This window comes from Protopterus annectens, chromosome 2.part1 (genome assembly GCF_019279795.1).
Source record: "Protopterus annectens isolate FY-2018-M chromosome 2.part1, PAN1.0, whole genome shotgun sequence".
Lineage (NCBI taxonomy): Eukaryota > Metazoa > Chordata > Ceratodontiformes > Protopteridae > Protopterus > Protopterus annectens.
Window position 1 is genome coordinate 616,351,443 of NC_056729.1, and position 472,500 is coordinate 616,823,942.

A 472,500-nucleotide genomic window follows, 5' to 3' on the forward strand; every position below is an offset into this window, starting at 1 on the left:
CAAAACACTACATGATGCAGGTGGCACATGTAGTTTCCTTCCCATTCCTGTCTAATGCATTGCTGTCATGTGGTTCGCTGTTGTGATATAAATGCCATATCTACATATGTGTGTACATGTATATGTGTGTGTGTATATATACATATATATATATATATATATATATATATATATATATATATATATATATATATATATAGATGTCCATGTATAGATGTCTACAAATAATATATGTGATATATGTAGATGTAGACATCAGCACTATTGACTATTTGTGCCGGATGATCTGTACGTGATAACCTGGGATCTATGTATATCTGCCATGGCGTGGTGTTAATGCACATTGTCTGTGGTGTGCAGGGCCACGGGTTGTAGTCATGTAGACACCGGTTATTTTGTTGCTGGGAAGACCATGGGACATTGAATATGGTGATGTTAAGGCACCTGCTGCCAGTTGTGTGTGGATCTGAGCAACACTGAGCAGTGGTTAATATGTTGGAGGTTCGGTATGGGTCATATAACTATTCATTAGAAGACTATACTATGCAGATGAGGTTGACTATGGTGTATCACATTTATCACCAGGGTGTGCTGCTGGTCCCTGGAGTGTATGTGTGCAGTCAGCCAGGTGCAGGTCTCGCATATAGTTGACAGCATGGGAGGGGGTCAGGCATACTGTACGTACATTGCAGAACTGTGCCTCGGGACTGCTCCTGCCTTAGCAAACCTAAGCTAGGGGTGTGTCTATACCTGCCTGGTGACGTTGGGAGGGATGGCAGCAGTGGTGGGGTAGTCAGGGTGTACAGGCTGCACAAACAGGTGTTGATCAGCACAATCAGCTGATGACATGGCCAGCCCGCACTTGAGCAGTACATTAATGCGAGCAAGCAGCATACACACATGTTTCGTCCACACTCTACACCACCGGTGTATACCTGCAGGGACATTTCACGACACAGTCCAACCAAATGACACGGGCTGCAGCAGGCAACATATACCAACATGTGCAGGAGGCTGGGGCAGTGCGGATGTGTATGCTGCCGAACAGCCCTTACTGGGGTGACATAAGACTTTATAGACCGAGGGTGACTTACCAGGGTCTACATGGGCTGGGGATGTTGGAGCACTATGGGGTGGACAGAGACCTCCTACAGCAGCTTGTTGACCTGTGCCTAACACATCAAACAGGCTGAGGGGAACGCATCACAGTGGATACCATGGGATGAGTTGGCCTAGGTGTACTGGCCACAGGTACCTCACACAGCACAACTGGGGATATCATGGGTATCTCACAGGCATCTGCATCCAGAGTATTGCACCAGTTCACAGATGCCATGTCAACACATGCTAGTGAGCACGTACAGGTCCTCCACACACGTGATTAGTGGACCAGCTATGTGAATCTGTTCAACCACATGGATGAGTACCCTGGAGTACTGGGTGCTATAGCCTGCACATGTAGCACCACCCGGGGAGCAGGGTAGGGCCTACAGTCAGTTCAGGGGCATACCCTCCACAGCTAGGCCCTATGCGATGGCCAGGGCATGAAAATGAATGTGTGTGCTGTCTGCCCTGGAAGCTGCGATGTGTCCGATATATGGCGTCTGACACAGCTGTAGCACACCAATGCCTATGTGGACATCCCCTACAGTCTCCTAGTGGGGGATGCTAGGTAAACACTGGTGTAGTGGCCTATAACACCCATCAGCAATGCACACACACCTGAACACTCACACCATACTGAGGCGGATGCACAGGCAAGACATATACATGTGCATGTGTTTGGGATGCTCGGTTCACAGTTCTGGTATCTGGACACATCTGTTGGGGCTCTGCAGTATTCACAAGCTACATGCATACATGTTGCTATGTTATTTGCTATGCTACACAATGTTATCCTGCAGTAACAGTTGCAGCAGGAACAGCATGGGGCAGGGCCACACAGCCCAACACCACTGTGTGACTTGGTGAAGGAACTACCTGAGTAGGGCAAAGTCGGCAACAGCCCGTGCACAGTATGACCTCCCCTTGGCAAAGAGGCAACACAAGGCATATGCACTGACATAGTAGGTACCCATGCATTTCCCCTCTCTGACCAGCACACAGTACAATGGATGCCAAACATGACAGTACCTGTGCTTGGCCATGTATGGGAGGTGCGCTGTGTGCATCCGACATAGGCAGCACTCCAGCACCGTCCTTCAGTCCGTAACACAACCAGGGTATGTCTATTGACCTAACAAGTGGCAGTTGTATTAGAATGTGTACTTACCCATTGCTTTGGTTATGTATGTGAGCATACAAGTGACTGTGGTGGCCAAATGTTAGGGCAGCAGACAGTACACATCAATAGTGGCACCATGACCTCTGTAGCACATACGGGGGTCATAATGGTAGGTTGTAGTATGCAGGGTGTCCTAACCCACTGCAGATTATGGGCTGACCATCATGTGTGTCCATACAGCCCACACACGTTCCATGCAGCTGGACAGATGTGGACCAATACAGACAAATTTTATACGATGGCCTATGGATATGCCCAATGACTGACCCCAATCCCCTATGACACACACAGACGACAGCAAGCCAGGCTGTTTGATGTAGGATGTGTAATAGGATGTCCAACACCACTGTGCTGGTAATTAATGCTGGGAACTGACATACCCTGGTATCCTACCAACCAGCAATTTAGGTAGGTCCACACACTGACATGGAGTAACCGGCAGACCAGTACAGTAGTGGCAGATGTGTACAACTGTTGGCTGTGCCCCCCGTCACACCTACACATGTGAGAGTCATGTGCACTACCCACGGTGCTGTGTAGGACTGTGGTTGTGGTTGCATGTCCCCCCACGCTATACAGACATGTAGCAACTGTCAATGCCACATGACCATTAGCTACCCTGCAGACACACTATGTCACCTGTCTGTGTAGAACGGAGGAGTCAGCAACACAGTACTAACTATCTGGACATGTGACACATGCAATACAGTTGACCATACTTTGCATGCTCACACACATGATGGTATTGTTAGTCTACAACATGCGTAACAGTCATACTGGGCATGCTCACACACTGAAACACAGGGCAGCCAGGCATGCACACACCAGTGGTCCGGACATATCTGCCAGTACATTGCTATACTGTTGGATGTCTGCGCTGTAGGGTGTTTGCGGTCTATTGTCTGTACATATGCCATGGTCTATGGTTAATTCACATGAGCTATGTGCGCCGGGTACTTCTACCATCACGTGTATAGGGCGGTTCTTTGTTTGTGGACAGGCCGACGCCTTTGGATACAAACCAGGTAAGGCACAGTCCAGCAGGTGGGAGCTGTTATGTGTGGGTTTGCACAGTGTTAAGCACTGCTGACCTCTGGTCACAGCACCTTATACACGTCTAGACTCCACATTTCTTTGACAGGGCACTACTGGCATACTGGTAGACAAACACGCTTACAGCCGCTCGCTCTCCGACATTTCTACTTACATTTGTCACTCACGCTGAGTGTGTGCGATCCCTTGTGATGTGTATTACATCGGACTACATGACTACAGTATCGGGTATATGTAACCATTTTGCGACGGCAGCCGTTTGACTGTACGGACTCGGCGGCCTGTCCAGTGACGTAATCATATTATATGCATGTTCCTCATACGATCTGCTCCCATCTGCCTGATATATGGGAACCGATACTCTGCAATGCTGACATGTGACTTGAGTTTGTTAACGCAGCTGTCTGCTGAGTCATGCTACCGCATACCAACTGCACGTTGACCACCTTTCAGATTGCACAACGGGAGACTGTAGGAGTGACACCTTTCCCACTTTGCATGGGACAGTCCCTCATCACACATCCCATGTGGCAATACCAGAACTCTCCACCAATCGGGGACACATTTCTGCAGAATCAGGGACAGGTCATGAAAAACAGGGATACTTTTACAAAAGTAGTGCTATTAACTTGACACATTGACAGAATCAGAGCATATGACATAATACACATATTCTGAAGTAACAGTTGTTTATAACTCTTACTTATTGTCATTAGTCAGTAAGTGTAATTCACCACCTTTCCTTTAACAGCCACTACATTTAGGAGGGATTAAGAAGGACACAGTTAGACTTTCAGTCAAACTCAGGGACGTACCTGACATTCAGGGACAGTTGAGTGGTATGGACAATACTCTAGCCATTGCAACTGTCCTGATTAGGGGACCTTCTCATGTTGTAGGTGTCTGTACTGGTTGCTTGTTACAGGTCTTGTATACCTGACACGTCGATATGTCACATGTAGTAGCATAAGCAACTATACTGCTGCTAGACTACGCTTTGATTTGCTCTGATATGTATATTTCTGTACTATGCATGGCTGTAAGTATGTTCTGCCCTGGTACATCTGACAGTTCTACAGAGCAGGTTCCACTTTGGCCGTTCAGACTGGTGGCGGCCCTATAGACCCTATATGTAGAGCTATCACATGTGTTTAGGCAACACATACCCACAGCATACCTCTCAACTGTCCCTGATTTTCAGGGCCGTCCCTGATTTTGACTCAAATTTTAACTCTGTCCCTCTTAATCCCTCCTAAAACTAGTGACGTTTGGAGGAAAGGTGGTGAATTACACTTCATGAATAATGACAATAATTAAGAGTTACAAACTTCTTTTACTTCAAAAAATGTGTATCAATTCATATGCTCTGATTCTGTCAATGTTTCCAGTTAATAGCTCTAATATTTTAAATGTGTCCATGATTGTCCTTGTGTTTTCTTGACTTGTCCGTGATTCTGTTGAAATTTGTCCCCAACTGGTTGAGAGGTCTGACCCACAGCCAGTAGTACACGGACGACCTCCACGGTTTGCATACGTTAAGATAATTCATGTAGCATTATAATTGATAATACTGTTTCCTATTACATGTAGCTGTTACTGATACAACAAATTGATGTCTGACACCACTACACACACTATATAGCCTCCATTCCCGAACTCACAGGCCATGTGCCATAACTGTCGTTTTGCAAGACACAACTGCCCAGACGGGTGTGTCCCTCACAGGCGTATGGGTGCTTAACCTCTTCTATTATGCTATCATCTACCTGAGGTGGTCAGCAACTTATGCACTTTCCATCAGTAGCAGAACTCACATACCAATGGGTGTGACTGAACACCGTATCAGGAACAATGCATAACACCCTGCGGGACACATATAGATGATTGGTTCTATTAACCAGACACATTCACAGTCACAGAACATATGTATTCATTCACGTTTGTCGAGGTACATGCTGCTTTTGACTCATACATGTTGTCATCTGTCATTACCTGTATTCTGCCACTTGTTCACATAATATCAGTAGTTCTGGCAGTGTTTAGTTGGACTTTGTTACATTCTGATACATAACTATGGACGTCCATGCTAATTGGGTACATGGCACTGTGTAGGTCTCTATGTATTCCCCGATGGTTTACAAACTATCCGGTATATGTGCTCTTCAGGTTTGGGAGGTGTAGGCATATGCTATGCCCACATAGGAATATTAATGACTTCCACTGGGCGGGCCTACTACATCTCTGCCAACCAACACCTGCACACTTAAGCCCATTAATGCATACCCATGGTCCACCTACCTGGCACCCCTCTACAGCAGTCGTAACAAATACTTACTGTGAGCGCAGCTGGGGTATTAGCACACCCCTACACATTTCCCACTCTCCCCATCTCGGGACACATATCGTACGTTTTGTCAACCCATGTATTATCACACTTGCACAACCTACTGTTCCATGTACACCTACATCCTGCTCGTATTAGTGTCAGCAGATTCTTTCAAAACCTGAATTTTTGGGGTCCCGCAAGGGACACCGTTATCCATGTTTAAAGTGTAGACCTTGCAGAACTCTCCCACTGGTCTTTTCCTACCGGTGTTTTGGACAGCGGCAGTGTATTGATCTGTATTGCCTGTCTGTATGTCTGTCCGGCCTAGCTGGGCGATGTGGGGGGTACAGCATTTCTTTATTGGACCTCCCAGTCACAAATGCCCGGGCTGTAATATGCTAATTGCTGTGAAGTAACCTATTTATGTGAATGTGTATATCTACACTGACATATAGTTTGTTTTGTGTGTATGTATATATATCACTACCTGTTGTTTGTGTATATATATCTATCTATATATATATCCGTAGTATATCCTTGTGTGTGTGTGTGTGTATATATATATATATATATATATATATATATATATATATATATATCCGTATGGATGTGTATGTGTATGTAAATTAATATAGCTATGTGTATATATACGTTTTTATCTATATATACATATGTGTGTCTGCTAACCTATACATTTCCCGGACATGCGTATTGGTTTTATCCCTGCTTCAACAGCATACTATTGCCTTAGTCATTCTGACACCGACACTTCACTCCGGTGAACTTGTGCTCAGTATATTGCACGTTATGCAGCGGACAGATGTTGCAAGTTTTTCATGTCTGGGGTGCCGCTGCTAACTGGGTTGTGATAGTGTCATTCGACCTATTCCTCGTATGTGCAGCCTATTCCTGCTACTGTGTTTGTTTCTGTACACATTTATATTATTACTGTTGATAGGATGTGTGTTTGTGTTACTGTGACTACGTCGACAAATTGTTGTCTTTATGTAGTTGTGTCTTTCTGCTTTTCCCGGTTTGGGGGTGTCACAGCAGAATTCCATTCTGCTCATGGGTGGTGTATAGGTTTTACGTGCCGGGCTGCCAGACCTGACGCACAACGCCCGACAATGATACGCCCATTCACGCATGTCTCCACGCAAACAACGCTCTAAGTGGGAATCGCAACTACATACTAGCTGACCTCCACAGGCTGCTACATTGCACCCGGCGCAACATACCCTATCACTCCTGTGTCCATACTCGCATATCCATGGTTTCTCCTGCACACCCGTGTTGAGTTTCCCCGCATAACAGCCATTATACACCTGATATCGCAGCCATGACACACCTTTACACATTGCCCTCTCATGAGCGTTGGGGCCCTACACACATTTTGTACCGCCTCGTGTATTCACAGGCTCACCATCCATTCATATTTGCACATACGTGCCTTTCCTGGTGTTATGGATTACGAACGATTTGCGGGTTACAAGTGTAGGTGGTCGCAACATGTCCTACATTCCGTCTGTTTACAATGTTGACGTAGCACTTTGACGATGTTATGGCCACTGGTATAGCCCTGCCTCCGGTGTGGAGAGCGGTGCTCTACCCACACTTGTGCAGCTTTATGTGACATACGCTGCGAGCACTTCATAATTCCTAACTTGCTCTGGATTCCCTTCACAACCCTTACGTTTGCTTTCATCTTTCAGCGTTCGTAATATATATATATATATAAATATATATATATATATATATATATATATATATATATATATATATATATATATATATATATATATATGTGTATATATAGATAGATATGTAGCTTTATAATTGCATATTTCTGTTATGTCTGTGGATATTTATCTATACACACATCTATCTAACTATATATATATATATGAAAGTTACAGCTGTAGAAGACGACATACATTTGCTATGCTAATAGCTGCGTACACCCGCGCAGGCCCACTTGCATCTACATATTCTGAGTTACATATGTTTACAGGCACGTCTTTAGGATTACATGTGCCTTATTCCTTATGACAGTACCACTTTGATGGAATCCGGTTAACGAACCCATGCAAACGCGGTCACCTTTACATGTATAAATGTTGGCTTTACAGCACAGAGGCATTCATTACACAATTAATATGTGCTATAGTCTTACTTGCACTGGGAATGCCTTTACGTTGGGTGGATGCTGTAACCACTACACTATTGGTGTTCTGGCCCATTTATATGTATACCCATGGTTCATAGCTACTCTGACATACACCTCACCGCTTCCCTTACACAGCAGGCATCCATTCTCCTGCTGGGAAAACAGCAGTACTACAATTAGGACATTCCCTGTTTCCTACTGCGCTGGACCCGTGCTGGAAGTCTACTCACTCCAAGGATATTCATAACTCCTACGCTTATAGTCCTCGCACATACGCGTGTTTGATTGTCAGGGTGTTCATGTGCTGGTCCGGGTTTAGGCTCGGCCGACTGGTGACTAGCACTTCCCTGGTGCTGTTCAAAGATCAGACGTAGCACATGGACAGAGTTAGTCCAGAGTTTAACATTCTACCTGTGTTTACGGACGCAGGTGTTTAGGCACCTCTGACCACATTACTGGGTCGGCACTACATAATGCAGGTTTGGGGTGGTGGTTTCCCTTCCCATTTGACTATTTCATTCATTTATACATACAAATGAATATTATTCTGGACATCTGTTATGAAATCACCACAGGTATGCAATAGTCTTGTCAACAGCTGGGACAGTTGGTTGGTGTACTTCTGTGTACGGACCTCTCTGATACTCAGGGACTCGTGTCTACAGTGACAGGGACAAGGCTACGACAACTCAGGGACAATCATGGACACTTCTACCATATTAGTACTATTAACTTGGAACATGTTGACAGATTCGTAATACTACTAATTGTCTGCAGTTAAATGCGTCTATTACTCTTCATTGTTGTAAGTAGTCATTCTCATTCAACACCTTTCCCCCAAAGGGCACTGGCTTTGTGAGTTTTTAAGGGTCTGGCCAGTTATTGTGCAAATGCTCTGACCATTGGTATCGTTGACATTGTCATATGTATGGGTTGTGCTGTATTCCGGTGACTAGGGTTGGCACCTTTTCGAATGGCCAAGATGGGACATTTTTGGAACACACCAGGTTTTACAAGCCGACACATACCCACGGTCAGTACAACGGATAGAACTTTACTTATTTGCCTACATAAAAGCCTAGTGTTGTAGCGGTTTATTTGCTTATTCTGTTTCTTGTAACATTTAGGTATTGTAGATACTGCAATAATTATTTTCTGCTACTATTACATAACATATGGGACATAATTATGTCCTACAATCCCAGGACATTTGCCATTTGAAATGTCTTTTGTCAGGACACAACTGTCCAATGATGGACTGTCCCTCACAAAGCGGGACAGATGAGAAACCTACTGCGGGCACCAGATTGTTTGGGCCAACACATAGCCACGGTCACTGCAGGTTTAGAACAGTCATTTGTTTCCTAGCTGTAAGCCTTATACCTTTGGCACTTTTGTTGTTTGCCTGTTTCTTGTATGAATTATGTTTATTCTATCCTGACGTGACCGCTTTAGGCAACTGTTACATGCAGTATGGTGCATAGTTATTTCCTACGGTCACAAGACATTTGGCATTGTACCATTGTTGGTCAGGTCACACCTACACACACATTAACTGTCCCTCACACAGTGGATCAGGGGTATCCTGTTTATGTCAATGCCTTCATCACCCTTATACCATGTGCCACTATGCGAATGTGTGCACTATATTCTCTCGCTTATTCGTGTCGGGACACGTGCGTCATGGGCAGGTGTTTGATCCTGGGTAGTAGGTTATGCATGACCATTTAGGGCTGGACAGTGTCGTGCACCTCTAATGCATATTCCAGCTTGTGTCCAGATATCTACAGGACTGGACTTTGTGTCTTCCATTCTAATGTTTACACAGGTTACGTATCCTATGAGGGATATCCCAAAAATTGGACTGGTCCAAAACAAGACAAATACCGACCATTTTTCTGGCGTTATGAAAATGTGCTGGGGGTTTTACATGCAAGGGATACATAGTGTGCAATCCTGCAACTGCCTAGGGTGACACTACCCACTACATATGCGTAGTGGTCACTATGTGTAGCTGTGGCTGCACCAAACCAGTAGGCCAAGTATGGCTAGATTTGGCGGACGTTCAGGTAAGGGACCGGGTTGTGTGATGTGGAGGGGATGCTGGGTAGTCCATTATGCATCCAGGTGTGTTGCATTTGTTATGGCCAGTTCCATCAGGACCAATCTGTGGGTATGTGCCGGTGAGATGTCTATACATTTGTTATCGCACATTTCAATATTCATATGTTTGTGGGATTGTGTTCTACAGTATGGCCTGTCTGGTTGTATTGCATCTGTTTAGACATGTGTTTGTGTTTCTTTCAGCTTCACCCGCTGCTCCCTCATACACCTCCGGTTCACCTATTCTGCATACGACACAGTATCACCTTGGAGGATTGTACCATTACCCATCCCCCACACACACATATTCCTCACACCCCATACATCACTGCTTTGGTTGTTGGCCCATGACACGGCCAGAGTAACACATTGAATACCCTGCATATGTCAGGTACCTGTATGGTTGTGTAGACTACCCTGCCATGTTTGCTTTCCACATGCTATACCTCACGCACATAGGTAAACGCCCATACTTAACTTTCATTACATGGTTGGTATACCCGGGTACTACCCGTTCAACTGTGACACATCCTGACAGGTTCGGCTTGTACTGCTGATTTGCGGATTTTGGCAGACTGTTCTACTCATTGGTAGGATGCCACCTTTTCCTATGTCCAGGATGGGATATATTCCGTACACATATCCGACTGTACTGGACAGCACGTCCCCACAGTCGATGGTACGGATAATACTTTTCCTTTCAGCCTACATGTTTCCTTATTGTTGTAGCTGTTTATATGCTCCTTCTGTTTCGTTTACATGCTTATTCTATTTCCTATCACATTTGGTATGTGAAATACGGACATACCTTTTGTATGTGACTATTACATGCCTTGTGGGATATGATTCGGACATACGGTCGCTAGATATGTACATTTATTGTGTATTTTGTTATGGACACATCTGCTCAGCTGTGTATCCTCCCTCACATTATGGGTCAGCTGGTGACCCTAACCATTGGGCTGGACGTACCTATTGGCGGCTCGCTAGCATATGATGCATTTCACTTCCACTTGGTATAGCTATCTACACTGCATCGGACTACGGCCACACAGTCTTCCATGTCATTTGTTCGCGGGATAGAGACCCGTTATTCCCTACCGTGCATTTGTGTTTGCTTCTTCATTTTGTGTTCGCAGGAACTTTCTTGCATGCTTTGCATACGTTTCAGTATCCACGGACACTGACAGATGAGATTACTATCTTGCAACTTGTTATATGCAAGCATTTTAGGTTGCACGTCGACAGCTGGCATTTCCACGCCTCCGTGCGGCACTTCGACACGCCCTATGCACTCGCGCTCCTTTCCTGTGCACGTGGCTGTGGCGGCCGCGCGCCTTCATTAATATGCATTTGGCGCTACTGTGCCATCTTCACGCTGCACTGTCGGCACAAGCCTACCGCCGTCCTTGCGCCAAGCTTCATGAATCCCGGGGTCTGTATTTACTTTTCTAAGTAATATGATTGCACATCCACCCATCACTAAAGTCCACCAACAGATTTTAACATGCAGTACTATGGTTTTAATGTATTCAATAATTCCTTTTATGATCATTCATTTTTCATGGTTTTCATACATTTATCACACAGGTATTTGCTTGTACTTATGCTTGTACTATCCATTGTATTTCCTTTGACTGATTGCATGACAATTTATGTCCAAATGGCAGCACTAAATAAATGTGTAGAACAATAAAGTCAGTGGTGATGAAATATTTTATTTATTTATTGACATTTGTTAACCGGGAAATTCCACTGGGTAAGTAACCCATTTTCAGTGGAGTCCCGGGGAGAAAAGCTCCACAATTAAGCAATAAGATATAGACAGATGACAACTTTCAAGTATCAAATTAAACAATGTTACAAGATTAAAAATTAAACAATATATAGACAATATTAAAATTAGAGTAATAAGAACTTCTATAAACTTTGATAAACAGTTGGTAGTGTAGTACAATAATTTTGAGTTGTTACTTTTGCCATAGCAAGAAAAAATAACCATACATGGCAGCTCTTGCTGAACATCAGTTACAGCAGTAATAGTAGTATAAGACTGATGCTGTCTGGGTGAGAGTTATTTAGGGCCTGTGGAACTGAGTAAGTATTAAGCAGTGCTGGTTTTATGATGGTTTGCTTGATTTGCACTGGCATGTGAGGTTGTCAAGGAGGTAAATTTTTAATGCTACTTTGTATGTCTTTGTGCAGTCTATCTGGGTAATGTGGGAGGGTAAGGAGTTCCATTTCTTAGCAATGCTATATGCGAACAGGCATTGTCAGCTCTTTTATTGGGCTTGGTTACACTTAATAGTAATTTATTGGAGAATCTAAGGGTGCATAAAGGAATATAAGTTTGTATTATTGATGAGAGTGCTGGGCAGTTATTTGGTCTATAAATTAGTTTATGGGCTAGCATTAGTTGGGTATAATAGAGATAGTCAGGGAAATCCAAGCAGTTGAGTTCAGTGATTACTTGGCAGTGGTGTAAGCGGTTAGGCTTTCCCAAGGTGAATTTAGCTATTTTATAATAACAGGACTGAAGTCTGTTGCTGAGGGAAGAGTGGAGGTTAGTAAAGACAGCACTACCGTAAAGTAGGGCAGGAATAAGTAAGGTACTTGCCAGTTTTATTTTGGTGTTTTTGTCCATATACAGTTTATGATGATAAAGCCTGCCAAGTTTAAAATGTGTTTTCTTTATTGCATTGAGAATGTATGTTTCGAAAGAGAGTTTGTCGTCAATTGTAATGCCCAGTAGTTTGGCAGATTTTACTATTTCTATTTCGGTTTTATCTTTAGAGTAGATTTTGAAGTCTATGTCTGGAGGTTTTGGCGAGAATAGTAGAAGTTTTGTTTTTTTGGCAGTTAGTAGCAGTTGAGAGTTATTTAACCAAGATTCAATCTCTGTAAAGGTATTTTGAGTGACTGTGAAGTGGACAGTGAAATTGTTTGAAGTAGAAATTATAGTTGAATCGTCAGCGTATTGGATACTTTTACCTAGTTGTGAGACTTTGTGGAGGTCATTAATAAAGATGTTAAAAAGTAAGGAGCTCAGAATGGACCCTTGTAGGACTCCTGTGTTGTTAGGTAGGTAACCAGATTGGACCTTATGCCATTTTACAGATTGTTGTCTGTTGTCTAGGTATGAAGTAAACCAGTTGATGGATGTGGGGGCACAGCCAAGTTTTGTTAATTGAAACAGAGGTTTAGTACGTGAGACTGTGTCAAAAGCCTTAGGTAGATCCAGTAGGATTACTGATGTAGGATGACCTGTATCTAAAGCTTTATTGACAGTATTGGTAAAGGATCGCAGTGCTGTAACAGTGCTGTGCCCTGGCCAAAAGCCATGTTGAGTGGGAGACAGGAGATTGTTATCAATGAGGTACTTGAGTAATTGTGTGTGTACACACTTCTCAAGGATTTTGGATAATGGAGAAATTATAGACATGGGGGGATAGTTTGAGAGGTCATGAGAGTTTCCGCCTTTATGTAGTGGAGTAAAAACAGACTTTTTCCATAGGTGTGGAACATAGCCTTCTATGAGAGAACGGTTTATAAGAATGCTAACGTGGTATGCAATTGCATTTGCTGCTAGTTGTAAGCATTCTAGGGGAAGGTTGTCTGCGGAAAGAGAGCAAGGTTTGAGTTCTTTTAGTAGTTTACATATGAGGGATGTGGGTACAGGTTGAATATAAAATGAGTGAATAGCTGGAAGATTGGAGTTTTTATTTGGAATGAGTGGGGCATTTTCAATTTGTTTGATATAATTTGTGTTTTGGAATTATGGGTCTGGGCTTGTTGATGAGTCTTTGATTAATTTTTGAATGGTGGTGATGAAGTGGGTATTAAAGTCATGGGAAATTTGTTGAGGGGTCTTATCGGGTGTGGGAGAAGGATTTTGTAATGTGCCAGGATTGAGAAGGGTGGAGACTGACTTCCAGACTTTTTAGAATTTTTTGTAGGGTTGTTAGCCTTGAGGAGAAATAATCCTTTTTGTCTTGTATTACTAGCTTCTTGGTTCTATTTCTTAATTGTTTGAAGGTAGTTTCATTTTGTTGTGTTCTATCTTTGTGCCAAGTTTTCTAAGCTTTGTCTCTCTGAATGATACATTGTTTGGTCATTTTTGTTAGCCATGGGGTTTAATTTACTTTTGTTTGCTTGATACGTATGGGAGCAAGGCTATTAAGCCTATCTAAAAAGAGCTTATTAAAGTAATCAGCTGCCTTGTCTAGAGGGACAGTGTTTAGTGGGAGCCAGTTTTGGGTTTTTAGAATGCTTGAGAACACATTCTGGTTGAAGTGAGTGAGATTTCTGTATGATTTAAAGGAGTGACTTTTAAGTATATGGGGTGGGCCCAGTGGGTGTATCCTGGGAGATGGTCACTTAATATATCAGGTAGGGTTCCAGAGTTAGAGTAGTTGTGGGGGTGGGTAACTAATATCCAATCTATGATAGATTCTGATCCTGTAGATAGGCCATGGGTGGGAGTATTTATAAGCTGATCAAAGCTATGTAAATTTATGCTGTTTGCTGGGGAGTTGGAGGTGAGGTTGTGCCAGTTAATATTTTTGTCTCCTAGAATTATAGTTTAATTTGATATAGTTAGATTTATTCATGGCAGAAATTCTTCTAAAATGGGAATGTTCTGGCCTGGAGAGATATAGTCTACTGCAACAGTTAGGTGTTTATTGTCGTTTATTTGAAGAGTAGTTAGGAGAAATTCTAAGTTTTGAAAGGCAGGGACTGGTTTTGGATAAGAAGTGAGAGTTGGGGAATTTTGGTATATTAATGCAACACCACCACCCTTTTTGTTGAGTCTATCAGATCGAATTATGTTATAGTCTGGAGGGAGAATTTCAGTATCTGAAATATGTGGCTTTAGCCATGTTTCAGTTACTGCAATAATATTTGGGGTGTGAGTAGTTAGCCAGGTATGAAATTCGGTAACTTTATTACAGATGCTACAAATGTTTATTGTAATAAAGTGTGATTGGTTTTGCTTTGGGTTTTTGTTGGAGTTTTGGGAATGGCTTGGGCAGGGGTTGGGGTGGATGTCCCCACATGCAGTAAGTGTGAGAAGAAGGTGAGTTACAGTTTGAGCTTGATCATGTTTAGTGATTGGCCTAGGATATTGAGAGAGACAGAGTTTAAGTTTGAATTTGATATAGAGAAGTTTTGTTTGGGTGAGAGTAGTGGTATGAGTTGCAAGTAAAGAAGGGGAGATGTTAGAGTAGCTATTAGTGTTGTCTGTCTGTGGTGAGGTGTAGGTGCTGGATGACTGTGGTGGTGGGCTTAGGGTAGTGTATATAGCGGTGGTATTGTATAGTAGGCCTAAAAGAGCAGTGCACATGACAATGAGTAGTAGGGATTGTGTATGTTGCAATTTATTAGTAAGGTTCATAGGTTCATAGGTAAGTACTAGGCTATCTGCCCGAGGGCATCTATAAGACTAGCCAGAATGTGTTGGCTTTCACTGCCCCCTTAGATTGTGCCTCAGTCCAGCAGACCCACTAGTTCCCTCTGCCTCTGTCCAGCAGAGCCACTGCAGTGATCCCCGGGGTAAATTTTCTGTTTCCCATCCACTCGTCAAGGTTTCTCTTGAAGAGTGTTAGTGAGGGGATCTGCCTAATGTAGACTGGAATCCTGTTTCAAAGCATGGGGAGTCTATGGGACAGGAATCTATCCCTCCAGCACATCCTATTTATCGTTGTGGTGAGGTTTAGATCCCTAGAGCGTGTGGCTCTTGGGGATTTGTTTTTTTTTTTTTTTAGGTGGAGCATGTCCATCAATTCTGGGTTGGACATGGCCTTGTTCGTCAGGCAGAGATCACCTCTGAGTAAGCGGTATGCAACTGAGTACAGCTGGAGTTTCTTCAGTTGGGCTGCATAGGGCATATATTTCAGGCCAGTAATCCTCTTGGTGAGGTACTTCTGTGGTCTTTCCAGCTGTTGCAGGTGTCTTGTAAGATACATCCCAAATGGGGCATTGTACTCTATGATGGGTGTGATGAGTGATGAGTAGAGGAGCACAATGACCTCTTTTGTTCTAGATGCGAACCCCTTTGTGATTAGGAGGGCCACATAGAAGGATTTTCTAACCACCTTGGCAATATGATTATCAAAGGAGAGATTACTATCTACTTGGGTCCCCAGATCCCTTCTTACACTTTCTGTATTTAAGGGACTACCATGTATGTGGTAGTTCATGGGTACTTTGTTTTTCCCAAAGGGGATGACTATGCACTTTTTGGCATTTAGCTTGAGGCCATGATTTTGACACCAGGTATCGATCTCAGTGAGACCCTGCTGAAGGATGTCTGTATCAGCTGGAAAGCCAGTTATGGCCCCCACTTTGCAGTCGTCTTGTGAACTTGGTCAGCTATAGTCCTCCTGTGCTTGTCTGTACCTCGGAGAAGTATATACCAAACAGAAGGGGTCCCTGGACTGAGCCCTGGGGGGCGCCACTTGTAACTGGTTTAGAGTTGGACCTAGAGCCTGCAACTCTCACCGTGTGGGTTCTATCTGTGAGCCAATTGGCAACCCATCTCATGACGTAGGGGTTTATGTTCAGGCTGGTGAGCTTGTCTATAATACCAGAATGGGGAATGGTGTCAAAAGCCTTTGCGAGTTCTAGGTAGACTGTGTGAACCTCCTTTCCCTCGTCTAAAGCCTTGGTAACTGTCTCAAAGAAGTCCACCAGGTTTAGGAGGCATGATCTGCCCTTAACAAAGCCAAACTGGGTAGGGTCCAATGTTTGAAGGTTCCCAATGTCTCTGTTAATGAATTCCATGATGATGCACTCCGTAGCCTTGCAAACCAGGCTAGTCAGGCTTATAGGGTGATAGTTCCCAGGGTCTGTTGTGGCTCCACCTTTGTCTAGTGGGATAACTGTTGCTGTGTGCCACTCTATGGGTACGTAGCTTGTAGAGGGGCTGAGTTTGGACAGTGTGTTTAGGTGAGGGGTTAGTTCATTTTGGAGCTTGTGTAAGACACAGCCTGCGACACCATCTGATCCCATTGAAACTGTATTTTAGGCTTTGGATAGGGCTGTTTTAACCTGTGTGTCAGTGATTGCCGGGGCACTACATTCTTCTGGTATGGTTATGGGCCCTTTAGGGGGTGAGAGAGAGGTGAAGTTTGCACTAAACATGTCTGCCAGAATGTTGGCAATATCAGTCGGTTCAGTGTATTTTGTGCCATTCTGCACTAACTCAGAGCAGATCTGAGAGTTTCCACTTAGGTTCTTGACATAGCTAAAGAACGCTTTGTGGTTATCTTTGGAGTCCTTAGCAATTTTTCTTTCGAAGCTAGCCTTGGATGATTTTATGACGGATTGTAGTTTCTTGCTGATACTGATCAGGGATGTCTTTACTTCTTGGGATTTTACTCTTTTCTGCACTAGTTTCCTCCTTCTATTGTATAGCTTGTTTATGGCAGGGGTCCACCAGACTGGTTTTCTTTTCTTGGAGGAGTGAGTCTTGGTTTTGCTTAGGATAGCACGATCCATACATTCTTGCAGCTGCTCATAGAGTGCCTTTGTAAGGGATTCAGCAGCTTGGACAGCATTGTCCTTTAGCATGGGGGCTGTTAACCTTTCCACCTCGTTCTTAAGTAACGTAAAGTTTGCTTCTGAAAAGTTTTTCATGGTGGTTTCCTTGATTGGGGGCAGAATGTGGATATCCAGAGTGATTAGTCTATTGTCTGATCTAACCGGCGAGGGTTTGACCTCCGGTGTAGAACACCAGTCACCCATGTTGGTGATGACCAGGTCCAATATGTTGTCACCTCTGGTGGGGGTGTTGACCAGTTGATCCAGGATATTCAAGTTTATAAATTCTAGGAAGCGTTGAGCAAGGGAGTTAGTACTCGAGTAGTTCTCCCAGTTAATGTTTGGGTAATTGAAATCACCCAGTATTAGGGCATTTGGTAGGACCCTCATATTTTCTAGTGTCTCCAGAAACGTGGAATGGGGGTCCTGGGTCATGGTGGGTGATCTGTATCAAGCTACAATTTGAATTGCAGTTTTGCCCATTGTTAGTTGCACATGGATGATCTCTGAGGCATTGTGCTGTGCCACTAACCTGGAGGTGTGGGTATCCTTGATGAATATGGATACACCCCCACCTTTTGTGTTTCAATCCAGGTTCTGTGGAGCTGGTAGTGCTGGGATGCTCTCTGGAGCCTTAAACCAGGTTTCTTTTACTGCACAGATATCAATGTTTTCCATACTGAGGAGTGCCTCGAGTGCATGCATTTTGAGGTTTAGACTTCTGGCGTTGAGTAGTATTACCCTCAGTTTTTGGTTACTTGTGCTATTTACGCTGGTGGGTTTGTCTTTTGAGTCTTGCCTAAAAAAGGCACTATGGGGGTGGCAAAAGCCTTGACCAGTATTCGAAAACCTAAGGGTGACAGGTGCAAGCCACCTCTTGCGAAGCAACGTGGCTTATTGAGCATGTCATCCCAGGTGGACAGATACTGGATCCCCTTTGAATGACACCAGAAACTTAGCCAATTGTTGAAATTGATAATTTTTTTCTTTATACTGTGGCATCATTCTTGGTAAGGGCAGGATGCTACTCAGAGTCAGGGTCATACCAGCCTGGGCTACGTGATCAGAGAGCTCTTCCATGTTTCTTTTCATGTAGTCCATGGGAAGTACAACTCAGGTCATTCACACCAACATGGACAATGACAGAGTCGTATTTGTACTTGTTCTGGAGTGACCTGAGTGCTTGTGTTATGTGGCGAATCCTGGTGCCCGACAGGCAGCTAACTGTAACCTTCTCCTTGTCCAGCCTAGTTAGTGAGACATCAGTGTGCCTGACTATAGAGTCTCCTATTACTAGTGTGTTGGGTATGTTATTTTGCCTTAAGGGCTGTCATTGTGTGGCACACTAATTATGTGAAGTATGTGTTTCATGGTTTATGATAGAGTGTGGAGGTTGCTTGGGTGTCTGCTTTGGAGGTCTCTGTTGCTTTTGCAGATTTTTATTTAGAGCCTCCAGGTATGTTTTCGTGTATTTATTTGTGTTATTTGCCAGTGTTGGTTTAGTAGGTCTATGTGAGACTGGTGTTGTGTTGCAAGTATTTTCCTTCTCCTCTTGACTGTCAGTTCCAGTCTTGGGTTGAGAGAGCTTTGCCTCCAGTTTGGCTGTATAATTGCATCTCTCGCATATATTAGTGTTTGGTGGTAGGAGGAGAGGGTTGTCTGTGTACATGAGGCAGTTGTAACATTGCCTCAAAATGCCCAGATTCACCAGTTGGACTGGAGAGTACACCTGAAACTGCCCTTTGGACATGCCTGAATAGGTAAAGTAAGCTGTTTTACTGATTAGCTGGTAGGGACGAATAGAGAGCCTTGTCCTTCGGGACAGTATAGGGGGTCTAATGCTAGGGTTAATTAGTGCTTGCTATGAGTTTTGAGCAAGTGCTGGGCTGTGAAATGAATGGTTTGAGTGCTTAAGTTGAACATTTGTCTAGTTCCAAGGGAAAAATTGAAGAGCTTTTTTATAGCAAGAAAATGAAAGAGATAGAAATTAGCCTAAAATGGCCAATAATCTACTAACTTCTGGGCTACAGCAAACAAGGCGGACAAATTTCAGAAAGAAACAGATCAAATAAGCAGGCACAATAAGCCTTTAACCAGAAATTCCCAGCTCAGAAGGGCAGAATCTAGCCTCTCCTCCCACAAGAGTGCAGACTACAAACCTTCTTAATGTAAAATAACTGGCCTGAAGCCCAAGCTTAAACCAGAACTAATGCACTTTTAGAATAACAGACACTGAGCCTTCAATTAGCAATTCCCAACTTAGATGGATGTAAGATACCTGTCCTGCCACAACAATGCAGTCCACAAACCTTCTTAATGTAAAACAACTGGTTTGAAGCCCAAGTGCTTAAACCAAAAGACTTAGAATAACAGTTACAATTTAATCAGGCTACTACCAAGCAGTAATAACTGCAGCAGAATAATACAATTTAGTACTTTTAAGAAGAAGCCCAAGCAAAATAACGTAATAAAGTGTGAAGAAACACAATTACAGTAAACGCAGATGAATAAAGTGCATTGTTTATGTATAACAATAGAAAATGAGCAAACTGATTTAAACAAATTCCCCAATTAACCAGTAAAAAAACTCAAACCTGAGCCCTGTTTCAGCAGTCTTCAATCTGACAAGTTCTAACCACACACTCCTGCCACTAGGGTGCAGGGGAACCTTCTCGAAAAAAGATGGCCTGGATTAGTGCTCAAGTTATACAAACAAAGCTAGATTCAGCAGGCCTGAATCTAGTCTATGCTACAGCAGACAAGGCGCACCAATATCAGAAAAACAGTTCAAATGAGCAGGCACAGTAAGCCTTTAACTAGAAATTCCCAGCTCAGAAAGGTAGACTCTAGCCTCTCCTCCCACAAGAGTGCATTCCACAAACCTTCTTAATGTAAAATAACTGGCCTGGAGCCCAAGTGCTTAAACCAGAATAACAGACACTGAGCCTTCAATCAGCAATTTCCAACTTAGAAAGATGTAAGCTACCTGTCCTACCACAACAGTGCAGACCACAAACCTTCTTAATGTAAAACAACTGGTCTGAAGCCCAAGTGCAATAACCAAAAGACTGAGAATAACAGTTACAATTTAATCAGGCTACTACCAAGCAGTAATAAATGCAGCAGAATAAACACAATTGAGTACTTTTAAGAAGATGCAAAAGCAAAATAAGGTAATAAAGTAGGAAGAAACACAAATACAGCAAAAGCAGATAAAGTGCAATTTTTTATAACAATAGAAAACAAGCAAACGGATTTGAACAAATTACCCAATTAACCGGTAAAAAACCTCAGAACTGAGCCCTGTTCCAGCAATCTTCAATCAGACAAGTTCAGGGCCTAAGTGGGTATGCCTACTCAAATGTTATCTCTGTTTTAGGCAGGATGAGCTAATGAGACTAGACTAGAATAGAGCTGGGATAGGGCTGAACAGATGGGAATCGTAGGAGTGTCTGAAATCAAAATATGATCTCACTGTACTTGGTTGAGTGAGCAAATGAGCTGGGCCCAGGAGGAGTGTTCAAACACAAATTTACAGGAGGGGTGGTCAATTCCAAAGCCACCAAGAACCAAGATTAATACCACAACAAGAACAGGGAGGGGTGGGTGGGGAAAACTAACTGCAGACAAGGAGAGAACAGAGAGAGAGAGCTCACGATTTTCAGTAAACAAATAAATAAGCAGATAAATGCAGTACTATTTTTAACACAATATTCAATGAAACAATAAACAGAAGAAATAGAATTCAGTACTATCTTATAACACTGCAAGTTTGCATTTATCTCAGCTTGTAATAAAGTTGATGTAGGGAATACAAAAGCTAACCAAACAGCTCCAGTATGCGACTATTCAGCATAAATAATTTCAGAGATAAGAGTAAGTCATGTTGAGGAAGATAGCAGTGTGAGTATGTGGCAGGAGTTCTGTAGGGGAGTGTCTTATGAGTTGGTGGGAGGGAGGCTAATGAGATAGTGATTGGGTGGAGCTAGGAAAGTATGAATGTAATGAAAAGGGGGTGGGTGAGAATGGGGGTAGGGGAGGGGAGCGAAGTGAGCCTGGAGCTTAGCGGAGGGCAAACAGAGTGGGATGCACTGGACCTTGGAAGCCCTGTCAGCCCAAGAATCCAGCTAAAACCTATCTCCACACCAACAGAAAAAGAACAAAAGGCAATAGGCTGAGGTATGTAATTTAGTGGGTGAAGAAGGCTAGCATGTATCTTAGTATGATAGAGACTGTGAAGAAAAGAAAAAAAAACAAAAGTCAAAGAAGGGGAAAAAAGGACAAGAAGGCAAGTAAAATATTTCTAAAAATAACAGAAAGGTAGAAAAAACAATTGGAGGCTGAGTTAGTGAGATGAAATATATAATAGTGGAGCCCTAGGCATCGGGAGAGCAGAGAACAGACAGGGGAGCACTATGAAGGTTAGTTGTAGGACCTTTCCCTATTTAAAGTGGCCTTGTACAGTCTGTTGGGTAAAGGGTGGTAGATGGGGGTCAGTACAGCAGTGCTATAGGGATAGGAGCAGTTAAAGAAGATAGAAAAACAGGGTCACACAATAACTAAACAGCAGAGTTCAAGAGGTACGAGCAAGACAGGGGAAAGGAGGAGGACTGAGGTTTCTTTGTGGCGTGCTTCTGTGGTTACAAACTAGAACAGAGCAGTTACTGGTTTACAAAACTAAACACAGAGTTGGACATACAAGATGCTTTATCTGAATATTTGGTAGGGGTCTCCCACAGTGCTGTAAGGGTCCTGTTACTGTTTAGTGTCCTGCAGCAGGCTGTCTGCACTTGGGCAGAGGTGATCTCCTGGGAGGCAGGGTATGCTAAGGAAATGGAGGAAAGTAAAAGCTTTCAGTTAGCAAAAAAAGCCTAGAGGTTGGCTGGCTGTATATCTTATAAATATACTCTAAATAAGAGGCAGAGCATTAAGAACATTACATAATACAATAAATTCCTGAGGATATGAGTGTCTTTAAATGTATAAGGGATATCAAAGACTGTATTGTTAGTTAACAGTAGTTTATAGCAGACTTATACATCAAGGAAAGCATTGTTTCAATGCCAATATGGTACAGTACAACAAATATCAATAGCACCAAACAGTTTTGAAGGCACCAAGCAGTTTAAAAAGCATACAGTCATAGCACTTGGAAAATGTTAAGCTTTAGTGAACAAAGCTAGTGAAGAGTCTGCTAAGATATAGCGTACCTAGTAGCTGTAGCATAAACCAAACATCTATTTTATCTTAAAATATATAGGAGGTAAGAAGTAGAGCTCTCTGGTATGATGTAAGCACCCCCTTTCTACTGAGTTCTAAAATGTAGCATATCTAGTGGCCGTACGTACGTTGTGAGTACTAAAACCTGGCGGCTAAAAAAGGTGTGAAAAAGCACTGTGAAATGGCAAACAGGAAAACCTAATATAATGTGCTACTTCACTTTTAATGGCAATGTAGTAACTTAAAATATAAAAAGGGCAAAAAAAAAAATAATAATAATAATTTCCAGCCAAATTCCTCCAGGCCTCATTTTCCAGCTGGCTGTCCGTACAGGTGCCAAGCAAATGTTTGTATGCAAACAAGATAATTGTGAGTAAATGGGTTATATGATAGTAGCAACCTGTTAGTCAGTAAAATGACAGCTCTGTGGCACAGGAATTAATCCAAGTTTTAAACATGTGTCGGGCAACCTAAATGAACAGAAGACAGTATAGTTAAATTATTGGGAGCAAATTACACCTAAAATGCTGTGCTCAGATTGTTAAATCAGAATATACAGGTAACCAGGCACATAGCTTAAGTGAAATGTATATGAGTAAATGTCAGCACAGTACAATTGAAGCAAGACATATGTTAAATAAATAGAATTTAAAAAGCAGCCCAAAACATTGCTGCCACCATCTCATAGTACAAGGAAGAATAGCTTTCTTAAGGATATACAGTCATGTGAAGACAGATACCAGACACATTGGGAGCTTAATAAAGATGGTACTTTGTGATTACTGGCATGATTTTTTGACAAATGCATGTGAGAAATGAACAATTGTAAGCCAGTTTGAGGGGGTGGATTAGGTCAACCTTACTTAATATTGTGATATGTGAGCCTTTGCTTACACTGAGAGAGGTTGCGAGAATCCAGAACCCAGCTGACTAACACTTGATACAACAGGAAGCTGCTTTGATTGCTCATGCAAATGCACTAGGGTACTACACTGTTCAAATAATGGAAGGTCTGAGTCACATTAGTAACTGGACCATCCTCATTTCTAAACAACAACATGTGTGAAAGATTGTCTGTGATCATCAGTTGTAGGCAATAAGTGATGCAATTTCCAAACGGAGACACTGTTCCTGAGATGCACTCTTATTCTGGCATGACAGTGCATCAATAAATGCCTTGTCTACAGAACTGGACTATGTAGCTGTACCTGATGATGCAACTCTTGTACCTGCCATGACAACATCATTTACTAGTGACTGTAAAATAAAATGGTTTGTTAGATTAGTTAAAAAGCTAGCCAAATAAAATGACTTAGCAATGTCACAGTGGCAAAAACTGACCCCCAGATTTACTAATTTTCCATGCAGGACTAGTCTAGCCTTGCATGGAAGTGGCTGCTTAGGAGGAGGATGACAGCACGCCATGCATATTAATGAAGGCACGCTGCCCGACCTCCTAGGCATACACGGAGAGTGTATGAGTGCAGGGGGTGTGTCTGAGAGCAGAGCTCTCAGAATAAACATGCCCCTGCAAAGTAGAACAGCAGAAAGTGGAAATAAATGAGTGAGGCCGCTCATAGGTGTCCGCATATCCCCACCAACAGTCTCCCATGTGTACAACAGCAACAGTAAATATAAATAAACCAAAGAAAACCCGTTATATTTCTCTTAAATCCGAGTATAGCTAACCGTAGGTACTCGGGTGTGTCCATCGCTTAGCTATGGTTAAAGCTGCTTAAAAGGCTGAAGAGTATAACAAGGAAGATATATGCAAATGAAGCACCACAACAGTAGTGTAGTGGGCAGGGCATCCGCCTAACGAGCAAGCATTCCCGGTTCAAGTCCCACTGCAGCACATACCATTCTCCATGTGAAATCTGTATATGAACAATTTATTTTTATTTATTTGCTGTATAACCTACTAAATAACATTTAAATGTGAACTGAAGTACTGCATTAAATACACATGTGAAGTGTCAGTGTCATAATGAATAAGGCACTAGTAAGCAGATTTAAGCACACATAAGCAGTAGTAAGCATATATAAGCACTAGTAAGCGTGTTTAAGTGCGTTTGAGCAGGGGGTAAGCATTACTTACACAGATTAAGCAAAGTAGAAGCTAACTGAGTGTTAAAAACTGTAACTGGAGGTTAGCAGTGCTTAGCTCCATGGAAAACCATGCACATCCGCGTACAACTGCTTTAAAGTGCCTTAATCACTCTGTACCCAATGGCCCATGTTCTGCCCAGCAACAAAAATAAACAGCTTCTGCAAGGCTCGAACTCAGGACCCTGTACACTATAGTCACAGTAGTTAACAACTAAGCTATCATAGCAATACATATGAATGAGGTATCAGCAAACTAATCCTCACCACAGGAAAATCAAACCAAATATGTGAACTGAATCTATGTACAGTGTGATGTTGTATAACCTGCTACATAACATAAATATGTGAAATGGAATACTGCAGTAAACACAGATGTGAGGTGTTATTGTAATAAAGTGTAGAAGTCCCCAGGACCCCATACAGTGTATGTACACATGAATCATGGATACCAGACACATATATAACCTGTAATGAATAATAAATCACTGCCAAAAGGCAAATATAATGCTAATTAACTATTAAGCAATGCTAACCGCTGCACAGCTCAACTTAATAAGTGTAAGCAATGTGTAGGGCAGCCAATTCAATCTGCCTAGTGGTATACCTCTTTAAGCAGTGCCAACCGTAGGTAAGCAGGTGTGCCCATAGCTTAGCCTGTTCAAAACCGGCCAACCACGGAAAAGTGCGGGAAACTGGCCGTATTTAAACCCCACAGGCGGGAATACTACCCATAACTGGTTGTAGCTTCCTACTGCAGGCAGAATGGCTGTAGTGGGTGAGGGCACTTGATTTAGAGCGCAGTGCTGGGGCATCCAGGAGTCAGAAATCATGGCATGGCTCCTGGTAAAACACCATGAGGAGAGACTACTGCAGGGCCAGTACCAGGGCTCGCAGTATAAAATGTAGGCCTGGGACAGTCTCGCCCATAACCTCCCCAGTGCCACAGGTATCCCCCGGACTCGTGAGCAGGTCAGGCACCACCATGATGACCTGAAGTGGCAGAGGGGGGATGTACTGGAACAGTGGATCCAGGAATCTTGGCAGATGCCTAAAGCCCCAGTACTGAGTAAGTACTCATTCTACTATGTAGTTAATAATTGCCTAGCTTGTGTATACTATGGATAGGTATGACTAAATATCACTGTATTTCGCTGACAGCTGCAGATGAGCGGGCTGTGAACCAGCAAGCCCATGATGCTTGGTTGCAAAGGCTGTGTCGCGAGGCAGGTTAGTAATTATTCTGCATGTACTGTCATAACAAATAAATATTAAGAGCCTTAGAAAATGTTGTACCAGTAGAAATAAAGGTGTAATATTCTGTGAATAAAGGTATAACCCCTGGAGTGCTTCTGTTTACTCTTCTTTCATATGTTGTTGAACTGTTGCATACTATAAATAGTACTGTTGTATTAAGCAGTGTTACCCACACTGGGGTATGCAGATAAAATGAGTATGAAGGTCTGTATAACAATGTTGGAAGTGCCAAGAGGTCAGTCATATTGTACAAGTGAGGGAGACTTAGAGAGAAAACATTAGAAAGCTTCACATCAATTTCCTGATAGCACAGTGTGCTGTGATGTTAACTGTAAGTTTTTTGTCACAGATAGCGGGGGTTTGAATCCTGGGAGTGCTAGTAAGTTGTATGCATAATCATACCCCACAACTGTACAGATTTTGTTACAGTGTTCAGATAGAAAGCTGTATGCATAATTACACCCAACAACAGTACGGAATTTGCTAGAATGTTCAAATAGAAAGTTGTATGCATATTCATACCCCTCAACTGTTCCAGTCTGTCCAAGATGTCCATATAAATGGCCCACATCACCAGCCTGGTACCCTGTTCCCATGAAAAATCAGTGTGATGATCCAAGAAATGTAGGCAGCCATTAATGACATATAACTGATAGTCAGACGTGTACATAGCCAGAGAATGTATATGAAAACAAACGTGTCATTCCAGCATCTCACCCAAAGTGTATGAGAGCAATTCTCAACATATGTTGCATTAACACCTGCATCTTGTCACGCCTGTATGTAAGACACAGGTCAAGTATATAATAATCTATAAACATACCATTGTACAATATAAGGCCATTGGTTAGTGTAATAATACATGTAAGGGTCTGATCACTGCAGTGACTACGAATGTAGTGAAAATGACAAGGATATATTAGTTGTTAACTGAACAATCTCCCTCACCCCTACCATATGTGCAAAAATAACCCAATGACACACCTCAATCGGTATGTATACACACCAAACTTTTGTTAGGACATATGTCCTATTGGTTTATAAATATTCACATTTGTCTCTATGCATGTGCCATGTTAAAATACCCCCATATTGGTGGCCTGTTGCCATCAATGAAACCTGCATGCTGTTGTAATGGCCACTGTTGTTCCATATATGCATGTGTTCTGCTTGCTCTGCAACTGTTTTACATCTGGTGTGTTGGGTTAATGGGTATACCTATGCATGCTGTTATAACTAATCCTGAATGCTGTTGACTATTACTAACCCATATCTGTCTGTAAACTGCAACACTATAGCTCGTATGGGAAGGCCGGTCCCAGCGTACCCACCTGTCCCACCTCAGCTGGCCATGGCACCGGGCACCAGCACGTCTGGGGCCCAGCCTGGGACCTCCTCCTCCGTAGGCCCTGCACCACCTTTCAGTGGAACCACTGCAGGGGATAGGGCTCTGCCCCTCCCCCCTGGGAGCAGGGGAGGAGAGGAACCAGTCACCTGTCGTCATGTCCGGGCCGTGGTGCGTATGGAGATCGATAGGGCTTTTCAAGACCAGCTACACCAGCTTGAAGGCCAAGTGGCACAATTAGAGGGTGAGCCTGCCCCTCCTACATAGCCCCCAGCATGGCCACCTTTGGAGACATGAAGATGTAGTGGTGACTGCCCATGGGTGGGGACCTCAGTCCCACTGTTTCCATTTGGGGGCTCATGGGCTTGTGACTTCCAAACACCCCTCCCCGTCCAAGGTGTTTACCCCCACATGTGTCATATACTGCCCCTGTATGTGTCTTGTTTGTCTTGTCTGTTAACCTACCAAATCTACCTCCCCAAATATACGTACTACCCCTCCCCAACATCCCACTCTCATCTGAAATAAAAAAGGGCAATCTGTTCCCACAAAAAAAAAAATCTTGCCCCATACATAGCTGTCCATTTCGCACATGTGTCCACTGGACACATGTAATGTGGTCTAATTGGCATCACAAGGAATTTATGTTGTCCCCACCCCTCTCCCAGGGGTTTGAGTGTCCAAATCTACCTCCAAATTCAGTGTATATGCACAGCTGTTGCTGTAGAAAAATGGGCAGCTATGGATCTTCCCTACACCCTTCCTACACATGCTAGCTATTTTCCCTACTGTCTTTACCTCTTTGTCATGTTTTTCACCACTTTCCTATCAACCCTTTTTTCTTTTCTTTTAAAGAAATGAGTGCAGGGCTAATCAGCAGTATACACTTTTAAGCAGCAGTAAGCGGGTTTAAGCCTGTTTGAGCAAGGGTAAGCACTGCCTACACAGGTTAAGCAATATCGCAGCTAACTGAGTGTAAGACACTGTAACCGGAAGTTGGCAGTGCTTACCTCCATGCAAACCTGCGCAAACCCGCTTACAACTGCTTTAAAGTGCCTTAATCACTCAGAATCTAACCGCCGGTGTTCTGCCCAGCAACAAAATAAACAGCTCCTGCAAGGCTCAAACCAAGGACCCTGCACACCATAGACAAAGTGATTTACCACTAAGCCATGACAGATACAAATAAATTCAATATTTTCAGAAATATATCATCCAGTCCAGTCATGCAATAGCACAGAGAATGTATACCTACAGCTAGATGGACGTGTGTGTGCAAATATATTACCATCTAAATGGATACAACATATCTGTAGATGTAGTCACAAATATATATATATATATATATATATATATAAATATATATATATATATATATATATATATATATATATATATATATATATATATATATATATATATATATATATATATATATATATATATATATATATATATATATATATATATATATATATATATATATATATATATATATATATATACAAATATATGAACAGATATACATGCAAATGCCGACAACTACACATATTTATGTCAACATCCATACGTCCACATATACACAGCAAGTTACACATATGTACGCAGACAAATGTCCCCATAGGTATATACAGACATAGTTAGAAATATGTAAGCAAATATATACACCCACATGGCCAGACATCTGTGGATAGCAATGGTAGATAGACATATATATGTCCACATGCACTGTGAAAGGCCTTGACAGGCCCCAAACAATATACGTCACATACAAATTTGCATACCCCCTGCCCAGAGAAACACGTCCGCCCTGCAATACACTGCCAAGCTCAATGTAATGTACATGTGTCATTGAAATAGAATTAGCCCTCGGTCATGTTCCACATATTGACATCACATCCCCCTCTCCCCCACCCACTAGGCAGTCTGAGCAGTACAGGCCCATCCAACCAAGGCCATCCTCGACCCATACATTCATTACCCACAGTTCCGCTTCCCCCCAACCTGCTGCATGCACGCAGCCACCATCTCAACCCCCGTTACTGGCCCGTAGCTACCCCACCACCACATATTGCCCCCCTCCACACACCCCCTCGGGACCCATCCCTTATGTTGCTTCAACCCAAGTATCCTAGGTCTGGCACATGCCATAGTCCATACACATAGCCATGGGTACCTATGTAACTCTGGGTGTAGACGAAAGTTGTATACCCAATATTCGGGCTGTTCCGCATGGGATGAATGATTACTTGGTACAAACAATAGATGTCATATGTGACTCTGTGTACACTAACGGATTTAGTTGTTGGTAACGCAAAGCATACGTGGCACACAAGGTTGGCCAGTATGCACACGAAACACAGTACCCAGCAATAACAGGCAACATTACAGGATATGTAGCTAAATATGTAGAGGTATGTGTGTGTATATATACCCATAACTACATGGAGATATACCCCTCCCTCTCTGTAGTACAAATGTATACATGCATAGACAGACATATATATAAATACCCACATATAGATATATACATGTGCAGACACCCATACATCCACGTCTTTAGATGGGTCTACTTCTTTTGGTCGACAACTCATATGACTGACACTGATTTGGTCGACAGCTCATTTCGCTGACAAAAAGTATTCAAGGCAAAAACCTGAGATTTGCCCCCCTCCCCACTGTTGTGCGACTGTGGAGTTGTTATATATAGTTGGGGGGGTGTGGGCCAAATGAGCTGTCTACCAAATGAGTGTCAGTCATATGAGTTGTCGACCAAAAAGAAGACTTTTAGATATATATATATATATATATATATATATATATATATATATATATATATATAAATATAAATATATATATGCATACATATACAGATATATATACATACATACACATATATATATACATATATACATATGTATGCATACATATATATATATATATATATATATATATATATATATATATATATATATACATATATATTTATTTATATATATATATAGATATATATTTATACATATATATATATATATATATATATATATATATATATATATATATATATATATATATATATATATATATATATATATATATATATATATATATATATATATATATATATATATATATATATATATATATATATATATATATATATATATATATATATATATATTTATATATGTGTGTGTGTGTGTGTGTGTGTGTGTGTGTGTACATATACACATATATATAGCTAAGATATGATGCAGCAGTTAAGAATTACATATGTTCACAGGCCGTGCCAATGGGGGTGAGGGGCCCAATGAACAGACATGTAACACGTAGCATCAAACAACCCCCCCAGCTAGACAGGTGAAACATACAAACACACAATAAAAGTAAACAAACCACTGCTTCCCAGACTACAGACAGGATACTATGATTGGTAGAGACCCACCAAGTCTAATTTTGAAACAAAGACAAGAATGTCCCTTGCAGGACAACCCAAAAATTTCATGGCTATTTGGGTTTCCAGTCATTACACAGATAACCTACTGCAGGGCACACATGTTCTTGGACTACAGGGTTGGGGAAGCCTGATGATCCATGGGGCGTGAAAATGTACATGATGGGTCCCGAGAAGTGGAGAGTGGGCGGTGTGTAGTGGTTTGTTTAGACCTGACCTGCACCCGGAGTAAGGAAGAGTGCTGTAGAGGAGGTGTGGGGGGGGGACTATGGGTATGAAATTATGGGCCTAGGCATGCAGGTGTTGGCTGGAGTGGTTCTGTGTGGACTGCCCCAGGGATGTAAGCAATAGTGTGCATGGGCAGAGCCGCCGACTAACGAGCTGCCACGTTCAGTATGAGTCCCACTGCAGCAAAGTTTAGTTTACACATGTAAATAATACATGGAGGGAAACCTCAAGCACACTTGGATCACCTCCTGCTCACCACCTGGCAAAGCCAACCCCCCCAACTAACACTCTATACCCCTACACCAACTAGTGACAATGACACCTCCTGTCCTGCCTCGCATACAAACCCCAACAACCTGCAAACCTGCACTACTGCTCCTCCACCAATCAGTCCAACGGCCTACTGTACAGATAAAATGTCCCTCCCTCTACCTACCTACCTACCTACCTACCTACTTCTTCACTATCCACTTCTACTCTACCACACAGGTATAGCATAACTAAAGCTAACCAGGATACCTGAGTATAACCTATCCAGAGCTGCTAAAGTAGAATCTAACTTCACCTTAAACTGACCTTTGTCAACCGTCATACCTGACATGTACACGTGACTTAAGCATGTATAATAATGACATGTTAATGTGAACTAAGCATGAAGGATGTGGTATGTGGCTATGGTAAGTCTGTTACTCTCTATGAATGTGTACACCTCAGTAGTACATGTAATGTGTAGCTGGGATGTATTGCGAAGCTCCACTCTCCGGGCCACCGCTGACAATGGGGAAGCATCTAGTCGGATTGTCCCGGACATCAAATGTGAAATAAATACATGAAGTAGTGCAGGGTTATGCGGCAGCAAGCGGGGCTACACCTCTTTGGGCGGCAGCAAGCAATGCCCATACTGGTTAAGCAATGTGGAGGCCAACCCAGTGTAAGACGCCATAACCGGAGGTCAGCAAGTCTGAGCCTCGTACACACCAGTGCATACCTGCCTACACTTCCCCCACAGTGCCTTAGGCACTCTGTAGCCAACAGCTCTCATCGTGCCCAGTAACACAATAATCAACACTCCCAGGTTCCACCCCCCACCCTGCACACTATAGTCCAAGTGAGTTACCACGAAGGCATGGCAGATATACAATCAGCTGCTGTTATCACAAACATATCCAGCACAGTCAACAGTATAGGAAATGTATGTAAGTATGTAGATTAATACCAGCAAACATGTGCACATTGCTCGATCACAGTATTCCGAGCAGTCTATGAGTATCGATGAACAGGGCCTGTCCACACATACTGTGAGAACAGTAGTCTTGCATAATACCGAAGAGAGGAATGAAAAACGGGGCATGCCATGGGGGCGTGCTTCATCCATGGAACTGGGAGATGAGGCTGGTCCAGTGTGTGAGCAAACCGCTGCTTCTCAAACCCCTGGCAGGATGCTACCAGTGGGAGAAACAGTGTAGACCAGCAAAGTCTACTCGTGACACAACAACAGGTCCGTCTCTGGCGAGACGAACCAGACTTTGTGGGTCACATAGATGTTTCCACCAGTATCGGAGGAGGATCAAGGAAAGGCTAAAATGTACGTGGACTAAACAAATGAAGAGCCTGCAGAAGGTTGCATCAAGACAGTATAATGGAGGAGTATCTAGACGTGCAGAGAGGGAAATGTGCAGAGGTGTGGTATGGCAAGGCTAGCAACTGCAGAATGGATGGATGCTGTGTACGTGGAGCTCGGGGGCCAGGGAAAGGGAGCATGGGTATGACATTAAGGTAAAAATATGCAAATGAAGCAGAATAGCAATAGTGTAGTGGGCAGAGCATCCTCCTAACGTGCACGCATTCCCGGTTCAAGTCCCACTGCAGCACATTCTATTTTACATGTGAAATCTATATATCAACATTGTTTTGCTATATAACCTACTAAATAACATTTGTACTTGAACAGGAGTACTGCATTAAAGGTGCAAGTGAAGTGTCAGTGTCATAATGAATAAGGCACTAGTAAGCAGGTGTAAGCACAAATAAGCAGTAGTAAGCATAGATAAGCAGTATTTTGACAGAGATGAAAAGTCTGAAACATGAACGTGTTGGCACGACTGACTGACTTCAATCCTAAGACCATCCATGTCAATTGCCAAGAGAATGAGGTACAGGCCAACCATATAAGCTGAACATGCATGGACATATGGACAGATATATATCTGTAAATGTAGACAGATAGACAGCTATAAATATGTGTATGTATGACTCACAAATAATTATATAACAGCACTCGTACCTAGATAAATATGTTCAGTGTATATATATATATATATATATATATATATATATATATATATATATATATATATATATATATATATATACACGCATACACATAGGTATCTACATATACGTATATACATATACATATCTAGATATATATATCAATGTCCATATCTATCTCTCTATATATGGGGGTTTCACATATATAATTATGCAGATATATATATATATATATTTATACAGATAGACATGTGTATAGCATTTCCACATGTGAACTCAGTACTCAGAACTCAGAATTTCCACACAGTACAACATACCAGACCATAAGCACAGTTAATGGTGGTGGGGGCACGAATGAGAGACACCTGGTAATTACTGCTATGTAACCCCCCCAGCCCTAACGGATATCCTGTGCAATCCACTATCCAGCACATGCAGTAGATAACATCAGGACCCTTAACATCACAGCTACAATGCTCCAACAGTAATCCAAGTCACCTGTACATGTCAGGGCAATATCTGTAACATATCATGCAGAAAAGTCAGTCTACCGTAGGGAATGTACAATGTGGAGGGGTACACTACAATGGTACAGATATGCACACACATCTATACATTACAAATTATGTTCAGGTATACATATATATCGAGATAATTGCAGTTTATGCACTATTATATACATGTGTATCCATTAAAACATATAACATCAGAAAAGCTGTTTGCAAAATATGGGGGGCTATGCCCCCACACCCCCTCTAACTTTATATTCTCACTCCAGGGTTGCACTGCAGTGAGGCAGAGACTAAATATCATTTTCGACTAAATGTAATTCGACCAAATATGTTTTCAGTCAAATGAGGTTTCAGTGAAGTGGGCTGCCTGAAATCATTTTCGACCAAATATAATTCGACTAAAAGCAGTAGACCCATATATATATATATATATATATATATATATATATATATATATATATATATATATATATATATATGAGATATATAGGTACATACACATATACACAGACAAAAGGTATTAGTAGTCATACATATGTAGAAGTAGTGTGGACGTACTGGGTGCAAAGTGTATCCCTCAGCCACAAGCCCTGTAACTGGTACCTGTGACATGTGTAGTGTGGCAACCATTCCCACAAAGGGGATACTTACATTACACATATATCCACTCAGAATTCAAAGGACATGAGATGACACACAGGTATGTATACACAGACAACCTTTATTTGTGTATTATACAATAATGTATGCCATTACTTACAGCACATAGAATTTGACTTATTTAATCAGTGAGGAATGCAAGGCCCACACAAAACAGTAGATGCAGACAGCGCGGATATATAACATACTATGCTGTCCAGGCCACGGTGGTGCAGCGGTTAGCATTGCTGCCTCACAGCAAGAGGTTCTCCGGTTCGATTCTTGGCTGGGGTGCCTTCTGTGCGGAGTCTGTATGCCCTCCCTGTGGTCGCGTGGGTTTCCTCCGGGTGCTCTGGTTTCCTCCCACATCCCAAAGACATGCTGTAGGTGTATTGGACACTCCAAATTGGCCCTAGGTGTGAGAGTGTGCATGTGTGTGCCTTCTGTGGAAGGTTGGGTACCGGGCTGGCACCTCGGCACCGTAAAACTCCACTGCTAATCATGAGCAGATAGGTGATCCGCTGTGGTGACCCCTAACTGGGAAAAGCCGAAAGAAGAAGAAGATGCTGTCCAGGCCAAGCCCTACAATTCGTACAACTGTAGACAAAGGATTTGCCATCAAAATAAGTAACAATAAACAATAACAGAAGTAGTTCAGCAGCCTCCACTTACACCCTCTAGGGGGAAATTTATTATCTGTGGTAATGTCTGTGTATCTGTCATATGTACGGACCCTGACCAACAAATGTTGTGGGAGACCACGATATGACTGGGGTGATAGCAGGAATGCTAGCAGTAAATAATGATGGGCCTTTACCGAACAACCCCTAACCGTATCACAGCAGGACAAAACCAGCCATATATGTGGAGGACAGAGGCAGGAACACAGGGCCATACTCACAATATCGCTATTACATACCCTAGAAATTGCTGGTGTTACAGGATTTGTTGCAACATACCCTTATGCAGGAATAAGACATCAGGAACACAAATGGATGTAGCCATGTACTGATAGCATGCAACAGACAGATTACTAGGGATATATCTAGGACAAGACCTGTTTGGTTCACAGGCAAAAGCAAGCAGACAATCCATTGGCCATCATGTGGATAGGCCCACAGTTGAGAGCTATGTAGACTGACTGCATTCCGTCCTAAACTACTATGTACACGCAAACACTGCAAGACCAGCAATATACAATGCACATAACAATACTACTCACTCTGTCTGTAGGTCTGGAACCTCTTATGATTGTGTAGTTGGCCTGTGTCTGCAAGTCCTGCTGTAAGCGGTATTGCAACCGGCCATCTGTAACACTGATGCCCACATACAGAAAGGATGTTCTCCATACTGGAAAGGTGAAGGGACAACACCCACATGAGTCAGCAATTTATAGCACTGGGTTGCCATGACAGTGGTTAACTGAATCACTACACAGCAGGCTGCACGCAGTTAGCAGCTGTTGCACACTTACTGGTGCAGAGCCCATCACTTGATCATGTGCATCACCTACAAAAGCCATGCTGCAATCCATTCAAAACAACTCAATCACTCTAGTGGAGAGGGAGAGACAGCGAGAGAGAGAGGGGAAAAAAAATAAAAAAAAGAGAAAGAGAAACACACAGTGAAAAAAAAAAAAACCTACAAGCCAAAACCGGGAAGGTGTCACACCCGTCCTGAAAAAAAAAAGATATGTAAAACATTACTGTATGTAATTTAATGTAGTATGTGGTATAGATTAATAGGATATATGATGTTGAATGTTTGATATGTGCTGTCTGTAGTTGTCCCTGTAATGATGTTCCACTGAACAACTGCTCTGGACAATACTGTAGGCAGTGAGCATACCCGCCAACTGTGCAGATCAGCAATGAATGACAAAGATATCAGCCATAATATCTGTGTGTGATATGTTAGTGTGGACAATAGCTGGTGGTGGAAGTACCGCTGTCATGATAGACACATGGGTGTCAGTGCACATCACTTGCAGGACAGTCATGTTAATGTGTAATGTAGCATGCACAAATGCCATAAGTGTATAATAGGCATACCAGCAATCTCACACCATATATACCACCCTAATGTTAGTCTGTGTTCACATGTCACACCTGTCTGTGTTGCAGCAAGGCAGAATAGTGCAGCTGTGAATGAAAGACAGTTACAGAATGTGGACCAGATGTCTGTATGCACTCCACATATAGATAAATATCTGTGTGATACAGAATGTGATGTGTATGTCTACAGATACACAGACACTCATATAGACATAGGTATATTAACAACGTACAACATATATCTACACTTATATGTTCACAGATATATATTTATACACACACACACATATATATATATATATATATATATATATATATATATATACATATATAGTGGCACTGACAATGGCATGCAGGTGAAGTAGTCTGTAACAGGCCAGCAAAGATAAGTGTCCCCACAGGGAGCATGGCTACAAACACAAAGCACAAAGCATGGCACATACACATAGCACAAAGCTTGGTACAATACAACATATGTCCCAATGGTAGGTAAGCAGCTGACATAACAATTGCAGTCTGTCAATGGTTTGTTGTAGCTGATATGGTGGGGGGAGACAAATATGTGCATTAAGAACTATGGTAATCCTGCTGTATGGGTGGCTCAGACCTGTTTCCATCTTTATGTCTTACAGGGAACATGGCACATAGTTGTCTGCCCGCATAGAGTGCCACTGAGACAGAGGTTATTATCGACCACCTGGTACAGCACTACGAACAGCTGTTTGGGCGTACGGCCCACGTCCAGCAGGAGAGGACCGCCCTGTGGAACGAGCTAGTCCACAGGGTCAATGATGTAGGACTGCATAACTGCAGCTATGAGCAGGTCCGGCATCATTGTGCCGACCTGCTTCACCATGTACGTCAGCGTGCAGCTGCCGTAAGGGGGGACCACCTCGCAACAGGGGGAGGGTAACCCACCCATCCACCCCTCACCCATGTGGAGGAGCTTCTCAGCAGCCTTGTGGCACCTGCCTGCCTGCAGCGACAACACCTGGCAGGGCACATTTTGGAGGTGGGTGCCACTGACACACTAGCTGAGGAGTGTGCAGGTAAGGCCCCAGGGCACATCAGTACACCTATCTTGTGTATGCATCTGCATCTGTACAGGTACATCATGCAAATCTGAGATGTCATATACATAGTCTACTTCTGTGTAGTAGTAATAAACAGTTGTGTATAAGCTGTAATATTGTGGAATTCTACTGCTGATGTAACGTAATGCTGCACTCACCTTTTATGAATGTCACAGTTGTGGCCACTGACATCAACTTTCTCACACTCCTATGTAGGTCCCTCCAGGATACCACCATGGCAGCAGCCTGTAGCCAGTGAGCATGGTTCGTGTTCATGCATGATGATACACTGGGCATGTAATAGCTATGGGATATCCTATGCACACATCTAACACACCTACCCATACTGCATGCTGTACACGTTCATGTTTTGTTGCTGTGAAATGCACTGCATCACAGTAGAGACCATGCTGGGGTATCGGAAGGGTACAACAGACACATGCAAGATAACTAACATCCTGTCAATGTGCAATGTGTCCACAGGGATGTGAAGTATGGCAGGACACACCCTACAGTAGGGACATGTGTGAATCAACATCACCATGGCTGCAGCTGCACACAATCAGGTTAAGTAAACGTGGCAGACGTAACCCTGACCCCACAGCACTCTTAACAGCAGTGTGTGCACTCCAAGGGATGTGCACATGAGTAGACCTTGCAACCATACAGAGGTCTGGGACATGTGTAGGGCACCCCCCACAGCCATGGTAAGGTCCGCTGGTTGTCAGTGTAATAGTCTCGTACTGATCATACATGCACTGCTGATGTTGTGATCTGTAACGCAGACATCAGGCATTCACGAATGATAGCTGTTCACATATCATCCCAAGAATGAGTTGCTATAACACATAGGGGCTGTGAGCAGTGGAGCTGACATAACCGATACAGTACTACATATGCAGCAATGGTTTCTACACCTGTGAGGTATGGTGCAGAGTACAAGACAGGGTGCAGAACAGGTCCACAGTAACACTTTGTACATGGGTGCAGTGTTAACAAGAGGAAGGGACATCACCTACCAAGACAGCCCATGCCTCACACACATGTATACTGCCACTAGCATGAAGTCACTATAGTTGCACTGCATACTGTTGAGCACCATATGTAATGTATGTTGATAGAAGGGTAATGGGAGGACTGTGCGTACAAATGTTGTGCAAATCCACATGTTGGTGTGTGTGTGTGTGTGTGTGTGTGTGTGTGTGTGTGTGTGTGTGTGTGTGTGTGTGTGTGTGTTGATTGTGTTTGTGAGTGCAATCTAGTGGAGTGTGGACGATGCATGTCAGATGTGTGTGTACATGTGTGTCTGTGTGTGTGGGTGTCCATGAATGCACAGGTAATAGTGGGATAGACCACATGGCAGTACTTCCCCTTGGGATTGTGCTGTACATATACATGGAGTAAGACATGGGACACCAGGACAACCTGTCTGGTATTTGAACACAGGACAGCGGATAGCATAACAAGGTCTGTAGCATGGAACATGCATTGGGAGGTGAAGTACATACCAGGTATACACATCATATTGCCAGCAGCAGATACGTAACTGGCTACCCACATATGCAGCACTACAAATCCAATGGGGAATTACCACAACACATCAGTGAGTGTATCCAGGTAGTACTGTTGTCCGCATGATGGGTCGCATGTGCAGCAGACGTGGCATGGACTGAGCAAGACTGTAGTGTGAGGCTCTGGTCTGTGACATATGTAGTGAATGTAGCAGCCCCAACCATATAGGGGCCTTGTACACCATTACTGCCCATACACAGGGTAATATGGGATGACAGCACTGAGGCCATGTACAACCTACTCCACCCAAGTCAGGGAGGTGATGGAGTAACAGGTCAGGTGTTGTAACTACACGTGTAGGCATGGAGAGGAATGATATGTTAATGGGCAGTAGTAATGCGTGTATATTAGCAAGTGCCATGCATGATGGGGAACATATGTAACTGAATGTGGGACTGTCTGTAAACCCAGGGGAAGTGAGGTAGTAAGGTGGCTGTCAGTGTGAGTGTGTGTACTGTTATGCAATGCTGTACAGGTCTTAAAGTGTGTATTTGTTTCCCCCACAGGTGGCAGGGTGGGTCAGGGTCCCTCCTGCATGCAAACTGAGGTAGATGTCCCTACAGACACCGATAGTGATGATGGTACAGGTGAGGCACAGGTGGGGTTGTCAGAGGCTGACACTGCGTCAACATGTGTCATCACCCTCCTAGCCACCCCAAGCCTGCACACAGTTACAGTGCCCCTACAAACCCCATCACATGTGGCCATAGCAGAGGGACAGTTGGCAGTTGGTGGCAATGACCAGAAAAGTGTGGTGTCCATGCCAACTGTGTCGGGTCACAGTTGGCATAGCCAGAAGTCCGGAAGGCCACCACATTGGCAGATGTACCATGGTGCTCATGGGAGGACTGCAGGTCATCATGCCCCTGGTAGAGGCACCACAACTGGTACCACCAGGAGCATGTTTTAGGCTGTAATGGAGCCACAGGCACATATGGAAATGCACACCAGACAGGGCCTGAGGCTGCAGAGGTCTGCTTTCACAGCTGTAAGTGGCAACCTCCATGAACTTGATGGTGCCCTCTCTGAATATACCAAGGTCATGGATAGATGGTGGGGTGAGATGGTGGGCCTCCTCGACCGTGGTATGTCTGTCCTAGAACTTGTGGTGGGAGGGGTGCGACAGCCGCGTGGATGTAGGCTAGAAACACCAGCAGCTGGCGGTAAACGTGGACGTGCCAGGACACCCAGCCACTCCCGTAGTGGCATTACCAGCCCCAGCACACCACTGGGGCTGCTGTCCACACTACACCACAGCAGGCCTCGTGCACATGGCCCTGGCCAGTCGCAGGTGGGACATGGTTCCAGCAGACATATGTCATCATCAGGGGAGAGTAGCACCTCAAGGTCTGTACCTGCACGTGCCCATGGAACCCCTGGCAGGCACAGTCAGTGTGTCTGTGGCTGGAGGAAGTGAACTGCACACCCTGCAAGGTTTGGTCTGCAGCTGTCCAACATCACCTGTATAGAGCAGCCACATGGCAGAACAGTGTGCATGCATACCCACACACTATGCAACCACACCTAGGGTGACCCCATACCGACACACACCACATCACCGCGCCCCAATCAAAGAACCACACCCCTCACCCACACACATGGTGACACATGTTTGGACCACCCTCGGCCTCTGGCACACCAGCAACACACCCTGTCCATATGATGATGCCTGTGCCACATCCCTGTCATCCATAACATCGATGCAGGGACAGGCTAATATGGTTCTGATGCACATGGTGACTGTAATAGAGTGCTGCAATGTACTGCAGTGTAAGATGTTGTCAGGGGTAATGTGTAATGCATACTTGTCAGGTAGTGTAGCCATGCAGCTATGATGACTTTCACACACCCTGTGCATATGATGATACCTGTGCCACATCCCTGTCATCCATAACATCGAAGCAGGGACAGGCTAATATGGTTCTGATGCACACAGTGACTGTAATAGAGTGTGCAATGTACTGCAGTGTAGGATGTTGTCAGGGGTAATGTGTCATGCATATGTCAGGTAGTGTAGCCATGCAGCTATGATGCATCTCAGCTGTTGGTTACACCGATTGTTATCCCCATACTCTTATCCATTTGTGCTGCAGACGTACATATGTCAGCAGGAGGATGGTCTGCAGTCATATTCCACAAGGGTATGTCAATGTGGTGACACCATGGCCGTGATATATCTGGTGTACAGTTGCACACATGCCACAGGTATGTATAACAGTTATTGCCCATACAAAACTGACCAGTGGCCTGCTGATACAGGTATAATCTGCACCGTTATGTCAACCTATCCACATACACACACATCCTTGTGTCTAGTCCCCTACCCAGGTATATAGTGCTACTGAACTGTGTGGCTGTCATTGCACACATGGCACCATATGTAGGGTGAGGTGTGTAGCAGGTAACATGTTACAAGCAGACCATCCACAGACATGTACAATACGATAATGGGGGATGTAATGTTTGTATATGGAGAATACATAATGTGTCATACCATTATATACACGGTGACTGACACATAACAGGTAGACACACATCTTAGAGACCTGGTTGTATTGTTGCTAACTAACTAGTCCGTGTGTCCAATGTATTACAGGTAGGCTACACACAGCACATGTGTAACTGGGCTGTATCCTGTTATCTGTTACCTGTATGGGTGATGGTGACAGTGGCCAGTAGAGAGTGGTACGTGGGCCATATCCCGGGTGTATCATGGTGTAAAGACAGTGTACACAGCACCCACATCCCCTACTGGATATTGTATGCACTTGAACCCATCTTCATACTCTGACATACCCACTATCACACATTGGCCATGATGCCAAAACAACCCATTGCATATCACAACAGTGGTACCACAGGGATATGCATGTAATGCACATGCCACAGGCATAGTAGGGTGTTGCATTGCGTTGCTACACCTATGGGTGACAACAACAATATTTGTACTACTGTGTGGCAATGTGTATTGTGTATTGACATGTATGTGGCCTCGGAATGGTGTACCCTACAGATATGCAGACATGCACACATGCACACATACACACACGTGGCAGACCTCAATGGCATTCCCATGCCTACTGACCCATTTGTACAATGCTGTTGTGCTGGTACTGCAAGGCACATGTAGCTGTTAGGCAGAGGAGTGTAACAGGCTACATGTCATGTCCAATACAGCACCGGCCACATCTGACTATGGCAATGGGAGTGGTGGTGGTTGTGAAGGCAATCATGGACTTCCCAACTACAGGTGTACTAACACACAAACAATGCTATCCTCAGTAATGCACACATACACGTGTCAATACTGTGGTGCATTGCTGCAGGTGGTCATAGCTGTGTACCTGGCTGTTGTCCATGGAGGGACTGGATGTGTAGGGGGTGTGTGTACATTGGTATCATGCCACCTGCCCTGTGCCAGCAGGCAATGAATCGACAGACACCACGTTAGTGACTGGCAGGGTGAGAGTGACATGCATCAGCCAATCCTCCGGATGTCTTCTACACATGGCCACTGAGGTGGTCCAGTTGACATGTATGCAACATGTCATAGAACATGTGGTTAGTGTCTGTGATGGAGACCTGTACCCAAGCATGTTCATTTGGCTGTGGTAGTGTAGTGTAGGTACCAGTGGCATATGGCCCATACAGGGTGATGTCCCCTATATGTGACAGGTAGTACACAGCTGGCCACACATGTCAGTGTCTATCAAGCTTAGGTTGCCTGTACGTATCCCAGCTGGAGACCTGCCATCTGCACATCTGTAGAGGGACTGACAGACACCAGTTTGGCGAGTAGCTATGCAGTAGGATGAATGTGTCAACAGATGGATGTTTGACAATGAGTATGCCATTACTACATGTTGTAAGCCCTCACTGACATGTGCTGTGCCGACTGTACTCCACAGTTACATTCCACATGTCTGAGTATCATCCAGTAGGGCATATATATGGTGACACAACCCACACACCAGGTACATGACAATGAGCCCTCAGAGTGCAGCTATGCCTGCAGGAGTGCTTGTTGTCAGTAGTAATGTTAGCACTGCACCCTTCCCCAGGACAGCACTCTCAACAGTAGTACTGCCATGTTACACTGCATGCTTGTGTGACAGCACGTACCCTGGGTTGCTACCCTTGCATGTCACACATTCACATGGATAACAGTGCTGTGCAGGCCTCATATACTTGTGTGTCCCATACATGACACTCAATACCCTTTGCTACAATAATGAAAGCACATAGACATGTACTGTGCATGGCAGTTCATATATATTACAGATGCCATTTTCCAGGGTTTGACATAGCCTCTGTATAGACAGTATGCCACAGAGTATAGCTGGAGGATTTCCAGATGGTCAGCATAGGCCATCTGTTTGATGGCTGTAATTCATATAGTGAAGTATTTCCACTGCCTTCCCAGCTGCCGCAGCTGTCCTGCGATGTACATACCAAATGGGGCATTGTACTCTATACAAGGTGTAATGAGGGATGAGTACAGTGGGACATGTACCCCCTTTTCTGTGGATGTAAAGCCCTCGGTGATGAGGAGTGCCACATAGGAGGATTTCCTTACTGTTGTGGCTATGTGGTTAATGAAGGTGAGACCACTGTCCACCTGTTTCCCTATGTCTGTCAGCACACTGTCGGTGTTTAGTGTACTGACACCTATGTGGTACTTCATGGGTAGATGGTATGTCCAATGTGGATAACTATACATTATATGCCATTATGCTTGAGCCCATGGCTCTGGCACCAAGCATCTGTGTCTGTAAAGCCATGTTGTAGAACATCCACATCATTTGGGGATCCAATAATGGCTCGCAGTTTGCGGCCATCTGTGAACTTTGTCAGCCAGAGTTCAGTAGTGTAGGCCTGTACTTCAGGGGAGTAGATGGCAAACAACAGGTGCGCCGGGACCGACCATGACATACTCAAATTAGTCAATTGTCTGGAGCAGGGATCGGACATGGCTACATTTACAGTCTGGGTTCCGTCGGTAAGTCATTTGGCAACCCATCGAGTGACCCAGGTGTTTATGGCCAGCTCTGCATGTTTAACTATGTCTCTAGAGTGGGCAATGTTGTTGAAGGCCTTAGCAGAGTCCAGATAGGCTGTGTGCACCGCCTTACACTCCTCCACAGCTCTGGGGACTGAATCACAGTAGACAAACAGGGTCAGGAGACAAGATCGGCCCTGCACAAGCCCAACCAGGGTGGGGTCCTGTGTTTACTGGTTGCCAATGTCTTTGTTAATGAGTTGCATGATAATGCATTCCATGCCCTTGAAGAGAAGGCTTGTCAGACTGATGGGACAGTAGTTCCCAGGATCCAAGGTGGATTTCCCCTTGTGGAGTGTGATAACTGTAGCTGTGCGCCACTCAGTGGGATAGACACCTGAGGTAAGGCTATGATGACACATGGCACTTAGGTGAAATGCAGGGTTATGTAGTAGTTCATGTAATACACAGCCCGGGATGTCATCTGGTCCCATGGCTACTGTATTCCTAGCAGTGGAGTCGGCAGAATCCACCTGTGTGGCCATGATTACTGGCATTTGGCAACCTTTTGTTACTGAGATGTGCCCTGTAGGGGGTGAGGGAGGCTGAATGTGGCACTAACCCGGTCTGCCTGGATATTGGGACACTCCTTTGAATCAGTATATTTAATGCCAATTTGTTGTAGCACAGAGCAATTCTGAGCATTGTGGTATAGATCCTGGACATAACTATAGAATGTTGTCTGGTTGTCTTTGGAATCTATGGCAATAATTTTTATGTAACAAGCTGTGCCGATTTCCGAGGGATAGCAGCTTCTTACTGAGGCTGGTAAGGGAGCAGTTTCCATTTTGGGATTATCCCGTTAACTGCAACAGTGTCTTCCTTCTGTTGTATAGACTGTTCATGGCAGTGGAGCACAAGACTAGCTTCCTTGTTTGGAGGACAGTGTTTTGGGTCTATATGGGATGGCGCAATGCATGCATGAATGGGTGTGCCCACACACTGCCTTAGTGTAGGAATCACCAGTTGCACGTTCAGCTCCCATCTCCATGGGTGTCATGAGGTTTGTCACGTATGGCTTGAGTAGCATGGTGTAGGCTTTGCACAGGGTATTCATGGAGGATCCTTACTGGCAGGTGGGTGTGGGATGTAGATATCACCGGTGATTACCTAATGGTCAGACCTGACCTATGAGGGGTGGCCACTGGTGTGGGGCATCTGACACCCATGTTGGGAATGACCAGGTCTATGATATTGGAGACCCTGCTTGGACAATGGACTAGTTGATCCAGGGGTTTGGACTGTATGTGTTCCCGGAACTGTTGGTAAAGGGTGGTGGTATGCGAGGGGATTTCCCAGTTAATGGCAGAGTATTTGGAATCAACCAGTATTATGGTGTTTGATTGTATCTTAATATTGTCCAGTATGTGTATAACGGTGTAGTGAGAACCTTGGACCATGGAAGGGGATCAGTAGGCAGCTGCAGTTTGGATTGCAGTCTTACATAGTGTCAGTTGCATTTGGTGATTCCCAGATGCATTGTGTTTGACACTAGGCTTGAGGTGTGAATGACCTTGGTGAATATGGACAGTCCTTCACCTGTAGTGTTGTGGCCTTAGTTTGTTGCCTGACATGTGTTATAAGCTTGTAGCCAGCTATTACAGGTGTGCTCTCTGGAGCATTGCACCAGGTCCCAGGTACTGCACAGATATCGATGCTCCCCATTTGTATGTGTGGCTCTGGAGAGCGCCTGTTTAGGTTTAGACGTCCAACATTGAGTCGCATTACCAGCAGTTTTGCATGCTTGCATCTGTTACAGTGGTGGATTTGCCCTTTGAACCCTGCCTAGATTAGGCACTATGAGGTTGCCAGGAGGTATAGCCAGTAACCCGAATCCCAGGGGAAACACGTGCAGTCCATCCCTGCCAGAGCATCGTGGTCTGTACATCATGTCACCCCAGGCAGACAGATAACGGCTCCCCTTTGAATTACAGCAGATGCATAGCCACTTGTTGAAGTCAGTGCTGTGTATATGTATATGTGTGGTATTAATATGTATATATATATATATATATATATATATATATATATATCCCCATATATGTACGTAGATATGTATATGGCCATATATGTATGTGGATATGTATATGTGTATATATCTACATAGATATGTGGATATATGTGCACACATATCAGTTTACCGTATGTCCGGTACATGGAGTAGAGTCCGACCTCAATACCAATAGTCCCAACACCATAGTGCAAGGGAATATCACAGATTTATTGCGGGTATATATGTAGACTGTTGCCACTGTCATACTGGTATCTTAACAGACGTGTTGTGTGTGGGAGGTCGCATCAGCTGTAGACATGTACACCTTTGCCTACGGACAGACATCCTAGGGGCAGCATAGTACAGACCCACTGCTAGCACAGTAATGATGCTGTGGACTACAGCAGGGATATAACCACTATATGTGGACAGTGTGGCACTCTGTGGTCAGTCCAGACTTGTACACGTCCCCTTCTTGCGTGACATGTGGACCACGCTTCCCAATGTGATAGTTACTAGTCATGTACATGGGTATATCACAATACTGGGGTACACATGCCCACACAGTGTATGCACGCACACATGCCAGTCTGTCCAGACACATACTACCTGGTGCTGCTGAGTTCACATGTCCACATACTACCCAGTAGAGAATGACATACATCTGTACAGCATACCACATCTTTGTCAGTAATACACAACAGGTATGCTGGCCTGGCAGTAGTATGTCCTGCAAATAAATGGACATAACAGCACACTAGGTATTTACAGTAGGCTGCTATGCATGTCACAAAGCACTGGGTGAACTACAGGCAGACTGCCACAACTCCAGAATACATATTGTGTGGGGGAATACACATGTACCTGCAAGTATAGCAGGCTTGACATGCAGGTCACAGCACAGCATAGCAGACACCTGTGAGTAAATGCATACCCACATCCAGTGGCAATGCAGCCACAGCCACATATGATACTCAAGGTTACCACTGAAGCGGCATGTAACATTAGAAAGAAATGGACAGAGAACAATGGCGTCTACCACAGTCTGTACAGAGCCCATGTGTCGTAAGTACAACACAATACAGTAGTCAATCGTCCTAACCCAGGGGTCTGCTACCTGTTGATCTGGAGCCACAGGTGTCTCTTCAGCCCTGCAGTAGTGGGTCTTTGTACATGTGAGGACTAATGGAAACACTACTGCACAACACACACACACACACACACACACACACACACACACACACACACACACACACACACACACACACACACACACACACACACACACACACTCAGAGAGACCCTGCCATCCCAACACAGGTATGGACATATGTTAGGTATTGTTGTTATACACGTGGTTATATTATATGTAGTATTACTATATATGGGACCGTATGTGCTCTGCTATCTTCATTGTAGGTGTCAGATAGCTGCTGTGCCCCCCTGGTGGTATTACTTTGGTGGGTGAGGGTCAGGCATGGCTATTTGGATAGTGAAGGCCGCAGACCCCTGCCATACGTACACACATACACATAATGTCCTGGTAATGTCCACAGATGCAGCCCCTACTACACACAACATGTCCAGCAGTCTGTCATCTGACTGGCTGGTTATCAGGTATGCTGTCAATAACTAATGGTGCACAGCCCATATGCACCATATGTATGTGGGCGTCATTTGCACAACACATGTGTGCACCTCTCCAGTCTCAAGGTCAGTGTATGTAACAGTGTGCTATACCCCTGTCAGGCAGTGTATTGGGGGTATGCACCACAAGTATCCCAGGGTGTTACAACATGTGAGGACCACCAGTAATAAGTTGACCTACGGTATGCGGATGTACATTACAATACATTCCACCTTGTGAACACTGCTGGCCTACTGCTGACTGCCATCAGTGTGATTGTGATGATTACAGCTATGCATTATGTGACAAATACCACCCATAGTGTCAGCCCAGGTGTTATCACCCTAGGGATTGCATGCAGAGTGTATTTAGAGGCCACTGGGCTATACATCTGCATGACATACTGTATATAGTTTGTTATGCTGCGGCCACGTCAGTCTTTTCTGCTGGATTATCTGAATGGCTAGGCATGGACACCAACAGATATGATGCTTTTGGACTACTGTCCTAAAGGATATGTTTATGTATTGCATTACTCTGTTTGTATGTATGTCAGAGCATAATCAGCTATATGACGTGGCATATACAACTGTAATAGTACACAACTGAACCTTCCCTATGTATACCAACCTGTCTGTTGTGTTACATCCATTGACGTCTCTGTGGGTATATGGGTCAGGCAACACTTGTCTGTGGTATGGGTGAGTCATACAAGGTCCATCAGATGAGCATGCAACTGTAGGAATACTGACAGTTCAGTATGGTGTGCACCCTCTCATGTATCTTCCTAGACATACCTCTGTGTGTATCTGTGTAGTCACATATATATCTATACATATGTATACATATATGTGTGAGTATAGGTATCATAGGACCATTCATTGCTTACACATTGTACATTTACTATGGTAGACAGACCGTACAGCATGATATGTTATCAATACCCACTTGTCATAATACAGGTGGGATGGCCTACTGTTAACCTCTTGTGCCCATGTATTGTCAGGTCCTGGTTATGGCATTTGTAACAGTTGGTAATGTATTGCAGGGGGGATGTCACCACGTGTGAGACATGTGTTGCTTGAGCCCCCCACCCCCATTAAAGGTGTCTGTGTTTATATATGTCTTTGTCATGTCCTCTATGATATCAATTGATATACATCTGTATATACATATACATATTTATATCTGCACATATACATATATATATATATATATATATATATATATATATATATTCTGCTGTAGATATATCTATATCTTGACATATATATGTAGACAGATTTGTGTAGATGTATGCATGGAGAGAGTGGGTTATATACAACTATACCGAGAGATGTATATATATGTACACACACACATACATCTAGATGTTAAAGTACACTTACTGTGCTGTTGACTGATTGTGCTGGATGACATGTTTCTGGAGCCATCAGATGTATGTATATCTGTCATGGCTTAGTGGTAATTCACATTGTCTATGTTTTGTTGGGTCCTGGGTTCGAGCCTTGCAGACACTGTTTACTGTGTTGATGGGCAGAACACAGACCTTCCGGTGGCAGTAACATACACTCATTTGACTTCTATATTGCTTACCCCTGCGCAAACCTGCGTACAACTGCTCAAAAGTGCCTTCATCACACTATATCCAACGGCCGTGTTCTGCCCAGCTACAAAATACACAGCTCCTGCAGGGATCGAACCAAGGACACTGCACACCATAGACAAGGTGATGTACCACTAAGCCGTGCCGAATACACATATATCCGATGATTTCAGAAACATATCATCCAGTCCAGTCATGCACCAGTACAGAGAATGTATACCAACATCTAGATGTATGCCTGTGTACATAAATACATAGCTACACAGATACAGCTTATATACAACTGTACATATATATATTTCTGGCACTATCTACATATATATCAGTATATATATGAGCATATATACATGCAAATGCCTACATCAACACATATATGTGCCTACACCTATATGTCTATATATACACAACAAGTTACATATGTGTATGCAGATATATATCTATGTAGGCATATACAGACATAGTTATATATATGTTAGTATATATATATATATATATATATATATATATATATATATATATATATATATATATATATATACAGGTATATATGGCCATACATCTGTAGATAGCAATGGCAAATTAACAAATGACACATATGTCCTCATGCACCATTAATGGGGTCGAGAGGCCCCACGCACTATACGTGTTGTACAAATAGGCACCCCTCCCCCAGCCAAACATGTCCACCCTGCAATACACTGCCAAGTGTTGGAGATCCCATAAATGGGGCCTGTGACAACATGGGCACACGATGTTACCTGTACTACATACCACCTGTATGATGTCAGGCTGGTATTGGTAACATATCATGCTGTACAGTCTGGCTCCCATGGGGAATGTATTATGTGGAAGCCATCAACATTCCCAGGATACAGATACAGACACAGCTATGCAGATACAGGTATACTTATTGATACACACACACACACACACACATATATATATATATATATATATATATATATATATATATATATATATACATATACATGTGACTACACATACACATGCAGTTATATGTAGAGTAAGATAAATAAGTGGAAGGTGCACACAATATGGAACAGCCACTAAGCCTACAGTTGACCCCTGAATGACTGGACACTGTATGTGCCACCCATACAAATGACAATAGTTGCTTGTAACATACACCCACAGAGAGGTCATAGGTAAAACACCACCCGCAGGTTTGCAGACATGGAAACCTTTAATCGTGTACTATTACAGTTCTACATGCCATGCCATATAGCCGTTCAGACACTGACAGCTATATCAATGGAGTGATGCTACTGTGGACCAGTTACAGTAATACAGTAGTCTGGAAAGGTTCACAGCTGTGGCTGTCCAGGCCAAGCCATTCACATTGTACAATAGGAAAGACGCACTAGGCCACAGGATACGTAACAATCAACAGTATGTAATGCAGGTGTGTTGTTCAGAAACCTCTATCTACACACTGTAGAAACTCAGTAGGTGGTATAGACATCATATAACCACATGGGTTGTAACTGCTACATAACATGGCATAACTGACACCATCACGAGCACACCAACAAACAGAACAGTTTGTATGGTGGGGGCAGTAGTCCTGCATTACCCAGATCCATGTCAGTAATGTATATATAGGTGAAGTATATGGTACTGTACATCCAGATACCTTAAGGCAGCTCAGCCCTGATACCCCTACATTTTGTAGCAGCCTAGGTCATTTATGGTGCTCCGCCCCAGACTCAATAATACAGGGCCATATACCATTGTTACATACACTGGCCTCTGCAGTGCATAAGGGCACACATGTATTGTGTAGGTGCCGCCCACACATATATGGCCCCAACCCCACCATATGTGTGGGGGATTCAATGGCAGTGGACTGATGGCAACACTGGCAGTGTGTTATACTCCCAGCCCACTATGGATCAACCACCGACATCATGACATATGTGCAAAGCTTGGTATGTAGGTGATGGACAGAGGCTGGAATACAGGCACATATGTTTAAAACTGTTGCCATACACTATGCAAGGTGCTGGTGTTACAGGATATTCTGTAACATACCCTTAGTCAGGGAATTGAGGGTAGAGACGGTCATGGATGTAGCCATGTACCGATAACACACAACACACACTGCCAGTGTAATATCTGACACAAGACCTGTGTGGTGGACAAACAAGACATGATAGGCATAGCTCTGGCTAGCATGAGGATAGGCCCACAGTTGTGTGCTATGCAGATGGACTGCATTCCACGGCAAACTAGTATGTACACCCACACCCTGTAACACCAGTACTATTCAAAGGATAACACAACTCTACTTGCAGTCTGTCTGTAGTTCCCGATCCTCCTACAAATATGTGGCTGCCCTGAGTGTGCCAGTTCTCCTGTAAGGGGTATTGCTACCTGCTGTCGGTAGCACTGCTGCCCACACACAGGACGGATGTCCATCACACAGAAGATGTAATGGGGCCACGCACACATGATGTGGGGATCTATAGTAGGTGGTTGCCATGACAGTGTTAATTGGGTGTAGTACACATGTATAATCATGTATATCTGGCTATCTGGATAAGTATATGTACATATATTCCCACCATATGTCCTGGACATGAAGTGTAGGCCAACCCTGGCCCGTATGTTTCCAGTGTCGTCGTAGTTGCAGGGGATGTCAGGTATGTATAGCAGGCATACTAGTAGACTATTGCTACTGTCGTTAGGATTGTCTTTGCAGACATGGTGTGTGTGGGAGGTCAGATCTGCTTATAATGTGTGCCACTGGCTACTGACAGACATCCAATGGACTAGCATGTAATGCCACTGTGGACTGCAGCAGAGATATTGGCCAATATATGTGGAAGGTCTGACACAGTCTGTACAGTCCAGAGGTATACACATAAGTCCTTAGTGCTACACATGTGTACCATGCCTGACAATATGGATGTAGACGGCCATGTGACCGGTATATGATGTCCACCATAGGTCATGCATTCACACACCCCTGTCTGGCCTGACATGGTATGACCGCTGGTACAGGGGTGCCATGGCCACATACTACCCAATAGGTATAGTCATACATCTGCACTGCATCCCACTGCCCTGTCTAACATACTTGACTGTTAAGGGAGGCCCGGAAGTGGGACATCTGGCTAGTATCTGCACATGACAGCCCACTGGGTAAGTACACTCAGCTGCTAGGCATTTCACAATGCACTGTGCAGTCTGCAGGCAGACTGGCTCAACATTGGCCTACATCTCCTAAGGGGGAATGCACATGAACCTGCATATAAAGCAGGCTCAACAGGCATGTCACAGCACAGGGTAAGATACACCTGTGTGAAAGTGCATATCCACAACCAATGTGAACACAGTCACAGCCACATATGGTTAGCTAGCATGGTATTACAGTATTTGGACTATGTGTTCTACATCATCCTCATATGTGCCACTCACAGACTGACCCTACATATACTGGCCTGCTACACAGTTTGGTCTGGTGGCTGTCTGTGGTATGGAACACGTGTGTTTATGGCCCTACAAACATGTACGCCAATACAGTACCATACAGTGGGGCAGCATGTAACATCTGATAGTAGGGGAACTAGAACATTGTCATCTATCACAGTCTGTACACAGGCTAAGGTACATATCAACACTACACACACTGCTGACATTCACCATAGGTACATAGACCTCAGTACTGTATGAACATCTACAGAATGTGCAGGTAATGTCATGTAATGTAACCCCTACTGTACTTAACATGTGTAGCAGTTGGATAAATCAGTGGCTTGTTCTCAGATATAATGCCACAAATTATGGTGTACAGCACATATGCACCACTTCATGCACGACATATGTTCAAGGGTTGACAGAGGTGTGTCTGGAAGCACATTCACAGGGCCAATATTGACATGTTGCTGTGATAATTGCATACATTTACTGTTGTTACAGGCTGTTGCAACATATGTCCTTTGAGGGATATGACGTCTGTGACTATCACGGCTTTCTCCATCTACTGACTGCAATCCTCACACTACCTTCTGCAGTCCATAGCTAGATGCTCTGTGGGTGACACATGCAACCATGGACACAACACTGCCCAGGCTGCAGATGACCCTGCAGATGGGGAATTCCCCATAAACATGGACCTGACATGGCAGGTATTAAGACATGTACAACAGCCATATCCACACAAACACTGTTAAAGCAACATTACTCCAAATGCAGCATAGTGGCACTTACAGTCTGTAGTCAGGTCAGGCTCATCCCCCTCCTGTTTGTTGCACTGTTTTCACAGTGTATGTTGTTAGACGTACACCACAATCCATCTGAGATGCTGTTTGCCACGCGACAGATCTAGTTCCTGCTCACAGTGGATGAAAAGGGCCAACACCACCATGATGTTCCTAGGTATTGGAGTGTGTTTCCATACAATTGGCTATGGGAATGTTACCACAGCTGTTTCACATGCAATCAGCTAGGGGAGGGCTGCAATTCTTGCAGAGGCCATCAGCTGATCATGAGCATCACTTACAATACACATGCTGCTGCCTAAGCAAAGCGGGTGTATGTCTCCACGTCCACCAGAGAGGGGGTGGGGGTTTCAGACAGAGGCGAATACATGTCAATGAGGGGTGGGAGGGTAAAACTGAAGCATGTTTGTGTCACACACCTACCAGCATAGGGTATCAAACCCCTGACAACTATGTAGTGCTAGCACAGTTCGATGCAATTATTGGATGTGCCACATGGGTTACCTGCTGTGCAGCACTCAGAACATATATGTGATGGTGAGTGACACCTGCAACAGGGATACAGTAGCTGTATGGTAGGTGACATACACATGCTTGTCTGCATGAACAAGTGCCAGCGCCAACACAGCCACACTCTCACAGGGGCACACACACATTGACACACGTGGCAGGGCCAGGTATACAACTCATCAGTTGTGGGATTGCCACATCACATCACTGTGCAGTTATCCCATGCACCACACAGGTCATATGGGGCTGTATAGGCAAAAGGTATGGGAAGGTATCTGACATCAGACAATATGCTGCAGTATGCCCATGGGGGTTGTAGGGAGTGTGGATGTGAACATCTGCAGCATGCAACACACACACAAACACACAGGGTGCCATTACTGACATGCATGGGTGCATGTCTGCACAGGTGTGTGGTGTTCGACTGCACCAGATGGTTGTCCAAGGGTAGGCGATGGATGTACCTTGGCATCAGGCCACATGATGATGGTCTGCATTGTGGCTCAGGGATGTAGTGTCTGCATTTGCCAAAACAGGTGGGTATTGTATCCCCCATCCGGTCACCTGGATGACTATTGTGTGTGGCCAGTGCTGTGCATCGCTTGCCATGTCTATGTTCCTTCATCCATGACATAGATGGCATCTGGGATGTGCACATCTCCCACATGCATGTACAGTGACATGTGGAACTGTACCTGGGGTGTCTGGCCCATGTTGTGAACACAGATTATCATCAGATGTGCCAGTCCTGCCCACCTGTGGCAGGAACTGGTACTGGCCAGCAGCTTTACCCTGCACTGAGAGCATGCTATCAGCATTCCCTGGTGTCAGTGGCATCTGTCCATATAGGGCATGTTGTCATGTATGGTATGTCCATTGTGGGTCACATGTGATGGCACCACAGGTGGTGCAGGTGTCCATTGGAGAACATAGGGGAAGTGCACTGTCTGCACGTACGTGCATATTGTACAGATGGACAGGGTGACATGCCCTCTATGGCCCACTGCTGTCACTCCATAGTTACTATCAGTGGCTAATATGCAGTGTACTACCCACATATTGGCTGTTACCTAGGCATGTGTGTGTGTGTGTGTGTGTGTGTGTGTGTGTGTGTGTGTGTGTGTGTGTGTATGGCATGGGTTGAGAGCGTGCTCTGGGTAATACTGGGGTTGTAACTGTGACTGTCTGGCCTTGATGTCACATGTCTGGGTATGGCTTTGCACCCCAGTCTCTCGGCCATATCACATCTGTTATCCCTGTATCGTGGACATTGTGATATATAGTATGGCCACCATATAAGAAATATGCAAAACCCGCTTCACATTGGCCACAGGTGTCACACAGTCACAACCATCTCTACACAGGATACGGGTCACACACACACACACACACACACACACACACACACACACACACACACACACACACACACACACACACACACACACACACCTGTCATGTTTGGGAGTAGAACCACTCCCTAACTAGTTTATTACACTACAGCACTATGCAGTTATAGTACACGCCATGGATATTACTGGAGTAGTCCTTCCCCAAAAGTGTATTTCACAATGATTGACATCAGCAGGATTGCCAAAGTAGGGCATTTGAAATTGCATTGCTCCCTACACAGACAGTGACACACACAATACATCCAGAACTGCCATGTGTAGGGATGGAACCCTACCATGGTTCTAATTCACAATACAGCAGTACGCAGTTACAGGACGTGCTACGGAGATTACTGGTCTACAACCTTCCCTGAGGTGTATTTCTAGGTGCGTGACATCAGCAGCCTTGCCAAAGTTGGATATGTGAAATGTAACGGGTGTAAGTACCCTAAAAACATTGCTCTCTACACAGTCAGACATGCACGCATACACACACACAGTTTGCAGGTCTGGGGTCAGAACTCCCAACTAACTCCTTAATCACACTATGGCCATTCACTGTTACAGGATGTGCTACAGAGATTACTGGGCTACAATCATCCCAGAGGTGTATTTCTAGGTGCGTGACATCAGCAGCCTTGCTAAAGGTGGGTATTTGATTTGTAAGGGGTGTGAGTAGCCTAAAAATCATTGCTCTCTACACAGTCAGACATGCACACAAACACAGACACACACTCACACAGTTGCCAGGTTTGGGGTTGGAACTCCTACCTAACTAGTTTATCACACTACAGCAGTACACAGTTACGGGATGTGCTACAGAGATTACTGGGCTACAGCCTTCCCAGAGGTGTATTTCTAGGTGGGTGACATCAGCAGCCTTGCCAAAGTTGGGTATGTGAATTGTAAGGGGTGTGGGTGGCCTAAAGGGCATAGCTCTCTACACAGTCAGTGATAGACAGACACGCACACATATGCACACACAAACTCACACATGCACAGTTGCCACATCTGGGGTTTGACCTCCTACCTAACTACATTATCACACTACAGCAGTACACAGTTACAGCATGTGCTACGGAGATTACTGGGCTACAGCCTTCCCAGGGGAGTATTTCTAGGTGGGTGACATCAGCAGCCTTGCCAAAGGTGGGTATGTGAATTGTAAGGGGTGTGAATAGCCTAAAAGGCATTGTTCTCTACACAGTCAGTGAGAGACAAGCACACAAACACTGACACACAGTTGCCATGTCTGGGGTTAGAACTCCTACCTACCATGTCTGGGGTTAGAACTCCTACCTAACTAGTTTATCACACTACAGCAGTATGCAGTTATGGGACGCCCCATAGAGATTACTGGGCTACAACTCTCCCAAAGATGTATTTCACATTGGATAACCTCAGCAGGCTTGTCAGGGTAGCGCTATGGGGTGGGCAGTGTGCATGGCCCATAACCCTTTCATGTAGGGGTGACACGCCACACGCGGCCACACATGGGGTCATATGTCACAGGTATGTGCATACGGCTACTAGATGACTATGTCCTTGTACAGCGATATTGCACAACTGGCACGTGGACCACATAGTCTGTGGTGCTGACAGGTACTGGTCGCTAGTAACTGCAATGTGTGACATCTGCACCTGATGTGTTTGGGGCCCTTTGGCTGTGTGCTGGGTGGGACAGGCGTGGATGGCTCCTTGTCACGGTCACCCTCTTCCACACATCTATATCCATCTACCTTTGGCTTATTATGGTGCGTTGAATTTACATATTTGTCTGTATTCCTATCCACTGTGCGTGCAAGGCATGAGTGGTGCATAGTACATGCGTCTGCACTAACAATTGCAACCACTGGATGTGTCTGGTCCACTGGTGTTTGCATACATGGCCTTCATGTGTTTAAGTGTGTGAACATGCCCAGTAGGACCTTTCAGTATGTTGATGCCTTCATTTTTCTAAGTGTGTGAGCATGCCCAGTAAGGCCGTCTGTTTTGCATGTGTGGATCACGTCCAGTCATTTGTACTGCACTGCTGACCTTTGTGTTGTACACCAACAGGTAGCATGCTGTGTCTGCAGAGTATCCATTGATCATTTGGCATTGACTGTTGCAACATGTCTGCATAGCGGGGGGAACACTTGACTATTTCTCTGTTTCTATACAGGATTAGGGGGGCGCACCTGACTGTTACTATATTTCTGTGTAAGGTGGGGGGGCACACCTGACACTTGTACACATTTGCTGGGACTGTACTGGTATGTCCTGCAGTCCATTTCAGTCAGTAGTCTTACCTGTCGTGCTGGCTAAGCCATACCGGTGTACTACCGTTCTTATCTTTTGATTACATACACATTAGTTTCTGACTTCCTAGCCATCACAACTGACATCCCACTACCTGGCCTGCTGTAGTCTATCCGTGTAGGCCTGGGGGGTGGTTACCCATACCCCTCATTCAGAGGCCATAGTATGGCATTTGTTTATGTTTGTCTACACCTGTCCTGCTGGCTGTGACTGTTGTTGGGTATGTGACCCTCCTCCTGACTGGAATGTGTGAGTCCCTTATCTTGTGGGTGCCCCAGTATTGAGGGTGGTTCTGCAGGGCTGCCTATGTCAGATGCACATAGTACACTGCCTACACATGGTTATGCACAGGTAGTGTAATGTTTGGCATCCCTTTTATTGTATGTGAGAGTCAGAGAGAGGTGCTATTCCCTGGGTCCCTCCCGTGTCAGAGTATGTGCTATGTGTTGCCTCTTTGCCAAGGCCAGGGGATACTGGGCATGCCTCCTTCTGCCTACTTGGGCAGGCTCAGGTTGTTCCTCCTCCAAGTCACTCTGTGCCTGTGCAGGCCTTGGCATTGGTGGGAGGCTATGTGGCCCTGCCCCTTGCTGCTCCTGCTACAGCTGTTTTCGCAGAATCATATTGTGCAGCATGGCACATACAAGGATGATTTGGGTACATGTAGTTGGTGAGTACTGCAAGGCTCCACCGGATGTGCCCAGGCACCAGAACCATGACTTGAGCATCCCACACACATGCTCTGTTATGATTCTTGTTTGTGCGTGTGCCTCATTATGGAGTTCTTGTTCGGGTGTGTGTGCATTTCTGATGAGTGTCATCAGCCACTGCTCCAGTGCGTATCCAGCATCCCCCACTAGGTGACCATGTGGGATGTTTCCACTGGCAAATTTCTGGTACAGCTGCATCAGATGCCAGATGTGGGAATCGTGATAACTTCCAGGGCAGCCAGCACACACGTTCAGTATTATGCCCTGGGCATCGCACACGACATGGCAGTTGATGGAGGGGAAGCCCTTGTGGTTGATGTAGACCCTAGGGGGAAATATACATGCTCACTGACATGTGCTGCCATGGCATCCAGGAACTGGTGGAGTACCCTGGATGCTGATGCCTATGAGATCCCCATCATATCTCCAGTTGGCCTTTGGAAGGTACCTGTAGCTAGTATTCGTAGGCCTACACATACCTTCATTTCCACTGGGATGGGTTCCCCTCTGTTAGTCCTGTGTGTCAGGCGTGGCCGGCACAGCTCAACAATTTGTTGTAGGAGGTCCCTGTCCACCCTATAGCGTTCCACTATCTCCAGCTCATGTAGCCCTTGGTAGGTTACCCTGGGTCTGTACACTCTTCTCCATCTCCTCACTGTGGGTTGGTCGGCAGCATTCACATCCTCACCACCCTCAGCCTCTTCCACAAGTTGTAAGATTGCTGTTGTGAGTGTTAAAAGTTCCCCGCTTGTTTACACCGGTGGTGTAGGGTGTGGGAAAAACCAGAGGGGTAGATGTTTGCATAGTTTATAGTGGTGTTCTGGGCTGGGCTTGTCTGCTGCCATGTAATTGGCTGGTTTCGATACGTTTCACCTGGCAGCGAACCTAGTATCCCTTGATTACCTTCCTACTGCTGCTTTCCCTTCCCATTGCCCTTCTCTTTCAGCCCGGGGGCATGCCGCACAATTGGTGTACTCCAATGTGCACACTGCTGCTATTTCCTGGTTTCAATTCCTTTATCTTCCCGTAGATCCCATTGCGCGGCGCTCACACCCGCTTACACTTTGTCATACATGCTGGGCAGATTTAGACACACTCCCTGGCTTCGCTGTACTAAGCTGGGTGAAACCCCGAGCCACAGTGCTCCAATCCACTGACAGTATGCCTGATACACCCAACCATGATTTCACCTACCTCATAGTCTTGCACTCAGCTATTCATAGTCTTACACTGTTGGGACCTGCCTCACATGCTGGGGAAAGCCGGGATTCACTATCCTTCCCCTCATTTGCATAGGATTGCCTGCTAATGCATAGTTACATGTGTTACACTGTGCCTCCTCCTTAGCAACCACTATTCACTGACCAGGTTGTCTTTTGCCTGCCGTTGACTTGCATGACAGAATACTGATTTTAGTTAGACTGCTTTTTATTTATTTTTTTATTTATTTTACATTTGTTAACTGGGCTAGTCTAACTGGATATATTTCCATTTTCAGTAGAGGCCCGGGGAGAAAATAAAAATTGAAATTAAACATTTAAAAATTAAAAAACATTTAAAAATTAAAAAATAATTAAAAAACAGTTAAAAATTAAAAATCAATATTAATACATAATAAATTAATGGATTTCAATAGAGGATTATTCAAAAAGCAGGAAGTAATTAGAATACAATAAATTACAGCAGTATTACTAGAGTAATGTAGGTATTTACAATAGTGGAGGTGACAATATGTATAGGATAATTCAATATGCAGTGAGATACATGTAGACTATCAGTATATTAACAGGATAGAGATTTTCAGAGCATTAAGCAGGATAGATTACATCAGTATGTTGAATTCTGTAGAGCAGTTACAGTCCTACTGCAAAGAATGTGAAATAGGTAGAGGTTCAAGAGGAGAAATATTTGTAGTGAAGGAGAAGATTAATCAGGGTTGCTACAGGGGCATAACCAGTTTGTTTTGAGGTGTCTTTTGAGGTTTTGTTTAAAGAGAGGCAGTGAAGAGATTAAAGTTAGGTCATTAGCAGTAGGTTCCAGTTTTTTCCCACAGAGTTAGAAAACAGAGAAACTCCAGCCATGTTGTAAGACTTGCTTATGCTAGCAAGAAGCTTGCTGGAAGAGCGAAGAGAATTTAGATTTTTGTATGGGATTATGAGATTGGAAAGTATAGGGGTGCTGTTAAGTTTATAAAATATCTTGTGGGCAATGGTGAGTTGGGAGAGTTTCAATTGGTTTTGAAATTCAAGCCAGCCTAGCTGCATTAGATTCAGGCAATGGTGAGTTCTAAAAGTTCTTTTTTTAGGTTTATTTTCTTATTTCCCCACCGAACCCGTTTGCAAACTGCTGCCCTATGCTTCAACGGCCGTGATCAGCAGACATATAATAAAAGTTATATTTTGTATGTTTTGCATTGTTTGCAATGCCAATGGCCTTCTACTTGGCCATTGGCAGGCTTCTTCAATGATATGCAGCCTTTATTTGGGGCTGTCATGTCCCCGTTTTTGATTTTGCAGTACCGTACTTGGTTACTAACCGAGTACATTTCTGCATATTGCGCTAGTCCTGCACGCCCTGATTCCTGCCTCCTGGATGGCAGATTTACCTCATTTGCATGGTTTTCACCTGCAAATGGGGTAGTTTGCATACGGGGGCTGGGAAAGTGCTGCACTAGTGCTAGAGTGCTCGCGCACATCAAACGAGCATGCACGTGGATCGCTCGGCTGCCATATTGGCATAATTACCTCCTACACTAATCATGCATGCCATGCAAGCTTTTAAGAATCTGGTGGTGAGTCTCATAGCTGCTGTTTAGTCATTGCAAATCCTTACTGCACTCCATTTATTGCATTTTTGTTTCTATATGCATGCATGTATTTTGTATGGTTATATGTATGCTACTTGACATCCTTAATCTATCAGTATTGCTTAGTCTAAATTGCTGTAAATGTTTTTTCTATAAATGACAAGCATTTAGCTTAAGAGCCTGAAATGTAATGTATAGTGTACTGTGTCTTTTAAGTTATTCCATAAAACTAATGTGGGCTATCTCATGATTCTGACTTGTTTCTTCAGTTGCTTCCATGACAGAAAAGCATGTAGTTCACTTACTGATTCTTGAATGTCCACATCTGTCCATCAAGCAGGTAATGGTATGAAATGAATCTGAACCTAGTAGCCGAAAAACTACATCTATGGCATCCCATGTGTAATGTTCCAAGAAACCTGATTTTTGAAGTTGTGTGCAGGAGCCTCTTTTCATTGATTTACACATGGTGGATTACTGTCAGTGCTTATTCTGCTAGCAAGGTTTGAAAGTGAGTGATATGGGACCTATAGCTGCAAAATATCAGTACCAAAGTGGAAGACGAATGCTTGTCTGTGGTTTTACCTTGCCGGTTGGATAGAACGATATGGAACTGTTGCCTTTGCAGATTTTTCTTGCAGAAGAAATAAAGCTCTTCACACTGGCATGTTTGAAGAGAAGGCCAGTCACCTAAAGCTGGGGCTTGCAGAGGTAGTCAGCCTTCTTGGGAGCAGAAGGATTTGAGTATGGCTATTTCTAAGTTTGAAACACAGTATCCTTCAGAACTTGCCTCAGGGTTGGGGTTACTCAGGTCGTAGCACCAGTTTGTTCTAAATATACATTAGAACATTTGGTGATGGCCAACAAAAAGAACTACTGAAAAGTGCTCTCCTCATTTCAACAAGTTCCTTATAGGAGAAGCATTAGAAGACAAGACAGAGAAAGAAGGGGAGACATTCATAGGTTCATAGGTTGGTACTAGGCTATCGGCCCTAGGGCCTATACAAGCCTAACCAAACAATTCCCCGTATATTTCTTCCCACAATATTTACTTCCCTGGACCCCTGTCTAGCAAGGCGACTGATGTGATCCCCGGGATGAATTTCCTATCTCCCATCCAATCATCAAGGTTCCTTTTGAAGAGGGCCAAGGAGGCACTCTGCTTGACATGTATGGGCAATCTATTCCAGAGAATGGGGAGTCTCTGGGTCAGGAAGCTATCCCTCCAACAGGTTTTGTTCATTGTGATGACAAGGTTTAGATCCCTGGAGCGTGTGGCTCTGAGGGAGTGTGATTTCTTTAAGTGGAGCATGTCCAACAGCTCAGGGTTTGACATGGCCTTGTATGTTAAGCAGCGATCACCTCTGAGTAGATGATATGCCACAGAGTATAGCTGGAGTGTTTTTAGATGGTCAGCATAGGGCATCTGCTTTAGGCCTGTGATTCTTTTAGTGAGGTATTTCTGCGGCCTTTCCAGCTGTTGCAGATGTCTTGTGAGGTACATACCAAACAGGGCATTGTACTCTATAATAGGTCTAATGAGGGATGAGTACAGTGGGACAATGACCTCCTTTTTTCAGGATGAAAAGCCTTTAGTGATGAGGTGTGCCACATAGACGTATTTCCTGACTGTTGTGGCGATGTGGTTATCAAAGGTGAGACCACTGTCCACCTGTGTCCCTAAGTCTCTTATCACACTTTCAGTGTTTAGTGTACTGCCACCTATGTGGTAATTCATGGGCACATGCTTTCTTCCCAAAGGGGATAACTATACATTTCTTGGCATTAAGCTTGAGCCCATGGCTCTAGCACCAAGCATCTGTTTCTGTAAGGCTCTTTTGTAGAATATCCACATCATTTGGGAATTCAATAATGGCTCCCAGTTTGCAGTCATCTGCGAACCTTGTTAGCCAGAGTCACTTAGTGTTGGCCTGTACTTCAGAGAAGTAGATGCCAAACAAGAGCGGTCCCAGGACTGAACCCTGAGGTACTCCACTTGTCACTTGTCTGGAGCTGAATTTGGAGTTGGCTACTTTTATAGTCTGAGTTCTGTCAGTAAGCCAGTTGGCAACCCATCGAGTGATGTAGGGATTTATGCCCACCTTAGTAAGTTTATCTATGATTCCAGAGTGGGGGCTGGTGTCGAAGGCCTTGGCGAGGTCCAGATAGGCTGTGTGGACCGCCTTACCCTCGTCCACAGCTCTGGAGACTGATTCAAAGAAGTCAATCAGGTTCAGGAGACAAGATCTGCCCTTTATGAACCCAAACTGGCTTTTAATACTTTTTATTTACTTTAATTCTTAATTTCTTAATAGAAATGGGAGTGGCATGAAAAAAAAAACAAACACCATTCAGTCAGCAGGATCCTGAACTGTTACTTGTTTGGTTTGTAGTAGAGGGAACATACCACAGTCAGGTACAGTCTAGACCAGCTAGCATCAGACCTTACATTGCACCCAAGTAATGCTGAGTTACTTGCTGCAATATAATCTCCCACAACTTCTTTCTTATCTGCCATCGTACAGTGAGGAGGCTGTCAGAATCCACTGATTCCTGGGGACCAATTGAGGTTGGAATGAAGGTAATGGAGAGAGCTGATGGGTAAATTTTACCAATGGAAGTAAGTGACTGAATCAGGATGGAAGCAAGGGAGAACAAATAGTAAGTCCTGATTCATGCCTGCTAGCAAGGCTCTTAAATGTAGAGCTCTACTGCCCATTCAGTGTCAGTTCCATTGACCAGGAGAAACCTGAAGTACAGACAACTTCCCCATTGAGTTTTACAAATGGGGGGGGGGGGGGTCTTTATGCTACATTTGCAGAACTGTTTAATAGGGTTAGTGCACAAGGGGTCTTACTGCCTTCAATGAGTCATGTTATAATAGTGGTACTTTCCAAAGTGAAGTCTGATAGAACAGATCCAGCAAAGTACCAACCTGTCTCACTGCTTAGTTCAGGTGTTAAAATGTTGGCTAAGATGTTGGTTAGGAGGTTAGATAAAATTCTTCCCAAAATTATTCAGCATGGTCAAAACTATTTTTTTCATTCATATCAGTCTGCTCACAATTGGTATTCATTGGCATGCTTTCTTCATAGGTATCAGGGTGTAGCTTCTATCCAAGAGTGGTGTTATTTGACCTCCAGAAAGACTTTGACTCTATTAATTGGAATTTTTTTGTTAGAGGTCCTGACAAGAAGAAATTTGGAGAAATCATTTATAAACTGGATCGGCCACAGGGCAAGCAGCCTGCTGGTGTAAACATGGGCTCTAGATGATTGTTGAAGTAACAACCCGACCCCATGTGCAAAAATGGAAAAAATAAGTTATGGATGGATGTATGGATTTATAAACTGGATAGATATTTTGTATGGTCAACCTACCTTTGATCTATTGATGAGTGTAGGAGTTTCTGAGCCAGGTCATGGCAAAAAAGGAACTAGACAGGGCTGCCTTCTCTCCCCAGAGTTATTTATTTTGGTTATTGTGGAGTTGGCAGTTATAGTTAAGAGGTAGTTGCTGGACCTCTGTGATGAAATAAGGGTAATCATTTTTAATTTATTTTCCTTTAACTGTATTTTATTAACTGAAAATATTGATAGGGCTCTTCCTTTGGTGCTAAATATTTTGATCAGTTCAAGAATATCAGTTAGTTTATAATTGGAATGATTGGAAATGGTAAAGGTGGGATAGGTGGCATAAATCAAGTAGAGTTTTGAATACATTTAAACCTAGAAGTTGGTTATACAGTCGAATGATAGTTGACAGGAACCTAAAAGCATTGTAAAAGAAAATTAATCATCAGTAATGATAACATGAGATTTACTTCTTTAATGGGTAGAGTTAATGCTAGTATGAGATTTACTTCTCAAGTAGGTAGAATTAATGCTAATTTGAGATTTGCTTCTTTAATCAGTAGAATTAATGCAATTAAAGGGATGGTCATGTCTTGTATTTTTTTTTACATTGTGAGGTATATTTCCATTCTGTATAATTACCTATGTCCTTCATCTTTACTGGCTCTTGTTGAAGACTATAAGGTACACAGAAAGGGAGAATTTCTAAGAAATGGTTGTTAGGAGATGTCTGAAGGTGGTAGCATTCCTTATATTCTAATGTAGACTTTAGCCTTCAGTGTAGCACAGTGGATTAGATCAGATGAACTGCAGTTGAAGGTTAGCTGCAAACCCATTCTGTCTATAGTTATGGGTATTATTGTTGGGGTTGAACCAGATGTATGGTTATAAAACTGGAAAGAGGCTTTAGGATTTGTTATATAGGGAGGCCATTTGGAAGAATGAATCTGCAGCTATTTGGTCACTTGAAATTATTTTTGGATTGCTGCTCTCAGGCCATTAATGTTGTGTGATAGTCCCTATTTAATAAGAATTGTCTGCAGTTTTGCCAGTGTTTTGAGCATGTTAGGAGGCAGGATTAAATTTCAAGCTATTAAATCCATTGGTGATCATGACTGTCTACCCCTTAGCACAAAAACATTTCTGGAGCCAGAGTAAGCCAAGGAGGACTTTAAAAGATTTAAATAAAGACTGGAAGAAAATCAGATCTTTGAATGCACTGTTGTCCAAAATGAGTTGAGGAGCACAGGATTTATGGGAGAATGCACAAAGGACTGAATGTTTAAGCTCTTTCCCTTATTGAAAATTTGAGGACTGATTAAGATAAGTCAAAATCAGAATGATGTAAGGTCTAGAAGCCATCTAGCAGCTAGTGGAACAGAAGAAAGAAAACCCAGAGCATGATGGATTCTTCACCTTTTGTGAATATCAGAAGAAGATGACCGGGTGTAAGGAGATCAGCAATGCTCTTTGTAGGAACTGGACAATATGTCTCTTTGATGATAATCATTCCCAAGAGAACCCCAGATTATTAATTTTAGGGAAGGTATAGTCAGAAATGAATAAAGTAAGCAAAACTAAAAACAAAGTAAAATATCATTGTTTGTGGACTGTAGATTGCATATTTAAAACATAGAAAATATAGTGTTTTAATGCCAACATTTGGAGGAGATGAGGAATGAGATGATGACATTGCATTTGAAACTTTTTGCAGGATAAATCAGAAATACTTTTATTTATTTTTTCAAACCTATAAACTTAGTTGTTTACATAAAAAGAAATATTAGGTAGAATATGTATATCTTGTAGCTAAGCATGGATTCCCCCTGAAATGTAATATAGAAGTATAGGGACTGGGCTCTTAACAAGTGGGAAGGATTTGGAGATAATTTGGTGATCTGATTTGTTCACATCACTCAAGTATGACAGATTTAGTTAGGAATATGAATGAACTGCATTGGAAGATTGAAAAAAGTCTAGACTTACTTTTAATGAATTACATAGGGAAATATCAGTTCTAATTTTAAAAGATTATTGCAAGTAGAAAATGAATGTGAAGAGGTGAAATGATGGATTTTCTAGCACCTACATCAGCTACATAAAACATGGTATCCTGCATAGTGCTACATTTATTTACATATTTAGTACTGACAAGTAGTGAAACAGTAGAATGGTTCAGTAAAACACAACAAAGCAGGATGGCATCAGGGAGCATTTTAATTGCTGATAATGTTGGAGTGAGAGAACAAATATCTGAGCAAAACTGAATGAACAGACACAATTCAAAGGTACAAGAATGTGCAATACCATTAGTGACTAAATGTTTGTTATGGATCATATCTATTAAGAGTGCTACTACTATAGAGCTTATGCTCAAACAATCATATTAGAGTATTTCTCTTGTGTTTTTTTATAATGATGTTTATTAGTTCAGTGTTTTGATTACACATAGTTGAAATTATTAAAATAATTATTTGACTCTTAGATTGTTACTCGGCTAATGAGCCAGGGTGGGGGCTTTCTAATGATGTCCTGTATCCAAATAGGACATTGAGGGCCAGGTGTTTATAAGCTACCTCTGTCCATAAGGGACATGAGTGCCAGGCCTGGTGTAAATATGCTATTCCTCATCCACTGGATGAACCCAGCTTCACATGGATGGGAAGCCTGTTCCACAGGAGGGGCAGTCTCTGGGATACATATCTGTCTCTCCAGCATGTTCTGTTTAAGTCACAGACAAAATTCAGGTCCCTTGACCTTGTATTTCTGGTAGTCTATAAGTTATAAATATGCAAGAGATTTGTAAGTGTGGGGTTTGCAGCTGCCTTGTAAGCCAGGTTTAGACTACCTCTCAGCAATCTATAGGACACTGAGTAGAGGGAAAGGACTTTAAGGAACTCTGCATAAGGCAGGTCTGTTATTCTTTGTATTCTTTTTCTAAGGAACCTCAGAGATCACTGTAGCTGCCTCATGTGCCTGATCAGGTACATACCGAAAGAATCATTGTTCTCTATGATTGGTTGATAAAGGTGGAGTACAGTAGGATAATGACCTCTTTGGACCCAGATGCCATGCCCTTACTTATAAGTTGCACAACATAAAAGGGTTTCCTCACCACTTTGGCCATGTGGTGGGTGAAGGTAAGGCTACTGTCTATGTGCGTACCCAGATCCATGACCACTGCTTAGACTCTTAGGGGAGTATTATCAACATGGTAATTAGCCTGGATGTTTATCTTCCGAAAGTGTACAATTATACATTTGTTAGCACTGAGGTTAAGACCATGTCTTTGGCACCATTTGTTAGAGACAGATCTTGAAGCATGCTAGTGTCAGCAGGGGAGTTGATGATAACCCCCAGCTTGCAATTATCTACAAACGTAGTCATAAACCTTCAGCATTTGCTTCCATTTCAGAAAAATAGAAGCCAAAAAGGAGTGGGCCCAGTACTGAGCCCTGGAGACTCCACTAGTGACTGGCCACTTGGTGGAAGTGACCTCACCTATTTTGACCTCCTGGGTCCTATCAGTGAGCCAGTTGGCTACCCAGTGTGTGATAAAAGGGTTTATGCCTAAATTAATGAGGTTGTCTATAATGTCTAAGTCAGGTATTTTATTAAAAGCCTTAGCCAGGTCCAGGAAAACTGTGTGCACAGTCTTAACTTCATCCAGTGCTTTGGTGATCCTCTCAGAAAAGTTCACCAAATATAATAGGCATGACCTTCCTTTAACAAAGCTGAACTGTGATGGGTCCAGCATTTGCAGGTTAGCTATGTCCTCCTTTATCATATCCATGATGATTCTTTCCATAGCCTTACATATGAGGCTGGCAAGACTTATGGGCCTTTAGTTACCCAGATCAATAGTTGGACCTCCTTTGTGCAGGGGAATGACTGTGGCCATCTTCCATTCCTTGGGTAGAAAACTTGACGGTAGGCGCCAGTTAAAAAGTGATTTAAGCAGACCAGACAGGCCATGTTTCATGCTGTTTATTAAACATCCCTGGATGTTATTGAGGCCTATTGATGCAGTGCTTTTGGCCTTGGAAAGTGCACTGATGACCTGTTCCCTATTAATGGTTGGGGGGATTGTGGTATGCTGTATTTCCTTTCGACTACTAGGGAGGGGGAGTGGGGGAGAAGTTTGAGCTGAACCTGTCAACCAAAAGGTTGACAATGGCCTCTAGTTTATTGTGGGTCATGGCATTTGCAATTAGGTTCTGCACATTGTTGCGTATTTCCCCTGAGGTTACAGCCATAGTTGAAGAAAGTTTTGTGGTTGTCTTTTGCATGAAAAGGTATTTTTTCTTTAAATTTAGCTTTTGAAGTATTAATTAGCCCTCTTAGCTGCCCATTTAGATTGGTCAAGGGGCTTTTAGTATGTATGGTTTTGTTCCTCCTACTCTTGGCCAAGATGTTTTTCTTTTGTTGTATAACCAATTGATATTGTAATTCCACCAGGGAGGCTTGTCTTTTGAGTATGTAATATTCTTAATATATGTGAGCTCACCTTGCTCCATACAGCTATCAATGCAGCTATACAGAGATTTTGTAAATAGCTCAGCATATACTATGGTGTTTACTGGGTTTGGGGGTGCTTGGACATTAGCCAAGGTGTTGCTTAGTGGAGAGAGAGAGAGGTTAGCCTTGGAATAGTTCCTAAAGATTTTTGGTTTCATTGAATCCCTGGATTTAATTTTTATTTCAAGCAATACTGCCTTATGGTCAGATCTGACAGGTGAAGACATTTCATTTGGTGAGGAACATCGGCCCTCCACCTGTTCATGAGTGCAAGGTCAAACATGTTTGTATCCCTACAAGGAGAATGGACCAAATATTCCAGGATGTTGGTATTAACAAAGTTTGGGAATCACTAGGTGTGTGCATTAGAAGTGGTGTAGGATTCCCAATCTATAGAGTGGTAGTTGAGATCCCCCATGAATATCCTACTGGGTTGAACTGTGAGGGGTTCTAGTACATTGAGATAGGTTGTATGTGATTCCTGGGACATGGAGGGGACATATAGGTTGAAGGATATGGCATGAGACCCTGTTTATGGTAAGTTGCACATGTATGAGTTCCACTGGGTCATACACTTTAACTAGTCTGGATGGAAGGTTTGTTTTAATATCGACTGAGATTCCTCCAGCTTTACTTCCCTCCTATGCAGTAAGTGGTCTAATGGTGTTAAAGGTATTATAACCTTGCATTGCTGGGGTATTCTTCATGACTTTAAACCATGTCTCCATTACTACACAAATACCTACACTCTTCATGGAGAGGAAGTCTTGCAGGGAGCAGAGTTTCTTGGTAAGACTTCTAGCATTGAGCAGTACCACCTTCAGATATTCCTTGAGAGGTTCAGTTAAGTCAGACGATTTATCAGCTTGGCATTGCCAAAAAAAGGCACTATGGGGCTGAAAAAGATATCAGCCAATATCTGAAACTTAAAGGGCATACTGTAAGTGCACACCATCCCTGGCAAAGCAGCGTGATCTGTCAACCATGTCCTCCCAGGCTGTCAAGTATTGTATATCTCAGGTCATTAACACCCACATGGACTGTGACAGACTCATACTGGTACCTGTGGTTCAGTGATGTGAGTGTTTGTGTGACTTGACAGATTCTAGCCCTGGAAAGGCAGTTAACTTGGACTCTCTCCTTATTCAGTATGGTGAGGGGGGCATCTGTGTGTCTCAATACAGAATCAACAATGCCCACTAAATCTGGCTGAGCACTGGTTTGCCTTAAGGGCTTAGTGGTAGAGGCATTGGATACTATGTGCAGCTGTGGGTGGTCTTTTAACTGAGTGTTTACATAATGGGTGAGGACCCTTTATTTATTTTACTGTGCAGGTATTAGTGTTTTAGAAAGGTTACGTGTAAGTGCCTCAACATAAGTAGTTTTACATGTAGGGTCTTTACCATGTGCAGTAGGCATGTTACAAGTGTTATTGACAACCTGTATAGGATTAGTTTTGGTTGTATGAGACAGTTTTGCCTCCAATGTCAAAGTGCATTTACACCTCTCATATAATTCATCTGTTTTATTAAGAATAAGTGGGTTGTCAGTGTATATGGGGCAATTGCTACAATGCCTCAGAATCTCAGAATGCCCATCTCATCCAGACTGGCCACAGAGAGAGTAAAGAAGTGTATATCCATAGTTACCGATATACTAAGGAGGAGTGAAGGAAATTTAAATATTGAATAGGTAAATAAGACAAGGAACTTGATGAGCAACACTCAGCTATGTGCAAACTAGATGCTGTTATAGTTAAAAAATCTGTCTATACTACAAGAGTGCAGATCACAAACCTTCCTAATGTAAAATAACTGTTTTGGAGACCAAGTGCTTAAACCAGAACAAAGTCACTTAGAATAACAGGCACAATAAGCCTTCACCAGGAATTCCCAGCTCAGAAGGGTGGAGACTACCCTCTCCCCTCCCCCCACAAGTGTAGACCACAAACCTTTTTAATGTAAAACAACTGGTTTGTAGCCCAAGTGCTTAAACCAGAACTAAGATACTTTTAGAATAACATACACAATAAGCCTCCAACCAGCTCAGAAGGGTGGAGGCTATCCTGTCCTGCCATAACAGTGTAGACCACAAACCTTTCTTATGTAAGATAACTAGTTTGAAGCCCAAGTATTTAAATTAGAACTGTGATGCTTATAATAACAGTTACAATGTAATCAGGCTACTAACAAGCAGTAATAAATGCAGCAGATTGAATGCAACTGAATACTTCAAGAACGTGCAGCAAAAAGCTAAATATAGTAGGAAGAAGCACAAATATAGTAAAAGCAGCTGAATAAAGTGCATTTTGTAGTAAGTGGGAAGGTAGGGAACAGAAAATAATTAAAGTTTAAGAGACTAAAAGGGAGGGCCTTCCCAGCTGATCTCTCAGTGCTGAGTAGAATGAGCTAATGAAATGGGACTGTGAGGATTGTCCAAAGTCAGATTTATAGTAGGGGTGGTCAACTCAAAAGCCACCAAGTTCAAAAGCAAAACAGCAGCAGGGTATATGGGTGGGAAAAATCAATTGCAGACAGAGATCAGCAATAGGCAGGCAGAGAAATTGTGTTTAAGAGCATTACCATACAGAATATTCTTAGAAGTATGATATTAAAATGAAAGGGTCAACTGTGTTGATCTTTAGCTATTTAATGCTTGACTAGAAGTGCGATACAAGGGCTAACTTATGTGTTCCACCTGAGAGGAAGATGCAGCGTTCACACTGATATGAATCCTGGCATTATTTGCTCCAGGTAAACAAGGGAATAGACACAAATTTAACATAAATGCAATAGCAATAGTGATCTGCAATGCAATTGGTCTAAGAGATACAACCAAAATTAACTGAGTGATAGCATATATTAAACATAGTGAAGTGACTACACTTTTGTTACAAGCGATGCTCTTAGGAGGAAAAGAATATTTGACATTAACAAAAAAAGGACTTATGGAAGGCTATTTTTCAGAACTAGTTATTAAAAGAAGAGTAGTGGCAATGTTATTTAGTAGGGGAATGCTCCTCTTTGTGCAAGAAGAATTGATAGATAAAAAGAAATATATGCAGTGGCTAGGGATGACTGGATGGGAAAAAGAATAATTGTTAATAAATATTCTTCCTAAGTTCATAGGTTCATTGCTAGGTTAATGTCTGAAGAGCCCTTACAAATCTAGCCATTTTTTCCCGATTTTTGATCCCCAAGGCCTACAGAATGGCTTAGGTTTGTGACTGTGCCTTTGATAAGGGGCATGGGTGCCATCCCATGAGTGAATGTATGATTCCCCATCCATTGATCCAATCTGCATTTGAAGAGGGTCAGGGAGAGGCTCTGATTTCAAAGGTGCCAATATGAGCAAGTAGCTACACCATAAGCCCAACACATGAAACAAAATGCTCACAAAGAGTATGTTACTCCAGTCTCTTTATTGTTAAGTGCTTTCTTCCCCAGCATACACATCGGGGACTTCCTCAGAACAAGAAACAGAAGAAATTTTTCTTTTGTTTCTTGTTCTGAAGAAGTCCCCGAGGTGTATACTGGGGAATAAAGTGCTTAACAATAAAGACACTGGAGTAACATACTCTTTGTGAGGATTTTGTTTCATGTGTTGGGCTTATGGTGCAGCTACTTGCTCATATTGGCATCTTTGAAGTTTTATTAGTAGTTTTTTGGTGCTTTATCAGATGGATTTGTTGTTGTTAAAAGCTCTGATTTACATGAATAGAAAGCCTGTTCTAGAGAATGGGGTAATCTCTGAGACACATATCTATCTCTCCAGCATGTTTTGTTCATTTCACAGCCCAGGTTTAGATCCTTAGATCAGGTGGTCCTCATGCAGTTTATCTTGTGAATGTGTAACAATTCCATCAGGGCTGGATTTAAGAGTACCTTGTAGGCTAAGCATATGATCACCCCTTAATATTGGTAGGAGGCAGAGTAAAGGGGTAGGGCTGTTAGTTACTCTGCATAGGACATATTTACATCCTGTATTTTTTGTAAGGGACATCTAGCTGTTGCAGGTGCCTGTTCAAGTACATGTGAAAAGGTGCACTATACTCTATTATTGGTCTGATAAGGGCCGGGTAGAGTGGGACTATAACTTCCTTGGATCTGAATGCCATGCCTTTACTTATAAACTGTGCCATGTAGAAGGACTTCCTCATTACTGTGAGCACATGATGGTCGAAGTTCAGGCTGCTATCTATCTGTGTACATAGATCTCTCACCTCTGAGCCCACTCTTAAGGGTGTGATATTAATGGTTATTTTGGAGAGGTATTTGACTTAACAAAGAGCATGATTGTGCATTTTTTGGCATTTAGATTTAGGCCATGGCTTTGACACCAATTATTTGTCTGAGTTGGACCCTTCTGAAGGATATTGCCATCACTGAGGGTTTTCATTGATTGAACGTAGCTTGCAATCATCAGCAAACCTGGTTAGCCAAAGGCCTTCTACATTAGCCATGACTTCACAGAAGTATTTCTGAACAGAAGAGGTCCCAGCACTGAGTCCTATGGTACAGCACTAGTAAATAGCCTTTTGCTGGATCTGGATTTTCCCACTCTAACATTTGTCCTGTCCATGAGCCATTTGGCTATCCATCTGGTGAGGTAGAGATTTATGGCCAGTTTTGTGTGTATATCTATAATACCTGAGTGGGGAATTGTGTCAAATGCCTCAACCAGGTCAAGGTAGGCAGTATGCACTGTTTTACCCAAGTACCCGGTCCTAGTGGCTTTCTCAAAGGAGTCTACTAGATTGACCTGGCATAACCTGCCCTTGACAAAGTCAAACTGGGTTGGGAACAGACTTTGGAGGTTTCCTATGTCATTATTTATCAGGTCCGTGATTATTCTTTCCATGACCTTGCATATAAGACTAGTCAAACATATGGATCTGCAATTTCCTAGGTCTGTTGATGGTCCCACTTTATGCAGAGAGATGACTGCTGCTGCTGTCCTCCACTCCCACTCAGCAGGGATAAAGCCAGTGTGACTGTGGTTAAACAGAGAACCTAGACAGCCTGATAGGTCCTGTTTTGAGCTATTTAACAGGCATCCTGAGATATTGTTGGCACCCATTAAAGTTGTGTTTTCAGCTTTAGAGAGCACTGTGGTGACCTGTTTTTTGATGATAACTGGTAGAGGAATGGTGGAGGGTATTCTTAAGGGGGTAACTGGAGGTGAAATTTGAGCTGAATTTACTGGCCAGCAAATTTGCTTTATCTTCTGGCTGGGTATAGGTGATGCCATCTACAACTAACACTGCACATTGTTAGGTGCTGCCCTTAAGATTGTGGACATAACTGAAAAATGCCTTGTGGTTATTGTGATGTTATGAGGTAGTGCCATCTGTGCCAGGGAGAGTAGGGCAGTACACGTGTACATAAGCCAGCATAGCTACCTGGAGTTTTGTAAATAATTTTATGCTATTTGACTATCACACTGATTTGTACAGATCTTTGCGTTAAAAATATATTTGTAATGTTACTTGTGTTAAAAATACATCAACAGTAGGTCCTGCTGGACAGAAAGGATGTATGTATGTATTTGGTTGTATTGTTGTAACTGATCAAATGTGGATGTTTATCAGAGAACCCTGGAAGGGTGGAGAGTTTGAAATTGTGTTATAGCTTTCAGATGCTGCCACAGATCTTAGCAAAGCTCTGTGTATGTATTGTACCAGAGTCAGGTGACCAATGGTGATGTCATCCTCTAGCCAGCATCTGGTTTCTTTGGAACCCTCGCAGCAGCGCTTTAGAATCTGACAGGAAATATTTCTGACAGGATATATATCTCACACATCCACACAGATAGAGAAAAACATCATCTGGCTTTTGTTGTGGTTAGACACTCAGCACACATCAGCTTGTCTTGCTTTAGTAAGTAGTTAGGGAACAATAATTCTTTAGTCTGTCAGGGACATTTAGTGAAAATTGTTTAGTATTGTTTTCTGCATCTGTGAGAAACTATCCATCTGTATTATTTTTTATATCTCTCTGGTTGAAACTCTGTTGTTTACTGTATTCAGTAGTCTCATGTTTTCTATTTTATTATTTATCATTAAATATTTTAATAATTTCACTGTGGGCGGTCCTTTAGAGAATACTTTTAATAACTCGAGAGTACTTATGCTTGTTTTACTGACACTGTGGCCACTCCTGAAAGCCTTGCCACTTTGGTCACGCTTTACCGTTTGTGTTAATATTAATTTTACACAGTACAATTAGGTACTCTTTGTAAGAACCTTAGGGTAGCTGACTGGTGGCAGCGTGACTACCTCAGAGTCTGGGCAGAAAGGGGCACAGCTAGTAAATCTGTGCCAGCTTTTCCCAGGTGTGTAGGAGTGTGTATGAAACTCAGATATCCAAGTCTGTGTGTCAGCTAAGGGAACAAGGAAACAGAGCTACAAAGTGGACAGTGTGGAGAAGAAAAGTCCAGCACCAGGTCTGGAGCATTCTCCCTGTGTGCTCTTAAGGGAAATTGTGCTTGGTGGAGGGAGCTACATCTGAAAATACTGTGTGAATCCATCTTTGCTCTTAGTGACTGTACCTCACCAGAGTCAGTGGTTAGGATTGAATCTCCTTGATTGCTGTTCCAGAGTAGGGACCCATCACAGTTATCCTTAGTTTGGAGGGCTATTTGTAATTTGCTTTTTCAAACTAATGAAGAAGTTTTTGCTCTGTTATGCATGTTCGCTCTTACTTCTAGGCAGGATTTTCTTTCTTTTTTGCATAACCTATTTATACTGGGGTCAACCAGGATGGCTTGTTTTTGTGGTTTGTCCTAGGCTTATTTCAGTCTCGTACTGCTGTTTCTATTCAGTTGTTTATATAGTCATACCGGGCTTTTGTGTATGCCTACACATAGGCTTCTGTGTTTTCCTGGGTTTGGGGGAGCTTGAAAATTAGCTATACCATCATTTAATAGGAAGTAGTTAGCCTTAGAAACGCTCTTAAAGGTTTTGGGGTTAGATGGGGGTTCTAGTTGCTCTACTACATTTGCATTGACAAAGTCTAGAAATCTTTCAGCCTACATGTTAGTGGTCATCTGTGCTTTCCAATTAATTAAGGGATAGTTGACATCACCCATGCATATGGTACTAAGCTGAATGGTAAGTGATTCTAGTAAATTCAGGTATGCTGTATGGTTTTCCTGGTTCGTGGTGGGGGGCTTGTGGCTAGCATAGATATGGTGAGAGATTTTTCCTGTGGTTAGTTGGACATAGAGTACCTCAAGCATGTCATATTGTTTGACCCATCTTGAGGTGTGCTTATCCTTAATGTAGATAGATACACCTCCACCATTTGTCCTTTCGTGTGCAGTGGGTTGTCAGAATGTGTTCATAGGTTCATAGGTTCATACTAGGCTATCTGCCCTAGGGCATTTATAAGCCTAGCCAGAATGTGTTTGGCTTTCGCCACCCATTTTAAATTTATTTTGCTATGACCTTTGACTTTGCCCTATGCCTTGCACTGTCAGGGTGCTTTCCATGGCTTTGAACTATGTTTAAGTAACTGCACAGACATCAGCATTCTCCAGGCTGAGGAGTGCTTCCAGGGAGTGTAGTTTCTTGTTGAGACTCCTAGCCTTGAGCAGTAATACCTTTAGTTTATCCTGAGTAGATTTTGCTATGTTGGAAAGTTTCTCTATTTAGCAATGCCTAAAAAGGCATTATAGGGGTGGATAATGATTTGACCAATATCCAAAAGCCTGGTGGTGACAGCTGAAGACCATCCTTGGTAAAGCAGCTTCATTTGTCAATCATGTTCTTCCAGGCTGACAAATATTGGACCCCTTTGGAGTGACACCAGTAGCTAAGCCAATTGTTAAAGTCGATCATTTTCTGCTGATATTATGGCATCATCCTTGGAGACGGTAGCATGCTGCTCAAAGGTAGGCTCATACCCACCTGTGACACATATTCTGAGAGCTCAATCACGTCTCTCTTCATATAGTCCAGGGAGGTACATTTCAGGTCATTTATGCCCACATGGACTATGACTGAATCATACCGGTACTTGGGGTTTAGTGAGCTAAGCGCTTGTATGGTCTGGTGAATCCTGGCCCTTGACAGACAACTAAATGTAGCCTTCTCCTTATCCAGCCTGGTGAGAGGGACATCAGTGTGTGTGTCTCACAATGGAGTTTTCTATGACCAAAATATTGGGCTGTGTGGTGTTATGACTTATGGGTTTGGCAGTTGAGACACTATGAGATGCAGTTTAATGTGTTGTGGTAGGGGTTTGTGTGCATGTAGAATTTCTGAAGACTGGGTCTGGGATGCCTTTGAGGTTCGGGTAAGTTACATGTGAGTACCTCTGCATATGTGGGTTTATGTGTCTGGTCCATAGTAAGTGCAGTGAGTGTTGTTTGTGTGTTGCTGACAGGTCTATATTATCTTATCAAATGATGAAAAGAGCGAATGCTCTTTCATTGAACTGAAAAGGTCGAAACCCCTTAATAGCGAAGACACTGACCATCAATTTCTTTCCCAGGGAAAAAAATCGGTGGGCTATCATCAGGACTTTGCCATTTCCTCCACTATGGTGCGATCCCAGAGTTGGTATATTTAAGTGGGGAGGTGAGGGGCAGAGCGCCCGACATTGGGGGTGTGTAGGGGTGAAGCCCCCCACTTCATTTTGTGTTTGAATTATTTATTTATTTATTTTGCAGAGCAGTATTTTTTTTTGCCCTGGGAAAAAAAAAAATCACTGTTTCGTGTCTTTGCTCTTCAGTGGTTTTGACCTTTTCAGTTCGATGAAAGAGCGTTTGCTCTTTTCATCGTTCTATAAGGTAATATAGACCCATTGCTGACAACCTGTTTAGCATTTTTTTTGTCTGTATGTGAGAATCTTGCCTCCAGTGACATTATGTAACTACATCTCTCACATACTGTATTCGTGTTTCAGAATTAAATGGTGGTCAGTATACATGAGGCAATTGCTAAATTGCTTCAAAAAGCCCATGTCCACTAAGCTAGATGCAGAGATAGCAGGAACGTGCCTGTACATGTTTGCAGGTCCATAATATGTGCTTTATAAAGGAATAGATTGGGGGGACTCTTTGCAACCAGATGAGGGATTGGTGTTTACTTAGTGTAATCTACATGTAACCTATGCAGTGATGCTGCCCAGTGCACATACTATTCGATCCTTGAGCAGCAATAGTTCTGAATACTGTTATAATGTAATCTTGAGCTAACTAAATGAGGATATGTTGCTCAGTGTGCAAACTAGTTGCTCCTTGACTAGTACAGGACTGTGGAAAATTTCAGAGGTAGTTTTTATAGGGAAAAGTACAACTTCTAGTGATTTTGTATATACAGGACACCACTAACTGCTGCTACATGAAACACAGCATCTGCACAAACACAAGGCTTATATACAAGCAGAAAAAAAGCAAGTTTTAAAGTACGTATTCCCACAGGCCAATCAGATAAGCAGCCAGCAATTTCCAGCTCAGATAACTGAAATCAAATCAACTCTCTCCTGCCACAAGAGTGCAGACTTAGAACCTCTTAATGTAAAATGACTGGTTTAGTGCCCAAGTGTTAGGGAACCACAAAAATAGATGCCTAAAAGCACCAACAACATCAGATACAATGTATTTAGAGTATTAAAATTGCAGCACATCAAACCTTACAGGAGTGGAAAATGCAACTTAAAACTCTAAGCAAGTGCAGGAAAAAATAAATAGTACAGAAATCTTCAGGAATGCATTGAAAACAAGTAATACAAGTGTAAAATAATACTTATTTTCATTATCTTGCCAAGGATGACTTCAGATGTAAGCAAAATCTCTCAAAACTTCTGTCATCATTGCCAAGCGGTGAGCAGATCTGAATAACCTTGACAAGACTTGTGTAAATGTGAGGCTTATAGACAAGCAGAAAAAAGTATGTTTTAAAGTAGGTATTCCCACAAGCCAATCAGGTAAGCAGCCAGCAATTCCCAGCTCAGGTAAGTGAAATTAACTCTCTCCTGCCACAAGGGTGCAGACTTTACCCTCTTAATGTAAAATAACTAACTGGGTTACAGCCCAAGTGTTAGGGAACCACAAACAAAGAGATGCCTAAAAGCACTGAAAACAGCAGATACAATGTATTTAGAGTAGTACAATTGCAAAACAACAGCCCTTAAAGCAGTGGAAAAATGCAACTTTAAACTATATACAAGTGCAGGAAAAACAATAAATAGCACAGAAATCTTGGAGAATACAATGAAAACAAGTAATACAAGTGCAAAATTATTATCTTATTAATTTTTTCTTGTCAAGGGTGGCTTCAGATGCAAGCAGAATCTCTCCAACTCTCTGTTGTTGTCACCAACTGATGAGCAGCTCTGAAAAACTGAGCTAAGTGAGATAAAAAGTTTCCAGCAAGAATAAAGAACAATGGCACCAGGTGGAGACTATAACATAGTATATGAACCAGGGAATGTTTTTTTTTTTTGTTGGAGTGGGGGCTGAGGAAGGAAGAGATCCTAAATGAAGGTAAATGTTTTAAGATAATGCCCCAGAATATTTAGCCATGAAGGTATCTCTAACCCAAATGATAAGCAAGTGGACTATACATATTTCTCCCAATGATTTTAAAACTGAGCACAACTTGCTAGATTTTACATATCACTATAACATTTACATATGATAGAAGTAGCTGAAACATGCTCAATAACTTTGTCAGATCATGCAGCAGCAATAATGAAGATGTCAGTAAAGGGGAGGCTATATAGGGAGAAAGACTAGTTTTCTGGCTTATTTGCTAGAGAAGAAAGAATTTAAGGACTGTATTATGGGAACATTGAAAGACTTACTAAGAAAACAGATATTAAGGATACAAGAGTGAGATGACCTTAAACCGTACTTAAAAAATAGGCCAGAATTAAAAGAATGAGAATTATGTTGGAGGGTAGTAAATACTATATATAAAACCAACAAAAACAAAGCACCAGTCCTTAGAGGTAAAATTAAATAAAATAAATGGTTGGGGTGAACAGCCATTTATTCACATATACATAAATGCCAAATATATAAAAAATAAGAGTTTTCGTCTCCCATGGACTTCATCAGATAGATTAAGGATAAAGAATAAAACAGCCCTCCTTTCTTTTATATAAACCCTTCCCCTTTCCTTTAATTGAGCAATTAACCCAATGCAAACTCATTAACAACCACAAAACACTTACTAAAATTCTACTTGGTTTGAGTGTAAAATCCTACTTGCTTTATACATATAATCTTTTAATTAAAAATATATTATAAAATATATACAAACATTTGAATGCCATTAAAAACAAGGACAGTAACAATGCCCTATATAAATATGTATTGACATGTGCAGACGCAGGATAGCATTTTCTTGTTCTGGAAAAGGTGGAAAAGGACCCCCGGGGTGGCCCCTGGGTGACTAGAATCAAAGTTAGGGAACTTTATTGGCAGCTGGTACTGGAGGCTGGTCAGTTCCCTGGTCTTAATGAACACATATCTATTGTTCCAATTTTGAATATGAGGGCTGCTAAGTTGTAGGTGTAATATAAGGATTTGGCCACTAAATGGCAGTTTTGACCAGTAACAAGGTGGACTAGCTTGGTTGATTCTTAGGTAACAGGTTGTCTTAAAAAACCTTGTACATTGTGATGTTTATTTTCATTTTTACTTTGTGGTTTTAAATTTAGTTTTCACTAACAACATATATATTTTATAATATATTTTTAATTAAAAGATTATATGTATAAAACAAGTAGGATTTTACACACAAACCAAGTAGAATTTTTACTAAGTGTTTTATGGTTGTTAATGAGTTTGCATTGGGTTAATTGCTCAATTAAAGGAAAGGGGAAGGGTTTATATAAAAGAAAGGAGGGCTGTTTTATTATTTATCCTTAAGCTATCTGAAGTCCATGGGAGACAAAAATGCTTATTTTTTATATATTTGGCATTTATGTGTATGTGAATAAATGGCTGTTCACTCCAACCATTGGTTTATTTTATTTAATTTTACCTCTAAGGACTGTGGCTTTGTTTTTGTTAGTTCTGAGTTTTGGTTAGCACCTTGTCTCCTTCATCATTTTCTTTGTTGGTTACTATATATAAAATTTATAAAGGGTAAAGTTCATATAGGATAAGTAAAATGACTTAGGGGATGATGAAGTGCAAAAACTCCAAGATGCTAAACAGAAAATTAAATAGCATATAGATAATCTACATAAAGTGAAGCAAAATGTCTTTAGGCAACCCTTGTTTGAGAATAACTCCTGAACCCAAAAGTCTTTAGCAAGAATGACAAGATAGCAGAAGGTACAAGGATTAGTACTCAAGCTCAGAAACCTAGTCATGAACAAAGTCGCTCAGGACCATAAAGAAACGCTAACTATGTTAAAAGGTTACCTCACAAAAGTGCATTGTGCTGATGAATTGGGGATGTAGTGAGAAAAATCAGATAGATGAGTTTATGAGAGGGCTTAACCTTAAACAGGTGAGAGAGGATGAGGAAACCGACAGTTTGGACAAATGGATAGAAAGTGAGGAGATAGTCTGGGGTTGCAGGACAGGTTACAGGTAAATTCTCAATATTGGTTATAAATCCTAGCAAAGTGTGGATGCTTGGAGGTAGAGATTTACTGAAAATCTTGACAATAATGTTTAATAAAATATTTGGGGTGGGGGCTGGTCCTTGGGTCAAAGAAGAAGGAGATAGTGGTGGTATTGTTCAAGGAGGGGAGAGATCCCAGTGACCTGTCATCATATAGATCAATTTTTGCTCTCAGTCATAATTACAAAATGGGCATAGCAAGAGTGTTACCAAGTTTATTAGAGAATGATAGGTGGGGAATTTTAGAAGGTAGACAAATCTTTGACAACATTAATAAGATGCTACTGATACAGAGAAAGGTGGAGTTGAATAAAAGACCCCTATTGTTGTTTAGTTTGTATGTGAAAAGTGGATTTGATAGGGTCATTTGAATCTATGTGTTGTTGGTTATGAGGAAATTTGTTTTTCTGATAGCTGTATTCAGTTAACATAAATAATATATAAGGTATCACAGGCAACAGTAAAAGTGGTGTGCAAGATATCTGAAAATGTTGAGTTATCAAGATGAAAAAGACAGTGATATTGATGTTCCCATTGCTGTTTACTCTGTAAAACCACTGAAGGTGAAAATGAGAAAATGGGATTGATGGGTATTAATCGCAAGGCACTCAACAAAAAACTAGCCCTATTTGTAGATGATTCAATGGTTTGTCTGTCTAATCTGGAGGTGGGTATCCCAAGGCTGCTTAAGTTCAGTAATACCAGCAAGCAGCAGATTATGAGCTTCTCATAATAGTGACAAGGTTAAGCTAAACAATATTATGCACTTAAAAATAGAAAGTAGCAAGGAATCTATTCACTTACAGCTAAAAGGCTACATGTTCTCATTTAAAAACAACCACATAAGCTATTGTTTTCAAATTACAGAATATGCTGAATTAAACTGAGTTCCTTAAGGTATATGCATACTATCAATACTAAGGTGACAGATCAAACCAGTCTTATCTTAAAAGTTAGTTGGCTGATCATTTTGTGCTTGAGGTCTTAGAAAAAAGTTGACTGTGCTGTCCAATGGTTTTCTCACAGTCACACTGGCACTCAGTAAAAACTAGCCATATTTGTAACTGACTCAATAGTTTATCTATTTAATCTGGAAGTGACTCTCACAAAGCTGTTTGAGCTCAGTAACACTAGCAAGTAACAGATCATGAGCTCCTCATAATAATGAAATAATAATGAATTGTGATGGAGTACACTAAACAACAGTACACACTTAAAAAGCAGTAAATAAATTATGCACCTACACCTAAAAGGCTACATGCTCTCATTTAAAAGCAACCATATACTCACTTCCAAAATGGTTGCATGCTCATCAACAGATTAATTTCAACTATTCCAGTATGAAAAAAGAAACTGAGAAATAAGAGCTAGTAGTTCTTCCAACCTCTTATCATAATAGCTATGCTATCCACATTATTATGGAATGTAAATGGCCTTGGAGGTATAGACAAAAAGGTAAGACTACTGAATTATATTACGAAAAGCACAATGCAAATAGCAATACTGCAGGATACACATTTGGAAAGAAATGAGCATGTGAATTTGGTAAAGAAAGATTTCAGGATGGATATTCAGCAGAAAAGAGGAATAATTATACTAATTGCTAGAGGAGCTCCAATAGTGACAGAAAAAGAAAAAAGATAGTAATGGTAGATTTATGTTGGTAAGGAGCTACTGGCAAGGGAGGAGGATTACACTGCCATGTATTTATATTCCACAAAAAACACTATGCTATGCAATAGCTTAAGAAAATGTTGGGAATATTACATAGTTGGGGACTGGAACTTGATTTTGCATCAATGAGGATGTATCTGGGGGGCACCGAATGGAAAAGATAACAAAAAAAGGTAGATTTCTGAAGAAATTTATGAAAAGATTTGGTATGGAAGACATGAATTCAGTAATAGGAGCTCTGAGAGAATCTACATATTATTCTCAAAGTACAATAACTAGGTGAGACTAGACATAAATTTTATTTCACAGGAACATGTGCATTTAATTGAAAGCTTCAGCATACACCCAATAACTATTTCAGATCATGCACCATTAAGAATTAAGATAAGATCCCTTACCTAGATATCTGTCTCCTCTCCACCATTCTCCTACCGCTAAACCTCCTCCCCATCAATCTAGGTCAACAGAGCAAACAGCACCAACCTGCCACAAAGTCTAAGGCAATACAATTATTATCTTCTTAATGCAAATCTACAAAATTAATCTATCTGTCTTCCAAAAATGTATATGTATAAATCCATTTGTATGTAAATCCACACCTGCTTTGTAAAAACAAAATGGGGGGGGGGGGTTCTAAACTTCTCATATTGCTACTGTAAATTCTGTAGCTGTGCTTGTGATATGATCCAATAATTGTCAATGGATATAGGTGACCATGTTTTGTAATGCAGTTGTCAGTGTATATGTTTTACTTCAGAGCTTTTTTCCCCGGGTCTCCTCTGAAAATGGACTTCCACCCAGATGGACTACCCTGGTAAACAAATGTAAAATAAATAAAATAAAAAAAATAATAAATAGAAATGTGGAATAATGATGTAAGAATTAGATACTGTCACTTTCCCATCTACCTTTTAAAAAGAGGAATTTATGGAATGGGTAGTAGAAGTTACTGGTGAGTTATTAGGGAGGATAGAAATTTCTTCAGATGTCATAGCTAGTGAGTGGGATAAAATGAAAATGAAACTTAAAAATATTGTGGAAATAAAAGAAAAAAAGATATGGCTAAAGGGTAATAAGAATTATTTAGACGGGATTGTGACGGTATGAGGTATTGCCAGCTATGCCAGGAGAAGTAGAGCAGTGGATGCATAACATATGCCAGCATAGCTAGCTGGAGTTTTGTAAAGAATTATATGTCTTTTGTATATCAAACTGATTTGTACATGTGCTTGTGTTGAAAATGTATTTGTAAAGCTGCTTGTGTTAAAAATGTACCAACAGTGAGTCCTGCTGGACAGAAAAAATAAAATACACCTGTATGTCAGATTGTATTATAATTGTTGAAATTAATATCGTAACAGAGGATATTGGAAGAGAAGAGGTTAAACTCAGCCCCAGCTAGCTTTTGGAAAAATATCCTGAAATTAAATTATTTAATTTAGGCAACAAAGATTATATCTCACAAGTCTCAATGCAGCCAGAGACTAAAAGTCTGTACTAGGAAGCCTTCTGTATTGTCCATGGAGGTGAACTAATTGCTACTCTGAAAGGGTGGAAGTTTGAAATTGTTTTATGACTTTCAGAACCTGCAACACATCTTAGCAAAGCTCTATCTGCATGTATTGTAACACATATGTGCAAGATTCTGGTTCAGTTAGTAGTAAAGGGGGGTAGTATAAGAACCAGAAGTCAGATAACCAGATGTATGTGATGTCATTCTGTAATCCAGCACAAAATAATGTTTTAGTACTAGATGAGACTAAAGTCTCAGAGCAGTCTATTTTTGTAATCTGACAAAGAAGGATTCCTCACCTACTTCATCTTGCCTTGCTTTAGTAAGTAACCAGGGAACAGTAATTCTTTAGATCAGTCAGGAAAATATTGTGAGATTAGTTAAACACTGCTTTTCTGTATCTGTGTGAATCTATTCAGGTGTGTTATTTTAATATTTCCTGTGATGAAACTCTGGGGTTTATTATAAATAGATATTCAGTATTTTATGTTATTTTATTATTTATTATTAAATATATTTAAACTTCTCATTGTGGCAGGTCCTGCAGAGAATATTTTAACCTTTGAGAGTACTTATATTTATTTGTCGACACTCTGGCCACTCCTGAGAGCCCTGCCGCATTGGTCAAATACTATCATTTACATTAATAATAATTTCACTCAGTATAATTGGGTACCCTTGTGTGTGTGTGTGTGTGTGTGTGTGTGTGTGTGTGTGTGTGTGTGTGTGTGTGAGAGAGAGAGAGAGAGAGAGCTACTTGGAGCAAGGACACAGAGGACTGGTTTCACAGGGAGAGTGGTGGAGGACTTGTCTTGGACACTCGGCTGAGGACTTAATTCTACAGCTGTGGCAGTGGGGAGTCTTCTTGAGGGCCTGGAGAGAAAGTGAGAGGGACACCCAGACCCCAGACTGAGTGTGTTCCCTGTGTGCCCTTAAGGGAAACTGTATTTAATGCAGAAAACTACATCTGGAAATACTGTCTGTATCTATTTTTGTTCCAACTGAACGTCTCTCACCAGTATCAGTGGTGACAACTCAGGCTCCTTGATTACTGACCTGGGGAGGGTCACATATTGATGAGCAGTGGTGTGGATATTAACTGAGCCTCTGTAAACTGTAAGCAGTTTTTCACTAAAGGTGTGTGTACCATCAGCAGGTACAAGGTAAACATACAGAGTTTCATTTTCACAATAATTTTTTTTGTTTACTTAGTTTACTCAGGGAAAGCAGGCAAAGATGTCATCAGAGGATTATGGCAAGCTGACAAAAAAAAATTGGTCAATGTATACAAAGCCAAAGGACTGGTACCTGCCAACCTGACTAAAGAGAAAATGATTTCAGCCTTAGTCGCAGCTCAGACCAGCAACCAGGAGGATACCTTGCTGGTGATGGGAATTTGCAGCCCTGAGAAACAGGACAATTCACCTTTTCCTGAGAGGACTTACAAATCTGTCTGGAGTTAAAGAGACTTGAACTGGAGGCCAAATATTTGGAATTAGAATCAGTGGAGAGACTGTGGTGTTTGGAGGCTGAAGAAAAGGAGAAGCAGATGGAATTAGAATCAGTAGAGAGACCGCAGTGTTTGAAGGCCAAAGAAAATGAGAAGCAATGTCACCATGAGAGGGAGATGCTGACTCTTCGACAGGAAAATGGAGGTAATGTGGAAGGGAATAACCAAACCTCAAAAGCAATAAAGGTCAGTAAATTTCTATCACAGTTTACACAAGGTGATAATTTTGATAGTTTCATTCATATATTTGAAAGAGTATGTAAACATTATAATGTTGACTAAGGCTCTGGGTACAGTTCCTGACCCCCTTAATCCATGGTAAAGCTAAAACTGCTGTTTCTAAACTGTCTGATACTGATTGTTTAAACTATGATAAATTAAAACCATGCTTACTACAATGTTTTAAGTTAACACCTGACGCTTACAGAAAATAGTTTTGTGAGCATAGATACAAGGCAGATGAAAGTGTGTGTGATTATATTGCTGAGCTAAGCACTTATTTTCATAGTTGGGTGAGTGGGTGTCAGGTCACTACTTTTGAAAGGCTATCAGACCTTTTAGCGAGGGAACAAGCCCTTGGCACTTTGCCTGAGGACATGAAAATCTGGTTGGGAGATTCTGCCTATAAGCTGGGGAAAAAGGGGATCTCTACTTAGCAAGCAGGGCACCATTGCACAAGAACAGGATACCCAATGCTGCACATGTATATAAGGGAACCCATGGTGGGTAGCCTAGACCACCCTAACAGAGTCCACCAGTAAGAGTGGAAGCCATTAGTTCAGGTACAGCCAGGATCAAGGGTTAGATGTTTTAAATATAACCAGTGGGGTCATGTATCATATAGATGTCCACAGAAGCAAGGTGGGGAACAAAAGGTGGGGGAAACCAGCAAGTGGGAATAACAGTATGCTAGTGATAAGTTTTCTGGAGACAACAGAGGTACCAGACTATCAGCAGAGTTTATATCTTATCTTAGTGGATGGAAAATAAGCCATTGCTAAGAGAGACAAAGCCTATGATATAACCATTGTGAAGCCAGCAGTTGTTAAAGAGGACCAGTACTTGTTTGAACAGTCTACTCCAGTCAGAGCTTTAGGAGGGACCCCATTCCAAATGCCTTTGGCCAGGGTTCACGTTGACTGGGAGGGTGGAAAAGGAAGTAAGCAAGTATGTATGTTTGAGGATATCCCTGCAGATGTATTGATAGGGAATGATTTTGATAATGGAGTACCTTGTGTGCATGCAGTTACATGCAGTCAGGCTTGGAGACAGACATATGGATTTAGAAGCGTGGGGGAGACCCAAACAGACCACACACCTGAAGCCAGGGCTGGTGAGGTGGCTATTTCAGGGAGGGAGCTACCCTATAGCAGTAAGCCTGAAGGTGGGAAACAGCTGCTGGTAGGTACTGATGTTCTCTTGTAAAGAGCAACTGCAAGGGCAGAGGTGAGTGGTAGCATGCAGACTGACAGTGAGGCACTGCTTTCAGAGGATACCAGACTTCCTGTGGAAAGGCAGCTGGGAAGAGTCACAAAGATAGAGTTGAGACAGGCTCAGCTGTCAGACCCAACACTACCAGGCTTGAGGGAGGTAGCTAGGGAGGTACTTGATCCTCATGGAAAAGGGGAGTCTGTATACTGGAACAAAGGGTCACTGTATAGAGAGTGGACCCCTGAGGGGGGCTATAAGGTGAGGTAATACAGCAGATGTAGTGCCTAGAGCTTACCATCTGGCACTTCTAGCCATAGCCCATGACATTCCATTTGCAGGTCATATAGGCATAAAGCATAGCAAGAGATGTGTTATGCAGAACTTTTATTGGCCTAGGATTGCAAGGAATGTAACATAGTACTGCAGGGCCTGTGAACAGTGTCAAAAAGTAGGCAAGGCAGGAGACAAGGTCATGGTTCCCGTAATGCCTTTGCCTGTGATTGAGGAGCCATTTCAGAGGGAAGCTATGGATGTTGTGGGGCCTCTGAGTACCACCCCAAGTTCCACAGGGAAGAAGTATATCCTGGCGGTAGTAGATTATGGTACTAGATACCCTGAGGCAGTGAGTGTCTCCTCCATCGAGGCAGAGAAGGTGGAAAATGCTTTGTTAGAGATGCAGGGTAAGATTCCGAAAATACTAACTGACAGACCTGCCAATTTCATGTCAGACATGCTGGTTTGTCTATGGAAACTCTGTGGGGTGAAGCACCTAAAGACCACCCCCACCACTCCCAGACTAATGGTATTGTGGAGAGATTAAACTCTACAGTAAAGACCATGCTATGAGCATTTGCAGACCAGTTTAAGAGAGAGTGGGACAAATATTTGCCCCATCTGCTGTTTGCATACAGAGAGGTACTCCATGAATCCACAAGCTTTTCACCCTTTGAATTGTTGTATGAGCATAGGGTCGGGGGGACTTTAGAATTGATTCATGCTGAGTGGAATGGTGAGTGTGAATCCCACAAGTAGTCTGTTGTGGCATATGTCCTAACCCTCAGGACAAGGCTTAGGGAGCTCATAGGCTTGGCCCAAGAGAACCTGGCAGGAGCCCAACAGCAGAAAAAGGTCTGGTATGACAGGAATGCTTGAGCCGGGAGTATGCTGTAGGACAGCAGGTTATGGTTCTCATTCCTGTCAGACACAATAAACTGCAGGCAGCTTGGGAAGGACCCTTCAAAGTGGTAAGGAAGGTCAGTAATGTTAGCTACATGGTAGAACTAGTAGACAGGAGGTAGAGGCACAAATTGCACCATGTTAACATGATGAAGCCTTACCATGACAGGAAGGCCCTTATGCCGAGTATTTGTAGTGGATGGCAGGAGGAGTCTGAGGGGAATCCATGGCTGCATTGAGCAAACCAGCAAAATGCCAAGTTACTAAGGTGAAGCCTAGGATTGCAGGCATATGACAAGACAGTGCAGTACTGTAGTGGAGACAGCAATGCCAATGCAGATGAATTATCAAGACAGAGTATGGGTTAATGTATTCTCAGACAGACTTATTATTCTCAAGCAATATGTCTGCAGGGTTACATGAGAAAGTAGCTTGAACTTTCAAAGGGGGGAGAGGTGTGATGATATGAGGTATTGCCAGCTACAACAGGAGAAGTAGGGCACTGGTTGTATAACATATGCCAGTATAGCTAGCTGGAGTTTTGCAAAGAATTATATGTCATTAACTTATTTGTACAGGTGCCTGTGTCGAAAGTATATTTGTAAAGCTGCTTGTGTTAAAAAATGTACCAACAGTGGGTCCTGTTGGACAGAAGAAAATAACTACACTTATATGTCAGAGTGTATTATAACTGTTGAAATTAATATTGTAACAGAGAATAGTGGAAGAGAAGAGGTTAAGCTTAGCCCCAGCTAACTTTTAGAAAATATATCCTTAAATTAAATAACTTAATTTCGGTCATAAAGATAGTATCTCACATATCCCAGTGCAGCCAGAGACAAAATGTTTGCACTAGGAAGCCTTATGTATTGTCCTTGGGGGTGAACTAATTGCTACTCTGGAAGGGTGGAAGGTTGAAATTGTTTTATGACTTCCATAAGCTGCAACACATCTTAGCAAAGCTCTATCTGCATGTATTGTAACACATATGTGTGAGATTCTGGTTCCGTTTCTAGTAAAGGTGGGTAGTATGGGAACCAGAAGTCAGTTGGCCAGATGTATGCAATGTCATTCTGTAATCCAGCACAAACATGATGTTTTAATACTAGATGAGACTGAAGTCTCAGAGCACTCTGTTTTTGTAACCTGATTAAAAAGGATTCCTCACCTACTTCATATTGTTTTGCTTTAGTAAGTAACCAGGAAATAGTAATTCTTTAGATAAGTCAGGAAAATACAGTCAGAATTTACTATGACTGAAACTCTGGTGTTTATTGCCAACATATATTTAGTATTTTCTTGTTCTGTTATTATTTATTATTAAATATATTTAAACTTCCCATTGTGGCTGGTCCTTTGGAGAATATTTTAACCTTTGAGAGTACTTATATTTATTTAGTGACACTATGGAAACTCCTGAGATCCTTGCCACATTGGTCAAACACTACCATTTGTATTAATATTAATTTCACTCAGTATAACTGAGTACCCTTATAAGAGCCATAGAGTAGCTGGCTTTGGAATGCCTGGTGGCAGTAACTATCTTATAGTCTGGGCAGAGGGGCATAGCCAGTAAATCTGTGCCAGCCCTTCCGAGGTGTGTGTGTGTGTGTGTGTGTGTGTGTGTGTGTGTGTGTGTGTGTGTGTGTGTGTGTGTGTGTGTGTGTGTGTGTGTGTGTGTGTGTAAGTGGAGCAGGGACACAGATCACTGGTTTCACAGAGAGAGTGGTGGAGGACTTGGCTTGGACACTCGGCTGGAGACTGAACTCTACAGCTGTGCCATTGGGGAGTCTTACTGGGGGCCTGGACAGAGAGAGAGAAATGGAAACCCAGACCCAAGACTGAGTTTGTTCATTGTGTGCTCTTAAGGGAAATTGTGTTTGATGCAGAGAGCTATGTTTGGAAATAGTGTGTTTATCGATTTTTGTCCAAGTGAAAATCCCACACCGATGTCAGTGCTGAAGATTCGGGCTGCTTGATCACTGGCCCAGAAGATGGGACATCACAGGGATGACAAAAGTTAAAGTATTGCAGGATAAGGGGGATCTCACAGAACAAGTTTCCAGGAGCTCAGCAAAGCTTGGTGTCCTAGCCTGCATTCAGGCAGTGTTTTACTTATATCCAGTGCCATCCAGGCAATGTTAAGTTCCTTTGATTGCTAAATCTCACTTAAGTTATTTTGAGTGATCACTACTGTTTCCTGCTTTTGTGTGTGCATTTCACTGATTCATTTTTTTTATTTTTGTAAAAAAATGCTCTTCCTCACACTATTACTGCTGTAAAACTGTCTTGAAATTGCCTTCAGCAAGGGATTTCCAGCTAGTTGTTTATGAGGTTTGTGGTAGCATTGCACTTGTGAATATCTTCTACTGTGTTTTTCACATTAGGAGAATTGGTTTGTTTCTCTTGTGGTAGGAGGTGTTTGCCTGGTCTATCTGAGCTGGAAATATATACAAAAAGACTCCTAGTGTAATCATTTTATTGGCCAGAGTGGGTATTAGTTAGTTTTCTGTTTTTTTTTCTGTGCTGCTAGAAATTTTGCATGTTTGCATGGGTTAGCAGTACACTGTACAGTAAACACCTAGAAAAAACAGTTCGTAAAACTGTACCCTGTAATGCAGCAATACAGTGCAAATACCTTGTTCGCCAACAAGCTTAGACCAGCTGGTTGGGAATTAAGAGGTAATTACCTACAGAGTGAGTTGAATTCAGTATTGTGTAAACAAAGTTAACAGAACTTCCTACTGTTTAGCATAATCTGCTCCAATAAACCACTGTTAATCCTCTTTGTGAGTTATTTCTGTGGCCTTTCCTGTTGTTGTAGATGTCTTGTGAGGTACATACCAAAAGGGGTGTTGTACTCTATAATGGGTCTAATGAGTGATGCGTAGAGGGGAACAATGACCTCTTTTTTCCTGGATGAGAAACCTTTTGTGATGAGGTGTGCCACGTAGAAGGATTTCCTGACTACTGGGGCGATGTGATTATCAAAGGAGAGACTACTGTCCACCTGTGTCCCAAGGTCTCTTATCACACTTTCGGTGCTAAGTAGACTGCCGTCTATGTGGTAGTTCATGAGTACAGAGTTTTTACCAAAAGGGATGACAATGCACTTTTTGGGATTGAGCTTGAAGCCATGGTTTTGACACCAGGCATCTGTCTCAGTGAGGCCCTTTTGTAGGATGTCCACATCATTAGGAGTTTTGATTATGGCTCCTAGTTTGCAGTCATCTGCAAACTTTGTTAGCCAAAGACCTTCTGTGTTAGCCTGTACTTCAGAGAAGTAGATACCAAACAGGATTGGACCAAGGACTGAACCCTGTGGTACTCCACTTGTCACTAGTCTGAAGTTGGATTTAGAGTCTGCTACTTTGACAGTGTAGGTTCTGTCAGTGAGCCATTTGGCAACCCATCTTGTGACATAGGGATTTATACCTAGTTTAGTGAGTTTATCTATAATTTCAGAGTGAGGGATGGTGTCAAAAGCCTTGGCGAGATCTAGATAGGCTGTGTGAACCATCTTACCCTCATCTATGGCTTTGGTGACCGCTTCAAAGAAGTCTATCAGGTTTAGGAGACATGATCTGCCTTTTACAAACTCGAACTGGTCCAGAGTTTGGAGATTACCAATGTCATTGTTTATAAGTTCTATGATACGTTCCATGGTCTTGCAGACCAGGCTCGTCAGGCTAATGGGGTGGTAGTTCCTGGGGTCCGCGGTGGCTCCCCCTTTGTGGAGCGGGATAGCCATTGCTGTGCGCCATTCAGTGGGCACAAAGGCTTGGGGGCTCAGAAGCTTGCAAACAGTCCAGGATGCAGCAAATCTGTATCTGGACTAGACGACTTACAGGAAAGACAGGATACAAGCTTAGAAAACATTTTTTTTTTTTTTTTGTAAAGTGGAAAGGGGAAAGGAGGAGCATAAACTAATTGGGTTGGCCTTCTCAAATGTTCTCCCTGGATTAGGTAGAATGAGGTAATGACACTAGACTGGAAGGAGTGTCCCATATCAAATTTACAGTAGGGGCAGGCAACTGCAAAGTCACGAAGTATAAAATCAGAACAAACAAACCCAACCAGATGCTTAACAATTGTAGAAAATTTCTAGTTAATACCTCACCCATAGAGAAACTAGCTAGAAAAGTATATGCAGACAATAAAAGTGCTATAAATAACCCGTACAAATAAGCAAAAAAACAGGATACTTAATGTTATATATCACAGATTAGTTGGCTCAGTGCCCTTCCTCCGATTAGCTCAGTGTGAAATGGCAGAAACACTCACAAGTTAACTTATTAAGTAACAAGTTTGAAACCTGAAACAACTTTAAAAAAAAGCTTGAAAGAACCAATGAGGTGCTTACTCCAAGCCGTAGTCCAGGTAACCCCAATCAGCCAATGACCATAAACAATTCACTCTCACTGAAATGCTATACTGGTTTTGGCTAAACTACGATGGCCTTGAACATGTGCTCAGACACACAGCCTCTACTAACAAACAACCTAGGCCCAAAACACAAGCCTGAATATGGACAATGCTACACTACCCACACTACTTAGGTAGAAAAAAACTGCAGCAATGTTTAAACAGATAAAGGAGCAAGGAGACTCTAGATAATGCTTTTAACTGCAAACAAGATATATGATACACTCCTTAGCAGGAAATCAGAACAAACAAACCCAACCATATACCTAACAATTGTAGAAAATTTCTAGTTAATACCTCACACTGTGAAACTAGCTAGAAAGGTATATGCAGACAATAAAAGTGCTATAAATAACTCATAAAAATAAGCAAAAAAACAGGATACTTAATGTTATATATCACAGATTAGTTGGCTCAGTGGCCTTCCTCCGATTAGCTCAGTGTGAAATGGTAGAAACACTCACAAGTTAACTTCTTAAGTAACAAAGGTGAAACCTGAAACAACTTAAAAAAAAAGCTTGAAAGAACCAATGAGGTGCTTACTCCAAGCCGTAGTCCAGGTTACCCCAATCAGTTTTATCTTCTTCATTAATTTTATACCCTGAAAAGGCTTAGAACTGGCTCAAAATGTTCCACAACAACGAGATGTCCTTTTGTGGAATTATGAAGTACAAAAATAATACAATTTGAAAACAGAATCAACTTTTCTTTATTAATATGCCAATTATATCTTTGCATTTCTGAGGTCACTTATTTTCTTTGTCAACAGCTCTAATTATAAAGCAAATAACAAAGAGGAAAGAGGACACCCCTGCTTGGTTCCTCTCTTCAAACACAACTTGTCAGAGAGGAACCCTCCAACTTTAATTCTTGCCTCTTATCCTTTATAAATCATCATAATTAACCTTATTACTGTATCAGCGAATGCAAATGCTTCCATTGCCCTAGTCATAAAATCCCATCTTTCTCTATTGAATGCTTTTTTTCTGCAGCAAGACCACTAGCAACAGCAGTATGTTCTTACATTCTGCTTCCCTATGGATCATCGTTATATTATTTTTTAAACAAGAAACATCTTTATTAAATTATTACATATAACATAGACAATCATACTTTTATAAAAATACAAGCAAACCATATTGACATAATTTTAGTTGCAAACATTTTACATCACAAACCATATTGACATTATTTTAGTTGCAAACTATACATCACTCATAATCTATCCAGTCATTGTCAAACATTACATAGCTCATTCATATCCTGACTTCTTTTAAACCTTGTTCTTCCTCCACATGCATTTTCCTCACAATTCCCTTTTTCTATGTAATTTGCTCCTACCCTTTTCCAAAGATCCCAATTTTAGTTGTTTTATCTCTGTTACTATATTCACTACTTCTAGCAAAGTTGCTTTAGAATTTGATTTCCATTTTCTAGTAATTGTTTTTTTGGCAGCCATCATAATTAGGCTCAGTAAGGCCTTACTATGTCTAGACAATTTTGATTCTGTAGCATAGCTCAAAAATCATTTCCTTAGTTACATCAATTAGGTCACCCAGTATCTCTGACAGAGCAGTCTGCATGGAATTTTTAAAGTCTGCCAACTCATTACACTGCCAGAAAGTATGTTCCCAATTAACTCTTTATTCCCAATTACAGCTCCAACATTTGCTGTCTACCTAAGGAAGAATTCTTTGGAGTCTACTTGGGCTATAAAAATACCCATGTAAACACTTCCAAGCAAAGATCCTAAATCTTCTAGACTTTGTTGCATATATGGGAGACATACATATATCTCCCATTGTTTCTTCGTGAATTACTTATCTAATTTATCTTCCCAGTCCTTTCTAATCTCCTCTGATTGATTCTTATAGTTATCATGCGATATTCTGTATGCTTTACTAATTATTCATTTTTAACAGCAGCTACTGTTCTAGATTCTACCAAAAACTCTACCAGTGCTGGTCTTTCACTTAGGATCTCCCTAATTCTTTCTTTTTATCTATACTCTGACATCAATCCTTGATAAAGGAGGCAATCTCTAGCCTGCAGTCCATATACATTCTTGGCCTCTTCCCATTCTATTACTTTCCCCTCTCTAATTATTTGCTCCTGATACCTTGGTTCTTTTCTCGGTTTTCTCCAATAAATTCCAGCCCCCTCTTTCCTATTGCTTGTAGCCCCCTCTTTCCTATTGCTTGTATCCCTAATTGCAGTCATCTCTGTCATCAGAATCTCCTTTCTCGATTTCCGTGTTGGCTTAGTTCTTAGAATACTTTCTGCTACTTTATGAATATAATATTCTGTATGGTTATTGTTATTCTCCTTAAGGATCTGCATCCAAAATCCCAGTCTCTCCTTTTTTGAGCTTCCCTGCTGTTTCATCATCCCTTTCCACTCTGAATTATAGGTTTCTGCTTGTACTATGTATAGCAGCCTTAACTGTATAGCTCTGAAATACCCCTTCACATTGGGTAATCCCAAACTAACCTGTTCAGTTAGAAGAATCAGCTTATCCCACTTTACTCTTGCTGTCTTCCCCTCCCAGATAAAATCCTTCAGCTCTTTATTAACTGTTATCCACAACTTCTCCTCTGGTTGATAAAAATATGCCTGACCTGTGTATAAAATTAAGGAACTAAAAACATTTTAACTGCTTGTATCTAGCTATCCATATCCATTTAACTGAGCTTCCAATTTCTCAGTTTTTGTATTAGTTTTTATGTAGTCTCTTCCTACATATCCTTAGCTGTCACACCAGAATAATTTTAATCTATACTCCTAAGTACTTCAATTTATCATGTCCCCATAAATATGGATATTACTGAACCATTCCACTGGGGGTACATAATTTACAGCTATTGTCTTTGTTTTAGCTTCATTAGTTTTGTATCTTGAAAATATTTGAAACTGACTTAAAATGTTCCACATCACTGAAATGTCCTTTTCTGGTTTTATCAGTTCTAAAATAATCTCATCTGTAAATAGAACCTGCTTTTCTTGACCACCATACCAATTACAGCCTTGAATTTCTGATTCTCTTATTTTCTTTGATGGTGGTTCTAAATATAGTGCCTGGTTCCTCTGTATAAACAGACATTATCAGAGAGGAACACATCCACTTTAATTTTTGCCTCTAATCCTCATATATCCTTCTAATCAACCATACAATTTTATCAGGGAATGCAGATGCTTCTATTGCCCTGCTAATAATCTCCCAACTTACTCTGTTAAATGCTTTCTCTGGATCAAGACCCACCAAAACAACAGTGGTATTTTATTACATTCAGCTTCCCTCTGAATCATCAATGTTCTGTTAATGTTCTCAGATGTTTGCCTCCTCTCCACAAAACCACACTGATTCATATCTATCAAGTTTGGCATCAGCTTTGCCATTATTTTAGCTGTTATTGTCATAAACACTTTATAATCATGGTTTAGAATTGAACTGGGCCTGTATGAAGCTGGATCTGATGGGTCTTTACCCTCTTTAGGTATTACAGCTACCACCACTTTCCTCCAAGATGTTGGTGCTTCTCCTCCTCTTAAAATACTGTTAAACAAAACCTTCCTGATCTTTATCAGTTTTTCCCTCCTAGCTTCCAAATTTCTACAGGAACACCATTTATTCCTGGGGATTTTCCTGTGAATTGGTTATATATCATCATTTTTATCTCATCTCCTCCTGTCCTGTCTGTTAGTAATTGAGCCTCATCTACCTCTAAGATTGGCATATTTAATTGTTCCATAAACATTTCCATTTGTACCTTTTCTTGATCTTCATATAGCTATGCTTTATATAGACTTTCATAAAATTTCAAAAATATTTCTAGTACCTCGACAGGATCTATTGTTATCTTACTTGTTATAGGTTCCCTAAGATTTGCAACAACTCTTTCTACTTTCTGTTGCCTGAGTTGTCATACTAACCATTTTTGTGCTCTGGCATTATAATCAAAAACAGTTGCTTAATAGCAATCTTTTTAAACTCATGCATACTATCAAGGTAATCCTTTATTTCCTGCGTAGCATTCTGCAATTGCTCCTGTTCTTGTTCTGTAAGATTTCCCCTATCCTGCAATACTTTAACATTGGTCAGTCCCTCTAAATAATTCTTGTTACATTTTAACCATATCTCTCTTTTATTTCCACCCTATCTGAAACTCCAACTTAATTTTATCCCACTCCCTAGCTATATTTTCAGAAGAAATTTCTATCTTCTCTAATAACTCCCATATACTTTCCACTACCCATTCTGTAAATCCCTCTGTTTTCAAAAGATAGATGGGAAAGCACCAGTGACTCATTTTATTTCATTACCCAGACACATCTTCATTGCTGCAAATCAAAGTCAAGTGCCCACCTATAACTAGTATTCCCTGCTGAAAACTGATTATTTCTCCCAGAATTTTCTTAAGCTCCATTATAGCAGTTTTAGATGGAATATAAATACAGGCCAGTGTAATCTTCCTCCCTTGCCAGTAGCCTCCTAGTACTACAAATCTACCATTACTATCTTGTTTATCCTCTTCTATCACTATTGGAGCTTCTCTTGAAATTAGTATAAGTATTCCTGTTTTCGTCTGTTGCAAGTATTCTGCTGAGTAACTGTCCTGAAAGCCTTTCTTTATCAAATTCACATGTTCATTTCTTTTCAAAGGTGTCTACTGTAGCATAACTATTTGCACTCTACATTTTTAATATAGTTCACTACTATTTCTTTTTTGTGTATGTATATATATATATATATATATATATATATATATATATATATATATAGATAGATATATCTGTGAGACTATTAATGTTTAAAGATAATATAGAAAGCATCATTACGATAAAAGTTATTATTCCCAAGTTTTATTTGTAACAGCTTTCTTGTTAAGTATCTAGTTCCAAATATTGTGTTATATGCACACACTAATGTTTGGCAGGTTGATCTTTTATACAGTTGTTTCTTGTCATATCCGTTTATATCCATTTGAGCATATGTCACATATTACAAAACTTTTTGTTTTATTGAAAGCCCTCAAAAGAAAAAAACAACAACAAATAACCCCCTGGGTCTATATTAGAATCCCAAAGATCCATTCCATTTGAGCGAATTGGAAAAGAGCGACACATATTGCGCGAACTATGGAAATGGCGTACATCCAAAACCGCAAAATTGAAAATGTCGATTTGTCATGGTTGGCCCGTCTGCAGTATAGCTCCATAAGGTAAGTGTGCGATAGTTACGGACCTTAGGGTTAGGGTGCGGGTCAAGGAAAGTGCATAGATAGGTAATGTATGTTAGGTTCAGTGTAGGGTTAGAAGTAGGGTTTTGTTAAGTGTGTGTGTGTGTGGATTATTTGTTTTGTTTGGGTATATCTCCGTAAGGTAAGTGTTTGATAGTTACGGACCTTAGGGTTAGGGTGCGGGTTAAGGTAAGTGTATAGATAGTAATGTATGTAAGGTTTAGTGTAGGGTTAGAAGTAGGATTTGGTTAGTGTATGTATGTGGTTTATTTATTATGTTTGGGTAGGTAGTATGTAGTGGGTCGGTGGGGTTGGCCGACTATGACGATTCGAGATTTTAAATTTTGCAGTTTAGGGGGTTCGGCGTATTTGCAGTTCGGGCTATATGTGTCGCTGTTGTATTCACTCAAAAGGGTTTTCAGGTTTTTAATATAGGCCCTAAACCCCAATACACCACTAAATCCTATTAACTTAATACTAACATAGAAAATTATGTACATCTTCAAATAATGAAGTTTTATCCTCCTAATAAGAACATTTGTCCCAAACTGACAGCCACACCTACATACTTGGGTTAACCTAAAAGAAAGGTTATCCACGCTAAGATGCATGGTGCAGCCTGTGTTTCTAATAAGTGCTGCCTGGTTTTGTCTTACCTTTATGGCTCTCCCAGAATGGGAAAACACTTCAATGCTTTCAGAAAACAGTATCTCCTAGCCATGAAAAGGAATAAGTATTCTGTTTTTTGCTGTTTATCAGATTATCTCCATGGAGACATGAGAACCAGATACATAGTTGCTTCTACAAACATTTATTTACTTATTTGCTAGAGGAAAGATTTGCTATAATCAATGTTCTTTTTTATTGAGTTGCTTTCTCTTAAAACTTGTTACTAGATCAAGCCAAGAGCCTTAATCCAGTCATTCCCATATGCAAGAATGAGAAAAAGTGCATTGGTTTTTCTTGTATCATACTCTTTTGACCAGACTTATTCTTTTTTACATTTTTTTTACATTGCAGTGCCTACATTTCTTAAAACTGAACAAGGAGAAAGAGAAAAGGAAAACAAAAGAAAACAGGGGCATCTATTTACTTTGATATCTCCATTACACTTAAAAATAACTGAGAAAACCTTACTTTATAGCATGCAGATTACATCATGCACTATAACTATGTTACTGTTAAAAACACAATTTTGTTTTACTTACAGTTAACTCTCTCCCTTCTCTTCCCCTCCAGTATTTCCAGGTTTTTGGTCTGTCATTTTTCACAAATATTATAATGTTTTGTAATCCCACATTTATTTGTCAAGTTCAGAGTTGCTGATTTTATTCCTGTTTATCTCCATCTCTGCTTCATTTCAATGTACTCTTGGTTCTTCTAGTCAACTCTTGTGCTTTTTCTGTCTTTTAAGCATTTTCCATCTAAACATTTGAAAAGGTTTCTCTGGCACAGTCTCTCTGTCGTCTTTATTACCATAGGAAAAGGGAGCAGAATCTCCATTTGTTTCACATCTTACTTTTTGTTGGACAAACTTTTGTATTTCCTCTTTAGCATGTTCTGCATCAAAAAATGATTTTGTCATTCCAGGAAGGAATATTCTGAAGATAGCTGGTATAGCAGTTTGAATCTCTTGCCCACTTCTCAACGTTTCTTGATTAGTGGAATAAATTTACTCATCTTCTGCCTGGTGTATAGTGAGTAATCATTTTCCACAAACATTCTACTGTCTCCCACATTTATAAATTTGTTCTTCTCCCACAGTTTTGTCAGAATGAACTCCTGATTCTGTATCCTTAAACAGTAATTCTGTATAATTCTACAAATACTGCAATATGACTCACTTTATAGTATGTACCATCTACAAACTGTAATTTGTACAATTCTGTAAATACTGCATTTTGAACTCTGTATATAACGCAATCTGAATCACTTCTATAGAAAGTACCATCTGCAACAGTCAACACCAGTATGATGCTCTAATTGTGTAATTGTATTGATAACTTGATTGCTAATATTTTATTACATTTGTATAACTATGTAACCTTGTTAATGGAGCTTTTCTCCCCAGGACTCCATTGAAAACGGGTTCATCTTGGCCCAATGGACTATCCTGGTAAACCAACTGCAAATAAATAAATAAATAAATAAATAAATAAATAAATAAATAAATAATAAATTCTGCTGGTAGGATTGTATCTTTAAAATTAAAGGTCTATGTTGCTTTCTCAAGGTGAGGTTTGGAGCATACATGTACCCTTTCAATTAACAACTCCTGCTGTAGATTACCAGTCCAGTTTTTTATTTGTGTTTTCATAAAATTAGTATAGTATTTCCTTCTAGCTTCTCTGGTATAGCAGAAAATGTCATGTTTTCCATACATGTTCTGTCCTCTAATTATATTATTTTTGAAACATCTCTTCTTGAGCAGTTTCATTTTCAGCCAGCCTTTTCTTCATTTTAACCTCTTATTTTTGCAGTTTTATCACCTCATCTGAATATCTGTTTAAAGCTTCTTCCATTTTTCCAGCCTTCTATTTAAGTTGATAAATTGTTTATTTTAATCAGCTCTGAGTACATTTGACTTATTTTTTTCCTCTAGATTACTGGAAATCATGTCTTGCACCAAAGCTGGAGCTTGCACTTCTTTTTGATGAACAGCTGGAGAATTCTTTCCAGTCTAATGGGACAAGACTTACTCACTCTAGAGAACTTAACCTATCCTGCAACATAAACAAGAGTTGCTGGTTAGACAGATATATCTCCTAGATGCTGCCACTCTCTGGATCAAACTCCCGATTCAAGTTAAACAGAGCTCCTCAATGACCCTATTTAAGTATAACTTGGACAATTGGATGGGAAACCGTAAATTCACCCCAGGGGTTTCACCTATGTCCCTTTTGGATAGGAGCAATTGGTGCTGATCATACATTTGTGTGCTAATATAGGCTATTTCTTTCAGTCTATAAGGGAACAAGGGTAAAACAGAGCTAGACTTGTAAAGGCTCTAGGGCCAATAGCCTACTAACCTAATATGATCCTATGATCCAGCGTTTTTTCATCATGTTTTGTGATTGATTTTCTTTCAGGTTCTCTGAATTTCTTTTTTGCTGATATACAGACAGTGCAATTACTAGCCAGTTACTGAAATTTATCCAAAAATATGAGTTTACTGGCTCTCTCTTCTAAGTTTCTGTTTTCATACTAGGAGAGCTGAAATGAAGCTGTTATTCAATGTGCGACCATGTTAGAAGTCTTTTTTGGTCAGTTTTCTTGATAGAATGAAGTATGTGATAAGCAAGTTTGAGGTTGTCATCTATTATGACTCTATTTTTAGTCTGGTTTATGGTTTCTATTTTTGTGTTATTACTTGAGGTAATATGAAATGCATGTTTCTGTTTAAGGTGCTGTTTTGGAGTAAATAGTATAAGTTTTTTGGCATTAAGCAGCAAGTTAGAAATTGTTAGCCATATTTTAATGTCAGTGAAAGATTTTTGAGTTATTTCTTGTAATTTTGTTATTGATGGAGCAGAGTGGATAAGGGTTGAATTGTCGGGATATTATATGAATTTAGCAAGGGTTGTGGTGGAATGAAGTTTATTTATGAAAATATTAAATAGTAGGGGGAATGAGTACTGTCCCTTGGTGAGCACCAATAGAGATTGGTTGGAAAGCTAAAAGGTTTTGTTGCCATTTAGTTCCCTGCTGACGACTGCATAAATAACTGAAACCAGGAAAGGGAAAAGTAAGTGAAACCTAGTGTTGCAAGTTTACAGAGGAGCTTTCCGTGGGACACTGTGTCAAATGTTTTGGAAAGGTCAAGGAAAAACTAAAACAAAAAAAAAACAAGGTTACCCTGAAACTGTGCTGGGTGTTGGACAGTAGGTTGTGTTTGGTTATATGTTTCATAAGCTGAGAGTGCATACTTTTTTTTCTAGGATTTTAGAGAGGGGTGATAGGACAATAGGTTTGTAGTTTGTTAACTCTGTTGATGTACCTTCTTTGTGAAGGGGTATAATAATGATTTTTTTCCAGATGAATGGGACATAGTTTTCAGTTATTGACCGACTGATTATAATGGACACAGGGTAGGCTAGTTCTTCTGCACTTATTTTGAAGAAATATTTTGACTCCCCTTACCATCTTGAACCTCTCTGGGTCCCTGGCTGCTGTGGCTGCTGTACTGCGGGCTTGCTCTGCTCTAAGCTCTAGCTCTACTCCTGCCCTAAGCTACTCCTAACTTGTGTCTGACGAACTTGGCCATTCCTACAGTGAATGCAACTCTGACTGCCTCAACTTACACTGTCCATTCTGGGAACAGAAACTCTAAGCTCTAGCTCTACTCCTGCCCTAAGCTACTCCTAACTTGTGTCTGACGAACTTGGCCATTCCTACAGTGAATGCAACTCTGACTGCCTCAACTTACACTGTCCATTCTGGGAACAGAAACTCTAAGCTCTAGCTCTACTCCTGCCCTAAGCTACTCCTAACTTGTGTCTGACGAACTTGGCCATTCCTACAGTGAATGCAACTCTGACTGCCTCAACTTACACTGTCCATTCTGGGAATAGAAACTCTAAGCTCTAGCTCTTCTCCTGCCCTAAGCTACTCCTAACTTGTGTCTGACGAACTTGGCCATTCCTACAGTGAATGCAACTCTGACTGCCTCAACTTACACTGTCCATTCTGGGAATAGAAACTCTAAGCTCTAGCTCTACTCCTGCCCTAAGCTACTCCTAACTTCTGTCTGACGAACTTGGCCATTCCTACAGTGAATGCAACTCTGACTGCCTCAACTTACACTGTCCATTCTGGGAATAGAAAGTATGTTTGGGCTCCAATATTGTTGATTTGTTTGGCTCCCATTGGGTCCCCTAAAAGAGTTTAAAGTTGCCGGTGCTCTAGCCTCCAACAGCCAGCTACCTCTTGTTCCTTACCCCCCCTTTTTTGTACACACTTCTTATTCCTGCCACTATTCACCTTAATTTATTCCCTCTGCCTCCTCACTGTCCTATCCCAGTTTTTACCCCTTCTCACTATCTTTTCTACCTGAACTATATAGTAAGATACCCTCCTCTCCTGGCTACTACTTTGCTGCTACTTTGGCTCCTACTGGCCCTTTTCAGGCTGTAAAGCTTATCACTTGTCCTTATTTTCTTCCATAACCTCTACTCTCTACCCTATTGCCTATCTATCCACCTTCTAATCTATACTGAATTCTTATCTGTAACCTGCATTTTCTCTTCCTTACCTCTCTCATTCCTCCTGCCCTCCTTCTGTATGCTTTACACTGACTCTATATTATTTAACACTGTTTAACTTACTGGTGCTCTCTGGTCTTTTCCTTACCCTTTCCTGCTAGACTTTCACCTATCCTATCTTACTTACCTGCTTTTCTGATTGTCTCCTTTCTCATCTCTTCTTCTGTGGTTTCTACCCGCTCCGTTCGCCCTGCGGGCTCACTCCGCTCCCCTCCCTACCCCCAATTCCCACCCACCCCCAGGGGTCCTATTGTTATAGCTCCCCAGCCACACCCCCTATCCCTACTATCCTATCCTTCACCTTCCCTTTCATTTCTTAACCCACCACTCAACACACCCCTTCTACTCTTACCTCTTCCTCTTTGTCTTCCCTACTACCTTTCTTAATATTTTAGCCTTTCTCCTCTTTTCCTGTATATCTCTTCTATTATCCCTCCACTCTCTTCACCAGTCATATCCCTCTTTATACCCTATAGTATGCTATAGTTCTCCCCCAACCTTCCTAACAGGCATACTTCCCCCTCTATAGCTTACCACCTATATCTTTCTCTCTTTCACTTTTTCTTTAGTTCTTTAAATAATGACTCCCTGCTTTCCAACTCTTCTTATTCTATCAGTCCTACTGTTAACCACCCTATTCTCTACTTACCATCTTACCTTCTTTGAAAACTCACTTAACATCCAGCCTAACTTCACACAAAAACAGACCTCGACAATATACACCTTCACATCATACTCTAATGCTAAATCCACCCCTAACTATCATCTTCCTAAATTTCACAGACTGTCTCACCTCACCTATATCCTACCCTCAGATAAAAAAACTAAACTTCTAACCTTTCTAAAGAGAAACATCATAACCAAGCTAGATAATCCTACCTTACTAGATGGTGACATCCACCCATCCCAGGCCCAGCTTACCCCTCCCCTCAATTATGCTCTTCTAATCTCAATAATAAATTCCTCATAGGGCACCTTAACATTCAAAGTACAAACAATAAAATACCCTACCTTCATGCCCTCCTAGACACCTATTATTTTGACATTCTATGCCTCTCAGAAACCTGGCTAAAATCAGGCACTAAAAATTCTGAGATTATACCCCAAGGCTATAATATAGTAAGACATGACCGATCAAAACGTAAAGGTGGTGGAGTAACAATCCTTTTTAAAAATCAACTTAACATCACTACTCTACCAACATGTCCAAACCAGGATAGCAAAATAGAAGCCATCATGACTAAATTCCAACTAAATGCTAAAAATGCCCTTTATATCATATGCATGTATCTACCTCCAGGTAACAGTTTGAGTTATGCAATCAGAAGTTCAGCATTATTAAATTTTGGGATATTTAGATGGAATGGCATTATTTCTAAGTTATTTTTATAAATAATAACACTACCACCTGCTCCTTTAAGATTTATGTCCATTCTGAGTATGTTAAAATGTGGGGAATAATTTACTTGGCAGTTATTTCTTGTTTTAGTCAGTTTTCAGTGGCAATAAGAATGTCTGAGGAGTAAAAATCTAGATATGCATGGATATCATGAATTTTATTGCAGCTGCTTCTGAGGCGGATGATAAAAATAATGTGGTTAGTTTTACACTGGAAAGTAATAGGATGGCTGTGGTGGGTAGTTGTGTGGGTCGAGGGTTAGGGTGAATATCGGCACTAAGTTTTAGGATGCAGGTAGAGGGAGTAAAGGTATGGAGCAATTTGTATTTGTATCTGACTTTCAGTACTGCTGATGAAGTACTATTCTTAACTTTAATATATCTATACCAGAACAGATCTTAGTATGTACACTGGTACAGAGAAGGAGAGACTGACAGGGAGAGAAAGAGGGTTTTGTGATGTAATGTATGTGTGATTGTGATGTGGGAATATTATAGTAGTTAATGAAGCGAGCAAGTGTTGTGGATGCACAAAGCAGTAGCAATTGTCTTACTGTCATTGTGAGTGTTGAGATGGTGAAAGTTTAGATGGTGGGTAGAAGAAGGTGGAGGTTTGGTAAGATGATGGCTGTTGTGGTATATTAATGAAAAGAGTATTATGAAAAATGAAGAGAAAGAGGTGTGGTAAATGGTGGGGAAATGTTTACAGGGTAGTATATAGACAGCTAAGATAGTGCAGAGTGGTTAGGTTGTGTGCAGAACGTTGTGTGATATGAGTTTGTGGGCAGGGAATGTGAAGAAGTGAGTAGTGTATTGATAAGGGAGGAGACCAAAAATGTGTATTGATGAGAAGGATAGTAGTTCAAACTAGTAGCTATAAGTACTTCTATGAGTATCTAAAAAAGTGCTTTTGTGGTATTGGCGTGTATTTATGTGTGTGCACGCTCACGTGTGTGTGTGTGTGTGTGTGTGTGTGTGTGTGTGTGTGTGTGTGTGTGTGTGTGTGTGTGTGTGTGTGTGTGTGTGTGTGTGTGTGTGTGTGTGTGTGTGTGTGTAATCTACAAGTGTGTGTGTGTGTGTGTGAATGGCTGGATGCAGGTGTTGGCAAGCAGGAATGTGTAAGAAAAAAAGTGGGTTGAGAAAATAGAATATAGAAAGTTTTAACTCTGTGGAATGGGCTGCAGCAGGAATTGACAGAGGATAGAAACTGGAAGATGGTTTTCAATGTATATGTCTTTATGGGGTGGGTAATATGTACTAAATTGTCAGAGTTAAGAGGGAATAAATGTAAGGGTCCAGGGGATGGATGGGGATTTGGGGGAGGGAGGGGAGACAAGTGGGCAGAGATTGGGGGAGGGAGGGGAGACAAGCGGGCAGAGATAAACAGTCATAGCAGCAGGAGACATTCAGTCTTTGCAGGCAATTTTAGCATAAGAAAAGGTAAAGAGATCCATTTAAGATCATGTACATTGATAATTATGGACGAAAAATACTTAGATATTAGTTGGGGGCATGAAAACTCATTCTGAACCCAAATTAAATTAGGTAACAACAGATAAACTACTGGGGTGGGGCATTCACAGACATTTTCTTAGCCTGAACACATGCAGTTGCTTTTACAAACAATTAACTGAGAAGAAGAGGCAAGCTTTGCTAATAAATAATTTAACAGGTACTGCTTGCGCAGTTACCAAATAACAATAAAGACATACAGCAGAGTTAACTTATATTTGCTACTTTGCATGACTTTTGCAAGATGAAAAAGGAAAGTAGAATGTCATACTCAGGGGCTTCCCTGGTAGATATGCAATGCCTCGTTGGGTTTTTTTGTGAAAGAAGAACCCAAACAGTGGCATGAAATAACCTTTTGCAAGTTGAAAAACAAAAGTAGAATGTTGTACTCGGGGGGGGGGGGGGGGTTCAGTGGTAGATGTGCAATGCCTCATTGTGTTTTGTAAACGAGCAAAATTGCAGCTTGAAATAACTTTTCGCAAGTTGAAATTTGAAAGGAGCATTCTGTACTCAAGGGATTCAGTGGAGGATGTGCAATGCTTTGCTGTGTTTTGTAAAAGAAAAACTCATTGTAGCTTAAAAGTAACCTTCTGCAAGTTCAAAATGGAAAAGTAGAATACTGTACCCATAAGGTTCAGTGGTATATTTGCAATGCCTTGTTGGATTTTTTAAGAGATGAACCAGAACTGTAGCATGATTCAGCCTTTTGCAAGTTGAAAAACAAAAGTAAAATGTGCTCAGAGGGTTCAGTGGGAGATGTGCAATGCCTTGTTGGGTTTTGTAAAAGAAGAACCCAAACTGTAGCTTGAAGTAACATTTTGCAAGTTGAAAAAGGAAAGCAGAATGCTGTACTCAGGGGGGTCAGTGGTGGGATTGTGATGCCTTGTTGTGGTTTTCAAAAGAAAAACCCACACTGTAGCTTCAAATAACCTTTTGCAAGTTGAAAAATAAAAGTAGAATGTTGTACTTGGGGGGGGGGGGTCAGTGGAGTGAGTGCAATGTCTTTTGCATTCTGTAATAGAAAAGCCCAGAATGTAACTTGAAGTAATATTTTGCAAGTTGAAAAAATGAAAAGTACAATGTTGCACTCAGGGGGTTCAGTGGTAGATTTACAATGTCTTGTTGCGGTTTGTAAAAGAAAAACCCAAACTGTAGCTTTAAGTAACTTTTTGCAAGCTAAAAAATGAAAATAAAATGCTGTAAGCAGGGGGTCAGTGGTAGATGTGCAGTGCTTTGTTGGGTTTTGTAAAAGAAGCACCCAAACTGTCACTATAAGTTACCTTTTGCAAGTTGAAAAATGAAATAGAATGCTGTACTCTGGGTTCATTAGTAGATGTGCAATGCCTTGTTGGGTTTTGTAAAAGAAAAACCCAAACTGTAGCCTGAAGTGACATTTTCCAAGTTGTAAAAGGAAAGTAGAATATTGTACTCAAGGGATACTGTGGTAGATGTGCAATGCCTAGTTTGGTTTTGTAAAAGAAGAACCTAAACCTTAGTTGGAAGTAACCTCTTGCAAGTTGAAAAATAAAAGCAGAATTCTGTACTCAGGGGGGTTCAGTGTTAGATATGCAATGCCTTGTTGGGTTTTGTAAAAGAAGCCAAACTGCAGCTTGAAGTAACCTTTTGTAAGTTGAAAAAGGAAAATAGAATGTTGTACTTAGGAGCTTCAGTGGTAGATGTGGAATGCCTTATTGTGTTTTGCAAAAGAACCCCAACTCTTGCTTGAAGTAACGTTTTGCAAGTTGAAAAAGGAAAGTAGAATATTTGCACTCAGGGGGTCAGAGCTGAGAATGTGATCCCTTGTTGTGGTTTGTGACAGAAAAGCCCAGAGTAACTTCAAGTTAACTTTTACAAGTTAAAAAAGGAAAGTAGGATGTTGTAGTCTGGGATTCCCAGCAGATGTGCAAGGTCTTGTTGGATTTTGTAAAAGAAGAACCCGAACTGCAGCTTGAAGCAACCTTTTGCAAGTTGAAAAGAGATAGTAGAATACTATAGTTAGGGGGTTCAGTGGTAGATGAGCGATACCGTGTTGGGTTGTGTAAAAGAATAGCCCAAACAGTAGCTTGAAATAACCATTTGCATGTTAAAAAAGAAAAGTAGAAGATTGTACTCGGGGTTCACTGGTACATGTGCAATGTCTTGTAGGATTTTGTAAAATAACGCAAACTGTAGCTTGAAGTAACGATTTGCAAGCTGAAAAAGGAAAGTAGACTTTTATACTCAGGGCTTCAGTTGCAATGCCTACTGGGATTTGTAAAAGAATAGCACAAACAGTAGCTATAAGTAAGCTTTGCAAGTTGAAAAGCAGGGGGCTCAGTGGTAGATGTGGAATCCCTTCTTGGGTTTTGTAAAAGAAGCAACCAAACTGGAGCTTGAAGTAACCTTTTGCAAGTTGAAAAAAGAAAGTGGAATGCTGTACTCAGGGGTTTCAGTGTAAGATGTGTAGTGCATTGTTGTGGTTTACAAAGAAGAACCCAAACTGTAGTGTCAAGTAACCTTTTGCATTTTGAAAAAAGAAAGTAGAATGTTGTACTCGGAGGTTCAAGGTAGATGTACAAAGCCTTGTTGGGTTTGTTAAAGAAGAACAGAAACTGTATGTAGCTTGTAGTAACTTTTTCAAGTTGAAAAAGCAAAGTACAGTGATGAAGATAAGGAGTTCAGTTGTAGATATGCAATGCCTTGTTGGGTTTTGCAAAAGAAGGACCCCAACTGGAGCTTGAAGTAACCTTTTGCAAGATGAAAAATGAAAGAAGAATGTTGCATGCAGGGGATTCACCTGTAGATGTGCAATACCTTATTTGGTTTTTATTAAAGAACTGAAACTGTAGCTTGAGGTAACTTTTTCCAAGTTGAAAAAGGAAAGTAGAATGTTGTACTGAGGGGGGTTCATTGGGAGATGTGCAATACCTCATGGGCTTTTGTAAAAGAAGAACCCATACAGTAGCACAAAGTAATCTTTTGCAGGTTGAAAAAGGAAAGTAGAATGTTGTACTCGGGTTCAGTGATAGATGTTCAATGCCTTGTTGAGTTTGTAAAAGAACCCATACTGAAGGTTGAACTGACCTTTTGTAAGTTGAAAAAGGAAAATAGAATATTGTACTCAGGGAATTCATTGTTAGATGTGCAATACCTTGCTGGGTTTTGTAAAGAAGAACACAAACTGTAGCTTGACGTAACCATTTGCAAGTTAAAAAAAGAAAGTAGAATGTTGTACTCTGTGGATTCAGTGATAGATATACAATGCCTTGTTGTTTGTAAAAGAAGAACCAAAACTGTAGCTTTCAAGTTGAAAAAGGAAAGTGGAATGTTGCACTTGAGGGTTCAGTATAGATGTGCATAGTCTTGTGCTTTTTGAAAGAACACAAACTATAGCGTGGGGTAACTTTTTCAATTTGAAAAAGGAAAGTAGAATGTTGAACTCAGGGAGTTCAGTCACAGATGTGCAATGCCTTGTTGGGTTTTGCAAAAGAACAGCTCCAATTGTAGCCCGAAGGAACCTCTTGAAAGTTGGAAAAGGAACGCAGAATGCTCTGCTCAAGGGGTTCAGTGGTAGATGTGCAAAGCCTTGCTAGGTTTTGTAAAAGAAGAACCTTAGACAGAAGCATCCTTTCCAAGTTGAAAAAGGAAAGTAGACTACTGTAGTTAGGGGCTTCAGTGCCAGAAATGCAAAATCATGCTGAGTTTTGTAAATTAAGAACCCAAACTGTAGGTTGAAGTAACCTTTTGCAAGTTAAAAAAAGAAAGTCTATAATGCTTTTTGGCTTATATTTCCAACGATTTTAGGCTACTTCAATATTATAATGTTTCCACAATTCCCAATGCAACAGTATTGCCAAATTATTATGCCTTTCAGTCACAACCTGCAACAAGATGTGCGACTGTTTCCATTTCTGTTTTACAAAATCTACATTTGTTTGTTTCTCCCACATGTTCAATGGACTTTGTAAACCAATGTGTACATAGTCTACTTTCTTGGACCACCAATATTAACCTCCTGTCTTTTGGTTTAAAATTACCTCTCCTTAACTATTAATGCATTTGATCCTGATCAACATGAGTTTTTTTTCCAAGAGTTTTCTATACTTGCAATTATATTTATACATTTTCCACATTTCCTGCCTTCTCATCTGATCCTTCACCTTATATTCTTTCTTTTGTTTTTTGGCACATTCAGTTGCTGCCTGATTTTTATCTACTTCAGGATTTCCATTCCTGTTTGACTACGATATGCTTCTGCCAAACTAAGCAGGGAAGTCATCTTAAGAGTTATTCTCCTCATGTTTCAAAACATTCACTACATTTGGGTCTTGTCTGTGAGGTCAGCACATACTGTATGTATGCAGTCCTACAACTGCAGATCTATACATATAATCAGTTTCAAGGAGGCCCATCCTCCTTCAGAACAGGGAATATATAGTCTTGGTATGCACTAATTTTTATAAATCATTTGATGAGCATGAAGCATCCTATTTGTTTTCCTGTCCAATCTATCCAACTCCTTATGGGGTCAGCGAATGACTCCAAAAATGTAAGTTAGGACAGGAAGAGCAAATTAGTTTATAGCTTGGACTTTGTTCCTCGATGTCAGTGCTGTTTCACTATTAAAAGTCTTCTGAAATATTCCCTAATAAGTTTTACTTGCATTAGTTCATGTTTTGCTATTGATCCTTCATCACTTCCCAAATATTTATACACTTCCTCTTGGCAATTTCTTTTATATCACATTCCTGTCCCAAACTGATGTTTTCTTGGTGCTGCAGCTTTCCTGCCTTAAAGGTTGTTTTTGCACATTTAACAAGACCAAATGACATTCTTATATCATCTGAAAAAGTTTTGTCCACTTGCAGTTGTGCTTTCAGTTCCTCATCTGATGAACTATACAGTTTTAAATCCTCTACAAAAAGAAGATGAGAGGTCTTTACACACTGTTGTTTTTCTGAGAGCTAAATTGTAGCCATTACCTGACAAAAGAGCAACAGTGACAGAGTCACCCTGGAATATCCCCCTTTAAATTTTTATCCCTGGAATAATAATTTGTCCTTTATCATGGCTTAACTGCAAAGTGGTTTGCCACTGTTTCACAGTGGCTGTAATTTAATCGATAAGTGTAGGGTGTATCTTCTACATTTTTAAGCATTCTTTTATCCCTGAATGTGTGATACTGTCAGATGTTTTTTTGTAGTGTATCCATGCCATACTTAGATTCTTTGCTGTTTTACAGTTCTCCATTTTGACTTTATTTAACAACAAATGAGCCTTTGTTCCATATGACTTTCTTTTCTATTGCCACAATTGAGTTTTCTTCTAAATGACTATAAACTCTGTTGGCATTAATTCCGGTGTATAGTTTATATATCATTGGAAGACAAGTTATTGGTCTGTAGTTTCTAGGATAGTTTGCAGGTTCACTCTTAAGTAGGAGCATTGTTTTTCCTGTTGTTAACCAGGCTGTTGTCTGTTTGGGTGTGCATATAAATAGTTCTTACTCACGACTAAATCTTCATATAAAGATGTTAATACTTTTAGTCAGATGTTAAGTACTGCATCTGGGCCTGGGGTTTTCCATTTAGGAGCTTTTCTTAACTTTGTTTCAATCTCTCTGGCTGTTTCTTCGTCCCATTTCATATCCTGTACATTTGAACTTCTTATTCTTTTTTTACTTCTATCTATTTAGCACCTTTGTTATGTTCCACAGTTCCAGATGTTAAGTACTGCATCTGGGGCCTGGGGTTTTCCAGTTAGGAGCTTTTCTTAGCTTTGTTTCAATCTTTCTGGCTGTTTCTTCATCCCATTTCATATCCTGTACATTTGGACTTCTTATTCTTTCTTTTACTAGAAGCTAGAGGTGATGGAAATGAAGTGCCTGAGAAAGGTGGTAGGATGCACACTGCAGGACAGGCGAAGAAATGAGGACATAAGAGCAGAAGCCAAAGTAGCTCCAATGGCAGAAAAGATCAAAGAGAACAGATTACGATGGTATGGGCACATGTGTAGAAAAGCAGAAGACAATCTGGTGAGGGAGATTTGGGACAGACAGGAAGAAGGTAAGAGGAAGCGAGGGCATCCAGCAAAGAGGTGGATGGATTGTGTGAAAGAAGATCTGCGACAGTCAGGCATGAGTGTTGAAGAAGGCAGGAGAGTGGCACTGAATCGAGAGAGTTGGCAACAGTTAATACGATACCCCAACCCCATGTAAATGGGAAAAAGGGGGATGATGATGATGATGATTCTTTCTTTTACGTCTTCTATCCATTTAGCACCTTTGTTATGTTCCACAGTATCTTCATAGGTATTTCTCCAAAATGTATCTATTTCTTCTTTTTCTGGTGGCATTTCATTTCCTTTTACCTTGTTTCCCAATTCTCTATAAAACTTTTGAGGTCCTCAATGAATTGTTTATTTTGTACTTTTCCTTTCTATTTATCTGCATATCTTCCAAGTTTTTCTGTCTCTGGTGAGATTTTCAGTTTATTAGTTGCAATAATGCACTATAGATCTTGATCTGTTCTGATACTGCCCATTGTTTTTGTCATGTTTGTCTTTCTGATTATTTTTGTTGATCTGTTTTCTCTTCTATACTCTTCTAGCAGTGACATTTCCTGTCTTAATTGCTTTATAGTTTTCTCTATTCGATACTTTCATTATGGCATTTAATTCATCTCCTTCCTGTGCCTTACTACCCTGTGTTTTTATGGTAAGTCTTTATCTGTTATTAATTTAGCTGCACAGTAATATATCCTATTTACTTCTGTTATATTGGACAAATCTTTATGGACAGTTCTAATTACTGTGTTCATTTGTTTTATCAAACTTCTAACTTTTGGGTTTTGTTGACTTTCTGTAATCTATTTTTTTCATTGATCTTAATATGTCTGCCCATCTCTATTAAATAATTACCTCTTCTCTTAGATCATTTTCTTCTAAACTGAGGGCACATTCTTTCTTCTCCATTTTCTGTGGGCATTCTATAGAAAGTTCTGGAGCATCTTCTTGTGCCACATTCTCCTCAGTTTCTTCCTGTGTCATCTGTTGCTCTTTCATATGGGAACTCTCTGGCATATCACTCCACAACATTGACTGTGTCAGAGTTGTCACAGTTTCCTGCTCCTTCCCTTGCTGTGCAACTCCAACTTAATGCTTGTATTGTTTTTTTATGGAAGGCTCCAAAGTATCATGATGTAGCAACTGATCAGATGTTTTCTGCTCCACTGGTTTATCCTTAATTTGGGGATCCATTGCTCTATCCTGCTGTGATGTTATCTGAGTTATATTTTCTACACTAAATCGTTAATTTCCTAGGTAATCCTTGACATCAGTTTCTGTTTCTTTAACTTTTCCATTACTAATCCTCTTTTCTGCTTTTCCTCTTTATTTTCTTATTTTTTGTATTGTAAAATTTTCCATGGCTGGATGTCTTTGCCTGTATTTCTCTTCAAATATCTTTGGTGCTACTCTTTTTGTATTGATTAGTTTTGCTTTCTCCTTTGCATAAATATTGCACCATATCAGATATCTTTTTTTCTTTCCCATTCCCATTTCTTTTTCAGATGTCTACAACGCCTCTTGTCTGTCCTTACTTTGGGGACTCGTTCCATCATGCTGTGATATAAACTGTGTTAGACTTTCTACACTAACTCCTTCACTTTGCAGATATTCCATAACTTCAACTTTTATGTTTGTAACTTCTACTTTACTATTCTTCTGTTCTGCATTCCCTCTTTGTGATCTTATTTTTTTTGTATTGTGTAATTTTTCATACCTGGATGGCTTTGCCTGTATTTCTCTTTGAATATCTTTGGGACTGTCTTTTTGTGTTGATTAATTTGGCTTTCTCCATTGCATAAATATTGCACCATATCAGATCTCTCTTTCTTTCCCATGTACATATTTCTTTTCTGTAGCTTTTAAAGGTCTCGAGTTTCTTTTTTATATATTTTGCACTTCCTCAATTGCTTCTTTTTTCCAAACGACCCAAAGTTTCTTGGTCTATATAATGTGTTTCATTAATCCATTGTATTAATGAACACAACTTTTTATTTGAAACTTCTGACAGTTTTTCTTATGGAAGTATTTTTCTTTCCTCTAATTTCTCTTTTAATCATTTTCTATATCTTTTCTCTGGAAGGTCTGGACATCTTTCATAATAGTAACAATATTTAATTTCTTTCTTATCCTCAGTAGTCCACTCTATCATCTTTATGGCTCTTTTCTGGCCTATCAATTTTTGTGATTTTAGTGGACTACTACTTCCTTCTACAACAGGGGGCCATCCTCCCCCGGGTCTGTTGTAGCCCCATTGTAGGAATGTTTCTGTGTCTTGAGGACTGTACACTGTCATTTTTTCCAATCCTGGCACCAGTGCACCTACCAGGATTGGGCACTTTTTTATCCTGGGTCTCATGCATCCAGCTATCTTTTTTTATTTTTAACTTGCTTCTGTCTATGATATATGCCATATAAAATACAGTCCATATATCAGTGTCATCTTGATGAGATTTTGTGAAAAACAAGATCCACCTTGTGAAGGTACTCATAAAGAATTGAGGATGAATTCAATTCCAGCATTATTACTTTCTTTTGCTTGCTGATTTATCATTTCTCCATTTGGACTCCCAATCGTGTAATCTTTTTTAATTTTCCATATCTTTTGGGTTTCTAATACCATGATGGGAATGGACTGCCTTCCTAAGTCAAAGTATGATTAAAGTTCATGAAATTAGTATTGTTTCAATCTTTGATGTCAGCCAGAAGTGCTCTTTGCAGCACCCGCAATGTGTCCAGTAATGACTCCTTCTGCAATTCGTATGGAGTTACGTGTATCTGTAACATATCTAAATACGATTGTAGACTTTTTTTTATAAGACCCTTTGCTCCTAATACTATTGGAACTGTCTGGGTTTCTTTCTTCCACATTGCTCTCATTTCTGCCTTGAAATCCTGATATTTTATGACTTTGTGTCTCTCTGTATGCAAGACACTGTAGTCACTGGGTGTAGCAATTTCAACTATCAATGCTACTTTGTCTTCTTTTCATGGACCACTATATCTGGTTTTCTTGCATCTATCTCTTGAACTGATGGTAATGGGTGAACCCATGTGATGTAGACCATCATTTTCTATAATGCTTTGTGGCTCATGTTTCCATTTTTTTTCAGCTATTTCAATATGTTTGCGCAATCCCCAGTGCAACAGTCTTGCCACATTATTATGCCTTTCAGTATACAGTCCTTCTGCCAGTAGTATCACAGCCAACAACAAGATGTGGAAATGTTTCCAATTCTGTTTTGCAAAACCTACATTTGTCTGTTTCTCCCACATGTTCAATGAACTTTGTAAACCAATGTGAATGTAGTCCACTACCTTGAGCCGCCAATATTAACCTTTCATCTTTTGGTTTGAATTCACCTCTCCTTAACCATTCCTCTATTTGATCCCGATCAACATAAGGTTGTTCCAGGATTTTTCTATACTTGCAACTATATTTATGCATTTTCTACATTTCTTGCCTTCTCATCTGATCCTTCACCTTATATTCTTTCTTTTGTTTTTTGGCACATTCAGTTGCTACCTGATTTGTATCTACATCTGGTTTAATTTGTATTCCCACTTGACACCAATATGGTTCTGCTAGACTAAGCAGGGAACTCATCTTAGATTTATTCTCCTGATGTTTCAAAACTTTCACTATGTTGGGGTCTTGTCAGGTCATCAGATATGTATGCAGCCCCATGATTTTAGATCTATACATGTAATCGGTTTCAAGGAGGCCCATACTTCCTTCAGAACAGAGAATATATAATCTTGGTATGCACTGATTTTTTTTTTAAACACCTTTATTGAATTATCACTTGTGACACAGGCAAATTTACTTTGATATAAAAATAATCAAACTATATTAACATAGCAAACATTATACTTCACATATATTGCTATATATCATATAATCCAAGCAATATTGCATATATTATAAAATTCCTGCCTTTTTTAACAAGAAACACCTTTATTAAACCATCACTTACTACATTTTTATAAATCATTTGATGAGCATGAAGCATTCTTTTTGTTTTCCTATCCAATTTAACACCTTTTGTGTAGGCTTTTCCCGTACACCAAAACTCTTTGGAATACAGCATGATTACAATTAGTGAAAAAAAGCATGTTAGTGGTTGTTGGTGCTATTATTATGCAGTATTTGCAACAGACTAAAAATCAGGGTGCTGCTGTCAGATCTTGAGCAAGAAGAAGAAGGGTGTTTACACCCCATTTGACATCATGGACTGCCGCGGTGGTGCAGCAGTTAGCGTTATCGCCTCACAACAAGAGGTTCTCCCATTCGATTCTCAGCTGGACCGCCTTCTGTGTGGAGTCTGTATGTCCTCCCCATGGTTGAGTGATGTTTAAAGACATGCATGTAGGTGTGTGCATGAATGGGTGTGCCTTCTTTGAAGGCTGGGCATGGGGCTGGCAACTCAGCACCATAAAAATCCACTGCCAGTCATTAGCGAACCGGAGTTCCGCTATGGCAACCCCTAACCAGGAAAAGCCGAAAGACTTTTATCGACTGCAGGACACAAAAATTAAAAAGATACAGGGCAGAGAGGAAACACTGGAGTAAATATGCAACCTTTGTTGCCCCCACCTCAGACCCCAGTTGAATCAAAGTTATGTTAGGTATTATGTGTATTAGCTGCTGGTACTTTCCACGGACTCACAGGGGATATATTAGGGGTGTCACATGCACCAGTCTAAGAATATTACAACAGTTTTTAAACGCAGTGCTACTACATGCAAGGGATCACATCTGCTTCCCATGCACCCCACAGAAGAGAGCAAGAACCATGCAAGAATTCTGTGCAGTAGCACACTTCTGAAGTGTTGGGGACCATAGACTGCAAACACAGAAAAATAAAATCCTCACCTGAGGAACAGGTGAGGAGGTACATCAACCGAAAAGGTTTTCACTCTTTACTAGCCGTATCATAGAATGCACGTGTTTGGATTGCTTAAATCAAGGTTCCAGTGGCTAGAAACATCATGAAGTGCACTTCAGTATGACCCAGGCACCTCTGCCAAAATATGCACAGTCTGCGCCATGTTACACAATATAATTCTCAGGGAATAGCTTCAGCAAGGACAGGACCACAGTTTTAAGGACCAAAGGCAGGATCAGCAGCAGCAGCAGATACAGATTTGGAGTCTGAGGGAGAACCACCCACTCTGGATGGTGCTGACAGACGGATGTTTATATTCAAAAGAGTACATTAAGCATACAGATAACATATGCAATAAAATAGAGAGAAAATTATATGAAGAAAGCATAAATAAGGGAAAGAGGCACCACAAAGAAAGAGAAGAATATACCTGCAGTGTTTGTCTTTTAGTATTGTGTGAGTACATGGGTATCCTAGCTGTTGGCAATATCACAATCCTCTAGACATTTATTGTCAAATGAGAAAGGGCAACTTTCATAACTTTTTTCCTTTGCACTTTCAATGTAAATTTATACAATGTCACATTATCAGTACATTTGAACACTTTTTTTCTCTTTACATATATTGTCTATGGCAAATATGGAAAATACTTTTCAGTTATTATTCTTACTACCTTTATTTGAGGGTTCACTGCCATACAGGGTCCTTTTGAAAGGTAGCAAAGTTGATTAAACATTGGAAATGTACATTTAAAGTACTTGATTCCAAATTTATTTTTTTCCGCTTTATCTTTTGCATGCCATTTGGCATTGTGCTGTGTTGACTGACAGTGGTCAGAGGAAGTCAGCTGTAGTTCACTGCCAAGGTAAAAAAATGACTTTTGACTGACATCAGTAGCACAATTCAAACTGGAATTGTTGTACTTTCTTCAGCAGTCTGGACAGTACTGATGAAGAAATTCAAGTTGTCACACTCCTATCTGTGTGACATAATGTGTAAATGTATTGGGCTTAAAGAAACAGTACAGGTAATGCAGGATTCAAAACCTGTTCACAGATCATTTTATTGAGGGAGGTCATATTAAATATTGACACTCATTTTAGTGTATGAATGTGGTGATGTGGGAAACTCAAGTCTGGTCAGTATTGACTAAAACTGACTGATAGGTAAGTCATTTGAAATTATGTAAATATTGTGTATGCTGTGTGAACAATAAAAGTGTTCTACTATTTTCTGTGCCCTTGGCATGAGATAATGTCCTGATATTGTAAGACATACTTGATAGTACTGATGTAGCAAGGAGATGTGAGAAGGCTAAATGTATCAGTGTAATGCAGTAGTAGCTCTACTCATTGCTAAATATACACCGTGATTTATTTCATGCTCCTTCAAATTTACTATCCCCAACAACATGTGTGAAAACTTCTGATAAATATTGCTTTTTGCATCTGCATGCCACTTGGCAGTGTGAAATGTACTGTCATGGCTTAAGGAAAAATTAAAAAATTTAGTTTAGGCTGCCTTATATACCTACACAACCCTGGCGGCATTGCACAGCTATCAGCACTCTGGATGTATGTAGTGAATTAAAAACACCTATCAGGCAACTTTCTCTGTGGCACAAGGTGCAAGTGTAATGACCTTTGAGGAAAAAGGAAAGGTGATGCATGATTCAAATCTACATGGCTGAAATTTTTAAGAAGATGGTCTGAATACATATTTAATCACATTTTGTGATACCATTGTGATGTTGTTTTAAAAATCAAATATTGTCAGTATTGTTAACATGTGAATTGTTGCTTATCCACTTTTACATTATTTGTCTTTTACATTATTTGTCATTAACTAGCTTGCTTCCCCCCTTTCCTGTGGCAGGTGTTGTCCAGATATGGATTTGCTGTGTCCAGAACTGTTTGTGAGCTCCTAAGCCCCCACCCCCACTTAACTGGGGTTGAACTATTCCTGGCACCATAAAGTCTGTTCTTCAAAATTTCCCTTGCAACTAGCCAGCTTTTTAGTTTTAGCACTCATCTGTTTCTTTGAGCTCAGCACTTGTTCAGAACTCATTGTAAGCACTAAATAAGTTACAAATTACTAGAGCACTCAACTTTCCTAACTTGTCTAGAGGAAAACAGTTTTTAGTACTTAATAAATAAGCACTTATTCAGGCATGTCTAAAGGTCAGCTCTCAGTGTTTTCTCCTGTCTACCTGATGAATCCGGGCATCTTGGGACAATGCAGCAATTGCCTCATGTATACAGACAACCCTCTCCTCCTACCACCCAACACTACGACCTGTGAGAGATGCACTTATATAGCCAAACTGGAAGCAAAGCTCTCTTCACCAAAGACTGGCCTTGTCTGGTCAAAGACTGGTCAAGAGGAGAAGGTAAACACTTGCACCGCACCACACTCATCACATAGTCCCTCAAAACCTTCACCACCAAAACACACACACAGAAGCACAAAACACACACCTACATTCACGGAGGCTCTCAGTACAAATCTGCCCAAACAACAGAGACCTCCAAAGCAGAAATGCAAGCAACCTCCACCCCCCAGCACAACCCAAATGACACATAGCCCACATATTCAGTGTGCCACTCAACTACAGCGCATAAGGCATAATGTACCCAACACTCTAGTCATAGGTGACTCTATAGTCAGGCACACTGATATTTCACTCACCAGGCTAAACAAGGAAAAAGTTACTGTCAGCTACCTGTCAGCTGCCAGGATCTGCTACATAATGCATGCACTCAGGTCACTCCACAGCAAGCACAAATATGACTCTGTCATTGTCCATGTTGGTGTGAATGACCTGAGATGTACCTCCCTGGACTACATGAAAAAAGACATGGAGGAGCTCTCCGATCTTGTTGCCCAGGCAGGTATGATCCAAGCCCTGAGTAGCATCCTGCCATCACCTAGAATGACACCACAGTACAAGGACAAAATGATTGACTTTAACAATTGGCTAAGCTTCTGGTGTCATTCTACGGGAATCCAGTATCTGTCTGCCTGGGATGACATGATCGAAAGACCACGCTGCTTTGCCAGAGATGGCCTGCACCTGTCGCCCTTGGGATTCTGGATACTGGCAAAGGCTCTTGCCACCCCTATAGTGCCTTTTTTAGGCAAGGTTCAAATGACAAATTCACCACCATAACAGGTACAAGCAAGCAAAATCTGAGGGTAATGCTAGAAGTCTAAACCTCAAAATGCACTCACTCGAGGCACTCCTTAAAATGGAGAACATTGACATCTGTGCAGTGACACAGACCTGGTTCAAAGCTCCAGAGAGCACCCCTGCATTACCAGGCTATAATTCATACCAATCCTTCGGCCACCAAACCCGGACGGAAACACTAAAGGTGGAGGCATGTCCATATTCACTAAGGATATCCACACCTCCAAGCTAGTTGCTCAGCATAATGCATCCGAGATTATCCAAGTTCAACTAACTCTGGGCAAAACCGCAATGCAGGTTGTAGCTTGCTACAGACCCCCCACCATGCCCCAGGATTCCCACTCCTCTTTTCTTGATACACTGGAAAATATTAAGGTACAACCCAACACTCTAATAATGGATGATTTCAACTACCCTACCATTAACTGGGAAAGCTACTCATGTACCAACTCTTTTGCTCAACGTTTTCTGGAAATCAATTCCACCGCCTTGGATCAACTTATCCACACCCCCACCAGGGGCAGCAATATCCTAGACCTGGTCATGACCAACATGGGTGACCGGTGTTCCACACCAGAGGTCAGCTCCTCGTTGGTCAGATCCGACCACAAGCTAATCACCCTGGACATCCACATCTCGCTCCCACCCCCCATTAGGAAAACAACCGTAAAAAAATTCTCCAAAGCCAACTTCACGCTTCTTAAGACAGAAGTGGCAAACTTCACGACACCCATGCAGATGGACAATAGAGGTATGACTGCTGAATCCTACACAAATGCACTTTATAAGCACTTACACAAGTGCATGGATCGTGCTATCCCTAACAGAACCAAGATGCTATCCTCCAAAAAAAGGAAGCCAATCTGGTGGTCTTCTGCCATAAACAAATTCTACAACAGAAGAAAGAAACTGTTGCAAAAAAGAGTAAAATCCCACAATTGGAGGAACTCTATGGTCCGCCTCAGTAAGAAACTGAGATTCCTCATAAAATCCTCCAAAGCTAGTTATGAAAACAAAATTGCCACTGATTCTAAAGACAGTCACAAAGCATTCTATAGCTATGTCAAGAATCTCAATGGCAACACTCACATCTGCTCTGAGTTACAGCACAATGACACTAAATATACAGAACCAACTGATATTGCCAACATCCTGGCAGATAGGTTCAGTGCTAACTTTACCCCCTTCTCACCCCCTAAAGGGCCCATCTTTATACCGGAAGAATGCAAAGTTCCTGTAATCACAGCTGCACAGGTAAAAACCTCACTCTCCAAAGCCAAGAGCATCACATCCATGGGACCTGACAACATCCCAGGCTGCCTTCTACATGAACTACAGAATGAACTGGCACCCCACCTAAGTACCATGTTCAATCATAGCCTCACCTCAGGCTTTGTGCCCATTGAATGGCACACCGCAACAGTTATCCCACTCCACAAAGGGGGTGGGCCACAACAGACCCCGGGAACCACTGCCCCATTAGCCTGACGAGCCTCATCTGCAAAGCCATGGAATGTATCATCATGGAACTCATAAACAAAGACATTGGAGATCTCCAAACTCTGGACCCCACACAGTTTGGGTTTGTAAAAGGCAGATCATGTCTCCTAAAACCTGATAGACTTCTTTGAAGTAGTCACCAAAGCCATAGATGAGGGTAAGGTGGTTCACACAGCCTATCTAGATCTCGCCAAGACGTTCAACACCATCCCCCACTCTGGAATTATAGATAAACTCACTAAACTAGGTATAAATCCCTGTGTCACAAGATTACTGACAAAACCCACACTGTGAAAGTAGCAGACCCCAAATCAGACTTTAGACCAGTGACAAGTGGAGTACCACAGGGTTCAGTCCTGGGTCCTCTCCTGTTTGGTATCTACTTCTCTGAAGTACAGGCTAACACAGAAGGTCTTTGGCTAACTAAATTCACAGATGACTGCAAACTAGGAGCCATAATCAAAACTCCTAATGATGTGGACATCCTACAAAAGGGCCTCACTGAAACAGATGCCTGGTGTCAAAAACATGGTCTCAAGCTCAATGCCAAAAAGTGCATTGTCATCCCCTTTGGTAAAAACTCTGTACCCATGAACTACCACATAGGCGGTAGTCTACTTAACACCGAAAGTGTGATAAGAGACCTTGGGACACAGGTGGATAGTAGTCTCTCCTTTGATAATCACATCACCACAGTGGTCAGGAAATCCTTCTACGTGGCACACCTCATCACAAAAGGTTTCTCATCCAGAAAAAAAGAGGTCATTGTTCCCCTCTACTCATCACTCAGTCCCATTATAGAGTACAACGCCCCTTTTGGTATGTACCTCACAAGACATCTACAACAACTGGAAATGCCGCAAAAATACCTCACAAAGAGGATTACTGGCCTCAAACAGATGCCTTACGCAGACCGTCTCAAAAAACTCCAGCTTTACTCCGTCGCATATCGCCTACTCAGAGGTGATCTCTGCCTAACATACAAAGCTATGTCAAACCCAGAGCTGTTGGACATGCTCCATTTAAAAAAATCCCAATCCCTCCGAGCTACACGCTCTAGGGAACTAAACCTTGTCACCACAATAAACAGAACATGCTGGAGGGATAGATTCCTGTCCCAGAGACTTCCCATACTCTGGAACAGACTACCTATCTATGTAAAACAGAGCTCCTCATTATCACTCTTCAAGAAAAATCTTGACGATTGGATGGGTAATAGGGAATTCACCCCGGGGATCACTTCTGTGGTTCTGCTTAACAGGGGCACAAGAAAATAATTTTCTTGGGTGGCAAAAGCCAGGGTACCTTTCTGGCTAGGCTTGTATAGGCCCTAGGGCCAATAGCCTAGTACGTACCTATGAACCTATGAACTACAAATCCAGTAATGTGTTCCACAAAGTAAATTTCTGACGTTGCAATGAGATGTGAGAAGGATGAATGTGTCACTTGAATGCACTTCTTGCTCTGGTCATTGTTACACATACACACTGATTGCATTTAAATTACTGTCAACATTTTTCTCTATCATATATTTTCCCATTTGCTGTCTGTTCAGCAGTGTGCAAAAAAAAAAAAATTATGTTCTTACCATCACGTTCCAGCTGAGTTGTCTTCAACCTGCGGGATTCGGATTGTCCTCAGATCTGAGTCGGCTGTAAATTCCAGCCTTGGAGCCGAAAGCTGAGCTCCTCCTCTCCTACCCATAATGCCCCACCCTCCCTCCATCCCACAGATCGTTTGCTGCTAGGAAAAACACAATCACCACCAAAACACCAGCAAATGTTATCCACACCACCTACAGAACTACTCAGGGCTTGAGTGACACTAGAGAGGGAAGGACCTGAGACACTTCTGCCAAATCATTCCAGAATCTGGGGAAGGGGGGGAAGGAGGGAGGGAAAGGTTGAATACAAATGAAGTAACAACTCAGATGGAACATTACGATAAGAACATAACTTTTTTATATGAAGTTGTTGTCTTTATTTGGTCTTCAACCTGCGGGACAGAGTCCCCAGATATATCACCCCTGGGTGGCCCTCATGGAAAGATATTCTGAAACATGGCAGAGCCAAAAGGATGTCCTACTCCTGGAACAGACATCCAACTTGTAATGGGATATGAAGTTATTAGAAGACGCCCATGTAGCTGCTGAGCAAATACCATCAATAGGCACTCTGGATCAAAAGGCCGCAGAGGTAGATACAAACCTAGGATAATGGGCTTTGACATAATTAGGAAGAGGAATGCCTTTTTTGGAGTATGCCAGTGCAATGCACTCTGAGATCCAGTTAAGGTCACTTTTGTAATAGGTCTACCTAGTCTGGAAGTAGCAAAGGAGACAAAAAGCTGGTCTGTTTTTCTGAAAGATTTTTTCCTATCCAAGTAAAAATGCAGCTGTCTGTGAATGTCAGGTAAATGAAGTTTGTATTCTCCCATTTTGGAAATTGGTAAAAAAGACAGGGAGATTAATCACTTGGTTAATGTTGGCCTCTTAAGCAACTTTGGGCATAAAGGAAGGATTAGGGTGAAGAGTGACTATCTTTGTGGAAAGCAAGATAAGGAGGTTTTATGGATAAGGCATGAAGTTCCAAAATGCTCTTAGCAGAGGTGATAGCCACTAAGAAAGCCATTTTCCAAGACAAGAATTGCAAATCAACTGTGGCTGCTGGTTCAAAGGGAGCAGAAACAAGGGCTTGTAACACCAAAGTAAGGTCCCATGGGCGTGCAGGATCCTTAACCAGAGGCTGAAGTAGAAAGGTGCTCCTCAAAAAGGCCTTACATATTTTAGTGGATGCCAAGGAGGAAGAATCTTCACCAATATGGAAATTAGAGATGGCTGCCAACTGCACCTTGGTCGTGGAGAAGCTAGCTCCACTATTAAAGATGTGAGCCAAGAAATCTAAAATAGATGGAACAGGAACTGTGAAAGGGTCTAATTGACACTCTTGAACCCAAAAAGAAAACCTCTTCAATTTACTCGAGTAAATTTTCCTGGGTGAAGCTTTATGGGATTCACTCAAAATCTTCTGAACAGGGGAGAACAGCCTGGGAATTCTGGATTCCCAGGCTGTTGGGTGAAGGGAGAGACATCCACCAACTGCCTCCAGAGTAGAGCAGTTGGGCAACCCTTCAGGGATGCTGAAAGGGCTGGTCTAAGAATGTATCACAGAACAAGAAGTTATGTACTCACCATAACGTTCGATGTATGTAGTCCATCTCGCCTCACATTCTTACCCGTGGGTTCGGAGCCGAACCTCAACTCCGACTTGGCCATACTCTAACTCAAAGTCTTTCAATTGGCTGGGCTAAGAGGTATCCCATGCTGCACTGCTCCCTTTCCCCAGATCTTGTTTGCTGCAAGCTCAGTCACTCTATCACTCTCCCCCATACACATAACACATAGAGAAAGAAACAGCATTCCAATAATAAAAGGAGTTCTGAAACCAGAACTGACCTCTAGGTCCTCCAGGATGGGGGAAGGTGGGAGGGACTACATACATTGAATGTTACGGTGAGTACATAACTTCTTGATGTTATGTAGTCCAATCTCGCCTACATTTTTACCAGTGGGATAGCGTCCCTAGCACCTGAACCCTGGGAGGCTCAGTGGAAAATACTCCTGAGCACTGTGGAACCAAAGGAAGATCTGTCTCTGGATACCAAATCCAATTTTAGTGAGTAATAAAGGTGTGAGGAGACGCCCATGTAGCCGCAGCACAAATATCATCCATAGACATCCTGGCCTGAAATGCTGTAGAGGTAGACATAGAGCGGGTATAATGAGCCTTCACTCTAAATGGTAAATCCTTACCACCTGAGGCATAAATGAAGGAAATACAACTAGAGATCCATCTAGACAAGGTCACTTTGGAAACAGGAGACCCAATCTTATTTTCTGAAAATGAGACAAATAGTTGATCCGATTTTCTAAGATCCCTCATTCTATGCAGATAAAAACGCAACTGCCCGTGAACATCCAGTTGGTGAAATTTAAATTCTGCCCTATTAGAGAACTTTGGAAAAAATACAGGCAGTTCAATGGATTGGTTGAGATTACTAACCAAAGCCACTTTTGGAATAAAGGAAGGGTTTGGTCTCAGGGAAGCCCTGTCCCTGTGAAAAATCAAGTAAGGCGGTCTGATAGACAAAGCTTGGAGCTCCGAGACACATCTAGCTGAAGTGATGGCTACCAAAAAGATAGTTTTCCAAGTCAAAATATTTAGTTCACAAGTAGTTGCAGGCTCAAAGGTGGAAGAGGTGAGACATTGTAGCACAAAATTTAGGTCCCAATGCATGACGGGGTTGAAGACTGGAGGGCAAAGCAGCATAGTGCCTTTCAAGAATGCCTTACATAGTCTATGCGCCATTAGGCTGGGTTTATTAGCGACGTGAAAAGTGGAAATAGCGGCCAACTGTACTTTAATGGTCACGGCTGCTGACCCTTGATTGAAAAGCATGGAGAGAAATTCCAGAACTGAAGAAATTGAAGCTGTATAAGGATCAATTTGTCTTGCCTGAGCCCAGATGGAGAATATTTTCCATTTACTGGAATAAATCTTTCTAGTCGAAGGCTTATGGGAAGAAGATAGAATATGAATCACTTCCGGAGGAAAAAAATGAAGCCTGACTAGTGATGGAAGTGGAGTAGCCAGGCTGTCAACTGGAGGGTCTGAAGAGAAGTATGGAACTGCCCTGACATAAGAGTCAGAAGATCTGGCTGTGGGTCCAGAATCCAGGGGGCATCCATGAGATAGGGATGGAGAAAGAGGAACCAAATTTGATGAGGCCAGTGTGGAGTTATCAGAATTATTCTGCTTCCCAAGGACTGTGATTTCTGAATAACCTTTGTCAACAGAGAAATAGGAGGGAAGGCATACAGTAGACCGGAGGGCCAATCATGAACTAGAGCGTCCCTGGGTGACTCCCCAGGAGGGGGGATAAGGGTGAAGTAGCTGCTGCACTTGGTATTAAGGGGACTGGCAAATAGATCACAGCAAGGCTAACCCCATCTGCAGAAAATCTGCTCCGCAACTTGACTGTTCAGGGACCACTCGTGAGGCATCAGAATAGCTCTGCTCAACCTGTCGACGATCACGCTGGACTTCCCCGGAATGTGCGTTGCTACAAGAAAATGTTGGGAAGACACTGCCCACTGCCACACTCAAATGACCTCTCTGCAAAGGGGATATGACTTGGTTCCTCCCTGTTTGTTCAGATACCATACCACCGACATATTGTCTGAGTGGATCGCAATTGTCCCAAGAGGAAGAAAGCTCTGAAGTGCTTGCAACGCTAGTAGCACTGCTCTCATCTCCAAGATATTGATATGCAGATGTATCTTATGTTCCTGCCACGTGCCTTGGACCGTCCTGCCAAGATAATGCCCCCCCACCCCATCTGGGAGCTATCCGTGGTCACTGTGGCAACAGGAGGGGATGGGACTAAGGGTTTTCCCACATTGAGGTTGCTGGAGTGAAGCCACCAGTGTAGATCTTGCTTGCACCTGTCTGTGATCATTATGAGGTGAGAAAGCGGAAGATGCTGTAGAGACCACTGGGCGAAGAGCATCCACTGAAGGAGCCTCATGTGAAGCCTCACAAGAGGAACCAGCATAATTGTTGCAGCCATAGTCCCTAACAATTTGAGAATCGTTTTTGCCTTCACTCTTTTTTGAGGGAGCAATGCGTATACTTGTTGCAAAACTTGAATCCTTTCTTGTGGTAAAAATGCCTTCATGAGCACGGTGTCTAACTTGGTGCCTATACTGGTGACACACTGCGAGGGCAACAAGGCAGACTTTTCCCAGTTTAGAGTGATACCCAATTGTTGACACAGCTTGATAGTGGCATCTCTGGTCTGTAGTAGTAGATGCCTGGTGGTGGCAGAAAGGAGCCAGTTTTCCAGGTACAGAAACACTTGGAATCCCTGATGTCTCAAGTGAGCCGTCACCACTGCCATACATTTGGTGAACACCCTGGGGGCTGTGGTGAGACCAAAGGGCAGGGCATGAAATTGAAAATGACTGGCTCCCAGCCAGAAGCGTAGATGACTTCTGGATGCCCTGTCCATCTTTATGTGGTAGTAAGCATCCTTGAGGTCGATAGAGCACATCCACACTTCTTTTCCCAACAATGGGAGAATAGATTGCAATGTGACCATTCGGAACTTGGACTTCTTCACGTGGAGGTTCAAGTGGCTGAGATCCAAGTTGGGTCTCAGGTCCCCTGTTCTTTTCGGCACCAAAAAGAATCTGGAGTAAGTCCCTAATCTGATTTGGTCTGAGGGGACATGCTGGATGACTCCTTTTTCTAGCAACTTTATAACCTCTGAAGCTGCGGAATCCCTTTGATTGAGTGGAACATCTGGGATTCTTTTGATTGGTTGGGGGGGAGAAAAGGGAATGTGATATCCTCTGGAAATTATTTTTAATACCCACTGGTCCTGGGTGATGTCTTGCCAGGCTTCTGGGTATAGTAAATGTGACCCTGGACTGGCTCTGGAAACGCGCAGTCAAGCCTCCCATCAGGAGCACTGGTAGGGAGAACCATGAAAGGAATTATGATCTCCCTGGTTACACGGGCCTCCTCTGCCTCTAGGACGGTGTCTACCTGAGTTACTACCCCCTCCCCTGCCTCTGGACGGGGAATCACTTTGTGCGTCATGAGAAAACCTCTGCGATTTCTTGAACCACATTTGTCCACTCTTCTGGACCGTGGGATAAGGTCTAGAAGGCATGAAAAAACAGACTCCCACGGAGTTTTTCCTTCTTGCTCACACCTAGTGAGAGTGTCTTTCATCTTGGTTCCGAACAAAGAGGAACCATCAAACGGGGCGTTGGTGAATGTAGACTTGAAGGCCTCCAAGAAATTACAGAGGTGCATCCAGGAGTACCTTCTGAGAGAAACTCCAGAACTCACTGCCTTACTTGCTCCTTCTGCTGCATAAGAGATCAGCCTCATGGAGGAGTTAGCAATAGAATTTAGGGTAGACATCTGAGCATTGACTTTCTGAACCACTGCGTCAGAAACATTACCCTGAAGAGCATCTCCAAGCTCTTTCAGGAGATCTCTTTGGAGCCATGTAAAATGTGACAAGTAATTCAGTGACCGCAGTGTAAAGGCCACCCAGTGTAAAGGCTGCTGAAGAAAACATACGCTTCCCATACCGGTCCATGGTCCTGGACTCCTTGTTAGGGGGATGGACGGTAGATGAAGTCTCAGCCAGTTCCTTCTTGGTGGTCGCTGCCACCACCATGACATCTACTGGGATGCCCTTTGTGAGAAACTCTTTGTCAGAGGGGGCTGACATAGATTTGTTGGGTCTCCTGGGAACTGGTTCCACAGTGTTAGGGGTTTCTCACACCCTCCGATAAACTAGATCCAGGAGGTCGTCGAAGGGTGGAGAGACCCAGGAGGCGGAGGGCTGAGCCGTAAAGGCCATCAGGAACACTGATTCCTCCTCAGAGGGGGGTTTAGAGGGCCAGTCGCCTCTCTATTTCAAGATCTCTAGGATATCAGTGAAAGAGATATCCTCAGAGGACAACTTGGGGGACCCCTCTGATTCCTCGAGGTCGGTGCCCGATGTGAGAGACTCTTCCTGGGAGTCGATGTGCTTCCTCTTGCACGTTCTTTTTCTGGGTGGCTCCTCAGGCAAAAATTCTGGTGGGCCCTCAGAAATTTGCGGACCACTCATGGAGGTATCCTGAGGCCTTGGGTCTCCGCTGTCCAAGGATAGAGGGTGATCAGAGACTGATACTGGAGCTGGAGGGAGTAGAGTGTCAGTGCTGTATGATGCAGCTGAGGACCTGGCCAGCATGCTCTGCATGACCTCGAAAGTTGGTCCCTCAGGCTCTGAGGATCGTCCAACCGTGGAAGACCTCGGAGCAGAAGGGGCAAGGTCTGAAGCCGAAGCAAGGGTCAGGCTCACCCGAGCCAAAGCACTAAGAGGAAGGCTAGGAGCCGAAGAGCATCCCGAGACCTCCCCCTTGGGTCCGACCGAGGAACCATGAGTCCTGGACCCCGTGGACGGAGTAGACGGGGTCGGAGCCGAGATCGGAGCCAATAAGCCAGGATGGGCTATTGGAGCTGAACTAGAAGCATCAAATGGTGCCGACCACTGTGGCTCAGAAGGCAGAGATTTGCTCGGAGGAGGAGGAGGTATCGACGATGGATGGGTGACTGGCTCTGGAGCCGAGTGGGCTGGAACCGAAAGCAATTTAACCAGCACCAGTGATTGAAGCAGTCTCTGTACCACTCTATCCACATCCACATCAGAGTGTGTCCTGGAGGACCTAGAGGACAAGATAGGATATCTAGACCTCCTCTCTGAAGGAGACCTGCGAGGAGGAGAAACCAGTCTAAAAACTGGGGACTGGCTCCGAACTAGTATCTCTGACACCGGCTCCGAGAGGCTGGGAGCCGATGTAAGTTCTGTTGGTTGACAAGCTTCCTTCAGCACTGAAGACAGTGGAGCCGAGGATGCCACAGTAGACTTAGTAACTTTCTCTGGAGACTCCGATAAGGCAGACGGAGCCGGAGATAGTTTTATTGCTTTAGATGTTTTGTCTCTTTTAGAGGGAGAGGACTTAGCACTAGAAGACCTCTCCAAATCTTCCTCAAAAGAGGGTTTCAGTAGTCCCTTCAGAATTAGTTTGTTCTTCCTTTCTTGAAGAACACGAGGGCTGAATGCGTGACAGAACGCACAAGACTCCTGAAGGTGTATAGCCCCCAAACAATAAACACACACAGAGTGCCCATCAGTAATGGACATCTTGTACCCACATTTACTACATTTCTTAAAGCCCGAAGGCTTATGTTCTTTTGTATCCTTAGACATGGTCGGCAGGATACTAACACAACACAACAGTAAAAGACACCAGCAACAAGTGCGGGAACTAAACTAATAACTACAGACACTACACAAGGACCTCTAACTCAAAAGGTCCTGACAGAAAAACAAGGGAAAGGACTAGGTCCTCTAACTTAAATGGCCCTAGCCCAGAGGGGGTAGGTACCTAAAAGAAAAACGAGCACAGAAGAGGAAAACAAATAACCAAGGGAGGACTAGGTCCTCTAACTAAAATGGGCCTAGCCCGTTGGGAGATAGCTGACAGGATACCAGACAAAAAGTAGACAAATGCCACAAAGACCATACAAACAACGCTTCCACAAAGCAACAACACACACACCAAGCTATAAAAATAGCTTTTGGATTAAATTTTTAGTCAAAAATTTAGTCAAGAAGACAAAAAGTTATACATAGCCATAGCCAAGAGCAAGACCATGTCTGAGCTTTACAAGCGGCAAATGAGATCTGGGGAAAGGGAGCAGTGCAGCATGGGATACCTCTTAACACAGCCAGTTGAAAGACTTCGAGCTAGAGTATGGCCGAGTCGGAGCTGAGGTTTGGCTCCGAACCCACGAGTAAGAATGTAGGCGAGATTGGACTACATAACATCCCTTGATTTCCCAGAACCCCTGCCGCGAGGGCAGTTCCTGCCACTGGAATCATTGTCCCTCTGCCTCTGGAGGAAAAGTCTCCCTATGAGTCCTGGAAAACCCCCTGAGATTTTTGGGACCATAGCTTTTTACTGCCATGCTGGTTTCTAGAAAAGGAACATTGTGGGGTTAAAAAGCATATTCTGATGGCAGACAGGGTCTTTCTGTCCTCGCACTGGGAGAGAGTGTCTCTGGCCATAGGACAAAAAGGGGATGATCTGTCAGAGGGCACATTGATAAAGGATGCCTTGAAGGGTTCCAAGAATTCACAGAGCCTCATCCAGGCATGATGCCTAATGGCAATGCCCAAACCAGCCACCCTTGAGGTACCGTCTGCTGCATGCAAGAGTAATCTCATGGGCGTGTTGGAAATAGCATGAAGAGTGGCGATTCTGCAGAAGAAGATCTTCTTGTCCTCTTCAGACATGGACCCCGGTATGGACTCAGAGATTTTCTTCATAAGGACCCTCTGAAGCCTGACCACATGTGCCAAGTAATTCAGTGTGTGCAGAGAAAAGGTCGCTAAAGAACAGACCCGCTTACTAAATCGGTCCATCGCCCTAAACTTCCTGTCTGGGGGGGGTGAACTGATGAGCTCTCCTGGACCAGCTCTTGCTTAGTGGCAGCTGCCACCACCATAGCATTGACTGGGATGCCCTTAGTACAGTGCAGCCTATCCACAGGCATGCTAAGAATCCTATCCAGGTGCTTAGGTATGCGGTCTACCATGTCCGATTCCTTCCATACCCTGCTAGAAATCAAATCTATCAGGGGGTCAGTAGGGGGGGACCCAGGGTGTAGGTGGCCCTGCTCCAAAAGCTTCCAGGAACACGGACTCATTGGAGTTAGGTTTGTGGACGGACAACCCACTTTTCTGTCACAGGATCTCCATGATGCCCCCAAAGAAGACATCCTCAGGTGGGGATCTGTGGAAACCTACCCCTTCATCCAAATCCGTGTCTTTGGTCAGAGATTCCAGTGGAGAATCCAGGTGCCTCCTCTTGCACATATGCTTCCAGTGCACCTCCTCTGGGGGATGCTCTTGGGAGGTATCGGAAGACTCGGTGTGCTCCTGTAGGGGAGCCACCTGCAAGCTTCCTGGAACAGGCTGTCCCAAGGTAGATAGAGTTGAAGGATCCGGCTCAGGCAATACAAAAGGGAGAGGGGTCGGGTCCAAAGATGGGAGAGTTGAGGATCTCCTGGGTGCCAAGAGAACCCACTCCACTATTTTGAATGCCAAGGGCAAATGAAACACTGAGGGCAACTCCGTTGAGGCCGAAACCATTGATGTTGCAGCCCTATGAACTCCAGCCATACCTGGCACCAAAGGTGGAGTCTGAGCCAAACTATTGAGAGCCAAGGTGCTGAGGGGGAGGGACAGCTCAGAAAACCAGGCCACTGAAGCCAACCCCAAAGACCTGACTCTGAAGCTATGGCTCTGAGAGTCAGTCAGGCCCAAAGACACTGGAGCCAAACTGCTCAAGGCAGCCATCGACGTCAAGGTACAGGTACTTATCAAGTAAAATAAAACGTTCACTGTTGAAACGCAAATGGATGCAGCACCCTGGTACTATCAGCAATTAGGACACCAAACTGAGCATAATATTTAGCTTCTGAAGAAGTTCCAAATGATTAAACAAAGGAAAGAAAGTGCTAAATATTATTCTCAGTTTGGTGTGCCTAATTGCTGACCGTACCAGGGTGCTGCTTCCATTTGAGGTACAGTACCTGATGGCAAAAATGTCTCTAAACTCAGGATCCTCTGACTCAAGGGCTCTGACACAGATGGGTGGATTGGAGAAGAAAAAATAGGTAAAAATGCTGGTTGAGAGCCTCCGGCTCCAGGGGGAGCCAGGGCAGGTAAAACTCCCAACTAAATTTGCACCTTCAGAAATTTCCTCATGAGCTTGTCCACTTCAAACTGAAAGGCTACAGGAGGACCTAGCATTTGCTGACCCCAGCCTAGAGTTGTGCTTGGGCGACATCAGAATCAGAGATTTGGGCAGGGGACCTGCCAGCTCCAGAGAGAAGCAAGGGGATCAGAGCTGAGGTGAAGCTGAAGCATAAGGGTGGGCTTTTGCTGGCAGTTCTCCTGTGGGCAGTGGCTCTATCCGGAGACTGCTTCTGTTTGTCATGGTCCTTGCCCTTCTCAGCCACTTTCTTGGTGGGGGTTTGAGCCCCTAAAATGGATTCCATACAGGTGGGGCAGAGGAAGGGGGAAGACCCCAAAGGATTAATTTATCCCACCTGTCTATAAGCTTGTGCTGATTAAAACCTGTGCAAATAGAACAGGAGGTATCTAGATGGGCCGCCAATAAACAAATTATATACAATGTGAACATCGGAGGGAGGAAGCTTATGCCCACACTCTGTGCATTTCCTACAGCCTGCTGGCTTAGAATCAACCATAGCAAGAGCTACAAGAAAAGGAAAGAAGGAAAAAAAGGAAGAAGGAAGGTAGAGGAAAAAGAAGCCCAGACTACAAACCCTCTAATCTACCAGCTAACTAAACTTTTTTTTGTGTACACTAAAGGTAGGAAACAGCAAAGAAGGGAAATAGAGAAATAGAAAAAAATACTAACACACAGCAAAGAAAAGATGCTTAGACTCCCCAGGAGGGCGCTCAGTGATGAACTCCGAAGCTGTTCAAGTGAGCAGCAAATGAGATCTGAGGGATGGATGGAGAATGGGGCATTATGGGTAATAGAGAAGGAGCTCAGCTTTTAGCTCCAAGTCTGGAGTATATGGCTGTGTCAGATCTGAGGGCGGATCCAAAACCCGCAGGATGAAGACCAAATGAAGACCAACAACTTCAGATTAATGGTTCACTCCCTAAGTAAAAAAGTAAAAAATTTAGTTCAGGCTGCCTTACGTAGAGAAAATATGCTTGAGGTCAATGCATGGCCTTTCGCACCTTGCTGCAGAGAATGCACAGATGCCCAATTCTACGGCACAAGATATAAATTAAGTGACTTGAGTGAAATTAGTCACAGGATGCATTATTTGAATCCTATGCTGAGACCACATTGCACTTATTGTTTTTTAATATACATTTGCTCTCTGCTCTCTGTCTGGTAGCAGGCAAACATGGTTCACTTCTTAAGGAAGAACGTGAAATTTAGTTTAGGATGCCTGATGGTGTTCAAACATGGCTGCCAGCATTGCATGTCCAGCAGCACTCTGAATAGTATTCAGTGAAGAAAGTACACCCTTCATGCAATTATTTTCTCTGGCACAAGGTGTAACTGAAGTGAATTGAGAGAAATAAGGCACATGATGCATTGTTTGAATCCTTTTTAGAGATCATGTTGCAGTTATTCATGATATGTATTTTTTTATTATTTTAATTTGCATTTCCCCTCCATTTGGCACAAACATTGTTTCTTACTAAGGAAAAAAGTGAAAAATGCATGCCTGGCACTGGTGCACTTTCCTTAGCACTCTGTATAGTGCTGAATAGATAAATTCCATCCATCACATACCTGCCTCTGTGGTGCAAGATGTAAGTGAAGTGAGTTTAGACAAAGAATACAGCTGAGTAGGGGTTTGAATCCAACTAAAATAAACTTTTGCAAAGGGTGTAAGAATCCCATTTGTCTCAATATTTTGATTATGGCTATAACACTAAAGAAAAATTATAATGCTAAATATGTTTCCTGCAAGCAATGTATCAGTAGTGCTTGTATAAGTAAACTATTTAGCATGTATCATTAATGTTTCACTTACAACCTCAAGCTAGTATGTGTCCAAAGTCCTAAACATGAGAATGATGATATTTATCATAACATTCAATTGTAAAAGTATGATGGGTACAATACTTTTTTATAATCATCATGACATCATCACATATCCCAACTATGTGTTAAGGACGATTATGTCTTGTGAAGTTTGTAGGTAACATACTCCAACCTGTATTACTCAGCTCATTCGACTACATTCATCTGAAATATGTTTATAAACAGAAATACTTTTACATAGGAATGCATTCCCAGGACTAATTAAAATCACACCCATACAGGCCTCTCTGAAGTGTATTGCCATTCGTTCTGAAATTAGAATATGTCTCTTTTCTGTACTTGAAAACTAGTTCTCCTGTGGCAATGCCAATTAATAAACTATGTTTCAATGTTTTGCATGCTTTACCCATGAATTTGATTCCTAGCTGGTGCACCAATATTTTAACGTTGTGTGAACCTTAACATCACAATGTATCACAGTTCATCCCCTTTCTGCTTCCAAACTGCAAGGATTAAATGCTATGCCATGTTTCACATCTTTACTTCTATGTGATATAAGTAGTGTCAATGTATCTGTCAAAGAATCCAGCTGCTTTCAGTTGTGCAAATGCAGCTAGCAAGGCTGTGTATCTTTGCGCACAACCAGTTTCCCACGAGATGTGAATTTGGTGCCAGTTTGGACATATTATATTATCTTGACTTTCGCAGACATGGCTGATGAGGGAGAGAATGGTGCTAAATTTAGAGCACAAAGATGGGGTGTTGAGGAACACAAGCATTTTAGTGTAATGATATAAAACAAGGTTGTTGGTACTAGAAAAGTCAGCCTAATTATAAGATATTTCAAATCAGACTAATAATATATTTCAATTTGCTACATATTCTAATTGTTAATGCTGATAATTATTTAACTTTTTTGCACTGATAATAGTTTATGTTCTGTATCTCTGGCCATCACTTTGCTATTAATCTCAGCAGTCTCTCTCTCTGTTTAATTATCCAGGTATATTTAACTGGTAGAAAGCATTTACTTTGGAAGTTAGGACATAAAACTTTAAAACAATGGCAAATGGAAGTAGTTAAGATGGCTAAACTAGTCCAAAATATATACAAAGACACTCTGAACATGCAGTTGATAGATAAATATACTGAATTTATTAAAATCAAGACAAGCTTTCATGTTAACTGTAACCTTTACCACATCAAGGAGAAAAAGAAAAAGAAAATGGAATACAATGGCAGTCAGGTCTGTTTTATATATATATATATATATATATATATATATATTTACATAGATCTATAGATACAGATACAAATATAGATATGTATTAAAGAAATGTTGAAACCTAAGAATGAAACAAGCCTATGAATTTTTTAAAACTGAAACACTTGTTAACGTATGGTATTTAGTGATTACCTGACATACATACTTGGCTTTGCATTATAGCTGTGTTGCCATTAATTTCTAGAAAGACACTTCTGTGAACTTTATTACTTTTGGTGTTTTCCCTTGTGAAGGCATCCTGGTCAGGTGCTATGGATTTCTCTGCTATTACTCAGCTTCACAGACCTGTGAATTTTCTAGCTTTGCAAGCTGCTGTACTTTCTATGTAGTCTTGAGTTATTTTCTATCCGTTGAAGTATTGCTTCTGTCATGGAGGCCTTCTGCTGTTGCAGACCTTTTGGATACTGGTTCCTGATGTTTCTGTTTGTGAATTTAATTGTACTGCAGCTTTTATTAATGCTGTTGATAACACTGATTGCATATTTTCAAGCAGAAAAGTCAAACATCTAAACCATTTTGGTTTACTAACATTTTAGAGAAAAACAAGGGTAAGATTTTACAAAAATACAGTCATCTGCAATGCAAGGCATGATAGGAATCATGTATTATTTACCATAAAAATCACAGTAACTAAGTGTGAAAGATTTACGTTGCTTTAATAAACCTTATTTAATGCTACAGTTAATCAGCATTAAACCATAACTGTAGAAATACAGCTACCCAACATTAAATTATGCCCACTTAAATGACATGAATCTGTTAACCTACTGCTCACCCACTATTGTGTTTGTCATTAAAGATTCATCCATGGTATCCTGAACACTTTTTTTTCTTTGTTCATTAACCATCCATCAGTCACATTCACTGCAATTGTTTAAAACGCATTTGGATTTATGTGTAGGAATTGGAGCATGCTTTAGATCTGGAGTCTTTGACCTTAATGCAGAACTGTTTTGCCAAGGTGGAATATATTCATTGTTGACATAATAGACTGAGCAGGCAGATACGAAAGGTAGTTTCATTCATCAGAGTCCTACATTTGACATAGACTGTGCAGGTCCCCATGATGTAATACGAGTTCTGATATAATAACACTGGAACACTTCATGACAATTTCCTTAATTTTTTCTTTTGGTGAACATTTCCACTATTTCAGGCGAACACTTATCCAAACTCCATCTTACAAAGGTATTTTTTCCAACACTAGAAATTGTAGAAATGAGAGAAAACACAACTATGACAATCTTGATTAAATCAACATTTATATATATTTATATAGATGGGCTGAGGACAACTCACCGAATAAACATTTCATGAAAAAACAATTCAGTTATTCAAAATGACCGAAAGCCCATTTCACTGAAAGACCATTTAATCAATTTCAGAATAAATGAAACATGATACAATCAAAACATGCAGGGAAAAAGTATTCAAAAAGACTTTTGCAAGAGCAGCCACACGTACTTAAATACGTATACTAACTCCACAGCCGCACAACTATGTAAAAATTGAAAATACAGTACAGAGGGACTCATTGCCAATGCACACATACAAACCAGATCAGCACTGATTATATACAATTCACCACAAGCACTAGCACTAGCTAAAGCTTCTTGTATTACAGAACTATATGTAGCTATACTATACTCAATAAAATGGAATCTCAGCCAAATTATTGTGCAAATTTGGATTTACTGAGTTCTCATTCAGTGAAATTGTAATTAAATAATATAGTTGGTGTAATGGTTAAGGTGTTTACCTCAAAGACACAAGGCAGAAGGTTTGAGCCTTGCCTTTAAAAGGGAAATCATCGAGGGTCAAAATGTTCCACAATGGCAGTGAGCCTAGTACTTACCTATGAACCTATATATATATATTTTCACACACACACACACACACACACACACACACACACACACACACACACACACGCACACATATCTTCACACACATATAGACATACATACTGCATGTATGCATAACGGGATTGGACTTAGGTTAAATAGCACACTAGGTGAATAGCTGCATGATGCTCCCATTGCCACTGCCCTCCCACACAGATTCTCCAATGCTCTTATCCCCCCTGGATACTCCTTATCATGGCATTCCCCACTATTCAGATTACATTTTCTACCTTTTCTCACATTTTTGAACTCTTTAGCTTTTTTATATATCCTATTTACACACCCTAAATGGACCACACTGCACTGTAATACATGTGGAGGACACAAATGAAATAAGCTAGGGGTCTGGGGATCCCCAGAAGCTATGGGAATTCTAGATATTGTGAGGTGCATTTTTGAGCATTTTTTTTTCAAATTTTTGATCCTTTGATGGCCTAAATAAAAATCATGGCAAAATAAAGAAATGATGTCTTACTCTTTAACTTTATTCTTTTCCCCTTTCATTTCAAAACACCCTAACTGCCCAAGAGTACACTATAATAACTGTGAAATAACTAATCAAATTAAGCTTGGGGTCTGGGAGATTATAGACGCTGTGAGGGAAATTATAGAGCTATTTTCCAACCCTTTGATCCAATAATGGCCAGAACAAAAACATGATAAAGGAAAGTAATTCAGTCTTATTTTTTCTTTCAAAAAAGAAATAAGTTGTATCTGACAAACTAGTAGTTCGCAATAAACTAACAAGACAGATGCGGATACATAAATCATATCTGGGAATTGTGCCTGCCTACCTATCCCCCCATTCCCTCCAAAAATAGTCACCTTCTGTGTATCTCCTTGGTTTTAGACTGAGATGAAGGCACACATGGCCACAGTCGTATATTTCAAGTCGGTGTTGTCAAACATACAAACAAACATGCCTCCTCACCCCTACCTTCAAAAGCATACAACTTCTGCATTCTTCTCCGATGTCAGACTGGGATGAAAGTGAAAGAACAAACAGAACACAGTATTTTAACTTGTTGCTGTCAGACGTATACAACATCATGCTTACTTGCCCCTACCCCCCAGAATTGCCACCTGTATATGTGATTGATGTTTGATTGTGAGGAAAGTTAAAAAAAAATATTTGCAGGAATGCATCCTAACCTATTGCTACTAAATTGAACATACTGCCTCTAGTAAAGCTGCCTCTACACAAGCGATGGGACCTTCTGTGCACACGTTGAGGTTTATGAAAAGTGTTAAGGAAATAATGACCACACATTCCACTGGCCCCATACAAGTTATAATGACATTCTGTGCACACTTCAGAGGGTTAATTGTAAGGAAAATTAGAGAAGTAATCACACCATCACCAGCCACCCTATACAAGCTAAAGTGACCCTCTGTGTCCATCTCTAATAGGGACATTTTTAGACTAGATGAGGCTCAGTGCAAAGGCCACTACTATGTATGTCTCAAAATCCACTTATAAAGTCTGGGGTGTGGGGACTACTAGGCCTCTAGAAGCTCTGAGGGTCTGACTTTGTGTGATGCATTGCAAGCCTTATTTGAAAGATAATAACTTACTGTTATTTTTTAATTGATACCCAGGTGAGTTATGCATACACCTGGCAATAATGTGCACATCCAAAGATAACATTTGTGATATTAATTTTTACACACATGCACACACACACACACACACACACACACACACACACACACACGCACGCACACACACACACACACACACACACACACACACACACACACACACACACACACACACACACACACACACACTCTCTGCATGCTTATCTACAGGCAAACTGGAAGAACTCCATTTCACCTGAGTAAAATATTTGGGGTTTTGCTGATAAACAGAGTGTATGAATAAATCCAAACATATACAGGGAGGGCATAACAGACTCCAACAGAAGAAGCTACAGCCAACAATTCAACCAGGTCTATGCATGATCCCAACACTACTGTCCCTGTCACTTTGCCAATGATAAGTTACTTTGACACACACCCTACTCCTGCTAGATTACCAAAGATAGACACTTTTCACATGCAATGCTGATGCTTGTGATGGAAAATGAAAGAAATAATGGCTAACATGTCGTTCTTAAGTAGATTATAACACCCCATACAAACAAGCATAAGCCATAGCAGTACTGGATTTACATAGATTTTTAACAACTACATTACATTCCCAGGAATTAATGAAAGAGCCTAGCGTGAGCAATGTGGCCTGCACTAAAAAGGCCCTACTCCCATAATGAGATAATTTACAGTTCAGAGACATGTTAGCTGTGATGATGTAAAGCCAGTTAATTTGCATGTCTCTGAATCGCACTGATTTTTTGTGATGTGCAGATCATTGCTGACGTGAATGTCACTGTAGTAAACTGTTGCTCATATAGGCATTGACATTTACCCACTGTCACATCTCCCACACAAGTACACATACAAACACAGACACACCACAGTCTCCATATCTGTCCCCCTAACCTGTATGCCCCCTGTGGTTTGAATCCCTGATCACCAGAATAGTTTAACTGCTGTTATGGCACATTTGCAGAATCCATGGTGCCTAGACTTTCCCCTGACCCCCTGATCCCTGTAGTGATGGCCAAGCCATGAAGGCACTTCAGCTATAATTATCTCTGATACCTATGGAGTTCATTTCTTTACTTAAAAAATAAAATAAAATAAATACACAAATAAAAAATAAATACATAAATAAAAAATAAATAAATAAAAGGCAGCAAGGCACCCCTGGACAACTGACAACTTAGGTTACACTTATACAAAATGCATAATAAGTCACCATGGCTGCATAATTGGTGACAGACCAGAATATGAGTATAAAGGTAATTTTTAAATCATGAAATATGTGGTTAATGTGTGTTGATTAATGTGAGTCAGAAGTTGTCTCATATAAATATTTATTGAGAAAATATAATAAAGGAAATATTGTCAATTCTATAATTATAATGTTTTTATAAACTATTTAATCTTTCTTTCTCTCTATGTATAATCATTTGCAAACCAAATAAGAGGTGCATTTTATAAGAGGGTAACTAATCTGTATGCCACATTAGCATGCACACACAAGTGTGAGCGCGTGCATGCCCACACACACACACACACACACACACACACACACACACACACACACACACACACACACACACACACTTCTCACTTGCATTATTTATGCATGAATATATAATCTTTATGCTTCAAGAGTTTTTTCATTTGTAAGTTGCTTCCTGTTTCATAGCATAATCTCCTCCTACGACACAACAGCTTATTATGCTAGTAACTGTGGCAACACAAAAAAATAAAGCTGCATGATAGCTTAACATAACAGCAGAAATGTGAACAGTATCACTGTTGCAACTTTGGCTCACCAGGAAGTGATGTTATTACACAATTACATACTCCTTTTTATGCCATATAGTTTAAATGAACATGTGAATATGAATTTTCAGTTTTATAAAAGGTGAAGATCCCAATGAAGGTTCATCAGTAAATAATACCAGTACTGTTTGAGATATAGACACGTATACTTTTAAAATTAATTCAGAGCTTTTGTTAAATCTATAAAATATGCATATATCTTTTAGCATGATGAATACATACATTAATTGATTTTCCTTTTGTATAATAGTTTAGTATAAGATTACATGTCACCTGTTAGTTTACAGATATTTTTATCCCTTCAGGTCCCACTTTGTTCTACTTATTTATTTAGAGATTTAGTTATAATAATGTTGAATGACCAAACAATTTAGGAATATTTAATGGATAATTTATACTACTGTTACATAAATAGGTATATGGTACACTGTTTGCTGGATTATTTAGCATTTGTGATTAATAGAAGAGAATTATTAAACGTTTATGTAGTAATAGGGGAATACTTTTAAATGGCAAAATATATAAATAAATTAATAGTCCGTTAAAATTTTTAGGCTATATATAATATTATATTAATTATTTGTAAGTCACAGTAGCTTTTGGGCAGTTTTTTGATGAATTTTTATGTTTTGGTAGGTAGAGAGATTGTATAGTAGTTTATCTATTTGCAAGGCAATCTAGGAACTTTGGTATCCATGGTAGGTTGTATTTTATTAGCAATATATACAGATGTAGTTGTAGACTTGTTTTATTTATAAATTTTAATAGTTTAGTTTGTAGAAAGGAAGAATTAAAAAAATGTGGAATGTTAAGATAGTTTTGGAGGAATGTATTAAAGTCTTATACACAATTAAATTAATACTGTGGATAAATGTGTCATATTATCTTTTAAAAGAAATATTTTTAAATACACAGTGTGGATAGTTTTAATCTAGTATCTACTATTGTAAATGGATTAAATAATAGTAACAAAAGGAAATCATAAATGAGGTCGCTAAAATTAAAAAGAGGAGACATTATATTCTTGCAAGAACACACTTGATAGATAAAGATATGCAATATTTAAATAATGTAGGTTATGAAATGTTATCATTTGCTTCTTTTAACAAAAAAAGGAGAAGAACTGCTACACTTTGGAGAAAATCTACTTAATGCCTAAGGTCATGGAATCCTTTAATGGTCCCAAAGGAGTGTATACATTTGTAATAATGAAATATAATGGCACACTCTATACACTAGCTAATTTTTACTGGATCTCTGGAATAGGTGCAAGAGTGGTTAAAGATCACTTAAACTTACTGCAAAGTCATTGGAAGAGAAGTTTAATTTTAGCAGGGGATTTTTAACTGCATGTCTAGTATAGAAGATGCAAGTGAACAGAAGAAAGCTAAAATTCTGCCATCCACTAAAGCACTAAACAGATGGATTAGCATTGATAATTAATTGATTTAATGGTAAAAGCAGAAGATAAGTCATTGTGTTCTTTACTCTTTTTTCTTATGTGCATGGGATGCAAACTAAAATTGAAAGGATTTATGCCTGTACAGATTTACTTAATAAAGTGAATTATTTTCAAATTATTCCTTGTTCTTTATCTGATCATAATGCCATGAGTATTACTACATTAATGGATATAAGGAATTTGTAAATTTATTGAATCCCTGTATATATGATGAAATTAAAAGAATTTAAGAGTTATCTTAAGGAACAAATCGAGATTTTTTTAATCATTGAATGATAGTAGTCAGGTTTGTAAAGTCATATGATGGAACTCCTTAAAACTGCATAATAAAGGTAAAATAGGAAGATGGGCTAGTATTAAAATGAAAGAGTGGGATAAAGCACTGCTAGAAATACAAAATGAAATGCACAAATCAAGGGTTAAACAACGAAAAAAGAAATCAGATAATACTGAAATCATTAAAAATAATGACAAAATATCAAACAGTTTTAACACATAAAGTGTAGATAGCTTTAGAAAAAAATAAAAATGCATAGTTATGTGATGACTTCAAAAATCTACGTAGATTAGCTAACAGAATTAAGATGTTAAGAAAAAAAGGCACACAATAATATCTGAAATCCTCACTCTATTAAGCTTACTTCAGACATAGAGGAAATGCTTAACATTTTTTTAAAAAAATTCCATGATGATCTTAATAAAGATAAAAATAATAATCCTGGTTACAAAATTGGCAAGTATTTATAGAAAAAATGTTACTAATAAATTTAATGATCATCAAATATCTCTGTTGAATAGGCCTGTTACCCTAGTAGAGGTTAAATAAGTTTTAAAAAAGGAAGAAATGGTAAACCTCCTGGGTTAGATGGTTTAAGTATGGAATTGTATAGTCTGCTCACATTAAATCATTTAAAATTACTGAGTGGTGCTTTCAGGATAATTCAGAGTGACAAAATAATTCCTCCCTCGTGGAAACTTTTTGTAATCTCACCTATACCTAGTTTCCTCCTATAGCCCCATTTCATTATTAAATGTAGACTATAAAATATTTACTTCCATCTTTGCTACAAGATTAAGAGACATAGCAGTTAAATTAATAAAGATTAGACAGGATTTATAGTCAATAGATATTATAATATAAAAAGGGTATTAACTATCTTAGAGTTAACAAAAGGAATGAACAAGAAATTAGCCCTAATTAGCTTGAATATTGGGAGAGCTTTTGATTGTGTAGACTGGAACTACTTGTTTAAAAGTTCAGCAGCATTTGCATTTCTAGAACCATTTATTGGAATATTAAGAAACCCGTACAAAAACTCCAAAGCATATGCTAAAATTGGATCTTATATTTCTCAGTGATACAAGTTAAACAAAGGGACAAAGCAAGGGTGTCCCTTACCCCCTCTACTATTTGTATTAGTTATCAATCTCTTAGCCCACAGTATAAGAAGCAATGAAAACAATTGATGGATTCTCAGTTAATAAGGATTGTCAATCCAAAATACAACTTTTAGCAGATGATATTTTACTAACTATAGAAGATTTAAATTATTAAATTGAAGAAGTAGACGAAGAAACTGAAAAGTTTCAAGATGTATCACTGCTGAAGTTTAATTATAATAAACCTGAAACTTTAGTGTTAAATCAATTACTGGATAGTAAGTTTAAAAATAAATGCACACAGAATTGGGAGATAATAGAAGTAACATATTTAAGAATAAAAATCTATCAATATGTAAGATTATTCATAATAATTTTGAAAAAATAATTGAAGAAGTGTCACTTCTTATTAAAAATTGCAATGATTTTTTTTTTACTTTTAAGAATACGTTATTACTTATTAAAATGATTATGTCATTCAGTAATACATATACATATTGCATTTAATAGCTTTAATACCTGACAAAAAAAAAACTTTTAAAGAAAATGGAAAAAAAAAATGTTAATTTCATTTTTATGGTATCCTAAAAAGCTGAGGATTACTTATAGAAATCATACAAGGTTATGGTAGCATGATAGTAATAGCTTTTTAACTTTATTGCACTCTGGAAAGACTCAACTTTCATTAGTCAATGGAAAACCATTCAGGAGCAGATTTTACTAAATTCTTATAAGTTTATCAAATATGATAAATTAGAAACATGTAACAATCCTTTCATCTGGTTAATAAAATTTATTCCCTTTTCAGTACAGTAAAGAACTAGAGGCATCAATTTCCAAGGGCATAGCTCATAACCTCTTATCTCTGTAAGTAGGAAAGTAGACATAATCAGGAACTAAAGCCATGAATCAATCAACAGAGTTTTTAAATATTGACAATATTCACTTAAAAGGTTGATAATAAAAGAGGATTTTTATTAAGATGCATATTCATAAAAAGTCATCTTAAATGTAATGTCTGGCTTTGCTTAATGGCTATAAGACAGCTTTGTCTCAAAATCATACAATTTAGGAGGGAGACAGCAAAGGATTGAAAAAAATAAGGGGTAGATGAAAAGTTTGTCCACTAATCTCGATATTTTACATTGGTTAATTTACTTGATCACTGCAGTATAACCCAAAAATAAAAATTATGGGAATCACAGAGCCCATCACTATAATCGTTTCATATACAACCACACAAAATTAGACAGTTTACAATTGTTGCTTCTAGTTCTCTTGATCTTTTGTAAAACATTATTAAGTAAATGGTTGGGATCCTCATTAAATATCTGAAGACTTGTACCAACAAACAAAATATGACTCCCTATTATAATTCTGACACTTATAAATTTGAGTCCCTGAATTATGAAAAAATTCCATAAATACAGAACAGTGAATGTTGAACATTGACACTCTCCTTTAAACTTGTTTTTTTGCAAGTGGCAAGGCCACCACCACCCCCACATCCCCTAATGACGTCACCCTCCAAAACTTATATACACCAAGTTCAAGATTGCTATACCTCACAGAAAAGGGAATATCATAATTAATGGCAATCTTGGATTTAATATATATAAGCCCACACTTTCAGTCATTCAGTGTTGCTGTTCTAAGGCTTGCACTAATGAGTCTTGGAATGTCATGCGGTTACCTAAATATTCACAAATTACCGGTAGGAATCTCTGCATGTTTGGTTTGCTAGTTAGAGATAGTAATGATGTCACAGTTTATTGTTTACAGCACCAGTGTCTTTGTAAAGTGCAAGTATTTTCCTAACTCTAAACTGTTCTTCTTATAACTTTCATTGTTTAACCTAGAAGTAATGGAGAGAGACCCCCATATTAGGAACACTTGTTAAATGAATACAAATTCCACACATTCTGTACACATATTAAACACTGTAGGACTCACTAAAGAATACTAATATACTGCGGTGCTCCTAACAGTGGTGGCAAATGGCTGCTGCACTATGGAGTGGGCTGCAGCCGTTTGGCTTATGCTTTTAATATTTGAGTCTGTAACCTCTCTAAGCTGATTGTCAGCTGTTGGATGGTCCTGACTAGTCATTGCATCATGGACTGGTAAAATTTTGAGCTTTGTTATCCCTGTACACTGCCAGTTGCTAGTAGTAGTGATGTGATCTTTCAATTTTTCAGTAGCTGTGGCTGTACTTCTTCGGGATGATCTGATAACCAGAACAATATGACTGGTTGGGAAACGAGTACAGTTGTGCTACCATGTCCAAGGGCTCTTTTTGTTAATATTGGGGCACTTCTAGTAAAGGAAATACTTTGGCTTTCACTGATGGCCTGCCAAATACTGAAATGTTCTACAGATCGTTTGGGCTTGGGAGATGCCATGAAGCTGTAATGACTTTATGGTTTTGTTATTACATTGTCTTTCACATTTGTTTCTTTACAGCTGGATGTTGCTGTTAATTTGGCTTGATTTAAGAGACTGTTTATTTTAGCTCCAACTTGTTCTGTTGTTTCAGTACTGGATTTAGTCATGTCATCTTTTAAAATGGGTTCAGCAGCATTGAGTTTTACTTGTTGTAACAGCATTGTTTGTAATGTAATACAGTGTTTAGCTACTGTTGTAGTAATGGTGCTTCTTGCTTGGTGAGAATTACCAGTCTCAAATATACTCCATCATTCTCAGTATTGTTAATTTGGATGCAGTGATTCTGTGCATTTGTTTGAGTTCTGTGTTTTGTACAGTGCTTAGGCAATAGGCACTGCAATAAACTTGAACATGAACTAGAAAACTGGAAGACCGAGAGGTGGGTATATTTAACTTGCATTTTCTGAAGAAAAATACATATCTAACTTTAGTGTCTTTCATTATTTCTGACTGTAATCCTCCCATTTAGTAACAAAATCAAATCATTTAATGAGGAAAAGTAAAATTATAAGGAGAAATGTTATGTGAATCAGTACTGTGAAAGGGGTTTTGTGCAGTCCATCACTAGCTGTCATAAAGTACTTAGACTAGAAATGGAGTATATAAATGGGTTGAGGACTAAAGTCATTTTCACACATAGATACATACATACAAATATTTCAAGCATGGGCATTATTGCCCTTCTAGGCTGCCAATATACCAAAACACTTGTTCCCATAATGTGTCCAGGCTGTTCTTAAAAATATCAAAACTAGCACTTGCTTTAATGTAATTTGGTAGTCTGTTCCATGCATAAGCTACTGCGTCAGAGAACCAATTAGTACATGTCTCAATCATATAGAATTTTTTACACAAGTCTGATGATTCTCTAGTACTTTATTATAACCCCAGACATTCCCACAGGTAGTTGTTTCTAAAGGGTCTATATTACGTTATCGAAGTTTTACAACTTCGAATGCCATATGGACAAACCCATATGTTCGAAGTTGTAAAACTTTGAATACGTAAAAAAAAAAAAAAAAGAAAAAAAAAGAAAAAAGTTACCTGACGGTTGTAAGCAGGGGGAGTCAATGTCAATGTGGTGGAGAGAATTTTCCATCAATGGGGATATCCATGCTGTGATCTATTTGCCTCTCCCCTCAACAAAAAGTGCAGCAGGTTCTTTGTTGTGATCCCTCCATCAGGGGAAACACTAAGAGATTCTTAAGTTCATAATTGGCCCTCCGATCTCTTCATGCATTTCCACCCTTGCCACTAATTCCCAAGTTTCTACAGAAAGCAGTTCAGTTGAAGAGCACAGTTATCCGCATTGTGCCCTTTTGGCCTTGTCAGATTTGATTCCCATTCCTCTGGCCTTATCTTCTAAATCCACCCTGGATTCTAGATCCAACTCCAGACCCCCTGTCTCACTCAGCAGGCATTACTCATCCATATATTACAGGCCTCAAGTTGATTGCATGACTTCTCCAGTTTCACTGATTGCTAGACAGCCCAGGGTATCCTCCCTGGTCCATCACATTTTGTTGCCTTCCCATAAGGCTTCTACTACAGAGGCTTACAGGATTAAATGGAAAAGATTTGTCTTCTGGGCCCTTAGCAAAGATCTGGACCCTTTTTAAGCACCTGTGCCAGTGATCCTTGTGTTTTTAGCTTCAATCCTTAATGAAGGAGCTAGTTTCTCAACTATTAAGAGTCCAATTAGCTGCCATCTCTAATTTCCACTTGGCAAAAAATAACTCTATGTTAGCTTCTTCTAAATTATGCAAAGCCTTTCTCAAGGGAGCCTTTTTGCTTAGACCTCCATTAAAAGATCCTACTCCTTCTTGGGATTTATATATAATGCTTCAGTCCTTAATGCAATCTCCATTTGAACCCTCAGCCAAAGTAGACCTAAACGTTTTATCTTGTAAAACCATTTTCTAGTTGCTATTATGTCAGCTAGAAGAGAATCTGATCTCCAGGCTTTGTCTTCAAAGCCTCCTGATCTAAATTTTTCATAGAGACAGGTTGCCTTTGGGAACTAATCCTTCCTTTTTGCTAAGGTAGCTTCTGAGTCAAATATTAACCAGGTCATTAATATCCCAGTTTCCTTTCTAACTTTTTCAAACAAAGGGGAGTATATTTTGCACCTGTTGGATGTGCATAGACAACTTCTTTTCTACTTTCATAGAACCAAAGACTTTAGGAAGTCTGGCCAGTTATTCATTTCTTTTTCTCCTACCAGATTAGACAATCCATTATCTAAAGTTACACTGGCCAAATGGTTGACTGATTGTATAACCTTTGTCTATGGTAAATTGGGATTATCTTTACCAAAACCTCTTAAGGCCCATTCCACAAGATCTAGGGTATTATTTCAGCCTTTTGGTACAGAGCATCTGTAGATAATATTTGTGCATCTGCAACTTGGGCTAATCCCCACACATTTATTGCTCATTTCATTGCTATTTACAAGTTGGATTTGATTTCCAGGAACAGAGCGAGCTTTGGCTCAGCAGTTCTTTGGAATATCTTTCCCAAGGTTACAGTAGCTGTGGACTCTGTCCCATCAATTGAGGAACAAATTAAAATGGCAACATCAGATAAAAAAATATGTACTCAGTATAATATTCAATCTTTCATTGTTCCTCATCTCTCTACCCACCTACCCCCTCCTTTTTTGCGTCTGGAGTGATCTAAGACTTGTTCAGGAACCCTGTTTCTTGTCTGAGCTACAGATTTCTTTTTTCTTTTCCACCTCTGGTATTTTCTGTTAATAGGTTGCCCTTTTATATCTAGGGTCAGCAAACTCAATCTGAGGTACCTTAGGTTGGTGGTCATTATGGGTAAAGGATGGAGCTTGAGAGTTCTAGGATCTAATGAGCTTGAAGAAGCAGTCAAGTCAGATCTGAGTCTTGGATCTGAAACCAACTGAAGAATAAAAATGGACAACACAGATGGAATGTTATGGTGAGTATATTTACTAACAATGGCTATTTTCTCAAACTTCCCTTGTTCTTCTATGACCCACAGTCTTTTCCAACAAACTGCGGTCTTCTGCATCCCCCTCTAGAAGAGTAGAAAATTTTCTTCAGTGTTATGACCAAACTACTCCTAATCAGTATAAATGCCTCCTTGGGTGTTTATATTTATAAGTTGTTAGATTTTTATCTTATTTTCTCATAAATATATAAAAACACTGTTGCTGATTATTGTATTTTGATGACTTAATTTGGAATGTCTTACGTGGTAGCTTCCCAGTCTTTACTGTGGTTGTCAACATTACTTCTTATCAGCCACATGGTCTCCAGAATCTCTCCATTCTCACTGTCAGGAAAGTACTGCCCAGTGAATACAGTGACAGAATCTGTAAAATAAATAAAAACAGATATGATTTGTTAAATGGTGTGTTATTTATAAAGCATCAGTAATAGAATCTATTTGGGGCATATTCATCTACTAGTTTCAAGTTGTGCTCTGAAAATAAACATCTGAATGGAGGGATAAAGTCCTGGCTATGGCCCAGGTGATCCATGTTTGATTAGTGTCTCAGGCACTTGATGGAGCTTGCACTAAAGACGGGTGTACCATGTAGAGTGGTAGGAGTATGCTGGTCAAAGCCCTCTTGACTCCTGGTGTAGGTCAAGACTTGGAAAAGATTGCTAGGTGGGGTCATGCAGGTGGGTCAAGGAAGCATGGCTGCCATATTGTCCATGGAGGGCATACCCTGAGAAGCCATGCTCATGGCTTGCTCAGCCTACCCTAGAGATTTCAGTCTGCTGGAGAAGGGGGTGTTCAAAAGAAAGTCCTGTCACCACAGTATGTCATCTCCTCTCCCCAATCATTGTTGTCCACCAACAATGACTTCCACTGGGAAGGGTAATCTTGGTGCTACATGGTATTCTCCAGGCCCCTTCCCCCCTATCAGGTGGTAATGGAGAACAACCAAAGTAGCTGGTTATCAGCTAGGCAGGGAACCAAAAAAAATTGTCTCAAAAACTAAACTTCCTTCTGAAAGAAGAGTCTATGTGATTTTATGTTTTTCATCATCCTTGGATGAACTAGCTGATAGACCAGGTACAGTGCACTTATTAAGAAATTTATAGATGATCACCTTCATATTTCTGGCTCAGTTCATGCAAGTCTTTCTGTAGTCTGTTTTGTTGTTGATATGTTAACAGTCATTATAAATTTCTGCCACTAAACATTATGATTTACTACCATTTCTCTTAGTCTTTATCTCCTCTACATTCACAGTTTGTCTTATACAATATACCAAAGGAAACAATTTCCTCACGCATCTCCATTTTTTATATAGTTCATCACTGCTTCGTAGTTTACTTCATCTCCTTATTTACATATCGTTCAGTCTAATGTTATTTTTTCCCATTATATATCTCCCCTGTATTTTTAATTTCTTTTTCGTTTACTTCTTTGCTACAGAACAATGTAACATCTGTCATAAATAAAAACCATACACAAAACATTGGCAAACAGCTGTGGGAAGGGGTATTAAAAGAGACAATAGTAGACACACACACACATACACACACCTCCTGGTGTGCAGAACAGAACAGCAGTAGAGCAGTTAAAAGATTTGTAAGGGAAGATTCAAATGCATTCTTCCTAGCGCTTACAGTGGTCTGAAGATAGAGCAAGATGAAATCTCTTACATATGGAAGAATATGTGGATGAAGAGATGAGGAATAAAAAGGGAAACTGAACTAGAATACAATGACTAGATGATTGGTTGTAAAAGCAACTGTAAAACAACCTCAATGAATCTTGAATCAAGGGTCTGGTATGTAATGACAATCAACATTAATAGCATAAAATGGTAAAAGACTAAACATAAAACAACAAATTAGTGCAATTAATACTAATAGAAATATAAGCCTGCTAATTTGGGATGCAGAAATATGCCTTTTCTGAAAGAAACAGTTATCTGGCCATTTAGAAAGGAAGAGTGTACACAGTGACCATTTCCTTAAGGGAAAATCTGACATAGTTAAAAAGATGGTAGAACTGTTTGGATGTGGAAAGAGGAGAAAAAATATATTGTACAGGTTATGAAACATATATGCTCTTGTTAGGAATAAAGAAAGAATAAAAGTTTTTAACAAGTGTAAGCCACATTTAATGACAGAGTGGAGTGGTATGCATACAAAAGTTAAGAAATAAAGAAAAGGACAGCAGCATTAAGGTGAGGAAAATAATGTATTAGTGAATTTGGAAAGTCTAGATTATGAATTCATGAATTCACAACATAGAAAAGATTTAAGTATGCAGATAAACTTTACTTATGGCAAATTAGGATGAGGTAGAATATAAAGAAGCTCTTTTTCTAATGACAACACGGTGGAAAATATGTTAAAGATAAAAAATTTGGTATTTAAAAAGATCTATTTTGAGCAAGTGAAAGGATACAATAGAGAGAGAAAGAGGGAGTGAGAAAATACTCACAGTGGCAGAAGGACCATGCAATAATAAAAGACATTTATGTATCAGGATTAGAATGGTCGAAAAAAAAAAAAAAAAAAGAAAAAGAAAACATGGAAGGAATATATATGTATATGTAAATAAAACACACATACAGTTGTGAAAAAACTCTAGTAGGAGTAAAATGTTTTGAGTTAACTGAAAAGAAAAGAAATGGTGTTGAAAAGAGATGTTTGTAATAAAAGTAGAAGAGAAAATGCTCCTTTTTTATTAAAACAAGAAGTGCGAGAAAGGTATGTGAGTCATTTAGGACAGGCAAGGTAGAATGGATACAGGAGCAAATGGGAAATATGATGTTTGAAGGAATTTATTACAGGAAAATTCAGTGGTGAAAAAGAAAAAAATAAATAGTTGACAAGTATTCATGATGGTTAAGAGCAGAAACCACTTCAGTGGTAGATGGACTATAGCATGTTTTTATACAACTTTAGAAAAAGCAGCATTTAATGAAGTTGGTCAAAGTCTACAATGAATGACATGGAGAATGGAGTGTTTGGAAAGCCCTACTCTTTGTCACTGGCCAAATGATCAATACTTGGGACATCAGACAGAAGATTACTCGTATTCTGTCATGTTTGCTTGAAGTGGGGAATAGGGAGAAGGTGAATGCTGCAGTGCCCTCACTTTCCTGTTTTCTCCAATTGTCTGCAATTTCACAGTTGGTATATTAGGCTTATATATAAATGGCCTGTGGGTTTTCTGATGATAAATGTTGCAATGAGTTTCACCACAATATGTTGTATTATGCGAGCCAGTGCAGCACTACTTGGAGTTTTCCCCCTTTCCTCTATTGTGATGCATTGTGGAGTAGGTGTTTATAATTTACAGGGAGTTGGGGGAAGAGATCCTCACATGGGGGATACAGGGGGGCTTGCTCCCATGCAAAATTTCGTTTACTCTTCATGTTGGACTTGTAGGTAATAGGGAAGAGATTATGTTTGCTGCAGGATATGAAGATGATAGGGGCTACTCATTTTATGGGAATTGAAGGTCAGAGGGAATAATGTTCCCATGGGACATGAAGGTCAGGATGATTAATCTTCCTGTGGGACTTGAAGGTGAGGTGGAGTATTCACCTGCTGCACTTGGAGGTTAGAGGGACTGGGATTTGCAGGATACAGGGATTTCTATTTCTGCAGAATTAGATGTGAGATGGAGTACTCTTCCTGTGAATTTGAATGTAAAAGGATCATTTTTCCTGCTTTTATAACTTCTGCATATGATTTGTTTCTGGTAATTATGGAATTAGGGAGTTTGATGGAAGCTTTGAAGTTTATACAGCTATATTTGGATAAAATAAATGTAAGACCAAATCATAAAAAAGTGTAAAGTTTAAAAAAAAAAAAACAGGGCAGCAATAGGTATAACAATACCAGATGCAAGCATGGAAGTTGTAAGAGTACGGTTTGAACATGAATGAGTAGAAAAGCAGATTTAGTCAGGTGTGATGAAAAGGATTAAAATATAGCAGGATTATGCAGCAAATATATTTTGTCTTTTTCAAAAAGGTATGCTTATTTGCAAGATTACTGTATGTTGTCAGACTCCCTAGAGAAGGACATTATGGGGAATGTCCATTTCATTAGTTTGGGGATGGCATTAAATTCCACATAGATAATTTTATACAGGACAGACTTAGTATGAGCTACTGTGGTGCATCCATTTTTTCTTAGCTTCACTTAGAATTTATGTTTTGTTGTGGTAGTGATGAAAAAGAGTGAGAATTTTGGGTTCTGGGCGTAGGTTTTTAGTTAGGAAATATGAAAATATGGTGGAAGAAAGAATGGTTGGGAATAAGTTTTTGTTTTTGACACAGAAACTGTAAGGAGGAGTAATTCCACACATTAAAAAGATGTTCAGAATTTTCTAAGGAATAGGTTTGAATGTTGCAGTTTAACTGTGCAGAAGAATTATTTGCCACCAAGGTAAGAATATTTGCCTTCTGATATACTGTGAGAATAGGAGGTACTGCCAGCACACCTAGCTGGAATTTTGTAAATAACAGCATGTCATTTGTATATCAAGCTGACTTGTACAGATGCTTGTGCAGAAAATATATTTGTGAGCTCTGCTTGTGTTCATTGTGTTAAAATGTATCAACAGTGCATCCTGCTGAAATGACGAAAAATGTACATGTATTATGGTATCTGAATTACATGTACATGTTTTAATAGAGGACACTGGCACAGCAAAGGTTAACCAGCTGGCTTATTTTAAGAAAATACGGGAAATGTAAATGAACTGTTAAATCATTGAACGTCACCCCACAGTGATGAGTAGGACCGGAGAAGCTAAGTCTGGGAGCAGCCATTATCTGTGGTTCACCTTTACATAACCGAATCACAGTGGTGCGATTGCTCATATGAGCAAATTGTAACAATGAAATTCAAAACAGCGACAATTTAATATGTTTGAAAATCAGCAAATCGAAAAGCAGATTCGCTGATTTTCGAACATAAATATCGAAAGAAAATTCTAATGAAGTGTAAAGCAGGGGGGAAAGACCCCCTGCACCCCCCATGTGGGGGGTTGCACCCCCCACACCCCCTCTACTTTAATATTCTAACTCCAACATCGCACTACAGTGGGGAAAGGGATGATTTTCCAATCCCCACTAAAGTGCAATCCTCCCCAGAATGTCGAATGTGCAGTGAGCGAATGTCACTGTGCATTCGCTCATTGCACATTTGAACCTTTTTCTGTTCGGTGTTTGCAAACTGCCTTTCGGACAATTGCTGTTCACCCTTGTGCAATATGTACACATGAAGGTAAGCCATTATCTGTTAGCTTTTGAAAAGAAGGGGGGAAATGTTTCTGCCCCCTGGGCACTGCCATAAAAGCACTAAATGTGTATTGTAGCAGTCAAATAAAGTCCTGTCTCAAACTTCAAAAGGAGATATTGTTGGGACCTAGAGTCAGATGACCAGATGAAGTCATTCTGCAAGTCATCTTGGATATTATATTTTACAGGGAGCAATCTCAGAATATAGAAAATTCTGTTTGGGAAGCCTGACTAGAAAGACTGCTCACATATTTCATCTTGCCTTGCCCAAGTAAGTTATTTGGGAACAGTAATTGCTTCTACATTCAGTCAGGAATATAGTGAAGTTTAGTTTAGATATTGTTTTTCTTTATTTGTCTGAGTCCGTCCTGCAATGTTGTTTTCAATATTTTATGTGATTTGAACTCTGTAGTTTACTGTGAATATATATTCAACATATGCATGTGCTTTTATTATTTATTATTAAATATATGTAAAACTTTTATTATGGCTGGTCCTTAATATCTAACCTTTGAGAGTACTTATATTTATTTGGTGACACTTTGTGGGCCAGTCCAGAAGGCCAAGCCATCTTGGTGAACTACTACCATTTGTACTAGTATTAATATTACACAGTATAATTGGACACCCTTTGTTAAGGGCCTTAGAGTAGCTGATTGTGGAGTATCTTGTGGCAGTGAATCTACCTCATAGTCTGGACAGAAGGGGGCATAGCTAGTAAATCTGTGCCAGCCTTTTCCAGGTGTGTGTGTGTGTGTGTGTGTGTGTGTGTGTGTGTGTGTGTGTGTGTCTATGAAAAATCAAAAATCTCAGTGTGTGTGTGTGTGTGTGTGTGTGTGTGTGTGTGTGTGTGTCAGGTACTTGGGGCAGGGACACAAAGCACTGGGTTTACAGAGAGGATGCTGGAGGACTTGGCTTGCACACTTGGCTGAGGACCTAATCCTACAGCTGTACCAGTGGGGAGTCTTACTGGGGATCTGGAGGGAGAGAGATAAAAAGACATCCAGATTCGAGGCCGAGTGTGTTCGCTGTGTGGTCTAAAGGGAAACTGTACTTGATAGAGAGAGGTCTGCATCTGGAAATACTGACTGCATCCATTCATGTTCTGAGTGCACATTCCTCTCCAGTGTCAGTGGTGAGGATTCAGGCTCCTTGATTACTGGTCCAGCATGGAGACGACACATATTGGTGCCCATCACTTACTGGCATCAGTGGTGGGTGTTGCATATACATGCTGTTATTTTGATTGGAATAAAGCAAATAAATATAGATATTTACTGAATTCTGTTTGGTGGATAGTGTTAGAAGGGTTGTAATACCAAAGAAACAAGTTGTGTTTCAAATGAAAGTATATAAAAAGGTTTTAGACTCTGTTACAGAAATTTTCCAAGTTTGGTTAAGGTGATATTAGAAAGTTTTGGATGTGGGACGTATGATCAGGTTCAGTGATTGCTGAGAAATAAAAGATCTGTAATTACTTAGTAGAGCATGGCCTATGTGGAAATGGAGAAACAGGGCAGTCCTGTGTAACCAAAAATGAGCTGTGCAAATGGTTAATGTAATAAAGACTACTTAAACACAATAAAAAGTGTATTGTTAAATGATGGGGTGAAAAGCTGAATTTTGTTGTCTTGTTTGGAGTTGTTTTGCCTATTTTTCTTTTTTGAGGGGAAAAATGGAGAACTGTTTTTTGTTTTAATTAGGATATTTTCTCTTATCTTTTTGTTTGCACTTTTCTGAGTCTGCAAATTAACAATGATATTATAATAAACATTAGTTGTTCTGCATGATATATTTTTTTTAAAAGCCCTACTTATTTTGTTACAGAGTGCTATGCTGAACTTTTTGGTGGAAGACGGGATTTGGGCTATGGAGGTGAGGGAGTAGAGTTTGAAGTATTTGTAGCAAATGCAAGATCTGTTGTTTTGTCTTCTCCATCTGGAGTCAACCTGTGGGTTATCAGATATGACTCGGATTTGAGACTGGCCAAATCCCCTAGACTTCAACTGGAAGAGCTTCACCTCCTCTACTCATAATGCCTCACTCCCCCTGAGAACCTCAGAGCTAGCTTGCTGCCATTCCTAGACTGCAGCTACAGTCATTATTCCACTGGAGTGTATATTTTTTTTCCTCTTTTAGAATGCATTTATACTTCCTTGTTCTCTATCCTTTTAGTGTATGTGCTTAGTTTTAGGTGTTTGTTAGTTTTAGATAGTCTTAGGAAGGATATGTAGCATAGGTTGGAGTAAAGTTAGTTTACAGGCTTTTCCACCTAGTGGTTTCTAGTGTTTTGTGCATTTTTCTATAGTGTCCATTATTCGTAGGTTGTGCTTAGCAGTACAGTAGTTTGTTGTTTTTGGTAGACTTGTTTTCAGGGTATATATGTTTGGTATAGATTGAAAAGGCTTCAAGAAATGTGATGAGTGTGACCATAATTTGCCTTCATAAGAAGCGCACAATAAATGTATGTACTGCCTTAGAGCAGTCCATCTGGAGTCACTTTGCTCCATTTACTAAGGCTTGGCTCTTGAGCCATAAATGAGAGGACAGACAATTTGGTTTAGAAGGGTTTTCTCTCTTCCAGTAGTTCTGCATTAACCAGCAGGGTGAACAAGTCGGATCACAGTTATTGACAGGGATCTAAGGACACCAAGTCTGCTAAAGGGAACTGTAAGTGGTCCACTCTGGCTGCCTCCTCTCATATGCCTTTTTGACTGCCAGATTCAAAGGTCCCAAGGCCTTTGGATCTCCTGCAAGTTCTCGCTGTGCAATCGGTTCCTACTTCTTGGAGCTGGTTGCATTTGGTGCCGGCCCCTTCTCCGATGTTGAGCATTACCAGCCCCTCTCTGTCAAAGGGGACTGCTTCAGGGTGGGCAAGGTTGCCTTTCTTCACTATTGATATCACTGGAGTTTTTGCCAGAGTTTTCCCCATCCATATTTCAGATCCAAACTTCCCCAGTTTGGACCATTCCCCAAGACAGACCTCCAAAGCCCCTTCGGTGGCTTCATTGATTTGGTCTTCCAGGTCAGTTATCAGCCTAAAAGCTTTAGACAGGGAGCAGCTGATGAGGTCACTTCCTAGCTGCAGATGCAGTTAGGCCTCTTCCCTTCAGCACTAGGGTCACAATGCCAGCTTGATTTCCTCCCTTGAACCTTGTGGATCTGGGGTCTTGGGAGCTGGTTATATTCCCTTCCTGTGGGTCGGAGCTGATGGCTTGGTCGATTGCAGCTTGGAATCCTGCCTTGGTCTCCTTGACTCGGACCATGTTGTTGCCCAGTAGACCTCAGGGTAGATGCATCCAGCCAGGTGGCTCCTGGTCAGGTTTGACGATTCCGGTTTCAGAATTGTCCCCTCCCCACAGGGCAACTGCCTTCAATAGCTTGGCTCAGGTCTTGGTGTTGAGGCAGGCCATGGCTCTGCTGCTATCTAATGATCGCTTGGCTTCAGTTGGCCTGCCCTGGCTTTGGCTTTTGATGTTGTAGAAAGGATGTTCTCTTATCAGGAGATGGAATGGTCAAATATGACCGGTGCCCCCTTCTCTCACACTGGCACCTGTAATCACTCCTCAATCTGCTCCTGGACAGCCCACCCCAGCTGAATCCCAGTATGCCACCTTGCTGCAGCCTCTGTTTCTTCCTTCTTGTCTCCAGAGTCTCTGGAGCTAGGAAGGCTCAGATAAGAGCCAGTGCAACAGACAGCACCTGGACACAGCTGAGGAATCCCTCACAGAGGATACTCAGTAAAGGAAAGGGGTCCCCCAAATCACAGGTTAGAAAACCAAAGCTCCTTCTAAGGAGGAGGTGGTATTTCTGGAGCTCTTAAGGGTGGGCCCATCCACATCCTTGCTGTTCACCCTCTGGACACACTGATTGACCTAGTGTCTCGGAGGGCGTAGAAGGAGCCAGATACAGTGGAGCCAATTCCCAAAAAGCCTGATTAGGTATTTGACCCTCCTAAAGTCCAGGCACACTGGAATAAGCATCCTGCTGTGGATGCTATCTTGGTGGCAGCAGCCACCAAGGACATTTTGGAAGACAGTTCCTTGGTCCATCCCCCAAATAGGGAATCTTGGGTGTTGGACCATTTAGGGAAGTGCTTTTACACCTCAGCTTTGTTCGCACTGAGGGCACTTAAATATTTAGCCCACTTGACTACGCTTCAGTGGGACATAGTGTCAGAAGTGTCATGGTTATTAAGACTCAGTAGACTTTAGAGAAGCAGAAGTCTTTAGGGCTCATTTGGTTACTTTGCATTTGATAGCTAACATCTCTGTGAGGTTGCTATCCGATGCGGCCAGTGGAACGTCTCGAGCCATTGGCATTGTCACACTTGGATGATATTGTGCAACTTTGTAGAATGCTTTAAGGTGTCTTGTATTAATGCTTCTTTGATGGCTCCCCACTGTCTGGGCTGAAAATTAGACACTTTGACCAGGAGTAAGCAAGATGGAAAAACATCTGCCATGGGCATACATTTTGCTACCTCTCACCGGTCCTTATCCCAGAACCAGAAGAGGTGAAAACCTCTTTTCTTCAGGAAGTCACAGCAATCTTCTCAAGATGCTCCTCCTGAGGGTCCTCCCCATAGCAGAAGGGATAACTACAAGGGACACTGCCTATGAAGCAGGGGTGGACTGTACAATTAAAGCTTCTATGGAGCTTTCTCTGGGAGACCCTTTCAGAAATCCTGAAGGGCTGCCCAACACAATGCAACACTGACAACACCAGTGTGCCACCCAACAACAGCCCCTAAGGAAAGACAATGTACCCAACACTTTAGTCATAGGTGACTCTATAGTCAGACACACTGATGTCCCACTCACCAGGCTGAACAAGGAGAAAATTACAGTCAGCTGCCTGTCGGGTGCCAGGATCTGCCACATAATGCATGCACTCAAGTCACTCCACAACAAGTACAAATATGACTCTGTCATTGTCCATGTTGGAGTGAATGACTTCAGACGTACCTCCCTGGACTACATGAAAAGAGACATGGAAGAGCTCTAGGTTCATGTGGCCCAGGCAGGTATGATGCTAGCCCTGAGTAGCATCCTGCCTTCACCCAGAATGATACCACAGTATAAGGACAAAATGATTGACTTCAACAATTGGCTAAGCTTCTGGTGTCATTCAAAGGGGATCCAGTATCTGTCTGCCTGGGAAGACATGATCGACAAACCACAATGCTTTGTTAGAGATGGTCTGCACCTGTCACCCCTGGGATTCAGGTTACTGGCTAAAGCTCTTGCCACCACATATAGTGCCTTTTTTAGGCAAGGTTCAAAGGACAAAACCACCACCGTAACAGATACAAGCATGCAAAAATCTGAAGGTAATGCTACTCAATGCTAGAAATCTAAACTTCAAAATGCACTCTCTCGAGGCACTCTTAAAAATGGAGAACATCGATATCTGTGCAGTAACTGAGACCTGGTTCAAGGCTCCAGAGAGCACCCCTGCAATACTAGGCTACAACTCTTACTACACTTTTCGGCCACAAAACCAAAACTGAAACACTAAAGGTGGAGGAGTGTCCATATTCACCAAGGATATTCACACCTCCAGGCTAGTTGCCTAACACAATGCATCTGAAATTCTCCAGGTGCAACTAACACTAGGTAAGACTGCAATCCAAATTGTAGTTTGCTACAGATCCCCCACTATGCCCCAAGATTCTCACTACAACTTTCTAAACATACTGGAAAATATTAAGATACAACCAAACACCCTAATACTGGGTGATTTAAACTACCCTGCCGTTAACTGGGAGAACTACTCGGGTACCAACTCCTTTTCCCAACGGCTCTTGGAATTCATAAATTCCAACACCCTGGATCAACTAATCCATTGTCCCACCAGGGGCTCCATATCCTAGACCTGGTCATTGCCAACATGGGAGATTGATGCTCCACACCAGTGGTCATCCCCTCATTGGTCAGGTCTGACCATAAGCAAATCACCCTTGACATCAACATCCCACCCCCACCCCCCAGTAAGGAAACCTCCTTAAAAAACTTCTCCAAAGCCAACTTCATGCTACTGAAGCCAGAAGTGACAAACTTCATGACACTAATGCAGACAGGATCTGAAAGTTTGACTGCTGAATCCTACACTAAGGCACTGTACGAGCACATCCACTCATGCATGAATTGTGCCATCCCAAATAGAACCAAGATGCTCTCCTCCAAAAAAAGGAAGCCAATCTGGTGGTCCCCTGCTATAAACAAACTATTCAACAAAAGGAAGAAACTGTTGCAGAAAAGAGGAAAATCCCAGGATGCAAAAAAACTCCCTCACCAGCCTCAGTAAGAAGCTGAGATACCTCATAAAATCCTCAAAAGCTAGTTACGAAAATAAAATTGCCAAAGATTCCAAAGACAACCACAAGGCATTCTATAGTTATGTCAAAAATCTAAATGGCAATGCTCAGATCTGCTCTGAGCTACAACAGAATGGCATTAAATATACTGATCCCAAGGATATTGCCAATATCCTGGCAGATCGATTTTGTGCCAACTTCACCCCCCCTCACCCCCTAAAGGGTCCACGTCAATACCAAAAGATTGCCAAATTCCGGTAATCATGGCCACACAGGTAAAAACTACACTCTCCAAAGCTACAAATACAGCATCCACGGAACCAGATGACATCCCGGGCTATATACATGAACTACAAAATGAATTGGCACCTCACCTAAGTGTCATGTTTAATCATAGCCTTACCTCAGGCTTCGTGCCCACTGAGTGGCTCACAGCTACAGTTATCCCACTCCACAAGGGGGGGATCCACCTTGGATCCCGGGAATTACTGTCCCATCAGTCTGATGAGCCTAATCTGCAAGGACATGGAACGCATTATCATGGAACTTATAAACAAAGATATTAGCAACATTCAAACATTGGACCCCATCCAGTTTGGGTTTGTGAAAGGCCGATCTTGTCTCCTGAACCTGACTGACTTCTTCGAATCAGTCTCCAGAGCTGTGGACGAGGTAAAGTGGTCCACACAGCCTATCTGGACCTCACCAAGGCCTTCGACACCAACCCCCACTCTCGAATCATAGAAAAATTTACTAAGCTGGGCATAAATCCCTATGTCACTCAATGGGTTGCCAACTGGCTTACTGACAGAAGCCAGACTGTAAAAGTTGCCGACTCCAAATCCAGCTCCAGACAAGTGACAAGTGGAGTACCTCAGGGTTCAGTCCTGGGACCACTCTTGTTTGGCATCTACTTCTCTGAAGTACAGGCCAACACTAAGTGACTCTGGCTAACAAAGTTCGCAGATGACTGCAAACTGGGAGCCATTATTGAATCTCCAAATGATGTGGATATTCTACAAAAGGATCTTACAGAAACAGATACCTGGTGCCAGAGCCATGGGCTCAAGCTTAATGCCAAGAAATGTATAATTATCCCCTTTGGAAAAAAACATGTACCCATGAATTACCACATAGGTGGCAGTACACTAAACATCGAAAGTGTGATGAGAGACTTAGGGACACAGGTGGACAGTGGTCTCAAGTTCGATAACCATATCGCCACAACAGTCAGGAAATCCTTCTATGTGGCACAACTCATCACTAAGGGCTTTTCATCAAGAAAAAAGGAGGTCATTGTCCTACTGTACTCATCCCTCATTAGACCCATTATAGAGTATAACACCCTGTTTGGTTTGTACCTCACAAGACATCTGCAACAGCTGGAGAGGCCGCAGAAATACCTCACTAAAAGAATCACAGGACTAAAGCAGATGCCATATGCTGACCGTCTAAAAAAACTCCAGCATAGCTGTGGCACATCATCTACTCAGAGGCGATCTCTGCTTAACATACAAGGCCATGTCAAACCTTGAGCTGTTGGACATGCTCCACTTAAAGAAATCCTAATCCCTTAGAGCCACACGCTCCAGGGATCTAAACCTTGTCATCACAATGAACAAAACATGCTGGAGGGATAGGTTCCTGACCCAGAGACTCCCCATATTCTGGAATAGACTGCCCATACATGTCAAGCAGAGCGCCTCCTTGGCCCTCTTCAAAAGGAACCTTGATGATTGGATGGGAGATAGGAAATTCACCCCGGGGATCATGTCAGTTGCCCTGCTAGACATGGGTCCAGGGAAGTAAATATTGTGGGAAGAAATATCCAGGAAATTGTTATGGCTAGGCTTGTATAGGCCCTAGGGCCGATAGCCTAGTACCAACCTATGAACCTATGAACTGTTCTTTTACGGAGGCAGTCGTGGATCATTTGGATCTACCCCCGAAAGCTTGGTAAGCCATCACTTAAGATGCATGGGTGTTAACAGTCATACCCAGAGGTTATATTTTTAGAACTTCCAAGTTTGAATCCCTCTGTCTCCCAGATGTTTTACCCCATCAAAGACAGAAAGCAGCTGTCAAGATTCAGATGATGCTTACAGATCGAGTTATTCAAGAGGTCCCAGCAGACCAATGTGGATCTGATGTCTACTCAAGATACTTTTTGGTTTCAAGGACGAAGGACCTCAGGGTAATCTTGGATTTTAGCAAGCCCAAGCCCTTTATAAAACAGACCAAATTCCAGATGGTCACGGTGCAATCCATTTTACCTCTTCTCAGGAAGAAATGACTGGAAGTGCTCAATCAGCCTCAAGGATGCCTACCTCCACAAAAAGATAGAGAAGTATTCCAGGAGGTTTCTGCACTTCTGGCTGGGAGCTGATCATTACCAATATAGAGAGCTGCCATCTGGTCTCCCCACTGTGTCCTGGGTGTTCACCAAATGCATGAAGTCATAGCAGCCTGGCTCTGGTTGCAGGGGTTTCTGGTCTTTCCTTACCTGGATGATTGGCTTCTAACCACTCCCATGACAGCATCCTTAGTCAGGGCCAGGGACATCTTAGTCCAGCACTGCAGTTCCTTGGGATCAGTCAACTACCAGATGTCAAGTCTTCAGCCACTTTGGTCAGTAGAATTCATAGGTTGCCACTTGGACACAGTTTCTCAGAATGTAAAGCTTCTGGCATCAAGAATTTTAAGTCTTCAGTCTCAGGCAATATCCTGCTTCCATCAGGCTGTTTCCTATTGCTAGGTATCACATGAGGGCTCTGCAACAGACTCTGCCAGCACAATGGTCTTATGTAATACATCCCATTGACTTTCCCATAATTCTGACAAATGTATGCTTAGATCAGGTGAAGTGGTGGCTGGAGTCTTACTTGGTATCCAACAGAAAGCTGTTTGTCCCCAATTCTGACTATGGTCATGATGGATGCCTCCTTTTTAGGGTGGTGGTGTATGAGCATTTCAAAGGGAGGATAGTTCAAGGGACTTGGTCCTCTTCCAAGGCCAATCTTCACATCAGTGTTTTAGAGATGAGCATGTTTCTCCTGACTTTGTAGGCTTTTTAGGATGTTTGCCCCAAGGGTGGAATTTTGGTCCAGAAAACATGCCTGTCATTTGGTATCTGACCAAATGAAGGAACATGATCTTACTCTCTCTTTGTTGGTAGGTCATGAGGGTCTGGTAGTGCACAATTTTATCTCAACAGTTTCAGATTGCAATGCATATTCTGGGGAAGTCCAGCATTTTGGCAGACAGTCTAAAAAGGAACATCCTTCTTCCTCATGAGTGGTCTATGAATCTGAGAGTTGACACTCAGATCTTTTGGCACTGTGGCTCTTCTTGTTGCAGCCTGTTTGCATCCCACTCAACACCAAATGTGACAGCTATTGCACCTTAGTCCCTCCTCAAGGGCAGTCACCAAGGGAAGCTCTTCTGTATGGTTGGCCTCTGAGTTTCTTACCCACCAACCCTTTCTATCATAAAGTTTCTTCAGAAGCCTACCCACTGCTGACTGACTGTAATCCTCATAGCCCCCTTTTGGTCTCATGAGGTTTGGTTCCCCTTTCTTTGGCCTCTTCTGAAGCGGTGCTGGATCCCCTTCTGGATCTCATCTCCCCTACTGATGGATGGGATCCAAACAATATCCAGACTGTACAGCTAACCATATGGTTCCTTCAGTTACTCTGACGGCCAGGAATCCCAGGCTTTCCAACAGTGTGGTGTATCATAGGATCATAGGAGGTTACTAGGCTATTGGCCCTGAGGCCCTTATAAGTCTAGCCAAGAGTTTTACGCATGTTTAGACAAGTCAGCACCCAGAGCCCCTGTCCAGCAGGGGCACAGGTGGAATCCCAGGAGTGTATTTTCTGTTTCCCATCCAGTTATCCAGGTTGCACTTAAAAAGGGATAATAGATACTCTGCTTGACATGGAGCTGGAGTCTATTCCACAGATGGGGAGTCTCTGGGACACAAGTCTGAACTGCCAGCAAGTCCTATTGATATCACAGACCAGGTTGAGGTTGCACATACGGGTTGCTTGAGCGGAGCTTGACTTGCGGATATGCAGCAGTCCTATCAAGGCAGGGTCTGAGATTGCTTTGTATGCCAGACAGAGCTCACCTCTGAGGAGTCTGTATGAAACTGAGTAGACGCACAGGGCTTTTAGCTTATCTGAGTAGGGTAGGTGTTTGAGGCCCTGGATTCTCCTGGTGAGGAGCCTCTATGGTTTCTCCAGCTGCTGCATTTGATTTGCGAGGTACATGCCGAAGGGGTCGCTGTACTCAATAATTGGCCTTATAAGGGAAGAATACAGGGATCTTATGACCTTATTGTCCCTGGATGAGATACCCTTACTTGTAAGGTGGGCCATGTAGAAAGCTTTCCATACAACGGAAGCAACATGGTGGTCAAAGGTCAGGCTGCTATCAACTTGGGTGCCCAAATCCCTCACTACGTATTGTGCACTTAGGACGCTGTTATTAATGTGATAATATGTGGGGACGTCACTCTCCCCAAAGGGGATGATGATGCATTTTTTGGCATTCAGCTTAAGGCCATGTTTCTGGCACCAGTCATTTGTTTAGGTGAGACCCTCTTGGAGGATGTCCACATCACTTGGGGTATTGATGATGGCGCCCAGCTTACAGTCATCTGCAAACTTGGTCAGCTATAACCCACTGGTTTTGGCCTGCACCTCAGAGAAGTATATCCCGAATAACAGAGGCCTCAAGACCGATCCCTAGGGTACGTCACTTGTTACAGGTCTACTGCTTGAGGTAGCTTCCCCTATTTTGATTAGGTGGGTTCTACCAGTGAGCCAGTTTGCTACCCATCTGGTAACATATGGATTGATGCCTAGTTGAGAGAGATTATTTACTATGCCCAAGTGGGGAATAGTGTTGAAGGCTTTGGCCGGGTCAAGGTAGGTGGTATGCACTGTCTTTCCCTCATCCATGGCTTTGGTGACTGTCTCAAAGAAGTCAACCAGATTTAACAGACATGACCTCCCTTTGACAAAGCCAAACTGTGTGGGGTCAAGTGTTTGGAGATTGCCAATGTCCGTGTTAATGAGGTCCATCATAATCCATTCCAGATCAGGCTAGTTAGATTGATGGGTCTATGGGGGAACAAAGATGGCTGCCGTTCTATAAGCACTGCAGTACTTCAGCTCTTCAAATACCTGAGAAAAAAATCAACCCTGTGGAGTTATACTTAGAGTAAACAAACTAATTGGCAGTTATTACTAATTGACCAGAAGTCACTTTTGGTTCTGAGAAAGAAAAATCGAAAAAAAAATACTTGGTAATAGCAGGATTGGATCGGATTGTCAGGTTGACTCTGAACAGAGCACCAAACAAAGGACTGATTGATCTCACTTTTGTAACTTTTCTTTGGGAAATAAATCTTCGTGCAGAATTTCGAAATGTCAAAGGAGGACAAAAATATGGAAACTACAACTTCCAAAACCAAGCTATCAGCTTTGCAATCACCGGAGAAAGAATCTTTAATCAAGAGACAGAAAACTATCAAGCAGCAAGAGACTGCAAAAACAGGGCCATCAACAAAATCTGATCAACAGGTCACAATGGAAGAAATCAAATCAGCATTGCTACCTATACAGGATGCCTTAAAAGAGCTAACATCTCAAACACTTTCATTTAGTGACACATGTAATCGGATTCTCGAAAGAATGGAGAAAGCAGAAACTAGAATTGCTACCAATGAAGACAATATATTAATGCTCACTAAAAGAACAGAGACACATGGAACTGACATTCAAATGATGCAAAATAAAATTCTGGACTTGGAAGCAAGATCCAGAAGTAACAATATAATCATTAGAGGGATCTCAGAATCTATTCAATATAATGACCTGATCACTTCTATTACACAAATATTCAAAATACTGCTCAAGGACTCTGAGGTTGTTAAGCAGATAGTCATAGAAAGGGCGCATAGAGCATACAGAGAATCTCAAGCTTCAAATATACCCAGACCTGTTTATGTTAAAATATTGAACTACCAAGATGTGAGCAAAGTACTGCTAACTATTAAAAAATCTGGTGGATCTATAATGTGGCAAAATAATAAAATTTCTATAGCACAGGATTTACCAACACAAATAAGGCAATCTAGACAAATGCTGGCTCAATATTGTAAGTTTCTGATTGACAAAAATATCAGATTTCAAATGAAATATCCTAATAACCTAATTTTTTACTGTGGATGGCATTAAATACTCTGTAAGCACAAGGAAATAAGCAAGACCTACTTTTCTGAAGATTTTTAAGGCTCTCCCATCTTCAGAAATGTGAACAGTTCATTTTGGCTTTCTGCAGCACCAGGGAGAATGGGATGTTTCATTTACGACAATCTGAGGCTTTAAAATCCTTTGTCTGTTCTGTTTCTTGTAGCAGGCCTGGAATTTTATTTTCTTAACTTCTTATCTCGTAGTTCCAGTTGATTGAACTGCCTTTACAGTTTAAATAGCTGAGAAGAAAGAGGAACTGCTGGTGAAGTTAAAAGAAACCTGTTTGGACTTATTTTGCAGGAAAAGGACTGTAAGATAGTGTGTGAAGTCAAAGTGATGCAGGTAAACGCTGTGGAAATGCATTGTGTATTAAAAAAGGAGATGGTTATGTGTAGTGGCACAATAAGGTACTGTAGTTTTTTTTTTTTATATTTGTTTTCTCTTTTTTTTCCTATATCTCCCTTCTCTTTACTCCTTTCCTTTATTCCTGTAGATAGGTGGTATTATTTCTAACTGATAAATGATGTAAAAATGTTTAGTTGATCAGATTTAAACAATGTGCATATAATAATAAAAGAACATAAAAGAAGTTATTTTTTTATGTGTAATTTAAGGCATTTTTTCTTATTTCTTCTCCTTTTGCTGTGCTCCCTTCATGCTTTTTTTTCCTCTTTTTTATTTTAACCCCTTGGTTCCTCTCTTATTCACATATGGTTATTACAAATGAAAGTGCCATTATAGTTTTATTTTGAACTGCATTGATTTTCAATATTAATATGTTAGTAGGTAAGTTGTAGGGGAAGAACAAAGCAGATTAAAGTAGTTAGATCATTTTATTCAGTAGATACAGGATGTTGGGAAATGTTAAATAACTGTCTGCTTTCTATGTCAACTAATATTTAATACTGTATAGAACAACACATTAGAATGTTATTTGCTATTGCTGAATATAAAGCTGAAGTGAATTGAAGTACATTAGAATCTCAGGGTACAATTAGTTTATTTGTATATCCATAAATATGTACAGAGCTGTAGTTACCTATAAGTAGTGTTTAGTAGGGAATGTCAGAATTAGGCTTTGTAGACGTAGAAGTAGTTGTTGTAGGTTTTTTGCATGGGGTTTCATTGTTAAATAATAGAATTAGTAGATTAGTTACTCAGATGGTTTCCAGTAATGTAAAACCTATTTTCATCCTGGTCCAGAGGAATAGTGGGTAGGCACTGGGTAGGGATAGGATGGCAGTTTTGCTTCCATACAATTGATGATATGCCAACTTATGTTATTCTAAGGTTGCTCAAAGAGATTAGATATCGAGTTATATTTCTAATGAACGTTAAATGTGGATAATAGAATCTTGGAATATCAAAGGACTCCAGAACATGAAAAAAAGAAAGCTGTTTTTTCATTTGTTTCTCAAATCATCGGCATGTTGTATTTTATTACAAGAAACGCATATGACTAATGATCAGTGGGAGTCCGTGAAGGATAAGAAATGGGTTAGGAAGATTGTGACGGCGGAAGGAACAACAAAGAGTGCAGGGGTGGCAATTTTAGTTAAGAATCACTTTCAGGGAGATATTAGGGATGTGAAAATGGATCAGGAGGGTAGATGGTGTTTGGTCCTTCTCACATCCAAATGTTATGATAAACCTATAGTACTAATATGTGTATATGCCCCTAATGTTAATCAGCATCATTTCATAGCTTCAATCTATTCCATTTCACAGTCATACAACAATTGCTATATAGTGTTGGGAGGTGACTGGAACTCTTATCAAGATCCTAAATTAGACAAGTTGGGTGCTTCTTCAGCGTTCAATAAACAGGCAATGGTAGCATTGAAAGAATTGAAAATGGATTTCAAACTCTATGACCCTTTTAAACACATACACTCACAAGGGAAAGCAGAGAATTTTACTTATTATTCAACCTGCCATAAAATGTGGTCGAGAATTGACTTTTTCTTAATTTCAGAGGTGTTGATCTCAGCTGACCCTAGTGTTTCTAATCAAGTCAGACAACTCTTAGACCATTCAAAGATAACTTTAACCTTAAACAGTAGTAATATGGATACTAAGAGGCTTCGAGGGTATAATTGGTCCTTGAACCCATATTTACTAACCAAGGAAGATACATTAATGGAAGTCAAGGAGATACTTAAACAGTCATTAAATAATATTTCCCAAAATAGACACCCAATAGATATAGAATGGGCTACAACTAAAACGCAGCTAAGAGGACTATTTATACAAAAAGCTACATATTATAAAAAATTACAAAAGAAGACTCAATTGGATTTTGAAACTAAAATTCAATTACTGGACCAAGATTTGATGAGGAACTATAATGAACAGATAGAAACTTAGCTATTAAGATGTCAAAAAGAACTATTTTTACTTCATAATAGAAATTTGTCACTTTATGAACAAAGAAATTTAGTTAAATATGCAAATCATATTCAAACCCCCTCGAAAGCATTAGCTCGTATTATTAACCAGATGAAATCAACACGATTAATTACTGAAATACACTATAACAATACTACATATACTGACAAGGCAGATATCATGAAGACCTTTGAAAAAATTTTTAATCAGATTTATGGTGAGAAGCAGACACTCTTGCAAGATAAAGACAGAAAAATTTTTTTACAGAGACTCACTTTCCCTAATATTGACAAGGAATTTCATAGAGATTTAATCAAACCGATTACAGTTGAGCAGGTGTCCGAAACAATCAAGAAACTGAAGCCTCACAAAGCCCCAGGCCCAGATGGTTTGACCTCGGAATTCTACAAATCTTTTAGTGAGATTTTGAGCAGTGTATTGTCACAGACTTTTAATTATATCACTCTAAATAGAATTAATGATCCTCATTTTAATGCCTCAAGGACAGTTCTGATATTAAAAGAGAAAGGTGATTCCAAAAATCCTGATAATTACAGGCCTATATCACTTTTGAATATGGACATGAAAATCATGACATCCATTCTGGCGAGTAGGCTGAAAAAGGTAATAAACCCAATAATATCAGAGGAACAGGCGGGTTTATGGATGGGAGGCAGACCACGGATAATACCTTAATGCTCCATACCTTAATCTCTTATGCGAAATATAAAACCTGAATTTGTATGCCCTAATTATTGATGCTCAGAAAGCATTTGATAGGGTTAATTTGGATTATTTATTTGATACATTACCTTATTTTAATATACCGCAGGAGTTTATCTCAATGTTAAGGATACTATATAGAAATGCATACACAAATTTATTTATAAATCACGAATGCTCGAATAGGATAAAAATCATAAATGGTACCCGACAAGGCTGCCCATTATCTCCCATCTTATTTAATCTTTACTTGGAGCCTTTATTTTTACACCTTAAGCAAAATGTTTTTTATAATTCTCCTGTACTGTATGGAATAAAGGTTAGGATGGCTGCCTATGCAGATGATTTAAACATATATTGTACCACATCTGTTTCCGATACTGAAAAAATATTAGCTGCAATAGAAATCTTTGAGAGAATTTCCAATTACAAGCTAAATTTTAAAATATCTAAAATATTCCCATTAAAGACACCCACACCTTTTTCAATGCTACCATTAATAGGACAAGTATTGACGGAAGAAAAGATAAAATATCTGGGAATTGTCTTCTCAACTGAAAATAGAGATTTTTTTATTAACAATGTAAAGTCAACTACAGATTAAATAGTATTGGATCTTGAAAGATGGAGTAGACTGAAGTTACTGATGATGGCAAGAGCAGCTATCATAAGAATGAATGTTCTTCCTAGAATGTTATATATTTTTAGAGCTGCACAACTCAGAATTACCAAAACATTCTTCAAACAGCTTCATATAAGATTGGGAAGATTTCTTTGGGAACCTAGGAAGACGAGAATTTCATATGAAAAATTGATGGCTCCAAAAAATAAGGGGGGGCTGGAATTACCGGATTTCGAAATGTACTATTTAGTGATTCAGGCCAATAGGATTTTAAAGACGTCTTACTTCGATAGTGATAATAGAAAATGGACACCCAAATGGGTGCTCTTAACGACAAGCATATAAATGAAGTGGGAGTCAACGCTAAAGCATTACCCTTTTAAATAATTGGACAATGAGTAAATATAAGCTAATGGAGCACATCAAAAGTTATGTAATGGCAATTCAAACTCTTTTCGCTTCCTTAAATTTACTAAAATATATGATGGTTTTCCAACCGTTTCATAGGAACCCAAATTTAACAATTGGTGGTCAATTGATTGATCTAAAGAAATTCCCTTTAATCATGGAGTTAACTGTACTCGATTTATATCCTTTTCTAGGAGTACCAGTACATGATATTTTAAAAGAAATAGAACTCCCTATTTCCCATTTAATTATAGTAAGACAGCTAAAAGACTTGGTTATAAACTATTTTAACAACTTTGAAATGAAAGGGAAGATTTAATCATTTCTCGTAATCTATGGGAAGCGCTGTTGCAGGATAGAAAATATATAACCAGCATATAAATTGATAAAAGAGAGGAAGTATAATAATTATATTCTTTTATCGAGTTACTGGAGAGAGAAATTGATATTGCCAGATGACAATAAGATATTGGAGGCATTTAAATTAACATTAAAGTCCGTATCCCTTCAGAAATTGGTATTTACGCAGCTGATGATATTTAACAATGCATACTATACTCGTCTCACTTTGCACAAATTTGATGCAAAGAATTCACCCATATGCCCACATTGCTTTGATCAGACAGCAGATTTGCTTCACATGTTCTGGAGTTGTAAGTGCATTTATAAATTGTGGAATTCATTAAAATTGCAGTTACAAAAATGGGTTACCAAAATTCAACACTCTCTTGGGAGTTTATGATTCTTCATATTCCCCAGAGAATCTAAATAAATCAAAACGATTGTAATTATGAATATTTGCCTATTAATGAAATTATATATAGCCACAAATTGGTTGAACCCAGCCCAGACATCGTGGGAAAATTTCAGATTGTTGGCAATAAAACACATCTTAGCGCATAAACTGTTAATTAGTGATCACAAGAAAAATATCAACAACATAAAAATCTGGGAGCAAATTTTTAATATTATTTTGGCTTAAGAGGTTACTATCCACTTTTTCTCGGGAACCAGAATATAGTCTAAATCAACCTTAGATTAGATAGAAAATGTACAGAAAAGACAGATTGTTGGCATGGATTTGTTAATGTTGGATTTTTTTTTTTTTTTTATTATTTTCCTTTTGATTGTTAGTGCTGTACCTTTGATCAATACATGAGGTTGATATATATGTGAAATTAACCAATGGAAGCATTTTGTATATATTGTATATAATGTGTGAATTTGTACTATGGTTGTGAAAAATAATAAAAAATGATTATTGAAAAAAAAAAAGACTGATGGGTCTATAATTTCCTGGATTGGTGGACACTCCACCTTTGTGTAAAGAGATGACAGTGGCTGTCCTACACTCAGCTGGGACAAAGTCGGTACTCTCCTGCCAGAAGATGTCTATACAGAAGGTGTATGCTAGCAAGTGGAAGCGTTGTGTTGTTTGGGCTGATTCTCAAGGTTTTGATCCCTTTTTGGCTCTCTTGGAGGCTGACTTGGATTTTTTTTAGGTTGATTATTGCTGGTTCCAGTTACTCTATGATTAAAGTGCAATTGGCAGCTATTTCCCGCTTTTACATCAGCAGGGATAATGTGCCTTTGGCTGAACTAAAGATTTCAAAGGCCTTTCTTAGGGACACTTTCTTGTGTAGCTCTCCACTTCAGGACCCTGTTCTAGCATGAGATTTGCCTTTCATGTTACAGGTGCTGGCAAGCCGTTAATTTGAACCCACTGCTATCATTTATTTTAAGCTTTTGTCTTGAAAGACACTGTTTTTGTTAGCTGTCACGTCTGCCAGAAGCATATCTGAGTTGCAGGCCCTCTCTTCTGTTCCACCACATTTGGCTTTCCATAAGGATTGGGAGTTTCTTTTTATGAATCTCTCTTCTCCCCAAGGTTGCTACTGAGAGAGAATAACCTGAATCAAGCTATTCACCTTCTTGTGTTTTTCCTTGACTTCACCAACAAGGGTGAATATTTGCTACACTGACCTGATGTACATAGGCAACTGTGACTTTATTTGGATAGATAAAATCTTTTATGAAGTCAAACATTGTTTGTTTCTTTTCTAAGCCCTATTGAGTCAGCCTGTTTCTAAGGTTACGCTGTCCATGTGGTTGTCAGATTGCATTGTTTTAGTGTACATTATGAAGAGAAGTCCTTGCTTTACAAAACAAAATGTCATTCTACCAGAGTCATGGCTACTTCTACTGCATGTTTTTCTAAAGCCTTGTTGGACAACTTGTGTGCTACTGCTACTTGGGGATGCCTTTGTGTCCAACTACAAGCTGGACATTTAGTTGAGATCTAGGGCTTCCTTTGGTTCCATCGTATTGTGGAATATTCTTCCTTAGAATCTCCCAATATTTCACATGGCTGAGGACTCTGTCCCACAGGTTGAATCAAGAAGAAGAAGACAACACCAGATATGAAAGTTATGTACTCATTATAATGCTAAATATGTGTTGTTGTCTTTCTCCATCTAGTTCAACCTTCCCTCCCTCCTGCCTACACCTGTCTGTGTGGTGAGCTCCTTTTCATCTGATGATCAAATTGAGGAGGTTGCTTTACCTTGTTTGTGGGTACCTTGCTGTCATCTGTCTTAGACTGGTGTTTTGTCAGTTACGACAGTGATGGGCAAACTCAATCTGAGGTTCTCTGGGGGAGTGAGGAATTACCGGTAGTGGAGACAGAGTTCAGCCAACATAAGTCTTGGAGATTTGGCTGATCTCGGATCCGAGCTGGATATGATAACCCACAAGTTGAACCAGACATGGAAAAGCAACTAAGGATCTAGCATTATAGTGAGTATGTAACTTTTATTTACTGGTTACTTTGGAAGAGAATGGATTATAGCGGGAAACACTGCAGCAGTAAACCACTGTATTGAGGGAGGGACAGGAACAGAGAGAGTAAATGAGGTTGTACATAGACTAAATTAAAATTATAATGAAATACACACTACAATTGTGGGAACCACACCTCTCAACTGCTATGATCTAAGCATAGTGCCGTGATTTTGGACCTCAGATTAAGCCTCACTCCTCCTAGATTTATGAATGTTCCTCATAAAATCAGACCAATTTACGGGTACATATTTTATTAAATACATAAAAAAGTCCTATACAAAGATTCAGTACTACTAACTATAAGGTCTAGTATATGAAGACCTTCTATTTTGAAAAAAAAAAAAATAAATAAGAAAGTGCTCCTTTTCTGACCCTCTGCTATGATTTTTAATGCTGGAGGTATGGTGGGTACTGGTCAAGAGGTTACATAGAAAATATAGGATGAACAGAAGGATTTAACATAAGGATTAATACCAGATAAAATATAATGAGGACAACAAAGATATGTGTTGCCAGAACAGGCCACAAGAATGAAGGGAGTTGGACCTTTCACAGTGATGACTGCATACAGCAGAACATCACAACATTTAAAAGAAAGATGATTTTTGATCTGTTCAATACTTAGGTTTAGAGAAAGCCCCAAGGAGGTTCAGTTTTATGAGATATAATTATAAAACCATTGTGTAGATCAGAGTATAATGTGAGTGTGTGCTATGTCTTTAAGAAGCATGCGAGGCTGTGTTTGCATGTATAAATTCCAGACACGTGCAATCCCTAATGCCATTTTGTAGAAGCAGCCAGTGAGTGAGCATGCATGATCGCAGTAGTTAGTTTGTATATAAGCTACTTAAGTCATAGTCAATAAGTTTTTACAGTGATGTGTTTGTATAGAATAAAGCTGCTTAAACAGAACCCATGAAGACTCGTTTATTCGACTACCAACACAAAAGTGACATAGTGTCAGAAGTGGGATGGAAAAGAGAAGAAAATTTGGAGCCATGAGATGTAGAGACACCAGCGAAGGTAGAATTGAGAGAAAACAGTACAAACACAACCAGAATAAATCAAAGGCAATGAAAGATAATAAGAATTACTTACTCTATGCAGAAAAGGGGCAGAAAGGGCATTACAAGGGCACAAACACCATTATCAGGCAAGCAGAAAGTACAAAAAAGTTTGCTAACTAAAGAGAATGTTTGAGATAAAGGTATTTAACAGAATGATTGGCTTTAAAGTACAAAATGAGCATGTCTAATGCAGAATGAGTGTGTTCAAGGCAGAATTGGGCATATTTAGAATAAAACAAGCACAAAAGAAATATGTTGGACATAAAAAATGCTTAAACAAGCAAAAGGAAAACAAAAAGAAAAGAGAAAGGGCACAGTAAGCAAAAATAAAGCAGGGTGACTGCTTCTGTTTAGGCAAAGTGCTGTGTTTGGGTAAAACTATGATTTTGTATTGTAACAAGGGAGTAATTAAAGTTGTTTGAAGTATATCAGAGTGTGTAAAACTGCTTACAGTGTGTGCTTATTACTGTGCATGTATTTCAAAGAGTTCACTGTGTGGAACTGCAACTATTTTGTGAAAATCCAGTCAAAGCATAGTAATTTGAGGAACAGTTCTTGTGCTGGGTGTGTCTACTCACAAAGTGCCACCATAACAAAGTGCTTCTTCTATTGTAAAGAGTTGCCTAGCAAGGTGCCACCATTTTGGGGACATTTTGGTGTAGTGCATATAGTCGTTTGCAAAGTGCAAATACTTTGAAAGATGTTGAATTTGGGCAGCACAAGTCCAGTTTACGTACATTGTACAATTGCTTGATATGTTTCCTGCATTGATGGAAGGTGTTTCTTGCAGAAGACTGCAAGAGTGTTGTGGTGCTCGTGAGTTACCCAGTTGCAACATAAAGTTCTCAAATGTTTCTTAAAGAGATAACTTTAACAAATAATGGTGTATGACTGTAGCATGGCTGCTTTCATCGATAAAGCCCCAAGCAATTACTTTGGCATGTTTACCTTTACCAATTCCGAAACTTCGAAAGTGTATAACCTTAGCATTTCTGCCTTTTCCGATTTCGCAAGAAAATGACTTTTGCAATTCTGCCTTTACCAATTTCAATGTGCAAGACTTTAGCATCTCAGCCTTTATCGATTTTGAATGTGTAGGACTTTGGCATTTCTGCTTCTATCGATTCCGCAAGCATGGCGAATGATAGTAAATGACTCTAGCATTTTTGCCTTTACCAGTTGAAGAAAGTATAAAGTATCGAACAGTCTGAGAAATTGTTCCGCAAAGCTAGTATTGAAAAGTTTGAAAAGCCATTCTGTAAAGTTTCGTAAAGCATTGTTAGCCCAAAAGGCTATTTTGCAAAGTACAATAAGCATGGAGAAAAGTTATTTCCCCAAAGAACGATAAAGTATCAAGAAGTCTAAAAGTTGTTTTGCAAAGTACAGTAAAGCATCAAGAAATTGAAAAGCTACTTTGCAGAGTGTCATAGAGCATCAAGAAGCCCGAGAAGTTATTTCTCAAAGTTCTGTTGTTTGATAGTACTAGGTTGTACATTCACATAATTCCAACAAGCTTAAAGAGAGCAAGTATAAGTACAAAATACAAAAGCATTGTGCAAATCGTGTTTATGCTAATTATTTATGCACACTTGTGTGTGCATACATTCATGCTTGATTGCAAGACCCCTCGCTGGAATTTGTTAATATGGCAGACGGATTTCAAAAACCTCAACCACTTGTGTTTGATCAGAATATTGCAGAGAACTGGAGAATATCTGAACAAGAGTATGATATTTTTATACAAACAGCATATGCAGATACAGATGCACAGACCAGGGCATTCATTCTGTTAAACCTAGCAGGATCTGAGACCATAGAAAGGGAGCATTAATTTGCATATGCACCAGCAGTATATGAAGGTGAAGGTGCAGACCGCCATATTGTTGTGCAAGCTGAATCAAGGGAGGACCCTGAGTGTTTGAAGCGCAAGTTCATTGAAATGTGCAACCCACAGATGAACATTACATTAGAGAGGCATTCGTTTTACACAAGGAACCAGAAACCAGGGGAGACATTTGCCACTTATATTACTGATATAAGAAACAGAGCTAAGACTTGTCATTTTGGTGATTTGATAGATGACCAGTGGTCACCTGCTCATTGGTCAGGTCTGACCATAAGCAAATCACCTTTGACATCCACATCCCACCCCCACCCCCCAGTAAGGAAACCTCCTTAAAAAACTTCTCCAAAGCCAACTTCATGCTACTGAAGTCGGAAGTGACAAACTTCACGACACTCATGCAGACGGGATCTGAAAGTTCGACTGCAGAATCCTACACTAAGGCACTGTACGAGCACATCCACTCGTGCATGAATCGTGCCATCCCAAATAGAACCAAGATGCTCTTCTCCAAAAAAAGGAATCCAATCTGGTGGTCCCCTGCTATAAACAAACTATACAACAGAAGGAAGAAACTGTTGCAGAAAAGAGGAAAATCCCAGGATGCAAAAAACTTCCTCACCAGCCTCAGTAAGAAACTGAGATCCCTCATAAAATCCTCTAAAGCTAGTTACGAAAATAAAATTGCCAAAGATTCCAAAGACAACCACAAGGCATTCTATAGTTATGTCAAGAATCTAAATGGCAATGCTCAGATATGCTCTGAGCTACAACAGAATGGCATTAAATATACTGATCCCAAGGATATTGCCAATATCCTGGCAGATCGATTTAGTGCCAACTTCACCCCCCCACCCCCTAAAGGGCCCATCTCAGTACCAAAAGATTGCCAAATTACGGTAATCACGGCCACACAGGTAGAAACCGCACTCTCCAAAGCTAAGAATACAGCATTCGTGGGACCAGATGACATCCCAGGCTGTGTACTACATGAACTACAAAATGAACTGGCACCTCACCCAAGTGTCATGTTTAATCATAGCCTCACCTCACTGAGTGGCGCACAGCTACAGTTATCCCACTCCACAAGGGGGGATCCACCTTGGATCCCGGGAACTACCGTCCCATCAGTCTGACAAGCCTGATCTGCAAGGGCATGGAATGCATTATCATGGAACTTATAAACAAAGACATTGGCAACCTTCAAACACTGGACCCCACCCAGTTTGGGTTTGTGAAGGGCCGATCTTCTCTCCTGAATCTGATTGACTTCTTCGAATCAGTCTCCAGAGCTGTGGACGAGGGTAAGGCGGTCCACACAGCCTATCTGGACCTCGCCAAAGCCTTTGACACCATCCCCCACTCTGGAATCATAGATAAACTTACTAAGCTAAGCATAAATCCCTACGTCACTCGATGGGTTGCCACCTGTCTTACTGACAGAACCCAGACTGTAAAAGTAGCTGACTCCAAATCCAGCTCCAGACAAGTGACAAGTGGAGTACCTCAGGGTTCAGTCCTGGGACCACTCTTGTTTGGCATCTACTTCTCTGAAGTACAGGCCAACACTAAGGGACGCTGGCTAACAAAGTTTGCAGATGACTGCAAACTGGGAGCCATTATTGACTCCCCAAATGATGTGGATATTCTACAAAAGGGCCTTACAGAAACAGATGCCTGGCGCCACAGCTATGGGCTCAAGCTTAATGCCAAGAAAATAGAAGTTATGTCCTTACCATAACGTTCCATGTGGAGTGTTCATCTCGCCTTTGTTCTTACACATGGGTTCGGAGCCGATCCTCGGCTCCGTGTTGGCCGCTTGCAAGCTCTGCATCGAGAAGAAGCTCGAGACAACCTAATACCCACAATCCCCCTCTGCCTTTACCTCAGATCTAGTTTGCAAGCAAACCAGCAGTCAGAGAGAGAAACACTCATGCCAATATCACATATGCACAGAAACTAAGAGTCTATATATATACATATATATATATATATATATATATATATATATATATATATATATATATATATATATACATGTCAACCATATATACAACAACTGCAATGCAGAAGCAGAATGCCCCAGACCAGGCACCAAACTGAACGTTCTTCCTAAGGGTGGGAGGCGGGAATGTAAGAACAAAGCGAGATGAACACTCCACATGGAACGTTATGGTAAGGACATAACTTCTATATGTGATAGTGTTCAATCTCGCCGTTTGTTCTTACACATGGGTAGCGCCCCTAGCTCCTTGTTCCTGAGGAACTCACGGAAGGACATTCTTGAGCACAGTGGAACCAAAGGTTGCCCTGTCCCTAGAAACCTTGTCTACCTTATAATGAGAAATGAATGTATGTGGTTTAGACCAAGTAGCAGCCGCACAAATAGCGTCTAGTGGTAGGCGAGCTGCATGAGCCAGGGATGTAGACACTGACCTTGTGGAATGTCCTTTGGGTTTGTGCAAAGAGTTTGATCTGAAGAATCATAGACATAGATGATACAATCAGTTAACCACTTAGAAAGAGTTCTTTTAGTAACCGCTACTCCTTTTCTGTTATCAGCAAAGGCTACAAAAAGTTGATCAGATTTCCTGTGATCTTTTGTTCTATCCAAGTAAAACCTTAGTTGTCTGTGGACATCTAATTTGTGTAACATATACTCCATTTTATTGGAGTGATTCTTGAAGAAAGTGGGTAATTCAATGGACTGATTAATATTGTTAATAGAACAAACTTTAGGAAGGAAGGATGAATTAGTGCGAAGAGAAACTCTGTCAGAGTGAAAGATCAAATAAGGGTGTTTAATGGAGAGAGCTTGAAGTTCAGACACTCGCCTAGCGGATGTAATGGCTACCAAAAAGAGAGTCTTCCACGACAAAAATTTCAATGGGCAAGAGGAGGCTGGTTCAAAGGGGGGCAGCATCAACTTAGATAATAATAAGTTTAGACTCCAAGGTGACGTAGGAGATCTAATTGGTGGTCTAATATGAAAAGACCCTTTAAAAAGGCTTTACAAAGTCTGTGGGCCATAACAGGAGCCCCACATTCTTCCACATGGAAATTAGAAATGGCAGCCAATTGAACTCTTAATGTGGCAGGAGAAGCACCCTGATGGAACAATTCTGTTAAAAACTCTAATATTTTATTCAAAGGAGCTATAACAGGGTCCACTTGCTGTGTATTTGCCCAGAATACAAAGCGCTTCCATTTACTAGTATATGTTTTAGTAGTGGAAGCTTTATGAGAAGCCACTAATATATTCTGAACTGCAGGTGAAAGAAGATCAGACGTGGCTAAGTTGGGAATTGGAGCAGCCAAGCTGCTAGATGGAGGGACAAGAGCGAGGGGTGGGGAGCCCCTGACGAGTGAGTCAATAGATCTGGCTCTGGGTCCAGGATCCAGGGTCCCCGAATGCAGTGTGTCATGAGGAAGGGGAACCAAATTTGACGAGACCAGAATGGGGCAATGAGGATTATTGTCCTGTGTAGGTTGTTGGCTTTCTGGAGAAACTTTGTGATCAGGGGAAAGGGAGGAAATGCGTACAGGAGACCCGGGGGCCAATCGTGAATCAGTGCGTCCCTGGGGACTTCCCTGGAGCGGGTAATAGGGCAAAGTAGCTCCTGCATTTGGCGTTCATTGGAGATGCAAACAGATCGCAGGAAGGCTGGCCCCACGTGCGAAAAATCTTTTTCACAACTGACTGTTTTAGGGACCACTCGTGCGGTAACAGTATTGCTCTGCTCAGCCTGTCGGCTATGACGTTGGATGACCCCGGGATGTGCGTTGCTATCAGAAAGCGACCCGTGGACTCTGCCCATTGCCAGATTCTCATGGCCTCTCTGCATAGCTGATAGGACTTGGTTCCCCCTTGCTTGTTTATGTACCAGACTACAGACATGTTGTCCGTCTGAACTGCAATAGTTCCCAGAGGAAGAAGGGGAGCAAAGTGTTGCAACGCTAGAAACACTGCCCTCAACTCTAGAACATTGATGTGCAGATTGTATTCTAAATTGGTCCATTCGCCTTGGACTGTCTGTCCCTGAAAGATGCCCCCCCACCCTATCAGGGAAGCGTCCGTGGTCACCGTAGCTGTCGGCGTGGGTAGCACAAATGGTCTCCCCTTGGAAAGGTTGCAAGTCTGAAGCCACCAGTTTAGGTGTGATTTGCATGTGTTCGTTATAAGAATCTCGTGTGTCAGAGGTAGTTGTTGGAATGACCATTGTGCAAACAGTAGCCATTGTAGGACTCTCATGTGCAGTCTTCCCAAGGGTATTGCAATAAGAAAAGCTGACATGAGTCCCAAAACCTTCAGTACCAGTTTTGCTGGGGATTTCCTGGACAAAAGAAGAAGACGTATGTGAGTCTGAAGTGAAAGTATCCTTTCTGGAGGAAGTCTTAGAATTAACTGATGTGTATCTAATTCCGCTCCTATGAATAAGATACGCTGTGATGGCTGTAGTAAGGATTTTCCGAAGTTTACGGAAATTCCGAGGTGAATACACAGTTGAAGAGTGTAGTCTCTGGCCTGTACTAGTTGACGCTGGGTGGTGGCAGAAAGGAGCCAGTCGTCCAGATACGGAAACACCTGGAATCCTAGGCGTCTCAAGTGAGACGCTACCACTGCCATGCATTTGGTGAAGACCCTGGGGGCTGAGGTCAGACCAAAGGGCAGGGCTCGAAACTGAAAGTGACTGGCACCCAGCCGGAAGTGCAAATGATCTCTGGATGCCCTGGCCATTTTGATGTGGTAGTATGCATCCTTCAGATCTATTGAGCACATCCAGTCGTCCTTCTGTAATAGTGGAAGGATCGATTGAAGCGTGACCATTCGGAACCTTTCTTTCTTGACGAAGGTATTGAGGTCGCTTAGGTCCAGAATGGGCCTCCAGTCCCCTGTTTTCTTTGGAACTAAAAAGAACCTTGAGTAAGTTCCGAATCCTCTTTGGTCCGCTGGGACTGGTTGGATGACTCTTTTTTCTAGCAGCTTTGAAATTTCTATAGCTGCTGGCTCTCGCAGATGGGGCGGCACATCTGGGAGTCTTTTCTTTGGAATGGGATAGGATAGAAATGGTATATTGTAACCTCTGGTAACCACGCTTTGTACCCACTTGTCTGTAGTTATGTTTTGCCAGGCCTGAGGGTATAAAGCTAAGCGACACCCGACTGCCTCCAGAGCAGGACAGTCGGGCCTCCTCTCAGGAGTGCTGGAAAGGTTTACCAGGGAGTGTATCCCTGTCACCTTGATTCTGCGGACCCCCTCTGCCGCCAGGGCGGCGTCTTCCACCTCTGCCCCCTCCTCTGCCTCTAGAAGGGGCATCACCCTGTGTGCCTGGGAAAGATCCTTGGGGTTTTCGAAACCACATTTTTCCACCACGTTGCCCTTTGGGGTACGGTCTGGATGGGGTGGAAAAATGGACTCCGACAGCAGACAGAGTCTTTCCCTCCTGCTCACACCGGGTAAGGGTCTCCTTTACTTTGGGGCCAAAAAGAGTGGCACCGTCAAATGGGGCGTTAGTAAAGGAAGACTTGAAGGCTTCCGCAAATGAACATAAGCGCATCCAGGATTGTCTGCAAAGAGCAATCGCTGAAGCTGCTGCCCTACTCGAACCTTCGGCTGCGTAAGAGATCAGCCTCATGGACGAGTTCACAATGGATGTAAGGGTATTAAGTTGCGCTGTCACTTTCTCTGAGACAGCAGCATCTGTGGTACCCTGGAGGGTATCTCCCAACTCTTTGACTAGATCCCTCTGTAGTCGTGTAAAGTGGGTCAAATAGTTCAGGGATCGCATGGAAAAAGCCGCTGAACTAAAAATGCTTCCCATACCTGTCCATAGTCCTAGAATCTTTATTAGGGGATGGACAGATGAGGAAGATTCCGACATCTCCTTTTTCGTGGCCGCTGCCACCACCATAGCGTCCACTGGAACTCCTTTTGTCAAGTAAGTCTTGTCCTAGGGTGCAGTGATATACTTATTAGGCTTCCTAGGGACTGGTTCCACTGTGTCAGGAGCCTCCCACGCCCTTCGAGCAATAAGTTCCATTAATTCATCGAAGGGCGGAGTGACCCAGGAGGAGGAAGGGCGAGCACCAAATGCCTTCAGCAAGACTGACTCATCCTCAGAAGGGGGGAGGGACTGCCAGTCACCTCTCTGTTTCAGGATCTCCAATATGTCAGAAAAAGAGACATCTTCTGAAGGTGACTTAGGGGACCCTTCTGACTCATCCAAGTCAGTATCGGATGTCAAAGATTCTTGTGGAGAATCTAAGTGTCTCCTCTTACACAATCTTTTCCTAGGGACTTCTTCGTGGGGAGCATCCGAAGAAGCCTCCGAGGAAGAGGGGGCACCCTCCAAGGGTGGCTGAGACACAGGTGCTCGATGCTTGGATGTAGCCATTGGTGCAGAGGAGGATAATGGTCCTTTATGGGGAGGAGAGGCTGCCTCTACTGATGTGGTTGTCTGGGTAGACAACACCTTCCTCATGAGGTCGAAGGCCCCCGGGTCCCGAGTCGAGGTATCTCCCGGTTCCGAAGAAATGGGAAGAATCCCCGAAACAGGCACCGAAGGCATCGACCCTGAGGACGGAACCGAGTCGATCCGCGCCGAGGCCCCAAGAGGGAGCGTCGGAACCGAAACATCGGTCCGACTCTCGGTCCCGGAACCAAGGATGGATCTTCGGCTCCGAGACTCCGGTACCGGATCGGACGGAGTCGAGGTGAACGGAGCCGACCGAGAAAAGGACGATTCTGGCACCGAGGGCTCCACAATCAGCAGCTCAGCTTCTTCTGGCTCCGAAGACTGGACAGGTCTCGGAGGAGGAACAGATGGAGATAATGGGAGGCCTTCAAGTTTCGACACCAATTGGGTGGAAACCGAGATAAGTTTGGATAGGGCCATATGCTCCAATAATTTCTGCACCACACGGTCCACATCGATATCGGAGAGGGGCTTAGAAGAACGGGTCGAAGGAACCGAAGACGGAGCCGACCTCAACAGTGTCGGGGGAGGGAGCTCCATCACCGGTTCCAAGACTCGAGGCTCGGAAACTGCCAACAGTTGAACACTCGGCCCCGAAGTCTGTGGAACCAGTGATCTAACTTTACTGGAAGAGCTCGGAGCCGATGACCTGGGCTCCGACGTCTTCGATTCCTTCGAGGATTTGGATGCCTGGTCTGAAGCATCCAGAGCCTCCTGAAAGGAAGGTTTTAATAACCCCCTGTCCATGAGTTTCCTGCGCCTATCTGTCATGACCCTCCCACTAAAAGAGTGACAAATTGAACAGTCCTCTTGTAAGTGGAGAGGGCCAAGGCAGTAGACACAGGAACTATGGTTGTCAGTAACTGACATTTTTTGGCCACACTGGCAACGTTTAAAACCTGATTTAATTTTCTCAGACATCTTAAAGAAGAAACAGGTAAGAGAAAAAAGGTCAAGTCCAGTAGAGTGACAAATCCAGTAAATATGTCGAATCCGATATACAAGTCAGTCCGGTTGTCAAATTCAAGTAAGGGGTGGTAGGCCCCGAAAAACTCTAATAAGTTTAATTAAACTTAACGGTACCGAGTATTTCTACCTTACCACACACACATACACTATGTCACCAAATAGTACTTTAGAATAAATTTTTCCTGAAAAATAACAATAATAAAAGTTATTTCTTATCTGAAGTTGCTCGAGCTAGATCCCAGTGATGCGAACGCAGCAGCGGCAAACTAGATCTGAGGTAAAGGCAGAGGGGGATTGTGGGTATTAGGTTGTCTCGGGCTTCTTCTCGATGCAGAGCTTGCAAGCGGCCGACATGGAGCCGAGGATCGGCTCCGAACCCATGTGTAAGAACAAACGGCGAGATTGAACACTATCACATTGTATAGTTATCCCCTTTGGAAAAAAACATGTACCCATGAATTACCACATAGGTGGCACTACAATAAACATCGAAAGTGTGATGAGAGACTTAGGGACACAGGTGGACAGTGGTCTCACTTTCGATAATCACATCGCCACAACAGTCAGGAAATCCTTCTATGTGGCACACCTCATCACTAAGGGCTTTTCATCCAGAAAAAAAGGAGGTCATTGTCCCACTGTACTCATCCCTCATTAGACCCATTATAGAGTATAATGCCCCGTTTGGTATGTACTTCACAAGACATCTGCAACAGCTGGAAAGGCCACAGAAATGCCTCACTAAAAGAATCACAGGCCTAAAGCAGATGCCATATGCTGACCATCTAAAAAAACTCCAGCTATACACTGTGGCATATCATCTACTCAGAGGCGATCTCTGCTTAACATACAAGGCCATGTCAAACCCTGAGCTGTTGGGCATGCTCCACTTAAAGAAATCCCAATCCCTCAGAGCCACACGCTCCAGTGATCTAAACCTTGTCATCACAATGAACAAAACATGCTGGAGGGGTAGGTTCCTGACCTAGAGACTCCCCATACTTTGGAATAGACTGCCCATACGTGTCAAGCAGAGCGCCTCATTGGCCCTCTTCAAAAGGAACCTTGATGATTGGATGGGAGATAGGAAATTCACCCCGGGGATCATGTCAGCCGCCCTGCTAGACAGGGGTCCAGAAAAGTAAATATTGTGGGAAGAAATATCCAGGGAATTGTTATGGCTAGGCTTGTATAGGCCCTAGAGCCGATAGCCTAGTACCAACCTATGAACCTATGAGCTGATAAAAGACAGATGTGTGTGGTATCAGTAGTGCTGCAGTGAGAAAGATTTTACTTCATGACAGTGATTTGACATTGAGTAAAGCAGCAGAGATTTGTCAGAGCCATGAAGTAGCAGAAAGACATACAAATATGCTTGCAAGTGACAAGAGCATGGTTTCAGTGAGCTCCAGAGTAAACGCAGATAGTATGCAACATGTGGCAAACAGAAACAGGCCTAAGCAAGGAGTAGCCACAGGGTTTCCAAAGAAGATGCACAGTTTTCCAGAAAGTTCTAGAAAAAATGGAAGCTCCATCGCTACTCCAGTGCAACGCAAGTGTAAGTCAGCAAAACCCAAGTCTAGCTCTATTGTTAACTGTTGCAACTGTGGTGCAAATCATGCATCTAAAAGAGAGAAAAGTGTTTAGCATATGGTCAGCAATGCCACAAGTGTAAGAAATGGAACCACTTTCAAAAGTTTTGCAAGTCAAGTAAGCCTCACTCAGTTGTAAAGAAAGGTTGTACAAAAAAGCAAGTTGATCAAGTATAACCAAAATAGTCAGCTTTCTATGTGGATGGCTATCAGTACTTGGAGAAAGAGTTGATGCAGTAAACTTATTAACAAGGAGTGAAGTGTTTTGTACGGTTAGGGTCAATGGAAAATACACAGAGCTCAAAGTAGACACTGGGTCAAAGTGCAATGTTATATCAGCAGGCACATGTACAAAACTGAGAACTAATGAACAACTCAGTACAACCAGCAGTGCGAGACTTGTTGCGTATGGAGGTGAAGAGATTCAAACCAAAGGCTCAGTGATGCTTTCCTGTTATTTGGCTGAAAGCCATTACAATTTGTTATTTCATGTAGTCCGTTGGCTACTGAAGTCTTTACTAGGTCTCACAGATAGCTTGAGAATGAATCTGCTTTATTTTGCTAAAGAAGTTCATCATGTGAGTGCAGTTCCAAGTTCCAGTTTTTCAGAAGCCATTTTCTCAGAGTATGCTGATGTTTTCGATGACAAGTTAGGTAAACATCCAGTTGTGTATTCCATGAAGTTAAATTCAGAGGTCACTCCAACAGTCAGACCAGCAAGAAGAGTTCTGATTGCAATGCAGGACAGAGTTAAAGTTCAATTAGATAAAATGGTGCAGCAAGGTGTGATTTGTCCAGTCACAGAACCAAATGAATGGGTGTCATCCATGGTAGCCACTCATAAGAAGGGCTCAGACAAAATCAGGATATGTATTGATCCTAGAGATTTGAATAAAGCATTAAAAAGCCATATCATCCAACGCATACAGCTGAGGAAGTTGCAGCTCTAATACCAAATGCTACTGTATTTTCTGTTTTGGATGCAAAGAGTTCATTTTGGCAAGTGATGCTTGATCGTAAATCCTCATTTCTCACTATTTTTGGTACTCTGTTTGGCAGATACAGATTCCTAAGGATGCCATTTGGAATAAATTCCGCAAGTGAAGTCTTTCAGCGTGCAATGGAGCAAGTTTTTTTCAGGTTATCCTTGTGCCATAATAGTAGATGATCTATTACTTGGAGGCACTGGCGAAGCAGAGCATGACAGAAACCTCAAGAAAGTTCTAGACAGAGTGTGTGAAGTAAACTTGAAGCTCAGTCCTCTGACATGCAAATTCAGACTTCCAAAAAGTAACCTACGCAGGACATTTGTTTACAAGTACAGGCTTAAAACCTGACCCTACCAAGGAAACAGCTATTCCAGAGATGTCAGCACTGGATAATGTGCAAAGTTTACAGTGGTTTCTAGGCATGGTCAACTATTTAGGTACATTTTTTCCAGACTTCAGTGAATTGACAGCACCTTTGAGAGAGCTAACATGCAAAAATGTTGTACGTTCATGGTTAGAACATCTTCAGAAGACATTTGATGACCTTAAGCAGAAAACTGCCACTCCTTCTACATTAAGGCACTATGATGTTAACAAATCTGTTTTCTTTCCTGTGATGCTTTGAAATTTGATCTTGGTGCAGTTATTTTTCAAGAGGGCAGACCAATAGCTTATGCATCTAGGACACTGACTCAAACTGAGATGCATTATGCGCAAATTGAGAAAGAGCTTTTTGCAATAGTTTTCGGTTGTTTTAAGTTTCATGATTACATTAATGGTCGAGCTATCCAGACTGAAACAGATCTTCAACCACTTGTTACCATTCTAAAGAGACCTATGCATTTCACTCCAACAAGATTACAAAGAATGATGCTCACACTGCAAAAGTATAATTTCAAAATGGTCTACACTAAAGGTAAATTGTTCTCTCTGGCTGATAGCTTATCCAGATCACCTAGAAGTACAGCAGAACAGCTTGATGCTGAAACTTTTGACTTTGATGTGATGTCAGTGTGTAATTTCTCCATCACTAGACTAGAAGAGTTGACAGATCACACTATGACTGATCCAATTTCACAGAAGCTTATTCACTTCATCCATGTTGGATGGACGCCAAAGCAATCTAGTGTTTCACCTGAAGTGCAACCATATTTTCCTTACAGAGATGAGTTGTTGATGGATGATGGTACTGTTTACAAAGGTCTTACAATTGTTGTTCCTGCTTCCTTACAGCATGAATACATTCAGATTTTGTATCGTGGTCACCCAGGCTTGTTATCCACTAAGAAAAGAGCTAGAGAATTAGTATTTTGGCCTTCATTATCAAAGGACATTGATAAGAGTTCTATCTTCTTGTTCAGTATGTAATAGTACCAGAGCACATTTGCAAAAAGAACCACTTCAGCTAAATCCAGTACCTGAACTACCTTGGTCTACTGCAGCTACTGATATCTTTGAGTGGAACAATCAACACTATATGGTTTTGGTAGAATCTTATTCAAATTGGTTTGAGATTGATCTGTTACCAAACTTAACCTCAACAACTGTTATCACTAAGTTAAAAATGTAATTTCTTAGTTCATGGTAGTCCACACAAACTTTATTCTGACAATGGTACTCAATTTACTAGCCAGTTGTTTCAGAAATTTGCAAGAGAATGCGACTTTGTACATGTCACTAGTAGTTCTGAATAACCACAGTCGAATGGTCTAGCTGAATGAGCTGTAGAGAGTGCAAAGCAATTACTCGAAAAGTCAAACATGACAATACTGATGTTTTCTTGAATTTACTTAATCTGAAAAACATACCTCGTGATGATGTTCTTGGTTCACCTGCTCAAAGACTACTTTCCAGACAAACTAGAACTACGCTACCTATTTCATCTAGTTTGTTGAAGCCTAAATCCAAGAACAATAAAACCATCAAGGCTCAACTGTTTAAGAAGCGTCATATCCAGAAATCTAGTTATGACAAATCGAGCAGACGTCTTCATTCGTTGAGGGAAGGAGAGACAGTATGAATCCAGACAATGAAAGGTTTTGATTGAAAAAGACAGATTACAGGCATCTGTGCCGAGCCGAGATCCTATTTGGTGTGGAGTATAGGAGGAATCACAGACATCTACTTCCTGTACAAGAATCATCATCATTGCAATCACAGCATTGTATCTGTGCTGCAAGCTCTAAATCATCATCATTGCAGTCACAACATTGTATCTGTGATGCAAGCTCTAAATCTAAGAATGTGTCAGACTTTGTTTCCAGACCAAAATGTGTTCAGAAGTCTGATTCTGTTCTAGAAAGTAATTTGAACATTCCACAGCTCAGCCACTTTGCAGAGACTGGCCAAGTTGCTAAATCTAATTCCCAATTTTATGCCACAAGATGGATGAGTTTCTAAACCTAGTATGAAATACACAGCAATGTGGACTTGGTTGCATGTATATATATATATATATATATATATATATATATATATATGTGTGTGTGTGTGTGTGTGTGTGTGTGTGTGTGTGTGTGTATGAGTGCGTTTAGTATTGTATAATGCATGCCTACCAATTATCTGCGATTTCTGCATGTTAAATAGTCTCATGACAAAATTGCATGATCTATTTCTCAAAGAGGGAGGATGTAGATCAGAGTGTAACATATGTGTACTATGTCTTTAAGAAGCATGTAAGGCTGTGAGTGCACGTACAAATTCCAGACACGTGCAATCCCTACTGCCATTTTGTAGCAGCAGCCAGTGAGTGAGCATGTATGATCACAGTAGTCAGTTTATATATAAGTTACCTAAGTCATAGTCAATGTCTTTACAGTAATGTGTTTGTATAGAATAAAGCTACTTAAACAGAACCCACAAAGACCTGTTTATTCGTGTACCAACACAAAATCAACATATTGGGAGTGAAAATATGTGATATTAAAATGTTTTTGTGTAGAATCACATTAAAATTTATGTCTGGGAAGTGAAACAGTTATGACTCAACTATGTAAATGATTTAAGGAAAGGGCAATGATTTTCCCATTCATAATTTATCACTGAACAGGCAGCAGACTATACAGTTGATCTGGGAAAAAAAAACAATAAGGATGCACACATACTGTGCTGTAATTAAAACTTAGAAAACCAATAGTTAAATGGGGCTTCCTATTCAAATTTCATGACTTGAAATGTTGAGTGCCAATACAGGGAAAAAAATACTGAAACTGCAGGAGAAGAGTGAATGTCAGGCATTGCTTTTCTCCATTAAACGTCTTTTTTTGCAGGGAGAAAGCCCCGCACTTTTATATAACAACTCTGAAACTGAAATACCTCGGAGAAAAGGGAATATTCCAGGAAATGGCAATTTTGGACTTAGTATATGTAAGTCTGTTTTTTTGACAATTCAGTCTCCTTGTTTCAGGACTTGCTTTAGTGGGTCCTGCCATTTCAAATGGTTACCGGTAAACTGACTTTGTGGATAGGGGTGGGAATGTGATGCAACATAAAAGGTGGTATTCATAAATAAACTGAGTAATATGTAGATGTTGTTTGAGAAGTTCACGGCATCTCACAGGAAAGTCATGAATCAGACCACAACCATGTTGCACAAAAGCAGAATGTCCAGTGACAAGCAGTATGCAGTGAAAGCAAATGATCATATAAAGAAATGAAAATGAAGCTGCACAAGCAAATGAGGATGCAAACAATCAGATTCAAGGTAGTGACACAGTTCATAATCATTTATGCTCTAGTGTACATTGATACTTTCAGGATTCTATAGAGAAGTGTAGTACACTGTTGATATTGTAGCCTAGGGAGCAACATTACCACATATTAAAAATGTTAGAGGTGGCAGCTGAATACTTTCAACAGCATTTAGATGGGATTATAGCAGCTATTATTCCTAGGCCAACACATTGGGTTTCCTGTAACAGCAACCAACAGCAATTCAGGCAGAGGCTGTTTTTACTGTCTGAATGACCGGACGATTATTGACAGGGACAAGGTGGTCATAACATCCCTGTATTCTTCCCTTATAAGATCAATTATTGAATACAGTACCCCTTTTGGCATGTACCTCACAAAGCACATGCAGCACCTGGAGAGACCACAGAGATTCCTCACCCAGAGAATCTGGGGCCTCAAACATCTACCTTACACAGATAGGCTGAAAGCCCTGTCCCTCTACTCGGTCTCCTACAGACTCCTCAGAGGTGACCTCTGTCTAGTATACAAAGCAATCTCAGACCCCGCCCTGATGGGACTGCTACATATCCACAAGTCAAGCTCCATTCCAGTAACCCGCACGCATGACCTCAACCTGGTCTGTGACATCAACAGGACTTGTTGGCGAGACAGATTTGTGTCCCAGAGATTCCCCTTCTGTGGAATAGACTCCCTCTCCATGTAAAGCAGAGTACCTCTTTAACCCTTTTTAAGTGCAACCTGGACAACTGGATGGGGAACAGAAAATACACCCATGAGATTCTACCTGTGTCCAAGCTGGACAGTGGCAAAGGGTGCTGACTTGTTGGAACATGGGCTAAATTCTTGGCTAGGCTTTAAGGGCCTCAGGGCCAATAGCCTAGTAACTTCCTATGATCCAATGATCCTATGACTAGTTTCAGATTGGCCATGCTATTATAAAAAGTTTGGTGGACATATTGTCCACATGCTGAATCTAGGGAAATGCCTATCCTTCAGGAGACCAACGTATGTGTAGTTATCTCAGTGCACCAGGATCTGTTCCATACAGTACAACAGGAACAGCAGCAGGAGAGGATACTGATGCTGAGGAGGACAACACATTTCATTGAATATTGTGGTCTCTGTCTTTCTAAAGTTACTTGCCAGAAGTGTGAAAAAGTGTAGCCATCTGGGTTCATTGGAGGTTGTTACTCTGCTTTTGAAATTCTGTGTTAACTCTCAGCCTGGGGGGTTTTTGTTTGCATTATAATCAGTGTTGGTCACATTTCTGTTTATAATTTCTGCTCATCATCAGGTGCCAGGATCCGCCACATAACACATGCACTCAGGCACTCCACAACAAGTACAAATATGACTCAGTCATTGTCCATGTAGGTGTGAATGACCGGAGACATACCTCTCTGTACTACATGAAAAGAGATGTGATGGAACTCTTGGATTATGTGGCCCAGGCAGGTATGACCCTAGCCCTGAGCAGTATTCTACTGTCACCCAGAATGATACCACAGTATGAGCAGAAAATGATTGACTTCAACAACTGGCTAAGTTTCTGGTGTCATTTTAAGGGGGATCCAGTATTTGTCTGTCTGGGATGACATAATCGACAGACCTTGATGTTTTGCCAGAGATGGCCTGCATCTGTCACCCCTGGGATTCCGGGTACTAGCTAAGGCTCTTGCCACCCCTACAGTGCCTTTTTTAGGCAATGTTCCAAAGACCAAAATTCCACCGTAACAGCTACAAACAAATGCAATCTGAGGGTCATGCTGCTCAATGCTAGAAGTCTAAATCTCAAGATACACTCGCTCAAAGCTCTCCTCAAAATGGAGAATGTTGACATCTGTGCTGTAACAGAGACCTGGTTTAAAGAGGCGTAAAGCACCCCTGCACTCCCAGGCTGCAACTCATTCCATACCTTTCAGCCCCAGAATATGGCCTGAAGCTCCAAAGGCACCTCTAGACTGGTTGCCCAGCATAATGCATCTGAGATACTTCAGGTACAATTAACACTGGGTAAGACAGCAATATAGGTCATAGCCTGCTAAAGAACCCCAAACATGTCCCTAGACTCTCACTCCAACTTCCTAAGCACCCTGGAATCAATCAAGGTCCAACCCAATATTCTCATACTAGGTGACTTCAACTACCCTTCTATCAACTGGGAAAACTATTCAAGTACCAATGTACAGGCCCAACGCTTTCTGGAATTTATCAGTTCCAATGCCCTGGTCCAGCTCATTCTGACCCCCACTAGAGGAAGCAACATCCTTGACCTGGTTATCACCAACATGGGAGACCACTGCTCCACACCTGCGGTCAATTCCTCCCTGGTTAAATCTAACCACAAACTGATCACCATGGAAATCTCCATCTCAACTACACCCCCTGCTAAGGTGACCACCCTGAAAAACTTCTCTAAAGCCGACTTTAGACAACTAAAAAAAGGGGTGGCTAACTTCTTGGCACCCATGCCAATGGAAAATAGCTGCATGACTGCCGAATCATACACCAGTGCACTGCATGACCATGCACACAAATGCATGGACCTTGCCATAGCAAATAGAACTAAGATGCTCTCCTCCAAAAAAAGTAAGCCAATCTGGTGGTCCACAGCCATCAATAACTCTATAACAGAAGGAAGAAACTGTTACAGGAAAAAATGAAGTCACAAGACTGGAAAACCTCCCTTATCAGTCTCAAAAAAAAGCTGAGATCCCTTATCAAATCCTCTAAAACCAGCTATGAAGGCAGAATTGCAGCTGACACCAAAAACAAACACAAAGCCTTCTATAGCTATATCAAAAACCTCAAAGACAATACCTAGATTTGCTCTGAGTTATTGCAGAATGGCACCTCCTATACTGAGTCAACAGATATAGCCAACATACCGGCAGACAGATTCAGTGCCAACTTTACCCCTCTCTACCCTCCAAGGGCCCTATCAGAATACCAGAAGAAAGCCTGGTACCCACCATTTCTGTGGCACAGGTAAAAGCTGCATTGTCCAAAGCCAAGAATACAGCATCCATAGGACCTGACAATATCCCTGGCTGCATCCTACATAAGCTACAAAACGAACTGGCACCACGTCTGTGTGCCCTGTTCAATCACAGCCTTACCTCAGGCTATGTCCCTAAAGAATGGCACACTGCTACAGTCATCCCGCTCCACAAAGAAGGAGCAACTACAGACCCTGGGAACTATCGCGCCATAAGTCTGGCGAGTCTGGTATGCAAAGCTATGGAGCGCATCATCATGGACCTGCTTAACAAAGATATAGAAAATCTCCAAATTCTTGACCCCACACAGTTTGGCTTTGTTAAGGGGAGATCCTGCCTGCTGAACCTAGTTGACTTCTTCGAGGCAGTCACCTGTGGATAAGGGTAAGGCAGTGCATACTGCCTACCTCGGCCTGGCCAAGGCCTTTGATACCATTCCACACTCAGGTATCACTGATAAACTCATCAAACTAGGCATCAATCCTTACATGACTAGGTGGGTTGCAAATTGGCTCATAGACAGGACCCACAGAGTGAAAGTTGCAGATTCCAAATCAGACTGTCGACCAGTCATGAGTGGAGTCCCACAGGGCTCGATCCTGGGCCCTCTCCTGTTTGGCATCTGCTTCTCAGAAGTCCAGGCCAACACAGAAGGACTCTGGCTAACCAGGTTCACTGATGACTGCAAACTAGGAGTCATTACCAACTCCCCAAGTGATGCAGACATCCTACAAAACAGCCTCTCTGAGACCAATGACTGGTGTCAGAACCATGGCCTGAAGCTTAACACCAAAAATGCGTTATAATTGCCTTTGAAAAAAAACTCAGTTCCCACAAATTACCACATTGAGGGGGGTCCACTGAACACTGAAGGGGCCAAAAGAGATTTGGGCACCCAGGTCGACAGCCACCTCACCTTCAACCACCACATTGCCACTGTGGTCAGAAAGTCCTTCTACATGGCACATCTTATAATCAAAGGTTTCGCATCCAGGAAGAAAGAGGTCATCATCCCTCTTTACTCATCCCTCATTAGACCAATCATCGAATATAACACCCTGTTTGGCATGTACCTGACCAGACACCTACAACAGATGGAGAGGGCACAAAAGTACCTCACAAAAAGGATCCTAGGCCTTAAAACACATGTCCTACCTGGAGAGACTCAAGAAACTTCAGCTGTTCTCAGTCTCTTATTGTCTACTTAGAGGTGATCTCTGTTTGACTTAGAAAGCCACGTCCGACCCAGCCCTACTTCAAATGCTACACCTAAAGAAATCCCAATCCCCCATGCCACATGCTCCAGAGATCGCAACCTTATTACCACAATTAACACAACATGCTGGAGGGACAGGTTCATTTCCCAAAGACTGCCCATACTCTGGAATAAGCTTCCCATTCATGTCAAGCAGAGCACCTTGCTGGCCCTCTTCAACAGAAATCTTGACGAGTGGATAGGTAACAGAAAGTTCACTCTAGGGATCATTCCAGTTGCCCTACTGGATAGGGGCACTGTGAACTAACATTGGGTGGCAGGGTGCCTGGGCAATTTTTTTGGGCTAGGCTTGTAAAGACTCCAAGGCCATTAGCCTAGTACACACCTATGAACCTATAAACAAGTTCTACATGAGTCCCCCAGGCAGTAATCGGTAGAGTATATTGTAGCTTTGGTAAAGCAGTAACATTTGATCAACAACTATGGGCAATGACAATTGTACACCGAGAGCATCACACAGACTAATGTGCATGCAGTGCTATTCAAGTTGTATAAGTATAAAAACTCACACTATGCTTATCACTACATGATCTGTTCATATTATGTATCAGATATCACCTCAATACCATACAGAATAGTGGTTGTTGTTGGTCACAGTCATAAGTTGCTAGGTGAAAAGAGGACAAAACACCATACAACAGTTAACACACAAAAGGTGGAACACAGGACACTAATGGTGGAACACATCAAAAATAGTGTTTGCTGGGGCAATACTGGACTGTGGGGGAGAATCACCCAGAGTGGCATGGCTTGGTACCTCTTGGAATGGAACTGGGGTAGCAGTGGATGAATGTGACCTAGAAGCTTGTGTTCTTTGATGATGTGGGGTGACAGTTGTTAGAACTCTTGTTACTTGGATATGAAGTCACTTAGTGACCTGGGGCTAGACTCTCATCTGTGCTTACAATGAGGGGTGCCAGGGTCCTTGAGATTTTGAGATTGTGTTGCTTTGTGTGCACCCTGTGAAAGCCCTGAGAAGACACGTGGAGCACATGGATGTGCTCTATTCTGGCTACAGCACATAAGTGTGGCAATTGTATGCAGAGATGTGCTGAGATACACAACCTCATACAGCAGCTGAAAGTGGAACTCTGCATCAGCCATGAGCTCATGATGGCAGAGAACATATTTGCAAGCTCCAATATGGAGCAAATGACAACAAACTGTGCCTGAATTACACTTCTGCACATCTGCTGATCCAGCCCCCCCAGGACTGCTGGCATCTTATGTGTTATGTACAAGCTGGGACACTGTAGGAATGCCCACATGAGAAACACTGCACACATGTGAATCTGCCTGTTCAGGCTCAGGGGTATCATGAGTAACAAGTAGACACAAGAGATGTCATTTCTTCAGAGGTTGCTGGGTACTTCCCCTGTAGAGCTGCATAGTCTTCCATATTTGTGCCTGTCTCTTCACAATGTTTTTGGTATCTCCTTACACAGGAATGAAACAGAAATAGGCATTATGTCCCTAGACTGTGACTTCTCAGACTCTATGTGGTTACCATCACTAGGTTACCTTGTATCTCCAGCATCAGCCCTGTGTTCAGCCTCAATATCTTGCCCATTGCTGCTTACATCTGTGATTGGAGAACCCAGAGAACATCACAGTGAACCCTATAAGATATGCTACTAAGGTAATTCTGTAGAATGCAGGGCAAGGGTAGTCATACAGTAAATTATGAAATGACAGCAGGACAGTGTTGCACACCTGAGGTTCATATGAAGAGAAATTTATGCCATGTGAACTGGATCATCCTATTATTGTATGAGTAGAAACAGTGTTGACAACCTTGTGATATGTAATATTGATCTGATGTCTTCAACAGAAACACATGGGGGGGGGGGCTAGTGTAGCCCACAAGCTACATCAGAGCATCCCTGGGGATGGATTATGGTGCATCACCTCCTGACAGTAACACAGGAACACTTTTATGTCTGTCACTGGTCAACCACCTTGCCCTATCCTTGACTGTCTCCCTCTGGGTACTGTTCGGCTTCTGCTTTGCCTGGATGAGTATATCAGTAAGACCCCCTGGGTACTGTTAGCCTCCTGCTTTGCCTGAATGAGTATATCAATGAGGCCCTCTGGGTACTGTTAGCCTCCTGCTTTGCCTGGATGAGTATATTAGTGGAGCACAATCTACACTGTTTCTTACTATTTTTCTTGTTCTCCCCCCAGCATTAATGACTTGCATCAAAGAGAATCACACCTCTGGGTCCATAAGGAATGCTGTGCATTAGTGTGCCATGCTATCTGTGGGTTCTCAGCAGGGTGTTTTTCTCATTACTAAAATTGTCTAGCCTCTGTTGTTTGGACATGCTGAACACTGTATACAAAATATGAGGACTGTAGGTTACCAATGTATATGCATCAGCGTTAGTTTGCTTTGCAAAAGGGGCCTACTTACATATTAGCTGCAAATCCTCTGCCTTTCATACTGTTTGCTTGTGCTGCCATTATTACAGCTCTAAAGATATATTTGGTAATCCTAACAATCTCGCCTCGTAAGGTCACTGTGCTTGATCTAGCTAGTATACTTGCTTCTGGACATGTATGTAAGAGAACAGCTTGGACATCTGTGTTGGAGAGGCTAACAGTCTAGGTATATGGTATATTACAAAATGTATTTGTACAATGTATGCTAACAACACACATGACAAATACAATACACCATTGATTAGACTACAATCACTTACCTAGCATATTTGAATAATGTTCTGTTAGCCCCCTGCAGTGCCCACACAGTTGTTATGAAATATATACACATTACCATCCAAACTCAGATAAATAGCTGTTATACAAACCATCTTTACAAATGTAAAATTCTGTCTACCAAATTCTTCCAATTTCTGCATTATGTAGCTGGTCAACAACAAATCTGAGTCTGATTGTCATGTTACTAATCAGTAACCAAAACAGCAGCAAGAATTCAAATGCTGCAGGTTTATATACCTTTACATAGCCACTTAGTTACTTCCATATATCATTTCTGTTTGTAACTCACATTTTTGCTGGCTTAGGCACAATAGTATCTCTGTGTAGCGGCCTATAGCAATCCTGTCCCCTTTATCTAAAATTCTTGAAAAATCTGTTCATAAACAAATCTGACTATCCCACCCAAGAAAGCTTACTCTCACCTACACAACATGGCTTTCCTCCTCACCATAGAACTACAACATCCCTCATATCCTTTACACACTCTGTCTCACTGGCCAGAGATAACAAGCTGGTCTCCTGTCTCAGTCTAGATCTTTCCAAAGCTTTCGACACTGTCTTTCACCCTATTCATTCTAAAGACACCCAGCTCAAGTTTTCAGCTGCTACAATTTCCTGTTTCCATAGCTATCTATCTAACAGACAACAAGCTGTTAAATGGCTCTACACTCTTTCCCACTTTCTACCCATTAAGATGGAAGTCCCTCAAGGGTCAGTTCTTGCTCCCTTTCTTTTTAACATTTTCATAAACCATCTCTATACCTCTTGTCCATATTCGTCCCTTATAGAATATGCAGATGACTCCACAGTTATCGCCACTTCTGATAGCCTCTCTGACCTACATATTCTTACACAAACATCATTCAACCTCATTGAAAAATGTCTCACCAATAACCAATTCATACTTAACCCCCACAATTTTTTTTTTATGGTTTGCCAGGATAGTCCGACTGCACAAGTGTCCGTTTTCAGCGGAGTCCAGAGGAGAAAAACTCCATAAGTTTACAGAGAGAAGAAAAATTTACAAAAGAGACATTACAGTGTAGTAGCATACAGATTGTAGACTTTACAGCCATTAGTAGGCAATAAGAGGATATTCCCCCTTTTGGTTGAAAATACAAGTGTACAAAATATACAATGAGAGTAGATAAGAACCTGGTAGAGCATTACAAGATATTTCACAATTGAATACGAGTAAATAAATGTTTAAGTTTTCTATATATACATTCAAGCAAATATACACATAAGAGCATATACACGGGTGTATGTTAAACCATCGAATGCTTAAAAAAAGCGAACAATGATTTATCAAACCCATGTAAGCGAAAGCTTACAAGCTCGAATGCTTAGAACAGCAATTTTTTTCCAAGGGGAAAAAAATTGCTGTTCCACAAAACAAAAAAAAAAAATTTTTTTAAAAAATGACATAACCCCCCTACTTAAATATACCAACTCCGAGATCGCACTGCAGTCACAAAAATGGCAAAGTAACGTAAGTGACCACATAATTTCTTTCCCAGAGAAAGAATTTGCTTATATGCCGTTTCACTATTTTGCCTTTTCGTGATTTCAAGTTCGATCAAGACGCATTCAAAAGAATGCTCTTCGATCATTTAATAGGAACCCATATATACATACATACACACACACATAAGTGTGTGTGTATATATATACATACACACATATACATACACTACACACACACACACACACACACACACACACACACACACACACACACACACACACACACACACACGCACGCACACACATATACAGGTTATTGCTCACACATGGATAGGTATAGTTAGATGTTGTTTGTGTTGTCCAGGACAGATGGGGTATAGTAATAGTGAGTGGATAAGGCTTAGGGGGTCAATTACAGTTGCACATGTGGTTGATGAAGAGGTATGTTTTAAGTAGGCTTTTGAAGGAGGGTGTGGAGTTTTGTAGTCTGAGGTCAGGAGGAAGGTTGTTTCATATTTTTGCTGTTTCATGGGCAAATAGTGATTCCCCAGGGTTGTATTTGCATGTGATGGTTTCGATTAAGGCTTTATTGGAAAAAAGACCACACTACCACATTTCCTCCCTAAGTCACGGTCCCAACACAAATCCACATTCACCATTACATCTCTTAACACAATCATTAATGCTGAAACCCATACTAAGCTTCTTGGTGCCATTATTGAAAACCAACTTAAATTTGACCTTCATGTGTTCCATTGTATTAAGAAAACACATGAAAAATTAGGTTTACTGTATAGAAATAATACGTTTTTCACTAATGAGTCCCGACAGATACTTGTCCATACGTACCTCCTTCCTAATCTCTTCTATAGCTCACAAATCTTAACTAATTTACAATCTAATGTCCTCACTAAACTTAAAACCACCTATAATAAAGTAGCTAGATTTGCTTAGAATAAGCCTTCCAAATCTCATCACTGTATTGCTCTCAAGACACTACATTGTTTAAAATTCCCTCATCATCTCCAACTTTCTCAGCTTACTATCATCCATTCTAACCTGTACAAACCCTCTTCCTGTCTGGAATCTCTTCTATACTCTCCCCTATACCTCTCAAGAACTCTTAGGAGCTCTGAGCAATATCTCCTAGAAGTTTACAAACCTAAGAGATCCACTGGACAAAAACTTTACAGCTACTTACCAGTCCCCTCATGGAACAACCTTCTCATATCCTTAAGAAAAACTAATCAGATTTTTGAATTTAAGAAAGCTCTAAAAGATTACCTAAATATTACCTGGCTATATCAGTGCAAAAAATCCTCCCTGAACTCCTTATACTTTATCTCAGCCAACTTTTCCCTCTTTTCTTACTCTCCTTTTACACAGTTTTCTAACTCCCACCCTATAAGCTATCTGCAAGCTCATCTCTTTCCTTTAGTTGTTTCCTCTAATGTCTCTATCTTACCTCCCTTCTCACAACACGTTCCCTTCTCATCTTCGCCAATCTAATTATCTAAGTTCTACACCAATTCTATTCCCTACCATCACCCCATTTAGAGCACATTCATTTCTTATCTTATCTACAGTACTAACAACTGTCTTTCTTTTTCTCTAACTTCCTTTTTAATAATTTGATTGCCCCCTTGTAAATCTGTTTCTTATTGTACATATACACATATGCCTTTATTTGTATAAAATGACTAATCTGCATTTATATTGCTCTTGTACCTTTCTATATGCCAAACATTGCTGTATAAAGTGATGCAAAACAATGTTTTTCATCTGTATTGTTTGTTTATGTACTACTGTATTTGCTAATCTGTATTTTTTACAGTGGAGCGTTTCTCCCTGGGCCTCCGCTGAAAAAGGACCTTGGGTCAGTTGGACTATCCCAGTTAACAAATGTCAAATAAATAAATAAATAAAATATGTGTGTGTGTGTGTGTGTGTGTGTGTGTGTGTGTGTGTGTGTGTGTGTATATATATATATATATATATATATATATATATATATATATATATATATATATATATACACACACACACACATGGATATATACATACATGGATGCATGTGTAGCGAGCTCTATCCTGGTTTACCATCTCACCTTGCAATCTATTGTATGTGTTTTTCTTGTGTGTTTCACTTTTCTACTTCCTGTTTTCTCATTTCCTGCTATCCTATAATTTCCCTTTTCCACGTGTTGTAAGTTAAGGGTCTGGAGTGGGTGAATGTGTGTCCCCGGTGTTAAAATAAATAACTTTATTTGTGAATTTTTGTGGCACTTTGCTGAATATCATGTAACCTAGTGCCACCAGAAGCAAGCAGGTCTCCCTGCTCTTTCTTCTAGCCTTCATGAGAACAGCATTCCATGGAACATGGACAGCTGTCTAGACATGCACATCACCTTGTCTGGGATGTTTACATTGCTTTGCTTGGCTTTACTAAGTAGTGTATGACTTATACAGACTACACTATAGGTACAGTAATGTATCCAATGCATATTTCACAAGTGAGCAGTGAAAGCTGCTCAGAAGTGCTGCCTACCTGAGTCATGCATCATTAAAAATCTTTACTGCATTGTAGTGTACAGTTTTTCAGCATTTGCACAACACAGATTCACAGTGAATGATTCTGAATGCTGTCAATGATGTAAAAGACACAGTGTTATGTCGTATGCTTAACTTTTTTTGTTTTGATATTTTTGTAAGGGGTGACATGCCATTGTCCCTCTCCTTATTTTTTAGCAAATTGTGGTCTCCTATCTCTTCCACCAACAAGGTGTACCCATCTCACACAATCACATCCTTCTATAGTCCCATCTGCTTATTTTTAATCCTGACTGCCAATGAGATATTGCAGTCAGTGCAAACGGCACATACCAGGAAACCTCGGTGACCTTTTTCTCCTGAATGGCAGTCACCAATTATACCCTCATTATGATGTACATACATCTATACATGTCCAACTAATGCACTGTGTCACCGGTCTCAGACCCCAGCCACCGGTCATAGAAGTCACTCTGGTCTCTGCCATAAGTGCTTCAGTTGTTACCTGAACTAAATCACCCCCAGATATGGGAGAAAAATTAACTGTGGCCAAACAATTTGAGGAAAAAGTCAAACAGGATTCACAAAAGAAAGCTTCAGAAAAGAGAAGGGGAATGTGATTAGAGCAAAGGATACAGGAAATGATTTAACAGAAGTAATGAAACCACCCAGATCTTAAGACACCCATGAAAAGAATGAGGATATGATATGTGAAATACAGATTTAGAAAATAAATTAAGAAAAAGGATAGGGAAAAGAGAGGTAGTAAGAGTTTAAAGATGAGAAATAGATTTGAGATATTAGAGCAAGAAATTGGATCGTTTGCTGTTTTCTTTGAAAAAAGAATATATGTACAGTGCATAAAATGTAACACCAGCTCATCAAAACCTGAAAAGTAGGACAGGCTATCCAATCTGCAATTTTAAGATAACTTATACAAATTGTTTGTCATATTAACATACTGTATGCTAAATATATCAGAATATGCTATAAGCAATAGCAACAATTAAACTACTTAAAACGTTCTTGTTCTAACTCTTTAAATTCTTGAATATTTGATATATAGAACCATAGCCCATACCTCTCAACTGTCCAAAATTTTGCAGAATGTCAAGATTTTTGCCTCATGCTTTTGATCTGTTACTCATAAAATTTTTGTCAAAATCTCTGCAGCCATTACATAACAAAAGATATTTGAGTTTCAGACTTCATATCTGTTAGAAAATTCATGCTAATGCAAAACTTGTTAATCTAGCAACTAAGTTTATAAGACCAGTATTTATAATCTGCCCCCGATTGTTGGCCTTTGTCACCCCATTATTTTTAGCTTTGCCCAGAATTCTTGTCCTAAGAGGTTGAGAGGAATGCCATAGCCCCTTCTGTAAACATCTATGCTCTTCCAATAAACTACTGATTAATTCAACCAAACCCAATAACTCTGCAGGTGACTGTCTCTTTTCCAATTCTGTTGGAAAAATGTGGAACAAATTACCCTCTGATATCTTAACTTTGTCTTCTCTCCCACGTTTTAAAAAACAGCTGAAAATTCATCTTAATAAACACTGGCTGTGCTCCTGCACCTACCCAGCTTAACTCTACTTCTACCTCTTTAACCTTTCTTTCCCTATAATTCCTGCATTTACCTTTGTCTATATCCTCATAGCTCCCCCCTTTATAAAATATTGTACACAGTCATATGTTTATTCTCTTTTGATAAAAAAAAACAAACAAACAAACAAAAAAATCTTTTAAAATCATTTGTTTATTATACTTATGTTTTTGCTCTGATTATGTTTATGTAATACATGTATTAACTAGTCCTGATGTAAAATCCTTGTGTTTGTATTGTCACTCTCTGTTTTTAGTATTTTATAACTCTTGGAGCTTTTCTCCCCGGGCCTCTACTGAAAATGGACACATATCCAGCTAGACTAGCCCGGTCAACAAATGTAAAATAAATAAATAAAATAAAAATAAATTTGTGCATAGAGGAACTCTAGCTAACATTGGTCAGTAGTTTGTTATTCTGCTGTGGTTTAACAGAATTTGGCTAATATATTCATTTGAAATAAATGTTTTTGCTCTTAATTCTCTGTAGGCGAGTATACACTGTGTGTGTGTGTGTGTGTGTGTGTGTGTGTGTGTGTGTGTGTGTGTGTGTGTGTGTGTGTGTGTGTGTGTGAGGTAGACGAAAGGCCTGGAAATCTGTATCTGTTTCCTCTTGCCTAGAAACTCTACGGACGTCAGTGGCTGTTCAAAGAGTTGCTCTAGCAGACAGATATGACTAATAGGCATCAAGGAATGGATGGATAACTATTTCAGTTTTCACATTAGATTTAGATGGATATGTGTAGCTTCCAGTAATGATGCGTTTGCAGTGGTACATGCCAAAAATGGGAGGGGGGATGGGGTTTTATGCAGTAAGGTAATACAGTGCATGACTGTTTTACTAAACAGGACATGAAACTATCTGCTAGTCTTGCTCTGCCTGCAAGCTCAGATATTTTTGCTGCCTAATACTTTTTCTCATACTAAACTAAGTTTTACCAGTAGATGCAGTTGCACTTTCTAATCAGTCGGTAGTTATGTGGCTTCTTTTTCCTTGACTGTCATATCATTACAGTAAACTCTCAGTTAACCGGCACCCATGGGGATTGGTAGGTGCTGGATAAGTGTAGTTTCTGGTTGCTTGAGAGTTGCTATTAAAAACAGACCTGACAAATACTATACCCTATACTATACCATACCATAAACACTATATTGATTTGAGTTTAATATGGAGATACAGTAATTAAAAGCCTGGCTGGAATAATAATACTTTAAACTTATATTTCCACTAGAAAGCGTGGCGTTCGGAACAGTTTTCAGTGGCACGCTGACTGGATTGGAATGGAACAGAGAGAGAGAGAATGCATGTATGAAAGCAGAAGCGACTGTGTGAGAGAGTGGAGAGATGTATGAAAGCTCAAGTGAGTGCGCGTGTGAGAGATCAGAGAAAGAAGGAGTGAGCGAATGCATGTATGAAAGCAGAAGCGAAAGTGTATGAGTGATCGGAGAGATGTATGAAAGCTGAAGAGACTATGTGTGTGTGAGAGACATCAAAGAGAGAATGTGCAATCTGATGGAAACTGAATGAGAGTATGGAGCGGATATTGACATTTTAGTGATTTTAATTATTTGGTTTGACCTTGTTCTCGGGTTGGGGAGAGAGGGAATGTATCTGTATCTTCCTTTTTAAAACTCTAAAATTCTAAAAATGTAAGGTATGTTTCTACAGGGGGACGGGGGCGAAAAGTGCAACACATGAAAAACTGAATTGTTCATACTGTACTGTACTTCTTTGATTTTCTTCTGGTTGCTTGAGCGTTCTGATTACTTGAGTTCTGGTTAACTGAGAGTTTACTGTAACCTTATATGCACATAGAAAACAGGGTGAACATGACAATGAGACTTTTATTTGGTAATACTGTATTTCTATTTCTGCATTGCAAATGATAATAGTCACAAAGTATTTTTCCCCCTCTAAGTAGTAGAGGTCCTGCAACTAACCTTGTCCCACATTTTCAGAATTTTCATAAGGAGTTCACAGCATACCTCTCAGCTGTCCAGATTTTCGCACAATGCCCAGATTTTGCCTCATATTTTTGGCCTATTCCTCAAAATGTGTGTTTTTTCTAGAAAATCACTGGGCTGATCTGAGGATTGAAGTCACTAAATAATGACATACATTTGAGCTTCAAACTTCAAATCCTTGAGAAAATGTATGTTAATACAAACCCTGTTACTCTAACAATTTTTTTAAGTTTATAAGAGCAGTATTTAACATCTGGTCCTATTTTTGCACCTCTCCCCATGTTGTTAAGCTTTGTCAAAATTTCTTACACTAACTGGTTGAGAGGTATGATTCACGACACAGACAATTTCAAGTGAATCTACTTCTTCTAATGTACGGTTCAGTTGCATCAACCCTGCTTAGTGTCTCTCTTTCATAAAGGGAAGTAAGGCTACCTTCATATAAGTGGTATATCTTCTGTATTCTCTATGTATTTGGAGACTTACAGTAATTTAGTTTTATGGCATCACCACTCATACCAAAATAGAACTTATGGCACAGCTAAAACAAATCGGAATATTAAGTGATAAACGAATACATTTATAAAAGTGAAAGCTATGAACACTAACAGTAAAAAAGTAAGAACAGACAAAATGAATAATTAATATATGAGGATAAAAAGGAAACACTATTACACTGACAAAAAATTTACTTAAATGATTACCTGAAAAGGACCATCTAACAGTGAAGCCAAATGTGAATGAATTGTCCTGCTGCTGGAACCCAACAATATCTGACAATTTGATGTCATCTTCAGTTTCCTCAGATTTCACTGCTGTTAGGTAAGTACCTTCGAAAAGGTTTCCATCATGTTCATCAATAGAAAGTATAGAGCCCAGTTCATTCTTCCATATACCAGCCAATGACGGTGCCATGGTCTGCTGGAGTACAGGAATAAAGTTTATTTCAATAGTGTCTTCATATAGTGAAGATGTACAACATCTGTACTTTCAACATTTAAATACTATTTCCGTTATTTGAAGTTTTACTTAAAGACTAGCCTGCTCTGGTTATGACATCATTAATGTTCAGCAGACTAATTAATATCACATACAGTGGTAAGCAGAGGTCATAGTTCTGGTAAGAAAAATGAAGATGGAACACTTTGTCGCCTAGCATATTTACTTCTAACTTAAAAACTTCCAGTAGCAACAATGATTATCTTTCAGCCATACAAACACTATTTAATAACCAAAAATGTTTAGAAAACAACAGAAGCAGATTGTGTATGTGCCTGGCTTGCCCTCCAGTTAGAAACATATGCTACTTTTTGGGGTTGCAGAGTGACTTTCTGCAATTTCAGAAATGAAGTGACTAAGCTATGCTTAAAAACATGGGTGGCCTAACACCAGGCTGTTCTTCCGGCTTATCTGAACTATTTGAGGTCAGCTAGTGGTAGGTCTTCTGTAGAATAGTGGACTTCAACATTCCCTACATTTGTCTAGTATCTCATGGTGCCTTCCTGGTCTTCCTTCAGCTGAAACACTTTCTGGGCCAAAGGCATTTTCAATTGATATTAAGAAATTTATACTTGCATATGACTCTGTGTGCCTGTGTGCTAGTGTTTTTGAGTGAGCATATGCTTGTACATGTATGTGTGCATAAATGTGTGTGTGCTTGTATGAGTGTTTACGGATTTTTGTGTATGTGTATTTGTGTGCGCGAACATGCATGTACATGCATACGTGTGTATGTGTGTGAATGTTACATGTGCATGATTGTGTGTGACTGTATTCTCCTGTGATAGCTAGAGCCGTTTATATCTGTTGACTGAGGTTTAACATATTTGTTTCATAAGCATATCCTAGTGGTTCTTAGCTTGTAGGATACTTTGCTGTCTGTGTTTTATTGTATTATTTTTGCTCTCCTTAAACATTTGGTAAACCTTTTGCTTGAGATCTAAAGTAATATATTAAAAAAGGTAATTACAAAGTATTAAAATATTAAAACAAAGTATCACAGAGTTACTACATATGAAATACACGGAGTGCTGAACTGAAAAAAAAAAACAGGCCGACAACGGTAATATGAATAAAGCAACACTGTATAATAATGTTGAATCATATAGTTCAAGATCGATGTACTACTGCACCTTATGCAGTGAACAGGAAGAAGAAGCACCTTCACATGCGTTCATTTTGTTTCACACTCGAGATAAGTCTGTAGCCACTATTGGCAGACTCTCTACTGTAGTATCCTCATGTGGAGTCAAGCCAGAGAAGCAGTGAATACTATAAGTGCCTTCAACCCAAGCAGATGCAGAAAAACATAGACCATGATGCAGCTTTTGCCCACTACCAGGGGCAGCTGCTGCAGCAGAGATGCTGGGCTGTACAGCCAAAGTGATACATCAGACCAATCATATTTATGTGATCTGAGAATTTTCATTTTACATATTTTCCACAAGTAAATAAATGCAGCCTATAAGCGACTTAGTTATGCTTTTTTTTCTAATCTAAGCAAGCTGTCAAGCCTCCATGCTCCAAAGCATGCTGCACATGCTTATGAAACCAATGTTGAATATCTGAGCTGTTTCCAATATAGTTCAGTAATAGCAATACCGTCTTTACTTTAGTGTGAGCTGTTACATGCATTTTTAACTGTACCCCCCCAAACACACACAACCCCTTCTCTTACATGCAAGCAGTTTGGGCCTGATTTGGCTGTTAGTAAAAACAACCTCATTCATATGGAAGTGTGTGTTCTACCTGGTGAAATGATATGTATTGACTTGTAACCTCCTTGAGGTTCAGTTAGCCATCTGGAACCATTTGTCAACTTGGTATGTGAACTGCCTTTATGAGCAGGGATCTATACCATATAATTTGAACTTAAAAAAATTAATTGTATTTAATCAAGTAATGTAGACATAGATCTTTCCTTTCTATCATTTTCTTAGACTTTATCTTCTGAATGAAGTTCTGAGTTTTACTGGATAAACCATCTTCCTGCACCTCGTGTTCGATTTTAGGCAGTATCCACTGGTGCCCCACCAGCGGCAACCCATCCTTCAAGCCAGAGCAATTTTAAGACTCTGTATAGTTAAAATACTTAAGCTGCTGGTCAGCATTTTCTTCTCTGAGCCAGTTGCCTAGAGTCACTATATGTGCCACAACACCAGATGAAACAAAGAAGTACTGCAAAAGCCAGCCACCAGCTAGATGCACAATCACCTCAGCATCTCAGTAATGTAATCTTTTTAAACCTAATACCAGAAGAGTAACTACAGAGAGAGCAGTGCCACTCTGTACTACCAAATCATTCCAGCATTTCATTTCATTTTCATATCAGCGACTAGCAGTAATTTGTACTTTATTTTCTATAACATGTGACTCCGCATTATACTGTATATATTATTTTGTTTGAAGAAGGTGTAATAACCCACATTACCACATCAGTTTAGTTTGATTTTCTTTTAAAGTGCTGAAAGGGATTGCTGTACACTGCACACTTATGCACACTGACCATTAACCAGCAGCTGATTGCTAGCATGTCTGAATTGACATTTGTTACAGCAACTGCCTTAGGTAACCCCTCTGGGTATTTAACTTGTACAAATGCCTGTGCTTTTGTGAATTATCTTTTATTAAACAGCATCTAATGACCATTACCATGAGGACACGTGGATGACAGAAAGGGCAGACTACAGCTACGTGTACCACTGCTGAATCCAGAAAACTACAGAGAAGCTGACGCAACTACTGGTGAAATAGTAGATCTGCTTTCTGATCTATCAGACAGGGTCTTATTTAACTTGGTTTGAAGGTTATCATTTTTCCTTTCCCTGAGATCATACTATCTCATAAGATGTAAATAAGGATGTTGTTATAAATGCCCTTCTGTTATTCTTCATCTGTTTTTTAAAGATCACTTTTACCCTCTTAGTGGGATACATATAATATTTTAGCAAGGTATAGACTATTTTTTTCATCTTGCACTCTCCTGTTATTCTTCAAAAATGGAAGATATGTGTCTGTATGTGTGTGCATATATGTGCGCATACTGTATGTGCATGTGCTTGCATGGACATAGGTTTCATGGAAACATAGGAACAATGTTAGGCAAATGATCACAGGGACCATAAGATACCTACCCATACACAACTTTAAGTATAGAAACACTTAAAAGTTCCTGCCACCCTTTTTGAGCCCTTAATAGTGCTTACCTGCCAAATCAGACAGGGCATGCATAATAACCTGGAGTAAATTTGTTTCTATCCATCCAGTTATCAAGACCAGCATTAAAGGTAGTCAAAGTAATGCTTTGTTTGACCTGTAGTGGTAACGTATAACATAGGTTTGACCTGAAGTGGTAATGTATAACATAGGTTTGACCTGTAGTGGTAACGTATAACATAGGTTGTGAATACATTGAATTAGGAAACTACCCCTCCAGCAAGTCTTGCTTATTTACTGGTGTACCTTTAGCTGCCTAGTGTAGGTGTTTGTAGAGCCACTGGCTTTGTGAAGAAATAGGAGGCCAAACAGGAATGGATCTTTTGTGGCTTGAAAAGAGAGACATATGTCACCTCAGAGCACTTGACAGACTATTTAATAGAAGGAGAATTGTGCTTCTATATTGGGATGGTTGAAATATTTAAAGCCTTTAATTTTCTTGGTTAGAAATCTTTTTTGGGATAATGGCAAAGGGAGACATAGGTCACCTCAAAGCACTTGACAGACTGCTTAACAGAAGGACAATTGTGCTACTCTATTGGGATGGTTGAAGGATTTTAAGCCTTTACTTTTCTTGGTTAGAAATTGGGATAATGGCAAAGCTTCTGCAAATGGTTTGAACACAGATATACATTTGTATGCACACATATGGAAGTTTATACACTGTGTGTGAGAGAGAGAGAGAGAGAGAGAGAGAGACAGAGAGATATGTAGACATACAAAGCATACATTCTCCCACTACATAAAGGGAGCAACAAATACTGACGTTTCCAATTTCTGCCCAATAGCCATACTCTCCCCAGTATCTAAAACCCTTGAAAAATGTCTACATTCTCAAGTTTTAAACTATCTACTCCAAAACCAACTTCTTTCACCTTCCCAACATGATTTCCAGCCCGGTCATAACACTACAACAGTCATTATATCTTTCATGGAAACAGTCAATCAAGCTCGAAAGTCTGGTAAACTTGTATCCACACTCTTCCTTGACCTCTCCAAGGCATTCGATATAGCTTCCCATTCTCTATTTCTCACTAAACTGACTCACCTTGGTGTTACCCCCTTCATTAAATTGGCTCACTAGCTATCTTACAAATAGGCAGAAATCCACAAAATGGCATAACACCTGCTCATCTTTTCTAAATATATCTGCAGGCATACCCCAAGGCTCCATACTAGGTCCCTTTCTTTTCAGCATATTCATTAATAACTTCCACTCTTCTCTTTCCAATGGGTCAGTAATACAATATGTGGTTGACTCAACAATTATCTGTACTGCCAACTCTACATCCGAACTTATATCACTTACCCAAAACGCCTTCTCATCCACTGAAACCTGGATGGCTAACAACCACCTTGCCTTTAACTCCAACAAAACTAAGCTTCTACTGTTCACTCCCCAAAAACTATCCTCTTAAATAAGTCTGAATTCACCATTTACTCTCAAAATTATGCTACCATTGAAGTAGTCTCCCACTCAAAACTTTTAGGGATCACCATAGATGAAAGCCTAACTTCTGACTTGTACATCCACAACAATGTCAAAAAGAAAACTGGGTACCCTCTACAGACAAACATTTCCTAAACCATTCTTCTAAACAAACCCTTGCTTCAACATTTTTTCTACCTTCTCTCCTCTATGGTGCTCCCCTCTTTACCAATATTCAGTCCTCTCTGAAAACAAAAATTGAGACTTGTTGCAATAAAATTGCCAAGTTTGCAATCAATGCAAAATACTCCTCCCATCACTGCTACTCTCTCCACTCACTGAACTGGTTTGAACTTTCACATTACCTCACACACTTATAACTAACTACAATACACAAAATCATCTATAAGCCTTCTAGCTGTCAAGCCCTCACCCCAGTGATAACTCTGTACCAACCCAACAGATCTCTCGGATCAAAAAAACAATTTCTCTTACAGGTAGAAAAAACAAAACGTCCACCTGGTCAAATGCTTTACTCCTTCACTATAGCCAAACTCTGGAACTCATTCCCATCAACTATCAGAACAATTAGCAATGCATCCTCCTTCAAGAGGTCTCTATGCCATCATCTCTCCACCTTGTGGCAATGTTCTTGCACCTCCTCTCAACCATCTATAACTTGAGTTCCTTTACACAACTATCTACTAACACTTAACATAATCCACCTATATGTTTACTATAAAATATGTAACATTTACATCCACCCATTTAACTATAACTCCCTAGCTTCTCACTCTACTTATACTAATACTCCCTCTTAATCCTCCATCACTCCTACTGCTGCACATTAATATACTATCCTATAAATGCCTTATTACCTTATCTTTCACTAATATGTTGAACTAACTATAGGAATCGTATTACATTAATACAAACAATACTATTCTTAATCCAACAACCAGTGGTCATCTAATGAAATATGATATTAATTATAACTGCAAATGTTTTCTTTTCCTTTGTGCCTGACTGTACATATATTGTATTCTTGATTGCATGTTGTAATTTTCTGTAATTTATAAATGTTTGTAATAATTTAATTGTATGTATATTGTATGTACTTATATTGGAGCTTTTCTCCCGAGGCCTCCACTAACAATGGGTTCACTTTGGCCCAGTGGACTTTCCTGGTAAACAAATGCACATAAATAAATAAATACATACATACTCACACGGCAACTACTACTTTTCACTATTTATTTACTGTCAGTCATACATGTTGTGATGATGTGAGATAGTAACTCAACAAACTCAAGACTACACAATTACGGCAGGAGTGCAAGGCCAAAACCCAAAATTCAAAACTAAAAACAATGGCCAGCACTCATACAGTGAGAAATAATTCAGTAATAATAATAATAGTTATATACCAAAAATTAATAACAAAATGTATCAAATAATATATGAACAAACCAGTTTTGGCTCATGCCTTCATCAATGCCCTATAAAACTACAAAACAAGTCAGCTTATATAAGAAACAACCATTAAAGACACCCCCTCCCTCCACCAATGCAGTCATAAAAATATCATTAAGCCCAGGGGGAAAAGTGCACCCAATTTAACAATCCACATACGCTCCTTTTTTATTCAACAATTCATGCCAACCCAGCTTATTAGGATTTTTAAAAACTATGCGGTCTATAGCAGTAAATCTAAAAACAGATGTTTTAAAGTATGTTTATACAAAGCATTAGAGAACTCTTTATTTCTTATGTTACTTAAATGTTCATAAACACATGTATTAAATTGCCTACAGGTCTGTCCAACATAAAAAGCCGAACAGCTACACTATGCCAAATAAACAAACCATTCAGGATAAAAATTATTACAACATGGAATATCAAATACCATAGACGTATTACAAGATGAAAACTGTTTATCTTCAGAACATGTCCACAAGCTATACAATGGCCACATGGAAAACACCCAAATATTGGTGTAGCTTCCAAAGAAATTGTTTACTGAGACCCATAGAAGAAGTTTTTTTAATTATTTAAATAATTTCCAATAGTTTTCCCTCGCCTATAGGTGAAGGAACAACAGGTTGGCAAAAGTTTAGCAAGTTTATGGTCAGCCATAAGGATTCCTTAGTGTTTATTAATTAAATCACAAAAAATTGAGTATTGCTACCAAAACTGGTAAAACGAATATGAGTGTCACATTTTTCTTTACTTTATATTGTAACAGTGAATTTCTATCCATAGACTGAACCAAGTTCTGAGCTTTATAAATAACAGACCAATTGTATCCCCTGGCCAGGAACCTTTTAGTAGATTCTTCATGATGTTTTTCTAATTCAGTTTTTGAAGAACAGATCCTCTTCAAAATTGTGATTTTGGAATATTTTTGATGATATGTGATGGCAAAAAAGCCCCCATAGCTGTCCCTTTAAGTTGTAAATAACAAACAATTCCCATCAAAGTAAAACACATTTTGGGTTAAAACATGCTCAGTTAAACAAAGCAGGAAAGTGTTAAATCCTGGACTATAAATACTTAACTTATTTAACCAAAACTTATAGCCATTAACCCAGCCAAATGCGGGATAAAAGTATACAGTGATTTTATGCCCAATGTACATATTTACCAAAGTTTTTCTAGTTGCATTTCTTTCACAATGTTTATGAATTCAGTTGTATCCTTAATTCTAGATCGAACACCAATCAATGATGGTCTTATAGGTTCATAGTTATGTACTAGGCTATTGGGCCAAGGGCCTACGTAAGCCTAGCCAACAAGGTTCCCTGACTTATGCCACCCAAGAAAGTTAATTTCCTGTGCCCCTATCGAGCAGAGCCACAGAAGTGATCCCCAGGGTGTATTTCCTATTTCCCATCTACTCATCAAGATTTTTCTTAAAGAGTGCTAATGAGGAACTTTGCTTGACATAGATGAGTAGTTTGTTCCAGAGTATAGGAAGTCTCTGGGACAGGAATCTATCCCTCCAGCATGTCCTGTTTATTGTGGTGACAAGGTTTAGGTCCCTAGAGTGTATAGCTCGGAGGGATTGGGATTTTTTAAGGTGTAGCATGTCCAACAGCTCTGGGTTTAACATAGCTTTATATGTTAGGCAGAGATTTCCACGGAGTAGGCGATATGCTACAGAGTAAAGCTGGAGTTTTTTGAGACGGTCAATGTTTGGGCATCTGTTTTAGGCCAGTAATCCTCTTTGTGAGGTACTTCTGTGGCCTTTCCAGCTGCTGCAGATGTCTTGTGAGGTACATTCCAAAAGGGGTGTTGTACTCTAGAATGGGTCTAATGAGTGCCGAGTAGAGGGGAACAATGACCTTTTTCCTGGATGAGAACCCTTTTGTGATGAGGTGTGCCACATAAAAGGATTTCCTGACTACTGTGGTGATGTGATTATCAAAGAAGAGACTACTGTCCACCTGGGTCCCAAGGTCTCTTATCACACATTCGGCGTTAAGTAGACTGCCGTTTATGTGGTAGTTCATGGGTACAGAGTTTTTACTGAAGGGGATGACAATGCACTTTTTGGCATTGAGCTTGAGGCCATGCCTCTGACACCAGGCATCTGTCTCAGTGAGGCCCTTCTGTAGTATGTCCACATCATTTGGGGACTCGACTAGGGCTCATAGTTTGCAGTCATCTGTGAACTTCGTTAGCCAGAGGCCTTCTGTGGTAGCCTGTACTTTAGAGAATTAGATACCACACAGGAGAGGTCCCAGGACTGAACCCTGTGGTACTCCACTTGTCATTGGTTTGAAGTCAGATTTGGAATCTGAAACTTTTACAGTGTGGGTTTTGTCAGCGAGCCAGTTGGCAACCCATCTTGTGATGTAGGGATTTATACCTAGTTTAGTGGGTTTAGCTATATTTCCAGAATGGGGGATGGTATGGAAAGCCTTGGCGAGATCAAGATAGGCTGTGTGAACCACCTTACCCTCGTCTAGGGCTTTGGTGACTGCCTCAAAGAAGCCGATCAGGTTCAGAAGGCATGATCTGCCTTTCACAAACCCGAACTGGGTGGGGTCGAGAGTTTGGAGGTTACCAATGTCTTTGTTTATGAGTTCCATGATGATATGGTCCATGGCCTTGCAGACCAGGCTTGTCAGGCTAATAGGGCGATAGTTCCCAGGATCAGTGTTGGCTCCCCCTTTCTGAAGTGGGATAACTGTTGCTGTGCACCATTCAGTAGGCACAAGATATTTAGATATTTAGTAAGAAAAGCTGTAAGGGGCTCAGTCAAGGATCCATGGCCTGATTGTCTGGAATACATCTAGGGTCCTTGTGGATTTTAGGTAACATGTACAAAATGTCGGGGAAGGGGAATTAGAAACAGTCAAATGATATAATGTATTTTTAGTAATAATACCTTCATCTAGAGGCAAGTGTAAAAAGGCATTAATTTCCATTTTAAAGTGCAAAGTAGGATCCAATACCATCTTCTCTTAAAACTGTAAACCATTCAACTGACTATGGGCTTCCTGTAAATAAGAAGCCCAATCCCAAATAACCACTGCACCCCCTTTATCAACACTATTAATGACCAAACGAGTGTAATGTTTCAATGTATTAAGTGCATGATATTGTTCAGCAGTCATATTTCTTTTAGGACCCAAGTAGTTATAAAAATTAAAGTGCAATTATTTCAATACTTTTTGCTGAAAAGCAGAAACAAATTTATTCATAGATGGAGAGAAAGACGGTTTAAAATGAAACTGTGGCTCTGTAGATACATTTTGATTATCAAAATATATTAACAAATTAAGTTTTCTACAAAAAGAAATATCATATACAAAAGTCTCCTCAGTCACTGAATAAGTCAAAACAAACCCAAGTCCCTTATTAAGTACCTCTGTTTCAGCAGTAGTAAGAACAGTCTGAGACACATTATATAAAATGTAACTACCATCTATTTCGGTAACATCAGCCGAAGCAGTGCATCCAAAGAATCGGCCTCTTTTAGTGTGTTTATGTCCAGCCCATCTATTGCTGGTAAAGGGTTTTTCATTTTTGGCTGCAGGAGAAAGAGATGCCACCTCTATATCAGTATCTACAGCCGAAGAAGACTCCTCAGCTGAAGATTCAGTAGTTGCCACAGACTGTTTAAGAATGGATCTAGGTCACTTCTTATGGTCTTTGTTTGGACCCTGAGAAAAATGGGTTCATATTTCCTAGAAAATTTAACAGTTTTACGATAAACAAATGTTTTTCCCCCCAAGATAATCTGGAACATCTCTTTTAAATTTTTTAATTTTACGAGCTTGTAAATCACGCTCAAAAATAGCCAATCCTGATGCCAAGAAATCAAACTGTTTATTATATTCAGGATATTCACAAAATGATTTGACCTCGTCACAATTCCGTTTAACTTCTAGTGAAATCCTAGAGGTCTGTCACTCCTAAAATGCAATTAAAACATGTACAAACATCATGGAAGCAGCTTGTTGTATTTTAGACCATTCTTTAACCAATAACTCATCAGGATCATGTACCATAGGCTGCATACAAATCCGCAAACCATGCGGACAATATGTTTTCACTTCATAAGCCTTTAAAAGTCTCATGTGCCATACATTGGCTCGTAACTTTTTAATAGAGGCAGTCAGTTTTACTCAAAAGCTTGTGCACAAGTTGGAACTGATGAAAGAACAGTACCTGATTTATCACTGGAAATAGTAGCCATGTTATCAAATACTTGAATATCATCCTTATCCAACAGTAGTCCAGAACACAAAGATGTTAAATCCATGTTATTAATGGTTTCCATACTGGACGAACTGAACCAGATTAAGGAAGGTCAAACAATAGAGGTGCTGAACAACAAGCAAGGAGTATGGTCTGACAAGGCCAACAACGTAGACAGAACAGAACTCAACAAAATCAGACTATGCAAGTATGGCAAGAATGCAAGGCCAAAAGCCCAAAATTCAAAACCAAAAACATGGCCAGCACCCAAACAGTGAGAAATAATTTAATAATAATAATAATAATAATAATAATAATAATAATAATAATAATAGTGATGGTTTATTCATTACTTTATTTATTTTATTTATTTACATTTGTTTACCAGGAAAGTCCGACTGGACACAGGTCCATTTTCAGCAGAGGCCCAGGGGAGAAAAACTCTACAGAATAAAATGACATGATAAATGGCATACAATCTAGTCAAGGTAATTTTACAGCATTGATGATGATGACAGGATTAAATACAAAAGCACATTTGTTAAAGTTTAAGAAGAGCACACTTAACAAAAATAAATAACAAATTGCATCAAATAATACATGGGCAAACCGGTTTTGGCTCATTCCTTCAGTGACTGAGGAGACTTTTGTACATGGTGTTATTTCTTTTTGTAGAAAACTTAATTTGTTACTATATTTTTATAATCAAAATGTATTTACAGAGTCACAGTTTCAATTTAAACCCTCTTCTTTCTCTCTACCTATGGATACATTTGTGTCTGCTTTTCAGCAAAAAGTATTCAAAGAATTGCACTTTAATTTTTATAACTACTTGGGTCCTAAAAGAAATATGACTGCTCAACAATATCATGAACTTAATACATTGAAACATAACACTAGTTTGGTTATTAATAGTGTTGATAAAGGGGGGTGCATTGGTTATTTGGGATTGGGCTTCTTATTTACAGGAAGCCCATAATCAGTTGAATGATTTATACTTTTACCAGAAGATGGCATTGGATCCTACTTTGCACTTTAAAAAGGAAATTGATGCCTTTTACAATTGGCTCTAGATGAAGATATTATTAATAAAAATACATTATATCATTTGACTGTTTCTGATCCAACTTTGGTAAATGTGTACATTGGACATAAAATGACTGTATACTTTTATCCCACACTGAGCTGGGTTAATGGCTATTGAGTTTTGGTTAAATAAGTTAAGTATAGTCTAGGATTTAACACTTTCCTGCTTTGTTTAACTGAGCATGTTTTAACCAAATATATGTTTTACTTTGATGGGAATTGTTATTTACAACTTAAAGGGACAGCTTAGGGGGACTTTTTTGCCCCCATTTATGCTGACCTTTTTATGGCATATGTTGAAGAACAATTAATTTATAATCCTAGTCATAACATTTATATAGATGAGATAGATATTTGGCGTCACTATCTTGATGACTGCTGGCTTGTACAGACGTTTGATGTTATATATTTAAGAGAATTTTTGCAATATTTAAATGATAACAAATGGGGTATTCAGTTTACTATTTCCTTTGATATTAAACAGATTTCCTTTTTGGATGTTATAATTATAAAAAATGATGTGGTACACTTAATACTTCTCTTTTTTGGAAGGGTTTTCATTATAATTGTGTTTTGGATGTGAATAGTTGTGATCCATCACATATCATCAACAATATTCCAAAATCACTATTTATGTGGGTAAAGAGGATCTGTTCTTCTAAAACTGAATTAGAGAAACATAATGAAGAACTTACTCATAGGTTCCTGGCCAGGGAATACAATAGGTCTGTTATTTATAAAGCTCAGAACTTGGTTCAGTTTATGGGTAGAAATTCACTGTTACAATATAAAAGTAAAGAAAAATGTGACACTCATATTTGTTTTGTTACCAGTTTTGGTAGGAATACTCAATTTTTTTGTGATTTAATTAATAAACACTGGGGAATCCTTATGGCTGACCAGAAACTTGCTAAACTTTTGCCAACCTGTTGTTCTTTCACCTATAGGTGAGGGAAAACTTTTGGAAATTATTTAAATCATTTAAAAAAAACTTCTTCTATGGGTCTCAATAAACAACTATCTTTGGAAGATACACAAATATTTGAATGTTTTCCATGTGGCCATTGTACAGCTTGTAGACATGTTCTGAAAATTAAACAGTTTAGATCTTGTAATACATCTAATATATTTGATATTCGATGTTATAATAATTGTTCTTATGAATGGGTTGTTTATTTGGCACAGTGTAGCTGTTTGGCTTTTTATGCTAGACAGACCTCAGACAATTTAAGACGCGTTTATGAACTTTTAAGTGACATCAGAAATAAAAAGTTGCCAAATTCTTTGTATAAACATACTTTAAAACTTCCTACATCTGTTTTTAGGTTCACTGCTATAGACCACATAGTTTTTAAAATAATAAACTGGGTTGGCATGAATTGTTGAATAAAAAAGAGCATATGTGGTTTGTTAAAATGTGTGCACCTTTTTCCTCTGGGCTTAATAAGATTTTTGACTGCACTGGTGGAGGGAGGGTGTGTGTCTTTAATGGTTGTTTCTTATATAAGCGGATTTGTTTTGCTGTTTTATAGGGCACTGATAACGGCATGAGTCAAAACCGGTTTGCCCATATACAGTGCTGACTGTTGTTTTTGGTTTTGAATGATGTGAGATAGTGCCAGCTGTGTCAGGGGGAGTAGGGCAGTGCATGTGTAACATATGCCAGCACAGCTACTTGAATTTTTTAAAGAATTATACGTCAGTTGAATATCAAACTGATTTGTACAGATTCTTGTGTTAGAAGTGTATTGTAAAGTTGCTTGTGTTAAAAATTATCAACTGTGGGTCCTGCTGGACAGAAAAGAAATATACATGTATGTCAGAATGTATTGTTGTAACTGATGAAATGCATATCTTTTAACAGAGGATGCTGGAATGTTAAGGTCAGCTCAGCTGACCTTAAGAAAAATAGCCTGAAATTAAATGACTTGGTTTAGGCCATAAAGATTTTATCTAACAGGTCTGAATGCAGCCAGAGACACATTGTCTGTGAAAAGCCTGGGGTGGGATCCTGCTCTATTGTCCTTAGTGGTGAACTAATTGTTACCCCGGGGTGCCAAAGAATGGCTCTTTAGTTTCTGCAGGAAAGGTGGAAGTGTTGGAATTGATTTACAGTTTTCAGATGTTGTAATAAACCTTAGATAAAGTTCTATGTGTGCATGTGATACATCAGTGCTAGATCCTCGCTTAGTTTCTAGTGAGAGGGTAGTGTGAGAACCACAGAGTCAGGTGACCAGATGTGATGTCATTCTGTAGCCAGCACTGAAATTGTATTTGAATACTAGTGAGAGATGTGAGGAATGCACTCTGTTTTTGGACCTGACAAGACACTTACCATTTTCGTCTTGCCTTGGTTTATTCAGTAACTATGGAATAGTGATTCGTAAGTCAGTTAAAAATATAGTGAGATTAGATAAAGTTGCTCTTTCTGTATCCGAGTGTTTCCATTTGTGTTGTTTTTATATTTCTTGTGATTGAAACTCTGGTGTTTATTGTAAATAGATATTCAGTATTTTCACGTTTTCTTTTTCATTATTTATTATTAAATATATCTATACCTTTCATTGTGGCTGGTCTTTCAGAACATATTTAACCTTTGGGAGTACTTGCATTTATTTACTGGCAGTGAGGCTCTACGTTCTTGAAAGTCTTTCTGCTTGGTCAAACACTACCATTTGTATAAGTATTCATTTTAATAAATGTAATTGGGTAACCTGGTAAGATCCTTAAAGGAAAACAATTGGATATTAAATCCAATTGCTCTATCTGCTGTTTCCTTAAGTCCCCCTTATGTGCTACAGGCAAAAAAAAAATAACTGCAGCTTTAAAATAAACTGATCTAAACAGTTTTAAACCTGAGCTTCCTAAATCTCCGTACTATTTGAGCTTCCGTTTTCAAACCAAAAATAAAAATGTCTACTTGGCTCTTAAATAATGATGCCACATCTGCCACAGCTCCTCAAGTCGATCCCTGGAGGTTTCCACCCCCAAAGTGAAGTAAACTCTGCCTTATTTCCATGCTGCATTGAACCTCCTGTGATCCTCCCACATTGTGATGTCATTGCAGTCTTGGCCAGGCCGCTATTACCCTAATAAAACAGAGTAGCTGCTGTGTGGAACTTCTTTTCTAGCGAGGTGAATGCTATCGGCTCCATTTTGTGTGAAGGACTTGCTGGAAGCTGGGATTGCCTGTCTTTTCTCGAGCATTGGAAGATTTCAGTTAGTAAGGTAAGTTATAAATGTAATTTTACATGTCCATGTGTCCCTAGCAATTAAAGAGTGCATTGAATATCACTCAGTCTACCGGTTCACTCTTACCTATTTAAAGAGTTTCCAGCATCATTATTATTAATGTAAAGAAGAAAATACAGCTGTGGAAATGGAGCCAAAGTGCCTCACTGCATAATGTTTGTTGTCTATTGTGTTTCAGATTAAACTCTCAAGTGGGCTGGAGCGAGTGAAGTTTGAGTTGGGACTGAGGCCATTATTTGTCTCCCTGCAGGAAGGGTTTACACATTTCAAGAGTGCTTTACTTCAAAGAAGAATAGCTAAAAATAAGCAGGGGTTAAGATAACAATGGGGACTGAGCTAAACGGGAGGATGAGGACTGTAAAAAGGCCTCGCCCTGATGAAGCTGGCTGTAGCATCGTGAATTATACAGGAATGCTGTTCCCTGTAGTATTTAGAACAAGGCCAGCAGTTATATTAAAGTAAAAAAAAAATACGTGATTAAATGCACGTTTACATCATATTGCATACAGCTCGCCGAGAACCGAGCCAAAGGAAGCATTTATTAACGTCCGGCCGTATGAAATAGCACTGTGTTACTAAAAATCAATTATTTCGCTTTCATTTGTTTAAAACTCGCGATCGAGTCGGCCCCTTTTCTGCTGAAGAAATTAATTCTGCCAATGTTTGGGTGGTGATGTTGCTGGTCGAAGTAAACATTGTATGTACACTGCTCTGCCTTTAAATATTTAAAATATCGATGCTTTTAAGTGTTAAACAAGAAAAAAATAACACATTCTTGTTTCATATAACATCATATTTGCAAATGTTAGACGGACCAATGATTCAAAACCTATTGTACCATGCCACGAATAAACCGCGCAGAATTAACATTAATGTGGTACTACATAATTGGCCACGATGAGCATCCATCCCAGCATGATTATATCACCACCTTATAACCCCCAAGTAGAACATTTATCAGCCAAACGTCAAATTGCTTTATAACTCATACCAGAACGTTAATTTCGCTACTATTAAACATCTATAGTCATAGTTCCTGATCACCAATCCACACATACAGAGATAGTAACGTCAAAGTGACAGATATTTAAATTAGACACTATTGACTAGGTACAATATAATTCAGTGAAATAAAAAACATGCACAAATATGTCGACAAAGTTATGCTAACCTACACGAGTGAGAATATGAGCTGAGAAAATCGTGTGAGGGAGCACATCTTGTTACGGACTGGCAACTCATCCAGAATTCGTTTCTCTGTCTTGCTCCTCCTGAATGCTGCCCCCTTTGCAGTCCTGAATTTGATTAAACAGATAACTGGGATGAATGAGGAACAACTTAATGGTTCCGCCCAGACATAACGTGGCAGCAAACCGTAGCTGAGTGAAACTGCCATGCCAAGCTAATACATAAGAGAATTTAGGATGTCCCGACTCCCCGCGTGCTATAATTTTCATAATGGCATTATTTTTGATCAAATTTACCTTACTACAGCAAGCCTAAAATGTGCCTTAGCTACTAAAACTTGTGACTAAAGTTCTACTACGTGACAATACATGAGGGATGTGTAATTTCCTTATCCTTAAAGCCTGCATAGTCATCTCTTGGAAACTGTAAATTAGGTATCATAAGTTATTCTAATTTAGTCATGTCTCTTTGCCCCTAATTTTATGAGAGGCTAGTGGGGGCAACTGAAGAGTCTATCCCACTCATCCTGTTCCACTTATGTACATATTTGGTGCCTGCTCCCTTTACATCATGCCTTAAATATCTATTTATCTCATGCCGAATGTGAATAATTGAGTGATGAACCATATATCCCAATGATTAAAACATGTTTTTTTAAAGGCTGTGACAGTAAAGGTGGGAACACGGATGACTCTGCATCAGAATCAGTTCTGTCAGCCTCACAGATCAGCTAGTTTATCTCACAAGACCCTGATAAATATCAATACCTGTACTTTGCTGTGTGATTTACAGTTTTAGCTCACTCTGACCCATTAAGTTATTTCTCAAGCTTAGCTAACAAAATATGATGTGTCCTAAAATTGAGATGCATATGCTAGAGACTATCCCATTCTAATTATTTATTTGTTTGTTTCTTTGTGCAGTTATTTATTTCTTAGCAAGTTAGTTCTATTGGGTTATGTTCGTTCACAGAGGTAACCTGAGGAGAAAAGCTTTTACTATTACATTAACTGCCAGAGCATATAAATTTTAAAGGTCAGTTAGCAATTGATACATATATTTCTACAAAAGCAGTAATAAAACTTACCTTGAGTATATTATTTTACTCTGTGTTGTATGTTTAATACAACATGCAAGGATAGGCTCATAGCAGATGTCTTTCATTTGTTAGTAGTTCAGATAGTCAATTTTTGCTTGATTCTGTGTTACATCAAGCATATGTGGTCAACGTATCTATAATGAAGTGAAAATGGTTTGTGTGTGCTTGAATGTGTGTGAATATTTGTGTATGTGACTATATGCATGTGTTTCAATGCATGTCTACATGTGTGTGTGTGTGTGTGTGTGTGTGTGTGTGTGTGTGTGTGTGTGTGTGTGTGTGTGTGTGTGTGTGTGTGTTGGGGGGTGTTGTGTTTTGGGTGCAATGCTATAACAGTGGGGTAAGGAGCTTTTCCTTATTCTCCACTGTTGAATGATCTCTGAATTATTATATTTTATTAGCGGGGTGTGAGGGATGCAGCACCCCCACACGGAGGTGCAAGGGGGATGCCCCTTGCAAATCACCTTTTTGTTTTTTGTCAATGTGTTTTTGACATTTCTATTGACTCGCTATAGTGTGTTCTATATTCTGAAATGTCAAATTAGTGGTATTCGATGTTTCAGTATAAACTTCTCATAGCATAGTTATTTATTAATTTACATTTGTTAAGGAGGTAGATGAAGCAGTTCAAGGACTATTTTCAGGTCATGAACTGAACCACAAGACATTGACAACTATTCAGGGTTGTAGTCAGAAATGTATATTTGGGACTCAAACCTAATATTATTCAAAGTTGTTAGCTCCCACCATCTATGTAACATTTACAATATGCACTCATTCCTCAACATGTTGCCCTATACACATTGAAATGGGCACACTATATTAAACTGTTTACACAACCATAAAATGGTCATTTTAAAGCTACATTCTCATCATAAAATAAATTTTGTATAGATACTCTAAGCATTAACCCAGGGTGGTGGTGCTGCGGTAATGTTGTTGCCTCACAGTAAGACGCTGTCCGGTTTGATTCTCAGCTAGAGCAGTTTCTGTGAGGAGACATAGGTGAATGGGCGTACCTTCGTTGAAGGTTGTGCATCAGGGCTGGTAACTCGGCACGTAAAAATCAATGGATGAATGTACTGATGAATCCGGTCGCCAGCAGCATTGTATGCCCGAGTTTGTAAATGCTGGTGGTAGCTACGAACACAGGAGGAATATTCTGTACAGACTGGCGTTACTGACGTCACCAAGTCATGCCATATCTGCGATTCCTGAGATCTACAGTTTATGCGCGGCGCTGTTTACCTGATCGATTGCAATAATCAAGTGGAAACCACATGGTGGTAGAGTTAAACCATGCTGGCAGGAATCCAGTACCCTAACTCCATCAACCTGACCCTGTATCTGGGTAAGTAACTTGCATAATAATTTATTGGTGATATAGATTTCCTCTGAGATACCAGTAGAAGGAATTGCCTGAACAAATTCCATTTATGCAGGCTTGAAGGCTCCATTTTCTGTGTTTTGGTTCTCCAAAGCTATGCTCTGTTTATGCAGGCTGGAAGGTGCAAGCGGATGATCGTACAGTGAAACACAGCACTGTCACGACAGAAGTAAGACTATTTTGTTCTGCTGCTATTGTAAGCTTTTTTTCCCCCTTCTGTTAATTAAACTCCCACGACCCACGTGCTGGCGACCTGTGAAGGCATTTTAACGAGCTTTGCAAATTTAGAATGGCGTACAAGTTTTCAGAATTACAATTGATAATAAGCAGCTATGGTAAGAATGAAGCTTACAGAGTTGCAAAACATAAGCGGAAATGTACAAATTAACTTTTTTGAAAGAGGGTGTTGATGAATGCACCAACATTTGCTGTTGGTACCTTGTATAACAGAATATGCCTCACAAAATAAGAGTTTGAGTTTTTTTTCCTTGCATCCTACTCTCCCATTTCTCTGCTATGCATTATGTTTTTTCACCGACGTAACGCTATGTCCATTGTTACCACTGGTGTTAGTTTCAGTCAGTGTCATATTGCTGAAGTACTTGTTTTGGAAATGGGAAAAGTTTTTTTGAGTTTAGTAGACAGTGTAGTAGTAGTGTGGTAGTAGTAGTAGTGATTGTCACCATACTAGATTTGTCCTAGGAGTTAAGAGATTAAGAGCTATGTTTATACAGCCAACCCTGGAAGTGAGTTGATATTTTGGCGAGCAGCAATTCTGAGGATGGAAGTGTGTGCCATTTGGAAATTTTGGTAATAAGCATTTTTTTCCTGTGGAGCTGGTGGTGAGAGTTTATAGCATTGTAATTTTATTATAATATAGAACACAAAGGATATATCACATTTATATATAATGTTTGGCATTTTTAATGACAGTTTGCAAATCTATTTAGCAATACACCTATTGAGTTTTTTAAGAGTTATAGTACTAATATAAAAGTGAATAAGTAGGCTACAACAGTGGAAAATAAATCCACAAATAGAAAAATGGTCACATGTAGGCAGCCAACAGAGTATGAAAACAGTGTATTTTTTTGTCTTGCTTTCTGTTTAAAAATGATTACCTTACTAACATTGGTTATGTGTGCTGTATGTTAGTTCTGTAGCTGATATAATTGCATTGGTGTAGTCCGTTTATGCAGGCTGGAAGGTGTGTGTGCGCATGCGTGTGTGTGCGCATGTGTGTGTGTGTGTGTGTGTGTATGTGTGTGTGTGTGTGTGTGTGTGTGTGTGTGTGTGTGTGTGCGTGTGTGTGTTGGCCCAGCTACCTATGACTGGTATTTAGAATTAGGTTCAAACCCTGTACCTTAGGTACAGGAGCCTGCATTCTCTACCTACTGTGATCCAGGGAGTTTGGTCTGTTATCTTTTTTTGGAAACACATGGTAACATAATACACTACTGTAGCAACATAATTCAAAGATTATACAAGCAAAATTTAAAATGTGGCCCTGGTTTTGGGGCTTTACCCCCTTCCCAAATAAATTTTGGCTTTTTCCAGATTTCTTCTGCTGTGAAATTGAGAAATTTAGTTGTGTCAAGTGGGTGGTGCAGTGGTAGTGTTATCGTCTCACAGCAAGAATTTTATGGCTTGATTCTTGGCTGGGGTGCCTTCTCTGTGGAGTATGTATGTCCTCCCTCTGTCTGTGTTTCCTCTGGGTGCTCTGGCTTCCTCCCATGTTCGAAAGACATGCATGTAGAGCATTTCTCCCTGGGCCTCTGCTGAAAATTGACTTTGTTCCATGTTGGACTTTCTTGGTAAACAAATGTTAAATAAATAAAAAAAAATGATAAGAGCTTCAGGGGAAGAGAAGTTTAGTATCTGTTTGTGAGTTATTCTCACTAGGGCTACCTAACATTTTTAACTGTTAGGTTGTAGTTATTATAATGTAATAACTTAAAAAATATAAATGGAAAAAGTTATAATGTATAATGTAAATGGTATGAAGAAAAAATGCATAAATTACAATTTTATGCTAGCGGTTGCAGTATATTAGAAGTTAAAAAGCAAAGCTAATTATCCACCTAAGTCTTGTTCGTCTGTACTTGTAGTCATTCTCTTGTCTTCAAGCATTTTATTTTATGCAGTCATCTGGAGTCTGCTGAGGTTAACATCTCCTCAGAGTGTGTGGGGATTAGGACCATGCCTGTGAACCGCTTGGATATGTTAGCCATATTATGTGAAAATGCTGCATAGCTGAGCTGGGACTTTTATAAGAGTGCTATATAGGTGGGATTTTAGCATGACGAATATGGTCCATATATGGTCTTTGTCCTAACAGATGGTAATAACTCTGTCTTATATTACACCTGTACCAGGAATATAATGCATGTCTACTCAACAGATAATGTGATGCAATTTCCCACCTACACAGTAGGTGTTCGTTTCTGAATTTTTCATTTTGGTGCTTGTACATACCAGGAAATGTTACTGAATGGTTGTTTCAGTGAAATCTTTCATTCTGGTGCCTGTGCATACATTATATTGAAGGGCTCGCATTGTTGAATGCTTCATTTTGGTGGTTTTAATACTAGCTAATCTTACAGACGTTTCGTTTGGGGAAGCATTTAATTTTGGACATTGTGCATACCTCAACATTCCACTGAAGGGGTTGCTTGGGTGAAGTGTTCATACTGGTGGTTGCACATACTAGGAAATGTTACTGAAGGCTTGTTTGTGGAAAAGTTTCATTTGGGTGCATGTATACCTAGACATAATTACGAGGATGTTGCTTGGGGTAATAATTCATTGTGTATCAGGGAACTGCTTGTGCATACATGATCTCACTGCTGAAGTGACTGCTGGGCCAATTTGTGTCATTTTGGTGCCTCTGCAGACAGAATGCAAACAACCGGATGGGTTACTGGGGTCATATAGAAAGTCACTCTGCAAATTAAATCGAGTTACATTACTTATAGTACAGCGCAGAAGACAAGAAACCACTTCTGCTTGTATTATTCTATTTGTGATTATACTGCCTGAGTGAAATAAAAGTTATTACTAAGTGACTACTGACAGCATGGAGCTACCATATTTTTTGTGCATTTCTCCTGGCCTTGTCAGTCATGTGTGGAATTTAGGTGGGAAGAAGGGCTCAGTAATATCTAACTGTTATACTATTTGACTGAATGACTCAGGTTTTCTCCTTACTGATACTGTTTTACATAACACCTGCACCAGGTAACATAATGAATGCCTATTCAACAGGTTATGTGCACCAATTATCACCTGTGTTTTAGCATGCATACTTTTGCAGTAATAAAAGGAAGGTCATTATCACATTAGCAATATGTGCAGTTACAATATGGCATTGAGTCATTATCACTTTTTTGGGAAAAGTCTCAGCTGCTGTCACTGTTATTCACATAAGTAGAAGTCGTTATCACTTTGGTGAATGCACAAGCCAGGTTGTGTTTGTGTGTGTGTGTGTGTATGTATGTATGTATGTACGTATATATATATATATATATATATATATATATATATATATATATATATATGAGGAAAACTCATGGGTCTTATTGTAACCAGAGTGATGGTCAGATTCAATGACTGTAATTATTACTCTTCTGACTAATTCTTACATGGATGAACCAGATACATTTGGCATTTCTGCTTGTATTACTGTACATCTGCTTATACTCAGTAGTCGGGCATGTTTCCAAGCTTTGTCAGTCATGGGAGGAAATTAGTTGGTAGGAGGAAGGGCTCAGTAACATCCAAGTGTTATACTATTTTGATTGAATTATAATAAAATATTTCTACTGAATGATAATGAATGGCTCTGCACTCCACACTAACATGTCAAACGACTCTTATGGAAATTATGATTTTGAAGAAAGTATTGTTGGTTCCAAGATGGTAAAATAATTGTGCCTGTATGTTTGACACATGTGCAGATATCAAAGTTTGTTTGGTACTTACGGTTATGGAAATTATTATTTTTTTCATCTTTTGGTAAATAACTTTGCAAGGGAGCATCTGAATGTGCCAAGTAATATCTCATTTTGAAGAAAGTATTGCTGGTTCCAAGATGGTAAAATAATTGTGCCTGTATGTTTGACACATGTGCAGATATCAAAGTTTGTTTGGTACTTATGGTTATGGAAATTATGATTTTTTTCATATTTTGGTAAATAACTTTGCAAGGGAGCATCTGAATGTGCCAAGTAATATCTCATTTTGAAGAAAGTATTGCTGGTTCCAAGATGGTAAAATAATTGTGCCTGTATGTTTGACACGTGCAAATATCAAAGTTTGTTTGGTACTTACGGTTATGGAAATTATGATTTTTTTTTCATATTTTGGTAAATTACTTTGCAAGGGAGCATCTGAATGTGCTAAGTAAATACCTCGTTTTTGAAAAGATTATTTATAGTTCTAACATGGTAAAAGAATGTGGCCTGTATGTTGTACTCATAGGCAAATATCAATGTTTGTCTCAAACTTAGGTTATGGAAATTATGATTTTTTTCATATTTTGGTAAATAACTTTGCAAGGGAGCATCTCATCATGTGAAGTAATACCTCATTTTGAAGACAGGGTTACTCCTTACAACATGACAAAAGAACTGCGTCTGTGCACTGTACACACTTACAGATATCACAGTTTGTTTAGTCTTGTACGAATATGAAAATTATACATTTACAATACTTCTCATTATTATGCCCATATCTTTGCAAAGGAGCATTGGTGATCACACAAATGATGCATCATTTTGAAGCTGACATTCAGACACACAACGTCTACACTGATATGTAGGCTCTGTCTGTTACAGGTGATGAGATATTATGCTTTGTTTTATTTATCAATTATGAGAAATAATATATTAATCATATTTCTGTGAATATCTCATCAAAGCAGCATCACACAGTAATGGTTAAGGTATCGTTTTAAAGCTGACATTCATACTAACAAATTAAATTCAAATTGTATGGGTCTGCGTGGTACATAGACCACAATATTGTGCTTTGCTTTTCCAAAAAGGTAAAAAATATGCACAGTATCAGCATTCCTTGCCAAATATTTAATAATGACTTTGATATGCACTATCAACATTTACACTGCTGGAAAGGTCAGTGTCTGCTGAACAACTTTTGTGGTTACATTTTTAGTGTAGCTCTTATAGTTAAAGAGTTATGAACCTTTGTTTTCTGTATAGTATTATAAATGGATTTTCTGAAAATGAGCTCAGGCTGCACTGTTGTTCCTATGGTGGAATTAAGAAGTCAGCTTTTTCTGAGCTGCTCCGGAGTGAATTATTCTTTTGCTTGTTTTTTGGCTTACCAGCCTTCCGCACAAGCTTCAGAAAAGGCACACCTCATTGACGCATGCCAACCACGCAGTAGAAGCTCCTCTCTTTTAGAATCAAACGGGACAACGTCCTGCTAGGAGGTGACAACGCTACTGCTGCCTAAATGTGTGTGTAAGCAAGGGGGCAAGTGTGCAGGCTTAGTGGTTATAAATATGATAACGCTTAGCCAGCACACATACAGGGATTGGCGCCAATAAGTATTCTTGATCAGCACACCAATAATTCGTTGAGTATAGGTCAGGGATAGAAGTGTGTCAAGGCTTAAACCTAAGCGTATTTGCTGAAATCCCCAGTACTCACATGAAATATAATCATTACTAGTAGGTGATTTCCTAGCATTAGTGATTGACCGCTGACCAGAATAGGGCAGTGCACTGGACACTGTCAGCAAAAAAGACAGTACAAGTATACCTGCTGTTTTCTACCTTTCTATTTCATTAGTTTAAGTTAATGTATATGCACACACCAGTAAACATGAGTATCCTAGCAGTAACAACCTTTACAATACAGCAGAGAGAAATGCATTCTTGAAACAAACAAGATTTAACTTGCTATGGTTGCAGACGCAATACCAGGATACTCAGCAGCCGGGGGCAGAATCAAGAATGGCGTCCTGGGACTGGGAGGCTTTATAAATTTAGGGAGGGAGACTTAGCACCTGTTCTTATTAGATATGAATTACCCTGAAGAATGTTCCAATTTTTATTAATAGAAGTAATACCTTTTGTGTGTGTGAGTGAGTGCAAGCAAGGGGGCTAGTGTCTGTGTGAGTGAGTGCAAGCAAGGGGGCTAGTGTCTGTGTGTGTGTGAGTGAGTGCCAGCAAGGGGGCTAGTGTCTGTGTGAGTGAGTGCCAGCAAGGGGGCTAGTGTCAGTGTGTGTGAGTGAGTGCCAGCAAGGGGGCTAGTGTCTGTGTGAGTGCAAGCAAGGGGGCTAGTGTCTGTGTGAGTGAGTGCAAGCAAGGGGGCTAGTGTCCATGTGTGTGAGTGAGTGCAAGCAAGGGGGCTAGTGTCCGTGTGTGTGAGTGAGTGCAAGCAAGGGGGCTAGTGTCTGTGTGAGTGCAAGCAAGGGGGCTAGTGTCTGTGTGAGTGAGTGCAAGCAAGGGGGCTAGTGTCCATGTGTGTGAGTGAGTGCAAGCAAGGGGGCTAGTGTCCATGTGTGTGAGTGCAAGCAAGGGGGCTAGTGTCTGTGTGAGTGAGTGCCAGCAAGGGGGCTAGTGTCTGTGTGAGTGCAAGCAAGAGGGCTAGTGTCTGTGTGAGTGAGTGCAAGCAAGGGGGCTAGTGTCCGTGTGTGTGAGCGAGTGCAAGCAAGGGGGCTAGTGTCCGTGTGTGTGAGTGAGTGCAAGCAAGGGGGCTAGTGTCTGTGTGAGTGAGTGCAAGCAAGGGGGCTAGTGTGTGTGTGTCTGTGTGTGTGTGTGTGTGTGTGTGTGTGTGTGTGTGTGTGTGTGTGTGTGTGTGTGTGACTGCAACCAAGGGGGCTAGTGTGTGTGTGACTGCAACCAAGGGGGCTAGTGTGTCTGTGTGTGAGTGAGTGCAAGCAAGGGGGCCAGTGTGTGTGTGTGTGTCTGTGTGTGTGAGTGCAAGCAAGGGGGCTAGTGTGTGTCTGTGTGTGTGTGTGACTGCAACCAAGGGGGCTAGTGTGTGTGTGTGACTGCAACCAAGGGGGCTAGTATGTGTGTGTGACTGCAACCAAGGGGGCTAGTGTGTGTGTGTGACTGCAACCAAGGGGGCTGGTGTGTGTGTGACTGCAACCAAGGGGGCTGGTGTGTGTGTGACTGCAACCAAGGGGGCTGGTGTGTGTGTGACTGCAACCAAGGGGGCTGGTGTGTGTGTGACTGCAACCAAGGGGGCTGGTGTGTGTGTGTGTGTGACTGCAACCAAGGGGGCTAGTGTGTGTGTGTGTGTGTGTGTGTGTGTGACTGCAACCAAGGGGGCTAGTGTGTGTGTGTGTGTGTGTGTGTGTGTGTGTGACTGCAACCAAGGGGGCTAGTGTGTGTGTGTGTGTGTGTGTGTGTGTGTGTGTGTGTGTGTGTGTGTGTGTGTGTGTGTGTGTGACTGCAACCAAGGGGGCTAGTGTGTGTGTGTGTGTGTGTGTGTGTGTGTGTGTGTGTGTGTGTGTGTGTATGTGTGTGTGTGTGATTGCAACCAAGGGGGCTAGTGTGTGTGTGTGTGACTGCAACCGATTTTTTTTAATTGTGAATGTTTTCATTTAAAGTCAAATGTCGTAAAATGTCTGTTTCCAGATAGAAATCAGTACTCTTAAAGAAATGAAAGTTACAGAATATTTAACAATACAAGAAATGTTATAAGCTAAGTGCAGTCGTACCTATACTTCATACTGTAAGTTTATGATCACAGATAGCACAAGTCTGTGTATTTTAATTTTATAACTGGGATGGAACACTGGTATTTTTAGACCGTTTACGTATTTAGTCCGGGCGCTTGGTTGAAATGTTCCGAATATAGAACTGAAAATATAATATACAGTATGATAGCAAAATAATAAGAACATTATAGCTAGTATAGAGTACAAATTCGACCTTAAAACAAATTTTAGAGATTGAGTAGAGAGAGGTGAAGATATAGAATTACCGGTAGGAAGAATAAAGAGTAAGAGAATTCATGTTTATTTAAAGTGGGTCAGGTGTCCAAACACCGATGTAAGTGTGTGACTAGGAGGTGAAATGAGAGTGGTAGAATTAGATAAGTGGATTTGTTGTGTAACAGGTGCTTGTTAATTTTACTTACAGGAGAACATGGAAACAAATTAGCAAAAAAAATGTGATGCTTTTTTCATTGAGTTTGTGAAATCAAGGTGGGCTTGTTAATTTTACTTACACGAGAACATGGAAACAAATTAGCAAAAAAATTGTGATGCTGTTTTCATTGAGTTGTTTGTGAAATCAAGGTGGGCTTGTATGCTAAGTACATGGGCAGAGAATTCTGCAATGTGTCCGTTTTTAGTGAAAGCCATTTTGAAATATTGTGAAGTTTTATTAAATGATTATTTATCATCTCAGTATTATTCAGTACCTAGTATTGTGTATAATATTGGTAATTTGTATTTAACATTTAGTAATTAAACAATGTACTAGATGTGATGGTGTGCTGAAATGTGCCTTGTACTGTATTTTTAAGTGTTGCACAAACTTTGTATCACTTCCATTGTTCCGAATGTTGAGTCACCATTTTGGCTGTACTTTGTGCAATTATGGCCTTGCTATTGGCATGTTTACATGTTGCACTGGATATATTGGTGGTTGCTGGTGAATTGGGATTATATTGGATAGTTTTGCTTGGTATACATGTAGTTTCTTTATTTAACAGTAGGATAATATTTAACATTAATAAGTTTTATATGTATCAGTTGTCATAATTTGCTTTAATGATGCTTGAATTCTGTTTGGGGTAATAAATATGTTCATAGGTTCATAATAGGCAATCTGCCCTAGGTCATTTAGAAGCCTAGCCAGAATGTGTTTGGCTTTCGCCACCCATTTTAAATGTATTTTGCTATGCCCTTTTTTCGAAGTTAGTATACTGTGCCTCTGTTTAACAGTGACATAGAAGTGATACCCGGGGTAAACCTAGGATCTCCCATCCACTCATCAAGATTCCTCTTAAAGAGTCAATGAGGGACTCTGCCTAACCTGGACTGGGATTTTATTCCAGAGTGAAGGGAGCCTCTGGGTTATGAATCTGTCCCTCCAGCATGTCCTATTTATTTTAGTGCTGAGGTTCAAGTCTCACGAGCGCATAGCTGAATGGGATTTTGATTTTCTGAGGTGCAGCATGTCCATTAATTCTGGGTTGGACATGGCTTTATACATCAGGCACAGATTGCCTCTGAGCAGGCGGTATGCCACTGAGTAGAGCTGGAGTTTCTTTAACCGGGCAGCATATGGCATCTGTTTGAGCCCTTTGATCCTCTTGGTGAGGTACTTTTGGGGTCTTTCCAGTTGCTGCAGGTGTCTGGTAAGGTACATCCCAAAAGGGGCATTGTACTCAATTATGGGCCTGATGAGGGATGAGTAAAGAGGCACGATGATCTCCCCTGATCTAGATGTGAATCCCTTCATGATTAGGTGGGCTACATAAAATGTTTTTCTAACCACTTTGGCCACGTGGTTGTCAAATGAGAGATTGCTATCAACTTGGGTCCCCAGGTCCCTAATTACTTCTTCTGTACTTAATGGATTACCACCTATGTGGTAATTTGTGGGCACTTTGTTTTTGCCAAAGGGGATGACTATACACTTTTTTTTGGCATTCAGCTTGAGGCCATGGCTCTGGCACCAGATGTCTGTTTCTATGAGGCCCTTTTGCAGGATGCTTGTGTCGGCTGGAGAGTCGATTATGGCGCCCAGTTTGCAGTCATCTGCGAACTTGGTCAGCCACAGTCCTTCCGTGTTGGCCTGTACCTCCGAGAAATATATACCGAACAAGAGAGGTCCCAGGACAGAGCCTTGTGGGACACCACTTGTAACTGGTTTGGAGTCTGACATGGCTCCAGCAATTCTAATCATGTGGGTTCTGTCCTTGAGTCAGTTTGCAATCCATCTAGTGACATATGGGTTTATTTAAGCTGGTGAGCTTATCTATAATGCCCGAGTGGGGTATTGTATCGAAGGCTTTTGCGAGGTCCAGGTAGGCTGTGTGGACCACCTTCCCCTCGTCAATGGCCTTGGTGACTGTTTCAAAGAAATCAACCAGGTTTAAGAGGCAGGATCTGCCCTTAACAAAGCCGAACTGGGTAGGATCCAGTGTCTGTAGGTCCCCAATATCTTTATTTATGAGGTCCATGATGATCCTTTCCATAGCTTTGCAGACCAAGCTAGTCAGGCTTATGGGGCGATAGTTTCCAGGATCCATTGAGGCACCACCTTTATGGAGAGGGACCACAGTTGCTGTACGCCACTCTTTGGGCACATCCTGTAGTAAGGCTGAGATTGAACAGTAGTTTTATATTTGGGTTTAGCTCTTCTTGGAGTTCATGTAGGATGCAGCTCGGGACACCGTCTGATCCCATTGATGCTGTGTTCTTTGCTTTGGAGAGGGCGGCTCTTACCTGAGCATCTGAGATGTCAGGGGGGCAGCACTCTGCTGGGATAGATATTTGCCCTTTTGGTGGGTGGGGGGGGGAGTTTGCACTGAACATGTCAGCTAGGATGTTGGCAATGTCTGTGGGTTCAGTGTATTTTTTGTCATTATGGACTAATTCTGAGCATATCTGGGAATTACCACCCAGATTCCGAACATAACTAAAGAAAGCCTTGTGATTATCCTTAGTGTCTTGTGCAATTTTTCTCTCAAAGCTGGTCTTAGACAATTTTATGAGTGCCCGTAGTTTTTTGCTAATACTGATCAGTGATGCCTTCCCCTTTTGGGATTTTGCCCTATCATTTAGTAGCTTCCTCCTTCTATTGTATGGTTTGTTTATAGCTGGGGTCCACCAGACAGGACGTCTGCCTTTGGAGGATTGGGTCTTGGTTTTATTTGGGATTGCATGATCCATGCTTTTCTGAAGGTGTTCATATAATGCATTTATAAAGGTTTCAGCGGTCTGGGCCGTATTTACCACAGGCCCGGGGGCTTTGAAGGATTCCACCTCGTTTTTAAGGAGTGTGAAATTTGATTTAGAGAAGTTTTTCACTGTGGTTTTCTGGGCAGGGGGTGGGGTCGGGATGTGAATATCTAGTGAGATTAGTTTATGGCCTGATCTTACCAGTGAGGGATACACTTCTGGTCTGGAGCATAGAGTCCCCATGTTGGTAATGATCAGGTCCAGTATGTTTTCCCCTCTTGTGGGAGTGGTAGCAAGTTGTTCCATAGCATTTGAGTTTATAAATTCTAGGAACCTTTGGGCTAGGGTGTTGGAGCTAGAGTAATGCTCCCAGTCTGTTTGGGTAGTTGAAGTCGCCCAATATAATGGTGTTTGGAGAGACCTTCATATTTTCCAGTGTTCTCAGGAAGGCCGAGTGGGGTTCCTGGGTTTGGGAGCGTGGTCTGTAGCAGGCTATAAACTGGAAGGCAGTTTTACCCACTTAGTTGCACATGGATAGTCTCTGATGCAACATTATAGGAATATGATGACATTACATAAACATCATTTTATCTAATTATTCTTATCCATTTTTATGTTGGACAATGATACATCATCAGAGATTGTGACTGCATGGTAGTGAAATGGTTATTATGGGGCATGTAATGCTGTGAGTTCTCCTGCAGCAAGTACATTGAGTACTGGCTTTTATAACATACCTATGCAGATAGAGGCTCAGTTCTAGAACAGTGTGCGCACTACTTGATGGAAATAGATTCCTTGTGAAAGCAACATTGATATTGTACTGCTCACTGTTGGAGTTACAAGCAACTATGAATAAAAGAGACATTTGAAAGAGTGAACTTGCTATCTTATAAAGAAATGTTTGAAGGATGTGGTACCACCAATACAATTTGTCTCACCTGTGTGGGAAATTGCTGTCTTCCCAAGATGTGACTGTTATTACTTGCACTGTGAAAATGCTAAAGGGTAACACCTGTGACCCTCAGACAATTTGTGGGATACATCTGAGAATCTGTGTACTGTCACTATTGCATGAGAACGCAATTTTGATCTGTTTTCGACCTAGCTCTAAGAAATGTTTAAGGACTGAAGGTAATTCAAGTTTACAGTTACTAGTAGTTTTGCCAATAACAGCACATTTCCTGTTTACCTTCCTTTGTAAATCCAAGCTGAGCCTTCCAAAGCTTATGATTTCAATGTTTTCTGTTAAACTGAAATACTTCTAGCAACATCTCAATTTGAAGCAGGCAGTGCCTAGTACTGGTCTGTTTTCAGTGCCTAGTACTGGTCTTTTTTTTTTTTTTTTTGCTGGAATTTATTCAATCAGCTGCAGTCTTTTTTCAAAGAATCTTTGATATAACCTTATCAAAAAAAGCCAGTACCCATGAGTTATCCATCTTTTTACTCTTGACTATGGGGTTTAAAGTGAACTGACCATGTTTCCTTAGTCTGTTTTTTCTATTCTGGTTTCATTCAGATTTACTTTCAAGTTGTGTATTGTGTCCACATATTGACAAATAACTATGTATTTATGATTTTCAAATTCAGAATCGATTGCAAAAAAATGAATTGTCTCCTCACTGAATTTTCTAGCCTTTTCAGTGGTCTTGAGGTTGCTTATTACCTGTTGTACTAGTGCTTAAATCGGAATGAAACCAGAAAACAGCAAAAAAAAAAAAAAAACATAGACTAAACAAGCATGCTCATTTCGGGCTTGGGTGTGTGTGTGACTGCAAGCGAGGGGGCTAGTGTTTCTGTGTGTGACTGCAAGCGAGGGGGCTCGTGTGTGTGACTGCAAGCGAGGGGGCTAGTGTGTGTGACTGCAAGTGAGGGGGCTAGTGTGTGTGACTGCAAGCGAGGGGGCTAGTGTGTGTGACTGCAAGCGAGGGGGCTAGTGTGTGTGACTGCAGGCAATCAAGGGGGCAAAGTGTGTGACTGCAGGCAATCAAGGGGGCAAAGTGTGTGACTGCAGGCAATCAAGGGGGCAAAGTGTGTGACTGCAGGCAAGCAAAGAGGTGGGGCTAGTGTGTGTGACTGCAGGCAAGCAAAGAGGTGGGGCTAGTGTGTGTGACTGCAGGCAAGCAAAGAGGTGGGGCAAGAGTGACTGCAAGCAAGCAAAGAGGTGGGGCAAGAGTGTGACTGCAAGCAAAGGGGGCAAGTCTGTCAGTGTGGTTGTGCGAGACTCCAATTAATGCTTCTTGTTTTTGGGTTTGTTCTCTCAAAATTTGTGGTTTTCTGTAATTTTCCAAGATAAAGTTAGTAGCTGAGACAGTTCAGCCTTCATAACCTTGCGAAAAATGAATGCCAAAGAAAGACCTGTTTGATCACCTGTCTCAGTTTATAACAGATCAAGTTTTAGTACTGTTTACATGTCCCCCAGATATAATTTGCCTTGTCTAGATTTACTGCATTTAAGGAGAACGGGATATTAAACTAGATTGCTCAACCTGGTGTGCGTCTAATCGCAGTTATTTGATACCTGATTAGAAAGTAAAAAACGCAGCTTTACAAAAGAATCCACTCGACTGTTTTACCTCTTAGCCTATTTACGTTTATGTACTGTATGAGTTTCCACAGTATTTCAAATCACCTGTGGTGGTGTGCTGAAACGTGTGAAGGGGATGCAGTAGTACTAGAGGAGAAATGGTTGTCGTTGCTCTACCATGTAACCGACCAACACAGTTGGGATGGTGGCAACAAGGTTTCCTGTTGTGGACATGAAATGCCACTCATCGATGGAGATGAGACGAAGTGGCTGGAAGAAGATGATGCCTGTCACAGTGCATTGAAGAGAATTGTTGCTAACAAATTTCTCATTAAAGATTTAAAGCACATCACCAAATTCTGCCATACTGGCGATCTGGAGGTGTTCCATGCATTACTATGCAAATATTGCCCCAAGTTTGAGCACTTTAGTTTTGCAGGAATGAAAGCAAGAATCATACTTGCCATCCTGGATCATAATGAGAACGTTCATCGTGAGCAAGCAGTGGTGAGATTCCCTACAAAGAAGTCAGCAGCAAAGGGAGAGCTAAGGTATCGCGTGGTGTACCCAAAAGCAAAACAGGAGTGGGTAGCCAAACCAATATTTGAGAAAAGAAAGTTTGACTACTTATATGACCTGATGTTGGAAGTTATAAAAGCTAAACGAGGGATCTTGGAAACGCAACCCATGTCTATACCTGACATACCAAAGAATATTGCTAAGTGTGAACGTCCTGAGAAGAGTATGGTGATTGCTAGACATATTTCACGATTCGGTGACTGTAGTAAACCTCCAGGTTGAAACGGCGCATTTACTAATGTGGACTGGGTAAGTAAATGGTGGGAATTTTTTTCAACTAACCGAGTATTATCCCCAGCTATTGATGGTACTAGGCGAGACTACACCTATACCATTAATAGCTCACTGCAGTTAAATTAATTTTAACTGTTTTGTGGTTCTAACGACTGCTAGAATATGCAAGATTAGCCCTGATTGACCAGTTAAGTGACACCCATTGGGATGCACCCGGGCATTCTGTACAGCTTCAGAGATCTTACTGGAACTGCACCACATGTGGGCGACCTCAAATGCACCTGTTTGCCTTTTCCAACAGGCAATTAGGCTGGCATTGCAAAATGACAAGGCAGTGATAAGCAATGCCATCTCCACCTCTTGGCAGGGGAATTGTCTGCATGCTGTACCACCCTTCCGAGTCTTTCCAAATGTGCAGCTGAAACTTAAGCTGGAAAAAGTGTACATCTTTAGGTTGACTCAATACTGGTCAAGAGAGCCCTGGTTCCCTCTATGGTCAATCACACCAAGTTACCACACTCAGTGGACCAACTAAACACTGTAGTGATCACAGATGAACAAGGCAATCTTGCCTATCAAAGAGGAAAATATTTTCCATGAAGTTACGAAGTTTTTCGAGACACAGAAAAGTAACATCCACCTAATCTGGTATTGTGTAGTAATGAATACAGAGGGGTGCATAATGAGCTATAAACAGACTTTTTTTAGATATGTCTGCATTTCGCAACCTGAATGGACCGTTATACAGACTACCTTCAGAACCTTCAGGAAGGGGGTTCTACGTTTAAGAAAACATATGAAATGGACACCTACATGGGTTTAACTAGAAGGAAGAAGTAGTGAACAGAACCCCCTGTGAGACATGTCAAAGACTCACCTAAATGTATGTACATGAAGCAATGACATTTGACGGGCAGTAACCTTGGACGGGAGGGTCTCCTGTCAAGTCGATGTAATGTTTTTGCTCAAGACCAAAGCGTCCTTCATGGCAATGGTGATAGACCTATTCAGGAACCTGTTATGCATACTGTGGATGTTCACAGACTAATTGGGTTTTGTGCACATATCCGAGTGTGTAAAACAGTTGATTTTGTCGTTGCACCCCCTGGCTGTGTGGACAAGTAGTGGTCATACTCCACATTTCAGCCTCTTTTCTGCAAGGTAATTTCATTTGGCTACCTGTACCATGGAAACACATTGCATGGAAGTAGTACAGCTCACTACAGAAGATCCATGGCCTCTTCAGGGGACTTAAGGAACGTGGCACCACCACCACTGCTATCACTGAAGTAGCTAGTTCCATAGATGAGACGTTGTGTAAAAATGCAAGCAGGACAATCACAATGGGCAGAGCTAGATTGGAACGGGCTGTCATCCACCTTTTCCTAGGGAAACATCTAGCAAAGAATAGAGTTCATGGTGAGCTGCGGAAGGCAACCACATGGAATAGTACAACAGTGGAACTGGAGGACATCAAAGTTATGTGAATTGTTACCCGAAAGATGTCCATGCCTTCCATGTTGCAGTATTACTTCACACACTCCCCATCCTGTGATTGTGCACTGGCTCCTGTGGGTGGCATTGGACAATGTTCATCGTGCATACAGCTGCAGTCATCACAAATGGGTTGTCCTGCCATCAGGCGATACCCCTCAGTCGGCAGTATTCCAAAGTCCTGGTCCGGCATCGTTTGTCTTCACTTCTTCCCTGACGTTAGTGCGGCATGGGTATAAAGGAAACAGCCGAGGCAATTTTCTTCAATATTTCTTGCCGCATGGTGCCCAAGGCAGAAGCAGTTTGCAAGTGCCGGTCAGCCAGCTCATGAGAACTAAATATCAGCATTCCAAAGTCATCTGAAAAGCTAAGTACCCCATTGGGGATAATTTTCTTGGCTCAGACCAATGTCACTAAAAGCAGTAAAAGTTAATTGTATTTCTTGTGGGAGGCAAATACCTCATAGGGATTTACATTCCCTTTACATACCTTGCTTAGGCCCAGACCACGTCTCGGCCTGTCACTATTGTGCTTTCAATATGCGCACTATAAAGCGTCGGGGTGGGTTTGCTGAAAATCTTTTTGGAGAAGATTTGAATTTTACAATGTCGTCTGATATACCGACTACGCATTTACACAAAAAACACAAGGAAAAGGCCAGACACATGCGGTCCACGGCCTCTACCAACACCACGCTTAAGCCGACCTCTAGTGTCCCAGTTTGCAGCGAGACTATGACACAGCCTCTGCCTACAGACGACACCTCTTTAGCAGTACCTTCGGTACCCGAGACTGGTGTGTCGGCCAAAATCTTACCTGGCTATACCGAAGCCTCCTTTGCTACTGATGCTGAGACAGTCGAGAAAAAGGCCAAGGCTTCCAAACACCCCAGGAAACCGTTTGGTAAGGGCCCCTCACCTGGAACCACAACGAAGAAGCAGATGCTTAAAATGGCTGAGGACTTGATTACTCTTATCAGGGGTACTCACCCACCCCCACAGATAAAAGGCCTAGAGTGGAGGAATAATCCTTGTCCTCAGAACAGGCTTCCATCATTTGAGCTTACAACATAGGCCTCTGGCTATACCCCCTGTTTTGGATATAGTCGATGGTCTATTCAGAGTCTTGTCTCTCACTCCGGATTTGTTGCCATGACATTTCATGGGCACTAACCTGGGACTGTAGGGTCTCCCATCTAGTCGATATGTTTTTGCTCCAGACAAAACCGTCCATGGCAATGGTAATAGACCTATTCAGGAACCTCTGTTATCCATACTGTGGATATTCACAGACTAATTGTGTTTTATGCACATATCAGAGTGTAAAGAGCTGAGGATTTTGTCTTTGCACCCCCCCCACTGGCTGTGTGGAAAAGTAGTGGTCATACTCCACATTTCAGCCTCTTTTCTGCAAGGTAGTTACATTTGGCTACCTGTACGATGGAATCACATTGCATGGAAGTAGTACAGCTCACTACAGAAGACCATCGTGTTGAATGCAATGTCTAACATGGTGCTACAATGAATTCATGTGATGTGAAATGGAGTCTACAAATGGGTTATGGATGGTTTGTGATGTGTAATGTTATGGTTTCCTGACGATGAATATAGCTAACTGGATTGGTTCTTAAGTTGGTAATGGATGGTAAATTAAATGGTGTGTGTCTGATGGTTAAATGGATGGAATTGATAAGCTATGTAAGGTAGAATTGTATTACTGATGGTGTATGGACTGGCTATTACATGCAGTCACTAAATGTATCTTTTTGGCTTCATCTGTGAATGGTATGATTAGAGTCCTGCACATTACACACTTGGAAAGTGCCATTTTCAATGGAGTATCAATCCAAGCATGAAATAGTGAAGCATTCATAGCATTGAGGGCGCAGGTTGTAAAGTAGGCATAGTAGTTTGTAACAAGTTGGTCCGGGTGAAACTTTTGTTTGCTTGTGGTCATTTGGGAACAAGTAGCTGAGCATGCAAGTTTGCAATTTTGAGGTACATGGTGTTCCTGCTGTTGAGCAGTTGAGGCTCTGGACAAATGATAATATTTTATGGAATGTGTACTGGTATTGTGAAGTGATAATAAAGTTTTCAGAAATAGTGAAGTTATAATAAAGTTTTCAGAAATAGTGATGTGTATGTGTGCTGCTAGAATTAAATAAAATAACAAAGGTGAATCGATTGGCATAACTTGTGTAAGATCTGTCATGTTGTGCAGATGTAGACCAAGAGACCGCTATTGTGGAATGTCTTGTCTTAGCCTTGATTTGCAGTACTATTGTGTGAATGATGGAGCGGTATGAAGTTGTGTATGATTCCTTTTGATTTGTCGGCAGCTGGAGCTTGTACAGTGTCTAAGGACTGGTCCTTGGTGAATAAATGTAGGCATGTAGATTTTTTGGCTGGGCAAGCGGCGCATGCATCTGGAAGACTGTTGCATGCAACTGGTGATGTGAGTGGATTAGGCTGTAGACGGAGGTATTGTGGCATGAGTGGACCTCTGTGATGCTGGCTACCTTGACGAGGTACAGAGGCTTTAGTGCTGTGGGAATTGCCACTTTTGCACATTGTAAACCAAAAGCCAGCTAATCTTGTATGTCTGAGGGATCAGTTGACTTCTGGTACATTTTTAAAAATTAAATGGTATATGATTGCTATAGATTTGTAAGGTCCATTAAAATAAACTGTTTCATAGGTGATGGATCGTCATTACGCTGCAGTCTTAATGTATACAGGGGTTATATTTATAGAGATAAATGGATAGAGCGCAGACTTTTGTAAATTGAGATACTGTAAAGCAAAAAATGTAGTAAGACCATGCATACTAAGCGGCGAAATTCTGAGTAAGCCAATATATGGTGCAGTATATGTAGTTGACCATTGCTGGAACTGTGAAGTCCAGCCAAATAAGTTGACTAATCTCACTTAAGAAGAGCCCTACTGATGAAGTACAGTAACGGCTACAAAAAGAGGATAATTTTGCAGTGACCATGCGTAGACAGTAACAGCATGTTATTGCATAAGACGATGTCTGGCACAATTAAAGTGCAACAAATTACAACTGGTATGCATTACCATAAGTTTTTTTTTAATATTGACTCAAAGCATGTGGGTGCTGTCATGCAGGTCTGAAATTATTTGTTTATAGTGTATCATCTGTTAGCTATTTAAACAGGAAGGGAAAATAAGTGGCAGACTGATGCTTTGCAAAGCAGGGAACTATTGCCAGTGCTATGTTGCTTGGTTTTAAATTTGACAGGAGTAGTGCAACAAAAAAAGTCTCCCACTGTAAGGAGGAAAAGGCAGACTAACAAACAATACATTGGTCTGGTCACCTGCTGTGATGAGCTGTCAATCACATGCAGATAATGGCTCAAATTACCCTTGGCTCTTTGACAGCTAGGGAAGGTAGGTGTGAAGGGGGAGGGGAGATTCCTTGAAGAGCTAGATTCCAGCCTTCACAAAAGAAAGCAATTTAGCATTTGAAAGGAGAAAAAGCTAGAAAATGCACTTTTGTGTTCTGTTCTGTAGCATTTGCACTGCTTGTGTTTCAAGTTGTCATTGAAAAAGGATAACAATTTAACCAAAAGTAGTGGATTTGAAGACTGCAGTGAATGCCTGTTAAGTCAATGAAGTCACGACAACTTAAGGGAAAAAGTGGCAGATCTGATGCAATTTTTGGGAGACAAATGATGCATTCTGGGATACTTGAGGCAGAGTAAACAGTCTGAATTTTTTCAATATGCCAGACCCCATGTGGTCAGAGTCAGAAATTGCATCTAAAAATATCTAAAAAGCTCAAAATAGTCTCAGAGTGCTGTTAAAATGTAGGAAACATCAAACCATGATGAAATTAATATGTTTTTTGAGTCTGAGGGTGCGGTTTCAGGTATTCTGGTGGCAACAAATCTACCTTACAGTCCGGGTGGCAGAACGGGTAAGCTGTGCCAGCCTTTCCCAGGTGGGCATGTGTGTGTGAAAATCAAATCTCAGAGTGTGTATGACAGCTACTTTGAACAGGGACACACAGCACTGATTTCACAAAGATGGTGATGGAGGACTTGGCTTGGAACACCCAACTAAGGACTCAGATCTATAGTGGTCAGTGGGGGAGTCCTATTTGGGGCCTGGAGAGGAAAACCAGCCCCAGGACTGGAGTGTACTCTCTCTCACTGTGCTCTTAAGGGAAACTGTACTTGGTGCAGAGGGCTGCATCTGAAAATACTATGTGTGTCTATTTTTCTCACAGTGAATGCTCCCCTTTGTTTTCAGTGGTGAGAATTCAGGCTCCTTGATCACTGGCCCGGGGGGGGGGGTGTTTCACATGTGTTGATATCTGCATTTATATTTATAGCTACATTTAATCAGCTAATATATATATATATATATATATATATATATATATATATATATAGCTATATATATATATATATATATATATATATATATTTATTTATAGCTATATATATATATATATATATAGCTATATATATATATATATATATATATATATATATAGCTATATATATATATATATATATATATATATATATATATATATATGTGTCCATATCAGTTGATCGAGTTTTCAGAAACTCGAAATTCTTATGGTTAAGACCATAGGATCGAGTTTTTGAAAAGCTGAAGCTTTTAACTGGAGATCGCGGTGCAGTGTGCAGATCTGGAAATGTACCCTTTTCCTCACTGTAGTGTGATCTTTGAGTTGGTATATATAATTTGCAGGGAGTGTGGAGGCACAGGGGGGCTTGCCCCAGCAAAATGTAAAAAAAGGTAGATTTTTTTTTTTTTATGTTTGAATTTTTGGAAGCTCGATCATATGGTCTCAATCATATGTATTTCGAGTTTCTGAAACCTCGATCATCTGACATAATATATATATATATTTTTTTTTTGGAATAGTTCCAGCTGAAATAAGAGCTACTAATAGAAACAGTAATATTATTCACTAAGTACAGAAGCTGCAACTCTTTTTTAGCAGCGAAAACGCTACTGGATTTTAATAAAGCTGCGTTCAACTTACCATTGGACTTGGAGTTTTGGTGCTATTTCTGACTGCCTCGCCTCCTGCTTTTGTTTTTGGTTGTTTTGCTTCACTTCAACAGTTTCTCTTGTGGACATAATATATATCATATATCCATATCACCTAAACAGCTATGCACATGGAAATTTTTTATTATCTATTTACTTGTTTGCTCTTTTGTAAACAAGGTAACAATAAATATCAGATTTGCAATGCAAAAAAAAGCCATTTCAAGAAATATATGCAAACAGCTGACATTCACATGCCCCCCCCCTTTTTTTGTGATGGCTGTTTACTTTGCAAAGAAAATGTGAGAACCTCTTATAGGATTTTAAACAGTGCATGACTCAGAGAGATCAATGTACCTGTATCTATCTTGCTCAGAATGCAAAGAGAAATGGGGCAACATTCGGGAATTAGTTCTACAAAACAGCTGTAATCCAGCATTGCAGGACACACATTATTATTCATAGGTTCATAGGTAGGCACTAGGCTATCGGCCCTAGGGCCTATACAAGCCCAGCCAAAAAGGTACCCTGGCTTTTAACACCCAAGAAAACTATTTTCCTGTGCCACTGTCGAGCAGAGCCACAGAAGTGATCCCCGGGGTGAATTTCCTATTTCACATCCAATCATCAAGATTTTTTTTGAAGAGTGCTAATGAAGAGCTTTGTTTGATATAGATAGGTAGTTTGTTCCAGAGTATGTGAAGTCTCTGGGACAGGAATCTATCCCTCCGGCATGTTCTGTTTATTGTGGTGACAAGGTCTAGGTCCCTAGAGCGTGTAGCTCGGAGGGATTAGATTTCTTTAAGTGGAGTATGTCCAACAGCTCTGGGTTTGACATAGCTTTGTATGTTAGGCAGAGATCACCTCTGAATAGGCGATTTGCGACGGAGTAAAGCTGGAGTTTTTTGAGACGGTCTGCGTAGGTTATCTGTTTGAGGCCGGTAATCCTTTGTGAGGTATTTCTGCGGCCTTTCCAGTTGTTGTAGATGTCTTGTGAGGTACATACCAAAAGGGGCGTTGTACTCTATAATGGGTCTAATGAGTGATGAGTAGAAGGGAACAATGACCTCTTTTTTTTCTGGATGAGGTGTGCCACATAGAAGGATTTCCGGACTACTGTGGCGATGTGATTATCAAAGGAGAGACTACTGTCCACATGTGTTCCAAGGTCTCTTATCACACTTTCGGTGTTAAGTATACTACCGCCTATGTTGTAGTTCATGGGTACAGAGTTTTTACCAAAGGAGATGACAATGCACTTTTTGGCATTGAGCCTGAGGCCATAGCTTTGACACCAGGCATCTGTCTCAGTGAGGCCCTTTTGTAGGATGTCCACATCGTTAGGAGTTTCGATTATGGCTTCTAGTTTGCAGTCATCTGCAAACTTCATTAGCCAAAGACCTTCTGTGTTAGCCTGTACTTCAGAGACGTAGATACCAAACAGGAGAGGACCCAAGACTGAACCCTGTGGTACTCCACTTGTCACTGGTCTGAAGTTGGATTTGGAGTCCGCTACTTTCACAGTGTGGGTTCTGTCAGTGAGCCAGTTGGCAATCCATCTTGTGACATAGGGATTTATACCTAGTTTAGTGAGTTTATCTATAATTCCAGAGTGGGGGATGGTGTTGAAAGCCTTGGCAAGATCTAGATAGGCTGTGTGAACCACCTTACCTTTGTCTACTGCTTTGGTGACTGCTTCAAAGAAGTCTATCAGGTTTAGGAGACATGATCTGCCTTTTACAAACCCGAACTGGGTGGGGTCGAGAGTTTGGATATTACCAATGTCTTTGTTTATAAGTTGCATGATGATACATTCCATGGCCCTGCAGACCAGGCTCGCCAGGCTAATGGGGCAGTAGTTCTCGGGGTCCGTGGTGGTTCCCCCCTTGTGGAGTGGGATAACTGTCGCTGTGCGCCATTCAGCGGGCACAAAGCCTGAGGTGAGGCTATGATTGAGCATGGTACTTAGGTGTAGTGCCAGTTCGTTCTGTAGTTCTTGTAGAACGCAGCCTGGGATGTTGTCTGGTCCCATGGATGCTGTGTTCTTGGCTTTAGAGAGTGTGGTTTTTACCTGTGCAGCCACGATTACAGGAACTTTGCATTCTTCCAGTATAGAGATGGGCTCTTTAGGGGGTGAGAGGGGGGTAAAGTTAGCACTGAAACTATCTGCCAGGATGTTGGCAATATCAGTTGGGTCTGTATATTTAGTGTCATTGTGCTGTAACTCAGAGCAGATCTGAGTGTTGCCACTGAGATTCTTGACATAGCTATAGAATGCTTTGTGGTTGTCTTTAGCATCAGTGGTGATTTTGTTTTCATAACTAGCTTTGCAGGATTTTATCAGGGATTGCAGCTTCTTACTAAGGCTGACCAGAGAGCTCCTCCAGTCATGGGATTTTACTCTCTTTTGCAACAGTTTCTTCCTTCTGTTGTACAGTTTGTTTATGGAAGGGGACCACCAGGTTGGCTTCCTTTTTTTGAAGGATAGTGTCTTGGTTCTGTTTGGGATAGCACGATCCATGCACTCGTGTAAGTGCTTATAAAGTGCAATTGTGTAGGATTCAGTAGTCGTAACTGTATTGTCCATCTGCATGGGTGTCATGAAGTTCACCACGTCTGTCTTAAGAAGCATGAAGTTGGCTTTGGAGAAAATTTTTACCGTGGTTTCCTTAACGGGGGGGGGGGGGTGGGGGCAGGATGTGGATATCTAGGGTAATTAGCTTATGGTCGGATCGGACCAATGAGGCATTGATTTCAGGTGTGGTAATGACTAGATCTTGGATATTGCTGCCCCTGGTGAGGGCGTGGATAAGTTGATCCAGGGCACTGGAGTTTATGAATTCCAGAAAGTGTTGAGCGAAGGAGTTGGTACATGAGTAGTTTTCCCAGTTAATGGTGGGGTAGTTGAAATCGCCCATTATTAGGGTGTTTGGTTGAACCCTAATATTTTCCAGTACATCAAGAAAAGAGGAGTGGGAATCCTGGGGCATGGTGGGGGATCTGTAGCAAGCTACAATTTGGATTGCAGTTTTGCCCAGAGTTAGTTGCACTTGGATAATCTCGGCTGCATTATGCTGAGCAACTAGCCTGGAGGTGTGGATATCCTTAAGGAATATGGACACACCTCCACCTTTGGTGTTCCGGTCCAGGTTACATGGCCAAAAAGTGTGGTATGAGTTATAGCCTGGTAGTGTAGGGGTGCTCTCTGGAGCCTTGAACCAGGTCTCAGTCACTGCACAGATATCGATGTTCTCCATTTTAAGGAGTGCCTCGAGGGAGTGCATTTTGAGATTTAGACTTCTAGCATTAAGTAGCATAACCATCAGTTTTTGCTTGCCTGTTCCTGTTACGGTGGTGAATTTGCCATTTGAACCTTACCTCAAAAAGGCACTATAGGGGCGGCAAGAACCTTAGCCAGTATCTGGAATCCCAGGGGTGATAGGTGCAGGCCATCTCTGGCAAAACATCTTGGTCTGTCGGCCATGTCATCCCAGGCAGACAGATACTGGATCCCTTTAGAATGACACCAGAAGCTTAGCCAATTGTTGAAGTCAATCATTTTGTCCTTCTACTGCGGTATCATTCTGGGTGATGGCAGAATGCTACTCAGGGCTAGGGTCATACCTGCCTGGGCTACTCAGGGTTAGGGTCATACCTGCCTGGGCTACAAGATCGGAGAGCTCTTCCATGTCTCTTTTCATGTAGTCCAGGGAGGTACATCTCAGGTCGTTCACACAAACATGGACAATGACAGAGTTATATTTGTACTTGTTGTGGAGTGACCTGAGTGCGTGGGTTATGTGGCAGATCCTGGCACCCGACAGGCAGCTGACAGTAACCTTCTCCTTGTTTAGCCTGGTGAGTGGGACATCAGTGTGCCTGACTATAGAGTAACCTATGACTAGTGTGTTGTGTACGTTATTTTGCCTTATTGGCTGTGGTTGAATGGCACACTGAGTCTACGGGCTATGTGTCATTTGGATTGTGTTGGGGGGTGGAGGTTGCTTGCATTTCTGCTTTGGAGGTCTCTGTTGCTTGAGCAGATTATTATTGAGAGCCTCCGTGAATGTTTTTGTATTTCTATGTGTGGATTTTGGTGGTATAGATTTAGTGAGACTATGTGATGAGTGTGGTGTGGTGCAAGTGTTTACCTTCTCCTTTTGACTGTCAAGTTCAGTCTAGGTTGGAGAGAGCTTTGCCTCCAGTTTGGCTAGATAAGTGCATCTCTCACAGGTTGTAGTGTTGGGTGGTAGGAGGAGAGTGTTGTCTGTGTACATGAGGCAATTTCTACATTGCCGCAAGATGCCCAGATTCATCAGATAGACAGGAGAGAACACTGGGAGCTGACCCTTGGACATGCCTGAATAAAAAAAACTATTTTCCTCTAGATAAATGAGGAAAGTGAGTACAAGAGCTGTTTTTTCTCTAAGCAAGAGATGAAAGTAAGTACCAAAAATGTTTTCCTCTAGGTAACGAGGAAGGTTGAGTGCTGTAGTAATTAGTAGGTTATTTAGTGCTTACAATAAGTTCTGAACAAGTGCTGATCACGAATAAGCAAATTCACGTGCTAAAACTAAGAATCTATATCTGGACTAAACTAGTTACAGGGAAGGGGGGAAACAAGTGCAAATGCTGGCTTTTAAAATCAGAAAGTTGAGAGAGATGGAAAAACTGCCCAAACGGCCAATAACTACAATTTCTGGGCCAGAACCACTCCTTATAGGTTACCTAGTGCTTACCACTCCCACTGATAAGCTAGAAGGCTTCCCTCCAACACAGAAAGCTTGGGGGGCTCAGAAGTTTACATACAGTCCTGGATACAGCAAATCTGAATCTGGACTACACTAGTTACAGGAAAGGTAGAAAACAGGCTTAGATTTTTTTTATACAGAAAAGTAGCTAAAACAGCAGTAAAAACAAATCAAATGCATTGCAAGCTAGCACACTTGAGTATGTAGCAATGTTAGACCAAACAGTTTAAAAAAATGCAATTAAATTAAAAATGACTAAAAACAAGTGCAGAAGGAGTCTATTAGATAGAATGAGGTAAAGAGATGGGACTGGGGGGGGGTGTCCTGGATCAAATCTACAGTGGGGGCAGGCAACTGCAAAAGCCTCCAAATTTAAACAAGACAAGAATAGGGAGGGTGGTTAGAGGAAAAACAACACCTTCAGCAGAGATCTGAAAAACTATACAGTGAAGCAAAAATAACAGTGCACAACTCTGAAGTCAGCCAGCAATAACGATACTAGAAGACAGTGCTTCTTTCACTGTATTTTTATTTTAGCGGTTATGTTATTACCATGTTTGGTGCAATGTTGTCTCCTGTGGTAGAAGTGCTCACTTTAATGTGGTCTTTTCCGTTTTCTTCTTGTCCACAGAATGTTTCCTTTGGAACTGGAATAAACAATATCATGGATATGGATATTAAAATACTGCAGTTTAATATGCAAACTGTACAATGTAATCTCTTAAAAAGACATTCTGTACACTTGCAAAATCATTTTAGAAAATATTCTTTGCATATAAATATCACATTACGAATACAATACAAAGTCTGATTTAAACAACAGTGGACAACCCAAGCAAGAAAATATGCTTATCCCCAGCATTTTCAGGAAAAATGATGTCACAGTCTTGAGATCTTCACAAAATTTGATTAAATTATTAGCATTTGCACAATCAGTAACAGCATGATTTCTACTGCTACAGCTGCTGACAAGTTCAGAACCACTGTCTATTCAGCTACAGTCAGACTCATTGCTAGACAAATCATGTTTTCACAATGAACAGCACCAGTGGATATTAAATTCTAAGTGTTAAACAAGGCAGAAGGAAGTTTAAAATCACAAAATGCAGAAAGACAGAAAAAAATGGTATGTTTCAAACACCTTTTTGTCTAGCCATACACTATTGCAGTATTGAAAAGATAAACTAGAAATGGTAGAGGAGTGTGGAGTACTTGTATTGTGTTTGCATTTTTACGTTCAGTTTTGTGTGACAGTTAACGTGGGTACTGGTAGACTGCATTTCACCATCACTAGTTGGCCAGACTGTCTGGTGCTTATTGTCATGAACTAGGAGAAACACAGAACACACAAGAAGATGAAGCAGTTGATGAAGAAACTGAGAGTGTGGAGTATCTCACTTTGGCTTGCATTTGTAGCTGGCAACTCCCTCTCTCCCCTTTTTTATATAGATTTCTTTGATTTTGTCTAGAAATTTCATTCTGCGTGAAACAAGAACTACATAAGAAAACAATAAGTATTTGGTGATATAAAATGGAAATTAAATGATTTAAAGGAGAACTGTGCTTCATTCCCTGTATGTGTGAAATGCAAGGAATTCAGGGGCTATAAAAACATAGACAAAGCCAAAAATAATGAGGGAACAAAGGCCCAAATTCAGGGACAGATTTTTAGATATTGCTCTTATAAACTTAAAAAGTTGCTAAAATAACAGCTTTTGCTTAGCATCTATTTTCCGAAGGAAAGGGTTTGAAAATTCAAATGCCAGTCATTATTCAATGACTTCAGTCCTCAATGATTTGCCAGAAAATTACAAATTTTATGAGGGACAGACCAAAAATATGACACAAAAATCTGGAGATTATGTGAAATTTTGGACATTTGAGAGGTATGGTTGAAGGTGTATTTTGAAAACATTTTCAAAAAAAGGCAGCTGCATTAATGCATTCCATCAATAAAATGATCTAACCATTGAACATTGTCTAGTTTTAGCAAAAGAAACAATGCACAGCATATAGACCAAATTAGTGGATCACAGTTTTTCAAAGACCAACGCTGAGAGACATGGGACTTATTAAGGAGGGCTACTGCACATAGGTAATGAAGAGGAACACTTATGAGTCATATACACCCAGTATCCTGTACTGGCAATGCAGGCATTGGATTTCATCCATGCATATGAGGTGGTGTGTGGTTCGGAAAGCACCAGAGTCAACACTATACCTCACTTCAATTACAGTAGTACTGCCCTGAAATATGGGATACTGCCCAAACAGTATACCTTGATCTCAGTCATAGTTTGCCAGTACTGACATGTATTTACTAAACAGTAGCAATGCCACCATAACATGCTATAAATACTTATATGCAGTCATTCATATACTTACAATTGCACATAGTGTCAGGACTTGTGTTGAGTAATACTCCATAGTGATCATACAGTTACAGTACCATGTGACAGCTTATACAGACGTCAAATCAAACCAGAAGTAGATAAAAGTCAGGCAGCAACTGAATGTGCCAGAAAAACAAAAGAAAGAATATAAGATGAAGGATCACATAAGAGCAAGAAATGTAGAAAATGCATAAATATAGTTGCAAGTGCAGAAAACTCTTGGAACAACCTCATGTTGATCAGGATGGAACACAGGAATGGTTAAGGACAGGTGAATTTAAACCAAAATACAAAAGGTTAATACTGCCGGTCCAAGATAGTGGACTACATACATGTTGGTTTACAAAATCCATTGAAAATATGGGAGAAACAGACAAATGTAGGTTTTGTAAAACAGAACTGGAAATAGTGACATCTTGTTGCTCGTTGTGATATACTAATGGCAGAAGGACTGTTTGTATACTGAAAGGCATAAATAATGTGGCAAGACTGTGGAACTGGGGATTGTGCAAACATTATAATATTGAAGTAGCTGAAAAACATTGGAAACATGAGCCACAAAGCCTTATAGAAAATGAAGTTTATATCACATTAGATCACCCATTAACAACAATTCAAAAAACAGATGCAAGAAAAACAGATACAGAAGACAAAAGTAGCATTGATTATTGAAATTGTTATATCCAGATACCCAGTGACTACAGTATCATACATACAGGGAGACACAAAGTCATAATATAGCAGGATTTGCAGGCAGAAACGAGGGGAATGTGGAAGAAGGATATCCAGACAGTTCCAATAGTACTAGGAGCAATGGGTTTATAAAAAAAGAATTTACAATCGTACTTAGATATGTTACCAATACATGTAACTCTGTATGAATTGCAGAAGGACTCAATTATGGGCACATTACAGGTGCTAAGAAAAGTATTTCTGGCAAACAAAGATTGAAACAATACTAATGTCATGAACTTTAATCCTACTTTGACTTAGGAATGGGGTCTATTCCTGTCATGATACTAGAAACCCAAAAGACTTGGAGAAATTAAAAAAAATAATAATAAATAAAAAAACAGATGGCGATGTTGTGCCAAAGATGAAAAAGTTCCATCCAAGATGATGAACTGGGCAATTTCCTTTGTATGCTTATCCAGGCACTGATGTGTGCAGCATAATCCAGAGTAGGGAATATATTCAAACGAATATTCATCCATATGACTACAGAATGAGTCATGTAAATAAGCCTCTCATGTTGTTTTGTCGTGCCCTTAACCCATTAAGCTGTTTACTTAACAGATTAGGTCTTGGCTAAAACATGGCTCCCAGAAAACAAACTTGCATAAAGATTTCTCATCTACTTTTTTGTGGATGACTTAAAACTGTATAGTTCATCAGATAAGGAGTTGAAAGCACAACTGAAAGCAGTTATAACTTTCTCAGATTATATACGATTGACATTTGGTCTTGATAAAAGTGAAAAAGCAACATTTGAAGTAGTACTGAGAAAATATCAGTCTAGGACAGGAATGTGATATTTAGGAACTTGAGCAGGAAGGAGTGTACAAATATTTGGAAATTGATGAAGGATCAGCAATAAAACATGATCAAATTAAAATGTGTAAAGAATACTTCAGAAGACTAAAACTAATACTGAAAACAGCCATGACATTTATGAATAAAGTCCAAGCTATAAACCAATTTGCTCTTCCTGTTTTAACTTATAGGTTTGGTGTTACTGATTGGCCCCAAAAGGTATTGGATAATTTGGACAGAAAAACAAGAAAAATGTTTCATGCTTAGGCCAAGCCGTGCAAGTTCCTTGGATACCTGCATGGTGGAGTATGTTAGTAAGTAGGTAGCTAAGGGTTATGTAGGGGGGTATTAGTTGGGGATTAATTTACTTACTGTCAACCTCTGTCCATCACAGACATGGGGGCCAGACTGGAAGTGAATTTGTTATTTCAAGGTTTCATTTGAATAGGGTCAGGGATGAACTCTGCTTCATGTAGATGGGGAGCTTATTCTATACAGCAGAAATCCTTTGGGACACACATCAGTCTCTCCAGCATGTTCTGTTCATGTTGCAAAGTTCACGTTCTTGGATCTAGTGTTTCTGGTGCTGTTAGTTTTGAGATTGTGCAAAACATCCATCAGAGCTGGATCTGAGGATGCCTTATATGCCAGGCTAAGATCACCTCTCAGTAACCTGTAGCAGACTAAGCACAGAGATAGGGCCCAAAGGAGATCTGTGCAGAACAAGTTATTCACACCATGGATTGTCCTGGTGCAGAACCTTTGATGGCATTCCAACTGTTGCAAGGGCCTGTTTAGGTACATGCCAAAGGGGGCATTGTACTTTATGATGGGTTTAATAAGGGCTGATGAGAGTGGTACTTTAACTTCCTTGGTCCTGGATAACATACCCTTGCTTATGAGATGGGTGGCATAGAATGATTTTCTTGCTGTCTTGGCTATGTGTTGGCTGAAGGCCAGATTACTGTTTACATATGTATATGTTCCCAGATCCTTAACTATCGGGTCAACTCTTAGGGGTGTTTTTATAGATGGATTAATTAACTTGGTTGGACAGTCTCTCAAAGGCACTATAGTTCATTTCTTTGTCTTGAGTTTTAATCTGTGGCTTTGGCACCAGTCATTTGTTTGTGTTAGACCCTCTTGTAGGATCTTGGTGTCATGGGAGAATGTATGATAACTCCCAATTTACAGTCATCTATGAACTTGGTAAACCAGAGGCCTTTGACATTACCCTAGACCTCCGAGAAGTAGATTCCAAACAGTAGCAGGCCCAACACTGAACCTTGGGGTACTCCGCTGGTCATCAGTCTCCTGGTATAGGATGTCTCAACAGTCCTGACTTCTTTGGTCCTATCTGTGAGCCAGCCAAAAATCCAGTGAGTTAGTAGAGATTTGTGTTTAGTTCCGAGAGTTAGTCAACAGTACCTGACTGGAGTATTGTATCAGATGCCTTCATCAGATCAAGATAGGTGGTATGCACAATTTTCCACTCATACGACCCTCTCAAAGAAGTCTACCAGGCTGAGTAGGCAAGACCTTCTCTTAAAAAGCTAAACTGGGAGGAGTTCATTGTCTGTAGGTTGTCAATGTCCTTGTCGATAATTTCCATGATGATTTGTTCCACGACTTTGCATATTAGACCTGCCAAACTGATGGGTCTGTAGTTCTCAGGGTCGAGTGATGATCCACTCCTTATGAACAGGGATGACCATTGTGGCCATCCATTCACCTGGCAGCTGACTTTCTGCTGAGGCTGTAGTTGAAGAGTGCCTCGAATGGTCCTGCTAGGTCATGTTTTAAACTATTTAGGAGGCAACCAATGATATTGTCGGGGCCTACTGTAGCAGTGTTTTTGGCCATGGAAAGTGCCACCAGACATGCCCCCTGTTGATTGTTGGAGGGATATGTTAGAAGGGATTTCACAGGGGGTAGCTGGGGGTGAAGTTAGAGTTACATTTTATCAGCCAGTAGACTTGCTCTCTATTTCACCCTGGTCAGTGAAGGATGTGCCATTTCCCACCTGTTCCATACACTACTGAGTGTAACCTTTAAGGTTCCTGATGTAGCTGAAGAAGGCCTTGTGGTTGTTCTTAACCTGGGAGTCTACCCTGACTTCATAACTGGCCTTGTTTGATTTTATTATCGAATCTGAGAGCTTGTCTGTATTAGAAATGTTCTTTCTAATTTCGGCTATGACTTTTTTTTCTTTTTGTTGTATAGCCCATTAAGGTAAGGATTCCACCAGTGTGGTTTGTTTTGGTGTTAGATTTGGGCTGATTTCTGGTAGGTTCAGCAGCCTCAATGCAGCATTTACATGTTTGTACAGGGTTTCTGTGACTAATTCTGCAAAGGTAGCGATGTTCTCAGGGTTCAGGGAGCTGTGAATTTTGACAAACTGTCATTTAATAGGATGTTGTGTGCTTTAGAACAGTTCTTAACTGCATGGGTTTAGCAGGGTTTTCCAGGTTGATTTTTATTTTCAGGTAGGCAGCTTTGCCTCACCAGTAAGTACGTGAGATGGGGGGGAAGGTTGATGCCATGTTCTCCCATGTTGGTGAGTACTAGGCCAGTATGTTTGATTCTCTGTTTGGAGTGTGCATTATCTGGTCTAGGGCATTTGTGCTGATGAATTTCAGGAAACATTGTGCCTGTGAGTTAGAGGCAGTGTACAGTGGGATAGTATTTGGTTGGATGGTGAGCACCTCTCTTAGGTCTAGGTTAGAGTTGTGAGTTTTGTGGGTCATACAAGACAGCCTGTGGCTGGCCAGAACTCAGTAATGAACCTTGTCTATGGAGACTTGGAGGTGAATGAACTCCAAGACATCATCCTATTTAACCAACTTAGAGTTGCATGGTTGCATCAGGAAGGGAATCCGGCGTAAAATTTTGCCAAATCATACATGCGGACAACAGTACAAATATAAATACCGGATCGGTCGAGGCCCAGGTTAACAACGACCACCACCAGTACTGTTGGCCAACAGGGTGCTGGCTGAAGGAGGAGGAGAAGAAGGCGAAGGCATGCCCAAAGGCAGTAAAGGCTAGGACTGTGGTAGTGAGGATCGGAACTTTGAATGTTGGCAGTATGACTAGTATAGGGAGAGAGCTAGCTGATATGATGGACAGAAGGAAGGTTGGTATATTGTGTGTGCAAGAGACCAGATGGAAGGGGAGCAAGACTAGGTGTATCGGAGGTGGATTCAAATTGTTTTATCACGTTGTGGATGGGAGGAGAAATGGCATAGGGGTTATCCTGAAGGAACAGTTTGCTAAGAGTGTTTTGGTGGTGAAAAGAGTGTCGGATAGAGTGATGTTTATGAAGCTGGAAACTGATGGTGTAATGATGAATGTTGTTAGAGCATATGCTCCACAAGTTGGGTGTGCGATGGATGAGAAAGAAAAATTTTGGAGTGATTTGGATGAAGAGGTGATGACTGTACCCAAGGGTGAGAGAGTGGTGATTGGAGCAGATTTCAATGGGCATGTTGGTGAAGGGAACAGAGGGGATGAGGAAGTGATGGGTAGGTATGGTGTTAAGCAAAGGAATGCAGAAGGTCAGATGGTAGTGGATTTTGCGAAAAGGATGGACATGGCTGTGGTGAATACGTATTTTAACAAGAGGGAGGAGCATAGGGTGACATACAAGAGTGGAGGAAGATGCACACAGGTGGATTATATCTTATGTAGAAGGGCCAGTCTGTAGGAGATTGGAGACTGTAAAGTGTTGACTGGGGAAAGTGTAGTTAGGCAGCACAGGATGGTGATTTGTAGGATGATATTGGTGATCAAGAAGAGGAGGAGGAGTGTGAGGGCAGCACCAAGGATCAAATGGTGGAAATTGAAAAAGGGTAATTGTGAGGTGGAGTTCAGGAAAGAGTTAAGACAGGCACTGTGTGGCAGTGAAGAGTTACTGAATAACTGGTTAACTACAGCAGAGCTAGTAAGGGAGATGGCTAAAAAGGTGCTTGGTGTGACATCTGGAAAGAGGAAGGAGGACAAGGAGACCTGGTGGTGGAATGAGGAAGTACAGGAGAGTATACAGAGAACGAGGTTGGCGAAGAAGTGGGATTGTCAGAGAGATGAAATAAGTAGACAAGAGTATAAGGAGATGAGGTGCATGTCAAACAGAGAGGTGGCGAAGGCCAAGGATAAGGCGTATGAAAAGTTGCATGAAAGGTTGGACACTAAGGAGGGAGAAAAGGACCTGTACCGATTGGCTAGACAGAGGGACTGAGCTAGTAAAGATGTGCAGCAGGTAAGGGTGATAAAGGATAATGAGGGAAACATACTCACAAGCGAGGAGGGTGTGTTGAGCAGATGGAAAGAGTACTTTAAGGGGCTGATGAATGAAGAGAATGAGAGGGAGAGAAGGTTGGATGATGTGTGGATAGTGAATCATGAAGTGCAGTGGATTAGCAAGGAGGAAGTAAGGATAGTTATGAAGAGGATGAAAAATGGAAAGGCTGTTGGTCCAGATGACATACCTGTGGAAGCATGGAGGTGTTTAGGTGAAATGGCAGTGGGGTTTTTAACTAGATTGTTTAATGAAATCTTGGAAAGTGAGAGGATGCCTGAGGAATGGAGAAAAAGTGTTTTGGTACAGATTTTAACAATAAGGGTGATGTGCAGAGCCGTAGTAACTACAGAGGGATTAAATTGATCAGTCACAGCATGAAGTTATGGGAAACAGTAGTGGAAGCTAGGTTAAGAAGGGAAGTGATGATTAGTGATCAGAAGTATGGTTTCATGCCAGGAAAGAGCACTACAGATGCAATGTTTGTTCTGAGAGTGTTGATGGACAAGTACAGAGAAGGTCAGAAGGAGGTGCATTGTGTCTTTGTGGACTTAGAGAAAGCATATGACAGGGTGCCTAGAGAGGAGTTGTGGTATTGTATGAAGAAGTCGGGAGTGTCAGAGAAGTATGTAAGAGTGGTACAGGATATGTACGAGGGTAGTGTGACAGCAGTGAGGTCTGCGGTGGGAGTGACGGATGCGTTTAAGGTGGAGATGGGATTACATCAAGGATCAGCTCTGAGCCCTTTCTTATTTGCAGTGGTGATGGACAGGTTGACAGACGAGATCAGACAGGAGTCCCCGTGGTCTATGATGTTTGCAGATGACATTGTGATCTGTAGTGAGAGTAGGGAACAGGTGGAGGAGACCCTGGAGAGGTGGAGATATGCTCTAGAGAGAAGAGGAATGAAGGTCAGCAGGACTAAGACAGAATATATATATGTGTGTGTGAATGAGAGGAGGACAGAGGAATGGTGAGGATGCAGGGAGTAGAGGTGGCGAAGGTGGATGAGTTTAAATACTTCGGATCAACAGTTCAGAGTAATGGTGAGTGTGGAAGAGAGGTGAAGAAGAGAGTACAAGCAGGATGGAGTGTGTAGAGAAGAGTGTCAGGAGTGATTTATGACAGATGAGTACCAGTAAGAGTGAAAGGGAAGGTCTACAAGAGGGTAGTGAGACCAGCTATGTTATATGGGTTGGAGACAGTGGCAGTGACAACAAGGCAGGAGTCAGAGCTGGATGTGGCAGAGTTAAACATGTTAAGATTTGCACTGGGTGTGACAAGGGTGGACAGGATTAGGAATAAGTATATTAAAGGGGCAGCCCAGGTTGGAACATTTGGAGACAAAGCCAGAGAGGCAAGATTACATTGGTTTAGACATGTGCTGAGGAGGGATGCAGAGTATATTAGGAAAAAGATGCTAAGGATGAAGCTGCCAGGTAACAGGAAAAGAAGAAGGCCTAAGATAAAGTTTATGGATGTGGTGAGAGAGGACATGCAGGTGGTTGGTGTGACAGAGCAAGATGCAGAGGACAGGAAGAAATGGAAACAGATAATCCACTGTGGCAACCCCTAACGGGAGCAGCCAAAAGAAGAAGAGTTGCATTTGGTGCTAACATAGAGCAAGACACCGCTACCTTTAACCCCTGTCTGTGCTGCTATTGGTGTAATTGTGTGAAAGGCACTGTAGCCTTGCACTGCCATTGTATTCTCTGCAACTTCCAACCAAGTCTTAGTAACAGCACAGATGCCTACATCCTCCAGAGTGAGGACAGCTTGTAGGGTGTGGAGTTTCTTGTTTAGGTTCCTAGTATTGAGTAGTAACCCCTTAATGTTGCTCTGAGCATTTTTTTTGCTATGTTGGTAGTTTTGTCATTTTTTACATTGCCTAAAAAAGGATCTAAAGGGGTAGATAAAGTTTTAGCCAATATCTGAAAACCCAGGAGGGCTAGGAGGATACCACCCTTGACAAAGCAACGTGGTCTGTTAACCATGTACTCCCATGCTGATAGATATTGGATTCTCCTGGAGTGACACCAGAAATTAAGCAAATTATTAAAATCAGTCATTTTCTGCTCATACTGTGGCATCATCCTTGGTGAAGGTACAGTGCCTCTCAATGCAAGGCATGTACCTGTATGTGAGACTCTAGTGCATGGTGCAGTGACTCTAGTGGATGCAAGATATTGCGTATCTAAGCTCCAAATAGGTAACTAACCATTATCTTCTCCCTGTCCGACCTGGTGAGAAAGGCATCTGTGTGTCATACAATGGAATCCTCTATGACAAGAGTACTAGATAAGTTTATAAGTTCAAAGACAACATTTTAGGCTGACTGGCCGTCAAGAAATGCTGAATCCTCCAAATGTGGTACGTAGGCCATTCTACCAGCCGATATATCCAAAATTTTCTTAAAAATTTCCAAGCTCTTAGATTGTTTAACATTAAATGGGGTCTCATTCCATAGTTTTGTAATTCTAACAGAAATAAACTGAAATCTTATATCAGAATTGCCATTTTCATATACACTGCATATTATTATTTTTATGCATTTTAACACAGGTATTAATCTTTAAATTGAACATGATGGGTGGGAGGGGTGGCATAATGGTTAAGGTGATTACCTTATAAACATAAGGTGCAGGGTTTGATTCTCACACGGGGTAATCAGCTAGGCTTAAAATGGTCCACAAGGGCAGTTAGCCTAGTACTAACCTATGAGCCTATAATCAAAACAGTTTGGAGGCACATGTAGGCACACAGTGCAGGCTGGAGAAGTTGTTTGACCGCAACTGAGCTACAAAATATAAGTATCTTTTGATTATTTTTACAGATTACTGGTTTTAGAATTTAATATATATAAAGCACTTTGTCTATGCAGACTCTTCACAAATCCTTATCTGTTTAAAAAAACTTTCATTTGAATCTGTAGTGCTTGCTGTCTTAGGCTATTGTATAAACTGAAACATTTACTCTGTGTAATTATCTCTTGGCTAGTGGGGGCTGGTTCTTTTGTGTTCTTGTAAAAAAAAAAAGTTGTTGTTCTGGTCTTGCCCTAACTTGGTAGGATCTTTTGCACACAGTGCAGGCTGGAGAAGTTGTTTGACCACAACTGAGCTACAAAATATAAGTATCTTTTGATTATTTTTACAGATTACTGGTTTTATAATTTAATATATATAAAGCACTTTGTCTATTCAGAATCTTCACAAATCCTTATCTGTTTAAAAAAACTTTCATTTGAATCTGTAGTGCTTGCTGTCTTAGGCTATTGTATAAACTGAAACATTTACTCTGTGTAATTATCTCTTGGCTAGTGGGGGCTGGTTCTTTTGTGTTCTTGTAAAAAAAAAGTTGTTGTTCTGGTCTTGCCCTAACTTGGTAGGATATTTTGCACACAGTGCAGGCTGGAGAAGTTGTTTGACCGCAACTGAGCTACAAAATATAAGTATCTTTTGATTATTTTTACAGATTACTGGTTTTATAATTTAATATATATAAAGCACTTTGTCTATTCAGAATCTTCACAAATCCTTATCTCTTTAAAAACTTTCATTTGAATCTGTAGTGCTTGCTGTCTTAGGCTATTGTATAAACTGAAACATTTACTCTGTGTAATTATCTCTTGGCTAGTGGGGGCTGGTTCTTTTGTGTTCTTGTAAAAAAAAAGTTGTTGTTCTGGTCTTGCCCTAACTTGGTAGGATCTTTTGCACACAGTGCAGGCTGGAGAAGTTGTTTGACCGCAACTGAGCTACAAAATATAGTTATCTTTTGATTATTTTTACAGATTACTGTTTTTATAATTTAATATATATAAAGCACTTTGTCTATTCAGAATCTTCACAAATCCTTATCTGTTTAAAAACTTTCATTTGACTCTGTAGTGCTTTTATTTTGTCTCACCCTCCCTCCCTGTTGGTGTCTTGCTCTTATACTTGGTGGCTTTGCAGTTGCCCGCCCCTACTGTGACACACCTCCCAGTCTAGTGTCATTAGCTCATTCCTCTTAATACAGAGAGAACATTTGATAAGGCCTTCTTTTCCTCCTTTTTCCCTTTTCAAAAAGTAAAACAAAACTTTTTTTTCTTTTTCGCCTGAACCTTCTTGTGTTCTGACTGTCCTTCTCAAACATATTGGAAATATACAGTATATTTTAGAGCATTTGTTATAACTGTATTTGCTATAACTGATTTAAGTATTTTTTTTCTGGCTTTTTGAATATTTATTGCTTAGCGACTGCATCTTAGCCTGTTTATACAGCTCTGCATTCTATTTAAACTGTTTTTGTGTTGATTAACTGTTTTGCACTCTTAAAAAGTTATTTGTTGCTTAATTTTACCTGTAGGCTAACACACTCAAGTGTGCTAGCCGCTTAAAAGCATTTATAGCATTTACTGTCTACATCTCTTGTTTTCCCACCTTACTGAACTAGAGTAGTCCAGTTTCAGAGTTGCTGATCCCTGGGCTTTGTTTTTAGTTCCTGTTACTGATCCATTGCCTTATTAGGAAGGAGGGAAGTTTCTTTGCTTACCAGTGGGAGTGGGAAGCACTGAGCAGCCTTTTTGTCCGAATTGGTGAAGTTTCAGCCAGAAACTAGTAGTCTATTGGTCGTTTTGGGCCAATTCCTAGCTCCTTTCAGCCCCCTGCTATAAAACACGCTAAACACGTGTTTTCCAGCTTGTACCAACTCAGCACAGATCCTCGTGGTGGCCTGCAGAGTGATCCAAGCAGCAGAGAGCTAAAAGAGTGACTTTCTACCAGATATAAGTATTTTTTGTGGCTTTCCCACCATTATTAAGCTAGCGACTGCATTTCGCCTGTTTTACTGCTACTTTAAGTGATTTCTGCATTTTACACTGTTTATTGCACTTTAAGTTACTAATTGTTGCAAATTGTTTCTGTAGGCTACACACTAAAGTGCGCTAGCCGATTTACAGCATTTATAGCATTTACTGTCTGTTTTTTTCCTTATCTCTGTAATAAAACAAAAAAATCTCTTGTTTTCCCGCCTTACTGAACTAGAGTAGTCCAGTTTCAGAGTTGCTGATCCCTGGGCTTTGTTTTTTAGTTCCTATTACTGATCCATTGCCTTATTGGGAAGGAGGGAAGTTTCTTTGCTTGCCAGTGGGAGTGGGAGGCACTGAGCGGCCTTTTTGTCCGATTTGGTGAGGTTTCAGCCGGAAACTGGTGGTCCGTTGGTCGTTTTGGGCCGGTTCCTAGCTCCTTTCAGCCCCCTGCTATAAAACACGCTAAACTGTACTGCTGATCTAACCAGCATATCCTACAACTGAAAAGTTCATCTCTACTTGATTCCCAAGTAGACTATTCTCTATCTGTAAAGCCTAGCACTTACTCCTACAGTACTTGCACCTTGATAAAGCACTCTTATTATAGATAGTACCCCACCAGCCTAAAACCCACTTCCCCCGGAGTCCTTTGAAAGTCTCTTTATCTACTACTTCTAGTATGTCGAGGGATCAGTTACTAGTGTCCTCTCCAGCTCAACTGGTGAACCTGGGAATATTGAGGCAATGTTACAATTGCCTCATGTACACAGACAATCCTCTCCTTCTCCCACAAAACACAAATACATGCGAGAGATGCAACTATACGGCCAAACTGGAGGCTGAGCTCTCTCAACATAGGACTGGCAAGACCAGACAGGAGGAGAAGGTAACCACACACAATACATACCCAGTCACACATGGCACCATCACAACTTCAAATCATACACATACTCACACAAAGACATACTCGGAGGCTCTGATCAAAAATTTACCAAAACAGCAGAGGCCACCAAAGCAGACACCCAAACAACTACCACCTCACGACCCAACACATGCAACACATAGACCACACAGTCAGAGTGTCAAACAGTCACAGCCCTTAAGGCCAAACAAAATGCCAGACACACTTGTCATTGGTGATTCCATAGTCAGACACACTGACGTCCCGCTCACCAGACTGAGTAAGGAGAAGGTCACAGTAAGCTGCCTGTCGGGCGCTAGAATCCGCCACATAACGCAAGCACTCAGGTCTCTCAACAGCAGGTACAAGTACGACTCAGTCATTGTCCACGCTGGTGTCAACGACCTGAGACGTACCTCCTTGGACTACATGAAAAGGGACATCGAGGAGCTCTCTGATTATGTAGCCCAGGCAGGTATGACCCTGACCTTGAGCAGTATCCTACCTTCACCTAGAATGATGCCACAATACAGTGATAAGATGATCAGCTTTAATAATTGGCTTAAATTCTGGTGTCATTCAAAGGGGATCCAATGTCTGTCTGCCTGGGATGACATGCTGGACAAGCCACGCTGCTTCAAGGGACGGCTTGCACCTGTCACCCTGGGCTTCCGGATATTGGCAAAGGCTCTTGCCACCCCATAGTGCCTTTTTAGGCAAGGCTCAAATTCTAAACCTACCACCCTAGAACACCAAAAGGAAAAAAACTAAGGGTAATGTTGCTCAATGCCAGAAGTCTCAATCTCAAGATGCACGCACTCGAGGCCCTTCTCAATATGGAGAACATCGATGTCTGTGCTGTGACAGAAACCTGGTTCAAGGCTCCTGAGAGCACCCCAGCACTAACAGGTTTCACCTCATATCATGCGTTCGGCCCCAAAATCCGGACAACACCAAGAAAGGAGGGGTGTCCATATTCATAAAGGACACCCACACCTCAAGGTTGGTGGCAACGCACGATGCATCGGAGACCATCCAGGTGCAATTAACCATAGGCAAGACTGCTCTGCAATTTGTAGCATGTTACAGGCCACCCTCTCAAACTCAGGAAACTCACATGGCCTTCCTGAAAACATTGGAGGGGATAAATGTATCTCCAAACACCATCATACTAGGTGACTTCAACTATCCTAATATAGACTGGGAACACTACTCTAGCCCGAACACTCTAACCCAAAGATTCCTGGAGTTCATAAACTCAAATGCCATGGAACAACTAGTCACCATCCCCACAAGAGGAGAAAACATACTTGATCTCATCATCACGAACATGGGATCAAAATGTTCAACACCGGAAGTATACCCCTCACTGGTGAGATCAGATCATAAACTAATCTCGCAGGAGGTCCGCATCCCGCCCCACCTGAAACAAAAAGACCACAGTGAAAAACTTCTCAAAAGCCGATTTCACACTTCTAAAAACTAGTGTGGTCTCCTTTAAGGCCCCTGAGCCAGTGGTAAACATTACTCAAACCGCTGAATCACTTACAAATGCCTTCTACCAGCACCTACAGGACTGCATGGATCAGGCAATCCCAAACAAAACTAAGACTCTCTGTACCAAAGGCAAGCGTCCAGTCTGGTGGACCCCAGCCATAAACAAGCTCTACAACAAAGGAGGAAGCTACTACAAGATAGAGCAAAATCCTTGAAAGGTAAGACACCTTTGATCATTATAAGTAAAAAACTAAGAGCTCTCATAAAATCATCCAAGGCAAATTTTGAGAGAAAAATCGCCAAGGACTCTAAAGACAATCATAAGGCCTTCTTTAGCTATGTTAGAAACCTAGGAGGAAACTCCCAGATATGCTCAGAATTATTTCAAAATGATGTGAAAATTACTGAACCTACACACATTGCTAACATACTGGCTGACAGGTTCAGTGCAAACCCCCTCCCCCCAAAAGGAGAGATATCTATTCCAGAGGATTGTAGCCCCCCAAACATCTCCAACGCCCAGGTGAGAACTGCCCTCACTAAGGCAAAAAACACAGCATCTATGGGACCGGATGGTGTCCCCGGCTGTGTGCTTCATGAACTCAACGAGGAATTAAACCCACAGTTAGGACAGCTGTTTAATCTTAGCCTCACCTCAGGATATGTACCCAAGGAGTGGCGCACGGCGACTGTGGTCCCACTTCATAAGGGCGGTGCCTCCACAGACCCTGGAAATTACCGCCCCATTAGCTTGACAAGCCTTATCTGCAAAGCCATGGAGAGGATCATAATGGAACTCATAAATAAAGACATAGGGAACTTGCAGACTTTGGATCCAACCCAGTTTGGCTTTGTCAAAGGCAGATCCTGCCTCTTAAACTTGGTTGACTTTTTCGAGACAGTCACCAAGGCCATTGATGAGGGAAAGACAGTCCATACAGCCTACCTCGACCTGGCAAAGGCCTTCGTCACAATACCCCACTCAGGTATCATCGAAAAACTCATCAGCTTGAATGTAAACCCATACATCACAAGATGGGTTGCAAACTGGCTAAGTGACAGAACCCACAGGGTCAGAGTTGCTGGAGCCATGTCAGACTCAAAGCCTGTCACAAGTGGTGTCCCACAGGGCTCAGTCCTGGGTCCACTCTTGTTCGGCATCTACTTTTCTGAAGTACAAGCAAACACAGGAGGGTTATGGCTGACAAAGTTTGCAGATGACTGCAAACTGGGTGCCATAGTCGAAAACACATCTGACACAGATATCCTCCAGAAAGGCCTCACAGAAACGGATAACTGGTGCCAGAGCCATGGCCTGAAGTTAAACGCCAAAAAATGCATAGTCATACCCTTCGGGAAAAACAAGGTTACCCCTAGCTACCATATAGGTGGCAATCCACTGAGCACAGAAAAAGTCATCAGGGATCTGGGGACCCAAGTTGACAGTAGCCTTTCGTTTGACACTCATGTTGCTAAAGTAGTTAGGAAAACCTTCTATATCGCCCACCTGATCATGAAGGGATTCACATCTAGATCAAGGGAGGTCATCGTCCCCTTTACTCATCACTCATTAGACCTATGATTGAGTACAATGCCCGTTCGGAATGTATCTGACCAGACACCTGATGCAGCTTGAAAGGCCCCAAAAGTTCCTCACCAAAAGGATAAAGGGTCTCAAAAATATGTCTTATGCTGCCCGACTGAAAGAACTCCAGCTCTATTCAGTCTCATACCGCTTGCTCAGAGGTGACCTGTGCCTGACATATAAGGCCATGTCAAACCCAGATTTGATGAATATGCTTCACCTCACAAAATCTAGATCCCTCAGAACCACAAGGGGGAGACTTAAACCTTGACACGGTTATAAATAGAACGTGCTGGAGGGACAGATTCATCACCCAGAGACTCCCTATGCTGTGGAACAAAATCCCGGTACATGTGAGGCAGAGCACCTCGCTGGCCTTGTTCAAGAGGAATCTTGACCAATGGATGGGAGATCGCAGATATACCCCAGGGATTACTTCAGTGTCACTGCTTGACAGAGGCACAGAAAAATGATAGGCATAGTTTTTTATTCAAACTAAAGGGGTGGCGAAAGCCACATAACTATGGGCTAGGCTTATAAATGCCCTTGGGCAGATAGCCTAGTATGAACCTATGAACCTATGAACCTATGAATTTGCAGAACCAGAACATAAAAAATGTGTATGCTAAGATTAATTTAGCCTGAATATACCTGTAAAAGACACTTCTTCTTTCGGCTTTTTCCTGGTTAGGGGTCGCCACAGCGGATCACCTGTTCGTTCATGATGTTTCACATTGTGGTCCATATCCCATGTTCTACTGATTACTATTATATTTCCAGCTTGTGGCTTCTAGACAGTAGTACAGCTAGGGTGGAGCGAGACAGGCAACTGCCCCAGGTGCAAAGTGTTCAGGGGCATGTTTAGCTGATAAAGATCTCACTTTAATGCAATACTGCTTTTAAAACCTGGTATTGCATTTGTGGTCAAACCTGAGTGCTGCAACGCTCTATATGTAGTCCAAACTGTACAACTGCTTGCTACACTGTAGCAAGCAGTTTGTTACAGTTTAAAACTTAAAAAAATATGTTTCCTTATTTTTATAACTAAAACCTGAGCACTGTAGTGCTTTGTGCTGGCATGGTATAAACTGTATCAACTGTTTGCTGAAGTTTAAAATAAGATTTTTTTTTAATTAAAATAGGAGTACCATAGTGCTCCATGCAGGCATGGTATAAACTGTAGCAAGCAGTTTGCTACAGTTTAAAAGAAGATTTTTTTTTAAAATAAATAAAACACTAGCACCTTAGCAGTCTGTGCAGGCATGTATAAACTGTAGCAACTATTTGCTACATTTGTAACAATCAGTTTACTTCAGTTTAAAAGAAGAAATTATTTTACTTTTAAATGTGCTGGGGGGTGAGGGCAGGGCAGATAAATGGGACCTGAATGGGTGGTGCAGGATGGAAGCTAATCGCCAAAGTCAGCTTAATACAATAAACCAGTAAAGTACCTTTTTTTGATCATCACTTGAAGATCTGAGGAGTGGGGGAGGTATTTCATGGTAACAGCACAAGGTGCTGGTTAAGCTAGCTATGCTTATGCTTCTAGAGACAGTACAATGTTTATATACAAGCTATAGTGATCCTCTGTGCACCCTTCTGAAGTTTGTGAGGAAAGTCAAAGAAATAATGACCACACTGTCCCCAGCCAAACACATGATATAGTGACCTCTGAGGTTTGAGAAGAATGTAAAGAAATAATGGCATCACCCCAGCCCCCCCAACAAGTATACAGACCTGTGTACTCCAATGAGTACAGCAGGTTTTAGGCCAAGTCCATCACTAGTCCATATTAAAATCCACTTATATAGCCTTGGTGTTTGAAGGTTCCCAGCTTCCTTAGTGTTTGGAGGTTCCCAGCTTCCAAAATTTCTGAAGGCCTGGATATTTTGTGTTTATCCCTTTTTTTTTGAGAGACGATCGTTAAACTGAGCAAATGATAACACGGTCAGTTAATTTTCATTCAGCAGACAACCCACACCATGCAGTTACAGCCAGTTCTATTTACAGTTCACACTTCTGATCATGATAAAAGAAGATGACCATATAAAATATTTCATCTTTATTTCAAACAAACAGTTGCCACACATTATAATATTGCACATTGTTTCAAATAATTACATTAGTTCCGTGAAAACAAAATAATAAGCAAACAGCAGCAGGCACATTTTTTTCTTTAGTGGGTGGAGCAAGAATGAAAAGGCAGTAGTTTTATTTTCATTTCAGGCAGACGGGAGATATTGTGTAAACTTCAACGCATATCTCTGTGTCTGTAAACACATTAAAAAAATATGAAATGAAAATGTGTCCCTATCCAAAGCAGACTGCATAGCCCCCTAGGCAGTTGCCTAGTTCACTTATACCTAAGGCTGGCCCTGCCTCTGGGCCAAATAAATTGCTTTCATTACTTCCCACATCAGATTGTTTGCTATTTGTCTTTCTCAGAATGTCTTCACTATCTTAGAAACTTCTTTTTTTTTTCTTTTCCTGATATATTTTATATCCCCCAATTATTTAATTTTCTTGCTTGCCATGGACTTCCAGGATTCAGTTACCTATTTGACCAGCACAGGTTGTTGGCCTGGCATCTCCCTTATTATTATTAGATGGATATGTTCTATCTGTAAGCCTAAGAACCTAAAGTGATTCTCTGTTTGAAGATTATATTCCCATGTTACTTTTTCCTAAAAGATTATATTGCCACCAATCAGCAGGTGCTCCAAGTACCTTAACGTTTTATTCCTTCTAGACCATACCACTGTTACCTTTTTTCATTGTCTGTCACTCTGTATTAATTCTATTCAATTATGTTTTATTAGGGTGTTTTATGCCAGCACAATGTTATGGGAGCCATGCCTGCTTCAATGTCATATTTTTCCAGCCTAGCCTATATTTCTTCTGTTCAATTAGATACAAACACTTTAACAAGGACAGCAATAATAACCTTGAAGCCTAGTAACTACTAATCCTATATAGAGTAGTGGTTTCCCCATTTTTCCTCAGGCTACTCTAGTGTGCTTATTTTCCCAAATACAGACCTGTATTTTCTTCCTTAAAATTACAACACACACACACACTTGCACACACTTGTCAGGAAGTGCCAAAAATAAAGCTTGTCCTAAGTATGCATCCAGTGGAACCAAAGCAATTTAGATGGCCTTGATTTTATGATCCAAGCCCATCATTATAATTTTCCATATCAATTGTTTTCTAGAAAAGCTGATAATATCTCATCCCATAATATCTTAAGTAACTGGGGTTTGGAAGTTGTCAACAGTAATCCTTGGTGTTTCACTTTTGTGTGATCATGAAGATAAGTGTATGGCTCAACCAGGGAATGTGATGTGATGGGTTGTAATTCCAGGAGAAGACTATTGTTTTGGAAATCCTTCAATATCTGAAACAGTACGGAGAGGCAGAGGGGGAGAGAGATCCCTGTCTGGGCTTGTCCAGTATAACAGAACAGTATCTGCAAAATCAGCCGGCTTAACTTATTCCATTGCCAGTAATATTTCTGCATTTGGGAAATCCTAGCCAATCAGGCCAGCAATTCCAACTGAAATGCATATAACAGAGGTGACATGGGACACTGTTTGATGAGTCTTCCTGTATACAGAAAATAAATATGAGAGGCACACAGTTTTAATTTTGACAATAGAGTGTTCATGTATTTCAAACATCAATTCACAGAACCTTTCTGGCAGACCAAACGTTCTTATTACTTCACTCAAATAAAACCATGACACTCAACTGATTTATTTTTGTATTGGTTTTCCTCTTTCCTGGCTTCCTGTAGTTTCAAAGATGTTTTTATACTGTTGTCAAATGTCCACCCACCTGTAATAATGCCACACTTGTCTAAGGTTAGTATACTTGGCAGGAGTTTTGCCTCCCTTGTTATTAAAATGACCATAAATATTTAATAGTCATGACTTCACACTGAAATTGGTCAGTTTGAACCTGAGATTAGGGGATCATTCCCCTTTGCTGGAATAACTGAGATTCTTCGTTTTTTCCATGAAGTTGGGAATTGCTCTTATAATCTTATGAAATAAATATATGCATGTCTTTATAATTTTCAGTGCCCCCACATTTCCAGAATTCAACTGGGAGACCATCAACCCAAACTGACTGGTCTGTCTACCACTTAGCCAGTTGGGCCTTGACCTCTTAAAACTCCATCTGTACGAAGTTAGACACCTCCCTGCACTTAATTTATCTGAAATAGTACTACTCAGTCCATGTCATCTCTAAGTTGTGGTATATTTTTCCTGTGAGTCAGGTTCCTCCCTATAAAAGTCTGAATGAAAACTTCTAAAGACCTCCCCCGAAATGTTCCCTGGGTCTCTTGTGGTTAGATTTGACTTGAGGATCTCACATTTTTGCAGTCACTCTCTATTTTATGTTGTTGGAAGTCTTTGTGCTAAATGCTTTAGGGCTGAAGCATATTTTCAAAAACCTTTTTTTTCAAGGCCGTCTTTTTCAAGTACTCACCTGACTGTCACTTACCTATATTAAGAGTCTTATTTTCACTGTCTGCTAACTCTCTATTCAGTCCCTGAATTTACTTTTACTTTCCTTATTATGTATTTAAATTTCTTGTTGTTTATCTTCTAGAGTTTCCTATTCTCATGATTATTCTTTCAGTTAATCTTGACTTTATGTTCTCCCATTCTTTGGCTAAAGTATTCTTATTTCCTAGGAAACCATGCAAAGCTGCCAGCATCAATTTTTACATCTATCTCTAAATGAGCATATTTTTAAAAAGTGAATTGCAAATCTCCATCGATGTACCACTTTAATAAACATTAGTCAGAGCCAGTTGAAAAATGCAGCTACGTGATCTGAAATCACAAATGATACTGCCTCATCCCTTATCAACCAGGGCCCCAAGCTCTGGGAAATGTACAGACTATTCATTTTTGACCAAGTGTGATGCCACAAGATGTAGAAGGTAAACCCTGGCCTACCTTCATTTGCTCTACTATGTTGGTTAACCCCAAAATCAGAATAGATTTCTCCCAGATTTGCCTAATACTGATATTCTGAAGTGTCTTGGGCCTGCATTAATATTCCTACCATGTGTAATCAGATTTCAGTCCCCTTGGGCACTCAAGATACCTTGGTGAGAAAATATTAGGTCTGCCATTATCTTTCTTGGAGGAGAGAATTGGCGGGAGGGGGGTGGCATAATAGTTGCAGACAACCTCACAGGCACAAAGTATAGAGTTTGAGTCTAACCTCTGTTTTTTTTTTGGCAAGTTCTGTAATAGTCTGCAGACTAACAGCCCAGTATTTACCTGTAGCTCTTCATGCAATGTTTTAGAAGGACATACACATTAGCTAGGGTAGCCCTCTTGCCTCACCAATATCCTCCCATCATTAACTACTGTGACTCTTTCTCCAGTGACTCTTCTTTATTACAAGCAGAGCCCCTCCCTTTGTAAGTAAATTTATGCTGCTCCATGCCTCACTTCCTAGTAAATAGCATAAAAGCCTGCTAACCTAGCATCTTATACTCATTCTCATCTAAATGTATCTGTTGTAACATTATTACATGAAGATTTACCTTCCTAATATAGGTAATTACTTTAGTTCATTTGATAGGATCTGTGAAAATATCAACTTAATATTAATAAATTCTCCAGCTCTGCCCTCAGTAGCCTCTATTTGGTCACTACCCCTATTCAGCAATATTCTCATTTTCACAACCAGTGGGTGTCCTTTCACAAATCTTGAAACATTAACTATATGCAGTGTCTACCTACTATATAAACCTTGACAACTTTCCTGAACTTTTTTATGAATAGCCGTTTCCCACTTATTTCATTAAGTATATACAGAATAAGCTTGTTTACAAACCTGTCCTCCAAAGATAAAGGCATAACTCTAAATAGGTTGTTTGTGGGTAGACTATTTCCCCTCTTGTTCAAAGAGATGATATAATCCCATACTTGATTGAGCCTGTTAATAACATGCATACTTCAAGCTCTGCCCTCTCACCTGAATTTTTAAGTCCTAGCCTTTAGGCCTTACCTGACTAACACAGGTAGTTACTAGGAATGCAGTCTAGGAGACCGTTGAGCAACATAGCCCAATTTCCCATTGCTTCAGAGCACACTCTGCTTAACTGACTTGCTCAGAGTCACACAGTAGGCAAATGGAAGCTGAGAGAATCAAACCCTGAATTATAGGAAGTAGCTCACAACCTTAATCCTCTGTTGTAACTGCCAGTTAAATTGCTACCATGTAGTCAAATCACTTCCAAGGCATCTAGCCTTCCTACTACTTAGAGATTTTAATATAGTAGAAGCCTTAACCTAAACCTAAACTGAAGTTACAGTCTGGAGTTACTCAGCAGCCTACACATATACATAGACTCATATCAGCTACAGAATATAATCATCCTTAGTCCTTTACAACAACTAATTGCACTTACTACTTTCATTCTTCATTGTAAATGTAATATAATATAGCTTCTTGGTGTTTGCATTCAGCAAATGAAAGAAAACTTGGTCTGCTTCATGCTTCCTTGCTAATTGCTGAGCATGAGCTATTAACGGATTGCTTTTTGCAATAAATGGTGTGAGGGTGGGACACCTGCTATGTTTGGCTTCACTTCACTATCCTACTGCCAATTCCCACCTACCCCAATGTACTCTACCACTATACTTAACACATGCACTTATAATCTGTAAAGCCCACTCCCTTCACCTCTCTAAACAATTTTATGACTATCATAGAAACACTCCTGTTTCTGTTCACCTATTCCCAACTTCCATCTAACATTTGGAACCACTCCCAACAGCCCTTCTCCCTCCCATACTATTTTGAACTATACTGACTACTACTCAGACCCCCTCCACAATAGTAGCTCTGTCATTCATGTGCAAAACTCCCTCTTCCATTCATTCCTGCAATCTTCTCTCATATACTACAACCAGATTAATACTTATCTCTCATCTTTCCCCTCATCTTATCACTCTGTACTGCCTATATTTCTCTACCCGCAGTCTCTCTACATCCATACACAGTTATATTTGTACTCATGTCTTTACTACCCTTCCTTACTCATACTTATTCTATTTTAATAGACCCTCACCATGTAAATTCATCCACAATCATATAAATATTCCCTATACCTATGCTCTTAAACACACACACCTCTCAAAATCATCTATAAGCCTACAGACTAAACACAATTATTTTACATTTCAGCTTCTACTTTTCCCACATAAACCTTCCATACTTCCTATCTTAACTATGTCCTCATCCTCTATCTTTCAAACTACTAAATTTTTACATTTCAGAAACAACATGCCTCTCCTACAATTCCTCATGCTAGTAACTTTTCTCCTATTTACACACTTAGCATCCTATCAACATCCTTTACCATCATAATTCCACCAAAACACTTATGTTGTGCTCTTCAAGCAAAATACTTCTGAACCTCATCTTTCAGTCACACCCAATCTACATCAGCATTCATAAATCCTACTATTCAAGTGCAGTTATCCAATGCAACAGGCATTTACTCAGAAATTGGGTATTAAACATAAATTCAAGCAGAAATGCCTCTATCCATACCATCATATAACCATAAAACTTAATGGTTGACAATCATCCAAACCCAGACCCAATGCAGCATATTCAGGCATCAAACAGTATATCCCCATCAGCTCCTTTATTGTTACCATCTCACCCAAAGTCCCATCATGGCCTTAAGATATACCATACCTGCTTATGAAGTATTTATAATAAACACCTTGAAGTGCATGCATGGATAGCACTACACACTCCAGATATCTTTGTTACCACAGAAAACCTGGCGCCACCAGCCTCAAACAGATGCCCTATGCAACTCGACTGAAGAAACTCAGGCTGTACTCGGTTGCATACCGCCTACTCAGAGGTGATCTCTGCCTGACATACAAGGTCATATCCAACCTAGAATTGATGGACATGCTCCACCTAAAGAAAACCATATCCCCTCGAGCTACACGCTCTAGGGATCTAAACCTCACCACAACAATAAATAGGATGTGCTGGAGGGATAGATTCCTGTCCCAGAGACTTCCCATGCTTTGGAACAAGATTCCAATCTACATTAGGCAGAGCTTCTCACTAACACTCTTCAAGAGAAACCTTGACAAGTGGATGGGAAACAGCAAGTTTATCCCGGGGATCACTTCAGTGGCTCTGCTGGACAGAGGCACAGGGAACTAATCTAAGGGAGCGGCAAAAGCCAACACATTCTGGCTAGGCTTATAAATGCCTTCGGGCAAATAGCCTAGTACCTACATACAAACCTATGAAACAAAAATAAGGAAATTGCTCCACCAGGCTATAATATTATTAAATTAGAGTCACCAAAAAAAAAATCTGATGGTGTCTTATTTTCTACAAAAACACACTAGATGTTATGTGATCCTATCTCGCCTACATTCAGTACTGATGGGCTCGGAGCCGATCCCCCGGCTCCGACTCGGCACGCTATGCTATAGAGCGAGGCCTCTTATTGGCTGAGCTATTTCTTATCCCAGGATGCACCACCACTAATCCCCCAGATCTCGTTTGCCGCTTACAAGCTAGGACGTGGTCTCAAACTTGGCTGGGCTAAGTACTGTTTTATTCAGACTTTTCCTGTCAGGAATTTTGCTATTTTGAACCCAAAAGCTGTTTTAACAGCTATTGTTGTTGTACGAGTGTGTTTGAAAAATTTTGTTGAGGAAAATTGTGTTTTTTCGTTAAGGGAAGGTTTCCCGTTTAAGTTAGAGGGGCCTTCCCCTACTACTATCTAGTGTTTTTTTTGTGTTTCCAGGAGGTCTAGTACCTGCTTAAGTTAGAGGGTCTTGACCCTCATTTTCAGTGTTTATAGTACTAGATCGTGTATTGTTTCTGACATTGTGTTTTGTCCAAAAAAAAAAAAAACAAAAAAACTTAACTTGTTCACTTTCTTGTGGTAAAATATTGTTTCTAGTCAGCATGTCTAAAGAGCATAGACCCTCTGGGTTTAAAAAATGCCCATAACGGACGACCACTCCTCGTGCGTTTATTGTTTAGGCGCCAAGCACCTACAAGAGTCCTGTAGCGTGTGCCACGCCTTTTCTGCTAGAGTCCTCCAGGAGAGGAAGAATAAATTAATATTAAAAGGTTTGATTAAGCCCTCCTTCGAGGAGGCCTTATCTTCCTCTTCCTCTCCTACAAAAAAGAAAAAAGGGTCGGCTCTGACCAGTCTGTCGGAACCGACTGCCAAAAAACCTAAGCAGGCTTCTCCATCGGCTCCACGGACTTCGGAGCCAAGGGCGGAACGGTCTGCCTCGATGCCTCCAGTCTCGACCCCTCTGGTTTCGGAGCCGAGGACTGGGACATCGAGAGGCGGGTCACCTTCATCGGCTCCACTGATTTTGGAGCCGAAGAGGGTTGCCGGCTCAGACTCATCCCCTTCGGCGCCGAAGCCCTCCTCGGCACCGAGGAAAATTGTTTTGAGATCTCCCTCGGAACCGATAGTGGTTGAATCTATTCAGAGCCGGTCCCCTAGTCCTATGGAGCCGATGGAGAAATCGGTTCGGACCCGATCGGTGTCATCTAGATCCTCCAAGATGTCTGATTCGGACATCGACAGGGTGCTCCTAAGACTTTTCCAGTCTCCGGTGTTTCAAAAGTTAGTTTCGGCTCCAGCCCATTCGGCTTCGGAGCCGATGGTCCACCCTGCTATTATGGTTCCTCCTCCAACAGCCTCGGCACCGTTGGAGCCGGTGCTGGTGGAGACGGTGGAGGTTTTCGGGTCGGGCCCGACCCTTACTCCAACTCCGGCTCTTGAGTCGCAGTTCGGTACGCGGACTTCTTCTGTCGGCCCCGGGGGGGGACGCTTCGGGACTGATGTTTTCGGTCCCAAGCCTTCCTCTCGGTGCGTCGGCTGCGGGGGTACCATCTACCGTTGTGGCCACGGAGGTGGGACCTTCCCAGGATTCTGGTGGTCCCACCTTCAGGGCCATGAGGAGTGCGTTAGCCAAATCTTCCTTGGCTACCTCCACGGTCTCCCCAGCTCCTTCCCTGCATACTGAGACTGGGTCTTTGGCAGTCCCCCTGTCCTTAGACAGCGGAGCCCCGGGGCCTGAGGTTACCCCCACTGGGGGTTCCCCCCCTCCTGGAGGTCCCTCTGAAGCTTCTTTGGAGGAATCCCCCAGGAAAAGATCGTGCAAGAGGAAGCATGTTGACTCCCCTGATGAGTCTCTTACATCAGACACTGATCTTGATGATGCAGAGGGGTCCCCTAAGTCGTCCTCAGATGATGTCTCCTTTGCAGACATCCTGGAAGCCCTTAAACAACGAGGCGGCTGGCAATCCAAACCCCCTTCTGCTGATGAGTTGGTGTTCCTTCAGGCCTTCGGGGCTCAGCCCTCCGCCTCCTGGGTGTCTCCGCCCTTCGACGAGCTCTTGGATTTGATCTGTCAAAGGGCGTGGGAACACCCAGACTCTGTGGAACCGGTGCCTGCTTGTCCTAATAAGTTCCTGTCAGCACCCCCGGAAAAAGAGTTTCTGATGAAAGGTGTGGCTGTAGATGCTTTGGTGGTGGCATCTGCTACCCAGCAAGATGTAGCAGAGGCTTCGACGTCTGTCCATCCTCCTAATAAGGAGTCTAGGAGCATGGATCGGTACGGTAAGCGCACCCTAAGTTCAGCGGCCTTTACATTAAGGTCCTTGAACTATCTCACACACTTTACCAGATTTCAGAGGGATCTGATTAAAGAACTTTCCGATACCCTCTTGGATAACCTGCCTGAGCAGCTGGCCCAGACGGTTGGCTCTCAGCTGGCTACGCTGTCGTCCATATCGAACTCGTCCATGAGGCTCATTTCTTATGCGGCCGAAGGGGCGAGTAGAGCGGCGGGTACAGGCATTGCTCTATGGAGGCAAGCCTGGCTCCGCCTGTGTCATTTCGCGGAGGCCTTTAAGTCTTCCTTTGCCGACGCCCCCTTTGATGGGTCCTCTTTGTTTGGACCCAAGGTAAAGGACACACTGACCCGCTGCAAGCAAGAAGGTAAGACTTTGACTGCCGTAGGGGCACGATTTTCCACTCCCTTTCGGCCTTACCCCAAGGCTAAAAGAGGAGGAAAAATGTGGTTCCGTAGATCTCAGAAGTCTTACCCCTCACAGCAGGACGATCCCCCTTCTAGAGGCAGGGGAGGGGGAAATTCTTCTGGAAGACGCCGTCCCAGAGGCGGCAGAGGCCCTCGCAACACTGGAGACCGCGAGTCCTTTCATGGCTCTTCAGCCTTTTACAGTCCCTGAGGGATTGCCCGACTGTGCAGCTCCGGAGCCAGTCGGGGGTCGTTTTTCGAGGCACCTAAAAGCCTGGGAAGGTATCACTCAGGACCGATGGGTGCTTCGAATTATCGCCGGAGGTTACGCCATCCCTTTTTCTCACTCTCCACCTCAGTCCAAAAAAATCCCGGACCCGCCACCCAGTCAATGGGAAACTGCAGCCTCAGAAGTTTCAAAGCTGCTGCAAAAAGGAGTCATCCAACCAGTCCCCGCAGACCAGATTGGATTAGGGACTTACTCAAGATTCTTTTTGGTGCCAAAAAAGACCGGGGACTTGAGGCCCATTTTGGATCTCAGCATTCTAAACCGTTCAGTCAAAAAGTCCAAGTTCCGAATGGTCACCCTACAATCCATTCCCCACTGCTGGAGAAAGGTGTTTGGATGTGCTCCATAGATCTCAAGGACGCTTATTACCATATCATGGTACATCAAGCGTCCAGGAGACATCTGCGCTTCAGCCTAGGAGGCAGTCATTTTCATTTCCGCGCGCTGCCCTTTGGTCTCACCACAGCCCCCAGGGTGTTCACCAAATGTTTAGCGGTTGTGACTGCTCACCTGAGAAGTCTAGGATTCCAGGTGTTTCCGTATCTAGACGACTGGCTCCTAACTACCACCTCCAAGCATCTACTATTGCGGAGCCTACAAGCCACGATATCACTGGGCAATTCCCTTGGAATCACCTTCAATTGGCCAAAGTCTGTGTTGCTGCCATCTCAACGCATAAGATTCATTGGAGTAGAGATAGACTCAAACCGAATGCGGGTCTATCTACCTACAGACAGGATACAAACCATACAGGCTCAAGTTCGAGCCTTACTTCCCAGATCCAAAGCCCCAGCCAGAATGGTCCTGCAGCTATTGGGATCCATGTCTGCCACAGTTCTTCTAGTTCCCCTAGCAAGATTGCACATGAGAATTCTCCAGTGGCTTCTTTCAACTTAGTGGTCCTTTCAAGATCTCCCTCTCAATCACCTCATATGGATCACGGAAACCTGCAAACGGGACCTTCGCTGGTGGCTGGTGCCCTCCAATCTGGATCAGGGACGACCCTTTGTTCCACCTCCTCCTGTGGCCACTTTGACTACGGACACCTCCCAGATGGGGTGGGGGGGGCATTCCCTGGGCAGGTCAGTCCAAGGCAAATGGCATTCGGAAGAGACCCTACTTCATATCAACATCCTAGAAATGACAGCGGTGCTTCTGTCCCTTCAAGCCCTTCACGATTACCTCCCTCAGGGTGTAATTGCCATTCACTCCGACAACATGTCAGTTGTCTGGTACCTGAACAAACAGGGAGGGACCAGATCCTACCCCCTTTGCAGAGAGGCCATGAGAGTTTGGGAATGGGCAGTGTCGACCAAACGCTTTCTAGTGGCGACTCATATCCCGGGCAAGTCCAATGTGACAGCCGACAGACTGAGCAGAACTATCCTCTCTCCACACGAGTGGTCTCTGAACATTACAGTTGCAAATCAGATTTTCAGCAAATGGGGAATTCCGTGTTGCGACCTCTTCGCGACTCCGCTAAATGCGAAGTGCAAAAAGTTCTTCTCCCTCACCCTGGCTCCGGGGAAGAGCCCTATGGACGCACTAGCCCATCCGTGGCCCACCGGCTTGCTGTATGCTTTTCCTCCAGTTCCTCTCCTTCCCAGAGTGATCCAAAAGGCGTCTCTCTTGGGGAGCAAAATGATCTTAGTTGCTCCTTACTGGCCTCGTCAGGTATGGTTCCCCTATCTTCGGAAATATGCACTGGAAGATCCATGGTTCCTGGATCAGATCCCAGACTTATTGGTTCATCAGTCGGGACTTTTCCACCAGTCCCTACACACCTTAAAATTGACGGCTTGGCTCCTCCTCTTCCGACTATAGTCAGGAATCATACCTTGGACCCGGAAGTTGTACACATTTTATCCTTGGCCCACAAGTCTGCTACAAAGAAGTTATATTCTAGCAAATGGAAAAGATTTGCTATTTGGGCTCAACTCCGGGGTCTGGATCCCATCACTATTCCTGTATCAGAAGTACTGAAATTTCTAACCTCCCTTTTCAATCAAGGCTCTTCAGTCTCAACCATTAAGGTTCAATTGGCAGCTATTTCCAATTTTCACGAATCTATAAACCCACCTTTAATGAGCAACAGATTATGTAAGACCTTCTTGAAAGGTGCTGCGCTTTTAAGACCTCCGATTTCTCATCCTGCTCCTCCATGGGATCTCGATGTGGTGTTACGCGCCTTAACTTCCTCCCCCTTCGAACCGGCAGCAACATGTGATTTAAAATTTCTATCGTGGAAAACTGCCTTTCTGGTGGCGATTACTTCTGCCAGAAGGGTTTCAGAGCTTCAAGCTTTGTCTGTAAAACCTCCGTACTTGGTTTTTCACAAAGATAGAGTATCTCTCAGGCCAAATCCATCATTTCTCCCTAAAGTTTGTTCCAGTTTCTGCCTACAACAGTCATTAGAACTTCCAGTCTTCTTTCCGAAGCATTCTAACAAAGCAGAATACATATTCCACACATTAGATGTCCACAGGCAATTGCGTTTTTATTTAGATAGGACCAATCAAACAAGGAAAACAGATCAGTTGTTTGTATCCTTTTCAGACAATAAATTGGGCAAAGCCGTCACTAAGGTCACTATTGCCAAATGGATCAGGGACTGTATTACTCAAGCTTATTCTTCTTCTAATATAGAGCTTACCACCTCTGCCAAAGCTCATTCTACAAGAGCTATGGCTGCCTCAATAGCATTCCATTCTAAGCTTGCCATTAGTGACATTTGTGCTGCGGCTACGTGGTCTTCCCCGCACACTTTCATTTCTCACTACAAATTGGATGTGGCATCTAGAGGACGAGCTTCATTTGGTTCCACAGTGCTCAGGAGTGTTTTCCAGTGAGCCACCCAGGATTTAGGTGCTAGGGACGCTGTCCCATCAGTACTGAATGTAGGCGAGATAGGATCACATAACATCTTTTAGTTATGTACTTACCATAACTTTAGATGTTTGGGATCCATCTCGCCTACATTCCCAATAACCCACCCTCCTTCCCCCTTCCTTGGAGATCAGAGGATATCAGAAGGTCCGAATCCTGTTGTTTCATCTTGAAACATCTGGCAATGTTATATAAACAAGTTGTGTATGTGTGCATGAATGCGGACAAACAAGATCTGGGGGATTAGTGGTGGTGCATCCTGGGATAAGAAATAGCTCAGCCAATAAGAGGCCTCGCTCTATAGCATAGCGTGCCGAGTCGGAACTGAGGGATCGGCTCCGAGCCCATCAGTACTGAATGTAGGCGAGATGGATCCCAAACATCTAAAGTTATGGTAAGTACATAACTAAAAGATATCTCCCTATCCACCAAGTCTTGCCAAATTTTTCTAATTCAGAAATCCTACTAACCATGCTAAAACTAAATACTCACAAGATAGTCACAATCATGGGTATGTACATACCCCCAGGTAACAATACTAAAACACTGGAAGACATTCTCTGCTAGGACTCCTCAAAAATCCCTCATGGAACTATAATAATGGGTGATGTTAATATAGACTGGCAAACCATACAGTTTGAAAATTCAACCGATCTTATACATCATTACAAGTTCGCCAAATTTACTAACCACACCAACTAGATATAACAAACTCACAGCCTGACAATTAACCCTTAACTGGATCGTAACATCCTATCCACATAAAATATTACCCAATGAAGCTCTTTCAGACAGCCTAAGGGATCGCTTAACAATCCACACCATAAATTTCTGAAGTAACAGCTCCAAAACTCAACATTACAGCCTTGTAAGAAAGCATACTACTTTTCATGAAAATACTTTTATTAATACACTACATATCTTCAACTGGGATTCACTAAAGACGCTCCCCTTAGATGATGCTGTATCTGGGTGCAGTAAAATCTTCCTAGGAGTTCTAAACACACTGGCTTCCTTCAGAATAAAAACAGTTAAAGCCAACCCTACCCAAGGCTTTTCTTAGCAACTAAACAACTCATGATACAAAGAGACATAGTGGAAGTTCTGGACAGAAAATACAACAGCTCCTACTTTACTGTCATATATATACAACTAAGAAACCTAACAAAACAACTTATCACCAAAGATAAGAAAAAAACGTATTACTTAACCAACCAAAATATACACACTAATAATCCATTCAGTGAAACTGTTAAATGCAGGACAAGCTACACAGCCAACACCAAACACACAGAAACAAAACAATACCATTGGCAGCCAGTTCAATACCAATTTTATAATGCCAGTACAGTAATTAACCAATCAAATGAGTAATCAAGCTCTTGATGTCCCTACTCAAATAACCTACTTCAGTATTTCTCCTCCTAACCAGTTCCCACAGACACCATCTAAAATTACCTCAAAAAAGTCTACTACAACTACCCCGGCAACCTACATGACAAATACCTTAAAACAGCAGCTGAGGCTATTGCATTCCAGTTTCAATTCTTAAAACAGCAGCTGAGGCTATTGCATTTCCAGTTTCAATTCTTATAAAATCGATCCATATCTGGAAATAAAGTTCGCTCACTATGGAAAATATAATTAATTATTCCACTGTACATGGTAGAATCAGCCAATTGTGATTTTATCTCCACTATCAAAAATATTAGAAAGATGTATGAAAAATGTATTTAATCAACGGGGTGGCGAAAGCCAACACACTCTGGCTAGGCTTATAAATGCCCTTGGGCAGATAGCCTAGTACCTACCTATGAACCTATATGCAATTTCTCACCAATTATCTAATAGATAAGCAGCTTACCTCTTCAATGCAACACAGCTTCTGTCCTCAGCACAGCTGCTGCTTTACTGAATTTTGTTAATATTGTCAGCACTCATAGAAATGCCAGAAACCTAGTCTCTACCATCTTCCTAGATTTATCAGAAGCTTTTGATATTTCTTTCCACCAGAAACTCTTAAAGAAACTGTAATCCTTAGGACATATAAACTCTTTACCATAGTGGTACAATCACTTCTTAGGTCAAGAACCAGGGACAAAGCCAAATATAATGAGGGGAGAAAGGCCCCCAGAATAGGGACATATTTAAAATATTGCTCTAATAAACAGAGAAGGGTACAAGAATTTGCATCAGCACGCATCTTCTGAAGGATATTAACTTCGAAACTGAAATGCCCATCAATATTTAGTGACTTCAGTCCTCAATGACTTACCAGATAGATTTATCAAAAGAACTTTCAATAAATATAAGGTAACACATTTTTATCATCTTGTGACCTTTCTAGTTGAAGTTGGTATTATATTATTAGAAGGTGGTCCACATTTTGCCCATTTGTTCCACATTATGGGAGGCAGTGTTCCTCATTTTGGACTCAATCCCCTCTCCCGCCCATTTTGTGACGTCACGATGACATCACTCGGCGGGAACGTCATCTTTTTTCGTTCCCACCGCCTGCTTTTGGTTGATTTACTATGTTTTTCTGTAAAAAAGCATAGTAAATCAGCCTATTTACAAACTCCAATAGTCTGTTTCCTTTTTGAAACAGAATACCGGAGTTTGTACAGTGTTTTCCAGACTACTGGAGAATCAGTTTGATTTCCGGATAGTCCAGAAAAAAACGGAGGGGTGGCAAGCCTTTTTTGGAGGTGGAAGGTTGAGAGCTATGCTTGATTCTGTACCTTTTCCAAGGGAAGGACAACTATCTCGTGTTTAAGTGAGACTTATTATGACCTGGGGAAGGGTTGGCACTGGCTGCCCTGTAGTAACCTGTCAGGAGGCGGGATCGTCAGGTGCTGATCGGTTGCCCCAGTAGCAATCTGTCGTGAGTCGCAATCAGCAGGCATTGCGGGTGCGCGAGTGCAGTAGCGGTCCTACTGACTTACACAGTCGCAAGGATTTTCGCAACTTTATAAATAAGGGTCGGCACTGCTTTTGCGACCAGAGGTATTTTCCGCTGCCTTCCTACTTTGCCCCAGAAAACATAATTCATCGCTGAACGGGAGTCACCAGTACCACTGTCAGCAAAGAGGCTGTGACAATGGTGCTGCTTTATTTAATTCCATTGATCTTTCAGCACTGTCACACAAATTATTTCCATTTCTACTACCTTACGCTGCTCTCCATCAGCAGTTAGAAAAACAGTTTTATGCCTAGTAATCCCTAACGAACTAAATGGCAAGCATTTGTTTTATTTTATCCTACTGCTTTAACACTTGCATGCATTGGTTAGAAAATAATATAATACTCATCTAGGCAGTGATCGTAGTACAACAGTTGTATCTTGCAGTTGTATCATTTCCGTAACAGAGCACGAATTATGTATTTCACAATTAACTCATTTCTGTAAAGTGCATCCTCTTCTTCTGCAAAAGTTTTGATTACCTTTCAGACGTAAGGCAATACATAAAAAGAATATTCTCCTGACTAGCTACTTCGTAAGTTATGTAAAATCAAATAATTAATTTTTGCTTAAACCCTTGTTATTCAAATAGCTCATACCTGTTGGGAGTGTTTTCAGTTTCCTACAGTGCCCCTTCTCTGCAAAGCATGAAAGATGGAAATGCTTACAGCTATATAACGGCTGAGTGGGATCAGTAACACCCAGGAAGCAGGGTGCTTGCCTTAGTTTTCTGTCTTCTGATACAGTACTGGCCTCCCTTTCTTGGAAATTGGTGGGGATTTCAGTAAAGTGACAAGTAAAACTGCCTGCAGCTGAAAATTAACTTTCGGTTTCTCTTTCCTATAAAGAGACTTCCAGTTATGTAACAGTCAGTTTCAGTTTCACTGTTTTCTTACACTTCTTTACCAGATGTTTTGAAATGAAGCGATGCCTTGTTGCTGAGGGTCCAGTTAAATGGTCGTGTCTATAATTTCATTGTTTTTAGAGACGTGAAGATACTACGTTCGCGGTGGTGCAGTAGTTAGCCTTGTTACTGCATAGCAGGAGGTTCTCTGGTTCGGTTTTCAGATAGATCGCTGTCTTTACAGCGGCTGCATATTTTCCCTGCGGTCGAATGAGTTTTTGGTTAATCACATCCCCTCTCACATGGGAAGAATTTAGCAACTTAGCAATTAAGTATATTCATTCCCACAAATTAATATACTCAACCACTAAAAAAGAATACTGTCTCAATTACTGGCAATGCCTGCTTGATGTTATTTTTAAGTGATAAAAACACCTAGTGTCTTTAGATTAGTATTTTGTCTTATCCCTAATTGCATTATATCTCTCAAGTTAAGCACTATAGTTCATATAATGGGTTATGTGGTAATGGCTCTTCACTAGTATCACCCCAATCTATTGACCAATTCCTAACCTGTCTTCCTCATTTCTAAGTGATATCTGATTTTTACCTGCCTTTATACATCTTTTGTAGTAGTTGGCTAAAATGACTTCTAGTGTAAATTGTATGTATCATTTGTATACAGTTAGTTAGCTCGTGGTAGTTATGTTTTTCCTTTTCTTTGTGTTTATGTTTTTTACTACATAGATATAACATATCTGTGTCTTATGGTGTTCTTGTGTGTGTTTATTATTGAAAAATGCAATAAAGAAATTTTTGAAAAAACAAGCAAGTAGGTTCGTGTGCCAGGTTAGGAACTCAACACCATAAAAACACTACTGCTAATCAATCTGCAGACCGGTGATCTGCTGTGGCAACCCCTTACCGGGAAAAGCCGAAAGACATTGTCCGGGATTCACTAATCCTCCGTGTAAGACTAACTAAGTCTTACACGGACACTGCAGTGTAAGGGTCTGATGTCAGCGAGTCATGCATATTCATGAGTGCGCGCTGACTCAACTCGAAGGCTTATACGGAGCATGCACGAGTGCAGGGGGAGTGTCAGACTGCTGAGCAGTCCAAATATCCACGCCTCTGCAAGTGCCTAAACTGCAAATGTCAACTGAAATGAGCGAGTACGCTCAAATGTCCACATACCCAACACTACACTCCCCCACATTCTAAATCCCTGTACAAGTCTAAAATGTAAAGGTTTCCTTTTTTTTTTTTTTTTTTTTTTTTTTTTTTTTTTTTTTTTTATTGTTCCCGATATAGCTGCTCGTATTTGCGTGGGTTTGCACGGGTTTGCCCATTGCTTAGCTACAGTTAGCAGTGTAGACATTGAAGAGGATAATAAACTATTTATATGCAAATTAAGCCAAATAGCAATAGCGTAGTGGTAGAGCCCTCACACAAAGAGGAGGCATTCCTGGTTCGAGTCCTGCCACTCCCCTACCTATTTTCTGTCAGAAATGTGTGCATAAATAGAATTCCTGACATTTACCTTTTAAATCACAGTAAAATGCATTGAAATGGCCTATGTGGTAGTGAACGATATTTAATATATATATAAGCATGTGGAATGGTCATGCATACTGAAAAATGCATAAGTAACGTATCTTAAGCAATGTGAAGCACTAGTAAGCAAAGTTTACTAGTATTAAGCACAGTTAAGTACAACAGCTCATAGCTTAGCAGTGCTATAACTAGCGCAATAGTTTTGCGCGGAGCTGTGCATCGCGCCAACTAGGGCAAACAAAACATGTTCTTGCGGAGCTGCGCAACGTCAGGCAATATAGAGCAACGTCGAGCAACATTGGGCAAAGTTGAACAAAGTTGAGCAAAGTCGGCTAAACACAGCCACACCTCCAAGCCGGTCTGGCCAGTAGTAAAATAAAAAGCAATGGCAGGCCTCGAACCCGGGATACCGTGCACCATAATCACAGTACTAAACCACTACGCCATGACAGCTTTAAATATGGATGCATTTCCAACACACTCATATATATCAGTGGAAGTTTACCCATTGCTAAGCAGGTTTGCTCTTAGCTGAGAATTTTCAAAACTGGCCAATCACAAATAAGTGTGGGAAATTAGGCATATTTAAGCTCCATAGGCGAGAATAATTGCCATAACTGGTTGTAGCTCCCATCTGCAGACAGTATGGCCGGTGTTGGAGAGGGCTCTCGTTTTCGAGCGCAACGGTGGGGCATTGAGGAGTGAAAAGTAATGGTTTGGCTCCTCGTCCATCATCATGATGCAAGACTCCTGCAGGACTAGTTTCAGGGCACTGAATACAAAGCAGAATCCTGGAACCGTCTAGCACATGATCTCACCAGTGGCACAGGAGTCCCTCGGACTGGTGAGCAGGTAGACACCACTTTTCAGACCTGAAGAGACGCAAGGAGGACCGACTGAACCAGTGGATACAGGAGGTCCATCAAATGGAAAATATCCCACTACTGAGTATGTAGCCATGGAATGAAGTATGTAAGAATTGCTATAGTAGTCCATGTTATGGATAGGTATGTCTCAATATCCCTTCATTTACTTCACAGCTGCAGGTGTCCGTGCTGCGAATCAGCAAGCCTATGCAGATAGGCTGCTAAGGCTGCGCCACCAGGCAGGTTAGTAATTATTCTGCATGTGTTGTCATATAAAAGAAGTGAGAGAGCCTGAAAAAGAGTGTTGTAACCCATTAATAAAGGTATAATGAGTGTTGAATAACTTCTCTGCATGTACTGTTATATAAAATAAGTGAGACAGCATGAAAAGGTGTTGTAACCCATTAATAAAGGTATAATATGTCTTGAATAAAAGACCTCTGTATGCACTGATATATCAAATAAATGAGAGAGCCACTAGAAAAGTGTGTAATGTAATAAATAAAAGTATAATTTCTGGACTGTGTCCGTGTAACTTTCTTTGATATGTTGTTGTACCCTTGAATTATAGAAATAGTACTGTTGTAGTAAGCGCAGTCAACCCACACATGGGTAGGCCCATATAAAGTGGATGAAGGGAGTGCCAGTAGCTGTTAAGCATATATACAGTCCTCAACTGTCGGTTCATGGCCGGCATGTACAGGTTAATCTGGCACATGAGTAGCTTGTTATTGTGTTCCCCAGAAATGTCAGTGTGCTGCTAGAAATGTAGGGGGCTGTCAACATATACCTGATAATGTCACCCGAACACATACAGACATGTAAATGTTTAAATATAAATGAAATATATAAATATGTAGCAGTAACATTTGCATTCAGGACAGTTTGTATGTCAGATACAGGTCAGGTATATCAAGAACTAGCAAAACCCATTATACAATTTAACAGACATTGCCCAGTGTAATAATACATGTAGGGGATATATAACTGCAGTCAACAGGAATGTAGTGTAAACTACAAGTATATATAAGTTGTTAATGGAGGTATCTTTTTACACCCTACTGTATGTGCCTAAACAATGCAATTCCACACCTCAATGGGTATGTCTAATCTCATAACATTTGTTGGGACACATGTCCTATTGGTTTATAAATATCTGCATTTACTTTGATGCATGTGCCCTGTTCACATACCACAATCTTGATGGCCTGTTGCCACCAATCAATCCTGCATGCTGTTGGAATGTCCACTGTTGTTTTATATATGCATGTGTTATGCTTGCTGTTCAACTGTTGGAACTCTGGTGTGTTGGGTTAATGGGAATACTACTGTATGCTGTTACAACTAAATTGGAATGCTGTTGGCTATTACTAACCCATATTGTCATCAAATCCTCCTAAACATAGAACGTATGGGAAGGCCGGTCCCAGCAGACCCACCTGTCCAACCTCAGCTGGCGATGGCAACTGGCACCAGCAGGTCCGGTGCCCAGCCCGGGACCCCTCCTCCGTTGGTCCTGTGCCACCTTCGGGTGGAAGCGCTGCAGGGGATGGGGCTCATCCCCCCGTGCAAGCGTGGCCGGAGGAGGGCCACCTATCACCCTCTGAACGGTCCGGGCTGTGGTGCGTAGGGAGATTGAGCATTCAGTCGCTGATTCTCTACTCCAGCTCGAGGCAAGAGTGGCGTGACTCATGGGTGTGCCTGCCCCTCCTACGCAGCCCCCAGCACAGCCACTCTCCGGGCTGTGAAGGTGCAGTGGTGACTGCCCATGGGTGGGGATCTCAGTTCCACTGTTGCCATCTGTGGGCTCATGGGCTTGCGATTTCCAAACACCCTTCCCCGTCAATGGTGTTCACCCACCCCATGTGTCATATTCCGCCCCTGTATGCAACTTGTTTGTCTTGTCTGTTTACCTCCCCAAATATACCTACTTCCCCTACCCCACATTCCACTCTCACCTGAAAAAAAAAAGGGCAATCTGCTCCACAAAAAAATTACGCCCCATACATAGCTGCCCATTTTGCACACATGTCCGCTGAACACATAAACTGAAATTTAATTGGCAGTACAACATACTTTGTTGTCCTCACCCCTCTCTCAGGGGTGGAAGGTTTCAAATTTCCATCCAAATTATTAGTATATGCGCAGCTGTTGCTGTTAAAGAAATGGGCAGCTATGGACCTTCCCTACACCCATCCTGCACATCCCGAGCTGTTTTCCCTACTGTATTTCCCTCTTTGTGCCCCTTTTTCACCACTTTCCTATTTCCCCATTTTCTCTTCTTTCAAAGAAATGAGCGCGGGGGTTAGCGGGAGTAAGCACTTTTAAGCAGTAGTTAGCGGGTTTGCACGAGTGTGCGCCTGTGTGCGCTTAGCTACGTATTGCTAAGTGTCGTGCAAACCCCCTTACAACTGCTTAAAAGTGCCTTAGTCACTCTGTATGTCTGTGCCCTTGTTCTGCTCAGCAGCAAAATAAAATACCTCTGTCAGTCTCGAACCCCGGACCTTGGACACACTAGACTGCATGAAGTACCACTGAGCCATGGTAAACATACAACAAATTGGTGCTGCAATCAATATATCATGCATCAGAATGAGTGAATGTAAAGGACAAATAGGAATGCCATAACACAAATCCTGTTCTGTGGATCCTTACCAGCAGTTCCTGTGGAATTGCATTACATGACTGTGAAAAGAGAACAAGCCATACTAGCAGGAAATAATGTTACAGCAGCCCTTAACAACCCCCACACAGTATCATAGTAGGACAGACACTAGCATATCTGATTAGGGCAGAGTCCATACTATGACTACATTTCAGGCATGTCCCTGATTTTGAGACAGGTTTTAGCTGTGTCACTCTGAATCCTTCTGAAAGCTACTTACATTAGTCAGAAAGGTGGTGAATTACACTTAATGAATAATGACAATAAGTAAGAGTTGGACACCGCTTGTACTTCAGGAAATGTGTATTAATCCATATGCTCTGTTTCTCTCAAAGTCCCAACTTAATGTCTCTAATATTGTAAAGGTGTACCTCATTTCTACCTACTTTTCCCTGAGTCTGTTCAAATATGTACCTGAGTCTTTGAGAGGCCTGGCAGAGGCAGAAACACACAGGCATATCAGCTAGTCTGCTGTTACACACTGTGCAAATAGCTTTGGAAGGCGTTCCAGAAGCATACCCTTATGTAGGAGTACAACAGTGAAATGCCAAGTGATGTAGCCATGTACTGGTAGCAACAAACTGTGACAATGCCATTGTTCCAGTGCTGAAAAGACCGGTGTGGTGCACAGACAAAGAATAACAGGCTAACCTCTGGCTACCATCTGGATAGGTCCACATTTGTGAGCTACGCAGACAGACTATTTGCCTTGGTAAACTAACAGGTACACAGCAACCCTTTAAGTCCAGCAAGATAAAGTTCACACATTAATACATAATGCTCTCTGTCCTTCTGCACCCCTACCCAAGTGTACAATAAACCTGTGTGTTCAGGGTCTACCAAGGATGTAGGTAGGCATACTCAGTACTGAAATTTGTCCAGTTTTCTTGAGCAGCCTGTGCTAATGTCAACACTAAAAAAGCAGAAACTGTTCAAAAGTGGCTAAATTAATATTCACAGTATAGCAGTTCACAAACAGTTCATGTGCCAAATGAATACATCTCAATAACTACTTTTGTATGGAAGTTAATTGTATAAGTAGAAAAGAAACCACATAAACCCATGTATCTTGCGTTAGTATTTGTAGGGGTGATTACAAATCTACACTGACAACTGTGTAGTGGAAGTGGCAACATTCAGGTCTGAGTACAACATTTAAATCTCTGGCTACACCCCTAGCTTCACATATAAGAAGTATAGCAACCTTCTGACTTACACAACAGTGTCCACAGCAAACAAGAATGAACCCCACTTTGGAAAGCTGAAAGGGCTACGCCTACCTGACATAGCAATTTATAGCATTGGGTTGCTATGACAGTGAGTACTGCAATTACCACACAGCAGGCTGCATGCAATTACAAAATGGTGGCCACCAACTGGTGCAGAGGCCATCACATGCACATGTGTAGATACCTATAAAAGCAGGCTGTACCTGCTGGCCACACATGCAATCATCACATTGCAGATGCTGAGAGAGAGAGAGAGAGAGAGAGAGAGAGACAGAGGCAGAGTCAGAGAGAGAGTCAGAGAGAGAGAGAGAGAGAGAGACACCCCCACCCACACCAGTGGGAAAAAAACATTTAAAACAATAAACATCTAAAATAAAGCCAAAGATACAACAAAGTGAAAACTACAAACACATACAAAGAAAAGGTATGTAACAGATATGTATTTACTGGCATGTAGTAGATGTATTTGAAGATTTCATTTTAAATCGAGTTGCTGGCTACTGAGACTTGTCTGCATATATCAACTGCACACAAGCTGATTTAAGTATATTTTCTGCACTTATTTAAGATTTGAGTCAGTAAATATTGTGTGTCTTTGATTCACTAAATATTGTGTCTCTGTCTCCCTGCAGTTATCTGAGCTCACTGAAAGTTGTTAGACTACTTTGACATTCCTTTGTTAGTGTCACTTAGCTTGGGGGTTTCTGCTAACATTAAAATCTGTGTTGGTTACATTTCTAGTAATCATTTTAAATCAAGTTGCTGGCTATTGAGACTTGTCTGCATATATCAACTGGACACAAGCTGATTTAAGTATATTTTCTGCACTTATTTAAGATTTGAGTCAGTAAATATTGTGTGTCTTTGATTCACTAAATATTGTGTCTCTGTCTCTCTACAGTTAGTTCCCCACCCCCCTCCCTGTTTCTAGCTGTGGTGTTAATCTTGGTGGCTTTGGAATTGCCCGCCCCTGCTGTAAATCTCTTTTTGCACACTCCTCCTGGACCCATCTCATTTGCTCACTCAACTGAGTACAGTGAGATCATATTTTGATTTTGGATACTCCTACCAGTCCCATCTCCTCTGTGGTGTACAGAGAGAGCACTTAGGAAGGGCATTCCCCTATAATATCTTAATCTGCTCTGTTTCCTCCATCTCAAAAAAAAAAAATTTGCACTTCATCTGCCTTACTGTATTTGTGTTTCTTCCAACTTTATTACCTTATTTTGCTTTTGCCTCTTCTTAAAAGTACTCAATTGAATTTATTCTGCTGCCTTTATTACTGCTTGTTAGTAGCCTGATTAAATTGTAACGGTTATTCTAAGGCCCTTGGTTTAAGCACTTGGGCTTCAAACCAGTTGTTTTACATTAAGAAGGTTTGTGGTCTGCACTGTTGTGGCAGGACAGGTAGCGTACATCCTTCTAAGTTGGGAAATGCTGATTGTAGGCTCAGTGTCTGTTATTCTAAAAGTGTATTAATTCTGGGTTAAGAACTTGGGCTTCAGGCCAGTTATTTTAAATTAAGAAGGTTTGTGGTCTGCACTCTTGTGGGAGGAGAGGCTAGATTCTGCCCTTCTGAGCTGGGAATTTCTGGTTAAAGGCTTATTGCGCATGCTTACTTGAACTGTTTCTTTCTGAAATCGGTACGCCTTGTTTGCTGTAGCATAGACTAGATTCAGGCCGGCTGGATCTAGCTTTGTTTGTATAACTTGTGCACTGATCCAGGCCATCTTTTTTGGAAAAGGTTTCTCTGTACCCTAGTGGAAGGACTGTGCAGTTAGAACTTGTCTGATTGAAGACTGCTGGAACAGGGCTCAGTTTTAAGCTTTTTAACTGGTTAATTGGGTAGAGTGTTGTTTTGATTGTATCTGCTCTATTTTCTGAAAAAAAATATATATATATACTTGTTTCTCGCCTTTCTGAACTAGTATAGTCCAGTTTTCATGTTATTGCTGAATCCAGGGCTGTGTCACAAGTTTTTGTGTTGCCATACCTTACTTGGATAGAAGGAAGTTTCTCTGTTCACCTGTGAGAGAGGGGAGCTTGGAGCAGGCTATCTGTCCCTGGAGGAGTGGTTTCAGCCCAGAAGTTAGTAGTTTATTGGCCTTTTTGGGCTAATTTTGATTGTATCTGTTCTATTTTCTGAAAAAAAAATTATATACTTGTTTCCCGCCTTTCTGAACTAGTATAGTCCAGTTTTCAGGTTATTGCTGAATCCAGGGCTGTGTTACAAGTTACTGTGTTGCCATTATATTACTTGGATAGAAGGAGGTTTCTCTGTTCACCTGTGAGAGAGGGGAGCTTTGAGCAGCCTATCTGTCCCTGGAAGAGTGGTTTCAGCCCAGAAGTTAGTATTTTATTGGCCATTTTGGGCTAATTTCTATCTCTTTCACTTCCCTGCTATAAAACCTCATTTGCACAGTTTTTACACTTGTGTTCTGCTCAGCAAGTGCCTTCCAGGTGTTCTGCAGAGTCTACAGCAGCAGAGGGACAAAAGAGTGACTTTGGAGTGATTACGTATCACTTTTCTACTTTTCTTGCTGTCTTAACTAATTCCGCCTAAAACGCCCGTTTTTTTTAGCGAATCTGTGATTTAAAAAGTGTGTTATTGTATACAACTCCGCACAGCTCCTCGTGGTGTCCTGCAGAGTGATACAGGCAACAGAGAGACCCAAGAGAGACTTTTCCAGATTTAAGTATTTTTTTCTCTGTTTTTTTGCTCTGACTACCTTTTCCCGCCTAAAAAGCGGATTTCTAACTGATCTGTGCTTTAAAAAGTTTAAATTGCATTTGCATTCTGCTTTTTACAGTTTTTGCACTTGTTTTATATCAATTTAAGTCATTTTTGTATTTTATAACTCTTGTAGGCAACACACTAAAGTGTGCTAGCCTGTTTATAGCATTTACAGTGTTTTCTGTATGTTTTTCTGCTGTTTCCTGAAAAAAAAATATTCTCTTTTCCCGCCTTTGCTGAACTAGATTAGTCCAGATTTCAGGTTTTGCTGAATTCCGGACTGTGGTATAGTTTCCTGTGTTGCCCATATCCTTACTTGGATAGGGGGAAGCTTCTCTGTTCACCAGTGAGAGTGGGGAGCTTTGAGCAGCCTATCTGTCCCTGGAGGAGTGGTCTCAGCCCTGAAACTAGTAGCTTATTGGCCGTTTTGGGTCAATTCCTATCTCTTTCAGTTTCCCTGCTTTAAAACCCACATTTGCGCGGTTTTGCGCCAGTATACAACTCTGCCCAGCTCCTCGTGGTGTCCTGCAGAGTGATACAGGCAACAGAGAGACCAAAGAGAGACTTTTCCAGATTTAAGTATTTTTATCTCTGTTTTTTTGCTCCGACTGCCTTTTCTCGCCTAAAAAGTGAATTTCTAACTGATCTGTGATTTAAAAAGTTTAAATTGCATTTGCCTTCTGCTTTTTACAGTTTTTGCACTTGTTTTATATCAATTTAAGTCATTTTTGTATTGTATAACTGTTGTAGGCTACACACTAAAGTGCTCTAGCCTGTTTATAGCATTTACAGTGTTTTCTGTTGTTTCCTGAAAAAAAAAAAAATTCTCTTTTCCCGCCTTTGCTGAAATAGATTAGTCCAGATTTCAGGTTTTGCTGAATTCCGGACTGTGGTATAGTTTCCTGTGTTGCCCATATCCTTACTTGGACAGGAGGAAGCTTCTCTGTTCACCAGTGAGAGTGGGGAGCTTTGAGCAGCCTTTCTGTCCCTGGAGGAGTGGTCTCAGCCCTGAAACGAGTAGCTTATTGGCCGTTTTGGGTAAATTCCTATCTCTTTCAGTTTCCCTGCTTTAAAACCCGCATTTGCGTGGTTTTGCACAATTTTGCGCATTGCGCAGCATCGGGCAGCGCCGCTTAAACGGGTTTTAACTATTCCCGGCTCCACGAAGTCTGCTCTTCACTTTTTCCCTTAGAACTGTTCTAAAACAAAAAGTAAGCACTCTATTTTCATTCTAAAGCCCTGCAGTTGCTCGTATAAGTAATCGTATAAGTAAGCACTAATAAACTAAAGCACTACACCCTCTTATACTCCCTTTAAGTACTTGGCTCCCTATTGGTCCTTTTTGATCAGTCAAAAAGTAGTTCCTTACACTATTCTGGCATGTCCAAAAGTCAGTTTCGGGTTTACTCTCCAGTCCAGCTGGTGAATCTGAGAATCTTGAAGCAATGTTACAACTGCCTTAGGTACACAGACCACCCTCTCCTCCTCCCAAGCTCAAATATATGTGAGAGATGCAACTATATAGCCAAACTGGAGGCTGAGCTCTCTCAACCCAGTACTGGCGCAGTCAGTCAGGAGGAGAAGGTAACCACACACACCGCAAATCCAGTCTCACATAGACCTATCGCAACAGCAAACCAAACACATAAACACAAAAACATACTCGGAGGCTCTAAATAAAAATCTGCTCAAGCAGCAGAGACCTCCAAAGCAGACATCCAAGCAACCGCTACCCCACAACAATACACATGTATCACATAGTTCACAAAGTCAGTGTACCACACAGTCACAGCCCTTAAGGCTAAACAACACACCTAATACACTTGTAATAGGTGACTCTATTGTCAGACACACTGACGTCCCACTCACCAGGCTGAACAAGGACAAGATCACTGTAAGCTGCCTGTCGGGTGCCAGGATCCACCACATAACACAAGCACTCAGGTCACTCCAAAGCAAGTAAAAATATGACTCCGTCATTGTCCATGCTGGTGTGAATGACCTGAGATGTACCTCCCTGGACTACATGAAAAGAGACATACAGGAGCTCTCTGATCATGTAGCCCAGGCCGGTATGACCCTGACCTTGAGTAGCATCTTACCCTCACCAAGAATTATGTCACAGTATAAAGACAAAATGATCAATTTTAACAATTGGCTAAAGTATTGGTGTCATTCAAAGGGGATCCAGTGTCTGTCAGCCCGGGATGACATGCTCGACAAGCCACATTGCTTCGCTAGGGACGGCTTGCACCTGTCACCCCTGGGCTTTTGAATACTGGCTAAGGCTCTTGCCACCCCCATAATGCTTTTTTTTAGGCAAGGCTCAAAAGACAAACCCACCTCCATAGACAACACAAGGAAAAAAGAAACTAAGGGTAATGCTGCTCAATGCCAGAAATCTAAACCTCAAGATGCAAGCACTCGAGGCTCTCCTCAGTATGGAGAATATTGATATCTGTGCAGTAACAGAAACCTGGTTCAAGGCTCCCGAGAGCATCCCAGCACTACCAGGTTATACCTCATGCCATGCTTTTCGGCCCCAAAACTCGGACCGAACCACAAAAGGAGGGGGAGTATCCATATTCAAAGAAAACACACCTCCAGGTTAGTGGCACTGCACGAAGCATCGTAGACCATCCATGTGCAACTAACAGTGAGCAAAACTGCCTTTCAGTTTGTAGCCTGCTACAGACCACCCTCCCAAACTCAGGAACCCCACTCGGCTTTCCTGACAACACTGGAGAATATGAAGGTCTCTCTAAACACCATCATATTGGGTGACTTCAACTATCCAAACATAGACTGGGAGCACTACTCAAGGCCCAACACCCTTGCCCAACGGTTCCTAGAATTTATAAACTCAAATGCTATGGAACAATGGGGCACCACTCCCACAAGAGGGGAAAACATATTGGACCTGATCATCACCAACATGGGGACTCTATGTTCCATACCAGAGGTATACCCCTCATTGGTAAGATCTGACCATAAATTAATCTCACTGGACATCCATACCCCGTCCCCACCCCCAGCCAAGGAAACCATGGTGAAGAACCTCTCAAAAGCAAACTTCACACTTCTCAAAACCAAAGTGGAATCCTTCAAAGCCCCCGGGCCAGTGGAAAATACGGCCCAAACCGCAGAATCCTTTACAAACGCATTCTATGGGCACCTACAGGAATGCATGGATCTTGCTATCCCAAATAAAACCAAGACTCACTCCTCCAAAGGCAGGAGACCTGTCTGGTGGACCCCAGCCATAAATAAGCTATACAACAGAAGGAGGAAGCTACTACATGATAGAGCAAAATCCCAAAAAGGGACGGCATCTCTGATCAGTACTAGCAAGAAACTACAATCCCTCATAAAATCATCTAAGGCCAGCTTCGAAATAAAAATTGCACAAGATGCTAAAGATAATCACAAGACCTTCTTTAGTTATGTCAGGAACCTGGGTGGCAACTCCCAGATATGCTCTGAGTTAGTGCAAAATGACAAAAAATACACTGAACCCACAGACATTGCCAACATTCTGGCAGACAGGTTCAGTGCAAACTTCTCCCCCCCTTGCCCCCCAAAAGAGCAAATGTCTATCCCAACAGAGTGTAGCCTCCCTAACATTACAGATGCACAGATGAGAGCTGCCCCCTCCAAAGCAAAAAACACAGCATCAATGGGACCGGACGGTGCCCCGGGCTGCGTCTTAAATGAGCTCCAAGAAGAACTGAACCCTCACATAAAGTCACTGTTCAGTCTCAGCCATACTACAGGATATGTACCCAAGGAATGGCGTACAGCAACAGTGGTCCCACTCCACAAAGGTGGTGCCACAACGGACCCCGGAAACTATCACCCTATAAGCCTGACTAGCCTGGTCTGCAAAGCTATGGAGCGTATCATCATGGAACTCATAAACAAAGACATTGGGAACCTCCAAACACTGGATCCCACCCAATTCGGCTTTATTAAGGGCTGATCTTGCCTCTTGAACCTGGTCGACTTCTTTGAAACAGTCACCAAGGCCATAGATGAAGGGAAGGTAGTCCACACAGCCTACCTGGACCTCGCAAAGGCCTTTGACACAATACCCCACTCGGGCATCATAAATAAGCTCACCAGCTTAAATATCAACCCCTATGTCACAAGATGGGTTGCAAACTGGCTCAGGGATAGAACCCACAGGGTTAGAATTGCAGGTGCCATGTCAGACTCTAAACCAGTTACAAGTGGCATCCCACAAGGCTCAGTCCTGGGACCTCTCTTGTTCGGTATATATTTTTCTGAGGTACAGGCTAACATGGGAGGACTATGGCTGACCAAGTTCGCAGATGACTGCAAACTGGGTGCCATAATCGACTTGCCGACTGACACAAGCATCCTCCAAAAGGGTCTCACAGAGACGGATAACTGGTGCCAGAGCCATGGCCTAAAGCTAAATGCCAAAAAGTGCATAGTCATCCCCTTTGGGAAAACAAAGTGCCCACAAATTACCACATAGGTGGTAATCCACTAATCTGGAAGAAGTAATTAGGGATTTGGGGACCCAAGTAGATAGCAATCTCTCCTTTGACAATCACGTTGCCAAAGTGGTTAGAAAGACCTTCTATATAGCCCACCTTATCACGAAAGGGTTCACATCTAGATCAGGAGAGGTCATTGTGCCCCTCTACTCATCACTCATCAGGCCCATAATTGAATACAATGCCCCATTTGGGATGTACCTTACCTGACACCTGCAGCAACTGGAAAGACCCCAAAAGTACCTCACCAAGAGGATTAAGGGACTCAAATAGATGCCCTACGCAGTTAGGCTAAAGAAACTCCAGCACTACTCAGTTGCTTACCGCCTACTCAGATGCGATATGTGCCTCTTGAACCTGGTCGACTTCTTTGAAACAGTCACCAAGGCCATAGATGAAGGAAAGGTGCTTACTGTCTACTCAGATGCGATATGTGCCTGACGTATAAAGCCATGTCCAAACCACAATTAATGGACATGCTCCACCTCAGGAAATCCAAATTCCTTAGAGCCACACGCTCCAGGGACTTAAACCTCAGCACAGAAATAAATAGGACATGCTGGAGGGACAGATTCATATCCCAGAGGCTCCCCTCACTCTGCAACAAAATCCCAATACATGTTAGGCAGAGCCCCTCAATGACCCTCTTCAAGAGAAATCTTGGCGAGTGGATGGGAGATAGTAGGTTTACCCCTGGGATCTCTTCTGTGTCCCTACTAGACAGAGGCACAGTAAACTAACCTTAAAAGGGCTATCTTCTGTGACCTACTATACAGAGGCACAGTCAACTAATCTAAAAGGGTGGCGAAAGCCAAACACACTCTGGATAGGCTTATAAATGCCCTAGGGCAGATAGCCTAGTATCAACCTATGAACCTATGAACTACTTTACATACTTTGAAACATCAATAAGTGGCAGCAGTACATATCTATGCACAGATGCCCTGCATAACTACTGCCATGGACAAATCAGTGTGTAGCTGTGTGCAGTGGGACATAACTGTGATATATGTAGCTCAGCATTAAATGTCAAACATCTGAACCATGTCATCTGTGTTCTGTACAGTAGTGTGGACAATGACTGTTTGCTGGTATATGACATGTGGTGGTTAAACGCTGTGGGTGTGATTTGTCAGGTTTGCAGTGTCGCAGCCAGTGAGGCCTGCTAAAGTCACATGGGCTGAGAACACCTTCAATGCATTTCGCACAAGACTGTGCAATATCATTACATAACTGTATACCTCCCAAACTTCGCATAATTGATATTCCCACCATGACAGGTGGACTGTATATGTGCCTATATGTATATCTATATGTACACCAATGGATGTTTATATGTGTGTGTGTGTGTGTGTGTGTGTATATATATATATATATATATATATATATATATATATATATATATATATACACACACACACATATATATATATATATATATATATATATGTATATATATGGGTCTACTTCTAATGCCCGAAATGCCGATTCACCGACAGGGAAATAACCGACGCCAGAAACCCGACAACACACAAACCCGACAACGCGAAACACCGAACACCATAACACCGACACACTACACGTCAACACCACAGTACACTACAACACATATCCACTAGCCCTAACCCAAACCCTAACCCTAAGGTCCGACACTACCGCACACACTCCCTACCTGCACCCTAACCCTAACTCACTTACACACCCCAAACCCCAAGCTCCGACACTACCACACACTCCCTACCTGCACCCTAACCCTAACTCACTTACACACCCCAAACCCCAAGCTCCGACACTACCGCACACACTCCCTACCTGCACCCTAACCCTAACTCACTTACACACCCCAAACCCCAAGCTCCGACACTACCGCACACACTCCCTACCTGCACCCTAACCCTAACTCACTTACACACCCCAAACCCCAAGCTCCGACACTACCGCACACTCACCTATCACACACCCTAACCCTACATCCCTGAGTATTGCACACTTACCTGTCCGCTCCCTACTCCTAAATCCCTCACTATCGCATACTTACCAGGCCGCTTACACATTCCCTTGTCGGTCTTCCGTCTGTCGGGATTCGAGCGTGTCGGTCAACTGCGTTGTCGGGTTTCTGGCCGGTTATTTCCTGTCGGTGAATCGCGTTTGGGCATTAGAAGTAGACCCATATATATATATATATATATATATATATATATATATATATATATATATATATATATATATATATATATATATATATATATATATATATATATATATACATATATACATATATAGGCAGGGAGAGACAGAGTCACATTTACCGCAACAGATGCCTGGTGACAAAGCCATGGCCTCAAGCTCAATGTCTGAAATACATTTGCATCCCTTTGGCTAAAAACTCTGTACCCATGAACTACCACATAGGTGGTAGTCAACATAACACCGACAGTGTGATAAGAGGCCAGGAGACACAGGTGGACAGTAGTCTTACCCTTGATAATCACAGTGCTACACTAGTCATATAATCTATCCACAAGGCACATCTCATCACAAAAGCTGTGTCATCCCGGGAAAAATAGGTCAGTGTTCCCCTCTACTCATCACTCACAAAACCCATTACAGAGTACAATGCCCCTTCTGGTATGTACCTCACAAGACATCTACAGCAACTGGAAAGGCCACAGACATATCTCACAAAAAGTAATACTGTCCTCAAACAGGTGCCCTATGCATACAGTCTCACCAAACCACAGCTACATTGTGTTTCATACCGGCAACCGAGAGGTGACCCCTGCCTAATATACAATGCTATGTCAAACCCAGAGCTGTTGTACATGCTTCATGTAAACAGATCACTATCCCTACGAGCTACACGCTCTAGGGACCTAAAGCTTGTCACCACAATAGACAGAACATGCTGGAGGGATAGATTCCTATCTCAGAGACATCCCAAACTGTGGAACAAACTACCTAGCAATAGCAAACAAAGCTCCTCTGTAGCACCTGTCATGAATAGTCTTGATGACTGGATGTGAGATAGGAATTACATCCCGGGAATCACCTCTGTGGCTCTGCTTGACAGGGACACATGGAACTAAATTACTTGGGTGTCAAAGGCCAGGGTACCGTCTGGTTAGGCTTCTGCATATATGGTAAATATGTAATTTGTAAAAAAATACGAATATTAGAGTCTGACAGTCATTAAAATGCAAAGAGTGAAAAAATATATTTTAATGGCTGTCATACCGTAACTCTTTAATTGCATTGAGTTTGACAGATGAAGGGTTTGCAGGAATTGCTTTACTAGTGTAGTACTGTGTTTAAATGCCACCGTTTCATGTGGTTTTGTATAATGGCTTTGCAGCATGACTGTCATTTAAACAAAGTATTATTTTTGTTTTTAGTTTGTACTTAAGCTGCAGAGCTGTTGTAAAGAACTGCATGAAACGGCAGCATTTAAATATGCAGTCCTGTACTGGTAGCAACAGCATGCAGTTAAGTAAAAAGAAGCCGTCTATGTTACAGTTTTGAGGGTTTTGTAAGATTTTATAACTGTCATGCCTTAACACCTCTCACTAGATTTAACTCCTAGATTTATGGGGGATCAGAGAGTTTTAATGGGTTTTTGGTTTTAAATGTATCTGGACTTGAACATAGAGTTTATAGGGTACTTGAGATTGTTTTGCTTCCAATGTCATCATTTGAACTGAATTTTAAACAGGGAATCTTTTCATAAGTAAGAAAATTTGCCATTTTTTTTAAGAGTCCAAATGCTGAGTAAAAGATGTTTAGAATGTGTTATTGTTGCTGGATTTACATTTTTTGGGGGATGTCAAGCGTCTTGATTTGTATCAGATGTATTAATAAGCATCAGCAGCGTTTTGTCTGCCATTCCACATAACTGTAGCAGCCTGTTAACAATACGTTTTTTATTGGGATTATATACATACTTCTGTAATGGAACTGGAAATAAGAGAGACAAATTTGCTAACTCATTCTCTTGTTCATTGGCTTCCACCTTCAGTTTCTATTTAACTGTACAGCTTTTTGCTCTCTTGATATTTCTGCACTATTGAGGTTTGGCAGCAGAAGTTTGTTAAATTGCATTCTGCTATATCACCAGTAGGTGGAAGTATTGCACACTATTATTAGTCCTTTTTGCAAGTGATCTGATAGCTCATTTTTTGCCTTTTCAGATTAACATCTATCTCCCTTTTGTGTTCCTAAAACTAAGTTTAAAAAATTACTCTTCGTCTCATGCATATTTTGCTCTTCATTTTGTTGAATGCAAACTACAATTTGGGCAAAGTAGTCTATTTTTGCAGAGTATTTACCCAGTAAATTTTCTGTGCAAAGTACACCTTGTTTTTAGTCCTTGCTTTTAAACATTTAGGCATAGAAAGTGTGACTTAAAAATTGGAATGACTACATATGCTGAGAAGACATCACATGCAAAAAAGTGATCGGTCGGCCGGATTCCAAAGTCTGGGTCTGGCCTCGGCTGATGTCGCACTCCACCCGACGTCATAGCTGCTGTGGTATAAAGGCATCAGCCGACGCCATTTTCCTCAGTCTTTCTTGCCCCAGATGCCAGGTGCCCTCTAGGAAGGCTAAATTTGGATAAATGCAAATAATTCCAAACAGTAGAGAGCAAAAAATATATATATATACATATATACAAAAACAAATACACCATAATAATTTCCCCCAGCTAGCTAAAAGAGGGGTAAGTACCCTAGGAATACCACAGAGGGGAAGGAGGGTGGGTAATCCTGACTGCAGATGCATACCTATCGGACATCTACATTTATGGTAGGTACAAAACTGTACTATGTCCTTCAAGGATGCATCTGCAGTCCTAACATATGGGTAGAATACCATAGCCAAACTGGGGGAGGAGGCACTAAGATAAAGATGGTGTAGTCAAGATCCCTTGCAACACAGCAGTTGCAAAACCTGCTCGGGATCTGGAGTATAAGGGAAGGTTATAATGCTTGGCAAATGTATGCACGGAGCTCCAAGTAGCAGCTTCTAAAATGTCTTTGGTAGCCACTCCTCGTAGGAAAGCTGTAGTGGTGGCTGTAGCTCTTGTGGAATGAGGTCTGATATTTTCAGGAGTTGTCTTTCCATGAAAAGAGTAGCAAATTCGTATGCAATTTCCTATCCATTTTGAGATTGTCTGTTTTGAAATTGCTTTTCCTTGCATTCCTGTTGCATATGCTACCAAAAGTTGGTCAGTTTTTCTGTTGGTCTTAGTTCTGTCCAGGTAGTAGCGTAATTGTCTGTGCACATCCAAGATATGTAGCAGTCTTTCCCCCCTGTTCTGTGGGTTGGGGAAGAATGTAGGTAAATGAATTGCTTGGTTCAATGATACTCTGGAGACCACTTTTGGCATAAAGGTAGGGTTGGTCCTCAGAGACACTCTATCCTGATGGAAGATAAGGAAGGGCTGTACTGCCATTAATGCCTGTAATTCAGATACCCTTCTTGCTGAAGTAATTGCTAGCAGGAAAGCAGTTTTCCAAGACAAGAACTGTAAATCTGCTGTTGCTGCCGGTTCAAAAGGGGGAAGTGTTAGCTTTTCCAGCACAAAGTTGAGATCCCATGTAGGTAAAGATGGTTTCCTTGGAGGCTTTACGTTTTTGATTCCTCTCAAGAACTGTCTGAGTAGAGGATGAGAGAAGACAGGAGGATCCATGTTGTATTCTGCTGAGATTGCTGATGCATGAATCTTAATGGAGGAGTAGGAGAGGCCATTGTGGAACAGTTCTGCTAAGTATTCCAGGATGTGTGCTATGTTTGCCAATGAGACATTTTCCCCCTTTGCTGTACTCCACATGAGGTATCTTTTCCATTTGGCTGAATAAGTTTTCCTTGTGGAGGGTCTGCGAGCCTCCAGGATAATGTCCTTAACCCTCTGAGATAAATCTGGGTTATTTTGTCTTATGCAATATTCCAAGCAGCTAGCTGCAGTGTTTTCAAGTTTGGATGTAGGATCTTGTAGTTGTTCTGTGTTAGGAGTAAGGGACATAGAGGTAGAGGCCATGCGTGTGTCCGAGACATGCTTCTCAGCAGCGGGTACCAATGTTGCCTCGGCCAGTCTGGAGCTATCAGGATTACCCTTGGCTGATCCTCTTTGATCTTCAGTAGGACTTTGTACATCAAAGGAAGAGGTGGGAATGCATATGCTGTCAGGTTTTCCCAGCTGAAGGAAAGGGAGTCCACCCTCCAAGCAAGTGGGTGGTATGCTCTTGTGCAGAATTTCTTCAATTGGTGGTTGTGTGGGGTGGCGAACAGGTCTATCTCTGGTAGTCCCCATTTCTTTGTTATGGTTTTGAAGATATCTGGATGCAGCATCCATTCGTGAGCATCCGTGGTAGTTCTGCTTAAGGTGTCTGCTAGTGAATTTTCTTTTCCTGGTACAAATCTGGCCTGAAGTTGAATGTTGAGATTCAGGGCCACATTCCACAGGTCCATTGCCATCCGGCATAGAGGATATGAGTGTGTACCTTCCTGTTTGTTGATGTACCACATGACTGTGGTATTGTCCGTCCTTATCAGCAAGTGACCTTGCTGAAGGAATGGTCGGAATGCCTGGATTGCATGTTTCACTGCCAGCATCTCCTTTAGATTTATGTGTAGATTCAGCTGGTCTTGGGTCCATAGGCCTTGTATGCACTTGTCCACCATATGTGCCCCCCAGCCTAGGTCTGAGGCGTCTGTGGTGATAGTCTGGCTTGGATGAGGTTTGTGGAAAGGCAGTCCTCTGTTCAACCGACAGGCCTGAGCCCACCACTGGAATTCTTGCTTCAGGCATGGAATCATTGGAATCTGGGCTTCTAGACAGTGCTTGTGTTGAGACCATACATTCCTTAGGTACCATTGCAACTTTCTCATATGCAGTCTGGCATGCGGAATCAATATTATGCAGGATGCCATGTAACCCAGGGCTTGCAGGACTTTCCTTGCAGTAAGCTGAGTTTGTGTTGTTAATGTCATGAAATATACTGGGAGTTGCTTTTGTTTTTCTTCTGTGAGAAAAGCCATCTGAGTTGATGTATCCAGTTCTGCACCCAAGAATGTTATCCTTTGGGATGGTACTAGTCTTGATTTTTGCATGTTGACTGTGTATCCCAAGGCTTGCAACAATTGTATGACCTTTTCCAAATCTTTTGTTAATTTTGCCTTGTTGTCCGCTTGTATTAGGCAGTCATCCAGGTATGGGTAAATTTGAATTCCCTGAAGCCTGCAATGAGCAATTACTGATGCCAGGCATTTCGTGAATACTCTGGGCGCAGTAGATAAGCCAAAGGGCAATGCTGAGAATTGATAATGCCCTGATCCTGCAAGAAATCTGAGGTGTCTTCTGCAATCTGGTCGTATAGGGACGTGCAGGTATGCCTCCTTGAGATCTAGAGTCACCAGCCAAGACTCCTTGCCCAGCATGGGAAGAAGTTGCTGGAGGGTCAGCATTTTGAATTTTGGAACAATGAGGTATGTGTTCAGAGCGGACAAGTCGAGAATAGGTCTCCATTGATTTTCTTTTCTTGGTACAAGGAAAAGCCTGGAGTAAAATCCTTGGCCTTGTTCCATAGGCGGTACCTTTTCTATAGCTCTCATCCTTAGTAAGTTGTTGATTTGTCTTAGAGCATCTGTTTTTTGGCTTGGTGGTAGGTTTGGCATTCCTCTCTTTTTTGGTAGAGTGTGGAAGTGAAACCTGTAGCCTTTGTCTATTGTTTGTAAAGTCCATTTGTCTCCTGTAATGTAATGCCAGTTGTGGGAGAATAAAGCTAGTTTTCCGCCCAAGGGTGCTTCCAGTTGTTCCCTGGTAGGCGGAATCAGAGCCAAGTCATTGTGCCTGTCCAGTGGTAGTGGTTGTAGTTGAATCTGTGGCAGTACTTCTCTGATTGGTAGGTTGCCACTGACGTCCCCTGTAGGCACCCCTGGATTGACCTCTGCCTCTTGGGCGTCTATTTCTGCCTCTCTGTGCTCTAGAGGTGTCTGGAAAGGACCAATTCTTCGAAGGCCAATTTCTGCTAAACCTCGGAGGTTGGACCTGTAAGAAATCCTTGACTGTTTGGACAGATTTAGCTTTTTCCTCCACCTTCTTTAGAACCTCCTGTGCAGGGGAGCCAAACAAACTCTGTTTCTCCATAGGGGCATCTAGGAGTTTTGACTTAACATGGTCTGGTAAGGATTGTTCTTTTAACCAAGCATGCCTTCGAATCACTGTTCCAGTCATAGCTGATCTAAAGGAAGCCTCCAGTGCATCATAGCCACATTTTAAAAAATGGTTACTGACCTGCTGAGAGCTATGTACCAATTCCTGAAGGGACTTGCGGTCTATAGGTTCAGGGGAGGACAGTTTTTTATTTAGCTGGTCTAACAAAAATTCCTGGTACTGAATCATGTGGAATTGACAGTTTAAGGCCCTGGCCGAAAGAGTAGCAGAAGTATAAACCTTTTTACCCCACCTCTCTAATGCCCTAGATTCCCTTTCAGAGGGGAGAGGATTTTTGGCAGAGGCAGCTGCCACAGCCTTAGGGCCCTGTGAAATGGTTTCAGGATCTGCCACAGGAGCCTTATACAAATGGTAGTGTGTGTCCGGGACCCTGTAATATCTGTCAGGCTTGGCAGGGGCCGGAGGAAGAGAATCAGGGGCAGTACAGGCATCATTATATGCATCATCAACAACTGTTAGTACTGGAGGAATGGCTAAAGGTCTATGCTGTGGTAAGTGTAAGAAAGTCCTTAGCCTTTTCCTTGAATCTGAAAAATCCTGGCCCTGCCATTGAAAGTGTTCCCTCATAGCATGTAAGGTTTCCCCAAAAGAAAATTCTTCAGGAGGAGAAGCAGAAGAAATGGAATCTTCTGCATCAGAATCCTCATAAGGAGAATATGGGCCTTCCTGAGGGTCTGAGACATCTGAGTCATCCGAGGAATTGTCTGTGGAAACAGGTTCCGGGGGTTCAGTCCTAGGCCTCTTCTCTTGAGGGGGTTGAGAGGCCCTGTCTGGGTGAGGTTGGGATCCCCTGATCAAAGAAATGAGATCCTCAGCCAGGCTGAGCATTTGAGAACTAGAGGTAGGCCTGTGAGAGGGAATTTTAGCAGGTAAGGCCTAAGAAGATTTAGCTGCTTTAGCCCTGGCAAAGGCCTTGATAGACATGGATGCAGGGGGTCTAGCAGCCCCATGTGCAGGGGAAGATATGTCTAAAGGAATAGTATCTGACAAATCCTGGGTGCTTGCTTCTGTAGGAACAATTTCTGAAGCCGATTCAGCCATGCTCTGTGAAGCCTCGGCTACCGGAGGCCTGTTTTCGGCCGAAGGAAGAACCGAGGACTCGGTTTCAGCCGAAACCGAGACACTCGCGGTTGGCCTAACCGTGGTTTCAGCCGAAACCGCGGACCGCGAGTGTCGGTCCTTTTCCTTGTGTTTTTTAACTAATTGTGCTGTCGGAGTCTCCGACGGCATTTTGTAAGCAAAAGCGGGACCAAAAAACTCCTCTGCAAACTCCGACCGACGTCTAAGCGTCCGTCGGTTGAAAGAAGCACAGGCTAAACAAGCTGATATGTCGTGGTTCGGGCCTAAACAAGGAAGGCAGTAAGAGTGGAAATCCTTATGAGGTATTTGTTTCCCACAAGTTAAACAATTATTTACTTTGTCTGACATCTGCTGAGGCAAGAAAGAGTCCCCAACGGGGTACTTAGCTTTTTAGAAGTCTTCGGTAGTAGAAATCTCTGGATCTGACCGACCGGCACTTGCGAACAGCTTCTGCTTCGGGCACCGCGTGGCAAGAAAGACTGGGGAAAATGTCGTCGGCTGATGCCTTTATACCACAGCAGCTATGACGTCGGGTGGAGTGCGACATCAGCCGAGGCCAGACCCAGACTTTGGAATCCGGCCGACCGAAGGGCCGCCTGAGGCAGGACAACCCATATGTTAGGACTGCAGATGCATCCTTGAAGGACATCAAGTAGAAAAACTACATTCATGTCATGCAGCCCTGTAAGCAGTCTCTGAGAGTGGAGTGTGGAGGTGAGTTAACTGCTTTAATGAGCAGAAGATCCATGTCGAATGTATGGCTGATAAGAACCTTTGCCTTTTGTTTCAATTAGGAAAAACCTTTTTGGCAGTCACCCTTGGAATTTCTGTCGTCTTGCACTAACAGTAAATATGTTCATGTGATAACTGATTAAATGGAGGGATTACACTGGCCAGTTTTTTGAACTAACACTGCGTGTGTGTGCACACTCCCTACAAAATAAAAGTAACATCAGCAGCACACCACATGACATTCAGGTGCACAAGTCCGCTGTGATGTCACAGTTGCATTCCATAGCAGTGAACGTCTGTTCTAGTGTTGAAGGTATAGCAGAACTGCTATGCTGGCAGTGGAATGTGAAATTCTGAAATCGTACAAACTGTAGCTGGACACAGCTGGGAAGTGGCATATAAATGTTATACAGGTACACATTAACAAACTACCCAATAGTAAAGATGTGAACAATGTTGGCCCTGGTGCTTGGAAAAAGCTCTGTTCCTTTACTGTAGGAGCAGTGGCAAAAAAATAAAAAATAAATACGACCATGACTTCTAGACAGTCAGGAGAGAATAACTAGTAACTTGCACTGTAGCACTTTAACAGGTATACCCTTTTCCTCACTGGCACTTTGTACTCTTGTCAGCCATGTTAGTGTCTTTGTGTATAAAGTGGGAGAGAATGTTCTAATGATTTTCATTTGCGTGTTTAGCTGTATGGTTGAGTGTAGTGTCATCTAACTTTCCTGACTTTAATTAGTGGTATTCATGTGGTTAACATGTTCGTGTAGGCGAGTTCCATATGACATTCAGTAGGCAGAGGGCTTGAATGGTTTTGTATTCTACAGTACAGGTTTGCATTTCTGCATTAGTGAATTCTATTTACAGTTTCATCTTGGATGGAATGTGTACTGTCCTTATAGTCTGTCTGCTGCATTAGTACACCAAGGGTCGATATTTGGGAGTGGTTTGTTTCGAGTGTTGGCTGTAAGGGATTACATTGTCTTGGCTGCCCAGGGTTCTAGGTGTCAGATTGTGATTGGCAGATGCCAGTGGTGCAGTAACAGTATTTAGAAAGGCATTTTATAGCAAGCAGTTTGATACAGTTTCAGAGCAGAATGATTTGGCCCCTCAACTTAAATTTGATGGTGACGCCAGACTGAAGAATTGCACAAGGTGCCAGGTAACCCATACATGCAACTGCTGTGCCGATTTCCTTTATTTTACCCTTGTATTTGCATGTGTATATCAAGGAATATGCAGCCATTGCAGAGTGGAGTAGGACCATGCTTTTCTAGCATCTCTTTTCTCTCCTGATTTGCAAAGTGAACACTGTGGTTAGCCGTTAAAGGAGAGTAGAGCTCATGAGTCCTTGTTAGAGGTGAGATTTTCACTCTGCTTGCCAAGAAGAAGAGTAGGAAGTTAATAGCCCATTGTACATGTACGCTATCTATGCACTGACATCGGTAGAAGTTCATTTGACACACTGTCCGACAACATTACAATATTACATTTAAAGTTGCTGTAACCTTATAGCAAGTGCACATTTTTCAGGGAATACATATGTGCATGTTGTAAATGTATCTGAAATTTCAGATCAGATAACGGTGGTGACCTTTATAAGTTTTTTAGAAGTTATACCGGCTGAGCAAATTAGGGCATTACTGGTTTGGTATAACTGGTTATAAATACATTTTGAAGGCGTGTCTTGCAGTAGACTACACCTTTGGATATATTTCTGGGCATTGCAACTTTGTGCATCAGAGGCCTTGAAATACATTCTGTAAAAATGGGTGCATTTTTGGGTATGTTGTTAAGGAAGTGGGGACAGAGCTTTTATATGTCAAGATTATTTTGCTGTGTTTCTTTAGGAGACTCCTTTTATTGGAGGTTAGTGTCTGTTGTCTTACCTGAAGAGTTGGATAGTCATATCTCGCTGTTCCTTTTTTTGAATACCTCTTTAGAGAAAAGGTGCATGGCTCCAGTTTGTCTTCCTCAGCGCTGCATATGTATGCTAATTTGCCTTAAAACCGAAGTTCTTTCAGAGGTTTTTTAAATGTTCATTTATTTTTATGGATCTGGTTGTTGAAATGCAGGTGTGGGAGTGTTTAATATCTCCGTCACTGTGGAACTCATTGTACCGTCATATAGGACACTGTCCCATTTAAAGCTCCATATTAAGTTAGCTGCTAGCAGAAGAGCTGTTATATGTATGATGACTGGACGTCTGCCTTGTATCTAAAAGTCACAGTATTCTGAGCGTTTTCTCCTAAAACAGCACTGATGTAACCTGTGCCAAAGATGGCATTTTATAGCTGTACACTGTATTCCAGTATGAAACATGCAGGGCAAAAACTGAAATTTAAAAGTTTAAAAGAATAAGAAAATAGAAGCAAATCATGCTGTTTCACAAGCGTTGTGTTTTCATCATCTTAAAATGGTGCAGTGGGTATTTTTCTAACTGCAGCAAAGCTGACAGATCTTGTACCACTGCCTGGTTGAAATGACCATGGTAGGCCTGTTTTACTGTACCAGTAAAGTAATTCGGAGGTAAGACCATTTATACTGTAGTTGCCAGCATGCAGCTGCAAGCAGCACAGCCATTGTTATGCCGTTAATGGCCCCCTCCAAACATTTGTTGAGCCTGTAGTTAGTGAGGAATATTGTGTCCTGCACAGTTAAGTACATTTAGGTCAGCACTTGGGCCAGTGTGTGAGTGCTGTAATATGTATTAAGTCTCTTGGGTTAATTGATCAGCCTTCCATCTCTTAGCATCATTGTAAGACAAAGGGATGCACTGAGTTTTCTGTGTTGCACTGCCTTCTGTGACCACAGTGTTTCCTGATCTTGAAAGATTCCTGATCTTGGGTTGGGAGGGTGGCCTAATGGTTAAGGTGTTTGCCTTACAAACACAAGGTGCAGGGTTTGAGCCTCACAAGGGATAATTGGCTAGGCTTAAAATGGCTCGCAAGGACAGTTAGCCTAGTACTAATCTATGAACCTATGAATCTATGAACCTATAGGCTCTAGGGCCAATAGTCTATAACCTACCTATGAACCAATACACATCCACATGTACTTGTTGCAATAATTGCTATGTGAGGTTGACTGAGTGTGATGGTGAGTGTGATGGTGAATGTGTTGGTGAATGTGTCACAGTTGTGTATATGTGGGATAGCTTATTGGGAAATTGTTTCTGTCATGGTATTATGTGTCCTAGCTCTGATCCCAGCAAAAGATGTGTATGCTAATGCTAGCCAGAAAAAGCAGTATGGCATACGGTCCGATGTAGTCCCCTTGTGTTAACTGGGGTGTGCCACTGGAGGATGAAGCAGTGCATGTATGTTCATTGATTGGTACTGCTGGTGAATCAAACCCCTGTATGAACTGTAGTACGACCTGAAGCTGTAGGTCTAAACAGCACATTATGGTGTATGTCCACATTGCTTGGAAACACTGTTCTGTGTGTTTCCTGTAGTCCTCACAGATTACATACCTCAGGCATAAGGGTTTGTAAGTACTGACACACAGTACTGTATGGTACACACGTAAAGCTCATCTGGGTTGCCATACCTCTGTGTCCTGTATATATGTCTGATGTGTATGTGGGTATGTCTGTAACATGCCCCGGTCATATGTATGTTACAGGATATAAGTGTGTATCTAGCAACATGTATAGTCTAGTACAGCAGTATGCCTCCTACATTCACGAATGTGCACATATTGTAGGCAGGGGTTTTCCATCAACAACTAGTGTGGTATACTGGAAATACTGTAACTGGACTTTACAATCATTGCAATGGATTACATATTTCGTTATGCATTAGCTGGATATATACCTACTGTAGCTAGGTGGCGCACTGTGTTGCATACAGTGTGCCATGTACTGTTGCATAGTCTTACATAGTGATTTATCTTTGTTACTGTGCAGAAAATGTTTTAATATATAGAGCGTGTCAGGCAATGATATGTGTTATTGAAAGTGTGTATCCTCTGACAGACAATAGTTTGCTAATTATGGCAGTTCAGTGATATCTGTACTGTAGAATGTAAAGTGTGCCACATGACTTGCTCACACATATTGTTTTCTTGTCTTCCAGGGCCATGTCCCACCATCGCAATCCTGCATACAGCCGTGCAGAGTATGAGATTCTAACAAACTGTCTCATCGAACAGTACAACCTGCTCTTTTCAAGAACCAGCCAGGACCCGCATGAGCGGACTGCGATGTGGCAAGATGTTGTCCGTAGGATAAATGACATAGGCATGCATAACTGGACTTATAAGCAGGTACGATATCACTGCAGTGATTTACTCAGACATGTCCGGCAGCGTGCGTCTGATGTCCGTAGGCAACAGCTTGCCACAGGTGGTGGGGTTGCCACTCATCCCCCCCTCACCAGAGTGGAGGAGCTGCTCCTGAGCCTGGGGGCTCCCGGCCAACAACAACAGCACACATGCATCATCATGGAGGCCAGAGCCCCCCAGCAAGTTCACATGGAGCATGCAGGTAAGTTGGATTATCTGTAGACTACTGTTACCTCTATTGTTAGATCATGCATATGTGAGATGTGTACTGTGTAGTTAGAAGATGTGGAGCCTGGTGTTGTTCAATACTGATAATTTGGAACATGATGTGTAGGCCTGTGACCATCAACTATTGTGCTACTGTAAGATTGCAAAGCCACAGTAGCAATGCCACAGTTGTTGCCACTGACAAACTGTTTCATATCCTTGTAGGTCTCTCTGGTGTGACAGCAAGACAGCAGACCCCTGCTGGTGAGTGTGTTCTACATTTAATATTGCTAATAAAATGTGCATGTCATAGGTGAGGTGTAGGCCATGTACACATGTAACACACCTATGCATAATTCATGCTGTATATGTTTGCTGTGAGACTATGCACATCTCAGTAACGTGAGTGGCTGCCTCAAACACATGCAATACACAGAGCATCCCAAACAATTGTGGCTACACTATAGTGGACATTGGATAGGCAGTCGATACACATGCACACAACATACACAACTCCGTCATACGCAGTACATGTTAATATGCTACACATTGCATATTCAGACACACGCTGTAAGGTCACACTCCAGTATCCCAATTGTCATCCACACAGCACACATAATATACCGGAGGGGTAGAGGCCTATCATGGGGCAGTGCGGCACTCTCCAACATGCAACACATTCATGTTAGGCAATGCTCCCTATCGGGCACCTTACAAACACATGTAACAAGTGGCTGTGAAGTGGTGAATGTAGCATTGGTACTGCAGTTCCGGTACAGCATGGCATGTGCCGGTCTGGCACACATTAGTAGCCTTGAGTGACCACATGATGCTGCATGATGATGGCTCATGGTACTACACCCCATCCAGTTACAGTGACCACAGTACCACAAATAGCATTAACTGCTATGCACCTCAATGTTGTGTGTGTGCAAACATATGCACCGATACACATTATGCATAGCAATCACCATTTGTACAAAGTGACACATATATGTCATGTAATGCTATTGAGTGTATAGGTCACATGACACACACTGTGTATGTGTGAAGTTTAACGTAGCAGTTGTGTTGTAGCATGCCATGTCATGGCTGGCACTGGCATGTCCACAATATGTCCTACACTCACCATAACCACTGTACAATGGCTATGTTGAGCAGTGGTATTCTATCAGGTATACATGCACCACTCATCCTGTGTGTATACATAGCATGCATGTGCTAAACCTGTGTCCACAATCATCTACTAAAGACACAGATGCACTATTCAGAAATGGATATCTATGTGACACACAGATACACATCCAGCCATGGCATGTATACCTGTGAGTGATGGTGCACAAGACATTGCAGAGCTTTTAAGACTTGCACAGCAATGTTGTGTCCATGTACACATTGCGTTCCAGGGTGAGGCCGATCACTGAACAGCAACACACATGCATCAAAGCCATGCATACTGTTATTAGCAAGGGCTGTCTACACACGCGCTGCGTGCTGTTGAGCAACACACGTCCTGCATGCTGACACGTGTGATATAACTGTTTGCCCTGTGATACTGTACCCCACCATCACCCGCTACTGAGTATATTCTGGATTGCTGGTGGTGTGTGTGTGTGTGTGTTTGTGTGTCTGTTTTAGTGAGGAGTGCATTTGTGTGCATGTGTTCATGTGTGCATATGTGCATGTGTGCATGTGTTCATGTATTCATGTGTGCATGTGTTCATGTATGCATGTCTGCATGTGTGCATGTGTGCCGACATCATGTACAGGTCATAAAGTGTGTTTCCTGTCTTCCTCTCACAGGTGCTGACTTTGGGCTGGTTCAATGCAGCGGGCAAACCAATGTAACTGAGCATAATAGTGATGATGATGATAGGTGTGTTGAGGCACAGGCATGTTTGCCAGGGTCTGTCATTGGGCCGCCAATCGACAGTACACAACTGTCCACACCATCCATGCACACAGTCATACTGCCAATACATCCATCACCAATGCCCTTAGCTGAGGGACAGCATACAGCCAGCATTGGCCAGGACAGTGTGGTATCCATGGCACATGCATCCCAACACAGCAGCCATACCCAGATGTCTGGAAGAATACCACATAGGCAGATGTCCAGGGGTTCTCGACGGAGCACTGCTGCTCATCATGCCACTGGCAGATGTGCCACAGGTCTGACAACATCACGCATGTTCCAGGCTGTCATGGAGGCACAGGCACATATGGAACGGTACACCAGACAGGGACTAAGGGCACAGAGGGCACACAACACCGCCGTAATTGACAGTATCCATGACTTAGCAGGTGCCATCAGTCATTACACTGAGGTCACAGATAGACGTTGGGGAGAGACATTAGATGTACTCCACAATGTCATGTCCATGTGTCAGGACAGTGCGGGACAGTTGAGTCATCGACGTGGACGTATGCCAGCAACATCAGCAGCTGGCAGTCACCACAAACATCCCACAAGTCACAGCCGCTCCCGTAGTGCCAGTACCAGCCCCAGCACTGTTGGGGGTGGTTAACAACTCAACAACCCACACAGCAACCCAAACCAGGGTCAAATAGTTAGAAAATACGAAGTTCCACAACCACTGCACCACAGTTCACTTATGAAAACCAGTTTATTGTTACAAAAAACAGACTTAGCGCTTTCACCATAAAAATGGCATCCTCACAGTCATTTCTCATGACTCTGAGGATGCCATTTTAATGGTGAAAGCGCTAAGTCTGTTTTTTGTAACAATAAACTGGTTTTCATAAGTGAACTTCGTTGCCTTGGTGAATAGTGGTGCAGTGGTTGTGGAACTTCGTATTTTCTAACTGTTGGGGGTGGGCTGTCAATAGAACGTCCTAAAAGACCACGTGCACGTGGCTCTGGACAGTCCCAGCAGGGACCTGGGTCCAGTGTACATCCATCTACCTCTGGGGATAGTACCCAGTCTGGCTTAATACCTGATAGTGTCAGTAGCACCCCTGCCAGGCACAGGTACCATATCCGTGGCCAGAGACGGTGATCTGTAAAGCCTGGCAGGTGCAGTCTGTGGCTGTCCCACAAATACCCGTATATGGCAGCCACATGGTGGAACTGTGTGCATGCAGACACACACACACACAGGAACCAGACACCTAGGGCTAACACATACCCGCACACATTACATCAACATTGGCCCATAGCACTACTCTTGCCCCTCACACACACACACACACACACACACACACACACACACACACACACACACACATAAATGTTGATTGGATGGTTCACTGTAGGCCTCTGGCAAACCAACAACACACCCTGTGCATATGATGAAACCTGTGCCACAACCTGTCATCTGTAACATCGATGCAAAAACAGGCTACCATGGTGCTGATGCACAGGGTGACTTTATAGCAGTACAGCAATGTTACCATGTTGTCAGCGGTAGAGTGTGATGATATGCTTAAAGGTGTAGCTGAGCAGGCATGATGCATTAAAGCTATGAATGTCATTGTAGTATTGCATACACCAGTGTTAGTTAAAATAGTGTATTGTCCGCCCACATGCCACTTGGCTGATGTGTGTAGTATTGGCAGCATGTGTTAGGGAGTGGACAGTATGTGTGGGATGTGTGTAGCACAGATTTGCAGGTGTACATCTGGGAACATGGTGGATGTGCACTGTCTGCATGTACGTGCATAGTGGACACATGGGCAGGGTGACATGCCCTGTATTACACAGTAACACTACATAGTTTGTATTGGTGGCCAGTATGCATTGTACTACACACATTTCGGAACCTGACTACACATGTGTGTATGACATGGTTTGACACTGTGCTGTGGGTGATACTGTTACTATCTGTCATTGTTCCACATTCTGGTAGTATACATAACTTCAACAGCCTGACCATAACCAATCGTTAGATGATGTCTTCACAACTGACACACAGCTCTAGGACACAGAGCAAAATTTGCATCCTTCAGGTACTATACTATGCCAGTAACCAGTGGTATTCACCTGCACCCATTACTGAGACTACTCCTGTCTGGCATATAGCTCTCTTAGGTACGAGCAATCACAGTAGGGATATGTCTGTCCACATCTGGTAATGCATACTGTGGCCTATAATGCATTCTCCAGATGACACACACATCCTCCACAAGGGTACCATACAGACAGATAACTGTTGTCAAACCCATGCAGTAAAGCTATTATCCAGACTAAGCATAGTCATCCACCTTTACAGAACATAGTATCCCCACAGTACCACATAGGTAGTAGCCACCAACATGATGAACAGGTACCGATGTGTACATGCAACCAAGTGTTACGTCATCTCTCCTTTAATAATCACATTTCCTAAGATTTTTTGAAATACCTCAGTGGATCACATAAGCAATAAGGGGTTTGCATGCATATCCACAAAGGTTGTTGTACACCTATAATGAATAGCCATCATTGACAGACTTTGCTGCGTTAGAACCGGTCTAACATATACCTTGGCCATAAACCCTCACTCACACAATTCAATAGTAACCGTAATGAGTGTGTGTGACACGGATGACCTAGGCCAGGGATCACTGCAGTGGCTGGCCTTGTCACAAGCATACAGATGTGACCTAATGTCTGGGAAGCAGCAGCACAGTCTGGCAAAGTTGACAGTTGTGTCCTTGGAGACAGCAGGGTTCACACACATGCAATAATTGAGGTAACATGTATGTATATGTATTTGCCACACAGCTACCTCACATGTGCAATGCATACTGACATGTCATACAGTAGTAAAAGCAAAACCCACTACACATTCACCAACAGTGCCACACACATAGAGCACACACACTCACCGAGTGCAGGATTCAAACCCCTACCTAACTACTTCATGATACTAGAGCAGTACGCATTAACACGATGTGCTATACACATTACTGGGATGTCTCTTTTCCACAGGTATTTTTGTAAGATGGTGACATCATCGGACTTGACAAAGATAAGTATACCACTTGTAAGGTGTTCTACTACTCTACAAAAAGGTTTCTCCTCCCCAAGGTTATTACACACAAACACACAGGTGTCATGTGCAGGATTTAAACCCCTACCTAACTGGTTTATGATACGACAGGAGTACGCATTTACATGACGCGCTATACACATTACTGTGAGTTCTCTTTTCCACAGGTATGTTTGAAGGATGGTGACATCATCAGACCTGACAAAGATTGGTATAACACTTTTAAGGTGTACGAGTACTCTCCAAAAAGGTTGCTCCTCTCCAAGGAGATCACACACAAACAGAAACACACACACACACACACACTTGTCAAGTGCAGGATTCAAACCCCTACCTAACTGGTTTATGATACTACAGGAGTACGCATTTACACGACACGCTGTACACATTACTGTGAGTTCTCTTTTCTACAGGTATGTTTGAAGGATGGTGACATCATCAGACCTGACAAAGATTGGTATAACACTTTTAAGGTGTATGAGTACTCTCCAAAAAGGTTGCTCCTCTCCAAGGAGATCACACACAAACAGACACACACACACACACACACACACACACATGTCAAGTACAGGATTCAAACCCCTACCTAACTGGTTTATGATACTACAGGAGTACGCATTTACACGACGCGCTATACACATTACTGTGAGTTACACTTTTCACAGGTATATTTGTAGGTTGGTGACATCATCAGACTAGACAAAGTGTGTTACATTAGGTGACATTGGGTGGGCTACACAGAAGGAGTGTCTAAACACTTTGGCCATGTGATCATCACAGCAGAGTGTACTATCTGTGTCCCCAGGGCCTTCATGACTTTCTCCATACATACTGGAGTACCACCTATGTGGTAAATTGTTTGCACTTTGATTTAGCCAAAGGGGATGTCTATGCATTCTTTGCCATTCTTCTTGGGGCATTGTTTTGACACCAGGTATCTGTCTCAGTAAGCCCCATTCTGGAGGATGTGTATGTCAGCCATAGAGTCGATTATGGACCACAGTTAGTATTCATCTGCAAACCTGTTCAGCCATACTCCTCCCATGCTTGCCTGTACCTCTGAGCAGTGTCTACTGAACAGGTGGGGTCCCAGGGCCAGGACCTGTGGGATGCCATTTGTGACTGTCTTAGAGTTGGACATGGCACCCACAACTCTGAACATGTGTGTTGGATCTGTGAGCCACTTGGCCACACATCCTGTGACATAGTTGTTGATGTTCAGGCTGGTAAGCATGTCCATGATGACGGAGTGGGGAATGGTGTAAAAAGTCCTTAGTGAGGTCCAGGTGGGCTGTGTGGACTACGTTCACCTCCATCTATGTCCTTGTTAACTGTTTGTTGTAAGTCAACTATGTTTAGGAGGCAGGGTCTGCCTTTAACAAGGCAGGGTTGTGTAGAGTCCAGTGTCTGGAGGTCCCCAATGTCACTGTTTATGGGTTCCATGACATTTTGCTCAATAGCTTTGTAGACCAGGCTGAGTAGATGTATAGGGCAATGGTTTCCAGGTTCTGTTGTGGCACCCCCCTTGTGGGGCTGGATGACTGTTGGTGTATGCCATTCTTTGGGTACATACTCTGTGGTACGATTGAGTCTGGCCAGTGAATGTAGGTGAGGGTGTGGTTCCTTTTGTGCCTAGTGTAAGATGCAGCCTGGGACACCATCCAGTCCCATTGATGCTGTGTTCTTGGCTTTGGAGAAGGCTTCCCTTACCTGCATGTCCATGACGTCTGGGGCTCTGCATCCTTCTGTGATGGACACAGGCCCTTTTGGGGGTGATGGGGGGAAATTTGCACTGACCTTGTCCCTCAGGATGTTGACAGTGAAAGTTGGTTCAGTTTATTCCTTGCCATTTGTCAGTAGCTGACAGCATATTTGGAAGTTGACACCTACATGTGTGGTATAGCTACGGCAGGCTTTGTGGTTGTCATTCTTACAGTTCTTGGCAATTTGTCTTTTGAAAGTGTCCTTGAATTATTTTATGAGCGATCATTGCTTCTTCCTAATAATGCTCAGTGATGCCTTTCCTTTAGTGAAGTTGGCTCTATCAGGTGTTAGTTTCCTCCTTTTGTTGTCTAGCTTACTTATGGGCAATGACCACCAGATTGTTTTCTTATTTCTGGAGACATGCATCATGGTTTTATTTGTGATGTCTCGATCCATGCATCCCTGTAGATGCTCATAGGATTCACTTGTAACTGATTCGGTAGATTGTATACCATTATCCTACAGCAAGAGGTATTTGGAACCTTCCACTTTTGTCTGGGGACGTGTGCAGTTTGCTTTTGAAAATGTCTTCACGGTGGTTTCATTTACTGGGTAAGGGGGCAGGATGTGGATGTCCAGTGTGATTACTTTATGATCTGATATTACCAGCGAGGGCTTTATCTCTGTTGTGGAACACTGGTACCCCATGTTGGTGATGATCATGTCCAGTATGGTGTCACCTCTAGTGGGCATGGGACCAGCTGTTCCAGGGTGTTAGAGCTTTTAAACTCTAGGAAACATTGGGCAAAGGACGTTGTACACAAGTAATTCTCACACTCACTATTTGGGTAGTTGTAGTCACATCATATAATGGTGTTTGATAGGACCTCTATATTTTCCACTGTTCTCAGGAATACTGAGTGAGGTTCCTGTGACAAGGTAGGTGATCTGTAGCAGGCTGCAATCTGATGAGCATCTTTGCCCAATGTTAGTTGCACTTGCATGGTCTCCAAGGACTCATGCTGTGCCACTAACTTGAAGGGGTGGGTATCCATATGGTACATGGGTACACCCCTTCCTTTTGTATTTCACTCATGGTTTTGGGTACGAAGGTCAGGGAGATTGTGAGTGTTTTACGTGGAGCCTGTTCAACAGCTCTGCATTTGACATAGCTTTGTATGTTAGGCAGTAAACACATCTGAGTAGGTGATATGCAAGGGAGTACAGATGGAGCATTTTGAGATGGTCTGTGTATGGCATGTATTTCTGGCTGCTAATGCTCTTTGTGAGGTATTGCTGCAGGCTTTACAGTTGTTGTAGTTGTCTTGTGAGGTACATAGCAAAAGTGGTGTTGTACTCTATTATAGTTCTAGTGAGTGATGAGTAGTGGGGAAGAGTGTCCTCTTCTATCCTGCATGAGACACATTTTGTGATGAGGTGTGCCACACAGCAGGGTTTCCTGACTACTGTGGGGATGTGATTATCACACGTGTGTCCAGTGTACACCTGTGACCCAAGGTCCCTTGTCACACTTTCCGTGTTAAGTATACTACCGCCTATGTTGTAGTTCTTGGCTACAGAGGCTTGAACAAAGGGGATGACAATGCACCTTTTGCCACTGAGCTAGAGCCCATGGCTTTAACAACAGCCATCTGTCTCAGTGAGGCCCTTTTGTAGGATGTCCACATCTTTAGTGTTTACAATTATGGCTCCTAGTTTGCAGTCCTCTGGTAACATCTGTAGCCACAGACCTTCCATGTTAAAGTTTACTTCAGGGAAGTAGATACTAAACAGGACAAGACACAGGACTGTACCTTGTGGTACTGCACTTATCACTGGTGCAAAGTCATACTTGGAGTCTGCTACTTTCACAGTGTGTGTTCTGTCAGTAAGCCTGTTGGCAACCCATCTTGTGACATAGCAATTTATACCTAGTTTAGTGGGTTTATCTATATTTCCAGAGTGTGGGGTGGTGTTGTAAGCCGTGGCAGGATCAACATAGGCTGTGTGAACCACCTTACCCTTGTCGACAGTTCTGTTGACTACTTCAATGTCATCTATCAGGTTTAGGTGACATGATCTGCATTTTACAAACCCAACATGGTTGTGGTCCAGGGTTTGGGGATTATAAATGTAATTGTTTATATTTTGTATGATGATACATTCAATGGCCTTGAAGAGCGGTCTCGTCAGGCTGATGGGGCGCTAGTTCCTGGGGTCCGTGGTGTCTCCACCCTTGTGTAGTGGGATAACCATCACTGTGCACCATTCAACAGGCACAGAGCATGAGGTGAGGCTATGACTGCACATGGTACGTCAGTGTGGTGCCTGTTAGTTCTGTGGTTTGTGTGGAACACAGCCTGTGAAGTTATCTGGTCCCATGCTGCTGTGACACTGGCTTTGGAGAGTGTTTTTTACCTGTGCAGCCGTGATGACAGCAACCTTGCAGTCTTCCATTATAGAGGTGTGCTCTTTCATGGGTGAGAGGGGGGTACAGTTAACAGTGATCCTATCTGCCAGGATGTTGGCAATATCAGCTGGGTCTGTATATATAGTGCCATTGAGCTGTAACCCAGTACGGGCAGAGATCTCCTTAGTAGACAGTATGCAACAGAGTACAGATTGGGTTACATTCAGTCTTGTTGCATGGGGCAACTGTTTGAGGCCAGTAATGCTCTTGTTAGGGTACTTCAGTGGTCTTTCTGTCTGTTGAACGTGCCTAGTCTGATTCATCGCAAGTGTGGTGTGGTACTCTCTGACGGGTCTGATGATTGATGAGTACTGTGAATCTCCTTTGACCTACATGCACAGACCTTGGCAGTTTATGTGAACACATAGCATGATTTTCTGACAACTTTGTGAATGTGTTTCTGGAAGTAGAGATGTCTACCCACATTTGTCCATAGATCCCTTATTATCACCTCTGTATTTGGCATAAGTGTGTGAGCATGCCCAGTATGACCTTTCAGTGTGACGCTGAATTAAATCCACTACATTTGTTGGAGTGTGTGAGCATGCCCAGTATAGACATTTATACTATATGTGTATGGAAAGTCAAGCTGTATCTTTACAGCAGGGCTCACCTTTGTGTCATAGATCAACAGGGATCATGCTGTGCCTGCAGGGCTTCCATAAGACACTTTGCATAGACTAATCAACATTACTACATACAGGGGGGACAGCTATTCTTTGTACATTTCTACCCAGGGGCACACTTGCTTGTTACTGTGGGTGTACATAGGATAAGGGTTTCACCTGACACTTATACACATTCGCCATGCTTGCACTGCTATGTGCCGTACACCATTTCAGTCTGTACTGTTGCCTATCATACTGGCTTGAGGCATACTACTGTGCTACAGATCCTAGTGTCCAATGTCACGTATATTAGATTGCAACTTCATAGCCTACACTACCCACAACACACCACCTGGCCTGATGTTCTCTGTCTGCATAGGCCTGTAGGGGAGGTTACCCATATGCCTCTTTAGGGACATGATACAGCATTTCTTTGTGATTGCATTACTGTACAATTGTCCTGCTGTGTCTGTGCCACTGAAATGCTATCATGGTTTAGTGGTTCAGTACTGTGACTATAGCGCACAGTATCCTGGGTTCGAGCCCTGTCACTGCTTTTTATTTTCATGCTGGGCAGAGCAGACTGGTTAAGGAACAGTAGAGCAAATGTGAGCATGTTTACCTGACTTTGCTCAATTTTGCATGACTTTGCCCAACCTTGGCCAACATTGCTCAACATTGCCCAACATTGTCATAGTTAGCACGGGCGATTTTGTTTACATATACTAAATATTGGTAAATGCTGCTTAGCACTGCTTTATATTGCTTAAAACATGGCAATCATGCCTCCGGTGGTGCTGCAGGGCTGCCTATGTTGGATGCACATACTACACTCCCTATACATGTTTGGAAACAGGTAGTGTCAAGTTAGGCACCCCTTTTATTTTATGTGTGAGTCAGAGAGAGGTATCATTTCCAGGGTTCCTACTGAGCCAGTGTATGTGCTATGCGTTGCCTCTTTGCCAAGGCCAGGGCATACTGGGCATGCCTCCTTCTGCCTACTGGGGCAGGCTCAGGTGGTTCCTCCTCCGAGTCACGCTGTGCCTGTGCAGGCCTTGGCAATGGTGGGGGCTGTTTGGCCCTGCCCCATGCTGTTCCTGCTGCAGCTGTTTTCACAGGATCATATTGTGTAGCATGGCACATACCATGACAATTTGGGTACATGTAGTTGGTGAGTACTGCAAGGTTCCACTGGATGTGTCCAGGCACCAGAACCATGACTTGAGCATCCCAAACACATGCTCAATTACATTTCGTGTTTGTGCATGTGCCTCATTATGGAGTTCTTGTTCAGGTGTGTGAGCATTTCTGATGGGTGTCATCAGCCACGGCTCCAGTGCGTATCCAGCATCCCCCACTAGGTGACCATCAGGGATGTCCGTATTGGCAAATGTCTGGTACAGCTGCGTCAGATGCCAGATATGGGAATCGTGGTAGCTTCCAGGGCAGCCAGCACACACATTCAGTATTATGCCCTGGGCATCGCACATGACCTGGCAGTTGATGGAGTGGAAGCCCTTGCAGTTGATGTAGGCCCTACCCTGCTCACTGGCTGGTGCTTTGATGTGTATGTGCGTGCAGTCAATTGCACCCACTACCTCAGGGTATTCCGCTATTTGCTGGAAGAGACGCATATTGCTGGCCAATACCTCACGGGAATTGGGGAAATATACATGATCACCGACATGTGCTGACATGGCATTCAGGAACTGGTGCAGTACCCTGGATGCTGATGCCTGTGAAATCCCCATCTTATCACCAGTTGGTCTCTGGAAGGTACCTGTTGTTAGTATTCTTAGGCCAACACATACCTTAGTTTCCACTGGGATGGGTTCCCCTCTGTTGGTTCTGTGTGAGAGGCATGGCCTGCACAGCTCAACAATTTGCTGCAGGAGCTCTCTGTCCACTCTATAGCGCTCCACAATCTCCAGCTTATGTAGCCCCTGGTATGTTACCCTGGGTCTGTAAACTCTTCTCCGTCTCCTCAATGTGGGTTGCTCAGCAACATCCGCAATGGCACCACCCTCAGCATCTTGCACATGTTGCCTTATAATAGCAATGGCAGCCCCTAACATTTTTTTTTTCTCAGTTAAGCTTTTTAAGATTTCACTTCTCTTTGTATACTGCAGTGTTGCAGTGTTTCTGAGTAAAACATGGGGGAATGTTGTTTGCAGAGTTTTAAGTGCTGGGCTGGGCTGGGCTAGTGGACAGCCTGTGTAATTGGCTGATTCTGATTGATTTCACATGGTAGCTCTGCTAGTTCTCCTTGGTTAACTTCCTACTACTACTTTTCCTTCCTTTTCCCTTTTATGTTTCCACAAGGGGCGGCGCCACGCGAACACGCGCGCATGCGCGCACACAGCCTTACACAGGCTTACACAGGTTAAGGCGGGTGCACATCTGTGCGCACAGGCTTACACAGCCTTACACAGGCTTACATGGGAGCGCACGTGCACATAGGCTTAGACGGGTGTGCAGGCACGCACACAGTGTGAACATCTTTGCAAGAAACTTTAGTTGTAGCCACAGCGTACACCTTCAGTTTCTTGGTTTCAGTTCAGACATCTGTAGACACTCCTCTTCCAGTCCTGTGTAACTCACAGCAAACACATGCCACTCTGGTCCAATAAGCTTACAGTCTTTGATACATACCCCCCTCATGATGTCACCTATCTACTACTCTGATACTCCCCTGATCCTACTCTTACACTCTAGGGACATGGTTCACATGGTAGGGAAAATTGGGATTCACTATCCGTATACTCATTTGCATAGGACTGCCTACTAATGCTTGGTTACATCCCTCACACTGAGCTTCCCCCCTTAGCAACCACTACTCAGTAGCCATGTTGTCTTCAGCCTGCCATTCACTTGCATGGCAGATGGATATTTGTAATAATATGCCTATTTTTGGCTTTTATTTTTTTTTTGGTTTTTAGAGTGCCGCACATTTGCGTGACGCTGCGCTACGCTTAAACATCGGTGATTGAGGGAAAAAAAAATAGTACTTTTTTTTATTTTTTTGCAACACATATAAATGCCAATGGCCTTATATTTGGCCGTTGGCATGCTTCCTCAACTGGATGCATGCTTTATTTGGAGCTGTCATTGTTCCGTTTTGCTATTTGCAGAACGGTACTCTGTTACCAACCGAGTACATTTCTGCAAATAACACTACTCTTAATCGGACAGGTTAGTGTTTCCTGGATTGCAAATTTACCTAATTTGCATAGCTTTCAGCAGCAAATGAGGTAATTTGCATAACCTAACACTGTCTGTGCAAGAGTAGTTTTAGGAGCTCTAATGCATGCCCCTGCCGGCTGTTCCTGGATCGCTCGGCAGACATATTGGTTTCTGGAGTCTTACACTACTCTTAGACTCCGTGCAAGCCTTCGTAAATCCGGCCGATTGCTTTTTATTTCAAGGGGGTGTACTTAGTTCCTTTATCTTACTCTTTAATGTAGTGTGAAAGGACAGATGCAGTGAGATCTCAAAACATGTCATGCATTCTGCTTCACATTCACATAATTAGTCTCAGAAAATTGCAAATGGACTTTTGTCAGAAATATCTTCTGTCATGTCAGATATACCTGTTGCTCAGGCTGCTGCAGAGAGATTGACCTACTGCCAGCTGTGATATTGAGAAAAGATAAGTGTTTATTCACATTTTTGTCTGCATTTTGATTTAATATCTCTGTAATCTGTACAACTGTACTTATTCTTCTTCTTGTGTGTTATAGCTGTATATCTCTTAGTGTTGACCTCAGCTGTAGTGAAATCCTTTGTCTGGAGGCCTTGTCTGTTTTCTTAGTGGCAGTAAGTTTTCAGAACTAGTTTCATCCGGCCAAAGTATTCCTGCATCTGTATTGTTTGGTTTTTGTCCTGTGTTTTAAATCAGATATACCTGTTGTTCAGGCTGCTGCAGAGAGATTGACCTACTGCCAGCTGTGATATTGAGAAAAGACAAGTGTTTATTCTCATTTTTTGTCTGCATTTTGATTTAATATATCTGTAATCTGTACAACTGTACTTATTCTTCTTCTTGTTTGTCTCCACCCATCCTCCCTGTTCTTGTTTTGGTGTTAGTGTTGGCGGCTCTGGAATTGCCCACCCCTCCTGTAAGTCTGTATTTGAACACTCATCCTGAGTCCATCTCATTTGCTCACTTAACCGAATACAGTGAGATCATATTCTGAGTCTAATATTCACTCTACATAATACAGAGAGAAGATTTGAGAAGGCCAACCCACTTAGGTTCTTCCTTCCTCTCTCCTTGCACTCTAGTAAAAAAAAAATCATCTGCTTTTACTGTAGTTGTGTTTCCTCCTACTTTATTTTGCTTTTGCCTCTTCTTAAAAGTACTCAATTTTATTTATTCTGCTGCACTTATTGCTGCTTGGTAGTAGCCTGATTAAATTGTAACTGTTATTCTAAGTCTTTTGGTTTAAGCACTTGGGCTTCATACCGGTTGTTTTACATTAAGAAGGTTTGTGGTCTGCACTGTTGTGGCAGGACAGGTAGCTTACATCCTTCTAAGCTGGGAATTGCTGATTGAAAGCTCAGTGTCTGCTATTCTAAAAGTGTATTAGTTCTGGTTTAAGCACTTGGGCTTCAGGCCAGTTATTCTACATTAAGAAGGTTTGTGGTCTTCACTCTTGTGGGAGGAGAGGCTGGATTCTGCCTTTCTGAGCTCGGAATTTCTGGTCACAGGCTTATTCTGCCTGCTAATTCGAACTGTTTCTTTCAGAAATTGGTGCGCCTTGTTGGTGTACCATAGGACCAGATTCAGGCCTGCTGAATCTAGCTTTGTTTGTCTAACTTGAGCACTGATCCAGGCCATCTTTTTTGGAGAAGGTTCCCTTGCACCCTAGTAGAGGGAGTGTGCAGTTAGAACTTGTTTGATTGAAGACTGCTGGAACAGGGCTCAGTTTTGAGTTTTTTTCTGGTTAATTGGGTAACTTGTTTAAATCAGATTGTTCATTTTCTATTGTTTTATATATATTAAAAAAATTGCACTTTATTCATCTGCTTTTACTGTATTTGTGTTTCTTCCTACTTTATTACTAGGGGCATTGACTACAACTCTGAAATGAGAGATATAACAATAAGCATCTTTTTATGCACATTTAAAGTGTTTTTTTTTTATTGTATCTGCTTCATTTTATGGAAAAAAAATACTTGTTTCCCGCCTTTCTAAGGTAGTATAGTCCAGTTTTCAGGTTAGTGCTGAATTCAGGGCTGTGTTACAAATCTCTGAGTTTGCCCATACCTTACTTGGATAGAAGGAAGTTTCTCTGTTCACCTGTGAGAGAGGGGAGCTTTGAGCAGCCTATCTGTCCCTGGAGGAGTGGTTTCAACCCAGAAATTAGTAGTTTATTGGCCATTTTGGGCTAATTCTCTCTCTTTCATTTCCCTGCTAGAAAAAATGCATTTGCCCGGTTTTGTGCATCGGGCAGCACCAGTTAGCTAGGGTATAACTATTCCCGGCTCCACAAAGTCTCCTCTTCAATTTTTCCCTTGGAACTAGACAAACTTTCAGATTAAGCACTCAAGCCATTCATTTTTCAGCCCGGCACTTGGTCAAAACTCATAGGAAGCACTTATAAACCCTAGCACTACAGAAGGACAAGGCTCTCTATTCAACCTTATGAGCCACTCAGTAAAACAGTTTACTGTACCTATCCAGGCATGTCCAAAGGGCAGATTCAGGTGTACTCTTCAGTCCAACTGGTGAATCTGGGCATTTTGAGGCAATGTTACAACTGCCTCATGTACACAGACAATTCTCTCCTCCTACCACCAAACACTAATACATGCGAGAGATGTAATTATACAGCCAAACTGGAAGCTAAGCTCTCTCAACCCAAGAGTGGATCAGACAGTAAAGAGGAGAAGGGAAATACTGGCATCACACCACCAGTCTCACACAGACCCATTAAACCAGCAGTGGCAAAAAACACACGTAAATACACGAAAACATACTCGGAGGCTCTAAATAAAAATCTGTAAAAGCAACACAGCCCTCCAGAGCAGACATCCAAGCAACCTCCACCCCCCAACACAAACCCTGAAACACATACTTCACAAAACCAGTGTGCCATGCAATCACAGCCCTCAAGGCAAAATAACACACCCAACGTACTAGTAATAGGTAACTCTATAGTCAGGCACACCGACGTCCCACTCACTAGGCTGCATAAGAAGAAGGTTACTGTTAGCTGCCTGCCAGGTGCCAGGATCTGCCACTTAACACAAGCACTTAGGTCACTCCAGAATAAGTACAAATACGACTCTGTCATTGTCCATGTTGGTGTGAATGACCTGAGCCGTACCTCCCTGGACTACATGAAAAGAGACATGGAAGAACTCTCTGATCATGTAGCCCACGCCAGTATGACCCTGACCTTGAGTAGCATCCTGCCCTCACCAAGAATGATACCATGGTATAAAGAAAAAATTATCAATTTCAACAATTGGCTGTAAATAGCACAAGTAACAAAAATCTGAGGGTAATACTACTCAATGCCAGAAGTCTAAACCTCAAAATGCACGCACTCGAGGCACTCCTCAGTATGGAGAAAAGCAATATATGTGCAGTATCAGAAACCTGGTTTAAGGCTCCAAAGAGCACCCCAACACTACCAAGCTGGAACTCATACCATACCTTTCGGCCACAGAACCCGGACCGAAATACAAAAGGCGGGAGAGTATCCATATTCATCAAGGATACCCACACCTCCAAGTTAGTGGCACAGTACGATGCTTCAGAGATTATCTACGTGCAACTAACAACGGGCAAAACTGCAATTCAAATTGTAGCTTGCTATAGATCACCCACCATGTCCCAGGTCCCCCATTCCGCATTTCTGGAAACACTGGGTAACATAAAGGTTCTACCAAATACCCTAATATTGGGTGATTTCAACTACCCAAAAACATTAACTGGGAGAACTACTCAAGTACTAACTCCCTTGCCCAACATTTCCTAGAATTTATAAACTCAAACGCCCTGAAACAACTGGTCAACACTCCCACCAGAGGTGACAACATATTGGACCTGGTCAACACCAACATGGGTGACCAGTGTTCCACACTGAAGGTCAACCACTCGCTTGTTAAATCTGACCATAAACAAATCACTTTGGATATCCACATTCTGCCCCCACCCCCGGACAAGGAAACCACCGTGAAAAACTTTTCAAAAGCAAACTTCACGTTAATTAAGATGGAGGTAGAAAGTTTCAAAGCCCCCATGCTAAAGGATAATGCTGAAAAAGCTGCAAAATTCTTTACTAATGCATTCTACAGGCAACTACAAGAATGCATGGATCATGCTTTCCCAGGCAAAACCAAGACTCACGCCTCCAAGAAAAGGAAACCAGTCTGGTGGACCTCTGCCATAAACAAGCTATACAATAGAAGGAGGAAACTAGTACAGAAAAGAGTAAAATCCCAAGAAGGGAAGCCATCCTTGATCAGTACCAGCAAGAAACTACGATCCCTCATAAAATTGTCCAAGGCAAGCTTTGAAAGAAAACTTGCCAAGGACTCCAAAGATAACTACAAGGCATTCTTTAGCTATGTCAAGAATCTAAGTGGCAATGCTCAGATCTGCTCGGAGTTAGTGCAGAATGGCACAAAATACACTGAACCAACCGATATTGCCAACATCCTGGCAGACAGGTTCAGTGTAAACTTCACCCCCCCACACCCAAAAGGGCCCATAATCATACCAGAAGAATGTAGAACCCCTGAAATCACAGACACTCGGGTTAAAATAACCCTCTCCAAAGCCAAAAACACAGCATCAATAGGACCAGACGGTGTCCCAGGCTGAGTGCTACACGAGCTCAAAGACGAACTAACCACTCACCTAAACACACTGTTCAAACTCAGCCTCTCCACAGGCTACGTACCCATAGAGTGGTGCACAGCAACGGTTATTCCACTCCACAAAGGTGGAGCCACAACAGACCCCGGGAACTATCACCCTATAAGCCTGACTAGCTTGATCTGCAAGGCTATGGAGCGCATCATCATGGAACTCATTAACAGAGACATTGGGAACCTCCAAAGACAGGACCCTACTCAGTTCAGCTTTGTTAAGGGCAGATCATGCCTCCTAAACCTGGTGGACGTCTTTGAGACAGTTACCATGGGTATAGACGAGGGAAAGGTGGTACACACAGCCTACCTAGACTTCGCAAAGGCCCTCGACACCATTCCCTATTCAGGTATTTTAGACAAGCTCACCAGCCTGAACATAAACTTGTATGTCACAGGATGGGTTGCCAATTGGCTCACAGACAGAACCCACATGGTGAGAGTTGCAGGAGCTAGGTCTGACTCTAAACCGGTTACAAGTGGCTTTCCCCAGGGCTCAGTCCTAGGATCCCTTCTGTTCGGCATATACTTCTCAGAGGTACAGACAAGCACAGGAGGACTATGGCTGACCAGGTTCGCAGACGACTACATACTAGGAGCTATAATTGACTCACCGGCTGCCACAGACATCCTCCAAATGGGTCTCACTGAGACGGATACCTGGCGTCAAAATAATGGCCTCAAGCTAAATGCCAAAAAGTGCATAGTTATTCCCTTTGGAAATAACAAAGTACCCACAAACTACCACATAGGTGGTAGACCCTAAATACGGAAAACGTAATAAGGGATCTTAGGACCCAAGTAGATAGTAATCTCTCCTTTGATAATCACATTGTGAAAGTGGTTAGAAAATCCTTCTATGTGGTCCACCTAATCAAAAAAGGGATTGCATCCAGATCAAAAGAGGTCATTGTGCCCCTCTTCTCATCACTCATCAGACCCATCATAGAGCACAATGCCCCATTTGGGATGTACGTTATAAAACACCTGCAACAGCTGGAACGACCACAGAAGTACCTCACCAAGAGGATCACTGGCCTCAAACAGATGCCCTATGCAGCTCGACTGAAGAAACTCCAGCTGTACTCGGTTGCATACCGCCTGCTCAAAGGTGATCTCTGCCTGACAAACAAGGCCATGTCCAACCCACAATTGCTGGACATGCTCCACCTAAAGAAAACCTTATCCCCTCGAACATACGCTCTAGGGATCTAAATCTCACCACAACAATAAATAGGACGTGCTGGAGGGATAGATTTCTGTCCCAGAGACTTTCCATGCTTTGGAACAAGATTCCAATCTACATTAGGCAGAGCTTCTTGCTAGCACTCTTCAAGAGAAACCCAGATGAGTGAATGGGAAACAGAAAGTTTACCCCAGGGATCACTTCAGTGGCCCTGCTGGACAAAGGCACAGAGAACTAATCTAAGGGGGTGGCGAAAGCCAACACATTCTGGCTAGGCTTATAAATGCCTTCGGGCAGATAGCCTAGTACCTACCTATGAACCTATGTAGTCAACCTCTCAACTGTCCAGATTTTCGCAGAATGTCAAGATTTTTGTCTCATAATGTTGGTCTGTTGCTCATAAAATTTATGGTGTTCTAGAAAAATCACTGAGGATTGAAGTCATTAAATGACATAAATTTGAGTTTCAGTCTTCATATCTTTCAGAAAATGCATGCCAACACAAATTATTTTAGGAATTTTCTAAATTTATAAGAGCCATATTTAAAATATGTTACTATTTTTGGGCCTTTGCCCCCCCCAATTATTTTAGGCATTGCCCAGACTTCAGTTGAGAGGTATATATGTGTGTGTGTGTGTGTGTGTGTGTGTGTGTGTGTGTGTGTGGACTTGCAACATGTCATTATCTTAGTTAAGGATGTACAGGTCTTCTTCTGTGCCCCCCCCCTTCAGCACCATAAGGTACAACATACTTCCTAAACAAATGAAAAAGGAGGGCATTGTGGATCCCCCACAATTTCTAATAAATTAAGAAAACAAGTGTAATGGCAACACCTTTATCCAAGTTACTTCCTTCAGCATAATGATATTTACAATAATTGTTTTTTTTTTTTTTTTTATGTTTTGCCATGGGAAGTAGCCCCCACATCATAATTAGTAGGTGGGCCATTGTAGCTTTTCACACAGCCCTGAGATGAATTATTCTAATCACTTTTGTTTTCTTTTTTTAGTGCAGAATTCTAGTGCCTGCAGTTTCTACATATTTCATAAGCATGCTTTTGACTCAATTCTCTGAAAACGAACTTATAACTTCTGCTGTGGTGAGCTACACTGGTTGTTGGTTAGTTGGAGGGTCTCTGTCAGAATTAATGTTTTGACTGTATAGTCCTGCGCTGTTTGGGCCTGAAATGTTCAATAGATTTTCTGACCCCCCCATCCTTATCATTTTGTTGGTGATGGACTGTCTTAAGATATTATTGGTGTAGTTTTCTGGTTGGAGACTGTAAACTGTAGGACATTTGTTTTTACATTTACAGCTCCAACCTTATGGAATTCTTTTCTTCACTGGGTGTGAGACAGTAGCTTGGTGTCTAAGTTTGAAAATATCTTTAAAGGGTGATGACAGATATATTTGAACAGATCTTTGGCCTTACGAGATGAAGTGTTTTTAAGTGTGAATACTCACCGAACTGCGCCATGTATGTGATGTTTTGATGTAGTTTATATGATGCCATATTAAAATATTGATTCATTTGTTTACCTGATGTGGGCATGAACACAGTAAAGTGACTTCTATGCTTCATTTCAGCTTTGAATGCTTTGAGTACAAAATATTTAGAGCTGCTATGTTAAATTCATCTTCCATCCAATTAATTTTAGATGAGTACATATCTTGAGCAGGCAAATACCTAAGTAATGAGTTAGGTCTGAATCATTATACATTGAATTCACAGTATCTGTACATTGTACAAGAACAGCTATGGTGGGTTCTAAAGAAGTTGTATCTTGTAATGCTTTAGCATTTGCAGCTTTTGTATTACAAGAAATCATTAATGAAAGGAATATGCAAGTAGGCCTTCTGTTCACATACATATTCAACAGAACTATGTGAATAGTGAAGCTGGTAAATAGTTTAGTTTACCAATCAGCTTTATTCCAGTAAATCTCTGACATTCAGGTGGTTTAGCCAACCCTACAGCGATAAGCTTCATTTTATTTTATTTATTTATTCATATTTGTTTACCAAGTACTGCATTGGTTTAAATGGGCCATTTGCAGGCACAGCCTGGGTGAATAGGATCATATGGAAAATAAACAAAACATATTTACAGATACAAGGATATATACTACCTTACAAGATACAGGACTAGAGAATCTCTAGGTCTCAGGGTATGCACAGGTGGTGGCAAGCACTGCTTTGCCACTGTCATAGTAGTATGATAGATGTTACTTACCTTTGTCATGCATGTAGATGCATGCATGCATGAATAATGTTCAGTTGTTGGAGTTTCCCATCCAGTTGAAGAACTTTTGTGAAGTAACAACCATGCACAGCCCTGGAAATATGCTAATCAACTGCATAAACAGGTTTATAAATCACTCATCTCCAGTCCATCCATCCATCCACAACCCCTTTTTCCCATTTTTGCACATGGGGTTGGTGTGTCACTTCAACAGTGACAATCATCTAGAGCCAAGGTTAGAAGGGTGAACACTAACAAAGGATTTTCACAAGTAGGAAAGCCATGTTCAGTGCTGTGGAAGAAACTATGCACTAAGAAGGTAAGAACTGTTAGTGGGAAATGGTGCATGTTTTTGAGGGAGAAAATTGTGCATATGCATCTGAGTGGGGAATCATACATAAACACTTTAGTTGGATTAAGCTTAAGAGAAAACAAAAGAGGAGCAAAAGATGGCAGGATTAGCAGGTTGGATTTGACTTCATTCTTGATGTGATAAATTCTAGTTCCCTGAAAAGGTGGCAGAGAAATGGAATGTGCTTTTACAGTTTGCAATTAATGTCAAAGGATTGAAAGAAGAGAAAATGAGGATGCACTGTTGTAAGGTACTAGCTGCAAAGGCTGGGCAGACTATGTAAACCTTTAGCCTTCTGTAGGCTGTTTGCATTCATGATCAGGTCAGTAAGAATCTGATCAGAATAGATCTGAAAGCTGTGCAAATTAGGAATGTCGGAAATGTACACTGGGAAAATGATTGTAACAAGTGATCAAGCTGTGTGTGTGTGTGTGTGTGTGTGTGTGTGTGTGTGTGTGTGTGTGTGTGTGTGTGTGTGTGTGGACTTGCAACATGTCATTATCTTAGTTAAGGATGTACAGGTCTTCTTCTGTGCCCCCCCCCTTCAGCACCATAAGGTACAACATACTTCCTAAACAAATGAAAAAGGAGGGCATTGTGGATCCCCCACAATTTCTAATAAATTAAGAAAACAAGTGTTAATGGCAACACCTTTATCCAAGTTACTTCCTTCAGCATAATGATATTTACAATAATTGTTTTTTTTTTTTTTTTTTTTATGTTTTGCCATGGGAAGTAGCCCCCACATCATAATTAGTAGTTGGGCCATTGTAGCTTTTCACACAGCCCTGAGATTAATTATTCTAATCACTTTTGTTTTCTTTTTTTAGTGCAGAATTCTAGTGCCTGCAGTTTCTACATATTTCATAAGCATGCTTTTGACTCAATTCTCTGAAAACGAACTTATAACTTCTGCTGTGGTGAGCTACACTGGTTGTTGGTTAGTTGGAGGGTCTCTGTCAGAATTAATGTTTTGACTGTATAGTCCTCGCTGTTTGGGCCTGAAATGTTCAATAGATTTTCTGACCCCCCCATCCTTATCATTTTGTTGGTGATGGACTGTCTTAAGATATTATTGGTGTAGTTTTCTGGTTGGAGACTGTAAACTGTAGGACATTTGTTTTACATTTACAGCTCCTACCTTATGGAATTCTTTTCTTCACTGGGTGTGAGACAGTAGCTTGGTGTCTAAGTTTGAAAATATCTTTAAAGGGTGATGACAGATGTATTTGAACAGATCTTTGGCCTTACGAGATGAAGTGTTTTTAAGTGTGAATACTCACCGAACTGCGCCATGTATGTGATGTTTTGATGTAGTTTATATGATGCCATATTAAAATATTGATTCATTTGTTTACCTGATGTGGGCATGAACACAGTAAAGTGACTTCTATGCTTCATTTCAGCTTTGAATGCTTTGAGTACAAAATATTTAGAGCTGCTATGTTAAATTCATCTTCCATCCAATTAATTTTAGATGAGTACATATCTTGAGCAGGCAAATACCTAAGTAATGAGTTAGGTCTGAATCATTATACATTGAATTCACAGTATCTGTACATTGTACAAGAACAGCTATGGTGGGTTCTAAAGAAGTTGTATCTTGTAATGCTTTAGCATTTGCAGCTTTTGTATTACAAGAAATCATTAATGAAAGGAATATGCAAGTAGGCCTTCTGTTCACATACATATTCAACAGAACTATGTGAATAGTGAAGCTGGTAAATAGTTTAGTTTACCAATCAGCTTTATTCCAGTAAATCTCTGACATTCAGGTGGTTTAGCCAACCCTACAGCGATAAGCTTCATTTTATTTTATTTATTTATTCATATTTGTTTACCAAGTACTGCATTGGTTTAAATGGGCCATTTGCAGGCACAGCCTGGGTGAATAGGATCATATGGAAAATAAACAAAACATATTTACAGATACAAGGATATATACTACCTTACAAGATACAGGACTAGAGAATCTCTAGGTCTCAGGGTATGCACAGGTGGTGGCAAGCACTGCTTTGCCACTGTCATAGTAGTATGATAGATGTTACTTACCTTTGTCATGCATGTAGTAATGAGCAATGAATAATGTTCAGTTGTTGGAGTTTCCCATCCAGTTGAAGAACTTTTGTGAAGTAACAACCATGCACAGCCCTGGAAATATGCTAATCAACTGCATAAACAGGTTTATAAATCACTCATCTCCAGTCCATCCATCCATCCACAACCCCTTTTTCCCATTTTTGCACATGGGGTTGGTGTGTCACTTCAACAGTGACAATCATCTAGAGCCAAGGTTAGAAGGGTGAACACTAACAAAGGATTTTCACAAGTAGGAAAGCCATGTTCAGTGCTGTGGAAGAAACTATGCACTAAGAAGGTAAGAACTGTTAGTGGGAAATGGTGCATGTTTTTGAGGGAGAAAATTGTGCATATGCATCTGAGTGGGGAATCATACATAAACACTTTAGTTGGATTAAGCTTAAGAGAAAACAAAAGAGGAGCAAAAGATGGCAGGATTAGCAGGTTGGATTTGACTTCATTCTTGATGTGATAAATTCTAGTTCCCTGAAAAGGTGGCAGAGAAATGGAATGTGCTTTTACAGTTTGCAATTAATGTCAAGGATTGAAAGAAGAGAAAATGAGGATGCACTGTTGTAAGGTACTAGCTGCAAAGGCTGGGCAGACTATGTAAACCTTTAGCCTTCTGTAGGCTGTTTGCATTCATGATCAGGTCAGTAAGAATCTGATCAGAATAGATCTGAAAGCTGTGCAAATTAGGAATGTCGGAAATGTACACTGGGAAAATGATTGTAACAAGTGATCAAGCTGTGTGTGTGTGTGTGTGTGTGTGTGTGTGTGTGTGTGTGTGTGTGTGTGTGTGTGTGTGTGTGTGGACTTGCAACATGTCATTATCTTAGTTAAGGATGTACAGGTCTTCTTCTGTGCCCCCCCCTTCAGCACCATAAGGTACAACATACTTCCTAAACAAATGAAAAAGGAGGGCATTGTGGATCCCCCACAATTTCTAATAAATTAAGAAAACAAGTGTTAATGGCAACACCTTTATCCAAGTTACTTCCTTCAGCATAATGATATTTACAATAATTGTTTTTTTTTTTTTTTTTTTTTATGTTTTGCCATGGGAAGTAGCCCCCACATCATAATTAGTAGTTGGGCCATTGTAGCTTTTCACACAGCCCTGAGATTAATTATTCTAATCACTTTTGTTTTCTTTTTTTAGTGCAGAATTCTAGTGCCTGCAGTTTCTACATATTTCATAAGCATGCTTTTGACTCAGTTCTCTGAAAACGAACTTATAACTTCTGCTGTGGTGAGCTACACTGGTTGTTGGTTAGTTGGAGGGTCTCTGTCAGAATTAATGTTTTGACTGTATAGTCCTGCGCTGTTTGGGCCTGAAATGTTCAATAGATTTTCTGACCCCCCCATCCTTATCATTTTGTTGGTGATGGACTGTCTTAAGATATTATTGGTGTAGTTTTCTGGTTGGAGACTGTAAACTGTAGGACATTTGTTTTTACATTTACAGCTCCTACCTTATGGAATTCTTTTCTTCACTGGGTGTGAGACAGTAGCTTGGTGTCTAAGTTTGAAAATATCTTTAAAGGGTGATGACAGATGTATTTGAACAGATCTTTGGCCTTACGAGATGAAGTGTTTTTAAGTGTGAATACTCACCGAACTGCGCCATGTATGTGATGTTTTGATGTAGTTTATATGATGCCATATTAAAATATTGATTCATTTGTTTACCTGATGTGGGCATGAACACAGTAAAGTGACTTATATGCTTCATTTCAGCTTTGAATGCTTTGAGTACAAAATATTTAGAGCTGCTATGTTAAATTCATCTTCCATCCAATTCATTTTAGATGAGTACATATCTTGAGCAGGCAAATACCTAAGTAATGAGTTAGGTCTGAATCATTATACATTGAATTCACAGTATCTGTACATTGTACAAGAACAGCTATGGTGGGTTCTAAAGAAGTTGTATCTTGTAATGCTTTAGCATTTGCAGCTTTTGTATTACAAGAAATCATTAATGAAAGGAATATGTAAGTAGGCCTTCTGTTCACATACATATTCAACAGAACTATGTGAATAGTGAAGCTGGTAAATAGTTTAGTTTACCAATCAGCTTTATTCCAGTAAATCTCTGACATTCAGGTGGTTTAGCCAACCCTACAGCGATAAGCTTCATTTTATTTTATTTATTTATTCATATTTGTTTACCAAGTACTGCATTGGTTTAAATGGGCCATTTGCAGGCACAGCCTGGGTGAATAGGATCATATGGAAAATAAACAAAACATATTTACAGATACAAGGATATATACTACCTTACAAGATACAGGACTAGAGAATCTCTAGGTCTCAGGGTATGCACAGGTGGTGGCAAGCACTGCTTTGCCACTGTCATAGTAGTATGATAGATGTTACTTACCTTTGTCATGCATGTAGTAATGAGCAATGAATAATGTTCAGTTGTTGGAGTTTCCCATCCAGTTGAAGAACTTTTGTGAAGTAACAACCATGCATAGCCCTGGAAATATGCTAATCAACTGCATAAACAGGTTTATAAATCACTCATCTCCAGTCCATCCATCCATCCACAACCCCTTTTTCCCATTTTTGCACATGGGGTTGGTGTGTCACTTCAACAGTGACAATCATCTAGAGCCAAGGTTAGAAGGGTGAACACTAACAAAGGATTTTCACAAGTAGGAAAGCCATGTTCAGTGCTGTGGAAGAAACTATGCACTAAGAAGGTAAGAACTGTTAGTGGGAAATGGTGCATGTTTTTGAGGGAGAAAATTGTGCATATGCATCTGAGTGGGGAATCATACATAAACACTTTAGTTGGATTAAGCTTAAGAGAAAACAAAAGAGGAGCAAAAGATGGCAGGATTAGCAGGTTGGATTTGACTTCATTCTTGATGTGATAAATTCTCGTTCCCTGAAAAGGTGGCAGAGAAATGGAATGTGCTTTTACAGTTTGCAATTAATGTCAAAGGATTGAAAGAAGAGAAAATGAGGATGCACTGTTGTAAGGTACTAGCTGCAAAGGCTGGGCAGACTATGTAAACCTTTAGCCTTCTGTAGGCTGTTTGCATTCATGATCAGGTCAGTAAGAATCTGATCAGAATAGATCTGAAAGCTGTGCAAATTAGGAATGTCGGAAATGTACACTGGGAAAATGATTGTAACAAGTGATCAAGCTGTGTGTGTGTGTGTGTGTGTGTGTGTGTGTGTGTGTGTGTGTGTGTGTGTGTGTGTATTGGGGAGTGGACAACTATGCAGCATAAATGTGAATGAGGCAGATAGGTAAGATCTGAGTGACCGTCCTAGTAGATATACACAGTACTTAAAATCCTTAAAATCATTTAATGTCTGCTATAGATGGTCCTTCTATGTAGCAAGGCCATCTACTAGCTGACCAAAAGTGTCTATATCATACAGTCTAGCAAATGCCAGTGGCTGGATAAATTAGCAAAGGACATTTTTATACTACTAAGGTAATAATAGGTCATTGATCTGAGTGGCAGTAAACTACATGACCCATGGCAGATCTGTTTCCCATACAACCAGCTTCTACTGTGCTACCAAGGGCTATTTATGGATCCTGCCCCATGTCATTAGATGTTCAGGTCAATGATATAAGAACAGTTGTATACAAAGTATTTGTGAATTGTATTTTTATAACACTGAAAGAAGACAGTCCTAATTTGGAAGAAAGACTTCTCTGAACAGACAAATATTTAAAATTCATTGTCTCAAGTAGTAGGTTACAGTGCGGCCACGGTGGTGCAGTGGTTAGCGTTGCCGCCTCACAGCAAAAGGTTCTCTGTTCGATCCTTGGCTGGGGTTCCTTCTGTGTGGAGTCTACATGTCCTCCCTGTGGTCAAGTGGGTTTCCTCCGGGTGCTCCGGTTTCTTTCCATAGACATGCTGTAGGTGGATTGGACACACTAAATTGGCCCTAGGAGTGCGTGCATGTGTGTGCCTTTTTGGAAGGTTGGGCACCGGGCTGGCAACTCGACACTATAAAACTCCACTGCCAATCATGAGCAGACAGTGATCCTCTGTGGCGACCCCTAACCGGGAAAAGCCGAAAGAAGAAGAAGTTACATGTAGTAGGTTACAGCATCCTTGAGTGTTGTACTATATATGCAACTAATTGATCTTTACATTTTAGTATCTGTAAAAAAAAAAAAAAAAAAAAAAAAAAAAACAATGTATTTCATTCTTATACAGGTCTGTTTATTACTTCATTCCTGAAAGGATTTCATGTGGCACCATTCAAAGCAAACAAATGGGAGCTGTGCTCTTGGAAATTACTTCTTAAACAGTTACTATAAATGGAGACATTTAGATGAATTTGCAGAGATATATATCTGTTAACCTAGTAAGCAGACTTACCCTATGACCCTGTCAAGCAATGACCAGGATCAATGTGGTACATAAAGTTCAGTAGAAGAGAGTTATTCTGGCAGAAACAATTAGAATCATGTTTAGAAAACAGCCTGCAGTTTATATTTTTGTTCAGACTGTATTTAAAGTCCCTATAGGTGCAATGAATGTACATTTGGAGATCTTCAGTAGGTTCTGTTGGTACCTGTTTTTTTTCAGAAATGGATATTTATCAAAAGAATGAAGGAGTACAGGACAAAGTGGGAGCTAGAAAAGAAGGACCAGACCTTGAAGGAATACTGGTTGGCTAACAAAGAGACTAATAGACCAGCCAAAATTGCAAAGAACAAGGTTCCAGAGAAACTCTTACCAGTCTCTGGAAACTGACTCAGCATATGGCATAAGGAAACTCTATGAGGTACAAGGCCAAAGCAAAAAGATAAAGAAGATGGTCATCAGGCACTTTTCATAAAGGATTTCAGCAACAATCTTTACACTAGTCCAGAGAACATCAAGGCTAGATTGAAGGAATACTTTAAGAAACTTCTAAATGAAGAAAACCCCATAGAAGCTGTACTGCCCTGTACAGCCTGTGATGAAAGAGGAAGAATTAATCCTAGAAGAAATGAGAGCAACACTAAAAAAATGAAGTCAGTGAAAGCAGGGTCAGATGAGGTCACGAGTGACATAATCAAGATGTTTTGTGCATTAGAGGAGAAATGGCTGCTGAAGGTACTCATAGCAGTATGGAGAGAAATGCATATCCCAGATGACTGGAGAATAAGTATTTTAGTGCCAGTATACAAGAACACGGGACACTTACAAATGTGGACAGCACAGTGGTATTAAACTCTATCACACTGCATAAAGGTGTTGGAGAGGGTTACTGATAAATGAATATGCAGTATATGTAGTAGAAAGTAAGATGGGGATGAGCCATTCAAATTCAGAATGCAGTACCACTGATCACATGCTTGCAGTGAGACAGTATTGGAGAAGATACTGGAGATAAGAAAAGAGTTCAACTAGGTTCCTAGATTTGGAGAAAGCATATCACAACATCTCAAAAAGCTGATCTGGGCAGTCCTTTGATGGTTTGAAATCCCAGAAAAATTTGGTAAAATTAGTTGAGGCTATGTGCAAAGACCTAATGATGCAAGTATGAACAGTGTTTGGACTCACGGAGAGGATTCCCCAGGAAGTGTGTTTATCAGGGTTCAGCACTAAATCCAGGCTCTTTAAATCTGTTGATGGACTACATTACTGAACAGGTGGAGGGGGATAATAAAGCTACTGCATGCAGATGATGTGGCATTACAAGCAGACTCGAAACAAGACCTTCAGCAAATGATAGAGGACTAGAATGCAAAACTGAAGACACATGGGATGAAAATTAATACGACAAAAACAGTGGTCATAACTGCAAATAGAGAAAATCTGAAGGTGAAAACTGAGATAAAAGGGAAAATAGTGGAAGATGTTAACAGCTTTACATGTCTGGGAGATGTGGTTGAGAAGATGGGAAGTCTGAATGAGAAAGTCAAAGCTAGAGTCAGAGGTACTGCAGCCGACTGGTGCAAAGCATCAGGGGTAGTGTGTCACAGAAGAATAGCAAAGAAATTGAAACGTGGGGTGTATAACACAGTCACACATCTGGTACTTTTGCATGGCACAAGCACATGGGCAGTGAAGGCAAATGAGGAAGCTTGAGGTGATGGAGACAAAGTGCCCAAGATAGGTAGTGTGATGTACAGTGTGGGACAGACAAAAAAAAATTAGGACAGTAGAGCAGAAGCCAAAGTAGCCCCAGGTACAGAGAAGGTCAGAGAGGATAGACTATGATGGTTTGGTTACATGTGTAGGAAGGCAGAAGAAGATTTTGTAAAGAAGATTTCAGAGAAACAGGACAAAGGTTAGAGGAGACAATGGTGCCCAGCCAATAGATAGAAGGTTTGTGTAACAGAAGGCATGCAGCAGTCAGGCCTGACTGTCAAAAAAGATAGGATCATGGCTCTAAATCGAGAGATGTGACAGCTGACACAACATCTTGACCCTACCCATGTAGGATAGGAACAACGGGGCTGCTGCTGATGTAAATAATAAATACTTACTCATGGTTTTTGTAGGGTCTTTTTAGGGTTGTCTGTTATCAGCAAGGTATATGTAGTTCATATAAGATAATGAGCAGGCTTCAGAAACAGTTTGTGGGGTTCACAAGGCTTATTTGGATAATTTGCAGACATACACAGGGCACATATGATTCAAAGGCAAGACATGAGAAGGTAGCACTCCTGAGTACATGCTAATGTATAAAAATGAGCGAGGAAGGTGTGATTCAGAAACATCACAGATGCATATTATTTAGGTAAAGTGAACAAGTATAAATTGACACAGTGCACAGGAAAATATAGTGTATTCAATAGAAGTGCTGGAAATCACAATAGTGCTGGAGTACCTAGACTAATTTTATGTAATTTGGGCTGTGCAAGAACCTATGTCACCCAGGAGAGTTCTGCAGCTTTGTTCACGGCTTATATATCATGGCCTGACTGAGCAGCTAATTATTTTTTCTTTTTTAATTACTCCTAATGTGACGATGTGAGGTAGTGCCTGCTATGCCAGAAAGAGTAGGGCAGTGCATGTGTAACATTTTCCAGCATAGCTAGCTGGAGTTTTGTTAACAATTTTATGCCATTTGTATATAAAACTGATTTGTACAGATGCTTTTGTTAAAAATGAATTTGTAAAGTCACTTGTGTTAGAAATGTATCAACAGTGAGACTTGCTGGACAGAAAAGAAATATATATTTATATAATCAGATTGTACTGTTGTAACTGAGGAAATATCCAGTGGTGCTGTGGTAACGCTGTCGCCTCACGGCAAGAGATTCTCCAGTTCGATCCTTGACTAGGGTGCCTTCTGTGCGGAGTTTGCATGTTCTCCCTGCGTTCATGTGGGTTTCTTCCGGGTACTCCGGATTCCTCCCACATTCTAAAGACATGCTTCTGGAGCATTTCTCCCCAGGCCTCTGCTGAAAACAGGATCTGTGGAACCTAGACGGACTTTCCCAGTCAACAAATGTTAAATAAAATAAAAAAAATGTTAACAGGAAATACTAGAATGGAAGGGTTTAAGCTTAACATTAAGAAAAATACTGTAGTCTGAAATTAAATGGCTTGATTTAGGCCATACAGAATTTATCCCACAGGCCTGAAAGCAGCCAGAGACGCATTTCCGGTGGGAGATCACATGGGTAATTAACAAAGGTAGTCCCCCAGAATGCCTAATTAGCATACAACTCTGACCAAGGATACAGCCTTTGACAGTAATACGACAGACTGTATAGGATCACCGTGGTGGGGCCCGCCTGTCTTGGCTTATTGCTGGTGGCGACCCTTTTTTAACCTGGCCCTATATTTTTACCAACCTGTTTCTGTCTTGTGCTATCTCAATCATATGCTTTATTATGTCATTGTTAAGTTTTAAATGAATAGCTTACTGTCACGGTTGTCAGTTGTGGACTGTCTTTGTGGGTAGCATTCTTTTTGCACATAAAGCACCTGTATCATATATATATTTTTTGTGGAGGACAAAATTGTATGGTGGCAGCCATAACTATTATGAATAATGTGACAATGATTGGTGTATGTGTTATCATTTGTTATTTATATACATTTCATGGTGTCAATTATCTGATTATCACTGATCATAATGATATGCCAGCACTCATGGTATATGTTTGCTGAGAGCTAGTCAATCTGCTGAAAGCAATTTGTGTGCATGCCATTTGCAAGGCTAAAAAAAATCACTGAAAATCACTTTCAACAATTGTTGATGTTGTTCTTTTCCCCACTACAGTATGATTTTGGTTGGGAGTTGTAATGGATCTCAACCATATGGAGTACAGGGAGGAAACGTTTATTTCTCTGTGAAAGTGGTTTGCAGATATTTTTATTTGTGCAAACAGTATCTGAACTTATTGCATTCTTGATACAATTCAGGCACTGTGATGATTCTGTCTATTACAAGTTAAAAGTGCTGTTTACTGAGACTAATTACTGACAGGAAAATGACTACTGCTGCAGGTTTGTGTTTGCATTTTTTGAGAATACATACTTGGTGTGTGATTAGACATTGTAGCTAATAGAAACAACAGGATAAAGCCTCAGATTAGGTGTGAATGTGTGTACTGCATGTATTTAGTAACTGCAAGCTACTGTTTTGTCTGTAAAAATTTTTCATTTGTACAGCTGACAAACCCAGCCCCAATGCAGCATATTCAGGCATCAAATAGTATAGCCCCATCAGCTCCTTTATTGTTACCATCTCACCCAAAGTCCCATCTTGGCCTTAAGATATACCATACCCTCTTATGAAGTATTTATAATAAACACCTTTAAGTTCATGCATGGATAGCACTACACACTACAGATATCTTTGTTACCACAGAAAACCTGGCGCCACCAGCCTCAAACAGATGCCCTATGCAGCTCGACTGAAGAAACACAGGCTGTACTCGGTTGCATACCGCCTACTCAGAGGTAATCTCTGCCTGACATACAATGTCATATACAGCCTGGAATTGATGGACATGCTCCACCTAAAGAAAACCATATCCCCTCGAGCTACAGGCTCTAGGGATCTAAACCTCACCACAACAATAAATAGGACGTGCTGGAGGGATAGATTACTGTCCCAGAGACTTCCCATGCTTTGGAACAAGATTCCAATCTACATTAGGCAGAGCTGCTCACTAGCACTCTTCAAGAGAAACCTTGACAAGTGGATGGGAAACAGCAAGTTTATCCCGGGGATCACTTCAGTGGCTCTTTTGGACAGAGGCACAGGGAACTAATCTAAGGGGGTGGCGAAAGCCAACACATTCTGACTAGGCTTATAAATGCCTTCGGGCAGATAGCCTAGTACCTACCTACAAACCTATGAAACAAAAAATAAGGAAATTGCCCCACCAGGCTATAATATTATTAAATTAGAGTCAACAAAAAAAAATCTGATGGTGTCTTATTTTCTACAAAAACACATAAGATATCTCCCTTTCCACCAAGTCTTGCCAAATTTCTCTAATTCAGAAATCCTACTAACCATGCTAAAACTAAATATTCACAAGATATTCACAATCATGGGTATGTACATACCCCCAGGTAACAATGCTAAAACAATGAAAGACATTCTCTGCTAGGACTCCTCAAAAATCCCTCATGGAACTATAATATTGGGTGATGTTAATATAGACTGGCAAACCATACAGTCTGAAAATTCAACCGATCGTATACATCATTACAAGTTCGCCAAATTTACCAACCACACCAACTAGATATAACAAACTCACAGCCTGACAATTAACCCTTAACTGGATCCTAACATCCTATCCACATAAAATATTATTCAATGAAGCTATGTCAGACAGCCTAAGGGATCACTTAACAATCCACACCATAAATTTCTGGAGTAACAGCTCCAAAACTCAACATTTCAGCCTTATAAGAAAGTATACTATTTTCCATGCAAATACTTTTATTAATACACTAAATATCTTCAACTGGGATTCACTAAAGACTCTCCCCATAGATGATGCTGTTTCTGGGTTCAGTAAAATCTTCCTAGGTGTTCTAAACACACTAGCTTCCTTCAGAATAAAAACAGTTAAAGCCAACCCTGCCCAAGGCTTTTCTTAGCAACTAAACAACTCATGATACAAAGAGACAGAGTGGAAGTTCTGGACAATAAATACAACAGCTCCTACTTTACTGTCATATATATACAACTAAGAAACTTAACAAAACAACTTACCACCAAAGATAAGAAAAAAAACCGTATTACTTAACCAACCAAAACATACACACTAATAATCCATTCGGTGAAAGTGTTAAATGCAGGACAAGCTACACAGCCAACACCAAACACACAGAAACAAAACAATACCACTGGCAGCCAGTTCAATACCAGTTTTATAATGCCAGTACAGTCATTAACCAATCAGATGAGTAATCAAGCTCTTGATGTCCCTACTCAAATAACCTTCAGTATTTCTCCTCCTAACCAGTTCCCACAGACACCATCTAAAATTACCTCAAAAAAGTCTACTACAACTAACCCGGCAATCTACATAACAAATACCTTAAAACAGCAGCTGAGGTTATTGCATTCCAGTTTCAATTCCTAAAACAGCATCTGAGGCTATTGCATTTCCAGTTTCAATTCTTATAAAATCGATCCATATCTGGAAATAAAGTTCCCTCACTATGGAAAATATTACTAATTATTCCACTGTAGATGGTAGAATCAGCAAATTGTGATCTTATCACCACTATCAAAAATATTAGAAAGATGTATGAAAAATGTATTTAATCAATGGGGTGGCGAAAGCCAACACACTCTGGCTAGGCTTATAAATGCCCTTGGGCAGATAGCCTAGTACCTACTTATGAACCTATATGCAACTTCTCACCAATTATCTAATAGATAAGCAGCTTACCTCTTCAATGCAACACAGCTTCTGTCCTCATCACAGCACAACTACTGCTTTACTGAATTTTGTTAATATTGTCAGCACTCATAGAAATGCCAGAAACCTAGTCTCTACCATCTTCCTATATTTATCAGCTTTTGATATTTCTTTCCACCAGAAACTCTTAAAGAAACTGTAATCCTTAGGACATATAAACTCTTTACCATAGTGGTACAATCGCTTCTTAGGTCAAGAACCAGGGACAAAGCAAAATATAATGAGGGGACAAAGGCCCCCAGAATAGGGACAGATTTAAAATATTGCTCTGATAAACAGAGAAGGGTACTAGAATTTGCATCAGCAAGCATCTTCTGAAGGATATTAACTTCGAAACTGAAATGTTGTTGTTGTGTCTTTCGGCTTTTCCCGGTTAGGAGTCGCCACAGCGAAACTCCGGTCCGCTAATGACTGGCAGTAGATTTGTACGTGCCGAGTTGCCAGCTCTGACGCACAACCTTCAATGAAGGTACGCCCATTCACGCATGTCTCCACACAGAAGTTATCGCAGCACCACACCTGCCCATCAATATTTAGTGACTTCAGTCCTCAGTGACTTACCAGATAGCTTTATCAAAAGAACTTTCGATAAATATAAGGTAACACATTTTAATCATCTTGTGACCTTTCCAGTTGAAGTTGGTATTATGTTATTAGAAGCTGGTCCACATTTTGCCCATTTGTTCCAGATTATGGGAGGCAGTGTTCCCCATTTTGGACTGTTGAGAGCTAGGCTTGATTCTGTATCTTTTCCAAGGGAAGGACAACTATCTCGTGTTTAAGTGAGACTTATTATGACCTGGGGAAGGGGGTGGCACTGGCTGCCCGGTAGTAACCTGTCGGGAGGCGGGATCGTTAGGTGCTGATCGGTTGCCCCGGTAGCAAGCTGTCGTGAGTCGCAATCAGCAGGCGTTGCGGGTGCGTGGGTGCAGTAGCGGTCCTACTGACTTACACAGTCGCAAGGATTTTCGCAACTTTATAAATAAGGGCCGGCACTGCTTTTGCGACCGGAGGTATTTTCCTCTGCCTTCCTACTTTGCCCCAGAAAACATAATTCATCGCTGAACGGGAGTCACCAGTACCACTGTCAGCAAAGCAGCTGTGACAATGGTGCTGCTTTATTTAATCCCATTGATCTTTCAGCATTGTCACACAAATTATTTCCATTTCTACTACCTTACGCTGCTCTCCATCAGCAGTTAGAAAAACACGGTTTTATGCCTAGTAATCCCTAATGAACTAAATGGCAAGAATTTGTTTTATTTTATCCTACTGCTTTAACACTTGCATGTATTAGTTAGAGAATAATATAATACTCTTCTAGACAGCGATCGCAGTACAACAGTTGTAACTTGAAGTTGTATCATTTCCGTAACAGAACACGAATTATGTATTTCACAATTAACTCATTTCTGTAAAGTGCATCCCCTTCTTCTGCAAAAGTTTTGATTATCTTTCAGATGTAAGGCAATACATAAAAAGAATATTCTCATGACTAGCTACTTCATAAGTTATGAAAAATCAAATAATTAATGTTTGCCTAAATCCTTGTTATTCAAATAGCACATACCTGTTGGGAGTGTTTTCAGTTTCCTACAGTGCCCCTTCTCTGCAAAGCATGAAAAGATGGAAATGCTTACAGCTATATAACAGCTGAGTGGGATCAGTAACACCCAGCAAGCAGGGTGGTTGCCTTAGTTTTCTGTCATCTGATAGAGCACTGGTCTCCCTTTCTTGGAAATTGGTGGGGATTTCAGTAAAGTGATAAGTAGCACTGTCTGCAGCTGGAAATTAATTTTCGGTTTCTCTTTCCTATAAAGAGACTTCCAGTTATGTAACAGTCAGTTTCACTGTTTTCTTACATTTCTTTATCAGATGTTTTGAAATGAAGCGATGCCTTGTTGCTGAGAGTCCAGTTAAATGGTCGTGTCTATAATAGGTTACCACCTGTCCCACTTTGCGAGGGACAGTCCCTCTTTGGGCAGTTGTGTCCTGCAAAAAATGTGAAAAAATGGCAAATGTCCTGAGATTTTAGGACAAAATTATTTTCTATATTTTATGTAATAGTTGCATAAAACAGTTATTCTGTATCTGAAACACCTAAATGTTATAAGAAACAGAATAAGGAACTAAAATCTTGTAGGCTATTGTGTAAACTGAAACATTTCCTCTGTGTAATTATCTCTTGGCTAGTGGGGGCTGGTTCTTTTGTGTTCTTATATAAAAAAAAAGAAGTTTCTGTCTTTGCACACAGTGCAGACTGGAGAAGTTGTCCTGCAACTGAGCTACAAAATATAAGTATCTTGATTTTTTTTGATTATTTTTTACAGATTACTGTTTTTACAATTTAATATATATAAAGCACTTTGTCTATTCAGTATCTTCACAAATCCTTATCTGTTTAAAAACTTTCTTTTGTCTCTGTAGTGCTTGCTGTCTTGTAGGCTATTGTGTAAACTGAAACATTTCCTCTGTGTAATTATCTCTTGGCTAGTGGGGGCTGGTTCTTTTGTGTTCTTGTAGGCTAACACACTCAAGTGCGCTAGCCATTTAAAAGCATTTATAGCATTTACTGTCTGTTTTTCCTCTGTTTTCTGCAAATAAAAAAAAAAAAATCTTGTTTTCCCGCCTTACTGAACTAGAATAGTCCAGTCTTCAGAGTTTGCTGATCTCTGGGCTTTGGCTTGGTTCCTGTGCTATTCCATATCCTTATTTGGATAAAGGGAAGCTTCTTTGTTCACCAGTGGGAGTGGGGAGCACTGAGCAGCCTATTTGTCCCTAGAGCAGTGGTTCCAGCCAGAAACTTGTAGTCTATTGGCCATTTTGGGTCAATTCCTAGCTCTTTTCAAGCCCCTGCTATAAAGCCCGCTTTAGCGCTTTTCGTGATTTAGCGGAGTTGCCCATAGAGCACCATCGGGCAGCGCCAGTTAAACAAGGTTAAACTATTTCTGGCTCCGTAAAGTCTGCTCTTCAATTTTTCCCTTAGAACTTTTCTACTTGCAATCTAAACAGTCTATTCTCTATCTCAAAAGCTCAGCACTTGCTCCTAAAGCATTTTTATATAGGTAAAGTACTTGTATACTAAACAAAGTACTACATTAGCCTAGAATCCCCTTGAGTACCCATTTCCCTATAGGTCCCTTCTGAATCAGTTACACAGCAAACTTTTTCAATTTTTCTAGCATGTCGAAGGGTCAGTTGCTGGCGTCCTCTCCTGTTCAGCTGGTGAATCTGGGCATCTTGAGGCAATGTTACAATTGCCTCATGTACACAGACAACCCACTCCTTCTCCCACAAAACACAAATACATGTGAGAGATGCAACTATATAGCCAAACTGGAGGCTGAGCTCTCTCAACTCAGAACTGGCAAGACCAGACAGGAGGAGAAGGAAACCACGCACACCACAAACCCAGTTTCACATAGAACTATCACAACTGCAAAACGAACACATAAACACACAAAGACATACTCGGAGGCACTGATCAAAAATCTACCAAAACTACAGAGGCCTCCAAAGCAGACACCCAAGCAACTGCCACCTCAAGACATAAGACATGCAACACATAGTTCTCAAAGTCAGTGTGCTAAACAGTCACAGCCCTTAAGGCCAAACACAATGCCAGACGCACTTGTTATAGGTGACTCCATAGTCAGACACACTGACGTCCCACTCATCAGACTGAACAAGGAAAAGATCACAGTAAGCTGCCTGTCAGGCGCTAGAATCCGCCACATAACACAAGCACTCAGGTCACTCCACAGCAAGTACAAGTATGACTCAGTCATTGTCCATGCCGGTGTGAGCGACCTGAGGCATACCTCTCTGGACTACATGAAAAGAGACATAGAGGAGCTCTCAGATTATGTAGCCCAGGCCGGTATGACCTTGACCCTGAGCAGTATCCTACCCTCACCAAGAATGATGCCACAATACAGAGACAAAATGATCAGCTTTAATAATTGGCTTAATTACTGGTGTCATTCTAAGGGGATCCAATGTCTGTCTGCCTGGGATGACATGCTTGACAAGCCACGCTGCTTCGCAAGGGATGGCTTGCACCTGTCACCCTGGGCTTCGGATATTGGCAAAGGCTCTTGCCACCCCCATAGTGCCTTTTTTAGGCAAGGCTCAAATGATAAACCTACCGCCCTAGAAAACAAAAATGGAGAAAAACTAAGGGTAATTAATACTGCTCAATGCCAGAAGTCTAAACCTCAAGATGCACGCCCTCGAAGCCCTCCTCAGTATGGAGAATATCGATGTCTGTGCTGTGACTGAAACCTGGTTCAAGGCTCCTGAGAGCACCCCAGCACTATCAGGTTATACCTCATATCATGCGTTCCGGCCCCAAAATCCGGACCGATCCACAAAAGGAGGGGGAGTATCCATATTCATAAAGGATACCCACACCTCCAGGTTAGTGGCAACGCACGAAGCATCGGAGACCATCCAGGTGCAATTAACCATAGGTAAAACTGCCCTACAGTTTGTAACATGCTACAGACCACCTTCTCAAACTCAGGAAACCCACACAGCCTTCCTGAAGACACTGGAGAGTATGAATGTCTCTCCAAACACCATCATATTAGGTGACTTCAACTACCCAAACATAGACTGGGAACATTAATCAAGCCCCAACACCCTAGCCCAAAGGTTCCTTGAGTTCATAAACTCAAATGCTATGGAACAACTAGTCACCATTCCCACAAGAGGAGAAAATATACTCGACCTGATCATCACAAACATGGGGACAAAATGCTCCACACCAGAAGTATATCCCTCATTGGTGAGATCAGACCATAAATTAATCTCACTGGAGATCCACATCCCCCCCCCACCCCCAGCAAAAGGACCACAGTGAAGAACTTCTCAAAAGCAAACTTCACACTTCTTAAGACTGGAGTGGTATCCTTCAAGGCCCCCGAGCCAGTGGAAACCACAACCCACGCTGCTGAAACCCTTACAAATGCCTTCTACGAGCACCTCCAGGAATGTATGGATCAAGCAATCCCTAATAAAATCAAGACCCTTTCCACCAAAGGCAGGCGCCCGGTCTGGTGGACCCCAGCCATAAACAAACTCTACAACAGGAGGAGAAAGCTACTACATGTCAGAGCAAAATCCCTAAAAGGGAAGGCATCTCTGATCAATACTAGCAAAAAACTACGATCACTCATAAAATCATCCAAGGCCAACTTTGAGAGAAAAATCGCTAATGACACAAAAGACAATCATAAGGCCTTCTTTAGCTATGTTAGAAACCTGGGTGGAAACTCCCAGATATGCTCAGAATTAGTCCAAAATGATAAAAAAATCACTGAACCCACAGACATTGCCAACATACTGGCAGACAGGTTCAGTGCAAATTTCCCAAAAGGAGCAATTTCTATCCCAGCAGAGTCTAGCCTCCCAAACATGTCAGATGCCCAGGTGAGAGCTGCTCTCTCTAAAGCCAAAAAACACAGCATCAATGGGACCGGACGGTGTCCCCGGCTGTGTGCTACATGAACTCAATGAGGAACTAAACCCACACATAAGGCTGCTGTTTAATCTTAGCCTTACTACAGGATACGCACTCCAAAGAATGGCGTATGGCAACTGTGGTCCCACTCCACAAAGGCGGTGCTTCTACGGACCCTGGAAATTACCCCCATAAGCTTGACGAGCCTTGTCTGCAAAGCTATGGAGAGGATCATAATGGAACTCATAAATAAAGACATTGGGGACCTACAGACACTGGAACCTACCCAATTTGGCTTTGTCAAGGGCAGATCCTGCCTCTTGAACTTGGTCGACTTTTTCAAACAGTCACTAAGGCCATTGATGAGGGTAAGGCAGTTCACACAGCCTACCTTGACCTAGCAAAAGCATTCGACACAATACCCCACTCGGGCATCATAGAAAAGCTCACCAGCTTAGATGTAAACCCATATGTCACAAGATGGGTTGCAAACTGGCTCAAGGACAGAACACACAGGGTTAGAGTTGCTGGTGCCATGTCAGACTCTAAGCCGGTCATGAGCGGTGTCCCACAGGGCTCAGTCCTGGGCCCCCTCTTGTTCGGCATTTATTTTTCTGAAGTGCAGGCAAACATAGGGGATTGTGGCTGACAAAATTTGCAGATGACTGCAAACTGGGCACCATAATTGACACTCCATCAGACACAGATATCCTCCAGAGAGGTCTCATAGAAATGGATAACTGGTGCCATAGCCATGGCCTTAAGCGAAATGCCAAAAAATGTATAGTCATACCCTTTGGGAAAAACAAGGTAACCCCTATTTACCACATAGGTGGTAATCCATTAAACACGGAAGAAGTTATCAGGGACCTGGGGACCCAAGTTGACAGTAACCTCTCTTTTGACACTCACATTGCCAAAGTGGTTAGGAAGACCTTCTACATTGCCCACCTGATCATGAAGGGATTCACATCCAGATCAGGAGAGGTCATTGTACCCCTGTACTCTTCACTTATCAGACCAATGATTGAGTACAACGCCCCATTCGGAATATACCTTACCTGACACCTGCAGCAGTTGGAAAGACCCCAAAAGTTCCTCACCAAAAGGATAAAGGGGCTCAAACATATGTCATACGATGCCCGACTGAAGAAACTCCAGCTCTATTCAGTCGCATACCGTCTGCTCAGAGGTGATCTGTGCCTGACATACAAGGCCATGTCCAACCCGGAATTAATGGACATGCTCCACCTCAGAAAATCCAAATCCACCAGAGCCACGAGAGCAAGAGACTTAAACCTCAACACGGATATAAATAGGACGTGCTGGAGGGACAGATTCATCACCCAGAGACTCCCTACACTATGGAACAGAATCCCAGTCCATGTGAGGCAGAGCCCCTCACTGACTCTGTTCAAGAGAAATCTTGACGAGTGGATGGGAGATTGTAGGTTTACCCCGGGAATCATCTCTGTATCACTGCTGGACAGAGGCACAGCAAACTAATGGGTATAGTATTCTCATCCTAAGGGGTGGTGAAAGCCACACACACTCTGGCTAGGCTTATAAATGCCCTAGGCAGATAGCCTAGTATGAACCTATGAACCTATAAGAATAAACTTTTATTCAGGCAAAAAACTGAAGTTCTGTCCTTTGTACTGGCTGTGGGTATGTTTTGCCCTGCAAATTCTGATGTTTGTAGCACAAATGTCCCACTTTGGGCATTTGGAAAGGTGGCAACCCTAGTCTATAATTTCATTGTTTTTAGAGACGCGATGATACTACGTTCGCGGTGGTGGCGTGGTTAGTCTTGTTACTGCATAGCAGGAGGTTCTCTGGTTCAGTTTTCGGATAGATCGCTATCTTTACAGCGGCTGCATATTTTCACTGCGGTCAAGCAACTTAGCAATTAAGTATATTCGTTCTCACAAATTAATATACTCAACCACTAAAAAAGAATACTATCACAATTACTGACAATGCCTGCTTGATGTCATTCTTAAGTGATAAAAACACCTACTGTCTTTAGATTAGTATTTTGTCTTATCCCTAATTGCATTATATCTCTCAAGTTAACCCATTATATGAACTATAGTGCTTATGTGGTAATGGCTCTTCACTAGTATCACCCCAATCTATTGACCAATTCCTAACCTGTCTTCCTCATTTCTAAGTGATATCTGATTTTTACCTGCCTTTATATATCTGTTGTAGTAGTTGGCTAAAAACATGACTTCTAGTGTAAATTGTATGTATCATTTGTATATAGTTAGTTGGCTCGTGGTAGTTATGTTTTTCCTTTTCTTTGTGTTTTATGTTTTTTACTACATAGATATAACATATCTGTGTCTTATGGTGTTCTTGTGTGTGTTTATTATTGAAAAATGCAATACAGAAATTTTTGAAAAAACAAGCAAGTAGGTTTGTGTGCCAGTTTAGGAACTCAACACCGTAAAACCACTACTGCTAATCAATCTGCAGACCGGTGATCCACTGTGGCAACCCCTTACCGGGAAAAGCCGAAAGACATTGCTTTTTATTTCAAGGGGTTGTACTTATTTCCTTTATCTTACTCTTTTATGTAGTGTGAAAGGACAGATACAGCGAGATCTCAAAACATGTCATGCATTCTGCTTCACATTCACATAATTGCAGTCAGAAAATTGCAAATGGACTTTTGTCAGAAATATCTTCTGTCATGTCAGATATACCTGTTGCTCAGGCTGCTACAGAGAGATTGACCTACTGCCAGCTGTGATATTGAGAAAAGATGTTTATTGTCATTTTTTTGTCGGCATTTTGATTTAATATTTCTGTAGTCTGTACAACTGTACTTATTCTTCTTCTTGTGTGTTATAGCTGTATATCTCTTAGTGTTGACCTCAGCTGTAGTGAAATCCTTTGTCTGGAGGCCTTGTCTGTTTTCTTAGTGGCAGTAAGTTTTCAGAACTAGTTTCATCCGACCAAAATATTCCTGCATCTGTATTGTTTGGTTTCTGTCCTGTGTTTTAAATCATATATACCTGTTGCTCAGGCTGCTGCAGAGAGATTGACCTACTGCCTGCTGTGATATTCAGAAAAGATAAGTGTTTATTCACATTTTTTGTCTGCATTTTGATTTAATATCTCTGTAATCTGTACAACTGTACTTATTCTTCTTCTTGTGTCTTATAGCTGTATATCGCTTAGTGTTGACCTCAGCTGTAGTGAAATCCTTTGTATGGAGGCCTTGTCTGTTTTCTTAGTGGCAGTATGTTTTCAGAACTAGTTTCATCCGGCCAAAGTATTCCTGCATCTGTATTGTTTGGTTTCTGTCCTGTGGTTTAAATCAGATATACCTGTTGCTCAGGCTGCTGCAGAGAGATTGACCTACTGCCAGCTGTGATATTGAGAAAAGATAAGTGTTTATTCACATTTTTTGTCTGCATTTTGATTTAATATCTCTGTAATCTGTACAACTGTACTTATTCTTTTTCTTGTGTCTTATAGCTGTATATCTCTTAGTGTTGACCTCAGCTGTAGTGAAATCCTTTGTATGGAGGCTGTTAAAAGAAAATTGTTTTTATTCTTTTACATTTGTCAGAAGAACCACACAACGGTTTTTGGTAAGCACATAAAGCTTTATTTTACATGCATGGAGACATGCTACATCAAATATGTCAGCAGTAGTCTAACTTCCTTACAAACTGCAGGGGTTTTTATAGCCCCTTGTACATGTACACACACGTACTCAACAGGATGTTTACCAGACAAGAGTTTCAGCTGAAATCAGAAAAATGCAGGGTGTAACCACAAACTGTCACAAGTTAACGACTGGCTCAGCATTTCAAGATAACATCTGTACATTTCTTAACAGAAAACTGGTCTAGACTGGTTTGTGAGTGCTCGTCTTTGCACGCAAGCAGATTTAACCTTTTCATGGCATGATACAAAATAGTTGACTAGAACAGAATTTTATTACATTTCCCCCCTAACAACATTTTTATCATGCAAATCCTTTATTTAAATCCTAGTTTATATAGTTTTTTTGTTAGTCCGTCTCCTTTTGCACCATAATAATAAGCTTTAGTTACTCTAGTATTTATTACTTTGGACATCATTGTTTGCAAACATTTCTTGAGAGAAGATGGTAGGACTTTCACAAAACCCCTGTGGTAACCTGGTGTAGGTATACCGCTTACCTCTGTATGTAAACGCAAACCAAAATCTGCAGTCTTTATGTAAGGGTATAGAAAAGAAAGCATTACTGACATCAATGATGGAGAAATACTGATGTGATGGACGAATATCATTAAGCAAGGTGGAGGGATCCGGAACGACCGGAGCCCGTGGTACTACTGCTGCATTCACAGCCTGCAAGTCTTGTACCATCCTCCAGGTCCCGTCCGGCTTCTTGACCGGAAACAGAGGTGTATTGCACGGTGAATCCGGGCAAGGTACCAAACGCGCTTTAGCAATCTCTCTATTACTGGGGCTATACCATTCTCCGCCATTTTGCTTAAAGGATATTGCCGTTTACTTGGTCTGAAATCACTCTTAGGTGTGATTACAACCTTACCTGCTGTCCTCATTAAGCCTATGTCATGTTGACCAGTCGCCCACAGGTGGTGTGGCACATTTTGCAAATCATTCTCTGCCTGTGGGTCTAGCAACAAGAGTCAGCTGGGTATTGCCCTGTCTGCCCTGAGATGTACTGTAGGTCTGGCCTGAGTGATCTAATTTAATCATTGGGTCTGGACACCTTTATTTTGTAACTGACTATTTGTGAGTGTAATCCACTCAGTAACCTTTTGCCAGTTGAGACCCATGTTTGTCCCTCCTCCTTAGTTATAGACACATGTGGTGTGTATTGATTTTTAAAAAGTGCTGTCATATTTTTTGTTAAGGTACAAGTAGCCGCAGCGTTGCCAGACCTATCCCAGTATAGCTGATTTAAAACTATCTTTGTGACTTTGTGGCGAAAGAGCAATTTTTCATACTCTACATCAGGCCCCGCCTGTTTTCTGTAATACATTGTGCAATGGAGTTGTCCCGCTTTGACTGGAGGTTGTTGCCCATATTTGCTTAAGGCAAGGTTGAACAAGTCAGTCGTTATGCTTTTTGGACCTGTAGTCACTAAATCATTGCCGTACCAAAAATGTAAGTCCCCTTGTTCTTTCTGAACAAGCTCTGCAGATATTTGCATTTGCCTGGCTTGTATACCTTGTGCCGTCGGGACCGTACCTATGGCGAAAACATGCATTAAATCCCTTCCCAAAAGGTTTACTGGACAGATTCGGGAAATAATCACTCGAGCCCTAATGGTTTGGTTTGTATCCGGGTCCGTGAACCATAAGGGTCGAGACAATGGCTCTTTGTAAATGCGCCCATTTGCTGCTTTTACTAACACAAAATTAGTCGTAGTCACGTCAGGTGGGACTGCAGTATGCCTCAGCAAGGTCCTAGTTGCCCCTGAATCACACAAGAATTTTATCTCTTTTTCCTCAACCTGTAAGGTAATTACAGGCTGAACTTCCAGCTGCATGGTAGATGCCAGTACTGTTAAATTAACAACCTGGTATCTTTTTTCACTGTCAAAATCTCCTAGTTCATGTTCCCAACCTGCGCACTCCCCCTGCACTTTCTCATTTTTATCTTCATCTATAATCTCATCCGGTGGCTCTGGCCACTCTTTCTCTGCTTCATATAGTCATGCTGTGGGTGGTGCAGGAGCTGAAGTTGCTCCCGACTGCCCCGAATTATGGCAATCTCTAGCAAAATGCCCCCTTTTACCACATTTAAAACACTCTCCTCTTTTGGCTCTTCCCCTGTAATCTTTTGAGTGTCCTACTCCGTCCCGTCCTCTACCTCTGCCTCTCCCCCTACCTCTACCACGTTGTCCTTGTAAGAGCATAACAGTCCCATCTGAACCGACCGTAAGAGTCTGTGCATGTTTTTTTTTTCTTCCAGATATTTCTCTGCGTGCCGGGCGTACTCTAAAAGAGGCTGTAATCTAGCCGTCCTGTGGTCTATCATATGCTTAGTGACAAAATTGCTAATGGGGGTCTTACATCCCTTTAAAAAAGCATTCTTTAGTTGCTGTTTATAAGCTGAATCCGTTTCCTGGTTTGTAGGAATTTCCAGACCACTATGATAATTGAAAATAGTAGTCAGTCACTGTATATAGTGGTCTAGTTTTTTGTCATCTGGTTGCACGCACTGATTTATGAGTGTCCAGTCCGCCCTGGTTTTTCACTGTTTGGCGATATTTTCAACAATCTTTTTAATACGAGCCTCATATTCTGCCGAGTTATACTCGCAAGGCTCCCCATTGTCTGAAAATGGGTTCCATTCTCCACAAATTAGGTGCCAGTCCGGACCTAAAATCTGACAGAGAACTTGCTCAAACTCAACTGCATTTAGCTTATAGCTAATTTGCATACCTTGTAAGTCATCCCCAAATTTCTTAAGATTATCTTTTGGGTGCGGTATCTCTTTTACCGCTTTTTTGATGTCTTTCTTAGTCCAAGGACGGTATACTAGTATTGTGGGTCCCTGCCCTGGAGTGCCTGCCTGAGGATTTGCTACCTGTATTAAGGGGTATGTGCCATCGGCGTTATTTGTTGATTTTTCTTTTACTTCCCATTTACCTCCCTCTATCACACGATTCCGTAACTCCCTAGTGGGGCCAGGGGTTTTCTTTAAGGTTACCGTTTGTATTGGAGGATAACCAGCGGATGGAATCTCGCCCTTCTCACGCTCTTCGTACTGTGGTGGTGGAGCACCCGCCCCACTCTCTGCCGCCTCTTTTATATTTTGAGGTGGAGCCGTAGGGGCGGGACGAGTACACGCAGTTGTTTCATTGTGCTCTTTATTAATAAAAAATGTGTTCTTTGCACTTGAACCATCCTTCTTACCCTGGTCTTTAATTGCATGGAGCTTGTTTGCTTCATCGAGCCACTTCTGTGCTTGAGGAAAGCCTAATTTTCTTTGTTTCTTTGTTTTGTTTCCTGCGTCTCACAGGTCCCTGACTAACTTTTGGCACTGATACTTATCCAACTTTCCTGAAAATTGATATTCATTTTTCATTTATTGAGGTATTTTAAATTTTTTGGGTGTAATTCAACATATGCTGTTCGTCCTCATTTACTTCGGTTTGGTTGCTTTACAACAACTACTTCCAGTACCCATTCCTTAAAAGAGATTATTCCTTTTTCCCAGAGATCTCTATTTCTATCTTAGTATTAGTTTAAGATAGTCTTGACGCAATTGCCCCAAATGACTAGTCCCTATCCTTTCCTATCAGTTGTAAAAATAGGAAAAGCTTACCTTCTGCCGTGTGTGAGTTCTCTGCCCGTTGGTCCAACACTGTCTCACGGATTGAATCAAGAGTGGCTGGCCTCTCCTTATGACAATACTGTCAGAGGTCTTTCAACTTACAAGGGAGTCCATGATTCGTTCTCCCCTCCCGAACGGGCTTTCAGCCTCTCTTGTGTCGATTCGCACCGTGAAGAGGTGCCCCACATTGGGCGCCAGAAATGTTAAAAGAAAATTGTTTTTATTCTTTTACATTTGTCAGAAGAACCACACAACGGTTTTCGGTAAGCACATAAAGCTTTATTTTACATGCATGGAGACATGCTACATCAAATATGTCAGCAGTAGTCTAACTTCCTTACAAACTGCAGGGGTTTTTATAGCCCCTTGTACACGTACACATACGTACTCAACAGGATGTTTACCAGACAAGAGTTTCAGCTGAAATCAGAAAAATGCAGGGTGTAACCACAAACTGTCACAAGTTAACGACTGGCTCAGCATTTCAAGATAACATCTGTACATTTCTTAACAGAAAACTGGTCTAGACTAGTTTGTGAGTGCTTTTCTTTGCACGCAAGCAGATTTAACCTTTTCATGGCATGATACAAAATAGTTGACTAGAACAGAATTTTATTACAGAGGCCTTGTCTGTTTTCTTAGTGGCAGTAAGTTTTCAGAACTAGTTTCATCCGGCCAAAGTATTCCTGCATCTGTATTGTTTAGTTTCTGTCCTGTGTTTTAAATCAGATATACCTGTTGCTCAGGCTGCTGCAAAGAGATTGACCTACTGCCAGCTGTGATATTGAGAAAAGATAAGTGTTTATTCTCATTTTTGTCTGCATTTTGATTTAATATCTCTGTAATCTGTACAACTGCACTTATTCTTCTTCTTGTTTGTCTCCACCCATCCTCCCTGTTCTTGTTTTGGTGTTAGTGTTGGTGGCTCTGGAATTGCCCACCCCTCCTGTAAGTCTGTATTTGAACACTCATCCTGAATCCATCTCATTTGCTCACTTAACCGAATACAGTGAGATCATATTCTGAGTCTAGTGTTCACTCAACATAATACAGAGAGAATATTTGAGAAGGCCAACCCACTTAGGTTCTTCCTTCCTCTCTCCTTGCACTTTACTAAAAAAAAAAAAAAAATCATCTGCTTTTACTGTAGTTGTGTTTCCTCCTACTTTATTTTGCTTTTGCCTCCTCTTAAAAGTACTCAATTTTATTTATTCTGCTGCACTTATTGCTGCTTGATAGTAGCCTGATTAAATTGTAACTGTTATTCTAAGTCTTTTGGTTTAAGCACTTGGGCTTCATTCCGGTTGTTTTACATTAAGAAGGTTTGTGGTCAGCACTGTTGTGGCAGGACAGGTAACTTACATCCTTCTAAGCTGGGAATTGCTGATTGAAAGCTCAGTGTCTGCTATTCTAAAAGTGTATTAGCTCTGGTTTAAGAACTTGGGCTTCAGGCCAGTTATTCTACATTAAGAAGGTTTGTAGTCTGCACTCTTGTGGGAGGAGAGGCTGGATTCTGCCTTTCTGAGCTGGGAATTTCTGGTCACAGGCTTATTGTGCCTGCTAATTCGAATGGTTTCTTTCTGAAATTGGTGTGCCTTGTTGCTGTAGCATAGGACCAGATTCAGGCCTGCTGAATCTAGCTTTGTTTGTATAACTTGAGCACTGATCCAGGCCATCTTTTTTGGAGACGGTTCCCTTGCACCCTAGTAGCGGGAGTGTGCAGTTAGAACTTGTCTGATTGAAGACTGCTGGAACAGGGCTCAGTTTTGAGTTTTTTTCTGGTTTATTGGGTAACTTGTTTAAATCAGATTGTTCATTTTTTATTGTTTTATATATATTAAAAAAAATTGCACTTTATTCATCTGCTTTTACTGTATTTGTGTTTCTTCCTACTTTATTACTAGGGGCATTGACTACAACTCTGAACTGAGATATATAACAATAAGCATCTCTTATATGCACATTTAAAGTGTTTTTTTTGATTGTATCTGATTTATTTTCTGAAAAAAAATATATACTTGTTTCCCACCTTTCTAAGGTATTATAGCCCAGTTTTCAGGTTAGTGCTGAATTCAGGGCTGTGTTACAAATCTCTGAGTTTGCCCATACCTTACTTGGATAGAAGGAAGTTTCTCTGCTCACCTGTGAGAGAGGGGAGCTGTGAGCAGCCTATCTGTCCCTGGAGGAGTGGTTTTAGCCCAGAAAGTAGTAGTTTATTGGCCATTTTGGGCTAATTTCTCTCTTTCACTTCCCTGCTAGAAAAAAACGCATTTGCCCGGTTGTGTGCACCGGGCAGCGCCAGTTAGCTAGGGTATAACTATTCCCGTCTCCACAAAGTCTCCTCTTCAATTTTTCCCTTGGAACTAGACAAACTTTCAACTTAAGCACTCAAGCCATTCATTTTGCATCCCGGCACTTGCTCAAAACTCACAGGAAGCACTTATAAACCCTAGCACTACAGAAGGGCAAGGCTCTCTATTCGACCTTATGAGCCATTCAGTAAAACAGTTTACTGTACCTATCCAGGCATGTCCAAAGGGCAGTTTCAGGTGTACTCCTCAGTCCAACTTGTGAATCTGGGCATTTTGAGGTAATGTTAACCCTGCCTCATGTACACAGACAACCCTCTCCTCCTACCACCAAACACTAATACATGCGAGAGATGTAATTATACAGCCAAATTGGAGGCTAAGCTCTCTCAACTCAAGACTGGATCAGACAGTCAAGAGGAGAAGGGAAGTACTGGCATCACACCAGTCTCACACAGACCCATTAAACCAGCACTGGCAAAAAACACATGTAAATACACGAAAACATACTCGGAGGCTCTAAATAAAAATCTGCAAAAGCAACACAGCCCTCCAGAGCAGACATCCAAGCAACCTCCACCCCCCCCCCAACACAAACCATGAAACACATACTTCACAACACCAGTGTGCCATGCAATCACAGCCCTCAAGGCAAAATAACATACCCAACATACTAGTAATAGGTAACTCTATAGTCAGGGACACTGACATCCCACACACTAGGCTGAATAAGAGGAAGGTTACTGTTAGCTGCCTGTCGGGTGCCAGGATCTGCCACGTAACACAAGCACTTAGGTCACTCCAGAACAAGTACAAATGCGGCTCTGTCATTGTCCATGTTGGTGTGAATGACCTGAGCCGTACCTCCCTGGACTACATGAAAAGAGACATGGAAGAGCTCTCTGATCACGTAGCCCAGGCCGGTATGACCCTGACCCTGAGTAGCATCCTGCCCACACCAAGAATGATACCATAGTATAAAGAAAAAATGATTAATTTCAACAATTGGCTGTAAATAGCACAAGTAACAAATATCTGAGGGTAATAGTACTCAATGCCAGAGGTCTAAACCTCAAAATGCACGCACTCCTCAGCATGGAGAAAATCGATATATGTGCAGTAACAGAAACCTGGTTTAAGGCTCCAAAGAGCACCCCAGCACTACCAGGCTAGAACTCATACCATACATTTCGGCCACAGAACCCGGACCGAAATACAAAAGGTGGGGGAGTATCCATATTCATCAAGGATACCCACACCTCCAAGTTAGTGGCACAGCACGGTGCTTCAGAGATTATCCACGTGCAACTAGCAATGGGCAAAACTGCAATTCAAATTGTAGCTTGCTATAGATCACCCACCAAGTCCCAGGACCCCCATTCTGCATTTCTGGAAACACTGGGTAACATAAAGGTCCTACCAAATACCCTAATATTGGGTGATTTCAACTACCCAAACATTAACTGGGAGAACTACTCAAGTACTAACTCCCTTGCCCAACATTTCCTAGAATTTATAAACTCAAACGCCCTGAAACAACTGGTCAGCACTCCCACCAGAGGTGACAACATATTGGACCTGAATAAACCAAATGTCACGCAAGGTGGACTCTAGTGCACGGATCCACGAGAAACATATAAAAAACCAAAAACGATCCAGCACAAAGGAGAAATGTGCCTAAATCAATTTATTTGTGGCAATTATAGAAACATCATACTCAATATTACTGCAAACCGGTTTCGGTTATATATCCAGCCTTCCTCAGTGCAAAAATAAAAGTCTAGATTACACATCCTGGTATCTTCTTATATATCCAAACATTTAAAGGTGTATGCATGTTCAACAAATATATATATATATGCATGTTCCAAAAGATTGGAGATACATGCAAAACAAAATTATAAGTAAGGATGAAAAATATAAATGGAAAATATAAAATATAAAACATCACAAAGAAATTCACTGACAAAGAAATTACATATATAACATACTTAAGAGCTGGCTACATATGACTAGAAAATTTCATTTAAGCCAGGTTTGAATAGAGCTCCTAACCTGGTAATCCATGAGGATTCCATATTATTTAGTCTGTCATTCCAGCCTGCTTTTATATTTCTGTGCATGTCAATCTTGTCAATGATGGTAAATTTGAATTGTGCAGTTTTGTGAATCGTGGTATGTTTATACAATGCATTTGTGATTTTATGGGTTCTAATAGCACTAAAATGTTCACTGATCCGATGTCTGAACGGTCTGGAAGTTTGGCCCACATAAAAAGACAGACATGTGCAAGTTGCTAAATAAATCACCCAATCTGTACTACAATTACCAAAAACTTTTATCTGATAAACCTTGGGAGTATTACTACTAGTGAATTCTTTAGTCTTAAAGATGTGTCTACATGCACTACAATGGCCACATGGAACACAACCTATCAAAGTATCACCAAATAAGGTGGTCTGGATGGGTGTAGGAGGACTATATCTTTTGTAGTGTGTCAAAAAAGAATTGATAGTTCGACCTACCCCTCCAATAGGAAAAAGAACACCTATTTGGCAATATATCGTTTAAATGTTCATGGGCACGCAAAATGTCCCAATGATTATTAATTATGTCTCTAAATGAGGATGTGTTGCTGCCATAGATAGTGACAAATCTAATGGGTTGAGGTGTTGATGTATTTGATCCAACTTGGGTGTGTTTGTATTGTAAAAGTTGTGATCTGGGCATATTTTGAACCTGGTTGATGGTTTGGGTGATTCGACATCTGTTGCATCCTCTACTAATGAGTCTGTCGCTCAAATCATGTTCACATTCTAAATGGGATTTCTGAGAAGAACAGATACGTTTCACATGTAAAAATTGAGATTTGGGAATATTGTTGATGATGTGGCGGGGGTGATTACTGGATGCATGCAAGAGTGTGTTGTATTGTGGAAACTTCCTGTGTACCCGAGTGGCCAAGGTATGGTCATTTTGTCTAGATACAATTACATCTAAAAAAACAATTTCCTGATGTTGCATATTCAAGGTCAACTTTAATATCCCATGTATTATTGTTCAAGAATTTAACAAACTCTTGTACAGAGATTGGATCCCCCCGCCACACCATCCAACAATCATCTAAGTATCGTCTCCATATATCCAAATCTGCCAAAAAGATGTTTTTATAAGAATCATATATAAATTGTTCTTCAAAAAATCCCATAAAAAATCAGCATATATGGGAGCAAAGGATGCTACCATAGCTGTGCCTCTTACTTGCCAGTATGCTTGACCTTCAAAATAAAAAATATTTTTGGTCAACACGTATTGAGTCAGTTTGATCAGAAAATTGTTAAATCCCCTAGTGTATAGTTGTGAACGGTCTAGCCAGTATGCTATAGCAGATAAACCAGCATCATGTGGAATGACCTGGATCTGACCAAAGGTAGTAATGGCTTTAAGTAGTACATGAGAAATGCTGATAATGGTTCCATGAGGGAACCCCTCCCAGAAACAATAGGTCTACCAGGTGGACAGGTCGGATGTTTATGGATCTTTGGAAGTAAATATAGATACTGTGGAATGGGATCGGAAACTTTGAGCTGTTTACAAGTATGTTTCTCTATGATACCTTGTTCAGTGGCCAGATCCAAAAAGGAATCAATGTGTTTTTTAAAGTTAGGTGTAGGATCAACCACCATCTGTATATAAGACCGGGCATCCGATAGTTGTTAAAGGGCTTCCGTTTGATACATAACCCAATCCATTACTACAATACCTCCCCCTTTGTCTGCTGGTGCAATGACTATATTACGATTGGAACTAAGTTCCCGTAGTGCTTGTTGTTCTTGTGAAGTTAAATTATGTCTGATAGGCTGAAAGCAACTATTAAAATGTAAATCCTTCATCACACACTCCTTAAATATGGCTATGTGTTTGTCCATGGGAGGTTGAAAATCTGATCTGCCAAACTGAAACCTAGTGGATCTTTGAGAGAATCTGCAAAAATATCTTTAAATTAATCAGTCTGCAAAAGTCATTAAGTTCACTGGCAAGTATGTGTTCAGATACAAAAGATGTCGGCACAAAATTTAAACCCTTATTCAAAAGTTTATTATAGACAGGTGACAATTCAAAAGAAGAAATGTTATGTACATTGTTTATTAACTCACAATCTTCTGTAACAGCTGTTGTAAACTTTGTGTACTTTCTTCTATGCTTTCTGCCCCCTCTGCGTGTCCTGGGCCTAAAGGGTTTATAAATTGTTTACATTTGGCCACTGGGGACCCCTGGTTGGAAGGGCAGTCATAATCTGTGGCAGAAGATGTCTTATCTTCTGAGGTGCCACTAGTTAACTGGGTGTTTTTCCTCAAAATAGATCTAGGTCTTTTTCTCCTATTATTAACTTTATTGCTAGAATCAAAGAATCGTACATTTTTTTGTGGGACAAAGGGTTTGCCCTTGTCATAATCGGCCATATCTCGTTGGAATTTTTGTGTTTTCTTTTTGATTAATTGCTCTTCTAATATGGCTAGGTCCTTGGCCAAACATGTTAAATGATTGTGATAAAAATCCTCAGCCTCAAAGGTTTGAGCCTCTATACAATTGGTATGAATTTCTATAACCTGTGAATCAATCATACATTCATAATAAGAGATAAGGGTATCAACGAACAGCATTGAGGCTTGATGTTGTGTCTGTGGCCAATCCTTAGACAACTGTTCATCAATCAGACCCACCAGGGGTTGAATGCGGATTCTTAGTCCACGGGGTGTTATATTTTTCAACTTATATGCCTTAAACAGTTTTAAGTGCCAAATATCGGCTCTTAAAGATCTCATGTTTCTGGTTATTTTTTGAAACAATATGCCACAAAGGTGTATGGCATCCCCCTTATTTGTATTTAAATCATCACCCCCAGATAATTTCAAACCAAAAACATCCAAATTGTCCTTGTCCACTGATAGTCCTTGTAAAATGCCTTTAAGATCCATTTTACCACTCATGCTTGCACTATACTAGAACAGAACTACAATATATAATGTGTGTATCAAAAGGCAGTAGCTCAGTATATACAAAGCGCAACAAAAATATAACAAATCCAAAGCTTCAGTTTTTAGATATAAACACATCAATAGAGCTGAAATTGTTATGTATACAGACTCATGGTCTACAAATCAATGATAACATCACTATAAGGGTGTCACTAACCAACCTGTAGTTACATCAAAAGAATCTTATATTATGATCAATTTATTAGAATCGAGTGTAACACATAGGGCCACAAAATCACCTTATATTTTCTAAAAAATATCTTTGTGTGGTGAAGTTTCACAATAACTGATATTGCAGCCGACCTTCGTCTCAACTGCTATCACATGAAAATAATGCAGTCCACTCCAAACTGTCAGACAATGCCAATATGTGGGCAAAAAATTAAAGGAAGAAAAAAGGATATGGCCAACCTACGTCTCTGCCAGTATATTCCAAACTGATTTAAGTTTACCAGATGATTTGGTCAAAAGCAAGTAAGCCAATATATATCTCACTTATACACCGACTATATCAAATGTTGGAAATGGTCATACAGAAAACCACACTATATGAAGCCGCAGGACAATAATATTGGGCCTTGTTACACTCAATATATTCCAATAATAGGGGCGTGGCCAAGGATGAACACAGGATAGCAGCAGATTTCTTCAGCTCCACCAATTTCATTACACTGACAGGAATTAATTACTTAAAAAATTAATTTTTGAAGTAATTTTCTTTCTAAATATATTTGTTTTATATAGTTCTTGAACTATATCTAAACAAGAAAGGAAATTTTAACAATATTCCTGTCAGAAATCACATTGGAAATTTTCCTGTCAGTTTATCAGTCTGAAATGAGTTCCAGTAAGACAAATTCTCAAGACTCCAGCATCAAGAAAGAACTTCAGTCTCTGATAACTATAATCCAGCAACTTACTGCTAAGATGGATAAAATGGATACTAAAATTGATACCTTCATAGAAAAACTACAAAACAAATAGACTTGTTACATATAGACCTGCAACAACAGAAGATCCAGATGACAGGCATAGAAGAAGCTGTGAATGACATGGAAAATAGAATCCAAGAAGAGGAAATCAACATTGAGTTTCTGCTGAAACAAAATACACATTTACAAACAAAGCTGTATGACTTGGAAAATAGATCTAGGCGCAATAACATTAGGATTTTTGGACTGCCAGAAAATATTGAAGGTAACAATATTACTTCTTTTTTAACAACATGGCTCCCTAAAACTTTAGACTTACCAGAAGCATTCTCTTTTGATATCGAAAGAGCACATAGATCTATAGCTAATACTAACTTTAACAAAAACTATCCTAGATCAGTTATAGTTAGATTTCTATCATCTTTTGATAAAGAGATGGTTCTTAAATCTGCTTGGGCTAAAGCTCCTGTTAAGTTTAATGAGACAACTGTGCGTTTTGACAATGACTATTCTCCCTTGGTAATAGCTAAAAGAAAAGTTTTTCTGCCACTAATAAGGGAGCTTAAAAAAGCACAGTTTAAAACATACCTTCTGTTTCCTGCCAAGCTAAAAATCTTCCTTCCTGATGGTCCTAAAATTTTTGATGACTTAAACTCTGCTTTACTGTTTATCAAAAAAAATAAGATTTTGGATAAAATACAGGAAATGGAATGGGCTAGTCCTTCATTAAAGAGACTGGCAACTGAAACTTCGTGGAAGACATCTGAGAAGAAGAAGAGACTAAAGAACAAATGATTTGTTCTATGTTTTTTTCTTTTTTTTTCTCATCATTTTACTTCATTATTAATCTTTTTAAATATAGTTCCTGCATTTCCAGAAAGCCACAAATGTTCTGAAAAAGATTTAATCAAAGTTATTCTCTGTGTGCAAAGAAATGTTTTGTTTCATAACCAGTCAAAATATCTGAGGAACTAATAACAAGCTATTATTCAATTTGTTTCTCTTTCTGAAAAAGAGAAGTAAGGTCAGTAATTTGATACATTTTTTTCTTTTTTTTTCTCCTTTTCTTCTTTTCTTTGTTTAAACAATGACATTCTATTTAGATTATGCAGTGGGTAAAGGGTGGGGGAGGGCAGGGAGAGAAGAGTAATGAAAGTATGATATATAGAATAATAACATATTTATTCCTTGTAAAAGTTTATATGTTCTTCAAATGCTATTCCTAATTATACTTTCTTGATTATACTGCTTATGCTTGTTTGTAAATAATATGTCATGCTTTAACTAATAATAATTAGAACTAAATAATAGTAAATAATATGTTTTATTTTTAACTCTATTAATATAAACAGTAAGTAATATTCCATTGTATATACTTCTTATAGCTTTCTCTTACATTTTTTTTATTTCTGCCTTACACTCTTTTATTTTCTACTCTCTTTTCTTTTCTTTATTCTTTCTCTTTATTTTTTTTCTCATATTAATATATAGAAATGCTTTTGATCATATAGACACAGTAAATAATAAGATTTGCATAAAAATTGAGTTGGGACAATAATATTGAGTTTTATTACCTATTAATAACTTTGGGCTTAATTTCACTTACATAGAGGCTGTAATAACCTGTAAAATACATCACGAAGGTTTTGTCATGTTTAGATGCATTTACACTGCTAAATGAATGTTTGTCACTAGTTTTTAACAAGTTTCCCACCAAAATGTTAAGGAGACAATCTGGGATGTGGGCTACTTCATGAACAGTGTCCTCATGCTGTTTCAAAAGCTTCAACTCTCAGAATTCTCACAGAGAAGCTGAAAGCAGTCAATCTGACCTTTGACCCAGATATCACACTGACACATCACAGATTCAGGAAGAACACTCTACCAGGAAGTAGAACTGATGCAAATGCGACTATGTGAAGGAAAATGAACTCTTTGACATTTAAATGTGAGTTATTTTATATAATTACTTAAATATCTATGTTATAATTCATAAAATATGTCAGTTATAATGATTTTAAATGATGCAGTTTCTTGCAGTAAGTAAATGTCTTATTTTAGAAGGCATAGAAAATGAAACATTTATTCAAGTGTTTTTGAAAATCTACTTGACTGCAGCATACTAATCTGTGTTCAAAACTTATGTTCCAAACATATACATTACTATAACTTATTTAATTCATCTGATTGACAAGCATAAATAACTTTATAACTCTATTCTGGAAGAAATTGTCTTGTGATATATTTTAAAGCAGTAGTATAGACATACAAAATACAGATTTTTTTTTTTACAATAATGCAAGTGTTTCTGAGAATTTGCATAACTATGCAGTATGATTTATAACAACTTCTATAAATATAATATTTTATTCTATTGACAATAATGAGTATGAGTAAAATGCTCATATACAAGCAATTCAAGGTTTTTTTCTGGAAGCTGTTGACTGCATTTACATGACAGAAAATAGATGCATCTTGATATATGTAATGTCTGAACCATATTAGCCAAAGTTTTTGATTTAAATGAATGTTAGAACTTATTTTTACATACTTTGAATAAATTAATATGTAAATATGCCTTCCTTTTTTTTCTCTCTCTTTCTTTCACTCTCTCTCCCTCTTTCACGTCTTTTATTTCTCTCTCTCCTCTTGGTTCCTAATATCAAGTTTATTTGAATGCTATTTGAATACAAGTGTATTATATTACATAGATGTATATAGTAGTATGAATAGTTTTTTTAAAAAGTTTATTTTAGTTTATATGATGCTGTTTTATCAAATGTGTAGTCTTGTCTTGCTAGATAATTGAATTGAAAGCTGTTAATTTAAGTTAAATATAACCAGTATTAAATTGATAAGGTGGTAGCTGAGGTACTGCTGCTTAGGGTAGGGGGTTAACTTGAGTGGTAAATACTACTCTAAGTTGGAGTTTTTAACTCCAGGCTGGATGCAAGGTTTAATCCTTACATTATTTTCACTTGTTCATTGTTATATGTATATAGTTTTGACATCCACAATATATTTTGTACACTCATTCTCACTACAAACAAAATTGAATCCTATACAAAATCCCATAAGAGATTCAATAAATACAGCTATATTTAAAGGTACACCTAAAGGAGGAGATGTAACATTACTTATGTTGTTATTTGTTATTTTGATCATAAGATTCTTAAGTTTTAAAAATGCCAAATGACATCTTTAAAAGGAATTTCTTTAAACATTAATGGATTGAATAATCTGTGTAAAAGGGCAAGCCTAATAAGATACATCAATTTACATAAGGCCAACTTAGTCTTCCTGCAAGAAACCCATCTCTTGAAAAAAGATATTGATAAACTAGCCACAAACAAATATACAGTATTGGTTAGTTCAGAGCACACTCAGAAAAAAAGAGGAGTGGCTATTTTATGGAATAAAAGTATGCCCATTCCTAAAACCATTAAGTCTTATCAGGATGACAAAGGAATGTTTTGTATGGTTACAATACAAATTAATGGGAAGACTTACACTTTAATTAATGTATATTGGATACCGGAATTGGTATTAATACAGTGAAACATCATCTTGATAAGATCATATCATTCTCTATAGGAGATATTATTTTAGCTGGTGACTTTAATTGTATACTACATGAAAGTGATACTACCACTATAGGAAAAAGAAGAATTACATCTAATGCAAAACATTTAAATGATTTTGCTAATTCTTATCATTTGAATTATATTAATAATCAGATAGATTCAAAATCATTACCATACACCTTTTTTCTAACAGATACAAAACTTATTCAAAAATAGATAGGGTCTTTATTTCTAACCAGATGGTAACAGATTTAATTAATTCCAAAATCATTTCATGTCCTATATCTGATCATAATTCAATTGTTTTTGAATTCATGATAAAAATACTCATAATGTTCAGATCAAAAGGATACCAGCATACTTAACTCAACTAAAAGACTATAAAGAATATATACTTTCAGAAGTACAACATTTTCTAGACATAAATAATACTCCTGAAGTCTCCATTGTCTATGTTTGGGATGCCTTAAAATCATATCTATATGGACAAAGTATAAGATGGTATAATAATAAAAGGCAATCTTGGGATAAGGAATTGTTAGATATTCAAAGTAAATTAGACTCTTATAAACATAATAATAAAGAAAATATGGATAAGAAAGTCATTGAAGAAATAAACAAACTAAATGAGAAATACAAAGAAATTTTAACTCATAAAGTTAAAATAACTCTAGAGAAATACAAGTTTTTGTCTTACTCAATAAGCCCCAAATACTTACATAGCCTTAAAAATAAAACAAAAAGGTTGAATAAACAAAACCATATCAAAGAAATATTTTCTCTAAGGAAAAAGAGGAATGTTTCTAGTCTACCAGAAATACTAGATGAATTTAGAAATCACTTTCACAATATTAACAATAATAACATTAACATGGAACCTAAAGATAAAATAAAGGAGTTTATAACCACAAACATGAATAAAAAGCTTAATAAACAACAGATTAAACTATTGGACAAAAGTATTTCATATACAGAGGTTATTACACAAATAAATAAGCTTAAATCAAACAAAGCACCGGGTAATGAAGGTATTATACCAGAGATATATAAAATCCTTTCTAAAAGTACATATTCATTAATACATAAGGTTTTTATTTTGGCCCAAACTGAGTTAATAACCCCCCCCATCTTGGCAATATACATTTATTTCGCCAATTTTAAAACCTAATAAAGATCCAGCTAGATGTACTTCATATCGGCCCATCTCATTACTTAATGTTGATTATAAAATGTTTATGAGTATTTTTGCTGATAGATTGAAGACAATCATTCCTGGCATTATAGATATAGATCAGACAGGCTTCATTGTAAATAGAAATACTTTTGATAATATAAGAAGAACTTTAACATTAATTGATTTTGCAAATAGGAAAAGAAAGATTTAACACTTATTAGTCTTGATATAAGTTCAGCATTTGATTCAGTAAGTTGGGACTATCTGTTTACCTTACTGAAGTGCACAAACTTCTCAGATGCATTTGTAAATCTAATTGAGCATTTATACAAAGGAACGTTGGCTTATATTAAGGTAGGAACATATGTTTCACAAAAATACCCATTCTTAAAGGTACAAAACAAGGATGTCCACTTTCTCCACTATTATTCACTTTAGTAATGGAGCCTTGGGCTAATTTGATCAGAAACAGTACTGACATAGAGGGTTTTGAAATAGATGAAAATACAACATCCAAAATTCAACTTTTGCAGATGATGTTCTAATTACATCAGCAGGATCTAATTCTTCTATGTAGTCTCTATTTGATAAAATGATGAATTTTAAAAGTATTTCTGGTTTAATATTCAATGAAGAAAAAACTAAAATACTACCTATATATACACGAAAAAATATTCTCATTAGTGATTTTACTAAATATGTACCCAATTCAGGTCAGATAACTTATTTAGGTATAATACTATCTAAAGATATTAAATCTATTATATATAATAATTATAATACCTGTTTTCTTAATATACAAAATCTTTTTAATACCTGGAATAATATGTTTTTACTATGGAGGAGAGACTTACAATTATTAAATTGATAATATTCCCCAAGATTTTATACTTAATACAATCAATAATACTTCCACCTACAAAAATAATTATCAAGAAACTGAATACACTAATGTTAAATTTCCTATGGGCACCTAATAGACCTAGGATTGCATTAAAGAAACATACTAATAGCTGGTCTCAAGGGGGTATTTCTTTTCTAGACTTTAATTTATATACTATCTCTTCTATTGTAAAAGTTATTACTTTATTAATAGATCAGTCATATGTCGCAAAATGGAAAGATTATTGGGAGCTAATTAGTATGCACTTCATGAAAATCTCCTTAACACATAAAAATATGATTGTAAATAACTCCATGTTATGGTTACTAAAGGAATTTTGTACTTCACCTATTACACCTAAACATATGGTTTGTTACCCATTAAATATTATTATTAGCTATTGTAACTTTATATTCATGCACCCTAAGTATAGGGAATGGAATTTTATTATATTCCCTATAACGTATACTCAGGGTATGCTTTTGTCATCTACTTCTGAAGGAACTCATTTAGCTATAGATAATGATCTAAAGTACTGGTATCAGTTGATATCTGATAATAAAGTTAAAAATCTAGATTTCTTAAAACAAGAATTTGATCTAAGAGAAACTTGCTGGTTAGAGGTTCAGACCTTTAGACAACATCTCATTGATAGACTAGATCTAATGTCTATAACAGTTAAAGAATCTATTCCAACACTGATTGATTACTTGATATTAAATTTACAACATAAAGTTTCTGATAAAGGTAAACTTTCATACATACATAAAATTATCAGACAAGAAACTTTTTACAGTGTAGATACATACTGGAATTATTTCACTTCTATTAATGGGGACCCACCAAATCAACAAGATAAACAATATATATTGGAATCTGCCTATAGAACTACGTCTTCCATTGTCTGGAGACTTTATACATGGAAATTTTTACATAGATCTTTTATACACCTTTGATGATGAATAAAATAAATAATAAAGATAATCTATGTAAGAGATGTAATGTAGAAATTAATGCTGACTGGGCTCATATGTTTTATGACTGTATAAAATTGAAAGAATACTGGAAGTCAGTTAATGAATTTTTGCAGGCTCTTTTTACAGATAATTTCATTATTTCTAAATCTCTTATATTATTCAACACACCTGTACCTCAAAGTGTTAAAAAGGTTAAGCTTCCCTTGTTATGGTCTATTCTAGCAGTGGCTAGGAAAATAATAACCAGAAATTGGATTTCAGATACACCTCCTTCATTCATTGAATTTAAAAATGTTATGAATATAGTGTGCCATATGGAAATAAACGCAATTAGGTCAAGAACAACTAGAAAAACATCTTATTATATTGTATGGGATAATTTACAAAATTTGTTAAAAAAATCCTAATTTCAATAGCATGGTATTTTAGTTTAATTAATTGATCTGATTGTAGTGGATGTCTTTGTAAATACTTTAGTTGTTTTGTTGAATGTTATAATCATATCTATTTTTAATTACTTGTATAAAATTGTTATGATATTTCTCTTGTATGTTAAAACAATAAACCTGTTTTAAAAAAAAGAAAAAAAAAAAAAGAAGTAACTATTAAAAAGTGTGTGTGTGTGTGTGTATACACACATTGTATTCTCTGCTGAAAACTATGTAGTATTGCTAATTTATTAGCCAAGCTAGTGTGCCCTTGGATTACATTGTGCGTCTATTTGTGTATTCATGAGCTGTACTGGAGACATGGGGACTCTCCTAATGAAGACCTTGGTTTGCCTGCAACTATGGAATATAGACCACACAAAATACAAATTGCTGTGTAAGTTTGGACTTTATTGTGCTTGCCTGTCACAGTGTCGGTGCTGACTATTATCACCCCAAAATTGTCTGAGTGGCTACTTGAAGATGTGTATGGCTAATCATTTTGTGATCCCCACTATCACTTGCCTAGTATTGTTGGTATGTTCAAGACTGGCTGTCATTTTAGTGTCTTGTAAAAAAAAAAAAAAAAAAAAAAAAAATATATATATTCCAATAATAGACTTTATACCAATAAAACACATCTGTGTAATAGTTAACTAGATTTGTGTATAACTACAAGTTGAGAAAGACACCCGATATGAAATCTCAAGTTGAACCAAAGTCAATATGCACACAAATATGCAGATCTAGATATAAACCCTCAAGTCAATAAAACTACTTCCCTAAAATGCTTTGGATGTGTTATAAGCATGAGATGGTCAAAATTGTCAATAATATGAACAATATCTAATATTACCAACATGTAAATATCAGTAAAAGAATGAAATCAGAAACAAAAGGCAAACTATACAGTAAGCCTGTTCATATATAACAGGAATATATGAAATACACTAAATAATCTTGGTGCCCCTAAATTCACCCATAAATGTGAAAGTTGAATCACAATCAAAAAACAGTTTGGCAAAATTAATATCCACAAATGTAAATAAATTTCAAAAAGCAGGATCTAGTCCTACACTCTGTTAGAAAAAAACATTTTTAAGTGAGAACATGTATATTACGTCCTGTTGACACGAATGACCATCCAATTAAATTTCCACATACTACAATAGTTTGAAGAAACACCAAACCCAATGTATGCTTATAGTTGAAACCAAGCCATAAAAGGAATATATCAAAGGTTGTTATAACACAAAGGCCCATGTATCCATACTACTAGTACATTAGACCCACTATGATGTTAGCAACTAATGATTCGAAAACCCCAACCTGAAACATAAAACACTGGTTATATATAACCAACTAATTTATAAGCAAAACTAAATGTTTAAAGTTAAATCCTGACACCATGCTATATACTGCGGATTACAGGCAAAGAAAGGTTGTTTGCAATTTTGCCGTTAATGCACACAATTCGGTATTGTATTTTAGTACTCACAATTTGGTTTTAAGATTAAACCAATGTCCAAATCTATATAATTACAAGCACTTGTAAGTGGTTAGTGAGCCCATTGAAATAACACCACACCATATATTGAAATTTGTCAAAAGAAAGTTGTTCTGAATGTCGCGGTTATTGCGCCCATTTAAATATTATATACTGGTACAAACAATCTTCCCTGGAATAGAGCCAATGTCCAAAAGTCCACCTTGACCAGTTATAAACGTTCGTAAGAACTTCTGAAGCCCATAGAAGCCGCTATGCTTGAGAAAAATCAGTGTTGCCACTCCGCGATGAAATGGCATACAGTCAATAAGCCCAATACTTTTCAAACACCGAGTATAATCCACCTATGCCAGTTGGAGACACTCACGAGCACCTCATAATCCAAAGCACTTGATTTAAGAAAACTTTTGTATTACCGTTTACCCGCATCCGCAATAAAAATGGTGTGCTGACGAAAGGCCCAATGCTTTCCAGACCCAAAGTAAGTTAAGGTAAACTCAGAAGTTGCGTTGTCAGTAATGTCCCAAGTAATATCACAAATAAATTTTCAATATCAACATACCACATCATCCAGTTTCAATGGATGTTATAGATGTTATAAAATTAGTAACCCAGGATGGAAACCAAGCCACAAATTCACTGCCATTTCTCCGAGGCGTCCCCACCATGTGACAGAGCAGAAAGGAATAAACCAAATGTCACACAAGGCGGACTCTAGTGCACAGATCCACGAGAAACATATAAAAAAAACAAAAATGATCCAGCACAAAGGAGAAAAGTGCCTAAATCAATTTATTTGTGGCAATTATAGAAACATCATACTCAATATTACTGCAAACCAGTTTTGGCTATATATCCAGCCTTCCTCAGTGCAAAAATAAAAGTCTAGATTACACATCCTGGTATCTTCTTATATATCCAAACATTTAAAGGTGTATGCATGTTCAAAATATATATGCATGCTCCAAAAGATTGGAGATACATGCAAAACAAAATTATAAGTAAGAATGAAAAATATAAATGGAAAATATAAAATATAAAACATCACAAAGTAAATTCATTGACAAAGAAATTACATATATAACATACTTAAGAGCTTGCTACATATGACTAGAAAATTTCATTTAAGCCAGGTTTGAATAGAGCTCCTAACCTGGTAATCCATGAGGATTCCATATTATTTAGTGTGTCATGCCAGCCTGCTTTTATATTTCTGTGCATGTCAATCTTGTCAATGATGGTAAATTTGAATTGTGCAGTTTTGTGAATCGTGGTATGTTTATACAATGCATTTGTGATTTTATGGGTTCTAATAGCACTAAGATGTTCACTGATCCGATGTCTGAATGGTCTGAAAGTTTGGCTCACATAAAAAGACAGACATGTGCAAGTTGCTAAATAAATCACCCAATCTGTACTACAATTACCAAAAATTTTTATCTGATAAACCTTTTTAGAAAATATAAGGTAATTTTGTGGCCCTATGTGTTACATTCGATTCTAATACATTGATCATAATATAAGATTCTTTTGATGTAACTACAGGTTGGTTAGTGACACCCTTATAGTGATGTTATCATTGATTTGTAGACCATGAGTCTGTATGCATAACAATTTCAGCTCTATTGATGTGTTTATATCTAAAAACTGAAGCTTTGGATTTGTTATATTTTGTTGCGCTTTGTATATACTGAGCTACTGCCTTTTGATACACACATTATATATTGTAGTTCTGTTCTAGTATAGTGCAAGCATGAGTGGTAAAATGGATCTTAAAGGCATTTTACAAGGACTATCTGCGGACAAGGACAATTTGGTCGTTTTTGGTTTGAAATTATCTGGGGGTGATGATTTAAATACAAATAAGGGGGATGCCTAACACCTTTGTGGCATATTGTTTCAAAAAATAACCAGAAACATGAGATCTTTAAGAGCCAATATTTGGCACTTAAAACTGTTTAAGGCATATAAGTTGAAAAATATAACACCCCGTGGACTAAGAATCTGCATTTAACCCCTGGTGGGTCTGATTGATGAACAGTTGTCTAAGTATTGGGCACAGACGCAACATCAAGCCGCAATGCTGTTCGTTGATACCCTTATCTCTTATTATGAACGTATGATTGATTCACAGGTTATAGAAATTCATACCAATTGTATAGAGGCTCAAACCTTTGAGGCTGAGGATTTTTATCACAATCGTTTAACATGTCTGGCCAAGGATCTAGCCATATTAGAAGAGCAATTAATCAAAAAGAAAACACAAAAATTCCAACGAGATATTGCCGATTATTACAAGGGCAAACCCTTTATCCCACAAAAAATGTACGATTCTTTGATTCTAGCAATAAAGCTAATAATAGGAGAAAAAGACTTAGATCTATTTTGAGGAAAAACACCCAGTTAACTAGTGGCGCCTCAGAAGATGAGACATCTTCTGCCACAGATTATGACTGCCCTTCCAACCAGGGGTCCCCAGTGGCAAAACGTAAACAATTTATAAACCCTTTAGGCCCAGGACACGCAGAGGGGGCAGAAAGCATAGGAGAAAGTACACAAAGTTTACAACAGCTGTTACAGAAGATTGTGAGTTAATAAACAATGTACATAACATTTCTTCTTTTGAATTGTCACCTGTCCATAATAAACTTTTGAATAAGGGTTTAAATTTTGTGCCGACATCTTTTGTATCTGAACACATACTTGTCAGTGAACTTAATGACTTTTGCAGACTGATTAATTTAAAGATATTTTTTGCAGATTCTGATAACTCTCAAAGATCCACTGAGTTTCAGTTTGGCAGATCAGATTTTCAACCTCCCATGGATAAACACGTAGCCATATTCAAGGAGTGTGTGATGAAGGATTTACATTTTAATAGTGGCTTTCAGCCTATCAGACATAATTTAACTTCAGAGGAACAACAAGCGCTATGGGAACTTAGTTCCAATCGTAATATAGTTATTGCACCAGCAGACAAAGGGGAAGGTATTGTAGTAATGGATTGGGTTATGTATCAAACGGAAGCCCTTAAATAACTATGGGATGCCCGGTCTTATATACATATGGTGGTTGATCCTACACCTAACTTTAAAAAAACACATCAATTCCTTTTTGGATCTGGCCACTGAACAAGGTATCATAGAGAAACATACTTGTAAACAGCTCAAAGTTTCCGATCCCATTCCACAGTATCTATATTTACTTCCAAAGATCCATAAACATCCGACCTGTCTACCTGGTAGACCTATTGCTTCTGGGAGGGGTTCCCTCACGGAACCATTATCAGCATTTCTCATGTACTACTTAAAGCCATTACTACCTTTGGTCAGATCCAGGTTACAAGATACTACCGAATTTTTAAACATCATTGAGGACACACAACTTGAATCTGATTGGTGGTTATGCACTCTGGATGTTACTTCCCTATATACTAGCATTCTACATGATGCTGGTTTATCTGCTATAGCATCCTGGCTAGACCGTTCACAACTATACACTAGGAGATTTAACAATTTTCTGATCGAACTGACTCAATACGTGTTGACCAAAAATATTTTTTATTTTGAAGGTCAAGCATACTGGCAAGTAAGAGGCACAGCTATGGGAGCATCCTTTGCTCCCATATGTGCTGATTTATTTATGGGATTTTTTGAAGAACAATTTATATATGATTCTTATAAAAACATCTTTTTGGCAGATTTGGATATATGGAGACGATACTTAGATGATTGTTGGATGGTGTGGCGGGGGGATCCAACCTCTGTACAAGAGTTTGTTAAATTCTTGAACAATAATACATGGGATATTAAGTTGACCTTGAATATGCAACATCAGGAAATTGTTTTTTTGGATGTAATTGTATCTAGACAAAATGACCATACCTTGGCCACTCGGGTACACAGGAAGTTTCCACAATACAACACACTTTTGCATGCATCCAGTAATCACCCCCTCCACATCATTAACAATATTCCCAAATCTCAATTTTTAAGTGTGAAACGTATCTGTTCTTCTCAGAAATCCCATTTAGAATGTGAACATGATTTGAGCGACAGACTAATTAGTAGAGGATACAACAGATGTCGAATCACCCAAACCATCAACCAGGTTCAAGATATGCCCAGATCACAACTTTTACAATACAAACACACCCAAGTTGGATCAAATACATCAACACCTCAACCCATTAGATTTGTCACTACCTATGGCAGCAACACATCCTCATTTAGAGACATAATTAATAATCATTGGGACATTTTGCGTGCCCATGAACATTTAAACGATATATTGCCAAATAAGTGTTCTTTTTCCTATCGGAGGGGTAGGTAGAACTGTCAATTCTTATTTGGCACACTACAAAAGATATAGTCCTCCTACACCCATCCAGACCACCTTATTTGGTGATCCTTTGATAGGTTGTGTTCCATGTGGCCCATTGCAGTGCATGTAGACACATCTTTAAGACTAAAGAATTCACTAGTAGTAATACTCCCAAGGTTTATCAGATAAAAATTTGTGGTAATTGTAGTACAGATTGGGTGATTTATTTAGCAACTTGCACGTCTGTCTTTTTATGTGGGCCAAACTTCCAGACCATTCAGACATCGGATCAGTGAACATTTTAGTGCTATTAGAACCCATAAAATCACAAATGCATTGTATAAACATACCACGATTCACAAAACCGCACAATTCAAATTTACCATCATTGACAAGATTGACAAACACAGAAATATAAAAGCAGGCTGGAATGACAGACTAAATAATATGGAATCCTCATGGATTACCAGGTTAGGAGCTCTATTCAAACCTGGCTTAAATGAAATTTTCTAGTCATATGTAGCCAGCTCTTAAGTATGTTATATATGTCATTTCTTTGTCAATGAATTTACTTTGTGATTTTTTATATTTTATATTTTCCATTTATATTTTTCATTCTTACTTATAATTTTGTTTTGCATGTATCTCCAATCTTTTGGAACATGCATATATATATTTGTTTGAACATGCATACACCTTTAAATGTTTGGATATATAAGAAGATACCAGGATGTGTAATCTAGACTTTTATTTTTGCACTGAGGAAGGCTGGATATATAGCCGAAACTGGTTTGCAGTAATATTGAGTATGATGTTTCTATAATTGCCACAAATAAATTGATTTAGGCACTTTTCTCCTTTGTGCTGGATTGTTTTTGTTTTTTTAACATACTGGACCTGGTCATCACCAACATGGGCGACCAGTGTTCCACACTGAAGGTCAACCCCTCGCTTGTTAGATCTGACCATATACAAATCACTTTGGATATCCACATTCCGCCCCCACCCCCGGACAAGGAAACCACCATGAAAAACTTTTCAAAAGCAAACTTCACGTTACTTAAGACGGAGGTGGAAAGTTTCAAAGCCCCCATGCTAAAGGATAACGCTGAAAAACTGCAAAATCCTTTACTAATATATTCTACAGGCACCTACAAGAATGCATGGATCGTGCTTTCTCAAGCAAAACCAAGACTCACGCATCCAAGAAAAGGAAACCAGTCTGGTGGACCCCTGCCATAAACAAGCTATACAATAGAAGGAGGAAACTAGTACAGAAAAGAGTAAAATCCCAAGAAGGGAAGACATCCTTGATCACTATAAGCAAGAAACTACGATCCCTCATAAAATCGTCCAAGGCGAGCTTTGAAAGAAAACTTGCCAAGGACTCCAAAGATAACCACAAGGCATTCTTTAGCTATGTCAAGAATCTAAGTGGCAATGCTCAGACCTGCTCGGAGTTAGTGCAGAATGCCACAAAATACACTGAACCAACTGATATTGCCAACATCCTGGCAGACAGGTTCAGTGCAAACTTCACCCCCCCTCACCCCTAAAAGGGCCCATAACCATATGAGAAGAATGTAGAACCCCTGAAATCACACTCAGGTTAAAATAGCCCTCTCCAAAGCCCAAAACACAGCATCAATAGGACCGGACAATGTCCCAGGCTGAGTCCTACACGAGCTCAAAGATGAACTAACCCCTCACCTAAACACACTGTTCAAACTCAGCCTCTCCACAGGCTATGTACCCATAGAATGGTGCAGAGCAATGGTTATTCTACTCCACAAAGGTGGAGCTACAACAGACCCCGGGAATTATCGCCCTATAAGCCTGACTAGCTAGGTCTGCAAGGCTATGGAGCACATCATCATGGAACTCATTGACAGAGACATTGGGAACCTCCAAACACTGGACCCTACTCAGTTCAGCTTTGTTAAGGGCAGATCCTGCCTCCTAAACCTGGTGGACTTCTTTGAGACAGTTACCAAGGCTATAGACGAGGGAAAGGTGGTACACACAGCCTGCCTAGACCTTGCAAAGGCCCTTGACACCATTCCCCATTCTGGTATTATAGACAAGCTCACCAGCCTAAACATAAACCTGTATGTCACAAGATGGGTTGCCAATTGGCTCATGGACAGAACCCACATGGCGAGAGTTGCAGGAGCTAGGTCTGACTCTAAACCGGTTACAAGTGGCGTTCCCCAGGGCTCAGTCCTAGGACCCCTCCTATTCGGTATATACTTCTCAGAGGTACAGACAAGCACAGGAGGACTATGGCTGACCAAGTTCGCAGACGACTACAAACTAGGAGCTATAATTGACTCACCAGCTGGCACAGACATCCTCCAAAAGGGTCTCACTGAGACGGATACCTGGCGTCAAAATAATGGCCTCAAGCGAAATGCCAAAAAGTGCATAGTTATTCCCTTTGGAAATAACAAAGTACCCACAAACTACCACATAGGTGGTAGTCCCCTAAATACGGAAAACGTAATAAGGGATCTGGGGACCCAAGTAGATAGTAATCTCTCCTTTGATAATCACATTGCCAAAGTGGTTAGAAAATCCTTCTATGTGGCCCAACTAATCAAAAAAGGGTTTGCATCCAGATCAAAAGAGGTCATTGTGCCCCCTCTTCTCATCACTCATCAGACCCATCATAGAGCACAATGCCCCGTTTGGGATGTACCTTACAAAACACCTGCAACAGCTGGAAAGACCACAGAAGTACCTCACTAAGAGGATCACTGGCCTCAAACAGATGCCCTATGCAGCTCGACTGAAGAAACTCCAGCTGTACTCTGTTGCATACCGCTGCTTAGAGGTGATCTCTTCCTGACAAACAAGGCCATGTCCAACCCACAATTGATGGACATGCTCCACCTAAAGAAAACCTTGTCCCCTCGAGCCACACGCTCTAGGGATCTAAATCTCAGCACAACAATAAATAGGACGTGCTGGAGGAATAGATTCCTGTCCCAGAGACTTTCTATGCTTTGGAACAAAATTCCAATCTACATTAGGCAGAGCTTCTTGCTAGCACTCTTCAAGAGAAACCTTGACGAGTGGATGGGTAACAGAAAATTTACCCCGGGGATCACTTCAGTGGCCCTGCTGAACAGAGGCACAGAGAACTAATCTAAGGGGGTGGTGAAAGCCAACACATTCTGACTAGGCTTATAAATGCCTTCGGGCAGATAGCCTAGTACCTACCTATGAACCTATGTAGTCAACCTCTCAACTGTCCAGATTTTCGCAGAATGTCAAGATTTTTGTCTCATAATGTTGGTCTGTTGCTCATAAAATTTATGGTGTTCTAGAAAAATCACTGAGGATTGAAGTCATTAAATAATGACATAAATTTGAGTTTCAGACTTCATATCCTTCAGAAAATGCATGCCAACACAAATTATTTTAGGAATTTTCTAAATTTATAAGAGCCATATTTAAAATATGTTGCTATTATTGGGCCTTTACCCCCCCCCCCCAATTATTTTAGGCATTGCCCAGATTTCGGTTGAGAGGTATCTGTGTGTGTGTGTGTGTGTGTGTGTGTGTGTGTGTGGAATTGCAATATGTCATTATCTTAGTTAAGGACGTACAGGTCTTCTTCTGTGCCCCCCCTTCAGCACCATAAGGTACAACATACTTCCTAAACAAATGAAAAAGGAGGACATCGTGGATCCCCCACAATTTCTAATAAATTAAGAAAACAAGTGTTAATGGCAACACCTTTATCCAAGTTACTTCCTTCAGCATAATGATATTTACAATAATTGTTTTTTTTTTTTTATGTTTTGCCATGGGAAGTAGCCCCCACATCATAATTAGTAGGTGGGCCATTGTAGCTTTTCACACAGCCCTGAGATGAATTATTCTAATCACTTTTGTTTTCTTTTTTTAGTGTAGAATTCTAGTGCCTGCAGTTTCTACATATTTCATAAGCATGCTTTTGACTCAATTCTCTGAAAACGAACTTATAACTTCTGCTGTGGTGAGCTACACTGGTTGTTGGTTAGTTGGAGGGTCTCTGTCAGAATGAATGTTTTGACTGTATAGTCCTGCGCTGTTTGGGCCTGAAATGTTCAGTAGATTTTCTGACCCCCCCCCCCCCCCCAATCCTTATCATTTTGTTGGTGATGGACTGTTTTAAGATATTATGGGTGTAGTTTTCTGGTTGGAGACTGTAAACTGTAGGGCATTTGTTTTTACATTTACAGCTCCTACCTTATGGAATTCTTTTCTTCACTGGGTCTTGAGACAGTAGCTTGGTGTCTAAGTTTGAAAATATCTTTAAAGGGTGATGACACATGTATTTGAACAGATCTTTGGCCTTAGGAGATGAAGTGTTTTTAAGTGTGAATACTCACCGAACTGCACCATGTATGTGATGTTTTGATGTAGTTTATATGATGCCATATTAAAATATTGATTCATTTGTTTACCTGATGTGGGCATGAACACAGTAAAGTGACCTCTATGCTTCATTTCAGCTTTGAATGCTTTGAGTACAAAATATTTAGAGCTGCTAGGTTAAATTCATCTTCCATCCAATTCATTTTAGATGAGTACATATCTTGAGCAGGCAAATACCTAAGTAATGAGTTAGGTCTGAATCATTATACATTGAATTCACAGTATCTGTACATTGTACAAGAACAACTGTGGTGGGTTCTAAAGAAGTTGTATCTTGTAATGCTTTAGTATTTGCAGCTTTTGTATTACAAGAAATCATTAATGAAAGGAATATGCAAGTAGGCCTTCTGTTCACATACATATTCAAGAGAACTATGTGAATAGTGAAGCTGGTAAGTAGTTTAGTTTACCAATCAGCTTTATTCCAGTAAATCGCTGACATTCAGGTGGTTTAGCCAACCCTACAGTGATAAGCTTCATTTTATTTTATTTATTTATTCATATTTGTTTACCAAGTAGTGCATTGATTTAAATGGGCCATTTGCAGGCACAGCCTGAATGAATAGGATCATATAGAAAATAAACAAAACATATTTACAGATACAAGGATATATACTACCTTACAATATACAGGACTAGAGAATCTCTAGGTCTCAGGGTATGCACAGGTGGTGGCAGGCACTGCTTTGCCACTGTCATAGGTTCATAGGTTTATACTAGGCTATCTGCCCTAAGGCATTTATAAGCCTAGCCCAAAGTTTTGTGGCTTACGCCACCCCTTATATGAAAAAATACTGTGCCCATTAGTTTGTTGTGCCTCTGTCCAGCAGTGACACAGAGATGATTCCCGGGATAAACCTACGATCTCCCATCCACAGGTCAAGATTTCTCTTGAACAGTGCCAGCGAGGTGCTCTGCCTCACATGGACCGGGATTTTATTCCACAGCATAGGGAGTCTCTGAGTGATAAATCTATCCCTCCAGCATGTCCTATTTATATCCGTGCTAAGGTTTAAGTTGCTTGCTCTAGTGGTTTTGGTGGATTTGGATTTTTGAGGTGGAGCATGTCCATTAATTCTGGGTTGGACATGGCCTTGTATGTCAGGCACATGTCACCTCTGAGCAGACGGTATGCAACTGAATAGAACTGGAGTTTCTTCAATCTGGCAGCATATGACAGATTTTGGAGTCCCTTTATCCTTTTGGTGAGGAACTTTTGGGGTCTCTCCAATTGCTGCAGATGTCGGGTGAGATACATCCCGAATGGGGCATTGTACTCGATCATTGGTCTGATAAGTGAAGAGTACAGGGGAACAATGACCTCACTAGATCTGGATGTGAATCCCTTCATGATCAGGTGGGCAATGTAGAAGGTCTTTCTAACCACTTTAGCAACGTGAGTGTCAAAAGAAAGGCCACTGTCAACCTGGGTCCCCAGGTCCCTGATAACCTCTTCTGTGCTTAGTGGATTGCCACCTATATGGTAGCTTGGGGTTACCTTATTTTTCCCGAAGGGTATGACTATACATTTTTTGGCATTTAACTTCAGGCCATGGCTCTGGCACCAACTATCTGTTTCCGTGAGTCCCTTCTGAAGGAGTAGTATGATAGATGTTACTTACCTTTGTCATGCATGTAGTAATGAGCAATGAATAATGCTCAGTTGTTGGAGTTTCCCATCCAGTTGAAGAACTTTCGTGAAGTAACAACCATGCACAGCCCTGGAAATATGCAAATCAACTGCATAAACAGGTTTATAAATCACTCATCTCCAGTCCATCCATCCATCCACAACTCCTTTTTCCCATTTTTGCACATGAGGTTGGTGTGTCACTTCAACAGTGACAATCATCTAGAGCCAAGGTTAGAAGGGTGAACGCTAACAAAGGATTTTCACAAGTAGGAAAACCATGTTCAGTGCTGTGGAAGAAACTGTGCACTAAGAAGGTAAGAACTGTTAGTGGGAAATAGTGCATGTTTGAGAGGGAGAAAATTGTGCATATGCAGCTGAGTGGGGAATCATACATAAACACTTTAGTTGGATTAAGCTAAAGAGAAAACAAAAGAGGAGCAAAAGTTGGCAGGATTAGCAAGTTGGATCTTACTTCATTCTTGATGTGAGAAATTCTAGTTCCTTGAAAAGGTGGCAGAGAAATAGAATGCACTTTTACAGTTTGCAACTAATGTCAAAGGATTGAAAGAAGAGAAAATGAGGATGCACTGCTGTAAGGTACTAGCTGCAAAGGCTGGGCAGACTATGTAAACCTTTAGCCTTCTGTAGGCTGTTTGCATTCATAATCAGGTCAGTAAGAATCTGATCAGAATAGATCTGAAAGCTGTGCAAATTAGGAATGCCGGAAATGTACACTGGGAAAATGATTGTAACAAGTGATCAAGCTGTATGTATGTGTTTGTGTGTGTGTGTGTGTGTGTGTGTGTGTGTGTGTGTGTGTGTGTGTGTGTGTCTGTGTGTGTGTGTGTGTATTGGGGAGTGGACAACTATGCAGCATGAATGTGAATGAGGCAGATAGGTAAGATCTGAGTGGCCGTCCTGGTAGATATACACAGTACTTAAACTCCTTAAAATCATTTAATGTCTGCTATAGATGGCCCTTCTATGTAGCAAAGCCATCTACTAGCTGACCAAAAGTGTCTATATCATACAGTCTAGCAAATGCCAGTGGCTGGATAAATTAGCAAAGGACATTTTTATACTACTAAGGTAATAATAGGTCATTGATCAGAGTGGCAGTAAACTACATGACCCATGGCAGATCTGTTTCCCATACAACCAGCTTCTACTGTGCTACCAAGGGCTATTTATGGATCCTGCCCCATGTCATTAGATATTCAGATCAATGATATAAGAACAGTTGTATACAAAGTATTTGTGAATTGTATTTTTATAACACTGAAAGAAGACAGTCCTAATTTGGAAGAAAGACTTCTCTGAACAGACAAATATTTAAAATTCATTGTCTCAAGTAGTAGGTTACAGGGCGGCCACGGTGGTGCAGCGGTTAGCATTGCCGCCTCACAGCAAGAGGTTCTTTGGTTCGATCCTCAGCTGGGGTGCCTTCTGTGTGGAGTCTGCATGTCCTCCTTGTGGTTGCGTGGGTTTCCTCCAAGTGTTCCAGATTCCTCCCAAAGACATGCTGTAGTTGGATTGGATACACTGAATTGGACCTAGGCATGAGTGCGTGCATGTTTGTGCCTTCTGTGGAAGGTTGGGCACCAGGCTGGCAACTCAACACTGTAAAACTCCGCTGCCAGTCATGAGCAGACGGTGATCCGCTGTGGTGACCCCTAACTGGGAAAAGCTGGAAGAAGAAGTCTCAAGTAGCAGGTTGCAGCATCCTTGAGTGTTGTACTATATATGCAACTAATTGATCTTTACATTTTAGTATCTGTAAAAAAAAAAAAAAACAATGTATTTCATTCTTATACAGATCTGTTTATTACTTAATTCCTGAAAGGATTTCATGTGGCACCATTCAAAGCAAACAAATGGGAGCTGTGCTCTTGGAAATTACTTCCTAAACAGTTACTATAAATGGAGACATTTAGATGAATTTGCAGAGATATATATCTGTTAACCTAGTAAGCAGACTTACCCTATGACCCTTTCAAGCAATGACCAGGATCAATGTGGTACATAAAGTTCAGTAGAAGAGAGTCATTCTGGCAGAAACAATTAGAATCATGTTTAGAAAACAGCCTGCAGTTTATATTTTTGTTCAGACTGTATTTAAGGTACCCTATAGGTGCAATGAGTGTACATTTGGAGACCTTCTGTAGGTTCTGTTGGTACCTGTTTTTTTTCAGAAATGGATATTTATCAAAAGAATGATGGAGTACAGGACAAAGTGGGAGCTAGAAAAGAAGGACCAGACCTTGAAGGAATACTGGTTGACTAACAAAGAGACTAATAGACCAGTCAAAATTGCAAAGAACAAGGTTCCAGAGAAACTCTTACCAATCTCTGGTAACTGACTCAGCATATGGCATAAGGAAACTCTATACAGGTGCAAGGCCAAAGCAAAAAGATAAAGAAGATGGTCATCAGGCACTTTTCATAAAGGATTTCAGCAACAATCTTTACGTTAGTCCAGAGAACATCAAGGGAAGATTGAAGGAATACTTTAAGAAACTTCTAAATGAAGAAAACCCCATAGAAGCTGTACTGCCCTGTGTACAGCCTGTGATAAAAGAGGAAGAATTAATCCTAGAAGAAATGAGAGCAACACTAAAAAAAATGAAGTCAGTGATAGCAGGGTCAGATGAGGTCACTAGTGACATAATCAAGATGTTTGGTGCATTAGAGGAGAAATGGCTGCTGAAGGTACTCATAGCAGTATGGAGAGAAATGCATATCCCAGATGACTGGAGAATAAGTATTTTAGTGCCAGTATACAAGAACACGGGACACTTACAAATGCTGACAGCACAGTGGTATTAAACTCTATCACACTGCATAAAGGTGTTGGGGAGGGTTACTGATAAATGAATATGCAGTATATGTAGTAGAAGGTAAAATGGGGATGAGCCATTCAAATTCAGAATGCAGTACCACTGATCACATGCTTGCAGTGAGACAGCATTGGAGAAGATATTGGTGATAAGAAAAGAGTTCAACTAGGTTCCTAGATTTGGAGAAAACATATCACAACATCTCAAAAAGCTGATCTGGGCAGTCCTTTGATGGTCTGAAATCCCAGAAAAAATTGGCAAAATTAGTTGAGGCTATGTGCAAAGACCTAATGATGCAAGTATGAACAGTGTTTGGACTCACGGAGGGGATCCCCCAGGAAGTGTGTTTATCAGGGTTCAGCACTAAATCCAGGCTCTTTAAATCTGTTGATGGACTACATTACTGAACAGGTGGAGGGGGTAATAAAGCTACTGCATGCAGATGATGTGGCATTACAAGCAGACTCGAAACAAGACCTTCAGCAAATGATAGAGGACTAGAATGCAAAACAGAAGACACATGGGATGAAAATTAATACGACAAAAACAGTGGTCATAACTGCAAATAGAGAAAATCTGAAGGTGAAAACTGAGATAAAAGGGAAAATAGTGGAATATGTTAACAGCTTTACATGTCTGGGAGATGTGGTTGAGAAGATGGGAAGTCTGAATGAGAAAGTCAAAGCTAGAGTCAGAGGTACTGCAGCCGACTGGTGCAAAGCATCAGGGGTAGTGTGTCACAGAAGAATAGCAAAGAAATTGAAATGTGGGGTGTAGAACACAGTCACACATCTAGTACTTTTGCATGGCACAAACACATGGGCAGTGAAGGCAAATGAGGATGCTTGATGTGATGGAGACAAAGTGCCCAAGATAGGTAGTGTGATGTACACTGATGGACAGATAAAAAAAAAATTAGGACATTAGAGCAGAAGCCAAAGTAGCCCCAGGTGCAGAGAAGGTCAGAGAGGATAGACTATGATGGTTTGGTTACATGTGTAGGAAGGCAGAAGAAGATTTTGTAAAGAAGATTTCAGAGAAACAGTACAAAGGTTAGAGGAGACAATGGTGCCCAGCCAATAGATAGAAGGTTTATGTAACAGAAGGCATGCAGCAGTCAGGCCTGACAGTCAAAAAAGATAGGATCATGGCTCTAAATCGAGAGATGTGACAGCTGACACAACATCTTGACCCTACCCATGTAGGATAGGAACAACGGGGCTGCTGCTGATGTAAATAATAAATACTTACTCATGGTTTTTGTAGGGTCTTTTTAGGATTGTCTGTTATCAGCATGGTATATGTAGTTCATATAAGATAATGAGCAGGCTTCAGAAACAGTTTGTGGGGTTCACAAGGCTTATTTGGATAATTTGCAGACATACACAGGGCAGATATGATTCAAAGGCAAGACCTGAGAAGGTAGCACTCCTGAGTACATGCTAATGTATCCAAATGAGTGAGGAAGGTGTGATTCAGAAACATCGCAGATGCATTTTATTTAGGTAAAGTGAACAAGTATAAATTGACACAGTGCACAGGAAAATATAGTGTATGCAATAGAAGTGCTGGAAATCACAATAGTGCTGGAGTACCTAGACTAATTTTATGTAATTTGGGCTGTGCAAGAACCTATGTCACCCAGGAGAGTTCTGCATCTTTGTTCACGACTTACATATCATGGCCTGACTGAGCAGCTAATTATTTTTCTTTTTTAATTACTCCTAATGTGACGATGTGAGGTAGTGCCTGCTATGCCAGAAAGAGTAGTGTAACATTTTCCAGCAGAGCTAGCTGGAGTTTTGTAAACAATTTTATGCCATTTGTATATCAAACTGATTTGTACAGATGCTTTTGTTAAAAATGTATTTGTAAAGTTACTTGTGTTAGAAATGTATCAACAGTGAGACTTGCTGGACAGAAAAGAAATATATATTTATATAATCAGATTGTACTGTTGTAACTGAGGAAATATCCAGTGGTGCAGTGGTTAATGCTGTCACCTCACGGCAAGAGATTCTCCGGTTCTATCCTTGACTAGGGTGCCTTCTGTGCGGAGTTTGCATGTTCTCCCTGCGTTCATGTGGGTCTCTTCCAGGTACTCCGGATTCCTCCCACATTCTAAAGACATGCTTCTGGTGCATTTCTCCCCAGGCCTCTGCTGAAAACAGGATCTGTGGAACCTAGACGGACTTTCCCAGTCAACAAATGTTAAATAAAATAAAAAAAATGTTAACAGGGAATACTAGAAGGGAAGGGTTTAAGCTTAACATTAAGAAAAATACTGTAGTCTGAAATTAAATGGCTTGATTTAGGCCATACAGATTTTATCCCACAGGCCTGAAAGCAGCCAGAGACGCATTTCCGGTGGGAGATCACATGGGTAATTAACATAGGTAGTCCCCCAGAATGCCTAATTAGCATACAACTCTGACCAAAGATACAGCCTTTGACAGTAATACTACAGACTGTATAGGATCACCGTGGTGGGGCCCGCCTGTCTTGGCTTATTGCTGGTGGCGACCCTTTTTGAACCTGGCCCTATATTTTTACCAACCTGTTACTGTCTTTTGCTATATCAATCATATGCTTTATTATGTCATTGTTAAGTTTTAAACGAATAGCTTACTGTCACGGCTGTCATTTGTGGAGTGTCTTTGTGGGTAGCATTCTTTCTGCACATAAAGCACCTGTATCATATGTTTATTTTTTGTGGAGGACAAAATTATATGGTGGCAGCCATGACTAATATGAATAATGTGACAATGGTTGGTGTATGTGTTATCATTTGTTATTTATATACATTTCATGGTGTCAGTTATCTGATTATCACTGGTCATAATGATATGCCAGCACTCATGGTATATGTTTGCTGAGAGCTAGTCAATCTGCTGAAAGCAATTTGTGCATGCCATTTGCAAGGCTAAAAAAAATTACTGAAGATCACTTTCAACAATTGTTGATGTTGTTCTTTTCCCCACTGTAGTATGATTTTGGTTGGGAGTTGTAGTGGATCTCCCCCATATGGAGTACAGGGAGGAAATGTTTATTTCTCTGTGAAAATGGTTTGCAGAGATTTTTATTTGTGCAAACAGTATCTGAACTTATTGCATTCTTGATACAATTCAGGCACTGTGATGACTCTGTCTATTACAAGTTAAAAGTGATGTTTACTGAGACTAATTACTGACAGGAAAATGACTACTGCTGCAGGTTTGTGGTTTGCATTTTTTGAGAATACATACTTGGTGTGTGATTAGACATTGTAGCTAATAGAAACAACAGGATAAAGCCTCAGATTAGGTGTGAATGTGTGTACTGCATGTATTTAGTAACTGCAACCTACTGTTTTGTCTGTAAAGATTTTTCATTTGTACAGCTGACAAACCTAGCCCCAATGCAGCATATTCAGGCATCAAACAGTATATCCCCATCAGCTCCTTTATTGTTACCATCTCACCCAAAGTCCCATCTTGCCCTTAAGATATACCATACCCGCTTATGAAGTATTTATAATAAACACCTTGAAGTGCATGCATGGATAGCACTACACACTCCTGATATCTTTGTTACCACAGAAAACCTGGCGCCACCAGCCTCAAACAGATGCCCTATGCAGCTCGACTGAAGAAACTCAGGCTGTACTTGGTTGCATACCGCCTACTCAGAGGTGATCTCTGCCTGACATACAAGGTCATGTCCAACCTAGAATTGACGGACATGCTCCACCTAAAGAAAACCATAAACCCTCGAGCTACATGCTCTAGGGATTTAAACCTCACCACAAGAATAAAAAGGACGTGCTGGAGGGATAGATTACTGTCCCAGAGACTTCCCATGCTTTGGAACAAGATTCCAATCTACATTAGGCAGAGATGCTCACAAACACTCTTCAAGAGAAACCTTGACAAGTGAATGGGAAACAGCAAATTTATCCCGGGGATCACTTCAGTGGCTCTACTGGACAGAGGCACAGGGAACTAATCTAGGGGGGCGGCGAAAGCCAACACATTCTGGCTATGCTTATAAATGCCTTCGGGCAGATAATCTAGTACTTACCTACAAACCTATGAAACAAAAAATAAGGAAATTGCCCCAACAGGTTATAATATTATTAAATCAGAGTCAACAAAAAAAAATCTGATGGTGTCTTATTTTCTACAAAAACACACTAGATATCCCTTTCCACCATGTCTTGCCAAATTTCTCTAATTCAGAAATCCTACTAACCATGCTAAAACTAAATACTCACAAAATAGTCACAATCATGGGTATGCACATACCCCCAGGTAACAATGCTAAAACACTGGAAGACATTCTCTGCTAGGACTCCTCAAAAATCCCTCATGGAACTATAATATTGGGTGATGTTAATATAGACTGGCAAACCATACAGTCTGAAAATTCAACCAATCATATACATCATTACAAGTTCACCAAATTTACCAACCACACCAACTAGATATAACAAACTCACAGCCTGACAATTAACCCTGAACTGGATCCTAACATCCTATCCACATAAAATATTATCCAATGAAGCTCTGTCAGACAGCCTAAGGGATCGCTTAACAATCCACACCATAAATTTCTGAAGTAACAGCTCCAAAACTCAACATTACAGCCTTGTAAGAAATTATACTACTTTCCATGCAAATACTTTTATTAATACACTAAATATCTTCAACTGGGATTCACTAAAGACTCTCCCCATAGATGATGCTGTTTCTGGGTTCAGTAAAATCTTCCTAGGTGTTCTAAACACACTAGCTTCCTTCAGAATAAAAACAGTTAAAGCCAACCCTGCCCAAGGCTTTTCTTAGCAACTAAACAACTCATGATACAAAGAGACAGAGTGGAAGTTCTGGACAATAAATACAACAGCTCCTACTTTACTGTCATATATATACAACTAAGAAACCTAACAAAACAACTTACCACCAAAGATAAGAAAAAAAACGTATTACTTAACCAACCAAAACATACACACTAATAATCCCTTCGGTGAAAGTGTTAAATAAAGGACAAGCTACACAGCCAACACCAAACACACAGAAACAAAACAATACCACTGGCAGCCAGTTCAATACCAGTTTTATAATGCCAGTAAGTCATTAACCAATCAGATGAGTAATCAAGCTCTTGATGTCCCTACTCAAATAACCTTCAGTATTTCTCCTCCTAACCAGTTACCACAGACACCATCTAAAATTACCTCAAAAAAGTCTACTACAACTACCCCGGCAATCTACATAACAAATACCTTAAAACAGCAGCTGAGGTTATTGCATTCCAGTTTCAATTCTTAAAACAGCAGCTGAGGCTATTGCATTTCCAGTTTCAATTCTTATAAAATCGATCCATATCTGGAAATAAATTTCCCTCACTATGGAAAATATAATTAACTATTCCACTGTACATGGTAGAATCGGCCAATTGTGATTTTATCACCACTATTAAAAATATTAGAAAGATGTATGAAAAATGTATTTAATCAATGGGGTGGCGAAAGCCAACACACTCTGGCTAGGCTTATAAATGCCCTCGGCAGATATCCTAGTACCTACTTATGAACCTATATGCAACTTCTCACCAATTATCTAATAGATAAGCAGCTTACCTCTTCAATGCAACACAGCTTCTGTCCTCATCACAGCACAACTACTGCTTTACTGAATTTTGTTAATATTGTCAGCACTCATAGAAATGCCAGAAACCTAGTCTCTACCGTCTTCCTAGATTTATCAGCTTTTGATATTTCTTTCCACCAGAAACTCTTAAAGAAACTGTAATCCTTAGGACATATAGACTCTTTACCACAGTGGTACAATCACTTCTTAGGTCAAGAACCAGGGACAAAGCCAAATATAATGAGGGGACAAAGGCCCCCAGAATAGGGACAGATTTAAAATATCGCTCTGATAAACAGAGAAGGGTACTAGAATTTGCATCAGCAAGCATCCTCTGAAGGATATTTCTGTTGTTGTTGTGTCTTTCGGCTTTTCCGGTTAGGGGTCGACACAGCGGAACTCCGGTCCGCTAATGATTGGCAGCAGATTTGTACGTGCCGAGTTGCCAGCTCTGACACACAACCTTCAACGAAGGTACGTCCATTCACGCGTCACCACACAGAAGTTACCGCAGCACCACACCTGCCCATCAATATTTAGTGACTTCAGTTCTCAATGACTTACCAGATAGATTTATCAAAAGAACTTTCGATTAATATAAGGTAACACATTTTAATCATCTTGTGACCTTTCCAGTTGAAGTTGGTATTATGTTATTAGAAGTTGGTCCACATTTTGCCCATTTGTTCCACATTATGGGAGGCAGTGTTCCTCATTTTGGACTGTTGAGAGCTATGCTTGATTCTGTATCTTTTCCAAGGGAAGGACAACTATCTCGAGTTTAAGTGAGACTTATTATGACCTGGGGAAGGGGGTGGCACTGGCTTCCCGGTAGTAACCTGTCGGGAAGCGAGATCGTTAGGTGCTGATCGGTTGCCCCGGTAGCAAGCTGTCGTGAATCGCAATCAGCAGGCGTTGCGGGTGCGCGAGTGCAGTAGCGGTCCTACTGACTTACACAGTCGCAAGGATTTTCGCAACTGTATAAATAAGGGCCGGCACTGCTTTTGCGACCGGAGGTATTTTCCTTTGCCTTCCTACTTTGCCTCAGAAAACATAATTCATAGCTGAACGGGTGTCACCAGTACCACTGTCAGCAAAGCGGCTGTGACAGTGGTGCTGCTTTATTTAATCCCATTGATCTTTCAGCATTGTCGCACAAATTATTTCCATTTCTACTACCTTACGCTGCTCTCCATGAGCAGTTAGAAAAACACTGTTTTATGCCTAGTAATCCCTAATGAACTAAATGGCAAGCATTTGTTTTATTTTATCCTACTGCTTTAACACTTGCATGCATTAGTTAGAGAATAATATAATACTCATCTAGGCAGCGATCGTAATACAAGTTGTAACTTGAAGTTGTATCATTTCCGTAACAGAACACGAATTATGTATTTCACAATTAACTCATTTCTGTAAAGTGCATCCCCTTCTTCTGCAAAAGTTTTGATTACCTTTCAGATGTAAGGCAATACATAAAAAGAATATTCTCCTGACTAGCTAAAGTTATGTAAAATCAAATAATTAATGTTTGCTTAAATCCTTGTTATTCAAATAGCTCATACCTGTTCGGAGTGTTTTCAGTTTCCTACAGTGCCCTTCTCTGCAAAGCATGAAAAGATGGACATGCTTACAGCTATATAACGGCTGAGTGGGATCAGTAACACCCAGCAAGCAGGGTGGTTATCTTAGTTTTCTGTCATCTGATACAGCACTGGTCTCTCCCTTTCTTGGAAATTGGTGGGGATTTCAGTAAAGTGAGAAGTAAAACTGCCTGCGGCTGGAAATTAACTTTCGGTTTATCTTTCCTATAAAGAGACTTCCAGTTATGTAACAGTCAGTTTCACTGTTTTCTTACATTTCTTTATCAGATGTTTTGAAATGAAGCGATGCCTTGTTGCTGAGAGTCCAGTTAAATGGTCGTGTCTATAATAGGTTACCACCTGTCCCACTTTGCGAGGGACAGTCCCTCTTTGGGCAGTTGTGTCCTGCAAAAAATGTGAAAAAATGGCAAATGTCCTGAGATTTTAGGACAAAATTATTTTCTATATTTTATGTAATAGTTGCATAAAACAGTTATTCTGTATCTGAAACACCTAAATGTTATAAGAAACAGAATAAGGAACTAAAATCTTGTAGGCTATTGTGTAAACTGAAACATTTCCTCTGTGTAATTATCTCTTGGCTAGTGGGGGCTGGTTCTTTTGTGTTCTTATATAAAAAAAAAGAAGTTTCTGTCTTTGCACACAGTGCAGACTGGAGAAGTTGTCCTGCAACTGAGCTACAAAATATAAGTATCTTGATTTTTTTTGATTATTTTTTACAGATTACTGTTTCAATTTAGTATATATAAAGCACTTTGTCTATTCAGTATCTTCACAAATCCTTATCTGTTTAAAACTTTCATTTTGTCTCTGTAGTGCTTTGCTGTCTTGTAGGCTATTGTGTAAACTGAAACATCTCATCGATGTAGTATCTCTTGTGGCTGGTAGGGGGCTGGTTCTTTTGTGTTCTTGTAGGCTAACACACTCAAGTGCGCTAGCCATTTAAAAGCATTTATAGCATTTACTGTCTGTTTTTCCTCTGTTTTCTGCAAATAAAAAAAAAAATCTTGTTTTCCCGCCTTACTGAACTAGAATAGTCCAGTCTTCAGAGTTTGCTGATCTCTGGGCTTTGGCTTGGTTCCTGTGCTATTCCATATCCTTATTTGGATAAAGGGAAGCTTCTTTGTTCACCAGTGGGAGTGGGGAGCACTGAGCAGCCTATTTGTCCCTAGAGCAGTGGTTCCAGCCAGAAACTTGTAGTCTATTGGCCATTTTGGGTCAATTCCTACCTCTTTTCAACCCCCTGCTATAAAGCCCGCTTTAGCGCTGTGATTTAGCGGAGTTGCCCATAGAGCACCATCGGGCAGCGCCAGTTAAACAAGGTTAAACTATTTCTGGCTCCGTAAAGTCTGCTCTTCAATTTTTCCCTTAGAACTTTTCTACTTGCAATCTAAACAGTCTATTCTCTATCTCAAAAGCTCAGCACTTGCTCCTAAAGCATTTTTATATAGGTAAAGTACTTGTATACTAAACAAAGTACTACATTAGCCTAGAATCCCCTTGAGTACCCATTTCCCTATAGGTCCCTTCTGAATCAGTTAACAGCAAACTTTTTTCTAATTTTTCAGTGCCAAGGGTCAAATAAGCCGGGCCCCTCTCCTGCTCATTGGTGAATCTATATCTTGAGGCAATGCTACAATTGCCTCATGTACACAGACAACCCACTCCCACAAACACAAATACATGTGAGAGATGCAACTATATAGCCAAACTGGAGGCTGAGCCTTCTCAAACCCCAGAACGGCAAGACCAGACAGGAGGAGAAGGGAGAAACCACGCGACGAATTCACAAACCCAGTTTCACATAGAACTTATCACAACCGTAAAACGAACACATAAACACATTAAAGACATACTGAGGCACTGATCAAAAAATTCCACCAAAACTACAGAGGCCTCCAAAGCAGATACACCTAAGCAACTGCCACCTCAAGACATATGCCATTTACGCACACATAAGTTCTCAAAGTCAGTAAAAGCAACAGTCACAGCCCTTAAGGCCAAACACAATGCCAGACGACTTGTTATAGGTGACTCCATAGTCAGACACACTGACGTCCCACTCACTGTGACTGAATACAGCATCACAGTAGCCAGCCCGTCAGCTGAACCTACATATCGATGAAGCACTTCAGGTCACCCGACAGCAAGTACAAGTATGACTCAGTCATTGTCCATGCCGCGTGAACGACTTGAGACTTACCTCCCCTGACTACATGAAAAGAGACATAGAGTGGTTCTGTATGGATTGCGTAGCCCAGGCCGCATGACCTTGACCCCGAGCAGGATCCTTCACCTAAGAATGATGCCACAATACAGAGACAAAAATGATCAGCTTTAATAATGCACAATACTGGTGTCACCCGGCGAACTAATGTCTGTCTGCCTGGGATGACATGCTTGACAAGCCACGCTGCTTCGCGAAGGGATGGTCAGCAGGTAACCTGTCACCCCTGGGCTTCCTCGGATATTGGCAGCGCCTCTGCCACCCCATAGTGCCTTTTTTAGGCAAGGCTCAAATGATAAACCTACCGCCCTAGAAACAAAAATGGAGAAAACTAAGGGTACTAATAATGCCCAATGCCAGAAGTCTAAAACTCTCAAGATGCACCCCTGCCTCCTGTGCATGGAGAATATCATGTTCAGTTGTGACTGAAACCTGGTTCAAGGCTCCTGAGAGCACCCAGCACTATCAGGTTATACTCATATCATGCTCCAAACAAACCGGACTCACAAAAGGAGGGGGGAGCATCCAACTATTCATAAAGCGATACCCACACCTCCAGGTTAGTGCAAACCATTTAAGCATCGAGACCATCCAGGTGCAACAACTATGTGGTAAAACTGCCCTACAGTTTGTAAACATGCTACAGACCACCTTTCTCAAACTCAGGGAAACCCACACAGCCTTCCTGGAAGACACTGGAGAGTATGAACGTCTCCAAACAATTCATCAAGGCCAGGTGACTTCAACTACCCAAACATAGACTGGGAACATTAATCAAGCCCCAACACCCTAGCCCAAAGGTTCCTTGAGTTCGCTAAACTCAAATGCTATGGAACCAGTCACCATTCCCACAAGAGGAGAAAATATACTGACCTGATCACCTACAAACATGGGGACAAAATGCTCCACACCAGAAGTATATCATCCCCTCATTGGTGAGGACTCAGTGACCATAAATTAATCCTCACTTGAGATCCCAGCATCCCGCCCCCCCACCCCCAGCAAAAGACCACAGTGAAGAACTTCTCAAAAGCAAACTTCACATTAATTTAAGACTGGAGTGGTATCCTCTCGTGCCCCGAAAGCCATGTGGAAACCATGAACCCACGCCAGTTGAAAACCCTTACAAATGCCTTCTAATGCAGCACTCCAGGAATGTATGGATCAAGCAACTCCCCAATAAAATCAAGACCCTTTTCCACCAAAGCGCAGTAGCCTCGGTCTGGTGGACCCCAGCCATAAACAAACTCTACAACAGGAGGAGAAAGCTACTACATGTCAGGAGCAAAATCCCTAAAAGGGAAGGCATCTCTGATCAATACTAGCAAAAACTCACGATCACTCATACAAATCCATCCAAGGCCAACTTTGAGAGAAAAATCGCCTAATGACACAAAAGACAATCATAAGGCCTTCTTTAGCTATATTTAGAAACCTGGGTGGAAACTTCCCAGATAATGCTCAGAATTAGTCCAAAATGATAAAAATCACTGAACCCACAGACATTGCCAACATACTGGCAGACAGGTTCAGTGCAAATTCCTCCCCCAAAAAGGAGTAAATATCTATCCCACCAGAGTCTAGCCTCCCAAACATGTCAGATGCCCAGGTGAGAGCTGCTCTCTCTAAAGCAAAAAAACACAGCATCAATGGGACCGGACGGTGTCCCCGGCTGTGTGCTACTATTGAACTCAATGAGGAACTAAAACCCACACATAAGGCTGCTGTTTAATCTTAGCCTTACTACAGGATACGCACATTACCCAAAGAATGTATGCGATGTAGCAACTGTGGGTCCCACTCCACAAAGGCAGATTGCTTCTCACGGACCCTGGAAATTACCGCCCCATAAGCTTAATTTGAGCCTTGTCTGCAAAGCTATGGAGAGGATCATAGCCCTGGAACTCATAAATAAAGACATTGGGGACCTACAGACACTGGAACCTACCCAATTTGGCTTTGTCAAGGGGCAGATCCTGCCTCTTGAATCTTGGTCGACTCTTCAAGAACAGTCACTAAGGCCATTGATGAGGGTAAGGCAGTTCACACAGCCTACGCGGCTTGACCTAGCAAAAGAGCATTGACATCAATACCCCACTCCTTTCAGGGTACCATCATAGAAAAGCTCACCAGCTTAGATGTAAAACCCATATGTCACAAGATGGGTTGCAAACTGGCTCAAGGACAGAACACACAGGGTTAGAGTTGCTGGGTGCCATGTCAGACTCCTAAGTCGGTCATGGCCCGGTGTCCCACAGGCTCAGTCCTGGGCCCCCTCTTGTTACGGCATTTATTTTTCCTGAAGTGGCAGGCAAACATAGGGGATTGTGGCTGACAAAAATTTGCAGATGACTGCAAACTGGGCACCATAATTGACACTCCATCAGACACAGATATCCTCCAGAGAGAGGTCTCATAGAAATGGATAACTGGTGCCAAGCTAGCCATGGCCTTAGCTTAAATGCCAAAAAATGTATGAGTCATACCCTTTGGGAAAAACAAGGTAACCCCTATTTACCACATAGGTGGTAATCCATTAAACACGGAAGAAGTTACCAGGGACCTGGGGACCCAAGTTAGACAGTAACCTCTCTTTTTGACACTCACATTTGCCAAAGTGGTTAGGAAGACCTTCTACATTGCCCACCTGATCATGAAGGGATTCACATCCAGATCAAGGAGAGGTCTATTGTACCCTAGCCTCTTCACTTATCAGACTAGCAATGATTGAGTACAGCGCCCCATTCGGATAATATATACCTTACCTGACACCTGCAGCAGTTGGAAAGTAACTTCCTGCAAAAGTTCCTCACCAAAAAAGGATAAAGGCAGCTCAAACATATGTCATCTGATGCATGCCGACTGAAGAAACTCCAGCTCTATTCAGTGCAATACCGTCTGCTCAGAGTAAGTAGGATTCTGTACCCTGACATACAAGGCCAAGTGTCCAGCAACCCGGAATTAATGGACATGCTCCACCTCAGAAAATCCGTAAATCCAACCAGAGCCACGCAGGCAAAGACTTTCCCAAACCTCAACACGGATATATAAATGGGGCGTGCTGGAGGGACAGATTCATCACCCAGAGACTCCCTACACTATGGAACAGAATCCCAGTCCATGTGAGGCAAGAGCCCTCTCACTGACTCTGTTCAAGAGAAATCTTGGACGAGGTGGATGGTATTTGTAGGTTTTACCCAGGGGAATCATCTCTGTATCACTGCTGGACAGAGGCACAGCAAACTAATGGGTATAGTATTCTCATCCTAAGGGGTGGTGAAAGCCACACACACTCTGGCTAGGCTTATATAAATGCCTCTAGGCAGATAGCCTAAAGTATGAACCTATGAACCTATAAGAATAAACTTTTTATTCAGGCCCCAAAAAACTTGGGGAAGTTCTGTCCTTTGTACTGGCTGTGCGCTGTATGTTTTGCTCCTGCAAATTCTGAATGTTTGTAGCACAAAATGTCCCACTTTGGGCATTTGGAAAGGTGGCAACCCTAGTCTATAATTTCATTGTTTTTAGATACGATGATACCACGTTAAAGCGTGGTGGCTGGTTAGTCTTGTTACTGCATAGCAGGAGGTTCTCTGGTTCAGTTTTAGGATAGATCGCATTATCTTTACAGCTGCTGCATGATTTTCACTCTTGTGTCAAGCAACTTAGCAATTAAGTATAATTCGTTCTCACAAATTAATATATACTCAACCACTAAAAAAGAATACTATCACAATTACCTGACAATGCCTGCTTGTATGTCATTCTTAAGTGATAAAAAACACCTACTGTCTTTAGATTAAGTATTTTGTCTTATCCCTAATTGCATTATATCTCTAGAAGTTAACCCATTATATGAACTATAGTGCTTATGTGGTAATGGCTCTTCACTCAGTATCACCCCAATCCTATTGACCAATTCCTAACCCTGTCTTCCCTCCTATTTCTAAGTGATATCTGATTTTTACCTGCCTTTATATATCTATTTTCGTAGTAGTTGGCTAAAAGAAACATGACTTCTAGTCTTAAATTGTATGTATCCATTTTGTATATAGCAAGTTAGTTGGCTGCGCGGGTAGTTATGTTTTTCCTTTTCTTTTGTGTTTTATGTTTTTACTAAGCATAGATATAAACATATCTATGTAGGTCTTATGGTGTTCTTGTGTGTGTTTATTATTGAAAATGCAATACAGAAATTTTTGAAAAAACAAGCAAGAGTAGGTTTGTGTACCCAGTTTAGGAACTCAACACCGTAAAACCACTACTGCTAATCAATCTACCCAGACCGGGTGATCCACTGTGGCAACCTTACCGGGAAAAGCCGAAAGACATTAAGCTTTTTTATTTCAAGGGGTTGTACTTATTTCCTTTATCTTACCTCTTTTATGTAGTGTGAAAGGACAGATACAGCGAGATCTCAAAACATGTCATGCATTCTGCTTCACATCTCTTTATAATTGCAGTCAGAAAATTGCAAATGGACTTTTGTCAGAAATATCTTCTGTCATGTCAGATATACCTTGTTGTGCTCAGGAACTTTCGCTGCAGAGAGATTGATCTACTGCCAGCTGTGATAATGAGAAAAGATGTTTATTGTCATTTTTGTCTGCATTTTGATTGTATTATTTCTGGGTAGTCCTGTACAACTGTACTTATTCTTCTTCTTGTGTGTTATAGCTGCATATATCTCTTTAGTGTTGACCTCAGTTGTAGTGGAATCCTTTTTTCCTGTAGGCCTTGTCTGTTTTCTTAGTGGCAGTAAGTTTTCAGAACTGGTTTCATCCAACCAAAGTATTCCTGCATCTGTATTGTTTGGTTTCTGTCCGGTGTTTTAAATCATATATACCTGTTGTTCAGGCTGCTGCAGAGATATTGATCTACTGCCAGCTGTGATATACAGAAAAGATTAGTGTTTATTCCCATTTTTTCTGCATTTTGATTTAATATCTCTGTAATCTGTAAAACTGTACTTATTCTTCTTCTTGTGCATTATAGCTGTATATCGCTTTAGTGTTGACCTCTAGCTGTAGTGAAATCCTTTGTATGGAGCCTGCCTGTTTTCTCATGTTTTCAGAACTACTTTATCCGCCAAAGTATTCCTGCATCTGCACACGGTTTCTGGTCCTGCGGGCTTTAAATCAGATATACCTGTTACCAGGCTGCTGCAGAGAGATTGACCTACTGCCAGCTGCGTATGGTCGAGAAAAAGATAAGTGTTTATTCACATTTTTGTCTGCATTTTGATTTAATTAATTCTGTAATCTGTACAACTGTACTTTACCTTTCGTGTCTTATAGCTGCATATCTCTTTATGCTGACTCCCTTAGCCAGTAGTGAAATCCTTGTATGAGGCTGTTAAAAAGAAAATTGTTTTTTATTCTTTTACATTTGCCAGAAGAACTACACAACGTTTTTGGTAAGTACATAAAGCTTTATTTACATGCATGGAGTATTATTACATCAAATATGTCAGCAGTAGTCTAACTTCCTTCTACAAACTTAGGGGTTTTATAGCCCCTTGTACATGTACACACATCGCATCAACACAGGATGTTTACCAGACAAGAGTTTCAGCTGAAATCAGAAAATGGTGGTGTAAATCCACAAACTGTCACAAGTTAACGACTGGCTCAGCATTTCAAGATAACATCTGTACATTTCTTAACAGAAAACTGGTCTAGACTGGTTTGTGAGTGCTCGTCTTTGCACGCAAGCAGATTTAACCTTTTCATGGCATGATACAAAATAGTTGACTAGAACAGAATTTTATTACATTTCCCCCCTAACAACATTTTTATCATGCAAATCATTTATTTAAATCCTAGTTTATATAGTTTTTTTGTTAGTCCGTCTCCTTTTGCACCATAATAATAAGCTTTAGTTACTCTAGTATTTATTACTTTGGACATCATTGTTTGCAAACATTTCTTGAGAGAAGATGGTAGGACTTTCACAAAACCCCTGTGGTAACCTGGTGTAGGTATACCGCTTACCTCTGTATGTAAACGCAAACCAAAATCTGCAGTCTTTATGTAAGGGTATAGAAAAGAAAGCATTACTGACATCAATGATGGAGAAATACTGATGTGATGGACGAATATCATTAAGCAAGGTGGAGGGATCCGGAACGACCGGAGCCCGTGGTACTACTGCTGCATTCACAGCCTGCAAGTCTTGTACCATCCTCCAGGTCCCGTCCGGCTTCTTGACCGGAAACAGAGGTGTATTGCACGGTGAATCCGGGCAAGGTACCAAAACGCCGGCTTTTAGCAATCTCTCTATTACTGGGGCTATACCATTCTCCGCCATTTTGCTTAAAGGATATTGCCGTTTACTTGGTCTGAAATCACTCTTAGGTGTGATTACAACCTTACCTGCTGTCCTCATTAAGCCTATGTCATGTTGACCAGTCGCCCACAGGTGGTGTGGCACATTTTGCAAATCATTCTCTGCCTGTGGGTCTAGCAACAAGAGTCAGCTGGGTATTGCCCTGTCTGCCCTGAGATGTACTGTAGGTCTGGCCTGAGTGATCTAATTTAATCATTGGGTCTGGACACCTTTATTTTGTAACTGACTATTTGTGAGTGTAATCCACTCAGTAACCTTTTTGCCAGTTGAGACCCATGTTTGTCCCTCCTCCTTAGTTATAGACACATGTGGTGTGTATTGATTTTTAAAAAGTGCTGTCATATTTTTTGTTAAGGTACAAGTAGCCGCAGCGTTGCCAGACCTATCCCAGTATAGCTGATTTAAAACTATCTTTGTGACTTTGTGGCGAAAGAGCAATTTTTCATACTCTACATCAGGCCCCGCCTGTTTTCTGTAATACATTGTGCAATGGAGTTGTCCCGCTTTGACTGGAGGTTGTTGCCCATATTTGCTTAAGGCAAGGTTGAACAAGTCAGTCGTTATGCTTTTTGGACCTGTAGTCACTAAATCATTGCCGTACCAAAAATGTAAGTCCCCTTGTTCTTTCTGAACAAGCTCTGCAGATATTTGCATTTGCCTGGCTTGTATACCTTGTGCCGTCGGGACCGTACCTATGGCGAAAACATGCATTAAATCCCTTCCCAAAAGGTTTACTGGACAGATTCGGGAAATAATCACTCGAGCCCTAATGGTTTGGTTTGTATCCGGGTCCGTGAACCATAAGGGTCGAGACAATGGCTCTTTGTAAATGCGCCCATTTGCTGCTTTTACTAACACAAAATTAGTCGTAGTCACGTCAGGTGGGACTGCAGTATGCCTCAGCAAGGTCCTAGTTGCCCCTGAATCACACAAGAATTTTATCTCTTTTTCCTCAACCTGTAAGGTAATTACAGGCTGAACTTCCAGCTGCATGGTAGATGCCAGTACTGTTAAATTAACAACCTGGTATCTTTTTTCACTGTCAAAATCTCCTAGTTCATGTTCCCAACCTGCGCACTCCCCCTGCACTTTCTCATTTTTATCTTCATCTATAATCTCATCCGGTGGCTCTGGCCACTCTTTCTCTGCTTCATATAGTCATGCTGTGGGTGGTGCAGGAGCTGAAGTTGCTCCCGACTGCCCCGAATTATGGCAATCTCTAGCAAAATGCCCCCTTTTACCACATTTAAAACACTCTCCTCTTTTGGCTCTTCCCCTGTAATCTTTTGAGTGTCCTACTCCGTCCCGTCCTCTACCTCTGCCTCTCCCCCTACCTCTACCACGTTGTCCTTGTAAGAGCATAACAGTCCCATCTGAACCGACCGTAAGAGTCTGTGCATGTTTTTTTTTTCTTCCAGATATTTCTCTGCGTGCCGGGCGTACTCTAAAAGAGGCTGTAATCTAGCCGTCCTGTGGTCTATCATATGCTTAGTGACAAAATTGCTAATGGGGGTCTTACATCCCTTTAAAAAAGCATTCTTTAGTTGCTGTTTATAAGCTGAATCCGTTTCCTGGTTTGTAGGAATTTCCAGACCACTATGATAATTGAAAATAGTAGTCAGTCACTGTATATAGTGGTCTAGTTTTTTGTCATCTGGTTGCACGCACTGATTTATGAGTGTCCAGTCCGCCCTGGTTTTTCACTGTTTGGCGATATTTTCAACAATCTTTTTAATACGAGCCTCATATTCTGCCGAGTTATACTCGCAAGGCTCCCCATTGTCTGAAAATGGGTTCCATTCTCCACAAATTAGGTGCCAGTCCGGACCTAAAATCTGACAGAGAACTTGCTCAAACTCAACTGCATTTAGCTTATAGCTAATTTGCATACCTTGTAAGTCATCCCCAAATTTCTTAAGATTATCTTTTGGGTGTATCTCTATTACCGCTATTTTGATGTCTTTCTTAGACCAAGGACGGTATACTAGTATTGTGGGTCCCTGCCCAGGAGTGCCTGCCTGAGGATTTGCTACCTGTATTAAGGGGTATGTGCCATCGGCGTTATTTGTTGATTTTTCTTTTACTTCCCATTTACCTCCCTCTATCACACGATTCCGTAACTCCCTAGTGGGGCCAGGGGTTTTCTTTAAGGTTACCGTTTGTATTGGAGGATAACCAGCGGATGGAATCTCGCCCTTCTCACGCTCTTCGTACTGTGGTGGTGGAGCACCCGCCCCACTCTCTGCCGCCTCTTTTATATTTTGAGGTGGAGCCGTAGGGGCGGGACGAGTACACGCAGTTGTTTCATTGTGCTCTTTATTAATAAAAAATGTGTTCTTTGCACTTGAACCATCCTTCTTACCCTGGTCTTTAATTGCATGGAGCTTGTTTGCTTCATCGAGCCACTTCTGTGCTTGAGGAAAGCCTAATTTTCTTTGTTTCTTTGTTTTGTTTCCTGCGTCTCGGCACAGGTCCCTGACTAACTTTTGGCACTGATACTTATCCAACTTTCCTGAAAATTGATATTCATTTTTTCATTTATTGAGGTATTTTAAATTTTTTGGGTGTAATTCGAACATATGCTGTTCGTCCTCATTTACTTCCGGTTTGGTTGCTTTACAACAACTACTTCCAGTACCCATTCCTTAAAAGAGATTATTCCTTTTTCCCAGAGATCTCTATTTCTATCTTAGTATTAGTTTAAGATAGTCTTGACGCAATTGCCCCAAATGACTAGTCCCTATCCTTTCCTATCAGTTGTAAAAATAGGAAAAGCTTACCTTCTGCCGTGTGTGAGTTCTCTGCCCGTTGGTCCAACACCGTCTCACGGATTGAATCAAGAGTGGCTGGCCTCTCCTTATGACAATACTGTCAGAGGTCTTTCAACTTACAAGGGAGTCCATGATTCGTTCTCCCCTCCCGAACGGGCTTTCAGCCTCTCTTGTGTCGATTCGCACCGTGAAGAGGTGCCCACATTAGCCAGAAATGTTAAAAAGAAAATTGTTTTATTCTTTTACATTTGTCAGAAGAACCACACAACGGTTTGGTAAGCACATAAAGCTTTATTTTACATGCATGGAGACATGCTACATCAAATATGTCAGCAGTAGTCTAACTTCCTTACAAACTGCAGGGGTTTTTATAGCCCCTTGTACACGCATACACATCATTACTCAACAGGATGTTTACCAGACAAGAGTTTCAGCTGAAATCAGAAAAATGCAGGGTGTAACCACAAACTGTCACAAGTTAACGACTGGCTCAGCATTTCAAGATAACATCTGTACATTTCTTAACAGAAAACTGGTCTAGACTAGTTTGTGAGTGCTTTTCTTTGCATAAGCAGATTTAACCTTTTCATGGCATGATACAAAATAGTTGACTAGAACAGAATTTTATTACAGAGGCCTTGTCTGTTTTCTTAGTGGCAGTAAGTTTTCAGAACTAGTTTCATCCGGCCAAAGTATTCCTGCATCTGTATTGTTTGGTTTCTGTCCTGTGGTTTAAATCAGATATACCTGTTGCTCAGGCTGCTGCAGATAGATTGACCTACTGCCAGCTGTGATATTGAAAAAAGATAAGTGTTTATTCACATTTGTTGTCTGCATTTTGATTTAATATCTCTGTAATCTGTACAACTGTACTTATTCTTCTTCTTGTTTGTCTCCACCCATCCTCCCTGTTCTTGTTTTGGTGTTAGTGCTGGTGGCTATGGAATTGCCCACCCCTCCTGTAAGTCTGTATTTGAACACTCATCCTGAGTCCATCTCATTTGCTCACTTAACCGAATACAGTGAGATCATATTCTGAGTCTAGTGTTCACTCTACATAATACAGAGAGAAGATTTGAGAAGGCCAACCCCACTTAGGTTCTTCCTTCCTCTCTCCTTGCACTTTACTAAAAAAAAAAAAAAAATCATCTGCTTTTACTGTAGTTGTGTTTCCTCCTACTTTATTTTGCTTTTGCCTCTTCTTAAAAGTACTCAATTTTATTTATTCTGCTGCACTTATTGCTGCTTGGTAGTAGCCTGATTAAATTGTAACTGTTATTCTAAGTCTTTTGGTTTAAGCACTTGGGCTTCATACCGGTTGTTTTACATTAAGAAAGTTTGTGGTCTGCACTGTTGTGGCAGGACAGGTAACTTACATCCTTCTAAGCTGGGAATTGCTGATTGAAAGCTCAGTGTCTGCTATTCTAAAAGTGTATTAGCTCTGGTTTAAGAACTTGGGCTTCAGGCCAGTTATTCTACATTAAGAAGGTTTATAGTCTGCACTCTTGTGGGAGGAGAGGCTGGATTCTGCCTTTCTGAGCTGGGAATTTCTGGTCACAGGCTTATTGTGCCTGCTAATTCGAACGGTTTCTTTCTGAAATTGGTGTGCCTTGTTGCTGTAGCATAGGACCAGATTCAGGCCTTCTGAATCTAGCTTTGTTTCTATAACTTGAGCACTGATCCAGGCTATCTTTTTTGGAGAAGGTTTCCTTGCACCTTAGTAGCGGGAGTGTGCAGTTAGAACTTGTCTGATTGAAGACTGCTGGAACAGGGCTCAGTTTTGAGTTTTTTTCTGGTTTATTGGGTAACTTGTTTAAATCAGATTGTTCATTTTCTATTGTTTTATATATATTAAAAAAAATTGCACTTTATTCATCTGCTTTTACCGTATTTGTGTTTCTTCCTACTTTATTACTAGGGGCATTGACTACAACTCTGAACTGAGATATATAACAATAAGCATCTCTTTTACACACATTTAAAGTGTTTTTTTGATTGTATCTGCTTTATTTTCTGAAAAAAATATATACTTGTTTCCCGCCTTTCTAAGGTAGTATAGTCCAGTTTTCAGGTTACTGGTGAATTCAGGGCTGTGTTACAAATCTCTGAGTTTGCCCATACCTTACTTGGATAGAAGGAAGTTTCTCTGCTCACCTGTGAGAGAGGGGAGCTTTGAGAAGCCTATCTGTCCCTGGAGGAGTGGTTTCAGCCCAGAAAGTAGTAGTTTATTGGCCATTTTGGGCTAATTTCTCTCTTTCACTTCCCTGTTAGAAAAAACGCATTTGCCCGGTTTTGTGCACCAGGCAGCGCCAGTTAGCTAGGGTATAACTATTCCCAGCTCCACAAAGTCTCCTCTTCAATTTTTCCCTTGGAACTAGACAAACTTTCAACTTAAGCACTCAAGCCATTCATTTTGCATCCCGGCACTTGCTCAAAACTCACAGGAAGCACTTATAAACCCTAGCACTACAGAAGGACAAGGTTCTCTATTCGACCTTACGAGCCATTCAGTAAAACAGTTTACTGTACCTATCCAGGCATGTCCAAAGAGCAGTTTCAGGTGTACTCCTCAGTCCAACTTGTGAATCTGGGCATTTTGAGGTAATGTTACAACTGCCTCATGTACACAGACAACCCTCTCCTCCTACCACCAAACACTAATACATGCGAGAGATGTAATTATACAGCCAAACTGGAGGCTAAGCTCTCTCAACTCAAGACTGGATCAGACAGTCAAGAGGAGAAGGGAAATACTGGCATCACACCAGTCTCACACAGACCCATTAAACCAGCACTGGCAAAAACCACACGTAAATACACGAAAACATACTCGGAGGCTCTAAATAAAAATCTGCAAAAGCAACACAGCCCTCCAGAGCAGACATCCAAGCAACCTCCACCCCCCAACACAAACCATGAAACACATACTTCACAACACCAGTGTGCCACGCAATCACAGCCCTCAAGGCAAAATAACATACCCAACATACTAGTAATAGGTAACTCTATAGTCAGGGACACTGACGTCCCACTCACTAGGCTGAATAAGAAGAAGGTTACTGTTAGCTGCCTGTCGGGTGCCAGGATCTGCCATGTAACACAAGCACTTAGGTCACTCCAGAACAAGTACAAATGCGGCACTGTCATTGTCCATGTTGGTGTGAATGACCTGAGCCGTACCTCCCTGGACTACATGAAAAGAGACATGGAAGAGCTCTCTGATCACGTAGCCCAGGCCGGTATGACCCTGACCCTGAGTAGCATCCTGCCCTCACCAAGAATGATACCATAGTATAAAGAAAAAATGATTAATTTCAACAATTGGCTGTAAATAGCACAAGTAACAAATATCTGAGGGTAATAGTACTCAATGCCAGATGTCTAAACCTCAAAATGCACACACTCCTCAGAAAATCGATATATGTGCAGTAACAGAAACCTGGTTTAAGACTCCAAAGAGCACCCCAGCACTACCAGGCTAGAACTCATACCATACATTTCGGCCACAGAACCCGGACCGAAATACAAAAGACGGGGGAGTATCCATATTCATCAAGGATACCCACACCTCCAAGTTAGTGGCACAGCACGATGCTTCAGAGATTATCCACGTGCAACTAACAATGGGCTAAACTGCAATTCAAATTGTAGCTTGCTATAGATCACCCACAATGTCCCAAGATCCCCATTGCGCATTTCTGGAAACACTGGGTAAAATAAAGGTCCTACCAAATACCCTAATATTGGGTGATTTCTACTACCCAAACATTAACTGGGAGAACTACTCAAGTACTAACTCCCTTTCCCAACATTTCCTAGAATTTATAAACTCAAACGCCGTGAAACAACTGGTCAACACTCCCACCAGAGGTGACAACATATTGGACCTGAATAAACCAAATGTCACGCAAGGTGGACTCTAGTGCACGGATCCACGAGAAACATATAAAAAACCAAAAACGATCCAGCACAAAGGAGAAAAGTGCCTAAATCAATTTATTTGTGGCAATTATAGAAACATCATATTCAATATTACTGCAAACCGGTTTCGGTTATATATCCAGCCTTCCTCAGTGCAAAAATAAAAGTCTAGATTACACATCCTGGTATCTTCTTATATATCCAAACATTTAAAGGTGTATGCATGTTCAAACAAATATATATATGCATGTTCCAAAAGATTGGAGATACATGCAAAACAAAATTATAAGTAAGAATGAAAAATATAAATGGAAAATATAAAATATAAAACATCACAAAGTAAATTCATTGACAAAGAAATTACATATATAACATACTTAAGAGCTGGCTACATATGACTAGAAAATTTCATTTAACCCAGGTTTGAATAGAGCTCCTAACCTGGTAATCCATGAGGATTCCATATTATTTAGTCTGTCATGCCAGCCTGCCTTTATATTTCTGTGCATGTCAATCTTGTCAATGATGGTAAATTTGAATTGTGTGGTTTTGTGAATCGTGGTATGTTTATACAATGCGTTTGTGATTTTATGGGTTCTAATAACTTTAAGATGTTCACTGATCCGATGTCTGAATGGTCTGGAAGTTTGGCCCACATAAAAAGACAGACGTGCAAGTTGCTAAATAAATCACCCAATCTGTACTACAATTACCAAAAATTTTTATCTGATAAACCTTGGGAGTATTACTACTAGTGAATTCTTTAGTCTTAAAGATGTGTCTACATGCACTGCAATGGCCACATGGAACACAACCAATCAAAGGATCACCAAATAAGGTGGTCTGGATGGGTGTAGGAGGATTATATCTTTTGTAGTGTGTCAAATAAGAATTGATAGTTCTACCCCTCCTATAGGAAAAAAAAACACCTATTTGGCAATATATCGTTTAAATGTTCATGGGCACGCAAAATGTCCCAGTGATTATTAATTATGTCTCTAAATGAGGATGTGTTGCTGCCATAGGTAGTGACAAATCTAATGGGTTGAGCTGTTGATTTATTTGATCCAACTTGGGTGTGTTTGTATTGTAAAAGTTGTGATCTGGGCATATTTTGAACCTGGTTGATGGTTTGGGTGATTCGACATCTGTTGTATCCTCTACTAATGAGTCTGTCGCTCAAATCATGTTCACATTCTAAATGGGATTTCTGAGAAGAACAGATACGTTTCACACGTAAAAATTGAGATTTGGGAATATTGTTGATGATGTGGCGGGGGTGATTATTGGATGCTTGCAAAAGTGTGTTGTATTGTGGAAACTTCCTATGTACTCGAGTGGCCAATGTATGGTCATTTTGTCTAGATACAATTACATCCAAAAAACAATTTCCTGATGTTGCATATTCAAGGTAAACTTAATATCCCACGTATTATTGTTCAAGAATTTAACAAACTCTTGTACAGAGGTTGGATCCCCCCGCCACACCATCCAACAATCATCTAAGTATTGTCTCCATATATCCAAATCTACCAAAAAGATGTTTTTATAAGAATCATACATAAATTGTTCTTCAAATATCCCATAAATAAATCAAGCATATATGGGAGCAAAGGATGCTCCCATAGCTGTGCCTCTTACTTGCCAGTATGCTTTACCTTCAAAATAAAAAATATTTTGGGTCAACACGAATTGAGTCAGTTCGATCAGAAAATTGTTAAATCCCCTAGTGTATAGTTGTGAACGGTCTAGCCAGTATGCTATAGCAGATAAACCAGCATCATGTGGAATGCTAGTATATAGGGAAGTAACATCCAGAGTGCATAACCACCAATCAGATTCAAGTTGTGTGTCCTCAATGATCTTTAAAAATTCGGTAGTATCTTGTAACCTGGATCTGACCAAAGGTAGTAATGGCTTTAAGTAGTACATGAGAAATGCTGATAATGGTTCCGTGAGGGAACCCCTACCAGAAATAATAGGTCTACCAGGTGCACAGGTCGGATGTTTATGGATCTTTGGAAGTAAATATAGATACTGTGGAATGGGATCGGAAACTTTGAGCTGTTTACAAGTATGTTTCTCTATGATACCTTGTTCAGTGGCCAGATCCAAAAAGGAATCGATGTGTTTTTTAAAGTTAGGTGTATGATCAACCACCATATGTATATAAGACTGGGCATCCGATAGTTGTTTAAGGGCTTCCATTTGATACATAACCCAATGCATTACTACAATACCTCCCCCTTTGTCTGCTGGTGCAATGACCATATTACGATTGGAACTAAGTTCCCGTAGTGCTTGTTGTTCTTGTGAAGTTAAATTATGTCTGATAGGCTGAAAGCCACTATTAAAATGTAAATCCTTCATCACACACTCCTTAAATATGGCTACGTGTTTGTCCATGGGAGGTTGAAAATCTGATCTGCCAAACTGAAACCTAGTGGATCTTTGAGAGTTATCAGAATCTGCAAAAATATCTTTAAATTAATCAGTCTGCAAAAGTCATTAAGTTCACTGGCAAGTATGTGTTCAGATACAAAAGATGTCGGCACAAAATTTAAACCCTTATTCAAAAGTTTATTATGGACAGGTGACAATTCAAAAGAAGAAATGTTATGTACATTGTTTATTAACTCACAATCTTCTGTAACAGCTGTTGTAAACTTTGTGTACTTTCTCCTATGCTTTCTGCCCCCTCTGCATGTCCTGGGCCTAAAGGGTTTATAAATTGTTTACATTTGGCCACTGGGGACCCCTGGTTGGAAGGGCATTCATAATCTGTGGCAGAAAATGTCTCATCTTCTGAGGTGCCACTAGTTAACTGGGTGTTTTTCCTCAAAATAGATCTAGGTCTTTTTCTCCTATTATTAGCTTTATTGCTAGAATCAAAGAATCGTACATTTTTTTGTGGGACAAAGAGTTTGCCCTTGTCATAATCGGCCATATCTCGTTGGAATTTTTGTGTTTTTTTTTTGATTAATTGCTCTTCTAATATGGCTTGATCCTTGGCCAAACATGTTAAATGATTGTGATAAAAATCCTCAGCCTCAAAGGTTTGAGCCTCTATACAATTGGTATGAATTTCTATAACCTGTGAATCAATCATACATTCATAATAAGAGATAAGGGTATCAACGAACAGCATTGAGGCTTGATGTTGCAGCTGTGCCCAATACTTAGACAACCATTCATCAATCAGACCCACCAGGGGTTGAATGCGGATTCTTAGTCCACAGGGTGTTATATTTTTCAACTTATATGCCTTAAACAGTTTTAAGTGCCAAATATTGGCTCTTAAAGATCTCATGTTTCTGGTTATTTTTTGAAACAATATGCCACAAAGGTGTTTGGCATCCCCCTTATTTGTATTTAAATCATCACCCCCAGATAATTTCAAACCAAAAACGTCCAAATTGTCCTTGTCCGCAGATAGTCCTTGTAAAATGCCTTTAAGATCCATTTTACCACTCATGCTTGCACTATACTAGAACAGAACTACAATATATAATGTGTGTATCAAAAGACAGTAGCTCAGTATATACAAAGTGCAACAAAATATAACAAATCCAAAGCTTCAGTTTTTAGATATAAACACATCAGTAGAGCTGAAATTGTTATGCATACAGACTCATGGTCTACAAATCAATGATAACATCACAATAAGGGTGTCACTAACCAACCTGTAGTTACATCAAAAGAATCTTATATTATGATCAATGTATTAGAATCGAGTGTAACACATAGGGCCACAAAATCACCTTATATTTTCTAAAAAAATATATTTGTGTGGTGAAGTATTCACAATAACCAATATCGCAGCCAACCTTCATCTCAACTGCTATCACATGAAAATAATGCAGTCCACTCCAAACTGTAAGACAATGCCAATATGTGGGCAAAAAATTAAAGGAAGAAAAAGGATATAGCCGACCTACGCTCTGCCAGTGTATTCCATACTGATTTAAGTTTACCAGATGATTTGGTCAAAAGCAAGTAAGCCAATATATATCTCACTTATACACCGACCATATCAAATGTTGGAAATGGTCATACAGAAAACCACACTTTATGAAGCTGCAGGACAATAATATTGGGCCTTGTTACACTCAATATATTCCAATAATAGACCTTATACCAATAAAACACATCTGTGTAATAGTTAACTAGATTTGTGTATAACTACAAGTTGAGAAAGACACCCAATATGAAATCTCAAGTTGAACCAAAGTCAATATGCACACAAATATACAGATCTAATAGATATAAACCCTCAAGTCAAAAAAACTACTTCCCTAAAATGCTTTGGATGTGTTATAAGCATGAGATGGTCAAAACTGTCAATAATATGAACAATATCTAATATTATCAACATGTACATATCAGTAAAAGAATGAAATTGGAAACAAAAGGCAAGCTATATAGTAAGCCTATTCATATTTAACAGGAATATATGAAATACACTAAATAATCTTGGTGCCCTAAATTCACCCATAAATGCGAAAGTTGAATCACAATCAAAAAACAGTTTGGCAAAATTAATATCCACAAATGTAAATAAATTTCAAAAAGCAGGATCTAGTCCTACACTCTGTTAGAAAACATTTTTAAGTGAGAACATGTATATTACGTCCTCTTGTGAATGACCATCCAATTAAATTTCCAGATACTACAATAGTTTGAAGAAACACCAAACCCAGTTTGTATGCTTATAGTTGAAACCAAGCCATAAAAGGAATATATCAAAGTTGTTGTTATAACACAAAGGCCCATGTATCCATACTACTAGTACATTAGACCCACTATGATGTGTTAGCAACTAATGATTCGAAAACCCCAACCTGAAACATAAAACACTGGTTATATATAACCAACTAATTTCATAAGCAAAACTAAATGTTTAAAAGTTAAATCCTGGACACCATTGCTATATGCACAATGGATTATAGGAGAAAGGCCGGTTTAGCACGTTACATGCACACAATTCGGGTATTGTATTTTTAGTACTGAGGATTTGGTTTTAAAGATTAAACCAATGTCCAAATCTATATAATTATTACAAGCACTTGTAAGTGGTTAGTGAGCCCATTGAAATAACTTACCTTTCATATAATTTGTCAAAAGAAAGTTGTTCTCAATATGCTGAGTTATTTAAGCCCATTTAAATAATATTATATACTGGGTACAAACAATCTTCCCTGGAATAGGAGCCAATGTGCAAAGTCCACCTTGACCAAGTTATAAACGTTCATTGAGAACTTCTGGAAGCCCATAGAAGCCGCTATGCTGGAGAAAAATCAGTGTTGTCACTCCAGCCGATGAAAATGGCGCATTACAGTCAGTAAGCCCAATACTTTCCAAACACCGAGTATAATCCCACCTATGCCAGTTGGAGACACTCAACTGAGCACCCTCATAATCCAAAGCACTTGATTTAAGAAAACTTTTGTATTACCGTTCACCCAAGATCTGCAATAAAAAATGGTATGCCTGATCAGAAAGGTCCAATGCTTTCCAGACCCAAAGTAGTTAGAACTTCGGAAGTTGCATTAATATCAGTAATGTCCCAAGTACTCATCACAAATAAATTTTCAATTATCAACATACCACATCATCCCAGTTTGAATGGATGTTACATAGATGTTATAAGGTAACTCCAGGATGGAAACCAAAGCCACAAATTCACTGCCATTTCTCCCAAAAGCGTCCCCAGTGTGTGTGACAGAGCAAGAAAGGGAATAAGCCAAATATCACAACAAAGGTGGACTCTAGTGCACAGATTCACGAGAAACATATAAACAAAACAAAAACGCATCCAGCATTAAGGAGAAAAGTGCCTAAAATAAATTTAGTTTGTGGCAAATTATAGAAACATCATACTCAATATTACTGCAAACCCGGGTTTTGGCTATATATCCAGCCTTCCCTCAGTGCAAAAATAAAAGTCTAGATTGCTATTATTCCTGGTATCTTTCTTATATATCCAAACATTTAAAGGTGTATGCATGTTCAAACAAATATATATATGGCCATGTTCCAAAAGATTGGAGATACACATGCAAAACAAAATTATAAGTAAGAATGAAAAATATAAATGGAAAGATATAAAACATCACAAAGTAAATTCATATTGACAAAGAAATTACATATATGACCCACCAGGGGTTGAATGCGGATTCTTAGTCCACAGGGTGTTATATTTTTCAACTTATATGCCTTAAACAGTTTTAAGTGCCAAATATTGGCTCTTAAAGATCTCATGTTTCTGGTTATTTTTTGAAACAATATGCCACAAAGGTGTTTGGCATCCCCCTTATTTGTATTTAAATCATCACCCCCAGATAATTTCAAACCAAAAACGTCCAAATTGTCCTTGTCCGCAGATAGTCCTTGTAAAATGCCTTTAAGATCCATTTTACCACTCATGCTTGCACTATACTAGAACAGAACTACAATATATAATGTGTGTATCAAAAGACAGTAGCTCAGTATATACAAAGTGCAACAAAATATAACAAATCCAAAGCTTCAGTTTTTAGATATAAACACATCAGTAGAGCTGAAATTGTTATGCATACAGACTCATGGTCTACAAATCAATGATAACATCACAATAAGGGTGTCACTAACCAACCTGTAGTTACATCAAAAGAATCTTATATTATGATCAATGTATTAGAATCGAGTGTAACACATAGGGCCACAAAATCACCTTATATTTTCTAAAAAATATATTTGTGTGGTGAAGTATTCACAATAACCAATATCGCAGCCAACCTTCATCTCAACTGCTATCACATGAAAATAATGCAGTCCACTCCAAACTGTAAGACAATGCCAATATGTGGGCAAAAAATTAAAGGAAGAAAAAAGGATATAGCCGACCTACGTCTCTGCCAGTGTATTCCATACTGATTTAAGTTTACCAGATGATTTGGTCAAAAGCAAGTAAGCCAATATATATCTCACTTATACACCGACCATATCAAATGTTGGAAATGGTCATACAGAAAACCACACTTTATGAAGCTGCAGGACAATAATATTGGGCCTTGTTACACTCAATATATTCCAATAATAGACCTTATACCAATAAAACACATCTGTGTAATAGTTAACTAGATTTGTGTATAACTACAAGTTGAGAAAGACACCCAATATGAAATCTCAAGTTGAACCAAAGTCAATATGCACACAAATATACAGATCTAATAGATATAAACCCTCAAGTCAAAAAAACTACTTCCCTAAAATGCTTTGGATGTGTTATAAGCATGAGATGGTCAAAACTGTCAATAATATGAACAATATCTAATATTATCAACATGTACATATCAGTAAAAGAATGAAATTGGAAACAAAAGGCAAGCTATATAGTAAGCCTATTCATATTTAACAGGAATATATGAAATACACTAAATAATCTTGGTGCCCCTAAATTCACCCATAAATGCGAAAGTTGAATCACAATCAAAAAACAGTTTGGCAAAATTAATATCCACAAATGTAAATAAATTTCAAAAAGCAGGATCTAGTCCTACACTCTGTTAGAAAAAAACATTTTTAAGTGAGAACATGTATATTACGTCCTCTTGACACGAATGACCATCCAATTAAATTTCCAGATACTACAATAGTTTGAAGAAACACCAAACCCAATGTATGCTTATAGTTGAAACCAAGCCATAAAAGGAATATATCAAAAGTTGTTATAACACAAAGGCCCATGTATCCATACTACTAGTACATTAGACCCACTATGATGTTAGCAACTAATGATTCGAAAACCCCAACCTGAAACATAAAACACTGGTTATATATAACCAACTAATTTATAAGCAAAACTAAATGTTTAAAGTTAAATCCTGACACCATGCTATATACTGTGGATTATAGGCAAAGAAAGGTTGTTTGCAATTTCGCCGTTAATGCACACAATTCGGTATTGTATTTTAGTACTCAGGATTTGGTTTTAAGATTAAACCAATGTCCAAATCTATATAATTACAAGCACTTGTAAGTGGTTAGTGAGCCCATTGAAATAACACCGCACCATATATTGAAATTTGTCAAAAGAAAGTTGTTCTCAATGTCGCGGTTATTGCGCCCATTTAAATATTATATACTGGTACAAACAATCTTCCCTGGAATAGAGCCAATGTGCAAAAGTCCACCTTGACCAGTTATAAACGTTCGTGAGAACTTCTGAAGCCCATAGAAGCCGCTATGCTGGAGAAAAATCAGTGTTGTCACTCCGCGATGAAATGGCGTACAGTCAGTAAGCCCAATACTTTCCAAACACCGAGTATAATCCACCTATGCCAGTTGGAGACACTCACGAGCACCTCATAATCCAAAGCACTTGATTTAAGAAAACTTTTGTATTACCGTTCACCCGCATCTGCAATAAAAATGGTATGCTGACGAAAGGTCCAATGCTTTCCAGACCCAAAGTAAGTTAGGGTAAACTCGGAAGTTGCATTATCAGTAATGTCCCAAGTACTATCACAAATAAATTTTCAATATCAACATACCACATCATCCAGTTTGAATGGATGTTATAGATGTTATAAAATTAGTAACCCAGGATGGAAACCAAGCCACAAATTCACTGCCATTTCTCCCAAGCGTCCCCAGTGTGTGACAGAGCAGAAAGGAATAAGCCAAATATCACACAAGGTGGACTCTAGTGCACAGATCCACGAGAAACATATAAACAAAACAAAAACGATCCAGCATTAAGGAGAAAAGTGCCTAAATAAATTTATTTGTGGCAATTATAGAAACATCATACTCAATATTACTGCAAACCGGTTTCGGCTATATATCCAGCCTTCCTCAGTGCAAAAATAAAAGTCTAGATTACACATTCTGGTATCTTCTTATATATCCAAACATTTAAAGGTGTATGCATGTTCAAACAAATATATATATGCATGTTCCAAAAGATTGGAGATACATGCAAAACAAAATTATAAGTAAGAATGAAAAATATAAATGGAAAATATAAAACATCACAAAGTAAATTCATTGACAAAGAAATTACATATATAACATACTTAAGAGCTCGCTACATATGAGTAGAAAATTTCATTTAAGCCAGGTTTGAATAGAGCTCCTAACCTGGTAATCCATGAGGATTCCATATTATTTAGTGTGTCATGCCAGCCTGCTTTTATATTTCTGTGCATGTCAATCTTGTCAATGATGGTAAATTTGAATTGTGCGGTTTTGTGAATCGTGGTATGTTTATACAATCCATTTGTGATTTTATGGCTTCTAATGGCACTAAGATGTTCACTGATCCGATGTCTGAATGGTCTGGAAGTTTGGCCCACATAAAAAGACAGACATGTGCAAGTTGCTAAATAAATCACCCAATTTGTACTACAATTACCAAAAATTTTTATCTGATAAACCTTTTTAGAAAATATAAGGTGATTTTGTGGCCCTATGTGTTACACTCGATTCTAATAAATTGATCATAATATAAGATTCTTTTGATGTAACTACAGGTTGGTTAGTGACACCCTTATAGTGATGTTATCATTGATTTGTAGACCATGAGTCTGTATGCATAACAATTTCAGCTCTTTTTGATGTGTTTATATCTAAAAACTGAAGCTTTGGATTTGTTATATTTTGTTGCGCTTTGTATATACTGAGCTACTGCCTTTTGATACACACATTATATATTGTAGTTCTGTTCTAGTATAGTGCAAGCATGAGTGGTAAAATGGATCTTAAAGGCATTTTACAAGGACTATCTGTGGACAAGGACAATTTGGACGTTTTTGGTTTGAAATTATCTGGGGGTGATGATTTAAATACAAATAAGGGGGATGCCAAACACCTTTGTGGCATATTGTTTCAAAAAATAACCAGAAACATGAGATCTTTAAAAGCAAATATTTGGCACTTAAAACTGTTTAAGGCATATAAGTTGAAAAATATAACACCCCGTGGACTAAGAATCCGCATGCAACCCCTGGTGGGTCTGACTGATGAACAGTTGTCTAAGGATTGGGCACAGACATAACATCAAGCCTCAATGCTGTTCGTTGATACCCTTATCTCTTATTATGAATGTATGATTGATTCACAGGTTATAGAAATTCATACCAATTGTATAGAGGCTCAAACCTTTGAGGCTGAGGATTTTTATCACAATAATTTAACATGTTTGGCCAAGGATCTAGCCATATTAGAAGAGCAATTAATCAAAAGGAAAACACAAAAATTCCAACAAGATGTGGCCGATTATGACAAGGGCAAACTCTTTGTCCCACAAAAAATGTACGATTCTTTGATTCTAGCAATAAAGCTAACAATAGGAGAAAAAGACCTAGATCTATTTTGAGGAAAAACACCCAGTTAACTAGCGGCACCTCAGAAGATGAGACATCTTCTGTCACAGATTATGAATGCCCTTCCAACCAGGGGTCCCCAGTGGCGAAACGTAAACAATTTATAAACCCTTTAGGCCCAGGACACGCAGAGGGGGCAGAAAGCATAGGAGAAAGTACACAAAGTTTACAACAGCTGTTACAGAAGATTGTGAGTTAATAAACAATGTACATAACATTTCTTCATTTGAATTGTCACCTGTCCATAATAAACTTTTGAATAAGGGTTTAAATTTTGTGCCGACATCTTTTGTATCTGAACACATACTTGCCAGTGAACTTAATGACTTTTGCAGACTGATTAATTTAAAGATATTTTTTGCAGATTCTGATAACTCTCAAAGATCCACTGGGTTTCAGTTTGGCAGATCAGATTTTCAGCCTCCCATGGACAAACACATAGCCATATTTAAGGAGTGTGTGATGAAGGATTTACATTTTAATAGTGGCTTTCAGCCTATCAGACATAATTTAACTTCACAAGAACAACAAGCACTATGGGGACTTATTTCCAATCGTAATATAGTCATTGCACTAGCAGACAAAGGGGGAGGTATTGTAGTAATGGATTGGGTTATGTATCAAACGGAAGCCCTTAAACAACTATCGGATGCCCGGTCTTATATACATATGGTGGTTGATCCTACACCTAACTTTAAAAAAACACATTGATTCCTTTTTGGATCTGGCCACTGAACAAGGTATCATAGAGAAACATACTTGTTAACAGCTCAAAGTTTCCGATCCCATTCCACAGTATCTATATTTACTTCCAAAGATCCATAAACATCCGACCTGTCCACCTGGTAGACCTATTGTTTCTGGGAGGGGTTCCCTCACGGAACCATTATCAGCATTTCTCATGTAATACTTAAAGCCATTACTACCTTTGGACAGATCCAGGTTACAAGATACTACCGAATTTTTAAACATCATTGAGGACACACAACTTGAATCTGATTGGTGGTTATGCACTCTGGATGTTACTTCCCTATATTCTAGCATTCCACATAATGCTGGTTTATCTGCTATAGCATACTGGCTAGACCGTTCACAACTATACACTAGGGGATTTAACAATTTTCTGATCGAACTGACTCAATACGTGTTGACCAAAAAAGGTCAAGCATACTGGCAAGTAAGAGGCACAGCTATGGGAGCATCCTTTGCTCCCATATATGCTGATTTATTTATGGGATTTTTTGAAGAACAATTTATATATGATTCTTATAAAAACATCTTTTTGGCAGATGTGGATATATGGAGACGATACTTAGATGATTGTTGGATGGTGTGGCAGGGGGATCCAACCTCTGTACAAGAGTTTGTTAAATTCTTGAACAATAATACATGGGATATTAAGTTTACCTTGAATATGCAACATCAGGAAATTGTTTTTTTGGATGTAATTGTATCTAGACAAAATAACCATACCTTGGCCACTCGGGTACACAGGAAGTTTCCACAATACAACACACTTTTGCATGCATCCAGTAATCACCCCCGCCACATCATCAACAGTATTCCCAAATCTCAATTTTTACGTGTGAAACGTATCTGTTCTTTTCAGAAATCCCATTTAGAATGTGAACATGATTTGAGCGACAGACTCATTAGTAGAGGATACAACAGATGTCGAATCACCCAAACCATCAACCAGGTTCAAGATATGCCCAGATCACAACTTTTACAATACAAACACACCCAAGTTGGATCAAATACATCAACACCTCAACCCATTAGATTTGTCACTACCTAAGGCAGCAACACATCTTCATTTAGAGACATAATTAATAATCATTGGGGCATTTTGTGTGCCCATGAACATTTAAATGATATATTGCCAAAAAGGTGTTCTTTTTCCTTTCGGAGGGGTAGAACTGTCAATTCTTATTTGACACACTATAAAAGATATAATCCTCCTACACCCATCCAGACCACCTTATTTGGTGATGCTTTGATTGGTTGTGTTCCATGTGGCCCATTGCAGTGCATGTAGACACATCTTTAAGACTAAAGAATTCACTAGTAGTAATACTCCCAAGGTTTATCAGATAAAAATTTTTGGTAATTGTAGTACAGATTGGGTGATTTATTTAGCAACTTGCACATGTTTGTCTTTTTATGTGGGCCAAGCTTCCAGACCATTCAGACATCGGATCAGTGAACATTTTAGTGCTATTAGAACCCATAAAATCACAAATGCATTGTATAAACATACCACGATTCACAAAACCGCACAATTCAAATTTACCATAATTGACAAGATTGACATGCACAAAAATATAAAAGCAGGCTGGCATGACAGACTAAATAATATGGAATCCTCATGGATTACCAGGTTAGGAGCTCTATTCAAACCTGGCTTAAATGAAATTTTCTAGTCATATGTAGCGAGCTCTTATGTATGTTACATATGTAATTTCTTTGTCAATGAATTTACTTTGTGATGTTTTATATTTTATATTTTCCATTTATATTTTTCATTCTTACTTATAATTTTGTTCTGTATGTATCTCCAATCTTTTGGAACATGCATATATATATATATTTTTGAACATGCATACACCTTTAAATGTATGGATATATAAGAAGATACCAGGATGTGTAATCTAGACTTTTATTTTTGCACTGAGGAAGGCTGGATATATAGCCGAAACCGGTTTGCAGTAATATTGAGTATGATGTTTCTATAATTGCCACAAATAAATTGATTTAGGCACTTTTCTCCTTTGTGCTGGATTGTTTTTGTTTTTTTAACATACTGGACCTGGTCATCACCAACATGGGTGACCAGTGTTCCACACCGAAGGTCAACCCCTCGCTTGTTAGATCTGACCATAAACAAATCACTTTGGATATCCACATTCCGCCCCCACCCCCAGCCAAGGAAACCACCATGAAAAACTTTTCAAAAGCAAACTTCACGTTACTTAAGACGGAGGTGGAAAGTTTCAAAGCCCCCTTGCTAAAGGATAACGCTCAAAAACTGCAAAATCCTTTACTAATATATTCTACGGGCACCTACAAGAATGCATGGATCGTGCTTTCCCAAGCAAAACCAAGACTCACGCATCCAAGAAAAGGAAACCAGTCTGGTGGACCCCTGCCATAAACAAGCTATACAATAGAAGGAGGAAACTAGTACAGAAAAGAGTAAAATCCCAAGAAGGGAAGACATCCTTGATCACTATCAGCAAGAAACTACGATCCCTCATAAAATCGTCCAATGCGAGCTTTGAAAGAAAACTTGCCAAGGACTCAAAAGATAACCACAAGGCATTCTTTAGCTATGTCAAGAATCTAAGTTTCAATGCTCAGATCTGCTCGGAGTTAGTGTAGAATGGCACAAAATACACTGAATCAACCGATATTGCCAACATCCTGGCAGACAGGTTCAGTGCAAACCTCACCCCCCTCATCCCCAAAAGGCCCATAACCATACCAGAAGAATGTAGAACCCCTGAAATCACAGACACTCAGGTTAAAATAGCCCTCTCCAAAGCCCAAAACACAGCATCAATAGGACCGGACGATGTCCCAGGCTGAGTCCTACACAAGCTCAAAGACGAACTAACCCCTCACCTAAACACACTGTTCACACTCAGCCTCTCCACAGGCTACATACCCATAGAGTGGTGCACAGCAATGGTTATTCCACTCCACAAATGTGGAGCCACAACAGACCCCGGGAACTTTCGCCCTATAAGCCTGACTAGCTTGATCTGCAAGGCTATGGAGCACATCATCATGGAACTCATTAACAGAGACATTGTGAACCTCCAAACACTGGACCCTACTCAGTTCAGCTTTGTTGAGGGCAGATCCTGCCTCCTAAACCTGGTGGACTTCTTTGAAACAGTTACCAAGGCTATAGACGAGGGAAAGGTGGTACACACAACCTGCCTAGACCTCGCAAAGGCCCTCAACACCATTCCCCATTCTGGTATTATAGACAAGTTTACCAGCCTGAACAAAAACCTGTATGTCACAAGATGGGTTGCCAATTGGCTCATGGACAGAACCCACATGGCGAGAGTTGCAGGAGCTAGGTCTGACTCTAAACCGGTTACAAGTGGCATTCCCCAGGGCTCAGTCCTAGGAACCCTCCTATTCGGTATATACTTCTCAGAGGTACAGACAAGCACAGGAGGACTATGGCTGACCAAGTTCGCAGACGACTACAAACTAGGAGCTATAATTGACTCACCGGCTGACACAGACATCCTCCAAAAGGGTCTCACTGAGACGGATACCTGGCGTCAAAATAATGGCCTCAAGCGAAATGCCAAAAAGTGCATAGTTATTCCCTTTGGAAATAACAAAGTACCCACAAACTACCACATAGGTGGTAGTCCCCTAAATACGGAAAAACGTAATAAGGGATCTGGGGCCTAAGTAGATAGTAATCTCTCCTTTGATAATCACATTGCCAAAGTGGTTAGAAAATCCTTCTATCTGGCCCAACTAATCAAAAAAGGGTTTGCATCCAGATCAAAAGAGGTCATTGTGCCCCCTCTTCTCATCACTCATCAGACCCATCATAGAGCACAATGCCCCATTTGGGATGTACCTTACAAAACACCTGCAACAGCTGGAAAGACCACAGAAGTACCTCACCAAGAGGATCACTGGCCTCAAACAGATGCCCTATGCAGCTTGACTGAAGAAACTCCAGCTGTACTCGGTTGTATACCGCTGCTTAGAGGTGATCTCTGCCTGACAATCAAGGCCATGTCCAACCCACAATTGATGGACATGCTCCACCTAAAGAAAACCTTGTTCCCTCGAGCCACACGCTCTAGGGATCTAAACCTCAGCACAACAATAAATAGGACGTGCTGGAGGAATGGATTCCTGTCCCAGAGACTTTCTATGCTTTGGAACAAAATTCCAATCTACATTAGGCAGAGCTTCCTGCTAGCACTCTTCAAGAGAAACCATGACGAGTGGATGGGTAACAAAATTTACCCCGGGGATCACTTCAGTGGCCCTGCTGAACAGAGGCACAGAGAACTAATCTAAGGGGGTGGCGAAAGCCAACACATTCTGGCTAGGCTTATATATGCCTTCGGGCAGATAGCCTAGTACCTACCTATGAACCTATGTAGTCAACCTCTCAACTGCCCAGATTTTCGCAGAATGTCAAGATTTTTTGTCTCATAATGTTGGTCTGTTGCTCATAAAATTTATGGTGTTCTAGAAAAATCACTGAGGATTGAAGTCATTAAATAATGACATAAATTTGAGTTTCAGACATCATATCCCTCAGAAAATGCATGCCAACCAGACCTCCCAACCATCCAGAATGACTCGTTTTTTACCGAGTTTTGGGGTCCAATTGAAGGGGTGCCACGATTCCCGAGTGGCACCTCTTCATTTCCGATTTTTTCATTTCTTTTTTAAAATTTTCGCGCTGTCGGAGCTGACGTCATCAAGTGCGCAATGACGTCAGCGCCGTCAGGCTACCAGCCAGTCGGAATTGAGCTCAAGGAGCTCACATCTTCATTTCTGGCTGGCGGTTGGAATTAACCGCGAAGTTGAAGCATGGATAGCAGCAGCATAAGGCCAGGATTGGAAGCTGAAGCAAATGTGGACAACATGGATAGCATCGGGCTAGGAAGCTGAAGAAGCAAATGGGGATGTGGAAACATGGATACAGCGAGGAACAGAGGGCCGCCTGGGCCTGGAAGCTGAAGCAAATGATGGATACAGCGGACCGGATGGCAGCAGCATGGGGAACGGGAACAGAGGGCCGCGAGGAACCAACAGAGAAGAAGTATGTATGGGCAGAAAGGATTTCTTTTATTTAGAAGCCTCGCCGAGACCTTTATTCGGTGTGTGTGTGTGTGTGTGTGTGTGTGTGTGTGTGTGTGTGTGTGTGTGTGTGTGTGTGTGTGTATGTATATGTGATTTGCAGCTTAATCTGAATTTGTAGACGTTTAGGAGCTTTCTCAAATAAACTGTGTATTTCGTGCATTTGTCTGAGCAAATTGGTGTCGAGGTATCGCATGTATTTCTTTTTGCTTTCAAAGTTACATTGCGAAGTGTGTAAGATGGCAACAATGGCTATGCCGGGAGCTAAGGGATTTAGAGATGATTGAATAGTGGTACCAGAAGTTCTGGAGGGTCAAAAGTACAGTTCAACGTTGGCCTGGTGGCATACAAGTCTGTCAGTTGCTTTCTGTCATGTTATACCTCACAACTGTTCATATTTTTTAACCTCGTATTTTTAGTCTGTGCCTGGTATAACCTGTGCTTTTCTAGCAAATCAGTGAGGATGGAATTCACTAAATGACGGTTGAGTTTCAGACTTCATATCCTTAAGAAATAATTACAACTAAGTTTATAAGAGTAGTATTTCAGTGTTCTCCCTGTTTTAGGTTAGTATCCCCCGATTATTTTTGGCTTTGTTCAGATCTCTTCTGATAAGAGGCTGAGATGTATGTGTAAGGGTTGTGAGCAGAAAGAGTACATTTTTTGTGGATGAGACATGGTGGGGTAGACCTAGCATCCCCTTCAGTAGTAGTCATTTGTGAAACACAGCTATAACCCCAGGTAGGGTGCACATATGAGTCTTGTACCAGGTGCTGCACTTAAAATGGTGAGTAAGATTTGTCCTTACCATAAATGACAGATACATGAGGATCATCTCAACAGATGACACTTAAGTGACATGGTAGACAGCTAAAGCAGTGAGAAAGGCTGATAAGAGCTGGAAGGTGAAATTTTAGCACAGGGAAAGTGACACCTAGCAACTAGTCAAGTGAAAAGAACCAAAGTGACAATTTTCAACCAAGGTTTGGGCCGTAGAGAACTGTGATGAGAAGTGAGAAATTAATTCACTAAATGATAGCCATTAAGCTTTAGTCTTGAGTCTTCCTATTTTTCTAGAAGCTGCTGAATTGGTACAGTGGTATGTTGTTCTGACTGTAGTGCATAAGGTTCTGGGTTCAAAACTTGCCAGTGAAATGCATGGTGATGAGTAACACAACGTTTTATTTTAGCAACTTTTCAAAATTATACAAACAATGTTTAAAATGTGTCCTTGGTTTTTGACCTTTTGCCCCCCCCACCAAAAAAAAAAATTAAATTGAAAATAAGTGCGAGACACTGTGCAAGATGCCTATGGCTTATACTACTGTCATTCTATTTATAGTCTGAGTGTGTGGAAGTAGACTTTTATGATGGAAATGTTCTGAATTGGGCAGTTTTGTCATTATTGGTTCATGTGTTTTGTTTCATTGCCTACAGTACAGCCTACTGGAAAAAATGTTCAAACAATAAACTTAAAATCAACAAAAAGAAGTATGCAGCATGGTGAACGCCCTATCCAAGCAGCAACGAATAAATAACACAAAATGAATATAATTAGGGCGATACACAGCTCACAGCTAATATGTCCAATAAATCCAACGATCATCAAGGCATATAAAACATATAGGGCGTAGTTCAATCACATGAAGCAGTAGACAAGTCAGTAGAAATGTAAAACCACGATTTATTCCAGTAATAGAACACAGAGTTAGCGCTTTCACCTTTCGGCTTCTTCAGACTCAATAAAAACCATGAATTACAGCATCTTAAATATCCCTTAAGGCGGGAAACGCTAATGAAATTAAACTATTAGTACATTAAACAAATGATTAATGTCCTGTTTGAAATAACAAACACAGATAAGAATCACCATCAACAATATATAAAATGCAACTGAACCATAAAATAAACACATAAATAATCGACAGAGCATATAATGAACACTAAATAAAATACTTAATGTGCTACAACTACAAAATAAAACTAGTCTAATACATATACTAGCAAAATCTGCATATAAAAAACACAAAATGTATAGAAACATAATAAATAGTGCACCAAAACTAACTATGATGCTAGACACCATAGAGATGTCTTCCGAAATACCTAGGAATAATCTAAAATATTCAAGGGTACATACAATTGGTGAAACCATTGCATAATGCCTCAATTATATACTTTAAGTCTCCTCATTCTCAAAAAGGGCTTCAAAGACAATTTAGAATTCAGACCAGGACAAACATCAGATCTAAACCTCATAATCCACACATTCTCTCTACTCTCGGTTAAAGTTCTTATGTCGCCTCCTCGTCTGGTGACATTAATAATTTCCATAATCCTAAAATTAAACACATGGGTATCATCTGTATCTAACACGTGTTTGGCTAATGCATTGGTCTTATTTTTTACTCTAATATTATATAGGTGTTCACGTATCCTGTCCCTCAAACACCTGTTCGTCTTCCCAATATAAAAAGACGAGCAGGTGTTACAGGAAGCTAGATATACCAAATCCCTAGACATACAATCACCTCTGATCTTAAATTGATAAGAAACTAAACTAACGGGATGTGTGAAAACATCAGAATTAATAAAATTGCAAAAATTGCATTTTCCACACTTCCTGGTTCCATATGAGGTCATTATTAAATCATTGGTGATAGTGTGTTTATCGCAGAGTAATCTCTTAAAGTTTCTCTTATTCTTATATCTGAACTGTGGAAAATCACCAATAACTCCTTTAATATGGTAATCGACCATGAGGATGTTCCAATGTGCTCTCACTATATCCTTGATAACACCAATATCTTTTGTGTAAAACATCGAGAACACAGGGTGACTATCTGGTCTATGTGCAACAACAGTTGGAGGATCGGACAGATTGCTGACCAAATGACTATCTGAGAAATATGGGGCAGCTACTCCAGATCTCAACTCAATGAGTCCATCCATCCCACTCAAGATATCAGTGGTATTGTATCCCCTCATAGTGAGTCTATGATCTAAATCAGATAAATCATCAAGGAAACCAACTTCAGTAGGATTATACCTAGAAGTCCTCATACTCTGCCTTTTAACTATATTATTATAAACAAATACAGGGTGCATGCTATGGCGATGTAAAATAGAATTCTTGTGACAAGGTTTCCTGTAGACCCCAGTGTCTATATCTAGTTTCCTGTAACACCTGCTTGTCTTTTTATATTGGGAAGACGAACAGGTGTTTGAGGGACAGGATACGTGAACACCTATATAATATTAGAGTAAAAAATAAGACCAATGCATTAGCCAAACACGTGTTAGATACAGATGATACCCATGTGTTTAATTTTAGGATTATGGAAATTATTAATGTCACCAGTCGAGGAGGCGACATAAGAACTTTAACCGAGAGTAGAGAGAATGTGTGGATTATGAGGTTTAGATCTGACGTTTGTCCTGGTCTGAATTCTAAATTGTCTTTGAAGCCCTTTTTGAGAATGAGGAGACTTAAAGTATATAATTGAGGCATTATGCAATGGTTTCACCAATTGTATGTATCCTTGAATATTTTAGATTATTCCTAGGTATTTCGGAAGACATCTCTATGGTGTCTAGCATCATAGTTAGTTTGGTGCACTATTTATTATGTTTCTATACATTTTGTGTTTTTTATATGCAGATTTTGCTAGTATATGTATTAGACTAGTTTTATTTTGTAGTTGTAGCACATTAAGTATTTTATTTAGTGTTCATTATATGCTCTGTCGATTATTTATGTGTTTATTTTATGGTTCAGTTGCATTTTATATATTGTTGATGGTGATTCTTATCTATGTTTGTTATTTCAAACAGGACATTAATCATTTGTTTAATGTGCTAATAGTTTAATTTCATTAGCGTTTCCCGCCTTAAGGGATATTTAAGATGCTGTAATTCATGGTTTTCATTGAGTCTGAAGAAGCCGAAAGGTGAAAGTGCTAACTCTGTGTTCTACTACTGGAATAAATCGTGGTTTTACATTTCTACTGACTTGTCTACTGCTTCATGTGATTGAACTATGCCCTATATGTTTTATATGCCTTGATGATCGTTGGATTTATTGGACATATTAGCTGTGAGCTGTGTATCGCCCTAACTATATTCATTTTGTGTTAATAAATTTAAAATGCTCTCTCTCTAAGAAGTGTGCTGTATTATACAAGGAATATAATTTAATAAAGTCAGGAAGGTGTATCAAAGAAAAGAACACATGTATGTTTCATGTTTTGTGTGCAAGGGGGCAATGATTTGAAAACAGCCCGAAGGTAATCTTTATCCACCACTGGCCAGATGCATTTTCTTTGGATGTGGTGTGGGTTTCGATGCTGTTTCAATGAATGTGAGGGCAAAGTTTAATGTCAAGCCTATTTTCATTGTGAGACAGTGTTGCTTTGTTTACCAGATGATGTCTTTTAGGGTTTCTGCATTGTTGTGCTGTAAAATGTAAAAATAAAATTCAAATCATTGTAGAAGTAAAGCAGTATGCATACATTAGTGTTTATGGTAAATGGGGCGAAATAGCCAGGTAACAGGACACTGGAATGGCTGCAGGGGGACTCTGGTCTGGTGCCATGTTTTGGTTGTCTGTTCTTCAATTTGCATTCGAAAGTTGGTATCCCACAATCCCATTGGAGTGGGTGGGGTTACATAATTATGTATGCAAATTAGATGTTAATCGGCGTACAGATTTGTACCTATTTTTCATGGGCCTTGTCCAGATTTTTGATGTTTCCAGGTTGAGAGGTATGATGCCAACACAAATTATTTTAGGAATTTTCTAAATTTATAAGAGCCATATTTAAAATATGTTGCTATTTTTCGGCCTTTGCCCCCCCCCCACACACACACACACAATTATTTTAGGCATTGCCCAGATTTCGGTTGAGAGGTATCTGTGTGTGTGTGTGTGTGTGTGTGTGTGTGTGTGTGTGTGTGTGTGTGGACTTGCAACATGTCATTATCTTAGTTAAGGATGTTCAGGTCTTCTTCTGTGCCCTCCCTTCAGCACCATAAGGTACAACATACTTCCTAAACAAATGAAAAACGAGGGCATCATGGATCCCCCACAATTTCTAATAAATTAAGAAAACAAGTGTTAATGGCAACACCTTTTTCCAAGTTACTTCCTTCAGCATAATGATATTTACAATAATTGTTTTTTTTTTTTTTTATGTTTTGCCATGGGAAGTAGCCCCCACATCATAATTAGTAGGTGGGGCATTGTAGCTTTTCACACAGCCCTGAGATGAATTATTCTAATCACTTTTGTTTTCATTTTTAGTGCAGAATTCTAGTGCCTGCAGTTTCTACACATTTCATAAGCATGCTTTTGACTCAATTCTCTGAAAACGAACTTATAACTTCTGCTGTGGTGAGCTACACTGGTTGTTGGTTAGTTGGAGGGTCTCTGTCAGAATGAATGTTTTGACTGTATAGTCCTAAGCTGTTTGGGCCTGAAATGTTCAGTAGATTATCTGACCCCACCCCCCCTCCCATCCTTATCATTTTGTTGGTGATGGACTGTCTTAAGATATTATGGGTGTAGTTTTCTGGTTGGAGACTGTAAACTGTAGGGCATTTGTTTTTACATTTACAGCTCCTACCTTATGGAATTCTTTTCTTCACTGGGTGTGAGACAGTAGCTTGGTGTCTAAGTTTGAAAATATCTTTAAAGGGTGATGACAGATGTATTTGAACAGATCTTTGGCCTTAGGAAATGAAGTGTTTTTAAGTGTGAATACTCACCGAACTGCACCATCTATGTGATGTTTTGATGTAGTTTATAATGATGCCATATTAAAATATTGATTCATTTGTTTACCTGATGTGGGCATGAGCACAGTAAAGTGACCTCTATGCTTCATTTCAGCTTTGAATGCTTTGTGTACAAAATATTTAGAGCTGCTAGGTTAAATTCATCTTCCATCCAATTCATTTTAGATGAGTACATATCTTGAGCAGGCAAATACCTAAGTAATGAGTTAGGTCTGAATCATTACACATTGAATTCACAGTATCTGTACATTGTACAAGAACAGCTATGGTGGGTTCTAAAGAAGTTGTATCTTGTAATGCTATAGCATTTGCAGCTTTTGTATTACAAGAAATCATTAATGAAAGGAATATGCAAGTAGGCCTTCTGTTCACAAACATATTCAACAGAACTATGTGAATAGTGAAGCTGGTAAGTAGTTTACTTTACCAATCAGCTTTATTCCAGTAAATCTCTGACATTCAGGTGGTTTAGCCAACCCTACACCGATAAGCTTCATTTTATTTTATTTATTTATTCATATTTGTTTACCAAGTAGTGCATTGATTTAAATGGACCATTTGCAGGCACAGCCTGGGTGAATAGGATCATATAGAAAATAAACAAAAGATATTTACAGATACAAGGATATATACTACCTTACAATATACAGGACTAGAGAATCTCTAGGTCTCAGACAGGGTATGCACAGGTGGTGGCAGGTACTGCTTTGCCACTGTCATAGCAGTATGATAGATGTTACTTACCTTTGTCATGTATGTAGTAACGAGCAATGAATAATGTTCAGTTGTTGGAGTTTTCCATCCAGTTGAAGAACTTTTGTGAAGTAACAACCATGCACAGCCCTGGAAATATGCTAATCAACTGCATAAACAGGTTTATAAATCACTCATCTCCAGTCCATCCATCCATCCATCCACAACCCCTTTTTCCCATTTTTGTACATGGGGTTGGTGTGTCACTTTAAACAGTGACAATCATCTAGAGCCAAGGTTAGAAGGGTGAACCCTAACAAAGGATTTTCACAAGTAGGAAAGCCATGTTCAGTGCTGTGGAAGAAACTGTGCACTAAGAAGGTAAGAACTGTTAGTGGGAAATAGTACATGTTTGAGAGGGAGAAAATTGTGCATATGCAGCTGAGTGGGGAATCATACATAAACACTTTAGTTGGATTAAGCTAAAGAGAAAACAAAAGAGGAGCAAAAGTTGGCAGGATTAGCAGGTTGGATCTGACTTCATTCTTGATGCGGGAAATTCTAGTTCCTTGAAAAGGTGGCAGAGAATTGGAATGCACTTTTACAGTTTGCAACTAATGTCAAAGGATTGAAAGAAGAGAAAATGAGGATGCACTGCTGTAAGGTACTAGCTGCAAAGGCTGGGCAGACTATGTAAACCTTTAGCCTTCTGTAGGCTATTTGCATTCATGATCAGGTCAGTAAGAATCTGATCAGAATAGATCTGAAAGCTGTGCAAATTAGGAATGCCAGAAATGTACACTGGGAAAATGATTGTAACAAGTGATCAAGCTATGTGTGTGTGTGTGTGTGTGTGTGTGTGTGTGTGTGTGTGTGTGTGTGTGTATTGGGGAGTGGACAACTATGCAGCATGAATGTGAATGAGGCAGATAGGTAAGATCTGAGTGACCGTCCTGGTAGATATACACAGTACTTAAAATCCTTTAAATCATTTAATGTCTGCTATAGATGGCTCTTCTATGTAGCAAAGCCATCTACTAGCTGACCAAAAGTGTCTATATCATACAGTCTAGCAAATGCCAGTGGCTGGATAAATTAGCAAAGGACATTTTTATACTACTAAGGTAATAATAGGTCATTGATCTGAGTGGCAGTAAACTACATGACCCATGGCAGATCTGTTTCCCATACAACCAGCTTCTACTGTGCTACCAAGGGCTATTTATGGATCCTGCCCCATGTCATTAGATATTCAGGTCAATGATATAAGGAACAGTTGTATACAAAGTATTTGTGAATTGTATTTTATAACACTGAAAGAAGACAGTCCTAATTTGGAAGAAAGACTTCTCTGAACAGACAAATATTTAAAATCCATTGTCTCAAGTAGTAGGTTACAGGGCGGCCATGGTGGTGCAGCGGTTAGCATTGCCGCCTCACAGCAAGAGGTTCTTTGGTTCGATCCTCGGCTGGGGTGCCTTCTGTGTGGAGTCTGCATGTCCTCCCTGTGGTTGTATGGGTTTCCTCCAGGTGTTCCAGTTTCCTCCCAAAGATGTGCTGTAGGTGGATTGGACACACTGAATTGGCCCTAGGCATGAGTGCGTGCATGTTTGTGCCTTCTGTGGAAGGTTGGGCACCAGGCTGGCAACTCAACACTGTTAAACTCCACTGCCAGTCATGAGCGGACAGTGATCCGCTGTGGCGACCCCTAACTGGGAAAAGCTGGAAGAAGAAGTCTCAAGTAGTAGGTTGCAGCATCCTTGAGTGTTGTACTATATATGCAACTAATTGATCTTTACATTTTAGTATCTGTAAAAAAAAAAAAAACAAAACAAAAAAAAACAGTGTATTTCATTCTTATACAGATCTGTTTATTACTTAATTCCTGAAAGGATTTCATGTTGCACCATTCAAAGCAAAGAAATGGGTGCTGTGCTCTTGGAAATTACTTCCTAAATAGTTACTATAAATGGAGACATTTAGATGAATTTGCAGAGATATATATCTGTTAACCTAGTAAGCAGACTTACCCTGTGACCCTTTCAAGCAATGACCAGGATCAATGTGGTACATACAGTTCAGTAGAAGAGAGTCATTCTGGCAGAAACAATTAGAATCATGTTTAGAAAACAGCCTGCAGTTTATATTTTTGTTCAGACTGTATTTAAAGTACCCTATAGGTGCAATGAATGTACATTTGGAGACCTTCAGTAGGTTCTGTTGGTACCTGTTTTTTTTCAGAAATGGATATCTATCAAAAGAATGAAGGGGTACAGGACAAAGTGGGAGCTAGAAAAGAAGGACCAGACCTTGAAGGAATGCTGGTTGGCTAACAAAGAGACTAATAGACCAGTCAAAATTGCAAAGAACAAGGTTCCAGAGAAACTCTTACCAATCTCTGGTAACTGACTCAGCATATGGCATAAGGAAACTCTATGCGGTACAAGGCCAAAGCAAAAAGATAAAGAAGATGGTCATCAGGCACTTTTCATAAAGGATTTTAGCAACAATCTTTACGCTAGTCCAGAGAACATCAAGGGAAGATTGAAGGAATACTTTAAGAAACTTCTAAATGAAGAAAACCCCATAGAAGCTGTACTGCCCTGTGTACAGCCTGTGATGAAAGAGGAAGAATTCATCCTAGAAGAAATGAGAGCAACACTAAAAAAAATGAAGTCAGTGATAGCAGGGTCAGATGAGGTCACGAGTGACATAATCAAGATGTTTGGTGCATTAGAGGAGAAATGGCTGCTGAAGGTACTCATAGCAGTATGGAGAGAAATGCATATCCCAGATGACTGGAGAATAAGTATTTTAGTGCCAGTATACAAGAACACGGGACACTTACAAATGCGGACAGCACAGTGGTATTAAACTCTATCACACTGCATAAAGGTGTTGGGGAGGGTTACTGATAAATGAATATGCAGTATATGTAGTAGAAGGTAAAATGGGGATGAGCCATTCAAATTCAGAATGCAGTACCACTGATCACATGCTTGCAGTGAGACAGTATTGGAGAAGATACTGGAGATAAGAAAAGAGTTCAACTAGTTTCCTAGATTTGGAGAAAACATATCACAACATCTCAAAAAGCTGATCTGGGCAGTCCTTTGATGGTTTGAAATCCCAGAAAAATTTGGTAAAATTTGTTGAGGCTATGTGCAAAGACCTAATGATGTAAGTATGAACAGTGTTTGGACTCACGGAGGGGATCCCCCAGGAAGTGTGTTTATCAGGGTTCAGCACTAAATCCAGGCTCTTTAAATCTGTTGATGGACTACATTACTGAACAGTTGGAGGGGGATAATAAAGCTACTGCATGCAGATGATGTGGCATTACAAGCAGACTCGAAACAAGACCTTCAGCAAATGATAGAGGACTAGAATGCAAAACTGAAGACACATGGGATGAAAATGAATACGACAAAAACAGTAGTCATAACTGCAAATAGAGAAAATCTGAAGGTGAAAACTGAGATAAAAGGGAAAATAGTGGAAGATATTAACAGCTTTACATGTCTGGGAGATGTGGTTAAGAAGAAGGGAAGTCTGAATGAGAAAGTCAAAGCTAGAGTCAGAGGTACTGCAGCCGACTGGTGCAAAGCATCAGGGGTAGTGTGTCACAGAAGAATAGCAAAGAAATTGAAACATGGGGTGTATAACACAGTCACACATCTAGTACTTTTGCATGGCACAAGCACATGGGCAGTGAAGGCAGATGAGGAAGCTTGCGGTGATGGAGACAAAGTGCCCAAGATAGGTAGTGTGATGTACACTGTGGGACAGACAAAAAAAAAATTAGGACATTAGAGCAGAAGCCAAAGTAGCCCCAGGTGCAGAGAAGGTCAGAGAGGATAGACTATGATGGTTTGGTTACATGTGTAGGAAGGCAGAAGAAGATTTTGTAAAGAAGATTTTAGAGAAACAGTACAAAGGTTAGAGGAGACAATGGTGCCCAGCCAATAGATAGAAGGTTTGTGTAACAGAAGGCATGCAGCAGTCAGGCCTGACTGTCAAAAAAGATAGGATCATGGCTCTAAATCGAGAGATGTGACAGCTGACACAACATCTTGACCCTACCCATGTAGGATAGGAACAACGGGGCTGCTGCTGATGTAAATAATAAATACTTACTCATGGTTTTTGTAGGGTCTTTTTAGGGTTGTCTGTTATCAGCATGGTATATGTAGTTCATATAAGATAAGGAGCAGGCTTCAGAAACAGTTTGTGGGGTTCACAAGGCTTATTTGGATAATTTGCAGACATACACAGGGCACATATGATTCAAAGGCAAGACATGAGAAGGTAGCACTCCTGAGCACATGCTAATGTATGCAAATGAGTGAGGAAGGTGTGATTCAGAAACATCGCAGATGCATATTATTTAGGTAAAGTGAACAAGTACAAATTGACACAGTGCACAGGAACATATAGTGTATGCAATAGAAGTGCTGGAAATCACAATAGTGCTGGAGTACCTAGACTGATTTTATGTAATTCGGACTGTGCAAGAACCTATGTCACCCAGGAGAGTTCTGCAGCTTTGTTCACAACTTATATATCATGGCTTAACTGAGCAGCTAATTATTTTTTCTTTTTTAATTACCCCTAATGTGATGATGTGAGGTAGTGCCTGCTATGCCAGAAAGAGTAAGGCAGTGCATGTGTAAAATATTCCAGCATAGCTAGCTGGAGTTTTGTAAGCAATTTTATGCCATTTGTATATCAAACTGATTTGTACAGATGCTTGTGTTAAAATGTATTTGTAAAGTCACTTGTGTTAGAAATGCATCAACAGTGAGACCTGCTGGACAGAAAATAAATATATATTTATATAATCAGATTGTTCTGTTGTAACTGAGGGAATATCCAGTGGTGCAGCGGTTAACGCTGTCGCCTAACGGCAAGAGGTTCTCCGGTTCGATTCTTGGCTAAGGTGCCTTCTGTGTGGAGTTTGCATGTTCTCCCTGTGTTCATGTAGGTTTCTTCCGGGTACTCCCGATTCTTCCCACATTCAAAAGACATGCTTCTGGAGCATTTCTCCCTAGGCCTCCGCTGAAAACAGGATCTGTGGAACCTAGTCAGACTTTCCCGGTCAACAAATGTTTAAATAAAATAAAAAAAATTTAACAGGGAATACTAGAAGGGAAGGGTTTAAGCTTAACATTAAGAAAAATACTGTAGTCTGAAATTAAATGGCTTGATTTAGGCCATACAGATTTTATCCCACAGGCCTGAATTTTAACAGGGAATACTAGAAGGGAAGGGTTTAAGCTTAACATTAAGAAAAATACTGTACTCTGAAATTAAATGGCTTGATTTAGGCCATACAGATTTTATCCCACAGGCCTGAAAGCAGCCAGAGACACATTTCCGGTGGGAGATCACATGGGTAATTAACATAGGTAGTCCCCCAGAATGCCTAATTAGCATACAACTCTGACCAAGGAGACAGCCTTTGACAGCAATACTACAGACTGTGTAGGATCACCATGGTGGGGCCCGCCTGTCTTGGCTTATTGCTGGTGGCAACCCTTTCTGAACCTGGCCCTATATTTTTACCAACCTGTTTCTGTCTTGTGCTATATCAATCATATGCTTTATTATGTCATTGTTAAGTTTTAAACTAATAGCTTACTGTCACGGCTGTCAGTTGTGGACTGTCTTTGTGAGTAGCATTCTTTTTGCACATAAAGCACCTGTATCGTATATTTATTTTTTGTGGAGGACAACATTGTATGGTGGCAGCCATAACTATTATGAATAATGTGACAATGGTTGGTGTATGTGTTATCATTTGTTATTTATATACATTTCATGGTGTCAGTTATCTGATTATCACTGGTCATAATGATATGCCAGCACTCATGGTATATGTTTGCTGAGAACTAGTCAATCTGCTGAAAGCAATTTTTGTGCATGCCATTTGCAAGGCTAAAAAAAAATCACTGAAAATCACTTTCAACAATGGTTGATGTTGTTCTTTTCCCCACTGTAGTATGATTTTGGTTGGGAGTTGTAGTGGATCTCCCCCATATGGAGTACAGGGAGGAAATGTTTATTTCTCTGTGAAAATGGTTTGCAGAGATTTTTATTTGTGCAAACAGGATCTGAATTTATTGCATTTTTGATACAATTCAGGCACTGTGATAACTCTGTCTATTACAAGTTAAAAGTGCTGTTTACTGAGACTAATTACTGACAGGAAACTGACTACTGCTGCAGGTTTGTGGTTTGCATTTTTTGATAATACATACTTGGTGTGTGATTAGACATTGTAGCTAATAGAAACAACAGGAGAAAGCGCCAGATTAGGTGTGAATGTGTGTACTGCATGTATTTAGTAACTGCAAGCTTCTGTTTTGTCTGTAAAGATTTTTCATTTGTACAGCTGACAAGATTTTACATCGGTCTTTCATTATTCTTACTGCTTCATTTCGATTATTTTTTTTAGATTTGCTTAGTATACACTTGGCTTTTAATGGAGTCTGATTTGCATTTTGTTCCAGCCCTTCACCCTTCCCTTCTGTCTCTGATATTACTGTAACATTTAATTTCAGCTGTCACTTACACTCTGTCTTCACTTGTTTTAACTCTTGTCTACTTCAGTGGCTACATATCCTTATTCTAGCCCCAGCTTTCACATGTGGACATTACTGTCACATGATTACTCTGCAGTGGAAGAGCATTGTATTAAGTACAGTGCTAACCGAATGATGGAGAGCTTATGATTAACTAGTGTCTTAAACAGGCTGTGAGCAGCTTCTCATTATTTTATGGCAGAATTCCTGAATGATGATGATCACACATCTTTAGAAGAGTCATGTGGGTAACTGGGAGTGGAAATGATTAATTGGTTTGTCATTCAGATGGGTTAATGTGAATGATGACATTTGTATTTGTCATTGAGGTATATTAATATAAATGACAATATTTGCATTTTATCTTAATACTATTGTATTTGAATACAGCTTAATACTCTCTTCTGTTGTTTGACTTGTCTCCAACTGCTTTGTATTCTTCAGACACTGTTTAAGCATAGGTTTTGCCTGAAAAGAGTCAGTAGATCGGAAATAATTCTAAGAGATGAGAAAAAATTGTAATAACTCAAGAGTCTTAATCCTCAATCATCCACTCTGAGTTGAATCAATCTCCTTCCTTCATTATTTATTTAGTTAGTTAGTTGTCAACCAAGTGCATGGGCATGTCCGGAGACCATTTTCAGCCATGATCTGGATCAATTTGGCATTCACAAGATTCAAGAGAAAGTTGAAATTCTTTGCTACTTGTACAATTCAAAGAGTGTGGCAGTGTGTTTATAGAACAAATGACTTAAGCAAGATAAATATAGATGACAATGATACAGTCTGTTATTTGTATAATTCAAACAGTGTGACAGTTAATTTTCAGAACAACAATGGTGTGACATGTTGAAGATGTAATTAAACACCAGTGACAATGATATAGTTTAAAGAGAGCAGTATATAGGTTTATAGAATGACGAGATTAAAGAAGGAACTGAAAACAGTATTTATATATGTATACTATGAATCAAGTTACTGTACTAATGCAAATATAAACTAATTGTTATAGGCCTGATTAAGCCATTATCAAAACATTTGCACTTGTATTCCTTATTGTTGAAATGGGATCTTGGCAAACAGAGAGCAATGTTATGTAGAAGAGTGCAGGGAATAATTTGTCTGCCTGTGTTGCAGTCTGTGTGCTGGAGGTAGACAATATGAGCAATGAAAATTAGTATGAATGTTAAACAGTTGAGTAGGACCTGAGTGACCTTAGCAGTTACTGTTAGCCATTTAGATTTTGTTAGAGATACAGTACTGGGCAGACCCAGTGTTATGAATTTGCAGCAGATCCTTGGTTACAGTCAACTGTAGAGTGTGGGTGTTGTATGCATAGTTTAGCACAAAAGGTAGTAGACAGTATTCTATTCTATGTATTATCATTTGTAATGCTAGCACTTTCCAAGGTTTTTTTTGGAGCAGGTGAGTGTATTTCAATGTTCTACTGAGCTGATTGAGTACTACTTTTGTGATGTTTTGTATGTGTAGCGCAAAGGTGAGTTTTTGGCCAGAAGTCATATCTATGGACCTTTGTTCATTGGCTTTAGGTAATGGGTTGCCTTGAGGGATGGCAATGTCTAAAGTGGGACTGGATTTAAGTTTTTAATGTGTCTTTATGGTTTAATACAAGCTGTATTTCAGAAAACCAGTTCTCTAGTAAGTTGAGGCCTTGTTATAACTTTTCTTGTAATTTGTTGTATGACTTACCAGAGCATAATATGATAATGTCATCTATATAAAGCATACACTTTTGGATTGATATAGCAAAACGTAGGTCATTAATGAATATGGAAGAGAGTCTTGCTTCCAAGATTGAGTCTATATGTACTCCTGCTGAAAAGGTTCCATTGTTAGATACGTTGGACCCGTGTGTAATGGTAGAGTTAGGTATAAGGTGAACCAATATAGTGCACTGTCAATTATATCAAAGTTAGCTAGCATTTTAAGTAAAAAGGGTGTGGTTGACAGATTCAAAAGCATAAAGTCAATAAAGAGAGTACCATTAGCTGACCTTATTCTATAGCCCAAAATATAAATGTCAGGTGCAATGAACGGTGTTTCCTTAGTTGTATGTCCAAATGTTTTTCCATAACCTTAGGTAAAAGAGAGTTTAGGAATTGGGCTGTGATAGTGTGTTACCAGAAGTAAGGATTTACTACAGTTGTTAAGTGTAAGAGTAATAATATGTTGTAGTGGCTTGCAGAAGTTTTTGTCACTGTTTGGGTAAACTGTGGATGCAGTGCTGAGTACTTTATTGACTTATTTGTGTCTATAGATGTTTATCATATTGATCACTACTGCAGTAGCCTTAGTTATATGGGTTATATCCTGCCAAGGATAAAACAAGTGGCCAACCTCCAAAGCTTCAGGGTACTTTTCACACACCCAAACTTTCAGGCAGCTCAAGCTGAGCTGACTAAAAGTTAAGTTTGGATGACAAGCTCTTCAGAGCTTTACTGCCTCCAAAGAGAATGCTCCTCTGAGGCTTTATAGGCTTGATGGTTGGCTTGTGCTGTTCCATTGCTGGACAGATAAGTTCCCTTTGGGGAAAAAACTTCCATTCAATTATTTTTGTTTATTATTAATATTTTCATCTTCAGGAAATTTATTTTAAAACTAGGAATTTGTGCTTTAACAGATTAACACAAGACTGTATTGTACTTTTAAATGAGAGTATTTTTCCCCTGTTAGTTTAAAAGTTATTTAAAAGTATTTATAAACATTTTCTCTGTGGAAAATTTTTGTTTATTTAACTTTTTGGGGCTGGGAAGTGTTTAAAGTGCTTTTTACTGTGTTTTGATGTGAAATAATGACTTTTAAAGACTTTAAAGTTTCACTGACTTTTGCTGCTTATTTTTCCTGGGAAAAAGACAATATTTTGGCGTGAACATGGAACAAACTGCCAATCCCACAGCCAGTCCTTCTTCCTGGCACAAAAAGAAAAAGTTAAGCAAACAGCGTTTGCCACCACAGCAAAATAGCAATTTGCCTCAGTCTCCTTTGGCCATTTGTTGTACCTTGGACCACTCATCTTTTACCCCAGATCCCCCAGGTATAGCACTTACAAGCTGCTATGAACCAGGCATAAGCCACTTCCTGTGTGGTTGCTGTGGTCCCCTCAGTGAACAAGGGAGAGCCACTCTTGTTGGTCTTAAGGTAGAGAACAGGGAAGGCTTCCCTTTTTTATCAGAATGTTGTGCCAATCCCTGAGGAAGGTGCTGCTGCCATTTACAACACTGTTGGTCCTATTTTTTTCTGTCAAAAAGAAACAGAAAAGTAGATATGTTTCTACTCCTCCTCAAATTTCCTTAGACAGGTGTAGATTACTTGGTCTAGCATTGGGTATTATATAAGATTTTGATCCTTCTTATTTATTGTTTTCTAGTAAAAGAAAGAAATAAGTATATATTTTTTTCCTGAAGGAAGCTGAAGGGACAGATTCAGGTTTTCTAGAGAGATACAGTACTGTTTTCTAATTCAGACTCAGAGGAGAGCTCAGTTTTTGATTCTTTCATTCGGGTTCCTCTGTCTTTAAAACTTTTTCCAGAATGTGCCAGTGTTTTCATTGGAAGTACACTGAGGTTTCTCAGTTCCTCAGAAAACTTTATGAAATGTTACAGAAGGAATTTTCTGAACCTTCACCAATTCCTCTAGTTCTGGCAGCTTTGGAGGATGTGTATGTCTCTGCCTTAGTTCGCCTGATAGCCAGGCTGCCGCTCCTAAAAAGACAGATAGAATGTTTAAAGTTCCTCAGTCTTTTAATGTTTTTATAACTCTTCCCAAACCTGACCCAGCAGCTATAACTTTTGTTAATCCTACTGCAGTTAAACAATTTCTATCTTACTCTTTCTGGGGTCTATATCACATAGTCAAAGTTACATAACTTCAAACACGTAATGGTCGAACCATTATGTTCAAAGTTACATAAATTCGAATACCTAAAAAAAAAAAAAAAACACTTTGGACAACAAAATAAACTGTTGTAAGCAGGGGGCAAGCCCCCCTGCACCCCCCACTTTTTTTTTATATAGATTCCCTTTTTTGTTCCTTTGCTGCAGAGGTGATCAAAATGTGTGATGAAAGGTGTAAATTAAATCAGGGAATCTCTAGGATTTTTCTGCCTTTCTTTTTCAAATTTTATAAGGGAATCTCTTAACTCCTTATCCAATTTTGGCATATGGCAAGGGTGCTCCAGAAAGAATTCAGGAACTCCCAAATGCAAGGACAGCCCAACTAATCAGTTTGACTGTTTATGGGAATTTGATCCCTTCTCCCACAATGGCAGTCCCTTTTCCCTTCCAGAAAGTCTGAATCACCACTTTTCTCTTGGCTGCTGATAGTTTCGGACAAGTGGATTCTGAAGATTGTTCATCAACTCTTTAGATGGTAGTGAAAGGATATTCCTCCTTGCCAGTGGGTTATTTCTCACCCTCCAGACCAGACTCTCTTATTTCCACCTGTATTTCATTACATGCTGTTCCAGGAAGTGATAGAACAAATTCCCCATTCCCAAATTTGGAAAGGTTTCTGTTCAAGGATATTTTACTGCCAAAAAAAAGAAGATGCTTGGAGACCAGTCCTGGATCTTAAGATGCTCATCATCACATTCCTTTTCATCCAGACTTCAGGGATTTCTGAAAGTTTGTGTCTGGGTCACTTTATCATTTCTCTTCTTTACCCTTTGGACTATTCACTGCACCTAGAATGTTCACAAAGTGGCTACATCCAGTTATAACTTGTCACTGGCTACAGAGCATCCATTTTCTTTTTTCTATATTTAGATCCCTTGCTTATCTTTGCAGACTATTTTTCAAAGTATCAAGAATAACTTCGGTGAGAGATCTCTTTCACAAGCAGGGATTCCAAGAGAACATTTAGAAGTCCTTTTTGACTTCTTTGCACAAGATTGTGCTCCTAGGGTGTTAGCTGACCTCCTTGGTTCAAAGAGGTTTTCTTCCACAGGAAAAAAAAAATGTATATTTCTAGATTTTTTTCTAAGGTTTTCCACACCTCAGACTTTGGTCACTGAGAGGGAATACCTCAGAATTTTGGGTTTCGTTGCATTTTATGTTTCTCATGATAACTCTTGCAAGACTCCTTGTGAGAAAGATACAATAGTATCTGAAGTCTGTTTGGTCCCAGTTTTTTCAAATCTGATTGCTGGGGTTCTTAATAGAAAAATTCCCTGATGGAGACAGCAAATATCCCCAATTGTGGGTCTTCCCTTATCCCCTCCCTGTTCCAAAGCAATCAGTCATCTCAAATGCCTCAGACTTTGTTTGTGGAGCATTTTCAGGAAGGATAGTAGTGTTAGGTGTGTGGTATACCCAGGACAGATGCAAGAACATAAATATAAAGAAATGCTTGTCCTGAACAAAGCACTCAATTCTCTGAATCATCGTTGGTTCCCAGGACTTCTTCAAGTTGTTTCAGGCAATACCACAGTCATGTGGTACATCTACAAGCAGGGGGGAACCAGGTCATACTTCCTTTGCAGACTACCCATATTAACATGGGATATAGCTTCACAGCAAAATCTTTCTCAATAGGCAATTTCATTCCATCAGAGCAATATTGTGAGGCAAACAAGCTGAGCAGGACAGGGCAAACCCTCATGCATGCAAACTAAATTAGGGGGTCTTCCAATATTTGATCCATTTATGGGGAGCTCATCTAGTAGACTCATTTGCCCCCTCTTTAAATAATCAGCTGGCAAGATTCTGTTCCAGTACTCCATGCAAGAAGGCCTGGAAGACAGATGCCTTTTCTTTTCCTTTGACAGGAATGCCCGTGTATGTTTTTCCACCCTTTTCACTGATATCCAGAGTACTTCTGAAGAAGCACCTTTAATTCCAGCTACTGGGCTTTCAAGCACATAGGAGGTGTATTGTACTTTGAATTTGTAGATTTTTATAATATATATATATATATATATATATATATATATATATATATATATATATATATCGTTTAACTTTCTGAATACATATTTATTGATTTTATTCAATAATTTGGATAAATATGTAAGCTTTTATTGAGTTTTAACTCATGCTATCAGGGCTTGATTAGTTGTATAATATGTATTCTTTTTTGTTACGACTGTACCTTTAAGACTTGAATTGCTTGACATGAATAAAATTATTTAAACTGGATTAAGGAATTTGCTTTCAGTTCTAATGAAGTCCCCTTGAAATTATGAGGGATAGAAGTGCTTAACTTTGTTTCTTATTTTGTTTATAATTTGTATTAAATGTTGTTTTTAAGTTTTGTTCTGAATGTTTTTTATCACAGACTTACTGCGGTTTTGGTTTGTTTTACCTTTTCTGTTCCCCTGTGTGACTACTTGGTATTTCCCACAAGTGGAGTATATTCCTTCCTGTTCACCTGGATCACCCAGTTTATTTGGATTACTGGGTACTTCTGAAGATTCAGAAGGAATCCCCCATGGTGACTCCCTTTCCTGGCCCAGGCAGTAGTGGTTCTTCCTTCTTTTGGAAATGGCCAGTAGCAATTACCACAAGATTCCTCACAGAATGGATCTACTCACACAAGATCAGGGGAGTTTAATATACACCATCCCCAATCAACTTCAGCTGACTGCCTGGATTAGAGGGTCTCAGTTTCCTTTAGGCACCTGTTTACTGAGGACATGCAGCAAGTACTAATAGAGGCAAGAAGGCCTGCTTCTTGTAAGTCATATATTAGAAAATGGAAAAGGTTTTCTGTAGGTGCCACCAACAGTATAACCAGCACCTGCTCAGGGCTAGTTGTTCTCTATTTTTAAAATATTTGTGTGAGATACTTTCCAATGGCCTTTCTTACTTCTCCATTAAGGTTCATTTATTGGCGATTTCAGCATATTTGCCCATCCTCCTCTTTCAAGGATTTCTCACGTCAACAGTTTTTTAAAAAGGTGTTTTACTTAAGAGGCCTCAAAGAAAACCGAAGGCCCCTTTTTGGGATCTTAATTTTGTATTAGAGAAGCTAACACTTGAACTAGCTAATCTGTCTGCCTTAAGATTCTTAACACGGAAAACAGTTGCTGATTGCTCTGACCTCTGCAAGAAGAATATCTGAGCTACAAGTTCTTATGGTGAGTCAACCATATCTCATTTCCCACAGAGACAGGGTTTCTTTGAGAACTAATCTGTCTTTTATGCCTAAAATGGTATCAGAGTTTACTTTAAACCAAACTATCAATTCCCCCATTTTCCTTACTGATCTTAAAAATGAGGGAGGAAGGATACACCATAGACCTCGCAAAGGCCTTCAACACCATTCCCCATTCTGGTATTATAGACAAGCTCACCAGCCTGAACATAAACCCCTCCATCACAAGATGGGTTGCCAACTGGCTTACGGACAGAACCCACATGGTGAGAGTTGTGGGAGCTAGGTCCGACTCTAAATTGGTTACAAGTGGAGTTCCCCAGGGCTCAGTCCTAGGACCCCTCCTGTTTGGCGTATACTTCTCAGAGGTACAGGCAAGCACAGGAGGACTATGGCTGACCAAGTTCGCAGACAACTGCAAACTAGGGGCTATAATTGACTCTCCGGCTGACACAGACATCCTCCAAAAGGGTCTCACTGAGACGGATACCTGGTGTCAAAATCATGGCCTCAAGCTAAATGCCAAAAAGTGCACAGTCATCCCCTTTGGAAAAAAACAAAGTACCCACAAACTACCACATAGGTGGTAGTCCCGTAAATACGGAAGGCGTAATAAGGGATCAGGGGACCCAAGTAGATAGTAATCTCACCTTTGATAATCATATTGCCAAAGTGGTTAGAAAATCCTTCTATGTGGCCCACCTAATCACAAAAGAGTTCGCATCCAGATCAAAAGAGGGCATTGAGCCCCTCTACTCATCACTCATCAGACCCATCATAGAGTACAACCCCCCATTTGGGATGTACCTTACAAGACACCTGCAACAGCTAGAAAGACCACAGAAGTACCTCAACAAGAGGATCACTGGCCTCAAACAGATGCCCTATGCAGCTCGACTGAAGAAATTACAGCTGTACTCGGTTGCATACCGCCTACTCAGAGGTGATCTCTGCCTGACATACAAGGCCATGTCCAAACCAGAATTGATGGACATGCTCCACCTAAAGAAAACCTTATCCCCACGAGCCACACTCTCTAGGGATCTAAACCTCACCACAACAATAAATAGGACGTGCTGGAGGGATAGATTCCTGTCCCAGAGACTTCCCATGCTTTGGAACAAGATCCCAGTCTACATTAGGCAGAGCTCCTCGCTGACACTCTTCAAAAGAAATCTTGACGAGTGGATGGGAAACAGAAAGTTTACCTCAGGGATCACTTCAGTCGCTTTGCTGGACAGAGGCACAGGGAACTAATCTGAGGGGGCGGCGAAAGCCAACACATTCTGGCTAGGCTTACATATGCCTTCGGGCAGATAGCCTAGTATCTACCTATGAACCTATGAACCTTAGATGTCCACTGACAACTCAAGTACTGTCTTGACAGATCTAAATCTTTCATATCTTCAAATTTATTGTTCTTTTCTTGTGAAGGTAGGAAGAAGGGACACCCTGTGTCAATACATACTTTTCCCAAATAGTTGTTTAAGGCTGATACCTTTTGCTATACTCAAGAAAACAAAAATTCTCCAGGCAGGGTCAAGGCCCACTCCACCAAAGCCTTGGCTTCATCTATGGCTTTTTGGAAAGTGTTGCATTCTAGAAGTATTCTAGAAGCTGCAATTTGGTCCTCTGTACATACTTTTACAAACACTGTAAGCTTGATTCCTTCTCTAGATCTAGATCAAGCATTGTAAGGAACATTCTCGTAGACTCTTCTCCTTCCTCTCTAATCCAGTTCAAGTGTAACTTAGACAACTGGATGGGGAACAGGCATTCCATCCCTGGTTTGGCACCTCTGTCTGTATTGGACACAGGCAGCTGGTAAATGTTTCATCTCCCAGCTTGTAAATGTTTAATCCTTTCTTACACTTATCAAGGGTACCAGAGCTTGTCAAAAGGCCCTAGTGGCCATTAGCCTAGTACACACATATGAGCCTATGAACCTCCTCCCAAATGTAGTAAAGAAAGATAATCTACCCTACATTATGGTTGGAAGGGTGATATAATAGTTAAGGTGTTTACCTTGCAAACACAAAGTACAGGGTTTAATTCTCATGAAAGGGAAAATGACTAGGCTTAAAATGGCCCACAAGGGCAGCTAGCTTCGTACTTGCCTATGAACCTATGACCCTATATAGCTAAGGCTACTGTAGCAGTGATTAATATGATGAACACAGTATAGTTGTGTAAGTAAACTTACCATAACAGTAGATGTTCTAATGATCACTGCTGCAGTAGCTACTCCCTCCCTCAATCCCCCTTATGTGTAGTGTGTTGTTTATGCCAGGGTGTGGTTGTTTATTTTTTGTTCTTCCTAGCATTGTCCTTTCACGGCTCAGCCTCCCTCTCTATTTTGGCAGGAAAGCTCCAAAAGGCTTGGCACCCAAACTTGTCTTTTAGTCATCCCAGTTTGATCTGCCTGACAGTTTGGGTGTATGGAAGGTGCTCTGAAGCTTTGGAAGCCGGTTGGGTGTTATGTCCTTTGTTTAAACACATTTACTGAATTATCACTTATGACATAAGCAAACATAAAATTATATTAAATAAAGCAAACCATATTAACATGTTCCCAGTTATGAACTTTATACATCACATACATTCTTTTATACAATTCCACTGCAGGGCTAGCCACCTGATGGCGTGAACCTTGGCTTTAGATGATTGTCACTGTTGAAGTGACACCCCAACCCCATGTGCAAAATTGGCAAAAAAGGATTGTGGATAGATGGATGGATGGGCATTCTTTTATACAAGTATCAAGCCAGTATTACATATTTTGCTCTGTTCCTGCCATCCTTTAAACCTTACTCCTCCTCTAAAACATTATTTTGCATATATTGTTTCTACAGTTTTCATTTTTGTATGTAATTTGCTCCTACCCTTTTATAAAGATTCCACTTCCAGTTCTTTTATATGTATTACAATACTCATTACTTCAAATAGTGTTGGTTTAGACTTTGATTATTTCCATATTCTAGTAATTGCTTTTTTTGGCAGCCACCGGAATTAAACTTAAAAAAAAAACTTACTATGTCTAGGCAAGTCAGATCCTGTATCCCAGTTCAAAAAAGTATTTCCTTAGTTGCAACCATTTCTTCACCCAATATTTCTGATGGAGCACTATGTAGAGAATTTTTAAAATTTGCCAACTGATTATACTCCCAAAACATATGTTTCCAGTTACCTCTTTCTTCCTTATTACTCTTTCAACATTTGCCATCTACCCGAGGAAAAGATTCTTTGGAGTCTACTGGGGGTATAAAAATAGCTATGCAAACATTTCCAAGCAAAAATCCTAATTCTTCTAGACTTTGTTGTATATTTAGGAGGGGTTCCTATCAGAAGAGCAAATGCTTAAAATACCGAACGCTCTTCTTTTGAACTGAAAACAATGAAAGCTGACAATTTCAAAGGCACGGAACAGTGATTTTTTTTCCCAGGGAAAAAATTGCTGGGCTGTTCTTGGGAGTTTGCTGTTTTCTCCACTGCGATGTGATCTCGGAGTTGGTATATTTAAGTTGGGAGAGTGTGGGGGTGAAGCCCCCCACACTGGGGGTGTGTGTGTGTGGGGGGGTGAAGCCCCCCACTTTATTTTATTTGTACATTTTTTTTTTGGATCAGCAAATTTTTTTCCTTGGGAAAAAATTCGCTGATCTGTGCATTTGACATTGTCACCTTTCGTGTTTTTCAGTTCAACAAAAGAGCGTTCACTATTTTAAGCATTCGATCTTCTGATGGAGACCCTTTAGGAGACATGCCTATGTTCTCCCATTGTTTCCTTGTGAGTTGCTTATCTAATCTCTCTTTCCAATTTTTTCTAACCTACGCTGATTGATTTCTATAACTATTGTGCAATATTTCATATGCCCTAGTAATGATCCCTTTTTTTTAGATTCAATTTCACTTGGGAATCCCCAAGCCCTTTCTCATTGCCTATAGTCTGATATCAATTCCTGATAGGGAAGGCAGTCTCTAGCCTGCAGTCCAAATGTCTTCTTGGCCTCTTCCCATTCCATTACCTTTCCCTGTCTAGCAATTGCTCTTAGTATCTTAATTTCTTTGCCAGTTCTGTTCAGTAATTTCCAACCTCCCCCTTGCCTACTCTCTGTACCCCTAATTGCAATCATCCCTATCAGCACAATCTCCTTTCTCTATTCTTATGTTGGCTTAGTTCTTAGAGTATTTTCTGCTACTTTATGAATATAATATAATATAATATAATATAATATAATATAATATAATATAATATAATTTATGGCTGTTCTTACTCTTTCCTTGTTTCCTGAATTTTCCCCCTGCTTTATCATAATCCATTTCCACTTTGAATTATGGCTTTCTGCTTGTGTTATATATATGAACCTTAACTGTGTAGCTCTAAAATATCCCTTCAAATCAGGTAATACTAACCCACATTTTTCTGTTGGATCAACTTATTCCACTTGACCCTTGCCTTCTTCTCTACCCGTATAAAATAATTAAACTCTCTATTAATTACTGTCCACAACTTCTCTGGTTGATAGAAATATGCCTGACCTATGTACAAAACTAAAGGGACTAAAAACATTTTCACTGCTTATATCTTCCTATAAATATCCATAATCATGAGGCTCCAGTTTCTCAGTTTTTGTATTATCTTTTGTTTAGTCTCTTCCCACATATCCTTAGCTGCTAGAACAGAATCCATTTTAACCCATTCTCCTACGTAATTCATTTTATTGTGTCACTGCAAATATGGGTATTGCTGAACCAATTTATGTGTGGGTACGTAGTTTCAACTATAGTATTTGCTTTGTCTTCATTAATTTTATGTCGCAGAAAATTTGAAATTGTTTTAGAATGTTCAGCAACGTTGAAATGTCCTCTTCTGGTTTTATCAGATACAAAATAATACTGCCCACAAATAAAGCCAACTTTTCTTGATTGTCATACTAATTATATCCTTGAATTTCTAAGTCCCTTTTTTGCCAGTATACCTCTAAATAAAATGCAAATAACAAAGGGGAAAGAGGACAACCCTGCCTGTTTCCTCTTTTAGACAAAATGTATCAGAGAGGAACCCTCCCACTTTAATTTTTGCCTCTGATTATATTGCTTCCAATATCTTGATTCCTTTGCCATTTTTCTCCAGTAATTTCCAGACCCCTCTTGCCTATTCTCTGTATCTCTAATTGCAGTCATCCCTATTGGCAGAATCTCCTTTCTCCATTCTTGTGTTGGCCTAGTTCTTAGAATACTTTCTGCTACTTTATGAATGCAATACAATACAATGTATGGCTGTTCTTATTCTCCTTAAAGATCTGCAATAGCCTAGTACCTACCTATCAAAAATCCTTCTCTCTCCTTATTTCCTGAATTTCCTCCTGCTTCATCATAATCCCTTTCCACTTTGAATTATAGCTTTCTACTTATGTTATATATATATGAGCCTTATCCGAGTGGCCCTAAATTATCCCTTCAGATTAGGTAGTCCTAAACCATAGTTTTCTGTTGGAAGGATCAGCTTATCCCACTTAACCCTTGCTTTCTTTCCCTCTCAGATAAAATTGTTCAACTCTTTATTAATTACTGTCCACAACTTCACGGACTGATAAAATTATGCCTGGCCCGCATATAAAACTAAAGGGACTAAAAACATTTTCACTGCTTGTATATTTCTATAAATATCCACAAAAACAAGGTTGCAGTTTCTCAGTTTTTGTGTTATCTTTTGTTTAGTCTCTTACCACATATCCGTAGCTGCCATAACAGAATCCTTTTTAACCCATACTCCTGAATACTTAATTTTATCATGTCCCCATAAATACGGGTATTGCTAAACCAATTCATGTGTGAGTACATAGTTTACAGCTAGAATCTCTGCTTTGTCTTCACTAATTTTATATCCTGAAAAATGTGAAACTATCTCAGAATGTTCCATAACACTGTAATGCCCTTTCCTTGTTTTTATCAGGTACAAAATAATATTGTCTGCAAATCAAGCCAACGTTTCTTGATTATCATGCCAATTATATCTTTAAAATTTTGAGTCCTTTTTTTGCCAATGGTACTAAATATAACACAAATAACAAAGTGGAAACAGCACACCTCAGCCTGAGGCTTCTGTTCAGATACAACTTATGTGAAAGGAACCCTCCCTCATTAATTTTTGCCTCTTATCCCTTATATATCCTCCTAATTAACCTAATTATTGTATCAGGGAGTTCAAATGCTCTAATTGCCCTGCTCATAAAATCTCAGCTTACTCTGTCAGAGTCTTTCTCTATATCAAGACCTACCAACAACAGCAGTATTTTCTTACATTTGGATTCCCGCTGGATCGTCATAATTCTATTAATGTTGTCAAATGTTTGTCTCCCTTCAAAAAAACACATTAATCCATATCTGTCAGTTTTGGCAATTCATTTGCCATTATATTAGCTATTATAGATATAAACACGTTACAGTCATGGTTTAAAGTTGAAATGGGCCTATATGAAATTGGGTCTGATGGGCCTTTACTATCTTTAGGTATTGATGCTACCACAACTTTTTTCCATGGGTATTGTTGCTTCTCCTCCTTTTAGAAAACTTAAACAAAACCTTCTAGATCTGTACCACTTTCTTCCCTCCTAGTTTCCAAACTTCTGCAGGAATACCATCTATTCCTGGTGACTTTCCTGCAGATTTATTATACATCATTGTTATTATGTTATCTCTTCCTATCTTAACTGTTAATTGTTGAGTCTCATCTACCTTTAATCTTGGTGTACTTAAGTCTTCTGTAACTATTTCCATTTGTGCTTTTTCTTGATTTTCACATTCCTCTGCTTTATACAAATTTTCATAAACTGTCCAAAATATCTCTATTAACTCTATAGGATCTCTGGTTATTTTTTTCATTATAGACTCTATAAGTTTGGCAACAGCACTTTCTATTTTCTGTTACCTAGGCGTTGTGCCAAGAGTTTTTATGCTTTGGAGTTACTATCAAAAACTGTTGCTTAACAGCAATCTTTATAAACTTGTGTATGGGTTCATATTATATGATCGAATGTTAGAAATAGCGAACAAGCTATTATCTAACCCAAGTGCACAAAACCACAAAATGTCGAAGGAATGGATCAGCAATTTTTTTCCCAGGGAAAAAATTTGCTGATACAAAAAAAATGTACAGGCAATATAAAGTGGGGGGCTTCGCCCTGCACATCCCTCGGTGCAGTGCCCCCACCCCAAATTAAATAGACCAACTCTGAGATTGCACCACAGTGAAGAAAGCAGCAAAGTCCAGAGAATGGCCGAGCAAATTTTTTCCCTGGGAAAAAATTCACTGTTTCGTGTATTTGGGTTTGACAAATGAGCATTCACTATTTCTAGTGTTCAATCATGTAATAGGAAACCCTTGTTTATATTATTCAGATACTCCCTTATTTTCTCTTCAGCACTCTGCAATTGCACCTTTCTTGTTCTGTGAGATTCTTCTTATTCTGCAATATTTTAACCTTTGTCAGCCCCCTCTAAATAATTTTGTTTCTTCTTAACCATATCTGTTTTTCTTTTATTTCTACTATATTTTTAAACTCCACTTTCATTTTAGCCACACACTAGCTGTAACTTCTAAAGAAATTTATATCTTCTGTAATAAATCTCAAATAAGTTCTACTACCCATTTCTTAAATTCCTCTCTTTTTAACAGGTAGGTGAGGAAGCACTAATATCTCATATTTACTTCATTACCCTGCATTTCTGTATTAGTTATAACTGGAGCATGATCTGAAATAGTTATTGGATGTGTATCAAAGCTTGCAATTAAATGCACATGTTCTCATGAAATATAATTACTATCATTACTTTGGGGAATTATATGTAACTTCTCTCTGTGTTCCTGCTACTGAATTCACGTCTTCCATACCAAGTATTTTTTAAATTTCTTCAGAAATCTACCCTCTTTTGTTATATTTTTCCTAATAGCCCCTCAGTATTGCAAGTCATGTTGAAAGCTAATTATTTCTCCCCAAAAATTCTTAAGCTCCATAATACATTTTAGGCGGAATATAAATACATGCCAGCGTAATCCCCCTCCCTTGTCAGTATCCTCTTACTACCACAAATCTACAATTACGATTTTTTTTTCCTTTTCTGTCACTATTGGAGCTCCTCTAGCAATTATTATAAACACTCCCCTTTTCCTTTGTCCCTCATATTCTGTTGAATATTCATCTTGAAATCCTTTCTTTATCAAATTCACATGCTCACTTCTTTGAAACGTATCTCCTGTAGCATTGCTATTTGCACTCTGCATTTCTTAATATAATTGAATACTCTTACCTTTTGTCTGTACCTGTGAGACCATTCATCTTCCAAAATAATATGTTTAGTGTAGCGATTATGATCAGAAGTTATTATTTTCACCTATTATATAGGACAACTTTTTTAAAAGTCTATTTCCAGCTTTTGTAATACATGCACCCCCTATTGTTTGGCAGGTTGATAATTTATACAGTTGTTTCTTGTCATTTCCATTTAAACCTATGTCACACTTTATAAGACATTTTGTTTTAATGAAGAATGATTAAGCCCTGGTGGGAATATGCCTCCCAACCAGGGCTTAATAAGCATTTGTGATTGACCAATTAGCCGAAGACTCACTCATAGGTAAAATTATAAAATGAAGCAATCGTATCATTGTTCTTTATCACACTGATGAAGGCTATGTACGTTGTATAGCCAAAACCAGTCTGTTTCTGTTTCCTTTTTTATGTTATGAGGCTATTTAGCCATTTAAATTAATAAACATTGAACGCTACAGTTTACTGGCGCCCTGGTATTTCTTAGTGCAATTTGGACTTTTGGAGCCGTGCAGTTGCCGTAACTGCAGGGGCTGCCATTTTATTATTACAAAGACTTACATTTTTGTAACAAAGACAAAAGTGCTTAGTTCTATTAAAGTGTGGATTCTTCTTACACTTGGCATTGTTGGAACTTTTGATTGATTGCCTGCACTGTTATTTATCCCTGTATTGCTGCTGTGGTTCACTGGAGGAGCACAGTGGTTTTATGCTGTTTTGTCCCTTTAAAGGATTCAGCAACTCATACAAGGCTGTATGTAACATTTTATTGGCTTTTTGAAGTGCCTAAAGGACCCACCTTCTAAAGAATGCATGATTTGAAACATACAAATTCAAAAATGTGTGACAATAAAATGAGTTGACACACACATACTAGGTCTAAAAGCCCCAGCAGTGAACTATGATTTTGTGAACACAGAAAAAAGAAATCGAGTCACAAGTAATACAGAAATATTCCTGATGCAAGGTAAAAAGAAAGTCAATGTCAGATTAAGACATGACGATGGAGAAAATTATAAACTTTGCAAGATCCCTAGTAATGTCAGGACTGCTGCCTATAAAGACTGAGAGATGCAGGAGTAATACTATGAATTCTGCAGAAATGTAAAGGATTTATGTATAAAAGGAAAAGCACACAAACAAAAATAAGTCAGAGTTAGGTCTGAGTAAATCAGATGACAAGAAAAGTTGCAAAACAGAATGGAGATACTGTGGTGTCCAGTACCCATGCAGAGCTTCATGTGCCAAGTACAAAGAAAATATTCTTGCATAACATGCAAAAGCAACAAAACAAGAGTCAAGCCGCTGCAAAGAGAGAGAATATTTGTATTAAACACAAGGAGCCTAGTTAGGCAGAAATACATTTTCATACAGAATGTGCTATGGAAAATAATAAAGAAGAGAGTAAGAAAAACTAGAAATTGTCAGAGAAAAACACACGTGTGAGCATCTTATCAAAGAAGACTCTTATTTCAACAAGATTAAAATAAAAGTGAAAATATTAAATCAAGACGATAAAATATTTATAGACATAGAAGCTTCAGTAAGAATTGGTAAGTAGGCACTATCAGGATGTTCTTCATCTCACATTGCTGCAGTCATAACCTGTGGGTAGTCCGCTGTCCTCGGTCGGCCCGAATACCAAAGTGTTAGGCTGGCGTCGGTCATGGTCACCTAGATCTGACGTCAGTACGCCGTGGTACTAAAGCGCATGACCGACGTCATATCCTCAGTCTTTCTTGCCGCATGGTCCGAAGCAGAAGCAGCGTTTGCAAGTGCCGTTCGGCGTCCTGAAATTTTCGTATTCTGAGTTTCAGACCGAAGACCAAGTTGGGCTAAGTACCCCGTTGGGGAATATTTTTGTCTTTTCTTGCCTCAGTTAAATCCGGATGTCAGAAAAAGTGAATAATTGTATTTCTTGTGGGAAACAGATACCTCATAGGGATTACCACTCTCTGTATTCCTTGTTTGGGGCCTGAGCACGACGTAGTCGGGTGTCGCTTTTGTGCTAAATTTAATAAGCGCACCATTAAACGTAGGTTAGATTGTGCTAGACTTGTCTTCGGTAAGCGGTGTAATTACAATATGCCGTCGGATCCTCCGACACCCGCTACCGCGAAGAAGCGTAAAGAGAAGATGCTGAAATCTAAGCAGGTTGAGTCGTCCGTTCTGGACGCCGGTTCTTTAAAAACCACGGTGGAGTCTGTGGATCCGGCCGAGGTTTCAGTTGAGTCTCAGGAGGAACCTTTAGTTTTGCAGGATGTGGCCTCTCAGGAGTCGGGTCAGGCTGAGGGGGCCTCTCAGGTTGCTGTGCTCCCTTCTTTGCATAAGGTGGTTAGGCCCTCTCCCTCTGTCTCTAAGGTACCTTCAAAGGCCAGGCCTGGTTTGTCTTCCTCTGGCGTCAGTCCTAGTTCTGCAGGTTCTGTGCCTAAAAAACACATGCTTAAAATGGCAGAAGATTTAATTACCTTGATTAGAGGTTCTATGCCCCCTCCAGATAAGAGGCCTAGGGTGGAGCCAGAGGTGGAAGGATTGGAACATTCTTCAGATTATTCAGAGTCTTCGGCTGAAGACATTCAGGATTTTCCCCCTTATTCTGATTCTGACGCAGAGGATTCTAGTCTTTCTGCTTCCCCTCCAGAGGATTTTTCTTTTTCAGAAACCCTGCATTCTATGAGGGAGCATTTTAAATGGGAAGGCCAGGATTTCTCAGATTCCCAAAAGAGGCTTAGGGAATTCTTGTTTTTACCACAACATAGGCCTTTGGCTATACCTCCGGTTTTGGATGTGGTACAGGATGTTTTCTCTGAGGCTTCCCTTAATCCAGACTCTTTGCCTCCTGCCCCCGTTAAGCCAGACAGGTATTACAGGGTGCCAGAGGCTCATAAATATTTGTATAAGAGCCCTAGGGCTGACCCAGAAACTATTAGCCAGGGACCTAAGGGTGTCAGGGCTTCTGTTGTTAAGAATCCAGTTCCCATGGATAAGGACTCTAGAGCTCTGGATAGGTGGGGTAAAAAAGTGTATACCTCTTCCACTCTTGCAATGAGAGCTTTAAATTGCCAGTCTCATATGCTGAAGTACCAGAATTTTCTTCTTACTCAATTGAAATCTAAGGTGGATGCTTTCGCAGAGGGCATAGAGTGTAAAGAATTACAGGATTTGGTTCATGCCTCTGATCAGGTGGGTAAGCATTCTTTGCAGTGTGGTTTTGATGCTTTGCAGGCCTCTTCTAGGGTGGCTGCCACTGGGTCAGTTATTCGTAGGCACGCTTGGCTTAAGGATCAGGACTTGTCAGAGCATGTTAAAGCTCGAATTTTGGATGCTCCCCTTCAGTCTGAAGTTTTGTTTGATTCTCCTGTGGAGTCTGTCTTGAAGAAAATGGAGGACAAAGCTAAGTCTATGCAGACTGTTAAAGATTTTTTGCAGGTGCAGCCTCCTAAGTTTAGCAGAAATTGGCCTACTAAAGGATGGGCTTACCCTTCTTCTGATTTACAGTCTAGGGGCAGATCTAGACGTGGTAGGGGCAGAGCTCATGCACAAGGTTCTTTTAGGCCTAGGACGTGGAGTTCCCCTGCACAGTCTACAGGTGAGGGCAGGGGCCAGTCCTTTCGTAAACAGACACAATGACCTGCATCTTCAGCTGCCCCATCCTTCCTGTCTGGCAGCTCCTCTGGGAGGAAAGTTGGCACTTTTCAGGCAAAATTGGCTTTTAGTCACCCAGGACAAATGGGTGTTGGACATTATAAACAGGGGCTACAAGTTTTATTTCCACACATTACCCCTTTCAAAGGCATGCCAGACGTTCCTCCTCAGCAAAAGGCAGAGGCTCGCAAACAGATTTCTTTACTTCTTCAAATGGGAGCTATCCCGCAGGTCCCTACGTCAGAGGTGGGCCTAGGATTTTATTCTCGCCTGTTTCTTGTACCAAAGAAAGGAGACACTTGGAGGCCAATTCTGGATTTGTCTATTCTCAACACATACCTGGACATTCCAAAATTCAAAATGTTGACTTTGCAACAACTTCTACCTATGCTAGGCAAAGATCACTGGATGGTAACTCTGGATCTCAAGGAGGCTTATCTTCATATTCCTATCAGGCCAAGCTGCAGGAGATTCCTGCGTTTTCGGGCTGGGACTTTACATTATCAGTTCTCTGCATTGCCCTTTGGCTTATCTACTGCGCCCAGGGTGTTCACAAAGGTTCTGGCTCCGGTGATAGCCTTCTTACGGTTAAGAGGAATACAAATTTATCCTTATTTGGACGATTGCCTGATTCTGGCTCAAGACAAAGACAAGCTACTTCACCATCTTCAGTTTGTGATGGCAGTGTTAAGGTGCCTAGGGTATTCTGTGAACGAAATAAAGTCCAGTCTAGTACCCTCTCAGGACATGTGCTTTCTGGGTGTGAGACTGAATACAGCCTCTCAGATGGCATTTTTGACCCCGGACAAGCAAAGAAATCTTACCCTTTACTTCCAAAAATTGTCTCTCCTGTCCAGGCTGACTGCAAGGACAGTCCTTCAAGCCTTGGGGTTCATGGCATCTTGTATTCTGGTGCTTCCCAATGCCAAACTGCATATGAGGAAGTTACAATGGTATCTCAAAAGTGTATGGACTCAACACTGCCACGATTTGGACACTGTCATTAAGATAATACCTTGCATTCAGAAGGAATTTTTGTGGTGGGCTCAGGAATGTCACCTAAACAAGGGACTCTCTGTGACCCGACCAGAGGCGAGTCAGATCTTAACGACAGATGCCTCGGACAAGGCTTGGGGCGCACACCTCAATGGAAAATGGGTTCAAGACACGTGGCCTGCCAGACTTCAACATTTGCATATCAACATGAAGGAGATGTTAGCAGTCCAATTTGCATTGATGGCCTTCAAGGATCTACTTCACCCAGGACAAGTGTTGATTCAAACAGACAACACAACTGTCATGTGGTACATCAACAAGCAAGGGGGACCCATTCGTACCCACTTTGCAGACAAGCTATGATTTTGTGGGAGACTGCTCTCAGTTTGCACCTCAATCTTCAAGCAAGGTTTCTGCCAGGAGCACAGAACTCCTTAGCGGATGTTTTGAGCAGACAGATGGTGGATCCCCATGAGTGGAAATTGGATCCTCATGTCTTTCAGCAGTTGACAGTGGTTTGGGGGACTCCAGACATAGATCTGTTCGCTTCTCCACTAAATTTCCAGCTACCACAGTTTTGCACAAAGATGTTTCATCCAAAAGCTTGGAAAGTGGATGCTCTTTCGTTCAGTTGGAACAATCTTCACGTCTATGCCTTCCCTCCTCTGCCTCTCCTTCCCAAGGTGCTCTTGAAGGTCAGACAGGACAAGCCCTCCATGATTCTTATAGCTCCAGATTGGCCTCGTCAGCACTGGTACCCTCTGCTGAGGAGTTTAGTACGGGAGCCTCCTTGGCCTTTGCCAGCAAGTCCACACCTTTTGTCTCAGGCAGGCAATCATTTCATCAATGTCAGGATACAGTCCCTGCATCTGACAGCCTGGCATATTCTGTTCTAGACCCTGGAGGGTCGCAGCTTCCTCAACAAGTTTTGAATGTTATTTTGGAGGCCAGACGGCCTAGTACAAGGAAGGTTTATGCTGATAAATGGAGGAAATTTTTTCTTTGGAGCAAAGCAAAGTGCTTTGATGTTTCAGTTCCTAATTTGAGTGTTTCACTTCAGTATCTTACAGAATTACTAGACAAAGGTTTGTCTTTCTCCTCTGTAAAAGTTCATGCTGCAGCCATTTCTGCTCACTATGACTGTGACCCACCTTTATTCTCTCATCCTTTGTTTAAGCAATTTCTTAGAGGGGCAAAGAACATAAGACCCCCACGTAGAGCTCCTACTCCTTCCTGGGATCTCAATTTTGTGTTGGAGAAATTCACCTTATCTCCTTTTGAACCTGCAGCTACAGCTGAGTTGAAGTTTTTGTCTTGGAAGACAGCTTTTTTGTTGGCCATTATGTCTGCTAGAAGGGTATCTGAATTACAGGCTCTGATGGCAGTTGAACCCTTCCTAATATTTCATAAGGACAGGGTTTCTTTGCGTACTAACCCTACTTTCATGCCTAAAGTGATCTCAAATGTGGCCTTGAACCAGTCTATTCATTTGCCTACTTTTTATGCTGATCCCCAAAATAAAGGGGAAAAGATTTTGCACTCTTTGGATATTCACAGGCAGTTGCGTTATTATTTGAGCAGAACTAAAGGGTTCAGACAGTCTCAACAGTTGTTTGTTTCTTTTGCTTTGGGTTCTCAGGGGAAACCTGTTTCTAAACAAACTATTTCTAAGTGGATTGGTCATTGTATTGCTTTTTGTTACTCTCATTATGGTAAGGAGATTCCGGCTGGAATCAGACCTCATTCCACTAGGGCTACTGCCACTTCTACTGCTTTTCTGAGGGGTGTAGCTACTAAAGATATTTTGGAGGCAGATACTTGGAGTTCAGTGCACACTTTTTCTAAACACTATCATCTCCCTCTTTATTCAAAATCTAGGGCTGGGTTTGCCACTGCAGTTTTACATGGCATGTTAGCAGCTCCCAATGCTTTATGATTTTGCCAACCTCCCTTTACCTTTGCTTTGGGATTCTACCCACAGGTTATGACTGCAGCAATGTGAGATGAAGAACATAGTACAGTTTTGTACCTACCATAAATGTAGATGTTCGAAGATCCACATTGCTGCAGTCCAATTTTCCCTCCCTCCTTCCCCACTGTAGTTTGGGGTGGTTGTGTGGTTTGGGTTGTAGATATGGGTTGTACATGGGTGGTTGGATGTTTTCCTGTTTTTTGGCTATGGCCTTTCTTTTTAGAGCCTTCTGACATCTGGGGCAAGAAAGACTGAGGATATGACGTCGGTCATGTGCTTTAGTACCACGGCGTACGGACGTCAGATCTAGGCGACCATGATCGACGCCAGCCTAACACTTTGGTATTCGGGCCGACCGAGGACAGCGGACTACCCACAGGTTATGACTGCAGCAATGTGGATCTTCGAACATCTACATTTATGGTAGGTACAAAACTGTACTTTTTACCTCATATCATGCGTTCCGGCCCCAAAACCCGGACCATACCACAAAAGGAGAGGGTGTATCCATATTCATCAAGGATACCCACACCTCCAGGTTGGTGGCTACGCACGAAGCATCGGAAACCATCCAGGTGCAATTAACCATAGGCAAAACTGCTCTACAATTTGTAGCATGCTACAGGCCACCCTCTCAAACTCAGGAAACCCACACAGCCTTCCTGAAGACACTGGAGGGTATAAATGTATCACCAAACACCATCATATTGGGTGACTTCAACTACCCGAATATAGACTGGGAACATTACTCAAGCCCCAACTTTCTAGCCCAAAGGTTCCTGGAGATCATAAATTCAAATGCCATGGAACAACTAGTCACCGTCCCCACAAGAGGAGAAAATATACTAGATCTCATCATCACAAACATGGGGACAAAATGCTCCACACGGAAGTATATCCCTCTTTGGTGAGATCAGATCATAAACTAATCTCACTAGAAATCCACATCCCGCCCCCACCCCAAACAAAAAAGACCACAGTGAAGAACTTCTCTAAAGCAAACTTCACACTACTCAAGACAGGTGTGGTATCCTTCAAGGCCCCGAGCCAATGGAAACCACAACCCAAGCTCGGAAGCCCTTACAAATGCCTTCTATGAACACCTTCAGGACTGCATGGATCAGGCAATCCCAAATAAAACCAAGACTCTTTCCACCAAGGGCAAACGTCCAGTCTGGTGGACCCCAGCCATAAACAAACTTTACAATAAGAGGAGAAAGCTATTACATGATAGAGAAAAATCCCAAAAAGGGAAGGCATCTTTGATCAGTACTAGCAAGAAACTACGATCCCTCATAAAATCATCAAAAGCCAACTTTGAGAAAAAAATTGCCATAGATTCAAAAGACAATCATAAGGCCTTCTTCAGCTATGTCAGAAACCTGGGTGGAAACTCCCAGATATGCTCAGAATTAGTCCAAAATGATACAAAAATCACTGAGCCAAAGACATTGCCAACATACTGGCAGACAGGTTCAGCGCAAACTTCACCCCCCCCCCCCCAAAAGGAGAGATAACTATCCCAACAGAGTGTAGCCTCCCAGACATCTCAAATGCACAGGTGAAAGCTGCTCTCTCTAAAGCTAAAAACACAGCATCAATGGGACCGGATGGTGTCCCTGGCTGTGTGCTACATGAACTCAATGAAGAACTAAACCCGCACATAAGGCAGCTGTTTAATCTTAGCCTTACCACAGGATATGTGCCCAAGGAGTGGCGTACGGCAACTGTGGTCCCACTCCACAAAGGTGGTGCCTCTACGGACCTTGGTAATTACCGCCCCATAAGCTTAACAAGCCTGGTCTGCAAAGCTATGGAGAGGATCATAATGGAACTCATAAACAAGGACATAGGGGACTTGCAGACCTTGGACCCAACCCAGTTTGACTTTGTCAAGGGCAGATCTTGCCTTTTGAACCTGGCCGACTTCTTCGAAACAGTTACTAAGGCCATTGATGAGGGAAAGGCAGTCCATACAGCCTACCTTGACCTTGCAAAAGCTTTCGACACAATACCCCACTCGGGTATCATAGAGAAACTTACCAGCTTAAATGTAAACCCATATGTCACAAGATGGGTTGCAAACTGGCTAAAAGATAGAACCCACAGGGTTAGAGTTGCTGGAGCCATGTCAGACTCCAAGCCGGTTACAAGTGGTGTCCCACAGGCCTCAGTCCTTGGCCCCTTATTGTTCGACATCTACTCCTCCGAAGTACAGGCAAACATAGGAGGACTATGGCTGACAAAGTTTGTGGATGACTGCAAACTGGGTGCCATAGTGGATAGTACATCGGACACAGACATTCTTCAGAGGGGTCTCACGGAAACTGATAGCTGGTGCCAGAGCCATGGCCTGAAGTTAAACGCAAAAAAGTGTATAGTCATACCCTTCGGGAAAAACAAGGTAACCTCAAGCTACCATATAGGTGGCAACCCACTAAGCACAGAAGAGGTTATCAGGGACCTGGGTACCCAGGTTGACAGTGGCCTCTCGTTTGACACTCACGTTTCTAAAGTGGTTCGAAAGACCTTCTACATTGCCCATCTGATCACGAAGGGATTCACATCCAGATCAAGTGAGGTCATTGTTCTCCTGTACTCTTCACTTATCAGACCAATGATCGAGTACAATGCCCCATTCGGGATGTATCTCACCCGACACCTGCAGCACTTGGAGAGACCCCAAAAGTTCCTCACCAAAAGGATAAAGGGACTCCAAAACCTGTCATATACTGCCAGACTGAAGAAACTCCAACTCTATTCAGTTGCATACCGTCTGCTCAGAGGTGACCTGTGCCTGACATACAAGGCCATGACCAACCCGGAATTAATGGACATGCTCCACCTCAAAAAATCCAAATCCACCAGAACCACTAGAGCAAGTGACTTAAACCTTAGCAAGGATATAAATAGGATGTGCTGGAGGGATAGATTTATCACCCAGAGACTCCCCATGCTGTGGAATAAAATCCCGGTCCATGTGAGGCAGAGCACCTCTCTGGCTCTGTTCAAGAGAAATCTTGACCGGTGGATGGGAGATCGTAGGTTTACCCCGGGAATCATCTCTGTGTCACTGCTGGACAGAGGCACAACAAACTAATGGGCACATAAGGGGTGGCGTAAGCCACATAACTTTGGGCTAGGCTTATAAATGCCTTAAGGAAGATAGCCTAGTATAAACCTATGAACCTATGAACCTAAGACTGAAAATAGTATTATGTGAACATAGTGGCAGAACTGTACGTGCACATCAAGAAGTCATTACTCTGATAGTTATCAAACATTAACTGGATGTTGTATTAACTCCACAGTTTTAAGTCAGCAATGTTTTATTTGGTGGTCAATGTTTTCCATTGAAAATCAGTGCTGGTGTGGTATCTTGTCTGCATGTTTACATGGGATTCATATGAATTTTATGGAAATTTAGTCTCTTGACAATTTACTCCTTGCTAATACCCACCCTAAGGCCATACCCCCTTTCTTCAGGAGGGATATAGCAATCAATACTTGGGTACATTTTTGGGTACCCATTCAATGATCTAGGTATAATTTGAAGGATGAGAGTTTATCTCACTACTTAAAGATGCATCTTTCTCTCCATCATGTTTTATTCATCTGCTGGTGATGACATAGGTCCATGGTTCTAGCAGTTGTGGACATATTAGGTTTGCAGTGATACAGGAGATCCACAACAACTGGGTATTTAATGGTGTGGAGGGAGATGCATAGATCTCCCTTGAAGAGTTTATGAGATACTGAATAATGAGACAATGCTTTCAGCCTCTCTTGGTAACTCAGGGTATTTAAGCCTATGATCCTCTTAGTTAAGAACCTGTATGGTGTTTGTAGTTGATATTATCTAGCGAGATATAGCCTGAAGGGTGTGTTGTACACAGCAAGTGGCCTAATCAATGCTGAATATAAAGGAATACTGAACTCTTTAGACCTAGATGAGACTACCTTGACAATTAGCTGCACTAAGTTGAGGAATTTTCTGGCTGCTGTTGCTATATGATTGATTGACTGATTATTTGATTAAGCAATTTAAACTTTGTTGACCAGGTTAGTCCAACTAGGCTAGTGGTCTCTTTTCATAAGAGACCTGAGGTAGTATGTATACTACTAAGGGAAATTTGGCCAGGGCAGTGGGGAACTTCAAGTACCATGGGATCTTTTACATCCATTTTGGTTACTATGAAATCAAGCAGATGGGGACAGTGTTTAACATCTCATCTGAAGGATGACACACTCAGTAGTGTAGCACCCACTAATGCTTCACAGCAGTTTCAGCAAGCAGCTCACCTGGAGTGGAAACAGAGCCCACAGCCTTGTGGTCTTCCAGCACCAAAGACAAAATGTGTGGTACTTGTTGCGCCACTAACACTGTCTCTCAATCATGTTTTTATTTTTCTTTATTTTCCTTATCTGTTTTATTTATTTATCATTATTTATTATATAGTTATGATGATCAAAAGAGAGGTTATTATCGACACTTTAGAAGGGCCTTAACTGCATTTTCATTTTGCAGTGGAGTATTGTCCATGCCATATGTTGAAGGGAGGTGTTGCCTACTAAATGTGGCATTATTACACATTTCTTTGTTTAATGTGAGCTCATTTTCAGTACACTATGTATTTTGTCTATGTGTTTTTGCTAAGGGTTTAGGTATCAGAGAGAGACATGAGAATAACTCCCAGTTTGCAGTCAGTTTTTCAGGATGGAGGTAAATGCCAAAAAGGAGGAGTCCCGGTACTGAGCCCTTGTTACCGGTAAACCACTAGTTAATGTCATTATTTCTGATGAGGTGCCTATTACTCATACTGTGTGGCTTCTGTCTTTCAGCCAGTTTGCTTCCGTCTTACTTTTTACTTACCATTATTTAATTTTTGTAGAATTTAGGTTACTTACAATGCTTGCATGAGGTATGGTATCAAACACTTTGGCTGGGTCAAGATATTTTGTGTGAACAGCATGACCTGAACTGACCTGCTGTGTAAGCCTGTCAAATAAGTTAACCAGATTCATTAGGGAAGATCTTCCCTTGACAAAACCATATTGCTAAGGGCCAAGTCTAATAAGATTTTTGACATTATAGTTTATAAGGTCAATTACAATATTTTCCATGCCTTTCCGGATGAGGCTTGTCAGGCTGATGAGTCTATAATTTCAGGGGTTGGTGGTAGGGTAACCTTTATGCAGGAGGATAACCACTGTGGTAAACCAGACTTCATGGACAAAACCTGTAGCTATGTTTGGGTTAAACAGCTTGAGAAATGGCTCTGTCAAAGCATGCTTAGCACTAGTTGTTAAACATCTAGGTATATTGACAGGCCCCATGGAAGAAATGTTTTTGGTCTTGGCACACTCAGTACATGTTCATTTGGGATAATATGGGGTTGTAAGGGATTCAGGGATCTGTGGACTTTGAAAAGAATTTTCAGGGAAAAAGTTAGCACTGAAATTGTTTGTTAGTATATTGAAAATATCTACTGGGTCTGAGTAGGGGTACAATTTTGAATCTGTTCAGAGCAATGTCAGGTGTTGTTACTTGTTTTTTTAACAGAGTTAAAGAAGGATTTATAATTGTTCTTAACTTCAGACACTAAACTAAGTTCAAGGGATATTTTAGTAGACATAGTAGTCTTTTTTCAGGTTTTTACTCATACTTTTGATACTACCCTTGATTTGAGGGGTATAATGTAAAGAGTCATTTTTCCTTTTGTTGTAAAGTCTATGTTGATGGGCCACCAGGGGAGTTATTTTTGAATTGTCCATTTTATTTTGCTCTGCTGCTCTGGTTGGGACTGCCAACTTTATGGATTCATCTAAATGGATATAGAATTCCATTGTGAAGCTGCGTACTGTGAGAATGCTAGAGCTGATGCTGCCATAATCGAATTTTGAAACCTCATCAAAGAATTGGGTGAGGTTAGTGTATTTGAAATCCTTTGATTTCTTGTTTGTTTGTTGAGGGTATTTATGGATTTTGAAGGTGAATATCATAGGGTTATGGTTCAATTTAACTGGAGAAGAGATGCCTAGGAATACTGCATGAAGTGGCTATATTTGTAAGGATCATCTGAAGAATATTATGTCCACTGGTGGGTTTGTTAACTATCTGTTCTAGGGATTTTTTTGTTAAGTCTAAGAACTTCTGGGCATACAGTACATTGGTGGTATAGGCACTCTAGTTTGTTGAGGAGTAGTTAAAGTCTTCCAGTATAATGGAATTCATGTTAATAGGAAATTCACTGAGTACATTTAAGAATCTTACATGATCATCAGCAGACATGGAGGTTGTCCTGTAACAGGCAATAGATTGATAGTTTGCCTTGTTTGAGGTGATTCTGGATTTCTACATGATCATCAGCAAACATGGAGGTTGTCCTGTAACAGGCTATAAATTGATAGTTTGCCTTGTTTGGGGGTGCTTCTGGATTTCTAGGTGTTCAATCTGTGGGACTGTAGGAATTTACCTGGAGGTAATATGGTCTTTGACAAATACAGAGACATCACCAAAC

At 40.7% G+C, this 472,500-nt stretch overlaps 1 protein-coding gene across 2 annotated transcripts; it reads right to left on the minus strand.

Annotated features, from left to right (window-relative positions):
* Positions 1-137,034: 137,034 nt before the first annotated feature.
* On the minus strand, positions 137,035-399,455 carry LOC122794164 (avidin-related protein 4/5-like). Of its 2 annotated transcripts, none has more exons than XM_044062368.1 (5): positions 399,325-399,455; positions 252,278-252,372; positions 207,536-207,749; positions 151,021-151,141; positions 137,035-138,390 (listed from the first exon to the last, which is right to left on the minus strand). In XM_044062368.1, exons 1-5 carry the CDS (start codon positions 399,371-399,373, stop codon positions 138,306-138,308), a joined length of 564 nt encoding a protein of 187 aa, XP_043918303.1. In that variant the 5' UTR covers positions 399,374-399,455; the 3' UTR covers positions 137,035-138,305. The 2 variants fall into 2 exon arrangements, with proteins under 2 accessions (XP_043918303.1, XP_043918302.1); XM_044062367.1 differs by having other exon boundaries at positions 207,536-207,752; positions 399,325-399,453.
* Between the last annotated feature and the right edge of the window lie 73,045 nt (positions 399,456-472,500).

What these genes read in the sequence shown, in the direction of transcription:
- LOC122794164 (XM_044062367.1), bottom strand. Translation starts at nt 399,373, where the DNA reads ATGCTTTGCAGAGAAGGGCACTGTAGGAAACTGAAAACACTCCGAACA. An exon ending in ACTGAAAACACTCCGAACAG is followed by an intron (nt 252,373 to 399,324) that starts GTATGAGCTATT and finishes TGTTTATTCCAG; the next exon opens with TTCCAAAGGAAACATTCTGT. An exon ending in TGTTAGATGGTCCTTTTCAG is followed by an intron (nt 151,142 to 207,535) that starts GTAATCATTTAA and finishes TTTATTTTACAG; the next exon opens with ATTCTGTCACTGTATTCACT.